Source organism: Ovis canadensis, chromosome 5, assembly GCF_042477335.2.
Source record: "Ovis canadensis isolate MfBH-ARS-UI-01 breed Bighorn chromosome 5, ARS-UI_OviCan_v2, whole genome shotgun sequence".
Classification (NCBI taxonomy): Eukaryota; Metazoa; Chordata; class Mammalia; order Artiodactyla; family Bovidae; genus Ovis; species Ovis canadensis.
Window position 1 is genome coordinate 68,749,182 of NC_091249.1, and position 576,716 is coordinate 69,325,897.

At 38.8% G+C, this 576,716-nt stretch overlaps 1 long non-coding RNA gene, 2 other non-coding genes and 1 pseudogene across 3 annotated transcripts; 2 read left to right on the plus strand and 2 right to left on the minus strand.

Moving 5' to 3' along the window:
- The first annotated feature begins 23,218 nt into the window (after positions 1-23,218).
- On the plus strand, positions 23,219-23,342 carry LOC138441911 (small nucleolar RNA SNORA31). Its single transcript, XR_011257479.1, has one exon. It is a non-coding gene; the product is annotated as a small nucleolar RNA SNORA31 (small nucleolar RNA).
- An 81,732-nt stretch (positions 23,343-105,074) lies between these two features.
- Positions 105,075-112,322, minus strand: LOC138441616 (nicotinamide phosphoribosyltransferase pseudogene; annotated as a pseudogene).
- Positions 112,323-152,840: 40,518 nt separating this feature from the next.
- On the minus strand, positions 152,841-436,160 carry LOC138441390 (uncharacterized). The gene is made up of 3 exons (XR_011257329.1): positions 436,143-436,160; positions 166,554-166,602; positions 152,841-153,024 (listed from the first exon to the last, which is right to left on the minus strand). It is a non-coding gene; the product is annotated as an uncharacterized lncRNA (long non-coding RNA).
- Positions 436,161-441,876: 5,716 nt separating this feature from the next.
- TRNAC-GCA (transfer RNA cysteine (anticodon GCA)) lies at positions 441,877-441,948 on the plus strand. Its single transcript has one exon. It is a non-coding gene; the product is annotated as a tRNA-Cys (tRNA).
- The last annotated feature ends 134,768 nt before the right edge of the window (positions 441,949-576,716 follow it).

Sequence of the window (576,716 nt, forward strand, 5' to 3'; positions counted from 1 at the left end):
TGAGCAAATGTAGTCCACCTCACTAGTAATAAATGAAATGATATTGAAATTCAATTAAATTCTATTGTACACTCAACAGATTCACAAATATGTTGATGTTTGATAATTCTATTTAGTATTTTTGAAACTCTTATACATCAGTGTACCTATTTTGGAGAATAATTTGACAATACCTAGAAAAGAAAGGTTGAAGAAGTGAAACATTTTGCAGTAAATAGACTAGTTAAAAACATACATTGACTATAAAGCAATTCAGTTCCTAGGTACAGGTCCTAGAGAAAGTCCTGCAAAGGTATACAGAGGCCCTTATGTAATATATAGAAAATATAAAGAGAAGAACTTATGAGTAGTAGTGGTGAGAAAAGTCTAAACAAGGAAAAAATAGTTAAATAAACTGTGGTGTTTTCTTAAAATTGAATAGATAAATAAAATGTGATGTTTCATTAAAACTGAGAAATGTACAGTGGTGAAATTGAAGGAATCACAGCTATGAATATCAAAATAAATAACTATTATATGTTTCAGTGAAAAAATGAACACATGAAGTATAGTGCCATGTATGAAGTGAAATACACTAAATATCGCTTTTATTATTTGGGGTAGATACAATTTAATATTAAGCATTAAATTCTGAGTGTTAATTGCTTGTGACAATGAATAGGAAAAGGACTTCATGAGAGTTTTCAGCAGATCTTAATTCTGTTATCAGTACATTTTTTCTTGAAGTAGATGGGAACTCTATCTTATCATTTAAAATAGACGTAATGATTTCTAAAGAATTTAGATAGAATTAATTGGACTGCTCAGGTAAAATTAGCACCATGTTAAACACATGGAGAATAAAGTTTCAGTTTCCTTCTCTTTCCTATTTATCTTATAAATAGAACTCATTTTTCCCTGCTATTTCTATTTAGATACGTGGGAAGCATGGGGATGAATTCATAGGCCCTAACATATAATGTTTAATGTCAGTCAAATCTGATCCTTCACCTAGATTCAATTAGTTGACCTCTCTGAGCCTTGATTTTTCTCCATCTGAACAAGGAGAAGAATTGTGTTGATACTGAAAATCCAATTTTATTTTAATTTAGTCCAGATAAAAATTTTAATATAGACTCTGGCCGCAAATAAGAATTTATTAACGTATTATTGTTATCAACCCACAGAAATCACATTGCTGGTTAGTGACATAGTTAAGTCTACTAAGAGTGTGTGTGTGCTAAGTCACTTCATTCGTGTTCAACTCTTTGCGACCCTATGGAGTGCAGCCCACCAGGCTCCTCTGTCCATGGGGAGTCTCCAGGTGAGACCACTAGAGTAGGTTGTCATGCCATCCTCCAGGGGATCTTCCCGACCCAGGGATCCAACCTGCATCTCGTGTGTCTCTTGCACTGGCAGGTAGGTTCTTTCCCAGTAGCAATGCTAAGATGAAGAGGTATCACTTTTGAGTTTTATTATGTGTTATGTACTATGTGAAATTACATTTTTAATATATTATCTCTTGTAATACTCATAATTTAGGAGTTAGATACTATCACTATCCAGTTTACAGATGCAGAAATGAAAGCCTAGGGTCTAAATGAACCCAGAGATAAAGTAGAAAAATTCAGATACTAATTTGGTTAACTTCAAAGCCCAGTATTTTAATCATTAACTCCCCTGTCTGCTACTTTTAGGCTCTTTTTTGGATGTCATCCTGCTGCCTTAAAAATATGCCTTAATGGCAGGAAATGAAATGTTGGCTCTATAAACAGACCAGTGAAGTCATTGGTTAGTGAAAGAACTGGGGACCTTTCTTTATTTTCTCCTTGTATAAACTAATGCTCATTTTGTCCCAAATTAGTACTACATGTAGAAACAATCACTAATGTAGTTTCTGTCCACTGGAGTTTGAGTCAACTGGTTAATTCCAGCAGTATTTTTACATAGTGGTCTGTTTGGAACAAAAATCTGACGGTAGTATAGGTTATTTGGACAATTAAATCTGTTGCATATGGTCTGACTGGTAATTGGTTTGGATTTAACTGATTTTTTAAAAATAAAATACTGTTTGAGATTTGTATAAATATCTCAGCAAAGGAAAAAATAAATGAAACTTGTTGTTTGACATTGTGTCAGTAAATGGCTAGCTGATTGTTTTTTTTTTTTTTTTTTTAACCAGAGACTGTTCTATATAGATAATATATTTACTTTGTGAACAGAACACCTTACACAGTTTGTAAAACAGAACATAGCTTTGCAGGAGAGAATTATATATTTGTGTGTTGAAAGGAGGGTACCTGGTGAGTGCACTCGTCTAGAATTGCTACAGTCAGCTTTTCCAAAGTCATATTTCATCAGAGTTTGTAGAGATTCTGGAAGGTACTGTCTAGAAGGTAATCAGACTATCAATCTCCCCATCATCCCAGATCACACAGATTCTATATCAGAAAAAAAACACAAAACCATTCTATAGTTGGTTGCTTAGATCTGCTTTAAAACTCTGTAGGTCAGAGTTAAATAATACCATGAATATTGATAGAAAAATACCATATATTAATATCTGCTTTTATTTTCATGATGCAAAGGACTAAGATTTAATATCCAGTAACTGTGAACTCAATGCAGGGTGACTAGTTAATGCTCAAGTTATTGCCAATCTTTAGCTATGTTTTTAGTCAGCTAGGCTTCAGCCAGACTGTTCCCTGCCTCGGGTGTTCAGAGATATGTGACAACATTTTTTTTTCCACCTTAGGCTGAAATACACCAAGTTGTTCTAGTCATCAATACCTTTTTTATAGTTGCAGTCATTTTCCAATGATGCATGCCAATGGCATGAGTGGAGTCTGCCAGCACATAAATCTCTCCCCCAGTCCTGCACCATGTGGAGAGTTAAACATGCATCTTACTTATCTCCTTCTATTTGTACTGTCACAGTCTCTGAATAATACATTTTTATTCTATCTACAGATATAAATCTTAGAGAACATGTATTTTTAATGTTCTTCTGTAGAAGCATTTTAGTTATACAAAATGGTTTCACTGAATTTATGAATTAAGAGCCCAGTAGATTGTTGGTTATGTAGAATTTATGAGTTCTTTGTTGAACTTTAATTTGAATGAAGCTGACTACTTGTCACTTTTTCAAAGTCCCATTACTGGCTTTTCTTAATGAACAAATCTTAACATGTTTGTTGTTAGTGGTTTTTTTCTGTTATGCTTTAATAATGAGAGTTTCACTTCATGGATCATTTATTTGAAAACTTGCTATGTCCCAGACTATTGGCTGAGCAACGAATACACAGTAAGAAATATGATAAAGTCCTTGCAGTTGTGAATCTTACATATTTGTAGAGAAAAAAGACATCTGACGAGTAATGACAAGTACTTTTCAAACATCAAATGTTACACTGCCTTTAATAATATGAATGTCGAAATTGCTTTCATTGTATCTAAAAAGAGAGGATAAGCCTTACATTTTCACAGCTAATTTGCAGTATGCTGAAGTCATAATTTTAAGGACTTAACTGTGTGTTGTCCATGGTCCTGAATGCATCCTATAGCTACAGAATAGATGGGGATATTGCTATTTATTTGACTGCTGGACTGAAGTTAATAAAACTAGCTTTATTAACTGGATGCCAGAAATGTAAAAATATTTATGCCAGAGTCATGACTCTCAAAAAAGCGCACAGTTTTGGTGTGAAAACTACACTACATCATTATTAATTTTCAGAGTTTTTCTTTTAGTTCTGACCTAAATATATGCTGCTTGAGAAGCTCAAGTGATAGAATAGAGATGGCTATTATTTATGGACAAGAACCAGAGTAATTGATTTTATTCATCTCGAAGTTTTGCTACTGGTACAAGTGAAAGGGATAACGTAATAGGTAAGCTTATTTTTTTGACTGTTGAGGTGCAGTGGTAGTGGATACCTAGGCTATTTCAGGACTTTATGGGAAGGTAGGCTGCAGCTTCATAGAAGGATGAATTTTGTTTACTGTCATGGAATCAAGTGTTTAAATGTGATAGGAATCTGGACACTAATATGATTTGAAAGTGACACTTTATAAATCTAAATTTAAATGACCATTTCAAGGTGGTCATTATTTTGTATATGACACATCACAGGAGTCATTAAGATAGTCAAAACTTATGTAATGAACACATTGAATGATATGACAGGTAATAATATAGAAATAACACATATGCACATCCAGGATAAAGTTTTCACATTGGAGAAGATTTTTTTCAAAAATCCCTAGGTCATAAAATCTTGAGGTGAACTTTGAAATATTAATAGAGACAACTGTAAAATTTTCTTCAGTTCAGTCGCTCAGTTGTATCTGACTCATTGCGACCCCATGAACCGCAGCGCACCAGGCCTCCCTGTCCATCACCAACTCCTGGAGTCCACTCAAACCCATGTCCATTGAGTCGATGATGCTATCTGACCATCTCATCCTCTGTTGTCCGCTTCTCCTCCTGCCCTCAATCTTTCCCAGCATCAGGGTCTTTTCCAATGAGTCAACTCTTTGCATCAGGTGGCCAAAGTATCAGAGTTTCAGCCTCAACATCAGTCCTTCCAAAGAACACCCAGGACTGATCTCCTTTAGGATGGACTGGTTGGATCTCCCTGCAGTCCAAGGGACTCTCAAGAGTCTTCTCCAACACCACGGTTCAAAAGCATCAATTCTTTGGCGCTCAGCTTTCTTTATAATCCAACTCTCACATCCATACGTTACCACTGGAAAAAAATTTTCTTAAAAGGAAGCAAATTACCTGATTGTATCGGAGCTTAATTTATTGAATACTTACAGATTTCTGATACAGGATGAATACTGATGAAAAGTAAATACAGATGAAAGGCAAAGTCACAACACGTTCCTTTTGTTAGCACCATGTGAACAATGTGTGAATGGCTGTTTAAGGGCAAATTGCAGTTCTAGTGCAGGAAATTGAAAGGAGTATCACTCCTCATTCTGTTGGTTGTGATTTTATGACAACAAAAGCATCTCAGAGAATATTAATACTCCTAAAAATATTTTTTACCTTTACATTAAAAAAATAATTATAGGATTATTGCTTTACTGTGTTGTGTTGGTTTCTGCCATACAGCAGCAGGAATCAGCTATAAGGATACATATATCCATTCCCTCTTGAACCTTCTCCCCTTGCTCTCCATCCCACCCCTCTAGGTTGTTACAGAGCACCAGCTTGAGCTCCCTGTGTTATACAGCAGCTTCCTACTAGCTATTTTACATACGGTAACATATATGTTTCACTGCTACTTTCTTCCCACACTCCCTTTCCCCTGCTCTGTCCAGAAGTCTGTTTTCTGTGTCTGCATCTCTATTCTTGCCCTGCAAATCGGTTCATCAGTACCATTTTTCTAGCTTCTGTATGTATGCATGATTATACAATATTTGTTTTTCTCTGACTTACTTCACTCTGTGTAACAGTCTCTAGGTTCATCCACCTCACTAGAACTGATTCAAGTTCATTCCTTTTTATGGCTGAATAATACTCCATTGTATATATGAACCACAACTTCTTCATCCATTCATCTGTTGATGAACATCTGTATTAATACTCTTTTTTTTTTCAACATTCTCACAGTGGAAACTTCAGGCTCACAATTGCATAAGCCCAATGATTATCATCCTCATAGTTACTTATCTAAATGAACAGAAACAAGTTTGAATATCTGTACTAGGAAAGATGTGCGTTGAGCCTTTCTGTTTCTTCAGGGGAAAGAGAAAACTGGGACAGCATATTTCTCGTCATTCCTGTCCTCTTTCCTGTTTCTCTTTCTGTTCATGCTTCAAGTATAAATACTTCCAAATCTTTAAATTGGAAGAAAAGAGAGCTTGAACTAATAGTGTTGTCTTTAAATATTTTTGTTGAGATTTTATTCCTGTTTCTTCTTCAGTGCTCCTCACAACCAAAATCACTATCATTGTGATCATAAATACTTCATTTATCAAGGATATAAGTATGTTAAAGACATGCTTGCCATGTAAACTAGAAATCATCAAAATGCTCAATGTTGATTTTCAACTGTATAGACAATTGAAACAGTTGTCTATAGACAACTGTATAGACTGTAATTTAAAGCTTATGGCATAATATATGTGAAAAGTTTCTCAATTTACTTTTCTACTTTTTATATATTGATAATTTTAAAATTTATTTAATGTCTTGAGGGCCATGTTAATGGCTGCAGGATATTCTGTTATATGTATGTAGCATAGTTTATCTGACCAATATCCTCTTCCTGGACATTTAGATATATTTTGTTACCATAAATTATCCTGCAGTGAAACAAAATACATAGAATATGTACATGTTCATTTCTTCTCTGAGTCTGTTTTGATCTCTGATATCATAGGAGTCTCATACACAACAGTATGGAAGGATAAGATGTCCAAGCCTCAGTATAATAGAAATAAAACTTAGATTTCTTTCTCATATTTATCACAGTTTAGCAGTGCTCTTCTAAGAAGAAAATTTATTCTTGCATCCATTCATGCATTCAAAAAACAATTTAGTGCTTGTGATGTATAGCCATTCTTTTAGGAACTTGGGATATATTAGTGAGGAAAAACGTTCTTCCTGTCATAGACGTGTTTCCTTATCAGAAATTCTGGCCTTATATAGTTAGCTGATTGGAAATTCTGATGTATTACTTTTAATACATAATAAAAAATTATTGTGAAAAAATTCTACACTAACATGTCTCAATGGTAAAGAATCTACCTGCCAATGTAGAAGATGTGGGTTCGATCCCTGGGTCAGGAAGATCCCTTGGAGAAGAAAATGGCAACCCACTCCAGTATTCTTGCCTGGGAAATCCCATGGACAGAGGAGCCTTGCAGGCTACCATCAAAGGGGTCTCAAAGAATTAGACAGGACTTGCAACTAAACACCACCAACAACTTCTGAATACACCCTAGGCCATATCCTGGATTTGTGTCAGGAGATGGTATAATTCTGTTGCATTATGTTGTGATAGGAAGCAGGTAGATGAGCAAATTTCTTTGGCAGGTCACCAACTACTTGGAAGGGGAGAGTAGCAATTTAAAGACTTGCATACTCCATGTTTTAAAATTACTTTATACTCAGGATTGTAACTAAAGATAGTCTGCATATTCTACATGCAGGATGCCAGTGGGAATTTGCCTTCAAATGTAAAAAATTGGGGTCTTTCCATTTTACACTGATCCCAGTACTTTGTATAAATGAATTTTGTCCCAGAATGGTGAAATAATATAGATTTCAAATCCAAAGGAAAATAATCATCTGTAAAGAAGAATCCAATTTTTTTAGTGCTAGATCCTAACTATAAAATCAGTACAGTTGCATTTTCTCTGTTAAATTTTTTTCATAATACTAAACATACAAATCCTTTCAATGACTATGTAATGCTTTGCAAATACTCTTTTTTCATTTCTTTTTAAAAAATTATTGGTGGATAGTTGATTTACAATACTGTGTTAGTTCTGCTGTACAGGGAAGGAATTAGTTATATAATCCATCTGCACTGCGGGAGACCAGGGTTTGATATCTGGGTTAGGAAGATCCCCTGGAGGAGTGCTTGGCAACCCACTCCAGTATTCTTGCCTGGGAGAGTTCCCAGAGGAGCCTGGTAGACTGCAGTCCATGGGGTCACAAAGAGTTGGACACAAGTGAGTGAGTAAGCACATGGTGTGCGTGCGCGCACACACACACACACACACACATTTATTTTTAGATTCCTTTCTCATAGATAACTGATAAGGACCTACTGTATAGTGCAAGGGACTCTACTCAATACTCTAATAACCTCTATGGGAAAAGAATCTAAAAAAATGAATATGAAGTGAAAAGTGTGAAAGTCACTCAGTTGTGTCCAACTCTTTGTGACCCCATGGACTACACAGTCTATGGAGTTCTCCAGGCCAGAATACTGGATGGGTAGCCTTTCCCTTCTCCAAAAGATCTTCCTAAGCTAGGGATCAAACCCAGGTCTCCCACATTGCAGGCAGGTTCTTTACCATCTGAGCCACAAAGGAAGCCCTTCAAAAAATTCAATAAAATGAATATATGTATAACTAATTTCTTTGCTGTATAGCAGAAACTAACACAACATTAAAAATCAACTATTCTCCAATAAAATTTTTAAAGGAAATTAAAAAAGATGGTATTTGCAAAATAGTACTGAGACACTGAAAGGATTTTGCGTGTTTAGGATTTTATGAAAAAAAAATTATATATAGTAGGGCTTCCCTGGTGGCTAAGATGGTAAAGAATCCGCCTGCAATGTAGGAGACTCGGGTTTGATCCCTGGGTTGGGAAGATCCCTTGGAGAAGGGAATGTCTACCCACTCCAGTATTCTTGCCTGGGAAATCCCATGGACAGAGGAGCCTGGCAGGCTATAGGCCATGGGCTCTAAAAGAATTGGACAACTGAGTGACTAACACGTTTACTTTATATTCTTTTTTTAGATTTGTTATATCCCATTTTAAATCCTAAGTGTCTCAGGGGCAATACAAATAGTAAATGGTTTATGCAGAATATTCAAAAACAGGTTTTCAATGACTAAGGAGATAAATCATATTCATAGTGGCTCATAAGCCTAGGATATCTGGAGCTTAACCCACCCTTAAGTATTATAAAACCACATGCTCAATATCTTAAAGAAACTGTGTCTATCCATTTTTGGTTCAGTGTTTCCCCATTTCTTAATTCAATATCAGGAAAACTCTTTCTATACAGTGTAGGTGGCTACTAGTAACTTATTGTTTATATTCTACCATGTTTATGGCGACAATTAGCAACTCAAAAAAAAGCTCCTTTTTCCCAATAGTTCCAGTGGAAGTTCTATAACTGTACTTATTGCTCCATCTTGGATGGTATATTTAACCTTGACCCACTTAATATGAATGATTTGCTTGGTTTCTAGCAAAGACCAGTTGTTATATCTAAAGAAATATTCAGTTTTATGTGAACCATGGTTGAATGCTGGGGAGGGCTGTTCACAATGGAACAGATTGCTCTTAACAGCAGGAAAGAGAATGGATATTGAGCAGGGAAATACAAAAGTCTTCTACTATATATTATCTCATTTAATCTTTCCAACTATTCTCTGAGCTAGTAATTATTTTTCTCCAATTAAAGAAAAAAATTGATGGCCCAAAGATGGTAAGTAACTTTTGCAAAGTTATAACACCAATAGGTAGTTAATCTGAGATTCAAATTCTATTCCTAGCCTATTCCTTAACTGCTATATGACACTGCTTCCATTACATTTATTTTTACTTATTTTTTTAAATGGTCTATTTTATTTTAGCACAGTACTAGGTTCATAGCAAAATTGAGCAGTGGGTACAGAGATTTAATATAGTAAAGTCAATGTTCTTTGGAAGGAATGATGCTAAAGCTGAAACTCCAGTACTTTGGCCACCTCATGTGAAGAATTGACTCATTGGAAAAGACTCTGATGCTGGGAGGGATTGGGAGCAGGAGAAGAAGGGGATGACAGAGGATGAGATGGCTGGATGGCATCACTGACTCAATGGACGTGAGTCTGAGTGAACTCCGGGAGATGGTGATGGACAGGGAGGCCTGGTGTGCTGCGATTCACGGGGTCGCAAAGAGTCGGACACGACTGAGCAACTGAACTGAAGTTCGTTAATGTAACACATGTACCACTCTATTGAAATATGTTGTCAACGAGGGAGGTTATACATATATACCCCAGCTCTCATATATGTATAGCATCCCCCATCATCAGCATATCTCAATAGAGTGGTACATGTGTTGCATCAATGAACATACATTGACACTCTGTTAATCACTGAAAGTCTATTGTTTGCATTAGGGTTAATTCCTGGTGTTGTGACTTCCATGAGTTTTAACAAATGTATAATGACTTGTATCCACCACTATAGCATCATATCAAGTAGTTTCACTGCCCTAAACATTCTATATCCTCCACATATTCATCTCTCCCTCCCTCCTAAACCTTGGCAACCACTGATCTTTTCACTGTCTCCATAATTTTATATTTTTCAGAATGTCATATTGTGGGAATTGTACAGTATGTACCTTTTCAGATTGGCTTCTTTCACCTAGTAATATGCATTGAAGTTTCCTCCAGGTCTTTTCATGTTTTAACAGCTCGTCTCTTTTTAGTACTAAAAGAAATTACTCTGGCTGGACGTATTGCAGTTTGTTTATCCATTCACCTACTGAAGGACATCTTTGTTACTCCTAATTTTTGGAAATTATTAATGAATCTGCTGTAAACATCCATGTGCGTAAGACATAAGTTTTCAGCTCCTTTGGGTAAATACTAAGAAGTATGATTAACTCTTGCCTGGAAAATCCCATGGACGGAGGAGCCTGGTGGGCTGCAGTCCATGGGGTCACAAAGAGTCAGGCAAGACTGAGCAACTTCACTTTCACTTTTCACTTTCATGCATTGGAGATGGCAATGGCAACCCACTCCAGTGTTCTTGCCTGGAGAATCCCAGGGATGGCAGAGCCTGGTGGGCTGCCGTCTGTGCGGTAGCACAGAGTTAGACACGACTGAAGCGACTTAGCAACAGCAGCAGCAGCATGACTGCTGAATCATATAGTAAAAGTATGTTTAGTTTTGTAAGAAACTATCAAAGTGTGTTACAAAGTGCCTGTACCGTTTTGCATTCTCACCAGAAATGGGATTTTCTTTTTATCAGCATTTAATGCTTTTAGTGTTTTGGATTTGATCACTCTAATAAGTGCACAGTGGTATCTTATTTTTGTCCAACTTTTTATATCAGTAACTGGTGAACAGAGGTGCAACCAAGTGTTCCAAACTACGTATTCAGGCTCAACTTTTTTAATTTTAACTTGAAGTAAAGTCATTTACATTATGGTGTTATTTTCAGTTGGACATCAAAGTGATTCAGTTATATATTTTTTCAGGTTATTTTCCATTATAAATTATTATAATATATTGAACATAGTTACCGGTTCTATACAGTAAATCCTTATAACTTATCTTTTTTTTTTTTTAACTGGAGGATAATTGCTTTGCAATGTTGTATTGGTTCTGCCTCAACTTTTCTGCAGAGATTCAGATCAGAGCATCTTTCACTTATATTCTTTCATTCTGCTCATTTTAGTCTGATTTAGGGCTTTTCAGATTCTGTTTAGAATTTTGGTGTCCTGAAATAAAATTCAAGGCAATAGCATGCCAATATCAAGCAACTTATCATCATCTTGTTTTTGTCCACAGAGTTAGCTCCTTGACTGTGGATATCCTGAGCACAAAATTTTGCTGTTTGACTCTGTATTCCTAATACCTAGAACAGTGTCTTTCATTTGGTACACATTCCTCACTATGCTTAGAAAAAATAAAATGAAAACATTTCTGATTCTATGAGAGTGAAAGTTTTAATATATTTCAAGATCACACAGATAGATCTAAGTCTCACAGCTGCCTTTTCTTTCAATATGTTCTTGGTAAAGTGGCTACAACTCTTTGGGGCTTAATTCCTTATCTATAAAAGGGCAATAGATGCTTCTATTTTTGAGGACTATTTAGAAGAAACTGAGATGATGTGTGTAGAGTCAAAGCAGGGTTTCTGGCATATAAGAAGCATGCAGTAAATGGTGACTTTCATTAGTATAAATTACTCTGTGGCTCATGGAATAAATAGTGTTAGAAAAACATTCATATGTATTTCATAAAAACTTAAATAGAATAGGCCATTTAGCACTGTAGGTACGTGTAGCATGCAACATACATCAAAGACGTACCTGTTTGTGAGTCTTAATGCTGATGTCAGACACATTTCCCCTCAGTTCAGTCAATCTGTATCCATAAGACAAACTGATTTTACAAGGGTGAAAGTGAAAATGAAAGTCACTCAGTTGTGTCTGACTGTTTGTGACCCCATAGACTATAGATTGCATGCAATTCTTCAGGCCAGAATACTGGATGGGTAGCCTTTCCCTTCTCCAGGGAATCTTCCCAATCCAGGGATCAAACCCAGGTCTCCCACATTGCAGGTGGATTCTTTACCAGATGAGCCGCAAGGGCAGCCCATAAGGGTAAAAGGCTGAATCTATTTGGCAAATAACTTCTGTCTGTCGAAAATTTACTTGACTAAAAATCTTTATATTTTGAAACCCTTTCCTTTGCATAAACCACTCAAATAATTCTGTTACATTAAGAAAACTGGAATAAACCCAACTTGATCATGGTGTATGAGCTTTTAATGTGTTGTTGGATTCTGTTTGCTAGACTTTTGTTGAGGACTTTTGCATCTGTGTTCATCAGTGATATTGGGCTGTAGTTTTCTTTTTTTGTGTTGTCTTTATCTGATTTTGGTATCAGGGTGATGGTAGCCTCATAGAATGAGCTTGGAAGTGTTCCTTCCTCTGCAATTTTTTAAAGAGTTTTAGAAGGATAGGCATTAGCTCTTTACTAAATGTTTGATAGAGTTCTCCTGTGAAGCCATCTGGTCCCAGGCTTTTTTGGGGGGGAAATTTTTGATCACAGTTTCAATTTCAGTGCTTGTCATTGGGTTGCTCATAATTTCTATTTCTTCCTGGTTCAGTGTTGGAAGATTGAACTTTTCTAAGAATCTGTCCATTTCTTTCAAGTTATCCATTTTATAGACATATAGTTGTTCATAATAGTCTCTTAGGGTTTCCCTCCAAATCCAAATGGAGGAGAAGTCTTTGAGTCTTCCTGCACTGGGCAGGAGAAGATGAGCGCACATCCTTCTCCTGTGAGACGTGAACTCATCCTCTCTTGCAAGAACTCCAAAATTGCAACTTGTTGCCTAACAACCATCAACAGAAGGATGTTGGATCCCACCAAAAAAAAAAAAAAGTTACCCACATCCAAGGGCAAAGGAGAAGCCCCAGCAAGACAGTATGAGGGGCACAATCATGTTTACAATCAAACCTCATACATTTCAGAGATACTTGGAGGGCTCAAACAAACCTTGTAAGAACCAGGGCCCAGAGATCACACAGAGACTGAGCCAGAACTGTGTTTAAGTGTCTCCTTTAGAGGTATGGGTCAGCAGTGGCCTGCTGCTGGGGTAGGGGCTCTGGGTGCAGCAGACCTGGGTATGGCATAAGCCCTCTTAGAGGAGGTGACCATTAACCCCACCATAGAGCGACCAGAACTTACACAGGACTGGGGAAACAGACTCTTGGAGGGCACAAACAGAACCTTGTGCACACCAGGACCCAAGAGGAAGGAGCAGTAACCCCACAAGAGACTGACCTAGACTTGCCAATGAGTATCCAGGAGTCTCCAGTGGAGGTGTGAGTTGACAGTGGCCTGCTGCAGGTTCCGGGGCACTGAGTGTAGCAGTGCATGCATGGGACCTTTTTGAAGGAGGTCACCATTATCTTCATTACCTCCACTATAGTTTGGCCTGAGGTCAGACAACAGGGAGGTAACACAGCCTTGCCCACCAACAGAAAATGGATTAAAAATTTACTGAGCATGGCCCCACCCATCAGAACAAGACTCAGTTTCCCCTTCAGTCAGCCTCTCCCATCAGGAAGCTTCCATAAGCTTCTTATCCTTATCCATTAGAAAAGTGAAAGTGAAAGTTAAGTACCTAGGTCACATCCAACTCTTTTCGACCCCCTGGACTCATCCGTGGGATTCTCCAGGCAAGAATACTAGAGTGGGTTGCCATTTCCCTATCCAGGGGATCTTCCCAACCCAGGGATTGAACCCAGGTCTCTGGCATTGCAGGCAGATGCTTTAACCTCTGAGCCACCAGGTAAGCCACATATCCATCACAGGGCCAACAGAATGAAAACCAAATCACAGAAAACTAATCAAACTGATCACATGGGTCACAGCCTTGTCTAACTCAATGAAACTATGAGCCATGCCATGTAGGGCCACCCAAGACAGACTGGTCATGATGGAGAGTTCTAACAAAATGTGGTCCACTGGAAAAGAGAACAGCTAACCATTTCAGTATTCTTGCCTTGAGAACCCTATGAATAGTATAAAAAGACAAAAAGATAGGACACTGAAAGATGAACTCCCCAGGTCAGTAGGTGCCCAATATGCTACTGGAGATCAATGGAGAAATAACTCCAGAAAGAATGAAGAGATGGAGCCAAAGCAAAAATAACACCCAGTTGTAGATGTGACTGGTGATGGAAGTAAGTCTGATGCTGTAAAGAGCAATATTGCATAGGAACCTGGAATGTTAGGCCCATGAATCAAGGCAAATTGGAAGTGGTCAAACAGGAGATGGCAAGAGTGAAAATTGACATTTTTGGAATTAGTGAACTAAAATGACTATAATGGGTGAATTTAACTCAGATGGCCATTAAATCTACTACTCTGGGAAAGAATCCCTTAGAAGAAATGAAGTAGCCATCATAGTCAACAAAAGAGTGTGAAATGCAATACTTGGGTGCAGTCTCAAAAACAGCAGAAAGATCTTTGTTCGTTTCCAAGGCAAACCATTCAATAGTACACTAACCCAAGTCTGTGCCCCGACCAGTAATGCTGAAGAAGCTGAAGTCAAAAGGTTCTATGAAGACCTACAAGACCTTCTATGACTAACACCCCAAAATGATATCCTTTTTATTATGGGGGACTAGAATGCAAAAGTAGGAAGTCAAGAGATACCTGGAGTAACAGGCAAATTTGGCCTTGGAGTAACAAACAAAGCAGGTCAAAGGCTAACAGAGTTTTTCCAAGTGAATGCAATGGTCATAGCAGAAATCCTTATCCAACAACACAAGAGAAGACTCTACACGTGGACATCACCAGAGGGACAGTACTGGAATCAAATTGATAATATCCTTTGCAGCTAAAGATGGAGAAGTTCTATAAAGTCAGCAAAACAAGACTGGGAGCTGACTGTGACTCAGATCATGAACCCTTTATTGCCAATTCAGACAAAAACTGAAGAAAGTAGGGAAAACCACTAGATCATTCTGGTATGACCTAAATCAAATCCCTTATGATTATACAGTGGGAGTGACGAATAGATTCAAGGGAATAGATCTGATAGACAGAGTGCCTGAAAACTATGGATGGAGGTTTGTGACATTGTACAGGAGGCAGGGATCAAGACCATCCCCAAGAAAAAGAAATGCAAAAAAGGCAAAATGGTTGTCTGAGAAGGCCTTACAAATAGCTGAGAGAAGAAGAGAAGCTAAAGGCAAAGGAGAAAAGGAAACACATATCCATTTGAATGCAGAGTTCCAAAGAATAGAAAGGAGAAATAAGAAAGCCTTCCTCAGTGATCAGTGCAAAGAAATAGAAGAAACCAATAGAATGGGAAAAACTAGTGATCTCTTCAAGAATATTAGAGATACCAAGGGAACATTTCATACAAGGAAGGACAAAACAAATAAAAAAATTAATTTTTTTTTAAAAGAAGGACAGAACAAAGGACAGAAATGGTATGGACCTAGCAGAAGCAGCAGATATTAAGAAGAGGTGTCAAGAATACACAGAACTATACAAAAAAGATCATAATGACCCAGATAATCATGATGGTGTGGTCACTAAAGCCAGACATCCTGGAATGCAAAGTCAAGTGGGCCTTAGGAAACATCACTGTGAAGAAAGCTAGTAGAGGTGATGAAATTCCAGTTGAGCTATTTTGAATCCTAAAAGATGATGATGGGAAAGTGCTACATTTAGCATACCAGCAAATTTGGAAAACTCAGCAGTGGCCACAGTACTGGAAAAGGTCAGTTTTCATTGCGATCCCAAAGAAAGGCAATGCCAAAGAATGTTCAAACTACCGCACAATTGCACTCATCTCACATGCCAGCAAATTAATGCTCAAGATTCTCCAAGCCAGACTTCAACAGTATGTGAACTGTGAACTTCCAGATGTTCAAGCTAGATTTAGAAAAGGCAGAGGAACCAGAGATCAAATTGCCAACATCCATGGGATCATCAAAGAAGCACAAGAGCTCCAGAAAATATCTGCCTCTGCTTTATTGACTATGCCAAAGCCTTTTACTGTGTGGATCACAGCAAACTATGGAAAATTCTTAGAGAGATGAGAATACAGACCACCTTACCTGCCTCCTGAGAAATCTGTATGCAGGGTCAAGAAGCAACAGTTAGAAATGGACATGGAACAACATTCTGGTTCCAAATTGGGAAAGGGGTACATCAAGGCTGTGTATTGTCACCCTTCTTATTTAACTTATATGCAGAGTACATAATGAGAAATGCTGGGCTGGATGAAGCACAAGCTGGAATCAACATTGCCAGGAGAAATATCGATAACCTCAGATATGCAGATGACACCACCCTTATGGCAGAAAATGAAGAAGAACTAAAGAGCCTCTGGATGAAGGTGAAAGAGGAGAGTGAAAAAGTTGGCTTAAAACTCAGCATTCAAAAAATGAAAATCATGGATTCTGGTCCCATCACTTCATGGCAAATAGATGGGGAAACAATGGAAATGGTGAAAGACTTTATTTTTTGTGGCTTCAAAATCACTGCAGATGGTGATTTCAACCATGAAATTAAAAGACACTTACTCCTTGGAAGAAAAGCTATGACCAACCTAGAGAGTATATTAAAAAGCAGAGACATTACTTTGTCTACAAAGGTCCATCTAGTCAAGGCTATGGTTTTTTCCAGTAGTCAAGTATGAATGTGAGAATTGGATTTTTTTTAAAATTTTACTTTATTTTACTTTACAATACTGTATTGGTTTTGCCATATATCAACATGAATCTGCCATGGGTGTACATGTGTTCCCAATCCTGAACCTCCCTCCCACCTCCCTCTCCATACCATCTCTCTGGGTCATCCCAGTGCACCAGCCCCAAGCATCCTGTATCCTGCATTGAACCTAGACTGGCGATTTGTTTCTTATATGATATTATACATGTTTCAATTCCATTCTCCCAAATCAATGCACCCTCTCCCTCTCCCACAGAGTCCAAAAGGCTGTTCTATACATCTGTGTCTCTTTTGCTGTCTTGCATACAGGGTTATCATTACCATCTTTCTAAATTCCATATATATGTGTTAGTATACTGTATTGGTGTTTTTCTTTCTGGCTTACTTCACTCTTATAAAGAAAACTGAGCACCGAAGAATTGATGCTTTTAAACTGTGGTGTTGGAGAAGACTCTTGAGAGTCCCTGGACTGCAAGGAGATCAAACCATTCAATCCTAAAGGAAATCAGCCCTGAATGTTTATTGGAAGGACTGATGCTGAAGCTGAAACTCCAATACTTCGGCCACCTGATGCGATGAACTGACTCATTGGAGAAGATCCTGATACTGGGAAAGACTGAAGGCAGGAGGAGAATTGGATGACAGAAAGTGAGATGGTTGGATGGCCAACCATCCAACTCATGGATGTCATCCAGACATCCAACTCATGTTGCAGTCCAAGGGTAGCAGAGTCAGACATAACTGAGTGATGGAACTGACTGAACTGAGGGCTTTTCTGGTGGCTCAGACAGTAAAGAATCTGCCCACAATGTGGGAAACCTGGGTTTGATCCCTGGGTTGGCATGATCCCCTGGATGAGGCCGTTGCAACCCACTCCAGTATTCTCGCCACGAGAATCCCTATGGATGAGGAGCCTGACAAGCTATAGTCCACTGAGTTGCAAAGAGTCAGACGTGACTGAGCAACTAAGCACAGTGCAGTGCAGGGATGCCTTATTTTTGACAAAGGAGGCAAGAATATACAGTCGGGCAAAGATAGCCTCTTCAATAAATGGTGCTGGGAAACTGGACAGCTACATGTAAAAGAATGAAATTAGAACACTTCTTAATACCATACACAAAGATAAACTCAAAATGGATTAAATACCTAAATGTAAGACCAGAAACTGTAAAACGCTTAAAGGAAAACATAAGCAGAACACTCAATGACATAAATCAAAGTAAGATCCTCTATGACCCACCTCCACTAATGGAAGTAAAAACAAAAATAAACAAGTGGGACCTAATTAAAATAAAAAGCTTTTGCACAGCAAAAGAATCCATGAGCAGTGTGAAAAGACAACCCTCAGAATGGGAGAAAGTAATGGCAAATAAAACAACTGACAAAGGATTAATTTCAAAATTTGCAAGCAGCTCATATAAGTCAATAACAGAAAAACAAACAACCCAATCAAAAACTGGGTAAAAGACCTTAACAGACATTTCTCCAAACAAGACATACAGGTTGCTAACAAACACATGAGAAGATGCTCAATATTGCTCATTATTAGAGAAATCTAAATGAAAACTACAATGAGATATCACCTCACACCAGTCAGAATGGCCAATATCAAAAAGATTACAAGAAATAAATGTTGGAGAGGGTGTGGAGAAATGGGAACCCTCTTGCACTGCTGGTGGAAGTATAAACTGATAAAGCCACTATGGAAGACAGTATGGAGATTCCTTAAAAACTAGGAATAAAACCACCATATGACATAGCAATCCCACTCCTAGACATGTACCCTGAGGAAAACGAAATTGAAAAAGACACGTAACCCAATGTTCATTGCAGCACTATTTACAATAGCAAGAACATGGAAGCAACCTAGATGCCATTTGACAGATGAATGGATAAAGAAACTGTGGTACATATAAAAAATGAAATATCCAGTTCAGTTCAGTTGCTTAGTCATGTCAAACTCTGTGACCCCATGGACTGCAGCATTCCAGTCTTCCCTGTCCATCACCAACTCCTGGAACTTGCTCAAACTCATATCCATCAAGTTGGTGATGCCATTCAACCATCTCATTCTCTATCATCCCCTTCTCCTGCCTTTAATCTTTGTGCTTCCAATGAATATTAAGGACTGATTTCCTTTAGGGTTGACTGGTTTGATCCCCTTGGAGTATAAGGGACTCTCAAGAGTCTTCTCCAACACCATAGTTCAAACACATCAATTCTTCAGTGCTCAATTTTCTTTATGGTCCAACTCTCACATCCATACATGACTTCTGGAAAAGCCATAGCTTTGACAAGATGGATCTTTGTTGGCAAATAATGTCTCTGCTTTTTAATATGCTGTCTTTTTCCCAAGGAGCAAGTGTCTTTTAATTTCATGGCTGCAGTCACCATCTTCAGTGATTTTGGAGCCCAAGAAAATAAAGTCTGTCATTGTTTCCCCATCTATTTTGCCATGTACTCAATAAAAAAGAACATATTTGAATCAGTTCTAATGAGGTGAATGAACCTAGAGCCTATTATACAGAATGAAGTAAGTCAGAAAGAGAAAGAGAAATATATACTAACACATATATATGGAATCTAATAGTACTAATGAATTTATTTGGAGGGCAGCAGTGGAGAAACAGAGAACAGACTTATGGACTCAAGGTTGGGGGAGGATTTGGTGAGGTGTATGGAGAGAGTTACATGGAAACTTACAATACCATATGTAAAACACATAGCGAATGGTAATTTGCTATATGACTCAGGGAACTCAAACAGGGACTCTATATCAAGCTAAAGGGATGGGAAGTGGAGGGAGATGAGAGGGAGATTCAAAAGGGAGCAAACATATGTATATCTATGACTGGTTCATGTTGATTTGATAGGAAACAACAAAATTCTGTAAAGCAATCATCCTTCAATTAAAAAAAGAGAAGCTGCTTTTGTTTCAGAAATCAGCTTTCATCTTTATTATGATTCCTTCTTAAAAATATTTCTCCATCATATATTAAAATTAGATTTTTTAAAATATTGCTGAATTACCGTGGTAAATAATTTTATCAACATTTATTCCAACTGTTACAGTAGGACATTTCAGTTGAAGGTGACAGAAACTCAGTTGAAACCAGCTTAGAGGAGAGAGAGAGAGAGTTAGTATTTTGCTTATGTAATTGAGAAGTTCAAGCTTTTAGGCAAAGCTAGATCAAGGGGTACAATCAGATCCATCTAACAGTTTTGCTTTCTTTCATATTTGCTTATTTTCAGGAAGATTTTCTCTTTGGTATGGTAAAGTAAATAGCGTCATCTCCAGATTTGTATTCTACCAGCTCAGTAATCCCAGTGGAAAGTGAGGAACTTCACTTTAAACCATAAGTCCAGGGATGGAATGCCATTGGCCTACTTTGATCACCTGCCCTGCCCAGAGATAGTCCTGGGGGTTGGGGAAGATATAGTGCCCTGATAGGCCACACCTGGATCATTTTCCTCTTCTGGGAAAGCAAGATGTAGTCAACATGAGCTGAGCCACATAGAATCAGAATAGAGGAGTGATGGACCCCAGATTTATAATGCAGGCACTGTTACTTAAGAAAACTGAATGGACGGTGGAGTAGCAAAACACACACATATATTATACACACTCAAGTTTTTTCTCTCTACTTGCATGCAAAAGAAGATTAAATAATTGTTTCAGTGTAATGGTAGCAAGTCCACTAGCACTTCCCTAGTGGCCGACGGTGAAGCGTCTGCCTGCAGTGCGGGAGACCCGGGTTCGATCCCTGGGTCAGGAAGATCCCCTGGAGAAGGCAATGGCACCCCACTCCAGTATTCTTGCCTGGAAAATCCCATGGACGGAGGAGCGTAGTAGGCTACAGTCTATGGGGTCGCAAAGAGTCGGACACAACGGAGTGACTTCACTTCACTTCACTTCAATGATAGCAAAGCGATTTAAAATAATTATAATTTCTGATATAACTCAAAACAGAATTTTGTACTTTTTTTTTTCCACCTTAGGATCTAGGAAGGAGCCTAAGGCAAGAATTTTATATTCAAATTTCAAATTCAAATACCTTGGTAAAGTAATTTGAAGGGGAAAATCAATTGAACTTTTGTGATATGTCAAATACCCTTAGAGAGTAAATACATAGCGATTTACTACAGATAATCAATCACCATTTTTGAGGCGTTTGGAAAGGAGTCAGGTTGGTGATATTCCCCACTGAGATTTATGTGACCTCTTCCTGCCATAAGACTGGCCAAACTCCCCCTACACCACCTTGTTCTTCAACAGATGGCAGGAGGTCACAAGCCAGAGACATCAAAACAGATTTATTTAAGGTGTAACATGGAAGAGGCTGGAAATGACAAAGGACAGGAAGGTTTTTCCATCCTGTTGACCTGAAAGGAATGTAGCCTGTGATAGATTTGCTTTGCTTTCACTGAGAGTAAAGAGACTTTGATGCTATTGTCAGGCCACTGACCACCCGGTGAGCTCAGCTCTGGCCCCAAACTCCACTGTGTTACTGTGCAGCACACAGGCAGTGGGGGTGACTTGAGATCACAGAACAGAGATATTAATAAACAATAAAAGATAAAGTTAGATCAAGCATGCCTCCAGAGTTGAAGTTCAACCAATCTACCCAGGGAGAGGGGGAATATATTTATAGTTTCAGAGCTAATTCATGTATTTCTCAAAACAGTTATATTGTAGAGACATGGCTGGGAATCAAAGTGGCTTCTAATACAAAGGGTAGCTTGAAAAACCCAACTGACCAGGGTTACACTGAAAAAATTAAAACGTCATAACAGAAGACACGAGAAAGAGCTGTACCAAGTTCCATGTCCTGGGAAAAAGGGAAGCTTTCTTCCTTCTCCCAACTCCCAAGAAATAATACCTAAACTTGATCTTTTCTAGGTTGAATCTCAGACAAAAAATGCATCTTTCATGATCATTAGGATATTATCATAATAATATCTCTTCAAGTTTGAAAACAATAGGAGATATAAATTATCCAGTTATTTTCATTATTTTTGATGTAATAGAAACTAGTTTTCTAAAAAAATATCATCATAACCCTTGCATATGGATCAGCTTAAAGAACAAGTGCTTAAATGAAGACAGCATGGTATTTAGAGACTCGTGATTTAGATTTGAATCTAGAATATGGCTCTTGCTAGCAGAGCAAATTAGGTTCTGGGACCCTGTATTTCTCAATATCCACTTCCTCTGTCATGGTAATCTCAGTGTGCCTAGCTATTGACAAACAGGCAGATTGAAAAACAAAGGCAATTCATTTGACAGCATAACAAAAAGAAAAAAAAAATTGCTGAAGAATCATAGGAAATTATTCTTACTGGAAATTGTCCTAATAATCTGTCTCATGTTCAGTGAATGACTTAGGCAACCTTCAGCTTAAAGACTATCTTCTTATAAGTCTTTTAATAGAGGAGAGATCCAAAATTAACTAAAATATTGGATAGCTCCACTGAATTTTTAGAAAACCTAATTTCAATTATGGAGGAAGGGTAAGTGAATGATGAAGAGGTATTGACTAGATAAGATACCGAAAGCTTTCATGATAAGAATTCAAGAGACATCAAGTTTTGTCATTGAAGAGTGTGATTATGCCATATGATAACAAATAGATATCAAGAACATACTTCAAAGTGACTGAGTTTTACCTTTCTTTTTCCAATGTGTAGGATCTTATAAAAATAAAGTGTGTGTTTGTATAGATATATGATAGATCAATTCAGTTCAGTTCAGTTGCTCACTCATGTCCGACTCTTTGTGACCCCATGAATCACAGCACGCCAGGCCTCCCTGTCCATCACCAACTCCGGGAGTTCGCTCAGACTCACGTCCATTGAGTCAGTGATGCCATCCAGCCATCTCATCCTCGGTCGTCCCCTTCTCCTCCTGCCCCCAATCCCTGCCAGCATCAGAGTCTTTTCCAATGAGTCAACTCCTCATATGAGGTGGCCAAAGTACTGGATAGATAGACATTACTAGGAAAATTGTGTTGACATTATAAGGAAAAACAAAATAATATGCTTAAAAATTCTAAATATATATTCTAGTTTATAGACATAAAAGATTAACCAGAATATTTTCATGTGACAAAGTCCACTTCAAACTTCTTTATGCACAAAGGTATAAAGTAGGGCGGTGGGGAACTAATGGTGGTAAAGGGAAATCAATGCAGTAGTCCTGGCTTTAGGTAACATAGGAGATGGAGGGTCAAGTGATGCCATTGGTCCCTGCCCTTTTCTTTATTTCCCCCTTAGGTTATTCTGGGCTTCCCTGTGGCTCAGCTGGTAAAGAATCTGCCCGCAATGTGGGAGGCCTGGGTTAGGAAGATTCCATGGAGAAGGGAACGGCTACCCACTCCAATATTCTGGCCTGGAGAGTTCCATGGACTGTATTTGCAAAGAGTTGGACACTACTGAGTGACTTTAGCTTCACTAGGTTATTCTATTCTTTAGATCTTGCCTCACCACTGTATGGACAGTATAAGCTGCTCCACATTTATACATGTCATAATTCCAAGAACCCTCTCCTTCTCTGTACCTGCATCCATTATATTAAAACAAACACTGTGTTTGCTAGGGCTTCCACTACAGATGCAAGAAAAATGTGTCCTCATGCTTTCTGTCTGATTGTGGCAGCCCAGATTGAATGGGGGAATACAAGGGAAAAAATTTGCACCTCCCAAATAACCTTGTGAGCAGTAAAAGTCTGCTTTATTCTAAAGAAGAATGTATAGGAGTTTACAAGGCTTTCCTGGTGGCTCATAATCTCCCTGCCAATATAGGAGATGTGCTTTCAGTCCCTGATCCGGGAAGGTCTCCTGGAGAAGGAAATGGAAACCCACTCCAGTGTTCTTGTCTGGAGAATTCCATGGACAAAGGAACCTGCACAGTTAATTGAGTCATAGAGTCAGACATAACTGAGCAACTATACAGCAACATTGAAAGATTATTCCCTTATAACCTTACCTTCTGATTGATTTCACTTCTAAAGACATAAGAGTTAAGTCTACTATGGCTGATGCATGTTGATACATGGCAGAAAGCAACACAATATTGTAAAGCAATTATCCTTCAATTAGAAAGAAAGAAAAAAAAAAGTTAAGTCTAAATAAAGAATAAAACCAGCACTGATTAGACCTGTTTGGAGGACCAGATCTCTTTTTTTGACTAACTGTTCTAAATTAGGTGTTCTAATTGGCCAGTCATGCAGTCTGTATTAGGTGCCTAGCTCTGTGACTAGGAATTAGGACCCTGGATTAATGGTCTTATCAATAGCCCATGAAATGGAGGAGGGTTGATTCATAAAATGAAGAGCACAAGGCCATTAAAATAATAATAATAAGAGCACTAGATGCCTACTATCAGTTCTTTAGTTTATAGCATATATGTTTTTAGAGGCATAAATGCTGAAAGAGAGAAAACAGCATCTCCTCAAATGATGGCATTGGTAAATTTGCATTCCTTACTTGGGTTGGCCACTCTTGAGCTGTGATATTCCAGTTGGGATGTCAGAGTACAGGGACAGTGGCCCCTGAGCTGATGAGAGGTGGGCTTCTGCTGGGATTGTATAACAAGGTCAAATCTGAAACAAACTCATGGTTTTGAAGTTAGGGAAATCAAACAATCCCTTTGGCTCAGAAAGGCATTCATGGAGTGAACTAAAGTATTGACTCCTTTTGCATTGTGTAGCAGGGCTTTGACCCTGCCCTGAATAGTAGGACTTCACATACCAGGAATCCACACAGGCTCACCCCATTATATACAGAGCCCATGGAAAGAGAACAATACAGCCTGAAGTACCCTTTAAAATAGATTTTACAAAACGAATGTGTTTTTTGATCTTCACAGAAATATCCTTTTGGAAGAGGTGAATTCAGATAAAAACTACAAAAAAGGCATTAAGATTTATTAATATGAAGAAACAAGAACTATGTCAGATATCTTGATAAAAAGTCAACTTCTTAGAAGCCTATGCTACAGTCACAAATGAAGAATATCTGATGATAAACCCAGGTAGCTCCAGGGGTCCTGGTAGCAGGAAAAGAATAAACTCAGGAAGCTGGGGCTGGGGCAAATAAACTAATAAGAAGCAGTATAGCCTAATGCTGAAGCATATCTGCTGTCAGTTCAGGTCTGGGTTTGAATTCAGTGTTGTCACTTAGTGACTGGCTTGTTCTTAGAATATTTGCTTCAGTTGTAAGATGGGAATAATGATAACATCTAGTTTATTGACTTGTAGAATACCTAAGGAACTTAGATTGATCCTTATATACACTCAAAATTCTTAAGTAGTAGTATTATATGTAAGATCTGAAGTCACAGAAGATAAAGTCCAAGTGCTCAAGCATTGCATCTTGAATAATGAAGCTGAAGCTGTAACTGAGCAGGGCCCTATGGGGTTTTCCTGCAACAGAACACCCTCTATTTCCTCTGCCAGACTCTTCTCTGTAGAAAAGCTTTAGCCTCCTAGGCTTTCCCAAATTCAAAAGAATACATTTAATCAGAGAAGTGAGAAAGTCCCAAAAGAAAGAAAAACAGTCAAGTGAGACAAAATAATAATAATTTAGCCACCAAACAGTCAAGGACCTTTAATTCCCCCTCAAGGGCTAGAGATAGTATTCTGTTCTTTGAGCTGTTTTGCAGATACTGAAACCCTCACTTGGTGTAAGAAGTTAACTGTGTGCTGCCCACAAGCACACAGACCCCACACTAGTTGGAACTAGAAGGGTAATGATGTTGACTCCAGTTCCCTCATCACCAACCAATGAAAAGAATGTCCACAAGCTGATCACACACCCCACAACCCCCCTCCCTCACCCAATCTTTGAAAACCTGACCCTGAAATCCTTCAGGAAGTTCAGGCCTGTTAAACACCAGCTGCCTGGACTTCTTGCTTGGTACCTTGCAGTAAATGCTGCACTTCCCTTCATCATAACCCAGGGTCAGTAGATTGGCTTGTGGGCAAGTGAATCCAAGTTTGGTTCTGTAACATAGCTATCAAGACCACACTGCAGGAGGAGGTAAATTTCCCCAAAATGTGTTACAATACACCAGCGGAAGAAGAGGTAATGCAAGCTGGGAGGCAAAGTAAAACAAAATCCAGGAGAGTTACCAACGTGGGGAATTAATAATCCATTCGATTTCCTTATGTATTTCATTGGATGTTGGTCACATAAGGACAGTAACTTTGCTTCATAAGGGAGGTACTGAGAGTTTGGTGACCTGATATTATATTGATATGAAAAGAACATCCATATATTCACAGCTACAAAAAGTACCAATTTACACATATCTGTTCTGATGCTATATATAAGAAAAGCAAATGACAGTTGTGGTGTAATGCAAGCAAACTATTGTTAATTCATTCAAACCCCATTATATATATGAATATGAGGCCTTTAAAAATAAATAAAAGATGAAGCCTTGTTCATCATTGGTCTCTAATCCCATTCAATACAGAAAAAGCCAAAAACACGCTCTGTGATACATTGCTTTTTGTGTAAACTTTTCTTGTTCATTGCTGATGTCTTGACTTTTTTGACATTTATTGAATGAAAATAATTGATTTTTCTCAGTTTATAAAACTTGGTGAATCCTTATTTAACTTCTTGGCAGTTATAAGTAATAAAGAAGCTTCCTGAAGTAAGATTTTTACAAAGTTGGCTTAGGTTTTCCTTACACAAAATCCCTGGGAAACTGGAATTGAAATAGTCACTTTTTCTTCTTTTATATGAAATTTTTTCTTCTTTTATCATTGAGCACATTCATTTACACTTTTTGTCTAGGGTTTTTCTGGACTGTTAGGTTGCTACTTTGCTTTATTTTAGCTTTCATTATATGGTGAAAGAAAAAAAAAAAGAGCCATTAAGCGCTTGGCTTTGGACAAAACATCTCCCATGGTACAATGAGTGACCTACCTTTTTAAAACAGATTTGAGAAAGAAAGTTTAGCAGTTAGGTTTCAGCTGTATTCTTTTAAGATGTTGTGAAGTCATGAGTCTTTGGAGATACGAAGTAAGGAGAAAGAGTCATTCTAATCTACCTTTCTATTCTGTATAAACTAAGAAAATGTGTGAATCAGTGTCATGTACTGCTTTCTGGGCTTGGCATGTATGATCTCATTTATCATTTACTCATTCATTTGATGAGTATTTTAACTCAGCTGCTGTTCTAGGGGCCAGGGGACACAGTTAACAACAACAGCAAAATATTCCTGCCCTATGGAGCTTATTGAAGGGCAAAGATAATAAATAAGATAAATAAGTAAAAAATACTGGTTAAATTGTGATAAAAATTGAGGAGTAAAACCAAGCAGGGGTGTGGGATATGAATTGGTGGTGGTGGGGTGGTTGGTATTTTAGAAAGATAGCTAAGTAAGTCTTCTTAGAGAAGATTCTTTTTGTTTTCTTTCTTTATTTTTTTGAGGAAAAACTTCATGAAATGAGAGGGACACTATATATACATGTGTTTGTGTGTAAATAATAGGGAACAGTTCATGGTGAAGGAAATGTCAAGTTCAGAGGCCCTGCAGTGGCTCCAGGACAAGTACATTGGAACACTTAGGGAATCAGCGTTCCTGGAATGGGTGAATGAATAGAAGAAAGAAAGGAATGAAGTCAGAGAGGTAAAATAGGGGCAGAAGAGGTAATTATGTCAGCCTTTATAGGTTCACATAATAAGCATTTAACTTTTACCATAAAAAAGATAATATTTCATTAGAGTATCTCCAAGGAAGGATTGAGATATCTGAAAAATTAATCTAAAAATCATGTTTTATCAAGATCACCCTGCTTGGAAGAGACAAGTAGGGTGCGAGAGCATAGCCAGAATAATAGCTGAAAGGATATTGCAATAATCCAGAGGAAAGATGATCATGACCTGAACCAGCATGGAGGTGATAGTGGTGGAGAAACTGTTTGAATTCTGAATATGTTTTGAAGGTAAAGCAACAAGATTTGCTGATTGAGCAAGAGATTAATTTTTTTTTAATCGGATACACCAGTATCTTCCTATCGTCTCTCTTAGAGCAGGACTTCTTGCTTAATGTTACTTGTATCTATCGATCAATTTATCATACCTCTATAACTCTTATTTATCTATAGCCATCCATCCAGCCATCCACTCATCTATAATTCTACCTATTTTCTTTCTTTGTTCCCTCTCATTCTTTCCTAACAGAGTTAGGTTGATCTTATATTTCCTCAAATATGAAGGAGTTAATTAATACATTTTTGAAAATATAAGAAGATTAACCTGACTCTGTTAGGAAAGAGAGGGAACAAAGAAAGAAAACAGCAGAACCATGGATTGGCTTGCTTTTCATACAAAAGGAGGGAGAGCCAGGCTCATCAAAATAATCTGGTAGAGTTTAAGATTTGAAAGGTCTGTCAAAACCACCTTTAGGATAATGCCCTTATAATGAGAAAAATTGATGCAAACAAAATAAATAATAATGACAGGTCCAACCATATTTGGGGTAAGGTCTAGAGAAGAGTTTGGAACTTTAGGTAATAAGTTAATTCGTAAAGATTACTCATATATAAAGTAAGTAATCTTGTATGCTCAAGAGAACCTCCAGGTTCTGCTCTATTCCGTCTCCCAATGGATAATGTCAAGTTGTCAACTCAATATAGGTAGAACATAGTGTATTTGCAAATCCATATTGTCTTTCTCACTCTAGTCCTGTCATTATTGCTAGTAAGGAAGTATGGACCAAGAAAATGAGACCTCTCATTGTCCCAACGCCTTGTGTAATTTCTGCAGAGATGTAATAACTCAGGCAGCCTAGGCGTAGATTATACTCTGAGGTTTCCACTCCCCAGGAGAGCTGGATACATCCAAAGAGTGAATTAAAACAGACAGCAATGTTAAATATTTTAAATATTTCTGTCTGAACCAGAATTACAGCATGTCATGACAGATTGAATAGGGTAATATATGAGCATTTAATCAGTAAATGAAATAATGGTAGTTAATCTCTCTTGTTATTGAAAGGCAGGTGATGCCTGTAGTGTCCCTGCTTTAATATTTATTCAGAACACATAAGGTAGAGATTGTTCTGACAGATTAAGAATATAATACATGTTGTATACCTCCCATAGCCTCAAGTGAGACGTAAAAGTTACATGACAATGGAGGCCAAGCAGATGTTGGAAAGAAGTGAAGCAATAAGGGCTGATATAAACTTGATATAAACTTGAGATGCATATCTGGTTGAAAGTCACAGTGACTATGAGTTTAGACAATTGTCTCCAAGTAGGACTTAACCTCAAAGGGCTATATGTTCTGATTTTTCTGGTTTTCAATGTGAGACTATTAAAAAAAATCCATATCAGACCAACAAAACACATCCATGAACTAGCATTTTGACACATGTCTAAATTTCCAAACTGAAAAAGATAATATTGGGTAATGAAATGATTAGGAATGCAAACTTTTAACAGAACCCAATTTAACTCTCCCCTTATCTGTTAACTCAGCTTCTTTGAAAGTTGCTAAAATTCTCTGAGCCTTGATTACCTCAACTGTAAAAAGAACATGATTCAGACTCTGCTGCTGCTGCTGCTAAGTCGTTTCAGTCGTGTCCAACTCTGTGTGAGCCCATACAAGGCAGCCCACCAGGCTCTCCCATCCCTGGGATTTTCCAGGCAAGAACACTGGAGTGGGTTGCCATTTCCTTCTCCAATGCATGAAAGTGAAAAGTGAAAATGAAGTCACTCAGTCATGTCTGACTCTTCACGACCCATGGATTGCAGCCTACCAGGCTTCTCCATCCATGGGATTTTCCAGGCAAGAGTACTGGAGTGGGGTGCCATTGCCTTCTCCGAGGTGTTGCAAAAACTGAGATAATATACATAAAGTGCTTAAATAGGTGATAGTAAAGAACTAAACAGACATTTCTCCAAAGAAGACATACAGATGGCTAACAAACACATGAAAAGATGCTCAATATCACTCATTATCAGAGAAATGCAAATCAAAAGCACAGTGAGGTACCATCTCAACCAGTTAAAATGGCTGCTATCAAAAAGTCTACAATCAATAAATGCTGGAGAGGGTGTGGAGAAAAGGGAACCCTCTTACACTGTTGGTGGGAATGCAAACTGGTACAGCCACTATGGAGAACAGTATGGAGATTGCTTAAAAAACTGCAAATAGAACTGCCATGTGACTCAGCAATCTCACTGCTGAGCATACACAAAGGAAACCAGAATTTAAAGAGACATGTGTACCCCAATGTTCATTGCAGCACTGTTTACAATAGCTAGGGCATGGAAGCAACCTAGATGTCCATCGCCAGATGAATGGATAAGAAAACTGTGGTACATATACATAATAGAATATTACTCAGCTATTAAAAAGAATGCATTTGATTCAGTTCTAATGAGGTGGATGAAACTGGAGCCTATTATATGGAGTGAAGTAAGTCAGAAAGAAAACCACCAATATAGTATACTAATGCATATATGTATAGAATTTAGAAAGATGGTAATGAAAACCCTATATGTGAGACAGCAAAAGAGACACAGATGTAAAGAACAGACTTTTGGACTCTTTGGGAGAAGGTGAGGGTAGGATGATTTGAGAGAATAGCATTGAAACATGTATATTACCATATGTGAAACAGATCACCAGTCCAGGTTTGATGCATGAGACAGGGTGCTCAGGGCTGGTGCACTGGGATAACCCTGAGGGATGGGATGAGGAGGGAGGGGGGAGGGGGTTCTGGATGGGGGACACATGTACACCCATGGCTGATTCATGTAAATGTATGGCAAAAGCCACTACAATATTATAAAGTAATTAGCCTCCAATTAAATAATGTTTTAAATGAAGATGATAATGATGATTAGCAACTAAGTATCTCTGATTTCTAGAGTCCCATCACATGTCAACCCCACTGGGCTAAGCATTTTAGTCTTTTTAAAAATTACTAGTGAAAGTGGCTCCATGAAGGGCATTGTACAGTCTTTTTATATGTATTTCATATGCATAATTTAATCCTCAGAACGTTAAAAGTAGATACTATTATTTCAGTACCATTTCACAGGTAAAGAAACTGAGTCCAGACAAAGCCATTTGCACAAGGTCACAAGGTAAATGGAGGAACTGAAATTCAAACTAGGTCTGTATGAATGTAAAATAGAACTTCTACCCATGACTTTGTCCATAAAGTCTCTACATACTTCAGTCAGTATTAATGGTGAACAAGAAGAAATGTGAGATTTGATGATTCATAAATGAGGGGAGTATAAAAAGAGAGAGTAGCAGACATGAGCTATCAGAGTTATGGAACTTTATGGAATTGCTATAAATACTCTTGATAAGCAAAGTGTCATGGAGACAATACAAGTGAGTAAGTTTTTTTTAAGGCTGTATATTGTCACCATGCTTATTTAACTTATATGCAGAGTATATCATGAGAAACGTTGGACTGGAAGAAACACAAGCTGGAATCAAGATTGCCAGGAGAAATATCAATAACCTCAGATATGCAGATGACACCACCCTTATGGCAGAAAGTGAAGAGGACCTAAAAAGCCTCTTGATGAAAGTGAAAGTGGAGAGTGAAAAAGTTGGCCTAAAGCTCAACATTCAGAAAACGAAGATCATGGCATCTGGTCCCATCAGTTCACGGGAAATAGATGGGGAAACAGTGGAAACAGTGTCAGACTTTATCTTTTGGGGCTCCAAAATCACTGCAGATGGTGATTGCAGCCATGAAATTAAAAGACACTTACTCCTTGGAAGAAAAGTTATGACCAACCTAGATAGTATATTCAAAAGCACAGACATTACTTTGCTGACTAAGGTCCGTCTAGTCAAGGCTATGGTTTTCCCTGTGGTCACGTATGGATGTGAGAGTTGGACTGTGAAGAAAGCCGAGCGCCAAAGAATTGATGCTTTTGAACTGTGGTGTTGGAGAAGACTCTTGAGAGTCCCTTGGACTGCAAGGAGATCCAACCAGTCCATTCTGAAGGAGATCAGCCCTGGGATTTCTTTGGAAGGAATGATGCTAAAGCTGAAACTCCAATACTTTGGCCACCTCATGTGAAGAGTTGACTCATTGGAAAAGACTCTGATGCTGGGAGGGATTGGGGACAGGAGGAGAAGGGGAAGACAGAGGATGAGATGGCTGGATGGCATCACTGACTCGATGGACGTGAGTCTGAGTGAACTCCGGGAGATGGTGATGGACAGGGAGGCCTGGCATGCTGCGATTCATGGTGTCACAAAGAGTCGGACACGACTGAGCGACTGAACTGAACTGAAAAGTTTTAACTTCCCTTTGCAGACATTTTTTTAAATCCCTGTGGAGGTTTATCTTTTCCTGTATCATAAAACTCTAGAAGTTTTTTTTTATAAAATGAAATTTCTGGATAGCCAGATTATCCAGCAGAAATACTTAACAAACAGGGAAATACTTACATGAACTAAAACCACAGATCAGAGCATTCTTGTGAAATTGGAGGTTAACCAAGCAACTGAAAAAGGCAATCAAATGGAATATACTGTAAAATTGGGCACATGTTTCTGGTTGCACACAGCCTTATGTTGTACAGTGATTAGAAAGCTAAACTCATGGAGCAATGAATTCCTTGAAGAACTTGGTAGGATTAGGCTCAGCGGTGGGTATAAGTTAATTCACCAAAACAGCAAACAGACCTTGGAGACAGTGACAGTCACTGAAAAGAGACTTTGATGGATGTCTCAGCTCTGGAGGTGCAGTGCTCTGCAATACCCGTGTGCCTCAGAACCAAACTAGGGCCAGAAGTGGCTGACTGTTGCAGGCACTATGTGGGCATTCCCTGAGGAGAATATTTATTAGGAGCAAAGAGAGAACACAAACTTGGAAAATCTGAAGGAAGAAGTTAAATTTTTTTTTTTTTTTTTTTGCCTATAGCTATTGGAGGAGAAGAAAAAGACAACACACTGCTGTTTCCCTGTTGTAGTGAATTCCTGTTCTGTGAGTGACTGCCACACTGAAGGCTCTTGGGCATGACCAAGAGGACTTCCTGTCTCTTCTCTCCTCCTTAAGTGTGTTAGGGTACTTAAACCTCTTCTCATTATTATCGTTATCTAATAGTTAGCAAGAGTTCTTACTGTGGCAAATGGTGTTCTAAGAATGTGATATTCTTTATTTAAAAACTTTACACAAGTCTCCTGAGGTACACATGCTGCTGCTGCTGCTGCTGCTGCTGCTGCTGCTGCTGCTGCTGCTGCTGCTGCTGCTGCTGCTGCTGCTGCTGCTGCTAAATCACTTCAGTCGTGTCCTACTCTGTGCGACCCCATAGACGGCAGCCCGCCAGGCTCTGCCGTCCCTGGCATTCTCCAGGCAAGAACACTGGAGTGGGTTGCCATTTCCTTCTCCAGTGCATGAAAGTGAAAAGCGAAAGTGAAGTCACTGAGTCGGGTCCAACTCTCAGCGACCCCGTGGACTGCAGCCCACCAGGCTTCTCCGTCCATCGGATTTTCCAGGCAAGAGTACTGGAGTGGGGTACCATTGCCTTCTCCTGAGGTACACATGATAACCCATAAATTTAGATGAGAAAACAAAGGGTCACAAAGGTTGTGGTTTGCCTAAGGCCTCCAACTAGCAAGTGGTGAATCTTAGAATCAAATGAAGAACGCCTGATTCCAAAGCTCATGTTCTTTCTTTTCCTTTATGCAATATTTAATTTTCTCAAGACAAGGGAATTATTTCTTTTGAATAAGTGACATTACCAGAGATAACAAAGGTCCATATAGTCAAAGCTGTGTTTCTCCAGTAGTTATATACAGATATGAAATTGGGACCATAAACAAGGCTGAGCACCAAAGAATTGATGTTTTCAAACTGTGGTATTGGAGAAGACTTAGGAGTCCCTTGGACTGCAAGGAGGTCAAACTAGTCAGTCCTAAGGAAAATCAATCCTGGATATTCGCTGGAAGGACTGATGCTGGTGCTGAAGCTCCATTGCTGTGGCTGTCTGATGCAAAGACCTGACTCACCAGAAAAAACAAAACAAAACAAAAAAAAACCCAATGCTGGAGAAGACTGAAGGCAAAAAGAGAAGGGAGCAGCAGAGGATGCTATGGTTAAATAGCATCACTGGCTCAATGGACATGAGTTTGAGCAAATTCCAGGAGATAGTGAAGGACAGGGAAGCCTGGCCTGCTGCAGCCCATGAGGTCACAAACAGTTGGACACAACTCAGTGACTGAACAACAACACAACCAGAGATGGCGTGCCTTGTAGAAAGAGCACTGAACTGAGAAGCAGGAGATGGAGAATGAATCCTTTCCTTTCATTTAATGCCTCCCTTATTTAGCTGTGGAAACTTGGGCTTCAGTTTTCCCCTCCATAAAGGAGAGACTTAAAGTAACATCTTAATTTATCCAGCTCTGTCTCCAATCCTGTCTGTAGTACAGCAATCTCCAATCTTTTCGGCACCAGGGACCAGTTTTGTAGAAGACAGTTTTTCCGCAGACAGCAAGGTGTGGATGGTTTTGGAATGACTGAAGCACATTACATTTATTATGCACTTTATTTCTATCATTATCACATCAGTTCCCCCTCATATCACTGGGCATTAGATCATGGAGTTTGGGGACCCCTCCATAGTGTATGAGGGTTCATAGATGCAGTTGAAATAAGGGACACATTAATAAAAGGATATTTACTCTTTTATCACTTATATTAAGGATGTTAAATATCATTTTATGCGTGATAAAATATTATTTCTTTTTAAGTACATATATTTCTTGTGCAATGAGTATTTTAGCCCATAAAGGAGCAGTCGTAGGTTAACTATCCCCAAGGCCATACTGGATAAAGATGGACCTCAAGTCTTGGTCTTTCTGATTCTAAATTCCATTACCTTCCATACCAAGTGGGGGCTGTCCGTGACTAACTTTAGGCATAAGCAGTGACAATCCTTTTAACCAGTGTTTGTACCTTGGTGAAAGTACAAAATAGGTGCTGATGCATGTCCTCAATAATGGGAAAAACACATTGTTTTCAGAACTTCATAAATCCAAACGAAGAGAAAACTCAGTGTGGAATAGTAATGCACAGCCTTTTCACCAATCACTTGTAATTATTTTGATTTTGTTGATTCTGTTGTGTGCGACCAGAGAAGCAAAATGATGGCCAATCATGGGGAAATCAATTGTTTCACAGCATGGTTTGTAAGTTACTCTAAAATTTGCTCATAATCAACCAGAACACAGTCAATTTGATTGGTAAAGCAACAGCCAGAACTTGATTATGGCCTTCTTTCTGTGGCAAAATAAATGGAGAGTTAGGCCATACATGTAGGGTTGGCAGGTTTTCCTAGCATCTGGTTGGATAGGCTGCTTATTACTAATTATCCCTAAATTATTACTCACCTTAATCTCTCTGCAATCTCAAATTGTTCTTCAGTGGTATTTAAGATATTGAGTTGCAGAGAATTTATTGTCGTGAAGCAGTGCATTCCGTTTTTGGACAGACAATTCTGATGAATGTGGAGTTTTCCTGAAGTTGAACTGAATTCTATTTTTTTTTTTTTGTATCTATCTCTCACAAGGACCATATAGTCTTGACTTCACCTTTTCTTCTTCAGAAAAAAGTTCCATTTTTCAGTGATTTTTTTAAATGAAATTGAGGATAGGCTGACTTATTTTTATATAGTAAAATTTTATATGGAGATTTCTTATATTATTACGTACTTCCGTTAGTCCTTTTATACCTAGGGCCTATACATATATAAATTAGGAAAATGATTATTTAACTTTCTCAGCTAAATGTCTATGTGTATGTTTACTTTCAGCCAGGCAATTCCAAGCACATTCCAGAAATTTTCTTGTATAATCTTCAAAACAACATTGTGGTTTATTATTATTTCCCTTCTACAGATAAATGAACTACGGAGGTGTCTCAACTAGCCCAAGTGAGACAACTAATAATTTGACATTATGGCATCCAAATTCAAGTCCGTGGAATTCCATAATGTGGGCTTTGACTGTTCTGCTTCCCTCAAGACTAAGCCTCTCAGAGGCAAGGTCTATGTTTTATTGACTATGGTATCCCAGTGGTTAATATAGCATATGTCTATATAATTACATCAGACTATAAATTTCAAAAAGTATTTGAGTCCCATTTTATATTAAAAATGCTTGTCAGTAAACTCAATTTAATCCTTCAGTAACATCAAGGTTCAGCTTATAGATCTTTCCCTTACTTCTTTAATCTTCCTCCCCTGTTTTTTATTTCCATGGAATATTTTGGAATACTTTGGAATGTTTGGAATACCTATTTCCCAAAACTGGAAATATTTGGAATACATAAGTATCTTGTCATACTTGGAATATTTTTGCAGACCTGAGATCATTCAAGCTTATAGCTTCTTCTTACGTCACCTTTAGTTATTTGTCCCTTCTTAGTCCTTTTCTAAAATTGGAATATATTGCACTTATTCACTGGAAAAGAAAATAAATTTACCCAAGAGTTTCCATAAGAGAATTTTAAGCATTGTCATTTTTCACCTGAAATCCTTGTCCTTTCATCAAAAGGTTTCGTGATATGATAAAAAAAAGTATTATCATCAAGAATAATCTATTAAAATGGGGAACAAAAGTCCATAGTACCAAGGTGGGATAAGTAGAAATGATCTGTTTTGTTCAAAAATATTTTGTGTTGTATAGGTATCTTAAGAATTCTGATAGTGTTTTCTGCATTTTTAAGTAGATTTTTTAAAACCATGTGGTTTCCCTATCCAGCATGCATGGGGTATGATGATAAGCAAGTTCATTTTACTAAACCACAATCTGATCTCTTATTGATGCTTCAAAGCCATGGACATAAATTCCTTTGTACTAATATTGATGATTCTTATTGGAAACCATTATAACATTTTTCCTGTTAATTAGGCAAGTAGTGCTCAAAAAAATGTTGTTTATATTCATTCATCAAAAATTTAATCAATACCTACACTATGTCAGGCAGTCTTATAGTCCCTAAGGACACCGGAGAGGAATCACTTTTCCCTTAAAGAGTCTAAAACTTAGTGGAAAGATAGATATGTGAAAAAACACATTAAAATATAAAATGACACTTTTTAAAATATAGCTACTTACAGGGTGACTGAAAATATAAGGAAGATGTGCCTAAGTTTGGACAAGCTAAAAGAAGCATCACAGACACGGTAACTTTTGAGTTAGCACATGAAGATTGAGAAAACGCGGCTGGTTGCTTAGAGGCATAAAGGAACCCAAAGTCTTTGAAGATCAGTAAAAGAATTTGGTTAATTTTAAAATGTAAGAAAAAGAAATGAGGTGAGAAAACAAGGCAAGGGCCAATCAAGGATGACCTAAACATCTTTCAGAGGGAAGTCTATTTATTCCAGTGAGCAGGGATGAACAGGGGCAGAATCGTGAGCAGAATGACAGAATTTTTGTGAGTGCTCCATGCTACATTTGTTTCAGAGGAGTGACAATTGTGCTGTTGACAGTAAGTCAATCCAGGCTCAACTCCACTAATTTGTATGGCTTACTGTCTGGTTTTCCTTGGATCCGTGTCTTATTTGCCGTAACCAGCGCTAGACTGATGGAGTCTTAGGTAGCGATAAGCATAACTGTCATTGTAGCTGTTACACAGTATTGTATGTACTGCTTCTTTTGACCTTCGATGGGCACATTCTGCTTATATTGTCATGCAGTATGATTCAATTAGACTTTCCCCGAGCCTCAATTCTCAGCTAATGGCCTATACGTGGAGTCACAAATGCCTACCTATCACATATTCCATAGCAGAGTGCTGACATTCATGGATACATAGAAAAGTAGACAGCTAATTCTCATCTGCTCGGAATCCTGGTTACATTTTGCTTTTAAGATGACTATCACCAGTGCCTGGGGGAGATATGTCAGATGCGAAGCACCACTAATAAATTAAGGCAATATAGCACTCCACATGCCAAAAGAACACAGTGGATAAGCTCAAGAATGCCATGACATATCTGTAGTTTTATTGATACCCATGAACTTGAAGTCCCAATTTCAAGATGACATCCAGAGGTCATTGTCCAAATGTTCTTTATAAAAATAAAATTTATTTTGAAATAATTTATAATCATAAAAAGTTGAAAAATAATATAGAAAGCTCCCACAAACCCTTCCCTGGAGTACTTTATATAGCATATTTCATAATAATAAAAAATCATAAATTATCATAATCATAAAATTATTATAGTAGTCATAATTTCTGGTTTTATGAAAATCAGAAAACTGATATTGCTATAATACTATTAAACCATACTGTAGCTCTTATTCAGGTTTCTTCAGTATTTCAATCATCAAAATTCATCCACCTTTTTTTTCACTTCTTTAACTGCTTCCTGATTCTTTCTGCTTAAAGCATGCTGGTCCATCTCCCTTAGGCACTTAACCCGGTTGCAACAACTCACCTCTCATGTGTGTTAAGTGCGTGTTCTAATTTAGCTGTCTGCCTCGTCTTTCAGTTCCAGATCCTGTATCATTTCCAAAGGGAGGTTTGTCCAGGTGCTCCCCTCAAAAGGGTGTATCTTCTTACTCAGTTCAGATCAGTTGCTCAGTTGTGTCAGACTCTTTGCGACCCCATGAATCACGCCAGGCCTCCCTGTCCATCACCAACTCCCGGAGTTCACTCAGACTCACGTCCATCGAGTCAGTGATGCCATCCAGCCATCTCATCCTGTCTTCCCCTTCTCCTCCTGCCCCCAATCCCTCCCAGCATCAGAGTCTTTTCCAATGAGTCAACTCTTCACATGAGGTGGCCAAAGTACTGGAGTTTCAGCTTTAGCATCATTCCTTCCAAAGAAATCCCAGGGCTGATCTCCTTCAGAATGGACTGGTTGGATCTCCTTGCAGTCCAAGGGACTCTCAACAGTCTTCTCCAACACACAGTTCAAAAGCATCAATTCTTTGGCGCTCAGCCTTCTTCACAGTCCAACTCTCACATCCATACATGATCACAGGAAAAACCATAGCCTTGACTAGACGGACCTTAGTCGGCAAAGTAATGTCTCTGTTTTTGAATATGCTATCTAGGTTGGTCATAACTTTTCTCCCAAGGAGTAAGTGTCTTTTAATTTCATGGCTGCAGTCACCATCTGCAGTGATTTTGGAGCCCCCCAAAATAAAGTCTGACACTGTTTCCACTGTTTCCCCATCTATTTCCCATGAAGTGATGGGACCGGATGCCATGATCTTCATTTTCTGAATGTTGAGCTTTAAGCCAACTTTTTCACTCTCCTCTTTCAGTTTCATCAAGAGGCTTTTTAATTCTCTTCACTTTCTGCCATAAGGGTGGTATCATCTGCATATCTGGGTTATTGATATTCCTCCCGGCAATCTTGATTCCAGCTTGTGTTTCTTCCAGCCCAGCATTTCTCATGATGTACACTGTATAGAAGTTAAATAAGCAGGGTGACAATATACAGCTTTGACACACTCCTTTCCCTATTTGGAACCAGTCTGTTGTTCCATGTCCAGTTCTAACTGTTGCTTCCTGACCTGCATACAGATTTCTCAAGAGGCAGGTTAGGTGGTCTGGTATTCCCATCTCTTTAAGAATTTTCCACAGTTTATTGTGATCCACACAGTAAAGGCTTTGGCCTAGTCAATAAAGCAGAAATAGATGTTTTTCTGGAACTCTCTTGCTTTTTCTATGATCCAGCAGATGTTGGCAATTTGATCTCTGGTTCCTCTGCCTTTTCTAAAACCAGCTTGAACGTCAGGAAGTTCACGTTTCTTGTATTACTGAAGCCTGGCTTGGAGAATTTTGAGCATTACTTTACTAGCATGTGAGATGAGTGCAATTGTGCAGTAGTTTGAGCATTCTTTGGCATTGCCTACTCTGTACTCTCAAAACCCTCTTTCTCCTTCTTTCCATTTATTATAATAAAATAAATAATTATCTAATTATTTTCATGGAAATATATGAGGATTGTGATGGTTAATTTTAGGTGTTAATTGATTGAGCAAAAGTATATCCAAACAGCTGGGAAAACATTATTTCTGTGTATGTCTATGAGGATGTCTCTGGAAGAGATTAGCATTTGAATCAGTAAGTGGAATTAAAAGGTCATCCTCACCAGTGTGGGTGGGCATCATCCAATCATTTGAGGGCCTAATGCAGCAAAGAGTCAGAGGACGTGGGAATTTGCTTTTTCTTCTTGAACTGAGACATTCATCTTCTCCTGCCTTTAGATACCTGTACTCCTGGTTCTCTGACCTCTGAACGTGGATCTACACCACCAGTTGCACTGGATTTTAGGATTCAGACCCAGGCTGAATTATACCCCAGGCTCACCTGGTTCCTTAGTTTGCAGACAGCAGATCATTGAACTTCTCAGTCTTCATAATCAGGTAAGCCAATCCCTATGATAAATCTCCTCTCACGTATATTTGCAAGTATTCTATTGTATCTGTTTCTCTGGACAATCCCAATACAGAGATGGCAAAATTAACTATGAATTATTTTAGGGTGTTTCACTTTATTATAAAATGATAAGATGTGATATTCCCTTTCTTTCAAAGTTAATTAGGCAGAACCTCTCAGGTACTTCCTGGTTTCAAATCAGCTCTTCCTTAAAAATTTGTAAATGGCATTGCGACACCACTGGATGAACCGTAGAGGTTGACTTGGGCTCCAAAATCACTGCAGATGGTGACTGCAGCCATGAAATTAAAAGATGCTTACTCCTTGGAAGGAAAGTTATGACCAACCTTGACAGCATATTAGAAAGAAGAGACATTACTTTGCCAAAAAAGATCCATCTAGTTAAGGCTATGGTTTTTCCAGTAGTCATGTATGGATGTGAGAGTTGGAGCATAAAGAAAGCTGCGTGCTGAAGAATTGATGCTTTTTAACTGTGGTGTTGAAGACTCTTGAGAGTCCCTTGGACTGCAAGGATATCCAACCAGTCCATTTTAAAGGAAATCAGTCCTAAATATTCGTTGGAAGGACTGATGTTGAAGCTGAAACTCCAATACTTTGGCCACCTGATGTGAAGAGCTGACTCATTGGAAAAGACCCTGATTTTGGGAAAGACTGAAGGCAGAAGGAAAAGGGGATGACAGAGAATGAGGTGGTTGGATGGCATCATCAACTCAATGGACATGAGTTTGAGTAAATTCTGGGAGTTGGTGATGGACAGGGAGGCCTGGCGTGCTGCCATCCATTGGGTCGCAAAGAGTTGGACACAACTGAGCGACTGAACTGGACTGGAGTGTTTAATATCTTTAGAAAAGAATTTTCTTTTTTTTGCTTTCTTTGACCTGGGAACCCCTTAAATAAAGAACAATTTCTCTTCATTCAATATTCAGAATTTCTGATGCAAAAAGGAGAATATGGAGTAAATGCACATGGAAGGGTATTTATTCCCATTTGTTTTTTCCTGATGAAGTAAAGAGAAGGTAAGTGAATGTAATTAGCAAGTGCCGTCATTCATTCTGCTATACACCTAGCAATCTGTATCCAACAAATTCTGGTATAGCAAAAGTTCTAGTTTAGGTCATCCTGGGAATAGCTGAGTAGAGATAAACACCTGACCTGATAGAACTTATAGCACAGAAGGAATGTGGAAAGTCATGTGGGGTGCTGAGGAAGAGGTAGGTAGAATAAACCAGTAGGAACTAAAAAGACATGTTTAAAAGTTCTCATTACAAGAAAAAATAATTTTGTAACTATGTACGATAACAGTGTTAACTAGACTTACTGTGGTGTTCATTTTGCAATATATATAAATATCTAATCATTAGTTTTACACTTGAAACTAATATATGTCAATTACAACAAAATAAAAACAAATAATCAAAGGGGCTGATGGCTACAGAGAACAGATTGGTAGTTGCCAAAGGTGGGGTGGGGGGTAGTGGTGGGTGTTGAAAAAATGAGTTAAGGATGTTAAAGAGTACGAACTACCATATATAGAACAAGTAAAGTACAACACGGCAACTAAGGTTAATAATACTGTGTTGTATAATTGAAAGTTGCTAAAAGAGTAGATTTTAAAATTTTCATCACAAGAAAAAATTGTTCACATACAGTGATGGGTGTTAACTAGATTTATTATAGTGATCGTTTTGGAGTACATACAAATGTCAAATCATTATTTTGTATATCTTAAACTAAATGTTGTATGTCAATTATATCTTTTTTTTTAAAGGAGGAAAAAAAGTACATGTTTGGGCGTCAAACACAGCATTTTACTTGTCTAGACTCTGCCTATGTAACTTTAAACCAAAGCCTCTAAGCAGCATTTTCTTCTCTGCAGAATGGATTTAATAATGTAATTAAATTGTAGGGTTGTGAGGATCTGATAAGATCATGAATATAAAGCTATTTTTATGGCACCATGCATGTAGTAAGTGCCAGTGTTACCTGTTGTTATCTGTTCTTGTTCAGTCTCTAAATCACGTCCAGCTCTTTTGCAACCCCATGGACTGTAGCCCATCATGTCCCTCTGTCCATCAAATTTCCCAGGCAAGAATACTGGAGTGGCTTGCCATTTCCTTCTCCAGGGGATCTTCCTGACTTGGGGATTGAACCTGCATCTTTGGCATTGGCAGGTAGATTCTTTACCACTGAGCTACCAGGGAAACCCTCTGTTGTTATTACTTCTGAACTGTAGTTCTATCAGACATTTTCTACAAACAGCCTTATATTACCAATTAACTACTATTTTAATTCACACTAAAATATTCTTAGTTGTTTCAACAAAAATAAAAGTTTTCATCTTATACAAATGGCAAACAGTAGCTATATTGAGGGGAGATGCTGGGCAATTATCCAGAGTATTGCACTGCCGGCGTCATTCAGTTTTTTACACCAGCTCAAAGTGACTATGATTAAATTCATACCACTATAATATGACACATTATACAAATTATGGTCTCCTCAGGGTCGCATAGGAAGATCTGAAACTGGAACTGGTAATTCATAAGGATGCCAAGGATCTGCTGGTATATAAATAGGTATCACTCTAGAAAATAAGTGATAAATGCCAGTCAAGGGGACTGGTCAGGTGCTTTAAGAAGTTACAGGGGAAAGAGTTCATTTTAAGAAGCTATTCAAGGCTGTAGCAAGACTGCCCTTCTCACAGAACACATATTTGTTTGTTGTTTGATACCCAAACTCAGTTATAAGTGGAATTGGTTTGAATCCTCAGAATTGTATGAAAAGGAACCTGGGTGTGTGAGGGGTGGTTTTCTTTTTCCAAAATGAATAGTAAATAGTCATCATGGATTGCTGGCAAAACAATAATGGTTGAAAGTCACCATGTTCTGAATACTTTTGATTACAGAGTAAGATAACCCCAGACTTTTGGATTATACAAACCAGTGCAACTGAAGATATATAAATGAATGATTCTCTCACAAAGAGCATTACCAACATTGTTAAAAATCTATCACATAAATATATCATTTTAGAGCTATAGATAGTATAATTTAATAATTATATTTATAGTATATAACATTATAATTATTATTACTGTTATTTTAAAAAAGAATATGTTGAAACCAAAACAGTCAGGAAGAACATGATCCATGTAAATAAAATTAAGTTGTTCCTATGTGTGTGCATGTGTGCATGCTACATCGCTTCAGTTGTGTCTGACTCTTTGAAACCCTATGGACTGCAGCGTGCCAGGCTCTTCTGTCCATGGGATTCTCCAAGCAACAATACTGGAGTGGGTTTTCATGCCCTCCTCCACGGGATCTTCCTGAACCAGGGATGAACCCACATCTCTTAAGTCTCCTTGCATTGCACACACTTCTTTCCCACTAGTAACACCTCGGAAGCCCCAAGGTGTTGTTTATATATCTTTTAATGCATCTCAGATGTTAGCATACGTAGTTTCAGAATATTAAGAGTGTATGCCTAGGGCAATCTGATTTGAGGTATGGGCTTAGTGTCATATGCAAAATTCATGTTGGAAACCTTCGGTCGACCCCCAGAGCAATAGGCATCCTTCCTCAAGACCAGCTGAAAGAGACTGCAAGAGACAGCCTCTTGATGGTTGACCAGGGAACACAGGCAATGCAACTTAGATTGTCACATGCCTTGTGAAAGACAGGAAACAGCATTAATTTCAAATGTGAGCCCCAGGTTGAAACCATAAGGGCAGATATTCTAAATTAAAGATTTGGATTACAATCTTGCTTCCTCTCAGGATATGTAACTAGTGTAAGCTGAGTCGTGGTGTCATTTTATTTATTTAGTGGTTTTTAATGATTTTCTTTAGCAGTGTAAGGGAGAATGGCTACTCTCAGAATAAAGGAGAGTCTTTATTAAAGATTATGAAAAATTTGGATTATAAAAATCCTGATACTTTGACTTTACATTTTTCCTTGTGTTAAGGATCCATGAAACACTACTGAGGCACTCTGCACTGGTCTTTGAAGGAAAGTAGGTAACAAATGAGGCTTTCTAAACTGCAGATGCCTATAACCCAGTCCTCACAGGGTCTGACTGAGCAGCTTTGAAAGATGTCTGTGCTTCAGGATTTTTAATATGCTCTGCTAATGAATGTATAATGCAGCCAGGGTCAATAGCTAGCAAGGCATTTTTCCATTCACTTTCACTGTTTTCCTCCAAAAACTGTTCAGGGCTCTGAGCAATATCTTATATTGGTGCACATGAATGCTTCCTTTCACAAGGAGTTTGGGTACGTAATACCAGATATCTCAGGCAGGAAGAATGTACTACAGAATAAATTCAATGAAGTCTCTTTCCTGTTTGCTTGGCTGTTAACTGAGGCAAAAGAGAGTCCCATACAGGGCAAGGAGGGATATCCTACCAACCCTGCAGCCGAAGATATTTCAGTGTTATCTAAGGAGTTAAAACATGTCCCAAACAACCAATGGTCATCCTCCCTTTGAAGTTGACAGCTGGAAAAGATTTAAAAAGCAGCCAAGGCAGAATGTTTGCAGTAATTTAAAGCTCCCCATTGGGGGGAAAAAAAAAATCTCAGTGGCAATGGTGAGAATTTGCTGAAAAAGTAACAACAACAAAAAATTAACATCTGGCCTGTTTTTCCGAAGCCATAAAATAGAAACATCATTACCGGAAAATATGATGGAGCTTGGCAGGTAAAGAGGGTGTAAAAAACACCCAAACCTGAAATGGAGAAAATAGAATAGAAAATGAATCAGGGAAATGTAAATTGGTGATAGTAGTGATAGTGGTGGTAGTAATGACATTAAGATAGCAATAAAGCCACCATTTATTGAGTTCCTACAATGTACCATGTATTCATTTTTATTTATTCAAGAAATATTTATAACTAATTTATGTGAGGCAGTGTTTCTGGATATAGGAATGTAGCAAGAAGTAAAGATAAGCAAAATACTCAACTTCATGAAGCTTATATTCCAGTGGGGGGAATTTCTAATTATATCCAATCCTCATGACAGAGCTGCAAAGCAGGAATTAGTTACCCCAAATTTACAGGAACTTAAGAATCAAGAAAGTTAATTAACAACTCTAATTCATGAATGGATCTTCCCAGATGACACTCATGGTAAAGAATCCAGCTGCCAATGCAGGAGACACAAGAAACTCAGTTTGATCCCTGGATCAGGAAGAACCACCTGGAGAAGGAAATGGCAACCTATTCTAATATTCTTGCCTGGAAAATTCCATGGGCAGAGGAGCCTAGTGGGCTACAGTCCCTGGGGCTGCAAAGAGTTGGACATGACTGAGCGACTGAGCACAATTCATGAATATCTGTCAGCTTAGTGAATCAGAACATGTCAGAGGAGTTATTATTTATAACTTTAGCCAAATATTATATTTCTTTATTGAAAATATGAAAGAGAGACAGGTTAGATGCCTCTTCATAGTTAAGAGACCATTTGTTTGGGAACCAAAAGACCTGTGTTCTCATTTTCTCTTGGCTGTTAATCCATGTTGTGAACTTGGCCGAGTCCTTTACTTCTCTGAGTTTTGGTTCTACAGCTCTAAAGTGAAGCAGTGGAACTAGATGAGTATATCTCAAAACGTGGAACTCAGACAAGCTTAGCACCACCTGGGAACTTGTTTGAAATTATCACAACATACCCCACATTACTGAATCAGAAACTCAGGTGGGGCCCAGAAATTTCTGTTTTTTTGTTTGTTTCCTTTTTTATTGGATGATAATTGCTTTACAATATTGTATTGGTCTCTGCCATAAATCATCATGAGTAATTTGTGTTTTCACAGGCCCTTTAAATGTTTCTGGTATGCACTAAAATTTGAGAACACTGGACTGAATAATCAAATGTAATAATTAAGAATTTAAGAATTGGAGACTGTCTAAGATGGTAGTGTAGGAAGACCCTGAACTAACCAACTCCAATGGACACGCCAAATCTACTGCTTCATATAGAAATTGTTACCTCTCAAAAATTACTGATAGCTAGCTGAGCAACAGTTCCACAACAGAAGATTAAATGCCCATGCCAAGGTGGGGAGGAGGGAAAGAGATGCAGTCTCATCAAAACCCCACCCCTAGCATGACAGCCCATGATGGAGATCTCACAGGTGTTCAGGTACTCACTGAGTAGTAATGGAGGTGAGCCCCACATTGTGCACCCCAAACCTTGTGACCAGCACTGGAGAGACTGGGCCCCCAAAATGCCTGGCTTTGGAAACCAATGAGGCTTATATCTAGGGGACCCAGAGAGCTTTGTGGCATCTGAGATGTTTCTTTTAAGGGGTTTATAGGTTATCTCACTCATCCTGAGATTTAGCACAAAGGCAGCAATTAGGGAAGTGCCTGGACTATACATGAAGGACATTCATTTGATAGTCTTAAAGCATTTGCCAGAGGGGCAGGGATGAGTTCTTCCAGAACTGAGGTGCTGGTGAACACCTTTCTTACATTCTCCCTTTACCTTGAAAATGCTGGTGAGTGCATGTGAACACAGCCTCACTAAAGCCTTGCTCTAAAGCCACCACTAGTGATCTCATACATCACTCAAGCCACACATGCACCCTGCCCCCGTGCTCTTAATGGCTTTCTTAAAGCCACGGGTGTGTCTGGCCCCCAGTGCTCGTCCTCCACACTAAAGTGGTGGGCATGCCTCCCCACCCCGCCACTCTTTCCCAACCTTGCTAATGCCACAGACATGTTCCACTGCCACTGTTCCCTACCTTCATTTCAGATCTATGGGCATGTGCCTTACCCTCAGCACTGTCTTGAAGCATCACTAATGCTAGCAGGTAGGTGCAGTCCACATAAGGGACAACCCTGATCACCTGGCCCTAGTCAGGAGCGTGCATTCCTAGGCCCCACAGGACTGTACAATTGGAGTGACAGTCCTGGGCCTGCTGGCACACCCAGGATACTGCACAGACAGCAGACTGAAACACACCCTGAGTCTGCCTGTAAAAAGGGCCCACTTACTTGTCCTGGAGCTTCAGCCTGAGGGACAGGCTTCAGGATTGCAGCATTTCTAGAGGTTACAGAGGCGCTCTCATGGAATACAGGTAGAGAGATGCCATCCTCACAGAATCCCTTGGCCTTCTTACGGTTCTCTGATACCTTCTACACAGGACCTTATACACTCAACTGAACAGCAGTTGAAACCTAGGGAATACTTCCAGGTCTCCTGGTCTAGTAGTCAGCAGAGTTTACAGTTGTAGTCACCAGGACCGTATGTGTCTACATCTTTTAAAAGCTGCTGCCTGAGAAGCAGGCTTCTATTCACCCTGACAATAGATGCTGACTGAGACCCCTTCCACTGTAGCATTGACAGAGCTTGGCACACCCTTAACAACAGGGACCTATGAAGGACAAATGAGGCTACTTTACAATGACAGAGGTTGGAGAGATGATGAAGAGCTAGGGCAAGGTGGAACCATAAAGTTTACCCCCTACACAAGGTTATTCCTGAAAGAGTAGGAAAGCTAGCTATCCCACCTATTGTATAAAAACAAACACAGAGAGGTGAGCAAAATGAAGAAAGAGAGGGATATGTTCCACACAAAAGAACAAGACAAGTACCTCAGGAAAAGAGCTTAAGGAAACAGATATAAGTAATATCTGTTATAATATTAAAGGTAAAGAGTTCAAAGTCATGGTATAAAAATGCTCAGTGAACTCAGGAGAAGAATGAATGAATACAGTGAGAACTTCAACAAACAGAGAAAAGAAAATATCAAATCACAACTGAAGAATATAATAATTGAACTGAAAAACACTCTAGACAGGGTTCAACAGCAGACTAGATGAAGCTGAAGAATGGATCAGCAGCATGCAGCACATGGCAGTGCACGTTCCCCAAACAGTAGCAAAGAGAAAAAGTAAATTTAAAAAGTGAAGAGAGCAAGAGAACTGATAAGCAAACTCAGCAAAGTTGCAGGATACAAAATCAATGTACAGAAATCTGTTGTGTTTCTATACACTATAATGAATTATTTAAAAAAATAAGATAACCCCATTTGCAGATTGCATTTGAAAGGAAAAAAATACCTAAGTATAAACCTAATCGATGAGGGTAAAGAACTGTATTTTGAATATGATAGGACACTGATGGATGAAACTGAAGAAGACACAGATAAATGGAAAGACATTATGCTCATCGGTTAAAAGAATTAATATTGTTAAATATACTACCCAAAGAAATCTACAGATTCAAGAAAATCCATAATTCCAGTGCCATTTTTCAGAATTAATAAAAAATAATTCTAAAACTGGTATATAACCACAAAGACTATGAGTAGCCAATATAGTCTTAAGAAAGAAGAACAAAATTAAATGTATTCCATGCCCTAATTACAAACTGTACTGCAAAGCTACAGTAATCAAAACAGTATGTTGTTGGCATAAAAATAGACAAATGAATGGAACAGAATAGAGCACGCAGAAATAAACCTGCATGTGTATAGTCAGTTAATATTCAAGAAAGGAGCCAAGAATACCTAACAGTGAAAGAAGAATATCTTCAATAAGTGGTGTTGAAAAAACCAGACAGCCACATGGAAAGAATGAAACTTGACCCTGTCTTGTGTATCACCATACACAAAAAGTAACTCAAAGTGAAAATGAATGAATGAATAAATAAATGTCAAAATGGATTAAATACTTGAACATAAGACCTGATTTCAAAGAAGTCCTAGAATAGAACATAAGCTGTAACATCTTTGACATTGGTTTTGGCTTTGAATTTGGGGATCTGACTTCAAAAGCAAAGGCAAGAAAAGCAAAATTAAATAAGTGGAACCACTTCAAACTAAAAGCTCCTCTCCAGCAAAGGGAACCTTAAAAAAAAAAAAAAGCAACCTGCTTTATATGAGAAAATATGTGCAAATCGTATATCCCATAAGCAGTTAATATTCAAAATATGTAAGGAACTCAATAGCAAAAATGCAAACAATCTAAACAAAAATGGTCAGAGAATCTGAACATTTTCCCAAAGAAGATATGGCCAACAGACATGCAAAGGTGCTCAGCATCACCAATCATCAGTGGAATGCAAATCAAACCACAATGGGTTATCACCTCACATAACTATTAGAATAGCTTTTATCAAAAGGCACAAATAAATATTGGAGAAGATGTGAAGAAAAGAGAACCATCATACCCTATTAGTGGGTTTATAAATTGATGCAGCAACTATGGAAACTGTATGGAGGTTTCTCAAAAAATTAAACATAGAACTATCATATGACCCAACTTTTCCATTTGTAAGTATATATCTGAGGGAAATGAAATTACTATCTTGACATGATACCTGCATCCCATGTTCATTACAGCATTCTTTACAATAGACAAACTATGGAAGCAACCAAAGTATCCACTGAAAGATGAATGGAAAAGAGAATATGGTACCATATATGGGCTATTGCTGCTGCTGCTGCTGCGAAGTTGCTTCAGTCATGTCCGACTCTCTGTGACCCCATAGACGGCAGCCCACCAGATTCCCCCCATCCCTGGGATTCTCCAGGCAAGAACACTGGAGTGGGTTGCCATTTCCTTCTCTGATGGATGAAAGTGAAAACAGAAAGTGAAGTCACTCAGTCGTGTCCAACTCTTAGCAACCCCATGGACTGCAGCCCACCAGGCTATTCCATCCATGGGATTCTCCAGGCAAGAGTACTGGAGTGGGGTGCCATTCCCTTCTCCTCTGCTCAGTCATAAAAGAACAAGGAAGCCTTCCATTGCAACAATGTGAATGGACTTCAAGGGTATTATACTACATGAACTAATACAGAGATAGACAACTATCGCTTGATTTCACTTATACATGGAATGCAAAACACAAAACAGATGAACAAACAAAACAAAATAAAACATTTAGATAGAGAGAACAGACTGGTGGTTACCAAGGAGAAGGGTACAAGAGGGTAGGTAAAATGAATTAAGGAGTTCAATTGTATGGCGTAGATGGTAACTAAACTCTTACCAGATGGTTACTAGACTGTATGGTGATGGATGGTAACTAGATGGTGATCACTTTCAGGTCAGTTCAGTTGCTCAGTATGTCTGACTCTGTGACTCCATGGACTGCAGCATGCCAGGCTTCCCTGTCCATCATCAGCTCCCAGAGCTTGCACAAATTCATGTCCATCGAGTCAGTGATGCCATCCAACCATCTCATCCTCTGTCATCCCCTTCTCCTCCGGCCTTCAATCTTTCCCAGCATCAAGGTCTTTTCCAGTGAGTCAGTCCATTGCATCAGGTGGCCAAAGTATTGGAGTTTCAGCTTCAGCATCAGTCCTTCCAATGAATTTCAGGATTGATCTCCTTTAGGATGGACTGGTTGGATCTCCTTGCAGTCCAAGGGACTCTCAAGAGTCTTCTCCAAGACCACAGTTCAAAGCATCAGTTCTTCTGTTCTCACCTTTCCTTTTGGTCCAGCTCTCACATCCATATGTGACTACTGGAAACACCATATCTCTAACTAAATGGACCTTTGTTGGCAGAGTAATGTCTCTGCTTTTTAACATGCTGTATAGGTTTGTCATAGCTTTTCTTCCAAGGAGCAAGCATCTTCTAATTTATGGCTGCATTCACCATCTACATTGATTCTGGTACCCAAGATAATAAAGTCTGACACTTTATTACTTCCATTTTCCCCCATCTATTTGCCATGAAGTTAATGGGACCAGATGCCATGATCTTCGTTTTTTTGAATGTTAAGTTTTAAGCCAGTTTTTTCACTCTCCTCTTTCACTTTCATCAGAGGCTCTTTAGTTCCTCTTCACTTTCTGCTATAAGGCAGATGTCTTCTCTGTATCTGAGATCATTGATATTTCTCCCAGCAATCTTGATTCTAGCTTGTGCTTCCTCCAGCCTGGCCTTTCACATGGTGTACTCTGCATAAAGTTAAATAAACAGGGTGACAATATACAACTTTGATATACTCTTTTCCCAATTTGGAACCAGTCTGTTGTTCCATGTCCAGTTCTAACTGTTGCTTCTTGACCAGCCTACTTATTTCTCAGGAGGCAGGCCAGGGAATCTAGTATTCCCATCTCTTTAAGAATTTTCCAGTTTGTTGTGATCCACAAAGTCAAAGACTTTAATATAGTCAGTGAAGCAGAAGTTGTTCTGTTTTGTTTTATTTTTTTTCCTGGTATTTTCTTGCTTTTTCTATGATTCAGTGGATGTTGGCAATTTGATCTGTGGTTCCTCTGCCTTTTCTAAACCCAGCTTGAACAGCTTGAACATCTGGAAGTTCTCAGTTCATGTACTGTTGAAGCCTAGCTTGGAGAATTCTCAGCATTACTTTGCTAGCGTGTGAGATGAGTACAATTGTGCAGTACTTTGAACATTCTTTGGCATTGCCTTTCTTTGGGATTGGAATGAAAACTCACCTTTTCCGGTCCTGTGGCCACTGCTGAGTTTTCCAAATTTGCTGGCACATCAAGTCCAGCACTTTCACAGCCTTCCTAAGGCCATTTGAAGTCACACTCCAGGATGTCTGGCCCTAGGTGAGCCATCACACCATCATGGTTATCTGAGTCATTGAGTTCTTCTGTGTTCTTGCCACTTCTTAATATCTTCTACTTCTGTTAAGTCCATACAGTTTCTTTCCTTTATTGTGCCAAACTTTGCATGAAATATTCTCTTGGTATATCTAGTTTTCTTGAGATATCTAGTCTTTTCCATTCTATTATTGTCCTCTGTTTCTTTTTTGCATTGATCACTTAGGAAGACTGTCTTATCTCTCCTTGATATTCTTTGGCACTCTGCATTCAGATGGATATATCCTTCCTTTTCTTCTTTTCTCTTAGCTTCTCTTCCTTTCTCAGCTATTTGTAAGGCCTTCTCAGACAACCATTTTGCTTTTTTGCATTTCTTTTTCTTGGGGATGATTTTGATCACAGCCTCCTGTACAGTGCCCCAAACCTCCATCCATAGTTCTTCAGGCACTCTGTCCATCAGATCTAATTCCTTGAATCTATTTGTCACTTCTACTGTATAATCATAAGGGATTTGATTTAGGTCATACCTGAATGCTCTAGTGGTTTTCCCTATTTTCTTCAATTTAAGTCTAAATTTTGCAATTTGATGTTCATGATCTGAGCCACAGTCAGCTCTCAGCCTTTTTTTTTTTTTTTTCTGTGCTGACTGTATAGAGCTTCTCCATCTTTGGCTGCAAAGAATACAATCATTCTGATTCAGTATTGACCATCTGGTGATATCCATGTGTAGAGTTGTGTCTACAAGTATCATATTATTGCATTGTGTGCATGAAACTTTTATAACATTATATATAAATGTTACCTCAATAAATAATTAAATAAAATGATGCAGGCTACTTTGGGAGAAAAAATTTTGAGTCAGACATGTATTTGATCCAAGCTCCACAACTCACTAGGTCTATGAGTACTGGAAAACCACTATATCACTCTGAGCCTCTATTCCCTGAACCACCAAATGGGAGCAGTAATAGTATCTTTCCTGTTGGTCTGTTACAAATGAGATAACATACTGAAAACACACAAATCCATGCTTGGGATTTAAGTATTTATCATCATCCTCATTTTCATAATGTAAAACATTTGAACACTCATCCTAAAGTTCTGTCATATTTGAAGATGACATTAAGAATGCTGATTAGTCCAAAACAATGCTGAGGTGATTAAAAAAGAAAAAAAAAAAAAAGAGTACCATTTTATCAACCTAAACAGATTCTACACTAGCAGAATGTAGCAGGAAATGGTATTACTGCAAGAAGTAGGAAGCATTATCACAGACAGATGTTACATTTTGTATCCAGAGGATCAGTGAACCATGTCCTTCTGTACCAAATCAGGCTGCCCTAATCATGAGATCGGCTGTCTTTCACATTTTCTGTCTAGCTGAATGGAGTTTTGATGTGAATCTAAACCTATATTGATATTAGGTTGGTGATAACAAATGAATTGAACAGAATAAGGCAGAGCATCAATCCAGTCAGCAAACAGAAGCTGAAGGGATGATGCCATCTGAAATCTGTGGTTGAGGCACCTCCTGTCCCCCCACTACCATTCTCGTGCATTCCCTTCACTCTTCAGGCAACAAGATCCAAAAGCAAACTAGGTTTCTCAGAAAACATGTTAAACCACTAGAAAACAGCAAGAAATGGATACAAATGACCTGCCAATCACAAGTAATTGAAAGGTGGGTTTAATACAGTGTAAAGGAGTAGAGTTGAACTCTAATTCCAGAAAAGTGAATTCCTCAAGGCATTTTATTTTCTGAGCAAGTCTAATTATAGTAGCTGAGTACAAACAAATATTTTAGAGATGATATACTGCAGCGGTTATAATTTCAGTCCTCAGAGTCAGGTAGCCAGGGCTTGAATCTCAACTCTGCCATTGAGAAGCCAATGTTGGACACATTTCTTAATATTTCTAAGCCACATTTTTCTATGCAAAATCAGGGTAATATAGTATCTACCATGGAAGGTGGGTCTGAGGATTAAATGGTATAGTGCTTTGCATAAGGTAGGTCTAACACAGTAAATGTTCAGGGAGTTAGAATCTTTTTTTTTTTTAATTCTGAATTGCTATAAGCATTTTGTAAGTACTAGAAAAGCATTTTTACAGCAATTTTAGGAAGTCCTCTCTTTAAAATCTGCCACCTGGTGAATTCTAACGGTCCTGTCCAAAACTTTGGATGAAAATCATCTGTGTTTCTATGAGTTGCAAGTAAAGCTGTCTCAAATCAAAAATATGAAATTTACTAGCTCACAAGGTGGAGAAGTCCTGTGGTGATTGTAGCTTCAGGCATAGCTGGCTTCAGAACTCAAAAGATATCTTCAGGATCTGAATCCTGCTGGTTTAGGTTTAAGCTCAGTTTCTAAAAAGCGACAAAATATCGGTAGTACTTTAATACTCTCACTGCAGCAGAGGACAGACCATTTTTTCTCCTTTCGTTGGTTGTCCTGTGAATTTCTCTGATTCGACCTGCTCTGAACAGCATGAACCAGTCATGGGAAACAGCAGTACTCTGGTGTGCTAATTGGTTTGTACTTAGATCACATGATCACTCTGGCGGTGGGGTTGGGAGAGTGCTGTCCAGAACCATGGACCTGGAGTGAGGGAGTCATGGACTGTCACTAGAAAAATGTGTGCTGTTGTTGTGGAGGCCAACAGTAGGTAGACCCTCCACCCCTTCCTTGCTATATACTTTTTCCTTACAGTACTTTTGTTGTGAGTGCATCTGCATGCCCTGACCTCAAGGGATTGCTGAATGTCAGATCAGATTTTCATAAAATATGTCTGAAAAGTGTTAGTTGTTCAGTCTTGTAGGATCCTTTTGACCCCATGGAATGTAGCGCACCAGGCTGCTCTGTCCATAGAACTTTCCAGGCCAGAATACTGGAGTGGGGCAGCCATTCCCTTCCGCAGGGGATCCTCCTGACCCAGGGATCCAACTCCATCTCTCCTGCATTGCAGGCACATTCTTTACCATTTGAGCCACCAGGAAAGCCTTCAAAATGTGTCCAGTGCACAACTTGTATCAGAATTTCCAGTAGTGTCTGTTAAAGTGGAATTGGATTTCTCTCCAACACAGAATACCTGAGGATTAGGCCCTGGGGTCTGTAGATTTAGCAAGTTCCTCAGGTGATTCTTAGAAATATGTACTAAAATTTGAGAACTACTGACAAAGGTAATGATTAAATAAAGGTAATTTCTCCTATAATAAACCATTGATTTGGTATAATGCATTTCACTGTCACTTGCTTATAACTATAATAAAATAAAAATAATAATATATGACCTCAGGGGAGAAGGAAATTACAACCCACTCCAGTGTTCTTGCCTGGAGAATTCCATGAACAGAGGAGCCTAGAGGGCTGCTATCTGTGGGGTTGCAGAGAGTCAGACATGACTGAAGCAACTCAGCATGCATGCATGCATATGATCTCAGCTACTTCAAAGAGCTCTCAGATGATCAGTGGTTTCATCTTAGCATTAAATCTTTCCTGGTTACTTAGGTATAATCGTAAAATAAGTAAATTTATTAATTTGGCAAGCTAATCACAAAGAAAGACAATGCGAAAGAATGCTCAAACTACCGCACAATTGCACTCATCTCACATGCTAGTAAAGTAATCCTCAAAATTCTCCAAGCCAGGCTTCAGCAATATATGAACCATGAACTTTTAGATGTTCAAGCTGGTTTCAGAAAAGGGAGAAGAACCAGAGATCAAATAGCCAACATCCACTGGATCATCCAAAAAGCAAGAGATTTCCAGAAAAACATCTATTTCTGCTTTATTGATTAGGCCAAAGCCTTTGATGGTATGGATCACAATAAACTGTGGAAAATTCTGAAAAAAATGGGAATACCAGACCACCTGACCTGCCTCTTGAGAAACCTATATGCAGGTCAGGAAGCAACAGTTAGAACTGGGCATGGAACAACAGACTGGTTCCAAATAGGAAAAGGAGTACGTCAAGGCTGTATATTGTCACCCTGCTTATTTAACTTCTATGCAGAGTACATCATGAGAAACGCTGGACTGGAAGAAGCACGAACTGGAATCAAGATTGCCGGGAGAAATCTCAATAACCTCAGATATGCAGATGACACCACCCTTATGGCAGAAAGTGAAGAGGAACTAAAAAGCCTCTTGATGAAAGTGAAAGAGGAGAGTGAAAAAGTTGGCTTAAAGCTCAACATTCAGAAAATGAAGATCATGGCATTCGGTCCCATCACTTCATGGCAAATAGATGGAGAAACAGTGGCTGACTTTATTTTGGGGGCTCCCAAATCACTGCAGATGGTGACTGCAGCCATGAAATTAAAAGCTGCTTACTCTTTGGAAGGAAAGTTATGACCAATCTGGACAGCATATTAAAAAGCAGAGACAATATTTTGTCAACAAAGGTCCATCTAGTCAAGGATATGGTTTTTCCAGTGGTCATGTATGGATGTGAGAGTTGGACTATAAAGAAAGCTGAGCACCCAAGAATTGATGCTTTTGAACTGTGGTGTTGCAGAAGACTCTTGAGAGTCCCTTGGACTGCAAGGAGATCCAACCAGTCCATCCTAAAGGAGGTCAGTCCTAGGTGTTCATTGGAAGGACTGATGTTGAAGCTGAAATTCCAATACTTTGGCCACCTGATGCGAGGAGCTGACTTATTTGAAAAAACCCTAATGCTGGGAAAGATTGAGGGAAGGAAGAGAAGGGGATGACAGAGGATAAAATAGTTGGATGGCATCACTGACTCTATGGAAATGGGTTTGGGTGGACTCCTGGAATTGGTGATGGAGAGGGAGGCCTGGCGTGCTGCAGTTGATGGGGTTGCAAAGAGTCGGACATGACCGAGCGACTGTACTGAATGGTAAGAGAATAATGGGGGAGATTTTTCATGATAATACTGATTGTGTGCTAAGTTGCTTCAGTTGCGTCCAATACTTTGAGACCCTATGGACCATAGCCCCCAGGCTTCTCTGTCCAGGGGATTCTCCAGGCAAGAATACTGGAGTGGGTTGCCATTTCCTCCTCCAGGGGATCTTCCTGACTCAGGGATTAAACCTACATCCTCTCTTTGGCAGAGCTTACTTATCTGCACAGAGGAAAGAACTTTTAGGTTCTAATGAGTATTAATTTTTATATCATCCTTAGATTTTGGCCCATAGAATTTTTCTAGTGGTAGTTACTGATAGCTACCCCTGCTAGGCACTTATATTATGTATATATGTGTGTGTGTGTATGTGTGTGTGTGTGTGTGTGTGTGTGTTGTCACTTCAGTTGTGTCTGACTCTTTGAGACCCTGTGGACGGTATCCCACCAGGCTCCTCTGTCCTTGGGGATTCTCCAGGCAAGAATACTGGAGTGGGTTGCCATACCCTCCTCTAGGAGATCTTCTCTATCCAGGGATTGAACCTGTCTCTTTTATGTCTCTTGCATTGGCAGGCATGTTCTTTACCAGTGGCAGCACCTGGGAAGCCCCATATATATACATATATATACATATATATACAGTATTTCTCACTTAATTCTTATAAGCACTAGTAGGCATTTATTATTGCATCTATTTTGCAAATCAGAAAACCATGTATCAGAAAGATTAATTTACCTGCCTAAGGCCACAGAACTAATATGATAGTTGTGTCAAAATATAACTGAAATCCGCAAGTATTCAGTGGGTACTGATAATTCATGATTTTTTCATGATTTATAGCTTTTGTAATTTAAGTAAGTGACTGGTCAGTTAATAGTGCACTCCAGTTAGAATGATGACCATAAGTGTTTATCCCATCTGAGCATGTCATGCTGTTCCTTTTTACCTACTCTCCATCCTACCAGATTAAGAAAACAGTAAGTGAAACTTCTGATTTATAATTTTGACAGGGTATAGCTAAGAATTATTTTATTAAGAATTTAGCTTTCTGAGTTAGGGAGTGAAAGTAACCTAAATTACTTCTGAGGACTAATTTACACAACAGGAGGGTTAAGCTCAATATGTTAGTTATTTTTTGCAAGGGAGTTTGTTTATTCTCAGTTTTATTTTTTGTCAAGACTTAATTTATAGACTATTTCCATTTTTCATCAGACCAAAATTGCTAGCATGGATGTATTGTAAAATCCAAGAAGTTTTAGTACTTAATAAACTTTAGGTAACATCTACTGTTTTGTGTGTGTGTGGGGGGGGGGCATGTAATTACTTTACAATGTTGTGTTCATTTTTGCTGTATAGTGAAGTGAATCAGCTATATATGTACATAAATCCCCTCCCTCTTGAAGCTCCTTCTCACCCACCATCATCCCCACTCTTCTAGGTCATCCTAGAGCACCAAGCCGAGCTCCCTGTCCTATACAGCAGGTCCTCACTAGCTGCTTTTCACATGGTAGTGTGAACATGTCAACGCTAGTATCTCAGTTCCTCCCGCTGTCTCCTTCCCTGCATCCGCCTGTGCTCACGTCCGTATGTCCATCTTTGCTGTCTGTTCTTGCCCTGCAGCATGTTCATCTGCACTATTTTTGCATTCTGCTGCACATTTTGACCTGTGTTCTAAAATATTCTTTGATTCCATCTCACTGTAAGTCCTCTCATCTCTGTCCAGGCCAGTCTCCTCACGGTCAGTCCTCTATACAAGTTCACTTCAAGGATAGACTTGCTCATTCTGCTTCTCTTCCCTGGAATGTTAGTTCTCCTCCACACACATGCTACCCCATTTCTCATGCTAAACTCAAGTCTGTCCTCCCATAGGGTACTTTATTCAACTGTTCCACCCTAAAGGGATGTCTCCTCTCTCTTAACCTCCACTTTCGATTTTATAACTTGATGGTTCTCCTGAGCAGTTCCTTGGAATTCCACTGTGAATTGGATAAACAAGCCTTTCCCTTTGCATTACATGTAAGCTAATAGCAAATTTCTGGGCTACCCAGACCAAGGGTAAAGACTTCACAGTAAACATTTTTGTCTGAGGTTCATTTATTTTTGTTGCTATATAAACTTTTCTTTTTTATTGGAGTATAGTTGATTTACCAGAGAAGGCAATGGCACCCCACTCCAATACTCTTGCCTGGCAAATCCCATGGACGGAGGAGCCTGGTGGGCTGCCGTCCATGAGGTCACAAAGAGCCGGACACGACTGAGCGACTTCACTTTCACCTTTCACTTTTATGCATTGGAGAAGGAAATGGCAACCCACTCCCGTGTTCTTGCCTGGAGAATCCCAGGGGCGGCAGAGCCTGGTGGGCTGCCGTCTATGGAGTCGCACAGAGTCGGACACGACTGAAGCGACTTAGCAGCAGTTGATTTACAGTATTGTATTAGTTTCTGAGCTTCATTTCTGTCTCCATTTTGTATTCAAAAATTTCTTTTTGTACTCATATACATCTTTTCTTTATCATACTGTTCTAATATAGCTTTCATTTTTGTATTCTGTGCATTTTAGTAGACCACGTATTAAGGAATATGCAAGTTGAAACACAAACAAATGGATACTAAATACAACTGTCAGAAATCTTCATTTTGCAAGTGACAAAATATAACTCATCTTAAACTGGCTTAACAAACAAAGAAACTATGTTGAGTTGTGTAGAGAAAAAAAGCCAGAAGTCTTGGAAGAAGCTTGATTCAGAAGTTCGAATTATACCACCCAAAGCTTGACTTCACAAGTGACTCTAGTGTTCTGCAGGCTAAGCTTTATCCTCAGACCTCACAAAAGTGGGCCCTGGACTTTCCAACCTCTTTCCTCATGATGGAGCAAGGGAACCATGCATTTAAAGCACCCATACCACTAAATTCACAGAAGGAAGATTTCTTATTCTTGTTTCTGTAAGATAGACAAGATCATTTTCTCTCCAGAAATATGTCTCTTATCTCATTTTTTCTAATAGGATCATATGTCTTTTTAAAATTTAATATATATAATTATTTATTTTTAATTTTTAACTTTTTTATTTTTTATTAAAGTATAGCTGATTAACAATGTTGTGGTAGCTTCATATTGACCACAAAGTGACTCATCATTACATACATATGTATCTGCTCTCCCCCCAATTCCCATCCCATCCAAGCTGCCACATAATATTGAGGAAAGTTCCCAGTGATATTCAGTAGCTCCTTGTTGGTTATCCATTTTTAAATATAGCAATATGTACATGTTGATCCCAAACTCCGTGTTCCCATCCCGTGATGACTATAAGTTCTTTCTCTAAGCCTGAGTCTGTTTACATTTTGTAAATGAGTTCATTTGTATCATTTCTTTTTAGATTCTGCATAGAAGGGATATCATATGGTATTTCTCTTTCTGTGTTTGACTTACTTCACTTAGTATGAAAATCTCTAGGTTCACTCGTGTTGCTGCACATGGCATGATTTCATTCTTCTTTATGGCTGTGTAAAATTCCTTTGTGTATATGCACCACACCTTCTTTCTCCAGTCCTCTGTGGATGGGCATTTACATTGCTTCCATGTCTTGGCTATCATAAATGGTGCTGCAGTGAACAATGGAGTGCATGTATACTTCCGTGCCATGTTTTTCTCTGAATATATACTCAGGAGTGAGATTACAAAGTCATATGATAGGGTCATAGGTCTTCCTTTAAAGGCAAATTATTTAGCTGCAAGAGTTTTACCATAAAATTTGGTTTAATATGGAGGATGGGTGATTTTACAAAAGAACTTTACTTAACATTTACCAAATTGGAGTTTGAAGTGTAGTGACTCAAAACTTAATCATCCCCTATTTGAGGAGTTTTGTACATAATTGCTTTAAATCATTTCTAGGTGTCAGCAATTTCCCTGCAAGGAGATGTCAGTCTCTGCCACTGAAAAAAATCAGTATTGGGCTTTCTTTGTAGGTTTTGCATTAGCCAGCTACACTAGGCTTCCTACTGGTTCCCCTCCTCCTGCCTGTAGCTGCTGTTGTAATTGATATGGTAGCTCAGGACTTTATGCTGTCCCTCATCACCATAAAAGGAGAACCAGAGAATTGCTCTCAGGGATTAATATGTGCAGTGGGAGAACAGGTTTGATAGAAGGTTGACTCCTCAAGGGACATCTGGGTACTTGCGGATGAGATCAGATAATTCGCAGCAGGAGATTGGGGCTGGAAGATAAATGGTACCTTCCTTGTACTTTGTCAAGGTTGTACTAGGAATCTTTTCTATGTCCATATATACCTGCTGCTGCTGCTGCTAAGTCGCTTCAGTCGTGTCCAACTCTGTGCGACCCCATAGACAGCAGCCCACCAGGCTCTGCTGCCCCTGGGATTCTCCAGGCAAGAACACTGGAGTAGGTTGCCATTTCCTTCTGCAATGCATGAAAGTGAAAAGTGAAAGTGAAGTTGCTCAGTCGTGTCCGACTCTTTGTGACCCCATGGACGGCAGCCCACCAGGCTCCTCTGTCCATGGGGTTTTCCAGGCAAGAGTACTGGAGTGGGGTCCCATTGCCTTCTCCGCCATATATACCTGCTGCTGCTGTTAAGTCTCTTCAGTCGTGTCTGACTCTGTGCGACTCCATAGATGGCAGCCCACCAGTCTCCCCCGTCCCTGGGATTCTCCAGGCAAGAACACTGGAGTGGGTTGCCATTTCCTTCTCCAATGCATGAAAGTGAAAAGTGAAAGGGAAGTCGCTCAGTCGTGTCCCGTTTCGCGACCCCATGGACTGCAGCCTACCAGGCTCCTCCATCCATGGGATTTTCCAGGCAGGAGTACTGGAGTGGGTTGCCATTGCCTTCTCCTAGGACCTTGAAATCAGGAATGGAATATAGAGCAACTGGGTTAAGAACTGCATTAGGGTTTCTTCATGCTGTACTAGTAGAGATAGCCTAAGTAGTGTGAGTAACAGATAATATTGCCAGATTTAGCAAATACAAATATAGCACCTTCTGTTGAATTTGAATTTCAGATGAAAAACATTTTTTATGTAAGTACGGTGTATGCAATATTTATAGTAGTGATACTGGTATTATTATAGCAAGCAGTTTAGTCAAGGCTGTCATTGAGTTTTTATAAATCTATCTTGTGCTCTGCTTAACAACTTCCATAATGTTTCCATCTTCATGGGAATCTAAGGTGAAATGGAATCTTGTTTCCATTGCTTATTAGTTATGCTGCCTTATGTAATTCCCTAAATTCATTGAGGTGTAGCTTTATTTTCTACAAAATAGAGGAAATAATAGCTCCTTCCTCACATGAGATTGTGAGAATTAAGTCCTATACAGTATATAAAGGTTTAATTTTGAGCCTGGCATACAGTACCCTCTCAATAAATAATTGGTGTAAAGTTTGAAGAAAAGTATTTGCAGCTATTCACAGAAGCCTTTTAAATTCTGTGTAATAATTCACTTCCCTTTCTCAATGCAAGGTGGGAACCAAAAAAAAAAAAAAAATCAAAATTTAATGAGGAAACCTTTAACTATTACTGAGTTATTCACTCCTGAATATTTACTTAGGTGGTGCTAGTGGTAAAGAACCCACCTGCCAGTGCAGGAGAAGTAAAAGACATTGGGTTGATCCCTGGGTCGGGAAAATCCCCTGGAGGAGGGCATGGCAACCCACTCCAATATTCTGGAGAATTCCATGGACAGAGGGGCCTGACAAGCTGCAGTCCATAGGGTCACACAGAGTTGGACCCGACTGAAGCAACTTAGCATGCATGAGCACACGCGAAGCATGATGGATGCTGATGACTGGGTTAAAAGCATGTACCCTCGCTCTGGTTCCCATGGAACACAGAACAGTGAAGGGAATCTGTGAGAAAACAGCTGGGGCCTGTGGAATTTAAAGGGTTCAGTCACAGGCTAAGTTCATTTAAACCTTCATAAACAGTCTCTCTCCAAATAAGACGAAAACTTCTCAGGGAGCATTTTAACTTTAATGCCTTTCACAATGCAAGGAATGTTTTTGTTGTTTAGTTGCTAAGTCGTGTCCAACTCTTTTGAGAGTGACGAAAGAGGTACACAACAGATGTTTGCTAAAGGAGAGGGAATATTAGATAAGATTTGTTTTCTATCCCTAATTGGAGAGAATTTTGTAGCTTCCAAAGAAGGTGGAGATCTGTAAAACTGGGATTTATCTTCTGTCAATAGGGTGACCATATTTAATATTTTTTCTGCCAACTGGAGCACTTTTAGAAGAGTGAAAAAGAGTGCTAATAGCAATCGGGCACAACGGACATAAACAGGATCTTTCACAGGCAGGCAGGGCATCTCTGTACCCTAGCTGCAGACTTCACCTGGAAACCAGGGGCTGAAAAGTATGAAGCACTCTAGGTATAAATATGTATTCTCACCTTAACCATGTATTGGGTTGGCCAAAAAGTTTGTTCTGATTTTTCTATAGCATCTCATGGGAAAAACCCTAATGAACTTTTGGGTCAAGACACATAATTAAATTTAAGCAGAGAATGAAGGATTACAGGTATAATTTTTACCATGATCTGAGCTGTGTCTACCACACCTGAAATTAGCATTTGTTTTAATTTTTCTGATAGTCATTTAATCATCCTCAGATAATACACTGGGACTGTACCATATCATCTTAGAATATCAATTCCAGAAACAGCTTAGAGGTCATATGGTCTTGTTTCTTACTTGTTCCCGATGAAGCAGTAGTCCAGAGGGAGGCAGCTGAGAAAGAGAGAAAAGAATGCTGGACTTCACCATGAGACTGCTTTCACTATTTGTCCATTACACTTCAATAAAGCTAAAAACAAACAAGAAAGACTGCATTCAAATCCTCAATCTCTAATCTGAATGTCAAACTATGGCCCAAGAGACAAACCCAGTCCAACACATGTTTCGCAACTAAAACCTCATTGGAATATGCCAATTCATTTACCTATTTTGTGTGACTGCTTTCCAGCTCCAATGGCAGAATTGAGTACTTGAGACAGAATATATATCCTGTAAGACCTAAAATACGGTCTAAACCTTTACAGTAAAAATTTATAAACCCCTGCCTTAATCTAGTTATAGAGGCCATCTGTCCCACTTCCTTTTCTTTTGATTCCACCTCCCCCTCCTAGCTACTGGTCGTTGAATACTGCACCCCAAACAGTAAGCTAAGTGCCCCATGTGCTTGGTTTTGCTAAATTATCTCAAAACCCTGAAAAGGGATAAGTAATATGTGTGGTAGTTGGAATACAGACTCTAGAAGCTGACTGTGTGTTTTATGCCCTGATTTCCTTAGCAGCCAGCTCCAAGAACCTTATCTAGTTATTTGAACTTCCACACCCATAAGAAGCAGGCCCTTTAATTAGTCCACACTTCATGCAAATTCACTTCAGTCGTATCTGACTCCTGCAACCCCACAGACTGTAGCCCACCAGGCTCCTCTGTCCATGGGATTCTCTAGGCAAGAATACTGGAGTGGATTGCCATTCCCTTCTCCAGAGGATCCTCCCAACCCAGGGACTGAACCCACATTTCTTATGCCTCTTGCATTGGCAAGTGGATTCTTTACCACTAGCACCACCTGGGAAGCTGATAAAATTGAGGTTTTCAAAGATTATATTTCGGAGTCAACATTGGAACTCAAAGGATTCTGCCTCCAGAGCATATGTTCTTAAACAGTATTATACTGTCGATATGAAGGCAAAATGATACACTAGATATTAAATGCTACCTGGAAAAAATATCAAACACACTGCCAATATGAGGAGCCCACTGTAGTCATTCCTAGGTAATTATTTTTTTCTCCTCTATCCAGTCAAGGCAATCCCACATTTTGGGATTGATTCCATACCAAATTAACTTGTAATCTTAGGTTATTGTTCACTGTTGCTCAGTATTAAGTGTTGATGACAATAATGATCACTAGAGTAACTTGCCTTCAGATTCTATTCTTGTCGCCTTAATTTGGTGATAGAATTTTCAAGTTGGTTTGCCATCTGTATCTCTTTTCCTTTGCTGTGAGCCATTTTCTTGCCTGACTTGGATTTATTTCACTGAGTATAAAAAATAATCTGATTTACATTGCTTTAAATTGCATCGTTACCCAAGCCGGCGCCCAGCATTTGGATAACACTAATTGGAATGATTATTTATAATAAGGATGAATGTGGGGAGGCCACCAAATGTGTTTACCTGTAGATAGAATAATTATGCCATTCATATTTCTTTAGACCACAGTCTGTGAATAATATGTGTCAGGGTTTTAATGATATCCTCTTTTTACTAAATAAAATCATTGTATTGGGGGCAGTGAATTGTAGTTTACACTGGTAGAACTAAATCATTTGACACTTTGATCAATCGCTTTCCCCCTGGGTGACTAAGAGTAGCTTTCTTTAATTGCAATATGCTTGCACACCTGAGGTGGAAGCCACATATTGCTTGCCTTCTGCTAGCTATCATCACTAAGATTAAAAATGGAAAGGGAGCATGCAAGGCCTAATCACTTCCTCTATCCCCTGGCTAAAACAACATGTTTCTGGAGGCCAATCTTCTGTTTCTTCCAGAACAAAGGAAACCTCCAATTCAGTGGAAAGAACAAACTTGCTGAACATAGGAAAATAGTCAATGAATTGAAATTATTTCATATTTGTCAACTCATCATTTTGGGTCAAGGAGTTATAACTCAAGGTTGAATCACCAGTATGCCAAACACGTAAATAAAGGAATGCAGAGTGTATCCATAAAATAGTTTTTCTGCTGGACTTTACACTTGCATGTCTTAGTATTCAGAGAAAGACACAGGGGTATTCATTCCTATGCAGATTTATGCAGTTCTTTCTTTGTATAGTTACCTCCTCCTCCTCGGAGCCTCAGCCTTTCTGAAATTTTACCTCTTTGTCCTTAATTTAGCAAGATGTCCCTGCTGTATCTTTGCTTAGGATTCTTCTCCCAATAAAGGTCAGAGAAGTACTTCCTAGCAGAAAACTGACTGCTCAAATGTCCCTTATGTGTTTGCCTTCTTTTGGGGAATTTCTGATACACAGTTTTTTAGAACAGTTATTTTACATATGTTGTCCAGTTTTCTAATTTACGATGGGAGGATAAAAATCTTAAGATCAATATTATTCATAAACGTAGGTGCAGAATTGCTTTAAAAATACTAGCAAGTCAAGTAAACAATACATGCAAAGGATATTACACCACAACCAAGACGCATCATGCCCCAAATGCAAGGTTGGTTTAACATACAAATATCAATCAGTGTGATTGACTATATTAGGAAAATGGAGAAAAAACTTTAAAGAAAATTTAATACCATTATATTGTTTAAAAAACTCAGATCATTAGGTATAGAAAGAACTTCAACAATTTTAAAAGCACAATGCAAAAAGACAGTCTTTAATATTATACTTAATAATGAAAACAAGCAAGGTGCCAGTAGTCATTATTTCTGTCTGTGCTTTATTGCATGCTTCACAAAACAGTAGGGCAAGGGGAAATTTTTATAAATATATATGAGAGTGAGGGAAGGAAAAAGGGAGGGAAGGGGGGAAGGAGAGAGAGAAAATAAATCTATAGTTACAGAGAGATGGTGTTGATCTTGGCTGAATGTAGAGTTAGTGATGTAGAATTGACTCAGAGGCAGTTGTTGTTGCTCAGTCATGTCTGACTCTTTGTGACCCCATGGACTGCAGCAGACAAGGCTTCCCTGTCCTTCACCATCTCCTGGACCTTGCTTAAACTCATGTCCACTGAGTCAGTGATGACATCCAACCGTCTCGTCCTCTGCGTCCCCTTCTCCTCCTGCCTTCTGTTAGTGATGTTAAAGGAGATAATGTACAGAGAAACAAATGATAACCAAGGAGAAGACTTTGAAGAATTCCTTATAGTTGCAGAATATTCCAAAATTAGAAAACTAGGAGTAATGCTTGTCTCTTCGTCTTGTTTCAGTTCTATAATTATAATAGTGATATCCTGACAATAGAAATTTAAATCTCCCTAGTTGGAATTCCCCTCTTATTTTGCCCTGAACATTGTAACCACAGCCTTCAGTATTATATCATCTCCTGGTTCATTAGGGGAATGAATCCTTATCCATTGTCTATTATCTATAATTCATCCTAAGTACTGTTTCTAAAAAGCAAATATAATCATGCTGTTCTATTTTTAAAACAGTTAATAGTTTCCACTTCCCTTTAATAGGGACCAAGCACCACACATTATCTTTAGAGCTCTTCAGGACTTGGTCTCATCCTCACAAACCTTTTGCCAGTTTTCTGTATGCCCCTCACTCTGACTTCTTAAATTCCTTGACAGTATCAGGCACTCTAAAGAATAGCCTGTAGGCTCCTCTGTCCATGGAATTCTCCAGGCAAGAATACTGGACTGGGTAGCCATTCACTTTTCCAGAGGATCTTTCCAATCCAGGCACAGAACCAGGTCTCCATCTGAGCCACCAAGGAAACCCTCTGAAGACCACTCTCCCTCAAATCCCACAGTTCAGTTTACTTCCCTAATTTATCCTTATAATTGAGCATCAGCTTAATGTCACTCCCTCTGGGACACCCTCAAGTATGGGGCAGGCTTTTCTACTGTGTCTGCTCTCATAACACTGTATACTCGTCTCTGAAGGTACTTTTCATACCACAGTTGATTGTTTCATTGCTGTTTTCTCCACTTATTTCCTGTGAGGACAGGTATTGTCCTCTTTGCTGAGCGCTATGGCACCCCACTCCAGTACTCTTGCCTGGAGAATCCCATGGACGGAGGAGCCTGGTAGGCTGCAGTCCATGGGGTTGCGAAGAGTTGGACATGACTGAGCGACTTCACTTTCACTTTTCACTTTCATGCATTGCAGAAGGCAATGGCAACCCACTCCAGTACTCTTGCCTGGAAAAATCCCACGGACAGAGGAGCCTGGTAGGCTGCAGTCCATGGGGTCATAAAGAGTCAGACACAACTGAGCGACTTCACTTTTACTTTTCACTTTCACGCATTGGAGAAGGAAATGGCAACCCACTTCAGTGTTCTTGCCTGGAGAATCCCAGGGACCGGGGAGCCTGGTGGGTTGCTGTCTATGGGGTCGCACAGAGTCGGACACGACTGAAGCGACTTAGCAGCAGCAGCAGCATGCTTGACAGAGTGAATATACTAATTATGTAAATGTTATCTATTTTATACATAGTATCAATAGTGTATATATGTCAATACTAATCTCCCAGTTCCTCCCATTGCCCCACCTTTCACCCTTGATGTCTGTGTATTTATTCTCTATACCATATATTTGTGTCTCTATTTCTGCTTTGTCAATAAGATCATCTATTTTCTAGATTTTTCCAGATTTCCACATATGTGGGTTAATATACAATTTTTTTTTCTCTTTCTGACTTTCTTCACTCTATATGGCAGTCTCTGTGCCCATCCACATGTGTACAAATGACCCAATTTCGTTCCTTTTGTGGCTAATATTTCATTGCATATGTGTACCACATTTTTTTAAACAAGTAGAGAATTTTATTTAAAAATATCTGATACAGTTAGGCATTAAATTACAGAGGAAAGTCATTTATTTATTAACTGAATACAAATGAAGGCTATGTTCAGGGAATTAAAGCTACCACAATGAACATACCAGACAAGGCCCCGTTCTCTGAATAATATGGAAATATGCATATGCCAACTATATTCTAGTCACGCTGCTGCTGCTGCTGCTGCTGCTGCTGCTGCTGCTGCTGCTGCTGCTGCTGCGTCGCTTCAGTCATGTCTGACTCTGTGCAACACCATAGACGGCAGCCCACCAGGCTCCCCTGTCCCTGGGATTCTCCAGGCAAGAACACTGGAGTGGGGTGCCATTGCCTTCTCTGGGCACTCTTCTAGGCACTAGAAATAAAACAAAGGATAAAACAAAATAACCTCTTTCTAGTCTAGTCAAGGCTATGGTTTTTCCTGTGGTCATGTATGGATGTGAGAGTTGGACTGTGAAGAAAGCTGAGTGCCAAAGAATTGATGCTTTTGAACTGTGGTGCTGGAGAAGACTCTTGAGAGTCCCTTGGACTGCAAGGAGATCCAACCAGTCCATTCTGAAAGAGTTCAGCCCTGGAAGTTCATTGGAAGGACTGTTGCTAAAGCTGAAACTCCAATACTTTGGCCACCTCATGCCAAGAGTTGACTCATTGGAAAAGATTCTGATGCTGGGGAGGGGATTGGGGGCAGGAGGAGAAGGGGACGACAGAGGATGAGATGGCTGGATGGCATCACTGACTCGATGGACATGAGTCTGAGTGAACTCCGGGAGTTGGTGATAGACAGGGAGGCCTGGGGTGCTGCGATTTCATGGGGTCGCAAAGAATTAGACACAACTGAGCGACCGAACTGAACTGAACTGAGTATACAAGAAAATTAATAATCAAGAAGATATCAAGCCCTGGTAAGCACACAGAAAAATAATAAAATGGGTGCTGTGCAAGAGAGTACCTCTAGTGGCAGTGACCACAGGAAATTTTTCTGAGAAAGGGACATGTACACTGCTGCCAAAAAGATTAGGAGAGCCCTGACCTCAGTATCTTGAATAAGTGTCTTTAAGACAAAGGCCTTATTGTGGGAACAGGCAATGGATGTTCAATGAGATGAAGGAATTGACAGTTAATAAGCAGCTATCTACCAGTCCGCATGCTAAGTTATTAACCTATGTTCTAAGTTATAGCATATTCTTCATTTGAATAGAATACCTGAATTCCCAGTAAAACTGTTAACCTGTAAGATATGGAGTAATAATTAGTCCTTATAAGGAAGAATATTTGTGTATCTAAGTATCAAATCTGCCGTGTCATGGTGATATGATAGATAGCTTAGCTCTCCTCAGCTAGACACATTAAGGCTGAATGAGGAAGCAGAAGTGAGCTCACTACATGGCTGTCTGCACATACAGTGGGTATAATTTAATAGTGATGCCTCAGTGCCTTTCAAAATGGCATCTCACTTACTCTAAAAAAATGAAATAGATAGCAAGCTGTCGTAGGCAGTACGTCAAGATACTTTATAGAGCCAAAGAAAAGCATAAAACAAAGCAAACCACTACCAAAAATTCCCTGACATATAAAAGAAATAGTCTGCTTTGAGCTGCATTTTCTCTGGTTCTCCGATTCAGTGTTCTTCTCAAATGTATGTTCTTCTTGAGATGTTAAAACCCTGTGGAGAAGTGATGGCATTTTCAGCTCTGCACCATTTATTCCAGACTTCACGATCTTTTGTTATGTCTAATTTTTACTTTATATAGATGCAGCAACTGTGAGCTTAACTTTGCAATAGTAGGTTAGAAAACTCCAGGTAGGATGAGAACTTGATTTCGAATCAATCACATTAGCTAAGTACTTGAACGTGTAGGTGACTACAGTTAAAAATACTGATCTAAACATTGCCATATGTTTCCTGCCATCCTAAATGTAATAAGATCAGAATACAAATTCTGTCTGATACACAGTGATACTTCAGAGTTGGAACCAACCTAAAAACAGAATGATCAAATAAATATGGGGTTGAATTTAAACCAAGGGATGTTTTCAAATATACAGGTGTTTGTAGGATTCAAAAATTGGCAAAAGTTGTAGATAAGGTTTATTGAAAGTGAAAGATGGGGTTTTAGACTATTGACAGGGATATAATAGCACACTTAACATGATCTCTTATAAAACATGTAGATAGATGATGTAGAAATGGATGAAAAGACCTCTGGTCTAATGAAGTAGATTGAATGGATATGGTTATGCTTGTTATTTCTCAAAAAATATCAGCGGAAAAAAATGGCAGTGAAGAAAAGAGAGATAAGTCTATAAAGAAGAATGAAAGAGGAAGACCCCAGATGAGAGACAGCATAGCAAACAAAGGAGTAAAACGGCTGGAAGAATGGTAATAGAGTAGCAAAGCAAATGAAGCTGAAATTTCTGCCTAAAGCCAATTAGCAACTAGCTAGCTGCCATCTTTGGGGTCGCGGAGTCGGACACGACTGAAGCGACTTAGCAGCAGCAGCAGCAGAGTTAGCTCTGGAACCTCAGAAACGTTCAGGATTTGGAAGTGTTGTGTAGTTCTACAGGAAACGGAGAGATGGGGGCAGGGGGGCACTCCGCAGAAAGAGAGGCAGTGGAACTTCCCTCAGCAAAGCCTAGGGGTCCCGAGGAGAGGTGAGCCTGCTGTCTGCCAACCCAGCCCCTCCGGCGAGCGAGGGACAACTACCCGTGACAGGCGTCAGTCTAAGCAGTTCTGCTTTATTGCCACAAGCTCTTGGTTTATATAGGCAAGCAAGGGGGTTTTGCGAGGGACTTTCCATAGTTGCACCAATCACGTCAAAGGTCAAATCTTAATATACCATTGTTGCACCAATCACGTTAAAGGTCAAGTCGTCTGTGCGCTTCATTGTAACAGCAGTCTATGGTGATCACGTGCCCTCCACGTGCATGGAAATCAAGAGAGCCAATCAAAAGTTTTAACAAACAACTTACACCATGCCCTCATCTCTTCCGCCAGGTGCCATCTTAGCTCTAAACCGCAAAGCTAGCCCTTCTTTTTTAAGGTTTCCCATTTAGGGCCCCACAGAGAGAAATAAGGCTGAATTGAGAGGATTATTTGGAAAACCTCTCACATGTTGTCTCACACCCTGCAACCCACGTTAGAGCTCCCCTACCACCCACCACTCCTGTCACCCCTCTCCTCTCTCCTCTCTCTACTATTTGCTCACTCTCAGATGCTAACAGTTTCACTGGATAGGGAAATTGAACTAGAGAAACTCTAGGCTTGTACCAGACTACACGATTATACCTTTCTATTACATTTAGCACTTGTACTTACTTGTTTTCATGACTTTTGATCATAATGCTAAATAGATGACCCTTACATTGTTTTTTTCATTGTATGGTTATGTAATGGACATGGGTTTGGGTGGACTCCAGGAGTTGGTGATGGACAGGGAGGCCTGGCATGTTGTGGTTCATGGGGTCACAAAGAGATGGACATGACTGAGCGACTGAACTAAGCTGAACTGATGGTTATGAATACAAATATTCTCAGGTTTGAAATATTAGCTTATACTTTAATATTAGTGGCAGATTTAGTTTTACCTAAAGTGACTATTAGAGATCTTGTCCCTTTTTTTCAGCTTTCCCCAGTGTAAGCATTTACTTCTTGAAGTTGTTAGAAGTATTAAATGAGAAAGTATGAGCAAGTTTAGGTAAAGTACACAGTAGATGCTATGTAACTACTTGTCTTCTTCTTCTTTCTTTCAAATCTTCTTCCTTTCTCATAATTAACATTTTTTATGCATTATTTATCCATTCCTTCATTTTTATTGTGTTAGAGCCTTAATTTTCCTTTGGCTAGCTCGCTCCTTAATTGCTAAGCTACCTGTGGCCAACATGAATGGGGAGCTTGCCTGAAAGTGAAGTCAACAGAAAGGACAGCAGCGCTGCAATGCAACTTGACTGAGTTGAGACTATGCCATGGGGCATCTTGACTCAGCTGTGTCTGACCTTTTCAGTTACATTAGCCAATAAATCTCCCTCATTTTCACCCCCAAGTTGTAGTGAAGTGAATTTGCTATCTCCAAACATGACTGTATGACACAATCACATTCATGTATCCATTTCATTCGTTCAGGATGTGCTTCTCTGTTAAACCTTTTTACTCTTTATTTTTTTACACATTTTTCACTATTATCCCCACTATTTTTTACTGAATTATATGTTGTATTCACAAGTTATTCATCATTAAAAATATTTCTTAGAAACACACATTGTTTAATGCAACCAATAAAGATAAGAAAAATTACTCATTCTTTGACAAATCCTAGTGTATGATTGGGGGGAAATTCATAGTCACTCTTAAATCCACTCTAATTAAATTTTTGCTTTGATCAATGTAATGAAAATTCTCTTGTCAAGGTCACTGATGTCAAGCACATTGATATATTTGATTCCCAGTCCTCATCTACTTGATTTACCTGCACGATTTGATAAATGTGATGACCTCCATCTCATTGAAAGGCTTTTTTTTTTTTTTTTTTTTTTTCATTTGACATCTAGGACTCCAGTTACCTGATTTTCTTCCTGCCTCACTGGCTGTTCCATCTCAATTTCTTTCATGGTAACTCCTCATCTTTTGGCATTTTCCTACCTTTTCTACCTTCCTTTCCTAGTTTGGTGGTCTTTGGCTGAAAGTGTCTCCATAAAAGCCTGATGACCCTCAAATTTATTTTCTTCTCTAAACTGCTGGGCTTGGTTACCTGTCTATTTGATATCTCCCCTTGAAAATCTAGCAAGTTTCTCAAACTCAGCCTATTCAAAACTGAACTGATTTGTCCTACCAAACTGTATCACTCACATCTTCCCCATGTCAGATAATAGCAGCTCTTCCGGTTAGCAGGCACAGATACTTAAGTCATCCCATACCCCATTGTCTCTCACAGAAGCACACTCTTGCCTCAGGGCCCTTGTACTTGCTGTCCTCTCTGCCTGGAATGCCATATCCTAAGATATCTGCATGCCTCACTTTTTCACGTTTAAGTTTTTGTTTAAAAACCAGCTTATCAATATGGTCTCCCCTGACCATATTTAAAATGTGTGTCTCTGATTTAAATGATGGCTCTGCCTTCCTTCGCCAACTCTCACCAATAAGTTATTCAACGTATCTTTTGTCCATTTCTTTGACATAAAGCTAGGAATTCTACTTATCTATAAAATTTATGAGTTCACATGTATATAGTGTTTGGAATGTGACCATTATTATTGTTGTTCTTGTGCACTAAAAGTTAACAGGAAAACGTAATTAGAAAAGGATGCACAGTTTCTAGCAACATACATACCACAGGGTCTAAACAGAAGGATATGTATTTTTTTTAAAGCAAAAATTCTTCACAAACCATGAGACCACCACACTAATTGTATCTGTTCACAGGTAAATTTTCGATCCATAGGGTACCTATTCTATTTTTCTAATTCAGTGAGTTAGGAGTGCTCCATTAGCAAATGGATGAAATCAAAATTGTCTTATGATGTGATATGCAACAAAAGTGACAACAGGGTCCTTTTCATCTTCCTGAAATAGATGCTGTAATTAAGAAAACTTCTGACATAAAAGTGAGCTACTCAAGAGGTTCAGGTTATTTATTTACAGTGTAATTTTCTATCTGTCCCACAAGGCAACGAACTATGTTGCTTCTCACCTACATAGAAGCTGTATTTTTAAAACTCCAAAACAAACATTGGTAAAAGGAACAAAATCACTGAATTTTATTTCAGATCCAAGCAATAGCTTAGACAGTTTCTCTTCACAAAATTGATTAAATGAACTAGGTTATATTTTCTTTTATTTTCATTTGTGATGTTATATAGACAAGAGATGAAGGAAGGAGAAAAATGTCAAAATAACTCTTAATTTCTATTTTATTCATTAAAAATAATTTAAACTGTTAATACACCTGTTTGGAAAACCATGTGAGAAGTTCATCATGGATATGTGAAAACTGTATTATGTGGTATACTGTTTTATTATTTATTGACTACATGGAAAAAAGTTAGGGGCAATATTTATGAAAAAGGGGACTTCGCACCAGAGCAGAAGCCAATACTATGATGTGAGTGTTGAACATAAGGGGAGATCAGAGCCCTGCGGCAAGAGCAGGGACTAATCCCAGTCACCATCCTAGATCATATACACTGTCCATCTATTTGACACAGTTTTATCTATTTTATATAGGGTATGCATATGGTATCATGCTGAGGAGAAATTAGTGGTTTCCCTAGGTTCTTTCTAAACCAGGAAGCCCATGTCCTGCTACTAATTGACCTGTTTACCCAGGGCCTAATCTGGGGGACAACAGAATGCTCATATACATAATGGCTTTAATTTATTATTTAAAATAGAGATGAAAAATATCCTACGTAAGAAAATAGCTCTTCCTAAAAGCTTATTTATACATGAGGCCTTATTTTAGCCTTCTTTGTCTCTTAGCATTTATTTCAATTTTGGGAACTGTGAAGGTCTTGCCATCAACATCAAGAGATGAAGCAGCAGAAGCAGAAGTGATCCAATTGCAATTTTGTCTTAAAATAAACCTATGAAGTATATACTGCTGTGTCTCAATTTTGTCCTTGTGAAGATTTTAATTTAAAAATTCTCTCTGAAAGTTTGAACTGCTTTATACAGTTCCTAAGAGAAGTCCCCTCACCTATTTGGCCTTGATTAGTGCTTTTGGATGTAATGAGTTTTGATGCCTAGCTTTCATTCCTTCAGCTGTTTGATAAATACTGTTTGAATACCAGCTTTGTGCAAGACATTGCTCAACAGAGAGAGGGAAGCTGGGACTGCATTATAAGCAATAGCATGTAAGCCCACATTAGCTATTCTGCTTTTGGTGATATTACAATGTATGCGTGTGCTCATGTGTTTGTGCATATATATGTGTTCAAATAGGAAGACCCTATTTGACTCAGGTTAGATTTAAATCCCTTATAATTGAAAGCTGTGCTCATGGTTTTTATAACCCTAGAAGGCGAGTTGCATGCCATAAATTCATTCATGTTAACACATATTTACTGAGTATATCCCATGTACCAGAATTCTAGACCCAGATTGCAGCAGTAAAGAAACAAATAAAATATCTAGGTTTTTGAATTGCACATAACAATTCACGTTAGCTTCTACTCCAAACAAATTTAACCAGTGATGTCAACTTAGAGTTTGCACATGTAAGATCCAGTGATAAACATTCACAAAGTAAGAAGCTGAAGAAAGCCCAGCCACTTATTTTTTTCCGGGTCACTCATTTGTTCCTCTATTTAATATATTATTTTAACATATTTTATGCCGGATTATTATGCTAAGAACTGAGCAAAAATTAGATGCATAAAACACAGCCCTTTCCCTTAAGATGTTTACTATAAAGTTTGGGAAATAGATGCTCAAATCAGTCCACTATATAAATAATGCAAGTTTTTTAAACATAAAAAATTTCAACTCCATATGCAATGAGGTAAAATTGAAACTTAAAATTGCAGTAAGATATCTTTTTTATTTATCATATTTTATATTTTCATTAATTTATTTATATTAATTGGTGGCAATACTTTACAATATTGTGGTAGTTTTTGCCATACATTGATGTGAATCAGCCATGGGTGTACATGTGTCCACCATCCCAAACCCCCCCCCCTCCCCTCCCCATCCCATCCCTCTGGGTTGTGCCAGTATACCGGCTTTGAGTGCCCTGTTTCATGCATCCAGTATGGACTGGTGATCTATTTCACATGGTAATATATATGTTTCAATGCTATTCTCTCAAATCGTCCCACCCTCACCTTCTCCACAGGGTCCAAAAGTCTGTTCTTTATCTCTGTGTCTCTTTTGCTGTCTCACATATAAGCTCATCGTTACCATCTTTCTAAATGCCATATATATGTGTTAATATACTGTATTGGTGTTTTTCTTTCTGACTTACTTACTCTGCATAATAGGCTCCAGTTTCTTCCACCTCATTAGAACTGACTCATATGTGTTCTTTTTAAGAGCTGAGTAATACTCCATTGTGTATATGTTCCACAGCTTTCTTATCCATTCATCTGCCCATGGATAGCTAGGTTGCTTCCATGTCCTAACTATTGTAAACAGTGCTGCAATGAACATTGGGGTACACATGTCTCTTTCAGTTCTGGTTTCCTTGGTGTGTATGCCCAACAGTGGGATTGCCAGGTAGAATGTCAGTTCTATTTCCAGTTTTTTAAGGAATCTCCACTGTTCTCCATAGTGGCTGTATTAGTTTGCATTCCCACCAACAGTGTAAGAGGGTTCCCTTTTCTCCACACCCTCTCCAGCATTTAGTGTTTGTAGACTTTTTGATAGCAGCCATCCTGACTGGCTTGAGATGGTATCTCACTGTGGTTTTGACTTGCATTTCTCTAATGATGAGTGATATTGAGCATCTTTTCATGTGTTTGTTAGCCATCTGTATGTCTTCTTTAGAGAAATGTCTGTTTAGTTCTTTGGCCCATATTTTGATTGGGTCATTTATTTTTCTGGTATTGAGCTGCATGAGCTGCCTGTATATTTTTGAGATTAATTCTTTAAAAAAATTTTTTTTGAAGCAAAATTGCTTTACAGAATTATGTTGTTTTTTCCTGTCAAACCTTAACCTGAATCAGCCACAGGTATACATATGTCCCTTCCCTTTTGAACTTCCCTCCCACATCCCTCCCCATCCCACCCTTCTAGGTTGATACAGAGCCCCTGTTTGTTTCCTGAGCCATACAGCAAATTCCCATTGGCTATCTATTTTGCATATGGTAATATAAGTTTCCATGTTTCTCCGTCCATGCATCTCACCCTCTCCTTGCCGCTCCCATGTCCACAAGTCTATTCTCTATGTCTGTTTCTCCACTGCTGCCCTGTAAGTAAATTCTTCAGGAACATTTTTCTAGATTCCGTATATATGTGTTGCTGCTGCTAAGTCGCTTCAGTCGTGTCTGTGTGACCCCATAGACGGCAGTCCACCAGGCTCCCCCATCCCTGGGATTCTCTAGGCAAGAATACTGGAGTAGGTTCCCATTTCCTTCTCCAATATATGTGTTAAAATATGGTATCTATCTTTCTCTTTCTGACTTACTTCACTCTGTATAATAGGCTCTAGGTTGATCTACCTCATTAGAACTGACTCAAAGGTATTCCTTTTTATGGCTGAGTAATATTCCTTTGTGTATATATACTACTGCTGCTGCTAAGTCATTTCAGTTGTGTCCAGCTGTGTGTGACCCAGTAGATGGCAGCCCACCAGGCTCCCCCATCCCTGGGATTCTCCAGGCAAGAACATTGGAGTGGGTTGCCATTTCCTTCTCCAATGCATGAAAGTGAAAAGTGAAAGTGAAGTCATTCAGTCATGTCTGACTCTGAGCGACCCCATGGACTGCAGGACACCAGGCTCCTCCATCCATGGGATTTTCCAGGCAAGAGTACTGGAGTGGGTTGCCATTGCCTTCTCCACTATATATACTCCAACTTCTTTATCCGTTTTTTTCTTAATGGACATCTAGGTTATTCCATATTCTAGCTATTGTAAATAGTGCTGCAATGAACAATGGGGTACATGTGTCTTTTTCAATATTGGTTTCTTCAGGGTATATATCTAGCAGTGGGATTGCTGGGTCATCAGTTCAGTTCAGTTTCTCAGTCGTGTCCAACTCTTTGCGACCCCATGAATCACAGCATGGCAGGCCTCCCTGTCCCTTACCAACTCCCGAAATTCACCCAAACTCATGTCCATTGATCAGTGATTCCATCCAGCCATCTCATCCTCTGTCGTCCCCTTCTCCTCCTGCCCCCAGTCCCTCCCAGCATAACAGTCTTTTCCAATGAGTCAACTTCGCATGAGGTGGCCAAAGTACTGGAGTTTCAGCTTTAGCATCATTACATCCAAAGAAATACCAGGTCTGATCACCTTCAGAAAGGACTGGTTGGATCTCCTTACAGTCCAAGGGACTCTCAAGAGTCTTCTCCAACACCGCAGTTCAAAAGAATCAATTCTTCGGCACTCAGCCTTCTTCACAGTCCAACTCTCACATCCATACATGACCACAGGAAAAACCATAGCCTTGACTAGAGGGACCTTAGTCGGCAAAGTAATGTCTGTACTTTTGAATATACTATCTAGGTTGGTCATAACTTTTCTCCCAAGGAGTAAGCGTCTTTTAATTTCATGGCTGCAGTCACCATCTGCAGTGATTTTGGAGCCCCCAAAAATAAAGTCTGACACTGTTTCCACTGTTTCCCCATCTATTTCCCATGAAGGGATAGGATGGGATGCCATGATCTTCGTTTTCTGAATGTTGAGCTTTAAGCCAACTTTTTCACTCTCCTCTTTCAGTTTCATCAAGAGGCTTTTTAGCTCCTCTTCACTTTCTGCCGTAAGGGTGGTGTCATCTGCATATCTGAGCTTCTTGAGATTTCTCCCGGCAGTCTTGATTCCAGCTTGTGTTTCTTCCAGTCCAGAGTTTCTCATGAAGTACTCTGCATTTAAGTTAAATAAGCAGGTGGCAATATACAGCCTTGACATACTCATTTTCCTATTTGGAACCAGTCTGTTGTTCCATGTCTAGTTCTAACTGTTGCTTCCTAACCTGCATACAGATATCTCAAGAGCAGATCAGGTGGTCTGGTATTCCCATCTCTTTCAGAATTTTCCCCAGTTTATTGTGATCCACACAGTCAAAGGCTTTGGCATAGTCAATAAAGCAGAAATAGATGTTTTTCTGAAACTCTTGCTTTTTCCATGATCCAGAGGATGTTGGCAATTTGATCTCTGGTTCCTCTGCCTTTTCTAAAACCAGCTTGAACAACAGGAAGTTCACGGTTCACATATTGCTGAAGCCTGGCTTGGAGAATTTTGAGCATTACTATACTAGCATGTGAGATGAGTGCCATTGTGCAGTAGTTTGAGCATTCTTTGGCATTGCCTTTCTTTGAAATTGGAATGATAATTGACCTTTTCCAGTCCTGTGGCCACTGCTGAGTTTTCCAAATTTGCTGGCATATTGAGTGCAGCACTTACACAGCATCATCTTTCAGGATTTGAAAGAGCTCAACTGGAATTCCATTACCTCCACTAGCTTTGTTCGTAGTGATGCTTTCTAAGGCCCACTTGACTTCACATTCCAGGATGTCTGGCTCTAGATGAGTGATCACACCATCGTGATTATCCAGGTCATGAAGATCTTTTTTGTATAGTTCTTCTGTGTATTCTTTCCACCTCTTCTTAATATCGTCTGCTTCTGTTAGGTCCATACGATTTCTGTCCTTTATCGAGCCCATCTTTGCATGAAATTTTCCCTTGATATCTCTAATTTTGTTCAAGACATCTCTAGTCTTTCCCATTCTGTTCTCTTCCTCGATTTCTTTGCATTGATCGCTGAAGAAGGCTTTCTTATCTCTTCTTGCTATTCTTTGGAACTCTGCATTCAGATGCTTATATCTTTCCTTGTCTCCTTGGCTTTTTGCTTCTCTTCTTTTCACAGCTATTTGTAAGGCCTCCCCAGACACCCATTTTGCTTTTTTGCATTTCTTTTCCATGGGGATGGTCTTGATCCCTGTCTCCTGTACAGTGTCACAAACCTCATTCCATAGATCATCAGGCACTCTATCTATCAGATCTAGGCCCTTAAATCTATTTCTCACTTCCACTGTATAATCATAAGGGATTTGATTTAGGTCATACTTGAATGGTCTAGTGGTTTTCCCTACTTTCTTCAATTTGAGTCTGAATTTAGTAATAAGGAGTTCATTATCTGAGCCACAGTCAGCTCCTGGTCTTGTGTTTGTTGATTGTATAGAGCTTCTCCATCTTTGGCTGCAAAGAATATAATCAATCTGATTTCGGTGTTGACTGTCTGGTGATGTCCATGTGTAGAGTCTTCTCTCGTGCTGTTGGAAAAGGGTGTTTGCTATGACCAGTGCATTTTCTTGGCAAAACTCTATTAGTCTTTGCCCTGCTTCATTCTGCATTCTAAGGCCAAATTTGCCTGTTACTCCAGGTGTTTCTTGGCTTTCTGCTTTTGCTTTCCAGTCCCCTATAATGAAAAGGACATCTTTTTGGGGTGTTAGTTCTAAAAGGTCTTGTAGGTCTTCATAGAACCGTTCAACTTCAGCTTCTTCAGCATTACTGGTTGGGGCATAGACTTGGATTACCGTGATAGTGAATGGTTTGCCTTGGAGACGAACAGAGATCATTCTGTCATTTTTGAGATTGCATCCAAGTACTGCATTTCGGACTCTTTTGTTGACCATGATGGCTACTCCATTTCTTCTGAGGGATTCCTGCCCACAGTAGTACATATAATGGTCATCTGAGTTAAATTCACCCTTTCCAGTCCATTTTAGTTCGCTGATTCTTAGAATGTCGATGTTCACTCTTGCCATCTCTTGTTTGACCACTTCCAATTTGCCTTGATTCACAGACCTGACATTCCAGGTTCCTATGCAATATTGCTCTTTACAGCATCAGACCTTGCTTCTATCACCAGTCACATCCACAGCTGGATATTGTTTTTGCTTTGGCTCCATCTCTTCATTCTTTCTAGAGTTATTTCTCCACTGATCTCCAGTAGCATATTGGGCACCTACTGACCTGGGGAGTTCTGCTTTCAGTATCCTATCATTTTGCCTTTTCATACTGTTCATGGGGTTCTCAAGGCAAAAATACTGAAGTGGTTTGCCATTCCCTTCTCCAGTGGAGCACATTCTGTCAGACCTCTCCACCATGACCCGCCTGTCTTGGGTGGCCCCATGGGCATGGCTTAGTTTCATTGAGTTAGACAAGGCTGTGGTCCTAGTGTGGTTAGATTGACTAGTTTTCTGTGCGTATGGTTTCAGTGTGTCTGATGGCCTCTTGCAACACCTCCCATCTTACTTGGGTTTCTCTTACCTTGGGCATCGGGTATCTCTTCATGGCTGCTCCAGCAAAGCGCAGCTGCTGCTCCTTACCTTGTATGAGGGGTATCTCCTCACTGCCGCCCTTCCTGATCTTCAACATGGGATGGCTCCTCTAGGCCGTCCTGTGCCCATGCAGCCACCGCTCCTTGGATGGGTCATATGGTGGTTTTATTCCTAGTTTTTAAAGGAATCTCCATACTGTCTTCCATTGTGGCTGCATCAATTTACATTCCCATCAACAGTGCAAGAGTGTTGCCTTTTCCTTGCTTGTGATGGGTCTGTTAAGAATTTTTATTTCTATTTCTTCCTGGTTCAGTTTTGGAAAGTTATACTTTTCTAAGAATTTGTCCATTTCTTCCAAGTTGTCCATTCCATTGTCATATAGTTGCTGATATTAGTCTCTTATGATCCTGTGTATTTCTGTGATGCCTATTGGGACTTCTCCATTTTCATTTTAAATTCTGTTGATTTGATTCTTCTCCCTTTTTTTCTTGATGAGTCTGGCTAATGGTTTGTCTGTTTCAAGTTGGTTCTTCTCAAAGAACCAACTTTTAATTTTGTTGATTTTTGCTATAATCTCTTTTATTTCTTTTCTTTTTCATTTATTTCTGCTCTCAATTTTATGATTTATTTCCTTCTACTAACCCTGGGGTTCTTCATTTCTTCTTATTCTAGTTGCTTTAGGTATAAAGTTAGGTTATTTATTTGATTTTTCTATTGTTTCTTGAGGTGAACTTGTATTGTTGAGTCTTCCCTTTAGCACTGCTTTTACTGAATCCCATAGGTTTGGGTGTTGTTGTGTTTTCATTTTCTTTTACTTCTATGTATATTTTAATTTCCTTTTTTATTTCTTCCATGATTTGTTGGTTATTCAGAAGCGTGTTGTTCAGCCTTCATATGTTTGTATTTTTAATATTTTTTTCCTGTAGTTGACATAATCATACTGCATTGTGATCAGAAAAGATGCTTGAAATTATTTCAATTATTTTGAATTTACCAAGGTTAGATTTATGGCCCAGGATGTGATCTACCCCAGAGAATTCCATGTACACTTGAGAAAAACGTGAAATTCATTGTTTTGGGGTGAAACGTCTTATAGATATCAATTAGGTCTAACAAGTCCATTGTATCATTTAACGTTTGTGTTTCCTTGCTAATTTTCTGTTTGGTTGATCTATCCATAGGTGTGAGTAGGGTATTAAAGTCTCCTACTAATATTGTGTTACTGTTAATTTCCCCTTTCATACTTGTTAGCATTTGCCTTATGTACTGAGGTGCTCCTAAGTTGGCTGCATATATATTTATAATTGTTATATCATCTTCTTGGATTGATCCTTTGATCATTATGTAGCGTCCTTCTTTGTCTCTTTTCACGGTCTTTATTTCAAAATCTATTTTATCTGATATGAGTACTGCTACTCCTAGTTTCTTTCAGTCTCCATTTGCATGAGATACCTTTTTCTAGGCCTTCACTTTCAGTCTATGTGTGCCCCCTTGGTTTGAGGTGGGTCTCTTGTAGACAGCATATATAGGGGGCTTGTTTTTGTATCCATACAGCCAGTCTTTGTCCTTTGGTTGGGACATTTGACCCATTTTACACTTAAGGTAATTATTGATAAGTATGATCCTGTTGCCATTTATGTTGTTGTTTGGGGTTCAAGTTCATAAACCTTTTCTGTGTTTCCTGTCTAGAAAATAATCCTTTCACATTTGTTGAAGAGCTGGTTTGGTGGTGCTGAATTCTCTCAGCTTTTGCTTGTCTGTAAAGCTTTTGATTTCTCCTCCATATTGGAATAAGATACTTGCTGGGTATAGTAATCTGGGTTGTAGGTTTTTCTCTTTCATGACTTTAAGTATGTCCTGCCATTCCCTTCTGATCTGAAGAGTTTCTATTGAAAGATCAGCTGTTATCCTTATGGGGATCCCCTTGTATGTTATGTGTTGTTTTTCCCTTGTTGCTTTTAATATTTGCTCTTTGTGTTTGATCTTCATTAGTTTGATTAATATGTGTCTTGGGTGGTTTTGCTTTGGGTTTATCCTGTTTGGGACTCTCTGGGTTTCTTGGAACTCTGGCTATTTCCTTCCCCATTTTAGGGAAGTTTTCAGCTATTATCTCCTCAAATATTTTCTCATGACCTTCTGTTTTGTCTTCTTCTGGGACTCCTATGATTTGAATGTTGTGCCATTTATCATTGCCCCAGAGGTCCCTGAGGTTGTCCTCATTTCTTTTAATTATTTTCTTTTTTCCTCTCTGCTTCATTTATTTCCATCACTCTATCTTCCACCTCACTTATCCAATCTTCAGCTGCACTTATTCCACTGTTGATTCCCTCCGGAGTGCTTTTGATCTCATTTATTGCATTATGTGTTATTGATTAGCTCTATTTTTTTCTAGGTCCTTGTTAAACATTTCTTGCATCTTCTCAATCCTTGTCTCTAGTCTATTTATCTGTAACTCTATTTTGTTTTCAAGATTTTGGATCATCTGTACTATCATTATTCTGAATTCTTTTTCAGGTAGACTCCCTATCTCCTCCTCTTTGGTTTGGTTTGGTGGGCACTTACCATGTTCTTTTACCTGCTGAATATTTCTCTGCCTTTTCATTTTGTTTAGATTGCTGTGTTTGGTGTGCCCTTCCTTTGAGCTGGAAGTTTGTGGTTCCTCCTTATTGTGTAGCCTGCTCCCTGTGGGTGGGCTTTGACTAATGGCTTGTCAAGCTTTCCTGGTTAGGGGAACTTGCATCTGTTTTCCGGTGGGTAGAGCTGGATCTCTTCTCTTTTGAGTGCAATGAAGTGTGCAGTAGTGAGTTTTGGGGTGTTTATGGGTTTGGCGTAGCTTTGGGCAGCCTGTCTTTTAATGCTGGAGGCTGTGTTCTTGCTTTGCTGGAGAATTAGTGTGGTATGTCTTGCTCTGGAACTTGTAGGCTCTTGCATGGAGCTTGGTTTCAGTGTAGGTATAGAGGCTTTTGGGTAAGCTCTTGTCTATTAATGTTCCCTGGAATCAGGAGTACTCTGATGTTCTCAAGTTTTGGAGTTAAGCCTCTTGCCTCTGGCTTTCAGTCTTATTCTTACAGTAGCCTCAAGACTGCTCCATCCATACAGCTCAGATGATAAAACATGTAGGTTAATGATGAAACAATTCTCCATAGCGAGGGACACTCAGAGAGGTCCACAGGGTTACATGGAGAAGAGAAGAGGGAGGAGCAAGATAGAGGTAACCAGGAAGAGAAGAGGGGGAGTCAAAAGGGGAGAGAGCAATCAAGCCAGTAATCACACCCTAAGTAAAAATGGATGAAACAACAGACTGGTTCCAAATAGGAAAAGGAGTACATCAAGGCTGTATATTGTCACCCTGCTTATTTAACTTATATGCAGAGTACATCGTGCGAAACACTGGGCTGGAAGAAGCACAAGCTGGAATCAAGATTGCCAGGAGAAACATCAATAACCTCAGATATGCAGATGACACCACCCTTATGGCAGAAAGTGAAGAGGAACTCAAAAGCCTCTTGATAAAAGTGAAAGAGGAGAGTGAAAAAGTTGGCTTAAAGCTCACCATTCAGAAAACGAAGATCATGGCATCCAGTCCCATCACTTCATGGGAATAGATGGGGAAACAGAGGAAACAATGTCAGATTTTATCTGTTTTGGCTCCCAAATCACTGCAGATGGTGACTGCAGCCATGAAATTAAAAGATGCTTACTCCTTGATAGAAAAGTTATGACCAACCTAGATTGCATATTGAAAAGCAGAGACATTACTTTGCCAATAAAGGTCCATCTAGTCAAGACTATAGTTTTTCCAGTAGTCATATATGGCTGCAAGATTTGGTCTGTGAAGAAGACTGAGTGCTGAAGAACTGATGCTTCTGAACTGTGGTGTTGGAGAAGACTCTTCCTCGGACTGCAAGGAGATCCAACCAGTCCATTCTAGAGATCAGCCCTGGGTGTGCTTTGGAAAGAATGATGCTGAAGCTGAAACTCCAGTACTTTGGCAACCTCATGCAAAGAGTTGACTCATTGGAAAAGACTCTGATGCTGGGAGGGATTGGGGCAGGAGGAGACGGGGACGACAGAGGATGAGATGGCTGGATGGCATCACCGACTCGATGGACATGAGTTTGAGTGAACTCTGGGGAGATGGTAATGGATAGGGAGGTCTGGCGTGCTGCGATTCTTGGGGTTGCAAAGTGTCGGACACGACTGAGCGACTGAACTGAACTGAAGTGAAAATGGATACTTAAGATTGGATTCTTAAAGGTAAAAATTGATAACAAATACCAAAAAAACAAAGGTTATAAATCTAGAGTAGAGGTTAGACTCTCAAAACAACAATATTAAAAATACAAAACAAGATCAACCACAAAATATAAAATATATATGTATGTGAAATTTGCTTTAAAAATAGGGTCTTTTTTGAAAGGTAATAGTAGGTTATAAAAATGAAAATTAAAGGAGTAATAAAGAACTTAATTTTTTTTTAAAAAGTGATAATAGTAAAAATATATCTAGGAATTTCTCTGTCCCTGTTGTGGGCGGTTTGGGGTAAGTTCATTTTCATAGTTCCTTGTTCCAGCTTGTACTTGTTCTCGCGATATATAGGCCCCCTCCAATGCTTAGTCAGTGTCTACTGCAGGGTTTTAATCTGTTGCACCTGTCATTTCCAGAGCAGCTCCCTCTTCTTTGTTTATTTTGGCTTCTCTGTTTGCAAGTCTCTTCAGTGTCTAATTCCCAGCCTTACACAAGGGGGCAAAGGTGATCACTTATTTAGGCTCACTTGTTCAGTTGTGTTGTGGCGAGGGAGGGACACTGCAGACAAATACTGCTGGCATGTGTAGGGAGTGCTCACAGTGTATGGAACATACTGGGTTTGCCCCAGCTCAAGGCAGCATGTGCTTCCTGGGTCTACACTGCTCAGGCTCCAAGGTGCTCTGCAGGGGCACTGTCCAAAGTGGCCCCTGTGTTTCGTGCACTTCCCAGGTCTAAGCTGCTCAGATTCTCGGGTGTTCCGCAAGGGCACAGACTTGGCTGGGCATGTGTTTTGTACCCTTCCCAGGTCCTAGCAGCTCAGGTGACCACGTGTTTGGAGAGCGCACTGTCCCAGGTGGGCAGTGCATCTTAATCACCTCCCTGGTGCCAGCCACTCACTCTCCCAGGTGCAGCACAACAGCACCGTCTCAGGTGTGATGTGTGTCTCCTCTGGGAACTGATTTCAGGCTGCGACCCTCCTGGCGGATGCCAACTCTCCAGGATCCCAGGAAGATGTGGGAGCCTGCTCACCATTTGGCGGAGGATGCTGGTCTCTGGGGCTGAGACTGGAGCAGCCCCTGACTTTTGGCTCTGGCGATCGCATGCCTGCCCCTCTGCCTCTGGCGGGGTGGGGGTAGGAGCCTGTACACAGTGGGCTAGCTCTCCTTTGGTACTCACTCAGTCCTTTGTTCTGTGAGCAGGCCAGGCTGAGTGTTAGAGTCTTTTGTGCTAAAGTTCTCCCTTTTTTTCTCTCTGGTGATTACACAGTTTGGGTTGCTATCTCATTAGCTCCCTCAGATTGTCCTCGGGGCATTCAGGCCTGGTCCTTACCCTAAGCACCAATTATGCAGCCTGTGTCTCCCTGTCCAGCCCCTGCTCACTGGTGGCAAAGGCAAGCGTCTGGGCTACTTCTCCACTGGCACTTGTGTTTAGGCACATATTCTGTGGGGGTTTTGTTTTTCTTTTTTTTCCTGGTTATGTTGCCCTCTGAAATTCCAAAACTCCCCACAGACCCACCTGTGAGAGGGTTTCCTACTGTTTGGAAACTTCTCTTTCATGACTCTCTCCCCGGAATTGGTCTCTGTCCCTAAATCTTTTGTCTCTTTTTGTCTTTTGTATTTTGTCCTACCTCCTTTTGAACAGGATGGGCCACCTTTCTGGGTGCCTGGTGTCCTCCGCCAGCATTCAGAGGTTGTTTTGTGGAAGTTGCTCAGCATTCAATGATATTTTGATGAATTTTGGGGGGAGAAAGTGGTCTCCCCAACCTATTCCTCCACCATTGTGGGACTACCCCCCAAGATATAATTTCTTAATTTTCATATTTACAAAGCTCCCAAAGTTCCAAAGCACACTCTTATAGAAGATACTGGGTGGTAATAATCCTCTCATCCATTGAAGCTCAGTCACATTTAACTCCTGTTTATGAATTCAAAATGTACCTGAAAACCAAAATCTTCAGGCTTAGTAGTTTCAAAAGTCATGGTAAAAAAGTCAAGACCTCAAGTAGACCTTAGTTAATAAATTGGTTATGTCTGAGTATTAAATTTTAAAATGCTTCCCCTTCTATCTTGTTGTTGTTATTCAGTTGCTGAATTGTTTTGACTCTTTGCAACCCCATGGACTGCAGAACACCAGGCTTCCCTGTCCTCAACTGTCTCCCAGAGTTTGCTCAAACTCATGTCCATTGAGTTGATGATTCATCATTTAATATGTTAGTGTGTTGGATTCATTTAATAATCTAGTTTTTTTGTTTTGCTTGCAGATTTCCTCCCTGTTTCATAAAAGAGATTAAAGCCACTGAATTTGTAAATGTTAATGTGGCTCTTTAATTAGAAATATAATTTGTGTAACTAAACTTACAAACTGAACTTTATTTAAAGTAAAATGTGAAAAGCCATACTCATAGATATTGAAACCTAGCCATGTTTCAGTATGATGTCATTTTATTAATCACAAAACTCTATTATATGGATTCTCTTTTCAAATTCTATTTTTAAACTAAAGAGAAAAAGAATGATTAGGTAATGTTTCCAATGTCTGGCTGCTCCTAAGTGGAAAAGCCAGCCCCAGCCTGACACCTTTCTGAAATTAATAAAGATATACATGTACTGAGTATTTACTATGTGCTCAGCACAGACGGAGAAGGCAATGGCACCCCACTCCAGTACTCTTGCCTGGAAAATCTCATGGACGGAGAAGCCTGGTAGGCTGCAGTCCATAGGGTCGCTAAGAGTCAGACACAACTGAGCAACTTCACTTTCACTTTTCACTTTCATGCATTGGAAAAGGAAATGGCAACCCACTCCAGTGTTCTTGCCTGGAGAATCCCAGGGACGGGGGAGCCTGGTGGGCTGCCGTCTATGGGGTCACACAGAGTTGGACAAGACTGAAGTGACTTAGCAGCAGCAGCAGCAGCTCAGCACAGAGGTAAGATGCTTTGTGTGAACTAACATGTAGTTATCACTAGGATAACTCAATAAAAGTGACATTATTCTCCCAGTTTTGAATTCTTACAACCCCAAACTCAGAGATTATCTAACTTGTCTAATTTTATGTGCCTGATAAGAAATAGTGGAGATTTGAAATTGGACAGTTTAGATGAAATAGTCCCTGCTTTCTTTTTTAAAAAATTTATTGAAGTATAGTTAGTTTAAAATATGTTAATTTCAACTGTATAGCAGAGTGACTCAATTATGCATATTTTTTTTCCTTTTTATTTACGTTTCCATTATGATTTGTCACAGGATACTGAATATGGTTCCCTGTGCTATACAGTAAGACCTTGTTGTTTATTTATTTATCTGTCTATATCTCTCTATATATCTATTTTTTCTGTAGAAAAAAAATTATATAAATAAGCAGCAGGTCCTATCGGATCATTCACTCAGTTGTGTCTGACTCTGCGACCCCATGAATCGCAGCACACCAGGCCTTCCTGTCCATCATCAACTCCCAGAGTTCACTCAAACTCACGTCCATCAAGTCAGTGATGCCATCCAGCCATCTCATCCTCTTTCGTCCCCTTCTCCTCCTGCCCCCAATCCCTCCCAGCATCAGAGTCTTTCCCAGTGAGTCAACTCTTCGCATGAGGTGGCCAAAGTACTGGAGTTTCAGCTTCAGCATCATTCCTTCCAAAGCACACCCAGGGCTGAACTCCTTCAGAATGGACTGGTTGGATCTCCTTGCAGTCCAAGGGATCTCAAGAGTCTTCTCCAACACCACAGTTCAAAAGCATCAGTTCTTTGGCACTCAACTTTCTTCACAGACCAATTCTCACATCCATACATAACCACTGGAAAAACCATAGCCTTGACTAGACAGACATTTGTTGGCAAAGTAATGTCTCTGTTTTTCAATATGCTATCTAGGTTTGTCATAACTTTTCTTCCAAGGTGTAAGTGTCTTTTAATTTCATGGCTGCAGTCACCATCTGAAGTGATTTTGGAGCCCCCCCAAAATAAAGTCTGATACTGTTTCCCCATCTATTTCCCATAAAGTGATGAGACCAGATGCCATAATCTTCGTTTTCTGAATATAATAGTTTATATAGTGAAGTGAAGTCGCTCAGTCGTGTCCAAATCTTTGCAACCCCATGGACAACAGGCTCCTCCATCAATGGGATTTTCTAGGCAAGAGTACTGGAGTGGGTTGCTGTTTCCTTCTCCAGGGAACTTCCCGACCCAGGGAGTGAACCCAGGTCTCCCACATTGTAGACAGATGCTTTCCATCCGAGCCACCACTTGAGCTTAGCCACTAATCCCAAACTCCCAGTGCTTGTCTCCCCCATTCTCCCTCCCCCTTAGCAACCAGAAGTCTGTTTTCTACATCTATGTGTCTGTTTCTGTTTCATATACATGTTCATTTGTTTTGTATTTTAGATGCTGCATGTAAGTGATATCATGTATTTGTCATTTTCTTTCTGACTTACTTCCCTTGGTGTGATAATCTTTAGGTACAACCATGTTGCTGCAAATGGCATTATTTCATTCTTTTTAATGGTTGAGTAGCAGTCCATTGTATAAAATACCACATCTTCTTTATCCATTTATTCGTTCATGGATATTTTGGTTAGTTCCATGTCTTGACTCTCGTAAATAGTGCTGCAGTAGACAATGGGATGAATGTGTCTTTTTGAATTATGGTTTTCTCTAGATACATGCCCAGGAGTGGGATTACTAGAGCTTGTGGTAGTTCTATTTCTAGTTTTTTAAGAAACCTCCATACTGTTTTCCATAGTGTTTGTATCAATTTACATTCCCACCAACAGTAGGAGGGTTCCCTTTTTTCCATGTCTTCTCCAGCATTTGTTATTTGTAAGACTTCTTGATGATGGCCATTCTGACAGGTGTGAAGTGATATCTTATTGCTGTTTTTGATTTGCATTTCTCTAATAATTAACCAGTGAAGTTGCTCAGTCGTGTCCGACTCTTTGCAACCCCATGGACTGTAGCCTCCCAGGCTCCTCCATCCATGGAATTTTCCAGGTGAGAGTACTGGAGTGTGTTGCCATTTCCTTCTTCAGGGGATCTTCCTGACCCAGGGATCAAACCTATGTCTCCTGCATTGTAGGTAGATGCTTTACCAGCTGAGCCACCAGGGAAGCCCCAATAATTAACAGTGCTGTGCATCTTTTCATGTACCTTTTGAGCAGATAGCTGAAAGGCAGTCCACATTTAAAGCCCTGTGAGAGAAGGCTGAATCAGCGTCATCTCTGGGCCGTCTCATGAAAATTGGTTCCCCATGTTGAATAAAACAGGAAGGAAGAATGGAGGGAAGGAGGGAGAAAATAGAGAGAGAGGGAGGAGAAGGGAAGGAAGAGTTCCCAAACCAAATGCATCCTACCTGGTTCTGACATTTATATTCTCAGTAACATTTTTGCCCTCTATTAATTTTCCACAGTAGTCATTTCAAACAAGTCATACAAAAAGTTGGATAAAGAAAACTGTCTTTTCATATGTATAGACCTGGAGACAGACTTTTCCTTTATAACCTGTGTAAATAATTTAACCTTTTCAAATCTTGACTTTTTTTCACTTTTAGAAAAAATAGACCCCCAATCAGAAGTCTTAGATAATTTACTCTGAAATCTTCTCTCAGTTCAGTTCAGTCACTCATGTCTGACTCTTTGCAACCCATGGACCGCAGCGCGCCAGGCCTTCCTGTCCATCACCAACTCCTGGAGTTTAACCAAACTCATGTCCATTGAGTTGGTGATGCCATCCAACCGTCTCATCCTCTGTCATCCTCTTCTCTTCCTGCCTTCAATCTTTCCCACATCAGGGTCTTTTCAAATGAGTCAGCTCTTTGCATCAGGTGGCCAAAATATTGGAGTTTCAGCTTCAACATCAGTCCTTCCAATGAGCACTCAGGATTGCCCTATAAATAACAAGTGTTTTAGAAATATTGAATTATAAATGAGTAATTTGCTTTTGAACTGTGGTGTTGGAGAAGACTCTTGAGAGTCCCTTGGACTGCAAGGAGATCCAACCAGTCCATTCTGAAGGAGATCAACCCTGGGATTTCTTTGAAAGGAATGATGCTAAAGCTGAAGCTCCAGTACTTTGGCCACCTCATGTGAGGGGTTGACTCACTGGGAAAGACTCTGATGCTGGGAGGGATTGGGGGCAGGAGGAGAAGGGGACAACAGAGGATGAGATGTCTGGATGGCATCACCAACTTGATGGACATGAGTCTGAGTGAACTTCGGGAGTTGGTGATGGACAGGGAGCCCTGGCGTGCTGCGATTCATGGGGTTGCAAAGAGTCGGACATGACTGAGAGAGTGAACTGAACTGAATTTAATGTTCATGATAAAATAACATTTGTTATGCTTTCCTTTGTGATGCAATGCTAATTCTTTGCAAAAGGGAAATGAATTGAAGATTTTCAGTAATTAATGAAGTGCTATTTTTCGAATAGTTTTCCTTATGTATATATTCAAGAGTAGTACAGAATGAGGAGCAGGCAAGGGGTACTAAAGAGGAATAAACAAGATTCTGAGTGTACTTTTTTTTTTTTTAACCATAATCCACTGAGATACTTCCCTCCTTGTCAACTAATAGGCTTTTGATGAGACCGTTTTAGATCCATCTAGAGATACATTATAAATTTTAATTTGCTTTATTTATTTAATGAAAGTTATTGAGACTAATCCTCATTTTCTTGCAAGTGTAAGAAAAATAATTTCCATTTAATTAAAATTAATGACCTTCATACTGACAAAGATTTTTTAGTTCAGTGAATGAGATTTAAGATGGTACAAAAGGGGAACCTGGCATAAATGAAACAAATTGGGAGACACCTTCTTGGGCATATATGATGACAATTTCCTTTGCAACATTCAATTCCCTCATTTCTAAAAACAGTGAGGAGAAACTGCAGGGTGCTTACAGAGTGTGGGACTCTTTGTAGCAAGTGACATTGCTTTGGTTTTAGTCTTATGTCTCATCTATGCCTAAATACTGTCTTTTACTTAATTTGAAATTTGTTTTCTTGATATGAATGAGTGAAAGTGGAGTGAACATGGAATTTAAATACTGTAAAAGTCACTCTTAATGTTGTATCATTTTGTGCACAGTCAAGCTTTTGATATTAATGGGAAAATTAAATTAAAGGTTTTAACATAAAATCAGATTAGGTAAGCAGCAAAATATATTTTGTTGTGCATGCCTGTTGAGGATACTCCTCATGTAAAAGCCTCCCTACCATCCATTAGGCTGCATGTGTAATTTATTAGAAAAGCAAAAGTAAAATCCCCTCCATACTAAATTATAGAAATTATGTTTTCTTAAAGTCAGTGGACATTGTAAGACTTTTTTAACAGCTGAGATTCAAGGACAAATCCATTTAAGCCTCTTTTTCAATCTAAAATCAAATTTCACCTAGCAGATATTGTGAAAATTGAAGGGTGAAACAAATGAAAGCAACCAGGGTTTCTTCCTAAAACCACAGATTGTCTAGCCTGCAGACTGTACCTCAGTCAACAGTTCTTGTTCAAGTCCAGTGTAGTAATTTTCTTTGTTCTTCCTGGAAAGAAGAGGCTGGGAGGAATATTCACAACTTACCTGGTGCACACTTAGGTGCTTTGAAAATAAGAAAAAATGTCGAGTAGTCCCTGGAATGCAGGGAGAATGGTTAGAAATGGTCTGTTGAAGAAATATTATACCCTTTAAATCATGAAATATGGCTTTAAGTGGACTGTCTGTGACAATCACCTGGGATGAGGAGATGATTTATGGCTCCAGAGGGTAGAAAGAAGAAAAGGACAGTTTCTGTTCTGACTTGTCTATCAGTAATAGTATTGAAGAGTCATTCTTTGGAACAGGCGGTGGCATTTGACCAGAACAGCGAAGGGTAGAGTAGCCAAAGACAGACTGGATTTTTTCACAATGAAAGGCAAGAAAGAATTTTGTTTAAAGTAAGTTGCTTTCAAAATGACAATCAAGAGATAATACTTCCTTAGGGGCTGTGCTGAACATAATCAAATGCTAGCCGGCATTTAGCAAGCTCTGCAATGGGGCCTGACAAGCCAGCAAGAATATCCAGTCTTGTTTGATCTTCCAGGACTCATCCGGCTTTGCAGCTGTTCTTTCTCAGAAGTGCTTAAACAGGAAGAGAATAATTCATTTACCCTGAGTGCTTAAAGTCGGGTTCAAAGAGCAACAGCAGAAAGGCCAAGGGCTGGGCCCAGGGGTTGGTAGATCGCCCCATTCTGCCCCAGCTGCCTTTTTCAGAGCTCTGCTGGCCAGGTGGCCAGAATGGAAATGAAAGAAAATAATACCACTGGGTGTGCCAAGAAGGTCCATGAAAAGAAAGTTCTAGTTCATATTCACACTGTGCCTAATCCTGCCTTTTTTCTAAAATAGATAAGAAACATATATATAATCATTTGATATACTTCAGAATATAGGAAACATGTAGTCATTTCATTAGGGGGAAAAAAAAAAAGCCCTTTACTCAATGTCTACTAAGTGCCAGACACTGTGCTAGGAATTGACATAAAAATAAACATGTTAAGTCCTCTCCCTTGATAAGCTTAGTTTAGTAAGATAGTCAAGGCATCACACAATTATATCCATGTATGTATAATAAACACAAAATATGATATTGCTTCTAAAGGGAAAGTAGAGGGTGCAATGATTGATTATAGTGGGGATACCTGAGCTAGCTGAGGGAGTGTCATTAAAAAAAAAACACAAACACTTTTTATTTCATGTTGGAGTACAACCAATTAGCAATGCTGTGATGGTTTCAGGTGTACAGCAGAACAACTGGGCCGTACATATACATGTATCCATTCTCCCCCACACTCCCTCCCATCGAGGCTGCCACATTACATTGAGCAGTGTTCCCTGTGCTATACTGTGCTATACAGGGTCTTGTTGGCTATTCATTTTAAATACAGCAATGTGTAGATGTCAATCTCAAACTCTCTCACTAACTCTTCCCCTCCTCCCCCTCAACTATGAGTCTGTGAATCTTTCTATGTTTTGTGTCATTTTTTTTTTCTATTCTGTGTATAAAGGATGTCATACAGTATTTCTCCCTTTCTGTCTTATTTCACTCAGGATGACAATCTCAAAATCCACCCATGTTGCTGCAAACGGCATTATTTCATTCTTTTTAATGGATGAATAATATGTCATTGTATATATGTACTACAGGGCTTCCCTGAAGGCTCAGTGGGTAAAGAATCTGCCTGCAATGCAGGAGACACAGGAGAGGCAGGTTCAATCCCTGGATGAGAAGGAAGTGGCAACTCATTCTGGTATTCTTGCCTGGGAAATCCTAAGGACCGAGGAGCCTGGTGGGATATAGTCTGAAGGAATGGAAAGAGTTGGACACAACTAGGCGACTAAGCAGGCACACACAACTTCTTCTTTATCCATTGCTCTGTCAATGGACATTTAAGTTGCTTCCATGTCTTGGCTATTGTAAACAGTACTGCAGTGAACATTGGAGTGCATGTATGTTTTTGAATTATGGTTTTTTCTTTGAAATATAACATTGTATAAGTTTAAGATGTACAGTGTGAGATATATATATATACACACACATATATATAGATGTATTTACCATAATAAGGTTAGTTATATCTGTAAACTCACAGTGTTACCTTGTGTGTGTTTATGTGTGTTTGTGTGTGTGTGAGTGTGTGTGTGTGTGTGTGTGTGTGTGTTGAGAACTTCTAGGATCTATTCTCCTGGAAACTTTCAAGTATTCAAGTAACTATTGTCACCATGCTGTACTGGATAAGAATTTATTCATTTTAAAACTAACATGTTTAGGCTTTGACCACATTTACCCATTTCCCAGCCTTACTTTCAATCCCTGGCAAACAATACTTTCTATGAGTTCAGTTTTGTTTTTTTTTTTAATTTGTATATTCATTTTTTTTTGTCAGTGCTGGGTCTTCACTGTTGTGTGCAGGCTTTTCCTAGTTGCAGCAAGTGGGGGCTACTCTCTAGTTGTGGTGTGCAGGCTTCTCACTGTAGAGGCTTCTCTTGTTGTGGAGCATGGGCTCTAGGGTACGCAGGCTTCAGTAGTTGTGACTCATGGGCTCCAGAGCTCAGGCTCAGTAGCTGTGGTAGTTGCGGTGCGTGGGCTTAGCTGCTCTGCAACATATGGAATCTTCCCTGATCAGAGATCAAACCCATGTCCCCTGCATTAGCAGGTGGATTCTTTACCACTGGATCACCAGGGAAGTCCCTGAATACAGTTTTTCACATATAAGTGAGATTATAATGTCCTCTGTGTTTATCTATATTGTCACAAAGAGCAGGGATTTTTTCTTTTATATGGCATAGTATTTCTGTGCACGTATGTGTGTGTATCACATATCCATTCATCTCTTGATGGACACTTAGCTTGTTTCCATATCTTGCTATTGCAAATGATGCTGCAGTGGCATGACAGTACAGGTACCTCTTTGAGATAGTGATTTCATTTCCCTGGATAGATTTTACACTCAGAACTGGAATTGTTGGTTCATACAGTAGTCCTATTTTTGATTATTTGAGGAACCTCCATTCTGTTTCTGTAAGGATTGTATCAGTTTGCACCCCTACCAACAGTGCACAAAGATATCCTTTTATCCACATCCTCACCAATGTTTATTAGCTCATAATTTTTTGTAATTATCATTCTGATAGGTCTGATGTGATATTTCACTATAGTTTAGAACTATGTTTCCCTGATGATTAGTGATATCCATCACCTTTTCATTGTCCATTGGCCAGTTGTACATATACTTTGGAAAAGTGTCTTTTCAGATTCTTGGCCCATTTTTGGCTCAGATTAGTTGATTTTTCAATGCTGAGATGTATACATTCCTTATATTAATGCCTTATTAGATCTGTAATTTTCAAATATTTTGCCTCATTCTGTAGGCTGCCTTTTCATTTTGTTGATTGTTTCTTTTCCTGTGCAGAAGCTTTATAGTTTGATACAGTGCCACTTTACTTTGGCTTTTGTTGCTTTTGCTTTTTAATGTCATATACAGAAAGTCATTGTGAAAACCAATGTCAAGAAGTTTTTTTCCTATGTTTTCTTCTAGGAATTAGTGTTTCTTTGGTAATTATGTGTGTTGCTACTGTTTCATACTCACCCATTAAACAATTTCTGTGACCAGAGGATTGCCACAGGATAATTGCCTTAAGAATGATATCAATTCCACTCAAAACCCATGCTGAGAACAGGAAAAGACTAGGCTTCTATGAAAGTGGTGCTCTTGGGGAGATAAATGTTGGCAAAGCAATCAAAAAATGTCTGTTTCACTTCTCCTCTAAGTTGCTTTTTATAGTTTGCTGAGAACAAATTTAACCCTTTTACCCGTTAAGGAGAAGATTAGATTTGGGGGGTGTGTGTGTGTATTGTGAGAACATAAAGGGCTTCCCAGGTGGCACTAGTGGTAAAGAACCTGCCTGCCAATGCAGGAGACATAAAAGAGGTGGGTTCGATCCCTAGATCCCCTGGAGAAGGGCATGGAAACCTACTCCAATATTTTTGCCGGGATAATTCCATGGACAGAGGAGTCTGGCGGACTCCAGTCCACGGGATTGCAAAGTCGGACATGACTGAAGCGACAGCATGCATGTATGAGGAGATAAAGTACAGCAGAGATGCTGTGTGGAGTAAAAGTCATTCTGTTACTTTCTAGTCTGGAATTTGAACTGCCTCAAATATTCTCTTTCTCTCTCCATGCTGAATTGTCTGTAGTATTTAGGGATATGTGACCCACATGAAGGCAGCCCAGAAAGGACATCAGAAGTTAGGATGACGTATTGGTCTACTTCCGTACCCTGGTCAAGACTCTAGAAATCCCTTTGTATCACTCAGGCTAGCTAAAGAACACCCCACTCAAAATGACCCCCAACCTTTTTAACATTAGATGGTCTGAGTAAGCAATTAAGTCAGAGATTTGGCTAGCATGATTGGAAACCTGATTTCTGGCTCTCCTGAGTGGCACCATTAGGCCTGAGAATATTTTGGGAGATTCAGGGAGGAGAGATAACCCTAAGGATCAGTAATTTCTAAGACAATAACTTTATCTTGTTTCTTGTCTCCTTTGGGACAGTTCATCACTTAGGGACATGCTTAAGGGCTATGAACCAAGACTCTCCTCTGGTTAGAAAATCCAGTAACTAAAACAAAGGGAAAGGTGAATATATTGAGCTTGAATAATTTGCCTTAATCCTATCTTCTATTAATTCCTGATACAGTATCCACTTGTGTTCCCAAAGTATGCCAATAAACAGGAGAAAAGCACACACTTTTCTACATTAGCTGTTTGGAACGGAATACAATATTCTGAATTTATGTCTTTGTACAAATATTTTCCCTCCTTAAAAATACCATTTTTAACTCTAATTCCAGCTAATCATTCAATGACAATATCAATTTCTCCTTCCTCTTGAATTCTATTAGTAATAATGAATCTCTCCTTATAGATTAAACAATAGCAGAAAACAGATTTAAAGTTCAAACTCTGCAGTTAAATTGACTATGGTTCTAATCTTTTTTAACCAGTTTACAGACTCATACCCATGGGCACATTACTTAATGTTCCTGAACTTCACCGTTTTCATCCATATGTGGAAATAATAGTAAGTTCCTCACCAAACAACCATGGTGACAGTTTAAAGAGATTTTTGCTGAGTCTGTTGCTGCTGCTAAGTCATTTCAGTTGTGTCCGACTGTGCGACCCGAGAGACGGCAGCCCACTAGGCTTCTCTGTCCCTGGGATTCTCCAGGTAAGAACACTGGAGTGGGCTGCCATTTCCTTCTCCAGTGCATGATAGTGAAAAGTGAAAGTGAAGTCGCTCAGTCATGCTGAGTCTAGTTTATAGTAAATGCTCAAAATACATTAGCTATTTTTAATAGCAAATTTTGTTTCTTCACCTTCCTCAAGGTGAAGCAAGGATAGGGCTTCCTTGGTGGCTCAGATGGTAAAGAATCTACCTGCACAGCAGGAGACCCAGGTTTGATCCCTGGGTCAGGAAGATCCCCTGGAGAAGGGAATGGCTACCCACTCCAGTATTCTTGCCTAGAGAATCCCCTGAACTGATGAGGCTGGCAGGCTACAGTTCATGGGGTCATAAAGAACTGGATATGACTGAACTATGAACACTTTCACTTTCATTTTCATTAAGAATAAGACCAGAACAATAAATGTGTGCTGGATTGTGTGGATCCAAGTAAGGGACCCTGTAGGTACACAGATATTTGAAATCGTGTGGAAGGAAAGCATCAAGATGCAACTAAGCCACTGCACTTAAACGTGTTTTATTTAAAGAATATGTGTCCCTAGGGAAGCCTCACATATTCAACTCTTCATGGTGAAGTGTCTTCACTTCTCACTGCTCCCCTGACTAGCTCCCTCTCTTCCTCTGCAGTAGTTTCCTTGAATTCTTATGAAATCTGAATGTTTGCCTTTTCTGTATACATTTGCTAACTTTTCTTTGAATACAGCGCGTTCTCTTTTCTTGTCTTCCATTCAGTTGACAAAATAATCCATAGAACTTTGTAGCTCAACTATGATATCTTTTTAATACTTTATTTTTATCATCAGTTATTAGAATAAAGAATGGTGACTGTGGATTTCACAACCTTTATTCTCTAATTTCTAGAAAGAAAGCAACCAGGAAATAATAGAAAATTTCCTTAGAATCACCCTGCTGCTCAGAATCCACACTGGCTACATGCTTTTGTGTTCCCTCTTCTTGGGGGTTGAGGAGCTTTATTAGCCATTGTCAATTGCCTTATTCTATTCAGCAGACTAGCAGCTTTATAAATTAACATGCAGAATTCTAAAGGAGAGAGGGAGAGGAAGAGAGCAAGAGAGATCCAACAAACTTCTATTTCTGCATTTTATCTACATTGGAAGCTTATTTTATTTGGATTTCAGTTGCACCAGTGTTCATTTTTAATTGCTTTGTTGAATAGAGTCCATATTTTTCCATGGTCCAGCTGATAAATCTTCACAGTATGTTAGGTTTTGCAAAGCTGTAAATGGCTAATTTATTTTACATTCATTTTTCTGCCTGGGTTGAAAGGACATATCTGAATCTTGACTTGAACTTTTAGCACCTTTTCAGCTACAGCATTTATTCTCCTCAATGATGTTGACTCCATCAGAAAGCTCATGAATCGTATAAGGTAGACAGCATTTGTTAGTTGAGTTTATCCTCCATTTAGGTAGTGCATGCAGGGGTACACCTCCCCAGCCATCTCTCAGAACAAAAGAGCTTCCCTCAGCTGCCAAGAATACTGATGACTAACAGCAAATAGCAGAACCTACCTTGATCAATATATGGTTATGAAACCTGGGCCCCTTGCCTTAAAGGGAACCACATGGAAGGGTCATCCCACTTCTTCCCATTTCTGTGGAGTTGACTCAGGCCTTTCTTGGGACTCAATCATAGGTAAATCCTCTCTCTTTTAACTTTATTTCTATCTCTTCCTCAAATGTGTTTATCTTGAGAGCATTTCTCAAAGAACTGCTGTGGGGTTTTTTGTTTGATTGTTTGGGCACACCTCGTAGCTTGTAGGATCTCAGTTCCCCAACCAGGGATTGAACCCAAGGGCACAGCAGTGAAAGCCTGGAATCCTAACCACTAGGCTACCAGGGAACTCCCAAATAACTGCTGTTGTCATAGAGATTTTATTATGATTTAGGTATGGTAGGGCCAACAGTCAGGAAATGATTGTCATTAAGAAGATAGTTACCTACAGGCTTAGTGTTGGCTGACTTGTGCAAATTTCAGTGGGTTCTGGGTCACAGAGGCTATCCTTAATTGCCTGGTATCTGACCCTGGTGGTTAGGACAAGTAGCTGGAGGTAAGGGTTCTGAATTGTTAGGTTTGCATTTTTACTGTCTTTAGAAATTGGGTAGCCCTTCCAGTATTGGCAAGGCCAGAGATATCAAAGCATTAATATACAGAAAATAAAAGATGTGGTTAATACAACATCCTATAAAAATCTTCACCTCAGGGTCTGTGTCCCCAGCGACCAGATCAAATTCTGTCTCAACATCCACAGCTCATAGTGTTTTAGACTCATGGTTCTCCAAATATTGTAGTGGTAAATCTTCAACAGCTGATTTTCCAAAGGAAAAAAAAAATCCCTGATCTATAACATTTGCCAATTTCCATGGTATATAATGGGTATGCTCCCATCGTAGCTGATTTCAAGCTGTCAATGTGATGTCACTGAAACTGAAGTTGGGAAGAATGCACACACAGTATACCACCACCTCCTGCTTAAGGAGAATAAAATCATTTTTGTAAAGTGTATTTGCCAACTAGAGTATAGCCAAATGCTACATAACTAGAATTCAATCAGTGAGCATGCCCTACTAGGCCCTTTCCAAACACATTTCCCACGTTACTGGTTTGTAATCTGATTTTCTCTGGACTTCCAGAATAGGAAATGGAATTAGACTGGCAATAATAATCTGTACTCCAATAGTCTTGTCAATACTTCTTTAGGATCCTTAGCAGAAAATTGCAGTTTCCTTAAGTGTTTTTAGAAACTCTATGTGGTGAATTAGAGCTGCTTAAGAACATCAGCTCTTAGAGGATAATGTCAGTGAGATGGGAGAATAAATGAGTCTTAGAGTTTCCTTCCACCCATAAACATGCTGATTCAACAGCGATTCAGAGAAAAATTCCCTTGGTGGGAAATCCAGAAGCTAGTTGAGAGGTTCCTACACCTTGGGAAAGTGTAAAATCAGACCCATTGAAACCAGAAGAGAAATCCAAAACACCTTCTTGCCAAATCCCTACCTCTGGTATAGTGCCAACTGATCAGAGGGAAACACTGCAGCTCCTAGCTTCTCACTGGAGAAGGAAAGAGTTGGACTATAGCCTATTGATTTAACTTTTCCAGGAGATCCTGAAGGACTAGCTTGTGTTTTGCTGGTCATGTAAACCTTAGGGGACCTGGGATGCTCTAGATGCAAGAACGGGAACACAGATGGTGATTTGGGCTAGCACTCTGCATAAACTCTCTTTCTGGCTTAGCACAGAGTAAGGGCATGCAAAACCCCAACTCACAGCTTTTCCCTGGGAAGGGAAAGAGAGTCGGACCACATGGCAAATGCACTAACTTTTAGAGGAGCTGCTCAAGGGCTGGCTTTTGTCTTGTCTGTGTCAGTGTGCCAAACATAGTCTAAAAAGAACCAAACATAGTCTAGCCACCAGAAGGTTGGTAAGAACAGAGATGGTGGTTTGATGTAGCATGTAGCTCATTACTGCAGCCCTTCTAGCACAAAACAAATAAGTGAAAGGCCTCAGTCCCTGGCTTCTCCCTGGAGAGGGAAAGAATTGGCAAGAATATCCAGTGGTCCAGCTTTCCTGGGGCCTGCCTGATCTCACTTGTTTCAGTGCACTTCCAGGATCTCACATACTCTGAGTGCCTGGAGGCTACTAAGAATGAAGAGGTGTGTGAGCAAGGCCCTTCTCCCCTGAAACATGGAGGAGAATCTCTGCTTGCTTGTCCCTACCTTCTGATGGGCTTCTGTCCATCCTTGACATCCACTGGCTTGTGGAGACCTCACCCCAGTTCTCTGTATCACATCCTCTCTGTGTGTTTCCACATTGTCTTCCCTCTGCGCCTTCCTGTCTGTGTGTCCACATTTCTACTTTTGATAAAGATACCATACGTGATTAGAGCCCACTGTAATGACCTTAGTTTAATGATTACCTCTGTAAAGACCTTATTTCCAAATAAGGTCACATTCTGAGTTACTTAGTGTTAGGACTTCAATGTGTCTATTCTTGTAGGGCAAAATTTTACTTATAGCAATGAAAATAATCACTAATTACGCAAAAGACTTGTAACAAGAAGTATGAAAGAACCTAAACCAAGGTGCATTTTCATCAGGTTGTTTGAAACGAGTGAAGAAAGACAATCTTCTGATGCAAATAGACATGTTATATCCAGAAGAACAAAAATCGTTTTTTTCATATTTCCTTTTAAATTTTTTATTTACTTATTTAGTTATAATTGGGGTATAGTTGCTTTACAGTGCTGCGCTAGTTTCTGCAGTGCAAAAATAATGAATCAGCTAGAAGTATACATATATACCTCCTAGCTGAGCTGCCTGTGCCATCCAGCAGCTTCTCACCAGCTATCTGTTTTACACATGGCAGTGCCCATACGTCACGCTTAGGTTTTGTTGAGCTTCGTGAATCTGCGGGTATACAGTTTTTTATCAACTCTGCAAGATTTTGAGCTATTTTTTTCTAATACATGTTTCTTTTTTCCTTTTTTTAGGAGACTAATTCTAAATGTTTATATACAAAGGTACATGAAGTTGTCCCATGGCTCACTGATGTTTTTTATTTTTTCCAGTACTTTTTCTCTATTTTATAAAATAATTCATATTGTTATATCTTCAAGCTTAGTAATCTTTTTTAAATATAATATCCAATTTAATTTTTAGAAACCTTAATGAAAAATATAACAGGATCAAAACATTTAAAACAAGTACACTTACTAATCATTCCAGTAATTCATTGTAGTCATGTTGACTATAGAATATTAAAAATAAATTCAGAAGTTCAATTACTTTAAAACACACTGCTTCTACTGTTGTCAAATTTTACATTTATGTACATAATCCATAGTGGAAGCAGAATTTCTCTCTAAAAAACATTATATCTTAAAACTCTTGGCATATTAGAGCCATAAGCAATTTCTGTCATATAAAATTGCATTTCAAATTTGATGTCTCAGTGGTTGGATATCACAGCCAGCATATATAATCACTATGTAGTAACTTGGCTTTCTAGTCACAGCCATTATTTTCCTTAATGTAGAAAGATTAATATGCATTCTACAAGAGGCATCGAGGTTAGTAATTCTATTGGATATGTCCTGATATAATTTTCAAACTGTATAATGACACAGTTTTGTTAAAGCCATATTTTATTTGCTGGCTAATGGCCAAAAGGCAATAATTTAGTTTCATTGTTTTCTTAAAAGTTTGTATTCCTAAAAATCATGAAAAAGTTGGAAGGATTGCTAAAACATTGAAAATTTAAATATATCTTATAAAATCTTGCTTGTACAAAAATATAAGTTAAATATAAACATGAAGCAGTTGTGATAATTTTATGCAAGTCTATTTTATAGTCTTCAGTTATATACAGAAATTTTTCAGCTCTGTTACTTGTAAAAAGATCAATACTGGATTGAATTACTATTTATTGGCAAAGGCCAAAAAGCTTACTTTAGCATTAATCTTTTACATGATTAAATGTAGAATTTCCTAATTTGAGATCACCTAAACATTGAAGGGAAAATGAAAGGGCAATATATCCATAAACTAATGAATAATTTCACTGCAATGTATCATAAAATACAAAGAAATCACACAGATCCATGCATGTGTATGTGTATCTGTATTCATGCACATATATATCCAGTCTTAAAGCCTAATTAGATGCTGTTTCTAATTCCACATTGAGCTTTGCATTTCTTCTTACTCCACCAAATGAATAGCTTTTTGTTGCCATCTCATTCTTGAAGACAATATGGAGAAAATCTTGACCTCATTCTTCAGGGTAGCCTTTACTTTTTTTTGAAATGCAACAAAATGCCCTGCTGGTGTCCTTTGCAAAGATAATTTGGGTCATTTATTGGAATCAGCAACTGGATCCTTAGAGACATTAATCCCAAGCCCAAGTAATTAAAAATGACTATCAGTTCAGTTCAGTTGCTCAGTCGTGTCTGTCTCTTTGCAACCCCATGAATCGCAGCACTCCAGGCCACCCTATCCATCACCATCTCCCGGAGTTCACTCAGATTCAAGTCCATTGAGTCCGTGATGCCATCCAGCCATCTCATCCTGGGTCATCCCCTCTCCTCCTGCCCCCAATCCCTCCCAGCATCAGAGTCTTTTCCAATGAGTCAACTCTTCGCATGAGGTGGCCAACGTACTGGAGCTTCAGCTTTAGCATCATTCCTTCCAAAGAAATCCCAGGGTTGATCTCCTTCAGAATGGACTGGTTGGATCTCCTTGCAGTCCAAGGGACTCGCAAGAGTCTTCTCCAACACCACAGTTCAAATGCATCAATTCTTCGGCACTCAGCCTTCTTCACAGTCCAACTCTCACATTCATACATGACCACAGGAAAAACCATAGCCTTGACTAGACGGACCTTAGTCGGCAAAGTAATGTCTCTGCTTTTGAATACACTATCTAGGTTGGTCATAACTTTTCTTCCAAGGAGCAAGTGTCTTTTAATTTCATGGCTGCAGTCACCATCTGCAGTGATTTTGGAGCCCCAAAAAATAAAGTCTGACACTGTTTCCACTGTTTCCCCATCTATTTCCCATGAAGTGATGGGACCGGATGCCATGATCTGCGTTTTCTGAATGTTGAGCTTTAAGCCAACTTTTCACTCTCCTCTTTCACTTTCATCAAGAGGCTTTTTAGTTCCTCTTCACTTTCTGCCATGAGGGTGGTGTCATCTGCATATCTGAGGTTATTGATATTTCTCCCGGCAAACTTGATTCCAGCTTGTGTTTCTTCCAGTCCAGTGTACTTGAAGGAAAAATTCAAGCATTTTACCTTGCTATTTTCTGTAGCAAAACTTCCACCAAAACCAAAGAAAGCATTTTCAATACTCCAATTTTTTTTTTATTTCTCCTTCCTTTATTTCACCTTCCATAGTCTCTTTTAAGCTACTATATTTGTACCATCCCATTGGCCCTGATGTGGAAAGATTGAGGGCAGGAGGAATAGGGGGCGACAGAGGATGAGATGGTTGGATGGCATCATTGACTCAATAGACATGAGTTTAAGCAAACTCTGGGAGACAATGAGGGACAGAGAAGCCTGGCATGCTGTAGCTAGTTCATGGGGTTGCAAAGAGCTGGACATGACTTAGTGACTGAACAACAACAAAACAACAGATTGACTAATTCTAAGATGAGGTTGGAAGCAACCTACAGCTCTTTGAGTTCTCAGTAGTGGAACTTCCTACCTAAAATATCCTAGTCTTTAGTACCAGGGTCAAGAAGATTTCAAGAACCGGTTATGATTGTTAGTGGTGCTGCTGCACACTTCGGTAAAATTAAATGTCTTAACTATTATTCTTAACTATTATTTTCTTTCACACATTATAAATGTTATAGCTATTGCAGACCACAGATCTAGGTGCTGATAAAAACCCTATTTCTCTATGTTCAAAAGCATCCTTTTATGATCTTCACCTCAAGCTGTTACAGTACTGTATTCTACCACTAGAACAGAATAGCCTGGAACAGAATATTTTGTTCCATAATATTTTTAATTAAAGCAATTCCTGCTACTCTGTCTATTCCTTTGACATTAACAAAGTGGGCAGAAGCTCCAGTGCTAGCAGTCCTTTAAAAAGAGACTCCTCTGTAGCCAAAGTCACATAACTTGTATACCATGCCTTCTAGATTATCAGAAGTTTACAATAAATATTTGGCCCATATTTTTTTTGCTCTCTAGTGTTTGTAGCCACTGTGATTAGATTTCAGGACTGAACAAGAATCGTTTCAGTCTAGTTCTTTAGCCAGTAACACCCTGAATCTGTGTTTCCTCCTGTGAAGAGACCTCTCCCTCTGAGAATGACAGAGTCAGCAGGAACAGTTTTTACCTCTATTGGAAGATGTCCCTTGTATTTCTCAAGAGTGTAGTTCCATCCCTTTTCATTAAAGACATAAAGTTCATCTCTTTTTACTCTGCAGTGTCTATTCTACTGTTCATCCTATCTAGTGAATTTTTTATTTAAGACCTTAATTTTCATCTTTATAAATTTGATTTATAAATCAAACTCTGAGCAACAGTGAAGGACAGGGAAGCTTGGTTTGCTACAGTCCATGGGATCGCAAAGAGTTGGACACAACTGAGTCACTGAACAACAACGAAGTTTGATTTCGGTCTCTTTTATATTTCCCTTGCTTCTACTCAGCACATGCAGTCTTTCTCCCAGTGTGCTAACTATATGGAATGTCTAGAGTGCTGATAATGTTGTGTTTATTAACTTGGGTGGGGGATAACTGATGTTTACATATTTGATAGATGTTGCATTTATGTTTTACATACATGTATATTATATTCCAAAATGAAAATGAGGTGATTCAAAAATCATGTTAGCTCTGCATGTAAATCATCCGAAATCCAGCCATTTCCCACCAGCTTCATCACTGCTACCCTAATGCATGCCTCCATCACTCATAGAGTTGTTAATAGCAACACCCATCCCACTGGACTTCCTTCTTCTGCCCTTCTCTGCGTTAGTCTACTTTCAGCTCAATGGCTAACGTCTTTCTTTTAAAATAAAAGTTCAATGATATCACCTTTTTCTCAAATTCCTGTGGCTTCCCATCTTACTCAGAGTCAAAGTCAAACACTTTTTTTTATGGTTTATAAAATCTTACATGATTGGGCATACTCTTATCTGACTCCTTTCTTAAAGTTTATTCTATTTAGCCATAGAAGCCTCCCATCTATTCTTCAAATTACTGGACACTCACCTAACACATTGCACTTAACACTTTTCCTTGCCTATAACACTGTTCCCACTGACATCCCCATGGCTCACTTTCTTATCTTTATCAAATCTACATTCTAACTTGTATCTTCCTAGTAGGACTTTCCTGATCTTAAGTCAGTCTCTTTTCTTCTTGGTCCCATCCTTCCTGCCATCCTTTCTTAGTACTCATCACAATCTATCATACTCTACATTTCATATTTATTTAATCTTTGTTTGTCTTCCTCAAACATAAAGTCTGCAAGGGAAATGATTTTTAGCACTTAAAAAAAAATGTTGCTGGAATCTTCAGTGCCTGTATCAGTATCTCACACATATGAAGTATGTACTCAATAAATATTTGTTGAATAAATATTGCTAAGCAATTGTTCTCTACTTTCAGGTATTTTTTCCTCCTTGAAATTAAAAACTGCTGTTTATTTCAGTAGCTCATACATAATGTGCAGTGATAGCTATTTGTTAAATGAATGACTCTGTGCCTCACTAGTGGCAGTGTAGTCCTGTTATCCTAATGGTTACAGATGGGACGTAGGAGTCTGCACTCTGATGGTCTATTCTTGGCTCTTTCTGTGATTGCATTCATCACACCTGAATATTCATTAGCTGTTTATTTTGGGACCTACATATCAAACACATGTTGGTATGGAAAACACTGGACAAGTCACTGCAAGTTAAAATAAAGACTGCGTTTTCTTCCAGGCCCCCAAAATAATGTCTGCAAAATGAAATGTGTCCCAGCATACTACGGTGTGTTGCTAAACGTGTATTTGCATATGCAGATGCAAGATTCTGCCAACAGATTAGCTAATTGGCAATACAAAGCAGCCACTGAGGACCTATTTACTTCTCTTATAAAGGCCAGTAGTACAGTTGTGTGAGCCACAAATGAAATGCGTGCTGTTGGATTTGCAGGAATGGTTTCTGAGATTGGAAATGATTACCTCTTAGCTGAAATAGATTAGGGAGCTGTTGCTGTCAGTTCTTAAAGTCCCTGCTTTCTCAGATAGAAAATATCACTTGTCTTCCATGAAATATGCTGCTGGTTAGAAGAATCTACCTCCGTGCTTCAACCGTGGCACATTTGGAATGGCAGCCCTCACTCACCCATCTTTAATTATGCCTAGAAGAGTACTGAAAGCCAGGGAAGGACCCAAGTGCTCTTGACTGGCTGTGGTGCTGACCAACTTTGACTCTATTCCACAAAGTGAAAGTCTCTTTGAAATACAGTAGCCAGCACTGCAAACAATTAGTCTTACTGAACTAATATTGCCTATATTGTGGGGGTCTATTTCAAGCACTTGCAAAATGTTACAATGGGCATCTGATCTAATACCGTCCCTTTACAAATGGGATTACATAGACCAAAAAGGTGAAGTAACTTGTCCATTGCAGGGTGGTATTAAAACCCAGGTCACCTGATTTATGACATCACAGTCTTTCTACTGTATTATTCTCAAAATCATGACCCTACCTGTTAGCCACACCAGTTCTCAAATAGTACCATTTTTAAAAAGTCATCTTTGGAGTAAATTAAAAATTTTGATCTTTGGGACTTGCTTTCTTGGTGGCTCAGATGGTAAAGAATCTGCCTGCAATGTAGAACTGGGTTCAATTTTGGTTTGGAAAGATCCTTTGAGGAAAGGAATGGAAACTACTCCAGTTTTCTTGCCTAGAGAATTCCATAGGCAGAGGAGCCTAGTGGCCTACAGTCCATGGGGTCACAAAGAGTTGAACATAAGTGAGCAACTAACACTTTCACTCACTTTATCTTATTTTCCCCAGAGACTCTAATTTGGAAAGTGAGTAAAAGACTGTAGAAATTGTGCTTTAGCATGTACTCCCAGGTGAGCCTGATATAGATGGCATGAGGCACAATTTGAAAAATTCTGAGATTTGTCAAGGATATGGAGAAAGTATATAGATTAGCTCATCACCATGGAGCCAAAGGATCTGTACATATAATCTCATCTTTGCTATTTACTTCAGTTCAGTTCAGTTGCTCAGTCATGTCAGACTCTTTGCGACCCCAGGAATCGCAGCATGCCAGGCCTCCCTGTCCATCACCAACTCCCAGAGTTCACTTAGATTCACGTCCATTAGTCAGTGATGCCATCCAGGCATCTCATCCTCTGTCGTCCCCTTCTCCTCCTGCCCCCAATCCCTCCCACCATCAAAGTCTTTTCCAATGGGTCAACTCTTCGCATGATGTGGCCAAAGTACTGGAGTTTCAGCTTTAGCATCAGTCCTTCCAAAGAAATCCCAGGGCTGATCTCCTTGAGAATGGACTGGTTGGATCTCCTTGCAGTCCAAGGGACTCTCAAGAGTCTTCTCCAACACCACAGTTCAAAAGCATCAATTCTAAGGCACTCAGCCTTCTTCACAGTCCAACTCTCACATCCATACATGACTACTGGAAAAACCATAGCCTTGATTAGACTGACCTTAGTTGGCAAAGTAATGTCTCTGCTTTTGAATATCCTATCAAGGTTGATCATAACTTTTCTTCCAAGGAGTAAGCGTCTTTTAATTTCATGGCTGCAGTCACCATCTGCAATGATTTTGCTGCCCCAAAAATAAAGTCTGACACTGTTTCCATTGTTTCCCCATCTATTTTCCATGAAGTGATGGGACCGGATGCCATGATCTTCGTTTTCTGAATGTTGAGCTTTAAGCCAACTTTTTCACTCTCCTCTTTCAGTTTCATCAAGAGGCTTTTTAGGTCCTCTTCACTTTCTGCCATAAGGGTGGTGTCATCTGCATATCTGAGCTTCTTGAGATTTCTCCCGGGAATCTTGATTCCAGCTTGTGTTTCTTCCAATCCAGCGTTTCTCATGATGTACTCTGCATAGAATTTTTTTTTATTTTATTTTTTTTTTAATTTTAAAATCTTTAATTCTTACATGCATTCCCAAACATGACCCCCCCTCCCACCTCCCTCCCCACAACATCTCTCTGGGTCATCCCCATGTACCAGCCCCAAGCATGCTGCACCCTACGTCAGACATGGACTGGCGATTCAATTCTTACATGATAGTATACATGTTAGAATTCCCATTCTCCCAAATCATCCCACCCTCTCCCTCTCCCTCTGAGACCAAAAGTCCGTTAATAAGCAGGGTGACAATATACAGCCTTGACGTATTCCTTTTCCTGTTTGGAACCAGTCTGTTGTTCCATGTCCAGTTCTAACTGTTGCTTCCTGACCTGCATACAGATTTCTCAAGAGGCAGGTCAGGTGGTATAGTATTCCCATCTGTTTCAAATTTTCCACAGTTTATTGTGATCCACACAGTCAAAGGCTTTGGCATAGTCAATAAAGCAGAAATAGATGTTTTTCTGGAACTCTCTTGCTTTTTCCATTATCCAGACGATGCTGGCAATTTGATCTCTGGTTCCTCTGCCTTTTCAAAAACTAGTTTGAACAACAGGAAGTTCACGGTTCACGTATTGCTGAAGCCTGGCTTGGAGAATTTTGAGCAATACTTTACTAGCATGTGAGATGAGTGCAATTGTGCAGTAGTTTGAGCATTCTTTGGCATTGCCTTTCTTTGGGATTAGAATGAAAACTGACCTTTTCTATTCCTGTGGCCACTGCTGAGTTTTCCAAATTTGCTGGCATATTGAGTGCAGCACTTTCACAGCATCATCTTTCAGGATTTGAAAGAGCTCAACTGGAAATCCATCACCTCCACTAGCTTTGTTTGTAGTGTTGCTTTCCAAGGCCCACTTGACTTCACATTCCTGGATGTCTGGCTCTAGATGAGTGATCACACCATCGAGATTATCTGGGTCATGAAGATCTTTTTTGTACAGTTTTTCTGTGTATTCTTTCCACCTCTTCTTAATATCTTCTGCTTCTGTTAGATCCGTACCATTTCTGTCCTTTATTGAGCCCATCTTTGCATGAAATGTTCCCTTCATCTCTCTAATTTTCTTGAAGAGATCTCTAGTCTTTCCCATACTGTTCTTTTCCTCTTTTTCTTTGCATTGATCACTGAAGAAGGCTTTCTTATCTCTTCTTGCTATTCTTTGGAACTCTGCATTCAGGTGCTTATATCTTTCCTTGTCTCCTTTGCTTTTCACTTCTCTTCTTTTTGCAGCTATTTGTAAGGCCTTCCAGACAGCCATTTTGGTTTTTTTGCATTTCTTTTTCATGGGGATGGTCTTGATCCCTGTCTCCTGTATAATGTACAAACCTCATTCCATAGTTCATCAGGCACTCTATCTATCAGATCTAGGCCCTTAAATCTATTTCTCACTTCCACTGTATAATCATAAGGGATTTGATTTAGGTCATACTTGAATGGTCTACTGGTTTCCCCTACTTTCTTCAATTTAAGTCTAAATTTGGTAATAAGGAGTTCATGATCTGAGCCCCAGGCAGCTCCTGGTCTTGTTTTTGCTGACTGTATAGAGCTTCTCCATCTTTGGCTGCAAAGAACATAATCAATCTGAATTGTGTTGACTATCTGGTGATGTCCATGTGTAGAGTCTTCTCTTGTGTTGTTGGAAGAGGGTGTTTGCTATGACCAGTGCATTTTCTTGGCAAAACTCTATTAGTCTTTGCCCTGCTTCATTCCGTATTCCAAGGCCAAATTTGCCTGTTACTCCGGGTGTTTCTTGACTTCCTATTTTTGCTTTCCAGTCTCCTATAATGAAAAGGACATCTTTTTTGGGTGTTAGTTCTACAAGGTCTTATAGGTCTTCATAGAACTGTTCAACTTCAGCTTCTTCAGCGTTACTGGTTGGCACATAGACTTGAGTTACCGTGATATTGAATGGTTTGCCTTGGAAATGAACAGAGATCATTCTGTCATTTTTGAGATTGCATCTAAGTACTGCATTCCGGACTCTTTTGTTGACCATGATGGCTACTCCATTTCTTCTGAGGGATTCCTGCCTGCAATGGTAGATATAATGGTCATCTGAGTTAAATTCACCCATTCTAGTCCATTTTATTTCACTGATTCCTAGAATGTCGACGTTCACTCTTGCCATCTCTTATTTGACCACTTCCAATTTGCCTTGATTCATTGACCTGACATTCCAGGTTCCTATGCAATGTTGCTCTTTACAGCATCGGACCTTGCTTCTATCACCAGTCACATCCACAGCTGGATATTGTTTTTGCTTTGGCTCTATCCCTTCATTCTTTCTAGAGTTATTTCTCAACTGATCTCCAGTAGCATTCTGGGCACCTACTGACCTGGAGAGTACCTCTTTCAGTATCCTATCATTTTGCCTTTTCATACTGTTCATGGGGTTCTCAAGGCAAGAATACTGAAGTGGTTTGCCATTCCCTTCTCCAGTGGACCACATTCTGTCAGACCTCTTCACCATGACCCGCCCATCTTGGGTTGCCCCATGGGCATGGCTTAATTTCATTGAGTTAGACATGGCTGTGGTCCTAGTGTGATTAGATTGACTAGTTTTCTGTGAGTATAGTTTCAGTGTGTCTACCCTCTGATGCCCTCTTGCGACACCTCCCATCTTACTTGGGTTTCTCTTACCTTGGGCGTGTGGTATCTCTTCACAGCTGCTCCAACAAAGTGCAGCCGTTGATCCTTACCTTGGATGAGGGGTATTTCCTTATCGCCGCCCTTGTACATTTGAATGATTTCCCTATTTAGGCTCTCTGAGTGTCAATTATCCTCCCTGGGAAATGGAAACTCACTGAGCTGAGTTCAGTTCAGTCCCTTAGTCATGTTCAACTCTTCATGACCCAATGGTCTGCAGCGTGCCAGGCTTACCTATCCATCACCAACTACCAGAGCCTGCTCAAACTCATGCCCGTCAAGTTGGTGATGCCATCCAACCATCTCATCCTCAGTCATCCCCTTCTCCTCCTGCCTTCATTCTTTCCAAGCATCAGGGTCTTTTCCAATGAGTAAGTTCTTTGCATCATGTGGCCAAAGTATTGGCCTTTCAGCTTCAGCATCAGTCCTTCCAGTGAATATTCAGGACTGATTTCCTTTAGGATGGACTGGTTGGATCTCCTTGCAGTCCAAGGGACTCTCAAGAGTCTTCTCCAACACCACAGTTCAAAAGCATCTATTCTTCAGCACTCAGCTTTCTTTATAGTCTGACTCTCACATCCATATATGACTACTGGAAAAACCACAGCTTGGTTGACAAAGGAATGTCTCTGATTTTAAATATGCTATCTAGGTTGGTCATAGCTTTTCTTCCAAGGAGCAAGTGTCTTTTAATTTCATGGCTGCAGTCACCATCTGCAGTGATTTTGAAGCCCAAGGAAGTGAAGTCTGTCACTGTTTCCATTGTTTCCCCATCTATTTGCCATGAAGTGATGTGATCAGAGGGCATGTCCTCATTTCTTGAATGCTGAGTTTTAAGCCAGTCTTTTCACTTTCCTCTTTCACCCTCATCAAGAGGCTCTTTATTTCCTCCTCACTTTCTGCCATTAAGATGGTGTCATAAGCATATATTGGAGAAGGCAATGGGAACCCACTCCAGTACTCTTACCTGGAAAATCCCATGGATGGAAGAGCTGGGTAGGTTATGAGTCAGACATGACTGAATGACTTCACTTTCACTTTTCACTTTCATGCATTGGTGAAGAATGGCAATCCATTCCAGTGTTCTTGCATGGAAAATCCCAGGAATGGGGGAGCCTGGTAGGCTGCTGTCTATGGAATTGCACAGAGTCAGACACAACTGAAGCGACTTAGCAACAGCAGCAGCATAAGCATATATGAGGTTATTAATATTTCTCCTGTCAATCTTGATTCCACTTTAGCTTCATCCAGCCTGGCATTTTTGCGTGATGTACTCTTCATATACATGAAACAAGCAGGGTGACAATATACAGCCTTGACACTCCTTTCCCAATTTTGAACCAGTACATTGTTCCATGTCCTGTTCTAACTGTTGTCTCTTGACCTGCATCCAGTTTTCTTGTAAGGTGGTGGGGGCAGGCAGGTAAGCTGGTCTGGTATTCCCTTCTCTTTGAGAATTTTCCACAGTTTCTTGTGATCCACACAGTCAAAGGCATTAGTGTAGTCCATGAAGCAAAAGTAGTTAATTTTCTGGAATTCTCTTGCTTTTTCTATGATCCAGTGGAGTTGACAGTTTGATATCTGGTTCCTCTGCCTTTTCTAAATTCAGCTTGTACATCTAGGAGTTCTCGGTTCACGTACTGTTAGATCTTAGCTTGAAGGATTTCAAGCATTACCTTGCTAGCATGTGAAATGAGGGCAATTATATGGTGTTTTAATCATTCTTCAGCATTGTCCTTTTTTGGGATTGGAATGAAAACTGACCTTTTCCAGTCCTGTGGCCACTGCTAAGTTTTCCAAAATTTTATGGCTTATTCTGTGCAGCACTTTCACAACATCTTTTAGGATTTGAAATAGCTCAACTAGAATTCCATCACCTCCAGAAGCTTTGTTTGTAGGAATGCTTCCTAAGGTCCACTTGATTTCACACTCCATGGTCTGACTCTGGTTGAGTGATCACACCATCATGGTTATCCTGATCATTAACCTGTTCTGTACAGTTCTTCTGTGTGTTCTTGTCACCTTTTCTTATCTTCTGCTTCTGTTAGGTCTACACTATTTTCTGTACTTTCTTGTGCCTATCTTTGCATGAAATATTCACTTGGTATCTCTAATCTTCTTGAAGAGATCTTTAGTCTTTCCCATTCTTTGTTTTTTTCCTCTATCTCTTTGCATTGTTCACTTCGGAAGGCTTTCATATCTCTCCTTGCTATTCTTTGGAGCTCTGCATTCAGATGGATTTATCTTTCCTTTAATATGTATATTATATAACATACTGTGTATAAAAATATAAATATATTTTTCCTTTGGCTAACCCTAGTCTCCTTTTTTTTCTCTCTCAGCTCCACCAAATTTACAACCAAAAATGCCTGTCTGAGGGTGCAGGTATGAGAGCAATAAAATTATTCATCTAGTCTTTAAAATGTATTTTCCTTTTCCTTTCAATGAGCCTTAACTAAAATGGCCAATTGCATTCAACAAGCCTAGTGAGAACTCACATTTCTGATTGAGAGAAAATATGATTAAGTAATTTAGACATTTCAGCATGCTTATTTCCACCCAGGCTCGAGGTCTTTTGGTCCAGTGAGCTTGTCAAGTGCAGTGAAAATATACTCAACCCAGGTTGTCATTTACACGTATAGTTTATAGGCTACTGAAAAAGTCTGCCAAGAGATAAATAAGTGCCTCAAATTATCCAAAATCATGACTTGAGTAGTACTTTATCATCAATTGTCTAAAATAACTTGATTGCAAAGATTCTAGGATAGACAGTGGAAATAAAATTAACTGTGAACTGACAGCTATGCCAGGAAAACCGAGAATTCCAAGTGGCTTTGGGGCTATTTGAATGCTTTAGATAACACAGATCATCCTGCATCCAGACACCCTGTGATTGACTTCAAATTTTGTCGTTAAAAAACCGTTGGGAGTGACAAACAGCTTGGCAACAGTGATGCATCTTATTGTTGAAAATGTTCCTAAACATCACATTCTAGTTGGTGGTGAGAGTGGTGGTGATTCCAGTGAAAATAGTAGTGTGGAGGGTCATTATATTTTTTTCTTCTAAAAATCTAGGTAGATGTTATAGCACACTGGATGAAAGTAGAATCTTAATGTTGAATAGACCAATGTTTGAATCCAGTTTGATACTTCATAGCTGTGTGAAGTAAGGCAAATTGCTTACAGTCTTTACATTTCAGCTTTGTCATCTGTCAAACAAGAACAAATTACGGACCTCAAATGAGTGCTTATTCAATTAAATTAATTTATATAAATATATATGAAGTACTTTATAGGTAATTTAATTATAGAAAGTACCTCAATCCTAAGAGATGGTCAGCAAATGCTTTCCACTTCACAGTAGTATCAGTAGCATTAAAAGTATTAGAAATAGGGTGTTTTTAAGTGATGTAGCCTAGTTCTACTTTAATCTGATGTCTAAACCTAATATTTATGTTGTTTGAATGCCATCCTGCTCAAAAATTAATTTTCACAATGTAAATGAATAAAGGATGAACATGTCTAAGAAGAAGGAAGAGACACACAATAATCCAGGTTATTTTAAATGTATATTGAAAACAAACAGAATTACGTGCCAGAGTCTAGGCAATATATGAATGTATCTCAGATCTGTATTTATTATTACATTTAAGATTCAGTTCGGTTCAGTTCAGTCGCTCAGTCGTGTCCGACTCTTTGCGACCCCATGAATCGCAGCACACCAGGCCTCCCTGTCCATCACCATCCCCCGGAGTTCACTCAGACTCAAGTCCATTGAGTCCGTGATGCCATCCAGCCATCTCATCCTTGGTCATCCCCTTCTCCTCCTGCCCCCAATCCCTTCCAGCATCGGAGTCTTTTCCAATGAGTCAACCTCTTGGAATGAGGTAGCCAAAGTAGTGGGAAGTAAAGTGTCCATCTGAATCTGCATAAAACTAAATAATAACTTACGAACACTTTTATCCATTGATAAAGTTGTTAAATGCCAAGACCTGGAGAAGAGTTGTTACATTACTAAATTGCTTCTCCCTAGACTGGTCAACTTCTCCCTGCTGCTGCTGCTAACTCGCTTCAGTTGTGTCCAACTCTGTGTGACCCCATAGATGGCAGCCCACCAGGCTCCCCCATCCCTGAGATTCTCCAGGCGAGAATACTGGAGTGGGCTGCCATTTCCTTCTCCAATGCATGAAAGTGAAAAGTGAAAGTGAAGGCACTCAGTCGTGTCCGACTCTTAGCAACCCCGTGGAATACAACCTACCAGGCTCCTCTGTCCATGGGATTTTCCAGGCAAGAGTACTGGAGTACTGCCAGTACTGCCTTCTCCTGCTCCTTCTCTGCAACTTCTCCCTAGATTGGTAAAATGTGAAAAGTCGCAGGTTCCCATGCACAGAGTGAGCGCTGAGTGTGCTTCACCTTCCTGATGGGGATTCTGTTGTCCTGTGAGGGAGAATCTTTTGTAGCCATAAAACTTCTGTTTCTGGAAGGAGTCAGTGAGCTTATTTAAGCTTAAATGAAAACACTCTTACTGCTTTTTAAATTCTCTTCTCTAGGAAATGCTTTTGCAGGATTGAAGATGAATAAATCTCTAGTTATAGGATGTCAAATATTAGCAAGTAGATGAGGGATAAAGGAATAGCTATCTTTTTGGATAAGGTAATCATAATTTAAGTTTTTTTCTGTATCTGGAAAAAGTCACACTCATTGAGAAACATTTGGAATATACAAAAAGCCACAGTAATGAAAATGTATCACAAGTATATTTGAAGGGTTAATAGGGTAGCAGAGATGTGCCTGCAAATGGGTCTCTCTGCTCGGGCTGAATGTCCTTGCAAACGAGGTGTTCTGCCAAAGAGTCTGGACACAGCCTTGAGTTTAACGGTCCCTTGCAAACGAGGGAGCATTCCCTTCTTGTGATAAGAATGAAAAGAGGGCTTTGGACAGACTCTGCAGTAGACAGGGATTTCACTCCCCTTGCTGTACGATAACATGTATGCACCTGCGCTATACTGAAAAGGTTTATTCATGCAGTCTGGAATTCTGCCTAGGGGGGCTTTATATTAATAAACCGCAAATTGTTTGAGCAGTTCTGTTCCTCTGGCCAGAGTGTGTATTGTCCGTCTCTTGTGTGTTTTGTGTGTTTTGTCTTTGTGTCATTTTGCTTGCAACAATATTTAACATTCAGACTTAAAAATAAAATTTTATTAAGTTTAAGAATTCAGTGTAAACTATTTCAAACTTTTTAAAATAAATAGACATTTTTCACATGCATGCACAGAAGTGATATTCCATATAATTATTTTTGCACTGTCTTTATATCTTGACCATTTCCATTTCATTATATTTCAGTATCCTAATTTTAATAGCTGTGAGTTATTTCATCGTATAGATGGACCTTATCATTTTAACTTATGTTCTCTGGTTCTAAGTTTATGCTTCTCAGAGCCAAATATAAATGAATATTCTTATAGAGTAAACCTTTCAGAGTTTCATGATGAATTTTTTTTTAGGTTCTAGCAATAAAACTATATTCCGTGGTATGCAGATTTTAATATATAATGGTATATTAATAAAGTTGCATAGAGTTAATATCAAATTTAAAAAGAATCAGCACTTTCTTCTAATCTCACTATCACTGGTATCATTATTAACAATAATGAAGTGCACATATAGATTCACAGCACACATTTCACTTGGATGTATGACAGTCTGACCCCAATGATGGAGTGGATATCACTGCTTATTCTGTTGACTCTTCCAGTCGCCTTTTTGTTTCCAGCTATGCTCATTTCATAGCTAGAGTTAGCAGCTACGAACATCTGCAAGTTTGATAAGAGAAACCTAAAAGGGTGATGGAGTAAGCATGCTCATATTTTCTGTCCATACTAACAAAGAAATAACTTAACAGTTTCTAAGGGCCAATGAAATGGCACAACCCAGTGAGTTTCTTTTAAAAGGAAACAACGCATGTGTGTATCTTTCTGCTTTAACAAAGGCAATAAACACTCACAAATAATGTTGTGATGCTGCTAGAATTTGAATGATTCAAGGATAGTGCCTGGACCAAATGTCAATAAGTACAAAAAATCCAATCATCACTATAATCAGATAAGGCCTCTTTTTCCCTATGGGCAATAGGTTGTTTTTAAAGATACCTTTTTGTTGTTGTTGTTGTTAAGCTATGAAAAGCAAAATCAATTCTTGCTTTTTTTAATCTAAAATACTTATGAAAACATTTCTCTCCTTTTGTAATTTTAAGTAGAAAAAACAAAAACAACTGCAGTTGCTTTTTTTTTTTAATGAAAGCATATATGATTAACAATTGCCCAAAGTTGTACTGTAACTTGGAGATCTGTGGTTTCAGAGGCCTCTGTTTTTTTTAAAAAAAAAGCAAATTGTCAGGAGGAATAGGATACAAACTCTTATATCATTTCATGTGAAATAATAGGAAAATTAAAAAAAAAAGAAAGACAAGTAAAAATTTTAGTTTAACTTTCCATTCTAGGCCGTGGTCTCTTCCTACTTTGTACCCTTTTTCATAACAACCCCAGTCACATGCAAAGCTCCAATCCCTATCTGTTTGCTAATGACCCTCAAATTTATATATCTAACCCAGAGTTCTCTTTTTGAGCTCCATGTGTATTCAATTGTCTTCTTGATTTCTCAACTTGCAGCTCCCCAGTGCCCATAAAACATGAGAAGTCCATAAGCATCTCCCTCAAAATGAGTCTTCTAATAGCAACTCTGAGTGATGGTACAGAGAAATAGCCACATTCATCTCTGATCCCCCCCATCAGCAAATCTTATGCTATTCTCTTCCTAAATATGTCACACAGCACAGGTAGCTTTTTCTGTCTCCCTGACCCTTGTCTGGATTCAGCTGGCTTTCTCTCCCACGTCTCTGAGCCTCCTACCTACAGGCCATTGCACTCCATCTTCGTGAATCCAGATCTTCCTTCCCTGTCCCCGGCCCAAGCACTTTCCAACATGTTCTCTCCAAAATAAGTATTTTTACAACTCAAATATGATCATACCTCCTCCAACTTATAACTCTTTGAGGCAGGGGTCCCCAGGCTCTGGGATCTAATGCCTGATGATCTAAAATGGAACTGTTGCAGCAATAACATAAATCAAGTGCACAATAAATGTAATGCACTTGAATAATCCTGACCCCAACCCTCCACCCCGTCTGTGGAAAAATTGTCTTCCGTGAAAACAGTCTCTGGTACCAAAAAGTTGGGGACCACTGCTTTAAGGGGTTCTCAGTGATCTGTAAAACTAAAAGATGTCTTTAATGAGGTCTGCAAAGGCGTGGCTATTCTTCCTAGTTTACCAGTCTTATTTTACATTATTGCCCCTCCCATTCCCTTTGTTAAAGCCATGCTTCCTTTGTGTTGGTATCTCAGTTGCATCCTCTGTCAGTTAACAAAGGCCTCCGAAGGTGCTGTTACCACATCACCAGCTCCCCCAACCTGTGACATGCTTGTCTTGCTTTTTCTCTGTTTACTCCTCATCACTCTTCATCTTCCACCTCAGCATCATTTCCTCATGAAAACTTTCTCTGATCCACCAGCCTCAGAAATATTCGTCTAGTCTCTGCTCTCATTGAATTACATTTCTTTGTTTCATATTTCTGAGTTCAATTTTGTAATTATATGCTTCTTATTTTTAATTATTTGATTAATGTCTGGCTGATAAGCTCGATGAATTAGGACTGTAGTAGTTTACTGTGCATGCTGAGTCACTTCAGTTTGTCTGACTCTTTGCGGCCCCTATGGACTGTAGCCCGCCAGACTTCTTGGTCCATGGGGTTCTCCAGGCAAGAATACTGGAGTGGGTTGCCATGCCCTCCTCCAGAAGACCTTGCCTTGATCTCGCAGGGGTCAAGCTCGTGTCTCCTGCATTGGCAGGTGTGTTCCTTACCACTAGCGCCACCTAGGAAGCCCATACTAGGGCACCATAAAAATGAATGCTGTAAACAACAGAAATGTATTGTCTCACTGATCTGGAGGCTGGAAGTCTGAGATTAAGGTGTTGGCAGGGTTGGTTCCTTTAGAGGACTGTGAGTGAAGGATCTTTTCCAGGCCTCTCTCCTTGGCTTGGAGTTGGCCATCTTCTCCATGTGTCTCTTCACATCATCTTCTTTCTGTGCATAGGTGTCTGTGTCCACATTTTCTCTTTTTATAGGGATACCTGTCATCTTGAATTAAAGCTCATCCTTATGACCTCATCTTAACTAATTATGTATACAATGACCCTAGTTTGAGATAAGTGGCCTTCTGGTGGGATGGGGATTAGGACTTCACCATATTAATTTGGGGTGGAGACAGAAATCAGCCTACAACATGGACCTGTTTTGTCCCCCTGTTGTTTCCAGTACAGGTAGTGCTAGGAGGTTTAGTTACTAAGCTGTGTCCCACTCTTGTGACCACATGGATTGTAGCCTGCCAGGCTCCTGTGTCCATGGGATTCTCCAGGCAAGAATACTGTGGTGTGTTGTTATTTCCTTCTCCAGGGGATCTTCCGACCCAGGAAATAAACCCAGGTGTCCTGCATTTCAGGCAGATTATTTACTGATGGAGCTACATAGTAGCCCTAGGTAGTATAAAAGCTGTCAATAAATAAATGGTTGCTTCTTATCATTCATTAGCCAAAATTACCAGGAGCAGGGACTAACTCCTTAACATGGCAGGGTTATTCCTGTATTATTTATTGTATTCCATATTAACCACGATTGGTTTCCTTCTTCTAAAAAAAAGAGTAACTATCTGTTAAAAGAGAACATTTTAATACAACATGGTGTTCAGTTCAGTTCAGTTCAGTCTCTCAGTCATGTCCGACTCTTTGCAACCCCATGAATCTCAGCATGCCAGGCCTCCCTGTCCATCACCATCTCCCGGAATTCACTCAAACTCAAGTCCATTGAGTCGGTGATGCCATCCAGCCATCTCATCCTTGGTCTTCCCCTTATCCTCCTGCCCCCAATCCCTCCCAGCATCAGAGTCTTTTCCAATGAGTCAACTCTTCGCATGAGGTGGCCAAAGTACTGGAGCTTCAGCTTTAGCATCATTCCCTCCAAAGAACATTCGGGGATGATCTCCTTCAGAATGGACTGGTTGGATCTCCTTATAGTCCAAGGGACTCTCAAGAGTCTTCTTCAACACCACAGTTCAAAAGCATCAGTTCTTCGGCACTCAGCTTTCTTCACAGTCCAACTCTCACATCCATACATGACCACTGGAAAAACCATACCCTTGACTAAACGGACCTTAGTCGGCAAAGTAATGTCTCTGTTTTGGAATATGCCGTCTAGGTTGGTCATACCTTTTCTACCAAGAAGTAAGCGTCTTTTAATTTCATGGCTGCAGTCACCATCTACAGTGATTTTGGAGCCAAAACAGATAAAGTCTGACACTGTTTCTACTGTTTCCCCATCTATTTCCCATGAAGTGATGGGACCAGATGCCATGATCTTCATTTTCTGAATGTTGAGCTTTAAGCCAACTTTTTCGCTCTCCTCTTTCACTTTCAAGAGGCTTTTTAGTTCCTCTTCACTTTCTGCCATAAGGGTGGTGTCATCTGCATATCTGAGGTGATTGATATTTCTCCCGGCAATCTTGATTCCAGCTTGTGCTTCTTCCAGCCCAGCGTTTCTCATGATGTACTCTGCATAGAAGTTAAATAAGCAGGGCGACAATATACAGCCTTGATGTACTTCTTTTCCTATTTGGAACCAGTCTGTTGTTCCATGTCCTGTTATAACTGTTGCTTCCTGACCTGCATATAGGTTTCTCAAAAGGCAGGTCAGATGGTCTGGTATTCCCATCTCTTTCAGAATTTTCCACAGTTTATTGTGATCCACACAGTCAAAGGCTTTGGCCTAGTCAATAAAGCATAAATAGATGTTTTTCTGGAACTCTCCTGTTTTTTTCCATGATCCAGCAGATTTTGGCAATTTGATCTCTGGTTCCTCTGCCTTTTCTAAAACCAGCTTGAACATTTGGAATTTCATGGTTCACATATTGCTGAAGCCTGGCTTGGAGAATTTTGAGCATTACTTTACTAGTGTAAAGTAGAGATGAGTGCAATTATACGGTAGTTTGAGCATTCTTTGGCATTGCCTTTATATGGGATTGGAATGAAAACTGACCTTTTCCAGTCTTGTGGCCATGCTGAGTTTTCCAAATTTGCTGGCATATTGAGTACAGCACTTTCACAACATCATCTTTCAGAATTTGAAAGAGCTCAACTGGAATTCCATCATCTTCACTAGCTTTGTTCAACTGACCTCATTATCTGAATTCAAGGATGTGATTGTTACAGAGAGGCTACCCATTTGTAGGAACTCAATCAAGTTTTATGGAAGAGAAACAGGGAGGGGGAATTACAGAAACAGAGAAGAAATACTATACCTGAAGACTTTAAGGATTTGAAAATGCAATCTGGAATGTAAATAGACAGTAGGAATGCACCCTCCATCCATGAGACACCAAATGGGACATATTGTGTTTTCTGAAGGTAGTTGTCATATTGCTTGTTCCAGCACTCTTCTGCAATGTGGTTTTGTCACTCCTCCACAAAAATAAGAGTCTCACTTTGTACCCTGAAATCTGAGCTGGCCCTGGGACTGCTTTGAATGTTACAATACAGCTGAATAGATGCTGTGCCAATTTTGAGGGGAGACTGGTCCCAGCACTTATGCTTTTGAATTCTGGTACTGGAAAAGACTCTTGAGAGTCCCTTGAACTACAAGATCAAACCAGTCAATCCTAAAGGAAATCAACCTGAATATTCATTGGAAGCACTGATATTTAAGCCAAAGCTCCAATACTTTGGCCATCTGATGTGAAGACCCAACTCATTGAAGAATACACTGATGCTGGGAAAGATTGAAGGCAAAAGGAGAAGAGGGGAGCAGAGGATGAGATGGTTAGGTAGCATCATCGACTCAAAGGACATGAATTTGAGCAAACTCTGAGAGATAGTGGAGTACAGGGAAGCCTGATGTACTGCAGTCAATGGGGTCATAGAGTCAGGCATGACTTCTTGAAGTAACAACAAATTCAGCTGGCCCAGAAGTTTCATTCTTCTCTCTTGCAAGTCAAGCACCATGGAAGAAGTGTGACTATTTGCTTTCTTAAGCCCACAATCGTGTCAGAAGACCATACGTATGGAGAGGCCCACAGAAGAGTTGACACTGTGTAGAGAGAAGGAAAGAGGAAACCCTGGGAAGCCAGATCTGTGCGGGAGGAAGCCTTCTTGGCTTTGAACCAAGATGAGCCTCAAGGTGACTCCAGTGCCCACTGCCATCTGACTGCAATGTCATGAGAGACCTTTAGTGAGAACTGTCCAAGTGAGCTTAGTCAACCCTTGGGACTGAAAGGGACAATAATGCATTATTTTTTTTCAGATATTCAGCTTGAGGGTGGTTTGGTATACAAGAGTAAGTAACTAGAACCACCCTATCAAAGTTTTTTTTTAATATAAATTTATTTAATTTGAGGTTAATTACTTTACAATAGTGTATTGGTTTTGCCATACATCAACATGAATCCGCCACAGGTATACATGTGTTCCCCATCCTGAACCCCCCTCCCTGCTCCCTCTCCATACCATCCCTCTGGGTCTTCCCAGTGCACCAGCCCCAGGTGAAGCATATAGCAGGTAAGAAATGTCTTGTTGAATGGACACATTTATCTTCCAGGTCCAACAGGAATGAACATAAAGAATTCAGAGAAATGGACCTTATGAGAAAGATATGAAAAGTCCCCTCTTACAAGTTGCTGTCAGAATACTTTTTCTGGAAAGCCTCCACTGGAAGGCTTGCAAAACACCACAAAGTTGACCATAAATGTGAGGTCAGGCAACCAGCTCAGACCTCAGGAAGTGAGGAGGTTTGAGGCAGGGAGTTCTTGATACTGAGGACTGGAGGTGTGAAATGACTCCTTGCTTGGCAGCTGGAAGCTGAGAATTTTACTCCTAGAAAGTGTTAAGATTTGAAGAGAAGACATTTAGTCACTTCTGTTCAACAGCTTGTTAAAGTGTTACCATCTTCATTTTGTCCCGCTCTCCCAAACCAAACCTCAGTCTGAATTATTTGACTAAACGCAGTGCTTTGTACAACTGATTTGAATGTGAACAGACTTTAGTTGGAAATTGACTACTGGCAAATTAGTCAACCTTTAGTTGCCTTTAGTCTCTTTAGTTTAAGAGACTAGGGTAATAAAGAGAGACAGTTATTTCTTTATTGATCAACTTTGCATAGGATTAAAGGAGCTTCATGTATCAAAATAAATTGTGGCTGTAAAAATAAGCAGATCTCAGATCTTTAAAAAATTAAACACTTCTCATACCTTAATGCCTAGTTTTCTAGGTATAAGATCCATCCTTATGTTGAAGCTCTCAGAAGTGTATTTCTGATGCTTACGTGTGTAGAGACACACATACATCTACACTTCGATTAAATACCCAGAGCCTTACTCACATACTGTTCATGTACACACAAATACATACATGCACACACATACAAAGAAGTGCACGTATACACGACTTCTCAGAGGTTAGACTTCAGATTTTCCAACAACCCTTACATTGTCCAATTTCAATCTCTTATTTCTTTAAAAAATTAAACTGATGTGCTTTCAAGAGCCATGTAAGTTACACTATTTATTTCCACTCTGGGTAGTTTTCAAACAAGTGCACCAAACTTGTATTTATAAGATTATCTCCTGAGAAGCGCTGAATAGCTTATAATTTCCACACAAGCATTTTTTTTCAAAATTGTTAGACTGAGCATAAACTACAAAACTTAAATAGCTATAATCAAAGTCTCATTGTCACCTAGACCATTTTATTATTATTGTTTGCATCTTAGAAACCATCAATGTGCAAGTGTCTAACTTAGGGAAGTATTTAGAATTGTCTCATGTTGCTTCAGTACAAACATGTAATGCTTTAATCTTTTTAGACCATTGGATCACTGAGGCCCAAGAGGAGGAATTTTGTCATACCATCCTTAAACAAACAAACAAACAAAAGAGTATTCTCTTTACTATAAACAATATATTGGTGAAAGAATGTTACTGTCAGAATGCAGTTGTCATTACAGCATATTCTTGGCAGTTTTAGACACTGCTCAAAATCAAACCTTTCTTTAGAGACTCCCAACCAGTTACAGAAAATGCACTTCTTAAGGACTTTTGTTGTTATTTAGTAGCCGAATCTTATCTGACCCTTTTGCAACCCCATGAACTGGAGTCTGCCAGGCTCCTCTGACCATGGGAATTCCCAGGCAAGAACACCAGGGTGGACTGCCATTTCCCTCTCCAGGGGATCTTCTCAGCCCAGGAGCTGAACCCAGCTCTCCTTCATTGTAGGTGATTCTTTACCAGTGAGCTTTCTTGAAAGCCCTCCTAAGGGTTTAGGTGTTCCTAAAGAGAGTAAAGCTGAAACTCCAATACTTTGGCCTCCTGATGCAAAGAACTGACTCATTTGAAAAGACCCTGATGCTGGGAAAGATTGAAGGTGGGAGGAGAAGGGGATGACAGAAGATGAGATGGTTTTATGGCATCACCGACTCAATGGACATGAGTTTGAGCAAACTCTGGGAGCTGGTGATGGACAGGGAGGCCTGGCATGCTGCAGTCCGTGGGTTCGCAAAGAGTTGACATGACTGAGCAACTGAACTGAACTGAACTGAACTGAGAGTAAAGGTCAAAGTGTGGACTGGCCTGAGAATGGGACACTGCAGTATAGCACAGCATCCCCAGGCTTCTGGGAGGAGAATGGGATGCCTTACATAGATGTTATGCTATGCAGCTTCATCATTTTCATTAAGAAAATAGATCTGACAGCTGTAGACCTGAGCAAACAAGAATCGTTATCCCTTCTCTATTAAGCACTCTTTTCATTCTTACTATTTGGTGACTCTACCAACTCTATCCAAAAGAAATTTATGGGCTTGAATTCTGGAAAATGTTTATTGGTTTTGCATTCGTTTACTTTATTTGGGACATGGTTTAATATGATAGTGAATATGAGGCCATGAGCTTTGACATCAAAGAGAGTAAGGTTTGACTCTCAGATGTGCCCTATTTGTAAAATATGGATAATAACATTTTCCCTAAAGTAACGTGCTTTGGATTGAATATGATAATAGACAGAGGGCTTAGCATATACTAAGTCAATCAAATATTACAATTGTTGATTTTCATTGCCATTACCACTGTTGTAGACTTGTAATGTTCTTCTAGTAGAAGAAAATATTTTTGTGCTGTCAAAAATACCAAATTACCTATGAAAACATAGAACAACATCAGTAGGAAGTAAGATGCTTCAAAAATAATCTAAATACAGTATTTGCCCAAAGTAGAAAAAGTCAATTAATGTTTTCTAATTATAAGGTTAATATATGCTTGTGGTAAAATATAGGAGAAAAAGTTAATATGATAGAAAGTATATCCTTCTCATAATTTTATACCTCTATGATTTGGCATTATCCTTTTAGACTTATTTAAATTTTTACCTACCTCTGTGTATATAGGTATGTAAATATGTATTTTTAATTTTATCTGATTCAGCTTAGCTCAATAATATGACCTAGAGATTTTTACATGTCATTACACAGAGAACTCATTATTCTTAAAATTCTACACAGTGTTTCATTACTTTAATAAACTATACTTTTATATATTATAATGTTGGACATTAAGATTATTTCAAATTTCCAGCAAACACAAATAAACAGATGCTACATACTAGAGAATTGTTGCCAAATTTTTTTTCTAATCTTCAGACAGAATTAATAATGGATATTTAGCTGGGTTGGTATTATAATTCTTTTTATATTAATAATGAACCATATAGCATTTTAAACTTCTTAAAGCCACTTAAATGCTAGGACATATCTTAAAGGCCAGAGTGTTCTTTGCCCACATCACAGCAAAAGCCTAAGCACATATTTGCAGTATGTATCTTGAAAAGGAGAAATGTGTAAAAATGAGATAAATGAAGATATTTCAATGACATTTATCATCAGATGAAGTAGACATTACAGTGGATGTAGGAAAATTGGAAGCACTCAAGGCGTATAATTTAGGAATTTAAGGCAAAAAAAAAAGTGACTCTAGTCAGTCTTTTGGGGTTTCCTTCTTAGCTCAGTGGGTAAAGAACCAGCCTGCAATGCAGGCACCCGGGTTCAAGTCCTGGGTCAAGAAGATCCCCTGGAGAAGGACACGGCAACCCACTCCATTCTTGCCTGGAGAATCCCATGGACAGAGGAGCTGTCAAGCTATAGTCCATAGGGTTGCAAGAGTCAGACACGAGAATAGACTAAACTACCAGTCAGTCTTCATGATACTCTTAAGAAGAATATAGTAGGAGAAGTTCTCAAAGGAAAATGAATTCTATTTTGGTAGATGGTTTTGTCTTCTTTTAATTCTTACATATAGCGAAATACAATTCAGAATGTGTGAAGAGCATTCCAAAATAGACAAGTTATCAGAACTTGAATATAGATTAATATTGTGCCAGTTTTCTTAGGAAAAAAATGTAATTTCAAAATTTAAAGACCAACAAACCTAATCTTGATCACAAAAGAAAAGTCACAAGTTGCTATTTACTGCTCGGCTTGTGAGTGTACAGGAAAGACCCCAGTACCTGCTAGATACCCATGGAGATCTACTATGAACAAATCATACTTATTAACAGTCTGATTTTCAAGTTATTTTTCCAAACTTGCAAATGATATGAATTTCATCAACATGGTTTAACAGAAAAAAAAGCAGTCAATAATTTTGACAAATTCATTCTTGCTGTGTCTGTGGGTAAGGTGATGTGTTCAGTACCAGTTTTTTTAAGTTCTTTTGAAAAATGTCTCTAGGTCATTCCTTAGTGGTTTGTGTTTATAAAGTTTTTATCAGTTACTTGGACAAAAGCTATGTTTTTCAGATGACTCAGCACTAGGGAGGACAAATGAGTATACAATCAAAGCTTTTTTGATGTGAATGTGAAACATTAATAGAAATTTAAAAATTTACAAACTTGGAATCTTACAGAAGTTCCCATGAAGACCAGCCTCACTTGGCTCCCATCATACAGTCGCATTCAATGAAAGAAACAGTTCCTTTCCAGGGAATTGTGCATAATTTGAAATAACTGGAGTTTTAAACCCATCAAAAATAAACTATTTAGGACTTCCCTGGTGGTCCAGTAGTTAAGAATTTGCCTTCCAATGCAAGAGACACTGGTTCAATCCCTGGTTGGGAAACTAAAATCCCACGTGCCACAGAGCAACTAAGCCTGTGCCACAACTAGAAAGTTGGTGCTCTGCAAGGAAAGCTCCCCCATCCTGCAACTAAAATCTGACACAGCCAAATAAATATTTTTAAAAAATATGAGTAAAGCTATTCAACCTTGGGCAAACCCAATGAATTTTTACTGATAGTGTTTGTATAAGTGTATTGTAAGATACTCTCTGTTCTTTTTCATTTTTTCTCTCCCTCATTCCTCTCATGAAGTGTTTCTGAAAAGCCAGTTAGATGCTATATAAATTTTTAGAAAATAAGTTTTAGAAGTGCCCTGCCAGGAGAAAGCTTATAATTATGTAATTGTGGTCATTTAGTATAGTGTACTGAGTAAAGACTTCAGGACAAAATGGATTCAAGGTCAAATTTCTATTTTTCAATTCCAAACGGAGACCTTTACTAAGTTAATAAAACTTTTTGACCCCCCTTTCTTTCATCTGTGAAATAGAGATAATAATGTATATTGCATAGTGTTATGTGAGAATTAAATACAATAATATATGGAATCATTAACAGGAAGTCTTTAATAAAAAGTAACTATTTACATTAGAGCTTTGGATAAAAATATTTATAAGAAAATGGAATGAACAGTGAACTCTACAAGAAAGGTGAAGTTGTATTATTGTTGATGCTAAGTGATTATTTTTAATTTATTGATCTGCTCTTATCTTTTATTTATAACTTTATATCATGGAAACTTCTGAACATATACATAAATAGACAATCAACATAACAAACCCTTATGTACTCACTTATGCCTTCAACAATTATCAATATGTTCTGCTCATAATTCTAGCTTTTCTTAGTTTGCTTATATTATCATTATTTTTTCCTCTCAGTACTATTGTGCCCTTAATTCAATCTTTAACCCTAAAACTACTTTGGAGAGACAGAATATCGAAATGGTTACACACACACACACGCACGCGCTTGCACTGTAATTAGGCTGTTTATTTTAAATCCCTCATATATAAGCTGCTAGCTGAATAACTTGGCTCATGTTACATAATCTCTCTCTTGTCATAAGCTTATTCACTTGCAAAATGATAATAATAATGGTATCTACTTAATAAAGATTTTATGTGGATTAAATGAGCTGATTAAGGCAAATCTCAGCATTCTGAAAGTATGTAGTAAACATCCAGTAAATGTGAGCTATTATTATTCTAATTTCCAAGTTATTTGAATTGATCTGTTTATGCTGATGTTATTAATTTGTAGCTTTATGACATTGATTATGGAGAATGTGGACTGTAACATTACTTGGCTCTTGATTTATTGATTAGAATTATGCTTCTGGAATAATACAAGGCAAAATTTTGCAGATATTCAGTGGTTCCTTAAAAGAAGGTTTATTCTTAGTTTGTAGCTAGAGAAATTCAATATATAACTATAAATCAACCTAATTAATTGTTTTCCCTGTTTTTAAATCATTTATGGACTACTTGATCTTTTAAAAATTGAAAGGACTTTTGAATTCTCTTCCTAATATTGTGTTTCTTATACCTCTTGACAGCTGTTTTCCTTTTTCACATAATCAACAAAACTACGTCAAAGGGGAAAACAACATTGAATTCTACTTGTATTCTCAGTTCTTGCATCCTGCCTGGAACTAGGTAAAAGTCTCAGGGATTTACCAGTGCCATCCCATGCATCTGTAGTCTGCCTTTTCACTTTCTTTCCCCTGGCTGAAAGCTATCATCCTTAAGGTCTTAAATTCCCTGACTTCCTCATAGATTAGGTCTTGTTTTTATGTGCTCATCATCGAATCCTATACTTTTGCTTCCTATGCTTTCTATCCAATTGCAATTTTATAGTTATTTGATTTCTTGTGGAAGTCTAGCTACATCCAGACTGTAAGCTCATGAATGATGGGCCCTGTCTATTTTGTTCATGCATCTATGCTAAGCACAGAATCTGGCCACAGGAGTTTAGGACCCTAGTTTCCCCACTGACTGTGAGAGTCAGAATTCCCTGGTTCAAATACTAGCTTTGCCACTTACTAGCTGTGTGACTTAGGGCAAGGCACTTAACTTCTCTGGCTTTAGTTTTCTTTTGTATAAAGACAGGATGGTTAATAGTACCTACCTTATAGGATTATTATGGAGGTTAAAAGAGATGCATTTATAAACCGGAGCACTGGCAGCTCTGTGCCATGCAGGTTTCTAAATACTGGGATAGATATGGCTATAAACAAGACAGAGATCCTTGCTCTTATAAATTTATACTCCAAGGAGAAGACGAACAAAGGGCAATGAGAGACAGATACCCAAGAGAAGTTAAGAAGTGATAAGTGAAATTGAGAGGAAAAAGAAGAGAAGGAAGAAGACGAAGAATAAGGTTAATGTGTGAAGAGCGGGTAGGTTTGGGTAGATGGGTAATGCATATTGAGTGTTCTTGGATGGCCTCTCTGTAGACCAAATACGTAAGCTGATATTTGAATGAGAAAAAGGAAGTATCCATGTGAAAAGCTGAGGATAGAATGTTCTAGTCATAGGGTTCAGGAAGTCTCTGTCATAGAAAAGAGCTTTGGTCACCAGGGGACAGCAAGAGTTTATATTATAGGCAATAAAATGGTAGACAGAGGAAGGGGTTCAAAGGTAATTAACATCCTGACTGACAGGGACTTCCCTTAAGTGGTCCAGTGGTTAAGAATCTGCCTTCCAATGCAGGGGATGCAGGATTGACCCCTGGTATGGGAATTCAGATTCCACACGCTGTGGAGCAACTAAGACCATGTGCCCAAACTAGAGAGTCTGTGTGTTGCAACTAAGACCCGATGCAGGCAAGTTAAAAAAAAAAAAAAAAAAGGAAAGAAAGAAAAAATCCTGATTGACACATAGTAACCATGTGATAAATGTTAGTTGCTGATGTTACCTTGGTTGTTGTTTTAGTTATTATAAAGAATAAATATTTTTAAATGAGTAAATCAGTGTTTGAATAGAAATGAATATGATTACTCTCAGGGAGGATGAAAAAATTGGGACATAGGAAGACAAAGAAACTTATCAAGGTCCATTTATCCTTTGCCTATGGCAGACTTGTCATAGGGGTTGGAGAGGAAAAGATAAACCTTATTTTGCTTTGAGGAAACCATGATAAATTGTAATATGAAGACAGAGACAAAACGACTTCCTTCTTTTGAAGGAAGTTCCGTTAAAATGATTGAAGGTACAGAACATTGTGTTCATCCATGGAGCTGACTGTAACCGTTTGCAGTGGAAATTTGTTGATGTAGCCTGATTAGTATAGTTCCCATTTCTTCTCTTTGGGGCAGCATACCCTGCTTTTCTTCTGAAAGAATCCTCTTCCTGGCTGTTAATGGTTGCGGCTTTAATGGGATAGGATCTGACTCAGGCCATTTCCAGCATTGGCATTCCTCATTGACAAGGTCACAGCAGATCATATGATGCAAGTTTGTTTAATTATAAGCCAATTCTAGATCTTTGGATGAAACTACATGAGAAAAGTGCTCTTACCCACTGCATAGTCTCTAATCCTAAAGTGGGCCAGTACAGGAGGAAAAGGGGACAACAGAGGATGAGATGCTGGATGGCATCACCAACTCGATGGACGTGAGTTTGTGCTGTGATTCATGGGGTCGCAAAGAGTCGGACATGACCGAGAAACTGAACTGAACTTCGTAACCTCAAAGGAAGCTCAAACTTAAAAATGAAGGCAGGGAGGAGGAAGTCAGGGCTTAAAGAGAGAGAACAACCACTGAAGATACTGTTGAGAACCTGACCTGAATACTCATAAACTTTTAAATTATTGATACAGCAAACTACTTTTATGCTTAAGCCCGTTTGAATTAGCTCCTCTGTCACTTTTAAAGAACAAATCTCGATTGAAAGAGAGACTTGGACAGTCAAACAGAGTTTGGGAAATGCAAAAGTACCTAAATAATATTAAATGCTAAATAAATATAATATGTAATTTTTATATAACCTGCCAGAATTGGCTGTAATATATGTTTCAGAAAGTTTGTTTTCTTAACATGATAGGAACGAGGGGCTGCTGCCTTCTATACATTAAACAAACTCTTCTTCCCTTTTCTCTTAACCTCTTTTCCTTGATATATCTCTGAGCTTCCCCCAATCACTTGAAAAATACAAAATAGATCATGTCAAACAAAAATTGCACCAAACTTAAACACATAAGTACAGGTTTTTTTTTTTTTTCAAGGTGATTGCCATAGGGGTGAGAGACCAGAACTGGGTCTAAAATCAACTCTACTGAAGCAATGGACTAGAGAGTTTTTAAGCGCTGGGGGAGGCAGTAGGTGAGGGAGAGATGGGAGTTAGTTACAGGCCAAGTGTGTTTGCTAACTGGTCTTACCAGAAGGAGAAGTCAACTTTCTTGTATCTTCATGACAAGAGGTAGTTTTACAACTTGGAACATTTAGGACACCAAAGTTAGGCTCCTTCCCTACCATGGAAACTAGGAGACTGGGGTGATACCTCCTTTAATGTTTACATCTCAGAGGCTCCCAAGTCCTTGAGAAAGACAGTTCCAAGGGACAGAAGGCTTTTAAAAAGATTTGTTTCTTGAAGGAGTGGGGAAATAATTTATAATTACAACTTTCTATTTAAAAATTTCCTCAAGAAAAGGAGGTTCTTGAAAAGAAAAAGCCTGTCTGAGTTTAATGGCCCTGAGGGGAGTGTTAAGTCCATCTTGGTCAACCAGTAAGAGATGCACCTAACATTTCCCCCAGGCACTGTCTTTGTGTGCACAGCAAAAACAGCCTCATAAATGGTATGATGTCTAAATTTGCTCAGTTGAAAACTGGTTAAACTGGACCCTCTTCTCTGGAAATAGAAACTCAGCCCCACTCTGGCTGAGACTATTTCAAGGTTAGACTGGTGACATAGACAGCTTGTCTTTTGTAAACAGAAATTCCCAAACCATCTCTACCTTTAACATTGAAAAAGTATAATAACTATATTGCATGCTTTCTGCCAGTATAAGAATATATATATATATATATATAAAACACTAGACACAGTAATCTATACCTAATAGATTTTCAAAAAGGTTATATTTATTGCTTAGTATTATTCACTTTAAAAAGGTACATTTTGAAGTAACATATAAGATCTGAATAATTATTGAGCAGAGGTTGTGTGTTGAGGGTCCTTGGGCTGAATTTTGTCTATAGCCACCTTTTGTTTGATCTGTACGGTAATTTGCTTATTATTTGCATGTATGTTTATTTGCTTTTAATACATTTAGTTTACAATATTATTAAGTTGGAGGATTTCATACAAATATCCAAATTGAACTATTCCCTTGTTGGTGGATATTTAATTTGCTTCCAAGTTTTTGCTAATATAAACACTGCTTGATCATGTCTTCTCTTAAGGACCAATGAGTGTCTCTAAAGTAGATACTAGGATGTGAAACTGTTAGATCATGGAAGATAGACACTTAACATTAATTCAGATGTGACAGAATTGCCTCCAAAGTGCTGAACTAATCAACAGTCTACCAGAACGTGTGGTGACAACTATTTCCTCCCAACTTCTCATATGTTTTATTGTGTTTCTTCCAATTAAATAAATTAAATTATATTTTATTTTGTACTTTATTGAAGATTTGTGAGGCGAATCTCTGCTCACAATTTTTGGTGATTTGTATCTATTTCCATGAATTCCCTGAAGTAAAACCACTGCAATATTGTAAAGTAATTAGCCCCCAATTAAAATAAATAAATTTGTATTTAAAAAAAAGAAGAAAAAAAGGAACATGAAACTTTTGAAGTATTCTTCTCCTGTTAAATATTTCTTTTTCTCCCACCTAGATTTTCCCCATTATAGTCCTCATTAATGTTTCACATCATTGTTTTAATCAGTTCCTTCTTTGAATCGACAAGGTAGAATTTGTTTAATCCTTAGCACATTTATCAGATAACTGTCATGAATGTCAGATGATTCCCTGGCAGCACAAGAATGCCAGAGGAGTTACTGCCTTTAAAGTTCTAGAAACAGAATGGGAGAGGTGGGGGCATGCAGGAAACAACCTTGGCTAGTCTTTCAGTTTTTAGGAGAACAACTCTGATGCATAGTAAATGTTTGTTTAGTGAATGAATATGGTACCGCTTTTGGATAAGGGATTATTACAAATGTAATCAGTTCACATTCCTGTATTCCTCTAATCAAATTTGCCCTTTATGACAATGAGCTAATTCCAGGGGCCTGCTTGCTCTCATTATGTTAATCCTCTAGGAGAGCATGTATTTGCTGTAGCACTTCAAAGTGTTTTTGTAAGCTTTTTCCTTGGTCACCCTTAATACCTTGGCTAATGAGATGGGACAGGGTGGTGGGGATGGGGGGCTTCCTTGCTTTAGGTTTGTTTGTTTTCCTCACTCATTCCCAAGCCAAGCCAGTTATCTTCGTTTACCCATTTTGCACTTTCCTATTCAAAGAGAAGAAAGGAAAAAATAGAATATTGAGTTGTCAGCAAACACTCTGTCTTAAATAATTGAATAACAAGCACTATTATCCCAAAATACCTCCAAAAATATGTGTAGCAGATCAGGAGGAAAACAAAAATCTCTTCCTTCTATAGGGCAAACTGAGTGACAGCCTGAAACCTTGCATTCATAACAGTGTACAAAACAGTGTGTCTGCATTCATTTTTTGTGTATGAGCATTTAACACACATTTGCTGGTGGAAAATAGATCATTGTTTTAGAGATGTCTTAACCATGTGCATTAAACTGAAAGGCCTGAGGAATGCATGTGAGTGTAACAAATATTATGTCTCCCAGCCCCATCCTAGGTTGTGATCTTTTTTCATTATTTATTTTGTTTTTTAATGTAAATTTGTTTATTTTAATTGGAGGCTAATTACTTTACAATATTGTATTGGTTTTGCTATACATTGACATGAATCCACCACAGGTGTACATGTGTTCCCCATCCTGAACACCCCTCTCACCTCCCTCTCCATCCCATCCCTCTGGGTCATCCAAGTGCACCAGCCCCAAGCACCCTTGGGTATCGTGCATTGAACCTGGACTGGTGATTCATTTTATATATGCTAATATACATGTTTCAATGCCATTTTCCCAAATCATCCCACCCTTGCCCTCTCCCACAGAATCCAAGCCTGTTCTATACACCTGTGTCTCTTTTGCTGTCTCACATACAGGGTAATCATTACCATCTTTCTAAATTCCATATATATGCGTTAGTATACTGTATTGGTGTTTTTCTTTCTGGCTTACTTCACTTTGTATAATCAGCTCCAGTTTCATCCACCTCATTACAACTTATTCAAATGTATTCTTTTTAATGGCTGAGTAATACTCCATTGTGTATATATATCACGGCTTTCTTATCCATTCATCTGCTGATGGACATCTAGGTTGCTTCCATGTCCTGGCTATTATAAATAGTGCTGCGATGAACATTGGGGTACATGTGTCTCTCTCAGTTCTGGTTTCCTCAGTGTGTATGCCCAGCAGTGGGATTGCTGGGTTGTATGGCAGTTCTATTTGCAGTTTTATAAGGAATCTCCACACTGTTCTCCATAGTGGCTGTACTAGTTTGCATTCCCACCAACAGTGTAAGAGGGTTCCCTTTTCTCCACACCCTCTCCAGCATTTATTGCTTGTGGACTTTGGATAGCAGCCATTCTGACTGGCATGAAATGGTACCTCATTGTGGTTTTGATTTACATTTCTCTGATAATAAGTGATGTTGAGCATCTTTTCATGTTAGCCATCTGTATGTCTTCTTTGGAGAAATGTCTGTTTAGTTCTTTGGCTCATTTTTTGATTGGGTCATTTATTTTTCTGGAATTGAGCTGCAGGAGTTGCTTATATATTTTTGAGATTAATTCTTTGACAGTTGCTTCGTTTGCTATTATTTTCTCCCATTCTGAAGGCTGTCTTTTTACCTTGCTTATAGTTTCCTTTGTTGTGCAGAAGCTTTTAAGTTTAATTAGGTCCCATTTGTTTATTTTTGCTTTTATTTCCAATATTCTGGGAGGTGGGTCATAGAGGATTCTGCTGTGATTTATGTCGGAGAGTGTTTTGCCTATGTTTTCCTCTAGAAGTTTTATAGTTTCTGGTCTTATGTTTAGATCTTTAATCCATTTTGAGTTTATCTATGTGTATGGTGTTAGAAAATGTTCTAGTTTCATGCTTTTACAAGTGGTTGACCAGTTTTCCCAGCACCACTTGTTAAAGAGATTGTCTTTAATCCATTGTATATTCTTGCCTCCTTTGTCAAAGATAAGGTGTCCATAGGTGTGTGGATTTATCTCTGGGCTTTCTATTTTGTTCCATTGATCTATATTTCTGACTTTGTGCCAGTACCATACTGTCTTGATAACTGTGGCTTTGTAGTAGAGCCTGAAGTTAGGCAGGTTGATTCCTCCAGTTCTATTCTTCTTTCTCAAGATTGCATTGGTTATTCGAGGTTTTTTTTATTTCTATACAAATTGTGAAATTATTTGTTCTAGCTCTGTGAAAAATACTGTTGGTAGCTTGATAGGGATTGCATTGAATCTATAGATTGCTTTGGGTAGTATACTCATTTTCACTATTTTGATTCTTCCGATCCATGAACACGATATATTTCTCCATCTATTAGTGTCGTCTTTGATTTCTTTCACCAGTGTTTTATAGTTTTCTATATATAGGTCTTTTGTGTCTTTCGGTAGAGGAGCCTGGTAGGCTACAGTCCATAGGGTCACAAAGAGTCAGACACAACTGAGTGAAAAAAAAAAAAAAAAGAAAAAAATTCCTAAGTATTTTATTCTTTTCGTTGCAATAGTGAATGGAATTGTTTCCTTAATTTCTCTTTCTGTTTTCTCATTGTTATTGTATAGGAATGCTAGGGATTTCTCTGTGTTAATTTTATATCCTGTAACTTTACTATATTCATTGATTAGCTCTAGTAATTTTCTGATGGAGTCTTTAAGGTTTTCTACGTAGAGAATCATGTCATCTGCAAACAGTGAGAGTTTTACTTCTTCTTTTCCAATCTGGATTCCTTTTATTTCTTTTTCTGCTCTGATTGCTGTGGCCAAAACTTCCAAAACTATGTTGAATAGTAGTGGTGAGAATGGGCACCTTTGTCTTGTTTCTGACTTTAGGGATGAGCATTCTTCAATATCCGCAAATCAATCAATACAATACCCAACATTAACAAATTGACAAATAAAAACCATATGATTATCTCAATAGATGCAGGGAAAGCCTTTGACAAAATTCAACATCCATTTATGATAAAAGCCCTCCAGAAAGCAGGAATAGAAGGAGCATACCTCAACATAATGAAAGCTATATATGACAAACCTACAGCAAACATTATTTATTTTAGTTGTAGCCTAAAGTCAGCTTAGAAAATGATGGGAAAGAAACATCCTATCCTTGAGTCAATAGCCCTGGTTTAAGTGAGAATTTTGTTTACAGAATTGCAACGCTTTGTTTAGCCCTATGTTAAATAACTTTCTGCCACTTCTCCTGGGAAAGCATGCCAGTTTAAAGATTTGCCTATTAGGAAAACCTTCCTGATATTCAGCCCAACTCAACAATTTATCTTTTTCTTTAATTGGTCCTTTGCTTTCGTGGGCTCCTTTGAGACCCACTGTGCAAGCACCACTCCTGATTGTTCTGTTGGCTTTCAATTTCCAGAACTTGGTCAGCATATCTTCATTTGAAAAGCCACTGGTCAGCTCTTGAAATAGATCTCTTTCCTTTCTTTGTGAGATATCTTGATGTATATCATAGTCTTTGATCTTATGTCTTTAGAATTATGGAATGGTAGAGCAGAGAATTTCCTTAAAGACTTCCAGAATTCCCCTTTTCTATTTGAAATGAGAAAAATATACCTCAGGTATGTTAAGTGACTTATTTGGAATGTGAGTAGCTGGCAATTGAAGAGTAAGAACTCAATCCTGAAATCCCAAGATAGAAATGAAAAAATGGCGACAGTTGAGGCGAATAATATAAATAAGTGAAGTGGGGTGGATGTGTGATAATAGAGGGAGTGTAGAGGACAAGTAGGGGAGAAGTGAGGATCTGCAGAGATCTGCCCTGTGTAGAGGGGGCTGCTTCTACTCAGTATCACCATGGCCAAATATTATGAGCCCACAAGAAACATCTGAATTCTGGGTTTTTGTGTGAAATATCCTGATTTTAAAAAATAATTTCAGCCAATTAAGATTATTTTAAAATTCTCAGCAGATAATCTAAACCATGTCTGAATCCAGCCTGCAGGGCAGTAGTTTATAAATAGTACTATAGAATCTCATGGAATTTCTGCTGCATTTGCAGAATTTGTTAAGAGTTGCAAGTGTCCTGATAGTAATCTACTGTTTTTGACTTATGGCTGTGGAAGCTAAATAAAAGGGAAAGAACATAATAGCTTGAGTTATTGGTCATCCACACCCATGTCATGGCCTCATAGTAATGAAGTAGAATCCCCTCCCCCTTCAACTTAAGCTTAGTTTGTGTTTTGTTTTGGCAGATAGACATGACAACAGGACACGAAATGAGCTTGCATGGTTGAATTTGCCCTTTTGCATTCTTGCCTTTAGCCATGGATAGGACGTGACTTAGGTAATCCTAGCCCAAGGAGGATGAGTGACAAGTGAAGCAGACGTGGTCTCAGATGAGAGTTTGGAGCTAAGCCCAGGTGAGGTCAGCCAAGATCAGCCAAACCCCAACCAACCTTCAGGTTCTTAAGAAATAAATCGCTTTTTTAAAAAATCCATGGAAACTGTGTGTTTTTTTATCACACAGTAATAGCTAACTAATAGAGACTTTTTCAAGATTACACAGTAAGTGTTTGGCAGAATCAGAATTTAGTTAGGGCTATAAACCCCTGGTGCAGTGTATTTTCTTTTCTATGGCGCTCTTAAATGCTGGTGATCTTCAATCTGTCACTTTCTCATTTCATTCAGCCTGCCTACTTGTCAATGTTAAGTCAGCAAAATGGACTTGATCTTTGAGTCTCCTTCACAGGATTTTTTTGCAGAGATGGTATTGGTCTCTGTGTACACCTACCACAGCTTGGAATGCAGCTTTCAGATTTCCGCAAAGACAAATGGGAATAATCTAGCTTGATTTGTTGTTAGACAATTAGGATTTGCACAACCAGAATTTGAATTTACATAAAAATTAAACCAGTCTCTATGCAAGATGAAGTAGTTTAGAATTACCACTAATTTAATTGAGGTTGCTTAAGTGGCTTATAATTGGTATGATTGTTGCCAATTGCTTGCATCTTCAGCAAGGTAATCAGTACCCACTCAGCAATTTCTACCTTCAAATCAATCAAACTGTAAAACAAATTCTCTTTCTTTTAAGCAAGTTATACGGCTTGGATTTTACTTTATTTACAATGAGGCCTTTATTGCATTCTAATCTATTTGTCAAAAAAAAAAAATTCAGACAGTTGTCTTCAACTCTTTACTTTTGTTCTCAGTAATAGATTCTATGAAAATCATACCCTCTTTCAGGCTACTGAGAACAATAATATTACTGACTTCCTAGTGATTGTGATCAGATATAAATTATTACATATATACTTTTACATATATACAACAGTGTCAGGCACATAGTAAATCTTTTTAGCAAATTTTAAAATTCTTACTGTTATTATAATCTGCTAGTAAGCTTACAACTGTTACTCTGTACGTATGTGTGTGCATATATATTAATACAGTATGCATGCGTGCATGCTAAGTCTCTTCAGTCGTGTCTGACTCTTTGCAATCCAATATTACTGTAGCCAGCCCGGCACCTCTGTTCACAGGATTCTCCAGGCAAGAATACTGAATTAGGCTGCCATTTCCTACAACAGGGGATCTTCCTAGCACAGGGACTGAGATCGCATCTCCTATGGCTTCTGCTTTGCAGGATTCTTTACTGCGGAACCACCTGGGAAACTATATATCTGTAGCTATATATCTATGTCTTAAGGTTATTCTGCTGATGTATTTGGGTACCCGGCAATAGAATAAATTCCCTACTATAAACCCTCAAAATGACACGGGGTTGAAAAGCTCTCTGGCTGTGATCCTAAGTGACATCTATGGCCCACTAGTTTAAGTGCTGTCATTTACCGACCTAGGGGAATTTGAATGCCTGAATCATGAAAATCTGAGAGTTCTCACTTGAAGAATGTGAAAGAAACATCTTCCCTTGCAAGAGCTTAATGCTTCTCAGGACAGTGCTTCTCAAACTGTAATATGTGTGCAAACTCCATAATGATGCTGTAAAAGTGTAGCTTTGGATTCCACCAGTCTGGGATGATGCTTGAGATTCTTCATTTCTAACAAGCTCCCAATGATACCAAAGTACAGATACGTTTGCATTCCTCTTGTGTAAATGTCAAGTATTAGAATGCTGGTTCATATGATAAGTCTGTATTTACTTTTGCTGAAAACTGTAGCCATATAGTTTTCAAAGCAGTGGGACCATTTTACATTTTCTACCAGCAATATATGAGAGTTCCAATTGCTCTACGTCTTTACCTTTACTCAGTATTATTGCTTCTTATTTATTATCACTGTCATTTAGCTACTCTAATGGTGTACAGTGGTAGCTCATTGAGGTTTTAATTTGCCTTCCCTTTCTTGGTGAGGATGTTGACCATCTTTACATGTGTTTAATGAGCATTTGTTTATCTTCTCCTCTGGAGCAGCAGTTCAAAGGCTTCATCTTTTTTTTTTAAATTGGGTTTTTTGTCTTATTGAATGTAAGAGCTATTTAAAATTCTGCATGCAAGCCCTCTATCAAATATATGTATTGTCAATATTTTTCTCCTAGGAAACAGAGAGGGAGAATAACCCATGCTGGGATGACTTTAAGGAAGTGTAAGCTGATTACTAGCGTGTGAGATGAGTGCAATTGTACGGTAGTTTCAGCATTCTTTGGCATTGCCTTTCTTTGGGATTGGAATGAAAACTGACCTTTTCCAGTCCTGGGGCCACTGCTGAGTTTTCCAAATTTGCTGGCATATGGAGTGCAGCACTTGCACAGCATCATCTTTCAGGATTTGAAAGAGCTCAACTGGAATTCCATCACCTCCACTAGCTTTGTTCATAGTGATGCTTTCTAAGGCCCACTTGACTTCACATTCCAGGATGTCTGGCTCTAGGTGAGTGATCACACCATTGTGATTGTCTTGGTCATGAAGATCTTTTTTGTATAGTCCTTCTGTGTATTCTTGCCACCTCTTCTTAATATCTTCTGCTTTTCTTAGGTCCATACCATTTCTGTCCTTTATTGAGCCCATCTTTGCATGAAATGTTCCCCTGGTCTCTCTAATTTTCATGAAGAGATCTCTAGTCTTTCCCATACTGTTCTTTTCCTCCATTTCTTTGCATTCATTGCTGAGGAAGGCTTTCTTATCTCTTCTTGCTATTCTTTGGAACTCTGCATTCAGATACTTGTATCTTTCCTTTTCTCCTTTGCTTTTCACTTCGCTTCTTTTCACAGCTATTTGTAAGGCCTCCTCAGACAGCCTTTTTGCTTTTTTGCATTTCTTTTCCATGGGAATGGTCTTGATCCCTGTCTCCTATACAATGTCACGAACCTCATTCCATAGTTCATCAGGCACTCTATCAGATCTAGGCCCTTAAATCTATTTCTCCCTTCCACTGTATAATCATAAGGGATTTGATTTAGGTCATACCTGAATGGTCTAGCGGTTTTCCCTACTTTCTTCAATTTAAGTCTGAATTTGGTAATAAGGAGTTCATGATCTGAGCCACAGTCAGCTCCTGGTCTTGTTTTTGTTGACTGTATAGAGCTTCTCCATCTTTGGCTGCAAAGAATATAATCAATCTGATTTTGGTGTTGACCATCTGGTGATGTCCATGTGTAGAGCCTTCTCTTGTGTTGTTGGAAGAGGGTGTTTGCTATGACCAGTGCATATTCTTGGCAGAACTCTATTAGTCTTTGCCCTGCTTCATTCCATATTCCAAGGCCAAATTTGCCTGTTACTCCAGGTGTTTCTTGACTTCCTACTTTTGCTTTACAGTCCCCTATAATGAAAAGGATATCTTTTCTGGGTGTTAGTTCTAAAAGGCCTTGTAGATCTTCATAGAACCATTCAACTTCAGCTTCTTCAGCATTACTGGTTAGGGCATAGACTTGGATTACCATGATATTGAATGATTTACCTTGGAGACAAACAGAGATCATTCTGTCATTTTTGAGATTGCATCCAACTACTGCATTTTGGACTCTTTTGTTGACCATGATGGCTACTCCATTTTGGAAATAGATTGGGAAACAGTGGAAACAGTGTCAGACTTTATTTTGGGGGGCTCCAAAATCACTGCAGATGGTGATTGCAGCCATGAAATTAAAAGACGCTTACTCCTTGGAAGAAAAGTTATGACCAACCTAGATAGCATATTCCAAAGAAGAGACATGACTTTGCCAACAAAGGTCCATCTAGTCAAGGCTATGGTTTTCCCAGTGGTTATGTATGGATGTGAGAGTTGGACTGTGAAGAAAGCTGAGCACTGAAGAATTGATGCTTTTGAACTGTGGTGTTGGAGAAGACTCTTGAGAGTCCCTTGGGGTAAGGAGATACAACCAGTCCATTCTGAAGGAGATCAGCCCTGGGGTTTCTTTGGAAGGAATGATGCTAAAGCTGAAACTCCAGTACTTTGGCCACATCGAGTTGACTCACTGGAAAAGACTCTGATGCTGGGAGGGATTGGGGGCAGGAGGAGAAGGGGACAACAGAGGATGAGATGGCTGGATGGCATCACTGACTCGATGGACATGAGTCTGAGTGAACTCTGGAAGTTGGTAATGGACAGGGAGGCCTGGTGTGCAGCGATTCATGGGGTCGCAAAGAGTCAGACAGAACTGAGTGTGAACTGAACTGAACTGAACTGAAAGCTGATTATCTTAAACTAAAGACTTATCATCTTGAAGGCCTTCCTTGAGTGTTGAGGTTTAAAATCCAGTATTTTATTTCCTTGGCAGAAAGCCTTTGTTTGTTTGCTTGTTTTTAACCACTTGATTCCTTTAGTCAGCAAAGCAATTCATCATTATCAGTGTAAACCTGCCAGTGATGGAAGAGCAGAGCAGACCTCCACCTCCTTCTATTCAGCCCACCCTAATCCCCTGCCCTTGCTAAGTCTCTTTATCTCTGAGATGAAAAAGGTGTCTCCCAAGGGACTGGAATATTGCTCTTCTTTTATGAGATTATAAAGTATGGAAGAATTCTTCAGGAAACTGAATCCATTTCATAAAAACAACTCCCATGTTATCTTTTTCGGAGACCTTGGAGATGCTGGCACTGTATGAAGGCTCCAGGTCACTGACAAGTCCCAAAGGACATGATTCTCAACCAAGTGAACATGGATATACACTGTGGCCAAACCATACTGAATCTGTTTCCATACTAGAGTAGAACAGTATTTTTGATTTATAAATTTAACATCTTGAGTTTAATTGTCAGAGTGAAAAAAGAAAGGAAAGTTACAAGTCAGAGGCTAATGACAAGATTGTACCTCCTCATAATAACAGTGATAACAATAATTAATATAAGGAAGATGCCTGCTGTGTATCACTGTATATTCAAAACTAAAGATAGTGCCAGTTATCTAGTAGATACATGTCTGACATTAGTTGAATCAGGAAACTAATTGTTCACTAGGTACCAGTCACTGTAAGAACTTAACAGATATTATCCCACTTAGTCCTTACCATCCCCCTTCCACAAAAACATCCAGTAAGTGATGTTATTTCAGTTATTTATTTCATAATAAAACTGAAGTTCAGACAGATCAGGTTATCAGCCCTAGCTCACACAGCTGTGGGGATTGAACAGAAACTCGGACTTTTTAATGCTTAACCACTATGCAAAACTACCCAAAAAGTAAAAGAGTGAAATTAAACCTCGTTTTTTCTAACTACAGTTAATAATGTAAGGATGCTGCAAACTTCATTTCACGCACACACACACACACACACACACACACACACACACACACACACACACCATCCCTTTAAGTTCTTTTCTATATAAAACCTAAACCTAAAGTGACTAAACCTAAATTAAAAAAAAAAATTAGAGTATAGTTGATTTACAATGTTGTTTCTGCTGTACAGTAAAGTGAATCAGTTATACATATAAATATATCCTCTCTTTTTTAGATTCTTTTCCCATATAGATCATTATAGAATACTGAATAGAGTTCCCTGTGCTATACAGTAGGCCTTTATTATCTATTTTATATATAATAATAGGTATAAGTGACTCTCTTTCTGAGTTTCATTATGTATAGTCCAATTGAAAAATAGTAAAAGCATATTCTGAGTCAGGAGTCAGTCAAAAATGTTTACTATGCAGCTATTTTATTATTTGCTGCTAGAATGATATATATCCCTACACAAAGATATATTAAAGTCTGTTACATAAAAAAGGATGACATTCATCTTTACATCTTTAGGGTCTGGCTTCCACTGGCACACTGTAGTGCTCAGTAATTTCTAACTGAGCTACCACAGCTATCACAATTGTATTACTTTGGTATACATTTTGTTGCAGATTATTACTGACAACACTAACTTAAATCATTAGTATGTCTGTGTGCATGAATGTGTGTGTGCATTTGTCTGTGTGCACAAAACAGTTTAAAGCTCCTTACCTCTAGAAACTTATATTTCAGGGAAGAAGACAATAAAAATAAGATATCATATAGTATGTTAGAAGGTAATAAATTATATTGTTGTTGTTCAGTCGGTCAGTCATGTCTGACTCTTTGTGACCCCATGGACTGCAGCATGCCAGGCTTCCCTGTCCTTTTCCATCTCCTGAAGCTTGCTCAAACTCATGTCCATTGAGTCAGTAATGCCATCCAACCATCTTGTCCTCTGTCGTCCCCTCCTTCTCCTGCCTTCACTCTTTCCCAGCATCAGAGTCTTTCATAACAAGTCAGCTCTTTGCATCAGGTGGTCAAAGTATTGGAGCTTCAGCTTCAGCATCAGTCATTCCAGTGAATAGTCAGGATTGATTTCCTTTAGGATTGACTGGTTTGATCTCCTTGCAATCTAAGGGATTCTGAAGAGTCTTCTCCAACACCACAGTTCAAAGAAATTTTATAGGTAAAAATAAAAGCAGCCAAAACATATAGGGAGTAATGAAGAGGAGGTTTCCATTTTAAACTGGGAAATCAGAGAAAACCTCACTAAGAAGGTGACATTTTAACAAAGATTTAAAAGAGATGAAAGAAGAAATTATATGAATTTATTGTAGGAACATTCTGGGCAGAGAACCAGTTAATGTGACATATGTCAGGCAAATCTAGAATTCAAAGAAGAGATCCCTCTGGTGATAAATATGAGGAATTGTCAGCCTATAAATGGTATTTAAAACCAAGGGATGAAATGAGATAAACTAAGTAAGAAGTGAAATGGAGAGATCAAACATCCAAGGTATGGGGCAAGAGGTAATGTTCCAATGTTAAGAGGAACACGAGGAGAAATCAGCAGGAGTTGCAACTCAGATAGGAGGAAGGTCAGTAATAATGATGACCTGAAATACAAAAAACAACATGCTTCATGGAAAAAGCAATAATGTAAAATGGTTATTCTGTCTATAATCTTCTCATACCAACCCATTTTCCATAATATACCCAGAACAGTCTTCTTAAGCAAAAGTCTGATCATATTATATTCCTCCTTAAAATATCCACAATACATATAAAATAAAATTCAGTCTTCCTAGCATGGTTTATCAGGAGTGTCAGTGCACTGAATTCCAGTCATTTCTCCAGTCTCATCTCTTAGTACACCCTTCATAGTAAATTCATTCAGAAAACTTGTTTAACACCTCTTGCATTCTAAGCACTGTCCTAGATACTGAGCAGAGGATATTGTAGAGGACATGGGAGGCCCCTGTCTTCATGGAATGTACAGTTTATTGGATTTGCAGGAAATATATGATTAGATACATAAGTAAATGAAGTGGATACTAAGCTCCATGGGAATATGATCTGTCCTCTTCTCTGCTCTATCCCCAGCAACAAGAATGAGATCTTAAACATAGGTGAGGTGGTCAGTTGATATTTGTTGAATGAATGACCGAATAAAGGAATTTCAGATGGCAATATGTAAAATAAATGATATGACATGAGAGTTCACTGGTGGTTGAGAGCTGGTTATTTGGTTAGTGTGATCATGAAAGCCCAAGACCTCCCATTCTAATTTCCAGCCATTTGGAACTTTGTGTTTGTCAAAGATAATATGTTCTGCATGGTCCCTGGTGTTTGAAATATCCTATTCTTTTTTTTCCAGGGAGTATTCTTTTTCCCTAGCTGTAACATCAATTCTTTGCCTAGCCAATTCTGACCTTACAGTTGAATATTAAGCTTAGCTTTCAACTCCTCTGAAAAGTCTTCCTGTGTCCATTCACTCCTTAAACTAAGTTAGGCGCTTTCTGTGATTAGTCTGATAGTAGCTCTTGTCTTGTATTTTCAGTGATACCCATATATAAAAGGAAATAGTAGAGAAGGAAGGAACCAGCTGTGATTAATTATGGCAAAAGTGTTTGTAGGTGATGCTCTTCCATGGCCTTTGATACCACAAAATGTAGATGTTCTATGGATGTAGATATAGGCAGTCCTATTGTTTTCACAATAGTTTGTGGATTCCAGGAATTTTTTCTCCTTAATTGTCGATCACAAGCACCTAACTTGTTTGTTTTTCTCTTTATTTATGTATTTATTTATGTGTCACCTTGTTTTACATCAAGTCTGACAGGAACAAGCACCAATATCCATCAGTAGCTGTAAAACCAGAACTGCAGCATCAGCTCATTGGAATTAATATCTCAATTTTAGAAAAAGAAAAGACTTCATCAATCCTCTTTCTTGGTTGTTTTTAAGCTACTATAGGTCACACAACATTTTTGTCTGTTTGTTTTGGCTTGGTTTTATTTTTGGCTTTTAATGTCTGATGAATTCTCCCTGATAAACGTATACTTCCCCCTTATACACCTAAAAGTTTACATACAATTTCTAGAGAACCCTGAGGCTGCTTATGGCTGAGATCCCCTGACAGATCGCAACCTTTAACTATAAAAGGCAAGGAAACTTGGTTGTGCAACTCAGGGGTCTTTAAAGGAGGAAGGAACTTTTGGAGTGAAAGGTCATGCTGTCATCCTGGTTTATGAGAGGAGAGGGACACCCAGCCCCTACCCAGATGGTAGGAACAGTGAAGGATATATGTGCAGTCTTTGCCAATCCTCACAACCTCCAGGGCTTCCCAAGTGGCTCGGTGGTAAAGAACCTGCCTGCCAATGCAGGAGACAAGTGTTCAGTCCCTGGGTTGGGAAGATTCCCTGGAGAAGGAAATCGCAATCCACTCCAGTATTCTTGCCTGGAGAACCCCATGGACAGAGGATTCTGGCAGGCTACAGTCTATGGGGTCGCCAAGAGTGGGACACGACTGACTGACTAAGCACGCATGTACAACCTCCAATAGTAAAATAACCTTTAACAGATAAAATGAGTTTTCTGTTGAGTAAGAAAAGGGGTCCCATCAGTCTAGCCACTGGGGAAACAAGTAAGGTGATGCAGCCTGAAACTGTAAGGCAAGCCTCCAAGATGCTCTTGGGAGTTCGGCCAGTCATGACAAGTTGATTTGACTACTGACGCACCTGCTATATCAAACCACCAGGATCCATTCAATCATAGTATGAAATAATAAAATGAGAATTTAAAATAGTATGAAATATATGAGAACCTGACCCTGCATTTACTAATCCAGATGGTTTATGGTGTCACATTTAGCATTGTTTTGGTCCTGACAGCACCGTTTGCATTCATCATCTTAGCATAGGAAGATCAGAGATGAGGTGTATAACCACAACCTCAAGTACTCTGAATCGCTGCATTTGACTCTGTTTGGGATTTTTAAAGCGGCTTGCCTCTGAAAAGCATGAAGAGAAATGTGCTTTTTATTAAGAATTTTTGGCAAATAATTGCATTATTGGAGCACAGTCTTTCAGAGTCAGCACTTTGTATCCAATTATCAGTGAACGTAATGGATGGTTCCTCTGGCTTGTCATTTCTGCTCTGCAGGCACTTAAGATAATCCTCTGTAACTTTTCCGATTAAAGTGAATTTATTACTGGCAAAAATATTCCTGGAATTGGATGCTCTCTTCAAATGAAGAACATGGTAAACATGCCAACTGGAAATGGGCTTTTCCCAAACTGCTTGTTCTCTCAAGCAGAAGAGGCCCTTAAAAAGAGAGAAAGTGTAATCAGCATAACCTGAATCTTTTGCCTAATTAGTGACAAATTGACTGGATTGAATTTGAGACTTGTCTTTTCCAGATATGTTTCTGCTACTGCCTTTCTGAATTTCCCATGGCAAGTCACCTAAACCTCTCAGGCTTTCTTGTTTTAGTTCAAATGTCCACTCTGTCTCTTATTATGGCATTCAAGTCACTCTAAACTTCAGTTCTATTATTTGTAAGAAGAGAATAACATCTCTCTCAAAACGCCATGCAAATTTAATGAATCATGGATTAAAACACTTAAAACTGAAGCTAGCACAGAGCAGGCACTCGGATGATTATTGTTATTCTATCTCAAATAAGTGAAAGTATGGAGAAGCAGACAGATGGATCAAACAAGTCAGTTGAAATATTACTCAGTTTTCTACATTAGCACTGGTATTGTAATATATTTCATCTCAAAATACTATTTTTCCTTTATTTGATTTTTTTTAAACAAAGATATTCCCATGAAATATGGTTTAAAGGTCAGTGTTCTTTTTATGATAAAATATTCTCCTTTGTTGTTGTTGTTTTATTTTGTAAATACATAATATCAAATGTTAGTTTTAAATCAGAGGAGTGAAGAAATAATTATAAATATTTTAGTACTGGACAAGAAAAAGCTCTGATTAGTATGATAGTCAGAAAAATATATGTCCTCATCTACAGAAATATGTTGGAGCAAGCTCCAGGAGTTGGTGATGGACAGGGAAGCCTGGCGTACTACAGTCCATGAGGTTGCAAAGAGTTGGACACGACTGAGTGACTAATACACTCATGAAATTAAGATTGTTAATCAGTTGGTAAGGTATTTTTCCTGGATCATCTACGCGAGCCCAGTGTAACTGCAAAGGTCCTAAAAAGTAGAGAAATGAAATGGAAGTGGAGGTTAGAGAGATGGGATATGTGAAAGACTAGACTCACCACTGCTGGCTTTGAAAATGGAGGAAGGAAATCACAGACCGAGGAAAATAGAATGCCTCCAGATTCTGGAAAAGAATAGGAAACAAACTCTCTCTTAGAATCTCCAGTAAGGCATGCAGCCCTGTGAACACCTTGATTTTAGTCCAGTGAAGTCTGCGTTGGTTTTCTGACCCACAGAGTTATAAGAAAGTAAATTTGTGTTGTGTAAAGCACTTGGTTTGTGGGAATTTGTTAAACCAGTTGTTGGCTGAAGTAAAATGCACAACTTGAAAGTTGCTATGTAAGTTTTATTTAGAGACCTTTCTGAGAACTATAGCCCTGGAGACAGTTTTTCAAGTGTCTCTGAGGAACTGTTGCAAAGAGGTAAGGAAGAAGCGAGGATATACAGGATTATTTTTTTTCCTGGAAAAAAATGGAGTTGAACATCAAAAGATTACTCCTGATCATGGAAACAGACTCTCAAGTTAATGCTTTTAGTGCTTTTCTATGTATGGGAAGCTATAAGAGTCTGAGTTCATTCAAATTATTCTTTAGGTATGCGTCTTAGCTAACCATAACCATAATGCTTGGAACATTTCTCTACCCTGAATTTCCTTCACGGTGTACTGTTGGGGCTGTGCATATTTGTGTGTATGGGGGGTGGGGGGCAACTGAAGTGGCTGATGGTTTGATCCTTGTTTACTGGAATGGCAGGCACACAGTAAATGGAAACTAATACAACTAGCAATAATAATTGTGTCTTATTTGTATAAAATATATTTGCATATGACTTATTTGTATAAGTTGACAAACATGTTTTCATATGTTTTTGAACACTGAGAGATACTCAGTCCTCCTGATGTGAATAGACAAGCCAGTGTTTCAAAGCAGTGAGGAGGCTATTTCAGTAAGCTTGGCTTGAACCTGGATGTTGTGAATTAAATGTTTGTGTTCCTTCCAAATCTACATTTTGAAATCCTACCTCTGAATGTGATACCATTAGAAGATGGGTCTTTTGAGTGGTGATTATATCATGAGGTAGGTCCCTCATGAATGGAATTTGTGCTTTATGAAAGAGATACCACAGAGCTCCCTAGCCCCTCTCACCATGTGAGGATATAATGAAAAGTGTGCAGCCCAGAAGAGGGATCTCACCTGACCAGACTGGCTCTCTGATCTCAGACTTCTTGCTTCTAGAACCTAGGGGAATAAATTCCTATTGCTTGTAAGCTACCCAGACTGCTTACAACTCTTCGTTGTAGCAGCTCAAATGGACTAAGACACTGGGTCAGTGGAAATAACAGGATTTGATCATATTCTAGATGTATTTTGAAGTTAAAGTCATTGATGACAGTTGGTAAGTCTGGAGTTCTAATCTGAAATGGTATGAATTTAGGAATCATTAACATATCAGTGGTGCTGAAAGTCACAAGACTGGATGAGACCAACTGGGAGAGAATATATAGAATAAAAAGATTTAGAATTGAGCTCTGAGGTATGACAACTTTGAGAGCTGGGAGGGAAAAAGAAACAGCCAAGAAGCCTCAGAAAATTTGCTGAGAGAGATAAAAGAACAAGAGGGAAGTGAAATCAAGTGAAGATACTGGCAATTCATTATTTTATGTTGCTTTTAAGTCACGTGATATGAGTAAAACTTGTAGACCTAAAGATATCATTCTTCTGTATCAGCATTTCCCAACTGAGCCACAGCCGGTAGTTTGGATCAGATAATTTTGTGTTGTGGCGCGGCGGGGCGGGAGGGGGACGGGGGGTGCGGTTATCCTGGGCATTGCAGGATGTTTAGCAACATTGCTGGTCAACATGTACTAGATGTCAGTAACATGGCCCCAATCGCGACAACCAGAAAGTCTTCAGACATTGGCAGATTTACTTTTGGAGACAGAATGATTTCCAGTTGAGAACCATTGTTCTGTTATGTTATTGTTAGTCACTCAGTTGTGTGTGACTCTTTGCAACCCCATGGACTGTAGCCTGCCAGGCTCCTCTATCCATGTAATTCTCCAGGCAAGAGAACTAGAGCAGTTAGCTATTATCCTTCTCTGGGGGATCTTCCAACCCAGGAACTGAACCTGGATCTTCTGCCTTGCAGGTGGATTCTTTACTGTTTGAGGGTAAACATGCACTACTTGTCAGGAACATGGTCCCAGTTGCAACAACCATAAAGTCTCCAGGCATTGGCAGATTTACTTTTGGAGACAGAATGATCTGAAAGTTGAGAACCACTGTTCTAAATATATTCTAATGTACCTTCTTCTTGTTTATTAGCTCCTGCTAAGATAAGAGCTTAGCAAGCTCGGAGAAGAAAATTTTTGGTGTTCATGATAATCCTCTATTATGAAGGTAGGGACTCATCAACAGAATGTCAGCAGCCTTCCCTCTAGACAGAAGGGCACACCATCCATTTCATGGCTGAATTATCTTTCAATGATAGCTTGATTAGCATAATTTTCTACCAGGGCATCTCTGATCACTTCTCACAAAAACTGGTTCTACCAACCTCTAGGGTAAAATGGAGGTCCTCTGGCTTGATTTTGTCAAGCAGTTGTCTAGACTCTGAAGTGCCTAATTAACTTTGTTTTCTTGATGTCTCTGTGCCTGGAGGACCAGAAACAGTTCCATGCCCTAGAGAAATAATTTTCTAGTGAGGTAATTAGAGGTACTGCCATCATACCATTGACCACTGGAGTTGAAAAAGTGAGGACACAGAAGCGCTTAAGGATTTTTGTCAATCTATTTATGAAAAGGATAAAATGGAAAATAAAAAGAAGCAGATATATAAATAAGGAAGAAGGCACCACACAGCTCAAACTCAACAGAAAATGCCTACATGCATGGGAGATATGGAAGATGATAATCATGACAATGATAATTATGTCTCATTCGCACAACAGCTGTTTATTTACTGTCTCCTTGAGTGGTTCTTGTTGAGTGGTTCTGTTCCTAGTGCTTGAGAATATGATAGTAACAAAACAGAAATAAATTCTGCCCTCATGATGCTTTCATTCTAGTGGGAGCTATAATAAACAAGATAAGTTATTGTCTTAGTCTGTTTCAGCTGCTGTTTAAGAATACCATAGACTGGTGGCTCATAAACAACAGAAATTTATTTCTCACCATTCTGGAGGATGGAAAGTTTCAGAAGATGCTGGTAAATTCAGTGCCTGGTGAGAGCCTGCTTCCTGGTTCACCAATGACTAACTTCTCATCTTGTCTTCACATGGCAAAAAGAGCAAGGGATCTCTCTGCGTTTTCTTTTATAAGGGCACTTATCTCATCATGAGGACTCCACCCTCATGACCTGAAAGTGAAAGTGAAGGCACTCAGTCGTGTCCAACTCTTTGTGACCCCATAGACTGTAGCCCACCAGGCTCCTCTGTCCATGGGATTTTCCAGGCAATAGTACTGGAGTGGGTTGCCATTTCCTTCTCCAGGGGATCTTCCCAACCCAATCTTCAACCCAGGGCTTGAACCTGGGTCTCCCACATTGTAGACAGATGCTTTGCCATCTAAGCCCAAAGACCCCCGCCTCCTAATGCCATTACATTGAACTTTAGGTTTCAAATTATTAATTTCAGGAGGACACAGATTTTTCGGTTTAAAGCAATTACTGAGTGATAATGCTAGAGAGCAAAAAAAAAAAAAAATTGGTTGTGGAAGGAAGATGTAAAATACTGAAGAGGTTGATATTTTAGTGAGGATTACCAATAAAGGAGTTAAGAAATAGCATTCCAGAAATAGAGAATAGCAAGTTCATAAGGAAACATGCCTGGCATGTTGAAGGAACAGCAGGAAAAGCAGTATAGCTCAGAAATTAAATGGACAAAAAGCAGTAGAATGTAATATAAGGTCAGAGAGTTAATGGGAAACCAGGTAAGATAAGATTTGTAGTTCTTGGTTTGTTGTTTTTCAGTCGCCAAGTCATACTCGACTCTTTAGAGCCCCATGGACTGCAGCACATCAGGCTCCTCTGCCTTCCACTATCTCCTGGAGTTTGCTTAGATTCATGTCGATTGAGTAAGTGATGCTATCTCATTGCACTTTACTTTCAACAACAAATACATCCACAACTGAGAGTTGTTTCTTCTTTGGCTCAGCTGCCTCATTCTTACTGGGCTCTTAGTGATTGCCCTCTGTTCTTCCCCAGTAGCATACTGGATACCTTCCAACCTCAGTTCAGTTCAGTCGCTCAGTCATGTCTGACTCTTTTCAACCCCATGGACTGAAGCATGCCAGGCTTTTTCACTCTCCTCTTTAATTTTCATCAAGAGGCTATTTAGTTCCTCTTTGCTTTCTGCCGTTAGGGTAGTACCATCTGCAAATCTGAGATTATTGATATTTCTCCCTGCAGTCTTGATTCCAGCTTGTGCTTCATCCAGTCTGGCATTTCCACTGATGTACTCTACATATCCATAACCTCATATATGCAGATGACACCACCCTTATGGCCTAAAGCAAAGAGGAACTAAAGAGCCTCTTGATGAAAATTAAAGAGGAGAGTGAAAACGTTGGCTGAAAACTCAACATTCAGAAAACTAAGATCACGGAGTCTGGTCCTGTCATTTCATGGCAAATAGATGGAGAAACAGTGCAAACAGTGAGAGACTTTATTTGCTTGGGTTCCAAAATACTGAAGATGGTGACTGCAGCCATGAAATTAAAGGACACTTGCTCCTTGGAAGAAAAGCTACGACCAACCTAGACAGCATATTAAACAGCAGAGCCGTTACTTTGCCAACAAAAGTCCATCTAGTCAAAATTATGATTTTTCCATAAGTCACGTATGGATGTAAGAGTTGGACTATAAAGAAAGCTGAGCACTGAAGAATTGATGCTTTTGAACTGTGGTGTTGGAGAAAAGTCTTGAGAGTCCCTTGGACTGCAAGGATGTCCAACCAGTCTATCCTAAAGGAAATCAGTCCTGAATATTCATTGGAAGGACTGTTGCTGAAGCTGAAGTTCCAATACTTTGGCTACCTGATGTGAAGAGCTGATTCATTTGAAAAGACCCTGATGCTGGGAAAGATTGAAGGCAGGAGGAGAAGGGGATGACTGAGGATGAGATGGTCGGATGGCATCACTGACTTGATGGACATGAGTTTGAGTAAGCTCCAGGAGTTGGTGATAGATAGGGAAGCCTGGCGTGCTGCATTTCATGAGGTTACAAAGAGTCGGCCATGATTGAGTGACTGAACTGAACTCTGCATATAATTTAAATAAGTAGGATGACAGTACACAGCTTTGAGGTAGTCCTTTTTCAATTTGGAACCAGTCTCTTGTTCCATGTCCAGTTCCAACTGTTGTTTCTTGACCTGCATACAGATTTCTCAGGAGGCAGGTAAAAAGGTCTAGTATTCCCGTCTCTTTAAGAATTTTCCACAGTTCATTGTGATCCACACAGTCGAAGAATTTGGCGTAGTCAATGAATCAGAATTAGATGTGTTTTTTTTTTCTGTTTGTTTGTTTTTTCTGAAGATCTCTTGCTCTTTCTGTGATCCAACAAATGTTGGCAGTTCGATCTCTGGTTCCTCTGCCTTTTCTAAATACAGCTTAAACATCTGGAAATTCATAGTTTATGAACTTTTGAAGCCTGGCTTGGAGAATTGGTAGCTTGAACATTATTTGACATTGTCTTTCTTTGGGATTGGAATGAAAACTGTCCTTTTTCAGTCCTATGGCCACTGCTGAGTTTTCCAAATTTGCTGGCATATTGAGTACAGCACTTTCACAGCATCATCTTTCAGGATTTGAAATAGCTCAGCTGGCATTCAGTCACCTCCACTAGCTTTGTTCATAGTGATGCTTCCTAAGGCCCACTTGACTTCCCACTCCAGGATGTCTGGCTCTAGATGAGTGATCACATCATCGTGGTTATCTGCATTGTGAAGATCTTTTTTGTACAGTTCTTCCATGTATTCTTGCTACCTCTTCTTAATATCTTCTCTTTCTGTTAGGTCCATACCGTTTCTGTCCTTTATCGTGCCCATCTTTGCATGAAATGTTCCCTTGGTATATCTAATTTTCTTGAAGATATCTCTAGTCTTTCCTATTTTATTTTTACCTCTATTTCTTTGCACTGATCACTGAAGAAGACTTTCTTATCTCTCCTTGCTATACTTTGGAACTCTGCATTTAGATGGGTATATCTTTCCTTTTCTCCTTATCTTTTGCTTGTCTCCTTTTCTCAGTATTTGTGAGGCTTCCTCAGACAATCATTTTACCTTTTTGCTTTTCTTCTTCTTAGTGATGTTTTGATCACCACTCCTATACAGTATCAGGAACCTCCATGCATAGTTCTTCAGGTGCTCTTATGTATCAGATATAATCCCTTGAATCTATTTGTTATATCCACTGTATAATCGTAAGGGATTTGATTTAGGTCATACCTGAATGGTCTAGTGGTGGCTTTTATTCTGAATAATACGGGAAGCCAGTGCAAGGTATTAAACACAATGACGTGATTATATTTTTAAAAGCTAATTCTTACTGCTGTATTGAGAATATAGACACTCGAGGGGTAAGAGCAAAAGCAAGACTAGTTGGAACTATTCCAGTAATCCAGGAGATAAAGGGTGGAGTATCAATCATACTGATGGCAGTGAGGATGGTATGAACTATACACACAGAAACACATACAAAAGGCAAATAGTATATTGGGGCAAGCAAAAAATTTACAGATGTAATGAATGATGCCTGAGATTAGTTTTTAAATATTTTAGGGAAAAAAACATGAGGGATATAAGAATGAAAATTAGCAAATATTGAAAAATATTGAGCTTGAACACTTTGTATATCAGAGATCATTATGCTTTTCCTTTTGTTCTAGTGTAATTTTTAAATTGTCACAATAAAAGAAAATCTTTGCTAGAATATAATCTCTGTGTTAACAGATATCTTAGTTGCTTTGTTCATGGAAATATACCAAGTATAATGAGCATGACATTGCATATGCTTAATAAATTTTTGTAAATGACAAAATGAATTAAGGCACTATTTAGGAGAAAAGTTTGCTGAATGCCTAGCACTTTGTATATTGGAATTAATTGGCAAAATGACCAGGAGCAGCTATTATCCAGGTGACAATTTTTATTGAAGTATGATTGATTTACGATATTGTATTATTTTCAGATGCACAGCAGAGTGATTCAAAATTTTTACTGTTTACACTCCACTAAAAGTTATTGTAAGATAATGGCTATAATTCCCTGTGCTATACAATATATCCTTGTTGCTTATTTATTTTAAACAGTAATTAGTATCACTTAATCAAATAGCCTAGTTTGCCAACCTCACTCCTCTCCCCTTTAGTAACTACTAGTTTATTTTCTATATCTGTGATTCTGGTTATGTTTTGAATATATATCCACTTGTGTCATTTTTTAGATTCCACATGCAAGTTTTAACATAAAGTATTTGTCTTTCTCTGTCTACTTATTCATTAAGCATAATATTCTCTAGGTCCATCCACAAATGCCAGAATTTCCTTCTCTTTTAGTCTGAGTAATATTCCATTGTACATGTATACAACAACATCTTTATCCACTTGTCTGTTAATGGGAATTTGGGTTGCTTCCATATCTTAGCTATTGTAAATAATTCTACTATGAACATTGGTACATGTATCTGTTCAAATCAGTGTTTTTATTTTTTCTGGATATATACCCATGGGTGGAGTTCCTGGATTATATGGTAGTTCTGTTTTTAGTTGTTTGAGGAACCTCCTGTTTTTCATAGTCACTCTACAAATTAAGATTCCTGCAAATAGCCATTCTGAAGACAGTTGTGGAGAAATATCCCATTGTTATTTTAATTTTCATTCTCTAATAATAGTGATGTTGAACATCTTTTTATGTGCTTGTTAACCATCTGCATGTCTTCTCTGGAAAAATGTCTATTTAGATCTTCTGTCCATTTTTTGTTTGGGTTTTTAAAAAAAATATTGTATGTGCTACTTATATATTTTGATATTATCCCTCTTTAGATATATCATTTGCAAATATTTTCTCCCATTTCATAAGTTGTCTTTTCATTTTATAGATGGTTTCCTTTGCTGTGTTAAAGCTTTTATGTTTAATTACGTCCAAATTGTTTATTTTTGCTTTAATTTCATTTGCCTTGAGAGAGATATCTATGAATATATCACTACAATTTTTGTGAATGTTCTGCCCTTGTTCTCTCTTAGGAGTTTTTTTAGTTTCAGGTCTTTTATAGGTATTTAAGTTACTTTAAGTTTATTTTTGAATATTGTTTGAGGAAATGTTCTAATCTCACTTTATATAAACTTGTCCAGTTTTCCCAGCACCACTTGCTGAAGAGACTATCCTTTCTCCACTGAATATTCTTGCCTCCTTTGTCATATATTAATTAACCATAGGTGTGGTTTTTGGTCTCTCTATTCTGTTTCATTGAACCAATGTCTATTTTTGCACCAGTACTATGCTAATTTATTATGGTAGCTCTGTAGCATAGTTTGAATCTGGGAGTATTCTACCTCCAGCTTTGTTCTTCTTTCTCAACATTACTTTGGAAATTCAGGAGCTTTTGTTGTTTCATGTGAATTTTAAGATTATTTTTTCTAGTTCTGTTAAAAATATAATGAGTATTTTGGTGGGGATTGCATTTAATCTGTAATTTGGGTAGTATGACCATTTTAACAATACTAATTCTGCTAATCTAAGTGCATATGGTATATTTCCCTTTTAGTGAATCATTATCGATTTCCTTCATTAGAGTCTTATAGTTTCCAGAGTATGGGTCTTTCATATCCTTGGTTAAGTTTATTTATAAGTAATTTTTATGTGATTTTAAGTGGGATTGTTTTTTAACTTCCCTTTATGTTAATTCCTTATTGGAGTATGGGAATGCAAAATTTCTGATCTTGTATCCTGCAACCTTGCTGAATTAATATATTCTAATAGTTTTTATCTGGAGACTTTAGGATATATAGAGTACTGTGTCATCTACAAGTAGTGACAGTTTTAACACTTTCCCTCCAATTAGGGATCCCCTGGTAGCTGAGCTGGTAAAGAATTCGCCTGCAATGCAGGAGACTCGGTTCAATTCCTGGGTTGGGAAGATCCCCTGGAAAAGGGGTAGGCTACCCACTCCAGTATTCTTGGGCTTCGCTGGTGGCTCAGCTGATAAAGAATCCACCTAAAATGTGGGAGACCTGAGTTCCATCCCTGGGTTAGGAAGATCCCCTGGAGAAGGGAGTGGCTACCCACACTAGTATTCTGGCCTGGAAAATTCCATGGACTGTATAGTCCCAGGGATTGCAAAGTGTCAGACACAACTGAGTGACTTTCATTTTCACTCTAATTAGGATCCATTATATTTATTTTTCTTGTTTTATTATTGTGTCTTAGACTTCCAATACTATGTTAAATAGAAGCAGCAAAAGTTGATATCCTTATTTCTGAATTTAGCAGGGAGGCTTTTGCTTTTCACCATTGAGTATTATGTTGGCTGTGGGTATGTCATAAATGGCCTTCATTGCATCGAGATATATTTGCTCTGTACCCATGGTGGTTAGAGTTATTATCATGAATGGATTTTGAATTTTGTCAAATGCTTTTCTTTCATCTATTAAAATGATCATGTGATTTTTATCTTTTTAAAAAATGTGGTGTATCACATTGATTGATTTGTGTATATTGAACAATCCTTGTGACACTGGCATAAATCAAACTTGATCATGATGTATGATCCTTTATATGTGTTGCTGGATTTGGTTTGCTTATATTTTGTTGAAGATTTTTGCATCTATACTCATCAAAGATAGTAGTCTATAATTTTCTTTTCTTGCTTTTTCTTTGTCCATTTTTGATATCAGGAAAATGGGGCTTAGTCAAATGAATGTGAGTGTGCTCCCTACTCTTCAACTTTTTGAAATACTTTAAGGAAGATTTGGAGAAGGCAATGGCAACCCACTCCAGTACTCTTGCCTGGAAAAATCCCATGGACAGAGGAGCCTGGTAGGCTACAGTCCATGGGGTCATGAAGAGTCAGACACAACTGAGCGACTTCACTTTTACTTTTCACTTTCATGCATTGGAGAAGGAAATGGCAACCCACTTCAGTGTTCTTGCCTGGAGAATCCCAGGGACAGCAGAGCCTGGTGGGCTGCTGTCTATGGGGTCGCACAGAGTCTAACACAACTGACGTGACTTAGCAGCAGCAAGGAAGATTGGTATTAATTCCTTTTATGTTTGATAGAATTACTCTGTGAAAACATCTAGTTCTGCACATGGCTTGGTGGGGGTTTTTGAGTTCCAAATTCAATTTCACTACTAGTTATCAAGTCTGTTCAGATTGTCTGTTTCTTCCTCATTCAGTTTGTAAGATTGTGTATATCTAGAAATTTGGCCATTGCTTTTAAGTTTTCTACGTTTTTTAGTATATAACTGTTCACAGGATTCTTTTATGGTCTTTTTGTATATCTGGCATTGGTTATTACTTCTGTGCTTTTATTACTTATTTTGTTTATTTGGTTCCTCTTTCTTTGCTGCTGCTGCTGCTGCTGCTAAGTCGCTTCAGTCGTATATGACTCCGTGCGACCCCATAGATGGCAGCCCACTAGGCCCTGCTGTCCCTGGAATTCTCCAGGCAAGAACACTGGAGTGGGTTGCCATTTCCTTCTCCAGTGCATGAAAGTGAAAAGTGAAAGTGAAGTCACTGAGTCGTGTCCAACTCTCAGCGACCCCATGGACTGCAGCCTACCAGGCTCCTCCGTCCACGGGATTTTCCAGGCTAGTTCAGTTCAATTCAGTCACTCAGTCATGTCTGACTCTTTGCAACTCCATGGACCGCAGCACACCAGGCCTCCCTGTCCATCACAAACTCCTAGAGTTTACTCAAACTCATGTCCATTGAGTTGATGATGCCATCCAACCATCCCATCCTCGGTTGTCCCCTTCTCCTTTTGCCTTCAATCTTTCCAGGCATCAAGGTCTTTTCAAATGAGTCAGCTCTTCCTATTAGGTGGCCAAAGTATTAGAGTTTCAGCTTCAACATCAGACCTTTCAATGAACACCCAGGACTGATTTCCTTTAGGATGGACTGTTTGGATCTCCTTGCAGTCCAAGGGACTCTCAAGAGTCTTCTCCAACACCGCAGTTCAAAACCAACAATTCTTTGGTGCTCAGCTTTCTTTATAGTCCAACTTTCACATTCATATATGACTACTAGAAAAACCATAGCCTTGACTAGATTCACCTTTGTTGGCAAAATAATGCCTATGCTTTTCAGTATGCTGTCTAGGTTGGTCATAACTTTCCTTCCAAGGAGTAAGCATCTTTTTATTTCATGGCTGCAGTCACCATCTGAAGTGATTTTGGAGACCCCCTCAAATAAAGTCTACCACTGTTTCTACTGTTTCTCCATCTATTTGCCATGAAGTGATGGGACCGGATGCCATGTTCTTTGTTTTCTGAATGTTGATCTTAAGCCAACTTTTTCACTCTCCTCTTTCACTTCCATCAAGAGCCTCTTTAGTTCTTCGCTTTCTGCCATAAGGGTTGTGTCATCGGCATATCTGAGGTTATTGATATTTCTCCTAGAAATCTTGATTCCATCTTGTGCTTCATCCAGTCCAGTGTTTCTGATGATGTACTCTGCATATAAGTTAAATAAGCATGGTGACAATATCAGCTTTGATGTACTCCTTTTCCTATTTGGAACCAGTCAGTTGTTCCATGTCCAGTTCTGTTGCTTCTTGACCTACTTACAGATTTCTCAAGAGTCAGATTAGGTGATCTGTTATTCCCATCTCTTTCAGAATTTTCCAGTTTATTGTGATGCATACACAAATTTCTTTGCTAAAAGATTATCAATTTTATTTATATTTTCAAAAACCTGACTTTTGGTTCCACAGATATTTTCTATTGTCTTTTATCTCCATTTTATTTTCTTTCTAATCTGTATTATTTCCTTTCTTCTGCTGGCATTAGGCTTTGTTTGTTCTTATTTTTTATAAGTACATTATATGGTAAGTTAAGTTGTTTATTTGAGTTTTTTTGTTGTTCCTTGCCGAATTCCTGTGTAACTATGAAATTCCCTTTAGAATTACTTTTGCTATATCCATAGATTTTGGAAAGTTGTGTTTCCATTTTTATTTATGTTGGGGTATTTTCAGATTTCTTCTTTGATTTCTTTTTGACCCTGTGTTTTAGTAGCATGTTGTTTAATTTCTACTTGGTTATGCTTTACCCAGGTTCTTTTTTTTTTTTTTTCTTTTTGCTATAAGTAATTCTAGTTTTTCAACCTTGTGGTCAGAAAGAAATGATTGATATAATTTCTATCCTCCTTTTTGTTGCTGAGGCTTGTTTTGTAACCTAGCATGTGATCTATCCTGGAGAATGTTACGTGTGCACTTCAAAAGAATATGTATTCTGCTGCTTTTGAAAGTAATGTTTTGTAACTATCAATTAAATGCAACTTGTCTATTGTGTTATTTAAGACCACTGTTGCCTTATTGATTTTCTCTCTGGATACCATATCCATTGCTATCAGTGTTGTGTTAAAGTTGCCTACTGTTATTGTGTTATTTTCAATTTCTCCCTTTATGCCTATTCATATTTGCTTTATATGTTTAGGTGATCCTGTGTTGGGTGTGTATTTGTTAATGAGCATAATATCCTCTTCTTGTATTAATTCCTTTATCATTATAAAATGCTCCTTTTTTGTCTTTTGTTCTAGCCTTTTTTTTTTTTTTAAGTCTTTTATATCTGATATAACTGTCCCCTACCTAATCTTTTCTGGTTCCATGAAATATATTTTTCATCCTCTCACTTCCAATCTTTTTGTGTCTTTAGCAATGAAGTGAGTCTATTTGAAGGGTCTTATTTGTTTGCTTGTTTTTATTCATCAGGCATCCTGTGTCTTTTAAACAGAGCACTTAATCAATTACATTTAAAATAACTATTGCTTAGTATGTACTTATTGCCATTTTATTACTTGTTTCCCGGTTATTTTTTATGTTCTCCCTCTTTTCAGTACTTCTTCCCTTTGTGTTTTGATAATTTTCTTTCTAGTATGGTTGAGTTCCTTTTGTTGTTGTTGTTGTGTCTCTATAATAGGTTTTTCATTTGTGGTTACCATGAAGTTTCACATATGTTGACCCATTATTATATCTCCATGATTTAAGCTTGTAGTCATTATAACTCATTATTGACCGGAGGATTTTGCAGAAACTAATGTCTGCAGCTGGCAATTTTTATTTTGGCTGGCCAAAAAATTACACCTACCCTTTCACTAATACTTTGTGGATTATTACCTTCAATAGTTAAACCTGACACACTTGTAAAGTTCTAATTTCATGAAATGTTGTCTTCAGTCCTCTCTTCTGTCGAAGCTAAGGTGCATTTTCCAGCACTGAGTTTCATTTTCACTTGCTATAGCAGAATCAATAACTAAGGGGTTTTTGTTGTTGTTTTTGTTTTTTCTGTCTTTTTGCTGGTCTAGTATTCACATCATCTGGATCAGAACTATATTCTGAGGGACTATCATCTACAAACTGAAAGGAGGGATTCCCACTTACCCTACCCACCTGGGGAATGTTCAAAGCTGGGATTTACTGAGCACCTACTATGCGTCAGATACAGCGTGCATGTCATTTCTATGTGAATTTTCACCTGCTCTTCACACAGCTGTTTCAAATAGGATAGTTCTTTCTTAATCTCCAAGTTGGAGTTGCCAACACTGTATGAGTTGCATTTATACTAAATATATACTATACACTTATTCTAAGATGATTGCATGTTGTTTATCTGAAATCCAAGTTTAACTGGGCATTCTGTACTCAATCTGGTAGCCTTACAGCAAGTATAGCACCCACTGCTCATCTCAGTCAACACTGAAGACATTTTTATTTCCAGTGACTCATCTTTTCCATAAGAGTTTATTGCCCATTTGTATCAAGATGTGTGGCTATGTGTGTATGTGAGTGTGCGTGTAGAGAGAACAAGAAGAATAAGGTATAATATCTTGGAATGTTTTATGTACCAGTCATGCTGCATAAGAGTATCAGAAACACTTTTCATTTCATTGAAATAACTTCATTTTTTCCAAATGATTGTGTAGTTTCTACTTCCAACATCTTTGTGTATCAAAAATATCACCAAAATTTCTAGAAAAAAGGTAACTTCCTCTATTAGTTCTGCTCACATTGTAAACTAAGGCAATGTAACCAACAGAGCAACTCAGCAACATTCAAGGCAGCTGTATTATTTGTTGCTGGAGTCACAACAGAGTAATGATTATGTGCAGAACACGAGGCAATAAATAAATGAAGCAAATTGTCCCTATCTTGGGAACGGATATTTGACCTCAAGGAGCTTACCATCTAACAAAGCTTCTCTATGAAAAGAGCTGTAGGACCCCAGACCATCTCAAAGATGGAGAGAGGCCCAGGTCACTTCACTTATTTAAGAAACTTGTTAAAAATGAAGAAATCCCATAATAGAGTTTCAAAAATTATAATGCAATTTAGTATTTACATTTAAAATTTTAATGCTGAAAATTATCACTCAGAATTGTTGTGCTGTTCTCAACTTAAAAATGTGAAATTTATTTTTAAAAGATTAATTTATATTTCATTATAGTAGCTGTGATCCTACAATGTAACAGACACTCATCTAACATAGTCTCTGAAACGTTTTCAACTTGAAGCCTGTGAACATGAGAAATATATTTCTATTCTTTCCAAGCACTTTAGTAAGTCTCATATTCCCTTGGGGTGTGAGGAGATATGATCTGGATCATCAGGGAATTAGAACAAAATGATTGGGGAGTTCAGATTGGAGGGGTATAGCTTGAAGGTAAGTTTGTTCATCCCTGCACCCCACCTTGCTAATGCTGATGGCTTCCAATTCACTATCCTGAAATATCATCCTATCAGCTTTGGTGTTAAAACAATTCCCACAATCATCCTTAAAAAATAACTGGATAATAACCATTTATTTTTATAACAATCACATATTTTTTGTGTTTGGGCAACTTGATAGATAACTATTGGTCATTCTTTTACTTTTGTTATCAAGCCACTACTATGTTCCAAGGTGCAATGGTATGCTCTTTCTTCATGGAATCCCACTCAATCTTAAAAACTCCATGAGGCTGGTTAATTAATGTATCTTATGATATCAAGAGTTACATGTTTATTCCTTGTAAAAGAGTTAGTCTTTTTGCTTTTGTATGATTAAACATATTTAGGCAAAAGATGGAAACTCTTTACTTTCATCATTGAAAGCTTGGTTGAACTAAACTGCTGATTTGTAGTCACTAGATGTGTTTTCAAGAAGGAAATTGAATTCTGGTTGTTCTTTGTTTTGTCTGATTTTTGTAAGTTTGGAGAAACCAGTTAACTCTGTACTTAGTAAGAGAGTTCACCATCAGTGATGAATCAATCCTCAGGGCCTACAAAGGTCTCATGTGTACACAGTGCTTACATAAGGCCCTGGTAGAATCTGGTGTTCTTTATTAAACAGTATAAATGCAGAGTCATATTTTAGCCATTTTAGGCTATAGTATCCTGAGTTTTATTAGAGGTATTTTAAATGGTTTCCTCAGTTTACGGGAAACAGAGATAGCAAAATCCTTTATTACTAGATGTTTAGAAATATTCCCTTGTGCCAGGAGTTACAAATTGGAGGCATACTAGCCCAGTCTCACCAATAGACATATTTTGCTGTTATTGTTTGGCATGCAGAGTGACTGTAAAAAATTACTTTGCAGGATGTAAACATCAGGAGATTTCAAACACACACACACACATATATGGGTGAAATGGATGGATGAACAGATTTGGAATTCAAGTTCTCATGATTACCTTCAGTTCAGTTCAGTTCAGTTGCTCAGTCATGTCTGACTCTTTGCAACCCCATGAATTGCAGCACATCAGGCCTTCCTGTCCATCACCAACTCCCGGAGCTCACTCAGACTCACGTCCATCGAGTCAGTGATGCCATCCAGCCATCTCATCCTCAGTCATCCCCTTCTCCTCCTCCCCTCAATCCTTCCCATAATCAGAGTCTTTTCCAATGAGTCAACTCTTCGCGTGAGGTGGCCAAAGTATTGGAGTTTCAGCTTTAGCATCAGTCCTTCCAATGAACATCCAGGACTGATCTCCTTTAGAATGGACTGGTTGGATCTCCTTGCAGTCCAAGGGACTCTCAAGAGTCTTCTCCAACACCACAGTTCAGAAGCATCACTTCTTTGGTGCTCAGCTTTCTTCACAGTCCAACTTTCACATCCATACATGACCACTGGAAAACCATAGCCTTGACTAGACGGACCTTTGTTGGCAAAGTAATGTCTCTGCTTTTCAATATGCTATCTAGGTTGGTCATAACTTTCTTTCCAAGGAGTAAGCATCTTTTAATTTAATGGCTGCAGTCACCATCTGCAGTGATTTTGGAGCCCCCCAAAATAAAGTCTGACACTGTTTCCACTGTTTCCCCATCTATTTCCCATGAAGTGATGGGACCGGATGCCATAATCTTCGTTTTCTGAATGCTGAGCTTTAAGCCAACTTTTCCACTCTTCTCTTTCACTTTCATCAAGAGGCTTTTTAGTTCTTCTTCACTTTCTGTCACTGTTTGTCAATGTGGAATATGCATTCTAACTTAGCAGCAACTGGTCAGAACTCAAGGGTGGGTTCCATTCAACTTGGGTAGATAATCTCCTTTCACTGGGGTCCTCACCTACTTCTTGTGTCTTGGCACTGAGGCCAAGTGTCAGCTACCATATATCATGCTGACAGGATGCTTTATTATTTTTTTGTCCTCCAATATACCCAGCTTCTTGCACATATAATATTTATTAAATACTTACCGCACACCAGCTATGGATGATGAGCCTTCTCTCCATGAAGTTCTCAATCCTATGGGAGAGATAAATACATAAATAATTGATTCAGTTACAGTGAAGGATATGTACTTCCATTAAAGCTTATTTAGATATTACACTTTTTCCTGGATGTTGAAGCAAAATTAGAGGTCTTCACAGAGCAGGTGATATTTAAATAAGATTTTCCAGAAGATAGCAAATTAAGAAGTGGAGATAAAACATTCTGGGTATACAAAAAATCAGAGAGACATGAAAATACATTTGAGACCTAGCAGTCTGTTGGACTTTTGTGTAAGGGGCTGAAAGGAATATTGAGCAACAAGGTAATGTGGTTAAACTTTGAATGTGGTCCTCAATGATTTTTGAATTGCTATTAGCAACTACCAGGGAAAATATTATTGTTGATAATTGAAATCCTGCATGCTTCAATATGTATGCACTTTTTTCCTTCTCTTATAGTTTCCAAGACTTTTTTTCATTAAACATCTTTTTGTACTTAAAAGCATTATTTTAGACAAAACATTTTTCTTCAAGATAAATTACACTAATTTTATTTAATATTTTCTTTTAAGACCTATTTTATATTTCTTAAATATCTTTCGTTCCTCAACTGTTCTGTATACTTGTAAGACTGATTGGTCTTATTCTATAGTATGATATTACTCAGATTATGGAGTCAATAGTCCTTAGTCCCTTTGATCTTGAACAAATTTGCCTCTCTTTCCTCGCTTTAGAATGCGCTTAATAAAATCTTCCCTACAGAATTGGAAGCATTAAATGTGATAAATGAAAATAATTTGGCACAGTGCCAAGAAAAGTGTCATTGAAAAGTAATAGTCTGATTGTTGTTATTAGTTACTGCTTGTTGTTACAGAACTTTTAGGGCAGAGATACATCAAAACTTTAGTAGTACCTGAGACCCTAAGATGACTGTAACAGCCATTTAACTTGAGAGCATTTTTCAGCTTCTAAATTGCCTAGCATTTTTAACCCCAATTACTAGCTCTTTTTTAAAATCACCTCTTAGACTTGATATTTTCTTAGTATTATCTCAAAATACCTCCATCAGATTTATTGTCCATGTATTTCCTTTTCTTTTAAAAAATATTAGGGCATTCAGGATATTTAAAGAATTTAAATCAATTAGCAAGAGAGACAATCCAATAGAAAATTGGGTAAAAAAAAAAATCTCAAACAGGTAACTCACCAAGAGTGCAATTCAAATTGTTGATGAGAATATGAAGATGTGATCAACTTTGCTAGTCATCAGAGAAGTATAAACTAAAGCAATAGTGTGATTCTTCACCATCAACACACTAAATTGAACAGACAAAAATAGCAATACAATTATAAGTATCAATGAAGACATGAAGCATCCAATTTTTATAAATTTCTGGTAGGACTGTAAATTGGTATAATAATTCTAGAAAACTATTCAGCAGTATGCATACATGCATGCTAAATTGCTTCAGTCATGTCTGACTCTTTGTGACACTATGGACTCTAGACCACCAGGCTCTTCTGCCCATTGGAATCTCCAGGCAAGAGTACTGGAGTGGATTGCCATTCCCTTCTCCACAGGATCTTCCTGACCAAGGGATCAAACCTGCATCTCTTATGTCTCTTGCATTGAGAGGTTCATTATCACTAGCACCACCTAGGAAGCCCTTTCAGCAGTATACACTAATGCTAAGTATGCACATAACATAGGACCAGCCATTCTACTTCTCTGTAAATATCCAACAGAAATGTGTCCGTGTTTTCGCCAAAAGACATAGGTACATTCTAACAGCAGTGTGTTTACAACACTGTAGACTGTACGCTTACCTGTCTATCAATGTACAATATAAATACAACAACAATGTATAAATAGATTTTGGTACAAGTACCTAGTGAAATAACAAGTTACTTCATAACACTGAGTAAACAGCATTGAATATAAGCAAGCTGTAGAGGGCATAGATAGAGCAGGACTTTCAAAATGAGGAAGGAAAAGAAGATGGATGGACCCCTTCCTAACAAAACAACAATTTTATTGATAAATTTAAAAAAATCATTTGTCAGTAAAATGCACTAAGGGAAGACAGCAAATGAAAAATAAGGCTTACACATAAAAATCTATAAAATCTCATGCCATTCTTTGGCATTTGAACCATGTCTTTATGCTCCCCAGGTAGTGTTTTGGAATTTCCACCCCCAGGTGCTCTATTCAAGTCAAGCCAAGAAGACCTGAGCTCATTCTTCTCCATGTCCCACTTTGAGGTTATATGTTCACCCTGGGAGTGGAAGGAAGACTATCACTCTTTCTGATCCCTACCCAGTGCTGTGTCACAGAAGATTTATTTCCAGAAGTCATGGCACAAGTGATCAGCTCTGCTTTTCCCAACTCAACTGTCACTTGTAAGACAGAAGCTCAATCACAGCACATCCCATCAAGAATAATGGGCTCTGATTGGCCTATGCCAGCTGAAACTCCAATACTTTGGCCACCTCATGTGAAGAGTTGACTCACTGGGAAAGACTCTGATGCTGGGAGGGATTGGGGGCAGGAGGAGAAGGGGACGAAAGAGGATGAGATGGCTGGATGGACATTAGTTTGGGTGAACTCCAGGAGTTGGTGATGGACAGGGAGGCCTGGTGTGCTGCAATTCATGGGGTTGCAAAGAGTCAGACATGACTGAGCAGCTGAACTGAACTGAACTGAAAGGCTCCATGATGTGGTCAGACACCCAGAGTCAGACATTCTGAAGGGTGAAGCCTAGGGAAGCACTGCTGTTAATAAAGCTAGTGGATGCAATGCAACTCCAGTAAAAATATTCAAAACCCTAAAGGACATTGCCACCAAAGTGTTGCATTCAATATGCCAGCAAATCTGGAAGACCCAGCAGTGGCCACAGAACTGGAAAAGGTCAATCCTCATCCCAGTTCCCAAGAAGAGGAGTACTAAAGAATATTCTAACCATTGGACAATTGCACTCATCTCCTATGCTAGTAAGGTCATGCTTAAAATCTTGCATGTGAGGCTTCAGCTTTATGAGACCAAGAACTTCCAGATGTCCACACTGAGTTTAGAAAAGGAAGAGGAACCGGATATCAAATTGCCAACATTCACTGGATTGTAGAGAAAGCAAGGGAATTCCAGAAAAACATCTACCTCTGTTTCATCAAGTACGCTAAAGCCTTTGACTGTGTGGATAGGCAGGAGAAACATCAACAACCTCAAATATATGGATGATATCAATCTAATGGCAGAAAGCAAAGGGGAACTAAAGAGCCTCTTGATAAGGGTGAATGAGGAGAGTGAAAGAGCCAGCTTAAAACTAAATATATATATAAAGCACACTAAGATCATGGCATCCAACCCCATTACTACATGGCAAATAGAAGGGGAAAAGGTGGAAGTAGTGGCAGATTTCCTCTTCTTGGACTCTAAAATAATTTCTGATGGTGACTGCAGCCAGGAAATCAGAAGACAATCACTTCTTGGCAGGAAAACTGTGACAACCTAGAGGGTGTGTTGAAAAGCAGAGACATTACTCTACCAACAAAAGTCAGTATAGTCAAGGCTATGGTCTTCCCAGTGGTCACATACGGTTGTGAGACCTGGACCATAAAGAAGGCAGAGTGCCAAAGAATTGATGCCTTCAAACTGTGGTGCTGGAGAAGACTTCTGAAAGTCCCTTGTACAGCAAGGAGATCAAACAAGTCAACCTTACGGGAAATTAACCCTGAATACTCATTGGAAGGAGTGATGCTGAAGCTGAAGCTCTAGTATTTTGGTCATCTGATGCAAACAGCCAACTTATTGGAAAAGTTCCTGATGCTGGGAAAGATTGAGGGCAGAAGAAGAGGGCATCAGAGAATAAGATGGCTGGATGGCATTACGGATGCAATGAACATAAAGCTGGGCAAACTCCAGGAGATAGTGAAGGACAGGGAGGCCTGGCATGCTGTAGTCCATGGGGTCGCAAAAAGTCAGACACAACTGGGCAACTGAACAACAGCAAAGGTTCCATGATGGGGGCTAAAGCTGAGACGTCCAGGGGCTGTCATCAGGTGGCCAAAGTCTTGGAGCTTCGGCTACAGTATTAGCTATTCCAATGAATATTCAAGGTTGATTTCCTTCAGGATTGACTGGTTTGATCTCCTTGCTGTCCAAGAGACTCTCAGTAGTCTCAATTCAAAAGTATCAATTCTTCTTTGGCACTCAGCCTTCTTTATGATCCAAATTTCACATCAGTACCTGTGTTACACCTCCAGAGAAAGTAGGTGTCATCCCTGGAAAGCATGTCCTTAGTTTCAGCTTTGATGCAGGGGTACTGGGTTTCTTCCCAGAATAAAAGTCAGGCCATGAGGAATAAGATCTCTCCATTTCTACCATAGTGGGCTGACTTTGACCTGGAGTAGAGTGTTGAGAATTCCATGACTAACGGTGGCATCAAGAAACACTGTAGTCTTGGCAGAAAGTAATTAAGAGGAGGAGGTTGGCTCTATGACACAAGCAAAGCAGCAGAGCATCCAGACGTTTAACAGACAGTAGTACTGGGGAATGTAGAGCAAAGAACTCTCATAGGATCACAGACAACTTTAGGAGTCAGGATGGCTATCTGAGCTGCACACGCAGGGGAGTGTGAAGAGCAGGAAGCAGCCAGAATTGAAAGCTACAAAGAGACTCCATCAGAAGCCTCACCTTCAGATTAAGTTTAAGTCTCTGAGCAAACACTGAACAATAAGCTGCTCAGAATCATAGTCACCTCCTAAAACTCCAGGCTTAAAAGTAAAATCACATTCACCCCTGGGGATCTAGAAGACTGTGCTCATGTCACAGGCTGTACCCTCTGAAGAGAAATCAGAGAGGGAGTCTTTAAACCACCAGTCCCCAACTGAACATGGGAGGAGAAAAAACAATGCAAACGTCACGTACTATGACAGCAGCTTCCAAATCACACAGATCTTCAGTGGTAAAGGGTGAAAATCTAACTGTTAAGGCAGCTGAGCTTGTTTGACTAGTAAGTGGTTTAAGCCAACCCAGGGGTAGCCCCTAGGTACTTAGACTAAAAGGAAGAAAGGAAAAAATAATCTGAGCGTGAGTACTGTAAAGAAAGTGAAAAGATAATCCTCAGGATTGGAGATAGTATTTTCAAATGATATATATTTCATAAGGGATTTGCATATCTTCTTACAACTCAATGATAAAAAGGCCAAAAAAAAATCCAATTCAAAAGCAGGCAGTGTATTTAGTCGACATTTCTTCAAAAAAAAAAAAAAAAAAAAGATATACAATTGGCAGAGAAGCACCTAAAAAGATGTTCAACATTATTAGTCATTAAGGAAATCCAAATCAAAACTATAATGAGATATTACTTTATATTCACTAGGATGACTATAATTTTTAAAATAAATATTTATAAAGATAAAAAAGAAATCAGAACTCTCATACTTTGCCAGTGGGTATGTAAAATGCTACAGTCACTTTGTAAAATAATCTAGCAGTCCCTCAAGATAGTAAACATAAAATTATCATATGAACTAGCAATTCTATCTCTAGTTATATACCCAAGAGAATTAGAAACTTACACCCACACAAAATCTTATATAAGAATGTACATAGTAGCATTATCCAGAACAACCAACGTGTGAAAACACCACAGATGGTCACCAAATAATAATTGGGTGAAGCATGGAATTTCCACATAGTAGAATATTTGACAATAAAACAGGATGCCAAAGTAGCCAGTTACAAAGGACCATTTATTGTTGATTCCATCTTTATGAATGTCCATGATAGGCAAATAACTTGTTTCTATAGACACATAAGGTGTATGAGTGATTGCCTAGAAGCAGAGAGTGGGTTTGGGAGTGACTGCTAACAGAGTTTCTTCTTGAAGGGACAAATATGTTCTAAAAGTGGGTTGTGGTGACAGTTACACAGTCCTGGAAACTTACTACAATCATTGAATTATATACTTTAAATCACTGAATTGTAGAGTGTGTGAATTATACCTCAGGAGAGCTTTTTAAAATGTAAAATAAACCATGATTGTGTTGCTAAATCACAAAATAATGATGCTGGGGGAAAAATCCAGTCATATTAAAGATACATACAGAGTAATTCCTTTTACAAGCAAAAAGGGAAAAGATAAAGCTAGGGTATGTTGTTAAAAGTCAGGATAGTGGTAGGCATAGGGTAGTGACAAAATGGAAGTAGGAAGGGTGATTTGGGAAGGCTAAAAATATTCTTTTTAAAAAACTCTAAATGCTGGTTACATAGGCCTACTCAATTTATGAAACTCCATCAAGAAACACATCTATGAGATACATATTTTATGCTTGTACATGGTACTTTAATAAACTTTTAAAATAAAATTATAGTAATTATAAGGGTTTCCCAGGTGGTATTAGTGCTTAAGAATGCGCCTGCCAATGCAGGAAGCATAAGAGACGTGGGTTTAATCCCCAAGTCAAGAAGATCCCTTGCAGGAGGGCATGGCAAGCCATTCCAGTATTCTTGACTGGAGAGTCCCAGGAACAGAGGAGCCTGGCTAGCCATAGTCCATGGGGTCGCAAAGATTCAGACATGACTGAAGCAACTTAGCACATACACATAGTAACCAAAATGGACAGAAGTCACCTATTACCTTGTTTGTTGTGTTTCAAAGTTCATAATTTTGACTGAAGAAATATTGGTCTGTGGCCCAAGTTGTTCCATTTCATTCAATGATATTTTAAAATTCTTACTTTGAATCATTTATTCCACAAATACTTATTAAGTGCGTATGGATTATTTAGGCCCTGGAGAAATAGCCATCAACAAGGCTTTGCTCACCTTGCCTTCATGTGAATTTCAGTCCATCAGGCTGAAAGGCAATAAAAATTAATTGCAAGTGTAATAAATATCAAATAGAAGAGGTGCCAGACATAATGTAGAGTAGATAACAGAAGTAAGTAAGTAAAGTCATTCAGTCATGTCTGACTCTGCCACCCCATTGATGGTAGCCTACCAGGCTCCTCTGTTCATGGAATTTTCCAGGCAAGAGTACTGGAATGGGTTGCCATTTCCTCCTCCAGGGGATCTTCCTGACCCAGGGATCAAACCCAGTCTCCAGCATTGCAGACAGATGCTTTACCGTCTGAGCCACCAGGAAAGACCAGAAGACCTCCCTGTATTTGGGAGTTTTTAATGGACTGATAGGAAAGAGGGAAATCCAAGGGTAAGCCTCCAGGATCAGTTAAGTCTCCCAAGTTAAGAGAGGGAGAAGAATATTGGAAGCAGAGGGAAGGACTTGCATCAAGGCCCTAAAGCAGGAAAGATGTTGGCACTGTACAAAAGGCCATATAAATGTTGAGTAGGAGAGGGGTTCCAAATAGAACTGGAGAAATAATCTAAAAAATAATTTGCAAATGTTTACAGAAAGTAATGAATTCTAGCAAGAAAGTCTCTGAAGTTTGCTTTCTGTTTTCAATCTTGTTTTATTTCTACAATATATTTTCTCATACTATAACCAGAGTATTCTTTATAGAATAAAAATCTAATGACGCAGTCTGGCACTTAAACCTCTTAATGAGTCTCCATTGCTGCCCATTGGTTAATCTGTATCCATGCCTGTTCTTACTTGCTCCTTCACTAGCTGCATTCCAGAACTAGCTGAACATCTTCCAATGTACTTTGCTCTCTCTTGCCCCTGTACCTCTGCACATGCTTTCTCTCTGCCTGGAATGCTTCCTACAATTTCCCTTTTCTACTTACCTTTCAGGTTTTAACCTTGATGGCACCTCTTCCATGCAGACTTCCCTGTTTTCTTAAGTCAGTATTAGGTACCTGTCCTTATTGATCAGAAAAGACTTAATAAACTGCTTGGGTCCTTTCCTCAAAATACCATAAACTTGAAATTGTAGTTCTGTTTGCCATAACTCTTATTTGTGACTAGATACACTTAGAACACATTCCCCCTCCCCCTACCCCAGCTTTGGGGTCATCAGAAGAGGTATTTAAAACAAGAGCTTGCATCAGATTATGTCTTTCTGAAGCAAGACATTATACAAAATAATTATCTATCATTTAATGTGCAAACTTTTGTATACTGTAATTCTTACTTCCCATAGTGTAAGTAGTTTAGGATAAATACTAAGCATCACCTAGCTAATGTGTAGATAATTGAGATCTCCACAAGTGTATCAAAGGCAGTAGATAATTGTAAGAACAGCATTGGGAGATGAGGAATTCATATTTTTCACTTTGGTTATATAAACAGTTTTAAAAGAGAAATCTGTTTTTTTTTAATATAAATTTATTTATTTTAATTGGAGATTAATCTGAACTAGATTCATTTTAGGGAAACCAAGAGGAAGATTGAAGCAAACAGGAGCATCTTCAGAATTTCTTATAAATTGTGCTTGAGGTCAATATGCTTTTCATTTGTAAGTTAATTGGATAGTTCAATGAGTTCAGCTGGCATCAGGATTACATTAATAGAAAAAAAATAGAGAAAATAAAATCAATCACTGCTAGATTTATCCAACTCACTGCATTTAAATCAGTTATTCATTTGGCAGTAACATCTGACCACTTCCAAAAAAAAGGGAAAAAATTAAAACTTGATAATTATTTCTATTTGTTTCTAATTGTCTACTATATTCCCAGCATCAGTATATAATATTTTTTCCAATCACAATTTCCTCTTTTTTTCATATTATTTTTAGAGTCAACAAGTGGCATGTCTATTTTAATAAAGTGTATCACCACTATAATTTTTTAATGGCTGATACACTTTTCTTGCCTTCAGCTATTCACTGAATGCACCATTAAATCTCATGTTAAATTTCATTATTAAAACCTTTAATAATGCATTTTGTTAAAAATAAAAATGTGTTGTACTCTGTCCAAAAGTAACCCAGCATTGTTTCCAATCACAATTTTAATTGGATTTTGGCTTTCTACTTTTTATAGTACATCATAGATTATATTGAGTTTAATTACAAATCCATATGTATTTGTTAAGAGTTGGTTTGATATTTTCCAGTGACAACTACATTTTATTTAAAGAAAAATAGAATAAAAATTGCAAGAGACTAACCCATTGTATAAGATGATTAATTGAATTCTAGATTTATATGCATTTGTGATGAATGATTTCCTATAGTAAAATGACTTGATTGTTGTATCAGGGCACCATTATTCATTTTAATAGGTTTGCACAAAGTGCATATCACCATTATTATAGATCAGCTTTGAAGATGTGGATTTCATTCCATTTTCATCCATCTTTAGGTCTGACAAAATTGGTTCTATGAACATGGAGAAAGAAAAATTATCCTTAGACTATTAAATTCTGAGATTAGGTTCACCTATTATACAGAAGAAAAAAATTTTTGCTATATAATTCTCAAAAATCTTTTGCTCTGTCAGTTTTAGATACCTATTTATTTAGTTCTAGCTAATGATGATTTTTTAAAAAATTGAAGTATAGTTGATTTACAAAATTATCTTGATTTTAGATTTATAAAATAGTGATTTTTATAGATTACACTCCATTAAAAGTTATTGCAAGATAATGACTATAATCCTGTGCAGTAGAATGTATTCTAGTTGCTTATCTTTTTTATGCACAGTAGATTATATCTCTTCATCCCATATCCCTATCTTGACCCTCTTCACCGCCCTCTCCCCTCTGAAAACCAATAGTTTGGTTTTCATATTTCTCACAGAAATAGAGATGTTCCATTATATACATTCATTTGTTTCATTTTTTAAGATTCTACATATAAGTGATATTATACAGTATTTGTCTTTCTTTGACTTATTTCACTAGGTGTAATACCTTCTAGGTCCATCTACACTGTTGCAAATGGCAGAACTTTTTTCCTGTTTTAAAGCTGAGTAACATTTCCATTGTACATATGTATCTCATACCTACTCTATCCATTCATCTGTTAATGGACAAGTAGGTCACTTCCACATTTTAGCTATTGTAAATAGTGCTATTAATATTAGAATACGTGTATCTTCAAAGCATTATTTTCCTTTTCTTCAGATATATACCCAGAAGTAGAATTGCCAGATCATATGGTAGTTCTGTTGATATTTTTAGTTTGGGAGGGAACATCCAAAGTATTTTTCATAGTGGCTCTATCAGTTTACATTCACACCAACAGTGTACATGTATTCGCTTTTACCCACATCCTTACCAACATGCCTTATACCTAAAATGTGTATATTTCCTACAGATATTTTCTGTCAGTATTAGGTAATATCTCATTGTGGTCTTGATTTGCATTTCTCTGATGATTAATGATGTTCAGTATCTTTTGATATGCCTGTTGAGAATCTGCATGTCTTGTTTGGAAAAATGCCTATTCGGGTCTTCTGCCTATTTCTAATCAAGTTTTTATTTTGTTTTTTTAATATTGAGCTGTATGTGCTGTTTATATGTTTTGAATATTAAAGACTTATCAGTAAACATTTGCAAATATTTTTCCCATTCTATAGGTTGTCTTTGTGATTTGGTGCTAAATTTCTTTTGGTATGAAAATACTTTTAAGTTTAATTAGGTTCCATTTGTATATTTTTGCTTTTGTTTTGGTTTTGCCTTCAGTTCAGTTCAGTCGCTCAGTCGTGTCCGATTCTCTGTGACCCCATGAATCACAGCACGCCAGGCCTCCCTGTCCATCACCATCTCCCGGAGTTCACTCAGATTCACTTCCATCGAGTCTGTGATGCCATCCAGCCATCTCATCCTGGGTCGTCCCCTTCTCCTCCTGCCCCCAATCCCTCCCATAATCAGAGTCTTTTCCAATGAGTCAACTCTTCACATGAGGTGTCCAAAGTACTGGAGCTTCAGCTTTAGCATCATTCCTTCCAAAGAAATCCCAGGGTTGATCTCCTTCAGAATGGACTGGTTGGATCTCCTTGCAGTCCAAGGGACTCTCAAGAGTCTTCTCCAACACCACAGTTCAAATGCATCAATTCTTCGGCACTCAGCCTTCTTCACAATCCAAGTCTCACATCCATAGATGACCACAAGAAAAACCATAGCCTTGACTAGACGGACCATAGTCAGCAAAGTAATGTCTCTGCTTTTGAATATACTGTCTAGGTTGGTCATAACTTTTCTTCCAAGGAGTAAGCATCTTTTAATTTCATGGCTGCAGTCACCATCTGCAGTGATTTTGGAGCCCCCCAAAAATAAAGTCTTGACACTGTTTCCAGTGTTTCCCCATGTATTTTCCATGAAGTGATGGGACCGGATGTCATGATCTTCATTTTCTGAATGTTGAGCTTTAAGCCAACTTTTTCGCTCTCCTCTTTCACTTTCATCAAGAGGCTTTTTAGTTCCTCTTCACTTTCTGCCATAAGGGTGGTGTCATATAATCTTGATTCCAGCTTGTGTTTCTTCCAGTCCAGCGTTTCTCATGATGTACTCTGCATAGAAGTTAAATAAGCAGGGTGACAATATACAGCCTTGATGTACTCCTTTTCCTATTTGGAACCAGTCTGTTGTTCCATGTCCACTTCTAACTGTTGCTTCCTGACCTGCATATAGGTTTCTCAAGAGGCAGATCAGGTGGTCAGGTATTCCCATCTCTTTCAGAATTTTCCACAGTGTATTGTGATCCACACAGTCAAAGGCTTTGGCATAGTCAATAAAGCAGAAATAGATGTTTTTCTGGAACTCTCTTGCTTTTTCTATGATCCAGCAGATATTGGCAATTTGATCTCTGTTCCTCTGCCTTTTCTAAAACTGGCTTGAACATCAGGGTGTTCACAGTTCACGTATTGCTGAAGTCTGGCTTGGAGAATTTTGAGCATTACTTTCCTAGCATGTGAAGTGAGTGCAATTGTGCGGTAGTTTGAGCATTCTTTGGCATTGCTTGTCTTTGGGATTGGAATGAAAACTGACCTTTTCCAGTCCTGTGGCCACTGCTGAGTTTTCCAAGTTTGCTGGCATATTGAGTGCAGCACTCTCACAGCATCATCTTTCAGGATTTGAAACAGCTCAACTGGAGTTCCATCACCTCCACTAGCTTTGTTCTTAGTGATGCTTTCTAAGGCCCACTTGACTTCACATTTCAAGATGTCTGGCTCTAGATTAGCAATATTGCATAGGAACCTGGAATGTCAGGTCCATGAATCAAGGCAAATTGGAAGTGGTTTTGCCGTAGGAGACAGATAAAAAAAAATATTGCTATGATTTATGTCTAAGTGTGTTCTCCTCTAGGAGTTTTATGGTTTCAGGTCTATGTTTAGGATTTTAATCTCTTTTGAGTTTACTGTTGTTAATGATGTGAGACAATGTTCTAGTTACACTGATTTACATGTGGCTATTTTGTTTCCCAGACACTACTTACTGAAGAGACTTTTTTCTGCATTGTATATTCTTGCCTCCTTTGTTGTACACTAATTGGCCATTAAGTATGTGAGTTTACTTCTGGGCTCTATTCTCTTCACTTATTCATGTGTCTGTTTTGTGCCAGTAACATGCTGTTTTGATTAACATAGCTTTGTAGTATAGTCTTAAATCTGGAAGAGTGATACATACAGGTTTATTTTTTTTTTTCCTCAAGATTGCTTTGGCAATTCAGGGTCTTATATAGTTCTATATATACTTTGGCTTATTTGTTTTATTTTTGTGAAAAATGCCATCAGCGCTTCTGCAGGGCTTGCATTGAATCTGTAGATTATTTGATGTGCATGCCTGTGTGCTCAGTCACTCAGGCATGTTCAGCTCTTTGCAACCCCATGGAACTCTAGTCTGCCAGGCTCCTCTGTCCCTACTGGAGTGGGTTACCATTTCCTCCTTCAGGAGATTACTTGAGATAGTGTGGTCATATTATCAATATTAATTCTTCCAGTCAGTGAACATGGAAAGAGATATATTTCCTTTTCTTTGACTGAACTTCCTGATTTGGAACCAGTCTGTTCCATGTCCATTTCTAATTGCTGCTTCTTGACCTGCATACAGATTTCTCCGGAGGCAGTTAAGGTGGTCTGCTATTCCCATATTTTTAAGAATTTTCCACAATTTGTTGTGATCCACACTGTCAAAGGCTTTGACATAGTCAATAAAGCAGAAGTAGATGTTTTTCTGGAATTCTCTTGCTTTCTCTATGATCCAGTGGATGTTGGCAATTTGATATCTAGTTCCTCTGCCTTTTCTAAAGTTTACATACTGTTGAAGCTTTGCTTGGAGAATTTTGAGCATTACTTTGCTAGAGTGTAAGATGAGTACAGTTGTGCAGTAGTTTGAACATTGTTTGCCATTGCCTTTCTTTGGGATTGAAATGAAAACTGACCTTTTCCAGTCCTGTAACCACTGCTGAGTTTGTCAAATTTGCTGGCATATTGAGTACAGCACTTTCACAGCATCATCTTTTAGGATTTGAAATAGCTCAGCTAAAATTCCATCTCCTCCACCAGCTCTGTTCATAGTGATGCTTCCTAAGGCCCACTTGACTTTACATTCCAGGATGCCCGGCTCTAAGTAAGTAATCACAGCTTCATGTTTATCTTGCTCATGAAGATCTTTTTTGTATATTTCTTCTGTGTATTCTTGCCACCTGTTCTTAAAATCTTCTGCTTCTGCTAGGTCCACACCATTTCTGTCCTTTCTTGTGTCCATCTTTGCACGAACTATTCCCTTGGTATCTCTAATTTTCTTTAAGATATCTCTAGTCTTTCCCATTCTATTGAATGGTTCCATTTAATATCTATCAGATATTCTATCAGTTCTATCAGACTGGTTCCAAACTGGGAAAGCAGTATGTCAAGGCTGTATATTGTCATCCTGCTTATTTGACTTATGTGCAGAGTACATCACTTGAAATGCTGTGATGGATGAAGCACAAGCTGGAATCAAGATTGCTGGGAGAAATATCAGGCACCACCTTTATGGCAGAAAGCAAAGAACTAAAGAGCCTCTTACTGAAAGTGAAAGAGGAGGGTGAGACAATTGACTTAAAACTCAACATTCAGAAAATGAAGATCATGGCATCTTGTCCCATTACTTCATGGCAAATAGAGGAAGAAACAATGCAAACAGAGAGAGACTTTATTTTTGGAGGGCTCCAAAATCACTGCAGATGGTGAGTGCGGTCATGACATTAAAAGCCGCTTGCTCCTTGGAATAAAAGCTATGATCAACTAGACAGCATATCAAAAAAGCAGAGACATCACTTTGCCAACAAAGGTCCATCTAGTCAAAACTAGTTTTTCCAGTAGTTATGTGTGGATGTGAGAGTTGGACTCTAAAGAAAGCTGAGCACCGAAGAATTGATGGTTTTGAACTGTGGTGTTGGAGAAGACTCTTGAGAGTCCTTTGGACTGCAAGGAGATCCAGCCAGTCACCACTAAAGGAAATCAGTCCTGAATATTCATTGGAAGGACTGATACTAAAGTTAAAACTCCAATACTTTGTTCACCTAATGCAAAGAACTGACTCCTTAGAAAAAGACCCTGATCCTGGGAAATATTGAAGGCAGAAGAAGAAGGCGATGACAGAGGATGGGATGGTTGGATGGCATCACTGACTCAAAGGACATGAGTCTGAGCAGGCTCCTCCAGTTGGTGATGGACAGGGAAGCCTGGTGTGCTGCATTTCATGGGGTTGCAAAGAGTTGGACACAACTGAGTGACTGAACTGAACTGAACTGAGTGAACTTCAGTTTCCTTCATCAGTGTTTTATAGTTGTCAGAGTATAGGTCTTCACCTCCTTGGTTAAGGTTATGAATGCAGTTTGAAAAAAAAAAGGGGGACAATCAAGTTTTTCCTGTTGTAACAACCTTGGATCTTGTGGTAGGCTATGGTGTGAAGCATGTGGAGTCAAAGTGTTTTCCTAGTTTGAGCTGGGGTGCTCAGCAAGGCAATGGTGAGAATTCAGATGTCAGAAGTCTAGGCTGCTCCTGGGGCACTGTTTGAATAACCATCAACAGTGGCTGTCACTGCCCCACCTGGTTTTCACCCTGTGTCCCTGAGTCACTTCTGCATCCCTAGATCAAGTCTTTTCCCATGTCCTAGCCAATCTAGTGCTAAGCTGTGTCATAAAATGAGCATAAGTGAGGTGTTCACTTGGTTCAGACTTGGGAGTGTGATGAGGTGGCAGCTGCATAGGCAGATCTCTGCTCAGGCAGCCTTTCTGGCATCATGCCAGTATCTATACACTCCTCATGCGTATATTCTAGGCTTCTCCAATCTTTCCTTCTAGGCAGTCAAGGATTCTTATCTCCTAGGCAGAGCACTTGGGACTGGAAAACCTACTCTATGACCACCTGCTCACTCCCCAGGACGAGTGTCCACCTTTGCAGTCTTTGTTTTCATCTTCGATTCCTCCATAAGTACAGGTCCCAACTTAATACTTTTACTGTGCTACCCAGCTATATACATCTCTATTATAACCTTGGTTATATAGCAGTCATTTCCCAGTTTCCAGTTAGTTTTCCATGAAAATTATTCCAAATCTATCTGTATTTTTCATGAGTTTATTGGGGGAGGTGAGCTTCATATTATCTTACTTCATCATCTTAATCTCCCTCCTGCTGTTTTTTTGTTTGCTTATTTCCTTTTTAATTTTTTAATTTTTATTTTTACTTTACAATACTGTATTTGTTTTGCCATACATTGACATGAATCTACCACAGGTGTACATGAGTTCCCAACCCTGAACCTCCTCCCACCACCCTCCTCATATCATCTCTCTGGGTCATCCCAGTGCACCAGCCCCAAGCATCCTGTATCCTGTATTGAATCTAGACTAGCGATTCATTTCTTACATGATAGTATACATGTTTCAGTGCCATTCTCCCAAATCATCCCACCCTCGCCCTCTCCCACAGAGTCCAAAAGACTGTTCTTTACATCTGTGTCTCTCTTGCTATCTCACATACAGGGTAATCATTACCATCTTTCTAAATTTCATATATATGTGTTAGTATACTGTATTGGTGTTTTTCTTTCTGGCTTACTTCACTCTGTATAATAGGCTCCAGCTCATTAGAACTGATTCACATGTATTATTTTTAATGGCTGGGTAATACTGCATTGTGTATATGTACCACAGCTTTCTTATCCATTCGTCTGCTGATGGACATCTAGGTTGCTTCCATGTCCTGGCTATTATAAACAGTGCTGTGATGAACATTGGGGTACACGTGTCTCTTTCAATTCTGGTTTCCTCGGTGTGTTTGCTCAGCAGTGGGATTGCTAGGTCATAAGGCATTTCTATTTGCAGTTTTTTAAGGAATCTCCACACTGTTCTCCATAGTGGCTGTACTAGTTTGCATCCCCACCAACAGTGTAGGAGGGTTCCCTTTTCTCCACACCCTCTCCAGCATTTATTGCTTGTAGACTTTTGGATCACAGCCATTCTGACTGATGTGAAATGGTACCTTATTGTGGTCTTGATTTGCATTATTCTAATAATGAGTGATGTTGAGCATCTTTTCATATGTTTGTTAGCCATCCGTATGTCTTCTTTGGAGAAATGTCTATTTAGCTCTTTGGCCCATTTTTTGATTGGTCATTTATTTTTCTGGAATTGAGCTGCATAACTTGCTTGTATATTTTTGAGATTAGTTGTTTGTCAGTTGCTTCATTTGCTATTATTTTCTCCCATTCCGAAGGCTGTCTTTTCACCTTGCTTATAGTTTCCTGTGTTGTGCAGAAGCTTTTAATTTTAATTAGATCCCATTTGTTTATTTTTGCTTTTATTTCCGGTATTCTGGGAGGTGGATCATAGAGGATCCTGCTGTGATTTATGTCGGAGAGTATTTTGCCTATGTTCTCCTCTAGGAGTTTTATAGTTTCTGGTCTTATGTTTAGATCTTTAATCCATTTTGAGTATATTTTTGTGTATGGTGTTCTAGTTTCATGCTTTTACAAGTGGTTGACCAGTTTTCCCAGCACCACTTGTTAAAGAGATTGTCTTTAATCCATTGTATATTCTTGCCTCCTTTGTCAAAGATAAGGTGTCCATAGGTGTGTGGATTTATCTCTGGGCTTTCTATTTGGTTCCACTGATCTATATTTCTGACTTTGTGCCAGTACCATACTGTCTTGATAACTGTGGCTTTGCAGTAGACCCTGAAGTCAGGCAGGTTGATTCCTTCAGTTACATTCTTCTTTCTCAAGATTGCTTTGGCTATTTGAGGTTTTTTGTATTTCCATACAAATTGTGAAATTATTTGTTCTAGCTCTTGAAAAATACCACTGGTAGCTTGATAGGGATTGCATTGAATCTGTAGATTGCTTTGAGTAGTATACTCATCTTCACTATATTGATTCTTCCAATCCATGAACATGGTATATTTCTCCATCTATTAGTGTCCTCTTTGATTTCTTTCACCAGTGTTTTATAGTTTTCTATATATAGGTCTTTTGTTTCTTTAGGTAGATATATTCCCAAGTATTTTATTCTTTTCATTGCAATGGTGAATGGAATTGTTTCCTCAATTTCTTTTTCTACTTTCTCATTATTATTGTATAGGAATGCAAGGGATTTCTGTGTGTTGATTTTATATCCTGCAACTTTACTATATTCATTGATTAGCTCTAATAATTTTCTGGTGGAGTCTTTAGGGTTTTCTATGTAGGGGATAATGTTATCTGCAAACAGTGAGAGTTTTACTTCTTCTTTTCCAATCTGGATTCCTTTTATTTCTTTTTCTGCTCTGATTGCTGTGGCCAAAACTTCCAGAACTATGTTGAACAGAAGCGGTGAAAGTGGGTATCTTGTTCCTAACTTTAGGGGAAATGCTTTCAATTTTTCACCATTGAGGATAATGTTTGCTGTGGGTTTGTCATAGATAGCTTTTATTATGTTGAGGTATGTTCCTTCTATTCCTGCTTTCTCGAGAGTTTTTATCATAAATGGATGTTGAATTTTGTCAAAGGCTTTCTCTGCATCTATTGAGATAATCATATGGCTTTTATTTTTCAATTTGTTAATGTAGTGAATTACATTGATTGATTTGCGGATATTGAAGAATCCTTGTGTCCCTGGGATAAAGCCCACTTGGTCATGGTGTATGATCTTTTTAATGTGTTGCTGGATTCTGATTGCTAAAATTTTGTTAAGGAATTTTGCATCTATGTTCATTAGTGATATCAGCCTGTAGTTTTCTTTTCTTTTGGCATCTTTGTCTGGTTTTGGTATTAGGGTGATGGTGGCCTCATAGAATGAGTTTGGAAATTTACCTTCCTCTGTAATTTTCTGGAAGAGTTTGAGTAGGATAGGTGTTAGCTCTTCTCTAAATTTTTGGTAGAATTCAGCGGTGAAGCCATCTGGACCTGGGCTTTTGTTTGCTGGAAGATTTCTGATTACAGTTTCAATTTCCGTGCTTGTGATGGGTCTGTTAAGATTTTCTATTTCTTCCTGATTCAGTTTTGGAAAGTTGTACTTTTCTAAGAATTTGTCCATTTCTTCCACATTGTCCATTTTATTGGCATATAATTGCTGATAGTAACCTCTTATGATCCTTTGTATTTCTGTGTTGTCTGTTGTGATCTCTCCATTTTCATTTCTAATTTTATTGATTTGATTTTTCTCCCTTTATTTCCTGATGAGTCTGGCTAATGGTTTGTCAATTTTATTTATCCTTTCAAAGAACCAGCTTTTGGCTTTGTTGATTTTTGCTATGGTCTCTTTTGTTCCTTTTGCATTTATTTCTGCCCTAATTTGTAAGATTTCTTTCCTTCTACTAACCCTGGGGTTCTCCATTTCTTCACCTTTTTCTCAAGTTCTCACAGAACATGATAGATCACATCCTGGGCCATAAATCTAGCCTTGATAAATTCAAAAAAATTGAAATCATTCCAAGCATCTTTTCTGACCATAATGCATTAAGATTAGATCTCAATTACAGGAGAAAAGTATTAAAAATTCCAACATATGGAGGCTGAACAACACACTTCTGAATAACCAACAAATCACAGAAGAAATCAAAAAAGAAAATATGCATAGGAATGAATGAAAATGACACAACAACCCAAAACCTGTGGGACACTATAAAAGCAATGCTAAGAGGAAAGTTCATGGCAATACAGGCATACCTCAAGAAACAAGAAAAAAGTCAAATAAATAACCTGTTTGGTTTTTTTTTTTTTTTTTTAGTTAAAAAAAGTCTATTTTACTACTAGAGAATGGTCTGTTCACATTGTCTATTTCTTCCTGATTCAGAATTGAAAAGTTGTATGTTTCTAGAAATTTATCGTATTCTTCTAGGTTGTCCAACTTGTTGGCAATAACTGTTTAGTATTTTCTTATGTATTTTTCATATCTCTGTGATATCAATTATTATTTCTCCTCTTTAATTTCTTATTTTGTCTATTTGTGTCCTCTCTTTCTCTCATTGGTGAACCTGGATAAAAGTTTATCCGTTTTGTTTATATTTTTGAAAAGCAGCTCTTGGTGTCATTGATCTTTTTTGTTGTTTTTATTTATCTTTGTTTTATTTGTTTCCTCTCTGATCTTTATCATTCCCTTCCTTTTGTTCACATTGGCTTTTGTTTGTTCTTCTTTGTCTGATTCTTTTAGGGGGTAAGCTAAGTTGTTTATTTGGATTTGTGTTGTTTGGATTAGGCCTGTATTGCCACAAACATCCCTCTTAGAACTGCCTTTGCTACAGCTCAAAGATTTTAGAGCTATGTTTCCACTTTCATGTGTTGTGGACTATTTTATGATTTCTTCTTTGATTTAATCATTGACTTAACTGATTTTTTTTGTCTAGTTTTTGTATCCTCCATATCATAGAGAAGATTCAGTGTGCACTTGAAAAGAATGTGTATAATGCTGTTTTTAGATGAAAAGTCCTGTGGATTAAAGTCTAAGTTATTAAGTCTAACTGATCTAATGTGTCATTTAAGAACACTGATGCCTTATTGATTTTCTGTCTGGATGATCTGTCCATTGATGGAAGCCCAGTGTTAGAGTCACCTCTGATTAGTATATTATTTTCAGTTTGTCACTTTATGTCTATTAATATTTGCTGCATATATTTAGGTGTTCCTGTATTAGGTGTACATATGTTCATAAATGTTATGCCCCTTCTTTTATCGATCCATTTATCATAATATAAGGTCATTTTTTGTCTTTTCTAATAGAGTTTGTTTTATAGTCTATTTTGTCTCATATGGGTATTTTTATCCCATTTTCTTGTCATTTCCATTTGCATGAAATATCTTTTTTCATCCCCTTTCAGCCTATGTGTGTCTTTAACTCTGAAGTGAATTTCTTGTAAGCAGCTTATAGACAGTCTTGCTTTTTATTTTTTTTATTTTTTTATTTTTTTAAATTTTTTAAAATTTTTTATTTTTACTTCATTTTGCTTTACAATACTGTATTGGTTTTGCCATACATTGACATGAATCCACTATGGGTGTACATGCGATCCTAAACATGAACCTCTCTCCCACCTCCCTCCCCACAAGATCCCTCTGGGTCATCCCCATGCACCAGCCCCAAGCATGCTGTATCCTGCATTGGACATAGACTGGTGATTCGATTCTTACATGATAGTATACATGTTTCAGTGCCATTCTCCCAAATCATCCCACCCTCTCCCTCTCCCTCTGAGTCCAAAAGTCCACTATACACATCTGAGTCTTTTTTGCTGTCTTGCATACAGGGTCATCATTGCCATCTTTCTAAATTCCATATATATGTGTTAGTATACTGTATTGGTGTTTTTCTTTCTGGCTTACTTCACTCTGTATAATCGGCTCCAGTTTCATCCATCTCAGTCTTGCTTTTTAAAATACAGTCAGCCACCCTATGTGTTTTGACCTTGGCACTTTGTACACTGACATTCAAACTAATTATTTAGAGGTATAAACTTATTTTGCATGTGTTCCTTGTTTTATGTTTGTTTTTACAGCATTCCTCTGTTCTTTCTTCCTCTTTAATTTCTTCCCTTGTGTTTTGATGATTTTGTATTGCTATGCTTGTATTCCTTGTTTTTTAGTTTTTTGTATATATTGCAGATTTTTGACTTGTGATTACCATGGGGTTCATATGTGTTGACCTATATCTATTAATTTTAAACAGGTAGTCCTTTGAGTTCAACATATTTTAAAAGATCTGGATTTTTTTTACCACCTCACTCTGATTGTGTTTTTATGTCACATTTTATATCTTAATATTTATTCCTTTCCTATTATTGTAGCTATACTTTATTTTGCTTTTTTGTATTTTAATCTTCATACTAGTTTGTTTTTTTTTTAAGTGATTTATCCCAACATTTACTGGTGGGATTGGGATTGGGATTATTTCTCTCATAATTTCTTATTTCTTGTTGTAGCCTTTTCTTTTTCACTTAGAGACGACTCTCTAACACTTCTTATAATGCTGGTCCAGTATTGATGAACTCTTTGAGTTTTTGCTTTTCTGAGAAGCACTTTATCTCTCTTTCAATTCTGAATGATTACATTCCTGCAGAGTATCCTAGTTTATAGGCTTTTTCCTTTCAGTACATTCAATATATGATTCCACTGTCTTCTGACCTGCAAAGTTTATGCTGAAAAATCAGCTATCATTGTGAGTGTTCCATTGTATGTAACTTTTTGGTTCTCCCTTGCTGCTTTTAAAATTCTCTATCTTTAACTTGTCATTTAAATTATGATTATGTGTTAATGTGTATCTCTTTGGGTTCAACTGGTTTAGGCCTCTCTGTGCTTCCTGTTCCTAGATATCTGTTTAGTTCTTCAGGTCTGGGAAAGTTTTCAGCCATAATTTTACTGAATGGATTTTGGATACTCTTTTCTCATTCTGGAACCCCCATAATATGAATGTTGGAACACTTGATGTTGTCCCAAAGGTCCCTTAAATCATTCACATTTTTTCAGTTTATTTTCTATTTGCTGTTCTGATTGATTTTTATTATTCTTTATTCTAGATCACTAATGTATTCTGTATCACCCTATCTGCTGTTAATACCTTCTAATATGTTTTCCATTCCATGTGTTGTATTTTTCAGTTATGATTGGCCCTTTATTTATATTTTCTAGTTCCTTGTTAAAATGTTTACTATTAATCTATTCTTTGTCCTAATTTGTTTAATATTCTTATTACTAATCCTTTGAATTCTTTATCTGTTTTATTTCTACCTCATTAGCTGTTTTTTCAGGGACTTTCTATTATACTTTCATTTGAAACAAATTCCTTGGTCTTCTCATTTTGCTTAACATTCTCTGTGTCTGTGATATTAAGTGAAATAGTTACCTATTGTGATCTAGAAAGGTATCCTTATGGTAGAGCATGCTTAGTGGTTTTAGTGGGAGAGCTGTATCTGACATGAACACAAATCACATCTTTCCTTAGGGTTTGCTGGCACCTATCATTAGTGGGAAGTGAGTTGGAGATGAGGGGCTACACCAGAGCCACTTGCGAACAACGGCTTCACCTCTGCTCAGGGGATGTCATTACTCTATGAGGGCTGAGGCAGGTTCCAAGTTACTGAACCAGAAGCCCTGAGGGCATAGTCTGAGCTGGCATCTTTCCCAATAAATATGTTCTCTCTCTGCTCCCAGCATCAGTACCCCTGCCCCAAAGGTGAACAATGCTGGGGAAATGTGGGCACTCGGCATGGTTTGGGGCACAGACTGTGGCAGTCCAGCCGGGGTCAGAGACCTGAACTGTTTCCAGTGTGCTACTTGTGTAAGAACCTGTAACAGCTGCTTCTGCCCCACTTAGGAGCTACTTCGAGGCTGGGCCACCTCTGTGTCTAACAACCAAGCTCTCTTCTTTGTCACAGTGGCTCTTGTCCCAGTGTGGAGCTGTGTCATGATGCAAGCAGGCCTAGAGCAGTCACTTGGCTCACTCAGGCTGAGACAAACACCAGGGCGGTAGGCAGAAACTGGCCAGCCATATCATCAGTCTCATCTCCCCTCTCCATTCCTTTCCAGGACCAAACAAGCATAGCTTCCCACAGCTCTGCTGTTAGTCCCACCAATCCTCCAGCCAACTAAAGGGACTTGTATTCTAGCTGTAGAACCCTAGAGTTCTGTGTCCTCCTCCTCTGCCATCTTGATTTCCTCCTCTAATGATGACTGCTGGTGGTTATTGAAAGCTACAGTGAGATGCTGCCCCTCCATCCTCTAACCTAAATTAGAAATAAAGTGACTTAAATATTACTTTATTAACTTTGTCATCCATTTGTGGGAGCAAATTAACAGGACACTTCTAATAGTTTCAATAAAATTTTGCAGTATTCAAAATTCAGGACTAGGAGGTGTTTGGTTAAAGTAAAAAAAATGAATTAAATGCATGTGTAACCTGTTTGGGAAAAAAATATGAGATCAAATAGATGACCAGCCAGAAATGAGAGAATATGAAGAAATATTTCATCAATACCCATGTAAATCCTACCTATGAAAATATTAGTCTAGGACAGGTGATTTTATACATCTGGCTTTTTTGTGAAAGTTGTTCTGATAGTGATTGTACTGAATGAGAGGGCCACTAGATGCTTCAACATTAGATGCTTTCAATATTAGGCTCTTCTCACTCCATCCTCACCAATGAATCTTTTGATCATTTGGCTTCCCATGTAACTTGACTATTGGAGAAAAGTTGAGCTCTTTAAACTAACTCAAGTATTCTGGTCCACTTATGGAAGTAGATTTTGAAAATAATATACCACATAATCCTTTACCCAATTCTCAGCCCCAAGCCAGTTCACAAACTCAGAATCCCTTGCATAAAAGTGAGTCCAAGTTTTGAACTCACTTTTCAATATACCAAATCTTTTATCCATTCTTTTCTCAGAGAGACCTGCTGCCATTTCCAAGGGAAGGGGAAACACAAACATTTAAAGGATGATTATGTATGGGCTCAGTTTCTATATTAATCCTTTAGGAATTATAACTCCACTGTAGTTCACCAGGGAGAATCCTCTGAAGTCCTTAGTTGATAACTAAGATATTTCTTAAATCCATCTCACAGCAGACCAGACGGGTTTAAGAATCTACACAGTGGTCATTTCTCAGTTTCAGAATGTATAATAAGAACAGATGTACTTATTTGTCAGATGAATCCTTACTTTCCTTCCCTGACCTGTGGAGTGAGACCTATTATGGGAGACAGGACCATTTGAAAGACTATTACTGCCCTCACCACCTCCCCAAATATGCAAACATATAGTCACAAAATAGTAAGCCCCAAATATTACTGTGCTTCTGAAGAAACTGTAGAGATTATTGGCAGCCTCAAAGCTGTGAAATATGGAGCGTGTGTGTGCTAAGTTGCTTCAGTAGTGTCCAACACTTTGAGACCCTATGGACTATAGCCCGCCTGGCTCCTCTGTCCATGGCATTCTGCAGGCAAAAACACTGGAGTGGGTTGCCATGCCCTCCTCCAATACCTATAACATAAAACTTCCTTCTTTGGACTGTGGAGAAAGTGTCTTAGATAATTAATTTGGATTTGCATGTATTTAAATCAGTCAGCAACTCCAGTTTTAGCTGCTGTTACAAGTATTGTTTTTTAAAAAGATTTATTCATTTTTATATGAATATTGATAATTACAATATTATATTGGTTTCTACCATACATCAGCATGGATCAACCATAGACATGCAGATGTCCCCTCCCTCTTGAGCCACCCTCCCACCTCCCAACCCATCCCACCCCTCTAGGTTGTCACAGAGTCCCTCTGGTTTGTAGTCCCTGAGTTATACAGCTAATTCCCACTGGCTATCTTATCAGAGCAGATCAAAAAAGCTCTAGCATCTAGTTTGCAGCTATCAATCTGGAAAATGCTTTTCTTTTTTCCCCCACTTTATACCAATTAGCAAAGTTTAGCAGATACAGTTTTCTTCTGCTTTACAGAGAAGGCAATTTAATTCACTGTCTTAACCCAGGCTTAACAATTTTCTGGCTCGCTGTCATATCTGGCATGCAGGAATCTTAATCACCTTGCCATCCCACATGGTATTATATTGATCTATAAATGGATGCTATAATGGCAATCAGATCTCTTCAAGAGATGATGTGGTAAGATACAGGTACACCTTACAGAGAGATAAAAATCTTAAAATATCCAGGGGCCTCTGATCTCACTGAGATTTTTAGGGGTCTTCCTGAATCTAGGGCATAAGTATGTATTCCCTCCTACCTGAGAGACAAGCTGCTGCACTTTATACTTCCTTTAATAGAAAAGAGTTATAATATTTGGAGGGTATCTTTAGATTCTAGCTTAACAGACATCATATTTAAAAGTGTTTCTTCAGCCCATTTACAAAATTCATCTGTATGATTGGCTGTTTTCAGTGATGTCCTAGAAGGGAAAAGGTTTGCAATTGGACCAGACTACGTTTCCAGCTGTTTCTCTTTGGACCAGTGACCTGACTAGCAATGCTCAAGTGTCTGTTCCTTATCAGGATGCCCTGCTGAGCTTCTGGCAAACCCTGATAGAAGAATTACAATACAGATACCCAGACATTGAAGGAGAACATCATAATGCTATTGTTCTCTTGAGAAATGGTTTATGTTGATCAGTGGCACTAGTAGGAACGGATCTTGGATTGTCAGCTAATGCTTGCAACCAGTGCTGCAGCCTAGTTCAATTCAGTTCAGTCGCTCAGTCGTGTCCAACTGTTTGTGACTCCATGGACCACAGCACTCCAGGACTCCCTGTCCATCACCAACTCCCAGAGCCCACCCAAACCCATGTCCATTGTGTCGGCGATGCCATCCAACAATCACATCCTCTGTCATCCCCTTCTCCTCCTGCCTTCAGTCTTTCCCAGCATCTGAGTCTTTTCTAATGAGTCAGCTCTCTGCATCAGGTGGCCAAAGTATTGGAGTTTCAGCTTCAGCATCAGTCCCTCCAGCACCCTGGACTGATCTCCTTTAGGATGGACTGGTTGGAGCTCCTTGTAGTCCAGGGGACTCTCAAGAGTCTTCTCCAACACCACAGTTCAAAAGCATCAATTCTTTGGTGCTTAGCTTTCTTTAAAGTCCAACTCTCACATCCGTACATGACCACTGGAAAAACCATAGCCTTGACTAGACAGATATGTGTTGGCAAAGTAATATCTCTGCTTTGGAATATGCTGTCCAGGTTGGTCATAACTTTCCTTCCAAAGAGTAAGTATATTTTAATTTCATGGCTGCAATCACCATCTGCAGCGATTTTGGAGCCCCCCAAAATAGTCTGACACTGTTTCCACTGTTTCCCCATCTATTTCCCATGAAGTGATGGGACCTGATGCCATGATCTTCATTTTATGAATGTTGAGCCTTAAGCCAACTTTTTCACTCTCCACTTTCACTTTCATCAAGAGGCTCTTTAGTTCTTCTTCACTTTCTGCCATAAGGGTGGTGTCATCTACATATCCGAGGTTATTGATACTTCTCCCAGCAATCTTCATTCCAGCTCGTGCTTCTTCCAGCCTAGCATTTCACATAATGTACTCTTCATATAAGTTAAATAAGCAGGGTGACAATATACAGCCTTGATGTACTCCTTTTCCTATTTGGAACCAGTCTGTTGTTCCATGTCCAGTTCTAACTGTTGCTTCCTCACCTGCATACAGGTTTCTCAAGAGGCAGATCAGGTGGTCTGGTATTCCCGTCTCTTTCAGAATTTTCCACAGTTTATTGTGATCCACACAGTCAAAGGCTTTGGCATAGTCAATCAAGCAGAAATAGATGTTTTTTTGGAACTGTCGTGCTTTTTCGATCATCCAGTGAATGTTGGCAATTTGATCTCTGATTCCTCTGCCTTTTCTAAAACCAGCTTGAATATCTGGAAGTTCATGGTTCGCATATCACTGAAGCCTGGCTTGGAGAATTTTGAGCAGTACTATACTAGCATATGAGATGAGTGCAATTGTGCGGTAGTTTGAGCATTCCTTGGCATTGCCTTACTTTGGGATTGGAATGAAAACTGACCTTTTCCAGTCCTGTGGCCACTGCTGAGTTTTCCAAATTTGCGGGCATATTGAGTACAGCACTTTCACAGCGTCATCTTTCAGGATTTGAAACAGCTCAACTGGAATTCCATCATCTCCACTAGCTTTGTTCGTAGTGATGCTTCCTAGGGCCCACCTGACTTCACATTCCAGGATGTCTGGCTCTAGGTGAGTGTGAGTGATCACACCTTCGTGATTATCTGGGTAGTGAAGATATTTTTTTTTTATTCTTCTGTGTATTCTTGCCACCTTTTCTTAATATCTTCTGCTTCTGTTAGGTCCATACCATTTCTGCCCTTTACTGAGCCCATCTTTGCATGAAATGTTCCCTTGGTATCGCAGCCTAAACTTGCATCATTAATTGGGTGTTTAGAGATCATAAACTTAGGCTTGCAAAGAAGTTCTGTTTCTAATGAAATAGAAGTAGTATGAATGAGTGGACACCCAAGTATGTCCTTAAGGAACACTTGAGTTACATGAGCTATTAACTAACTCTGACTTTCATGGCACTTACTCCTACTACACAGCTACCTCTCCATCAGTTCACATTCCTCATAGATATTTTCCTTGACTATGTTAAGTGAAAGTCTCTCGAGCATGTCCAACTCTTTGCGACTTCATGGACTGTAGCCTGCCAGGCTCCTCTGTCCATGGAATTCTCCAGGCAAGAATACTGGAGTGGATAGCCATTCCTTTCTCCAGGGGATCTTCCCAACCCAGGGATCAAACCCAGGTTTCCTGCACTGCAGGCAGATTCCTTACTGTCTGGGCCACGAGGGACTACATATATTACTGCTTCTGAAAAACTTGGAGCCTCATTGCTGATTGTTTTACATAACATACCGATATTGGCTAAGAACAGACAGCTGAAGCATTAAAACCACACACTCATGGGTGGCCCTAAATTTCAGTGTGGAAGGAAACCTCCCAGCAAGAAGAACATGGAGCAATGTGTCTTGTTGAATGCTTTTTCTGGGAAGTGAGAGGGTTAGAAATACAGTCTGTATTGATACATTGGCAATAGGTAATAGTTTGATCAGATTGCCATGAACTTATGAGAAACAAGTTTGGAGAGTAGTTTGTGGATAGATAGACGTCTTGGAAAGGGCATAAAGGATGAGAATCTCCTCAACGTCTCCCCTGATTGCTAAACACAGGCCATCCTCTTCATGAATAACCCAGTCTGTGGATGCTATAGACAGTTTTCCCAAACACTCAGTGCTTAACCAAAGGGTTTATGAATGGAGTAGCCAGGTTTTTTGTGAACAGAAACATTGCCTGAGATTTTCCCCACCAAGACTGATTAGGCTACCACAAGTGCTAAGAACTACAGACTGATACTGACATATCACCATTTATCTGATGGCAGTTTGCTCATCTAAAACCCTTACATTATGATTTGTCCCAGCTGCAAAGAAATGTGTAGGACATGAATTCCCCTTCACTGCTCTTGGTGCTTCTCCCAGCACCCTGTCTTTGGATTTATTAATGCTTTATTCACCATTATGATCTCATACAGATCATTCTTCTGACAAAGAAACTCACTTTAGAGCAAACAGAAATCAGACAGAGCTCATCACTTCGGGATGTGCTTCTCTGTGTATTCCATTGTCCAGGAGCAACAGAGCAGAGGGACACTTGGAAAGGCATGGTGCTACCTGGATGATAACACTTAGAAGGATTGGAAAGCTGGCTATTTTTCTTTCTTTTTTCTTTTTTTTTTGGCCATGCCACCCATGTGGCATGCAGGATCTTCCCCAACCAAGGGTCAAACCTGTACCCCTGAATTGGGAGCACAGAGTTTTAACCACTGGACTGCCAGGGAAGTCTGAAAGCTGATGCTTTAAATTGTGGTGGCACAGTGACTGGTATCTATTCTCTATCCCATGTAACTAGGCACGGAAATACGAGTAACTACTCTCACTGTTTTGCCTAATGGTCCATTCACAAAATTTTGTGTTTTGTTCCTGCTGGTGTCTACACCTTTGGGCTGTATAAGGTTGTGCTTCCTATGGTAAAACAAAAACAAAGAAAAAATCACAATCAAACAAAATCTCTTTTCACCAGGGAATACAAAGTGATACTAGTGAACCTAATGAATCAAGAATGCCACCTGGATATTTTGGGTTCACTATGCCATTGAATCAATAGGCAAGAAAGAGGCTGCAGTGAAGAATCCCAATTAACAAAGGAAAATGTTTTCTTGCCACACACAGAGATGTCTGTATATCCAAAATCTAAAGGATTGTCAAGGTCTGCTTCCATAGAGTGGTAAATGTTGATAGATCAACCTACTAGAGACAGGAATTCTAAGGGGTAAGACAGTTGAGGAATAAAGATTCAGATCACCCCATATAAAATAGTCAGTATCAGCTGAGGTGCTGGCTCTAGGTAAAGATAGCATGAAATAGGAAGTGAGAAAGGAAATTTTCATTTATAGTTACTTGTTTTCTTGATTAAACCCACTACTTCCATGTAAAGTGGTAAATGTTAATAGAAGATGTTTAGATTATTGTTGTTTAGTCGTTAAGCCATGTCTGACTCTTTTTGTGACCCTGTGGACTGTAGCCCACCAGTATCCTCTGTCCATAGGATTTCCCAGGCAAGGGATACTAGAGAGGGTTGCCATTTCCTTCTCCAGGGGATTTTCCCAACTGAGGGATCTAACCCACATATCCTACATTGGCAGGCAGATTCTTCACCACTGAACCACCAGGGAAGTCCATGTTTCAATTGTTTCAAATTTCTTTTCCAAACTTTAAGATTTTATAATATTTGAATAGTATAAGGACAAAATCCAGTAAGGAAAAGATGCATGCACTTACTTTTATTTCTCATTAAATCCCCTTGATGAGATTTTTTTTTTCCTTATTTCTTGGAGGAACTTTTGGCTTTTGAGTTAGAATCTTCACAGAGGTAGAATGTCAACCAACTCCCTGAAACTCTAATTGGGATAAAAATGTAGGGTTGACCTTTGAGACTAATACAAAGTGAGTGAAATTCAACACCTTTATTCTAATCCAACAACTTCACCTGACAAAGAAAGGTAAAGATTGGAACAGCCTAGTAAATGCAGTTAAAACAACTTCCTTTCATTTTTTTCAACTGTATTAACACGGAATCCTATAAGATTCATGGCTTGAAAGCTTTTGAATAGTTGTTTTATTAACCATGGGTGAGCATGTGAATAAAAGTGGAATTAGGAAGAACTGAATGAAGACAAAGTGCCAGTTCTTGAAAATTTTTACTTAAACTGGAGCTCCTTAAGTACTGGCTCATTAGTTTCTTGATCAACTTGAGATTTGGCATATCAAAGCATGGTATGAAAGGAGGAAGTGCTTTGGGAAGAAGTGCATTTGTATCCTTTCTTTGTTTCTCTTTGGTTGTATTATACTGAAAATATTGCAGCTCGCCAATGCTCAGTTTTCCTTCTTCAAGTAATTTCCACCCTAAGGTGTAAAAATTAAATAAGTATTGCCTATATATTAATTATACAGTGCCTGAGAAATAACAGAGATCAATTAATTAAAAAACAAAAACTCCCCCACAGGGATTTCAAAGCAGTCATGAAAGAGGAAATAAAGTTTGTTGAATTAGGATGAAGTCTGGCTTCAACTGAAAGGTGTAAATGTTTTTGGTGCCACTAACCAAGATGGCAGAGGTGTAGATAAGAACAATAAGGCAAGTTGAAACTTATTATCCTCCAATGGAAAAAGTCAGATTGAATAACAGCCAGAAGCTAAAAAGCCCTCAGTTATAAAGAAATAGTATATGCATCTACAATCCTTCATAGAAAATAAAGGATATTTGGGATGCAGTTTTCCAGTTTTGCTCAGATGTTTGGCATTGTGTAGAGACTAATGAAGCACACTATCACCCTATTTAGAAATGAATACATTCCTGGCTACAGCACTGAATAAATATTAGAAAGAGATGAAGTCAGTTTTTCTCCCCTTTTTCTTCCCTTGATCCAGAGGGGATGCTTGGAGATCTAAAATCCTGCCAGTTAATTGGATGTTAGGTAAGCATTGACTTTGAAAATTACAATCTTCTGCAACTACTCATGGAATTACTTTTATTCTCCAATGTCCTATGGATTCTCCCAGGAGTTAACAGAGTTCAACCAACTACCCACACCCCTTTTTATCTCCTTGCAGATTAAAAGAAAGGGGCAGTGTGCCAATGTCCAATTATTTACTTCATCCTCAATTAAATCTAATTATTGGGGTTGCACTTTTAATTCAGAGATTTTGATAATTCATATTAGCTGAAGATTGTTTTTGTCCCCTTAGTGAACACAGCAGTTTCTAAGTAATTTAATCCTCTAGAGTACAAAGGAAGAATTTAATTTAAATTTATAGTGTCCTAATTTATATTAGTAGCATCATTTTCACACCAGCAATATGAATCACCAATTACAGAGTATTCTATTCTTTTTTTCTTTACCAGTTTTAACTTTATATAATTATATGTATGTTTTCTAGGTTGGCTTTCTACATTTGTCTAGAATTTGTAAAATCTTGAATTTAAAAAAAAAAAAAGAAAACTTAAAAACTCTCTGGGTTTTACCAAGGTTATAAATGTAATATTGCATAAGAATTTCTCTATATGTATTATTTGTAGGTATATTGTATAGGTAAATAACTTTCGTACACATCTCGACGATGGTTAAACTCTTTGATTATATGCTTATATACACATGACAATCATTATTAACCACAGCCTAATTATACCATAATTACTGAATCCGAGAAACCTAATTATAGGATCAGAGAAATCAAAGAGTGAAATTAAAAAAAAAAAAAGAAAAGTCTAATTCATTATGCATCTGTACAATCCTATAAGTTGCTTCTCCTTTTTTGTGTGTTCCTGAAACACACACAGGAAGGTGGACACAGAACCAGCATTAAACTACTGAGATCTTAACCAGCAGACGTTCCACATAACTCCTTCTATTTTCCTAATAACCACTCAGCTCATATGCAATAAGTACAAAAGCATTTCCTATCTGTTGATTCTCTGGCAGCACCATGAAAACCAGACAAGATAATGGGTATCAATTCAGCAGTTTATTTTACAAGTATCTGAACAAATATTCTGGTGCTCTCATAGGCTCTCAGTTTCATCAACATAAACTCAACAATACATATTAATTATACTTCTTTTCTGGGACACTATTCTAAGTGCTAGGAAAACAGCAGTGACCAAATCATACTAAATCCCTGATTTAGTGGGACTCACATTCTGTTAATAGTCAGGTAAAGAAATCAATTAGCAAAAACATTAATTGTGTTAAATACTACTAAGAAAAATAGACTAAGGTGACAGAGAACATTGCTCAACTCGAGAAACCAGAGGGGACATTTGTGCAGAAATGCATTTATGAAGCTATAAGCCATGCAAAGATCTTGGATAGGTCTTTCCCAGTAGTGGAACAAAATGAAAATGTTCTGAAAGAAGAACTTCAATGTCTTCAAAACAGAGAGTAGGCTGGGCCCAGGTTATGCATATTAGGAGTTTAGATTTTAGTCTGAGTCTAATGGGAAGTCATTGCAGCATTTTAAATAGGAAATTGAATATGTTATCAGAGAGTCTGTCTTCTCACAGAAAGAATTCAGAGATGAGACATGGAGGTTAAAAAAAACAAAGTGAGGATTATTAAGTGATACAAAGCTCTCAAGGAGAGAGTAGGCAGACTTATTAGTGGCTGCCCTGAATTTATTAAGTTGGTTATGTGAGGCGTGAAAGTGAATGGGTGGAATATTCACTGAGGAGGGAGGGATTTTAGAGTGGTATTTTTTTATTTTTATCCATGTTCCACCTTAAATGAGGAGATGAGGGGTTTTTGTCCTTAGTTAGTCCTGATTGGAATTGTCATGGCATTGATGTGTGATGGGTAATTCTTATCTGCTAGGCTAATTTTACTGTAATGAGAGCATAATGAGCAAAAGGTTACATTCCAACTCCAGAGATTCCTGCTGCTTCACACCTTTTTTGTCTGCCTCTGGGAGCCTTATCACCCCAAAATATGTCATTACCTGTCAGTCTGAAGGTTTCTGCTTTGTCTTTGTCTACCCAAGGACCCCGGTTGTTTACAAGATGTATGTTTCCTGCCATCTGACCCACATTCTCTACTCGTATCTAGTTATGTACCTGTTCTACCAAATGTGCCAGATTATTTTCCCTATATTATCAAGTTATAATTTACATATAGTAAACATTACTTTTGTGAAAAGTACACACGTTCTACTAGTTTTGACATATACTTATAACCATGCATTTATCACCAAAATCAAGATATAACAATTCCATCACTCAAGAGAATTGCCAGTGTCCATTTTCACTAACCTCTACCCTCATTAAATCTTTTTACTATCACTATAGTTTTGCCTTTTCAGAATATCATATAAATGGTATCATATAGTAAATAGCTTTTCATTCTGGCTTCTTTCACTTGGCTTAATGCAATTGGGATTCCTCCACATTGTTAAATGTATCAGTAGTTTGCTCCTTTTTATCACTGAATAGTAGTATGCTGTTGAATAGATGTACCATAATTTACTTGTTTCCAAGTATTTCCTCTGTTTTTCTGACTTAAAAAGTAATCTGTTATAAACATCCACATACAGATTTTTGTGTGAACACATTTTCATTTTACTTGGGTAAATACCAAGAAGTAGGATTACCAGGTCATGTGATGAGTGCATGAAAATGTATAAATGTAGGAAAAACTCCTGAAGTGTTTTCCAAGTAGCTGCACATTTTGCATACTCATTACCAATAATGAGATTAGAGTTGCTTCACATCTTGACCCACCATGGTTTTGTGGTTTAGTTTTTGCCCTTCATACTTGTTTATAGCACATCACGCTGGTTGCTGAGTAGAAGTTGACCATATTAGGAAAGAATGGAAGACGAAAGTAGGAGAACTATTGCACTAGTCAAGGAGAAAGATGATAGTGGTGTAAATGAAGATGGTCATGACAGGGGTAGTAAAACATCAATCTTAGGAGATAATTTGAAGGTGAGGGTGAAACTACTTGCTGAAGAATTGGATATGATCTCTGAAGGAAGAAGAGGAATGTGGGGCAATGAAGTAAATGGGATCCATGGATGGAAGAACAGATTTTGAGATGGGAAATTGAGAGTCTCTTTTAGACATGCTTTGTTCTAGATATCTTTTAAATGTATGAAACAAAATGTCAAGTAATTAGATGGCTATACAAATTGAAGTTCAGAGAAGTGATCTGAATCAGACATGAGTCTGCTACTTAAATGGGGTGGAAGATTTATATTTGGAAATTACCAGGTCTTCATGGTGTTTGAAATCTTTGTATGAAATGAGATTCCCTAGATCATTAGTCCCCAGCCTTTTTGGACCCAGGGACCAGGTTCATGGAAGATGAATTTTCCACAGACCAAGGGTGGGGGTGCTGGCTGTCCTCCTTTGTTTTTCTTAAATACTTGGTGCATTACTTTAAGTACAAATGGAGAAATGGTTCAGTCCCAAGATGAGAGCAGACGATAAGAACACCTCCTGTGCTCAACAGCTTTTGTGGAGGACAATTAAAAGGCACACCTGAGAGAGAAGGTTGGCATTCTGAGCATCTGAATGAAGGATACATATTCATGCTCATTGTTTCTGCAGCACAGAGAGCATTGTGAAAAGAACACACGCTGTAAAAATGAAAGCACATGAAAGACCCCAGCTTTGGTGTTAGACAGATTGGATCTGAATATCATATCTGCCTCTCTAGAGTTTCAACAGAGCACCAGGGCGATGTCTTCATAACATTAGTCAGATCATGTCACAGCTTCCCTTGTGGCTCAGCTGGTTCCCCTGTGCAGAATCCTCCTTTGGCTCTCTATCTCCACAGAATAAAATGACAAGTCCTTACACAATCTGATAATACCCCACCTCATCAGTGCATTTCCATTCCCTTTCATGTCATCATTGGTATGGTTCTCATCCTCTCACTCCTTTTTGGATACCATATGTGTCCTAATGACCGAGCACCGTAGGCTCATTACCACCTCAGATCCTTGAAATGCTCTCCCTTCTTCCTGGAGCATTCTCTTCCTTGTGACTCATACCTTCTCCTCCCCTCCTTTAAATTTTGTTCAAAGTTACCTTCTCAGTGAGCATCCCTCCTCCAACCTCTGTAGAGTTACAGCATCCCTCTACTCATTGTCTCTGCTTTATTTTCTCCACAATGCTTTCCATCAATTAGTATTATACACACACACACACACACACACACACATTTAATGTCTTTTATTTCCACTGATAGCAAACACCCTCTTCCAACAACATAAGAGAAAACCCTACACATGGACATCACCAGATGGTCAACACCGAAATCAGATTGATAATAGTCTATGCAGCCAAAGATGGAGAAGCTCTATACAGTCAACAAAAACAAGACCAGGAGTTGACTGTGGCTCAGATCATGAACTCCTTATTATGAAATTCAAACTTAAATTGAAGAAAGTAGGAAAAACCACTAAACCATTCAGGTATGACCTAAATCAAATCCCTTATGATTATACAGTGGAAGTGAGAAATAGATTTAAGGGACTAGATATGATAGATAGAGTGCCTGATGAACTATGGAATGAGGTTTGTGACATTGTACAGGAGACAGGGATCAAGACCATCCCCATGGAAAAGAAATGCAAAAAAGCAAAATGGCTCTCTGGGGAGGCCTTACAAATAGCTGTGAAAAGAAGCGAAGTGAAAAGCAAAGGAGAAAAGGAAAGATATAAGCATCTGAATGCAGATTTCCAAAGAATAGCAAGAAGAGACAAGAAAGCCTTCTTCAATGATCAATGCAAAGAAATCGAGGAAAACAACAGAATGGGAAAGACTAGAGATCTCTTCAAGAAAATTAGAGATACCAAGGGAACATTTCATGCAAAGATGGGCTCGATAAAGGTCAGAAATGGTATGGACCTAACAGAAGCAGAATATATTAAGAAGAGGTGGCAAGAATACACGGAAGAACTGTACAAAAAAGATCTTCACAACCCAGATAATCATGATGATGTGATCACTAATCTAGAGCAAGATATCTTGGAAAGTGAAGTCAAGTAGGCCTTAGAAAGCATCACTACGAACAAAGCTAGTGCAGGTGATGGAATTCCAGTTGAGGTGTTTCAAATCCTGAAAGATGATGCTGTGAAAGTGCTGCACTCAATATGCCAGCAAATTGGGAAAACTCAGCAGTGGCCCCAGGACTGGAAAAGGTCAGTTTTCATTCCAATCCCAAAGAAAGGCAATGCCAAAGAATGCTCAAACTACTGCACAATTGCACTCATCTCACAGGCTAGTAAAGTAATGCTCAAAATTCTCCAAGCCAGGTTTCAGGAATACATGAACCGTGAACTCCCTGATGTTCAAGCTGGTTTTAGAAAAGGTGGAGGAACCAGAGATCAAATTGCCAATATCCGCTGGATCATGGAAAAAGCAAGAGAGTTCCAGAAAAACATCTATTTCTGCTTTATTGACTATCCCAAAGCCTTTGACTGTGTGGATCACAATAAACTGTGGAGAATTCTGAAAGAGATGGGAATACCAGACCACCTAACCTGCCTCTTGAGAAATCTGTATGCAGGTCAGGAAGCAACAGTTAGAACTGGACATGGAACAACAGACTGGTTCCAAATAGGAAAAGGAGTATGTCAAGGCTGTATATTGTCACCATGATTATTTAACTTCTATGCAGAGTACATCATGAGAAATACTGGACTGGAAGAAACACAAGCTGGAATCAAGATTGCCGGGAGAAATATCAATCACCTCAGATATGCAGATGACACCACCCTTATGGCAGAAAGTGAAGAGGAGCTAAAAAGCCTCTTGATGAAAGTGAAAGAGGAGAGTGAAAAAGTTGGCTTAAAGCTCAACATTCAGAAAATGAAGATCATGGCATCCGGTCCCATCACTTCATGGGAAATAGATGGGGAAACAGTAGAAACAGTGTCAGACTTTATTTTGGGGGGCTCTAAAATCACTTTAGATGGTGATTACAGCCATGAAATTAAAAGACATTTATTCCTTGGAAGAAAAGTTATGACCAACCTAGATATTATATTCAAAAGCAGAGACATTACTTTGCCAACTAAGGTCCATCTAGTCAAGGCTATGGTTTTTCCTGTGATCATGTATGGATGTGAGAGTTGGACCTGGAAGAAGGCTGAGTGCTGAAGAATTGATGCTTTTGAACTGTGGTGTTGGAGAAGACTCTTGAGAGTCCCTTGGACTGCAAGGAGATCCAACCAGTCCATTCTGAAGGAGATCAACCCTGGGATTTCTTTGGAAGGACTGATGCTAAAGCTGAAACTCCAGTACTTTGGCCACCTTGTGCAAAGAGTTGACTCCTTGGAAAAGACTCTGATGCTGGGAGGGATTGGGGACAGGAGGAGAAGGGGACGACAGAGGATGAGATGGCTGGATGGCATCACGGACTCAATGGACGTGAGTCTGAGTGAACTTCGGGAGATGGTGATGGACAGGGAGGCCTGGCGTGCTGTGATTCATGGGGTCACAAAGAGTCGGACACGACTGAGCTATTGAACTGAACTGAACTGATTCCCGCTTAATGTGTATACCTCCTGATGGAAAAAATTTTGTATGTCTTATTTACTGCAGTATCTCTAGAAACCAGAAAAGAGTCTGGCACAAAGGAACAAGTATGTATTGGATAGGCAAACAAAATAACGTGCCTAAATTGCTACAAGCAATGTCTAGATATTGTAAGACTATGGCAAATGATTATGTGATATTATTACTAGTATCATCCTTCACACTTTTGAAAAATAAATCCCTTAAATATTAACTGAATCAAATCCCAAGACATCAGTGTATATATCTGGTATCAGTCTTTATCAAAAGCTGAGTGGGTCGGCTTTTAGCTTGACTACCTTGAATTCTAGGAGGTTTGTGAGGCCTGGGAGAGAATTATGAAGCTGGGAGCTGCACCTTCAATGCAGCCTGAGCTATATTTAACTGCACCTGCTTCTGTAGGACATTTCTCTCTGTGCACTAAATGAGTTGGGCTTGCAGAACATATATGTGTTTTGTATAAGCCAGATACGAAACTGGCTGTGTTTTCAGAGAGGGAAATTGGATAGCAGAACCAGGTATGTTATGTTCCAGCCCACTGACCTCCAACCTCGATCCCTTCTGATCTTCTCCAGCTCTCCACTACCCAGAGCTTCAATCCCAGCTTTCATATGTGACTTTTCCCTTTCTGAGATTTTAGCAGCTGTGTTCATTAATAAAATATCACGGTCTTATCAGAAAGAAATCATGACAACACTTATTTAGGTGAGTCAGGCACTCTGCTAAAGGGCTTCTGATTGGTCATATTTTCTCACTCTCAAAACCCCTCTGTAATGAGCTGCATGTGCCCCCTCCCACTTCCTACAAAACTTGCATGTTGTTGTTTTCACACCCCCACCCCCATACTTCAGAATGTGACTTTATTTGGAGGGATCTCTAAAGAGGTGATTCCTTTAAATTGAGGTCTCTAGAATAGGCCCTAACCCAATATGACTGGTGTCCTTATAGGAAGAAAACTTGGGACACACAGAGAAACACCAGGGATACATACTCACAGAGGAATGGCCATCAGAGGACAGGGAGAAGGTGGCCATCCTGCATGCCAAAGAGGAAGGTCTCAAAGGAAACCAAACTGGATGACATCTAGATATGCTTTCAGAACTATGACAGAGTCAGTTTCTGTTGTTTAAACCATGCAGTCTATGGAAGGTAGTCAGTTTGGGCTGCTATGGTAAACTGACACACCTTCCATGAGGTAAGCAACATCATTAGTCACCTTTTCGAGATGAAGAAACTGAGGCTAGAAAGGTGAAGGACACTCAGCTCATGAGAGGCCTTGATCTGGAACCAAAGTGTCTGACAGAGCTCATACAGGGCAGGGGATGCCCATTGCTCACAGCAAGTGCAGCCTAGAAGCAGGAGGAAGAAGCAGAAGAATGGGTTCAAACCCGTTTCTGACTGGCTGAGATGATAATGTGCTGGCAAGTTCTGGGGACAGGGTCAGTAGCAAAGTCCAGTGCTGAATCTTCATTATAGATGGTTTCCTTCTGTTTTCAGTTGTAGTCCTCTTCCTTTTAGGAAGGACATTTTCTTAGAAGGACAAAGGTAAAAAATGCATTAAAGTATATTTATTTCTGTATTAGTTTCCTATTGCTTCTGTAACGAACTTCCACAATGTTAGAGGCTTAAGACAACAGAAATGTATTATTTTATAATTCCAAAGGGGTCTCAATGAACCAAAATCAGTGTCAGAGGACTTTGGATCCTCTTGGAGGCTCTTGGGGAGGTTCCACTTCCTTGCTGACCCAATTTTTGACCTCCAAAACTAGCAGTATAGCATCTTCACATCTCTTTCGAATTCTTCTGTCTCACTCTTCTACGTATATAGACTCATGACTACCTTTGGCCCACTTAAATACTCTCAGGGTAATCTCCCCATCTCAGGGTCAATTGACTAGCAGGACTGATTCCGTCTGCAGTCTTGATTCACTTTTTTAACTCTATTTAACAGCTCACAGGTCCCGCGGACTAGGACATGAACTTTGTTGTTTTTGTTTACTCGCTCAGTCGTGTCCAACTCTTCACAACCCCATGGACTGCAGCATGCCAGGCTTTTCAGTCCTCCATCATCTCCCAGAGCTTGCTCACACTTATGTCCATTGAGTTGGTGTTGCCATCCAACCATCTCATCCTCTGTCATCCCCTTCTCCTGCTTTCAATCTTTCCAGCATCACGGTCTTTTCCAGTGAGTCGGCTCTTCGTTATCTGGTGGCCTAAGTATTCCACTTCAGCTTCAGCATCAGTCATTCCAATGAATATTCAGGACTTATTTCCTTTAGGATTGACTGGTGTGATCTCCTTGCTCTCCAGGGGACTCTCAAGAGTCTGTTCCAGCACACCGTTTGGAGAAATCAGTTGTTTGGTGCTCAACCTTTTTTATCGTCCAGCTCTCACATCTATACATGACGACTGGAAAAACCGTGGCTTTGACTACATAGACGTTTGTCAGCAAGTAATGTCTCTGCTTTTTAACGCTCTGTTTAGGTTTGTCATAGTTTTTCTTCTAAGGAGCAAACATCTTTTAATTTCATGGCTGCAGGTCCCACCCACAGTGATTTTGGAGCCCAAGAAAATAAAGTCTGTCACTGTTTCCATGGTTTCCCTATCTATTTGCCATGAAGTGATGAGATCGGATGCCATGATCTTAGTTTTCTGAATGTTGAGTTTTAAGCCAACTTTTTCACTCTCCTCTTTCACTTTCATCAAGAGGCACTTTAGTTCTTCACTTTCTGCCATAAGGGTGGTGTCATCTGCATATCTGAGGTTATTGATATTTCTCCTGGCAATCTTGATTCCAGCTTGTGTTTCTTCCAGTCCAGCATTTCTCATGATGTACTCTGCATAGAAGTTAAATAAGCAGGGTGACAGTATACAGCCTTGACATACTCCTTTCCCAATTTGGTACCAGGCCATTGTTCCTTGTCTGATCTAACTGTTGTTTCTTGACCTACATACAGGTTTTACAGGAGGTAGATAAGGTGAACTGGTATTTCCATCTCTTGAAGATTTTCCCAGTTTGTTGTGATCCACACAGTCAAAGGCTTTAGTGTAGTCAATGAAGCAGAAGTAGATGCTTTTCTGGAATTTTCTTGCTTTTTCTATAATCCAACTGATATTGGCTCTGGTCCCTCTGCCTTTTCTCTTTCCAGCTTATACATTTGGAAGTTCTCAGGTCAAATACTGTTGAAACCTAGCCTGAAGAATTTTGAGCATGATGTTACTAGGATGTATAATATGTTCAATTGTGTGATAGTTTGAACATTCTTTGGCATTGCCCTTCTTTGGGATTGGAATGAACTTCTTTGGGAAGGCCATATTCTGCTTACTATAGCTTCTGTCTAAAGGAAAAAGGTAGCTCAGATATCAAAGTCATATAAACATATAAGTAATAAGTAGATAGGGTACTTTCTGGAGCTGGTAGGAAGGGAGATGCGGTTGGCTAAGTAGAGTTCCAGATAGAGTCAAACCACAGGTAATGTTTCTAGAAAAAGAGATGCCAAGAGACAGAAGAGAGCACTGTGGGAGCTCCCTGTAGCTCTGTCCTCCCACCGCACATACTTCCTAAAGCCTATATGTTTGAATGAGATTAATTTATTCCTCTGTCTCCATGAATGATGCCACCACCAAAAATAAGCCAGTTAGAGCATGACATTCCCTTTGCCATGATGACTTGTTTGGGAGTGAGGAGTCACATATTAAGATACTAAGTCAAAGTAGAAGCCAGGACTTATGTTCAAAGATTGGAGAAAAAGGAAAAATTTGACATGGACCAAGAAGCATGAGTCACATAGCCTGGGAGCTCTAGGCAATTACCTGGTGACAAGGGAGGAAGTCAGCCTTAGGATGACCCTGACTACAAAAAGAGTCTGGGGGGGGGGGGGGGGCGGGGAGCGGCGGCGGAAACCAGACCCTCAATGTTATTCCTGAATTGCAAAAGCCTACTCTTCTGAATATTTACTCTTCTTTTATATGTTTTTAAAATGAGAACAATTCCATTTTCTGTTGTTTAGACCAGTTTGTGTTGGAGACTGATGTATGTTCTTACACAAAACACTCAGTAAATACATCGCTTAAGAGGTGCGGTGACACTGGGAGCACTTAGATTAAGAGAATTGTTCCTTGAAAGTTCAGTTCTGTTCAAGGTTAGCTTTGAGGTTTTATCACAAAATATCATGTTACAAACACTTGAAAATCAGCTCCACATTCTACCAGTTTTGTACCCTTTGCCTCTGCGTGACCTCATATCTTTGATATCCTAAGCCTAACTGCTAATAGAAAAATTGGGATCAATAGATTTTAACCTTTCCTCAGAGTTTTATTTTCCAATGTTTCTATTTACATGGTTATGTGAATTTTTTTCCAGTTTTCCCTCAATTCTACATTGCTAATTAGGCCCTTTGGTAAAACTGCTTCAACAATTCATTGTTTCTTTCAGCAAAGATTTATTGAATATGTAGTATGTGATTGGTGTGCCAATCAGTATTTACTTATTATAGGTTCAGGGAAAACAAGACAGGTAAGATTCCTGTCCCTATTAAACTTACAGTCTAGTAATGGTAAAGACACATAAATAAGTAAAAAAATAAGTTAAAATACCTTTCTGGTAAGTGCTCTAAAAACACAGCATTTTAGTAACCTATAGCAAAAATAAAGATGTGTACCAAATCAACCCAAAGCTTAGTAGCTTGCAAAGAAATTACTTTCATCAGAGGGTATTTGAGGTTTAGCTGATTCAGACTTGGCTCAGATAGGTGTCTTGGCTTCAGCTCGTAGGGACTGACATAGCCCTACCTGTCTCTGGGGCAGCTGGGTGGATGTGTTCCATAGATTTCTCATTTTCTTTAAAGCAGAGGGCTATCTAGAACATGTTCCATGCAGTGCAATGCTAAATGAGTAAGGAAGCAAATCACAAGGGAGATCTTCTAAGGTGATGGGTTTGAAACTGGCAAGCTGTCACTTATACTCATATACTACTAGTGAGAGGAAATTATATGGACAAACCAAAAGTTAAGGAGCAAAGATACATACTTTGCCCCAAAATGAAGCTATAGAAAGAAAAAAATGCAGGGAAGATGAATCACTGGGACCAATGATGCAGTTTATCACACAGACTTGAATGATTGAAGTAAACAGTGCTGTTTTTGAAATTTCTTTAAAAGTAATATTGTTTTCATTAATTTATTTATCTATTTGGCTGTATTTGATGACATGGGGCTCTCTAGTTGTTTAGTTGACCTAGGGTATGTGGGATCCTAGTTCCTGACCAGGGATCGAACCTGGGTCCCTTACATTGCAAGGAAAATTCTTAACCACTGAACCACCAGGGAAATGACAACAGTGCTACTTTAGGTGATTACTTAGGCTTGAGGTAACTAATCAAGTATGTAATACAAATGAAAAAATGACCATGTAAAGAGATAACTGGTGAACATTTTCAGTATAAGACTATGAAGTGAGAATAATTGTAGAGTTGTCAAATGATAAGAAGGTCAGAGTGGTTGAAGCAAAATGAGCAAGAGAAAGAGTGTTATAGAAGGCATTAAAGGCAGAGGCCAAATCACTGAGAATCATGTAGGCTACATAATATTGAACTTTAGTCAAATTACAATGGTGCACCACTGGGGTATTATAAGCAGTGGTAAATGCTGACATAAGTTATATTTTTTTGGGTATTACACAGGCTGCTCTATGGAAAACTTGATAGGGGCAAGAAAGGAAGCAGGGAGAAATGGTAGAGGTTACTTTAATGTTCTAGGTAAGGAACAATGATAGTTTTTACTACAATGGTAGCAGTGAATATGAAGATAAGTATATTGATAATGCAATATATTTTAGAGCCAGACTCAATCATGTTAGGAGTGAAATTGGAGCTATCTGTAGGATTCATGAGAAATAAAGGTAAAAAATAACAGTTGGAAATTGGTTGTTTTGTACATATGAAACATTATAGTTCTAAAGAGGTAATATTAATATATACTATTGTGTTTTGTAATTTGCAGTAGATTAAAATATTAGTCTCAGGTTGGGTTAAATTTTGGTTAAATAGAAGAAATTCCAATAGCTTTTAGGCATTATTTTTTAAAGTTTGATGGTCAGGGTCTCCCTTTAGAAACACTACCTCAGTCTCTAGGTGACAGGTAGATAAAGTAGGCAAATTAAATGAATTAGTATCAGGTCAGCCTTACATGTGGATCTGGGTCTCTTCTCCCTGTTTCATTCCAATTGTCCAAGAAGATGCCTTGATCAGCTTATCATGATACAGGTTCAGAAGATCAAGAGAGGCAGAATTGACATATTTCTGACAGGCTATACATAAGGGCTGCAAAGGCAAACAAGCCATTTTGTAGGGGGTATTTTGGGCAAAAGAATCAACAAAAAGATCAATTCTGATAAATGAAATCTATCAGAATTCTGTCAGGGAGCAGCTACACCAGAATAATACCTGTTGGTTATATAATAGTATTAAAGTCATACTATTCTCAGATAAGAGCCCAAAGGAACCCCAAGCAGCAATGAGAAATTAACCATGAAAAGATGGGACAAGATGTATAATAGGTAACATTTAAGATTCACCCTCTGGCCCAGGGGTTTAATAAAATAAAAATTAAACACAAGGATATGGGTAGAAAAATACACTTAGAAAATTCTTAAATGGTAGATAAGAAGCACAGATATTTTGCATTGGTCAGCAGGAAGTTACTAAACTCCCACTGGCTGCTGGTAACCTGTCTGATGCCCATGGCTCTTCCTTGCCTAAAATAGTATCTTTAAACAACAAATACTAAATAGATCTTTCCATCAAAATTTATCAGAGCACTCATCCCATGGAAGGTACATTTATATAGTTGTGAAAGTTTGGCATTCTGCAATTTTATATTATTCTTTATGTAACAGTTATGCTTATACCTAAATGGCACCAAAATACTAACATATTTAAGAGAAACATCTTAAGAACGAAATGTGTTTAGTTTTCACAAGCTCACTGCTCATGACATTCTAGACTATTTTGGGGCTAGTCATCTCGGGTCTTCATATGGATGCTGACTTTGTTTGTTAGATATTGTGTTACTGAAATCTTTTGGCAGTCTAAGAATTTGAGAAAAGTAAAGATAATAATGACCAGCTTTTATGTGCCTACTTGAGTTCAGTCTTTCTTAGATCAGTTCAGTTCAGTCGCTCAGTCGTGTCCAACTCTTTGCCACCCCATGAATCGCAGCATGCCAGGCCTCCCTGTCCATCACCAACTCCCGGAGTTCACTCGGACTCGCGTCCATCGAGTCCGTGATGCCATCTAGCCATCTCAATTTCTGTCTCCTTCTCCTCCTGCCCCCAATCCCTCCCAGCATCAGAGTCTTTTCCAATGAGTCAAGTCTTCACATGAGGTGGCCAAATTACTGGAGTTTCAGCTTCAGCATCATTCCTTTCAAGGAAATCCCAGGGTTGATCTCCTTCAGAATGGACTGGTTGGATCTCCTTACAGTCCAAGGGACTCTCAAGAGTCTTCTCCAACACCACAGTTCAAAACATCAATTCTTCGGAGCTCAGCTTTCTTCACAGTCCAACTCTCACAACCATACATGACCACTGGAAAAACCATAGCCTGGTTTAGACGGACCTTTGTTGGCAAAGTAGTCTCTGCTCTTCAACATGCTAACTTGGTTGGTCATAACTTTTCTTCCAAGGAGTCAGCGTCTTTTAATTTCATGGCTGCAGTCACCATCTGCAGTGATTTTGGAGTCCCAAAAAATAAAGGCTGACACTCTTTCCACTGTTTCCCCATCTATTTCCCATGAAGTGATGAGACCAGATGCCATGATCTTCATTTTCTGAATGTTGAGCTTTAAGCCAACTTTTTCACTCTCCACTTTCACTTTCATCAAGAGCTTTTAGTTCCTTTTCACTTTCTGCCATAAGGGTGGTGTCATCTGCATATCTGAGGTTATTGATATTTTTCCCCGCAATCTTGATTCCAGCTTGTACTTCTTCCAGCCTAGCATTTCACATAATGTACTCTGCATATAAGTTAAATAAGCAGGGTGACAATATACAGCCTTGACGTACTCCTTTTCCTATTTGGAAGCAGTCTGTTGTTCCATGTCCAGTTCTAACTGTTGCTTCCTGACCTGCATATAGGTTTCTCAAGAGGCAGGTCAGGTGGTCTGGTATTCCCATCTCTTTCAGAATTTTCCACATTTTATTGTGATCCATATAGTCAAAGGCTTTGGCATAGTCAATAAAGCAGAAATAGATGTTTTTCTGGAACTCTCTTGCTTTTTCGATGATCCAGCAGATGTTGGCAATTTGATTTCTGGTTCCTCTGCCTTTTCTAAAACCAGCTTGAACATCAGGGAGTTCACAGTTCATGTATTGCTGAAGACTGGCTTGGGGAGTTTTAAGCAGCACTTTACTAGCGTGTGAGATGAGTGCAATTGTGCAGTAGTTTGAGCATTCTTTGGCATTGCCTTTCTTTGAAATTGGAATGAAAACTGACCTTTTCCAGTCCTGTGGCCACTGCTGAGTTTTCCAAATTTGCTGGCATATTGAGTGCAGCACTTTCACAGCATCTTCCTTCAGGATTTGAAATAGCTCAACTGGAATTCCATCACCTCCACTAGCTTTGTTCGTAGTGATGCTTTCTAAGGCCCACTTGACTTCACATTCCAGGATGTCTGGCTCTAGGTGAGTGATCACACCATCGTGATTATCTGGGTCATGCAGATCTTTTTTGTACAGTTCTTTGTGTATTCTTTCCATCTCTTCTTAATATCTTCTGCTTCTGTTAGGTCCATACCATTTCTGTCCTTTATCGAGCCCATCTTTGCATGAAATGTTCCCTTGGTATCTCTAATTTTCTTGAAGAGATCTCTAGTCTTTCCCATTCTGTTGTTTTCCTCTATTTCTTTGCATTGATCACTGAGGAAGTCTTTCTTATCTCTTCTTGCTATTCTTTGGAACTCTGCATTCAGATGCTTGTATCTTTCCTTTCCTCCTTTGCTTTTCACTTCTCTTCTTTTCACAGCTATTTATATGGCCTTCCCAGACAGCTATTTTGGTTTTTTGCATTTCTTTTCCATGGGGATGGTCTTGATCCCTGTCTCCTGTACAATGTCACGAACCTCATTCCATAGTTCATCAGGCACTCTATCTATCATATCTAGTCCCTTAAATCTATTTCTCACTTCCACTGTATAATCATAAGGGATTTGATTTAGGTCATACCCAAACGGTCTAGCAGTTTTCCCTACTTTCTTCAATTTAAGTCTGAATTTGGCAATAAAGAGATCGTGATCTGAGCCACAGTCAGCTCCTGGCCTTGTTTTGTTGACTGTATAGAGCTTCTCAATCTTTGGCTGCAAAGAATATAATCAATCTGATTTCAGTGTTGACCATCTGGTGATGTCCATGTGTAGAGTCTTCTCTTGTGTTGTTGGAAGAGGGTGTTTGCTATGACCAGTGCATTTTCTTGGCAAAACTCTATTAGTCTTTGCCCTGCTTCATTCCGCATTCCAAGGCCAAATTTGCCTGTTACTCCAGGTGTTTCTTGACTTCCTACTTTTGCATTCCCGTCCCCTATAATGAAAAGGACATCTTTTTGGGGTGTTAGTTCTAAAAGGTTTTGGAGGTCTTCATAGAACCGTTCAACTTCAGCTTCTTCAGCATTACTGGTTGGGGCATAGACTTGGATAACTGTGATATTGAATAGTTTGCCTTGGAGATGAATAGAGATCATTCTGTCATTTTTGAGATTGCATCCAAGTACTGCATTTCAGACTCTTTTGTTGACCATGATGGCTACTCCATTTCTTCTGAGGGATTCCTGCCTGCAGTAGTAGATATAATGGTCATCTGAGTTAAGTTCACCCATTCCAGTCCATTTTAGTTCGCTGATTCCTAGAATGTTGACGTTCACTCTTTCCATCTCTTGTTTGACCAGTTCCAATTTGCCTTGATTCATTGACCTGACATTCCAGGTTCCTATGCAATATTGCTCTTTACAGCATTGGACCTTGCTTCTATCACCAGTCACATCCACAGCTGGGTATTGTTTTGCTTTGGCTCCATCCCTTCATTCTTTCTGGAGTTATTTCTCCACTGATCTCCAGTAGCATATTGGGCACCTACTGACCTGTAGAGTTCCTCTTTCAGTATCTTATCATTTTGCCTTTTCATACCGTTCATGGGGTTCTCAAGGCAAGAATACTGAAGTGGTTTGCCATTCCCTTCTCCAGTGGACCACATTCTGTCAGTCTTTGTTAAGTACTTTACATAAATGGTCTTATACTGTCTTCATAAAATTCCATTTGAAGGGTTAAAAAAGGAGTCATGGTAGAGGAACAGTCCCAACATCCTGCTCCCCACTGACTGTGCAGCAGAATGTTAATAACCCAGAATATTCAGGAAAGTCATGGAATTCTAGTTATCTCAGGCTCAAGATGAAAGCATCTTAAATTCCACTCTCACCATTGATAATTCATATGAGCACTCACCCTTTCTCCTCTACTTAGGCTTCTAATGAGCATGTTAAATACTTCTGAAGTATTTAAATATGTTGTAGTAAATTGGGGTCTGCTATGCTAAGTCACTTCAGTCATGTGACCTCATGGACTGTAGCCTGCCAGGCTCCTCTGTCCATGGGATTCTCGAGGCAAGTTAACTGAAGTGGGTTGCCACACCCTCTTCCAGGGGATCTTCCTGACCCAGGGATTGAACCTGCATCTTTTATGTATCCTGCATTGGCAGGTGGATTCTTTACCACTAGCGCCACCTGGGGAGCCCAAAATGTAGTATAAAAGCAAATAGATTGACTTGGGATTGATCTGCCTGTTCTCCAAAGGTGCATTCTTCATGGACTCAGTCCCTGCTCCTGGGCTTCCTGCCCCTGACCTTCTGTTTTCTTCCCTGTCCCCTAAGAATGGGGCAGGTGATAAGGGAAGTCACACTGGTTTCTTCAGTCACATGGATCCTTTGTTATTCTTCTGGGTGCTATGACGAATGGTGCCATAATTGTTGGTAGAGAAGAGTTTCTTTAGTTAATGGTGCTGGCTCATTTACCACCACTCGAAGCAGTGTAGGAGACTTCCCTGAGTACAGACTCTACCATCCCTCTTCCAGGTAGTATAATTTTTGCTGAACTGGAATATCCCTGAGTCAAAGACCTAAAGTTTCAGTTGATCCTAATTTCCTCTTTTCTCTTGCCTGCCACAAACCCTTTTAGGCTTTTAGGAGTCAGTTATACTCCTGTCCCTCTTGTTTATATTTCCATTGTGTTAGCATAGTATAACAAGCAGACTTCATTCTCCTAGTATCAAGACAGATGTTCAAGTTCAACCAAGACTGATCAGTCCTTTGTATCCTTCAGATTTGTCAGGCACATATTTAAAGTTAAAGTGGAGAAACTATCAGTAAAGGAAAAAATGAGGCCCATAGAATTACTCAACAAGCAAACCTCTGCAAAGACAACAGAGGCTCTCATGGATGAATGTTTCTGTTATTATGTTAATATTGGGTTATTCATACTTCTCCCGGGGTCTTGGAGGTCCTAATGCCTTCCTCTGGGGATCTTTCATAAATACACTGCTGGGGAGGCGAGAGAAGAATGAAAGTGCAGAGCTTTGTGTCCCTACCCCTCCAACAAGCAGCAGACAACTGCAAGTGATTCTGTTATGGGATACGGATCTGTGGGAGTTGAGGGACATTATGTGCTGATGTTGAGGCTTTGTGGGATTTCCGAGCCTTTTGCCTCATCTCTTGTGTCTCTAGCTTTGACTACATTTGTAAAATGCATGTGCTGTAGTGATGAATTGTGGCAGGTGACTTTTTTGGACCCCATAGAGGTCCTACCAAAGGGTTACAGAAGTATCCACTACATGCCAACCCCTCAAATGAGCCTTTTAATGTGAATTGACTTGCTTAATTCTCATGTCGAAGCTGGGAGGGAAGAGTAACAATCCCCAAAAGGAGATGAGGAAACTGAGAGTGGAGGAAAGGCAATGAATTGCTGTGGTTGCTAAAGGGACATGATCTGACTGACTGAGAAGCCAGGTGAGCCTGATTTCAGGGCCTAAAGTTGCCCTATTTTGCTTTTTTTCTTATCAAGTCTACTTCAGGGAATTTCTCTTGTCTCATATTTTTGAGTCAAGAAGCATTCTTTTTTAAAACACCCTTATTAGTTGAAGTCATAGTTGCCTTATACTAGTACATTAGTTTCAGGTGTACAACATAGTTTTTCTGTCTCTTTGTTTGGCTGGTTTATACCCTTTATGGTCCCTTATAATAAACTTGTAATCAGAAATATAAAAAACAAACAAACAAACAAACATTGTATGGATTATACTCCATGTAAAGTAATTATAAAATGTAGGCTATATTTCTTGTGTCTTTGTGTCTTACTTATTTTATGCCTAGTAGTTTGTACCTCTTAATCTCTTTCTCCTATCTCACCCCTACCCCTATCCCAGTAGTGGGCCCTACTGGTAACCACTAGGTTCTTCTCTGTATCTGTGAATCTGTTTTTGCTTTGTCGTTTAATCACTAAGTCATGTCCAACTCTTCAGGACTCCATGGATTGCAACATGCTGGGCTTCCCTGTCCTTCACTATCTCCCAAAGTTTGCTCAAACTCATGTCCATTGAATCAGTGATGCTGTCTTCCTCTATCACCCCCTCTCCTCGTGCCCTCAATCTTTCTCAGCATCAGGTTCTTTTCCAGTGAGTCAACTCTTCACATCAAGAGGCCAAAGTATTGGTGTTTCAGCATCAATCCACCCAGTGAATATTCAGGGTTGATTTTCTTTAGGATTGACTAATTTGATCTCCTTGCAGTCCAAGGGATTCTCAAGAATCTTCTCCAGCACCACAGTTTGAAAGCATCAATTATTTGGCACTCTGCCTTCTTTATTTTCCAGCTATTTATTTGCTTCCACATATAGGTGAAAAAATACAGTATTCTTTTTGATTCAAAAGAAACTTCATGGAAGGAAAGAAGGGAGGATGAAGAGAGAGAAGGAGGAAGGGAAGGAGGGAGGAAGGAAGGAGAAAAGAAAGAACAGAAGGGAGGGAGGGAAGGAGAAAGGGAAAAGGAAGGAAAATAAATTCTGTGGAAAGGAAAACCACTCTAGGGAATGTGTAGCACAGCTTTTCGTATTGATGTGGGCTAGGGGAGTGGTTTGGTTCTCACCTGATTCTTCCCTGATGAACCATTAAGGCATTCCTGGAAAATTCCAAAGCAGCTAGTCTGGAAACCAGTAAGATGCAGTCATCTTGGGAATAAGAACCACATACCACAGAGACCTGTCAGCTCAGGGTATAGAGCAGGTGGGGTCATGAGTTTGCATTAAATGTGTAGAGGACAGGATGCTCATTCATTGTTATTCACCCAGAGTATTTTACAGCCACCATAAACAGTCATCTGCATTGAGGATAGCCAGTTAGGGTCTGCATCTGTTTTCTCATGGCCCTCAAGTTTCAGAATGGATTTTATATATTAACGGGTTATAAAGATTAACAAAGAATATGGAACAGACACCGTGGCCCTTTTCAGAAAGGGCTGCTGACCCCGCCCGAAAGCTGTGGCTCTGACTTCTGTCACCACCCACCTCAGCAGGAACTAACTTGCGGTGATTCTTCCAGCAGTACCTCTGTCGCTGAATTTGTTCTCTGAAGGAAAGGACTCAACACCATGATTAGTGGGTTCAACCTGTTGTCAAACCAGACTGTGTCTCTGGGGGTGCTAGGCTGGGTCTCCTCCAGGAGGAAGTATAAGTGCATATGGAAATGTCCTCTTCCCTAAGGGTCTGGGGTTTTCAGGATGATGTGTAGAAGGTCTCCTTCCACCTCCTTATAGGGTGAGACAAAACAATCTGGGAGGAGAATAGTACCAGTCTGATAACACAAAATCCCCTTCATGGATCACAGCCTTGTTGTGGCTAAGGGCCTTGTATAACTTAATGAAGCTATGAACCATACTGAGCAGGGCTACCCAAGATGGACTGGTCATAGTGAAGAGATCTGACAAAACGTGGTCCTCTGGAGGAGGAAATGGCAAACCACTCTAGTATTCTTGTTGTGAGAACCACATGAACAGTATGAAAAGATGAAAATATGACACTGGAACATAAGCCCTGCAGCTCAGAAGGTGTCCAGAATGCTACTGGGAAAAGCAGAGGACAGTTACTAATAGTGCCAGAAAGTACGAATCAGAAAAGACCAATTGGAAAAGACCCCGATGATGGGAAAGATTGAAGGCAAAAGGAGAAGGGGGTGGCTGAGGATGAGATGGTTAGATAGCATCCCCACTCGATGGACATGAGTTTGAACAAATTCCGGGAGATAGCGAGGATAGGAAAGCCCAGTGTGCTGCAGTCCATGGGGTCGCAAAGAGTTGGACACTACTGAATGAAAGAACAACAAAAAATACCTGCGCAAAGGCTGAAATAGGACCCAAATTCCCTGGATTCTATTAAACAAACAGTTACTGAGTTTCTGTATGTGTCAGAAGTTGTATGCAATTCTGATTATGAAATAATGAAAGAGACTGATGAGGCAGATAGAAGACAGGACTGATTTTATAGGTAAGACCAATATTTTTGACAGATCTTCTAGGAAGAAGGCACTGAAACAGGCCTGAATGATGAAACGGGAGTTTTAAATGTTAGCTTGCAGACTGTGTGATATTTAGGAAATAGAAGAGAAATAAGATTGAGCCAGAATTGTCAGACCATGAGCAGATCTGACTACATCTCAGCCAACCCAAAGGAGAGCTATCTGGTAAATATGACCCTAAAGAGGAGTTCCACTTTGAGCAGAAGTTGCCCGGCCCTGGTAGCCCACTATACTAATACTTGCTAAGGCTGTCTGAGAATAGCAAGTCTTTCTCTCTGCAGCTATGGTGGATCTTTAGGGCATTAAAGAATTTTAAAATGAGTAGCCTATTGGTGTACTCCATGGGTGTACATTGACTAGACCTATGGAGATCCTGTGGAATGGGGGAAAGGGAAAGGTGCTGTGAAAGATTCACACCCGTGTCTTTCTCACTCTGAACTGTCAGTACAAATTAGTTATCCATTCCTTTGAATATGTATGAATACATGGTTCCATTTTCCTGGTGGCCTTCTAAACATCTCCTAGGAAGGGAGACTTATCAAGGTCTTACTGGCTTAAAGTGAATGAATCTATCATATTAACACATTACTGATTGTAAATATATAAATACATTTTTAAAGAGTGATACTGTTAACATCACTGTGTGGAATTGTTAGGGCTTAAAATTGATCAAGGGTTCATTACGCAACATATGATTGTTGTTATCCTTCACATTTGGCTCCCTTAGGTTTTTGTTCCAACCTTGTATATATTATAAATGCAAGTTTATTATCATGTTGTTGTTGTTTAGTTGCTAAGTAGTGTCCAACTCTTTGTGACCCCATGGCCTATAGCACACCAGGCTTCCCTGTCCTTCACTGTCTCCTGGAGTTTGTTCATACTTATGTCCATTGTGTTGATGGTGCCATCTAGTTATCTCATGCTCTGTCACCCCCTTCTCTTCCCGCCCTTAACCTTTCCCAGCATCAGGGTCTTTTCCAATAAGTCAGCTCATCACATTAGGTAACCAAATTATTGGAGCTTCAGCTTCAGCATCTGTCCTTCCAATGAATATTCAGGGTTGATTTCCTTTAGGATTGACTGGTTTGTTCTCCTTGCTGTTCAAGGGACTCTCAAGAGTCTTTTCCACCACCACAGTTTGAAAGCATCAATTTTTCAGCACTCAGCTTTCTTTATGGTCCAAATCTCACATCTGTACATCACTACTGGAAAAATCATAGCTTTAATTTATTGTATAGACCTTTGTTGGCAAAGTGATGTCTCTACTTTTCAATTTGCTGTCTAGGTTTATCAAAGCTTTCCTTTGATGGAGCAAGCATCTTTTAATTTCATGGTTGTAGTTATATTCAGGGATTTTGGAGGAAAGAAAATAAAATCTGTGACTGTTTCCACTTTTTCCCTATCTACTTGCCGTGAAGTGATGGGACAAGATGCCATGATCTTAGTTTTTTGAATGTTGAACTTATGTCAACTTTGCACTCTTGTCTTTCACCCTCATCAAGAGGCTCTTTAGTTCCTCTTCACTTTCTGCCATTATGGTGGTTTCATCTTCATCTCTGAGGTTGTTGATATTTCTTCTGGCAGTCTTGATTCCAGCTTGTGATTTATCCAGCCCAGCACTTCACATGATATACTTTGCATGGTTGACAATGCAGCCTTGTCTTACTCCTTTTCCAATTTCAAACCAGTCATTTGTTCTATGTCTAGTTCTGACCTGCATACAGGTTTCCCAGGATACTGGTAATGTGGTCTAGTGTTATCTTTAAGAATTTTCCATAGTTTGTTATGACCCACTATGCTAAAGGCTTTATTGCAGTCAGTGAAGCAGAAGTAGATGTTTTTATGGAATTTATTATCACAAAAGTTTCAAAAAATGATAGATGCATTGTGAAATTTTGAGTGAATAAAGAATTTTTCAGTGAATTTTATGCAGAGGCTTTCTTTGATTGTCCAGACAGACATGATATCTTCTGAGACAAGGTGCTAGAGAAGACTTCATAGGTATGTCAGGTATAACTATTGTATATAATAACCTGCAAAGTATTAGTGAAATAACAGAATTAAATTTGGGCTGGCCAAAATAAAAATCATTAGTCATATGCATTAGTTTCTGCAAAATTCCCCAGTCAATAATGAGGTAATTTTCTCCATTGTATAAGAAAAGGGAGATGATGAGTACTGAAGCACTACTTCCTTGGAACTAGCATAAATCAAGAAGGTGGCCATCTGAACCAACTACCTTCTCCATTTTATAGAGGGAGAAATCGAAAATGAATCCTACATGGCTAAGATGGAAGAACACAGAAGTGGGAAGCCAGAGAGAAAGAAAAACTCACACCTTTTATGCTTTACTGAGAACTGTTTACTCTACTTTCGAGCGTAATAGGAAGAATTGATAGTCTATCAGTTCACTAACTCACCTCCACTGCTACACCCTGGTCCAAGCCACCATCACTTCTCCCCTGACTTGCTTCATTAGCCCATCCACACAGAAGCCTCAATGATGCTCTTAAAATCACAGTCAGATCATGATGTTTCTTTGCTTAAGTTCTGATAGCTTCTATGTAACTCAAAGTTACAAAGTGAAAGCCCAGATAACGTCGTGAAGAGCCCTGCACACTCCTGCTTGTGTTACACGTTCTGTTTTTCTCCTCCACTGCTCACTCAGCTCAGCCACCCTGTGTCTTTGATCCTTTTCTAATAGGCTAGAAACCTTTGCACTAAGCTCTTCCCTCTCCTCAGAAGACTCTTTCCGTAGTACGTCTACTTAGTTTTACTTCTTCTGGTGAGATAATTAAAGACTTGGAGAAGAGTTGCAGAAGTAGTACTGAGTTTCCACATACCCTTCATCCACCTTCCTTTAATGTTAATATCTTACATAACCATGGCACAATTATCAAAACTAATAAATTAATATGGCTATAATACTGTCACTGAACTGCAGACTTTATTTGAATTTCACTAGCCTGTTCACTAAGTCCTTGTTTTCTATTCCAGGATTCAATCCAGGTTACCAGATAGCATTAGTTGACATGTCTCCTTGGTCTTCTCCAATATGTGATAATCCCTTAGTATTCCCAAGTTTTTTAAGATCTTAAGATTCTGAAAGGACTGCCCAGTTCTTTTGTGAAGTGTCTTCCAGTTTGCACACTAGATATGAAATATCTTGTATGTATTTCTACTATGCAAGTTCATATTTCATATCTTATACACTAGTTCACTTCCTTCAGATCTCAGCCCAAATAATAATAGCTCAGTGAAAACTTTTCTAATCATTTTATTTCAAAATGTAACTCAGTTTCCTCTCTGTCTACCATAATTCCCTGTTTTACTTTATTCATAACAATTGGATATTCTTTATTTCTTAATTCCTAATTTATTTATCATCAGTCTTTCTCTACCAGAAAGTTGACTACATGAAGATAAAGACTTTTGTATGATTCATTTATTGGTATTTATATAATTTCTAGAAAATTCCTTAACACATAAAAGATAAAATCTTTATATTATTAATGAATCTTTATTTCTTGAATGAATTAAATGAGTGAGCTGGATCTTTTGCCATTCTCAGAAATTCTGAAAGCAAAAGGAAATTACTGAAAAGTTAGAGATGCTACACAACATGATATAATTCCAAAGGTATTGAAATTGTCCAGCTGAGAGGCGAGGCAAAACTTGGTGAGAAGCCTCACACAAAGTTGCCAATTTTTTTTGTCAAGGCAGTCAGAGCTATTATTTAAAATATATTTCTTGCTGAGTTATGAAGGTCTAAATTTATAAGCTGGGATTTTTTCTTCTTCTGAAAACAACTTGATAAAATTATGGAAATGAAAACCTCTTAGGCTTTATGACTAGTGTAGTTTGCTCAGTAAAATGGATTTTAGACCCAGAAACATTTCACTCTCAAAAGAGGCCTTTCAGAATCATTCTCTGACATTTTTAGTCATGCAAGTGCAAATGCCTCCTGATTCATGGAGATTTGAAACATGTTAAAACCCAGGCTGTTCTCAATTATGCAGGGCTTGTTTATTCCATCAGCAAATTATGCAAGACTATTTTTTTACTCTTCTCCTTTTTCATCCCACTTTTAGTTCTAAAAATAGTGTTACAATTTCTTTCCAAGGGAGAAAAGATAGATGAAAGTAGGCAAAAGTTGAATCTGATCATTTTATTGCCTGTGACCATCTGTTGAACAGAGGAGGGTCCTTGAGCAGGAACCTTGGAATTACATGGAATTTCACTGTTTAGGGCCAAGAAGAAGAATGAGTTATAGGAACAAGTGAAAAGATGTTGGATTCTAACATCAGATATTCTAAAAAACCATCTAACTTCTTAAATCTTGATTTCTTTACCTACAAAATGAAGGATCATACCAAATTACTAACTCATTGGTTCATTTAATAAATATTTATTGATTCAGTTCAGTTCAGTTCAGTTCAGTTCAGTCGTGTCCGACTCTTTGCGACCCCATGAACTGCAGCATGCCAGGCCTCCCTGTCCATCACCAACTCCTGGAGTTCTATGGCCAATACTTGTGTATATGTACATGAAGCACAGAATTCCTCTCCTCAGAAATTAGACAGGTAATAAATATAGGTACTCAGAAAAAATAAAATTATATGATATATATAAAATAGGAATATGCAGGGAACCATAGGAGCACAGAGATGAGATGTCCAGAGACAACAGGGATGGCTTTCTGAATGAGTGATGTCTGAGAGAAGAGTTAAAAGGCTATAGAAGGCCAGAATATTGGCTCAATGAAGGTCATCAGGGCAGAGGACAGAGAGGATGCTAACTGGAGAGAACAACAAAGTAGTTTAATAACATTTACTGGTACATGCCATGTGCCAAGTATTGGTCTAAGAACTATGAATATAACAAACAGGTAAATAGACATGCTTATTCTCTTCATTAAACTGGCATTCTAGTTGGAGAGAGGTGCATGAAATAAATAACTTCAAAATTAATTATTCCACAGTAATTGTGATAAGAGGCTGAAAAGGGGTAGTATTCTAAATGTGATTACAAGGAGAAGAGCCAGGCTGAGTGATCATAAAAGGGATTTTTAGCATTTTATTTAAGTTTTGAAGTCTTGTAAAGTACACACTAATAATCAATTAACTTGAATATGGGGCTTCCTTGGTGACTCAAACAGTAAAGAATCTGCCTGCAATGCAGGAGACCTAGGTTCAATCCCAGGGTCAAGAAGATACCCTAGAGAAAGGAATGGCAACCCATTCCAATATTTTTGCCTGGGAAATCCCAAGGACAGAGGAGCCCACTGGGCTGCTATCCATGGGGTCACAAAGAGTTGGACACAGCTGAGTGACTAACACTTTCACAACTTGAATATAGGATTAGGAGAGAAAAGAAGGGGCTATTTCCAGCGTGAGTGACAAGATCAGATTTGCTTTGAAAGATCACTCTTGTTGCTCTGGTGAGCAGTTATAGTTATCATCTGCGCTCTGGGAAGAGGTGATATTACCTTGAACCACATGATACCAGAGGGATTTATGAGGCATACGGACAGAGAGTAGAGGTTTGGATATCTTAGGTAGATATGACATTGAGATCAGGAGAAGTTGAGGTATTGCCAGCACAAAGATCATGAATTTAGTTGTTAATATATTGAGAAGGAGGCATCTGTCACTTCAGTCACTCAGTTGTGTCCAACTATTTGAGACTCCATGGACTGCAGCACGCCAGGCTTCCCTGTCCATTACCAACTCCCAGAGATTGCTCAAACTCACGCCTATCGAGTTGGTGATGCCATCCAACCATCTGTAAAGTCTGATGCTGTAGAGAGCAATATTGCCTAGGAGTCTGGAATGGTAGGTCCATGAATCAAGGTAAATTAGAAGTGGTCAAACAGGAAATGGCAAGAGCGAACATCAACATTTTAGGAATCAGCAAACTAAAATGGACTGGAGTGGGCAAATTTAATTCAGATGACCATTATGTCTATTACTATGGGAAAGAATCTGTTAGAAGAAATGGAGTAGCCATCACAGTCAACAAAAGAGTCTGAAATGCAGTACTTGGTGCAATCTCAAAAATGACAGAATGATCTCTGTTTCCAAGGCAAACCATTCAATACCACAGTAATCCAAATCTATGCCCCAGCCAGTAATGCTGGAGAAGCTGAAATTGAACAGTTCTATGAAGACCTACAAGACCTTCTAGAACTAACACCCAAAAGAGATGGCGTTTTCATCATAGGGGACTGGAATGCAAAAGTGGGAAGTCAAGAGATACCTGGAGTAACAGGCAAATTTGGCCTTGGAGTACAAAATGAAGCAGGGCAAAGGCTAACAGAGTTTTGCCAAGAGAACACCCTGGTAATAGCAAACACCCTCTTCAAATAACACAAGAGAAAACTCTACATATGGACATCACCAGGTGGTCAATACTGAAATCAGATTGATTATATTCTTTGCAGTAGAAGAAGGAGAAGCTCTATACAGTCAGCAAAAACAAGACTGGGGGCTAACTGTGGCTCAGATCATGAACTTATTGCAAAATTCAGACTTAAGTTGAGGCATCTGCGAATCATCCAAATTGAAATTTCCCTAAAGAGCTAGATATACAGGTGTGACCTTCAAGGAAAAAAAAGTTTCAGAAGGGAATATGAACTTGAGAGACATAAAGGTATAGATGATCGACATTTCTCATAAAGAGATTATAGGGTGAAAAAAACAGAATATAGGACCTAGACTTGAACTATGCCGAGTTTTAATGGTTTGATAGAGGCATATGAGACCTAAAAGGATTTACAAAAAGCATCCTGAAATGGAGAGGGAAACTATGAAACAGCAAGGTACATTGAGAAAGAGACTGTCATCACTAGAGACTGAAAAGTATCCACTGGATATAGCCAAGTAAATATGAATGGTGACCTTTATGAGAGCCACTCTCATGGTGTCGTGGGCAGATTGAACATAATATAGTGAACATAATATAGTGTGTTGAAACTGACTAGGAAAAAGGACATGGGAAGAAAATAGAAGGCTATTAATTGAGATAATGTGATAATAGCCTATCTATATGTTGCTGTTATAATGTTAGCCCACTGCCTCCCTTAGTCTCTGAACATGTAAGACTGTAATAAATGTTTTGTGTATGTATTGTAAGTAGATACATATTAGTCAGCCACGTTGGGCCCTGAATCACAAGAAATGGATATATTTCTTCTATATCTATACGCTGTGCTTATTGAGCAACATTTTGAAGGATTTTCTCAGGGGAAAGCAGCCTGGTGAAAAACAATTTTCTCCTACATAGCCTCTATTTTTTTCTATACTTGCAAATCCAAAACTAAAAGCTGTCTTCCAGAAGATATTGTGGTGCTTTTGCAGCAGAATGATGACTGCTTGGGTTAGTTTGTCAAGGGAGTATTGACATACCAGGACTCTAGGAACCAAGCTTGTTATGTCTTATTTGGATTGATTGCATCAGATGGATATTCTGGATTTTCAAATGCGAGGTGTATGTTCAGAATGTCTTCTTTCAAATTAACCTCAGATATTGTTGAATTACTTTTTATTAACTTTTAGAACTTTTTTTTTTGGTATAGTCTTGTTCACTTTTGTTCTTTCTTAAAAATTGAGGTATAATTTAAATAAAGTAACATGTACACGTCTAAAGTAAACAATTAATTTTACAAATACAGACAACTGTGGAACCCACACAAATATCTAAGTTTCTTGCCTTTCCTCATCTCGCCTCAGAGACAACAGAGCTTCTAACATCTATCACCATATGGCTAACACCATATTTTAGCCTGATCTAGAATTTAATTTTCTACAGTATATGCTCTTCTGTGTGAGCTGCAGAATAATCAGGAGCATATATTTGAGAATATTGTTATTGTGTGTATTAGCAGCTGAGTGGCTCTTCATTTTACTAATACACCGTGATTTGTCTAATCATTTTCTTGCTGATGAACATTTGGGTGTTTTCCATCTTGTGGCTTTTATCAAGAAAACCACTATGAACACTGTTATCCTGGTCTATATGTGGGCATATGTTTTTATTTTTCTCAGGTAAATGCCTTATCAGTGAAGCAGAAGAATCATTGGGCAGATTTATGTTTAACTTTGAAAGAAGCTAACAGTTTTCACAGTAGATTACCACTTTATACTTCATCAGCAAAGTATAAGTCTTCTCATGTTCCACACCAATATTTTGTCAATATTTTGTTTTGCCAGTCTTAGCAATTCTTCTGCGTGTGAAGTGGAATCTCATAGTGATTTTAATTTGTATTTTGTTGCTGACTAATGCTGTTGAACATTTTTCACATGCTTACTGGCAACTTGTAATATTCCTTTGTAAGGAGTGCATTCAAGACTTTTTCCAAATTTTATTGAGTTATTTGTATTTATATTGTTGAATTAAAGTTCTTCATATAACCAGGATACAAGTCCATTTTCAGAAATAAGTATTATGAATCTTTCCTCTCAGTATGTAACCTGCCTATCTATTTATTTTCATAAGTCTTTGAACAGAAGTTACAGAGAACAGAAGACAGTGAAAAATATCTCTGAGTAATTGAGTAAAAGAATTATTAATACAGAATTCTATTTTCAACAAACACATTCTCCAGAAATGAAGGCAAAAGAAAGATATTCTCAGATAATGAAAAATTAACAGAAGCATTGTCAATCCTCTACAAGAAATGATGAATTAAGTTCTTCATACTAAAGGGAAGACTTGGAGTTTTACAAATATAGAAACAACAGACAGGGTAAATAGCTGAGAAATGAGCAAATATAAAAAATATATTTTACTCTTAAAAATTTAATATTGTCTTCTGGAATTCAACATATGTCAGTGTTTATATATACATTGCATAAATATTTATCTGATATATGTACATCTCACACAAAACATTGATGAAAAATATTAAAGACCTAAAGAAATACAAATTTCATGTTCATAAGTAGGAAGAGTTAATATTTTTAAGTTACCAATACTGCCTAAAATGATCTACAAATTAATGCAAACTCTACCAAAATCCATTATTAATTTTTTTTTTAATTTGACATTTATTCACTGCTATATTTATTTGTTTATTTTTGGCTACACTGAGTCTTTGTTGCTACACATGGGCTCTTTCTAGTTGTGGAGAGCAAGAGCTACTCTCTAGTTGTGGTCATGGGCTTCTCATAGCAGTGGCTTCCTTTGTGGGGGTCATAGACTTCAGGTGCACAGGTTTCCGCAGTTGCAGCACGTGGGCTCAGTAGTTGCACCTTGCTAGCTCTAGCATACATGGCCTTCCGCAGCTGCAGCACAGGTGCTCACAGGCACTGGAGTGTGCAGGCTACAGTAATTGTGGCACATGGTCTTTGTTGCTCCACAGCATATGGAATCTTTCTGGACCATGGATCAAACCTGTGTGTGTTCTCTTCATTGGCAGGCAGATTCTTATCCACTGTGCCACCAGAAAAGTCCAGGCCATTTTTATATAAATGTAAAAACTGATTCTAAAATTCAACTGAAACTGCAAAGGGCTTCAGATAGCCAAAGCAATTTGAAAAAGAAAAACCAAGTAGGAAGATTGACACTTTTGAATATCAAAACTTACTATACCTTTTTGGGAGAGACTATCATTCTATGCTTTTGGAACTAGCATTGTATTTGGGATTCCAAATACAAATTTATTTAGGAGATCAAGCCCTGAGCCTTTGGAAGGGGAGCACTGACTCCAAGACACTGACCTACCAGAGAACAAACCGTAGTGGGTATCAAATAGTGAGAACTCACACAAAGGAAACCACTGGAATACAAGACCAGGCATCGCCCAACCACAAATAGCACCCTGGGCAGGACACCTCACCTAAACAACAAACAATACAACAATACAAACCCAATCATCAGCAGACAGGATTACCACCTCACTCAGCCTTGCCTATCAGGGGAAAAGCAAACAAACAAAAAATCAGCACAAGTCTCACCCTATATGAAACTTACACAAACCACAGGATCAACCTTAGGAGTGCAGAAAGCAAAAGGAAGAAAAAATTCAGCCTTGAAGCCTGAGAAAAGGAGACCTCAAACACAGTAAGTTTAAAAAACCATTTGTGAAAAGGCAGAGAAATGCTGCACAAATGAAGGAATAAACTAGAAACACAGAAGTCCAAATAAATGAAAAGGAAATAGGCAAACTACTTGAAAAGAATTCAGAATAATGATAGTAGAGATGATTAAGAACCTTGACAACAAAATGGAGAAAATGCAGGAATCAATTAACAATCCCCAGAAGAATTAAGGAATAAACATGCAAAGACAAATAATACAATAATTGAAATTAAAAATACTCTACAGGAATCAATAGCAGAATATCTGAAGCAGAAGAACGAATCAGTGAGCTGTAAGATAAAATGGTGGAAATAACTTCTGAAGAGCAGAATAAAATAAAAATTGTGAAAAGAACTGAGCATAGTCTCAGGGACCTCTGGGATGATATCAAACACACCAATGTTCTAATTAAAGAGGTCCCAGAAGAAGAAGAGAAAAAGAAATGGTATGAGAAATTTTTTGAAGAGCTTATAGTCGAAAATTTCCCCAACATGGAAAGGAAATAGTCAATCAAGTCCAAGAGGCACAATGAGTCCCATACAGGATAAACCCAAGGAGAAACACACCAAGACACACACTAATCAAACTAAAAAAGACTAAACACAAAGAAAGAAGATTAAAAGCAGCAAGGGATAAGCAACACGTAGCATACGAGGGAAACCCCATTCACTTAATAGCTGATCTTTCAGCAGAAACTCTGCAGGCCAGAAGGGAACGGCAGGATATATTTAAAGTACTGAAAGGGAAAAATCTACAACCAAGATTACCATACTCAACAAGGATCTCATGCAAAATTGATGGAGAAATCAAAAGCTTTTCAGATAAACAGAAGTTATGAGAATTCAGTACCACCAAACCAGGTTTAGAACAAACATTAAAGGGACTTACAGAGTCAAGAAATACAAGAGAAGAAAAAAAGATCTGCAAAATTAACCCCAAACAATTAGGAAGATGGCAATAGGAAGATAAGTATATATATTTATATATGTATATGTATATATACACATGTACATATATATATATATATAATTACTTTGAATGTAAATGGATTAAATGCTCCAACCAAAAGACACAGACTGGCTGAATGGATTCAAAAACAAGACCCATATATATGCTGTCTACAGGAAAGCCCCTTCAGACCTCAAGACGCATATAGACTGAAAGTGAGAGGATGGAAAAATATATTCCATGCAAATGGGAAGCAAAAGAAATCTGGAGTAGCAATCTTCATATCAGACAAAATAGACCTTAAAATAAAAAAGATTGCAAGAGATGAGGAAGGCTACTACATAACAATCCAGGGATTAATCCAAGAGGAAGGCATAACAATTGTAAATATCTCTTCACCTAACATAGGAGCACCTGCATACATAAGACCAATACTAACAGACATAATAGGAGAAATTGACAATAACACAATAATGTAGGAGAATTTAACACCTCCCTCACACCAATAGACAGATCATCAAAACAGAAATTTAGTAAGGAAACACAAGTCTTAAATGATACATTAGATGAGATGGGATCTCATTGATATCTTCAGGACATTCCGTCTAAATGCAGAAGAATACACCTTCTCAACTGCACATGGAATGTTCTCCACAAGAGACCACATCTTGGGTCACAAATCAAACCTCAGTCAATTTAAGAAAACTGAAATCATATTAAGCATCTTCTTCAACCATAACACTATGAGAGTAGATATTAATTACAAGAAAAAAACTGTAAGAAACACAAACACATGGAAATTAAACAACACATTTCTAAATAACCAACAGGTTACTGAAGAAATCAAAAGGGAAATAAAAAAATTTCTAGAAACGGATGACAATGAAAGCACTACAACCCAAAACCTATGGGATGCAGCAAAAGCAGTCCTAAGAGGGAGGTTTACAGCAATGCAATCCTAACTCAAGAAACAAGAAAAACATTGAATAGACAACCTAACTTTACACCTAAAGCAAATGGAAAAAGAAGAACAAAAAAGCCCCAAAATTAGTAGAAGGAAAGAAATCATATAGATCCAAGCAGAAATGAAAAGAAATGAAAGAAACAACAGTGAAGATTAATGAAACGAAAAGATTCTTTGAAAAGATAAACATAATTGACAAACCTTTCTCCAGACTCATCAAGAAAAAAGAGGGAAGAATCAAATCAACTAAATTAGAAATGAAAACGGAGAGGTTACAACAGACAATGAAGAAATACAAAGGATTATAATAGACTATTATAAACAACTACATGGCAATAAAATAGATAACCTGGAAGAAATTAACAGATTCTTAGGAAAGTTCAATCTTCCAAGACTGAACCAGGAAGAAATAGAAATTATGAACAACCCAATTGCAAGCACTGAAATTGAAGCTGTGATCAAAATCTCCTAAAGAACAAAAGTCCAGGACCAGATGGCTTCTCAGGAGAATTCTATCAAACATTCTGAGAATAGCTAATGACTATTCTTCTAAAGCTGAAACTCCAGTACTTTGGCCACTTCATGTGAAGAGTTGACTCACTGGAAAAGACTCTGATGTTGGGCGGGATTGAGGGCAGGAGGAGAAGGGGACGACAGAGGATGAGATGGCTGGATGGCGTCACTGACTTGATGGACATAAGTCTGAGTGAACCCCGGGAGTTGGTGATGGACAGGGAGGCCTGGCATGCTGCGATTCATGGGGTCGCAAAGAGTCGGACACAACTGAGTGACTGAACTGAACTGATCCTTCTAAAACTCTTTCCAATAATTGCAGAAGGAGGAACACTTCCAAACTCATTCTATGAGACCACCCTGATACCAACCTGACAAAGACAACACAAAAAAAGAAAACTATAGGTCAATATCACTGATGAACATAGATGCAAAAATTCTCAACAAAATTTTAGCAAACAGAACTCAACAACACATCAAAAAGCTCATACACCATAATCAAGTTGGATTTATTCCAGGAATTCAAGGATTCTTCAATATATGCAAATTGATCAATGTGATACACCATATTAACAAATTGAAAGACAAAAAAATATATGGTAATCTCAAAGATGCAGAAAAAGCCTTTGACAAAATTCAGCACCCATTATGATTAACACCTTTGAAAAAATGGGACCCTACCTCAACATAGTAAAGGCCATATATGATAAGCCTATAGCAAACATTATTCTCAGTGGTGAAAAACTGAAAGCATTCCCCCTAAAATCAAGACAAGGGTGTCCATTTTCACCACTATTATTCAACATAGTTCTGGAAGTCCTAGCTATAGCAATCAGAAAAGAAAAATAAATAAAAGGAACTCAGATTGGAAAAGAAGAAGTAAAGCTCTCACTGTTTTCAGATGACATGATACTGTACATAGAAAACTCTAAAGATAATATCAGAAAATTACTAGAGCTAATCAGTGAATTTAGCAAGGTTGCAGGATACAAAATCAATACATAGAAATCACTTGTATTACTATATACTAACAATGAAAAATCAGAAAGAGAAGTTAAGGAATCAATCACATTCACCATTGCAACAAGAAGAATTAAAGATCTAGGAATAAACTTACCTAAGGAGACAAAAGAACTGTATATAGAAATTTATGACACTAATGAAAAAAATCAAAGATGACATAAACTCATGGAGAGATATTCCATGTTCCTGGGTAGGAAGAATCAATATTGTGAAAATGACTATAGCACCAAAGGCAATCTACAGATTCAATGCAATCCCTATAAAATTACCAATGAAGTTTTTCACAGAACTAGAACAAAAATTTTCACAATTCATATTGAAACACAAAAGACTCCCAATAGCCAAAGCAGTCTTGAGAAAGAAGAATGGAGCTGTAGGAATCAACCTTCCTAACTTCACATTATATTACAAAGCTACAGTCATCAAGACAGTATGGTACTGGCACAAAAACAGAAATATAGACCAATGGAACAGGATAGAAAGCCCAGAAATAAACCCATGCACCTGTGGGTACCTCATTTTTGACAAAGGAGGCAAGAATATACAATGCTGTAAAGATAGCCTCTTCAGTAAACGGTGCTTGGAAAACTGGACAGCTACATGTAAAAGAATGAAATTAGAACACTTCCTAACACCGTACACAAAGATAAACTCAAAATGGATTAAAGACCTAAATGTAAAACCAGAAATGATAAAACTCTTATAGGAAAATATAGGCAGAACACTCGATGACATAAAGTAAGGTCCTCCATGACCCACCTCCCAGAGTAACAGAAATAAAAACAAAAGTAAACAAGTGGGACCTGATTAAACCTAAAAGCTTTTGCACAGCAAAGGAAACTATTAGCACAGTGAAAAGACAACCCTCAGAATGGGAGTAATAACAGCAAATGAAACAACTGACAAAGGATTAATTTCCAAAATATACAAGCATCTCAACCAAGTCAATACCAAAAAAACAAACATCCCAATCAAAAAGTGGGGAAAAGACCTAAACAGACATTTCTCCAAAGAAGACATACAGATGGCTAACAAACACGTGGAAAGATGCTCAAGATCACTTATTATTAGAGAAATTGAAATCAAAACCACAATGAGATATCACCTCATACCAGGAAGAATGGCCATCATCAGAAAATCAACAAACAATAAATGCTGGAGAGGGTGTGGAGAAAAGGGAATGCTCTTGTATTGTTGGTGGGAATAGCATATAAATTGATATAGCCACTATGGAAGATGGTATGGAGATTCTTTAAAAAAAAAAACAAAAAACTAGGAATAAAACCACCATATGACCCAGCAATCCCACTCCTAGGCGTGTACCCTGAGGAATCCAAAATTGAAAAAGACACATGTATCCCATTGTTAATTGCAGCACTATTTACTATAGCTAGAATATGGAAGCAACCTAGATGCCCATTGACAGATGAATGGATAAAGAAGTTGTGGTACATATACACAATGGAATATTACTCACCCATAAATAGGAACACATCTGAGTGAGTTCTAATGATGTGGATGAACCTAGAACCTATTATACAGAGTGAAGTGAGTCAGAGAGAGAAAGATAAATATTGTATTCTAACACTCATATACAGAATCTAGAAAAATGGTACTGAAGAATTTATTTACAGGGCAGCAATGGAGAAACAGACATAGAGAACAGACATAGAGAACAGACTTTTGAACATGGGGAGAGGGGAAGAGAGGGTGTGGTATATGGAGAGAGTAACATGGAACCTTTCATTACTATATGTAGAATAGATAGCCACTGGGAATTTGCTGTATGGCTCAGGAAACTCAAACAGAGGCTCTATATCAAACTAAAGGGGTGGGATGGGGAAGGAGATGAGAGGGAGGTTCAAAATGGAGGAGATATACATATACATATGGCTGATTCATGTTGAGGTTTGACAGAAAACTCCCAAATTCTGTAAAGTAATTACCATTGCATTAAAAAAAAAACAACTTAACTATAAAGTAACAGTGACAGGCACAGTACTGGCATAAAAATTGAGATATAGATTAATGGAATATAATTGAAAATACAGAAACAAATCAGTGCAATTATGGTCAGTGTTTAACAAACATGCCAAGATAATTCAATAGTAAGCATTTTTGTTATAACTGAAGCGCTTTAAAAAACATTTTTAGGACTATCCATGTTTTCTAATTCCCTTATGTCAATATTACCACTTTGTGAGTTATGTGGTTTGTGTTTTTCTGTATGAGAATCTTACTGTCATAAATTTATATTTTATATTGTCTTGTTAACTTTTTAATGACTAGGGTATCTAGATCATGACCCACTTATTCATTACTCATATGGCTAACTCATGTGTGTTTTTCCTTTTGCTTGATCAGTCTAGTTAAAGGTTTATTAATGTTATTAATCTTTTAAAAGAATCAACTTTAGGTTCTCTTAATCTATTTTATCAGTTTTCTATTTCACTGATTTTGCTCTGATTTTTCTTTTTCCCTTTCTTCTATTGCTTTGTGTTTAGTTTTCCCATCTTTTACTATATTTTTAAGATCTTTAATCACTAATCTTATATCTTTAATTTTTCTAATAATTCCTGATCCACTCCACAAAATTTGTGGATTTTTTATTTTCTTTGCTTTTATTTCCATCCATTATTTCATCTTATTGTTATATCCACATTATGACAGTTAAAGGACTAGCCTAAAATCCCTTGAATAGGGATTTACAGACCCAAAATTTGAATCTAGGCCTTTGGATATCAAACATCCTTCCACTGTATCAAAGCTGCCTCTCCACCGTGCAGAACCATTTTGAAACTCTGTCTGAGTCTTCCATTTAGACATTTCCTTACATCTACTTGCGGTCATGGTGAAAAGAAAGTCCATAGCCAGAGCTGCCAAGCTACCTGTATTATCTCTTCTGTTTGAGTATAAAACTACAGGTGTCTCTTTAGAGAGAAATCAGAGAGAGTGCTATGGCATTTCTTGAATTGTTCTCATTTACGTGGAGAACTGTTTCACAAAATTCAAAATGTAAGAATATGTAGACAACACAATCGCAAACATTGTAATTAACATCCTGAATCAGAAGCAGAAAAAAGCGAAGAAGCTTTTGATCATACAACATACTCATGGATTTAAAAAACAATAAAATCTAGTCAAAATTTTGGTTTTGTATGTTAATACCTTTTCAAAAAATCAAAGTTATTAATATCTTCCCAGTTTTGTGAGAATTGATTTAGCCATTTATTTTGAGTTTGAAATACTACTTTAGTGGGTTTTCCAAGAAATTTTTTAAGAAATATGTATTGGAATTTTAAGAGACCTTAAAATCTTTTTTTTAATAGAACTTCAGCCTTAGAGTTAGAAGAGTCTAGATAGTGCTTGTCTTATTTTACAAATGAGGAAAAATTTTCCCATTAAAGGAGAAATATATCCAAACCAGTGATCTAAGTGAGGCTCCAGATCCCAAATAGTGTTTGTGTGTGTTTGAATGTGTGTTTTATTATTTTAAAATTTTAGATACATAGACACTGAACAATTTAAGTCTTTCCAAATAAGGTTTTAATAAATTGAGAATATCCTTGTGGAATGTTCTTGAATCTTTAGTTAAAAGTAATTAATTATTTAGAAATAAAACAGTACTGTCTTGAAAACAACTGATGCTTCCAAGAATGAATGAGATTTCAGGACTTTTAGGTAATACCTTCCCTTGAGACCTCAAGTATCTATCTGGCTACTTCCATATTACTTCAACTGAGATTCTTCCCTATCACTTTTTAGTCATCAACTCCCAGATTAAATTGAAAGCAAACCAAGTATCAACAAAAACAAAAGAAATGGGTCAAATCAGTTATAATACATTATTCCCAGATACTAAGATGTTATTGAAGATGCATATATGTGTTTATATATGTTATAGGTTTGTGTATATTAATCACGTGTATGTGCTAAGTCACTTCAGTTGTGTCTGATTCTTTGCAACCCCATGGATTGTAGCCTGCCAGGCTCCTCTCTCCATGGGATTCTCCAGGCAAGATTACTGGAGTGGGTTGCCATGCCCTCCTCCAGGGGGTCTTCACAATCCAGGGATTAAGCCAGAGTCTCGCCTGTCTCCTGTATCAGCAGGCAGGTTCTTTACCACTAGCACTACCTGGAAAGCCCTATATTAATCATATTGTAATACATAAAATTCTACCCCAAATCATGTACTCAAATATATGCATGTATGTGTGTGTGTATAAGGGATGGTATATTCAGTGAGTTGTAGGTACTCTTTACTTTTGTTCTTTTTAACTATAAAATTTCCTAATTTTTGGCAATGAAAATATACCTTTGTTTTAGGAAGTAAAGCTTTCTTTTAATCTTTAAATAAGCATACTTAAACCAGTAGGGGACTTAAGTCAGCAGCAGCTCACAGCCAGGGATGGTTGGAGGGAAAACTGTCACAGCCCACATTGAGCTGGATTGAAACTTCATAAAATATGAGGGGGCTCTGAACATCAGCTCCGTCCAACTAAGCCAGGACTTGAGAAAGGCTGAGGATCCCCTAAACTTTCAGTTAGAAACCAAATTTCCCAGGGATCTTCCCTCATGTTCAACCCAGAGAAGTTTGAAATCTGAGTCTTGCATCAGCCACACTGCTTCTGGCAGGGTTTGATAACAAATTATGTGCTCTGAAGGCACCGCTCCCATGTGGGAAAGGTTGTCAAGTAGAATCTATTTACAGTCACCTGAACATCTTTCCATCTCACTGGAGCCTTCCCCCCACAAGCAGGCTCTTTCTTTTACAGCTCACAGTGGACCACTTGCTAAGAAAGAGCTTACATTTTTTTTTTTCTTTTTAAAGTAAAACCAACTGGAAACCTTTCCATTTACATTCTCAATTTACATTAAACAGAATCAAATATGCTCAGAAATGGCCTGAATTTTCTTTGTTTATTTTGAAACTTTATGTTGGAAGAGAAAACAATGAGATACTGCAAGCCCTGAAAGAAGCAGATTAATTTATAATTAATAAATTCAGGTCAATTCAGTTTGATGGATACTCATGACTACTATATGCAAACACTGCCAAGTTTAGTGGAAAACAGTGAAACAATAATATACCCTTGTCCCCAAGAGTTTCTAACCCAAACCTTATCTGAATTCCATTTTTCTGGGGCTGTCTGCTTACAGGCACACCATCTGCAGGTTTCCAAATATCTGTACAATCAGCATGCTGTTTGTGGCACCCTTAGCGAGTGACATCACTTCCACAAGCATAATGTAATGTCACCACAACTGATTACTAACAGTCCTCTTGAAAGGATGGAGGGAGAGGACTGGAATGAAGGTACTTGAACAAAGACATGCCTGTTACTCAGAAAGAGAAGGAGCCATATAATTAAAATTCCTTAGAGAATAAAGTAGCTTCATTTCATCCACATCCTTTCAGATCCTCAATTTGCTTCAATTTTAAGTTCTAACATGTGTACTATCATGTAAGAATTGAATCGCCAGTCTATGTCTGACGCAGGATGCAGCATGCTTGGGGCTGGTGTATGGGGATGACCCAGAGAGATGTTATGCGGAGGGAGGTGGGAGGGGGGTTCATGTTTGGGAACGCATGTAAGAATTAAAGATTTTAAAATTTAAAAAATAAAAAACTAAATAAAAAAAAATAAGTGCTAACATACCACTCTTACTAATTTGTGTCCTAAGACTCTTTACCTGAGATACTTAATTTAACATAGATTTACTCAGATATGAACCCATACACGTTCAATTACCCCCACACACAATATAAATGAAGACAAAATATAGCATGTAAAAATGTAAGCAAGAGGGAGTTTTACATAAAAAATATGTAAAATAAACACAATTTTATTTATAAATACGTAAGTAAAAATAAGCAAAAACCAACATCACTATTGCAGACAACAGCTGGTATAATTTTGGGAATATCCTTCCTAACATCAGGTTGGTTCAGTTCAGTCACTCAGTCATGTCTGACTCTTTGCGACCCCATGGACTGCAGCATGTGAGGCTTCCCTGTCCATCACTAGCTCACAGAGCTTGCTGAAACTCATGTCCATCAAGTCGGTGATGCCATCCAACCATCTCATCCTCTCTTGTCCCCTTCTCCTCCTGCCTTCAGTTTTTCCCAGCATCAGGGTCTTTTCCAAGGAGTCAGTTCTTCACATCAGGTGGCTAAAGTATTGTAGTTTCAGCTTCAGCATCAGTCCTTCCAATGAATATTCAGAACTGATTTCCTTTAGGATGAACTGGTTTGAGCTGCTTGCAGCCCAGGGGACTCTGAAGAGTCTTCTCCAACACCACAGTTCAAAAGCATCCATTCTTTAGCACACAGGTCAAAAGCATCAATTCTTCTCTTGTAAAAGTGGGATAATACCTTAGTTTTTTGGGAGGATTGAATAGATCATGTAAAAATGATTAACTAATGGGTATGTAGGTGCTCAATAAAAATTAGACTTTCTTTAGTGCATGTAACCAGCTCCAGGTATGGAAGAATTTAAAATGGGCTTCAGAGTTTATATATTTTTGGTAGTTAATTATAGGTTTCATTTCCATACATAACTTCTCTTTAGTCAAATGTAAGTGTGTAAAAATTTTGTTGCTGTTGTACTTAAATGTAATGTATATTTTTGTAGTGTATTATTATGATTTCCTTAAAATTCCTCAGTAGGTATATCTGAGATGGAGAAAAGAGTTCGTTTCTTTAGAAAGGATAAGGATTTTTGAAAATAGAAAGGATTTCAATACATTCTTAAATAAAAAAAATATTTGAGTTACTTGTAGAATATTTGAGAATTATACAATAACATAAACTGAAAAATGAAAATCTTCTTCCTTTCCATATTCCAAAGACATTTTAGGATGTTGTCAGTTTATTTCTGTACATATCCATATTTTGTTTACAAAGATGAGATCGTATTATATTTGCTAAGATTTGGTAACATTTTATTTAATAACACATTAGTCCTTTCTCATGATAAATATTTCTATAAACATAATTTTTAATGACTGAAAAATATGATAGTCGCTCAGACGTGTCAGACTCTTCACGACCCTATGGACTGTAGCCCACCAGGCTCCTCTGTCTGTGGGATTCTCCAGGCAAGAATACTGGAGTGGGTTGCCATGCCCTTCTCTAGGGGATCTTCCTGACCCAGGGATCCAACCTTGGTCTCCTGCATTGCAGGCGGATACTTTACCATCTGAGCCATCTGGGAAGACTGCAAAATAGTCAATTCAATAATCATATAATTTACCAAACCATTTACTAGCTTTGGATGCTTGGATTGTTTCTAATTTAGGGCTATTACATACATTTATTTAACAAATTTTTGTCTGCATTTTTTTTTTTTTTTTGCTGTCTTCTTTGGTAACAATCAGTTCAGTTCAGCCACTCAGTGGTGTCTGACTCTTTGCGACCCCATGGACTGCAGCACTCCAGGCCTCCCTGTCCATCACCAACTCCCAGAGTCTACTCAAACTCATGTCCATTGAGTCGGTGATGCCATCCAGCCATCTCATCCTCTGTCGTCCCCTTCTCCTCCTGCTTTCAATCTTTCCCAGCATCAGGGTCTTTTCAAATGAATCAGTTCTTCACATCACGTGGCCAAAGTATCGGAGTTTTAGCTTCAGCATCAGTCCTTCCAATGAATATTCAGGATTGATTTCCTTTAGGATAGACTAGTTGGATGTCCTTGCAATCCAAGAGACTCTCAAGAGTCTTCTCCAACACCACAGTTCAAACCCAACAATTCTTCAGCGCTCAGCTTTCTTTACAGTCCAACTCTCACATCCATACATGACTACTGGAAAAACATAGCCTTGACTAGACAGACATTTGCTGGTAAGGAATGTCTCTGCTTTTTAATATGCTGTCTAGGTTGGTCATAACTGTTCTTCCAAGGACCAAGCATCTTTTAATTTCATGGCTACAGTCACCATCTGCAGTGATTTTGGAGCCCCAAAAATAAAGTCTGCTGCTGTTTCTACTGTTTCCTCATCTATTTGCCATGAAGTTAAGGAACCAGAAGGCATGATCTCATTTTTCTGAATGTTGAGCTTTAATCCACCTTTTTCACTCTCCTCTTTCACTTTCATCAAGAGGTTCTTTAGACATATCGCTCTTCATATATATCGTATATACATTTTATAGATTACATGTGGATCAGATATAAAAATATCTGTGCACAATACATATATATGATCTATGAAGAGAAAGAAGGACTTTATAGAAGTGCATATAAATATGTATTACCTTTGTAAGATTTTTGCGCATTCGTTTTCTAATGTGAGTGATGCCAGAATCACTGATCATTAATGGAATTTCCCCCTTCCCCCTCCTCTAGGAAGAGCTCACCTGGGCACAATCTGAAATCCCTTAGAGAAGCTTTCTTAGAAGGACAAAATAATGGGAAATCATTGAGGAAACCCTCCCTCAGAAGAACTGGTGAGTGATGTCTCTGATAAGGGGCAGTTCATGCAATTGAACAAATTCTGTTTGGGGAATTTAGAGAAAAGCTGTCCCATCACCTAAAAGATGGGGTGGGTTGGGGCAGATGCCAAATTTGAGAAGACTGACATTGTGTCTCAGACCATGTGCAGCTTTTGTCAGTAACTCCTTGGGGAGGCAGTGTATGCTAAGTACACTGAAGTGTACTTCCCATAGGCAGCGGAAGTCAAATAGACTACCCCTTTTCCACACATCCCCATGTCCTGGCCATTCATGCTCCCAGCTTCCTTGGATTATCCAAAGGGATGGAAGGGCCTTTGAAGGAGATTCTGAATTTTCTACAATTATGGTAGGTGGAAACTCCAGCAATTAATTGAATAAAATAAAAGAGATGGAATCACATTTGCTCTCCAGGTTTGTAAAGCCCTATCCATTGAACAGAACTGAGAGGAGTTACATAGAGATGTAAACACATACATTGCTTTATGTATTGCCAGGGCTGCAGTGTTATTCAGCTCCACTGTACAGCCTTCACGTAATGCTTGTGGCTCAGGGTAGCGCTAAAAACAGAAATTATATTTGTTATTTTTCTACTTGTTATTATAGAAATGTTACTGTATGTGAAAGTACTTTATTGTATTTAAAGCCTCAGAGTACTACATTGTCTAAAGTCACCATAATTTGTCTAATCAATCTTCTATTGATGTGCGTTTTAATCTACTATTTTCCGAGTCTAATAATGCTGTAATGAGCATCTTTTTACATATATTCTTGTGCATTTTCTACTTGTTTAATTTCAGGTCAGTACCTAGAATCAGAATTAATTGATAAAAAAACATTCCTATTTAAAATTGATACATTTTTATCCTCTGCGGCTTCAAATGTTTATCAGCTCATGCACAGATGAAAAATAGCTTGATTTCATAGTTTGTTTTCTTTGTTAATGTATGGCCAGGGTTTGAATGTCCCCTTACTCAAGCCAGTTCTGTAGGCATGTGTGTCTATGTGCATTTGAATTGTGATGGGGAGGGAATTTAGTGGCTTTGCAGACATACTAGCAAGCTGTGCACCAACACTTTTGCCTCCCGGGCACCTGGCTAGATATCACATTACCCATCTTTCCTTATGGTTAATTGTGATCATGGGACTGGGACCTGGACAATGAAAATAGGAAGAAATTGGTATCGCTTTGAGTCCTTGCCCTTAAAAATGCTCCCACAGAAATCTCAAATATCTTTTGCTTTGCCCATCTACCTGATGAGTGCAGAGTTACAGGAGACCCTGAATTATTGTGTGAAATGTGGCCACCCTGCACCATCAATCCTTTCCTTGCCATCTATGTACCTCAGGCGGTGAAAAACTGACTTTTATTGCTAATACAATAATAGCCCCTGGCTCAGGAATTGTTCTTTTTATAGCAGTTACCCTACTGTGACTACCACAGATGCTGTTTCAGATGTGGATACCTTCTGAGATGTTGCCAGTAACAGCCAATCTAACTTACGTTCCTTTTAACAAGAAATTTATGACTAGGACAGATCAAACCATGTGAATTAGCCAGGGGATTGTATCCGAAACTGGGTTAAGTGAGCCATATTTAGGCAGGAGGCTAAAAGAAAGCTTAGAACCACACAGAAATATTAATTGAAAAGTGGTGTATGTCCTCTCCATGACAAGAGTTGGAAGTTTGTTCACAAATACCCAGGTAGTGTGTGTGCTGCTAGTAGCTTCTCATTTGTGATTTCCAGAGACTGCCCAATCACAAGCAGGGTCCCCATAGAACAAAATAAATCAGGATAAATGTTGAGGATTTGTGGAAAGAGCATGTGTCAGAAGTCTGGGACCCAGTTTCCAGGCTGTGTCTGCCATTGAAATGCTGTGATCTTGGAAAAACACCTTTCCTTCTCAATTTATGCCTGTGTGTTTACGTGTTTTAGTCGTTCAGCCATGTCTGACTCTGTGTGTCCCTATGGACAGTCAGGCTCCTCTCTCTATGGGATTTCCTCCTGTAAACAAAATCATTGTGACAAATTAGATGTGAGATTTCAAACAATATACATCTTGTTTATGAACTCTGATTGATCATGGGTCTTTGTGGAAAACAATTCTGATACAACATTAAGACTTAAAAAAAAGTGTCATGTTTTCAGTGCCAAGCAAGGTCTTGGAGTGGCATATGAATCATGTTTTGTCAGGTCTGTATTTAGTGAGTATTTGGATCCTAAAAAGGGTATTCATTGCTTATTCTTATATTTAAATTTTATTTCAATGTCTCCGATCCAATAATACCAGAAGGCTACAGGTTAATATGGGGAGTGATATATTATGAGTATGAGCTTTAAAGTTAATAAACCAAGTTCAAATCCTTGTTCTTCTACTATCTTGTTTGTGACATTTGGGGCAAATAATTTATTCTTTCTATGCATCACATACATCATCTTCAAATGCCAGAAACGTTATCTATCCCATAGGTTCTTATTGCAATAAAATGAAAATAATGTCTATAGAAAGTTCAGTGCCAAACTTGCTACCTGCTGAATATTGCACATGTGGCAGTCAGTCTTGTAGTCAGTGTCAGGAAGGAGAATGAGCGGATGGGTGAGGTAGCTCTTGGAAAAATTCTCGTAAACATGGCTGTGGACTGAGAATTGAGAAACCAGGCAGTGCCCAGATACATATGGATTTCATAACATCTTGCCGAATTCTCTGTGAATTAAGACCCCTAGTCTTAGCCCTTTTTGTCCTCTCCTAAGTCATAATTTTCTTTTCTGTAAAATGAGGATAACAAGTTCCTTTTATTGACCGATTACTATCTGGCAGGTATGGTGCTAGGATCTTTATATTCATTGTGCTATACAATCCTGAGATGAGCCCAGGAAGGCAGATTTATTAGCCCTGTGATAAAATGGAGGCTTACAGTGCTGTGGTTCAGTCAGGTAGAATGTGGAAGAGCTGAGATTAAAAATCCAGCCTACCTGAATCCAAGGGTGGTCATAAATACCCACCATGTTACCTATCTCAGAGCATTGTGATAGGGTTAAATGGGGAAAAATGCTCAATATCATGCCTGATACATATGTGCTTAAAGAGAATAGTTATTGTTCTTCCCTCTGATTCTTAGCATAGCTTTCAAGCCATCTTAAAGGGTGTCCATAAGGAATAACCTTCTAGCCTTAACGGTGGAACCTCAGCTATCAGACTGTGATGCTTAGCTAGAGTTTCATATTGAATTGACATTTTTAAATCCAACCAAAACCTGATTTTTGTGAAACATTTTAGTCATCAATCACCTCCATGTTCTCCTCTTAAACATTTTTTTCAAAATTGTATATGCTTCCAACTACCACACTAGCACATGGCTACATCCATTGAGCTGCTTCTAAAGGTGAAAGACAATACCCCAAAAGTCCACAGAGGAGGTGTGTGCAACCTCAGTATTTGTTCCGTCCCCAAATAAAGTCTGAGAAAGGAACACCTACCATCACACTGGTACCTATAGGGAAAACACACACACACACACACACACAATGCCTCGTGTCCTCAGTTGCTCAGCTGTGTCCAACTCTTTGTGACCCCATGGACTGTACCCACCAGGGTCCTCTGTCCCTGGGATTCTCCAGTCAAGAATACTGGAGTGGGTTGCCATGCCCTCCTCCAGGGCATCTTCCCTATCCAGGAATCAAACCTGCATCTCTTGCATCTCCTTGCATTGGCAAGTGGATTTTTTTTTTTTTTTTTTTTTTTTACGACTAAGCTACCTGGGAAGATTGAAATATGCCTTATCCTACAGTTAAAAATTCAATATCTTCTTTCATCTTTTTTCAGCATAATTATTTTCTTTGTTGGTTTGTTTTCTTTAAAAGGCTGAACTAATGGGCTTTTCCTCTGTGGCTCATGAAATGAAACCTTTACGGCTTTACATATTGTATTTTGTGAAAGCAATCAGTTCTCACAGCCAATTCATAAGAATTCTAAGTCTGTAATAGAAAGAGCTGCTATTTGTAGACCTTGTATAATACTGTGCACCACATAATCAAGTCAGTGTTTTATGTAACACAACAACCTTGTGAAAAGGTACTATCATTGTCTTGTGTTACCAAAGAAGGCAATGAGACTTAGAGAAATTCAATCACCCCCTTATAGCACATAACCAAAAAGGAACAGGGGCTTCCAGTTCCTATATTCTGAGCATTTGACTACTGTACCTAGTTCTTTTTTACCATTCTATTTTTATTGCTGAATCCATATAAGAATAACATTAAAAATAAGAGCTTATATTTACTGAGTGTTTACTGTGTGTTGTATACTATTTTATATTATTTATATCATAATTCCTTTTTCTCTTATCACAACCTATGAGTTATATATATTATTTGTTCCCAAATTATAGATTGCTACTGAAACATGAAGAACTGAGTTTACTTGTCCAAGGTTATACAGATGAGTTAGTAATAGATCTTAGATTTGTACCAGGTCAGTGTAACTGCAAAGTCAATGCATTTAACCACACAGGGTTTAGCGCCTGAGGTAAAAATGTAGAGACTTCTTTATTCCTCTGTTTGAACCTACTTAACATAAACACTGTCTTGTATTTTTCCATTCCCAAAGAGTATATACTGTTTCAACACATTTTCTTTTTCAGTCTTACTAAGAAGAAAAGTTTCATCTTCTCTTAGCAGACGCTATGGAGATATACACATATTTCTGTGAGCTTATTCCACACACACAAAAACAGCAGACATCGTTTATTTATCTCAGGAGAAATCTGGAAATCCCAGGACTCCAAATACTCCTCAAGTGGAAATTTTGAAAGAAAAAATATGTTGCTATTTTTGCCTGCCCCTCCATTCCCAGAGTTTTTTGCTTTTTCACTCAACTGCATGGCCAACTCCATGGCTTTTGGAGAAGACTGACTCATTGTAATGTGCAATTGCATTTCCTCTTGCTTTATTCAGAATAAGTATGCACTCTCTAGTTCTTCTTTTACTTCTGTGTGTGTTTTTTTTTTCATTTAGTTTTCACATCACCTACTGGTTTGCGGGCTCCATAATATGTTTTTGATGAGGTAGGATGCATTTGGAAATGACCAAGAAAACTAATAATAGCTCATGACAACCACAGCTATCTGCCATCACTTGAGATTCCCCTAGAATATGTGCCCTTAGAATCCCACTGCCCCACACTCCTTGTCATCTTGCCTAAACCCTCTCAACAGTTTTTCCTTTATCTATCACCAGGATCACTAAGAGTATTTTGTTTAAACGGATAATTGAAAGATCGGAATGTTTTTGTCCCAGTGTTAATAGGGTCATAGGATTCAGTGGCAGGAATGATTAATATGGAATCAGAACTTCTCTGTTCTAATGTGACTGTCTAGTTATAAGATCTGGCTATTTTCCCTAAAATTGGATATAGAATGGTTGTTACACATGATTTAAAGGGCTTTTGGACATTCACCTTCAGTAAAGCTCTCCTCTCTTTAGTGAGGCTGAGGATGGGTGAGAAAGTGAAAGTGTTAGAAGCTCAGTTGTGTCTGATTCTTTGCAACCCCATGGACTGTAGCCCACCAGGCTCCGCTGTCCCTGGGATTTCTGAGGCAAGAATACTCGAGTGGGTTGCCATGCCGTCCTCCAGGGGCTCTTCCCCACCCAGGAATCATACCCAGGTCTCCTGTATTGCAGGGAGGTTCTTTACCATCTTGAGCCACCTGAGAAGCCCTAGGATAGGTGAGAGCCAATAGCCTGTGCCACTACTAGAAGCATAAGCCAATTGACAGACTCCATCACTAATTAAACAACATTTAAAGACCACTTTCTATGTATCAGTCACTTTCAGTTCAGTTCAGTTCAGTCGCTCAGTCATGTCCGACTCTTTGCAACCCCATGAATCGCAGCACGCCAGGCCTCCCTGTCCATCACCACCTCCCAGAGTTCACCCAAACTCATGTGCGTCGAGTCAGTGATGCCATCCAGCCATCTCATCCTCTGTCATCCCCTTCTCCTCCTGCCCCCAATCCCTCCCAGCATCAGGGTCTTTTCCAATGAGTCAACTCTTCGCATGAGGTGGCCAAAGTATTGGAGTTTCAGCCTCAGCATCAGTCCTTCCAATGAACACCCAGGACTGGTCTCCTTTAGTATGGACTGCTTGGATCTCCTTGTAGTCCCAGGGACTCGCAAGAGTCTTCTCCAACACCACAGTTCAAAACCATCAATTATTCGGTGCTCAGCTTTCTTCATAGTCCAACTCTCACATCCACACATGACCACTGGAAAAACCATAGCCTTGACTAGACGGACATTTGTTGGCAAAGTAATGTCTCTGCTTTTGAATATGCTATCTAGGTTGGTCATAACTTTCCTTCCAAGGAGTAAGCATCTTTTAATTTCATGGCTGCAATCACCTTCTGCAGGGATTTTGGAGCCTAAAAAAATAAAGTCTGACACTGTTTCCACTGTTTTCCCATCTATTTTCCATGAAGTGATGGGACTGGATGCCATGATCTTTGTTTTCTGAATGTTGAGCTTTAAGCCAACTTTTTCACTCTCCTCTTTTACTTTCATCAAGAGGCTTTTTAGTTCCTCTTCACTTTCTGCCATAAGGGTGGTGTCATCTGCATATCTGAGGTTATCGATATTCCTCCCGGCAATCTTGATTCCAGCTTGTGCTTCTTCCAGCCCAGTGTTTCTCATGATGTACTCTGGTGCCAAAAAGAGGGAAAGGAATAAGGCACAATGAATCAGTCAAAGCTTACTTGTGGACACCTGTTACGCACTGGCCATTGTGATAGGTCCTAAGCACACATCTGTGGAAGCCTGTGTAGTATAGCCTCCTAGAAGCCAAGCAAACAGGAAATTTAAACATAACGAAAGAGAGAAAGCATCCTAGGGATCCTATATTTTTTCAAAATATCAAAGGAATATTTGATTCAGATTAGTGGTATAAGGAAATGCTTTGCAAAGGAGGTGCCATGTAGAGTGATATCCAAAGAAAGGTATGTTCATTTTCTAGGGTGGCTGTAACAGTCCTACAAACGAATTAACTTCAAACAACAGACATGTAATCTCACAGGTCAGGAGGCTGGAAATCCAAAATGAGTGTCCACATAGGTTCCTTCCAGAGCTTCTGAGACAGAGTCTGTTCTGTGCCTCTCTCCTAGCTTCAGGTGGTCACAGGAAATCACTGGCATTCCCTGGCTTAGAAATGCATCACTCAAACCTCTGATTCCACCTTCACATTGCCTTCTTCTCTATGTGTCCTTTTCTCTTTCTCACAGGAACATCCTTGTTGGACTTAGGACCCATCTTGATCTAATATAATCTCATCTCAATAATTGTCTTAATTGCTTCTGCAAGACCCTATATACAAATAAGGTTTTATTCTGTGACTCCAGATAGACATGAATGGCTGGTGGGCATTATTCAGTGCAAAGGAGTAGAAACTATTTCAGAGCACACTGGTGAAAGGGCATTCTAGGCAAAGAGAATGTAATACAAAAGGCCTAGAAAGAAGAAAGAGCATGGCACCCTCAGGAAATGTTTTAAAAATATCAAATTTGCTGAAAAAAGTCAGGCTAGGGAGAGTTGAAAGAGATAAAAGGTGACCAGAAAGTAATGTTTGTAAATTACACCGAAAGATTTGGGCTTTTTCTCTGAGAGTAATGAGGGACAATGATGTTTGAGATAAAAAGTTAATATGATACATACTGTGCTTCAGAGAGACCATCCTGGCCTTGGGTAGAGAATTTATCATGAAAACAGTTGAGGATAAGACTCTAGTTGGAAGACTGCCTCTGGAGTGGAGGTGAGAGAGGATGGGGATGTCAGTTATAGGAATGGCCTTGGAGAAGGAGGCAAGTTAGGTATTTGGGAAAATAAACAAGATATTTAGTTTAAAGGGACTTAGGGGACTTTGCACTTTAAAAAAATGCAACTGCGTGAGGTGATAGACGTTAAAACTTCTTTGGTAGTCATTTATCAATACATGCTGCTGCTGCTGCTTAGTTGGTTCAAGCATGTCCCACTCTGTGTGATCCTATGGACTGCAGCCTGCCACGCTTCTCTGTCCATGGGATTCTCCAAGCAAGAATACTGGAATGGATTGTGGTGCCCTCCTCCAGGGGATCTTCCTGAGCCAGGGATCGAACCCGGGTCCCCTGAATTATAGGCAGATTCTTTACCGCTGAGCCACCAGGGAAGCCCTGGGTAATACATACATCTATCAAATTGTTGCAGTATAAATCTTAAACTAATACAAATTTGTGTGTCAAGTACATCTCAATAAAACTGGTGGGGAAAGCAAGAAAAAAGGGAGTGAAGGACTTGCATGGGTTAAGTTTCAAGGGAAGGCAGAGATGTACAGATTTCTATATCCCTTAATTTCTGAGGGATTTTGTCTCCTAGTACCTGACTTAATTTCCAACTGATTACAGTGATTTTCCTTGGAGATAAAAGTGTTTAATATAAAGAGTGACTATACTGGGACAATTTCTTTAGATCCCCCTGTGTCAGAATTCTTTTGTTTTACAATAACAGTAATTGAATATAACTAATGTAAAACATAAGAGGATTTATTTACTCACATCCTGAAAAGTAGGCTACAGGCGTGGCTATATCTCATGATTCAAATAAAATAGTCACTTTTTTTTTTTCCTTTTCCTGTCCCTCAGTCCCACTTTTTTCCCAGGATGGCTTTATTGTTAAATAAACTCTTTCTCTGATGGTGGAAACAAAGTCTTCTGTAGCTCCAGCTCATATCAACTTTCTACTTACTGTCCTTTAGGACAAAAAGAGAGTCTCCCCTACTAACTGTCAATTTCTTGGGAAGAGACTAATTGGCCCAGATTAGATTTTATTTCCATCCCTGATCAATCTTCTTCTCTGAGTAAACAGAATACTCTATTAGGCCAGGGTTGTGTGACAAAATTTGGGAATTAGTGAACTCATCTGAGCCTCATGGACCAAACAGATTACTTGGAATGAGTAAGACAGGGTTCCCCAAGTGAAGGGCCATGAAGTACACAAAAAGAGTAACCCAAAGTAACAGATATTCAACAAACATACTGCAGTGGTTCAAAGCAAAAGCCACTGTCTTAAGGCAAGGTAAGGATAAGCTCTTAATTCATAATTTATTCCATTAGGTTTTGCTATTTGCCTATCTCATTCATCTGTCCATTCACCCATCCATCCGTCTGTCCATTCACTACATGTTTGTGAAGCACCCGCCACTTAAAAGTAGCTAAGGAATTCAGTGCTTAATAACATGTGATTTTTTTTTTGTCCTCTAGTTTCCTGTGATCAAAAGGGAAAGACAGGTATTGCAAATACATATTTGGATAAGAATAAGGCAAGATACAGAGATACTGGTTTGTTAATATGGATGAATTCATTTTTGTTCAATGGATGAATGAGTGAATGAATGAGCCCAACTTGCTTTATTAAAATGTTTACTTTCAGAGAAAGGGAGCAAGAGATGATTCATAACTTCTAAACAGGTCAAAATGAAATATTTAGTAGCACTATAAATAATGAACTGCTAAATATTAAATATGGGATGAATATTCCATTTGGGAATTCAAGAGCAATGTTGTGAGGAAAGTGGCATTTCAGTGGGGACTTAAAGAATGAAAAAAGAGTTCCATACCTGGAAGAGTTTTCCAAGCTGGAGAAACACTAGGTATAAAAGGCAAGGAAGTGTGAGATGCTTTGAATAGTTGAGAAAAAAAAAGATTGGTGACTTGTACACCCAAAATGCAGGATACCTGGAAGGTTAAAGAAAGAGATCTGACCAGAAGGATGATATAGAGATAAATGACAGAGGATTTTGGACTTCAGACAAAGACATGTCAAGTATTTTCCATAGTTATTTTGAAGGCACTGCCATTGGGGTCAAGAAATTGAATCGTTTGTGAAATCATCTCTGTTTCAAAGATAATTTGGAGAATAACTGGTATTCATAAGGGCTGTCATCCCTAAAGTCAGTCCAGCTCTTTCAACCTCTCCATTTAGCTTCTCCATTTCTGGGAATTTGTGGAGAAATTAGACATTTTAAAATATTTAAGAACCATTTTCTCTGAAGAAAATAGACTTCCACTAGCAGAGCACTTGAGTAGTGAAAATTATTTATTTTAGAACTGTCATCATTCCTAGAGAAGAAACCAAAGTCTGTGATTACATGGCCTATTTTGCTTCAATTTATTCAAGACTAAGTTGCAGCAAGGTCAAGGAACACAGAGTTCTAACTACCTTCATGTTCATACCTAATGCCACGGGGGAGAGCTCCAGAACCTTTTAGCACTCTCAGAGCTTCTGTTAAATGTTAAGTAAACCTGAATTTTAGCAGGCCGACCGTGAATAGGTTTGTTCCATTTCAACCTCTGTTAACACGCCCTCGTTCGCACTTTCTTTGTCAAGAGAAGAGAGACATACCAAGGAATTTGTGTTTGGGGATACAGGGAAGGTATTTTGGAAAATAACTCCTTTCTGAAAGAAAGGAAACTGAGAAAATATTCATCTTCAGGTTTTCTTTTTTCATCTTTGGGACCAGAGTTGGAAGGCATCACATGCAGTTGTGGATTGACGTACGCAGTATGGGAAAGAGTCGTTAGGGCCATAAACTCAGGGAGAGTGGCATTTCTCCATCTGTACTGGCGACAACACGATTCATATAACCACACCACCTCTTCCTTGAAGACAGACAGCCCCCATGTGAGATATGATCCTGTTGCTGGCAAGTGGGATGTGAGTGATAAGCCCTTTGAATGCAAGGCATCAGTTCTCACTTTGGAAGGTCTGGCCCACACAGCCACCCTGGCCCATCCCACACACCCTCACCCTCCCCAGAAGGAGGAATTCGGAAGTGTTAAAACAAGAAGAAAGTTTGTAGACCACCACATTCTTTTTTTCATGGAGAAAGTAAGACTGAGAGATGCTGTTCATTGTTGCTCAATATTGATAGTATAGCTATTAATGCTGAAAAAGTATCTCTTCTGTGTGAATAGTGCTTTCCAGTTTATGAAGCATCTTCAGACCTAGTCCCACCTCCAGTTCTCACAGTACCTCACTGAGGGGTATTTATTATCTCTATTTTATAGATGAGGAAACTAAACTCAGAGAAGTTATAGAAGCTCATCTAGATCCAAAGAGCTAGCATGAATTAAAAGGTGATTCTGAAACTGTGATATTCTGAGTATAGGCCACCACTGTTGCTCCTGCAACACTGTTGCTGTTGTTTAGTCACTAAGTCATGTCCAGCTTTTTTGCGACCCTGTGGACTGTAGCCCACAGGGACTGTCTGTAGGCTGTTTGTGTGATCTCCCAGGCATGAATACTGGAGTGGATTGCTATGCTCTCCTCCAGGGTATCTTCCCACCAAGGGATCAAACCCAGGTCTCCTGCACTGGTAAGTGGGTGCTTTACCACTGAGCCACCAGGGAAGCTCTCAAATAATGTCCTTCAAATGATCCTTTGTTTGCTGTCATTATGAGAGATTCCAAAGGAAAATTAAAAAAGATTTCCCTGTGCTCCTAGGGAGTCACAAGCATGGAGGTTCCACTGAACGCAAGACTAGGGAGTGAACATGGTGTGCGTGCTGTGCTTAGTTGCCTCAATTGTGTCCCTCTCTTTGTCTTTTCATGGACTGTAGTCCACCAGGTTCCTCAGTCCATGAGATTCTCTAGGCAAGAATACTGGAGTGGATAGCCATGCCTTCCAGGGATCTTCCCGAGCCAGGGATCAAACCCACATCTCCTGCATCTCCTGCATTGCAGGCAGATTCTTTACTGCTGAACCACGCCCTGAATGTGGTGCTACTGCTGCTGCTAAGTTGCTTCAGTCATGTCCGACTCTGTGCAACCCTATAGACCACAGCCCATCAGGCTTCTCCGTCCCTGAGATTCTCCAGGCAAGAACACTGGAGTGGGTTGCCATTTCCTTCTCCAATGCATGAAAGTGAAAAGTGAAAGTGAAGTCGCTCAGTCGTGTCTGACTCTTAGCGACCCCATGGACTGCAGCCCACCAGGCTCCTCTGTCCATGCGATTTTCCAGGCGAGAGTACTGGAGTGGGGTGCCATTGCCTTCTCCAGAACATATGTATACATATAGCTGATTAACATTGTTTTACAGCAGCAGTCAACACAACATGCAAAGCAACTATACTCCAGTAAAAACCAAAAAACAAGGTGAGCCGCAATAAGTGGCCAGTGGCTCTAGCAACATTTGATGCAGGAGTTGAGAGAAGTGAGGGATGAGTGAAGGCTGAAGAAACTCAGAAAGTCTGACAATCAAGCCTCACAGAGAGAGAAAGGCTAGAACTTTCATGGCACATTAACCTGAATCTGTGAACCTAGCGTCACCTTATATTGCCTGCAATTTTGCACAAGTCACGGAAGTCCTCCACACCTTTATTTCCTCATCTATAAAGTGGGGTAACTCATATATCTTGGGGTTCTGATGAAGACCAAGTGGGATAAAATATCTCAAGTACTTTGGATAGACTTGGCCCAGAAATATTTTTTAAGGTTTTTATAAATACGTGGAATATAGACTGGCCCAGCTGAGTGGGTGAGATGTTAGGGGCTGATCCACTCGCTGCATGTTATAGTTAAGCAAAGAATGCAGCCACACCTCTGTGTATCTGGTTTGGCTACAGGTTTGCTTGGGCTGACTTTGGTGGGTACTGGCAGAGGGGTGTGAAATGCCCTGGGTTAATTGTTACACCAAAAACATCAGTATTTGTAAATGGGTGCTTTTAGAGCTCAATAAGAGCCTTAACTCAAGCTTGGGTTTGTAAAGGAAACCAGTGGAGTACTGTAAAGTCACCCAGAAGTACCTCTGAGGCAGTGATGGCTAGAAACAGGAGAAGATCTGACTGCCCTAAAAATGCCCAAAATGTCTCAGAGAGGTGAACATGTCTCTAGGGCAGATCCTTCCTTTTCTTAAAAGGGATCACTTACAGAGTACTCTTGATCATTCTATTGACATTCAAATATGTATTTGATATTAGTTAACGTGGCCATGCCAAAGGTTCATCTAGTCAAGGCTATGGTTTTTCCAGTGGTCATGTACGGATGTAAGAGTTGGACTATAAAGAAAACTGAGCACAGAAGAATGATGCTTTTGAACTGTGGTGTTGGAGAAGACTCTTGAGAGTCCCTTGGACTGCAAGGAGATCCAACCAGTCCATCGTAAGGGAGATCAGTCCTGGGTGTTCATCAGTAGGACTGATGTTGAAGCTGAAACTCGAGTACTTTGATCACCTGCTGTGAAGAGCTGACTCATTTGAAAAGACCCTTATGCTGGGAAAGATCAAGGGCAGGAGGAGAAGGGGACGACAGAGGATGAGATGGTTGGATGGCATCACCGACTCGATGGATGTGAATTTGAGTGAACTCCAGGAGTTGGTGATGGACAAGGAGGCCTGGAGTGCTGCAGTTTACGGGGTCACAAAGAATCAGACACTACTGAGCTACTGAACTGTACTGAACTGAATACTAACACAGCAAGCTTGGTTTATAATTGTTTGGTCTAATGACCTGAGTGGAGAAGGCAATGGCACCCCACTCCAGTACTCTTGCCTGGAAAATCCCATGGACAGAGGAGCCTGGTAGGCTGCAGTCCATAGGGTTGCCAAGAGTTGGATATGACTGAGCGACTTCAGTTTCACTTTTCACTTTCATGCATTGGAGGAAATGGCAACCCACTCCAGTGTTCTTGCCTGGAGAATCCCAGGGATGGGGGAGCCTGGTGGGCTGCCGTCTATGGGGTCGCACAGAGTCGGACATGACTGAAGTGACTTAGCAGCAGCAGCAGAAGACCTTGATGAGAAACAGTGCATCTCTGAAAAAACTGGCCGAGAAGGAGGCTGGAAGGCTGCATTAGTTTCCTAGGGCTGTTATAACAAAGTACCACAGGTTGGGTGGCTTAAAACCAGAAATTTATTTTCACACATTTCTGGAGGCTAGAAGTCCAAGATCTAAGTGATACCTTTCTCCATGGCTTGTCGATGGCTGTCTTTTTGTTCACGTGGCATTCTGCTTCTGTGTGAGTCTCTGTCCAAATTTCATCTTCTTATAAGGACACCTCTCACACTGGACTGGAGTCCACCCTAATGGCCTCATTTTAACTCCCTCTTGCTGTATATTTAAATATAGTCATGTTCTGAGGTCCTGAGGGTTAGGAATTCAACACAGGAATTTGGGAAGAACATAATATGGCCTGTAACAAAGATGCCAGAAGATATTGCAGGTTCCCTTGACAGGCCATGAAACAAAAATTTGGTGGAAGATATAAAATGAGAGAAATAGAGGCAATATCAATGTGGCAAAAATCTAGGCCACAGTGAGCAACAGTCCAGCAATGGTCACAGCCTACTGTGACAGAGGAGAGATGATTAACTTGCAGGGACCAGGCAGTGATAATCTAGTTTTAAGTCAAATTCTCCTCATCTCAGTTGACATGACTCTGTATATCTTTAAGTTTTAAGGAAAGAAAGTTTATTATCCACTACAACTCGCTTTTAGTCTCTTGTTAGCATTGTCTTGGGAATGAAGTGGTGGTGGGGGACTACAGTGGTCAAAGTTTTAAAGCAGAACCAAGGGGAAAGAATTACATGACAAGGAGAGGTGGTGACAAAACGTCCTTCTGAATGAAACATTCCTCCCCTTAGAGGAGGAGCTAGAAGCAATGGGGCAGAGCAAGAAAGGAGAAAAACATCCAAGACATATCATCTCTCCCTGGGATTATTCAGAAGTATTGGGAGGGATTGGATTTTTGTTGTTGTTGTTGTATTCAGGAAGGATCTGGTTAACTTCTTTGCGACTCTGTGGACTGCAACCCATCAGGCTCCTCTGTTCATAAGATTTCCCAGGCAAGAATACTGAAGTGAAGTTGCCATTTCCTACTCCAGGGGGGGTCTTCCTGACCCAGGGATTGAACCCACAGCTCCTGCACTGCGGGTAGATTCTTTACTGCCAAGCCATCAGGGAAGCTGAGGTTCTGGGGTAAACAGATTTAAAAGCTTTTATAATAAAGATAAGAGGGCAAAACTGAAGTCTGAGGGGTAACCTCTCTACTCAGGACCTCCATGACTGCTTATTTCATTAGGATGAAATTCAGTCTTCTCACTGCAGCAACAACTCCAGCTTCATCTAGTCTGGTCCATTCGGACCACTTTGCCAAGTACCACTCTCTTCATTCTCAACCATCTATGCTGGCATTCATTTTCCGCATCCAATGTTCCATTCTCCTTTCTGCCTTAGTCAGTCAGTCAGTTCAGTTGCTCAGTCATGTCAATCTTTGTGACCCTATGGACTGCAGCACACCAGACCTCCCTGTCCATAAACAACTCCTGGATCTTGCTCAAATGCATGTCCGTTGAGCTGGTGATGCCATCCAACCGTCTCATCCTCTGTTGTCCCCTTCTCCTGCCTTCAATCTTTCCCAGCATCAGGGTCTTTTCTAATAAGTCAGTTCTTAACACCAGGTGGCCAAGTATTAGAGCTTCAGCATCAGTCCTTCCAAGGAATATTCAGGACTGATTTCTTTTAGGATTGACTGGTTTGATCTCCTTGCAGTCCACGGGACTCTCAAGAGTCTTCTCCAACACCACAGTTCGAAAACATTGATTCTTCAGTGCTCAGAATTCTTTATGGCCCAACTCTCACATCCATATGTGACTACTGTATGTAAGGGTCCATTCATCCCTTCATCTTCTTACTTCAGAACTTCTCATAGGTTTTCCTTCTTTGTCATTCAGATTTCATTATTTTTTTTTTTAATTGGAGTATAGTTGTGTTAGTTTCTAGTGTATATACTGGACAATATCGTGTTGGTTTATCCTGTACAGCAAAGTAAATCAGCTGTATGTATGTATGTGTGTATATATATATATATATATATATATATCCCCTCTTTTTTGTTTTTCTTTCCCATTTAGGTCACCACAAAGTACTGAGTAGTGTTCATTGAGCTATACAATTTCATCTTAAAGTCCACATTCTTCAGTAAGCTTCTCTGACTACTCTAAGGAAGCCACCCTCCCCATCATCATTATTAGCTATTACTTATTAGGTTTTTATGTATTTATTTTTTCATGTATTTTGCATTTATGTCCACTAGGATATAAGCATCTTGAACGGAGTGAGCTTATTTCTTGTCCTCTGCCATGCCCCCAGCAGAGGAATCATTTGTTGAATGAATGAGTGAATGAATGAATATCACCCTCATCGGCATAGCCTCTACAGGGCACAAACCTTTCTACATAAATTAGAAAGCCAGATGTTCAAAACATTTATTTTTGGGCAAATATTAATCTCTTCCTTACTAAACTTTTTAATCAAAACTACTTTTCCTCTCACCTACTAAAAGCTTTAAAATAATTTACAAACCTTATAATTACTTGCTTTGAAAGAACATCTAAGGAGTCCAGTTATCCCACTTAGTGCTTCATATGCCACTGCATTACTCATCCTAAGAGGTTTTCTCATGTTCACATGAATACTTACAGTAAGTGAGGACTGCTGCCTGCCCGCCCCCCGCCCCCAACCTGGAAACACACACACACAGAGTAGTCCAATTTATCTTCTGACAACCTCCAATGTTAGAATTCTTGCATATAGGGAGAAGTTAGCTTCCTTTTATTCTCTCCTTTATTCCATCACTGACTCACACTGATGAAGAAAGCATCTTGTCATGTGTTAACCACTGTACTAGCTCTATAAATAAATATGAAGGGCTGCAGTACAGTAGTGTGCAATCGAGGCAGTCTTTTCCCCCATGGAATGTTCGAGGAAGCTGTAATAACAGATTTCCTGTACATGATTACAAGGAAGGCACTATAAAAGAGGTAGATGGCACCATTAGAGCCCATAACTGAAGGATATAGCCTGGACGTGAAGAAAGGAGTGTGTGTGTGTGAAGTCTAGATGAATAGATGGGTAGATAGAACATTGAGGAGACTCAGTGGAGTTCTTAAAGAAGGAAGGGTGGTTGCAAGCAAAGGGAGAAATGTATCTGAGGATTCTAAAACACTAAACACGCTGCAGAGACTTCAACATGAAATAACATGGACACTTGAATATCATCTTTCTCAAAGAATCCCACTGTGGCTGAAGCAGAGACCATGGGCAAGGAGATGTGCCAGATGGGAGATGAACAACAAGATAATTCAGGATATTAGACTGTCTAAAATTCAACTGTATCCAAAGTGATGTAATATTATCAACAGGTTGAAAACAAAGACATGATTTAGTGAGGAGCAGAAGTGAAATAGGGAGATGAGTTATGAGACTGTGTTTGTATTCCCCGCAAGAGGTGAAAATGACTTTGGACCAGAGTGGTGGAGAGTTGACATGGAGAGAAAGTGAAAGATAAGAGAGATACTTAGGAGTCTGAACCTGCATGTTGATGCTAGTTCCCTTTGCCCAATTATGCAACATAAGTAGTTTCATATTTCAGTTGACCACACTTCAACTCTTTGAAAGTAAACCTTGCCCCTGCTATCCTGTACCCCAGATTGTTCTTGTCTAAGTATCACAGCCATCATCCTTCCAACTGTCATTCAGACCCCATCATCTGACACCCTCTCTCATTCTCATTATTCTAGTCCAGGTACACACCCATTCAGTGTCTGTTGATGATGTGTCTCATGGTACCTCCAAATATACATCTTAACCTTCAAGTTGTAGAAAGAGACAAAGAATATTTGCTTGGAGAGGTGGATCAAGAAGGCAGAAAAATAGAAGAAATAATCATCTGGCTCTGAAAGCATTATGAACCAATCATATTCCATTAGACCTCAGGGCCTGTTTTGATAACCAGCATCCTTTAAACTTTTCTGCATAATAATGTGTGACACAAAGATTAACCAATACATTTAAAATCTGCAAACAAATTTAAGAAATAGTGCTTAATGAAGCAAAAATTATCCCTGTCTTAAAAGATGGGCCTGCTTTTTCTTATGATCACAGAAGGGGGTGATTTCTGAGAGCAGAAGCACAGCCAGGTTCATCAAAAATACCAGTCACAGAGACACATTTATTTAGAACCAGCATATTCTGTTGACATCTCTTTAGGAGAAGGAACCAGAAACTGACATTAGCTTTAGATCTGAGCTGAGGCTGCAGCATGAAATCATATGGACACCTGAGTGTTATCTTCCCCAAAGAGTTTCATTTTATATAAATTGTAGGAAACCTGACACACATATTGAAATTTACTGTGGTTGAATGAGAGTCACGGGGGAAGAAAAGAGACAAATGTTGCTTCCAGTAATAACATCCATTATCACCTGATACATGTTTTGTTCTCTTGGGGGCATTTCCTGACACAGATTTTCACACCAACCAAAATGTTGTGTTTTCAATGGAAATACAGCAGATGTATTCAACCACGAAGAAGATCTGGCTAAAATAAAAGAAAAAACCTGCTCTGTGTGTTTTGTTTTTTTTTTTTTTTTTAATTTTGGACTCAACTTTGTCACCATCAGCTCTGTGGAGTCAGGCACCCATCAGTAACATTGACAGAGCATCAGCTTTGAGCAAGAGCCTTGAAACTGGATGTCTGTTAAGGCAGAGCATCTTAGGACACCAGAGGAAGCCCTTGGCATGCCACAAGTTCAGGTGTCTGAGTTAGCTCACGGGGTGCCCAAATGTACTCCAGAAGTGAAAATCCTGGAACCTTCCAGTTTCCTCTGCATTCTCCTTTCGACCAAGTTCCATGCAGATAAAAATCCTAGAGAATCTCATCTCAGCTGTTACGACCAAGGTCTTAGTCCTAGACACAAATACAAATATCAAATTGTGTCCCTTTGGTTTCCTGCCACTGAGAACTCTGAGCAGAAATATGTCACTGAAAGAGGAAAGGCAGGCTTTGTGAAGAACAGTTTCCAGTGGAAGCATTCCCTGCAATATAGCTGGCCTGTCACTTGAAGTGTTCTATTTTCAGTTCAGTTCAGTCATTCAGTCGTATCCAACTCTTTGTGACACCATTGATGGCAGCACACCAGACTTCCCTGTCCACCAACTCCTGGAGCCTGCTCAAAATCATGTCCATCATATCAGTGATGCCTCCAACCATCTCATCTTCTGTTGTCCCCTTCTGCTTTCAACCTTACCCAGCATAAGGGTCTTTTCCAATTAGTCAGTTCTTCACTTCAAGTGGTCAAAGTATTGGAGTTTCAGCTTCAGCATAAGTCCTTCCAATCAATATTCAGGGCTGATCTCCTTCAGAATGGACTGGTTGGATCTCCTTGCAGTCCAAGGGACTCTCAAGAGTCTTCTCCAACACCATAGTTCAAAAGCATCAATTCTTCAGCACTCAGCTTTCTTTATGGTCCAACTCTCACATCCATACCTGACTACTGGAAAAAACATAGCTTTGAGCAGACAGACCTTTGTTGGCAAAGTAATGTCTTGCTTTTAAATATGCTGTCTAGGTTGGTCATAGCCTTTCTTCCAAAGAGCTAGCATCTTTTAATATCTGTCAAAATCATTTGACCTGAAGCTTGGTTTCAGTGAACAACTAGCAGTATAATTAATTAATGATAATGATGATTATATCAATTTCAAGACCATTGTCTACCAGACACAAAGTTTAGTGCCTCATGTGATTAATGTCATAGAATCCTAACAAAAACTTCCTGAGATAAGTGTTATCATTATCCTCATTTTGCTCAAAGAACATATAGCTAGTGAAAAGTGAAGATTCAAATATGATCTGTATGACTTATGGACACTTGATTCTTTCTGTTTGTATTTTAATTAAGACTTTTTAGAGCACTTTAGGGTTCACAGCAACATTTAGGGGAAGGGACAAAGATTTCTCCTATACCCTTTGCCTCCCCACATGCATAGCTTCCCTAATCTTCAACATCCCCCACCAGAGGGGTACATTTTTTACAATGATAAACCCATATCCCATAATCACCCCAAATCCATGGTTTGCATTAGGATTCACTGTTGGTGTTGTATGCTCTATGGGATGGGACAAGTATATAATAACATGTATCTATAATTTTAGTATCATAAAGAGTGTTTTCACATATGAAAAACATATGAAGAAAATTATAAGAAAGTTAGAATAAACTTTAGAGGGGAAATTATAGCATGAAGGCATGATTTAGAGAGAATAGAGAGAAATTTTCTCAGAAGAAGTGACATTGGAAAGGATTCTGAAAGGTGCTTTCATATCTCTCTCTATTAAAGGGACTTATTTAACTAGACCCCTTTCATGTTTTTTTAAATTTATTTATTTTTAATTGAAGGATAACTGCTTTACAATACGGTGTCATACGCATACGTCTCCTTCCTCTTAACTCTCCCTCCCACCCCTCTACATTGTCACAGAGACCGGGTTTGAGTTCCTTGAGTCATACAGCGACTTCCCTCTGGCTCTCTATTTCACATGTGGTGTGTGTAAGTTCCCATGCTGCTCTCTCCGTTTGTCCCGCCCTCTCCTTCCCCAACTGTGTCTGCAAGTCCATTCTCTACATCTGTGTCTCCACTGCTGCCCTGCACATATGTTCATCAGTACCAGCTTTCTAGATTCCATATATATGCATTAATACACAATATTTGTTTTTCTCTTTCTGACTCTCTCCACTCTGTATAATAGGCTCTAGGTTCATCTCCCTCAAATATGACTCAAACCTACCTAAGTTTACTAGTCAGTTTATTAGAACTGATGCAAATATGTTCCTTTTTATGGCTGAGGGATATTCCTTTGTATATATGTACCACAGCTTCTGTATCCATTCTTTTGTCGATGGACATCTGGGTTGTTTCCATGCCCTATTGTAAATCGTGCTGCAGTGAACTTTGGGGTACATGAGTCTTTTTCAACTATGGTTTTCTCATGGTATATGCCCTGTAGTAGAATTGTTGGGTTGTATGTTTAACTAGACCCTTTCATGTTTTAAGTCTCAGTTTAAATTGTATTGCTATAGCTGAGAATCCAGTATCTGTGCAGTTAAAAAAAAAAATGTTTAATGTTGCCATGTGACTATAAAGCTCCCTATAAATAGTGAAAGTTTCAGACTTTTGTGCCAAATGTAGGCTTTTACACATAGTAGGTGATGAATAATGATAATAACCGCAACACTGGAAATACCTACATTTAGAAAAAGTATACTGGGTTTAAGATTCATGTCAATGTATTCTTCAAAGCTTAGAGGTGTTTTGTTTTTCTTTTAAAGAAAATAAAAAGCCAACCTTGGAAATTTAGAAAAGCACATCCAGAAAATACTGATTAAGATTTTTTTAAAAAAGTCCCCATAGCAAATAAGGCTTTTCTCCATAAATTGCCAATTATGATTCTTCAGCCCCTAGTTATATAATCCTGACTAGAATTACTTTTGCTTTTGAAGCCAAATCCCTAGAGTCTTATGTTCTTGGCTGGTGCAGAGTAAAGTTATTGCAGGCTAACCTCCTAAATTCTGAATATAGTATTTTCCCACTTAGTGCCCTCAAAGGTTTGTAAGGTAATGGGGAAGAAAGAAAAAGGAGGCAGTTCAAATACTGGGTTCATTCAAAAGAGAAAGATAAAAGGCATTTAGCATCTTGAACTTAATCAGAGATAATGATGTTTTCCTTGAGCTTTAGAGAGGAAATTTGTCTAGATTTAGGTAATAGCATAAGCAGACAGGGAAAAAACAATTTGACCACCTCACCACAATAACTAACCACAATGATAAGAAACCTAAAGCAAAGAGAAGTGTTCTAAATTCTACCTAATACAACTGCATACTTGGAACATCGAATTGCACATCAAAAGCCCAAGACCGTGATTGTTGCTTCCCAAGAGACCTGTACTGTCCTGGGAATGTAGCTTCACGGCTGCAGCTCCTTTTCCCGATGCTAACAGTGCAGTGCTTCCTTATGGAATTGGTGGGCAGAAGCAACAGAAAATGTGACCTTAGTAACGGATAAAAATTTTTAATTAGATAAAATACAGTAATATTTTGGCCTTTAAGTTGCCTTCTGTCCCCTCTCCCCAACAAACCGAAAAAGCAAACAAAGCACTTTCAGGTGATTAAAAATGGCATGCACATGAACTCATTGCTTACATGCATAGAGGCTTTGGATATTAATTCAGAGGTACTCTGACAGTTTATAGTACTGAGTTACATCACTTCTGTCTTTTTGCAAGGCACTGACATTCGCAGTCAGTTCTCTATCTACCTGTGTTTATGCTGAGGCTGAAATACAAACTAGGAGAGCATTCTGTGTAAATTGCAGATTCTAGAGCTCCTCAGATTGTACCATTTCCTCTGATTTTCCCAATTAGCATTATTGGCCCCTTCAGAAGCACAATTCACAATTTATTGGCTTTAAGGAAAGAGATGTATATTGCTACTGTGATCACTCTGTAGTCTTTAGGATCTCATTAGAGGAGGAGTAAAGGTGTAAGAGCTGGCTGGTGGCTCAGCTGGTTAAGAATCTGCCTGCAATGCAAGAGACCTGGGTTGGATCCCTGGATTGGGAAGATCCCCTGGAGAAGGGAACGGCTACCCACTCTAATATTCCTGCCTGGAGAATTCTATGGATTGTGTAGTCTATGGCTTCGCAAAGAGTCTGACACGACTTGAGCAACTTTCACTTTCATTAAAGGTGTAAGTGTGTGTGTGTGTGTGTGTGTGTGTACCCATACATCTAGTTAACTTCAGTTTAGAAAGCTTCTAAATTGCCATAAACAAATAAACAAGTTTTATATATGCACACAGACACAAATTCAACTTTGAACATTGTCATTTAGGATAAAGAAAAAAAGACTTGAGAGCTAATAGTGATGATGATTACCAACCACCGCATCATCAACCTATTACCCAAAACATCATCATCTTTCATAAAGAAGAAATTAATTGGTATATCTTGAATCTCATTCTGCAAAATCCAAGGTGTTTTACTTGGGAACTTGTCATTGACATCTGTGAAATAATGTTCAATGGAATCATGCTACAGCAAGGAATTAGCAAGATTTAATCAGTGTTTTCACGTATAGCTGAAGCCTGGCTTGGGAATCTTGAGCATTACTTTACTAGCATGTGAGATGAGTGCAATTCAGCAATACGTGAACCGTGAACTTCCTGATGTTCAAGCTGGTTTTAGAAAAGGCAGAGGAACCAGAGATCAAGTTGCCAACATCCGCTGGATCATGGAAAAAGCAAGAGAGTTCCAGAAAAACATCTATTTCTGCTTTATTGACTATGCCAAAGCCTTTGACTGTGTGGATCACAATAAACTGGAAAATTCTGAAAGAGATGGGAATAACAGACCACCTGACCTGCCTGTTGAGAAATCTGTATGCCGGTCAGGAAGCAACAGTTAGAACTGGACATGGAACAACAGACTGGTTCCAAATAGGAAAAGGAGTATGTCAAGGCTGTATGTTGTCACCCTGCTCATTTAACTTACATGCAGAATACATCATGAGAAACGTTGGACTGGAAGAAACACAAGTTTGAATCAAGATGGCCGGGAGAAATATCAATAACCTCAGTTATGCAGATGACACCACCGTTATGGCAGAAAGTGAAGAGGAACTAAAAAGCCTCTTGATGATAGTGAAAGAGGAGAGTGAAAAAGTTGGCTTAAAGCTCAACATTCAGAAAATGAAGATCATGGCATCCGATCCCCTCACTTCATGGGAAATAGATGGGGAAACAGTGGAAACAGTGTCAGACTTTATTTTGGGGGGCTCTAAAATCACTGCAGATGGTGATTGCGGCCATGAAATTAAAAGACACTTACTCCTTGGAAGGAAAGTTATGACCAACCTAGATAGCATATTCAAAAGGAGAGACATTACTTTGCCGACTAAGGTCCGTCTAGTCAAGGCTATGGTTTTTCCTGTGGTCATGTATGGATATGAGAGTTGGACTGTGAAGAAGGCTGAGCTCCGAAAATTGATGCTTTTGAACTGTGGTATTGGAGAAGACTCTTGAGAGTCCCTTGGACTGCAAAGAGATCCAACCAGTCCATTATGAAGGAGATCAGCCCTGGAATTTCTTTGGAAGAAATGATGCTAAAGCTGAAACTCCAGTACTTTGGCCACCTCATGTGAAGAGTTGACTCACTGGAAAAGACTCTGATGCTGCGAGGGATTGAGGGCAGGAGGAGAAGGGGACAACAGAAGATGAGATGGCTGGATGGCATCATGGACTCGATGGACGTGAGTCTGAGTGAACTCCGGGAGCTGGTGATGGACAGGGAGGCCTGGCGTGCTGCGATTCATGGGGTCGCAAAGAGTTGGACACGACTGAGTGACTGAACTGAACTGGACTGAATCAGTTTTTTAATGAGGATTGCCAATCACAAAGGACATATGTTGTCCAGTAATACATGCAGTTTCTTGTGTTCTGGCATGATTAATGCCTTTCAGTTGACTTTCTCTCTACTTGCCTGTCACAGGTGTCTTTTCCCCAAAACCTTAAGCCAGCCTGGATCTGGCAGGTTCCTCTGTGTTGATATCTCACGTCCCATCTGCAGCTGTAAGAGCACAAAGGCCCAGTCCCTCAATGACAGTGAATCTCAGAAATCAATACTTTCCTGACTGCTCACAGTTACCAGTTAGATAATTGTGGAAATAAACATTTAAAAGGTTAGATTCTTAATCTGTATATCTTTTAAAGCTACAAATAGAAAAAGGCCTAGGATTTTATTTATTCATTTATTTAACAAATGTTTATTATACACTTTCTTGTACTGACTAGGTCCTGGAGACTTTAATCTCCATTCACTATTTTTCATAAGCCTTTACCTACAGTCAACTGGGCTTCCCTGGTGTCTCAGCAGTAAATAACCCACCTGCAATGCAGGAGATGTGAGAGACTTGGGTTTGATCCCTGGGTCAGGAAGATCCCCTGGAGGTGGGCATGACAACCCACTCCAGTATTCTTGCCTGGAGAATCCCATGGACAGAGGATCCTGGTGAGCTACAGTCTTACAGACCATAGCTTGCAGAGTTGGACATGACTGAAGCAACTTAGCAGCAGCAGCAGCCGAGTCAATCTGGCATTAAAGTCAGGCCATTCAAGCACTACCAGTATGATTTCTCTCTCTTTCTTTTTTTCTCATTCCATATTTTATGAGTCTTCTGCATGGGTGTCCTCCTTCTCTTTCTTTAACAAAGTGCAAACCATACTTAAAATCTCAAACCCAATCCCAAGTCCATGAAGTCTTTTCAGATCAATGATAAATGATCTTCCTTGACCACTTATAGACTTTATTATTCATGCCACTCAGAATGGACACTGTACAATCCCTTCTCTTGATTGTAGGCTGGACCTGGTGACTAAGGTTATGGTGAATGTGATGAGATGTCACTACCAAGAGGAAATTATAAAAAGCTATGACTTTCTTCATGCTCACTCTCTCTTCGCTGCTGTCACTTACTGTGATGGAAGACGGTACCATATTGTGAGCTGTCGCATAGAGATGTCCATGTAGTTAGAGACTGAAGGCAGCCTCAGGCCATAACCAGAGAGAAGCTGAATCCTGTCAACAGTCTCGAGTCAGTTTGCAAGTGGGTAAACCTCATTTGAATGTTGAATATCCATAGCCCTGACTATCATCGCAATTGTAGTCATACAGGGAGCCAGACTTACCCTGAATTTTTGACCCACAGAAGTTGTGAGATACATGTTTTACCAACCTACTATATTTTGAAACTCTGTTACACAGCAAAGATACCTAATGTAATCCTGAAATTGTAGCTCTGATCATACAGTCTTTCATTCATCAAGTATTTGGTGGGTGTCTGCTCTGCTTTCTACAAGGTGTTGTGTTAGGCAAGATGAATCAGAGAGGAAAGAGGAAGGAGAGTAAGAAAAATGTTACTAAGAGTCAAGATCTACATAAAAGTATAAAATAGTATAGGATATAGTTTTTTCCAATATTATATATTTAATGTTGGTTTTGAAATCCATCCATGTTATAGCTTATAGCTATAGTGTTTTCCATTTAAGGCACAACATAGTTAGGAGTTTATTAAATAAATACACCACAATTATTATATCCTATTTCTGATATACACTTTATCTGATTCTGTACTTTTTTTATTGTGTATTTGGTTGTCTAACAGTTTGTTTAAGATGTTTATACATTCCTGAGGGAAAATAAAAGTATAGATTTTATTTCTTATACTATCCTTATCTCATTATTCTCAGTTCCAGTCAACACTTTACAACTAATTTGAAATACTCAAGAAGCATTTCTTTTTATTCTGTTATCTCAAAGAAACTGTTTGGAATTTGAATTGTTTGTTCATTAAATGTTAGTTGCGCTCATTTAGTTTGATATTTTCTTGGAGGAAATTTTTCTTTTTTTTTAGGAAATTTTTCAATTGCTAATTAGGATTCTTAAATGATTATAGGATATTTTACATTCACCGTTTTTTCTTATAGCAGTTTCGGTAATTTGTATCTTTTAGAATTAAGTCCATTTCATCTAAGTTTTCAAATTTATTAACATGAAATTATTCAATATACATCCATATTTTAATTTTTGTCAGATCTGTAGTTATATCATAATTTAATATTTGTTTTATTAATCTATCCAGAGATTTATTATTTTTATTAGTTTTGAGAACATAAAAATTATTTCATCTATTGGTCCTTTTTATTTTATATTTTCATTATTTTTCTGTCTCTAATATTTCCTTTCTCTTAGCTGCTTTATGCTTTTTGTGAAGTTATGTTGAATCCTCAGAATGTCTAACATTAATTTATCTGCTCTCAGTTATAAATTGCCCTTCTTTTGCCCTATTTTTGATCCTGGAGTTGGATTCTGCAAATCAAAATTTTCCTCTTCCAGCTGCCTCTGTGTTCAGTTCAGTTCAGTCACTCAATCGTGTCTGACTCTTTGCAATCCCATGGACTGCAGCACACCAGGCTTACCTGTCAATCACCAACTCCCAGAGCTTGATCAAACTCATGTCCATCGAGTTGGTGATGCCATCCAACCAACTCACCCTCTGTCACCCCCTTCTCCTCCTGCTTTCAATCTTTCCCATCATCAGGGTCTTTTCCAATGAGTTAGCACTTCACATCAGGTGGCCAAAGTATTGGAGTTTCAGCTTCAGCATCAGGCCTTTCAGTGAATATTCAGGACTGATTTCCTTTAGGATTGACTGGTTGGATCTCCTTGCAGTCCAAGGGACTCTCAGAGTCTTCTCCAACACCACAGTTCAAAAGCATCAATTCTTCAGCACTCAGCTTTCTTTATAGTCCAACTCTCACATCTATACATGAAGACTGGAAAAATCATAGCTTTGACTAGATGGACATTTGTTGGCCAATTAGTGTCTCTGCTTTTTAATATGCTATCTAGATTGGTCATAGCTTTGCTTTCAAGGAGTAAGCGTCTTTTAATTTCATGGCTGCAGTCACCATCTGCAGTGATTTTGTAGCCCCAAAAAATAACTGTTTTTGTTTGTTTGTTTGTTTCTCTTGCTGTTTCCATTGTTTCCCCACCTATTTGCCATGAAGTGATGGGACTAGATGCCATGATCTTAGTTTTTGAATGTTGAGTTTTAAGCCAACTTTTTCACTCTCTTCTTTCACTTTCACCAAAAGGCTCTTTAGTTCTTTGCTTTCTGCCATAAGGATGGTATCATCTGCGTATCTGAGGTTATTGATATTTCTCTATATTAGACTCTGACAATAAGAGGCACTGTAAGGAGACTGCGAGAATGGAGGAAAAAGTGGGTTCTTCCTGTTTTTCTTCTGTAGCAGGTGGACTGGTCCACAGCTGGTCCCTGCAGCCTTCCTAGCAAGGACAGTCAATGCCACACACAGCTGTCTATTCAGAAGTGTTCTTTACCAGGAGGGCATGCTGCTCTCCTGGTCCTGGTGAGTGACCTTCTGCAACTGCCATAGTGGTTTGTATGTTTTCGGAAAAACTGCACCATTTCTCAGAGGTCTAAATTTTATTATTACTGAGCCTCCCATCTGTGAATCTTACTTGCTTTTTATTCTGCCAGCACTAAGGGTGTTAGCTGTTTTCTGCAGTCACTCTCTCTGTTGTATTTTTTTAAATTTAATTTCATATAGAAGTATGGTTGATTAACAATGTTGTGTTAGTTTCACAGGTACAACAAAGTGATTCAGCTGTAGATATGCATGTATCTATTTCTTCAAATTGTTCTTCTGCCCTTCCAATAGAAGTTTACCATTTTTTTCTCAACTAACAGTTCTTTAAATGTTCCCTCCTGAAATTTCTGGTATGGTTTCTACCTCCTAACTGAACCCTGATTAATTTAATTCATTAATTATCACCCTTTAATCTTCATTAAAAATGTGAAAATTTAAGGCAATAAAATTGCCCCATCTGTATATCTATTACCCACAAGCTGTACCACATAAGTCTCTATTTTATCTATGACTAACTAATAAATATTTTTAAGTTTCCACCCTAACTTCCTCTTTGTTCCAGACATGGAACTATGCTTCAAACCCCTTTTTTTCATAAATGTATCATTTATTGTTATTTTTTTCCTATCTAATTCTGCTGATATTCACAAAACATAATCTGAATGATACTAGTCCTATAAAGTGTTTTAGGTCTGTTTATAAAGGCTATTTCATCTCTAATTTTATGGTTATTTCAATTATCTCCTGCAGAATACTAAACTGTCCCCAAATTTGGTTGCTGAAATAATAATTTATTTTTCTCTCTCATGATTTTACAACTTAGAGATTGGAGTCTCATGTGGAATTTCAGTTAGATGGAGACTGATACTGGAGCTATCTTCAGGCTCAAGAGAGCCAGAAATTTAAGAAATCTTCAACGGTATTTCTGGCATCTTATTTGGAAGAACTAAAATATCTGGGGACTAGTTGGGCATCTCTTTCCTTGTGTTCACTCCATTTGACTAGCTTAGGTCTCTACTCTGTGGTGATTCCAGCTAATTACACTTCTTATATGGGGGCTGCTGGTCTACCCAAGAACATACATTTCTGTTGACTAAGGTGATATTTTCAAGTCTTCTTGTATTCTAACCTTGGAAGTTGCTTAGCATAACACCTTGTTGGTTACACAGGGTATTCCCATATTCAGTTGTAAGTAGGCACACATGATATGAGTACCCAGAGGTGTGGTTCATTTCACAGTCATCTTTGTAGACTACAAGGATGTTCTTGCATGGCCTTTTGAAGGTTAAGTGTGCTGTTCTAATCTTCTCTACCTTTGCGTTTCATATTTGTCCATTTTGATTTCTTCTTTGTGCTAGATACTGTTTTGAATTCTTTTTACTTATGCATTATTTATGCATTGTTTTTATTACTGTTTTCTTTCTAATTATTAGTCTATGTTCATAATAGCTGAATGATGTCAGTTTTTCTAAAGTATGGTGTGACCCTGTTGGATTTCCTAATATCTTAGAGAGTTGCTTTAAAGCATCCTGCTATGAGATTTGGTTTTAATTCTACTTAAAGTTATGTCAATAGTGGCTTTCTAGTTTTTGGACATATATTACACATAACATATTTAGAATTTTTTATTTCTCTAGTATTTTGTATATTTTCTCATTTTGTTTATGTCTCTTTATATTATTTATTTTTGATTATATTTTGGTCTCAAAGCTATTTGTCTGAAATTTACATAAATATGCTAGTCTAATTTTAGTTAGTATTGACTTGTTATATTTTTCCATACTTTTCTGTATCCCTCCGTGTTAGATCTGTCTCCAGTATAGATCACATACTTCTTGTTTTTAATTTAATATATTCCAACAAGTTTTATATTTTAACTGGATAGTTTAAACAATTTACATTAATTGTGTTACACTACTATTTGGATTTTTCACAGTCTTGTTTTTATACCTGCAATTTGACATTTATTTTCAGGATTTTTTTTTTTTACATTTTTTCACTTCTTTCTTGATTTCTGTTACACTAATGAAGCAGTAATTCGGATTTTTACAGCAACTTTATTGAGATGTACTTGATATACAAAGAATGGTACATATTTAATGCACACAGTTTGAGGCTGGGCATATGCAAACACCTGTGCTAACATCACCACCATCAAGGTAACAGACGTGTCTAGCACTTCCCAGAGGTTCCCTGCGTCCTTTTGGTTCTTCTGTTTGGTTTTATTTGTGGTAAGAACACTTCACATGAGATCTACCTCCTAACAAAATTTCCAGTGCATATTACCATATTGTAAACTACAGGTACGATGTTAAAGAGCAGACCTCTAGAAGTTCTTCATTTAGCATAACTGTGGAATACGAATTTTAATGTTATTCTTTCTAAGATAATATCAATGTGCTCCTTTAATTAATGAAGTAGAAAATGAACCAGTGTCTTTGCTGTCACTGTAAACATTATAAAAGCTTTAACATCTTTTAATTCTGACTATCCTTACCCGCAATGTGCATGTTTCTCCGCAACTGAAGTTTAATCTTGTTTTATTTATAACCTTTAAACATTATATAATAACTGTTTAAAATTTTTACATGACAATAATATAGCTCCCTTTCTTTCTTCTGTTTCAGACTTTTTATCTGAGGTTAAATTTCCTTCCACTCAAAATTCATCCGTTAGCTTTTTTTTTTTTTTAGTGAAGTAAACTCTGTAATGATTTTAAAATTCTGAATGCCTTTCTTTTGTCCTTGTCCTTGAAAATTATTTTTGTCTTAGCACATTGTAGATAATATTCCCTTGTCTTCTGGCTTCCAATGCATGCTGTTGATAATTCAGCTGCCAGATTAATTACCGTTCTTTTGTCAGTGATCTCTTTTTCTTCTCTGGCTTCTTTCAAAATTTTTTCTTTGCCCATGTGTTCTACAGGGCAATCTGTGCCCATCAATCTACATAGATTGATGATTGATTGATTAATTGATTGACAAAGACAGTGATATATACACATGTGTATAAATATATGTATATTTCATATACATATGAATTTTAAAATTTATTTTGTGTGGGTTTTTCATGTGTTTTGTAGACTTACAGTTTGATAACTTTCAACAATTCTGAACACTTCTGACAATATCACTTATAATATTAACCTTTCCCAGTTTTCCCTATTCTTATTTTTCAAACTTCTTACACTGTTCTCCATGCCCCAATTGCCTCCTTTAAAAAAAGTATATTTTAAAAAAATATATATTTTTCATCTGTCTTTCTGAAATATATTCAGCATTGTTTTAGATCTTTTCTCCAGAAACTACTTATTTTCAGCAGAATCTAATCTGCTCTTTTCACCTTTTAGTTCCTTTTTTACTTTATTTATCACATTTTTCATATCTGAAACTCAATTTGCTTCTTTTCCACACGTGTGTGGTTGCTTTATAATCTATTTTTCCTTACTTATGATGTCAGTCTTTTCTGTTTTGTCTTGAAACACGTTAAGTACACTTGCTTTTTATTCTGTATTTGATCATTTTCCTTATGATAGGATTCTACTCTCTGCTGTTTCTTTGGCTCTAACTCACGGTGCCTTGTTTGCTTATATGATATATGATCTTTCACTCTGAGGTCACATTCCTTGGGAAATCCTTTGCAGTAATTCTTTGAAAGTTAGGCTGAAGTTGGATTTTTGCAGAGAGTATTACGTTTGATTCCCCAGTTATTACCTACTTGAAATTATTTGCTTAAGATGATTTTAGTTATACATGGTAACAGGAATTAGAGCTCAAAATCTAAGTGAGGCCAGTTAGTTGTTTATTAATTCTCAAAGGCAACTTTTTCCTCTTCAACCATTGCCAAGGTCAGAGGAGACAGGGTTTGGTTCCATATTGTCTTCTTCTAGGTAGTATGTTTACTTATCACAAAACCTTACTTTGAAAGAGTAGCCCTTTGGATATGCAGACTGATACTGGGTTTCCTATTACATTTTCACTTTATGAGGCCTTAGCCTTTATTTCTATTCTCTTATATCCTGCACAACTTTTAAAACAGAATCCTTGAGTTAGTGAGGCTCATCTCAAGGTGAAATTCACTTCAAGTGCTAGCCTACCTCTCAGGATGCTCTTCTCTCTTTCCTTCCTTCCTTCTTTAACTCTTTATTTTTTCTTTCCCATTCCCTTTTTCTTTCTTTATTCTTTCCTTCTTGTGTGTGTATGTGTGTCTGTAGATTACAGATACTTTACATGTTTGCCATGTCAATGGTAGATATTTAAAAAATGGATTTTAAAATATTTTTTTCCAGAATAATTAGTTCTTTTCCATTGTAAAGTGATTTAGAATAACCAACCCAGAAACTAAAGTCCTCTAGCAGTTTCTCATGAATCTTTAGCACTTACTAATGATGTGTCCTTCAGAATTCTTATATGCTATAAATCTGTGGGGAGAAAGTGGTGACTGAGTATGTGAGGTGGGGAGTGGGAAGAAGGGTCCTAGGTCTTTCCATTTATATTACTGAGTAGACGTAACTTGGGGAAAGATGTTTTGCTGGGGGGAAAGAATTTAAACAGAAAAAGAATTTTTTTAAACTGTCCCACCTATTTGGAGGCACCTACTGGCTTACCTTACTGGACTAGATAGAGATGAGTAATTTCTTTTCTAATGTGTATTGTGTGAGGTTCCTAGAACATACAATTCATGAAAATGACCCTCAGGCCTGCTTTGATAATCAGTCTTACAGCCCTCTTCTGAATCAGTTTGTTGAAATGCCCAATTTACTAGTTTTTCCTAAACCAATAACCTGGAGTGTTAAATTGCATGAAATACATCAATGGAACACATCAACATGTTCAGTTTCCCCATCTTTGAAATGATACAAAAGCAGTTTCATGTCGTAGGTGAAAGCAGGTTCAGTTTGTACTTGAGGCAACTATAAGAAAGGTGTACTTTAAACACCCAAAATGGAAATAGTCAGTATAACATTGAAATTCTTAAAAATCTTGAGGCTGATTTCACATTTCATAAAGAATAGAATTCTTTGAGAGGACAAGGCTAAAGAAAGGAGAAAGGAGAAATATACCCAGTACTTGCTGCCTGTCTCCCTAGCTAGGATCCAACATTGCTTTTAAATTTATGAGATCAGAACATCAAAAGATAGTAGCTAAATATATTCAGATAGAGTGGAAATTTTGACATAAACTTACTGACTTATTTTTCCCCTCAAGAAATGAGTGCATGTGTCTTACAAGCTATTTCTTAGGACTTAATTTACATAGAGACTCATTTACTTAGGAAAGAATTAAGAAACACGATTCCAGAAAAGAGCAGCTCAATCAGATGCTCTGAGACTGCAGGGCCACTGCTGATTGACCCCATTGTGGTCCTATCAGAGAATAAGCACGTGACCACTCAGAGCATCCCCACCAAAGCAAGGCCACGGTGGGGGATCCAGCAGTACCATGGAGGGACCCTGCCCTTCTGTGCACTTTCATGAAAGGGTTAGAATCTGTGGGCTGCTGAACTCATATTAAGCCTGGCACAGAGGTTGGGTTATCCAGCAGAGTGTGTAAAATGTTTACAGCATTATGACTTTAGTTGGAAAGCTCCTGAGGGTAAATAAATGCACAATGGGGTTTTTTTATACACACATACACAAATATTACAGAGCAGAAAAAATTAGTGTATAGAATGATATACATCACTGGTTAAATATCATAAGAAAATGTTAAATGGAAACAACAAACAAGAAAAGCATGTTGCAAAGAGCTGACGCTTATGTAAAAAATTGTGAAGCATAAAATAAGAGTTTGTATTGTATATCAATGTATTCCCATGCAGTAAAAGTTCAAAAACATGCTTATGAGTGATTCACATCATCTTGAGGATAATAGTTATCTTTAGGAGGAGAGGGAGAGGAAAGGGGAAGGACCATGGATTTTTCATAATATTTTATATTTTATTTTTTAAAAAAGAATCAGTTGAGACAAATGTGGCAACTAACAAAATATGCTTTATTCTGGTAGAGATTACATAAATGCCTAGAATATTATTTATCTTTGCTTTTCATTTTATATGACTTATTATTAAGCTTTAAAAAATAAAAAACACTATCTGAATGACTATCCCTTCTACTTTAGTGTTCTGTGATCTTAAAATGTGTTAAATCCATCCTGTCCGATATGATAGCCACTAGACACATGTGGTTACTGAGCATTTAAAGTGTGGCTAATGCAACTGAGGAACTCAGTTTTTAATTTTTTAATTTTAATATCTATGTCTGAGTAGTGGCTATTTTATTAGACAGCATGAATCTAGAATATAAACTCTGTAAATTAAGGCAGAACTGGTAAGTCCTCATTAACTATTCTACCTCTTAGAGGCAGACTCAGTCCTGGGAGGTACTCCATACATAGTCTCTGAAAAAAATGTAATTGGGAATCCCAGTGCATATTTTCCACTTTCCTCCTGTGAGTTGACTGACAAACATATAGTATCACACATTCAGCACTCAGTCATGTCCAGCTCTTTGCGACCCCATGACTACAGCACGTCAGGCTTCCGTGTCCTTCATTATCTCCCAGAGCTTGCTCAAATTCTTGTCCACTGAGTTGGTGATGCCATCCAACCATCTCATTCTCTATCACTCCCCTCTTCTAGTGCTCTCAATCTTCCCCAGCATCAGGATCTTTTCCAATGAGTCGGCTCTTCACATCAGTGGCCAAAGTAGTGGAGCTTCAGCTTCAGCATCAGTCCTTCCAATGAATATTCAGGATTGATTTCCTTTAGGACTGACTGGTTTGATCACCTTGTTGTCTAGGGGATTCTAAGAGTCTTCTCTAGCACCACAGTTTGAAAGTATCTATTCTCCTGCATTCAGTCTTCTTTAGGGTCCAATGCTCACATATGTACCTGACTACTGGAAAAAACCATAGCTTTGACTATATGGCCCTTTGTCAGCAAAATTATGTTTCTGCTTTCTAATATGCTGGCTAGGTTTGTCATAGCTTTTTTCCAAGGAGCAAGTGTCTTTTAATTTCTTGACTGCAGTCACCATTCACAGTGATTTTGGAGCCCAAGAAAATAAAGTGTGTCACTATCTCTATTTTTTTTCCATCTAATTGCCATGAAGTGATGGGACTAGATGCCCTGATCTTAGCTTTTGACTGTTGAGTTTTAAGCCAGCTTTTTCACTCTCCTCTTTCATCTTCATCAAGACACTCTTTAGTTCCTCTCTGTTTTCTGCCATAAAGGTGGTGTCATATGCATATCTGAGGTTATTGATATTTCTCCCAGAAATCTTGACTCCAGCTTGTAATTCATTCATACCATCATTTCACATGATATACTCTGCATATAAGTTAAATAAGCTGGGTGACAAGGCACAGCCTTGATGTACTCCTTTCCCAATTTGGAACTAGTTTGTTGTTCCATGGCTGGTTCTAACTGTTGCTTTTTGACCTGCATACAGATATCTCTGGAGGCAAGTAAGGTGGTCTGATATTCCTATCACTTTAAGAATTTTCCACAGTTTGTTGTGATCCACACAAAGGCTTTAGTGTAGTCAGTGAAGCAGAAGTAGATATTTTTGTAGAATTCTCTTGCTTTTTCTATGATCCAATGGATGTTGGCAATTTGATCTCTGGTTCCTCTGCCTTTTCTAAATCCAATTTGTACATCTGGAAGTTCTCAGTTCCCATACTCTTGAAGCCTTGTAGGATTTTGAGGATTACCTTGCTAGCATGTGAAATGAATACAATTATACAGTAGTTTGAACATTCTTTGGCATTGGCCTTCTTTGGGATTGGAATGAAAAATGCTTTTATTTTTTAGTCTTTTTATTTATTTATTTGGAGACTAATTACTTTACAATATTTTATTGGTTTTGCCATACATTGACATGAATCTGTCACGGGTGTACATGTGTTCCCCATCCTGAAGCCCCCTTCCACCTCCCTCCCCATCCCATCCCTCTGGGTCATCCCAGTGTACCAGCCCTGAGCACCCTGTATCATGCAAAATTGACTTTTTATAGCCCTGTTTCTGCTTTTGAGTTTTCCCAATTTGTTGCATATTGAGTGCAGCACTTTAACAGCATTATCTTTCAGGATTTGAAACAGCTCAGTTGGAATTCCATCACCTCCACCAGCTTCATTCATAACAATGCTTGCTAAGGCCCACTTGACTTCGCACTCCAGGATGTCTGGCTCTAGGTTTCTAACAACACAATTGTGGCTAAATTTGGGTCATTAAGACCTTTTTTGTACAGTTCTTGTGTCATTTTTGCCACTTCTTAATATCTTCTGTCTTTGTTAGGTCCATACTATTTCTCTCCTTTATTGTGCCCATCTTTGCATGAAGTGTTCCCTTGGTATCTCTAATTTTCCTGAAGAGATCTCTAAACCTTCCCATTCTGTTGTTTTCCTCTATTTCTCTGCATTGTTCACTTAAGGTTTTCATATCTCTCCTTGTTCTTCTTTGGGACTCTGCATTCAGATGTGTATATCTTTCCTTTTCTCCTTTGCCTTTTCTCAGCTATTTGAAGGCCTCCTTGGACAACCATTTTGCCTTTGCATTTCTTTTTCTTGGGGATGGTTTTGGTCATCGCCTCCTATACAATGTTATGAACCTCCATCCACAGTTCTTCAGGCACTCTTGTCTATCAGGTCTAGGCTCTTGAATCTGTTTGTCACTTCCACTGTATAATCATAAGGGATTTGATTTAGGTCATACCAGAATGACCTAGTGATTTATCCTACTTTCTTCAATGTAAGTCTGAATTTTGTGGTAAGGAGTTCATGATCTGAGCCACTGTCAGCTCCTGGTCTTGCTTTTGCTGACTTTATAGAGATTTTCCATCTTTGGCTGCAAAGAATATAATCAATCTGATTTTGGTATTGACCATCAGGTGATACCCATGTATAGACTCATCTCTTGCGTTGTTGGAACAGGGTGTTTGCTATGACCAGCGCATTCTCTTGGCAAAACTCTATTAGCCTTTGCCCTCTTCTTGCTGTACTCCAAGGCCAAACTTGCCTATTTCTCCAGGTATTTCTTGACTTCCTATGTTTGCATTCCAGTCCCCTATGATGAAAAGGACATCTTTTTTGGGTGTTAGTTCTAGAAGGTCTTGTAGGTCTTCATAGAACCATTGAACTTCAGCTTCTTTGGCATTAGTGGTTGGAGCATAGACTTGGATTACTGTGATACTGAATGGTTTGCCTTGGAAATGAACTGAGACCATTCTGTCATTTTCAAAATTGCATGCAAGTTCTGCATCTTGGACTCTGTTGACTATGAGTGAATGAAGTAAGTGAAAGTCACTCAGTTGTTTCCATTTCTTTGCGACCCCATGGACTATACAGTCCATGGAATTCTCCAGGCCAGGATACTGGAGTGGGTAGCCTTTCCTTTTTTTATGGGATCTTCCCAACCCAGGGATCGAACCCAGGTTTCCTACATTGCAGGAGGCTTCTTAACCAGCTGAGCCACAAGGGAAGCCCAAGAATACTGGAGTGGATTGCCTATCCTTTCTCCAGCAGATCTTTCTGACCCAGGAATTGGACCAGGGTCTCCTTTACTGCAGGTGGATTCTTTACCAGCTCAGCTACCAGGGAAGCCCATGGGCTAGTCCATTTCTTTAAAGGGATTCTTGCCCACAGCAGTAGATATAATGGTCATCTGAACTAAAGTTCACTGACTTCATTTCAGGAGAAATTTTGGTATTCACTCTTGCCATCTCCTGCTTGACCACTTCCAATTTACCTTGATTCATGGACCTAACATTCCAGGTTCCTATGCAATATTGTTCTTTACAGTACTGGACTTTAGTTTTACCACCAGACACATCCAAAGTGACATCATTTCTGTCTTGGCTCAATGGACCTATTTGTCATTATCCTATAAAATAAGTATTTTCCAGTAGCCATCCTTTTTATACCTGTACTAACAATTTTAGTACCTATTTTAATTAGTACGTATTTATTGTGCATTGATATAACCTTGTTCTGGCCTTCTGTTGTATTATGCTCTATATTTTAGACATTCTGTCAGTATATAAGGCAGGAGAAGAGCATACCAAATATCTCAAAGAAGAATTTTTAGAAGTTTATACAGATTATGAGTACTTTAAAATTCTACACTCCTGAGGTTTAGATAGACAATAAAAAACAGACAAAGAAATGTTTACCAGAAAGACAAACCAAGGACCAGAGAAATTATCAATCTAATGTGAAAGAAAACAAAAGTTGACAAGAAATAATGTAAAAATCATTATTAAAAGACATGTAGATATAAATATAGGTTTAATTTTTGACTAAGGAGCAAATAAAAGATGGGAATAAAAGTTATGTGACCAAAAAGATATTTTGCTTTCATTCCTACTTCCTCTCAAAAATACTAAGAAAGAAACACTTTTGGTGGTATGTAAATTATATATCGATATAACTGATATAAAATTACAAGGGGAGAAAGGCATGTGAAAAGACTGACTAAAGTCTGAAAAAGCTAACACAAATAAAATATAGATGAAAAGAAAGGAAAGGAAATGGACAGCAATATCTCAGATGACAGAATGTCTTTTCAATTCCCTACCCAAGAAAGAAAAATGTTAAAGAAAATAGAAAGCTGTCTGTCTCAAGAAAGTAGTCAGAAAATTGAAGGGACAGAAATAGTTCAGCAAGAGTAATTTACTTTCCATTTTATCTTGGCACATGAAGGAAGTGGGTAGAAGATAAAGAGGGAGATCCCTATTGATGGGGAAATGATCTGGGGACTAGTGGACATGCAGTCAAACTTCAGCTATATCTAGATCAATAAGGATGTATTAAAGTGACATTATCTATGGATTCACAGTAGCCGCTGGCCAGAAGAGGTGGAACTGACCTAGCAGGCAGAAAAATTAAGAGGAAGAATATCAGCTGAATGGGAGTGATTCCTGCTAATGCAGAGAGGAATTGGGAAACGATTCAAGACCGATTTCATAAGATCTTCTGGTTGTTTGTGGCCAGTAAAATAAATAAGGGCATAAATGAAAGCGAAATGCTTGATTTCATGGCCCTCCAAAACCATGATGAATCAAAGCAGAAAACTTTCCTTGCAACTGTAAGAAATCGTTTAGTTTTCCCTGAAACTGTTCTTCAGAGGTCTCTATATCTTTAGTGCTACAAAACAAAAGATAGAGTTGGTGGAAAGAGAGCCAACTACAGTAATTCTAAGCACTACTATTTGGTAAATGTCAAAGTTTAATGGCATATCTCATCAGAGAGCAGTACCACAAACATTTCTGACTACCTCAATCCTTGAAGCAGAATTCCAAACTGAATTGCTTGGACCAGGTCACTCTACAACCCTATTTTGGAAAAGCTCTTCAAGAATCTACTGATGAAGATATTATTAACTTCATGTGAGAAAGGTCCCACATGTGAAAAAGAAGTTTCTTCTAGATATTTAGATCATTAAAACAGAAAATGTTAATTGTAATATGCCTAATTACAGCCTAAACATGACAATTCAGAATTAATTGTACTTGCTGTTGTTGTTCAGTCGCTCGGTGTTGTCTGACTTTTTGCAACCCCATGGACTGCAGCACACCAGGCCTCCCTGGCCCTCACCATCTCCTGGAGTTTGCCCAAGTTCATGTTCATTGCATTGGTGATGTTGTCCAGCCACCTTGTCCTCTGGCACCCTCTTCTTCTTCTACCCTTGAGCTTTCCCAGCATCAGGGACTTTTCCAATGAGTCATCTGTTTGCATCAGATGACCGAAATACTGGAGCTTCAGCTTCAGCATGAGTCCTTCCAGTGAATATTCAGGGTTGATATCCCTTAAGATTGACTGGTTTGATCTCCTTGCTAGCCAAGGGACTTTCTCAGGAGTCTTCTCTAGCACCACTTCTTTATATGCACCACCACAATTTATAGCACCACCTTATTTATGACTTTCTACCACCTGCCAGCCACTGTTAGGGCTTTACATAAGTCATCTAATTGTCACTACACTCTGAAGAAGAGATTGAAGTGAAGGGAAGTTGCTCAGTCGTGTCCGACTCTTTGCGACCCCATGGACTGTAGACTACCAGGCTTCTCTGTCCATGGAATTTTCCAGGCAAGAATACTGGAGTGGGTTGCCATTTCCTTCTCCAAGAGATCTTCCCCACCCAGGGATTGAACCCGGGTCTCCCGCATTGTAGGCAGACGCTTTACCATCTGAGCCACCAGGGAGGTCGAGATTATTTGTCCCTTATTGCCCTAGAGTAGGAAATGGCTAAGCACTCCAGTATTCTTGCCTGGAAAATTCTACGGACAGAGGAGCCTGGTGGATTACAGTCCATCAAGTCACAAAGATTCAGAAATGACTGAGCAACTGAGCGTTAACCTTTTTTTTTTTTTTTTAAGAAGAAAGAAACTAAGGTTTAAGGAGATTGAAGCATGTGCCCCAGTGAAAAGCTGTTATTTAATCTTAGCTCTAGTGGATTCCACAGGCATGTCCTTGTCATTTATCTACACTGCTCTTCAAAGAACGAGATTTCAGTAAGGACAGGACTTCTTTGCCCAAAACTCTATAAGCAAGCTGGTGTGTGTATGAGTATATACGTATACATAGATATGTCCCACATAATGTGAGGAAAGGACAAGTGCTATAGAAAATCAGAGAATTCTTAAAAACTAGTGGCTTTTTTAAAAAAAAAGATTAATGTCTGAGTTGGAAAATAAATATAGGGCATGTATAGCCATTTGAAAAAAGAAAAAAATGGAAAATAATATACAATAATGTTGAAGCCACCTCTTGAAAAATAAAACCAAATTCACTCAGTACCAATGTCATTTTCTTTGCTCTCAAATTACTAAGCTCTAAAACATATTAAGAATAAGATTGAGAAGTATGTAAAGGTAAGCCATTTATACTCTCCTGGGGAGAGTATAAATTACAATAACCTCCTGGGATAGAAATTGGGACAATTTGCCATTTTTCATATTCAGCAATGCTATTTAAAATGCTTATACTCCTTTTCCAAGTAGTTTCTCTTCTCTTTCTTTATGTACAAGGAAATTGTAAGTACAAATATAAAGCTTTGACTAGAAAAATATCACAAAGTTGATTGAGAAGTAAAAAATTGGAAATAACACAGTGTCCAATAAAGCATATGAAAAACTTAAATATGTGCTAAAATGTAATAGAATAATGGGATACTCTATAAATAGAGTGAGATTTTTGAAAAATAACTAAGATAATGAGGAAAAATTCACATTTAATTAAGTGAAAAGTGATGTATAAAATGTTACACATCTCCAATCTCAACTTGTATTCACATATATGCATATATTATTAATTCATTAATGTAGATATATTAAAATATTAGTAACTATAAGGAACAAAATGTTAACAAACTTTTCTCTCATACTAAGATTATAGAAATTGCTCATTTTGGATACTTTCTTCATTTCTCAAATATTCTGAAGTTTAAAATATATGTGTGTATCAAAACATTAATTATTAAATTATTTTAATCTAATAATTAAATGAGAATAGAATCAAGGGCACTGAGAGATCAAATATTCCAAGCAAAGTTTCATAGATAAGATTTCATTGGGAGAACCAGATTGCTGGCTAAAACACATAAAAGATAGTGTATCAAAGAGAGATTCTAAATAGAGAACAGGTTCAACAAATAATAAGCTATTATAAAGGATGCCTATGGAACTTAGAATAGATCAGCCAGGAAGAGGATGGAAAGAGAGCACTGAATTTAGAATGTTATTAGAGTTAGAATAATGCAAACTCTATATTAGAGGACAAGGAACCTTGGACAAATAGCATTCAGGTGATTATCACCAATCAAGGAAAACTGTCCACTCCCTTATTCATTCACTCAGTGATTTACTCATTTAGAAAGTATCCTGATTAGTTACCATGCTCCAGGTCCTGTTTAATTTATTTACTCATTTTATTGAAGTAGAGTTGATTTACGATATTGTGTTGGTTTCAAGTGTACAGCAATGTGATTCGATTATACATGCACACATTTTCTTTCAGGATATTTTCCCTTATAGTTTATTGTAAAATGTTGAGTATAGTTCCCTGTGCTCCACAGTAAATCCTTGTTGGTTATCTATTTTATATACAGTAGTGTATATATGTTAATCCCAATGTTCTAACTTATCCCTCCTCCATGACCTTTGGTAATCATGGGTTTGTTTTCTGTCTGTGGGTCTATTTCTGTTTTGTATACAATTTATTTTGTTTCTTTGTATCATTTTTTTTAGATTCTGCATATAAATGGTATAATGTGATTTTTGTCTTTGTCTGACTTACTTCATTTAGTATGATAATCTCTAGGTCCATCCATGTTGCTGCAAATGGCATCATTTTATTCTTTTTTATGACTTTATTCTTTTTGTGATTTTTTAATGTGCCATTATATAAATACACCACAACTTTATCTATTCGTTTGTCAATGGACACTTAGGTTGCCTCTATGCCTTTTCTATTGTAAATAGTGCTCCAATGGAATGCACGTATCTTTTTGAATTATGGTTTTCTCTGTATGTATGTCCAGAAGTGGGATTGGTGAATCATATGGTAGCTCTATTTTTAGTTTTTTAAAGGAAGCTCCATACTTTCTCCATTTTCTCCAGCACCAATTTACATTCCCACCAACAGTGTAGGAGGGTTCCTTTTTCTCTATACTCACTCCAACATTTGTAGATTTTTTGATGATGGCCATTCTGACCAATGTGAGGTGATGCTTCATTGTAGTTTTGTTTTGCATTTCTCTAATAATTAGCTATGTTGAGCATCTTTTCACATGCCCTTTGACCATCTGTGTGTCTTTTTTGGAAAAATATCTATTTTGTTGCTAGAAAACATCAATGAATCAGACCAAGGTCTCTACTTGCTTAAGGAGTTTGCAGTATAAAACATAAATAATCTTATAAATTTTATTCTTTTTCTCTTCCTGAATTCCACCCTAAATCTTAAAGAAACTCCAGGATCCTGTTGTGTCCAGTTGTAACAATGTAATCCATGTCTATGAAAGTTGTTCACTGTTCAGTGACAGGGAACTTCAAACTTCCATCATGTAAATGAAGAAACTAGGCCCTGATCTTGCTGCTTGATGCATTTCAATCTCACGTATTGAGTCCTCACTATATCTTCTTGCCTACCTCTTAGATACAATCAACTTCTCACTCGTCTCCCAAATAGATCACGCCCTTCTAACCTGAACTGTCTTTTCCCAGTCTCTACCTGACAAACTACTCATCTTTTACAGTCATATCATATGTTACTTTCTTAGAGCAGCTGCTCAACCATAATCCTTCCCTTATTCATACTCTTCAACCACTTTGTTTATTGAACTTACTGGGCTTCCTGGTGGTTCAGACAGTAAAAAAATCCACCTGCAATGCAGGAGACCTGGGTTTGATTCCTGGGTTGGGAAGATCCTCTGGAGGAAGGCATGGCAACCCACTCCAGTACTCTTGCCTGGAGAATCCTCATGGACAGAGGAGCCTGGTGGGCTATAGTTTATGGTATCACAGAGAGTCAGACACAACTGAGCAACTAAGTGCACCACATATTTGACTGGCTCTGAAACCCCCTATATTCATGGTATTACTCTATTATATGGCTTCCCAGGTGGCACTAGCAGTAAAGAATCCACCTGCCAATGCAGGAGATGCAATAGATGCAGGTTCAATCCCTGGGTTGGGAAGATCCCCTGGAGTAGGAAATGGCACCCCACTCCAATATTCTTGCCTGGAGAATTGCATGAGCAGAGGAGCCTGGAGGGCTACAGGCCATGGGGTTGCAAAGCTTTGGACACAACTGAGCATGCACGCACACGCACACACACACCTACTCTATTATATAATTCCTTCCATAAAGTGCAATGAAGAATAAATGAAAAATTAAAGTGACCCCATAAGACCCTTAATGAATCTATAAACACAGGATTAAAGTAATTTATGATACTATTAAAATAAATTCTGGCTAGATAACCAATGGAAAGAACTTCATCAACTGACTGACTTACTCTTTATTCATTTATATTGTTAATAGGAGTGATTTTCAGACTGGATCACAAACCATTAGTGGTTCATAAAGTCAATTTAGTGGGTCACAATCAGCCTTTTTAAAAAAGAAATAGAAAAAGAGAAAAGATTAGGAAAACATAAGAATATATGACCTACAGTAAAAGAAAGTATTGTGTTATTGAAATTCTGGTTCGTTGTGTGTGTTTATTTATATTGTGAAGAAAAGTTATTTTTATCATAGGTCATGGATAAAAAAATTAAAAAGCACTTATATAAAATTTGTGTCACTTTCCTGTCATACATTCACACCCATATGACATGTTACTTCTTAAATTATCCAGTATTCTTACACTCCGTAAAGACCAGCATTTTCTTAGACTGCTTACTTTCTCCTCTCATGGTTACAAACACTACAGTTGAATTTCTTTTCAGATGTAAAATTTTTACTACTTAATGTGAGTTGTGCATATTAAGGGCATGCATGATAAGATGCATTATAGATACTGAGATGTCAGCATTGCTCACCCACTAAATCAGTGATCTTACCCTCTTTTTAGCCGAAACCCAAAGGCTGAGCAGTTCAATCTATGCTTAAGCAAAGTCACAAATTAATCCTGGTTTGTGGATCTCCAGTGCTTGAGAAAATTGAATTTTCCAAGATTTCCCATGGAATATGCCAAATTATAGTACATCTCCATAGGCTGGCAATTGAACCCATTTAGGGTAAGGAATGATGTCCTTTTTAATAGTTATATTCCTCATCATGTCCAGCATTGACTCCAAATAAATGCTTAGTATTTATTGACTAAAGTTTGCTTGAGGGGGACACTAATTGAAAAACAGAGGTAAGAAATACCTTTGTTGTACATTTGCAGCTAGAGAATCTAGACACCCTGCATGTTTGAAGCATTTTTAAAATTACCATTAGCAATTTTTGATGGACAATGTCTAAAAATATATGAAACTGATGTGGAAAAGCTAAAATTAGAAGAGGAATTAGTATAGTTTCCAAGTATTAAAGCAAGCAAACATTTTTCTCATTACAAAAATAGCAGAATCAGAAAATGGAAACAGTTCACTGGTTAGCTTCACTCACCTAAAACAAGGTAAAATGTATAAGCAGCAAATTCAGTTCAGCTCAGTTTAGTCACTCAGTCCTGTCCAACTCTTTGCGACCCCATGGACTGCAGCACACCAGGCTTCCCTGTCGTTCACCAACTCCTGAGCCTGTTCAAACTCATGTCCCTTTAGTTGGTGATGTCATCCAACCATCTCATCCTCTGTCATCCCCTTCTCCTCTTGCTTTCAATCTTTCCCAGCATCAGGGTCTTTTCCAATGTTAGTTCTTCATATCAGGTGGCCAAAGTATTGGAGCTTCAGCATCAGTCCTTCCAATGAACATTCAGGACTGATTTCCTTTAGTACTGACTAGTTTGATCTCCTTGCAGTCCAAGTGACTCTCAAGAGTCTTCTCCAGCACCATAGTTCAAAAGCATCAGTTCTTCAGCGCTCAGCTTTCTTTATAGTCCAACTCTCACATCCACGTGACTGCTGGAAAAACCGTAGCTTTGACTCTATGGACCTCTGTCAGCAAAGTAATTCTGCTTCTTCTGGGTCAGTTTTCCAAAGGCCCATTCACTACAGTTAAAGGTCTCCCCTCTGCCCCCACCCTGCTCTGTTTTAATGAGTTGAAATCTTGTCACTAACCCAGGAAAAAAAATTTAAAGGAGTGTATTTTAATGTATAGAGTCTGCTCCTAAAGAGCGAGTGAGCTTAGAAACAGTGTGCCGTGCTCAGTTGCGTCTGCCTCTTTTGCAACCCTATGGATTGTAGCCCACCAGGCTCCATTGTCAATAGGATTCTCCAGGCAAGAATACTGGAATGGTTTGCCATTTCCTTCTCCAGGGGATATTCCTGACCCAGGGATCTAATCCCAGTCTCCTGCATTGACAGGCAGATTCTTTACCATTGAACCACCTGGGAAGTCCAGAATCAGCCTCTAGTTGTCTAATTGCCTAGGACTTAGAATAAGTTTCTGAGAAAGGAGGCTGGCAGAGGATAGTTGCATCATGTTTGCCAGGCACCAAGGGCAGGGCTTCTTTGAATAACCAACTCACCTACAGCACAAGCTTCCTAAAGGGAAATTCAACCTGTTTCAAGCACTTTTGTAAATGCCTCACCTGAATCTTTCCTGAAACTTTTCAAAGCCAGAGAAGCAAAGTAGTAGGTTAGAAAACTCAAATATTTAAAGAGTTTAGGTAGATAGAGGGTTGAGTGTAAGTGGAATCATTTGTGATTATTCACCTCATGACTATTATATAATTTATGTGTGCTTTTATTTGCTCAAAATATACTTAAGCTACCATTAGCAAAAAAGCATTTTTAGCTTTCTAAGTAATCATGCCAAGATAAGAACCAACTTGTCGAGAAAGAGAAAGTTTTTCTCAAGAAAACTCAAGCTGAATCATTTCAGGAAATAGATGCAAAAAGTTTTAATTAAAAATAATTTCATGATTGGAGAACTATGCAAGTATAGACAGGACTGAAGTAAGTAGTTAGAGATATAAGACAGCCAGAGAATGCCAATAGTGGGAATCCATTATCACCCCTAGGTTTAATGGAGAAGTAGAGGAGAAGGTGTTACTAGACCCAGAAGAGTTGATGCCATGGAGAAGTGGCTGGCTAGTAGATGCAAGCCTGCAGGGAAGCATAGTCACTGCCAACATTGCAACAAAGCAGAAGGCAGACAAGGAAGGAATAAATGCTCCACCCTCTCTCTCCTCTGACTCTCCAATCTCCTATTAGTTTCTCCTATCGGTCCAAATAAACCAGAACTCAGAGGGCAAGAGCCTGGGTCATATAATGCAAATAAACCAGCCTTCCTGGGACAAACAGCAGAGAAAAGAAGGGCAAGATATAGCTGGTAGAGACAATCTGAGAATGACCACTAAACTCATCAGTATTCTTTTTGTCTATAAGTTCTGCAAGAAGTAGGTTGACCCAAATGACCTCTGTTCCCTCAATAAGGGAACAATGTATTTTGTCAAGTAAAGATAAACCTGTTAAATCTTCTATTCTAATGAGCTTGAGAATTTATTTCAAAGAGTTTACTGGTGGTTTGCTAGTTACTTTTTGGTGTTCCCATAGATACTGCCACCCCCTTACATTTTTAAAGATACTATAAGGTTTAAAGTTCAGTCTTCCAGAGATCTATCTAGGTTCCAGGGTATTTCTCCTGAAGATGCATATTACTCTGGTAATGGAATCCAGGAGATAAAGTCCCCTAGACGACTGCAGCACATTTTATCAGTAGGGTAAATGGCTCTCCCATTTCCTATTGCTTGAATGAGCAGTCAGATTCATGAGAGCACATTATGCCCTTCCCCGTGGCACAGGTATGCTTCTAAAAAAAGGAAAGAAAGACTGACATGAAAAATGCAAGGTACTTAAGCAAGCAGGACCACTATTGCTCTCTGAAAGATAGATGATTGCAGTGAACATGATGTCTAGAACTGTAGTTTGCCCAAATTAAAGTGTAACATAAAAAATAGGGAAAGAATCTAATTTCCATTTAAAGTTGATATCAGCAGTAGTTATACAATATTATTTGTCAAACCTTGAGGTGATAGACCTGCAGTGCTATGGAACTGTGGTAATTCAAAGGTAGCCAGGGGCAAGAGAAATATAGAACTCACATCTGCCAAAATAGATCTGAATGTAGAGTTGGCTGAAGAAATGTGGCAGGAGAAATGGCAGGATGCAGTTATGAAGGAGTTACCGATTTCTGCTAATAACGTCTGCCTACCTAATAGGAAATGAGGAGGGAAGGGGGATTTGCTTGAGTTTTCTTCCAAGAAGAGTTGTGGGAGGATCAAAGCTGGGCAATGATTCTTCAATCCTTTTTGACTCTTGTGAAGTCAGGAAACTACTTTGCCATTTATATTTCAAAAGAAAAATTGTGTCCTAGTTGTATTCTCTCTAAGATGAAAAATTTAACTCGGTCTTACTAACTAAGCTAATCCTAGATTTTTCTGTGAAGTCATGATAATGACTGAAATGGGAATTTTGTTCCCAGAGATGTGGACAGAGCACTGGACTAGTAGTAAGGAGACCCATTGCTTATTTTGGTCTTTGTGATTATAAGCTGGGCATCAGGCATCAGACACAACAAGAGGATCCTTCAGCCTGGAAAGATCTCAGTCAAGAAGAGGAGATGAATGGATCCTCATATCAAACTCCTCTTGGGAAATGAATCATCATCCATGTGACAGAATTCAAAATGTTGCCCTTGTTTCTGACCATCACATTTGCCTACATAGACATTTCTGAATCTCCATTTCATTCACCTACTGACAAACCCCTGACTACATTCCTCTGACTTCACATCCATTTAGTGGTTTGAATTTAGCATTCTTATAGATGTGTTATTTGGGCAACTCATATTATCTCTGGGAGTTATAATGATGACAATTATATGGGAAGTTGTACAATAAATATCAGACTTTTTAGTTGCATTATTATGTCCTTACTCATCTGGGGCTCCTTCAGAAAGCTTGTAGTGTCCCCAGTGAAGGGCATATACTTGGACCAAAACACCATGAAACATATTATCTGCTCTTCTTATGGTTGCATCTACCAATAGCATCTTACAGTTCACAGATCTAATAGATAAGAACAGGGTTAGACATAAAGTAGATATGGATTCAAACTTCTAGTCTGCCATTTACCAGCTGTGTGAACTTCATTAAGTTGCTTAATGTCTATTGGACTCAGATTGTCATATATGAAATAGAGGCAGTGGCAATCCCTGATACAGTTGTTGAGAGATTAAAGAGCAAATTGATGCTATACATTATGCAAGCCCTCCGATCTAGTGAACTCAGAGCAGATGGTAGCTATTCCTATTCTCTGCCTGATGGTCAGGTGTGATGTATCTGTTGGGCCACTGAGGAACCACCCTGGGAGCTAGGGATCCTTTAACACCCTGTGGCATGTTACTGAGGTCTTCTCTGTGCGTCCAGCTTTCCTCACTCTCTGCTTGAGAAGTTGTGTTCTAAAGGTCAGGGTGGAAAACATTCTCGCCGTGCACTCTCTCCTCTTGCTGCAGGTAATTTCCTCTGTCCGTGTCTCATTAATGATGTAATTATCAGTGCTGGTGGCCAAATCAGCCACGGGATCAGTCATGGGACCTAATCATAGCACCGAATCACCTTCATCTCTCTCGCAACAGTCCAGATGGCATCTGAACACTCATTGGTAATAAATAAGGAGAGATTTTTTGAATGTTTAAGTCTTCTCTAATCAACTTGGATAATTACCTAAATAATAATAATAATTCTGAATCCTCTCTATGACCTGTGTGGAAAACCCTAAGATCCTGAAGAAGAGAGCTGCTAATTAGCTATTTTCATTTTAACCTAAAAAGAACAGGATCAAAGGCATTCAGTCAGGAAACTCAAATCACATCTTCAAAAGCAAGTTGGATGAAGAAGTAAGGCCAGTGTTCAACGGCTCCTGCAAAGAAGCAGGGACTGAGGGAAGTGTTAATGTGTGCAACGGGCCAGTGCAAGGGATTCAAAGTCATCCTAAATTTGGGGGAAAAAAGAGGGGAAGATATTTGCTTCCTGTAAGTGAAGATTTCAACTTATCGATCATGTTGATCTATACAATACAGATAGGAATCCAACAAAGTCAAAGAATATAATGAGGATGTTATATTGTTTTTGATAAAAGGAATCTGACTTTCCCTTCATACTATGTAATCTGCAGAAATGTTAACATTTTATTAGATGCGTTCAGTCTCTTTCAGTTAGGGAGGGTGGCAAAAAATCTTCATGTTGCTCCATGAGAGGCTAAAGGAACTGTTACAGATCCCTCTGTAAGCAGAGCCCTAGGTCTTGATAGACGTCTTACAGAGTTCTAGATGCATTTACTGGAAAACGCTCTTGAACTAAATGTGGACGTTAAAGCAAAGGATAACAGATTCCTTTTAGGTACAGAAAAAGGGTACAGAAAAAGCTGCTAAGAAAATGAGATTAGGGCTGAAAAGTTAAGGGTTTATTAGATTTTGTCTTCCTCAAGTCAGAACTGTATCATCCTTATGAAAATGTTAGCAATGTGTCTGAAGAAAAGGAAACAAAGGGATTTTTTTTAATTTAATAACCTTGCTGTATAGAGAAAATTTCCTTGTGAAAACTGTCAAATTCCTCACATGAGTTTCAAAGTTTATATATCACAGAATTTGAAATTCTGGGATCTCAAAAATAAAAATTACTAAGTTATGAGGCCTTACCATGTCTGTAAAATAAGATGAGGATTTTTACTGTATTTTAGATTTCATAAATCTTAAAACTACTAATTAAAGTAATTGTATAGGGAAATCTATCATTTTTTGGCCTCTGTATCATCCATCCCTATTTATTTCAGTAACAAAACTTTAGTTTTTCATGAAACCACTACTATCTACTTATTTCCAGTTCCTAACTGGTAGGAATATTGCCTCCAGGCCCAAATAGTCACCACATGGTTAAGAACTTGCTAAAATTGAAGAAAATGCAGAGCAGTTTGGTAGATAATGTCTCTCTGGGGAGGGAGATGGGAGGGGTTGTTCAGGATGGGGAACACGTGTACACCCACGGTGGATTCATGTTGATGTATGGCAAAACCAATACAATACTGTAAAGTAAAAAATAATAATAATAAATAAATGATAAATGGTTTAAAAAAAATGCAGAGCAATGCAAACCAAAGAGATGGGGAGAGAAGCTGTGAAGTAACTTGAGTCCTTGAACCCAACCAGGTCTGAAGTGGGATACTCTGGACTCTTCCATTGCAGGGGCACAATAAATGTTCTTTATTTATTTATTCATTTTTGCTCAAACCAGACTGAGTTGAGGTCTGTCACTTGAAACTAGAAAGAGTCCTGGCTAATACAGGAATGCAATTTTCATACTTTTAAGTTGGATATGACATCTAGTAAAGATTGTTTGGTTATGTGGAAATGAATCCTGATTTTTAGATCAGTATCGTTTTTCTTCAGAGGTAGAGGAAAAAGGAAGTGGGGAGAGAAATGTTGCTAATGAGCTAGTGATGATTAAGAAGAAGACATTTGGAAGAACCCAGTCCTTTTACAGCATGAGAAGGGCTCTAGGAATTACATTAGACCCAGAATAAAGATAATTTTGAAAAATTTGATTGCTAATAAAATACTGCTTAATTTCCATAGGCAAAACTGAAAGAAAAAAAAACTTTGCTGGCAGGAATAAAATCTGCATGAAGAAAAAAAATTAAAAGATGGTATTTATGCATTTCTTAATGGTACCATTAAGTCTCCTAGTACTTACAGGAAGGCAGTAATTTACTGGGATCTTAAAAAAGGTGCAGTATATCTGATTAAAGGTCATGCAAACACTAAAATGTTTCTCCCAAAATCTGTCTTAGACAGAAAAATAAGGATGACCAGCTCTTCTCAGAATCTTTCAAGTATACTTACAATATAAGCTTATTAATGACTTTGGTGGTTCGAGTTTTCTCTTAAGCGCATGTGGGAAGTATATAGCAAGGTGGCAAAAGCTGAGCAATGTTATTTTTTACATCCATCATTGCTTTATGGGCTGTCAAAAAGAATTCTTCCAGCAGAAGCACAAATAACAGCACACTTCCCACTTTTTGCATTAGGTAGTATGGAAAACAGTGATGGTTCTGGAGCCTGTCACGAGCTGACCCTGTCTAACCCTCCATTGGCTACTATACCACTGGATGAGGCTCTCTCACTCTAAACCCCGGCTGTTATTGAATTGCATGCAGTTTCTCAAAGGTACCTTGCTGGCTCTTACTTCCGATTTCCCTTTCTTTTCAGAGAAAATGCTTCCTACTATACCTGCTCCCCTATACCAAACACACTGTTTCTTCACCTGGATAGCCTCTGTATTTCTTTCTTCTGGGAAGCCTTTCTTGGCTCTTCTGAATTAGATTAAGGGTCCTCACTAGCTTCAAAGGAATTCTGCATTCTTATTCCACTTGTCTCTGACTTCACATGTTGGATGGACATGAGCTTGGACTAATTGTATCATAATCATGGATGTCAGTTGTGTTCCACTAGAACACGGGCTCTCTGATAAACAAAAGCCCTGATTTGTAGTGCTTGCTGATTTCCCTGATGTAACTAGTCCCAGTAATTTAAAGCTATAAAGGACTTAAGGATCAGGGAAGAAATTCCTGACATTCTGAATACTGCTCCTGTGGGCTGGAACGTGAGAGCTCTGGCATACCACTGACCTGAATTCAGTGTCAAACAATCCAACTTTCAGTTCACTTAAATTTTTTTCTTTTTATCCTTCCTTCTTTGAGCCTATTGACTATTTGTACTTTGCCATCTCCTATAAAAATAAATACAAGCCATTCATAGGATTTTATGGATGTAGAGAAGACAGACACAGAAACACTGGACCTACACTGGATTGTATACTAGATGTAAACTATGCTGGACTGTTCACTGGATGTATACTGGAATGTATACTGGACCATACATTGAACTGTAAATGGGATTGTACATGGAATGTACACTGGACAGTACCCTGGACTGTACATGAGATGAACACTGGACTGCACATGGGATGAACACTGAACTGTACACAGGATATACATTGGACAGTACCCTGGGCTGTACATGGGATGAACACTGGACTTCACATGGGATGAATACTGAACTGTATGCAGGATATACACCGGAGAGGACCCTGGACTGTACATGGGATGTACATTGGATGGTACCCTGGACTGCACATGGCTGTGTACAGTATGTACACTGGATGGTACCCTGGACTGTATACTGCACTGTACACTGGGATGTGCCCTTGGTCTGCACATCAGATGTGTCCTGCTGTACCCAGATTTGCCCCAAATGTGTCTAGATGTGCACTTGGACTGTATGCCAGATGTGTTCCAGATGTTCTGGCTGTGCTCCAGCTGTGCACTTGGACTGCACACCAAATGTGCTCCAGCTGTGTTCCAGCTGTGCTCCAGGGCCACATACCAAATGTACTCCAGCTGTGTTCCAGCTGTGTTCCAGATGTATCCAGCTATGCTCTACATGTGTCCAGCTGTGTGCAGAAGTGTCCAGATGTGCCCGGGTGTGCACTGAACTGTATACTGTGCACTGGACTGTACACTATACTATGCACTGGACTGAAGACTGGACTGAACACTATATAGTGCACTGGACTGTAAAAAACTGAAGCACCAGCATGTTTTCTGGTGCATCATGGACACATGCTTTGAACATACATATGCAAAATACCAAGCTCTAATGATTTCAGAATTTAGTTTATGATTTTTCCTTGAGGTCCATATAGACACAGTCCATTTTCAATTTCAAGATGCCAAAAAAGTTTAAAGGTCACCTTGTTTACATTTTATTACAACCAAAGAGTGATTGATTCTAAATTGTATAATGTAATAGCCCCCAAACAAAAAACAAAAACCCTACAACTAATGTTTTCCTATGAGAAAGTTTGGGAATAAATACTTGTAAAGAAACAATAGAGTTCAGGGAACGTTAAAAAAAGAAATAAATTGACAATTTTGAGGTGTATAGCATAATTGTTTGATTTACCTATATTGTAAAATGATTACCATAATAGATTCAGCTAACATCCATATTTTTATAGAGATATAATAGAAAGGAAAAAAGTCTCCTTGTGATGAGAAATAATAAGATTTACTCCATTAAAATATTCCTCTATATTATATATCAATGTTAACTATAGTGATCATGTTGTACATCACATCCCTAGTACTTATTTAACTTGTAAATAGAAGTTTGTACGTTTTGACCATCTCTATCTGGGGTCCACTTTCACCACCATCCACCTCTCGTAACCACAAGTCTGATTTCTTTTTCTGTGAGTATGGATTGGTCTTTTATTCTTAGATTGTGCATATAGGTTAGATGATACATTATTTGCCTTTTTCCATCTGACTTATTTCACTTAATGTGGTGGCTTTAAGTTTCATCCATCATTTTTAGAGTTGAATAATAATCCATTGTGTGTGTAAACACACACATACACATAAATAAACACATACACATATATACATCCATCACCATTTCTTCAACCATTTTTGCCAGTGGAGACAGGTTGTTTCCACGTCTTTACTATAGTAAGTAATGCTGCTATGAACATGAATAGGTAGATATATTTTAAAGTTAGCACTTTTGTTTCCTGTGGTTATAATCCAAGTGTAGAACCGCTGGATTATACAACAGTTCTATTGTTAATTTTTTGTGGAAACTTCATACTATTTTCCATGGTGTCTGTACCAATTTACAATCCCCCTAACAGTGCAAAAAGTTTCCCATTGCTTCACACCCAAGCCAGAATTCATCTTTTATCTTTTTGATGATGCCTATTCTAACAGGTATGAGGTGATATTTCATTGTGATTTTAATTTGCATTTCCTAATAACTGGTGATGTTGAACATCTTTTCATATATCTGTTGGCTTTTCATACATCTTCTTTGGAGAAATGTCTATTCAGGTCCTTTGCCCATTTTTTAATTGCATTTTTTGTTTTTTTGCTATGAATTATATGAATTTTTTAATATATTTTAGATATTAATCCCTTATAAGATATATAGTTTGTAAATATTGTTTCACATTCCATATGTTGTCATTTTAAATTTATTGATGGTTTCCTTTGCCTCAAAGAAGATTTCAGTTTCATATAGTGCCACATATTTGTTACTATTTTTTACTTGTGCTTTTAGGTGTCATATTGAAAAAAATCATTCAGGTCAGTTCAGTTGCTCAGTCGTGTCTGACTCTTTGTGACCCCATGAATCACAGCATGCCAGGCCTCCCTGTCCATCGCCAACTCCCGGAGTTTACTCAATCTCACATCCATCAAGTCGGTGATGCCATCCAGCCATCTCATCCTCTGTCATCCCCTTCTCCTCCTGCCCCCAGTCCCTCCCAGAATCAGAGTCTTTTCCAATGAGTCAACTCTTCACATGAGGTGACCAAAGTACTGGAGTTTCAGCTTTAGCATCATTCCTTCCAAAGAACACCCAGGGCTGATCTTCTTTAGAATGGACTGGTTGGATTTCCTTGCAGTTCAAGGGACTCTCAAGAGTCTTCTCCAACACCACAGTTCAGAAGCATCAATTCTTCGGTGCTCAGCTTTCTTCACAGTCCAACTTTCACATCCATACATGACCACTGAAAAAACCATAGCCTTGACTAGATGGACCTTGGTTGACAAAGTAATGTCTCTGCTTTTGAATATGCTATCTATGTTCATCATAACTTTCCTTCCAAGAAGTAAGCGTTTTTTAATTTCATGGCTGCAGTCACCATCTGCAGTGATTTTGGAGCCCCCCAAAATAAAGTCTGACACTGTTTCCACTGTTTCCCCTGTTTCCCCATCCATTTCCCATGAAGTGATGGGACCGGATGCCATGATCTTCGTTTTCTGAATGTTGAGCTTTAAGCCAACTTTTTCACTCTTCTCTTTCACTTTCATCAAGAGGCTTTTTAGCTCCTCTTCACTTTCTGCCATAAGGGTGGTGTCATCTGCATATCTGAGGTTATTGATATTTCTCCCAGAAAGTTCATTGTTAGTGTATAGAAAGGCGACTGATTTTTGTGTTAGCCTTGTATCATGCAGTTTTACTGAATTCATTGATTAGATCTGTTCATTTTTTTGTTGAGTTGTTAGGATTTTCTATATATAAAATCATGTAATCTGTAATTAGAGACAATTTTAATTCATCTTTTCCAGTTATGATATCTTTTACTTCTTTTTGTTGCCTGATTGCTCTAGTTAGGACTAGCTAGGGCAATAATAGTACTATGTTACATGGGAATTCCAGCTCAACTATTTCAAAACCTAAAATATGATGCTGTTAAAGTGCTGCACTCAATATGACAGCAAATATGGAAAGTTCAGCCATGGCCAGTGGTCTGGAAGAGATCAGTTTTCATTCCAATTCCAAAGAAGAGCAATGGCAAAGAATGTTCAAACTACAGCACAATTTCACTCATTTCACATGCTAGGAAAGTATACTCAAAATTCTCCAAGCAAGGCTTCAATAGTACATGAACTGAGAACTTCCAGATGTTCAAGTTGGTTTTAGAAAAAGCAGAGGAAATAGATATCAAATTGCCAACATTTGTTGGATTGTAGAAAAATCAAGAGAGTTCCAGAAAAACATCTACTTCTGCTTCATTAACTATGCAAAAGCCTTTGATGGTGTGAAGAAGTGAAGTGAAAGTCACTTGGTCATGTCCAACTCTTTACAACCACATGGACTAATAAGTCATGGAATTCTCCAGGCCAGGTTACTGGAGTGGGTAGCCTTTCCCTTCTCCAGGGCATCTTCCAAACCCAGGTCTCCCGCATTGCAGTTTGTCTGTGTGAATCACAACAAGCTGTGGAAAATTCTTAAAGAGATGGGTATACCAGATCAACTTACCTGCCTCCTGAGAAACCTGTATGCAGGTCAATAAGCAAATTATAACCAGACATGGAACAACAGACTGGTTCCAAATTGGGAAAGGAGTACATGAAGGCTGTATATTGTCACCCTGCTTATTTAACTTATATGCAGAGTACATCATGTGAAATGCTGGGCTGGATGAACTACAATAGGAATAAAAATTGCTGGGAGAAATTTCAATAACCTCAGGTAGGCAAATGACACCACCCTTATGGCAGAAAGTGAAGAGGAACTAAAGAGCCTCTTGAGGAAAATGAAAGAGGAGAGTGAAAAAACTGGTTTAAACCTCAACATTGGAAAAAAAAAAAAAAGAAAGAAAATCATGGTATCCAGTCTCATCCTGTCATGGCAAATAGATGGGGAAACAAGGGAAACAGTGACAGACTTTATTTTCATGGACTCCAAAATCACTGCAGATGGTGACTGCAGCCACAAAATTAAAAGACTCTTACTCCTTGGAAGAAAACCTAGACAGTGTATTAAAAAGCAGAGACATTACTGTGCTGACAAAAGTCCATATAGTCAAAGCTATGGTTTTTCCAGTAGTCATGTATGGATGTGAGAGTTGGACTATAAAGAAAGCTGAGCACTGAAGAACTGATGCTTTTGAACTGTGGTGTTGGAGAAGACTCTTGAGAGTCGCTTAGACTGCAAGGAGATCCAACCAGTCCTGAATATTCATTAGAAGGACTGATGCTGAAACTGAAGCTCCAATACTTTGGCCACCTGATGCGAAGAGCTGACTCATTGGAAAAGACCCTGATGCTGGGAAATATTGAAGGCAGGAAGAGAAGGGGATGACAAGGGCATGATAGTTGGATGGTATTGACTCCATGGACATGAGTTTGAGAAAGCTCTAGGAGTTGGTGAAGGACAGGGAAGTCTGGCGTGCTGCAATCTATCAGGTTGCAAAGAACTGCACATGACTGAGTGACTGAACAGCAACAACAACAAATGTTGCATGTGAATAGTACCATGATGAGAGTGGGAAACCCTGACTTGTTCCTATCCTAGCAAAAAAGGTTTTGTCACCATTGAGCATATCATGGTAGTTGTGGGCTTTCATGTATGGCTTTTAGTATGTTCTCTAATGTGGTCTTTCTATATTTAATTTTTTAAATTAAATTATTTATTTTAACTGGAGGCTAATTACTTTACAATATTGTATTGGTTTTGCCATACATCAACATAAGAGTTTTTATCATGATTGAATGTTGAATTTTGTCAAGTGCTTTTTTTCTACATCAGTTGAAGTGATTCTTTCATTCAATTAATGTGCTGTGTCACACTGACTGAGTTGTGTGTGTTGTATCTTTGAAACCCAGATATATATCCCATTTGAACATGGTGTATGATTCTTCCCATGTGCTTCTAAACTCAAATTGCTAGTACTTTTTTGAGCATTTTGGGTTTCCCTGGTGCCTCTGATGGTAAAGAATCTGCCTGCAATGCAGGAGACCTGGGTTCAATCCCTGGGTTGAGAAGATCACCTGGAGAAGGGCATGGCAACCCATTCTGTATTCTTGCCTGGAGAATCCCCATGGACAGAGGATCCTTGTGGGCTATATGGTCCGTGGGTTGCAAAGAGTCAGACATGACAGAGCGACTAAGCGTAGCATAGTACGTATTGAACATAAGGAATATTAACTCTGGTAGTTTTCTATTCATATTTTTCTGGTTTTGGTGTCAGGATAATGCTGGCCTCATGAAATGGGTTTGGGATTGTCTCCCCTTTGTGATATTTTGAAATAAATTGAGAATGATTGGTATTAATTATTTTTTAAATATTTGGTAAAGTTCATCAATGAAGACCTGTAGTCCTGGGATATTTGTGATTTCTGATTCATTTTCCTTACTAGTAATTTGTTTTCTCAGATTTTCTATTTTTTCCTGATTTAGTCTTAGTAAATTGTGTGTTTCGAGAATTTCAAAAATTTCTTCCGGGTTGTCCGGGCACCCCTGGTGGCCCAGACTGTAAAGAATCTGACTGAAATGCAAGAGACCCAGGTTTGATCCCTGGGTCAGTATTCTTGCCTGGAGAATTCCATGAACAGAGGAGTCTGGTGGACTACAGTCCATGGGGTCAAGAAGAGTCGGACATGACTAGTGACTAACCAAGCAAAATGTTGTCTGATTTCTTGACATATAGTTGTTCACATTAGCCTCTTGTGAGCCTTTGAATTTCTGAGGTATCAACTGTAATGTCTCAATTTTTAATTTATTTATAATTTTGTTGACTTGGGTCCCCTTTCTTTTTGTTAGTCTGCATAAAAGTTTGTCAGTTTTGTTTACCTTTACAAAGAACCAATTATTTGGTTAATCTTTTCTATTGTTTTTCTCTTCTCAATTTCATTTGTTTCTGCTCTTTATAATAATAATGGTCTTCATTATTTCATTCCTCCTGCTGACTTTCGGATTTGTTCTTCTTTTGCTACTTCATTAAGGCATAGTTTATTTATTTGGAATCCTTGTTTCTTAACATAGGCTTTTATTGCTCTGAACTTGCCTCTTAGAACTGGTTCTGCTTCATCCTATCAGTTCTGGTGTATAGAATTTCCATGTTTGTGTCTCAGGAAACTTTTATTAAGTCCTTTTAAAATTTCTTCTTTTGTTGTTCAAGAAAGTGTTGATTAATTTCCCTATGTCTGTGAATTTTCAGTTTTCTTTTTGTATTGATTTCTGGTTTCATCTCATTGTGGGCAAAGATTGTGGTATGATTTTAGTCTTCTTGAATTTGGTAACTTGTTTTGTGGGCTATATATGATCAATTCTAGTATATGTTCCATGTTTATTTGAAAAAAATCTATATTCCAATGTTGTTGAATAGAATGTCCTATATATGTCTGTTAGGTCTAGTTGGTTTATTGTTGTTCAGTTGCTAAGTCATGTCCAACTCTTTGCAATCCCCTGGATTGAAGCATGCCAGGCTTCCCTGTCCTTCACTATCTCCCTGAGTTTGCTCAGACTCATGTTCATTGAATCAGTGATGCCATCCACCTGTCTCATTGTCTGTTACCCCCTTCTCCTCCTGCCCTCAAATTTTCCCAGCATCAGGATCCTTTCCAATGAGTTCACTCTTTGCATCAGGTGGTCAAAGTATCAGAGCTTTAGCTTCAGCAATAGTCCTTCCAAAGAATATTCAGGGTTGATTTTCTTTAGGATTGACTGGTTTAGGATTAACTGGTTCAAGAGACTCTCAAGAATCTTTTCCAGCACAGTTTGAAAGTATTAATTCTTTGGCATTCAGACTTCTTTATGGTTCAACTCTCACATCCGTACACGACTACTGGAAAAACCATAGCTTTGACTATACTGACCTTTGTTGGCAAAGTGATGTCTCTGCTTTTTAAATACACTGTCTAGACTTGTCATAGCTTTACTTCCAAGGAAAAATTTGGTCTATGTTGCTTTTCAAATCTGCTCTCACCTATTGATTCTCAGTCTGGATGATCTATCCATTGTTGAGAATGGGGTAGTTAAGTCCTCAAACCTGATTGTACAATATTCGTTTCTCTTTTTAGCTCTGTTAATTTCTGCTTTATATATGTAAGTGTTCCAATATCAGGCACATAAATATTTATGATAATATTATGGTAATATGGTAATATTTTTGGTTACCATTTGCTTGAAATTTCTTTTTCCATACCTTCAACCTCAGTCTATGTATATCTTAAAGGCTAAGGTGTGTCTCTTACAGGAAGCATGTTATTGGGTATGACTTTTAAACCATTCAACCATTCTATATTCCATACATTTATTTAAGTTATTTCAATCTGTTTACACTTAAAGTAATTGTCCATAGGTAGGAGACAACTACTGTCATTTTGTTAACAGTTTCGTGGCTGTTTTGTTGATCTATTTGTTTTTTAACTTCTTAACCTGCTGCCTCTTTTTCTGTGTGTTTTGACACTTTCTGGTATCAGCGTGCTTTGACTTCTTCACCGTGTTCTCTTGTGTAATTAATAGAGGATTTTCCTTGTGGTTACTATGAAGCTTACATAAAACATCTTAAACTTATAATACCCTATTTTAAACTGATAACTTCAGTAGAATTCATAAATTTTACAGTTTTACTTCTCCTTTTCCCCACATTTTAGGTTATTTTTGTTATATGTTTATATTACATTGTGTTACTGATAATAGATCATTGTAGTTATGGTTATTTTTATTACTATTTTTTAATGTTCAAACTAAAGATGTGTGCAAATTATACACTGCTATTACCATAATTTATAATCTAACTATGACTATTTATTTACCACTACCAGTGAGATTTGTTCTACCTTTTTATGTTTTTATGATGTTAATTAACATTCTTTTACTTCTCCTCCAAGAACTTCTGTTTATATTTCTTTTAAGCTAAGTCTACTGTATTGCTCTCCCTCAGCTTTGGTTGGTTCAGGAAAGTCTTTATCCCTTCTTTGTTTCAGAAGGACAGCTTTACCAGATATAGAATTCTTGGGTGAGATTTACCTTCTTACAATTTTTTTGAGTATGTTATCTCTTTATCTTTTGCCATAAGAAGTTGTTGTTGAGAAATTCACTGATTGTCTTATGGAAGTTTCTTGTATGTGATTTCTCTTTTCTGTTGCTGCTCTTAAGCCTCTTCCTTTGTCTTTGACATTTGACAATTATAATGTGTTTTAAGGTAGCCCTATTCAGGTTCAATCTATTTGGGGTCCTATTGACCTTATAGATCTGGATGTCCATTTCTCTCTCCAGTTTCAGTAAGTTTTCAGCCTTTCTGTCCATTTCTTTTTCTCTTATCTTTCTGGAATTTTCATAATGCAAATATTGTTTCTAGTCATTGTGTCCCATAATTTCCTTAAGCTATCTCTATTTTCTTTTATTTTTATTTATTTTTATTTTTACTTTATTTTACTTTACAATACTGTATTGGTTTTGCCATACATTGACATGAATCCACCACGGGTGTACATGTGATCCCAAACATGAACCCCTCTCCTACCTCCCTCCCCACAACATCCCTCTGGGTCATCCCCGTGCACCAGCCCCAAGCATGCTGTATCCTGCATCGGACATAGACTGGTGATTCAATTCTTACATGATAGTATACATGTTTTAATGCCATTCTCCCAAATCATCCCACCCTCTCCCTCTCCCTCTGAGTCCAAAAGTCCGTTATACACATCTGTGTCTTTTTTGCTGTCTTGCATACAGGGTCATCATTGTCATCTTTCCAAATTCCATATATATGTGTTAGTATACTGTATTGGTGTTTTTCTTTCTGGCTTACTTCACTCTGTATAATCGGCTCCAGTTTCATCCATCTCATCAGAACTGATTCAAATGTATTCTTTTTAATGGCTGAGTAATACTCCATTGTGTATATGTACCACAGCTTTCTTATCCATTCATCTGCTGATGGACATCTAGGTTGTTTCCATGTCCTGGCTATTATAAACAGTGCTGCGATGAACATTGGGGTACACGTGTCTCTTTCAGTTCTGGTTTCCTCAGTGTGTATGACCAGCAGTGGGATTGCTGGGTCATATGGCAGTTCTATTTGCAATTTTTTAAGGAATATCCACACCGTTTTCCATAGTGGTTGTACTAGTTTGCATTCCCACCAACAGTGTAGGAGGGTTCCCTTTTCTCCACACCCTCTCCAGCATTTATTGCTTGCAGATTTTTGGATCGCAGACATTGTGAAGTGGTACCTCATTGTGGTTTTGATTTACATTTCTCTAATAATGAGTGATGTTGAGCATCTTTTCATGTGTTTGTTAGCCATCCATATGTCTTCTTTGGAGAAATGTCTATTTAGTTCTTTGGCCCATTTTTTGATTGGATCGTTTATTTTTCTGGAATTGAGTTGCATAAGTTGCTTGTATATTTTTGAGATTATTTGTTTGTCAGTTGCTTCATTTGCTATTATTTTCTCCCATTCAGAAGGCTGTCTTTTCACCTTGCTTATATTTTCCTTTGTTGTGCAGAAGCTTTTAATTTTAATTAGATCCCATTTGCTTATTTTTGCCTTTATTTCCAGAATTCTGGGAGGTGGATCATAGAGGATCCTGCTGTGATTTATGTCAGAGAGTGTTTTGCCTATGTTCTCCTCTAGGAGTTTTATAGTTTCTGGTCTTATATTTAGATCTTTAATCCATTTTGAGGCCACCATCACTCTAATACCAAAACCTGACAAAGATACTACAAAAAAAGAAAACTACAGGCCAATATCACTGATGAACATAGATGCAAAAATCCTCAATAAAATTCTAGCAATCAGAATCCAACAACACATTAAAAAGATCATACACCATGACCAAGTGGGCTTTATCCCAGGGATGCAAGGATTCTTCAATATCCACAAATCAATCAATGTAATTCACCACATTAACAAATTGAAAAATAAAAGCCATATGATTATCTTAATAGATGCAGAGAAGGCCTTTGACAAAATTCAACATCCATTTATGATAAAAACTCTCCAGAAAGCAGGAATAGAAGGAACATACCTCAACATAATAAAAGCTATATATGACAAACCCACAGCAAACATTATCCTCAACGGTGAAAAATTGAAAGCATTTCCCTTAAAGTCAAGAACAAGACAAGGGTGCCCACTTTCACTGCTACTCTTCAACATAGTTCTGGAAGTTTTGGCCACAGAAATCAGAGCAGAAAAAGAAATAAAAGGAATCCAAATTGGAAAAGAAGAAGTAAAACTTACACTGTTTGCAGATGACATGATCCTCTACATAGAAAACCCTAAAGACTCCACCAGAAAATTACTAGAGCTAATCAATGAATATTGTAAAGTTGCAGGATATAAAATCAACACACAGAAATCCCTTGCATTCCTATACACTAATAATGAGAAAGTAGAAGAAGAAATTAAGGAAACAATTCCATTCACCATTGCAACGAAAAGAATAAAATACTTGGGAATATATCTACCTAAAGAAACTAAAGACCTATATATAGAAAACTATAAAACACTGGTGAAAGAAATCAAAGAGGACACTGATAGATGGAGAAATATACCATGTTCATGGATTGGAAGAATCAATATAGTGAAAATGAGTATACTACCCAAAGCAATCTACAGATTCAGTGCAATCCCTATCAAGCTACCAGCGGTATTTTTCACAGAGCTAGAACAAATAATTTCAAGATTTGTATGGAAATACAAAAAACCTCAAATAGCCAAAGCAATCTTAAGAAAGAAGAATGGAACTGAAGGAATCAACCTGCCTGACTTCAGGCTCTTCTACAAAGCCACAGTCATCAAGACAGTATGGTACTGGCACAAAGTCAGAAATATAGATCAGTGGAACAAAATAGAAAGCCCAGAGATAAATCCACACACCTATGGACACCTTATCTTTGACAAAGGAAGCAAGAATATACAATGGAGTAAAGACAATCTCTTTAACAAGTGGTGCTGGGAAAACTGCTCAACCACTTGTAAAAAAATGAAACTAGATCACTTTCTAACACCGCATACGAAAATATCTCTATTTTCTTTTATTTTCTTTTTTCTCCTTTAAATTTTTAATTTCCAATGTCTAATCATCCAGGTCACTGATTCTTTCTTCTGCATTGTCTAATCTACTTTTTAAATTCTTGTTTGAATTTTTCAGCTCAATTATTGTAATTTCAACTCTAGGAGTTCTGATTGTTTTATCTTGTTTTGATGGTTGCTATTTCTTTATTGAACTTCTTTACTGAATTCCTTATTGAATTTTACCCATGTATTATTTTTGCAATTTGGTTTAGTTATCTGTGTTTTCTTATAGTTATAGTTCCCTTGACTTCCTTAAGAGGATTATTCTGAATTCTTTGTCTGACAGTTCATAAATCTCCAGTTCTTTATTTTGAAGCTTTATTAGTTTCCTTTGGTGGCATCATATTTACCTGATTTTTTCTGATATTTGCATCTTTATACTGGAATCTATATACATAACTAATGGAGTTCCTCTCCCAGACTATAGGTTTGCTTTGGCAAAGGCAGTTCTTCACCAATTAGCTCAGTTTGGGTTTTGGATATGTTTGCTGGCAATGTCCTTGGGCATCTGGGCTCTGCTTTTATGGTCTATTTTTGGGTGAGGCAACTATTCAAATGATGAGCATGGATGCAGGGAGCAGTCACTGACTGGCAACAGTTATCTGTGTTTTCTTATAGTTCACTAGACTTCCTTAAGAGAATTATTCTGAATTCTTTGTCTGACAGTTCATAAGTCTCCATTTGGATAGGACTGCTGGTTGGTTCCCTACCTGAGTGGAGCTGTAGGATGGGGTCCACAATTGCCTGGATTCGCTAGTTAGGCTTACTAGATGGTCAGGACTGTGTACTCTATTCAGTAGTAAATGGGCCTATGAATTACCTTTCGTGCTCTGGAAGGATGGAAGAACAGGATCCAGGGCCCATACACCTCATTGTTTGGGAACCTGAATGGGGCCAGAATGTTCACTTAACTCCCTGGTCAGGTGAGACCACCACTTTTGCTCCAAAGATGGAAGCAGCCATTGACTGATAAAATGCCACTGTACATAGGGCTGTTGAATGGGCTATGCAGCTTCCCATGTGTTACATATTGGTTAAGTTCCGTGTTTGAACAGGCTAAAGGCTATATTCAGCAGTCGGTGGAACTATAAATTACATTCCTTGCCTGGATACAGTGGGAAAACAGCTCTAAACCTGGTAAAGCTCTTTTTTTCTTATCTCAAGGTGACCCACATCCCAAGTTCCTGATCAAACAGTGCTACTGGCTTTGTCCTGCAAACCCATAGCTCTGCCTGCCTATCTCTAGGCTCAAGTGCTGCTGAGACACACGAGTTGTCACCACTCTTCTGGTCAGATGGGGCCCCTCCAGAGTGAGTGGTGTCATGTCTCAACTCCCTACTTGGGTGAAGCAGGAAAGGCCACTTCAGGCTACTCTCAGTTTCTCAAATAAGCTCTCTGGTTGGGAGGGTCTGGGAGCTACCCTCTGCCTTAGCTATGAATTAATCCCCCTGCCTGTTTGTAATACCAGAACACTCCATACCCAGTACTGGCTTTGCTCTGGGGATAATCAACTCTGCCCACTCACCTTTCAGCTCTAGTGCCTCTGGGCCACACTGCTTCCAGGAGTTCTCACCAGCCCAGTAATCTGGGGCCAGAAGACACACAGTGAATGGGGCTATGATTGAACTCCTTTCTTGGATGTGGAGAAACTGAGCTCTAGGTCTGGCAAAACTTGTTTGAGGATCTAAATAAGGCAGATCTGCTCCCAACTCATTCACTGGTCAGAGGTTGCTTGACTTGGGTCTGCTGATAAGCAAAGCCACTGGTTGGGATTATTACCCAGACTCTACAGGAATGAACTTGGTCTGCCAAGGCCCATGTGCTGGCTGTTCAAGCTTCTCCCCCTTTCTCCTTCACAGTCATATTGCATCTTCCTCTCCAGTACTCATTGCGCAAGACCAGAAAAGGGGGTTTCACAAAGCAACCCACAATGCTGGACTTTAGGGATGCTGGTGGTTCCCCTAGGTTATCTTATTCCACCAGAGGCTCAGGGATAATGCATCCTGTCTTGTTCTCTGTTGTGTAAGAGATCTTTGTTGTGGTGTCTACTAATTCTTCAGTTTCTCCAAGACCCATGTCTTGAAACCCTTGGCTTTCGATTGAAATTCATTTCCAACTTTTTTTGTCATATCCACAGTCTTTCATGATTTCCTTAATTAGCCCTATTGTAAATTCTGTAAAGTCATTTATAACATCTGGACAGTTTTCTCTAGCAGGAATTTATTGTTTCTAGATGGCCTTCACAGACTTTTCAGTAAACAATGGCATCTCCACTGGTAGAGACTTCTAGACTTTCATGATGTTTTCTTTATCAGGGTTGTCTTCCATGTTGTTGAAAATCCTCTTAGAACACACAGAGTAATATGTGTTCAGTTCAGTAGCTCTGTCATGTCAACTTTTTGCAACCCCATGGACTGCAGCACAACAGGCTTCCCTGTCCATCAGCAGCTCCAGGATCTTGCTCAAACTCAGGCCCATTGAGTTGGTGATGCCATCCAACAATTTCATTCTCTGTTTTCCCCTTCTCCTGCCACCTTCAATCTTTCCCAGAATCAGAGTCTTTTCCAATGAGTCAGTACTTCACATCAGGTGGCCAAAGTATTGGAGCTTCAGCTTCAGCATCAGTCCTTCCAATGAATATTCAGGACTGACTTCCTTTAGGATGGACTGGTTAGATCTTGCAGTCCAAGGGACTCTCAAGAGTCTTCTCCAACACCACAGTTCAAAAGCATCAGTTCTTTGGTGCTCAGTTTTCTTTATAGTCCAATTCTCACATCCATATAGGACTACTAGAAAAATCATAGCTTTGACTAGATGGACCTTTGTTGGCAAAGTAATGTCTCTGCTTTTTAATATGCTGTCTAGGTTGGTCATAACTTTCCTTCCACGGAATAAGTGTCTTAATTTCATGGCTGCAGTCACCATGTGCAGTGATTTTGGAGCTCCCCAAAATAAAGTCTGTCAGTGTTTCCATTGTTTCCCCATCTATTTGCCAAGAAATGATGGGACCAGATGCCATGATCTTTTTTGAAGTTGAGTTTTAAGCCAACTTTCTCACTCTCTTCTTTCACTTTCATCAAGAGGCTCTTTAGTTCTTTGCTTTCTGCTGTAAGGGTGGTGTCATCTGCATATCTGAGGTTATTGATATTTCTCCCAGCTATCTTGATTTCAGCTTGTGCTTCATCCAGTCCAGCATTTTGCATGATGTACCCTGCATATAAGTTAAATAAGCAGGGTGACAATATACAGCCTTGACATCCTCCTTTTCTTACTTGGAACCAATCTTTTTTTCCATGTCCAATTCAAACTGTTGCTTCTTGACCTGCATACAGATTTCTCAAGAGGCAGGTAAGGTGGTCTGGTATTCCCATCTCCTTCAGAATTTTCCACAGTTTATTGTGATCCACACAGTCAAAGGATTTGGTGTAATCAATAAAACAGAAGTAGATGTTTTTCTGGAACCCTCTTGCTTTTTCAATGATCCAACAGATGTTGGCAATTTGATCTCTGGTTCCTCTGCCTTCTCTAAAACCAGCTTGAACATGTGGAAGTTCACAGTTCATATACTGTTGAAGCCTGGCTTCGAGAATTTTGAGCACTACTTTACTAGCATGTGAGATGAGTGCAATTATGCAGTAGTTTGAACATTCTTTGGCATTGCCTTTCTTTGGGATGGAATGAAAACTGACCTTTTCCATTCCTGTGACCACTGCTGATTTTCCCAAATTTCCTGACACTTTGAATGCAGCATTTTCACAGTATCATCATTTAGGATTTGAAATAGCTCAACTGGAATTCCATCACCTCCACTAGCTTTGTTCAGTGATGCTTTCTAAGGCCCATTTGACTTCACATTCCAGGATGTCTGGCTCTAGGTGGGTGATTACACCATAGTGGTTATCTATGTCATGATATCTTTGTAGTTTGTGTAAAGAGTCTTAAAGGTCCTTATGAGCCCCTGATCTAGAAGCTGAATTAGAGACTTTATATTTAAGGGCAAGTAGACTACTTCAATGCCCCAAGTATTGAACTTATAGGGTTCTGGGTAGCTAGGAGCGTGGTCTAATATAAAAATCAAAAGAACTTTAAAATGCTGCCCCTTACTGTTACTTCTGACTTCAGGGACAAAGTATCATTGGTACTAATCCAGGAAAAGGATTATCACTGTCCAGGCCTTTGTACTGTACAACCAAAAGACTGGCACCTCGTGTTTATCTTTTTTCTTCAAGGCTCATTGGTTAATAGTTTTATAGGTATGGGCAGTCATGATCAAAAATCAGCTTGCATTTATACGAAACAGTAGAGTTACCCTATCCCTTCCTGTCTTAAACCCTGGTGCTTTCTTCTCTTCCTTACTAATAAATGTCTTTTGTGGCATTTTTATTCAAAAATAGGTTACTTTTGTTTGCATTAAAATCCTATTCAGGCAGGCAGATATCCTTTCCCTTACATGATTTTCTTAATGGCCACTGCTGCTGCTGCTAATTCCGACTCTGTGCGACCCCATAGATGGCAGTCCACCAGGCTCCCCCATCCCTGGGATTCTCCAGGCAAGAACACCGGAGTGGGTTGCCATTTCCTCCTTGGATGCATGAAAGTGAAAAGTGAAAGTGAGGTCGGTCAGTCATGTCCAACTCCTAGCGACCCCATGGAATACAGCCTGCCAGGCTCCTACGTCCATGGGATTTTCTAGGCAAGAGTACTGGATTGGGGTGCCATTGCCTTCTCATTCTTAATGGCATTGTGAACTTATTTGCTGTTTCTTGGCCAGCAGAAGCTCCTTCTCCACTACCCTGACATTTTTAAAGCTAAAACTCTTTCTAAAATGATCAAATCATCCTTCACTAGAATTCAGTTCTCCGGCTTTAGATCCTTCATTCTCTTTTTTCTTTAAGTCATCATGGAAAGACTTTACTTTTCCTCAGATTTTATTAGAATCTATAGGCATGCATTTCTTACAGCAATCTTGTACCCACATTTTTGATACAAGATATAAAAGGTCTTTCACAAAATGCGTGGGGTTTGTACCTATGGCCATAGCTTCAGCGACATTTTCACGAATTTCCTTTCACCTTTTTACTTAGCTGGGTTCATTTATCTTGAGATGATGGACAACTGAAGCTGCAGACCTCAATTTACAGTGCATATCTGACAATTCAACTTTTGTTTGTAGTGTCATGACTTTTCTCTGCTTCTTGGGAGCATTTCTAACATCATTAATGGCATTTCATATGGGTCTCATGGTGTTACTCAAGGTTTATGGTATAGCACTAAATATAATGAAAAACTATGAGTGAATAATGAGAGATCAGTTTTTACCATAATACACAATTACTGGAGAGATGAACTGCTTACCTGGAGATGCCTAGCATCACTTGGGGTTTTAAGCAGATACATCACTTAAGTTTGCCACAACAGCAGTAGGAGGTAGCTACGGAACTCTTACAGGAGGACAATAGCTACTGGATTGATGTCCCAGTCATGCTGGAGCAGAAACTAGCCATTTACTCTGTGCCAAGCCCTAATTGCTAACTTGTGCTTAGTCAGTCAATCATGTCTGACTCTGTGATCCCATATACTGCATCCCACCAGGCTCCTCTGTCCATGGAATTTTCCAGGCAAGCATACTGGAGCAAGTTGCCATTTCCTACTCCAGCGGATCTTCCTGACCCAGGGATCAAACTCACATCTCTTTCATCTCTTGCATTGGCAGACGGACTTTTTACCACTGATCCATCTTGGAATCTCAGTTGCTGCTAACTTCAAGAACCACAAAATTTTTTAAAAAATCATTTTATGTCACTATATTCTGGAGAGGTTTGCTGGGTGTCAGTAGATAATAAGAACAAATTTAATAACATGAAATAGCTTACAATGAAAATAAAAGCTTAAGAAACAGGTCTCTGAAAACACAAGGAGCCAAGAGTTCTGGAAACTTTAGAAACAGAAACCACTGAAACTCTTCTGGACAACCATCACATACTACCATTTTCAATAACTGAGTTACTCTACTCAAGATTAAAATTCCAGGGAGAAACAATCTGATTGGAACAGTTTATTTTCTGTTTTCATTCTTATATCCAGGGTGGATCTATCACAGCTAAATTATTGGACTAAGCATTAGGAGAGGATTCTTTGATAAAGCAAAATCAAGATTTCCTACCAGACAAAGGAAAAATGCATTGGGGCCAAGAAAACAACCACCCCAAAATAACTGCCACCATAAAAAGATTCTTAGGTATTACTTTTTTCCTTGACCTGTTTGGTGTAGAGTTAGAGCATGCTAGAGTCTTTTGCACTGCAAAGTGTCAGCTTTCAAAGGGATTTATATTTTAGCTGATTCTTAAATGTGAGGTCTTAAGGGAAAAAAAAGTAACACTCTATTGTTTGAAAGAATTTGAACTTTGTCTATAACATTTAAGCAGAGAGAATTACCCCCGTGCAGCCTTTGGAGGAATCCATCCATGTTTCATTCATCTGATCATTGGAAGTACAATCACATTTCCACAACAGGATGCTCTGTGAGCTAATAACAGATGAGGAGTTTCACACCAGAGGAGAGCACAAAACGGTTCATCATCATTTGTTTTTGCTTAGGGCCAAGAACCTTTCATTATGTTCAGTGAACCCTCTGTATCCATGCTGAGGAGGCCACCATGAGCACAGTGGGCTGGGTTATGAATCAGGTCAGTTGCCTTCTGCCTTGAGAAAACAGAGCCAGAAGTTAAGAAATGAGTGTGGATTAGACATAATCAGCATGGATGGGACTAATGTGGATCGATTATCCTAGTTTAAAAGATTCTATTGTGTGGGATTTTAAGGGACAAAGGAGATATACTTCACAAAACCTACTCTTTTGTTTTTCTAGAATTTTACCTTCTACATTAATTATACCTTTCACCACATAATCTCAGTTTTACATATTTTTTAAAGAAGGAAATATCCAAACAACTTGTTAACTCTGGATTTAAATGCAACAAATATTTATCAGGTCTTTGCTAAGTGCCAGGTAGGGTGCTAGGCACTGAGGAACAAAAGAAGGCAAGACATGTGAGGTTTCTGACTCCATGGAGGTTACATTCTATCAGCAATAAACAAATAACTTCAGATAGTGATAAATGATATGAGGGAAATACAGTAGCTTGTGGAAGAGATCACAAGGTTGAAAGGGTCTATAGAAGTCAGGGACCACCTGTCTGAGTTGACAATTCAACTGAGATCTAAAGGATCAGAAGGACTGATTTAGAGGGAAAACCTTGCAGATGGCATCATGAGCAGACCAACCTAGGCAGAGGGAATAGCAAAGCCTGCCTGCTGTTGGAAAGCTGGTATGTCTGGAGCTGGGTGGGGACTAACCCTTCATGGCTTGGCAGGCCATACTAAGGAGTATGAATTCTATTTGCAATGAGAGACCATTAGAGTGATTCAAGTGGAACACTTGTGTGAACACTTGAGTGATTCAAGTGTTGTGGTCTGATTAACATTTGAAAAATCACTAGCTGCTATGTAGAAGGCCAATTGGAGGGGATAGATTGGAATCAGGAAGACCAGTGAGAACCCTACTTCAGAAGTCCAGGTGACATATAGAGTGACTTAGACTAAGATGATGATATTGGCAATAGAGAAAAGTAAACAAATGAAAGATCTATTTTGGAAGTAGATTAGGAGTTGGAGGAAGAGATGGAGGGTAGGAAGGTCAAAATATGGGTAGGACAGGAAGAGTTACTGATTTTTATTTTAATCACCACATTGTTAGTAGTTATATTTATTGGGTTGAGGAAGATGTGGAGAACAATATTCAGGGGAGAATAAAATCAAGAATTTTGTGATGCTAAATATGAGATGACTTAAGAGATAGCCAGGTAGAGATGTCAAAAAAGAAGATGAATATATCAACCTTGAAGTTTGATTTAAGAATGTAAACATCTATGGAAAGACCTCAAATACAGCATGGAACTATTTTAAGAACAATTGGCTACACTGCCTGCTATGATCTCAATGTTTATGGCACCACAAAATGCAAATGTTGAAATCTCAACACCCCAATGGTGATTGTATTAGGAATTAGAGTCTTTGGGAGGAGCTTAAGCTATGAGACTGGATACTGGATCCTTATGAGTGGGATTAGTGTCTTATAAAAGAGAACCTAGAGAGTAGCATTAGTAATAAAGAATCTGCCTACCAGTGCAGGAGACACAAGAGATGCGTGTTCGATCCCTGGGTTGGGAAGATCCCCTGGACTAGGAAATGGCAACCTGCTCCAGTATTCTTGCCTGGAAAATTCCATGAACAGAGGAGTTTTGTGGGCTATAGTCCATGGAGTTGCAAAGAATTGGATGCGATTGAGCACACACACAAGAGAGATTCTTAGCCTTTTTGGTTCTGTGAGGATACAAAGGGAAAGTGTGAAAACAGATGAGAGCCTTCACCCAACCACACTGGCATCCTGATCTACAGACTCCCAGCATCCAGGACTGTGGTGAATAAATTTCTGTTGCTTATCAGTTAACGGGTCTATGGTATTTTGTCATAGCAGCTCAAATGGACTCCAGGGAGTCTCTAGGACAGTTCCTTTTTAACATTAATTACATCAGATCTAGAGAACTTGATAAAAATTCAGACACAGTAGCCCCATATATTGGATCAGAATCTCTATAGTGGTGCCCATCAATATGCATTTCTAGTAACTCCACAGGTAATTCTAATTCCTTTTCAAAATTCAAAAACCTCTATTCTGAGGTATCTTTTTCAGGAAATTTCACTTATTGACTCATGTTTCCTTCAAGTTAGAGATACTTCCTTGAAACTGTTTTTAAATAATAGAGCAATTATCCCACTTTCTGGTTCAGTCCTCTGCTCTTCTGAGACTTGAGGAGTAACCAAGTGGACACTGGGAGTTCACTGGGTCCTCTAGCTTTGTTCCATGGTCATGTTCTTTTGTGAATAGAAGTGGTTGGAGGAGATTGAGAAATAAGTTGTGAGTGTTATATTTTATTAAGCCCCCCACCAGGCTAGCCAGTGGTTAAAGTAAATTAAAGAAAAATTGCAATTCATAGAGCTTTGAATCATAGACTGTTAGAGCTAGAAAAGACTTTAGGAACAGTCTTCTGGTTAAGCCAACAGAATCTGTTCATAGCTTGCCTTCTGCATTTATTAAATGGGCACCTTTAGGAGAGTTACTTCACATTTCTGTGTCTCAGTTTACTCCTCTATAAATGAGGAAAATCATAACCTAGTTCATGGGTTTGTAAAATAATGTAATGAAGATTAATATAAAACTATACATAACCAGAAAGCTACATGGTTTTCTAGCCAGACTATAAATGCCATGCAGTATAGTCACACTGTAGGTAAGGAAAATAATACAGTTGGTTTGATGGCAAATGAGGACTAGAGGTCAGGTTTTAGAGGATACCATCTCTATAGAAATAAAAAATGGATACTGATTTCATTCAATATCCATTTCTCTGGGTAAACTATAGATCAGTTTGGAGAAGGACCCTTTTCTGATATTTTTTTAAAAGAATAAAATGCTCACGACACTGCTAAAGAGCATAAATGCTTTCAGAGGATTGCCTGGTTCACTGCACAGAGCTCTTGCATGTGAAACATGAGGCCAAGTCCTCATTCAAGTTTGTTGTCTGGAAGCATTTTAGGATTAATAGGGAAAATAGATTCACTATATGAATATAGTGGTCAATTCAGAAAACCAGTGTCAGTTTCCACTGTTTGGGGACATCAACCAAACAGCTCTGATGCCCACTGACTTTGTGAAGTCACAGGAAAACCACAAAACAGCAACACTACTGAAGCTGTGTAAATAATACCCAGGTATAAAGGGAAGCAGTTAAAAGTTTTGCTGCTTTATCTCTGCCATGAGTCTTTGGGGCTGGTTTTGTGCTTTAGTTATCTAAGACCTTTTATCTGTTCTTTCTCACTTTACATTTTGATCAGGCTTGCTTACGAATCCTAGAGAAGTCCCATTGTGGGGACAGGAGCTGTAAGAATGAAAATTGGTTTCTAAGGAGCCTCTGAACACTAGCCATGTAATAAATGTCACTGGTGTTGCTGTTCTCTATGGATGGACTGTCTGTGCTTTATCTGACAGTTAATGAGCTTCTCTAATGAAACTAAGGAACAAATGCTATTTCCCACCCTCCTCGCCTACCTGACAAGGTGAGGAGTTTTAGCCCTCACCCTGGGAAACTGACAGCACTGAAAAGGAGTGGAATAACAAGGAAACCTAGAAGGTTAATTAAGGTAGTACCCAAAAGTTGTTTTAAAATGAATTTAATTAACCTGTGATCTCTTAAAATTAGAATATGTTACAATGAGAATGAAAGCAAATTTTATTCTTTTATTTTTTAAAAACTTCATCTTAGAAATCAGACATTAAGCAAATTTCTGGGTGAGAAGTAGTAAGGAGGGTGTTCACTACCACCTGCAGGCTCACGCATTGTCAGTTGCTTCAGCTGTGTCCAGATCTTTGCAACCCCATGGACTGTAGCCCACCAGGCTCCTCTGTCTATGGGATTTTCCAGGTAAGAAATTTTACCAAGTGGGCTTTTTCAAATCTATCTTTATTCTCTGTGTATTTCAGAATGGATAGTTTCCATTACTGAAGGAAGAATTTGTAACATTAATATCTGGTGCTCTTGTCAATCACCCAGGTTTCTGGTAGCATATTCCCTCACGAAGTGAATGTGCTAGTCACCTCTCATCATGACTAGGGGAAAGTAACACAGTGAAGAAAGGCAATGAGAGTATGGCTAAGGGAGGGATTCAGACTGCCTGAGTACAAAATCAGCCTCTGTAACTTCCCAGCAGTTGGCCTTCAGCAAAATTACTGAACTTCCTCTCTGTATCTTGCTTTCTCCTCTCTATAAAATAGAGATAATCAATAGAATGCACCATAGGGGATTGTGAGAAAACTTAAAAGTACAAAGCGATAATGCATGTGAATTATTGCGTACCAGGTCTAGAACACAGTAAGCTCTTAATGAATGCTAGTTATTTGTCAGGGTTGGGTATTTTTGTTGTTGCTTTTAACATGGGGTCACTAACACCTGGAAATAGACTTCAACTGATGGGTTTCTTGGGATCTTTTAAACAACCTTAAACTATGTACCTACTTTTATGCTACATGTGTTTTCTTTCTGGAGGAGAAAATTCAGTCATCAAGAACTTCTGAAGAAGTCTACAACCCCAATATGACAAGAGTCACTCTCAGAAGACATCAGTTTCAAAGACCTCATTGAAGGTGTTTGAGTGCTGAAGCCAATATAATGCAATGAAGTCAATACAATGCAATGAAGCCACAGTCTGTCAACCTATTACTGGTTCTTGAACAGTAAAGGCTCGTGCAGGCCGCTCTGTCTGATCCCTTTGCATTCTTCTCCCGGGCCCAGCCTGACACAAATGAAAAGAATACAAAAACAGTACTCTGAAAGTCATCATTCCACTAGTAGCTGGAGTGCTGAAGAAAGGCTTCCCGTACAAGGTGGGGCTTGAGTTGGGAATTGAATAAAAGCCTAAAGTTAATGTGAATTGGAATATGATATGCTGCATGGCACAGATAATCTTTGGTAGTAGAGAATATAGTTTTAAGGTAAAAGAGACACCCCTTATAAAAAGTTTACACACACACATACACACACACACTTACTTTAATATGGGCTTCCCTGGGGCTCAGATGATAAAGAATCTGCCATCAAAGCAGGAGATCTGGGTTCAATCCCTGGATTGGGAAGATCCCCCAGAGAAGGGAAAGGCTACCCACTCCAGTATTCTTGCCTAGAGAATCCCACTGATAGAGGAGCCTAATGGGCTGTGGTCAACGGGGTTGCAAAGAGACACAACTGAGTAACTAACACTTTCACTTCACTTTCATACTTTAATATATACATACCTATTTAAAATATAGGAATGATATTGAATATAATACGGTCATTTTCATACTAAGTTTTCAATGCTTAGTAAGTATTTATGCTTTTTAAGGTGAGTCAAATACTCATATACACAAATACACATATATATAATGAGAACACAGCTGCAATTCAGATACAGCAAAATTAAAAGCATTGAACATGCATAGCTGAAATTTTAGAAACAGAAGCATATGTGTTTCAGCATTCCTAGAAGGGGAGCTTTGTCACCAAGTCATAGAGGCAAGAGCACTTTAGGAATGTTCTCAAGAAAATGGATGAATGGGCATTCAATGCGACCCAGTGAAGTCCTTTGGAGACATTAGTGCTGAGAGGAAGGTAGTGAATCAATGTTTGTTAGCAATATTACCATGCATATAAATTTACATAAAAGACTCGTAATAGCCGTTCCTTCAATACTTCAACTACTCAACAAAAATAATAGAGGCCTGCCTATTTACCAAGATTTGCTGTAGCTGCTAAAGGAAAGACAGAGTACGCAAAGTGCAAGTCTTGCACTCAGGGTCCCCACCAGATTTTGGCAAAGAGATTGATGGACCAGCCTGCCTCCTTTTGGTTCTGTAAACACAGCAACTGCTTTTTCAGGTTAAGGTCTTCCACTTGGCTTGATCTTAGCCTAGGGTACTTTTTCTCCCATATTTCACATGTGTAGCTAGCTCCTTTCATGCCTTAGATTTCAGACAATATTTCAGTTCTTCAAAGAAGCCTTTCTGGTCACCACACTGAAGTTGGAATACTCCTTACTTAGGAATTAACTGTAGTAATAATCCTCTTGGAGAGAATGCCTTTTACACATACAAGCATTATGGATAGGTTGAGTAAAAGTAGTATGATCTTAGTTTAATATACACTCAAATATTCAATTCATTTACTCAGCTGTGAAGTACCATTTGAGACTACTTTAATAAAACCACAGTACAATCCTACAACTTTATTCATTTACTAGTTCTAACAGGTTGTTTTTTTTTTTTTTGGAGACATTAGAGTTTTCTATGTATAGTATCACATCATTTGAAAATAGTTACATTTTTACTTCTCTTTCTATTTGGAAGTTTGTTGTTTTTTGTTTTTTTTTTTTTAAATTTCTTTTTGTTGACTGATTACTGTGACTAGGACTTCCAATACTATGTTAGAAAGAAGTCACCAGAGTAGGCATCCTTGTCTTCTTCCGAAATTTAGCAGGAAGGCTTTCAGCTTTTATGTTGACTATGGGCTTGTCATAAATGCCCTTTACTATGTTGAGATATATTCACTCTCTATCCACATTAATGGGAGTTCTTATCATGAATGGATGTTATGTTTTTCAAATGTTTTTTGGTGTCTACTAAGACAATTATGTGACTTTAATCCCTCCATTTGTTAATGTGGTTTATCACATTGACTGATTTGAGAATATTGAACCATCCCTGCATCCCTGAAACAAATATCAGTTGATCATGGTATATGGTCCTTTTCATATATTGGATTATGTTTGCTAACATTTCATTGAGGGATTTGTTTTTTGTACCTATATTCATCAGAGATATTGGCTTTCAATTTCTTATAGTGTCTTTTCCTGGTTTTGGTATAGGGGTAATGGTAGCCTCATAGAATGAATTTGGAAGATTCATATACAAAAATAAAATAAAATAACAGGCAAGAAAACTTGCTGGGAAAACTGGGCAACAATTTGTAAAACAATAAAATTAGAACATTTCCTTACACCATACACAAAATAAACTCAAAATGGAGTAAACACCCAAATGGGAGACCTGAAACCATAAAAGTCCTAGAAGAGAACAAAGGCAGAAGACTCTTTAACATAATCATAAGCAACTGGGAATGGGTGGGGATGGGAGGGCATCAGTCTCCTTAAGGCAAAAGAAATAACAGCAACAACAAACAAATGGGACCTAATTAAACTTAAATCTTTTATATAGCAAAGGAAACAATGATTAAAACAAAAAGACAAGTTGCTGAATGGAAGAAAATATTTGCAAATAATATGACCAACAAGGATTAATACACAAAATATATAAATAGCTTATACCACTCAATATCAAAAAAACTAACAACCCAATTTAAAAACTGAAAAGCCTGAGAAGATTTTCTCCCAAAGATATACAGATGGCCTACACATGAAAAGATGCTCTGCATTGCTAATATGAGAGAAATGCAAATCAAAACCACAATAATATATCACCTCATACCTGTCAGATGGCTCTTATCAAAAAGTCTATGAATAACAAATGTTGGTGAGGGTGTGGAGAAAAGGGAATCATGGTGTACTATTGGTTGAAATGTAAAGTGGTGTAGTCACTGTTGAGAATAGTTTTTCTTAAAAAAAAAACTCTAAAACTAGAACTACCACAATGATAAGCATTTTCACTTCTGGATATATTTCAAAAAAAAACAAAAACATTAACTCAAAAAGATACATTCACTTCAGTATTTATAATAGCACAATTATAATAGCTAAGACCTGAAAGCAACCTAATCCATCAATAGATGAATGGATAAAGAAGCTATGGTACATATATACTATGGGATACTACTCAGCCATAAAAAAGAATGAAAATTTGCTACGAGCAACAACATGGGTGGACTGGAAGGTATTATGCTTAGTGAAATAAGTCAGAGAAAGACAAATGCTGTTATCATTTATATGTGAAATCTATAAGAAAGTAAATGCAAGTGGCAAAACAGAAACAGACTCACAGATACAGAGAACAAAGTGTCGATTACCAGCGCGGAGTGGAAAGCAGGGAGAGGCCGAAAATGGGTAGCAGATTAAGAGGCACATACTACTAAGTATAAAACAGATAAGCAGTAAAAATATATAGTACAGCACAAGGAAATATAGTCATTATTTTGTAACTACAAATGGAGTACTATCTATAGGAATATTGAATCACTATATTGTATATGTGAAACTAGCATAATAGTATAAAGCAGCTATGTTTCAACTGAAAAAAAAAAGTGTTCATAAAAAAGTTTTTCTTGAATTCCAGATGGCAATACAGCATGGCTGGTTGCCCACCATATCAAGTATCCGCCTATCCCAACTAGTGTTTTGATCATGTTGCTGCTGTCCTTGAGTGTTTAAACTGAAGCCTCTTACCTTGAAGGCAAGATCACATGCAGTATAAATGAGGTTTCAGTGGAAGCTGTGAATCTGAGTAAAATGACATCAGAATTACCCTCTCCAAAGTTACACATACACAGTTATTTTTGGAGTTTTTATTTTAGTTTAATTGTGGCATCAAAGACCCTTTCAAATGTCAGAATTAATTAGTTCCTTGTTCATTATATGAATGAGGCAGAAAAATAGCTGAATGCTACTCTGATTCTGCAACCTTTCCAATTGACTGTACAGGCAGAGAGATGGTTTCACTAATAAACAACAATGTCCTAAGAAAAACTAAGAACTCTCTTACCTATTAGCCTTGGAAATTATAGAGATATCTGCCTTTCCCTTCCTCCTTCAAAACACAGACAGATGGAGGTCTGAATTACAGCATCCTGAGAATATATGTTCTGAATTCTCCTGTCCCAAGTATGTTGTAAGTTGGAACAAAGGACCTTTAGAAAGTTTAGCCCAGTAATCCTGTTCTAGAAATCTGTCCTAAAGAAATCAGAGTTGTTATGAACTTTCTTTACCAGGATAAACCTTTTACTGCTACATAAAAATCAAAACTTAGGAGCAAAACAGTCTCTTAAGTAGGGAAGTGGATACATACAATGTGGTATTCATAGAATGGCATGTATAGTATTTAGTTATTAACAGACATGGATTCAAGTATTTTATTCTGTTGGACATCACCAGATGGCCAACACCAAAATCAGACTGATTATGTTCTTTGCAGTCAAAGATGGAAAAGCTCTATAAGTCAGTAAAAACAAGACCGGGAAAAGACTGGCTCAGATCATGAACTCCTTATTGCCAAATTCAGACTTAAATTGAAGAAAGAAGGGAAGACCACTAGACCATTCAGGTATGACCTAAATCAAATCCTTTACAATTATACGATGGAAGTGAGAGATAGATTTATGGGGTTAGATCTGATAGATAGAGTGCCTGAAGAACTATGGACAGAGGCTTGTGACATTGTACAGGAGACAGGGATCAAGACCACCCCCCAGAAAATAAATTCAATTAATCAAAAGGGCTGTCTGAGAAGGTCATAAAAATAGCTGTGAAAAGAAGAGAAGTGAAAAGCAAAGGAGAAAAGGAAAGATACATGCGTTTGAAAGCAGAGTTCCAAAGAATAGCATGGAGAGATAAAGCATGAGAGATAAGAAAGGCTTCCTCAGTCATCACTGTAAGGAAAGAGAGGAAAACAATAGAATGGGAAAGACTAGAGATCTCTACAAGAAACTTAAGAGATACCAAGGGAACATTTCATGCAAAGATAGGCTCAATAGAGGGCAGAAATGATATGGACCTAACAGAAGCAGAAAATATTAAGAAGAGGTGGCAAGAATACACAGAAGAAATGTACAAAAAAGTCTTCATGACCCAGATAATCATGATGGTTGATCACTTAACTAGAGCCAGACATCCTGGAATGTGAAGTTAAGTGGGCCTTAGGAAGGATCACTACGAACAAAGCTAGTGGAGGTGATGGAATTCCAGTTGAGCTATTTCAAATCCTAAAAGATGATGCTATGAAAGTGCTGCACTCATTATGCCAGCAAATTGGGAAAACTCAGCAGTGGCCACAGCACTGGAAAAGGTCAGTTTTCATTCGAATATTAAAGAAAAGCAATGCCAAAGAATGCGCAAACTACCACACAATTGCACTCATCTCACATGCTAGTATAGTACTGCTCAAAATTCTCCAAGCCAGGCTTTAGCAATACATGAGCTGTGAACTTCCAATGTTCAAGCCGGTTTTAGAAAAGGCAGAGGAACCAGAGATCAAATTGCCAACATCTGTTGGATCATCGAAAAAGCAAGAGAGTTCCAGAAAAATATCTAATTCTGCTTTATTGATTATGCCAAAGCCTTTGACTGTGTGGATCACAATAAACTGTGGAAAATTCTGAAAGAGATGGGATTACCAGACCATCTGACCTGCCTCTTGAGAAATCTGTATGCAGGTCAGGAAGCAACAATTAGAACTGGACATGGAACAACAGACTGGTTCCAAATAGGAAAAGGATTACATCAAGGCTGTATATTGTCACCCTGCTTATTTAACTTCTATGCAGAGTACATCATTAGAAACACTGGGTTGGATGAAGCACAAGCTGGAATCAAGATGGCCAGGAGAAATATCAATAACCTCAGATATGCAGATGATACCACCCTTATGGCAGAAAGTGAAGAACTAAAGAGCCTCTTGATGATAGTGAAAGAGAAGAGTGAAAAAGTTGGCTTAAAGTGCAACATTCAGGAAACAAAGATCATGGCATCTGGTCCCATCACTTCATGGCAATTAGATGGGGAAACAGTGGAAACAGTGGCTGACTTTTTTTTTTTTTTTTTGGCTCCAGAATCACTGCAGATGGTGACTGCAGCCATGAAATTAAAAGATGCTTACTCCTTGGAAGAAAAGTTATGACCAACCTAGACAGCATATTAAAAAGTAGAAATATTACTTTGCCAACAAAGGTCTGTCTCGTCAAGGCTATTTTTTTCCAGTAGTCATGTATGGATATGAAAGTTGGACTATAAAGAAAACTGAGCACCAAAGAATTGATGCTTTTGAACTGTGACGTTGGAGATGACTCTTGAGAGTCCCTTGGACTGCAAGGAGTCCATCCTAGAGGAGATCAGTCCCAAGTGTTCATTGGAATGACTGATATTGAAGCTGAAACTCCAATATTTTGGCTACCTGATGCAAAGAGCTGACTCATTTGAAAAGACCCTGATGCTGGGAAAGATTGAAGGTGGGAGGAGAAGGGGACAACAGAGGATGAGATGGTTGGATGGCATCACCAACTGAATGGAGATGAATTTGAGTAAACTCTGGGAGTTGATGATGGACAGGGAGGCCTGGTGTGCTGTGGTCCATGGGGTCACGAAGAGTTGGACATGACTGAGCGACTGCACTGAACTGATTCTGTTAAAAAAAAGCAGTGATCAAAACTAGACATTTTATAATAGTACGGAGAAGGCAATAGCACCCCACTCCAGTACTCTTGCCCAGAAAATCCAATGGATGGAGGAGCCTGGTAGGCTGCAATCCATGGGGTCATGAAGAGTCGGATGCAACTGAGCGACTTCACTTTCACTTTTCACTTTCATGCATTGGAAAAGGAAATGGCAACCCATTCCAGTGTTCTTGCCTGGAGAATCCCAGGGACAGCAGAGCCTGGTGTGCTGCAGTCTATGGGGTTGTACAGAGTCAGACATGACTGAAGCAACTTAGCAGCATGGACTCAGTTCAGTTCAGTTCATCACTCAGTCATGTTTGACTCTTTGCGACCCCATGAATCACAGCATGCCAGGCCTCCCTGTCCATCACCAACTCCCAGAGTTCACTCAAACACACATCCATCGAGTCAGTGATGGCATCTAGCCATCTCATCCTCTGTTATCCCCTTCTCCTGCCCCCAATCCCTCCCAGCATCAGAGTCTTTTTCAATGAGTCAACTCTTTGCATGAGGTGGCCAAAGTACTGGAGTTTCAGCTTTAGCATCATTCCTTCCAAAGAACACCCAAGGCTGATCTCCTTTAGAATGGACTGGTTGGATCTCCTTGCAGTCCAAGGGACTCTCAAGAGTCTTCTCCAACACCACAGTTCAAAAGCATCAATTCTTTGGCACTCAGCTTTCTTCACAGCCCAACTCTCACATCCATACGTGACCACTGGAAAAACCATAGCCTTGACTAGAGGAAGAAGCAAGGTCCGATGCTGTAAAGAGCAATATTGCATAGGAACCTGGAATGTCAGGTCCGTGAATCAAAGCAAATTGGAAGTGGTCAAACAGGAGATGGCAAGAGTGAATGTCAACATTCTAGGAATCAGCGAACTAAAATGGACTGGAATGGGTGCGTTTAACTCAGAAGACCATTATATCTACTACTGCGGGCAGGAACCCCTCAGAAGAAATGGAGTAGCCATCATGGTCAACAAAAGAGTCCGAAATGCAGTACTTGGATGCAGTCTCAAAAATGACAGAATGATCTCTGTTCCTTTCCAAGGCAAACCATTCAATATCACAGTAATCCAAGTCTATGCCCCAACCAGTAACACTGAAGAAGCTAAAGTTGAACGATTCTATAAAGACCTACAAGACCTTTTAGACTAACACCCAAAAAAGATGTCCTTTTCGTTACAGGGGATTGGAATGCAAAAGTGGGAAGTCAAGAAACACCTGGAGTAACAGGCAAATTTGGCCTTGGAATACGGAATGAAGGAGGGCAAAGACTAATAGAGTTGCCAAGAGAACACACTGGTCATAGCAAACACCCTCTTCCAACAACACATGAGAAGACTTTACACATGGACATCACCAGATGGTCAACACCAAAACAGTATGGACTAGGTCTGATCTATTTATCACCCAATTGATAGTATTTCAAAAAACACTTGAAACAAAGCATATTCTTCCTTCTTGCCTGCCTGCCTTACTTTCTTCCTTCTTTCCCTTCAGTCAGCCTTCTTTCTTTCCTTTGTTCCTACCTTTCTTCCATAATAATTATATACTAGCAAATAATGAATGCATGGGTATTATGTATGCATTTATTGATAATGAAACAAACGACTGAAATACTCTCTAGGAAAGTATTAATAATAAAGTATATAATCTCAAGTGATTTTATATATTCATTTTAAGTTATCTCTGCATTTTCTCTATTCTCAGTGACTATTCTAAACCTCCATTCAAAACAACTTTTGAAATATTAAAGAAAATTTAAGTTATACTTTAATCGTTCTGTGGAGTTTGGAAAATTGCTACTATCTTGAATTTTGTTCATAAAAAGGTTAGTATGGACAAGGAGGTATTTTAGAAATGCTTTTTGACCTTTGGAGGTAATGGCAAACAAAGACAGAATGCCTCCAGCCTCACTCTAATGCTGTTCTCAAGGAGGTCACATACTCATGGTCAATTTAAAAGGAGTCCCTCTAGGACTTGCAGAACTCATCTTGAAGAAATTGTCAGCTCCACGGAATAGTAAAGGGTTAGAGTTTTCTTTTTTTTAATGTAAATTGTTGCTATTGTTCAGTGGCTAAGTCATGTCTTACTCTTTGTGACCCCATGGACTGTAGCGTGCCAGGCTTCCCAGTCCATCACCATCTCCTGGAGCTTGCCCAAATTCATGTCCATTGAGTCGACAATGCCATCCAACCATCTCATCCCGTGCCATGGTCTTCTCCTGCCCTCAATCTTTCCTAGTATCATGGTCTTTTCCAATGAGTTGGCTCTTCACATCAGGTAGCTAAAGTATTGGAGCTTCAGCTTTAGCATCAGTCCTTCCAATGAATATTAAGGACTGATTTCCTTTAGGACTGACTGGTTTGATCTTCTTGCTGCCCAAGAAACTCTCAAGAGTCTTCTCCAATACCACAGTTTGAAAGCCTCAGTTCTTCAGCACTCAGCCTGTTTTATGGTCCAACTCTCAAATTTGTACATGACTACTGGAAAAACCATAGCTTTGACTAGATAGATCTTCATTGGCAAAGTGATGTCTCTGCTTTTTAATACATCATCTAGGTTTGTCATAGCTAAGTAATTATCCAATTTTTCTACTCTCTCCATCCTTGCCTTTGTGTTTTAAGCGTCTTCAAAACTGAGTAAACAGCCATAAAAAGGAATGCAGTTAACTCAGTTCTAATGAACTGGATGAACCTTGAGACTATTATACAGAGTGAAGTAAGTCAGAAAGAGAAAAAGAAACATCATATATTAACGCATATATATGGAATTTAGGAAGATGGGACTGATGAACCTATTTGCAGGGCAGCAATGGAGGTGCAGACATAGAGAACAGACTTACGGACAAGGGCAGGGGAGAGGAAGGAGAGGGCGAGATGAATGGGGAGAGTAGCATGGAAGCATATACACTCCTGTATGTAAAATAGATAGCCAATGAAAATTTGCTGTATGACTCAGGGAACTCAAACGGGGCTTGTGACAACCTAGAGGCGTGGAATGAGGAGGGAGGTGAAAGGGAGGTTCAAAAGGGAGGGGACATACGTACACCTATGGCTAATTCATGTTCATGTATGGAGAAATCAATATTGTAAAGCAATCAATCAATTAAAAATAAATATAATTTTAAAACCTGACTAAGGTTTTAGATTAGATATTTTAATTAATAGCTCAGGTGTTGAACAAAATGCTAATTTACATTTAGACACAACCAGTTTCAAAATATCAGCACCATTTCATTAATGTCATTTCTATTTTCGTGACTATTACTCATACTTACTTGTTTTTCCCCCAGAAATGAAGGCTTTGTTTTGTCTTGCTTCTGTTAATCTCCATGATAATCGCCATGATAAGATAGCATAAAACAGGAGTTGAATCTTTCTCAGTTACAGCCCTTTATCAAACACCAACTGTGCACAGCAAATTAGATGTGCTGTGACTCTATCTTCATTTGTATTTTCCATAGAAACTGTCTATCTAAATGCATTCCTGGTTTAAATTCTACAGTAACAGCGTGGCAACATGAAAAAGAGTAGAGTAGCAAGGAAAAATAATAATAAGTCCTAATCTGCAGCAAAAATTCATGGTAGCTACCAGCTAAGAAAAATGCTGTACCTGAAGCCCAGAAATACTAGCAGAAAAATTTCAAATTATCTGTGTGACTAGGAAAAAAAAAAAAAATCTTAACCAAGAACAGAATAGGAGCTGTAACCTGGGGAAGAGTGTGTGTGTGTTTGTGTGGTTGGGGGTGGGGTAGGGAGAATGATGCTTTGAAGTCCTTGGAAATACGCCAAGTGGACATGAGTTCCTATACTTCTGACCTCCAGGAACTAAGAGAATTTCTGGTGAGCACTGGGCAGTGAGTCTAGCAAGGGATTGGTGCAGCTCAGTCTTGTCAAAGGCATATTGCAAGCTGGCCTCTAACCATTTTTTCCCCACTATTTTTAGACTTGAACACACTTCTGAAATAAACCTCATCCATCTTACCACAAATTCACTAACACTTAACCCACTTATTGCCTGCCTGGGGATTGCTCCTTCATGAATTTCTCACACAAAATCATATCTCCTCTAGAACACCTTTTTGAGAGCTTCAGTCTTCTGATTTTCTCTAACATTTTTAACAACACCCCATATTTGACATTTACCTACATTCAGTTGCTAGTGACTTTTGTTTGGTCAAGTATATCCCTCTTCCTTACTTTTTTTGGCACCAGGGACAAGTTTCACAGAAGACAGTTTCTTCACAGACCAGAGTTGGGGGGATGGTCTGGGGATGATTCAAGATTACATTTATTACATGTTTCATTTCTATTAATGTTACATCAGCTCCACCTAAAATCATCAGGCATTAGGTCCCAGAGACTGGGGACCCCTGCATTGGGTTTGGAATTTATGTAAATGCTTATTATTAAATAAAGTCCAATGTATTTTATTATTTTTTGTATATATAATCCCTTGCTATGCTTAATTTGTTAAAGAGGAATGATACATTCCCCTACATCCACCATTTGCTAAAGGGCTTTGCCCAGTAGTTATAGAACTTGGCCACCCACTCCACTACTCTTGCATGGAAAATCCCATGGGTGGAGTAGTCTGGTAGGCTACAGTACATGGGGTTGCAAAGAGTCACACATGACTGAGCGACTTCACTTCTTCCTTTCTCTAGTATGAGTATTCCTTTCCATCTTACGATAGGCATATCTATCTGTAGATACGTATATGGTATAAATGTTCTACTCTGTAGGTTTGTTACTAACTCTAGAACCACCATCTCCATATCCATGCCACATAAACGTATAAGTTATTTAAGATCCTAAGAAAAGAGAAAAAAGAATATACATGACCACAAAAATTTTAGGAACATTGTTGACATCATGGTGGCATTCAATGGCATGGTGAAAGCTAACAATTGAATATTTTAAGACCAGCTTTAGGGGTTAATTATTACTAAATCTTACAGACTCCAATTGTAATATTTTCACAATTCCTTCTCAGTCCAGCCATTTCCTATTATAACCATCAACATCTATATTAAATAGTGAAAAGATATTATTAGGAGAAGCAAAGTGAGCAAGCCTCCCAAGAAAGGATTTTCTTCCAATTTGGAAATTTTTCTCTTTGAATTTTTATTCACGAATCTTCTATTCTTCTGAGACTACTGGCAAACTGTCACACAGAACCCTGCCCTTGAACACTGGAAAGTTTCTAGATGGTCTCTAGCTCTCCTGGCATATTGGCATTTAGGCTTTCTCCTATATTGATGTCTTGGGAGAACACAAACATTACAACTACCAATCACAATAGTAGAAAGGTGGCAGCAAGTTTCTAAGGCAAATATAGAAAGTGGACTCTCTGTCTGTGACCCTTTAACTGAGAGGCTATTTGAAAACAAAGATGCCAACCAAGGCAGGTGTGATTTCAGACTCTTCCTTATATCCCTAGGTAACATTGTGTACTGTTACTTGCTACCATTTTGGAATAATAGGATAGCAAAAGTTTTAAAATTCAATACTACAAGTCTCTTTGGGCAACATGATAGCAAATGTGTATTTTGACTGAATCATTCAACTTTTGAACTAGTTATTGTAACAAAATGAACAAGTGTCTAGAAAGTGTTGAACCTGAAGTTAAAGAATAAACATGAGCTCAAGGTAACTTAGCCACACTGATTTCAGTGTCCTCATCCATCAAATGGAAATGATCCTACTTATACCTCTTTACTCAAGAGTTCTTCTGGAAATCAAGTGAGGGCATGGATATGAGAGTGCTTTTTACGCACTATCCCCATAGAAGTCAACACTGCTACATTGAAACAAATAGTGGACCCACCAGCCTCTGTTTCATCCATCCCTCACCATGGAATAGCCATGGAATAGCCATGGAATAGCCATGCACTGTGGAGATTTATCCATCTCCATCAGAGGCACACTCTAATTGGAACAAGTCAATTTATGCTTGACATTTCTATGGTCACATGGATTGATTCAAGGGTTAGCATGTAATATCAATCGGCCCTGTTAGACTAAATGAAATCCTTTTGTTACATGGTTAGAAGAACAGCACTGGCTTGATCCCTGTCTTTCTACCTCCCCTTCCTTCCTGCTTTCCCTTTTTCCATCTCTCCTTATTCTCGGAGCACTGTCTGCTACCATTTTGCTAAAGGGGAACAGTCTTAGGATGAAACTAACACCAGAGAGACAGAAAGATAAAATGAATGGAAATTGAGCTGACCCCCTTGACTCAGTTTTCAAAAGCTTTATAAAACCTCTATCTTTGAATACCATGGTTATCAAATATGATTAAGTATAAGGCAATAACATTTTTAGTCCATCACTCCAAAAAAGAAATCTATCTCAATAAATAAAATGATGGTTGTTATTAGAACACTAACAAGTCTTTCATATTACAGAATAGTTTCTTAAATATTTAATCTTGAAGACAAATTAGTACTATTTGAGTAAGTCATTTTAGCCTACAACTCTATCAATACTATCTTAGTGTTCATAAAGTTTACTTGATAGAAATCTGTTAAAAAATTAGCATGAATTCAATAATTACTCTTTGGTGGTAAAATTTTATACCTGAAAGTGTGAAATTAAATTTTAAGAAAGACTTTTACATCATATTTTGAGAATCTATACAAAAGTTACATTAGTATAATGTATAAATAGTTATATATATACACACATTAGGCTTCCCCAGTGGCTCAGCAGTAGAGTCGGCCTGCAATGTAGGAGAAGCAGTTCAAGCCCTGGGTCAGAAGGTCTCCTGGAGGAGGGCCTGGCCACCCACTCCAGTATTCTTGCCTGGAGTACCCCATGGACAGAGGGGCCTGGAGGGCTACAGTCCCTAGGGTTGTAAAGAGTTGGACACGACTGAAGTGACTGAGCACACAGCCCCATATATACACATACTGTCCCTGTCGTGTCGCTAACTCACGTCTGATTCTTTTTGTGACCGCATGGACTGTAGCCCCCCAGGCTTCTTTGTCCATGGGATTTCCCAGGCAGGAATGCTGGAGTGGGCTGCTGTCTCCTTCTCCAAGGGATCTTCCTGAATCAGTGACTGAACCTGTGTCTCCTGCATCAGCACGTGGATTCTTTACCACTGCATCACCTGAGAAGCATATACATATAGTACATTACAACTACATATAATTACTATAATATATGTATGCACGAATAAGTGAAACAGCCAGCAAAGCCATATAATATGGATGGTTTAGAATAACATTTCCATGATAACAGCAGACACAAATACCAAAAATGCTATGTCATAAACATTAAACAGTCTAAACAAAAGTGAAAATCATTTTCTTTAGAAAACTCAAATTTGGTTTTAATGAAGGCAAGGAAATGCATGTCCAGTATTTCAATCAGATACTCCCATGAAAAATGAGTTTGGGGAAAAGCTATATTCCAAGTTAACACATCACTTTCAGAATACACTATTTAAAGTACACAAGTAATTGCTTAATAAATTAAATATCAGAGGTAAGCTTTTATAACTTGCACATAGGATAGTGAAAGGTTGTTCCTGAGCCATGAAAGACACCAGGAATCTTGGCCTCCAGAGGAGAATAATTCAATCCAGGGCCAGTGACAAGGCTTGATTGCTCAGAGCATTTGTGTAATAAAGTTTTATTAAAATATAAAAGAGATAGAGAAAGCTTCTGACATAGACGTCAGAAGGGGGCAGAAAGAGTGCCCCCCCCCGTCAGTTCAGTCGATCAGTCATGTCCAACTCTTTGTGACCCCATGAACCGCAGCACGCCAGGCCTCCCTGTCCATCACCAACTCCCAGAGTTTACACAAACTCATGTCCATCAAGTTGGTGATGCCATCCAGCCATCTCAGCCTCTGTCGTCCCCTTCTCCTCCTGCCCCCAAACCCTCCCAGCATCAGAGTCTTTTCCAATGAGTCAACTCTTCGCATGAGGTGGCTGGTGTATTGGAGTTTCAGCTTTAGCATCAGTCCTTCCAGAGAATACCCAGGACTGATCTCCTTTAGGATGGACTGGTTGGATCTCCTTGCAATTCAAGGGACTTTCAAGAGTCTTCTCCAACACTACAGTTCAAAGGCATCAATTCTTTGGTGCTCAGCTTTCTTCACAGTCCGACTCTTGCATCCATACATGCTGCTGCTGCTGCTGCTAAGTCGCTTCAGTCGTGTCCGACTCTGTGCAGCGCCACAGACAGCAGCCCACCAGGCTCTGCCATCCCTGGGATTCTTCAGGCAAGAACGCTGGAGTGGGTTGCCATTTCCTTCTCCAATGCATGAAAGTGAAAAGTGAAAGTGAAGTCGCTCAGTCGTGTCTGACTATTAGTGACCCCATGGACTGCAGCCTGACCACTGGAAAAACCATAGCCTTGACTTGACGGACCTTTGTTCACAAAGTAATGTCTCTGTTTTTAAATATGCTATATAGGTTGGTCATAACTTTCCTTCCAAGGAGTAAGTGTCTTTTAATTTCATGGCTGCAGTCACCATCTGCAGTATTTTGGAGCCTAAAAAAATAAAGTCTGATACTGTTTCCCCATCTATTTCCCATGAAGTGATGGGACCAGATGCCATGATCTTAGTTTTCTGAATGTTGAGTTTTAAGCCAACTTTTTCACTCTCCTCTTTCACTTTCATCAAGAGGCTCTTTAGTTCCTCTTCACTTTCTGCCCAGAGAAGGCGATGGCACCCCACTCCAGAACTCTTGCCTGGAAAATCCCATGGACGGAGGAACCTGGTAGGCTACAGTCCATGGGGTCGCGAAGAGTCAGACACGACTGAGCAACTTCACTTTCACTTTCACTTTCTGCCATAAGGGTGGTGTCATCTGCATATGTGAAGTTATTGATATTTCTCCCGGCAATCTTCATTCCAGCTTGTGCTTCTTCCAGCTCAGCATTTCTCATGATGTACTCTGCATATAGGTTAAATAAAAAGGGTGACAATATACAGCCTGGATGTACTCTTTTTCCTATTTGGAACCAGTCTGTTGTTCCATGTCCAGTTCTATCTGTTGCTCCCTGACTTGCGTATAGGTTTCTCAAGAGCAGGTCAGGTGGTCTGGTATTCCCATCTCTCTCAGAATTTTCCACAGTTTATTGTGATCCACAGAGTCAAAGGCTTTGGCATAGTCAATCAAGCAGAAACAGATGTGTTGTTTGGAACTCTCTTGCTTTTTCGATGATCCAACAGATGTTGGCTATTTGATCTCTGGTTTCTCTGCCTTTTCTAAAACCAGCTTGAACATCAGGGATTTCACAGTTCACGTATTGCTGAAGCCTGGCTTGGAGAATTTTGAGCATTACTTTACTAGCATGTGAGATGAGTACAATTGTGTGGTAGTTTGAACATTCTTTGGCATTGCCTTTCTTTGGGATTGGAATGAAAACTGACCTTTTCCAGTCCTGGGGCCACTGCTGAGTTTTCCAAATTTGCTGGCATATTGAGTGCAGCACTTTGACAGCATCATCTTTCAGGATTTGAAATAGCTCAACTGGAATTCCATCACTTCCACTAGCTTTGTTTGCAGTGATGCTTCCTAAGGCACACTTGACTTCACATTCCAGGATGTGTGGCTCTAGGAGAATGATCACACCATCACAATTATCTGGGTTATGAAGCTCTTTTTTGTACAGTTCTTCTGTGTATTCTTGCCACCTCTTCTTAATATCTTCTTCTTCTGTTAGGTCCATACCATTTCTGTCCTTTATTGAGCCCATATTTGCATGAAATGTTCCCTTCGTATCTCTAATTTTCTTGAAGAAATCTCTAGTCTCCCCCATTCTGTTGTTTTCCTCTATTTCTTTGCATTGATCACTGAGGAAGGCTTTCTTATCTCTTCTTGCTATTCTTTGGAACTCTGCATTCAAATGGGAATATCTTTCCCTTTCTCCTTTTCTTTTTACTTCTCTTCTTTTCACAGCTATTTGCAAGGCCTCCTCAGACAGCCATTTTGCTTTTTTGCCTTTCTTTTCCATGGGGATGGTCTTGATCCCTGTACAATGTCATGAATTTCCATCCATAGTTCATCAGGCACTCTGTCTATCAGATCTAGTCCCTTTAATCTATTTCGCACTTCCACTGTATAATCATAAGGGATTTGATTTATGTCATACCTGAATAGTATACCTACTGCTGCTGCTGCTGCTAAGTCGCTTCAGTCGTGTCCAACTCTGTGTGACCCCATAGATGGCAGCCCACCAGGCTCCCCCATCCCTGGGATTCTCCAGGCAAGAACACTGGAGTGGGTTGCCGTTCCCTTCTTGAATGCATGAAAGTGAAAAGTGAAAGTGAAGTCGCTCAGTCGAAGTCGCCCAGTCGTGTCAGACCCTCAGCGACCCTATGGACTGCAGCCTTCCAGGCTCCTCCACCCATGGGATTTTCCAGGCAAGAGTACTGTAGTGGGGTGCCATTGCCTTCTCCAGTAAGCAGGCTGCTAATTAGAGAAAGAAAATGTCTCAAAACTCAGAGATTGGCACCAGGCCCCTCACCCACCACATGCATTTTGAGATAACATTGGCACAAGGTGAGTCATCCAGGGCCATAAAACAATTGACATGAATCTTGAAGAATTCAAGGCAGGTTTCTAAGCAAATATATAGTCTCATTAACATAGCTTAAGAGGACATTTGCATGAGTAAAACATACTGGTTTGTCAAGTCAGTTCTGAGTCTTAGGCTGAACCTACTTTAAGAAAGATGGAATCTAAAGTAAATACATAGTTCATTAACATAGCTTAAGAAAAACTTTTCCATAAGAAAAATGCATTAGTTAGCTCAAAGTTTGAGAAAAGTTAAGTTTAGGTGGAACCAGGTGTCGTCATGGCAACACAGAATTTTAAAATAAACCTTCTTTTAATTTTGTATAAAGAAGGGAAAACGAATCTGACACTTATAGTTTGTTTCCTTCTGCCACTTAAAAGAGAGATGAAAAACGTCTGAAACTTGCAGCCTATTTCCTCCGTTTGGGGACACCTAGGCTTCCTGCCCATCATCCCCTCAATAGTTTATATAGTCACATTCAGACAGTCATTTTCAAAGCCCTTTTTGGCTTCCATGCATCCCCAGTTCTGTGAACACCCTGTAGTAGAACACCACGGAGTAGCATGGTGATTAGAACCCAGCATCTGGAGTTAGAAACACTCAGTTCTCCAGATACGCTGTGACTCAGGTATATTTCTTTTTTGTAATTTTTATTGGAATAGAGTTGTCTTACAATGTTATATTAGTTTTCACTGTACAGCAAACTGAATCAACTATATATATATATATATATATATATATATATACACACACACACACATGTATCCCCTCCTTTTTTTATTTTTTCACATTTAAGTCATCACAGAGCATTGAGTAGATAACAATGCTATACAGTAGTGTTAGGTAGTTAGAATAGGAAAAAGGAGTCCAAAATAACGGTGGCTAAAAGACAAAGAAAGGAAAAAGCCCATGAAGATAGAACAAAGCAAGGTCCGAGGACCAGAGTTAGAACCTCAGGTGAAGCAAACAGCCCTCCTGGCTAGCCCAATTTACACAGGGCAGGCTCAGGAGGAGGAAAAAAACATAAAAAGGGGAGCCAAAATTGAGCTGATCAGCTCTTCTCTAGGCCTCTTTTGGGTCGGCCCACTCTCATGCCTTGAGGATTTATTTTCCTTTGCTTACCAAATAAAACTGAACTGTAACTGAGCTATAACACTGGTTCATCTGTCGCTTCAAAATTTGCTGTGGTGAGACAGAACTAAGGAAATTACAAACTCCCCTGATACTTCATGCTCTTCTCCATAGTGGCTGTATCCATGTACATTCCCACCAACAGTGCAAGAGGGTTCTCTTTTCTCCACACCCTCTCCAGCATTTATTGTTTGGATAATAGATTTTGTGATGATAGCCCTTCTCACAGATGTGAGGTGATATCTCATTGTAGTTTTGATTTGCATTTCTCTAATAATTAGTGACGTTCAGCATCTTTTTCATCTGTTTGTCGGTCATCTATATATCTTCTCTGGAAAAATATCGATTCAGTTCTTCCACCAATTTTTTGATTGGGTTGTTTTTTGATATTGAGCTACATGAGCTGTTTTTATATTTTGGAGATTAATCCTTTTTCAGTTGCTTCATTTGAAAATATTTTCTCCCATTCTAAGGGTTGACTTTTCATCTTGTCTGTGGTTTCCTTTGCTGTGCAAAACCTTTAAAGCTTAATCAGGTCCCATTTGTTTATTTTTATTTTCATTACTGTAGGAAATGGGTCAAAAGGATTTTGCTGTGATTTATGTCAGAGTGTCCTGCCTATGTCTTCCTCTAAGAGTTTTATTATGTCTAGCCTTACATTTAGGTCTTTAATTCATTTTTAGCTTATTTTTCTGTATGATATTAGGGAGTGTTCTGATTTCATTCTTTACATGTAGCTATCCAGTTTACCCAGCACCACTTATTGAAGAAGCTGCCGTTGCTTCATTGTATATCCTGGCCTCTTTTGTCATAGATTAGGAAACCATAGGTATGTGGGTTTATCTCTGAGCTTTCCTATTCCATGGATCTATATTTCTATTTTTGTGCCACTACCATACTCTCTTGATTACTGTAGCCCTGTAGTAAAACAGAGCTGGAGGAGTCAGGTACATTTCTTCATCCCTATAAGCTTCTATTCTGTAAGTAGAGTTAATCACAATATCTTCTTTGTAACTATGTATATAAATCAAATGATGTAGTACAAAATAAATGCTTAGCATAGCCTGGTACACCTTAGATTCTGTTTGTTGAACAACTGAATGAGTGAACAGAAAGAGGAGGAGGAACACTATTCAAGTGATTATAAATTATTTCCCTTCTACTTGTAGCCTTTGAGAGAAAGATCATCTTTGTGTAAGGTCTAGAGGCTCCTCCTCAATACAGTTGTCTAAAATTCTTTCCTGTCAGTTTCATCTTTTTATTGTAATGTTTTACCTTCTGGCTTAGATTACTGATCTAAGCACTAGAATTCTGCTTCTGAACATTTTCACTTGACAGGCATTTTCTCCCTTGAAAATTGGCATAGCATATGTTAATGATATTTCGGAGGGATATTTAGATAATGACTGTAAAGCCTCTTGAGATATTTGGATAAAACTGTCTTTTTAACCATAAGTTATTTTAATGGAAATATTCTTTTAGCAGATGTATCCTTTTGAAGACGTTTTCCCCTTTACAATATGAATATTAAAAAAAATAAATTTCAAGTAGCAAGTGTACAACTTACTTTATAAAACTGAAGTCGGTTTCTTCCTGAGTCCATTGTTAAACACCTTGATAACAATCATCTGAATTTAAAAATATATGTGGAATCTTAAATAAACCCAATGCTTCAACACACAAAAATTCCTAAGAAATAAGCAACCTAGCTTATATTTGGTTGTTGATGCTCATGTCTCTTCAATCACTAAAATCACATCATTTTGTAACTAAGCTATTTAAAGGAACAGATAATAAAATGGTAGTTAATATTTATTGGGTGCTTATGATATGCCAAGAGCTATTAAAAACCACTGAGTATTGCCTCAGATAAATATTAAAACAATCCCAATAGGTAGAATTCTTATTATTCCCATTTTATGAGTGTAAAAACTAAATTTTAAAGAGGGACTAAGTGACAGGTCTAACATCACATGGTGAAACTAGGAGTTAATATTAGGCTGATGATATCAGAGCCCATACTTGTAGCCACTACACTGCACTGGTTCTACTATGTTTAGTAGAATATACAATCTTTGTAGTATAATAGTATTCTGTGCCAAAAATAAAAGTATTGATCTGGGGACATGCTCTAAAGACCTTTGTATCTAATTCTGTCTTCCAGTCTTTCTTCAAAGTGTCTCCCTTCCTTTTCCCCCCTTTTCCTTCTGTTAACACAGCATCTATGTGCCAGGCTCAGTACCAAGTGCTGGGTTATAGAGATTGATAACACCTTGCCTCTTCCCTCTGATGAACACATGCTGACTGGGGAAAAAAACCAGTAAACAAAACTACTATATAAGCTGGGTAAAATCTTATGTAAAGGAAAAGTACAGGTGTTTCCCCAGAGCTGTATTTCTCAAAGTGTGGTCCTGAACTAGCAACAACAGCATCATCTGGGAGCATGTTAAAACTGCACATTCTAAAGCCCCACCCCAGACCTACTATTGAATCAGAAGCTCTGGGGAGTGGAACCCAACCGTCTCTGTTTCTATAAGCCCTCCAGGTGATTCTGATGCACTACTATTTGAGAATCATTGGTCTAGAGGAAAGGAATCAGGGTAGGGTTTCTAGAGGGTCTCATGCCTGAGCTGAGTTTTGAAGGATAGAAAGAAACTCGCTGGAGAAAGACCAGCATTCCAAAGAAAGGAAGCAACATTTCCAGCTCCAGAGATGTGAGGGAGCATAACCACACAGGGGATTTCAAGCCATTCTGTATGACCAAAGTTTAGAAGTTCTGATGTGCAGGGGGAGGGATATGGCATCAGATGCAGCTGGTTAAATACAATGAATCAAATCATGAAAATTCTTATAAGTCATGTTGGTGAGATTCAGTTTTTTCCTGACAAAGATGGAGCATCATTGAAGGATCAGGATCAGAACAATGTTCAGAGCAGGCAAGACTGGATACAGGAAGGTCAAGTAAGAGATGATGGCATAAACATAAGTGAGGAACAGAGAGATTCTAAAATAGAAAAGAAAAACTGCAGTGGAGGAAAAGATATTAATAACAGGGTATATTTTAGAGGTATTTTGGTAAAGTTTTGTTAGCTCATTGGAAGTGGGAGTTACCCAAAAGAGATGGAGGAAACCTGGGTCCTAATTTGGCCATCAATTCATATATGATTCTTGCACACCTCCTGCATTGTCTCCCAGGATTTTGTTGTTGACTCTGAGGTGTAAGATGCCATGGAACCACTTGATATCTACCCATGCTTATTATAGAAGTAAAGAGGTGTTAGTGCTCCAAGGGGGAAGAAAGTCAGTGGATAAAGCATTCCCACTTTCTTTCTGAGAGTAGCTTAAAAAACTTCTGGGTGACCAGCTTGATAACATATCTTGATAACAGCTTGATAACACATCTTTGTTCTGCTTCTTTCTCATTCTCTGCTTCATTACTGAACCTTATTCCTGTACCATGGCCTGCACTCCCAACAAAAGAAGTAGCAATAATTCGTTGCCTCAGTCTTTGCCTCCTGGGAACCCTGGGTAAATTGCCATTGTTATACTGAGCACTTTGTGATCATTCTACTATATGCAAAGTATTGTGCTAGATGCAAGGGATCAAGCAATGAATCAAACATAGCCACTGCTGTCACAGGCTGAGAGTCTATGTCATACAGAGACAAGCAAATTGACAATTAAATACAGTATTATAAGCACTCTGATGGGGATATGTGGTCCTATGGAAGCACAAGAGGAGCTGTCTTAAGAAAAAAACTGAAAAGACAAGATGAGTTGGAGGCATCAGAGAAGCATTCAAGTCAGGACATCTAATAGGCTAATAAGATTTGGGCTAGAAAATTGATTTGGGATTAAGTAGTTTATAGTCAGTCTTTGAAGTTGTCGAATGGATGAGGGGGGAAGAAATTATATGAGACAGTCCTGTTTGGGGAAGAGAAACACAAGGATTTTGTATCCTTGAACATCAAGAATACAAAATCAATACACAGAAATCACTTGCATTTCTATATACTAACAATGAAAAATCAGAGGAATTAAAAGATCAATCTCATTCATCATTGCAACAAAAAGAATTAAAGATCTAGGAATAAACTTACATAAGGAGACAAAAATTTACACAGAAAATTATAAGACACTACACTAATGAAAGAAATCATTAAAAGCGGAGACATTGCTTTGCCAACCAAGGTCTGTCTAGTCAAGGCTATGGATTTTCCAGTAGTCATGTATGGATGTGAGAGTTGGACTGTGAAGAAAGCTGAGCGCCAAAGAATTGATGCCTTTGAACTGTAGTGTTGGAGAAGACTCTTGAGAATCCCTTGAACTGCAAGGAGATCCAACCAGTCCATCCTAAAGGAGATCAGTCCTGGGTGTTCACTGGAAGGACTGATGTTGAAGCTGAAACTCCAGTACTTTGGCAACCTCATGCGAAGAGTTGACTCATTTGAAAAGACCCTGATGCTGGGAAGGATTGGGGGCAGGAGAAAAAGGAGACAACAGAGAATGAAATGGCTGGATGGCATCACCAACTCGATGAACATGAGTTTTGGTAAGCTCCAGGAGTTGGTGATGGACAGGGAGTCCTGGCGTGCTGCTGTTCATGGGGTTGCAAAGAGTCAGACACGACTGAGTGACTGAACTGAACTGAACTGAATGAAATAAATCAAAGATGATATAAATAGATGGAGAGATATTCCATGATCCTGGGTAGGAAGAATCAATATTGTGAAAATGACTATATTACCAAATGCAATCTACAGATTCAATGTCATCCATATCAAAGTACCAATGACATTTTTCACAGAATTAAAACAAAAAATTTCACAATTCATATGGAAACACAAAAGACCCCAAATAGCCAAAGCAGTCTTGAGAAAGAAGAATGGAGCTAGAGGAATCAACCTTCCTGACTTCAGATTATACTACAAAGCTACAGCCATCAAGACAGTATGGTACTGCCACAAAAACAGAAATATAGATCAATGAAACAAGATAGCGGAGAAGAACTAAAGAGCCTCTTGATGAAAGTGAAAGAAGGGAGTGAAAAAGTTGGCTGAAAGCTCAACATTCAGAAAACTAAGATCATAGCATCCAGTCCCATCACTTCATGGCAAATAGATGGGGAAACAGTGGCTGACTATTTTTCTGGGCTCCAAAATCACTGCAGATGGTGATTGCAGTCATGACATTAAAAGACCCTTACTCCTTGGAAGGAAAGTTATGACCAACCTAGACAGCATATTGAAAAGCAGAGACATTACTTTGTCAACAAAGGTCCATCTAGTCAAGGCTATGGTTTTTCCTGTGGTCATGTATGGATGTGAGAGTTGGACTGTGAAGAGCTGTGTGCCAAAGAATTGATGCTTTTGAAGTGTGGTGTTGGAGAAGACTTGAGAGTCCCTTGGACTGCAAGGAGATCCAACCAGCCCATCCTAAAGGAGGTCAGTCCTGGGTGTTCATTGGAAGGACTAATGTTGAGGCTGAAACTCCAATACTTGGCCACCTGATATGAAGAGCTAACTCATTGGAAAAGACCCTGATGCTGGGAAAGATTGAGGGCAGGAGGAGAAGGGGACGACAGAGGATGAGATGGTTGTATGGCATCACCAACTCAATTGACATGGGTTTGGGTGGACTCTGGGAGTTGTTGATGGACAGAGAGGCCTGGTGTGCTGCGTTTCATGGGATCGCAAAGAGTTGGACACGACTGAGTGACTGAACTGGACTGAACTGAAACAAGACCGAAAGCCAAGAAATAAACTTCCTGTTACACTAGGAGGTGGACCACAGAGGATCTTGCTTTGGTTTATGTCATTGAGTGTAAATAAACCCATGCACTTATGGGTACCTCATTTTTGACAAAGGAGGCAGGAATATACAATGGGACACAGACAGCCTCTTCAATAAATGGTGCTGGGAAAACTGGACAGCTACATGTAAAAGAATGAAACTAGAACACTCCCTAACACCATGCTGCTGTTAAGTTGCTTCAGTCGTGTCCGACTCTGTGTGACCCTATGGACAGCAGCCCGCCAGGCTCCTCCGTCCCTGGGACTCTCCAGGCAAGAATACTGGAGTGTGTTGTCATTTCCTTCTCCAATGCATGTATGCATCCTAAGTCGCTTCAGTCATGTCCGACTCTGTGCAACCCTATGGACAGCAGCCCACCAGGCTCCTCTGTCCATAGGAATCTCTAGGCAAGAATACTGGAGTGGGTTGCCATTTCTTTCTCCTCCAAACACCATACACAAGATAAACTCAAAATGGATTAAAGACCTAAATGTAAGAACAGAAACTATAAAATTCTTAGAGGAAAACTGGCAGAACACTCAATGACATAAACCAAAGCAAGATCCTCTGTGGTCCACCTCCTAGTGTAACAGAAATAAAAACAAAAGTAAACAAGTGGGACCTGATTAAACATAAAAGCTTTTGCACAGCAAAGGAAACTATAAGCAAGGTGGAAAGACAACCCTCAGAATGGGAGAAAATAATAGGAAATGAAACAACTGACAAAGGATTAATTTCCAAACTGTACAACCACCTCATAGAACTCAATGCCAGAAAAACAACAAGCCAATCAAAAACTGGGAAAAAGACCTAAACAGATATTTCTCCAAAAAAAAAAAATACAGATGGCTAACAAACACATGAAAAGATCCTCAACATCCCTCATTATTAGAGAAATGCAAATCAAAAATACAATTACATACCACCTCACACCAGTCAGAATGTCCATCATCAAAAAGTCAGCAAACAATAAATGCCAGAAAGGGTGTGGAAAAAAGGGAATGCTCTTGTACTGTTGGTGGGAATGTAAATTGATACAGCCACTATGGAAGACAGTATGGAGATTCCTTAAAAACTAGGAATAAAACCACCATATGACCCAGCAATCCCACTCCTAGACATACACCCTGAGGAAACCAAAATTGAAAAAGACACATGTATTCCATTGTACATAGCAGCACTATTTACAATAGCTAGAACATGGAAGCAACCTAGATGCCCATCAACAGATGAATGGATAAAGAAGTTGTGGTACATATACACAATGGAATATTACTCAGCTATAAAAACGAGTGCATTTGAGTCACTTCTAATAACATGGATAAATCCTAGAACCTATTATACAGAGTGAAATAAGTTGGAAAGAGAAAGATAAATATCGTATTCTAATGCATATATATGGAATATAGAAAAATGGTCCTGAAGAATTTACTTACAGGGCAGCAGTGGAGAAATAGACCTAGAGAATAGACTTGTGGACATGGGGAGAGGGGGGAAGAGGGTGAGATGTATGGAAGGAGTAACATGGACACTTATATTACCATATGCAAAATAGATAGCCAATGGGAATTTGCTGTATGGCTCAGGAAACAAACAGGGGTTCTGTAGCAAAGTAGAGAGGTGGGATGGGGAAGGAGATGGGAGGGAGTTTCAAAAGGGAGGGAATATATGTATACCTATGGCTGATTCATGTTGAGGTTTGACAGAAAACAAAAAAATTCTGTACAACAATTTTCCATCAATGGAAATAAATAAAAATAAAAGTTCAGTAAGGCACCATGGAGCCTAAGAAGTAGCAGCTAAAGTAGTTATGGGCTCCATCACTAAACAGCTCCAGGGCAGTGTGACAGATACCTCATTTCTCTAACCCACCAGGCCTTAGCTTCCCCATTTCTCATAAAAGAGTTTTTATTTAGGTAATTTTCAAATTCCCTCTCCTCCAATGGTATTTTCTTCATCCATTAGCTTTTTTTTTTAATTTTGCCATTTATTTTATTTATTTGTTTATTCATTTTTACTTTATCTTACTTTACAATACTGTGTTGGTTTTGCCATACATCAACATGAATCCGCCACAGGTGCACATGAGTTCCCAACCCTGAAACCCCCTCCCACCTCCCTCCCCATACCATCTCTCTGGGTCATCCCAGTGCACCAGCCCCAAGCATCCTGTATCCTGCATCGAACCTAGACTGGAGACTTATTTCTTACATGATAGTATACATGTTTCAATGCCATTCTCCCAAATCATCCCACCCTTGCCCTCTCACAGAGTCCAAAAGACTGTTCTTTACATCTGTGTCTCTTTTGCTGTCTCATATACAGGGTAATCATTACCATCTTTCTAAATTCCATATATATGTGTTAGCATACTGTATTGGTGTATTTCTTTCTGGCTTACTTCATTCTGTATAATCGGCTCCAGTTTCATCCACCTCATTAGAACTGATTCAAATGTATTCTTTTTAATGGCTGAGTAATACTGCATTGTGTATATGTACCACAGCTTTCTTATCCATTCATCTGCTGATGGACATCTAGGTTGCTTCCATGTCCTGGTTGTTATATACAGTGCTGCAATGAACATTGGGGTACACGTGTCTCTTTCAATTCTGGTTTCCTCAGTGTGTATGCCCAGTAGTGGGATTGCTGGGTCATAAGGCAGTAAACTCCTAGAGGAGAACATAGGCAAAACAGTCTCTGACATAAATCACAGCAGGATCCTCTATGACCCACCTCCCAGAATATTGGAAATAAAAGCAAAAATAAACAAATGGGATCAAATTAAAATTAAAAGCTTTTGCACAACAAAGGAAACTATAAGCAAGGTGAAAAGACAGCCTTCTGAATGGGAGAAAATAATAGCAAATGAAGCAACTGACAAACAACTAATCTCAAAAATATACAAGCAACTCCTGCAGCTCAATTCCAGAAAAATAAATGACCCAATCAAAAAATGGGCCAAAGAACTAAATAGACATTTCTCCAAAGGAGACATACAGATGACTAACAAACACATGAAAAGATGCTCAACATCACTCATTATCAGAGAAATGCAAATCAAGACCACAATGAGGTACCATTACACACCGGTCAGAATGACTGCGATCCAAAAACCTACAAGCAATAAATGCTGGAGAGGGTGTGGAGAAAAGGGAACTCTCTTACACTGTTGGTGGGAATGCAAACTAGTACAGCCACTATGGAGAATAGTGTGGAGATTCCTTAAAAAACTGGAAATAGAACTGCCTTATGATCCATTAGCTATTATACTGAGTCCGCAGGTAGATGGGAAGTAAGAGATTAGACAAAAATAATATTTTTAATTCGCATCCTTTGAAATACTTCCTTAAGTATATCTGTTTTCTTCATGCAAAACAAGAAAAACTGTACTTGCTTTCAGTTTGAGTTCCAGATAAAAGGCATAATAATTCTACAGACTATAAGCCTATTACAATATTTTCTATCCATTGTATATATGAGATAGATGCACTCAGGCTTGACCAAATGGCTTATGCAATAGTAGAGGAAAGCAAAAGTCCCTAACTTTATGATTCCCAGATATTTGGCAGTACACATGCTCTTCTTGGTCAGGAAAAATCTTGCATAATGGTGCTGGTTTTTCAGCTGTCCTGAGCCTCCCTCAGAGTACCTGGCCAAGTATCTACTGATTCACAACAGACCATTTCCCTGAACTCTACTTTCTCTACACTGAGCCCCAGTCAGGAGTGCCTGAGATCAGAAGGCAGACTCCATCTGTGCTCCATCCCAACGAAGCCAACCAGTGTCCTATCCTGGAAATTTCAGCATGGTGGGAGGTAAAGGAACAGCAGAACACCAGACTAGGGCCAAGCACCTCACTGGAATGCACAAAACAAGGCAATACAAAGCCTTGGACCAGGGCTTCCCAAACATATAGACTGCAGCTTGTGGATGTGAAGACTCTAATTCAGTAGCTATGAGGTGAGTGGTATGGGGAGCTGGCTCCAACCTCCTTGCAAGAGCCAACCATTCACCTCTCTTCCTGACCCTGTAGTCAAGTGACTTCACATAGGGAGTTTGTAATATGCCATGGCAGGATTACTTATACTGTGTTATTGTTCAGCCACTAAGCCCTGTCTGATTCTTTGTAACCCAATGAACTGCAGCATGCCAGGCTTCCCTGTCCTTCACTATTTCCCAGAGTTTGCTCAAACTCATGTCCATTGAGTCAGTGGTGCCATCCAACTGTTTTATCCTCTATAGATCCCTTCTCTTCCTGCCCTTAATCTTTCCCAGCATCAAGGTCTTTCCCAATGCGTTGGCTCTTCACATCAGGTGGCCAAAGTACTGGAGCTTCAGTTTCAGCATCTATCCTTCCAATGAATATTCAGGGTTGAATACCTTTAGGATTGACTGATTTGATCTCCTTGGAGTCCAAGGGATTCTCAAGAGTCTTCTCCAGCACCATGTTTCAAAAGCATCAGTTCTTCGGGACTTAGCCAAAGAACCCCTCCACACAAACTCTCCCAAAAAGCTGATTGTAAAACATTTATCAGTGCACCACAAGGGACGAAGTCTGAGAACATGCATTTCTAACAAGTTCCCTGGTGGTGTGAATGCTGCTGGTTCCTAAGCCACGTTTGAGTGGGAAGTATTTATAGCACAGGCTCTGGAGTCGCCAGGTCTAAGAATAAATTCTAATTCTATCTGTTAAATAAGTTTAACTGTAAGCTATCTTAAGGCATTATATCTTGCTATATCTTGGTTGCCTAAATTGGAGTTTCTTCATCTGTAAAATGGACAATGGGGATAATTCCTACTTTTTAGTATTGTAATTTTTATAGAAGTAGCTCTTATTTACAGTGTTACATTAGTTTAACATATACAACAGTGTGATTCAAAATTTTTATAGATGTGGAGTTTTCCCTTTCAACACTTTAAATATATCATGCCATTCTCTTCTATAGAATTTCTACTGTAAAATCAGCTGATAACCTTATAGAGTTCCCTTGTATATATAAGTTATTACCTTTCACTTGCTGTTTTTAAATATTCTTCCTTTAATTTTTTCCATTTTAATTATAATGTGTCTTGGTGTGATCCTTTTTGGGTTGATCCTATTTAGGACTCTGTGCTATCTGGATTTAGATGTCTATTTCCTTTCCCAGGTTGGGAAAGTTTTCAGCTATCATGTCTTTGAAAAGGTTCTCTGCCTCTTTCTCTATCCCTTCTCCTTCTGGGACCTCTTTAATGAAAATGTTGATGTACTTGATGTTGTCCCAGAAATCTCTTAAACCATATGCATTGCTTTTTATTCCTTTTGCTCTTTATTGTTCAGCTTCAGTGATGTCCACCATTCTGTCTTCCACCTTATTGATCAATTCCTCTGTATCATTTAATCTACAGTCTATTCCTTCTAGTGTGTTTTTCATTTCAGTTATTGTATCCTCCCTGTCAGTTTGGTGGTTCTTTATATTTTCTAATTCTTTTTCAAAAGCTTCTAACTTTTCATTCTGCCCATCCATTCTTCTCCCAAGTTCTTTGATCATCTTATGATCATCATCTTGAATTCTTTCTCAGGTAGATTGCCTATCTCCCCTTCACTTAGTTCTTCTTCTGGGGTTATATCTTGTTGGGGTTATATCTTGTTATATCTATGTTTGGAACATGTTCCTCCATCATCACATGTTGCCTAACTTGCTGTATTTATTTCTGTGTATCTGGTAGGTTAGTTATGTTCCCCAATATTGGAAAAGTGGCCTTTTATAGGAGATGTCCTGTGTTTCCAAGCACCAAACACCCCTTTGGTTGCCAGAGCTGTATGATATAGTGGCACCTGTAGTATGGGCTGCGTAGGACCTGCTGTTGACAGGGATGAGCTATGAGGCAGCTGGTTGTGGCACCCAGGGATCCCCAGGGCTTGTGCTGGCTCACTAGTGGGGGGGAGTTGAGAACCAGGATTTCTCAGTGCTGATGCCTGCCTACTGGCTGTCAGGTCCTGGGGTCTAGCTACAGGGCTCAGGGATACCAGAGCTTGTGTCAGACCACCAGTAGAAGCTGTGATTTGAAAGGAGCATAGGGAAGACCTACCTGATGATCTTGAGTTTCTGGGAAAGGCATGAGGAACCTGCAGCTCATCAGTGGGACATAGAAACTGCCATTTTCAGGAGCTTGTTCTACTATGTGGCCACTGCGGCTGGCAAGTACAATTTTTGAATCCTCCCTCTAGTTTATTAGTCTCAGGACCCAGCCTGAGACACCACTGTGGGACCAGGGATTAATCCTGGTCCCATGCTAGACCAGGGTCCAGTCCATCCCAGAGCTGGTACTGGCCTGCTGATGGGTGGACAGGACCTATAGTATCCTACAGACAGTAGGGCTGTGGTTACCCTGCAGCTGAGATTCACCCAGTGGTGGATACAGCTAGTCTCAAGGCTACAGCAGGCTTGTATTGGGTGAGCCTAGGGATCCCAGGGTTGGTGCCTGCCCCCTGTGGGTGGATCATGGCCCCAGGGTTTCTGGCTGCAAGGTCTCAGATCTAGTGTCTGTGCACCGGTGTATATGGGCTGCTCCTGGGGCCTCTGGAGGACAAGGCCATGTCCAGGGGTGGCTGTGGGCTCAGGGTTTCTTGGGACAGCCTCTGCTAATCAGTGGGATTGTGTCCCACCCAGTTAGTTACTTGGCTTGAGTCATCCCAGTACTAGTATCTATCAGCTGTTGGGTATGGGTACGGCTGGGTCCTGAGCCTAATAAACTAGAGAGAGGATTTCAGATTGCACTTGCCAACACAGATGACCACATGGTAGAACAAGCTTCCTAGAGTGGTTGCTGCCAGTGTCTGTGTCCCGCTGGTAAGCTCCATTTGCCTCCTGCCTTTCCCAGAAACTCTTCAAGACCAGCAGATAGGTCTTCCCTAGACTCCTTTCAAATTACTGCTTCTTCCCTGTGTCATGGAGCATGTGGGGTTTTGTTCCTTTTAAGACTAGAGTCTCTGTTTCCCACCCACTGGCTTTCAAAGTCAGACTTTCTAGGGGTTTTGTCTTTCCAGTGCAGAACCTCTAGGCTGGGCAGCCTGATGTATGGCTTAGACCTCATGCTCCTTGGGAACCTCTGCATTTATACCAGCCTCCTGTTTGTGGATCACTCAGGCCAGGGTTATGGGTCTCAACTATTTCACAACTCTATCCCTCCTACCTGTCTCACTATGGTTCCTTCATTATAGCTTTAGTTGTAGAAGATATTTTCTGGCAGCTTCCATCATTTTCATTGGAAAGAGAGTTCTATAAATAGTCATAATAATGATGTGCCTGTGAGAGGAGGTATGCTCTGGGTCCTTCTATTCCAACATCTTGGCTAATCTTTGCAAGCAGTAAATTAAATAATGTGCTTTAAGCACAGTGCCTGACATAGATGAAGCATTAATAAACATCAGTGTTTATTATATTTACTTGCTAAGATATAATAAAATTATGATGCCAGTGACAGAGAAAACCAAATAATACGATAAGCAAACACTTTGTTAGAATATTGCACATTTAGTTGTCTAGATGAGGGTACACTACCATAATACTTTGGTCTTGTAAGTGAAATTTTTGAGCTTCTTCTCTTTGTTATTTACTCATTCACTTTGTTAGAATGAGTAAATAAACATATATATACATTTTAAATATCTTTGTTTCTCATTTAATTCTTTTTTTTTAATTTAACTCTATAATAGAAGAGTCTAAGATATTTGGGAGTGAGGCTGGGGGAGGAAAATTGAAGAAAACTCATTTTGTACCATGTGTATCATGGAAAATACAAAAGTTTTGGGGTTTTTTTGTGTTTTTTTTTGAAAAAAGAATTTTCTTTCTGTCTGTTTTTCATGAAGATAAAAGTGTTTCCTTGACGTGGAGAAAACATTAGGCATTTTATATTTCTGAAGTACATCACATGCCTTTCATCCCCAAGTTCATGAATAATTTACCTTCAGAGTGGGGAAAGTTTTTCTTAACTTCCTATGAAGTAAAGTCTATACTTACACAACCACCTTTCCCAGAAATAACCTGTGTCTCTCCTGTTCATCTGGGTGATAAATACCTGCTTCAGAAGATACTGAGTGTTTGTATTACCTGCTTATTCTCAGTTACTGTAACAAGTCCTCCCCCCAAAGACTCCATGACGACTGAGCTAGAACACGAATCATGACCTATGGCAAAGGAAACTCCTTTTCATCTTTCTCACAAAATGTGACAACAAATAAATTTCATGATATTTTAAGTAAAAAAGATCAAAGATGATAGATGTAGACATTTCAAGAATAAAGACTATTGTATAAAGTCTATTTTCACCTAACTCTATTGAAGTAGGTGATCACCAAAAAATTGCATTCATATGTGATGTTCAAGTAAATTATGCTAACAGATGATTTTGAATTCAGCTCAGTTCAGTTCAGTTGCTCAGTCATATCCGACTCTTTGCGACCCCATGAGTCGCAGCACACCAGGCCTCCCTGTCCATCACCAACTCCCAGAGTTCACTCACTCATGTCCATCGAGTCAGTGATGCCATCCAGCCATCTCATCCTCGGTCATCCCCTTCTCCTCCTGCCCCCAATCCCTCCCAGCATCAGAGTCTTTTCCAATGAGTCAACTCTTCACATGAGGTGGCCAAAGTACTGGAGTTTCAGCTTCAGCATCATTCCTTCCAAAGAAATCCCAGGGCTGATCTCCTTCAGAATGGACTGGTTGGATCTCCCTGCAGTCCAAGGGACTCTCAAGAGTCTTCTCCTACACCACAGTTCAAAAGCATTAATTCTTCGGAGCTCAGCCTTCTTCACAGTCCAACTCTCACATCCATACATGACCACAGGAAAAACCATACTATACTTACACAACCACGTTTCCCAGAAATAACCTGTGTTCTCTCCTGTTCATCTGGGTGATAAATACCTGCTTCAGAAGATACTGAGAGTTTGTATTACCTGCTTATTTTCAGTTACTGTCGGCAAAGTAATGTCTCTGCTTTTGAATATGCTGTCTAGGTTGGTCATAACTTTTCTTCCAGGGAGTAAGCATCTTTTAATTTCATGGCTGCAATCACCATCTGCAGTGATTTTGGAGCCCAAAAAAATAAAGTCTGCAACTGTTTCCACGGTTTCCCCATCTATTTCCCATGAAGTCATGGGATCGGATGCCATGATCTTCGTTTTCTGAATGTTGAGCTTTAAGCCAACTTTTTCACTTTCCGCTTTGACTTTCTTCAAGAGGCTTTTTAGTTCCTCTTCACTTTCTGCCATAAGGGTGGTGTCATCTGCATATCTGAGGTTATTGATATTTCTCCTGGCAATCTTGATTCCAGCTTGTGTTTCTTCCAGTCCAGCATTTCCCATGAGGTACTCTGCATATAAGTTAATTAAGCAGGGTGACAATATACAGCCTTGACGTACTCCTTTACCTATTTGGAACCAGTCTGTTGTTCCATGTCCAGTTCTAACTGTTGCTTCCTGACCCACATACAGATTTCTCAAGAGGCAGGTCAGGTGGTCTGGTATTCCCATCTCTTTCAGAATTTTCCAGTTTATTGTGATCCACACAGTCAAAGGCTTTGGCATAGTCAGTAAAGCAGAAATAGATATATTTCTGGAACTCTCTTGCTTTTTCCATGATCCAGCAGATGTTGGCAATTTGATCTCTGGTTCCTCTGTCTTTTCTAAAACCAGCTTGAACATCAGGAAGTTTATGGTTCACGTATTGCTGAAGCCTATCTTGGAGAATTTTAAGCATTACTTTACTAGCATGTGAGATGAGTGCAATTGTGTGGTAGTTTGAGCATTCTTTGACATTTCCTTTCTTTGGGATTGGAATGAGGACTGACCTTTTCCAGTCCTGTGGCCACTGCTGAGTTTTCCAAATTTGCTGGCAAATTGAGTGCAGCACTTTGACAGCATCATCACTCAGGATTTGAAATAGCTCAACTGGAATTACATCTGCTCCACTAGCTTTGTTCATAGTTATGCTTTCTAAGGCCCACTTGACTTCACATTCCAGGATGTCTGGCTCTAGGTGAATGATCACACCATCGAGATTATCTGGGTCATGAAGATCTTTTTTGTACAGTTCTTCTGTGTATTCTTGCCACATTTTCTTAATATCTTCTTCTTCTGTTAGGTCCATACTATTTCTGTCCTTTATTGAGCCCATCTTTGTATGAAAATTTCCCCTGGTAATCTAATTTTCTTGAAGAGATCTCTAGTCTTTCCCATTCTGTTGTTTTCCTCTATTTCTTTGCATTGATCACTGAAGAAAGCTTTCTTATCTCTTCTTGCTATTCTTTGGAACTCTGCATTCAGATGCTTGTATCTTTCATTTTCTCCTTTGCTTTTCACTTCTCTTCTTTTCACAGCTATTTGTAAGGCCTCCCCAGACAGCCATTTTGCTTTTTTGCATTTCTTTTCCATGGGGATGGTCTTGATCCCTGTCTCCTGTACAGTGTCATGAACCTCATTCCATAGTTCATCAGGCACTCTATCTATCAGATCTAGGCCCTTAAATCTATTTCTCACTTCCACTGTATAATCATAAGGGATTTGATTTAGGTCATACCTGAATGGTCTTCAATTTAAGTCTGAATTTGGTAATAAGGAGTTAATGATCTGAGCCACAGTCAGCTCCTGGTCTTGTTTTTGTTGACTGTATAGAGCTTCTCCATCTTTGGCTGCAAAGAATACAATCAATCTGATTTCGGTGTTGACCATCTGGTGATGTCCATGTGTAGAGTCTTCTCTTGTGTTGTTTGAAGAGGGTGTTTGCTATGACCAGTGCATTTTCTTGGCAAAACTCTATTAGTCTTTGCCCTGCTTCATTCCGCATTCCAAGGCCAAATTTGCCTATTACTCCAGGTGTTTCTTGACTTCCTACTTCTGCATTCCAGTCCCCTATAATGAGAAGGACATCTTTTTGGGGGTGTTAGTTCTAAAAGGTCTTGTAGGTCTTCATAGAACTGTCAACTTCAGCTTCTTCAGCATTACTGGTTGGGGCATAGACTTGGATTACTGTGATATTGAATGGTTTACCTTGGAAATGAACAGAGATCATTCTGTTGTTTTTGAGATTGCATCCAAGTACTGCATTTCAGACTTTTGTTGACCATGATGGCTACTCCATTTCTTCTGAGGGATTCCTGCCCACAGTAGTAGATATAATGGTCACCTGAGTTAAACTCACCCATTCTAGTCCATTTTAGTTCACTGATTCCTTGAATATCGACGTTCACTCTTGCCATCTCTTGTTTGACCACTTCCAATTTGCCTTGATTCATGGACCTGACATTCCAGGTTCCTGTGTACTATTGCTCTTTACAGCATCAGACCTTGCTTCTTTCACCAGTCAAATCCACAGTTGGGTATTGTTTTTGCTTTGGCTCCATCCCTTCATTCTTTCTGGAGTTATTTCTCCACTGATTTCCAGTAGCGTGTTGGGCACCTACTGACCTGAGGAGCTCCTCTTTCAGTATCCTATCATTTCACCTTTTCATACTGTTCATGGGGTCTCAAGGCAAGAATACTGAAGTGGTTTTCCATTCCCTTCTCCAGTGGACTACCTTCTGTCAGACCTCTCCACCATGACCAGCCCATCTTGGGTTGCCCCACGGGCATGGCTTAGTTTCATTGAGTTAGATAAGGCTGTGGTCCTAGTGTGATTAGATTGACTAGTTTTCTGTGAGTATGGTTTCAGTGTGTCTGCCCTCTGATGCCCTCTTGCTACACCTACTATCTTACTTGATTTTGAATTAACCAGATATTTTAGTGTCATTTTAATGACTAATTTTCAATGCTTTTTTTTTCATCACTAACGTACTAAAAAAATAAGTCATACTGTCATCAGTAACAAAGGCTCTCACAACATTAATTCCCAAAGATATTTGGGGTGCATACATCAGAGGTGCAACAGGGAGGCTGGTCACAGCTTCTGTCATTTCCTCTCCATTCTGGTTCTGATCTGAGGATTAATTTTGTTAGAAAAGAAGCACAAATATTCTAAAATATCAAAGTATATATTCTTCTATACTCTAAGTTCTACTATTTTTAGTAAGAAAAATAGATGCAAAATCAAGGGCTTCCTAACCATGGAGGCCATAATACACAAACAAAGATGTTGGGCCATATGCATTTTTCTGTGCTCAAGGTTCAAAACTTTCATAATGTTCTCACAAAGTCTGTCTACCAAGAAAACTGTTTTAGTGGTAAGAACATGGAGTTCAGAGACATAAGGACTCTATCCAAATTCAGGTCTGCAAGTTACCACAGCAGCAAACTTTCATCTATTAATTATTCTCTCTGAGATTCTCTTTTTTCATCACTGAAATTGGAATAATATCAAACTTGCAAAATTATTGTAAAAGTGGAAAAACCCTGTATAAAATGTCTAGCGCAGTTCCTAGATTTATAAGATTTGGGCAGTATGTGAGCTCCCTGAGAGAAGAAGCTCAAATATTTCACTTAAAAGATAGAAGTAGTATGGTAGTGTACCCTCATCAAGACAACTAAATGTGCAATATTCGAAAATTGTTTTCTTATTGCTGGTCTCCATAGGTTTCCCAGTCTCCACCATGGTTCTCTCATTTTGATTACCTCAGAAATCCTGTCATTATCTATCTGCCTTCTCATTTGACATGTTCTCTGTGTAACACTCTTATGGTCCCCAAATTCAAAATCCAGATGAAAATGGCCTGAATGCTTAGTCATTAGAATCATTCTGGTGAGTTGAAGTCCCTCTGGCTTCATTTCTTTTGGAGCAGTACTTTTTCCAAACCGTTACACACAAACATTCTACTCCCCATGGAACAACAAAGGGATTTGTGTCAAACTCAGTTAATTTTGGATTTGTTTACACAAACCGGAAATTGGGAAATTGAGGAGGACATTGGGAAGTGCAGGGACTTAGGAGAGGCATCAAGCCAGAAAGCTGAGGGTTGAAGTTGCCTTAAACCACAGTTAGCCAGTGGCCCTGTAAATTATGCCTGCCAACCCACTGAGCAAATTGAAAATCTCAAACAGATCAAGGAGGAATGTGAAATGTGGCCAGAGAGACCTACAACCACAGTACAAACAGGAGTGCTGCTCAAGAATTGTTCTTAGTACAGTGATGCTAATTTCAGAAAAGCATTACAATTAAGTTGGCAGGCTAAATGATAGCCACATTCAGATGAGGATAGCTACCAGACCTAGGAGAGAAAAACAACATCCAAAGAGACTGGCTGCTAAATAGAGTATTTCTGAACCATGCAGACAGGGAAACGATCTAAGATTTTAGAGTCTAGTTGTCCAGGTATAGCTTCTTAGATCTACCTTCCCCTTAGGGATTTTATTCACTGTCAGGAATCTCTTAACTAGAAGACATTTCTGGGTCCCTCTCTAGACAGAAACATAAGGTGCTTATGATTTTCACCATGTTTTACCCACTAGTTAGTTCTCTTTAGTATATATTAAGGCAGCTTATGGTGTGATTTTGCCCTTGTCCCTTGTTATATTTTATTTAGAATAAATATTTTAAAAACTATATCAATATACTCACTTTGGCAAGAGTTTTTATGATGAATGGATGTTGAATTTTATCATATGGTTTTTCTGTACCTATTGAGATGATCATATGGATTTTGCCTTTTGTTGATGTGGTGTAGCTCATTGGTTGATTTTAATATAGTGAACCATACTTGTAAACTTTGGATGAATCCAGCTTGGTCATATTATATGTTTTTTTTTTTATGTATTGTTGAGAATTTATGCATCTATGTTCTTGAAAGATATTGGCCTATAAGTTTCTTTTATGGTAATATTTTCATCTAGTTTTGGTATCAGGTTGTTGGTGGCTTCACAGAATGTCTTACAGAGTGTTTCCTCTTCTTTAGTCTTTTGTAAGATTGTGAAAAGGATAAGTATAAATTCTTCTTTGTATGCTTTGAAGAATTCATATGTGACGCCATCTGGTCTTGAAATTTTTGTAGGAAGTTTTTTTATTCTTTGTTACAGATTCTAGTTCACTTCTAGTGATAGGTCTATTTAAATTATCTATTTCTTCTTTATTCACAAAAACTCTTACCTAAGTAGATATAGAGGGAACATACATCAATGTAATAAAAGCTAGTTATGACAAGCCCACAGCCTATATAATACTCAACAGTGAAAAACTTAAAGGCCTCCTGCTAAAATCTGGAACAAGACAAGGATGCCCACTCTCACCCCTTCTATTCAACATAGTATTGGAAGTGCTAGCCACAGCAGTCACACAAGAAGAAACAAAATTTATCCAAATTGGAAGAGAAGAGGTAAAATTATCATTATATGCAGATGACATGATACTGTATATAGAAAACCCCAAAGACTAAAACTACTAGAACTAATAAATTCAGCAAGGTATCAGGATACAAGATTAACACACAGTAATCATTTTCATTTCTTTATGCTAACAATGAAATATCAGGAATGGAAACCAAAAAAAAAAAAACAAAAAAAACAATACCTTTTAAAATCACACACAAAAAAATACTTAGGAATAAACCCAACAAAAGAGGTGAAGGATTATATGCTGAGAACTATAAAATATTAATAAAGGAAGCTGAAAATGATTCAAAGAAATGGAAAGATATCCAATGCTCTTGGATTGGCAGAATTAATATTGTTAAAATGGCCATACTACCCAAACCAGTCTATGGATTTAATGTAATCTCTATCAAATTACCCAGGAAGCTTTAATGGAACTAGAACAAATAATCCTAAATTTATATGAAACCATAAAAGACCCAGAACTGCCAAAGCAATCCTGAGGAAAAAGAACAAAGCAGAAGGCATAACCCTCCTAGACTACAGACAATACAATAAGTCCACTACATACAAACTTTCAAGTTGTGAACTTTCAAAGATTTGAACTTGCATTCACATGCCCAATCCCATAAGGCATGAATGAAATTGCAGCTTGCCCTCTGTCTCCTATTGCTGACAGTCCTTCAGCTGTACCAGCTCCTACCCCCTCTCCTTCCAGTCAGTAACTCTTCTTGCTGTTCCTTTAATGTCAACCCTTATATGCCAGCTGTTGTACTATACCATGATACTTTTTAAGGTACTGTACTGTAAGATTAAATAACGATAGATTTATTTTTTGTTTTTTTATGTATTATTTGTGCGAAAAGTTTTGTAAACATATTAAGCACAGTACTATATAGTTGATTGTGTTAGTTGGGTATCTAGGCTAACTTTGTTGGACTTATGAACAAATTGGACTTAAGAACATGCTCTTGGAATGGAACTCATTCATATGTAGGGGACTTACTGTACTACAAAGTTACAGTAATCAAAATGGCATGGTATTAGCACAAAAAACAGACATATGGATCAATGAAATGTAACAGAGCACCCAGAAATAAGTCCACACACTTACTGTCAACTCACCTTTGGCAAAGGAGGCAAGGATGTACAATGGGAAACCTTGTGGTTGTGGCTAGGACTTCCAATACTCTGTTGAATATAAGTGGTAAAGAAGATCCTTCAGCAAGTGATGTTGGGAAAGCTGGACAGCCTCATGTAAATCAATGAAGTTAGAATACATCCTCTCACCAAACACAAAAATTAACTCAAAATCTCTTAGACTTAAACACAAGACATGACACCATAAAACTTATCAAAGAGATCATAGGCAAAGCATTCTCTGACATAAATCATACCAATGTTTTCTTAGATCAGTCTCCCAAGGCAAAAGAAATAATAACAAAAATAAACAAATGGGACCTAATCAAACTTACAAACTTCTGCATAGCAAAGGAAACTAGAAACAAAATGAAAAGACAACCTATGGAACAGGAGAAAATATTTGCAGGATTTTAATTTCCATACACAAAAAACTTATATACCTCAACAACAAAAATGCAAACAACTCAATCAAAAATTGGACAGAAGACCTAGGCATTTTTCCAAAGAACAAATGCAGATGACCAACAGGCATGTGAAAAGATGCTCAACATCACCAATTATTAGAGAAATGCAAATCAAAACTGCAGTGATGCACTGCATCTCACATAGATCAGAATGGCCACCATTAAAAAGTCTACAAATAAATTCTGGAGAAGGTTTGGAGAATGGGAACCCTCCTACACTGTTGGTGGGAATGTAAGTTGGTGTAGCCAATATGGAAAACAGTATGGAGGTTCCTCAAAAAACTAAGGATAGCTGACATATGATCCATTAACCCCACTCCTGGACATATATAGGTACAAAATTATAATTCAAAAAGATACGTGCACCCCTGTGTTCATAGTGGCACTATTCCCAATTAGCCAGGACATGGAAACCTACTAAATGTTCAACAGATAAATGCGTAGAGAAGATGCGGTACACATATACATTGGACGACTCAGCCATATGAAAGAATGAAATAATGCCATTTTCAGCCACATGGATGGACATAGAGATTACAATACTAAGTGAAGTCAGAAAGAGAAAAATAAATACCATATGACTTCCCTGGTGGCTCAGGCGGTAAAGTGTCTGCCTACAATGCGAGAGACCAGGGTTCATCCCTGGGTTGGGACGATCCCCTGGAGAAGGAAATGGCAACCCACTCCAGTATTCTTGCCTAGAAAATCCCATGGATAGAGGAGCCTGGTGGGCTACAAGTCCAAGGATCGCAAAGAGTTGGACACAACTGAGCAACTTCACATTCACTTTCTTTCTTTCATCACTTATATGTGTAATCTAAAATATTACACAAATGAACTAATCTACAATCCAGAAACAGACTCACGGACATGGAGGACAGACTTGTAGTTGACAAGGTCGGGGAGAGGGGTGATAGGGGAGGGATGCAGTAGGAGTTTAGGGTTAGCAGGTGCAAAGTTTATATATGGATTTTTTATAGATGAATGGATAAACAAAAAGGTCCTGTGTATAGTACAGGGAATAATCATAATGGAAAATAATACAAAAAAGTAAATATCTATATCAGTCACTTCAGTCACTCAGTCATGTCCGACTTTTTGAGACCCCATGGACTGCAGCACGCCAGGCCTCCCTGTCCATCACCAACTCCCGGGGTTTATTCAAACTCATGTCCATTGAGTCGGTGATGCCATCCAACCATCTCATCCTCTGTCATCCCCTTCTCCTCCTGCCTTCAATCTTTCCCAGCATTAGGGTCTTTTCAACTGAGTCAGCTCTTTACATCAGGTGGCCAAAGTACTGGAGTTTCACCTTCAACAGAAGTCCTTCCAATGAATATTCAGGACTGATTTCCTTTAGAATTCACTGATTTGATCTCCTCACAGTCCAAGAGACTCTCAAGAGTCTTCTCCAACATGACAGTTCAAAAACATCAATTCTTCAGTGTTCAGCCTTCTTTCAGTTCAGTTCAGTTCAGTCGCTCAGTCATATCCGACTCTTTGCAACCCCATGAATCTCAGCACGCCAGGCCTCCCTGTCCATCACCAACTACCGGAGTTCACTCAAACTCACGTCCATCGAGTCGGTGATGCCATCCAGCCATCTCATCCTCGGTCATCCCCTTCTCCTCCTGCCCCCAATCCCTCCCAGCATCACAGTCTTTTCCAGTGAGTCAACTCTTCGCATGAGGTGGCCAAAGTACTGGAGTTTCAGCTTTAGCATCACTCCTTCCAAAGAACACCAGGACTGATCTCCTTTAGGATGGACTGATTGGATCTCCTTGCAGTCCAAGGGACTCTCAAGAGTCTTCTCCAACACCACAGTTCAAAAGCATCAATTCTTCAGCACTCAGCCTTCTTCACAGTCCAACTCTCACATCCATACATGACCAGTGGAAAAACAATAGCCTTGACTAGACGGACCTTTGTTGGCAAAGTAATGTCTCTGCTTTTGAATATGCTATCTAGCTTGGTCATAACTTTTCTTCCAAAGAGTGTCTTTTAATTTCATGGCTGCAATCACCATCTGCAGTGATTTTTGAGCCCCCCAAAATAAAGTCTGATACTGTTTCCACTGTTTCTCCATCTATTTCCCATGGAGTGATGGGACCAGATGCCATGATCTTCGTTTTCTGAATGTTGAGCTTTTAGCCAACTTTTTCACTGTCCACTTTTACATTCATCAAGAGGCTTTTTAGTTCCTCTTCACTTTCTGCCATAAGGGTGGTGTCATCTGCATATCTCAGGTTATCGATATTTCTCCCAGCAATTTTGATTCCAGCTTGTGTTTCTTCCAGTCCAGCATTTCTCATGATGTACTCTGCATAGAAGTTAAATAAGCAGGGTGACAATATACAGCCTTGACATACTCCTTTTCCTATTTGAAACCAGTCTGTTGTTCCATGTCCAGTTCTAACTATTGCTTCCTGACCTGCATACAGATTTCTCAAGGGGAAAAATCATAGCTTTGACTAGACGGACCTTTATTGGCAAAGTAATGTCTGCTTTTTCATATGCTCTCTGTGTGTGCTTAGTCACTCAGTCATGTCCGACTCTTTGAGACCCCAAGGACTGTAGCCCACCAGGTTCCTCTGTCCGTGGGGATTCTCTAGGTAAGAATATGCTGTCCAGGTTGGTCATAGCTTTTCTTTCAAGGAGCAAGCAACTTTTAATTTCATGACTGCAGTCACCATCTGCAGTGATTTTGGAGCCCAAGAAAACAAAGTCTGTCACTGTTTCCCTTGTTTCTCCATCTATTTGCCATGGAGTGATGGTACCAGATGCCACGATATTAGTTTTTTAAATGTTGAGTTGCTTTTTCACTCTCCTTTTTCACTTTCATCAAGAGGTTCTTTTAGTTCCTCTTCACTTTCTGTCATAAGGGTGGTATCATCTGCATATCTGAGGTTATTGATATTTCTCCCAGCAATCTTGATTCCAGCTTGTGCTTCATCCAGCCTGGGATTTCACATGATGTACTCTGCATAGAAGTTAAATAAGCAGGGTGACAATATATAGCCTTGACGTACACCTTTCCCAATTTAGAAATAGTCTGTTGTTCCATGTCCGTTTCTAACTGTTGCTTCTTGACCTGTATACAGATTTCTCAGGAGGTAGGTAAGCGAAAGTCACTCAGTCGTGTCCAACTCTTTGTGACCCCATGGACTGTATAGTCCATGGAATTCTCTAGGCCAGAATACTGGACTGGGTAGCCTTTTCCTTCTCCAGAGGATCTTCCAACCCAGGGATCAAACCCAGGTCTCCCGCATTGCAGGCAGACTCTTTACCAGCTGAGCCACAAGGTGGTCTGGTATTCCCATCTCTTTAAGAATTTTCCTCAATTGGTTGTGAACTACACAGTCAAAGGCTTTGGCCTAATCAATAAAGCAAAGTAGATGTTTTTCTATATTTATGTAGACAAGTAAAACTGAACCACTTTGCTATATGGTAGAAATTAATATAACATTGGAAGTCAATTACACTTTAATAAAAATCACGTCTATATATGTATATAATCACAAAAGTAAAAAAGATGTATTTGTATAACTTAAACATGCTTTTATTTTCTAAATTTTACTGTCTCTACAATGAACATGGGTTAATTTCATAGACTGCAAAATAGATATCAGTACATACAAATTGATGTACATTTTTATTATATCTAGGTTTCAAAATGTAAACAGGGAAACGACTGAAAAGACAAATACAAAATGTTAATACTGGCTATATTTCAGGGTAGTAAGATATCGGTGATTATTTTTCCCTTTTTTGTTTTCACAAATTTGTTCTTTTATTAATAATTTTAAAAAGTAAATTTTATGGTGTTAGTTAATACTGCATGATGCCTTCTTAAGGCATTTCAGCTCACTGTGTTTGATTACCTGGACTGGTCTGACATTTTCCACTGACTTTACGTTAAGTAGTTATGTAAAAGAACATCTCTCAGAGTGTATTCCTTAGAACACTAAGTTCTTGGGATGTTAATAGTTGTTTATAAAATAAAAAATATCATGGATAGGTAAATTAGAGAAAGCTGGGTTACCAAGTTAAACACATTAAAGTTAAACACATTAAAACTTTAAAAAAAAAATGAAAAATAGCTTTAATGTACTAGAGGGCCCTTTGCATTCACATGCCAACCTCAGAGTAAGCTTTACTTTTGAAACTGGATTATGAAACTCTTTTCTTTGAATAACAGGTGGGATTATTCTTAAAAGGAATGCAATTTGGAGAAGATTGATATCCCAGCTTAAGCAAATCTAGATATCAAAATATGAGCATTTTATATCTTTATATATTACAGATATATTTATACGTAATTTTAAAATTGATTCAGTTCAGTTCAGTCAGTCACTCAGTCATGTCCAACTCTTTGCGACCCCATGAATCTCAGCACGCCAGGCCTCCCTGTCCATCACCAACTCCCAGAGTTCACTCAGACTCACGTCCATCGAGTCAGTGATGCCATCCAGCCATCTCATCCTCGGTCGTCCCCTTCTCCTCCTGCCCCCAATCCCTCCCAGCATCACAGTCTTTTCCAATGAGTCAACTCTTCGCATGAGGTGGCCAAAGTACTGGAGTTTCAGCTTTAGCATCATTCCTTCCAAAGAAATCCCAGGGCTGATCTCCTTCAGAATGGACTGGTTGGATCTCCTTGCAGTCCAAGGGACTCTCAAGAGTCTTCTCCAACACCACAGTTCAAAAGCATCAATTCTTTGGCGCTCAGCCTTCTTCACAGTCCAACTCTCACATCCATGCATGACTACTTATTTCTTGTATTAAAAACATTCATTATAGATATCCTTTTAAATGTCCCTTTTGCAGGCAGGGTGGCTCAGATGCAAGACTCTGCCTGCAATGCAGGAGACCCAGGTTTGATCCCTGGGAAGATCTCCTGGAGAAGGAAATGGCAACCCACTCCAGTATTTTTGCCTGGAAAGTTCCATGAACAGAGGAGCTTGGTGGGCTACAGTCCATGGGGTTACAAAGAGTCAGACATGACTGAGCAACAGTTTTCCTTAATGTAGTATAAAAGCGTCCAGTTTATAAAATGTTTGATTTCATGTCTGATTTCTTTTTCCATGATGTTGCTTCCAGAGCACTGTGAACATAGCTCCATTATAGCATTTGTATCAATACATTGTATTTATTTCTTTTCATAGAATTATTTACCATGATGATTTTCTTGAGGTCAGGGATGTTCTCTTAGTATTGTTGACATATTACAGGTGTGCAATAAATATTTACTGAATAGATTGATGGTGGTTTAGTCCCTAAGTCATATCCAACCCCTATGACTCCATAGACTGTAGCCTTCCAGGCTCCTTTGACCATGGGAATCTCCAGGCAAGAGTACTGGAGTGGGTTGTCATTTCCTTCTCCAGGGAATCTTCCCAATCTAGGAATCAAACCCAGGTCTCCTGCACTGCAGGCAGATTCCTTACCAACTGAGCTCTAAGGGAAGCCCATTGAATAGATTAATTAGATATTAACTCAAGGTATATAAGATTCTTCAGGAATAAGAGAGGGAAGGCTAGCAGAGAGTCTGCAAATTTAATACTTTATTTTTTAAGTAAGAAGAATAAAAGAGTGCTTTGGTTATACAAAAAAAGAACTCATAGTTGAATCAAATTAGCTTGATAAAAGTCCTGGAGGAAAATGAAACTGACAGGGCAGGTTCTCCAAATTAAGTGTAAAACTTCTCTTGAACCAAGCTTGTAATAAAATGTAATGAAAATACTTGAAGCAGAGCAGACAGTAGTATCTTCAAGAGATGTGTATTTTAAGCTGTGGTGAAATAGTCCATTAAAATGAGAAGAGCTGAAGGCATAGGAGAAAAAGGGACTTACATTTAAGACTGAAAAGGAAAATGTGGCCCTTGGCAACCTAGATGCTATTGAGGTCAGCTTGTGGACTTTTTCTGAATCCCTATTGCTCTTTTTCTTGCGTATGCTTTGCAAATTCTCCTTGGCGGGTGGGGGGAGGGGGCAGGAATCCACTGAAACTTGTTGTGATGTAACTGGGAGACATTATTTCAAATGGATGTACTGCTATGATTGATTTCAATGATTCTGTTTTGGATGTCAAGACAATATAGCTAACAGTTGGGAGGGAAGAATAAATGAGCCACCTCTTCACCTTTAAATCATCTCACTTTTGTCATCTTGATGGGCTTTACATTTTAGTATATCAGTGTATCTGTCCAGCTCTCATTGTGTCATAGAGACAGACTTCTGCCTGTGGTATAGCTGAGGTAAACCTTAAAGTGACTCAGATAAAGAAAAGACATCACCCCAAATGAGTAAACACTTTCTCTGCACCTCTTTTCCTCACTTTGCCTTGTAATTTTGAATGTTTGAGTATCCAAAATATCACAGGATGGGAATATAAGCAGTGCTCTCTCTGGCAAGAATGATACTCCAGAGCTTATACAGCTGGTTGAAGATTAAAATTCTCAGTCAGTCTTTTCCCTCTTTTGGCCAAATAGTCATGTGATATAAAAATTACAAGGCTATTTTTATTATTAAATACTATATTTGCATAATTTCTAAATCCTCAAACCACCTCTACAATTATCTATAAAATATCGCATTTGGTTTATAGATGAGAAAACAAAATCCATGAGAAAAGAGTCTAGATTGGCCAACTGACAGAAGTCAGGCTTTTTCTGCCACCTTAATCTCTGTGACTTAAACTTATTGGTGTTTCATTTGTAAAAAAAAAAAAAAAAAAAAAAATCCAATTGGGCAAAACAGTCTTACAACTCCCCTTGGCTTCACTAAACTTTAGAGATACAGAGGGAACATATCTCAATTTAACAAAGGCCATTTATGACAAACCCACAGCTAACGTCATAATGGTAAAAAGCTGAAAGTCTTTCCCATAGATAAATTCAAGAATAAGACAGGGTTGCCCAGTATCACCAGTTCTATTTAACAGAGTATTGAAAGTTTTAGCCACAGCAATTAGCAAGAAATAAATAAATTAAAGTTATCCAAATTGAAAGGGAAGAAGTAAAACTGTCATGGTTTGCAGAAGACAGGATATGTTATATAGCAAACCTTTAAGTCTCAACCTAAAACTTTTAGAACTAATTAATGAATTCAGCAAACTTGCAGGGTGCAAGACTAACATACAGAACTCTACTCCTATTCTATATACTAATAATGAACTATCAGAAAGAGCAAGAAAACAATTCTGTTTTTGTTTAAAATTACACCAAAGGTCTGTCTATTCAAAGCTATGGTTTTTCCAGTAGTCAAGTATGCATGTGAGAGTTGGACTATAAAGAAAGCTGAGTGCTGAAGAATTGATGCTTTTGAACTGTGGTGTTGCAGAAAACTCTTGAGAGTCTCTTGGACTGCAAGGAGATCCAACCAGTCCATCCTAAAGGAAATCATTCCTGAATATTTGCTGGAAGGACTGATGCTAAGGCTGAAACTCCAATATTTTGGCCACCTGATATGAAGAACTGACTCATTTGAAAAGACCCTGATACTAGGAAAGATTGAGGGCAGGAGGAGAAGGGGACAACAGAGGATGAGATGGTTGGATGGCATCACCAACTCAATGGACATGAGTCTGAGAAAACTCCAGGAGTTGGCGATAGACAGAGAGGCCTGGCGTGCTGCAGTCCATAAGGTCAGAGAGTTGGACACGACTGAGCGACTGAACTGAACTGAAAGATTGTTTCCTACATCTATAACTCTATTTCTGTTTTGTAAACAAGTTCATTGGTACCATTTGTTTCAGATTCCACATATAAGCAATATCATATGATAATCCTATCATTACCAGGGGAGGAAGAGGGGAAGGGATCAATTTGCTGATTCTGATTGATATACACAGACTGCTGCTGCTGCTGCTGCTGCTACTGTTGCTGCTGCTGCTAAGTCGCTTCAGTCGTGTCTGACTCTGTGCGACCCCAGAAACAGCAGCCCACCAGGTTCCTCCGTCTCTGGGATTCTCCAGGCAAGAACACTGGAGTGGGTTGCCATGTCCTTCTCCAATGCATGAAAGTGAAGAGTGAAAGTGAAGTCGCTCAGTCATGTCCAACTCTTAGCGACCCCATGGACTGCAGCCTACCAGGCTCCTCCACTCATGGGATTTTCCAGGCAAGAGATATATACGCTACTATATATAAAATAGGTAATTAATAAGGGCCTACTGTATAGCACAAGAAACTCTACGAAATACTCTGTAGTGCCCTATATGGGAAAAACATCTAAAAAAGAATGAGTATATGGACAACTGATTCACTTTGCTTTCAACATAAACTAACATAACACTGTAAATCAACTATACTTCAATAAAAATTTTAAAATCACACCAGAAAAAATAAAATACCTAGGAATAAACTCAATAAAGGAGATGAGAGTCCTATACTCTGAAAACTGAAAAACAGTATTGAGTGAAATTTAAGATGATACAAAGAAATAGAAAGGACCCTGTACTCTTGGATTAGAAAGAATTAATACTGTTAAAATGACCATATTACCCAAAGCAATAAGCAGATTGAGTGAAATCCCTATCAATATACCCCATGACTTTTTTCTCCAAACTGGAACAAATAATTCTAAAATTCATTGGAACCACTAAATACCTTGAATTGCCAAAGCAATACTAAGTAAAAAGAACAAAACTGGACGTATTACTGTCCCAGATTTTAGACTGTACTACAAAGCTACAGAAATCAAAATATGGTACTGGCATAAAAACAGACATATAGAATAGCAAAATAGAATAGAAAGTCCAGAAATAAACCCTTGCACCTATGGTCAGTTAACATTTGACAAAGGAGGCAAGAATATACAATGGAGAAAAGACAATCTCTTAAATAAGTGGTACTGAAGAAATGACCAGCTACATGTAAAATAATGAAATTGAATATTTCTTCACGTCATATACAAATAACTCAATATGGATTAAATACATAAATGTAGTACATGAAACCATAAAACTCCTAGAAGAAAACTTAGAACATTCTTTCAGGTAAATTATAGCAATAGTTTTCTAGATCTGTTTCCCAAGGCAAAAGAAATAAAAACAAATAGAAACAAATGGAATCTAATTAAACTTAAAACCTTTTGAACAGCAAAGGAAACCATTGACAAAATGACAAGGCAACCTACTCTATGGGAGAAAATGTTTGCAAATGATATGATAAGGGGCTAAATATCTAAATATAAAAACAGAACCTACAACTCAATATAGAACAATTCATTCAAAAATGGGCAGAACACCCGAACACACATTTTCCAAAGACATACAGATTGCTAACAAGCACAAGGAAAGATGCTCAGCATTGCTAATTATCACAGAAATGAAAGTCAAACTCACAATGAGATATTACCTCACACTTGCCAGAATGAGTATCATCAAAAATCTAGAAATAACAAATGTTGGCAAGGATGTGGAGAAAAAGGAACCATTGTACACTGTTTCTTGGAATGTAGATTTGTATAGCTTTTACAAAGAACAGTATGGAGGTTCTTCAAAAGAAAAAAATAAACAAAACAGAAATAGAAGTGCCATCAGTTCAGTTCAGTTCAGTCGCTAAGTCGTGTCCAACTCTTTGTGACCCCATGAATTGCAGCACGCCAGGCCTCCCTGTCCATCACCAACTCCTGGAATTCACCCAAACTCATGTCCATTGAGTTGGTGATGCCATCCAGCCATCTCAGCCTCTGTCATCCCCTTCTCCTCCTGCCCCCAATCCCTCCCAGCATCAGGGTCTTTTCAAATGAGTCAACTCTTTGCATGAGGTGGCCAAAGTATTGGAGTTTCAGCTTCAGCATCAGTCCTTCCAATGAACACCCAGGGCTGATCTCCTTTAGAATGAACTGGTTGGATCTCTCATATAACCCAGCAATTCTAATCCTATGCATATATATCCATAAAAAATAAAAGCCCTAATTCAAAAATATATATGTACCCCAGGGTTCATAGCAGCAGTGTTACAATTGCAAAGATATGAAGGCAATCTGTACTCAACAAAAGAGGAATGGATCCATCAATAGAGAAAATCCAAAAAAGAGCATATGTATAAGTATAGCTGAGTCACTTTCCTGTACAACTGAAACTAAAACAACACTGTAAAGCAAATATACTCCAATGAAAAAAATTTTCAAAAAACAGATGAATGGATAAAGAAGATGTGGTGAATATATATACATATGTATATATACATGTGTGTGTATATATGTGTGTGTGTGTGTGTGTGTGTGTGTGTATGCAATGGAATACCACTGAGCCTTAAAAAAGAATGATATTCTACCATTTTTGGTAAAGTGGGTGGATCTAGAGAATACTATGATTAGTGAAATAACTCATACAGAGACAAATACTCTATAGTATAATTTCCATATGGAATCTAAAAATATAATGCAAACAAATGTATAAAGCAAAACATAAATAGACTCATAGATGGAGAAAACAGACCATCTAATCTGGTATCTAATCTATAAAAATACCTGAGTCACTATGCTGTATATATATGAAACATGTAATATTGTAAATCAACATTTTTCAATAATTTGATAAAGGTGGCAGTTATATTTGGTTGTTTTCTCTTCTGTTATATGTGTCTCAATAAAAAAAAAAAGGACTGCTTTATTTCTTTTTAGTGACTCTTCTGAATAAAGAATTATTCCCTAGCTTGTACTAGGAACTGTTTTTATGAAAGAGTTAAATGTATAGGCTTCATAACAGAGAAGAGCTAAGCTTTAACTCTGAGTTTGAATTCCAGATGTACACTTGAAATTTGTCTGGTGCTGACAAGCTATTTGACTTGCCCTTGAGTGTCCAGGAGTTTCCAGCAGAGGCATGGGTCAACACTGGCCTCCTACAGGGTTGGGGGCACTGAATGCAGCAGTGCCTGCACTGGACCTTCTGAAGGAGGTCGCCATTATCTTCATTACCTCCACCATAGTTTGGTCATAGGTCAGACAACAGGGAGGAAACACAGTTCTGCCCATCAACAGAAAATTGGATTAAAGATTTACTGAGCATATCCCCACCCATCAGAACAGTTTCCCTCTCAGTCAGTCTCTCCTATCAGGAAGTTCCCATAAACTTCTTATTCTTCATCAGAGAGCAGACAGAATGAAAACCACAATCACAGAAAACTAACCAGTCTAGTCACGTGGACCACAGCCTTATCTAACTCAGTGAAACTATGAGCCATGCTGTTTAGGGCCACCTAAGACAGATGGGGCTTGGTGGAGATTTTTACAAAATGTGGCACACTGGAGAAGGGAATGGAAAATCACTTCAGTATTCTTACCCTGAGAACCCCATGAACAGTATGAAAAGGCAAAAAGATAGGACACTGAAAGATGAACTCCCCAGGCTGGTAGGTACCCAATATGCTACTGGAGATCAGTGGAGAAATAACTCCAGAAGAATGAAGAGATGGAGCCAAAGCAAAAACAGTACCCAGTTCTGGATGTGACTGATGATGGAAGTAAAGTCCGATGCTATAAAGAACAATATTGCATAGAAATGTGGAATGTTAGGTCCATGAATCAAGGCAAATTGGAAGTGGTCAAACAGGAGATGTCAAGAGGGAATATCAACATTTTAGGGATCAGCAAACTAAAATGAAATTGAATTGGAGAATTGAACTCAGATGACCATTACATCTACTACTGTGGGCAAGAATCGCTTAGAAGAAATAGAGTAGCCATCACAGTCAACAAAAGAATGTGAAATGCAGTACTTGGATGCAATCTCAAAAATGGGAGAATGATCTCTCTTTGTTTCCAAGGCAAACCATTCAATATCACAGCAACCCAAGTTTGTGCCCTGACCAGTAATGCTGCAGAAGCTGAAGTTGAATGATTCTATGAAGACCTACAAGACCCTCTAGAACTAACACCAAAAAGAGATATCCTTTTCATTATAGGGTACAGGAATGCAAAAGTAGGAAGTCAAGAAATATCTGGAGTAGCAGGGAAACTTGGCCTTGGAGTACAGAATGAAGTGGGGCAAAAGCTAATAGAGTTTTGCCAAGAGAACACACTGGTAATAGCAAACACCCTCTTCCAGCAACACAAGAGAAGACTATACACATGGACATCACCAGATGGTCAATACCAAAATTAGATTGATTATATTCTTTGGAGCCAAAGACGGAGAAGCTCTATACAGTCAGCAAAAACAAGACCGAGAGTGGACTGTGCTTCAAATCATGAGCTCCTTATTCCCAAACTCAGACTTAAATTTTAAAAAGTAGGAAAAACCACTAGACCATTCAGGTATGACATAAATCAAATCCTATATGATTATATGGTAGAAATGATAAATAGCTTCAAGGGATTAGATCTGATAGACAGAGTGGCTGAAGAACAATGGACAGAGGTTCATGACATTGTACAGGAGGCAGGGATCAAGACCATCCCCAGAAAAAGAAAAGCAAAAAGGCAAAATGGTCATCTGAGGAGGCCTTACAAATAGCTGTGAAAAGAAGAGAAGTGAAAGGCAAATGAGGAAAGGAAAGATGTACCCATTCGAATGCAGTGTTCCAAAGAATAGCAAGGAGAGATAAGAAGCCTTCCTCAATGATCAGTGCAAAGAAATAGAGGAAAACAATAGAATGGGAAAGACTAGAGATCTCTTCAAGAAAATTAGAGATACCAAGGGAACATTTCATTCAAAATGGGCTCAATAAAGGACAGAAATGGTATGGACCTAACAGAAGAAGAAGATATTAAGAAGAGGTGGCAAGAATACACAGAAGAACTATACAAAATTATCTTTATGACCCATATTATCACGATAGTGTGATCACTCATCTAGAGCCAGACATCCTGGAATGTGAAGTCAAGTGTGCCTTAGGAAGCATCACTACGAACAAAGGCAGTGGAGGTGATGGAATTCCAGTTGAGCTATTTCAAATCCTAAAAGATGATGCTGTGAAAGTGCTGCACAATATGCCAGAAAACTTGGAAACCTCAGCAGTGGCCACAGGACTGGAAAAGGTCAGTTTTCATTCCAGTCCCAAAGAAAGAGAAGGCTCAAACTACTGCACAATTGTACTCATCTCACTCATGAGCAAAGTGATGCTCAAAATTCTCCAAGCCAGGCTTCAACAGTAGGTGAACTGTGAAATTCCAGATGATCAGACTGGTTTAGAAAAGGCAGAGGAACCAGAGATCAAATTGCCAAAATCTATTGAATCATTGTAAAAGCAAGAGAGTTCCAGAAAAATATCTATTTTGTTTTATTGACTATGTGAAAGCCTTTGACTGTGTGGATCACAACAAACTGTGGAAAATTCTGAGAGATGGGACTATCAGACCACCTGACCTGCTTCCTTGTAAATCTCTATGCAGGCCAGGAAGCAACAGTTGGAACTGGACATGGAACAGCAGACTGATTCCAAATTAGGAAAGGAGTATGTCAAGGCTATATTTTGTCACCCTGCTTATTTAACTTATATGCAGAGTACATCATGTGAAATGCTGGGCTGGAAGAAGCACAAGCTGGAATCAAGATTGCCAGGAAAAATATCAATAACCTCAGAAATGCAGGTGACACCACCCTTATGGCAGAAAGTGAAGAAGAACTAAAGAGCCTCTTGATGAAAGTAAAAGAGGAGAGTGAAAAATTTGGCTTAAAACTCAACATCCAGAAAAGACCATGGCTTCCAGTCCCATCACTTCATGGCAAACAGATGGGGAAACAATGCAAACAGTGAGACACTTTATTTTGGGGGGCTCTAAAATCACTGCAGGCAGTGACTACAGCCATGAAATTAAAAGACGCTTGGTCCTTGGGAGAAAAGTTATGACCAACCTAGACAGCGTATTAAAGAGCAGAAACATTACTTTGCCAACAAAGGTCCATCTAGTCAAAACTTTGGTTTTCCAGTAGTCATGTACAGATGTGACATTTGGAATATAAAGAAAGCTCAGCACTGAAGAACTGATGCTTTTGAAGTGTGGTGTTTGTAGAAGACTGTTGAGAGTCCCTTGGACTGCAAGGGGATCCAACTAGTCCACCCTAAAGGAAATCAATCCTGCATATTCATTGGAAGGACTGATGCTGAAGCTGAAACTCCAATAGTTCGACCACCTGATACGAAGAACTGACTCATTGGAAAAGACCCTGATGCTGGGAAAGATTGAAGTCGGGAGGAGAAGGGGAAAACAGAGGATGAGATGGTTGGATGGTATCACTGGCTCAATGGGCATGAGTTTAAGTTGGTTCCGGGAGTTAGTGATGGACCGGGACGCCTGGTGTGCTGCAGTCCATGGGGTCGCAAAGAGTCAGACAGGACTAATGACTGACTGACTGAACTGATCTGAACTGAACTGACAAGTTACTTAACCACTGTTCTCTTTAATCTTCTTTTCAGTAAAATGGGGATAATATTACTTATCACAAGGTTATTGACAGATTAAATGTTTTTTATTAGTGTCCTGGGCTGCTGTAACAAATTAGCACAAATATGTTGGCTATAACAACAGATATGTACTCTCTCACAGTTCTAGAAGCCAGAAACCCTTAATCAACGCCTTGACAAGATTGGTTCCTTCCATAGGCTCTGAGGAAAAATCCATTTCCTGCCTCTCTCCCTTTTGGCGACTGTCTGCCAATTCAGTGTTCTTTGATTTGTAGACACGTCAATCTAATCTCTATCTTCATTTGTCTCTCTCCTCTAGGTTTTTGTATCTTCAATCTCTAAGCTCTAGGCACAAAGGCTGCCATAGAGTAAGCACCGGATTAGCAGAAGCTATTTTTATTATCAATGGATGTGAATTTGAGCAAACTCCAGGAGATGGTTAAGGACAGGGAAGCCTGGCACGCTGTGGTCCATGGAGTTGCAAAGAGTGGGACACAACTTAGTGACTGAACAACAACAACATTCTTCTTATCAAATGTCCACTTTGGTGGACACTGGTGGGTGAGCGGAAGAGCTAGAGGGATGGAACACAGACTTCTAGCTAGAAAGTAGGCAAACCTACAATGAATATAATTTTTTTATAGGCACCATAACTGGCCCCTTCTTTGTGGGTCCCCAAACTGTCACACATCTTTTCCCAATTTTTGCTTTATGCAGCTGCCAAAAAAATAACACACAAGTCCTGCCAAGAAAATAATGAAACATTCCAGACTGTTAGGCCTTAGCAAATTTTAATCAAAGACTCAGTGATCTATACTGATACTGGAGGCCTCTTCAAAGCTGAAATCCACCATGAAATGACCATGGCATGAACCGCAGCCGGGAAAGTGTAGCATCTGTGAACGGGTGAGTGGCAGAAGATGTGCCTCTTCTATGGTTGGTTACCTGCTGCTTTGCAAAGGTGCCTGTGGTTCAGGGGTACATTCTAACCACGTTTTCAAATGCATATATCAGAGTTTATGTGTTTTAAATGACCTTTGACAGGACAATTTATCTATATATGAATTTTTATTAGTTCCCCCTGTTTTCCCCTTCTTCATCTTGTGAACACATTGCTAGGCCCTATGTATTTTCTGATTCCCTCACCTCAAGGCAGTTGTTCAGAAAGCAAATGAAAAGCTGCTTGAGGTCAGTAGCTTTTCCTATTTGGGGTCAAAGTCCTCAGAATATTAAAAAAAATGATGTTGGATATTCTAGGGAGTTCAGTTCAGTTCAGTCGCTCAGTCATGTCCGACTCTTTGCGACCCCATGAATTGCAGCACACCAGGCCTCCCTGTCCATCACCAACCCTCAGAGTTCACTAAGGCGGGAAGAAAAGAGTGTATCATCTTCACTGAACAGTGGCAGGTGTTTGTGTATGGGTGGGATGGTCAGTATAGGCACCAAGGGAGGCTAGTGCCTGGCAGAGGAACCCAGACCTTAACAAGCATCCCCATGTCCCTCGTCAGGCATGGGAACAAGGAGCACGTGAGGAAAGAGAATGGGTACATTTCAGTATTGATGAGAGTTAATGGGTCAATGGCCCAAGGGGTCTTCTGATGGTCTGGTGATGCCAAAATACCTTGGTACCATGATAGGGAGGAGGAAAACTCAAAATGACTGAAACTGAATTTTCTACCAGCCCACTGGAATGAGGGTACAGAGTCAAATTTAAATAAGTGCCATTGGAATTTTTTTGCACATCTGATTTTATGAACAAAGATTCATTACATTTTGCACACTTGCTTGTTTTTTACACCAGTCTTTAGAAGTCTGCCATTAAGTATCTTCGGTTCCCTCACACAATGTAAAAATAGAAGCTCACAGCTGATTCAATTAAGTTCACACAGCTAGTATGTGGCAAAACAGAGCCTAAGAGTTCTGACTCCTAGTTTAATATTCTTCTCACTACACCTAAGTATGATGCATACCAATAGAAAAAAGAAATCTTATAGTTGCTGGTCAAGACTATGAGAATTGGTGGGTATGTGCCAGCTATTATTCTAAATGCCACACCTACTGAGATCTATTAGATAGCTTGAAATAACAGTATTATTTTTAAAATATTAGGATACCTTACTATTGTTAAAGAATTCTCACCAAGCACCATCACTCTGTGTGTGAGGAAGGGAAGGCACCCAGGGTATAGTTGCTGCCATGGGTGCAGTATCATCCTGTATATCCAGCTCACCTCCAAGACAAGCAAGGTGTCGGTCAAATTCACTTCTCTATCCCCAGTGTCTAGTACTGTGTCTGGCCCATGAAGTTCTTAGAAAGCATGGAGATTATAAGAAGGAAAAGATGAGCACATGATTAGAACAACTGAGAGTTAGATGCCTAAGAGAAGGCTAGAAACAAGTTTAGAAACATATGTAAAAGCAATATAACTTCACCTGAGAGTAGGAGGATTCTTCTAAAATAGCCAGTAAATCTGTTTCAAGGAAAGAGCAACAGTAATAGTGAGGGAATTTAGGACAAGCCTGGGTCTCAGGTACGCTTGGTAAGTCAAATCATTCTAAGGCAAGACTTCAGGGGGGAGTGAATGGGACAGAGTTGAAAGCCATGAAAACTTAAAAGAGTAACGTTAGATGAACTGGAAGGGGATATCTGAGAAATATTAGAAACATTCCTACCTCACCAGCTCTGCTGGAGTTTCTATTGCTTATCTGGATTTTGCGTCTATAAGCTTTCCTTTCACTTGACTATAATCCTTGCAACCCTACACATTATTGGGTGAATGGCTGGATTTTGTTAGATGTGGGACATAGTGGAAGGTGCTATATCATAGCACATAAAAATAAATTTTAAAAGAACATTAGACATCCTACAAGCCTATCTTTCCAATATTAAAAATATTGTCAATATTGAACAGTTTACCTATTTTCTCAAATACAGTTTAGGTTCTGGCTATATCAGCCTTCCATAAATATCTCAGCCAATCCATCCAGTTCTGAGAGCCTTGATACATCATTTCACTTTCTTTCCACCCACAGTATCCTTTGCTTACCTTCAGCAGGCTTTCATGGCTTTCCCGTGAGTTCATGACATCAGACCCTTTAAATTTTGCTATCAATTCTACTGCCACCTCAGATAATAGTAATAAAAACAGTAGCAATACTGATCATAGCTATGAACTATAGAGTATTAATAGACCAAGACTTTTCATGAACAATGTCACTGACTTCTCACAGCAACCCTAATCATATTGGTGCCATCTTACCGATGATGACAAATATTGAATCTCAGATGGAGAGTGACACTGGTAGAATTGGAACTCAGCACTGGCACAATCTCAGATCCATCCAAACAGTATGTCTAGCTGGTAGCCTTATGTTCATTGAAGAGTTCTGTCGAATAAAGAAAGAAATTGCCCTAAGAAGAGACTAGATAGCAGCCCTCAGATGAAGTTATAGGTGATGCCATCCCTGCCTGGCAGCCTGCAAAGTGCCATGCTCAAGTGAACAGCTGCATCTTCAAAACAGTACTGCTCCAACACTTCATTGTTAGGGGCAAGTTAGTATTATGTTTGCCTGTGTTACTTTAATCTCTGCTCTAGGCTTATGAACTCTTTATTTGGGCTTATGGTCTTATTTGGTTAGTTTTTTCATTTTGTGTAGTAAATTTTGTTCAGTCGCCCAGAGGCCCTGAAACACACGGTGCCAAAAAATAAACATTATTAAAATGATAGCTATTAATATAAACATTGCCAAGAGATAATTTGTAAGGGTGGGAGAAAAGCAAAATATTGAAAGTATGGTTGCCAAAGCAAAGCATCACCACTACTTACTCTTTCTTTTAAGCGCTGCCTCTCTGTTGCTCAGGAGAAGAAATAAGAAAAGCCTTGTAAGGTGGTTCTGGGAAAGGAGATTCCCCATCAAGTGCTCACAAATGGCCAGAGACACAAATACAAATACATAACCCAGTGCAACTGAGAAGCCTGTGTACAAACTTAGCTGTGGATTTATGAATTAATATATTAAAATTCCATAGTTATTTCAACAAAGACATTTTAACTCTACTGCCTTGAGGAAAATAGAAGAGTTTAACTGCTGAAAAACACACTTGTGAAATGTTCACTTTCCCAAAATATGTTGTGAGTCAAAGACATTATCAATAATGATAGTAAGATGAAAGGGCACATAAAAGACACAAGGTTGAGACATTTGTTGGTTACTGAGAAAAGAAAATGAAGCAGTCTTAAACAGTATAAAGGAAGATAGGGGAGAATGTTTTCCCAGTCTTTATTGGCTCCATTCCTTCTCCCAAAGCAGAATTGAGAACAGAAAAGAAAGAGAATCCCTCATTCTTACCTACACTCTTTGTTGCTTATGCTTCTCATGGTGAATGGAGGGTGATCACATACAGTTTAGAAAAAGAGGGAGAATATAATAAAGGAAGCAATGGTTTTGGAAAGGTTTAGGCATCTTTAGAATTCAGAGGGGAGATTAAAGGCCTGGGAGAGGACACAGGACTTTCTGCTGTTGCCATTTTAAGTGCTATTCAGCTATATTCCCAGCCTTTGAGAGATGTTTCACCATGCTTGGCCAGATCTCTGTTACCTACCTAGAAAATCACAAAGGCTGAGGTCAAAACTAACTGGCTAAATATTAAAATCCCTAGTGAAGTGTGACAAACCTATGTATTTCTAATCTCACCCCAGAGATATGCAGTAAGGTTGGCATGACTGTAGGTGTACAAAACTCCAAAAGAATTTTGACACTCAGCCAAGATTGAAAGCCAATGAAACTATGGCATAAAGCAAATCCACTGAAGTCTTCTGTGCATACAAATTATGTGGGTATCTTGTTAAAATGCAGATTGTGATGCAGCAGGCCTAAAGCAGGGTTTGAAATTCTTCATTTCTAACAGATTCCAGGGTGATGACAATGCTGCTAATCCTAGGTCCCAATTTCATGGCAAGGGTTTAAAGAATCCATTTTAGACTCAGACTATTTGAAGGTCAAAGTTGTATTAAAAAATAGTATACTGTTTCCTGATGCTGGGAAAGACTGAAGGCTGAAGGAGAAGAGGGCTTCAGAGGATGAGATGGCTGAATGGCATTACCAATGAAATGGACATGAACCTGGGCAAACTCCTGGAGATGGGAGGGACCCTACTGGGCAATTGAACAACAATAACATTTGAAGGTAAAAGTTGTATGAAAAACAGTATGCTTCTTTTTTTTTTTAAATTGGGGTATAGTTGCTTTACAATGGTATATTAATTTCTGCTATACAGTGAAGTGAATCAGCTCTATGTATACCACCTCTGTTTTAGATTTCCTTCCCATTTAGGTAATTACACAGAGCATGTAGTAAAATTCCCTGAACTACACTGTAGGTTCTTATCAATTATCTATTTTATACATAATAGTGTGTAGACAAATACTGTTTAACTCCATATAGTCAAATTCATAGAGTCAGAAAGTATATTGGTAGATGCCAGGGGCCAGGGAGTAGGGGGTAAGGGGAATGGGGATTTAATGTTTAATAGGGGACAGAGTTTCAGTTTCAGTTCAGTTCAGTCGCTCAGTTGTGTCTGACTCTTTGCGACCCCATGAATCGCAGCACGCCAGGCCTCCCTGTCCATCACCAACTCCCAGAGTTCACTCAGACTCACGTCCATCGAGTCAGTGATGCCATCCAGCCATCTCATCCTCTGTTGTCCCCTTCTCTTCCTGCCCCCAATCCCTCCCAGCATCAGAGTCTTTTCCAATGAGTCAACTCTTCGCATGAGGTGGCCAAAGTACTGGAGTTTCAGTTTCAGCATCATTCCTTCCAAAGAAATCCCAGGGCTGATCTCCTTCAGAATGGACTGGTTGGATCTCCTTGCAGTCCAAGGGACTCTCAAGAGTCTTCTCCAACACCACAGTTCAAAAGCATCAATTCTTTGGCGCTCAGCTTTCTTCACAGTCCAACTCTCATATCCATACATGACCACAGGAAAAACCATAGCCTTGACTAGATGGAACTTTGTTGGCAAAGTAATGTCTCTGCTTTTCAATATGCTGTCTAGTTTCAGTTTAGTAAAATGAAAACTTTGGAAGATGGATGGTGAGAGTTGCACAATGATGTGCATGTACCTAGTCCCACTAAACTGTACAGTTAAATATAGTTAAAAGAGTCTGTTTTATATTATGTGACTTTTGTGTGTGCATGCTCAGTCATGCCTGACTCTTTGTGACCCCACTGACTGTAACCCATCAGGCTCCTCTGTCCATGGGGTTCTTCAGTGAGGAATACTGGAGTGGGTTGCCCTTTTCTACTCCAGGGGATCTTCCCAATCCAGGGATTGAAACTGAGTCTCTTGCCTCTCCTGCATCACAGGTGGATTCTTTACCACTGTACCACCTGGGAAACTACATGAGACTTCTACCACAATTAAAAAAAGAAAACAGTATACTTCTCCCCCTGTAATATTGGCCCCTTGGTCCTAACTAACAACAATTAAAAAGAATCATCTGACTAGCAAAAACATAGAAGAATTTGTTGGATGCCTAGTAATGCCCAGATATGTTATATCTTATATCTGTGTTATGAGAGATGTGACTGACTTTATGAAGACTTTGTTTGTTCCAGAATCATAATCCTACAATCCTTCTGCCCAATTACATCCATCTCCCAGAACAATGCCATAACTACCCAGATTCATTTTCCCCAGTGTAGGTTCAGGAAGCTAAGAGAGCTTTATTTGGAGAGATGTCTTGCAAGTGGCATCTTTATGGTCTGTCCCAAAAGGATTTACCTCTATAAGAGAAATCACATTTTACTTCAACCCAGGATTTCTGCACAAGGATTGACTCTCCTTATCTGTAAAATAAAAATATATTGATGCTATTTGAAGGCTATACTAAATCATTAATGTAAAGCCCCTCACTTCAGTGTCTAGCAAACAGCAAGAACTCAACAAATGGCTTAAGATAGCAGCATTCTTTCTACTTAACACTCCTTGCTAATTTAGGTGGAAGATGGCTGGTGAGTTGTGCAAAAGGAACAGGGTCAAGTTTATAGGAAAATCCAGTTCCTTTCTCTGGTTTGGGTGGATAAATTAAATCCACTAAACCCTATCTTTCTTCCAGGTTCTCAGGAAGCTGCCTCCATGGTACCAACTTGGGAGAGTTCTCTGGACTTCTCTGATAGAACTGAGAGGAGGAGTACAGAACTTTTGTCCAGTGAGCATGGATAATTGCAGAAAGTTTACTTCCTGTGCTTGAGAGATATTTCTAGAAATGACTCAGAAAACTTCTTTGTGGGGGCTGGATGCTGAATTTATAATACAACCTGAAGGTGCAGGGCTTTTATTTGCCAATTTAGGCTTGAGCTAGGAATCACACAATCTATAAAGCACTCAGTTCTTCATGAGTTCAATTAAGGCCAGAGATGTCCAAATGCACAGACTACTCTGCTTTGTGCAGTGGTTAAAATGCTCTTGTTCAAATGGAATCTGATTTTACTACTTTTTTCAACATTCATCCAAACTTTTTACCTGTGTTCAAAAAGCCAGGATTAATTTGATCTCCATGCTGTCCATATTTCCTCTTAGTTTTTCCAGCTAAGCACTCTAATCTTTGCAGAAGGGGAGATTAATGTAAAAGGAATAATGAAACATTTGACTGATATTAGGTGCTTGTCATTCTTCATTAGGTGCCCCTGCAAACCTTAAACCCTGCAAACAGAATAAAATGGGATCTGCTGATAGTCCATGCAGCATACTAATAAGAAGAAATGTAAATGGGAGAAGGCTTTCATTTTGCTAGAACAAACAGAGAAATATGCACCTCTCCATCTCTTAGCTTTCTGCACTTTCTCCAGGGGCTCAGTCTAATTAGCTATTTCATATTAATCACTGTTTGTGCAGTAGATTCTTCCTGTGGCAGCTTTCCATTTTCAGTTGCCTGAAAGACCAAAAGACTTTTATATTTCCTTGGATGTGCTACAGGATCCGAAACCACAAAATAACAATATTATATGTATTACAATTTATTCTTTTCAAATTCACTCTATCTTTCAGTTCCTTTGACCCTCAAAAAAACCCTTGAAAAATGTTCAAGCCAGGCACACTCCTCAGTAATTAGTGCCATATTTTGCACCCAGTAGGTATTCAGAATAAGTTTTTCTTTCAGATGGTTGGGTCTCCATTTCAGAGATGAAGGAAATGAAGAACAGAGATGCTTAGAGATAACAGAAGACAGAACTATTTGATGACACCATTTAGATGAGCTCTCATTTCTCTTGATGACAGGTTTGGATGATAACAGATAAGCAGACTTCAGTAGTTTATTAAAGGTTTAACTGAACTATTCTGATCAATTGAACTATAAGTAAGGATACGTTATAAAAGTCCACATCAATTATAAATTTTAAATATTTATAGTGCTTGAATTTTCAGACAGTATTTCTTGCCAATATTTTTATAAAGCAATCAAATAACCCAGGTTAATTTAGTAACTAATATTCTCATTATTCAGAGAATTGCTTTGGGATAATGTACTTTTAGCCTAGATAGCATATTGAAAAGCAGAGACATTACTTTGCCAACAAAGGTCTGTCTAATCAAGGCTAGGGTTTTTCCAGTCGTCACGTATGGATGTGAGAGTTGGACTGTGAAGAAAGCTGAGCGCCGAAGAAATGATGCTTTTGAACTGTGGTGTTGGAGAAGACTCTTGAGAGTCCCTTGGACTGCAAGGAGATCCAACCAGTCCATTCTAAAGGAGATCAGCCTTGGGTGTTCTTTGGAAGGAATGATACTGAAGGTGAAACTCTAGTACTTTGGCCACCTCATGCGAAGAGTTGACTCATTGGAAAAGACTCTGATGCTGGGAGGGATTGGGGGCAGGAGGAGAAGGGGACAACAGAGGATGAGATGGCTGGTTGGCATCACCGACTTGATGGACGTGAGTTTGAGTGAACTCTGGGAGTTGGTGATGGACAGGGAGGCCTGGCGTGCTGCGATTCATGGGGTCGCAAAGAGTCGGACACGACTGAGTGACTGAACTGAACTGACTGAAAAACAAATGTATTGAAAGGATAATGCGGATTGGTTCTTCATAAAAACTTAAATGTGAACTTAATATTTTGGACAAATTAACTTTGATTTTGAAGTTGAAAATTTATATTCCACCTCCTGTGATGCACATATGGACATGTTAATCACATGTTCCTTTCATAGAGCTGCTAATCATTCTCTGAACAGTGTTCCCGTTATTGTTGTATTTCCAGATCAGCCATCCTCTTATATTAAAGTCACCAGTTATTTTCTCTTGGCCTATGCCCTTTGATAGAAAGCCTGTATATGCCGGTGAATATCACATGCAATATGGCAACCCAACCACAGGGACCACGGGTGACTGGAACAGAGGAGGTCCTGGACTGGATTGTCTTTCCCATGGTTTCAAAATAATACACCCAATACTGAGTAAGTTGGGTTCAGAGAGACAAGTACAAGAACTGAGGCTCCCCTGAAACATAGCTGACTGTGAGTAAAGTGATGAGAGAGAAGGTTTCAAAAGAGGACGGGATGGAGGAAAAGAGACAGTGGTGAACCAGGCAGTAATTCAGGCAAAAGGTGCCCTTGAATTTCTCCCGTTTACTTACAATGAGTGTCCCTTCTGCTTGACTTCAACTCTTTCACATTTCTTTTCACTTTTATATGAGAACACTTTACTTAGACCTTTAGGCAGTTTATTTTACATTTTTTTCTCCTCTGGATAATGCCTCATACTTCTAAAAACATCAAAAATGTATTAAATAATTGCACAAATAGCAAACTATCATCTTCTAGAGAAGGACACTGTTTGAGGAGAATCTTATGCTTTACAAATGAAACGTAATAAGATAAGAAGTGACATTGCACACACACACACGCATGATTGAAACCCAAGTCTGTGAATGAAGAACCCAACATTTCCTCTCATATTGATTTTATGGAGATAAATCCAAATAAATTGTGTCCTTAGGGGGGGAAAAACAGTATTAATAGAATTATAGTGTTTGGTGGTTGAAAAGACACCTATTGAATTAAAATATGATGCCCTACTGAATTCAGTAATTTAATTTTCACTCACTAGACTCATTCAGTAGGACCTGACAGCTTAGTGTTTGATTTTCTTTTTAATTACAAGACATTTTAGAATAAAAAGAAAGTCTAAGGTTTTCATTTGAGGAGTAGAATGGATCATGGACCTTGCAGACAGACCTGAGACTGGCTTTTAATGCCACCTCTCATTACAGTGTTATCTTGGGTGTGGGAATTTATTTAGCTTATTCAGGCTGGATTTCATTTATAAATTGGGCTAATGATTGTTCTCACTTCTTAGAATTGCTATAAGGAAAGATAGGAAAAATTTCACACTGTGGTCTAACAAATAACAAGCAACAATTAGTTTAGCTCTTTCTTTTTGGTGTCAGGGGAAAAATGATGGTAGATCTTTTATATAGGATGTGAACCTGAGTGGGTTTTTTAAAGAACTTAGAATGTGAAGCACTGTAATAGAACCATATATATGGCATTCTTTGGCTTACAAAGCCTTTTCATGATGTGCTTACAGCGTTTAGTCTTCTCTCTCACTCATTCATAACTTCTACAAACATCCGTTAGATGCCTGCCATGTGCCAGATTCTGTGCTATTTCATAGGGACTTGGCTGTGTAAGTGGTAGGCCTGGGCACTCCTGGAGTTTACAAGCCCTCTGAGGAAGATTTGGACAGTCTTACTTGTAATTTTCTTACGATGTAAAAACGGGGATGAGAGCATTTACATGACTTGTCTAATATTTACACAGTCGGAAAGAGTCAGGCCAACACATTGAACTTGGGATTCTAACTCCAGGAGTAGAGAAAAAAGTGTTCCTTTTTAATTCTGTGGAGGGCGCTCTGCTTCTAGAACTTAGTTGCCTTAGACAGAATTAGAACAAGTCATGTTTCTACTGAATATATTTTTACTGATTTAGTTTCATTCGCCTGAGGGTTGAAGCCAAGCTGGTGCTATGATTCATAAGCCTCATTTTCCATATGTTTGACTTAGGATTTTCTCTTGACAACAGTTGATTAGCCACTCTTGTGATTTTTGTTCACTGATGATAACTTGACCTGATTTCAGCTGATTTCTATTGGCTCTAGGCTCCCTGGAAAATGAACAGAACTCCACTGGGAGAGCCCAACGCAGCCAAGCATTCTTAGCTTCAACCAAATCTGCCATCTCCATGTGCCAAGCCTGGTATCAATGCTTTAGAGGTGAGAGTCCCCTAGTCCTTTAGTTAAATAACACATGGGACCAGAATGGAGTTAAGAGTTTCTAAATCCCATGCTGCTCTAGTACTGATGATAACAAAGCTCTGGCTTACAGTTTTATCATGCAAGTACAAGTGAGCTTGCCAGTGTTTATATAATTTCTCTATGTAATGCCTTCAGCGGTTCCCCACTGCAGGTGGATAAAATCCAACTTCTTTTAGAGTGTATCCAGACCTGTCATGATCTAGCCTTCACATCCTTTTAAAGCCTCGTCTTTCACTAATATTCCCCACATATCCTATCCTTCGGCACAACCAAAAATTCTCATGGTCCTGGATTCCTAAACATATCATAGTGTTCCACATTTCTGCACCTTAAGAAGTCTTATCTGTAAATATTAACTTACTATTGTTATTATTCTAAAAACTAGTGTGTGCTATGGTTTCTTTTGATGCTGTCCTCCCCTAAAGAATGAGATCCAAAGCAATCAACTCGGAAGAATGTCAAAAGATACCAAAAGTCATAAGCTCTTCTCCCTCACTCCATCTCATCCAGTTGTCGTATAACTGCTTTTTAAATGAAAACTAATATAATTCTATTTATAAGAAAGACAGGTTGTTGTGAGAGGATATCAATATGAGGTTAGATTCAGTGGGAAGTTTACCAGGTTGAACTGATGGCATTCTCTATTTCAGTGAATGTTGTCTCATATGATGACAGGATTCTGCGAGACTGATTGGCCGCCAGAGTACATAAGTGAATGTGGTCAAGATGCAAGTTAGATATCTGAGCTGCGTTTTGAGGACACCCAGACAGCCCTCAACACGAGCAAGGCTCCCCGCCCCGCCCCCTTTCTCAGGGCTCCGAAAGGGCACTGCTCAGCCGGGGACGCCACGGGCCCACCCACGTGAGTCGAGGCCGGCTTGGTCCCAGACAGGGGAAGGGAACGCGGGTGGTCGCCCGCGAGGGATGAGGAGGAGAGGCCGGCAGCGGCGGGGAGGGGCCGGCAAGCACGCATGGTGGGGCCGCGGGACAGGGGCGCCAGAAAAACACCGGGAACACAAAATTATATTATTTTTACAACATATTTGAAGCGAGAAGAGATTTAGATCCTATACTAAGTATTCTTGGTAATTTTTCTGATAACAATAAATTACTTTCTAGAACTCTGGTCAAGGACGTCACTCAGTTCAATTTGCTGGAATATAGCTTTGAATAGGAGAAATCCTTGGCCGGGGCGGGGTGGGGTGGGGTGGGGGGAACAGTTGAGAGTGATGAGACTACATTGAAATGGGTGATCTTTCTCATCGGAAAAGACTGATGCTGGGAGGGATTGGGGGCAGGAGAAGAAAGGGACCACAGAGGATGAGATGGCTGTATGGCATCACTGACTCGATGGACATGAATCTGAGTGAACTCTGGGAGTTGGTGATGGAACAGGGAGGCCTGGCCAGCTGCGATTCATGGGGTCGCAAAGAGTCGGACACGACTGAGCGACTGGACTGAACTGAACTGAAGGTTAGTCTTATAAACACAGATCCCAATAGCTACAAATCTCCATCAAGCCTCTAGTAACATATATTTCAGTATTCATTAGCAATAATCTTGTCTATAAAAAGATATTTTCTAAATCTGTCAACCATGTCCACTTAAAATCTCTTTAAAATAATATTAACATTTAATATTATTCACTTTGAAATATGTAAAATGAAAAGCATTTTGATCATTAAGAATATTAGGGAAAAAATCATAGTATAGCAAATTAGGTAATCTCTTTGGAAGGCTTAAGAGCACATGATCTTGGCTGTACTGGCACTTATGTGTTTCCATCATAAAATGAGTGTCCTTTTCTGTTCAAAGGCTGTAAGGCAGACATACATTTTTTGAAATGTATTCTATATTAGATGATCTTATATTCAGGTTAACTTAGTATTTAAGATAAAGGAACAACCAACTTCACCAACAAATGGTGGCCAAGTATCAGCACAGAGTAAGTTTTAGCATGTTTATAGAAGACAGAATTTAATGAGTCTGTTCTAGAAGCAGATAGCCAAAATTTAAATCCTGCTTTGTGTATTACTAAGAGCGACCTGAAGAACATGATTTAACTGAACCTCCATTTGTCCGTTTGTAAAATAAGAGAATCATAATATTAACAGTACCTGCCTAATAGGGTTGTTTTGAGGATTACATGAAATTAATATACAGCATGCAAAGACGTGGAAGAGTGGTACATAAGAATTACTTGTTAACTAACAGCTACTATTTTTATGACCCAGAATAAAACCAGAGTTGTTTTATTTTTCAGAGAAACATAAATAAGTTTGGGAAGTGTGAAAGATCACAAATGAGATAAATTATTGCTCAGAATCTGTATTCAAACACACATTACCCGTTTTCAATCACCAGTACATTTTCCCTGCATTGTTAATACAGTCTTTAACTGGCATTCCAGTCTTTATCTCTCTCCAAACCATTCTATACAGATATCCATCTGAAATGATTGTTTTATACCTTAGAGCTGGTTAGATCTGATCCTTTAGACCATACCAACTTTGTCTCAGTCCTGCCATTACTTCACATTCAAGGTTTTCTGACAGGAACACATTCTGCTGCACTCCCGTCACTCCTTCCCTCCCACATAGAACTCACACAGGTACACAGGTTCACCTAGAAAACTTGTCCCTTCTTCGTTGTTGTTGTGGTTTAGTCACTAAGTGGTGTCTGACTCTCTTGTGGCTTCATGGACTGAAGCCCACCAGGCTCTTCTCTCCAGGGGATTTCTCAGGCAAGAATACTGGAGTGGGTTACCATTTCCTTCTCCAGGGGATCCTCCCGATCCAGGGGTTGAATCCACATCTCCTGCACTGGCAGGTGGATTCTTTACCACTGAGCCACTGGGGAAGCCTACCCCTTCTTTAGGCCAAGCATTGACATCACAATGTATATCTCCTGGAATTCTTCTCTAATTCTCTCAAGTCTTGTCTATATGTGTACCCCACCTATCCTCCCTGGCACCCCACATGTCCCCGGATCAAGCTAGATCACTAATGTATTATAAGTCCAAAGAATAGACAGCAACAAAACTGAGTATACAGTAAATAATTACTGAAATATTTCTTGAAATTGAAAGCTCAATGGAGTATTTTTAAAGGAATATGTATATTTATTACTATCATGCTAAATACCCATTTTTTAAAACAACCCACCTGGTTCTGTTATTATGGAGTAAAAAAAAGATAAGCAAAACATGGACATGAAATAAGACTCCTCACCATGCGGCTCCAACCCATGTTCCCAGCTTCTTTTCCAACACATTCCTCTTAATCTTCATCATCTAACCACTATGAATACTGTGTGGTATTCTGTGTTTACCTTCCATATGCCAGAGCCTCTCAGCATTTACATAAGACCTTCTTTTTGCCCAGAATGCACTCTACATTTATCTGCCTGGTAAAGACCCACTCATCTACAGAACAGCTCAAATGTCACCTTCCCAGTCATATCTTGAAACAAATTCTTTTTCCAACTCGGCATCCAACCAGAAGAAATAGTTATTCAGGCTCCTGTTCAAATGAATCCATACTGGTGCTGTCTAATACTGTATGTAGCCACTGACCAACAGCTGCATGTGACTATATAAATTTAAATTATTAACAATAAATTCAATGACTCAATCACATTTGCTGTATTTCAAGTGTTCAGTAATCACATGTGCCTAGTGGCTAGCATACTGGGCAGTGCAGAAAATTTCCATCAAGGTCTATTAGAAAGTACTGAAGTATACCTTGTAACTAATTCAGTGTCACCTATAGGCCCTCAAAAAACAGTCTATGATTGAATGAATGTTGAATAAACTAGTACTTCTATTAATACCTCTATTATAGTCTTTATAGCTGTCAGAGTTCTGGTAAGAAACAGACTCAGTTGTTTTAAGTGAAGAGTGTTGAAATAAAGGTCCACCTCTGAGGGATGCACAGTAAAGGGAACACACAAGAAATATTGAGGCACCCAGAAAATAGCAACAATGGAAGTTGCTACCGCCAAGAGAGCTGAAGTGGGAAGGAAGGAGTATGTCCAGTTTGTCAAATAAATCCAGGTTCGAAGGCTTCCTCACTTTAAGGAAGGAGGAGGCAGGGTTACCCAGAATCCAGTGAGAGCTGGAGTTGTGGAGAAGCAGAGGATGGAGGCAGTAACACCCACGGAAGCCCACAACCACTATTAGAAGCTGGGTGTGCAAGCAGGAGGAAGTGAAGGAGAATACCATCAAGGCTCTGACACTCCTGCCCTTGACACCTTTGACTAAACTCAACTCAAGGCAGCTGGTAAGGGAGGAGGAAGTTGGGGCCCGCCTCCCAGGGCACAGCCAGAAAGGGAAAGACAGAGAGAATCAGGAGAAAGAAATAAAGACTGCCCTACCCACTAGCCAATGGGGTAGGGAAGTAAAGGATAACCATATTTTTCTTTATATAGCTTTTTTACATAATTTTTCATTATGTAGCTTAATTTAGCTTTTAAGATGTTTTTCTCATCCTCAAGGCTGGAATCACATTAACTTATGAACTGTGTCTGACTCACCTCCAGTGCATAGCACAAGGCATGACACAAAGGAGATCCAATGGTGTTTATTCACTAAATGAAGCAATCTTTATCTTTCCTATGTTAGGTAGATGTTTTCAGAAGGTAGTATTACTATCTGTGAAGATTGCTTCTCTTCATATGATGATATATACACAGGCTTCAAACCTGGATTTACTCGAGAAAATGAAAGTTCCTTTCATATGTTTTAACGATTGAAGCCATACTTTCAGGTTTTGATGCAATTGTCAATATATCTTCTGACAGGCCTAGCAAATATGCTGTTTTCATTTGCCTTGGCATATTATCTTGCCATGATGGCACAAGTCGCTGACAAGCCGGTCCCTGACAGAAAAGTGTGATCAAACACTCAGCAAAAGTACTACTTTCCTGAACAATAAGGCACCATCTGCTCTCAGATCTCCTGGCAGAATTTTTTTGAGGAAAATGGATTGAAGAAAGAAGAAGGAGCACCACATCACAAAATGGCTTAAAAACAACGTAACAGAGAGCCTGAGTAACAAGAGAGGAAGGGAAGGGGTAATGCTTCATGTCGACAGAAATGTGTTCCATTTCAACGTTGTTTTCTGTTTGCCAGGGTGTCACACTTGAAGTGAAACACCATATAATTACATTCTGTCATTATATTTGTTTCTATATAATTTTAAAGGACTCAAGTTCTACCTCCTATTGATTTTGGTGTATGTGATATCCAAGCATAATTTCCTATTACTAATGTTCTGAAGACTGATATTTGGGGTAGGATTTCCAATCTTTTGCCATATTATCAGTTCAGTTCAGTCGCTCAGTCGTGTCCGACTCTTTGCGGCTCCATGAATCGCAGCATGCCAGGCCTCCCTGTCTATCAGCAACTCCCAGAGTTCACTCAGACTCACGTCCATCAAGTCAGTGATGCCATTCAGCCGTCTCATGCTCTGTTGTCCCCTTCTCCTCCTGCCCCCAATCAGAGTCTTTTCCAATGAGTCAACTCTTCTCATGAGGTGGCCAAAGTACTGGAGTTTCAACTTTAGCATCATTCCTTCCAAAGAACACCCAGGGCTGATCTTTAAAATGGACTGGTTGGATCTCCTTGCAGTCCAAGGCACTCTCAAGAGTCTTCTCCAACACCACAGTTCAAAAGCATCAATTCTTCGGTGCTCAGCTTTCTTCACACTCCAACTCTCGCATCCATACATGACCACTGGAAGAACCATAGCCTTGATTAGATGGACCTTTGTTGGCAAAGTAATGTGTCTTCTTTTCAATATGCTATCTAGGTTGGTCATAACTTTTCTCCCAAGGCGTAAGCGTCTTCTAATTTCATGGCTGCAATCACCATCTGCAGTGATTTTGGAGCCCAAAAAAATGAAATCTGACGCTGTTTCCACTGTTTCCCCATCTCTTTCCCATGAGGTGATGGGACCAGATGCCATGATCTTCGTTTTCTGAATGTTGAGCTTTAAGCCAACTTTTTCACTCCCCTCTTTCACTTTCATCAAGAGGCTTTTTAGTTCCTCTTCACTTTCTGCCATAAGGGTGGTGTCATCTGCATATCTAAGGTTATGGAAATTCCAGCTTGTGCTTCTTCCAGTCCAGCATTTCTCATGATGTACTCTGCATAGAAGTTAAATAAGCAGGGTGACAATATACAGCCTTGATGTACTCCTCTTCCTATTTGGAACCAGTCTGTTTTTTCCATGTCCAGTTCTAACTGTTGCTTCCTGACCTGCATATAGGTTTCTCAAGAGGCAGGTGAGGTGGTCTGGTATTCCCATCTCTTTCAGAATTTTCCACAGTTTATTGTGATCCACACAGTCAAAGGCTTTGGCGTAGTCAATAAAGCAGAAATAGATGTTTCTCTGGAACTCTCTTGCTTTTTTGATGATCCAGTGGGTGCTGGCAATTTGCTATCTCCTTTAATAAAAGTAACTGTAATAATCAGTAGCATTTATCAAGTGTTTTCTGTGTACTAAGTTGGTAAATGTGGTCAAAGCTTTAACTGCATTAACTCATTATAGAAAAGACGAAACTGAGGCTCTGAGGTGTTAAGAAGCTTGCTCAAGGAGTCAGAGTTTGTTAGTTGGCTAAAGTCTTTAACCATTTTACAGTCATGTTTTGACCTCTTCTGTATGCTAACTTTAATTGAAATTCTTAAAGTAGTTGCAAGAAATATCTTCCATATTTCTAAAATGTATACTTGTGATATAATCTGTTCTCTAACCTGAAATTTTGTAGAATTATAGGAACTAAATTAATTATAGAACTAAAATATTCCAGAAGAGCATTTTCTTCATAAAAATTAAAAACCATATCATCATATATTTATATATGTAGAAAAATTATACTTGTATGCTTCAATAAAGTTTATGACCAGAAGCTTTTATGGAGAATATTGAAAACCAGTGGTCAATATGTCCATACTTTTAAAACTAATTGGTCCTAGAAACTAGAATTCCTTTTCACATAGATTACTTGGCTCTTTGGTCGAAGGAATATAGCATTTATAGAATATATCCAGTACCATCTGTTGAGTCTAGATGACCTTGAACAAAAGGAAACTGTTTTTTACAGTAATTCAACATGGCTTGATGAGACAGGTATGCAATACTTGAGAACATGTGAGTATATGGTCAGAGTACAATAAACGGCCCAGCAATCAGGAGAAAACAGAGATCCTTTAACATGAAAAAGTAGCTGAGTGAGATTTGATAGAAGAGAATCATCTTCTACAGAGAGCAGCAGGTCATCCTTGGACACATTATTTAAACTCTCTGAGCCTCAGTTTCCTCAACTACATATGGGAATTATAATGACCTACATCATGAAGCTGTTATGCATTTAGATGTGACAACCTAAGTTATCACTTAGCAAAGTCCCTCACATGCAGTAGATGATCGATAGATGTTGAATTTGAGCTGTGTCTTAAAGAAACAAAAAACTCCAAACTCTAGGTTGACCTCAACTTACTCATTCAATTATAATCTTCGAGATTCTGGATGACAGAATTTTTTCCCACAACTCTTCTTTCCTGTCTTTGGAACTCTTCATCAAATTTCATTTAGACCTTCTCAAGTGAAAGTGAAAGTCACTCAGTCATGTCCAACTCCTTGTGACCCCATGAATTATATAGCCCATGGAATTCTCCAGGCCAGAATACTGGAGTGGGTAACCTTTCCCTTCTCCAGGGGAATCTTCCCAACCCAGGGATCAAAACCCAGGTTTCCCACATTGCAGGCAGATTCTTTACCAACTGAGCCACCAGGGAAGCCCACAAATCTGGGAATAGGTAGCCTATCTCTTCTTCAGGGGATCTTTCCAACCCAGGAATCAAACCAGGGTCTCCTGCATTGTACGCAGATTCTTTACCAGCTGAGCTAAACCTTCTCAACCTGTAAGGAAAATCTGGATGCCTATTAAATAATACTTTGCTATGTCTATGGAATACACCTATTTGGGGAGTGTATATACTTTTTTACATATTATTTTTTATACATGGGCTTTAATTTTATCATGTTTCCTGGCCTCTAAATGGACACCCCCTGAATGTGGTCCCACCACATTGCTCCATGCCACTCATTTAGTCATTCGTCAAACACTAAGCAATAAACAAAATAAATCAAGTCCAAACTCTCATGGAACTTGCATTCTACTTGAAAACAGACAATAAATAAACACATTAAATATAGGATATATTATGTGAGAAGTGTTAAGGATAAATATAAATAATGGTAAGAGTGTACAGCGTAGTCAAAAGCATTGACATGAGAAGGAGGAAATTGTTTCTTTGAACATTTACAAATCTAAACAAAATGAGCAGAGATTTTGAGAGAATATAGGAGGAGAGGATTTCTTATAGGGAGGTGGGTCCCGTGAAATGGCTCCATACCAGAAGTATCCTAAGAGGCATCTAGTATGGCTGGGGCAGGGCGAGAGATGGAAGTATGGCAGGAAATGAGATCCCGAAAGGGCATGGATTAAGATGGGAAGCCTCTAAGTGGGTTTGGGTGGAAGAGTTAGGGGGGTATGACTTGTGCTTTAAAAGAGCCACTCTAGCCTCTGTGAGGATAAGCTACGGTGGTATCATGGTATCAGGTGGAAGCAAGGAGACCAGTGAAGGCCAGTGAAGCACTACCAGTGGGTGAGAGTAGCAGTAGTCCAGGTGAGATGTGCCATGAGATCAGCCCAGAATGCAGCAGTAATGGCTTCTGGCCAAATTCAAAAGATCTCATAAGATGCTGATGTATCAGTTAGCATGAAAAGGAGGAGTCAGGGGAGATTGCAGCATCTTTGGCCTGGCCAAACCTTACTCAGGAAGGAGGATTTCTCTAAGATTATAAGCCCTTAAATTGCAGTAAGATCCCAAGTCCCATTCATCCATTTCTAACATCTTTCTAGCACAACACCTTAACTTTCCAAATTTGAACCATGAGAATGGGGGAAACAAAAGTGAAAGGAGGGCCAATCAAATAAACTATAAACAGACCCCTTACTGCAATCTATATCAAGCCTACATAATACTAATAGTTGAATTGCATATATTAGATAGGAAAGGATAGGAATTCTCTACCTTTCTCACTAATAATATTATGCAGGGGTGGGGTGCTTATTAGATCGTCAAAATCTAAACACCTATTGGTTTAATAGGGTATTCTATTTAGTTTCCTGGAAATGTATGGAGCTGCCCTACCTCATAAAGAATGTGCTGCAGAGTTTAGGGTAAGAGTTACAAATTTCAAGTTGTTTTTTTTTTTTAATATGAGTTTCTATTATTCTTTTTATCAGGCAAGTTCATATGAGTATTAAATAATAACTCAGTCCCTTAGAGTTACTCTGTATTATCTAAGAAGGTTCATATAGTACAGTGTAAGAGAGCCTGGATTTTGAAAAAAGAGTGCCATCTGCCACTCACTGTTGTGGAGCACTGGCTTGACTGGATGCACCTAAGCCTCATTTTCCTCATCAGTAAAATGAGGATAATAATATTAATAGTACCTCTAGTAATTTCAAAGCACTTAACCTAGGTCCTATATTAATAACAGTTCAGCATATATGTTAGATTTCAATTTTCTAATTTAATTTCTAAGTACTAAGAAGAAGCAAACACACCAGAGAGGCAGTCATATTAACTAAAGTGTCTCTTTCTTCTTTCGTACTTTCAGCCCACGTGAGCCTGCAGATGTGCCTGGGGAAGCATTTCATGAACAAATAATTTGCATAAAATCATCTGTGCCTCTTCAAACTTGTGCAAATATTCAGTTTGGACCCCATTCAAATTTCAAGCTCAAGTTCCTGCCAATTTTATGTTAGCAAAACAGGCTTGTTCATCCTAGTTAGAAACCTCATAAAATGATCCATCACTTAAGAGATTACTCACACTCACAGGGAGATACTGAAGCATCATCCCAAATCAAAGATATACAAATTGGGTGCATTTTGCATTTGGAAACCTGAGTAAGCAAGGCAATTTTACTTTTGTCCTATGTCAGTGGTTGGCGGTAGAAGGAGCCACAACACTTACCAGTCCCTGACCTGGCTCCTCAACCTGACAGACATTATAGCAGAATAAGAAACCCTCCCTGTAACTCAAGCTTCCTGGGAGCCAGGCAACAACAGATGCTTTGCATTTGAGCTACTCCTGCATGCCGCCTCCTGAATTTATCATCTCTATTCATTTTCTGCCACACATTGAAATTCTGACTTGCACTGAAAGCCATCCTGATCAGCACAAGATTGCCTATTTTGTTGCCATTCACTGAAGTGATAATGATTCAATGTACCTAACTGACAAAAGCTCTCTCAGAGCATCTCACTGCTCAGCACTGTTGCCGCAGTCAGTTCCACTCTTCCCATTTCCAAAAGGAGAGGACTAGGGTTGTTAGTTCAGTGTTCCACTGGTACCTGAAAAATTCTTCATCATCATCATCAAGATGAATGGGAATCTGGTTTTACAATCACATTTTTTAATTTCATGTGTTAACCAAGAACATATGGCATCCCTGGTGAAATTTGCTTTGAAGAATTATTTTAGACTTTGATATTTCCTATACCTTTTGAAGGCTTTTGGAATTTCCTTGGCCTTTGTTATTAAAAGCATACAATTTTAAAAGACCCTGTGCTTAAGTTTGCAATGAAAAGAGCCATGAAAGAGAAATAAAGGAAGAAAGACTTTTAAAAGCAAAAGTGAAAAATCACAGCAGGTTAAAAATAATGAAATGTGTTTTCATCTATGGGATTTTAATCAATGTATTTTTTTGTTTGTATTCTTGGCTGTAAACGTATTCTAAACTGGGTTATTGCATACAGATTGAGGCCAATAAATATTAACTAGTATAGTAAAGTTAGGGTAGTTCCTATTGGCAAGTAGCAACTTAAGTGAGACCATGTCAGGAAAGTCTATGGATTTTTAATTGCATTGTGTAGTGAAAAGTGAAATTCAGTGACATGGATCCAAATCCCACAGGTTCTACAACCTTGGGAAAATCTCTTGGTGCACAGTCAGTCAGACAAAAGGCAGTAAGCACCTACTTCATACTAAACACTGGCTTGAACAGTTGAATGGAAGGATGACTAGGACATAAAAACTATAGGCACAATTCACTGAAGAAAACTGATATGCACAATAATGTGAGAGTTAAAAAAAAAAAAAAAACCCTGTGACTAGAGATCTTTGCTGTTTCAATCTCCTTCCAAGAAGACTGTACTTCCTATGAAATTAGGCATGCTGATATGACTTCTTTAACCAAGAGAAAATAAACAGAAGTGACTTAAGCCATTTTTGATGAGGAGCTTGAAGAGTCAGTTCCTGATTTTCCATGTTCCTTTCCCTCTGATGTGCAATCATGGAAGCACACGTCAAGGTCAATTTTCCATCAGCCTTAGACCCTGAGTGACCACCCTGAGGAAAGCCCTACCTGCTGATCCTCAAGACAGTTTTGAGGAGAAAGAAACCTCAGTTGTTTCAACCCTCTGAGATTTTGTCCACAGCACAACCTAGCCTACTGATTTGGATGCTGTATTAGCAACATGGATCAGATACTGGGAAACTGTAAAGAAGGGTCAGTTAAAGAAGAGTAAGGCTAGAAGTCCTGCTGTAATAATCCTAAAGGCCCTCCAGAAGTAATGAGCTTTGGCCTAGTTGTTAAAGAATATGTGGCTTTAGATAGTCAGAGAAGGAATATGGAACTTGAGGTAGACAAAATAGTGGGCTGAAAGTATACAGCCGGGAAATCACGTGTCTTTCTTGCTGCCTATGTGATGGGGCTGGAGCTCAGTGCTGGCACTGTCTGGTGATGAGACAAGGAAGGGTAAGTTGTAACTAGAATATTTTTGGAATTTTAATTTTGATATGATTTTATTTTTTAAAGAATATTACCAAATGTTTTAACAAATGTATTTATTACCTAATACACATAAGACTAAAGATATTTTGATCTGGGCAACTGAAATATTCATTTTAAAAGAGGGTATTTGTACAAAATGGTGTTACTTGGAAGAGGAAAATAGACCTTTTTCTCTCAGCATCATAAACTTATGCCTTCCAAGACACATTCTGAATTAGGCAGTAGTTTCTAAAGATCAGGGAAGGTTTAGCTTATATACATAAATTTGCAAGAAGAGGTGCTTCAGCTATTGAAAAGTCTTGTCTTAAAGTCTCTGCCCAACTTTCTAAGCCTAGGCAATTAGAAATTCACATCAAAGAATAAAGAAACATTGGGTGTTTGTTAGGCTAAGTTGATAAACAATATCTGTACTCTAAATGTGAGATGTAGATATTTTGCTTTGCTTCTTCCTTTTGCAAATTGGGGGTTCAAATAGAAGAAAGAAAATTGCTAGGAGGAGATTTAAAAGAGGACCAGTTTTCATTAGCTATTTTAACTAATTTTCCTAACCATTATTTTCTCTCCTGTGCTTGCAGCTAATTTACCTTTCAGTATTGTTTGGTCTTTTAAAAACTGGTTAGAATCCCCAAGGAGAGAGGGGTCTGGAATTCTCAAGGAGGAATAAAGGACAAACTTTTTTTTTCCTTCTCTACATTCCTTAGGGTTATATAACAGTGTATTCTGCCTGAGAACAGTCTCTGGATTAAACCTTCTGGCTAATTCTGTTATCTTAAAATGTAAATTATGGGCGTAGGTCTGGTGAGGTCTTTACAACCTCCAGACATTCTAGTATATTCAAAAGCAGAGACATTACTTTGTCGACTAAGGTCCATCTAGTCAAGGCTATGGTTTTTCCTGTGGTCATGTATGGATGTGAGAGTTGGACTGTGAAGAAGGCTGAACGCCGAAGAATTGATGCTTTTGAACTGTGGTGTTGGAGAAGACTCTTGAGAGTCCCTTGGACTGCAAGGAGATCCAACCGGTCCATTCTGAAGGAGATCAACCCTGGGATTTCTTTGGAAGGAATGATGCTAAAGCTGAAGCTCCAGTACTTTGGCCACCTCATGCGAAGAGTTGACTCATTGAAAAAGACTGATGCTGGGAGGGATTGGGGGCAGGAGGAGAAGGGGACGACCGAGGATGAGATGGCTGGATGGCATCGTGGACTCGATGGACGTGAGTCTGAGTGAACTCTAGGAGTTGGTGATGGACAGGGAGGCTTGGCGTGCTGCAACTCATGGAGTCGCAAAGAGTCGGACACGACTGAGCGACTGAACTGAACTGACATTCTTTGGATTCATTGGTGAGTGTATAACTTCATTGCTAATACTAACAAGCAGGAACTCTTTCTGCCCCCTTCTGATGCCTATGTCAGAAGCTTTCCCTATTTCCTTTATACTTTTATTTAATAAAACTTTATTACACACACACACAAAATAAAAAATAAAAACTGGTTAGAAAGCAATTTTAATTAATTTTCATTGCAGTATAGTTGCTTGATAATGTTGTGTTAGTTTCTGCTGTACAGCAAAGTGAATCAACCATACATGTACATATATCTACTCTGTTTTAGATTCCTTCCCATTTAGGCCACCACTGATCACTGAGTAGGATTCCCTGTGCTAAACAGTAGGTTCTCATTAGTTGTCTATTTTATACATAATATTGTATATATGTCAATCCTGATCTCCTAGTTTGCCCCATTCCCCACTTCCACCCTTGGTAACCATAAGTTTGTTCTTCATTTTGGTATAATTTGCAAGAACAGTATAAACTACCTTCATATATACTTTATCAAATTCATTAACTATTCATATTTTTCTCTATTTTGTCTCTTTTTCATTAGATAGAGATGTGAATCAAGAGATGTATATACTTCTATTTATATGCAAATTATTTATTCTGAACCTATTAAGAGTAGAGAGAAGGCAATATATTCCCTTACTAATATGTTTCACAGTATGTTTATAAAGAATAAGAACATTCTCTTCCATAACCACAATGCAATTATAAAAATCAGGAAATTTTATATTGATATAATATCATTATCTAGCTCATCGTCCATATCCCAAGTCTTATAAATTGTTCCAACAATGACCTTTGTAAGTATTTTTCTGATGATCCAAGATCAAAATTAGTATCACATATTGCATTTATTTATAATGTATTTTTGATCTAGAAGAGTTTCTTGACCTTCTCTATGTTCCTTGGCATTGGCATTTTGGAATATACATATGTATGTGTATGTTTATATAGATATTATTAATAATACAGAATAATATTCAAATATAAAAAATAAGAAAATTCTGCTACTTACAACATAAATGGACTTTGAAGGCATTATGCTAAATGAGATAAACCAGATAGAAAAACACTGTATAATTTCATATACATGTGGAATATGAAAAAAAAGAAAATGCTCCTAGAAACAGAGCAGATTGGTGGTTGACAAAGGCAGTGGGGGGTTGGGGGGCCGGTGAATGAAGATGGTCAATAGGTGCAAACTTCCAGTTATAATATAAGTAAGTCCTGGGGGTGTAATGTACATCAGGGCTACTATGTTTAATCACACTGTTATTTGAGAGCTGCTAATCGAGTAGGCCTTAAAAGTTCTCATCACAAGAGAAAAAAAAAATCATGTAACTATAAGTAGTGATGGATATTAACTGAACTTACTGTAGTAATCATTTTGCCGTATATACATGAGCCAAATCACTATGTATACCTTCTGTACTCCTTACATTAATACAATGCTGCATCTCAATTATATCTCAATAAAGCTTGGAAGGGACAAATAATATGTCACCAATTCAAGGATATTGCATATTCCTTTCAGTGCAGTTACTTATATAATTCATGAGTATTTTAATAAAAATTTAACAAATCTTTCATACAATCAAAGATGTGAATGATAATTTCATTCCTTTGCCTCTTATTATCTGAAATATATATTACTTGAACAGTGAAAAAAATGGTTTTGTTAAAGGTGAGACTATTATTCATTTAGAACTGAGGTGGAGTTATAACACTTTGCAAGAGGATAAAAAAGCAATTTAGTGAGATTGCTCCATCTCATTTAGATTTCAATAATGTGTTTTTATTAAATGATGGGGAAAAAAACTCAATAAAAAAAGCATCAATAGCTTGGTCCACTATTTTGTTTTAGGGAATTAGGGATGTAATTTTCCTTAAGATTAATGTTAATGTCTGCCATTTACAGTTGTTTAGCATGGAACTCTATGGTGTTTAACGATCTACATTTTATTATTTTTTTCTTTTTAATATATTTTTTTGTTGAGGGATAATTGCTTTACAGAATTTTGTTGTTATCTCAAACTTCAACATGAATCAGCCATACATATATCCCTGCCCTTTTGAACCTCCCTCACATCTCCCTCCCATCCCAGCCCTTTAGATTGATACAGAGCCCTGGTTTGAGTTTCCTGAGCCATACAGCAAATTTATTTGACTATCTATTTTACATATGGTAATGTAAGTTTCCATGTTACTCTTTCCATATATCTCACCCTCTCCTCCCCTCTCCCCATGTCCGTAAGTCTATTCCCTATGTCGGTTTCTCCATTGCTGCCCTGTAAATAACTTCTTCAGTACCATTTTTCTAGATTCTGCGTATATGCATTAGAATATGATACTTATCTTTCTCTTTCTGACTCACTTCACTCTGTATAATAGGTTCTGATCCACCCCATCAGAACTGACTCAAAAGTGTTCCTTTTTATGGCTGAGTAATATTCCATTGTATATATGCACCACAATTCTTTATCCACTCAACTGTCGATGGACATCTAGGTTGCTTCAATGTTCTAGCTATTGTAAATAGTGCTGCAGTGAACAATGGGATACATGTATCTTTTTCAATTTTTATTTCCTCGGGGTATATGCCTCAGAGTGGGATTCCTGAGTCATGTGGTGGTTTTATTCCTAATAGTCTAGGGAATCTCCATACCAACTTCTATAGTGTCTGTATCAATTTACATTCCCATCAACAGTGCAAGAGTGTGGCCTTTTCTCCACACCCTCTCCAGCATTTATTGTTTGTAGACTTTTTGACGATGGTCATTCTGACCAGTGTGAGGTGATATCTCATTGTGGTGTTGATTTGCATTTCTCTAATAATGAGTGATGTTGAGCATCTTTTCATGTGTTTGTTAGCCATCTGTATGTCTTCTTTGAAGAAGTGTCTGTTTTGATCTTTTTCCCACTTTTTGATTGGGTTGTTTGTTTTCCTGATATTGAGTTGTATGAACTGCTTGTATATTTTGGAAATTAATCCTTTGTCAGTTTCATTTGCTCTTATTTTCTCTAATTTAGAGGGTTCTCTTTTCACATTGCTTATAGTTTCTCTTGCTGTGAAAAAGCCTTTAAGTTTAATTAGATCCCACTGTACATTAGGAGGTGGGTCATAGAGGATGTTGCTTTGATTTATGTCATCAAGTGTTCTGCCTATGTTTTCCTCCAAGAGGTTTATAGATTCTAGTTTTATATTTAGGTCTTTAGTCCATTTTGAGTTTATCTTTGTGTGTGGTGTTAGGAAGTGCTGTCATTTCATTCTTTCACATGTAGCTGTCCAGTTTTCCCAGCACCATTTATTGAAGAGGCTTTCTTTGCCCCATTGTACAGACTTGTCTCCTTTATCAAAAATAAGGTACCCATAGGTGCATGGGTTTATTTCTGGGCTTTCTATCTTGTTCCATTGGTCTATATTTCTGTTTTTGTGTCAGTGCCATACTGTCTGGATGACTGTAGCTTTGTAGTATAATCTGAAGTCAGGAAGGTTGATTCCTCTAGTTCCATTCTTTTTGCCCAAGACTGCTTTGGCTATTCAGGGTCTTTTGTGTTTCCATAAGAATTGTGAAATTTTTTTCTAGTTCTGTGAAAAATGCTGAGGAATTACACTGAATCTGTAGATTGCATTTGGTAGTATAGTCATTTTCACAATATTGATTCTTCCTACCCAGGAACATGGAATATCTCTCCATCTGTTTGTCATCTTTGATTTCTTTCATCAGTGTCTTATAATTTTCTATGTACAATTATTTCATCTCCTTAGATATGTTTATTACTATATATTTAATTCCTTTTGTTGCAATGGTGAATGGGATTGATTCCTTAATTTCTCTTTCTGATTTTTCATTTTTATTATATAGAAATGCAAGTGATTTCTGTATATTGATTTTTCATCCTGCAACTTTGCTAAATTCACTGATTAACTCTAGTAATTTTCTGATACTATATTTAGGGTTTTCTACGTAGAGTATCATGTCATCTGCAAACAGAGCTTTACATCTTCTTTTCTAACCTGGATTCATTTTATTTCTTTTTCTTCTCTGATTGCTGTAGCTAGGACTTCTAGAACTATGTTGAACAATGGTGGCAAAAGTGGACACCCTTGTCTTGTTTCTGATCTTAGAGGGAATAATCTTTGCCCTAGCTTTATCTTATATGGCCTTTACTATGTTGAGGTAGGTTCCTTCTATGCCTATTTTTTGAATAGTTTTAATCCTAATGGGTGTGAATTTTTTCAAAGGCTTTTTCTGCATCTATTGAGATGATCATATGGTTTTTATCTTTCAGTTTGTTAATATGGTGTATGTATCACATTGATTGATTTGCATATATTGAAGAATCCTTGAATTCCTGGAATAAACCCAACTTGATCATGATGTATGAGCTTTTTGATGTGTTGCTGAATTCTGTTTGCTAAAATTTTGTTGAGGATTTTTGTTATCTATGTTCATCAGTGATATTGGCCTGTACTTTTCTGTTTTGTGTGTTGTCTTTGTCAGGTTTTGGTTTCAGGGTGATGGTGATCTCATAGAATGAGTTTGGAAGTGTTCCTTCCTCTGAAATTTTTTTAAAGAGTTTTGGAAGGATAAGCATTAGCTCTTCTCAGAATGTTTGACAGAATTCTCCTGTGAAGCCATCTAGTCCTGAGCTTTTGTTTTTTGGGAGAATTTTGATCACAGCTTCAATTTCAATGCTTGTAATTAGGTTGGTCATAATTTCTATTTCTTCCTGGTTCAGTCTTGGAAGATTGAACTTTTCTAAGAATCTATCCATTTCTTCCAGGTTATCTGTTTTATTGCCATATAGTTGTTCATAATAGTCTCTTATAATCCTTTGTATTTCTTCATTGTCTGTTGTAACCTCTCCATTTTCATTTCTAATTTTGTTGATTTGATTCTTCTTTTTCTCTTGATGAGTCTGGATAAAGGTTTGTTAATTTTGTTTAACTCCTCAAAGAACCAGTTTTAGTTTTATTGATCTTTACTATTGTTTCTTTCAATTCTTTTTCATTTATTTCTGCTCAGATCTTTATGATTTCTTTCCTCCTACTAATTTTGGGTTTTTCTCTGTTCTTCTTTTTCCAGTGGTTTTAGGTGTAAAGTTAGGTTGTCTATTCCATGTTTTTCTTATTTCTTGAGGTAGGATTGTATTGCTATAAATTTCCCTCTTAGAACTGCTTTTGCTGCATCCCGTAGGTTTTGAGTTGTCACATATTCATTGTCATCTGTTTTGAGAAATTTTTTTATTTCCCTTTTGATTTCTTCAGTAACCTGTTGGCTATTTAGAAATGTGTTATTTAATTTCCATGTGTTTGTGTTTTTTACAGTTTTTTTCTGTAATTGATATCTAGCCTCATAATGTTGTGGTCAGAGAAAATGCTTGATATGATTTCAATTTTCTTAAGTTGACCTAGGTTTGATTTGTGAACCAAGATGTGGTCTGTCCTGGAGAATGTCCCATGTGCACTTGAGAAGAAGATGTATTCCTCTGCATTTAAATGGAATGTCCTGAAGATATCAATGAGATCCATCTTATCCAATGTATCATTTCAGACTTGGGCTTCCTTAATTTTCTGTTTCGATGATCTATTCATTGGTGTGAGTCGGGTGTTAAAGTCTCCTATTATTGTGTTACTGTCAATTTCTCCTTTTATGTCTGTTAATGTTTATCTTATGTATTGAGGTGCTCCTTTGTTGGGTGCATAAATATTTACAATTGTTATGTCTTCCTCTTGGATTGATCCCTGATCATTATGTAGTGTCCTTCCGTATCTCTTGTAATCTTCTTTTTTTTTAAGGTCTATCTTGTCTGATATGAGGATTGCTACTCCAGATTTCTTTTGCTTCCCATTTGCATGGAATATATTTTTCCATCCTCTCACTTTCAGTCTATATGTATCTTGAGGTCTGAACTGGGTTTCTTGTAGACAGCATATATTGGGTCATTTTTTTTTTTAATCCATTCAGCCAGTCTATGTCTTTTAGTTGAAGTATTTAATCCATTTACATTTAAAGTAATTATTGATATATGTATTCCTATTGCCATTTTCTTAATTGTTTGGGGTTGATTTTGTAGATCTTTTTCCTTCTCTTGTATTTCTTGACTATGTAAGTCACTTTAACATTTGTTGTAAAGCTGGTTTGGTGGTACTGAATTCTCTTAACTTTTGCTTGTCTGAAAAGCTTTTGATTTCTCCATCAATTTTGAATGAGATCCTTGTTTGGTACAGTAATCTTGGTTGTAGATTTTTTCCTTCCAGTACTTTAAATATGCCCTGCCATTCCCTTCTGGCCTGCAGAGTTTCTGCTAAAAGATCAACTGTTAAGCATATGGGGTTTCCCTTGTATGTTACTTGTTGCTTCTCTCTTGCTGCTTTTAATTTTCTTTCTTCGTGTTTTGTCTTTGTTAATTTGGTTAGTATGTGTTTTGGTGTGTTTCTCCTTGGGTTTCTCCTGTATGGGACTCTTTGTGCCTCTTGGACTTGATTGACTATTTCCTTTTCCATGTTGGGGAAATTTTCAACTATAATCTCTTCAAAAAATTTCTCACACCCTTTCTTTTTCTCTTCTTCTTCTGGGACCCCTTTAATTAGAACATTGGTGTGTTTGATATCATCCCAGAGGTCCCTGAGATTATGCTCAGTTCTTTTCACAATTTTTATTTTATTCTGCTCTTCAGAAGTTATTTCCACCATTTTATCTTACAGCTCACTGATTCATTCTTCCACTTCAGATATTCTGCTATTGATTCCTTTCAGAGTATTTTTAATTTCAGTAATTGTGTTGTTCATCTCTGTATGTTTATTCTTTAATTAGTCTAGGTCTTTGTTAATTGATGCTTACATTTTCTCTGTTTTGTTTTCAAGGTTTTTGATCATCTTTACTATCATTATTCTGAATTCTTTTTCAGGTAGTTTGCCTATTTCTTCTTCATTTATTTGGACTTCTGTGTTTCTAGTTTGTTCCTTCATTAGTATAGTATTTCTCTGCCTTTTCATTATTTTTTTTAACTTATTGTGTCTGAGGTCTCCTTTTCCCAGGCTTCAAAGCTGAATTCTTTCTTCCTTTTGGTTTCTGCCCTCCTAAGGTTAGTCCTGGAGAAGGCAATGGCAACCCACTCCAGTACTCTTGCCTGGAGAATCCCATGGATGGAGGAGCCTGGTAGGCTGTGGTGCATGGGGTCGAAAAGAGTCTGACATGACTGAGTGACTTTGCTTTCACTTTTCACTTTCATGCATTGGAGAAGGAAATGGCAACCCACTCCAGTGTTCTTGCTTGGAGAATCCCAGGGACAGGGGAGCCTGGTGGGCTGCCATCTATGGGGTCACACAGAGTCGGACACGACTGAAGTGACTTGACAGCAGCAGCAGCAGCAGCAGCAGCAGCAGCAGCAGCAGCAAGGTTGGTCCTGTGGTTTGTGGAAGTTCATATAGGATGAGATTTGTGCTGAGTTTTTGTTTGTTTTTCCTCTGATGGACAAGGCTGAGTGATGTCATAATCCTGTCTACTGATGATTGGGCTTGTATTTTTATTTAGTTTGTTGCTTAGATGAGGTGTCCTGCTCAGTGTGCTATTGGTGGTTGGGTGATGCTGGTCTTGTATTCAAGTGGGTTCCTTTGTGAGTTCTCACTGTTTGATATTCCCTAGCATTTGTCTTGTGGTACTCTAGGGTCTTGGAGTCAGTGCTCCTACTCCAAAGGCTCAGGGGTTGATCTTTGTAACCACCATGCTGGTCATGTTAGAATCTGGACTACCAAGAACACTGCCTGAGACTATTTTGTCTGATCCTCTTTATGCCAACTGCAACCTCAGTGACAATCCCATCCATTGCCAAATGTGACAAAGCTTTGCTCACAAGAACTGAGCCAGGCAGTTGGCAAGACACCCACACACATTTGGGTGACTAGAGCCCAACAGAAATTGCCAAAGGTACCGGAGTGCATGGGGCAGCATGAAGCAGCAGCAGCATCAGAAAGACTGAGCACACTAGGGTGTGGGGATGAAGGGGAGTGGACTCCACCGCATACCTGGGGAACCTCCACCCTCTGCATTCTGGGATCTGGCCTGCTACTGACCACGTGGCTTGCTCAGTTTCTATTGTAGATTCCTTTCCAAAGTCCCTGTTGCCCTCTTATGGTGGTGTAGGTAGGCTAGGATGATTTACAATTCTAAAATAATTTACTTGGCTGGGGAGCTCAAGTTGGTGGAGAAAGAGGATATGGAGCTCACGTCTTCCCATGAACACATCAAAAATACATCCACATGTACTGGGAGAAAAACTCCTGGGCAGCCAATTCTGTAAGAAAGATCCAGAAGTAATTGGGTAGGGAGGGAAGAAAAGTACTCATGTCAGTACCTGTGCCCCTGGGAAGAGACTCAGAGCAAAAAGGAAATTACACACAGCCAGTCTGAGGAGTGAGTGGATGGAGGCATGTATTGGGTGCCCCAGTTTTGGGGTCTTATATGGAAGAGACAAAGCTCCTTGGCTGGTGAGAGTATAGCTGGGACAAATAGGCTGGGGAAGCCTGGACTCCACATACAAGGAACACAACACATGTGGGAAACCTTTAAGGCACAGTGGAGAGAGGTCTGATCCAACACCTGCTGGGTTTCCTGCATTGACCTTGCTGCACCACAGCCCAAGCAAAGCAAACAGTCTGGCCTAGCACACCCACACAACAGTATGGCTCTGAATCTGGGGCAGCCACTGCAGGGGAATAGACTGCCCCAGGCCAGTGGTGACCTGATCCATAGGCAGATCCTGTGTGGGGCAGCAGTGGCAGTGTTGGTGTTTACTCAAGCAGTGCCCCCAGAAGCTTCCCAAATTTCTGACAGCAGCCATTCAACCACATCTCACCCCCGGATAGACATAGACCACAAGGACCCGACCTACCCTGTGGAGTGATTCTACAGCAAGACTGAAGCAGCAGAGGCTAGGGAGAGTGATCAACTGTGAAAGATAAAGATTTTTTGCCCCTGAGGCAGGGTGGAGAGATGCCTGCTGCTAAGTTTCCCAAAAATGTCTTGCCACAAACTCACCCCAAGCTAAGCGATTGCTTCAGCCACACGCAGTCCACACCATAGTGCAGCAATGGATCTGGGGCACTCATGACTGGGGAAGACACTTGACCGTGGGACACAAAGGTGACCAATCCCAGGGCAGAGCCATAGGTTGAGTGGTGGTGGTCATTGCCAGCCTTTATTCAAATGGCACCTCAGAGGCAGCCCAATCTCTAATAGAGGGGTTGACAGTTCCACCACAGCTAACCTCCTAAATGCCTACTGAGAGTCCATAGGAGAGCTACCAGCCTTGCGGAGTAGTTACACAATGGAGCAGGGGCAGCAGAATCCAGAGGGCAATAACTGCCACAAGCAGACAGGAAGTTCCCACTCACATCTAGCACTGGCTCTAGCCTCTCCATCTCCAATTCAGCTTAACCCCTACCAAGGTGATAGCTGCCAACCCACTCCAAGGAAAGAGAGGAATGGCATCCACATCAAATGCAACTCTCCCATAGAAGTCATTGGTCACACACAGTCTGTACAGTGGGTTCATGCCAATGTATGGCAAAACCAATACAGTATTGTAAAGTAAAAAAAAAAAAAATTTTAATTTTAAAAATAAATACATAAATGAAATCTTAAAGAGAAAAAAAAGAAGTCATTGGTCACACACAGGCTGTACAGGGACACTCTCACACAAGAACATCCCCTTAAGACCACAGTAGGTAACCGTTTGACCTAAATCCACAGATGCAGACAACATTTTAAAAAATGAAAAGGTGGAATAACTACTCTCAATTGAATGAGCAGGAGAAAACCCCTGAAAAAATAATGAGACAAATAATTTACCAGATAAAGGATTAAAAACATTGGTAATAATGTTAACTGAATTAAGGAAAAGAACTAATTTAAACAGTGAGCATTTTTACTAAGAAACTAAAAGCTATTTTAAATACCCAATCAAAAATGGATAATTCAATAGCTAAGTTTTTAAAACAGACTAAAAGGGATTACCAGCATACTAAGTGATACACAAGGCTTCCCTGCTGGCTCAGATGGTAAAGAATCTGCCTACAATGCAGGAGACCTGGGTTCAGTTCCTCAGTAGGTAAGATCCCCTGGAGAGGGGAATGGCAACCCATTTCAGTATTCTTGCCTGGAGAATTCCATGGACAGAGGAGCCTGGCGGGCTATAGTCCATGGGGTCACAAAGAGTCAAAAACAACTGACTGACTAACACAGCTTAAATAGACCCACACCAAGACATACCATACTTAAAGTGGCAAAGGGCAAAGATAGAATCCAATTAGAGTGATATACAAGCAAATCCCCATAAGGCTATTAGCTGATTTCTCTACGGAAACTTTGCAGGCCAGAAGAGCTATGATATATTCAAAGTAGTGAAAGCAAAAAAATTTCAATGTAAGATACTCCACCCAGCAAGTTATAATTGAGAACAAGAGAGAACATTAACTTCTCAGACAGGAAAAACTAAAAGAATTCAGCAATACTAAACCTACCTTAAAATAAATGTTAATAGGTCTTCTATAAATAAAAAAGTAAGAATCTATATGAGAGGGAAAATCCCACAAGGAATTGTAAATATATAGTAAGGACTAAGGATTAACCACTAAACAAGCCAGTATATAGATTAAAAGAAAAGCTATAAAAGCAACTATAACTATATTAAGCATGAAGATGTAAAATCAAAACACAAAACATCAAAACACAAAATGTGAGGGAGGGGAATAAAAAATGTATATCTTTTAGATTACATTTGAACTTAACTACTGGTTTAAACAAGTTGGTATAAGTCAAATATATAAACTGCATGGTAACCACAAATCAAAAACCTAAAGCAAATACACAAAAATTGAAAAGGAAGGAATACAAGCATACTATTAAAGTTATCCAAAAGATTTCTTCAAACACTAAAGAAGAAATAAACAGCAAAAATGTATAAAAACAACCAAAAATATAATGAAATGACAGTAAGTGCATACTTATCAATGATTATTTTAAATATCAGTATACTAAATGTTCCAATCAAAAGACATACTGTGGCTTACTGCATAAAAAGACAAAACCCTTCATTATGCAACCTGTAAGACACACAACTCAGGGCTAAAGACAAATAGAGACTGAAAGAGAGGAGATTAAAAGTTATTTAATGAAAATGGAATGACAAGAAAGTGGAGGTAGTAATACTCATATCAGACAAAATAAACTTTAAGACTAAAAGTACAAGAAAAGACAAAGAAAGGCATTATATAACAATAATAAAAGTATCAACACAAAAAGAGGATAATATATTTGTTAATATATATGCACCTAGTAGAGGAACATCTAAATATATAAAGCAAATTCTGATATAAAGAGAAAAATCGACATGAATACAATGATAGTAGTAGACTTTAACACTTCACTGACATCATTGGAAATTTCATCCAGACAGAAAATCAATAAGGCAACAGCAATCTTAAATGACACAATAGATCAATTGGACTTATAGATACCTATAGGACATTCTGTCTAAAAACAGCAGAATGTATATTCTTTTCAAGTGCATGTGGTATGTTCTCTAGGATTGATCTCAGACCAAGCCACAAAACCAATCTTAGCAAATACGAGGGCAGAAATTATATTAAGCATTTTTTTCTGACCACAACAATATAAAACTGGAAATCAGTTACAAAGGGGAAAATGGTAAAGAACAAGTATGTGGAACTAAAAATTATGTTATTGAAAGGCCACTGTGTCAATGAAGAAATAAAAGAAGAAACCAGAAAATACCTTGAGACACATCAAAATGGAAACACCACATGCCAAAATCTATGAGGTGCAGCAAAAACAGTTCTAAAAGGGGAATTCATAGCAATACAAGTCTTCCTAAATAAATGAGAAAAATGTCAAATAAATAACCTAGCCTCCTCCTAAAGGAATTAGAAAAATAAAAGCCCAAAGTCAACAGGGAAAAAAAAAGAAAAAGATCATGGAGGAAATAAATAAAATAGAAATTTTACAAACAGAAAAGATCAGAGAATCTAAGAACTAGATTTTGAAATAATAAATTGATAAACCATTAGCCAGATTAAGAAAAAAAAAAGAGGCACCAAATAAACAGAATGAGAAATGAAAGAGAAGAAGTAACAACTGATAACATGGAGATACAAAAACTCCAAAGAGAATACTATGAACCGTTCTATGCCAAAAAAATTAGACAACCTAGAAGAAATGGACAAATTTTTAGAAACGTATAACTTGCTATGACTTAGGAAGAAACATATAATGTAACAACATTAATCACTTATAGCAAAATTGAATGTAGAACTAAAACAAATTTCCCAGCAAACAAAAACCCACTACTGGACAGCTTCATACATAAATCTTATTAAACATATAAAAAAAAAAACCCAACAAATAACTATCCTTCTCAAAACATTCCCCAAAATGGAAGATGACAAAACACTCCTAAATTTATTCTGCAAGGCTACCATTACTGTGATATCAAAACTAGATAGACTCTACAGAGAAATAAAACTGCAAACCAGTAACTTTGGTAAATATAGATGCAAAAATCCTCAAAAAACTATTAACAAATAGAACTAACAGTGGATGTAATCCAGGAATACAAGGATGGTTCAACACTGATAAATCATCAACATGATACACCATATTAACAAACAGTGGGACAAAAATTGCATGATTTCAATCAATGCCATAAAGTGTATGACAAAATTTAATATCATTCATGATTTAAAAAATCTCTCTTCATAGTAAGCACAAAGGAAACAAATCTCAACATCATAAAGGGCATTTACGACAAATCCCAAGCGAACATCATACCCAGTGGTGAAAATGAAAAGCCTCTCTTCTAAGTTCAAGAATAACATAAGGATGTCCATTCTCACTATGTCTATTTAACACAGTATTGAAAGTCTTCACCAAAGAAATCAAATAAGAAAAAAGAAACATTCAAATTGGATAGGAAGATGTAAAGGCATCACTATTTTCAGATGACATACTTTATATATAAAATCCTAAAAGCTCCACCTAAAAACGAACAAATAAATTCAGCAAAGTTGAGAGAGATAAGATTAATATATAGAAATCAGTTACTTTTATATACTCTAATAGTGAACTGCCACAAAAAGAAAGCAAGAAAAAATATTCTTTAAAATTGAATTAAAATAAAATTCAAATAACCTAGGAATAAACTTATCCAAGAAGGTAAAAGTCCTATACTCTAAAAACTAAAAAACAATGATGCAAAAAAAAAAAAAGATGCAGGAATGTGCAGATGATACAAAAAAAAAAAAAAAGAGAAAAGATACTCCATACTCTTGGATTGGAAGAGTTAATACTGTTAAAATGGCCATACTACCCAAAGCAATCTATAGATTTAATGCAATAAAATATCAAAATATCCATGATATTTTCATAGAACTAAAACATATAATCCTAAAACTCATGTTTAACAACAAAAGATCCCCAAATGCCAAACCAACCTCTAGGAAAACTAGAGCTAGAGGAAGCACAGTCTCAGACTTCACACACTATAGCTAAGTATTAATAATTTTAAAAGCATAGTGGCTGTTTAGTTGCTAAGTTGTTTCCGATGCTGCGACCCTGTGGACTGTGGCTTGGCAGGCTCCTAGTCCCTGGGATTTTCCCAACAAGAATACTGGAGTGGGTTGCCATTTCCTTCTCAAGGGATCTTTCTACCCCAGGGACTGAATCTGCATCCCCTGCACTGGCAGACAGATCCTTTACTACTGAACCACCAGGGTACTTGTACAAAAATAGACATAAACTGGGGAGTGGAATAGACAGCCTTGAAGTAAACCCATACACTTATGGTCAATTAAACTCTGGCAAAGGAGGTAAGAACATGCAATGAAGAAAATATACTCTTTAGGAAGTGATGCTGGGAAAACTGGACAGCTACATGCAAAAAAAATTTAGAACATTTCCTCACACCTGGCATAAAAAGAAATTCAAAATGGAAGACCTAAATATAAGACCTGAACCCATAAAACTCCTTGAAGAAAACATAGAACATGATTTGACATAAAGTATTGCAGTATTTTTCTAAATCTGTCTCAAAGCTAAAGAGATAAAGACAAAAATAAGCAAATGGGGCTTAATGAAATTTAAAAGCTTTTATAAAGCAAAAAAAATATCAATACAATGAAAAGACAATCAATGGAAGGGAGAAAATATTTGCAAATGATATAAGCAATAAAGGCGTACTATCCAAAATATAAAAACAGCTTATACAACTCAATATAAAAAACGACAACAACCCAAATGAAAAAGGGACAGAAGATATATACATTTTTTCTAAAGAAGGCATACAAATGGCTAAGAGGCAAATGAAAGAATGCTCAACAACATCTCCTAACATCAGATAACATAAGGCTAATCAAAAACACCAAACATTAGCAAGGATGTGGAGAAAAGGAACCCTCGTATACTGTTGATGGGAATGTAAACTGGTGCAACAACTATAGAAAACAGAATGGAGGCTTCTAAGAAACTAAAAATATAACTACCATCAGAGAGTGAAAGTGAAGTCGCTCAGTCGTGTCTGACTCTTTGGGACCCCATGAACTGTAGCCTACCATGCCCCTCCATCCATGGGATTTTCCAGGCATAAGTACTGGAGTGGGTTGCCATTTCCTTCTCCAGAGGATCTCCCTGACCCAGGGATCGAACCTGGATCTCCCTCACTGTAAGCAGATGCTTTACCATCAGAGCCATCAGGAAAGTCTGTTCAGTTCAGTTCAGTTGCTCAGTCGTGTCCGACTCTTTGCGACCCCATGAATTGCAGCACGCCAGGCCTCCCTGTCCATTACCAACTCCCGGAGTTCACTCAGACTCACATCCATCGAGTCAGTCATGCCATCCAGCCATCTCATCCCCTCTCGTCCCTTCTCCTCCTGCCCCCAGTCCCTCCCAGCATCAGAGTCTTTTCCAATGAGTCAACTCTTCTCATGAGGTGGCCAAAGTACTGGAGTTTCAGCTTTAGCATCATTCCTTAAAAGAAATCTCAGGGCTGATCTTCAGAATGGACTGGTTGGATCTCCTTGCAGTCCAAGGGACACTCAAGAGTCTTCTCCAATACCACAGTTCAAAAGCATCAGTTCTTCAGCGCTCAGCCTTCTTCACAGTCCAACTCTCACACCTATACATGACCACAGGAAAAACCATAGGCTTGACTAGACAGACCTTAGTCAGCAACGTAATATCTCTGCTTTTGAATATGCTGTCTAGGTTGGTCATAACTTTTCTTTCAAGGAGTAAGCATCTTTTAATTTCATGGCTGCAGTCACCATCTGCAGTGATTTTGGAGCCCAAAAAAATAAAGTCTGACACTGTTTCCACAGTTTCCTCATCTATTTCCCATGAAGTGATGGGACCAGATGCCGTGATCTTTCTTTTCTGAATGTTGAGCTTTAGGCCAATTTTTTCACTCCACTTTCACTTTCATCAAGAGGCTTTTGAGTTCCTCTTCACTTTCTGGCATTAGGATGGTGTCATCTGCATATCTGAGGTTATTGAGATTTCTCCTGGCAATCTTGATTCCAGCTTGTGTTTCTTCCAGTCCAGCGTTTCTCATGATGTACTCTGCATAGAAGTTAAATAAGCAGGGTGACAATATACAGCCTTGATGTACTCCTTTTCCTATTTGGAAGCAGTCTGTTGTTCCATGTCCACTTCTAACTGTTGCTTCCTGACCTGCATACAGGTTTCTCAAGAGGCAGGTCAGGTGACCTGGTATTCCCATCTCTCAGAATTTTCCACAGTTTATTGTGATCCACACAGTCAAAGCCTTTGGCATAATCAATAAAGCAGAAATTGATGTTTTTCTGGAACTCTCTTGCTTTTTCCATGATCCAGCAGATGTTGGCAATTCGATCTCTGGTTCCTCTGCTTTTTCTAAAACCATCTTGAACATCAGGAAGTTCATGGTTCACATATTGCTGAAGCCTGGCTTGGAGAATTTTGAGCATTACTTTACTAGCATGTGAGATGAGTGCAATTGTGCGGTAGTTTGAGCATTCTTTGGCATTGCCTTTCTTTGGAATTGGAATGAAAACTGACCTTTTCCAGTCCTGGGGCCACTGCTGAGTTTTCCAAATTTGCTGGCATATTGAGTGCAGCACTTTCACAGCATCATCTTTCAGGATTTGAAACAGCTCAACTGGAATTCCAGGAAAGTCTGTAAGACCCAGCAATTCCATCCCTGGGTATAAAACCAAAGAAAAAATACATACACTACTTCAAAAAGATACACACACCCCAGTGTTCATAGCCAAGACATCTAAGCCACTTAAGTGTCCATCAACAAACTAATTGATAAAGAATTGGTACATACATATATACAATGTAATATTGCTCAGCCATAAAAAATCATGAAATGTCGCCATTTGCAGCAACATGTATGAACCTAGAGAATATTATGCCTAGTGAAATAAGTCAGACAAGAGAAAGACAAACACTATATGCTATCATTTATGTGTGGAATCTAAAAAACAATGCAAATTAATATATATGCAAAATAGAAATGGACTCACAGATACAGAAACCAAACAAGTGGTTATCAAAGGTGAGAAGAAAGGGTAGATGGGCAAATTACACTTGTGGGATCCAGAGATATAAACTACTATATATAAAACAGATAAGCAATAAGCATGGGGCTTCCCTAGTATCTCAGTGGTAAAGAATCTGCCTGCCAATGCAGGAGACACAGGTTCAATCCCTGGGTCTGGAAGATTCCCTGGAGAAGGAAATGGCAACCCACTCCAGTATTCTTTCCTGGGAAATCACGTGGACAGAGATATCTGGCAGGCTATGGCCCATGGGATCACTAAAGAGTCAGATAAGACTTAGCAACTAAAAAACAACAACATACACTGCATAACACAGGGAATTACAGCCATTATCTTGCAATAACTTTTAATGGGAGTATAATCTTTAAAAATACTGAATCACAACGTGATACATCTGAAACTAATATTCTCAGTTGACTACACTTGAATTTTTTTAAATGGAAATAAAAAAGTTATTGTTTTCTAACCAGAAAAACAATACAGCTTTTCCTTAAACAACCTGGAAGATATAAACACAAGAAAGAAGAAAATGGAACTCACCTATTATCCTACCGCCCTGAGAGAAGTTTTGGAAACATTTCATGTAAAAGAGCCTCTTGATGAAGGTGAAATTGGAGAGTGGAAAAAACCGGCTTAAAACTCAACATTCAAAAAACTAAGAACATGGCATCTGGTCCCATCACTTCATGGCAAATAGATGGGAAACTATGGAAATAGTGATAGACTTTATTTTGGGGGGCTCCGAAATCACTGCAGATGGTGACTGCAGCCATGAAATTAAAAGATGGTTGCTCCATGAAAGAAAAGCTATGACCAACCTATACAGCATATTAAAAAGCAGAGACATCACTTTGTCAACCAAGGTCTGTGTAGTCAAAGCTATGGTCTTCCCAGTGGTCATGTATGGATGTGAGAGTTGGACCATAAAGAAGACTGAGCACCAAAGAATTGATGTTTTTGAACTGTGGTGTTGGAGAAGACTCTTGAGAATCCCTTGGACTGCAAGGAGATCAAACAGGTCAATCCTAAAGGAGATCAGTCCTGAATATTCATTAGAAGGACTGATGCTGGCACTGCAGCTCCAATACTTTGGCCTCCTGGTGCGAAGAGCTGACTCACTGGAAAAGACCCTGGTGCTGGGAAAGATTGTGGGCAAAGGGAACAGCAGTGTGACAGAGGATGAGATGGCTGGATGGCATCATTCTCTCAATGGACATGAGTCTGAGCAAATTCCAAGAGATAGTGAAGAACAGGGAAGCCTGGCATGCTGCAGTCCATGGGGTCACAAAAATCAGACACTACTGAGTGACTGAACAACAGCAAGAAATCGTGCTCTACAGAAGCTAAGAGCTCACAAGCCAGTAAGGCAATAGGTGAGAGGCAATGATCAGGTGTGCTGGGGGTTGTAACCAACCAGAAAGCACAGGCCAGGTCTCAGGACTGAGCCTCGTCATCAGGACACTGATGCTTCCAGGTGAGTGTGACCTGAATGTTGCCAAATCCCCAGGATTTTAGGGGAGACCTGAAAATAAGTTTCATTTAAAGAGGTATATCCTGGTTTTTAAATACTGAAACTGGTTTAAAAGTTTTTCACCATACAAGCCAAACTAAACAAATCTACAGGCTAGATTCCACCAGGGATTTTATACCTCTTCTATTTACTCTTAATTTCCTACTTTTTTCACTTTACCAGCTGAACATTTCCCCTACATCCTTAAATGTCTAAGTATAAACTTTCATTTTAATGACAATTCAGAATCAAATCATAGGCATATGTCATTATTTATTCTGCTGTATCCCTAATATTTAGACAACATATTGTGTCCTTGTTATTCTTACTAATGCTTTGATGAGTGTTCTTGTAATAAACTTTTATGCTCAACTCTATCTGTATTTATTAACTCCTAGAAGCATTATTACACTCTTCTAACACAGTGACAATTTAAAGGTATATATAGCTAAATTGCTTTCAAAATCATTACACCAATTTTCCCTCCCACTAGCAATATTTGAGAATACCATCTCTATACAGACTTACCATTATTTTGTATTGCTTTCTGGTTTTTAATTTTTGAAATTTAACAGGTGAAACAATGTTATAATAGCATTTTTACTTAAGAGCTTGGGATTAGACTTTAAACTGGGAACATTTTCCTACTTCCTGGAATCAATATATTTTATAATCCAATAATAATTCATAAGGAAAATAATTATCTAGACAAAACATTGGTTCACTAATAATTGCATTGCCAAGAATAGAGTAAAAGTCACCTTGCTAGAATGCTCATATACATTCCATTCTTTTCATTTATTCAGCTTTGGGGACTGATTAAGCCAAGAAACAGCTAAGGAAAACTACTGTGTTTTTGAAGCGTAAATGACAATGCATATTTCAAAGTGTAAATGTCTCTTGCTTTGCAGGGCCAATACATTTCAGCAAAATTGGCTATAAAGTGAATCGTGTTTCCCTACAGACTTTTGATATAAAATCAGCAATATGTTGTTTTAGCAAGAAAAAAATGGCTAACTTGAGTAATAAAAATAGCTTAAGTATAAATAAAGATTACCAGGTTGTGAGATGTTGCATGGATTCATTTGTTCATCTGACAGATATTTGAGAGCATCTAAGATGCCAGCATCATGCCAGGGACTGAAGATGCAACAGATAGATACTAAAACAAAATGTCGTATCTTATAGCACTTTCCAAGCTTTGAGATCATGTCTCCCTGGAGGGACTTACAACCTATGGTAAGGGCCAAATGCGGCAGCACTTTATCCCTAGTTCCCAGGACGAGTTGCCTTCCTCCTGTGCTATAATTGTTTATGAGATATAATACAATCAAAATGCAAAGTTGGAGTTTGCAGGCTGATATCACCATGTAGTGTGGGTCACATATTCCTTTCTTAGATGGAGATGCTGATTTCATAATGTACTTTATTAATTTTGTAAATTTTAGTTTTGCTTAAATGAATTTTCTTCAAATGAAGAACACCATATCTTAGAAGTTATCCCTAATATGAGTCCACATAAATACTTATCCAAGAATTGTTAATGCAAGACATATAGATACTGGGATCTTGACTGTGCTGGTCAAATATGTATAGGCACTGTCTTTATGAAATTTGTATTTTGTTAGGGGATTCAAGCCAAAAAAATGAATAAATAAATAAATTATATATTTTCCTATTAAGCACTATAAAAGAGTGAATGTACTTTATGTAGGATGATTGAGGAAAGCATAGCTGAGACTATTAATTTTTTATCTAAGAGTCTCACATGTGAAGATTGGGGATAATCGTGTTCCAAGCAAAGGCAAGAGTAAGTGCAAAGGCCCTCAGGTACATCTATTTGAAAAATGAAAGAAGACCAGTGTGGCTAGAGTTCAGTAGGAAAGGAGGAGGAAATGCACAGGAAATGTATCAGGAAAAGTACATAGGGCCAGGTCTTTAGGGCCATGTATATCATAGTAGGGGATTTAGATTTATTCCAATTAAAAAACGAACAACCAGAGTAAGAGAAACAACAACCAAATGTCTACACAACAGTCAGATTGTGTTTTGTGTGGGCAGTGTTGGTTTTCCAAGATCAAAATTTCTAACATAGATATATGACAACTAAGTTTCACTACTTGTATCAGAATGAGTATTTTAAAGATAAAAAGACTAACTGTACTCAAGATTCAAAGACAATAGATGCAATGACTATACAAAAGAACCCAAAGGATATGTGAATAAGAAGCATGTGACCACATGAGAAAGACTTCCATCTCTAAGTTTTCTGGAGACAAAGAAGTTCACCCTGCAGGCATGGCTGGGAACCCAGAACATGGGTATTAGAATAGTAAGAGTCTCCATTGCAGGCCATACTTCTAAAGGATATTCTGCTGTAAGCATGGAATTAAAAAGCACCCAACCAGAAGAGGGTGGAATACCAGTGCAACCTTAGAAAAAATACATTTTGATGTGAGATCAGGTGTGGGGACTATTTTCATAATATTCATTCAAGCCCCATGAAGGGTAAGCTTTATTCGATTTGCAGTTTCTGGCATAAATATTTTGAAACAATCTATACAATTCTTCTAATCACAAACTGTATATGGTTTTCTCAAACAATTCATGCATCAGATTTTTTTCCCCTATTGCTACTAAGTCACTTCAGTCGTGTCTGACTCTGTGTGACCCCATAGATGGCAGCCCACCAGGCTCCCCCGTCCCTGGGATTCTCGAAGGAAGAACACTGGAGTGGGTTGCCATTTCCTTCTCCAATGCATGAAAGTGAAAAGTGAAAGTGAAGTTGCTCAGTCATGTCCGACTTAGTGACCCCATGGACTGCAGCCTACCAGGCTCCTCCGTCCATGGGATTTTCCAGGCAAGAGTACTGGAGTGGGGTGCCATTATTAAAAACTAACAAAAAATAATTCTTAAGTTAATCATTAATTTTGTTTGGTCTTTTATTTCTTTTCATCTCTAATGTATCTCTAAGGTTGTTGGTATTTGTTTTTATAAATTAATAAGTGCTTGTTTTTTGTTTTAAATCCACTGCTACTCCTTCTTCCAGGTAACAGATTTAATGCTACATTTTATGACAAAAGATGTTACACTTCATCTCAAATGGTGATTGATAAGGTGCATTAGTGGAAAGCTACTGTCCAATCAAATAATAAACTCAGTTAATGTTGGGGCCAGTGAAAAGAAAATGAGCTGTCCCAGAAAATGCAAGGGCTTATATTTACATCCAAAATTGAAGATATCTTCTCATTAAATATTCCTCATCCTAAATCTACATTCTCTTTGTGCTTAGTCGCTCAGCTGTATCCAACTCTTTGCAACCCTGTAGACTGTAGCCCACCAGGCTTCTCTGTCCATGAGATTCTCCAGGCAAGAATACCAGAGTGAGTTGCCATTTCTTCCTCCTGGGGATCTTCCCAACCCAGAGATCGAACCCAAGTCTACAGTTTCTCCTGTATTTCAGGGAGATTCTTTACTCACTGAGCCATTAGGGAAGCTAACATTCTCTGTAGAACCAAGGGCTTTATTATGTAGAGGAAGTAATAGAAAAGCTTAGGACAAAACCTTTTTTAACATCCCCAAGGATAACAACCATACTCCCTCAAAGAAACAAAGACATGAGTCCCAGCCTGGAGGGAAACTGCTCAATTTAATTTCCTGTGGCACTTCCCATGATGTTATGTTTGCTTACACCAAATGGATATGGCCATTTTTAGCTCAGATTTTCAATGGTTTATTTTTTCGTCTCATCTGTGCTCAGATGCACAATTTCATCTGTTCACACCTGCGTAAAAAAACATGTTGGCTGTGTAGAAAACTGTTATTTCTCCTACCACACGGGACTGGAGTACTAAATGCCTAACAGTCCAGTTGCTTCCAAAGAAAGCAAAAGATCCATTAGAATTTAGATTTCCTTTCTGATTGCCTAGTACAAATGAAAACCCCTTTGTTCTGTTTGTGCTAACATTTTTTCTCTGATCCTCTCACCAGAACTTTCATCTCTTATTAAATGAATGACTTCATTGGTCACTTCTCCTAGGACAGATAAAATTCTGCTTCATGATTTAGCTAAATAATTTCTCAAGAGTGGTTTACAGGGAAAAAATATCCAAAATTAAGGAAAAGCTTTCCTGGGTCTTGATGAGAGATGTACAATATTAATAAAATCCATATTCAGCTCCAAAGTGAAGTTCACTTTAGAAAGTTAGCCTTTGATTTTTATCCACAACTATGAAGACAAAAACAACAGCTTCTTTGGCTTCAGTTACACAGATGCCCACAAGAAGACCCTATATCTGCCCTGGTGAATTTAACACCTTAAACAATCACAGTGAAGAAATTTGAGTGAAGTGAGTTTCTAAGCTGGAAAAGCATCCCTTCTATCACAAGTACCAGATAATGTACACATACATGTATTCATTCATAAAAACAAATATCTGTCAGGTTCACTGGACAATGGTGAATTTAACAAGACTTGGTCCCTTCTTCTACACATCCACCTTACAGTGAGAAAGTTTGACAATTAGATAATCATACAAATAAATATAAAATAGTGATTGTGATAAGCAACTCATAGGTAAGTTACAGGGTAAACTGAGAATATATAGCAGTGAGATCTAAACTAGACTGCTGTTGGTAGGTGACTTCCAAGTGTAAGTGACATCTGAGCTGAGTAGTGAAAATATTTAAGAGGTAATAGAAAAGATAGGGACTGTTGGAGAATATCAGGGAACATGTGTTTCCTGTGGCAAGGGGCATGATTCTCTGAGAGAAAGCAAAAAGACCGGAATAGAAGGAATAAAGAGAAGGTGGGAAATCAGCAAGAGATAAGGTTTGAAGGGCAGACAGACCCTTTATTTTTCAGGTACTTCATGCTCTTTTAAGAAGATTATATATATATATATATATATATATATATATATATATATAATGTATACACACACACACACACACACACGTATTCAGTGCATATCCATGGGTTCCACATTAGCAATTCAACTGATCATGGATTGAAAACATTTGGGAAAAAATTCCAAAGAGTTCCAACATTCAAAACTTGGAAAAAAAAAAAAATGTGGCATCAGTCAAATGTTCCATCAGTCAAATATCTGATGGAAGTCTACAGCTGGCTAACACACACACACACACACACACACACACAGTATGTGCCTCACTATTACACGTTGGCCATGCCAAGAATCTCCATAGTTTTGTCAAAGTGTAATCAGCCCAAAGCACACCATCTAGACCATGACAGGAATTGAGCATGTGTCAGCATAAGCAGTGAAACAATATACAATCACAACTCAGAAAATGAGTATTCATGCTATTGAATGCTGCAAATGCATGGGCCTCAGATTTCTTTCTTTATTCATGAAAAACCCTACACAAGTATGCATGTTCAAGTAATAGCAATTGAAAGATGTTTAAGTTCCCATTATTTAAATAATTATCCCTAAGGAAAATGGGCCCTTGAACTGAGAACTTCTGCTTACATTTGCTCAAGTAGTAACACACTTCTGAATGCCTACATTCCTTTGAGAAGAAATATGAGTAACGACTGACCTTCATCTATGGCAAGCCAATAGGGTGCGTCTTCTCCACACCTACTTTATTACCAGCCCCCATAAACCCAAAAAGAACAGTTGACAAAGCAGATGAAAATAGGGGTATGTATTTCAGGGTTTTTGTGAATATCAGCATCACCATAGAAAATCCAAGTTCTATGAACTTTGATTACTGTAATCAGTTTAGGAGAGTGGGCTGAAGTTTTTCTCTTTAGCCTAAAGACTTTATTCAAGAATTCAGCTTCTGAGGCCAAAACTTATCCCCAAGACCTCTTCACAGTTTGTAATCCCTTGCCATGATAGTCATTCATGAACCAAGAGAATAGAAGGGAGAGATACTTGATTTGCAGTTAACAGAACTTTTAGTTTATTAGAACTAACTTTGCAGAGATTTTTAAAGAATTCTTGTTGGGTTTTTGTTATTTTTTTCCATGTAAGGTGATTGAGCCAAACATGGAGGATCAGAGAAATAATCTGTTTAAACAGACCTCTGGAGCCTTGACATAATCTGAACACAGGTGCAAGGTTGATCATGGAGGAGGGTGAGTACAACTGGCAATTTCTAGATGTCCACCCTTTCATTATTCATCTGACTCTGATGGGATGCTGATAGGATGTTAATATATAAGTCTGTCTAGCTCTAGTGGACCCCAGACTCAAAGTCACTCACATGAATTCCTATCTAAGGAGCAGAATGAGGCATTGAAATCTAGAATTCTGCCCTCAGCCATGACTGAAAGATAAGCTAGTCCAAAGAGCAGGTCAGGTTTCTGGACATCCAAGAGTAAGTCTTGAAACTTTTTTTTAAACTCCCATCTTAGTCAATGATTCTTTCTCAGAAACCATGGGCATTCCAGGCATGGCCACGTGGTATTAGAAACAAAATGTTCCATCTTATCGCAGCATGGATGACCAAACCTAGTTTGTCCCCAGAGTGACATGCCCAGTACAGTAACTTCAAAGCTTATCATCTGGCTGGCAGAGCTATAAGCTACTTAAGTCACATGGTATAATGAAACCTCAAGACACATAGATAATGCTGAAATTGAACCAACTCTGTCCAGTGTCTAGCACAAAATGAAGGCTCAATAAAATTTATATAATGAATAAACTTCCAAGTTTTAATGGGAAGTCAATCCAAAATCATATTTCCTACACCATCAAATATCAGCTTTAACTTCCTTGGCCTAATCATAAAATACGCCATCATTTCAGAACAGATTTGTTGCCAGCTTTGCAGAAGAAGTAGCTTTAGAGCTTTTGTCTCAGGATAGACAAAAGACTAAGCTGTGCCAAGGGATACACAGGATACTTATGATGTTATTTTGTACTGGGCTGGCCTAGTTCCTCACCCTCTTCTAAGCCAGCCAGTATAACTTCTTGGGTTGACACCCACATGCCACTCCACAGAGCAACAAAGAATACTCCTTGAACCCATGAGTACTTGCCTGTCAACAACTCATGACTCTCAAAGCTGGATGAGATCCACTCTATATCTCGTAGCCCTCCATTAGAACTCTACCATAGTCATTCAGCTTCTTACTAGAAGCCCTTCATTGGAGAACCTCCTCCTCTTCTGAGCCAAATTGTCTGCCCTTTGTGGATACCTGGAATGAGTTTAAACCCTCATTTGCATGACAACCTCTCAAATGCTTGAAGACAGTTATGTTCCCTCTGAACCCTTTCTTCTCTAGGATAAATCCTGTTATTAGTTTGTTGAAATCAAGGGCAGAACAGACTTAGTTTACAGATCAGAACAGAAGTATATAGCTTTAAATCTGTGTTCCCACGACAGCAAAGAAAACAGAGGATAAGAAAATCAGAATAGAAAATACTTGTTTTAAATGTCTGTGTTGATCTTCACACACAGTCTGTAGAGATCCATAGATGTTCCAGTTGCTGGTTCATATCTCAGGATACCATCTGACCAGACCCAGCTGACCAGAACCCAGAAGATGAACTTAGAAGAAGACATCTACCAAGGTGGGACAATCCCTGGGTCAGGAGGCATCAAGAGAGTCCAATACAGAGTGGCTGGACAAGTGGGTGTATGGAACAATATGTCAGAGCAGGACTATGGAGTAAAGCATGGCAGGCTGCTTGGGGAAATCTAATAGCTTGTGATTCGGCATCTAGACCAAAGTTTTGAAGGAAGACATATTATTGGGAGGAGACTAGAAGGAAACTAAATCAGAAGTCCACCCTAGAGGGACTAAGACTTAAGGAAGAATCCAAAGATCAAGTAACATAAAGCAAAATGCAGGATTGGAATCCAGGGTGTAAGCTGGATGCCTATTGATCAGCAGGGTTAGCCTCAAAGGTGATTTGAATCTCCATCCCAGAAGACAGGAATAGGAATGGTAAACATCTCCTTCCTTGGGCCAGAAATAGGAGAAAGATGGCTTGAAGGTGATAGATATCTTTGGCAATAAGCAGAGAAGATGTCAAGCCTGTGACCAGATCCTGATAAAAGGGGAACAAAAAAGAAAATGATGTGTCTTATGTTTTCCCGCTTGTGATTTTTAAAGGAAATATGGTATTTTTCTGTCTAGGAACAGACTTACAGAGGATTGACCTAATTTAGCATACACACAAAGCAGTCTATGAGCTTTCCTGGTGGCTCAGTGGTAAAGAACCCCCCTGCCTACGTAGGAAATGCAGGTTCAATCCCTGGGTTGGGAAGATCCCCTGGAAAAGGAAATGGCAACCTCCTCTAATATTCTTGCCTGGAGAATCCCATGGAGAAAGGAGCCTGGCAGGCTACAGTCCATGGGGGTCTCAAAGAGTTGGACATGACTGAGCACCTAAACAACCGCAGAAGCAGCAAAGCAGGCAATGCATCACATCACCAAGGGAGTTTTTAAATATAAAGGTGTGCAGGAAACAAATCAGATCTACAACTCAAAGTCCTAAGGGTCCCAGGAATCTATATTTGTAATGAGATCTCTTGGTGATCTTACACATAACTAGCATTGGGAGCTATTCTCTGACATACCAGGAAAAGTCACATAAAACTTGTAAGGAATAGAAATTTTCCAAAAATTGGAAACATCACCCTCACATAATCTATACGTTGGCCATACCGTGGGGCCTGAAATGGTTAAAATCTTATTCTACCCAACTCTGTCTCTGTCGCACATACTTCTCCTTTAAAGTAAATTTTTCACTTAACCTTCTGCACTGATTTGTTAGATATTTGGACTCAATTGTTAAATGATTATTTTGAAATTTGCATCTGGTATTTAAGATTCCCCCAACTGAATAAATACCATGCTGTTAATCAAATAAATTCATTGTGAAAAGGTAAAAACGTGTTTCGTATTAATTTCAGTAACTACTCCAGGCACTCACCAAATAAATACCCAGTATAAGCTAATCACCTACTACAAAGTCCCTAAAAGTTCACAATCAAATAAATCGAAACTCCAGCAATGATAGATTCTTGTAATTATCTTTATCAAGTTAACGTCTGTATATAATTATCCACAATATAAGATTATGTGAAAACAGTGAGCTCTGGGACTGAGTCCCAAAACAAGTGCTTCATCTTGCAAATTAATAACAACAATTTGCACTTTACAGACTTTTGCATCCATTGGTCTCATTGCAAAGATGAATTAATTTAATCATAACATAACTTCCTGGAACAAAAGCATCATCCTCGAGATCAAAAAGACGCACTTATTGTCACAAGGAAAATCCATCTTATACAGTTTCCTTGAAAATGTGTCTTTCAGTTATAACACTGGTTCTCCATTACATTAGAGAAGTGGAGGAAAAAAGTCTTTGGAAGAAAATTTAGTTTATAATTTTCAATTGATATCTGTGTGGAAGCAGAACTATGACAAAAGCCTCAAGCTTCACTTCAAGGCCAAGGTTCTGTCCGCAACATCACGCAGCTGGTGAGAAGGATGTAAAGAGATATTTCAGAGACCAAAGAAGCCACATCAGCTGCATGTAGCTCAGAACTGATTATCTCTACTCACCTAGTCCCTACTCACGGGGCCACATCAGAGGCCCAGAGGGAGGTCACTACTCAAAAACAGCCTCTTCTCGTAACTTTGTTGACTGCTAAGGACTAGTTTTCAAGGACTCTCTCAGGACTATTCGATCCCTTCCTTTCTCTTAAGACCATGAAGTTTGATTACAATAATAATATTATATATCAAACACATATGCACAAAAAGATACATGTTGTTTAACTTAAATAATCCTTGTTACAGCAAGAATACCAAGCTTGTCCACTAAAGATAAGGAAGGCCTGACCTGTTGTTCAACAAGACCAGCTGCATCCAGTATGTCAGAGCTGGCATCATCTGAAAGCTTAAATAGAGCCAGTGGCTCCGCTTCTAAGATGGTACACTCACATAGCTGCTGATTGAAGGCCTCCATTCCTTGCTGCATGGACCTCTCCCCAGATCGGCTGAACGTCTTTGTGATATGGTGACTGTCTTCCCCCAGAGAGAAAGCAAGGAGGAAGTCACAATACCATGTCAAACCTGAAGTCAAACATCACACACCTTACTTCCTCCACATTCTGTTAGAAGCACGTCACTAAATACAAACTACACTTTAGATGAGGGGAACTACTATCTGTCTTTTAAAGGGAAGAGTACAAATTTGACCATAAATCTACCACAGGCTTCTTTCTGGGACTTTGCCATATGCAATGCCTGCAAATCATGATCCATTTTTTAAAGAGAGTAAGTGCTAATCCCAAGCCTGCCATTACCAAAGGTCTACACTGAGAGAGACAGTCTGATAACAAGGGGCAATGCAAGACATTATAGTTAAAACATTTGAAATTGGCACTGGCAATATCGGGATAGTTTGTGAAAATAAATAAATGGCTCAAACAGTTCTATCTCTCATGGACAGTTTGGCCACCCGCTAGACCTCCATCTGAAGTGTTTAAAAGGAGACAATCACATTTGGACTGTCATTCTAATCCTCCATACTTTATTTGAGCATGTTCAATTTTACAGCTTTCTCTTCACTGCTAAGCTGAAATCAATGTTATTGACATTTTGGTGGGAGAAGTAGAACAAGACACAGCTAAACTGTTCCCTAGATGGAAAACTAGAGAGAAGTGACTTCTTGTTTCCATGGGTTAGGACAGTTGAGGTCAAATTCTGCTAAAAAGTTCTCTCTGTGGGGTGATGCAGGAGACACACAGACCCCTACATGAATATTCCTGTCTGCCCTCTGTCTTTGTTACTTGCTCTGCTTGGACCATCCAGGATGCTAAGTACACTGAATAATACAGAGCTCTCTCTGTATTTAACAAACACACGCACAGATGCATGCACACACATACATATATACAATCGCCATCCTAACTAATAGATTGGCCTTTTTAGAACCTGCATTGGAAATTTTAGAACACGAGAGTCCTGCTTAGAAGTGTAAGGGATCCAGTGACATTCTCAGTTACATGGAAACTCACCCTTGTGAAATGCCAGCATCCTCAGGATAGTGAAAGTAGTTTTTCCTCTACCAGTTTTCAATACTAATAATAAAGTAAAGAATCTGCCTGCAATGTGGAAGATCTAGATTCAGTCCCTGGGTTGGGAAGATTCCTTTGGAGAAGGAAATGGCAACCCACTCCAGTATTCTAGCCTGGAGAATACCATGGACAAAGGAGCCTGGTGGGCTACAGTCCATGGAGTCACAAAGAGTCAGACACGACTGAGTGACACTTTCTTTTACACGTCACTTCTCAGGGACTTAGTATCTTACAAGCACTTTAGAAAGATGACTTAAAGGTATTACTAATTTTAATAATAAAGCTCAGAGAGGTCAACTTAATTAATCCTTGATCACACAGCCAAAATGGATAAATGCTAAAGGAGAAATCTGAGTCGGTGTGATTTCAAAGTCAATGGCATTTCCCCTGAAATGAAGGACAGACTCTGAGCCAGATTCCCACTCCTCTGCCTCTCCCAAGACGTGAAGAATTACTGATAGAAGTGCTTCCTGTTAGACTGCTATGCCCTGTTCCAGGGGATCTTTCTGACTCAGGGACTGAACTCGTGTCTCTTGCACCTCCTGCGTATGGCAGGTGGGTTCTTTCCCACTAGCGCAACCTGGGAAGTCCCTCAGTCCAAACAGCAAGCCCCTATTAACTATATTGCAACACAGCATTTCTTTCAAAGGAGAAACTTCACCTTTTTAGTGAGGCTACAATATTACCACTCCAACCATGAGGAAGAAGACAGATTTGCAAAAGGCACTAGCTACAATCCTATTGGGCATTAGAATTCCTTGTTGATGCGGAATCAAACCTAGAAAACAGCCATCTATTCCTGTTGACCTCCAGCTCACAAGACAGAACTGGTCTTACTTGCTGAAAAAGAAACCACTGGTCCAGTATATCTTAGCACACACTAGTCCATTCATGGAAAGGAAGGAATCCATTCAGACCCGGGTTACCTTACCTGTTTTTCTGGTATGGAGGATATTTATCCAGCATTCCCTGTGTACTCAGCATCTCTGTTGTAGCAAAGGGCAGCTAATACCACCACTACTGCGTAATCACTAAGAAAACACATTTTATTAATAAAAGCCAAAATGCCAGTTTCTTACAAGCTAGCCTAAGCATTATGTATAATCAACTTCTCCTGCCTTTATAAAATCAGATTAATGAAATGAGTGTTTTTAAAATATAATCAGTCTTGGGATTTGAGTGGGTGTGCAGGGTAACATTTACAAACCATGTTGCTTTTAGGGTCTTTGCATTTATGCTTATGCTACTCTCCTGCAAAGTGAGTTGTGAATAGCCCATCCTATTTGAGTAGTGACTATATTTATATTGATTATATTTAATGCATTGATGGGAGTGGGAGGCTATGCAAAGAAAATGAGTGATCAACAATCTTTAATCATATATAGCCTTTTAAAATTTGCTCATCAATACTGATTATTACTCTGCTTATTCTGTCTCTTCTTATTCTCATAATTCAGTCAGAAAAATTGCCAATTAATGACAATATTGATTGTAACAGCTAACAATTACTGAGTGTTTACTAAAGGTTAAACACTCAAAATTCTACTTCTCATATCAACTGTATGAGGAAGGTATTATTGTTTCCCCCATTCTACAGTTGAGAAAACTGAGATCTACAGCTTTTAAGCCAATTTGCCCAACAACTTTTTACTGTGAATCAAAGGTGGAGCAAGGAATCAGCATCAGGTATTTATGCCATTAGCCTCTGGTCTGTATCGTATAGACCACCATACTATACAGCCTCCTGACAAAGGAAGGACAAGCCAAGACTGGTGAAAATGTTGCATCCTGACATATGACTACTTTGATTACAGTACCTCCCAACAAAGTGCTCCAACTCTCATTACCATTTTCTTCATTGTCTAGTCCAGGTTAAGACCTTTCTTTGTCCTCTACTAAACAATTCATTCATTCTACTCATTCCATAAGTACTCGTTGAGAACCCAGTCTTCACCCAAACACATGTCAAGTGCTCAAGATGTTAGCTCAACATATCTGAAATACCTACCATGGTTAATGATAATCCCTTAAAATTACTAAAATGCAGTAAGATTGTCAAAATATTGTTATGCATGTTTAAAGTAAGAAATAGATACCTGAATTGTACACTCTAATTTTGTGTATGTTTGAAATTTTTCATTAAAACATTTTTCAAAAAGTGAAAAAAGGAATTTAGAATTTACATGTTTCAGTGCATAAGATACACATAGAAGCACATGAACGGGCACTCACTCAGAATGGCCCAAGGGAAGCATCATCAGAGCTGAGACCTGAGGCTAAAGAGAATCTTTCCAGGCAAAGTGTATTTGTGTGAGCTGTGGTCTCAGTAACTGTCCTGTTTCCTCCCTTCCAGAAAATTGGGATTGTCCCTCTTTATGCATTTACCAAAATCAAAAGCAATGATCCCAACGGTCAGTCAGTTCAATAAGAAGAAATAAACTGAATGAAAAGAAAACCTAACAAGACAAGAATGTTATGATGCAGGAGGTAAAGATACAGCCATAGCTTCCAGTGACCTTGCATGCACGTGTACTAAGTCGCTTCAGTCGTCTCTGACTCGGCGCAACCCTGTGGACTATAGTCCACCAGGTTCCTCTGTCCGTTGGATTCTCCAGGCAAGAATACTGGAGTGGATGACTATGCCCTCCTCCAGGGGCTCTTCTAGACCAAGGGATCAAACCTGCGTCTCTTACATCTACCTACACTGGCAGTTCTTTACCACTAGCACCACCTGGGAAGCCTTCCAGGGAACTTGACAGAGTGTTATTAACAGCATCTCAACAAGCAGCCCCCTTTCTTGTCATTGCTGCATGTAAAGGTATACAAATACAAATGTAACTGCCAGCTCTCTTGACCTTTTTACCCCTGCCATAGAAGGCTTGTCCCAAGCCAGGTCTCTTCCTTTAGCCTGGTTTGTGCAATGGAGAATTGAAGAAATGTGGAACAAGGCCACAGCAGCTGACTTACAGTTACCAACATGTAATGTAAGTGAGAAATAAATCATACAGCACTAAGATAATGGGGCTGCTCATTGTTGCAGCAAATCTGAGTAATATATCTTCTAAGAGAGCTCTTTGGATTTTATTGCTAGCCATACAGGAAACAAACAAATAATAATAATAATAATCAAACAACAAGGCAAAACAAAAGAAACAAACACCTTTGAATGGGGTACCTGTATCTGCCTGGGGCTGAGTTTCATCCCACCAGTCATCTCCTATGATTTTGTATGGCTGCCTGGAGGGCTGCAAGAACATTTCTGGAGTTATCTCCAACTTCAACAGGGAAAATCGTTATAATCGATTAGTAATGTCTTCCAGGAGCATGCAAAATGATATGTTTGCTCATCGAGAGCTCCAACTTCTCCCACTCTTTCTGCCCTTCAAAGAAAGAAATATTGTGTTTTCTTCATTGTCCATTGTCTTCCTCTGCATCCTTTTAAATATCCATTCCCGCTCACTGGAGTCTCTCAACTCTGTTACAGTACCTGAGAGAATGGTGGTAAGGGAAGCTGGCTTTTTTCCAGAGTAAAGAGTCAGTGTAAATACACATCTTTTTTCCTTGGATGAGCTGTGTGTTCTGCTCTGATCACTCCTCACTATACTTCTGAAAGAAGTGGTTAGTTTTACTGACCCTGTACTGGTACACAGAATACATGTAACTCTTCCCAGAGCTAAATGGGGTACCTTCACAAAACCCCATTTCTACCAATATTGCTAGTTCACTCAGGGTTAGGCTAGCACATAAAACTGTGAACCAGGGCCATATTTCATGGAGTAGTCAGGCATTAACACCAAGCGTAATCCACATTCCTCCTCACAGAGCCACCCTCCAACAAACCACTCTTACATTGTTAGAGCGCCATCTAGAGGCCATCCTATCAAAGGCCGTTTCCCAGGCCACTCAATGAGCCTGCTATGAAGGGAGCAACAATACAAATTAAATAAAGAGGAAAGAGGAGGAGAGTAGTTTTTACCATGCATCTCTATGTGACAGGCGTAGAAGGCAATGGCAACCCACCCCAGTACTCTTGCCTGGAAAATCCCATGGACGGAGGAGCCTGGTAGGCTGCAGTCCATGGGGTCGCTAAGAATCGGACACGACTGAGCGACTTCACTTTCACTTTTCACTTTCATGCACTGGGGAAGGAAATGGCAACCCACTGCAGTGTTCTTGCCTGGAGAATCCCAGGGACGAAGGAGCCGGGTAGGCTGCCATCTATGGAGTCGCACAGAGTCGGACACCACTGAAGAAACTTAGCAGAAGCAGCAGCAGCTATGTGACAGGATAGGAGACTGAATGCTTTATCTCACTCAATCACATAAAGTAATTACTATTATCCCCCCTTTACAGATGAGAAAAATAGGTCAAAAAGTATGGTCTTTGTTCAACCAAGAAGCAGAGCCAGGATTCAAAACCCTGACTTGCTCATATCAATGTGGATGCTTCTCCTACTATTCAGCACTTCCAACTATTGATGTGGCTCAGGACTCTTAGATTTCAAAATGTTTCGTTTATCCCCAAAAGAGTATGTCAACTTCAGTACTGAAAATGTGCCTGTGCAGAACCAAATACATTTATTTACTTCTCCTGCCTTGACTATTCCATGTCGTTTTCCTCTAAGACAGATATGCACTAAATAAATATTTGTTCAATGAATAAATGACTAAATAAATATTTTTCCTCGCCTCCTTTCAAACCCTTTTTAAAGGGTTTTCTGTGTTCCCTGCATTCTGTATTTCTGTATGGCTGCACCCACATCTGACCACATTGTATATTCTCATCATACGAAAGGCCTTCCTTCCCACCCACTTCTGCTCACCAACTAAATGCCAGGCTTCACAAGCCATGCATCCCTAAAGATAAAGTGATTGAGAGTTAAAATCAATCAGGGTACTCCTAGTAAAAGGAAACCCTATGCCAAACCATCTTTCTACAATAAAGAGTGATTGAATCATCTGAATAATTACTCTGTTATTCATCTGCTTTGTTGAGCTTGCTTTCCACATGCTGGTTTATATCAACTAAGGTATATCCAAACGTTAATGTTTATTTTTCAGTGACACCCAGCTAAGCCTTCCAAGTATTTCCCTGCCCCGCCCCCGCCCCCTCGGCCCCTAGGACTCTATGCATTGTTTCAGGAAGAGTGTGAGCTCAACCAGGGCAAGTACTGATTTTAAAAATAATTTGTAACCCTCTAATTCCCACTGCAGGTTTTTTCATCTGTATTATTAAATGTTTATGACTGACCAAGGATTTATCTCCCTCTCTAGCTAGTCCTTTGAAATAAATACTAATGAGCAATTAAATGTTAAAAAGGAGCAAAAGAACGAGGAATAGATTTTCCCAAAAGGTAATTATTGAGTGCCTACCAAATTCTAGGAACCACACTGGGTGATGTGGGCACAAAGGCTCTGGCCTCAAGGCTATACACAGTCTCATGGGATAAACAGACAATTACGGTGCAGTGCTCTGGATCGGCAGAGGCCGGGGGATATCCCACACTTTGAAAGAAGGCAACAATGACTGACTGCTGAAGTCTCTAATTACTGAGATTTCTCCTGAAGTGATGGTAAATGCTGTAATGCAATTATAATAAATATTATAATGCAATTACAATACATGTATGTTGAGTTAAATCAAATTGCTGTCTTGCTTTCCAGAAGCTCAAATACGAAATATAAGCCATGAAATTTACAGATGCGTTTTTAAACTCAGAGCTTGCTAGTATGTTACCCCCTGGAGATATTTCAGAAGATTTTAACCCATAAGAGTCCTCAAGAAATTTTATAAGATTCTGTCCTACCTAATGACTCTTTGATGTGCTGAACAGGTTCTTCTAAAAGTTTCTTTAGAATTTTCTCAGGCACATGAGGTAAAGGAATTCAAGTAACTGGCAAACCTAGAATCTAATTTTTCTGACACTGGATAATTTCAAGTTGATAATGACAACTGAATGCGACTGAAAATATCCACAATTTGAACAAAATTATGTTACATAAAACCATAGCCTCCAGCACCTATAAATGTTAATTCTCTCAGAACTAGGGTCATCTTAAACCTCTTTCCTACTATGCTCAACAAGCTTTTTGAGAGCATAGCTTGTGTCTTTCCTACTATCATACACTGGATCCTGCCAAAATTGGAAGGTCCTGCGAAAACTGGAGGACACAAAATAAGCATCTTGCATGTAATGGGAATGAATGAAAATATTATAACGGAATGCATGTAAACAAACATAATTGACTATCCCTTGGAATAACCAGAAGTTTTTGTGGAATTTATAAATGTACATCTATATCATTCTCCAAGTTAAGCAAACATATCTCCTTTTCAATGTAAACCTTCTGCTTTATTGCTTTCTCTGTTTCATTGTACAGGTAAAACATCTTTTTTAGAAGTATTAGAAAATGAAAATAACATTTTAAAAATGAGAAAATTCTACCACCTAAAGCATCACTATGAACAAAGCTAGTGGGGGTGATGGAATTCCAGTGGAGCTCTTTCAAATCCTGAAAGATGATGCTGTGAAAGTGCTGCACTCAATATGCCAGCAAATTTGGAAAACTCAGCAGTGGCCACAGGACTGGAAAAGGTCAGTTTTCATTCCAGTTCCAAAGTAAGGCAATGCCAAAGAATGCTCAAACTACCGCACAATTGCACTCATCTCACACGCTAGTAAAGCAATGCTCAAAATTCTCCAAGCCAGGTTTCAGCAATACGTGAACCATGAACTTTCTAATGTTCAAGCTGGTTTTAGAAAAGGCAGAGGAACCAGAGATCAAATTGCCAACATCTGCTGGATCATGGAAAAAGCAAGAGAGTTCCAGAAAAACATCAATTTCCACTTTATTGACTATGCCAAAGGCTTTGACTGTGTGGATCACAATAAACTGTGGAAAATTCTGAGAGAGATGGGAATACCAGACCACCTCACCTGCCTCTTGAGAAATCTGTATGCAGGTCAGGAAGCAACAGTTAGAAGTGGACATGGAACAACAGACTGCTTCCAAATAGGAAAAGGAGTACATCAAGACTGTATATTGTCACCCTGCTTATTTAACTTCTATGCAGAGTACATCATGAGAAACACTGGACTGGAAAAAACACAAGCTGGAATCAAGATTGCTGGGAGAAATATCAATAACCTCAGATATGCAGATGACACCACCCTTATGGCAGAAAGTGAAGAGGAACTAAAAAGCCTCTTGATGAAAGTGAAAGAGGAGAGTGAAAAAGTTGGCTTAAAGCTCAACATTCAGAAAACGAAGATCATGGCATCTGGTCCCATCATTTCATGGGAAAGAGATGGGGAAACAGTGGAAACAGTGTCAGACTTTATTTTTGGGGGCTCCAAAATCACTGCAGATGGTGACTGCAGCCATGAAATTAAAAGACGCTCACTCCTTGGAAGAAAAGTTATGAGCAACCGAGATAGCATATTCAAAAGCAGAAACATTACTTTGCCAACTAAGGTCAGTCCAGTCAAGGGTATGGGTTTTCCTGTGGTCATGTATGGATGTGAGAGTTGGACTGTGAAGAAGGCTGAGCGCCGAAGAATTGATGCTTTTCAACTATGGTGTTGGAGAAGACTCTTGAGAGTCCCTTGGACTGCAAGGAGATCCAACCAGTCCATTCTGAAGGAGATCAACCCAAGGATTTCTTTGGGGGGAATGATGCTAAAGCTGAAACTCCAGTACTTTGGCCATCTCATGTGAATAGTTGACTCATTGGAGAAGACTTTGATGCTGGGAGGGATTGGGGGCAGGAGGAGAAGGGGACGACATAGGATGAGATGGCTGGATGGCATCACTGACTCGTTGGACGCAACTCTGAGTGAACTCCGGGAGTTGGTGATGGACAGGGAGGCCTGGCGTGCTGCGATTCATGGGGTCGCAAATAGTTGGACACGACTGAGTGACTGAACTGAACTGAACTGAAAGCTAATCAGTATTAACATTTTGTTTCATTTCTTTTTGCATTTCTTTGTTTTCTATGCAAATATCAGTTCATTTCAGTTCAGTTTAGTTGCTTAGTCCATGACTTCCCTGTCCATCATCAACTCCTGGAGCTTACTCAAACTCATGTCCATCGAGTCAGTGATGCCATCCAACCATCTCATCTTCTATCGTCCCCTTCTCTTCTTGCCTTCAATGTTTCCCAGCATCAGGTCTTCTCCAATGAGTCAGGTCTCTGTATCAGGTGGCCAATGTTTTGGAGTTTCAGCTTCAGCATCAGTCCTTCCAATGTATACACTTTCAAAAATAAAGACATTTTCCTAATGCATGAATTATTTTGTAACTTGTATATATATATAATAATAAGTAGGCTGTCTCGCATACAGGGGTATTGTTACCATGTTTCTAAATTCCATACATATGCATTAGTATACTGTATTGGTGTTTTCCTTTCTGGCTTACTTCACTCTGTATAGTAGGCTCCATTTCATCCACCTCATTAGAACTGATTCAAATGTATTCTTTTTAATGGCTGAGTAATACTCCATTGTGTATATGTACCACAGCTTTCTTATCCATTCATCTGCTGATGGACCTCTAGGTTGCTTCCATGTCCTGGCTAGATGACCCAGAGGGATGGTACAGGGAGGGAGGTGGGAGAGGGGGTTTAGGATGGGGAACATGTGTATACCTGTGGCGGATTCATGATGATGTATGGAAAAACCAATACAATATTGTAAAATAAAGAATAAATAAATAAATAAAACCTCATCAGCTGTAAAAAAAAAAGTAAAAAATAATAATAAAATAAAATAATAAGCATATTTCATATCATAAATTTGTATGTATATTCTCATCTTTAATGGTTGCAGAGTGAAGCATCACCTATATCTCAAAATGTATTTAATCTATACTTGATATCAGACAGCTAGGTTGTATCTAAAGTTTTGTTATTTAAACAACATTGTGACAAAAGTCTTTATATTTAAACTTCTTGCATTCATTTGAGAGTTTCCTTTAAAAACTAATAGAATTGCTGGACTAAAGGGAAAGATCATTTTAAAGCCTCCTGATACTTTGACCTAAATTTTCTCTGGACCACCCCCCCCTGACCCCCACTGCTTATACAGACCTTGTACCAAGTATAGATAGCATCACTGTTCAAGTCCATATGAAAAAGAAAATTTTTAAATATTCACTTATTGTCTATAATACATTTAGTGAATAGGAACATGATTATGCACACCCTGTATATAAATATACCAGAATGTATACTAGGTAAGAAGTGTACTCAAGCCAGGTTACTTGATTTCACGTCCTGATTCACCCATCTACAAGTTCTGTGACTCATTTTCCTCATCTGGTAAATGGTTAAAATCTCTTTCAGGTTATTCTGAGGATTAAATGAATTGATCCATAAAATGGATTCAGAACAGTGCCTGACACTTGTAAATATTTAATAAATGCTATACACATTCTTCTTTTTCCTGGGAAAACTACTAAATTAAATTTTCAGCCTCCTTTGCAGTTACATATGTCTTTGAGACTAGAATATAAGTTGAATAGATGTGAGTCATTTACTGGCCTGACTCATTAATATCTTCAAGACATGCTCTTCATCCATTCCCCTGTCACCCAGCTAAACACCTAGAGTCGGTCGACTCACAGGATGGAACCACTGGATCTATGAATAAGTGGAACAAGAGCCCCACCCCCACCAACCACACTGAACTATCACTGCATCAGTGAGAAATAAATGCGCACTGTGTTACATATGAAACGCCTTGTTGCTTCTGTTATAGCGGTTAGCCTTTCTGCACTAGTAAAGTAGCCTATGATTATTTCTTATAATATACTATCTGTTTTAAAGAACACAAATTTTGATCTCAAAATATGAACCATAGATAAATGAAAGGAGTTCAGAACCGAAAATTTGCTGCAGATAATCCACAACTTGATAATATAGGAATCCAAGAGTCATTTATCAAGTTGAATTATTTTTAACCTCATCTCTTTCTTATAGTTCCCATTTTGGCTCCAGGCTAAAGAGTATAATTTCAATACAGCTAAATGGGTTTATTCAACTTAAAACACAGATTCCTCATGTCCCCTCTTAGCTTTACCAGTGAACATTGTTATACATTGACTGAAACATTTAGACTATAAATATCAAAAGTGCTAGCTGAGAAAATCCAGGAGGAAACATTCATCAGGAAAAAGAGAAATATTCAAAGGAAGGGCTTTGAATTAAAAAAAAAATTTAACAGTGACAAGAAATTTCCTATAATGGTTATGAAATGTCTACAGTAAAGTCCCCCAAAACAAGAATATATTTCCCAAGTTTTCCTCTTGAGGACCATAGACATGAAAGAAATATACTCAATTTAGGGTACTATTCATTTTGCAAAAAATGGAAAAAAAGAAAAGGAAAGGAAAAGTGATACCAAGAATGACATAGAATGAATTTGTATATATATATATATATATATATATATATATATATATATATGCCATTTTACAAGCATTCAGACAAAAATTTATTCAATATTAGCCATATAATTTGTCTTCTAAGGGTAGAGCTTCCAGCTGAGACTAACTGAGGTATTTTCCAGAGTGTTTTGCTACTCAAGGAACCATAAGATATTAGATAACATTATCAAATATATCTTTCTAAATATAGAACTAAATGACTATCCCCTTATTTGCATCATTCTCTGTAATGTGTTTTGTATAAAGGAAGGTATTATCAACCCCATCCTCCACCCCCCTCCCCCCAAAGGACACTGAAATTCAGAAAAGTCAAGGGGTTTGTCCAAGGTTATCTGCAATATTGCAAGGCAACACAAATAATCATCCACTGAGTGATGTGCAAACTTCAATTTTCACATATGAATTTTCTGGACATGGTTAAAGTGACAGCCATGTTCAAGTTACTCAGTATAACAGTTATAGATGTGCCTATGAGATGAAAATGTGAGCAACTAGATGCATTTGAATTAGCCCAGCTTAAATCATAGAAAAGAACAACTGAAGCATTTAATAATCAACAGGTTAAACCTAATTCTAATAATTCCAGTGAAAATACCTGAAGTACAAAAAGTTTACCAAGCACCACGTCAATAGCATTCTGGTTTCAGGAAAGAGTTAAATAAAACAAAATTTTAGGCTAATAAAGTGATCCCACAAGTGCTCTGGATCTCTTTGCCACGTAATTTAACCTCTACATAGTTCCCGAGAAACAGCTTTATAACAGACATTTCCTCTTTGTTTTCATTATTCCACCTGAGACATAATTCTTTAGAAAAAGAAGAGCAGCTAGAGAACTTTTTATAAAAATCACAAAAATATAACAAAGTTGTAAATAATCATGCATTTAAAAGAAAGTTATACTTTCTTGAAAATGTAATAGGAATACTCCAAACAAAACATGAAGCAGGAATTCAGAGTAAAAACTGAAAGGCATTTCAACCTGCTTCGTTGTTGTTATAGTAAAATGTTCATGCTAAATTGAACAAATACAACAAAACAACAAAAAATAGAACTGCCTTCTCAGTTCTAAATCAGTTTGGCAAATATGCATGAATACTTCTTTATTAGTAAGCACACAAGCAGAAAACGGAATTCATCCCAGATGACTCAAATAAAGAGACTTTAATACAATGACTACTTATGGAGGTATGAGCAAGGTTAAGAAGATGAAAACAGGAATGGGGTTACATAAATCTTTCTTTCCCAAATAAAAAAAAAAACAAACAAAAAAAAAGATGAGCATAAGTACCCAAATAGTAAAGTCCATTATAGTTGCTTAGATTTGACAGTGAAATTTGGCTTTGATGTTTTGGCAGCTGAGTTTATAACAACCATGGGAACCAAAGCAGTGATAGATGGCTAGAAAGGGGGGGAAGGAAAGATGGGACCAAGAAACTCAGTGGAAGTAGGATCCATTGGGTGAAAGATTGCAGCTGTAGGATTGTAAGAGAGAGAACAAGGAGGCAAAGGTGCTTATGAGGTTCTAATTCCACCTGCCCGGGAATAATGAATCCATTAACAGCTACGCGGAGACAGTAAGGCTGAGTACAGAGAGTGAAGAGACAGTTTCTGGTCTTACCTGAACAGGCACTGGGACTTGGATTCAAAGTGTTTCTGGTCTTACCTGAACAGGAACTTAAACGTGGATTCAAGTCCTAATTCAGCCCCTCACTGTTTGTGGAAAAGCAGACAAGTCTCTGGGTCTTTGTTTCTTCACCTGAAAAAAACAGGCTAATTTTAGTGGATTCTTCATAGAGATTTTTGGTTATTTTGTTTTAATCAAAATCCTTTTTATTTTCATTAGTTTTAGGTTGACAAAAATAACTGACCAGAAAGTATTGTTCAGTACACCACCTCACTCCCCAACAATTTCCCTTATTAACATCTTGCATTCCTGTGATGGGTTTCCACAATGGCTCAGCAGTAAAGAATCCACCTGCAATGTAGGAGATGAGGGTTCAGACCTTGGGTTAGGAAGATCCCCTGGAGGAGGAAATGGCAACCCATTCCAGCATTCTTGCCTGGGAAATCCCATGGACAAAGGATCCGGTGGGGTGGGGGGTGGGTATAGTCCAAAGGGTGGCAAAGAGTCAGACACCACTGAACGACCGAACACACGCACATACACTTTTGTGGTACATTTGCCATACAGATGAGTCAGTGGTGATACAGTATTGCTATTTGAAGTCCATATTTTAAGTTAGGCTTCATTGTTTACCTATTCTACGAACGTGGACACATGAATGACATGTCTTCATCATGGACAGCATCATTCAGAATAGTTTCACACCCTAAAAATCTGTGCTACATCTATTCATTTCCCACCCCCAAACCCTGGCAAACACTCATCTTTCTACTGTCACCATAGTTCTGCCTTTTCAGACTTTTCAGATATTTGGAATCATACAGTATGTGGCATTTTTAGATTGTTTTCTTTCACGTAGCAGTATGCATTTAAGGTTTATAGGGTCAATTTGAAGACTTGAAGATACTAAAATTGGTTTAGTGAAGAATACTAAACAAATGGTAATGGTTTTTACTTCTATCATTAGTACTGTTGTTGTTGCATACAGGCTTCATTTTCCTAGAGTTTTGAAAAGGAGATCATGAATTTCCCTTGAGCAATGTAGGTCCTGTTTTATCTAATTTCTTTTACTCCCAACTTTTTGGTAATATTTATTTCACCTCTAGTTTGCTTACTTGCTCTTCTCCCCTATAAACTGACAATTTTGTGAGAACAGGGACCATTCCTGCCTTGTCCACTACTCTATTCCCAGCCTTTAGCACTGAACTTGGCAGGTGGAAGGTCCTCCTTAAACATTTGCCAAGTGAGCGAAAGGTTGGCATGGTGACCTGAGTGGAAGAGACAAGGAGCTGCAGTAACACAGTTCTGGGCAATGAACTGGAGGAAAGGCTATGATGAAACCACATTCTCCAGGACTATAAAACTTTGTGTATTTTGGAAATTGATCCTTCATGAGTTGTTTCATTTCCTATTATTTTCTCCCATTCTGAGGACTGTCCTTTCACCTTGTTTATTGTTCCCTTTGCTGTGCAAAAGTTTTTAAGCTTAATTAGGTCCCATTTGTTTATTTTTGTTTTTATTTCCATTACTCTGGGAGGTGGGTCATAGAGGATCTTGCTGTGATTTATATCAAGGAGTGTTCTGCCTATGTTTTCCTCTAAGAGTTTTATAGTTTCTGACCTTACATTTAGGTCCCTAATCCATTTTATCTTTGTGTATGGTGTTAGGAAATATTCTAATTTCATTCTTCTACACATAGCTGTCCAGCTTTCCCAACATCACTTATTGAAGAGACTGCCTTTTCTCCATTGTTTATTCTTGCCTGTATATCTATGGTTAATTTATGTTGATATAAGATAGAAACCAACACAGTAGTTAAAGAAATTATCCTCCAATTAAATATAAATAATTTTTTAAAAAAAGAAAAACAGTGGAGGACTTTATCCAGCTATACAACTCACACACACAAGGACTTGCGTACCTGACAAAGGGAGTGTTCACGTCAGTGCTTCCTTCATCTCAACTTGTAGTATTTTAAGTTTCTATATAGCAAGAGATGTGCCAAATGTCTTTAGATAATATACTGAATGCTATTCAAATACATAGAAGGAAATGGCAATCCACTCCAGCACTCTTGCCTGGAAAATCCCATGGACGGAGGAGACTGATAGGCTACAGTCCATGGGGTTGCAAAAAGTCGGACACAACTGAGCGACTTCACTTTCACTAATATCTACTTATAACTTTTTGAGATGGCTGTTACTTACTGAAATTCAGCTGAAATCAGAGTTAGTGTGTAGTGTTAGTTGTTCAGGCATGTCCAGCTCTGCAACCCCATGGACAAGAGCCCACCAAGCTTCTCTGTCCATGGAATTCTCCAGACAAGAATACTGGAGTGGGTTGCCATTTCCTTCTTCAGGGGATCTTCCTGACCCAGGGATTGAATCCCAGTCTTCTACATTGCAGGTGGATTCTCTACCATCTGAACCATCAGATTTACCCTAATTTTTCTTTGGATGCAATACAGATTCACCTACCCACAGTGCTACCTAAGATGAAGTCAACATTAGTTTATCAGTCTTCCTTGGGATTTACTCCAGATATGTGAAAAAAGAATTGTTTAAAAAAGCAATTGACACCTCTCCTCTGGCTCATCTCCAAAATATTCAAAGCATGTCTCTTCATCTCTGGATGTTTTTCTTTCTGTCCCATTTTTAAACTAATGATAATGATACGTCATTGATGTCACTCTGGCAGAAAGTTTAAGCAGAAAGTTTCCTCTAAACCAAAATGTTCCTTAACCCACTGGGGAATTCTTAAAGCTAGATACTAATATGCACTGTAATTAAGAAATAATGAACTTCTCACCATGATTTATTTCCACAGATTTAGATTCAGTGCTGAAAAGCTACAGTTTAAATTGTTGCTGTGCCCAGTAGCAAAAACTCCTTTAAATTCTCTGAGGTCAATATTAAATAAACTTGCATTTCAGCAAAAAGAAAGTTAAGTGAAAGTATGGTTCTGATTTTTCACCCTCGCTCCCACCCAAAGTGAAGGAAACACACAGGCAGGCAGATGGGGAGAGAGAGAGTTTGGGGAAGAGAGAGGAAAAAGAGAGAGAGATGAGACTGGAAAAAAAAAATTAATATGAAAAAGCATTACCCTGGGCTTGCTGTGAGGTCCTGGAAGGAGTTTCTCTGCCAGTCCTCCTCCTGTGAAGTCTGAAGCCGTTCCATTCCCATTCCTTAGGGTGCCTGCAGTTAACTGAACACTAAGAAAAAGAATGAATGACAAGGTCAGAGGCCTTGATTAAGATACTTCTCAGCTGCCCTGAAGGATTAACGGTGATGGCACAGGGCCAGAAAAACCCCACTGTTCACTCAGAAGAAACTGAAATTTAGCAGATTGAAGCAGCTCTTAAATGTAACAGTTAACAGCAAAGGCTATGGAAGGAGACCACTTATTAGCAGTGTGAACTCGGGCGGTTCACTTAATCTCTCTGAGCCTCATTCTCTTCAACTGTCAAACATGGATGATGATTCCTCCTTTCGTGGGACTATGTATATCATTGTAAAAAGCACAGTGGTGCTCAGTACATTTCCACTGTTTTAAAATTATGCTGGCTTCAACTCATCTTCAAAGAGGCCTCTGGCAAGAGTTACAAGGGAAGTCAGAGAGCCAACTCTTGGCTTAATTTGGGGCACAGGGAAGATCATCTGCAGTTATGGAAACCTTGAACCTGGGATGAAGTATTTTACTTGAAATGCATCAAATTGGGGAGAAGAAATCAGGTTAGAAATTGTAAATCTGCTGAGAGGATAAATAAAATTCTGTTTTATTCCAATTAATGTCAAATATATTTTTCAATCACCTCATAATGAGAAAAATCAGAGAATACTGGGAAAAAAAAAAAACCTAGATCTTTCTCACTAAACCCCACCTCCAACAAATGTCAGATAGAGTTATGCGGCTTTTGATCACCCACAGAAGTTTGGGGTTTAGAGAAAAGTTTTAACATTGTATTCATACAACACTTTTTATTGAGTTCTGGGGAGATAATAATGAATAAAAAAAATGACCTTTGCTTTTAAATGGGAGAGAGAATTGTGCATACATAGTCACATTTTTAAAAATATTGTAATGACTCCAGGGAAAAATCTTAAAGGGTATGCAGATTTAGATTGAGAAGGCACTCCTTTAGCACAGGCTTCTCCAGAGTCCACTCTACAAGAGAAGCTGGCACATGAGTAGTTCATTCAAGGAACAGGCATGAGGGATAGGGACCAAGAGAGCCAGCACAAGCCTATGTGATGTGATCAGCCTCTACTCTGGGAGACAACTGACATCTTGATCCCATCAAACAGCTGAGAAAGCTTATCCCATGCCTATCTCCACCCTCTGCCTGAGAGAAGAAAATAAAAAGCATTTGTCGGTGGGCTTCTGTCCCCCATCAGTCAAAGGCTGCTTCATGGGGTGATTTGGACATCCCCAAGTTCTGGGTTGCACTTGTATGAGTGCCTAATTTTGAAGTCTGCCAGTATCTGTAGCTAAACAACCCGTGGGCCATGCAAGAATTATAGAGCATGTGTGCCTCACCTTCCAGGGACAAGTCCCTCCCCCATATCTTCCACTGTAGCTCCTCTGACGTGCCTACATAACAGTAGCTGATGCACATTTCCCAAGTTGTTTACAGATGCTAAAACTCCCACCAAATGCAAGAAATTAACTATTTGATGATCATGAGGCCCCAGACCTATTGGCACCTAAGGAATGATCATGTTAACCACCCTGTTATCTCACCAAGAACCAATCAGAGAATTGGGCTTGAGCTGATCCCCACAGCGGGGCAATTGTCAAGTCAGAGGAGAAACGTTTAAGGCTGAGTGTGAAACAGTTGATCTGTGGCAGCCTAAATGGAATGAAAATCAGACTGTACTTGCCACAGCCATACATATGCTGGGCAGGAACCAGGTCTCCTGGAAAGGGCAGTGGCTGGGAGCTGGAGTTTAGGGATCGTGGAGCAATCCCCAGTGCGATGGCTGCTGTTGACTGCAGAGAGACAGAACGAGAGGAGGTGAGGGAGGAGATCATGGTAGGAAATTGCCTGTGGAGGAAAGCCAGGCAGCCATGGAAGCAAGGTGATACTGCTGAGTCACATGTAAGGGGTGGAGCCATCACCATAGCCTCTCTCTCCACATGCCAGCATAGGCAGCTGAACAATAGAGAGGCTGGCCCATCAAGCGCCTAAGGCACTGAACTACAGAGTAGGACTCCACCCAGGGTGCGCCTTTCCGTGACTGATGCTCCAGACTACAGAGTAGGACCCAACCCAGGGAGCCACTTTAAGTGCCTGATGCACCGATCTACAGAGCAGGACCCCAGTCGGGGGGCCCCTCTACCTGCCTGACGCAGGGAACACCAGAGAAGGCAGGGAAGGGCCCCCAGGCAAGGGAGCCCTCTAAGTGCCTGAGCAGGCAGAGCTACGGGAAGACTCGACAAAGAGGCCTTCTGATCGCCAGCTACAAGAGGCTTGAGAAAAGATTCTGATATCCTGCCACAGAAGCAGTCTGTGACCCTGAACACTTGGCACCACCTGGGTCCCTGCAAGCCAAGCAGCTGCACCACCTTCACACTCAACTCTCACTAGGGCAGAGCTGCCACAGGCAAAAAACGGTCTTGTATTTGTGTGCACAGAATCGCTTCAGTCCTGTCCGACTCTTTGCGACCCTGTAGGTTGTGGCCTGCTAGGCTTGTCTGTCAGAGAAGGGGATTTCCAGGCCAGAATACTGGAGTGTATTGGCTAACACTGGTTGTCATACCCTTCTAGAGCACTTCCCTGGTGGCTCAGATGGTAAAGCATCTGCCTGCAATGCAGGAGACCCAGGTTCGATCCCTGGGTTGGGAAGATCCTCTGGAGAAGGAAATGGCAACCCACTCCAGTACTCTTGCCTGGAAAATCCCATGGACAGAGGAGCCTGGTAGGCTACAGTACATGGGGTCACAAAGAGTCAGACACGACTGAGTGACCTCACTTACTTACATCTCTAGAGCACTATATTTCCTGCTGCCCTAGCTGCTAAACCCCTGAGTACCTGGTGCTGCCAGAAGCCCTGTGAACCAAGCAGTGCACCATTTACACACCTGGCCCTCACAGGGGCAAACTCAAGCCCTCCAGCACAGCCTCAGGAGCTAAACCCCAGTGGACGACCCACATGTAGAGGTGGAAATAAAACCACAGTTGAAACCCAGGGGCAGTGTGGCTAAGGAAGAAGATTCAAAACCTTCCCAGAAGCTGTAGAAGCTGCAGATTAAATCCACATGATCACCTAAGAAGACTCTGTGTCTATGGAATACATAAAAGGAACTGAGAGCTCCCACATAAGAAAACGCACTAGCTCTGATAGCTGTGGACATTGGAGGCAAGAACACACAGGAGTAGGACCAGATTAGAATCTGAGGAGCCCCCAGAGCATGTCCAGAAACCAGCACAGTGTTGGAGGGCATCATGGGGAGGTAAGGGGGACTGTGATTTCCAGCGTGGGAAAGGACTCTGACAGCAGTGACTCAAGAAAACATTTATTATTCTTATTTTTTTGGCTTGTTCTGTAGATTATTTTGGATTTTTTTTTCCTTCTCCCCCTCCCCCATTGCAGCTGTCAATTTTATTAGCACTAAGAAATCCAATTAAGTTTTTGAGCATTTTTTTTCTTTTTCCTCGGTCACATTTTTTATTGTTGTCATAAACCTCTGCCTCTACACTGGGCTTTTGCAGTTCTGTGGAGTTTCCTCTTTTTTTTCTTTTCTCTTTTTTAATTTAATTTTTAATTTTTTTAAACCTATTACTATTTTTGCTACATTTATTCCTTTGTTTGCTTTTCCTGTTCTTTTCCCCTTGCAGTTAATCTTTAACATATATAAATCTTAATCTACCTCTATTTAACTTTGCATATATATATTCTTTCTTTCTTTTCTTTATCTCCTTTCCTCTCAACATATTTGTTCGTTTTATTTTCATTGCTTTATTCTGCAATGGGCACCTTGCTTTAGTTTTGTTTTCCAGTTTGTGCTTTAATTAGTTTTGTTCTTGAAGAAAGCTGGAGTAGCAATCCTCATATCAGACAAAATAGACCTTAACATAAGGATTATAAGATATAAGGAATGACACCACATAATGATCAAGGGATCAATCCAAGAGGAAGACATAAGTTATAAATATTTATGTGCCCAACAAAGGAGCACCTCAATAAATAAGACAAACACTAAGAGACATAAAAGGAGAAATTGACAGTAACACAATAATAGTGGGAGAATTTAACACCCCACTCACACCAATGGACAGACCATCAAAGCAGAAAATTAATAAGAAAGCACAAGTCTTAAATGATACATTAGATGAGATGCTGATCTTATTGATATCTTCAGGGTATTCCATCCAAATGCAGAAGAATACACCTTATTCTCACATGCACCATGTAACATTCTCCAGGATATACCATATCTTGGTTCACAAATCAAACTTCAGTCAATTTAAGAAAATTGAAATTTTATCAAGCACTTCTCTGAACACAACGCTATAAGACTAGATATTAATTACAAGAAAAGAAAAAAAACTGTAAGAAACGCAAACACATGGAAATTAAACAACACATTTCTAAATAACCAACAGGTTACTGAAGAAATCAAAAGGGAAACAAAAAATTTCTAGAAACAAATGACAATGAAAACATGATAACTCAAAACTTATGGGACACAACAAAAAGAGTTCTAAGAGGGGAATTTCTAGCAATACAATCCTACCTCAAGAAACAAGAAAAACATTGAATAGACAACTTAGATCAGTTCAGTTCAGTCACTCAGTCATGTCTGACTCTTTGCAACACCAGGAACCACAGCACATCAGGCCTCCCTGTCCATCACCAATTCCCGGAGTTTACTCAAACTCATGTTCATTGAGTCAGTGATGGCATCCTACCATCTCATCCTCTGTCATCCCCTTCTCCTCCTGCCCTCTATCTTTCCCAGCATCAGGTTCTTTTCAAATGAGTCAGCTCTTCGCATCAGGTAGCCAAAGTATTGGAGTTTCAGCTTCAACATCAGTCCTATCAATGAACACCCAGGACTGATCTCCTTTAGGATGGACTGGTTGAGTCTCCTTGCAGTCCAAGGGACTCTCAAGAGTCTTCTCCAACACCACAGTTCAAAAGCATCAATTCTTCTGCCCTCAGCTTTCTTTATAGTCCAACTCTCACATCCATACATGACTACTGGAAAAACTGTAGCCTTGACTAGATGGACCTTTGTTGACAAAGTAATGTCTCTGCTTTTTAATATGCTGTCTAGGCGAGTCATAACTTTCCTTCCAAGGAGTAAGCGTCTTTTAATTCCATGGCTGCAGTCACCATCTACAGTGATTTTGGAGCCCCCCCCCACCAAATAAAGTCAGCCACTGTTTCCACTGTTTCCCCATCTATTTGCCATGAAGTGATGGGACCCTAAATAGTATCAGAAAATTACTAGATCTAATCAGTGAATTAGCAAAGTTGCAGGATACAAAATCAATATACACAAATCACTTGCATTTCTATATAAGAATGAAAAATCAGAAAGAGCAATTAAGGAATCAATCCCATTCACCATTGCAACAAAAATGATTAAATACCTAGGAATAAATGTACCTAAGGAGATGAAAGAACTTTATACAGAAAATTATAAGACACTAATGTAAGAAATCAAAGATGACATGAACTCATGGAGAGATATTCCATGTTCCTGGGTAGGATGAATCAATACTATGAAAATAATTATACAACCAAATGCAATCTACAGATTTAATGCAATCCTTATCAAATTACCAATGGAATTTTTCACAGAACTAGAATAAAAAATTTCAAAATTCATATGGAACATGAAAGACCCTGAATAGCCAAAGCAGTATTGAGAAAGAAGAATGGAACTGGAGGAATCAACCTTCCTGACTTCAGATTATACCACATAGCTACAGTCATCCAGACAGTATGGTACTGGCACAAAAACAGAAATATAGACCAATGGAACAAGATAGAAAGCCCAGAAATAAACCCATGCACCTATGGGTACCTTCTTTTTGACAAAGGAGGCAAGACTATACAATGGGGCAAAGATCAGCCTCTTTAATAAATGGTGCTGGGAAAACTGGACAGCTACATGTGAAAGAATGAAATGAGAACACTTACTAACACCATATACAAACATAAACTCAAAATGGATTAAAGACCTAAATGTAAAATCAGAATCTATAAAATTCTTAATGGAAAACATAGATAGAACACTCGACATAAATCAAAGAAAGATTCTCTATGACCCACCTCCTAGTGTAACAGAAATAAAAACAAAAGTAAACAAGTGGGATCTAATTAAACTTAAAAGCTTTTACTCAGCATAGGAAACTATAAGCAAGGTGAAAAGAGAACCCTCTGAATTAGAGAAAATAGTAGCAAATGAAACAACTGACAAAGAATTAACTTCCAAAATATACAAGTAGCTCATAAAACTCAATACCAGAAAAACAAAAAACCCAATCAAAAAGTGTGAAAAAGACCTAAACAGATATTTCTCCAAAGAAGACATACAGATGGCTAACAAACACATGAAAAGATCCTCAACATCACTCATTATTAGAGAAATGCAAATCAAAACTACAATGAGATATCACCTCACACCTTTCACAATTGCACTCATCAAAAAGTCTACAAACCGTAAATGCTGGAGAGAGTGTGGAGAAAAGGGAACCTTCTTGCACTGTTGGTGGAAATGCAAATTGATACAGCCACTATGGAAGATGCTATGGAGATTCCTTAAAAAACTAGGAATAAGACCACCATATGAACCAGAATTCCCACTCTTAGGCATATACCCTGAGGAAGCCAAAATTGAAAGATACACATGTATCCCATTGCTCATTGCAGCACTATTTACAATAGCTAGAACATGGAAGAAACCTAGATGTCCATCGAAGGATGAATGGATAAAGAAGTATATACACAAAGGAATATTACTCAGCCATAAAAAGGAATGCATTTGCGTCAGTTCTAATGAAGTGAATGAACCTAGAACCTATTGCACAGAGTGAAGTGAGTCAGAAAGAGAAAGACAAATACCATATTCTAACACATATATATACATGGAATCTAGAAAAATGGTACTGAAGAATTTATTTACAGGGCAGCAGTGGAGAAACAGTCATAGAGAATAAACTTTTGGATATGGAGAGAGGGGAGGAGAGGGTGATTTATAAAAAGAGTAAAATGGAAACTTATACTACCATATGTAAAATAGACAGCCAATGTTAATTTGCTATATGGCTCAGGAAACTCAAACAGGGGTTCTATGTCAATATGAAGCCATTGGCTGATTCAAGTTGAGGTTTGACAGAAAACAGCAAATTTCTAAAGCAATTATCCTTCAATAAAAATTGAATAAATTAAAAAAAACACAGATGAATGGATAAAGAAGAAGTGGTACATATACACAATGGAATATTACTCAGTCATAAAAAGGAATGTAAAGTAATTCTAGTAAAGTAACGCTCAAAATTCACCAAGCCAGGCTTCAACAGTACATAAACTGTGAACTTCCTGATGTTCAAGCTGGTTTTAGAAAAGGCAGAGGAACCAGAGATCAAATTGCCAACATCCTATGGATCATGGAAAAAGCAAGAGAGTTCCAGAAAAATATCTACTTCTGCTTTATTGACTATGCCAAAGCCTTTGACTGTGTGGATCACAATAAACTGTGGGAAATTCTGAAAGAGATGGGAATACCAGACCACCTGACCTGACTCTTGAGAAACCTATATGCAGGTCAGGAAGCAACAGTCAGAACTGGACATGGAACAACAGACTGGTTCCAAATAGGAAAAGGAGTATGTCAAGGCTGTATATTGTCACCCTGCTTATTTAACTTCTATGCAGAGTACATCATGAGAAACGCTGGACTGGAAGAAACACAAGCTGGAATCAAGATTGCCGGGAGAAATAGCAATCACCTCAGATATGCAGATGACACCACCCTTATGGCAGAAAGTAGAGAGGAGCTAAAAAGCCTCCTGATGAAAGTGAAAGAGGAGAGTGAAAAAGTTGGCTTAAAGCTCAACATTCAGAAAACGAAGATCATGGCATCTGGTCCCATCACTTCATGGGAAAGAGATGGGGAAACACTGGAAACAGTGTCAGACTTTATTTTTTGGGCTCCAAAATCACTGCAGATGGTGACTGCAGCCATGAAATTAAAAGATGCTTACTCCTTGGAAGAAAAGTTATGACCAACCTAGATAGTATATTCAAAACAGAGACATTACTTTGCCGACTAAGGTCCATCTAGTCAAGGCTATGGTTTTTCCTGTGGTCATGTATGGATGTGAAAGTTGGCTGTGAAAAAGGCTGAGCGCTGAAGAATTGATGCTTTTGAACTGTGGTGTTGGAGAAGACTCTTGAGAGTCCCTTGGACTGCAAGGAGATCCAACCAGTCCATTCTGAAGGAGATCAACCTTGGGATTTCTTTGGAAGGAATGATGCTAAAGCTGAAACTCCAGTACTTTGGCCACCTCATGCGAAGAGTTAACTCATTGGAAAAGACTCTGACACTGAGAAGGATTGGGGGCAGGAGGAGAAGGGGACGACAGAGGATGAGATGGCTGGATGGCATCACGGACTCGATGGACGTGAGTCTGAGTGAACTCCGGGAGTTGGTGATGGACGGGGAGGCCTGATGTGCTGTGACTCATGGGGTCGCACATAGTCGGACACGACTGAGTGACTGAACTGAACTGAAAAAGGAATGTGTTTGTGTCAGTTCTGATGAGGTGGATGAACCTAGAACCTATTAAACAAAATGAAGTGGGTCAAAAAGAGAAAGATAAATGTCTTATTCTAATGCACATATACAGAATATAGGAAAAGGGTACTGAAGAATCTATTTACAGGGCAGCAATGGAGAAACAGACATTGAGAACAGACTTATAGAAGTGGGCAAAGGGAAGGAGATGGTGATATGTATGGAAAGAGTAACATGGAAACTTTCATTACCATAGATAAAATAGATAGCCAATGGGAATTTGCTGTATGGCTCAGGAATCTCAAACAGGGGCTCTGTAAACCTAGAGGGGTGGAATGGGGAGGGAGATTGGAGGGAGGTTCAAAAGGGCGGGGATATATGTATACCTAGGGCTTATTCATGTTGAGGTTTGATTGAAAACAAGCAAACTGTAAAGCATTTATCCTTTTACTTAAGAAATAAATTTTAAAAAAGAAGATATGGAATACTACCCAGTTGTAAAAAGGAACAAAATTTGGTAGAGACATGAGTGGAGCTATAGTCAGTCATACAGAGTGAAGTAAGTCAGAAAGAGAAAAACAAAGATCATATTTTTGTGCATATATGTAAAATCTAGAAAAATTGTATCAGTGAACCTATTTGCAAGGCTGGAATAGAGACACCAGACATACAGAATGGACATGTAAACACAGAGGGTTGGGGGAATGAAGGAATGAGTTAGGAGATTAGATTTGACATATGTATATACTGCCACATGTAAAATAGATGACTAGTGGAAAGCTGCTCAGGCATGCAGCTGAGTGCTCTGTGATTACCTAGATGGGTGGGGTAGGGGAGGGAATGCAGGGAAGTTCAAGAAGGATGGGATATATGTATACTTATAGCTGATTCATGATGTTGTACAGCAGAGCCTAACAGCATTATAAAGCAATTATACCCCAAATGAAAAAAAATACACAAATGAAATGAGAAGCCAGCTCTCTCTTAACAGGGGAGAACTCAGGAGTCAGGAATATCACTGCTCTAAGTGAAAGCGGAGAGTGAAAAAGTTGGCTTAAAGCTCAACATTCAGAAAACGAAGATCATGGCATCTGGTCCCGTCACTTCATGGGAAATAGATGGGGAAACAGTGGAAACAGTGTCAGACTTTATTTTGGGGGGCTCCAAAATCACTGCAGATAGTGACTGCAGCCATGAAATTAAAAGACGCTTACTCCTTGGAAGAAAAGTTATGACCAACCTAGATAGTATATTTAAAAGCAGTGACATTACTTTGCCAACAAAAGTCCGTCTAATCAAGGCTATGGTTTTTCCAGTAGTCATGTATGGATGTGAGAGTTGAACTGTGAAGAAAGCTGAGTGTCAAAGAATTGATGCTTTTGAAGTGTGGTGTTGGAGAAGACTCTTGAGAGTCCCTTGGACTGCAAGGAGATCCAACCAGTCCATCCTAAAGGAAATCAGTCCTGAATATTTGTTGGAAGGACTGATGCTGAAGCTGTAACTCCAGTACTTTGGCACCTCATGCGAAGAGTTGACTCATTGGAAAAGACTCTGATGCTGGGAGGGACTGGGAGCAGGAGAAGGGAACGACAGAATGAGATGGCTGGATGGCATCACAGACTCGATGGACGTGAGTTTGAGTGAACTCCGGGAGTTGGTGGTGAACAGGGAAGCCTGGAGTGCTGTAATTCATGGGGTCGCAAAGAGACAGACATGACTGAGCGACTGAAGTGAACTGAAGTTTATATTTAGCTGGTGTGTGTGTGTGTGTGCGTGTGTGTGTGCGTGTGTATGTAATCCAAGAAGTTGACCAGCTCTTTGGCATTCTCTCCTCATCTAAAACCCGAGGGAGCCGAAACCACTGGAGCAATAAACAAATGCCAACAACTGAATTTAAGAAGAAAAAGTCTCGGAGACCACAGAGCAAACATTCAGTGCCAGCTGATCGTTTTAGGTCTTCACATGTTTCAATTCTAGAAACACAGTAAACATTATGCTGACGTTTGTCCAAATTCAGGAGAATTTTACCCCTATTACTATCAGCATATTTCCTACATATTAATAAGCACTCCCACATTTCTTATAAAATAGAATCTGAGCCTCACTTTTAAACAAATAACAAAGCCACATATTAGAGATTTGCTGGAGAAGAGAAAAATTTGAAATTCTGTTTTGGGTTTTGCACCAACCCTAAAAGAGATGAAGCTGATTAAAATTAATAGCCCCACCCTTCCCAACTCTCAAGTTCCTGTTAGTCAATACGTACTTTTCTCTCATCTCTCTCACACGTCATTAAATTCTAAACCTATCCATCCATCCATTACTATTAGTTGATAAAATTATTTTAATTCAGTAACATTTGGACTGAGAAGTTTAAATATTGTGAATATATAAATATTCTGCTTTAACTACCTTCCAAAATACTCAAGAGGACTGGAATGTTAATTTCCTAAAGTCTATTTTCCTCTTTTAATGGTGAAGATCAAAATCCTCAGTTTTTTTCTTTTCTTTCTAGAGTTTTGTCCATTTCAGATAGAGGAATTATATTTTTCTTCTATACATAAATCTAGGGACATTCCAACTGTTGCCAAGAGAAATAAATTACAGTGTTAAGCTGCAAATCTGCAGGTTTAAAAGTTCACCTTCCTTCAACATTATTTTAAAGGAAAAATACTGTATTTCAGCCAGAAGAGAAGGCAGGTTCTTGGGTTTACTTTCTACTATTAAGCTCAGTTCACTGTTTTGGAATGCCTAATGGAATCTTTTAATTCTTTCCAGAAAGAAAATATAATTTAAAATCCTTGGGCATGGCCTCAGTGAACAGTGAGGTGATTAGAGCTGGGAGTGCCTTTCTTTCTCAATAGCATCTCCATGTGTTTCTCTACTGTTCTTTCTCTCTTCAATGGTTGGCCAATTACAATATGCATACAGTCAAGCTATAAAATATTCAGTGGAAAATCTGGAACCTGTATTTTCTTTATAGATTTAGAATTTTTCTAATGTGCTGCCTCTATACAATGCATTTTGGAAAGGAAATATTATATCCTATTTTGTGTTTTTTTCATAGAAACTATTACACTTTTGGATTACAATAGTCAAAGTGGAAATGTCCAGATCTTCCTCGACTTACAATGGGGTTATTTACCAATATACCCTTGGTAAGTTGAAAACAACTACAAGCTGAAAATGAATTTAATACACTTAATCGACCAAGCATCATGGCTTAGCCTGGCCTACCTTAAATTTATAAGACTGGTATTGCTAATTGTGAACAAGCAATCACAAATTTCATGCACTATTGGTAGGAGTTGGTAAAATGATATGACCTCTAAAAATTCTTCAGCAGTCCCTTTAAAAAGTAAACATATATCTATGTTGTGCATAACAACTGAATTCCTAAGCATTTATTCAAGAGGACTAACAACATGAGCCCCTACAAATATTTTACAAGAATAGCATCTTTAAACCTATTTACAGGGCAGGAATAGAGACTCAGACATAGTGAACAGACATATGGACACAGTGGGTCAGGAGAGGCTGGGACAAGTTGAGAGAGCAGCACCTAGGCATATATATTACCATATGTAAATGAGATGGCTAAGGGGAAGTTGCTGCATAACATAGGGAGCTCAGCCTGGTGCTCTGTGATGACCTAGATGGGTAGGATGGGGTGGGAGATGGTAGGGATGTTCAAGAGAGGGAACATATGTATACCTAAGGCTGATTCATACTGAAGCATGGGAGAAACTAACACAACGTTGTAAAGTTATTATCTTCCAATTAAAAATAGATTTTTTAAAGTAAATAAGCAACACAGAATCAGAAAAGCAGCTTTAGGGGAATTCCCTGGCAATCCAGTGGTTAGGACTCACTATTTCCTCTCTAAGGCCTGTAAGCCATGGGACATGGCCCCAAAAAAGGAGCAGATTTAATTATAATTGTTAAAACTGGAAACAATTGAATGTCCATCAATAAGAAAATAAGTAAATTGTACCAAATTCATACAATGGAATAATACTAAGGAATCGAAAAGAACACACTTGCAACCACATTTTTTATATGCACAACAATATGGATAAATCTCAAAAGCATGAGTTAAAGAAATCAATCATAAAAGAGTGCCTACCATAGAACCTGATTTATGTGAAGTTCTAGAATAAGCAAAACAAACACTTGGTGCCTGACATTGGACTAGGAGTTTTTAGCAACTGCGATTATAGCAGATACAAAAACTTTTCTTAAAAAGTGTTTTTCAGAGGCAGGTGTCGTTAAAGAAGGGATACTCCATCAATACCTTCTTTTATTATTTTTACTTTTATTTGTAAGACTTTATTTTTTCCTCTTCTTCTTGGATAGTTTTAGCTGTTTCCTTAGTGATTATCCATTAGCATCTTAAATTCATAACAATCTAATGTGAATGGCTGTGTTCTAATTGTACCTAATTATGCATTTATACTTTCTTATTTACATATATTTACAGTTATTACTATATACATTTGCCTTTTCAATATTGTAAGAAATAAATGAGTAAAGAACTCAAAGATCACACGATTGTAGCTTTGTATATGACCATGTAATGTTTACCTGCTGCTAAGCTGCTGTTAAGTCGCTTCAGTCGTGTCTGACTCTGAGCAACCCCATAGACTGCAGCCCACCAGGCTCCCCCATCCCTGGGATTCTCCAGGCAAGAACATTGGAATGGGTTACATTTCCTTCTCCAATTTAATGTTTACCTACATATTTAATTTAACCAGTCCTCTTTATTCTAGACATTAATTTATACTTTTGAGAGAGTCAATTACTAGGCAGGTTGATAAGAAGTCCAGAGCCCCTGAGGAGGAGAGAGGGGTCTGGGGCTCTCAAAGAGGAGATAAGGGTCTGGAATTCTCAAGGACGAGGAAAGGACAAATGTCTTTTTTTCCCTCTACATTCCTTAGTCTTCAGTTCAGTTCAGTTGCTCAGTTGTGTCCGACTCTTTGCGACCCCATGAATCGCAGCACGCCAGGCCTCTCTGTCCATCACCAACACCCAGAGTTCACTCAGACTCGAGTCCATCAAGTCACTGATGCCATCCAGCCATCTCATCCTCTGTCGTCCCCTTCTCCTCCTGCCCCCAATCCCTCCCATCATCAAAGTGTTTTCCAATGAGTCAACTCTTCGCATGAGGTGGCCAAAGTACTGGAGTTTCAGCTTTAGCATCATTCCTTCCCAGGGTTGATCTCCTTCAGAATGGACTGGTTGGATCTCCTTGCAGTCCAAGAGACTCTCAAGAGTCTTCTCCAACACCACAGTTCAAAAGCATCAATTCTTCAGTGCTCAGCCTTCTTCACAGCCAACTCTCACATCCATACACGACTACTGGAAAAACCATACCCTTGACTAGACGGACCTTAGTTAGCAAAGTAATGTCTCTGCTTTTGAATATGCTATCTAGGTTGGTCATAGCTTTCCTTCCAAGGAGTAAGTGTCTTTTAATTTCATGGCTGCAGTCAGCATCTGCAGTGATTTTGGAGCCCCCAAAAATAAAGTCTGACACTGTTGCCACTGTTTCCCCATCTATTTCCCATGAAGTGATGGGACCGGATGCCATGATCTTCGTTTTCTGAATGTTGAGCTTTAGGCCAACTTTTTCACTCTCCTCTTTCACTTTCATCAAGAGGCTTTTTAGTTCCTCTTCACTTTCTGCCATAAGGGTGGTGTCATCTGCATATCTAAGGTGATTGCTATTTCTCCCAGCAATCTTGATTCCAACTTGTGTTTCTTCCAGTACAGCATTTCTCATGATGTACTCTGCATAGAAGTTAAATAAGCAGGGTGACAATATACAGCCTTGATGTACTCCTTTTCCTATTTGGAACCAGTCTGTTGTTCCATGTCCAGTTCTCACTATTGCTTCCTGACCTGCATACAGATTTCTCAAGAGGCAGGTCAGGTGGTCTAGTATTCCCATCTCTCTCAGAATTTTCCACAGTTTATTGTGATCCACACAGTCAAAGGCTTTGGCATAGTCAATAGAGCAGAAATAGATGTTTTTCTGGAACTCTCTTGCTTTTTCTATGATCCAGCAGATGTTGGCAATTTGATCTCTGGTTCCTCTGCCTTTTCTAAAACCAGCTTAAACAGCAGGAAGTTCATGGTTTACGTGTTGCTAAAGCCTGGCTTGGAGAATTTTGAGCATTACTTTACTAGTGTGTGAGATGAGTGCAATTGTGCTGTAGTTTGAGCATTCTTTGGCCTTTGGTAGTTTGCCTTTCTTTGGGATTGGTATGAAAACTGACCTTTTCCAATCCTGTGGCCACTGCTGTGTTTTCCAAATTTGCTGACATATTGAGTGCAGCACTTTGACAGCATCATCTTTCAGGATTTGAAATAGCTCAACTGGAATTCCACCACCTCCACTAGCTTTGTTCGTAGTGATGCTTTCTAAGGCCCACTTGACTTCACATTCCAGGATGTCTGGCTCTAGATGAGTGATCACACCATTGTGATTATTGGGGTCATGAAGATCTTTTTTGTACAGTTCTTCTGTGTATTCTTGCCTTAGTCCTAGTCACATAAAACATTTTTTTCTTTAAACCCAGAACAGATGGTTACACAACAAACAAGTCAGTTTAAACTCTGTACTAAGGATTATATGACAACAATGTATCCTGCTTGAGGACAGTTTATCCTTCTTGAAAACCTTCTGACTAATCCTGTTATCTTAAAATGTAAATTGTGGGAGTGGGTCTAGTAAGATCTTTACAACCTTGAGACATTCTTTTGATTTATTGTAATAACCAATTTAAAAAGTATATAACTCCCTTGCTTAGCCTAGTGAATGGGGCACTCTCCATCCCCCTTCTGATGTCTATGTCAGAAGCTTTCTTTGCCCCTTTTCTTACTTTAATAAAACTGCTACACAAAATCTCTTGAGTGATCAAGTCTGGTCCCTGGTCCCAAAGATAAATCTTTTTCAGAGATCACAAATCCAGCATTGTTCATCATAAGCTATCAGTTTCTAATGTCCCTCACTTCAGCCAGAAGAAGGGCAGATCTACTAAAAATAAACTTGTCCTGTTTTGCTTATCTGAAATGTCACAATTATTAATTTCTGATGGACAATTTTGTATCCAACCAAATAAAATTATTAAAAAATAGGGATATAAAGAAATTTCTGAGATGATAGTAATGTTCTATTTCTTGATAGGCATGTATATTACACAGAGCTATATAACAAATATCCTTGCATGTCACTGTATGTAAAGTGTATCTAAAATCTTGATTGTTTTCAATGTTCATAGCAGCAGTATTCACAATAACCAAGATATAGAAACAACCCAAATGTCCATCAACAAGTAAATAGATAAAAAAAGATGTGTTACATATATACAAGAGAATATTACTTAGCCATAAAACAGAATGAAATCATGTCATTTGCAGCAACATGGGTAGACCTAGAGATTATCATACTAAGTGAAGTAAGTCAAGAAGAGAATGACAAATTTTATATATCACTTATATGTGAAATCTAAAAGAATTATACAAATCAACTTACTTATAAAACATAAACAGACTCACAGACATAGAAAAGAAACTTTGATTACCAAAGGGAGAGGGATATATTAGGAGTATGGGATTAACAGATACACAGCCCTATATATAAATAGAAAAACAAGGATTTACTGCTTGGCACATGGAACTATATTCAATATCTTGTAATAATCTATAATGGAAAAGAGTCTGAAACTAATACAACTTTGTAAATCAACTATTGTTAAATAAAAATAAAAAGTAAGTATGATCCTGGCTATTAGTCCAGTTTAATAATTGTATCTAAGGCCAAATCTACATCTACCCTTGGTTAAAACTTGGTTATCAAAGCCGACCCCGTTCTATTTTATGTTTAAATTAGCTCCAGTGGATTTCTGTAATTCTGAGATGAAATTCTCATTCACTCAGTCATGTCTGACTCTTTGTGACCCCCCTGCAGTGTAGCCCACCAGACTCCTCTGTCTATGGCATGATCCAGGCCAGAACATTGGATTGGGTTGCCATTTCCTGCTTCATCTCAAATGAAGAGAGGCATATGAAAAGCAAGAGAACCATTCCATTTTTTTGCACTTTTTTGGCTCCCTCCTGGTTTAGGGAAAGAGCATGATTTGCTCTTTCTCTGGTATGTTCTTTCTTGATTATTGGCATCTCTGTCCAACCAGCCAAAGTCAGAAATCTGGCCATTTCTCTCATTCACCAACATCTATTCTAGCCCCAAGACTTAGGGGCAGTAATTCTTAAATAACTCACTAAATTTAATATCATCAAATTTCACCGTTTTGAGAATATCTGAATGCATCTTATTAATTAATGTGAAAGACTCTTGATGTACAAGCAATAGGGTCAACTGCATATCCAATAAACTTCCTGTGAATTACTTCCCTGATCACATTCAGTTTCTCTGGTGGCTCTTTTCCCTGTGGATTCCCCACCCATTTGGTGTGGAGGTCCTGGAATATGGAATGATAAGATGGGGGCATTTTCTCTTTCTAGAACCATCAAATGACCTACCTTGTAATTGTACTATGTTCATTTATTACTTTGACTTATTGAAAACACACAAGTTTCACCTCTGGGCACAGAAAAACAACTGCAATAATTAAACTTGATTATATTGAGAAGATTAACATTTCAATCTGTAGCTGGAAGATAAGACAAAAGTCAGGGGACTTGATCAGGCAAGAAAGCCACCCTCTAAGAGTTGCACAGACTACACCACAGGTAAGTTCAGCAAATATCTCTCTCTGGTAAGGACGGTGCCAATGCTACAAAAATTTAAGCAGAAATTGTCTTTGGTCTTGAGGTCATTTAAGGAACACAATCAAACAAATAATAAATTACTGTAAAGTGGTATGATGCATGTGTGAATAGTTAATAGTTGTTTATACAACATAAAGCACTGCACTGATAAATTGGGTGGTGGTAAGTAGCGTGGGTCTGAAAATAGATCTCTTCAGTTTAAATTCCCATTTTGCCCCTGTGAAGAGGTGGAAATTTGGATATGTTACTCAAGTTTGGGGGCCTTAGTTTCCCATCTGTCAAAACAGTTGTTAAGAGGATTAAAATTATTTATAACATGTTTGAACTAGTAGTTAAGAAATTGTAACTACTCTAGAATTTTTCAGATAGGTATGGAGGGAGGCATGCATTTTTTAAGAAAATGTTAAATTTTTATAATATATGTATGTGTGTGTGTATATATATATATATTTAATTTTCTATACATTTTTCTTACTTTTGGGGGGGTGGTCATGCCTTGCTGAACAGGGGATCTTAGTTCCCCAAATACCTTAGTTCCCAAGGTATTGAACCCATGTCTCCTGGATTGGAAGCTAGGAGTCTTAACCACTGGACCACCAGGAAAGTCCAAATCTTTCTTACTCTTTATGAGATAAGGATCTGTGACGACCTCAAAGAGGAAAAATGTCTAAATAGGGTTCTGAAATATGAAGGAGAGTTAGCCAGATAGAGAGGAGAAAAGACAGAAAAGGGCTTAGGTTGGGGGTGAAAATCTTCTGGAAAGTCCTGAGAATGCCAATGTTGCATGGGCACAAAGTGCATTAGCAAAAAGAGAGTGACAGTAGGTGATGCCAGAGAGATGGACTGAAGCTACATCCCAGAGGAGCTTGTTTCTTCCAGGCTGACATGTGTGGACATAACTCTACATTATGTTCAAGGAGAGCCACTGAAGTGTTTTCAAGTTTGGGCCCATAACTGTATTTTAGAAAATGATTCTGGTGGAGAGAGGACTGAAGGAACATTAGCAATGTCACTCGCATTGTTTATTACAGAGTTACACTATACCTGGTGGCCCACATGGTAAAGAATCTGCCTGCAATGCAGGAGACCCAGCTTCAATCCCTGGGTGAGGAAGATTCCCCAGAGAAGAGACTGGTTACCCGCTCCAGTGTTCTTGTATGGAGAATCCCATGGATAGAAGAGCCTGGCAAGCTACAGTCCATGGGGTTGCCAAGAGTCAGACACTGTTGAGCCATCTTGGCTAATACTCTAAGAATTGGCAACATGACTAAGAAAGAGATTCGTTTGTTTTTCAGACTTGCTTTTTAATGTTTCTTCCAGACTGGGCTGGAAGCAAACTCTATTCTGTGTCCCTCTTCTAGTCTGAAACCCTCCCAATCCTCTGGTCCTCCTTGCTCTACCACCTACTCCAAATTCTGAAGAAAGTCTGATGCAACCAAATGACCAGCAGTCTGAACCAAAAGTTGAGAGCAAAGAAAGAGACCCTGTGGATAGTCGTGTTGGGAATGTGGTGTCAAGGTACTCCAGGAAACAAAGAAAGAGTAAAGGTCCTAGACAGGAGGCCTCAATAAACCTTAAAGCCATTCTAGATACATGTGTGTGATTGATAATCGGAAAGAAATAGCCTATGTTTTGCCCTTCCAAATATTCAGTTCAGTTCAGTCGCTCAGTTATGTCCAACTCTTTGCAATCCCATAGACTGCAGCATGCTAGGCTTCCTTGTCCATCATCAACTCCTGGAGCTTACTCAAACTCATGTCCATTGAGTTAGTGATACCATCCAACCGTCTCATCCTCTGTCGTCCCCTGCTCCTCCCACCTTCAATCTTTCCCATCATCAGGGTCTTTTCTAATAAGTCAGTTCTTCACATCAGATGGTCAAAGTATTGGAATTTCAGCATCAGCATCAGTCCAAATATTAGGGAAGGAGCTAATGAATTGTTGGTTATAAGGATTAGTGGTTAATGTCATCATGAGTAGTATGCTGAAGAAAAGTACTGGGCATATGTCGGGAAATATCATGGAACCCATTGTGTCCTGGAGAATTCAGGGAGGGCTTCCTGAAAAAGGTGGCAGTCAAACAAGCCCTAAAAGCTAAGATAGTTAGGATATGAACATGAAAAAGCTGTCACTGGTGGAAATGATAGCATATACAAAGGCACTGAGGTTGAAAGGACTAGAAGACTAGAGCAATAGGGCATGGTAAGTGAGGTGGTGGCACACGATGAGGCTGCAAGGAGGTGGCACCTGGAGCCTTTTGGCAAATGCATAACACTTGAAATAGACCAAAGGACACAGCATATAACTATTTTATAAGATCAGCAAAGTCAAATGAATCACTTCCTATTTTTGACCACCCTTCAGGAAAAATCTTCCTTAGCACATCAGAAAAAGTGAGATTATTGTTTGCTTCTGTGAATATCAAAGACTATAGATATAACAGTATTAGAATGAGGTAAGATCACATTCTTCTCCACAACTCTGTTCCTAAACTGAAATGTTATTTGCATTGCTAAATACTCTCTCTTTATACTAGGTAGAGAGATTAACAAGCAGTGCTGTAGAAATATGAGAGTCATTACTGCTGATTAAATGATAATTTTCTAGAGTGACATTATGCATCAGAAAAGAAAATAATGAGCTCACTTGAATTTATAGACCCCATGACAGCTGGGAGAAGTTCTCTCATTTGCTCATCAACAGCTTTCACACCAAGTACTGGAAGGAGATAGACATAGACTTAGAGGTGAAAAAGTGGGCACCTTGGCACGAAGCTTACATCATTTTAATCAGGCTGCTCAAAGTAATAAATAACATAGTAAAGACAATGAAGAGCATTTGCATATATATTCTGGTCTATCAATTACTTTGAGTCAAGAAGAGAGGAAAAGATGACAGAGTATGGTACACAGAATGCAGTAAAGAGAAAGCCTTAGCTTGACACATGGAAAGCAGAGGAAATCAGAGTTGAAGAAGGTCAGCCTGACACGGAGAATGTCAGTCAGTTACCCAATGTATTAGTTGCTGGGGTTGCCATAACAAAATACCATGGACTGGTTAACTTAAACAAAAGAAATGTATTTTCCCATAGTTCTGTAGGCTAGAAGTCTGAGATCAAAAGGTCAACAGATTTGGTTTTTCAGAGGCCTCTCTCCTTACTTTTGAGATGACTGCCTTCTAGCTGTATGCTCAATTAGTTGCCCATCCATCTGTGTTTGTGTGTGTGTCTTAACCTTGTCTCACAAGGACATCAATCCTATAGGATCACATCCATATGACCTCACTGTCCTTAATACCTGTTTAAAGGCCCTATTTCCAAATAGAGTTATTTTGAGGTGCTGGGATATAGAATTTTAACACATGAATTCACACTATTTAGGGGGAACTTTTTAGGCAATAAGCCACAAAATACTAATCAATCTCTTACTCTGTGGAGGATGCTATTCAAGTCAATAGGATACAGGAAGATGGCCCTGTCCTGACAGATGTTGGGGGCTAGTAGAGAAGATAGGTATGTAATATGGGATTGAAGGTGAAGGTGAAGGTGAAGTCACTCAGTTGTGTCCGACTCTTTGCAACCCCATGGACTGTAGCCTACCAGGCTTCTCCATCCATGGGATTCTCCAGGCAAGAATACTGGAGTGGGTTACCATTTCCTTCTCCAGGGGATCTTCCCGACCCAGGGATCAAACCCAGGTCTCTCACATTGGAGGAAGACTCTTTAACCTCTGAGCCACCGATTATAGGTAAGTAAATAATTTAGTTATTAATCATGCCTGTGCCACACGATGCAAACAAAGAGGATGTGGGCATGAGCCAGACAAAGAAGGGGGGTACGACTGATCTGAGAATGAGGAAACAATGTGTTTCCTGAGGGCAGGTTGAAGAAATTGCCATGTGATAAAGGGGCTGAGTGAAGTCAGCAGGATTAAGACAGGAAAACAGAGAGGAGTGTTCAATGAGTCTGGAGCTGAAAGCGGGCAAGAGACCATTGGGGAAAATGAAAGTGTGATCGTATGGTGATGTGAAAGGGGTGCAGAGTGGCATATGTTATACTAGTGTGCTAAGAGGGCAGTGAGGAGACACTGTCTCACAATTTTGAGAGGCTATGTAGTGCAGGGTTGAAGAACTAGAGCCCTGAGGGTTTCCCTGAGGGTCCAGTGGTTAAGAATCTGCTTGTCAATGTAGGGGGTTTTGCTCAGTCACTAAGTTGCATCTAACTCTTAGAAAACCCCATGAACCGGCGCACGCCAGGCTTCCTGTCCTTCATTGTCTCCCAGAGTTTGCTCAAACTCATGTCCGTTGAGTCAGAGATGTCATCCAAACCAGGGACATGGGTTCAGTCCCTGGTTCTGGAAGATCCCATATGCGGTGGGACAACAAAAGCCCGTGCAACTAGATCCTATGCTCCGCAGCCACTGCAATGAGAAACCCACACCACAGCTAGAGTAGCCGTGCTTGCTCCAGCTAGAGAAAGCCCACCTGCAGCAATGAAGACTCAGTGCAGCCAAAAATAAACTGACTGAATAATTTTAAGAAAAGAGAACTATAGCTCTGGGCCAGAATACTAGGTAGGTTAAATCTTGGCCCCACCAAGTCCCAACATTGTGACTTTCAGTGAATTAAACTCTCTGTCCAAGGTTCCTCAACTACACATTTTGACTAATCATAATACACACCTCACAGGTCAATTTAAATGAATAAATACACATAAAGTACTTCTAGCAGTTCCTGGCACATAGCAATTATTCAGCCAACTTCTGTCATTAGGAAGAACAACAGAATATAAAAATCTACTGAGCACAAAGATGCCACTTGAAGGTAGGATAAAGGTAAAAAGCAGAACTGTTTCTTAATGATCAATTCAGCAAGCATTTATTGATTCATTTCTCTTTTACTTTTCAGCAACATATTTGATCATGATACAATTTGCTTTTCAACAAACTAAAGAAACCAATGGATGCACACTGATGACAAATGTACTTTGATTAAAAGTACTGCTGTGGTCTTGGAGATTAAGTACCTTTCACGCATATCAGTCCGTTAGAATATTTCACCTATGTTGCCTCTCTCTCTTCTTAGCAGTTTAAAATTTCTTTTCCAGCCATTTTTGGGGTCTTTGTAGATATTCCACATGGTCAGAGTGTTCATATTTTTAAATTTAAATATATTTGATTTATAATATTATGTTAATTTCAGGTATACAGCAAAATGTTTCATATATATATATATATATTTGGATTATTTTCCCTTATAGGGTATTATAAGATATTGAATATAGTTCCCTGTGTTATACAGTAAATCTTCATTGTTTATCTATTATATGTATAATAGTTTATATCTATTAATCCCATACTCCTAATTTATCTCTCCCTTCTTTCCTTTCCCCTCTGGTAACTGAACCCTTCTATACTGTTGGGGGGAATGTAAATAGGTACAGTCACATACCATATGATCCAACAATCCCACTCCTGACATATAACCAGAAAAGATGAAAACTGTAATTCAAACAGATACAGGCACCCCAATGTTCATAGCAGCACTATTTACAATAGCCAAGACATGGAAGCAACCTAAATGTCCACTGCCAGAGGAATGGATAACCAAGATATGCTGCATATATACAATGGAATATTACTCCACCATTAAAAATTAAATATTGCCATTCGCAGCAACCTGGATGGACATAGAGATTATCATACTAAAGGAAGTAAGTCAGACAGACACAGACAAATATTATATGATAACACTCACACATGGAATCTAAAAAATATGCAAATGAATCTATATTCAAAATAGAAACAGACTCACAGACATAGAAAAGCGTTCATCTTTGCTTTGAGAAAACCTGTGATGGACAGCAAGTGTCTCTGAATGATAGAAGGGGTTCAGGGGAGAATCATTCAAATATTGCTACTCCAAAAGCATAAGATCCAACAAGATTTATTGTGTAAAATGCTATCCCTCATGTTAATTTTCCTGCCCTTTCTGTAAGATAATGGCAAGTAACCAAATTCCTAACTCCTAAAAAATGTCAGCTCAATTTCTTACTTTCACTTGTTTACAAAGAATTATTGATTCATTTAATTGTTTAATGACTGTGACATGATCATGAAATTCTTTCTGCAATAGTAAATGTTTATATTTGGCAGTATGGTATATTTCATGTTTTGAAGATACAATAAAACTTTCATGGGAAAGATAATGCAAGGTTGGCATGCTGTGGGTATTTAATAAACATTTCTCGAATTAATGAATCAGAAACAGTCCTTAAAGCAACTCTGCAGGATAATGGCTCTTTCTCCATTTTACAGTGCAGGAATTGAGGTTAATAGAGGTTAGATAATTCACTTGAGTCTACACAATGGTAAAATGTGTAGTGAAAAATGAAGTTCAGGTCCTCCTGACTTAGAAGCCACACCTTGCCTGGTTGATTCATCTGCATGGATGGTGAGCAGAGTAGGATGAGTCCCTGAATGACTCTGGACTGAGGGCACCTTCTCTGTGCTGCCCCAACCCTGGTACTTGCCATAGGGCACAATGTTACCTCTTTCCTGAATGTGACTCTCACCAGCCTGTAGGGTCACTCTTGTGTCCCAGCAGCAGCCTAGTGTCTGGCACTTACCAAGGGTTCAGTTCAGTTCAGTTGTTCAGTCATGTCCAACTCTGCGACCCCATGAATCGCAGCACGCCAGGCCTCCCTGTCCATCACCAACTCCCGGAGTTCACTCAGACTCACGTCCATCAAGTCAGTGATGCCATCCAGCCATCTCATCCTCTGTCGTCCCCTTCTCCTCCTGCCCCCAGTCCCTCCCAGCATCACAGTCTTTTCCAATGAGTCAACTCTTCGCATGAGGTGGCCAAAGTACTAGAGTTTCAGCTTTAGCATCATTCCTTCCAAAGAAATCCCAAGGTTGATCTCCTTCAGAATGGACTGTTTGGATCTCCTTGCAGTCCAAGGGACTCTCAAGAGTCTTCTCCAACACCACAGTTCAAAAGCATCAATTCTTCAGCACTCAGCCTTCTTCACAGTCCAACTCTCACATCCATACATGACCACAGGAAAAACCATAGCCTTGACTAGATGGATCTTAGTCGGCAAAGTAATGTCTCTGCTTTTCAATATGCTATCTAGGTGGGTCATAACTTTTCTTCCAAGGAGTAAGGGTCTTTTAATTTCACGGCTGCAGTCACCATCTGTAGTGATTTAGGTATACTTTATTCAGTGGTGAGAAACAGTAAAGATTTCACTGTCATTTTAAAAAATTAGATTATATATTATATATGTATATATATAATCAGCAACACATTATATACCTACAACATTACATGTCATGTGTGATATATATATATATATATATATTATATAATTTTATTGCTTAGTCACTAAGTCATGTCTGACTCTTTTGAGACCCCATGGACTATAGCCCACCTGGTTCCTCTGTCCATGGCATTTCCCAGGCAAGAATACTGAAGTGGGTTTCCATTTCCTACTCCAGGGGATCTTTCCAACCCAGAGATCGAACAAGGGTCTCTTGCACTGGTGTGTGGATTCTTCACCACTGAGTCACCAAGGAAGCCATCTAGGAAGTTATATAATATATATAAGGCTTCCCAGGTGGTGCTAGTGGTAAAGAACCTTCCTGCCAATGTAGGAGATGTAAAGAGATGAGGTTTCAATCCCTTGGTTGGGGAGATCCCCCGGAAGAGGGCATGGCAACCTACTCTAGTATTCTTGCCTAGAGAATCTCTTGGACAGAGGAGCCTTGTGGTCTATAGTCCACAGGGTCACAAAGAGTTGGACATGACTGAAACAACTTAGCACTGAGCCAAAAAAGAAAGCCATATATATATATATATATATATATATATATATATGAATAACAATCTGGAAACAAAGAGAATAACCTTGTCTTTTAGAATCTGCTGTATCAGATCTAATATAAATACGTTTTGTGAACAGATGACACACACCTTGTACTTGATGCCTTGTCATTCAATCTCCCAAACCTTGGAATAGCATACACCTTGCACAAAACTCAAACACCATTCATTTAACTAGTCAACAGCATCTTCCCATTCTTCTTTTCTGGCTCTCCTTGGGGTTTGCCAAGTTTTCATCCTTGTGCTTGTCCCTTTTCACCTCCCAGTCTTCCAACTTCCTGAGGATACTCACAGCCATCCCATCCCCAACTCACAATCCAGTGGACATTGCCATGGTTGTCTAGATTCCCTGAACTACTGAATGGTTTATTCCTCCAGCTGCCAGGAGTGCTGCCAGCTCTCAGCCCTCTCCAGGAATATCCTTCAGCTGAAGAGTGCTACTTCACTTAAGGTTGCGCCTTCTCAGTGTCTACACCCAACAGCCAGCAATGGAGGGAGGTAAAGGCCTGCCTTCCTCACTGGGCCACTGCTCACCATGGGGTCAGCAGACACCTACACTGAGTGTGCATCACACACATGCTCCCCTCCTTTCACATTGGGGCTGATGTCAGAACACTCCTAATAAAGTTCTTGTACGTGAATTTCCCTCTGAGAATCTAACCTGTAAGAACTAACGACTCCTTTTTCATTAAAGTCTTCATAGAAGTCTCTATTTCCATTTGAGTCTTCTCTGATAAGCCTCAGAACCATATATCTATCTATTAATCACATGAATGTCCTTAGTCACATCAAACTCTGCATTTCCAAACTAGTCTTATTTTCCGCATCCTTAGTCTCTGACCCACCTTGGATTTTCCTTCTCAGGGGATCTCACCAGCATCATCTAAGCCTCTCAAGCCAAAGATGTGATGTATTAATTACCTACTGCAGCATTACTACCAATTAGCAGCTTATAACAATGCTCATTTATTGTCTTATAGTTTCTGGGGTTCAAGAGACCAAGCAGAACTGGGCCCTCTGTAAAGCTGCAGTCAAGGTGTTGGTCCAGGGTGGAATCCCACTGATGTGCAAGGATCTATGTCTGAGTCTATTTATTCATTGGAAAAATTCCTTTCTCTGCAGGCTGTGGGGATGAGGGCCTCCATGCCCTGCTGGTTGCTGACCAGAGGCCACATTCAGGCCATCCTCAGCCCGTGGTCCTCTCCACCAGCCACTCACAACAGGGTAGTTAGCTTCTTAACAGCCAGAGGGGCAAGCAAGTGCTCGCAGACAAGCATTATGGTCCAATGTAACATAATCACAGAAATTGTATCCTATCATCCTTGCCATATTTGGTTGACCAGAAACAAGTTATAAGTACCACCCTCACTCATGGGAAGGTGGGACACAAAGGTGGGACCACTAGGACGTGGAGTCATGAGGGCAACCTTGGATTCAGTCCACTACCTTTGGACTATATTCTGCTTATTTTAGTCATACCTAGAGTAGCACTGTCTTATTCATCAATAGGAGGGGAAAATATGTCTTCTGTGATGCTTTAGGCTCTTTCTGTTCTGAGATATTTGGCCTAGAGTGGGAGGGAAAATAAGAGATCTAGAAATCTCCTACAGTGTAGGAAATTCATCCAAAAGTAATTTTTCTCAACCATGAGGGAAAATGGAAGCAGAAATGGCCCTGTTCCCATCTTTTCCAGAATAAAAACTCTGCGGCAGTGTGACAGAGTAAGAAGTACATGCTATTCAAATTAACCACGATAGTTACCAGGCAACAGTTTGTTTTTTTTTTTTTAAACCAATAATGTGAAAAAGGTTTCCCAGTTTCTGTAGCCCTTTCTATCAGTCTATGCACTGTCAGATCTGAAAACTTTCCAGAACAGGAGATTTATCAGTATACTCCTCTATCCTCATTTTGATACCTACTCACTCTCTTTATCAGGCTTTTCTTGCTAAGCTGGCCCCAAAAGATGTGAACATCATTATCCTTGATCTAGTACGTTCACATTCTAAATGACAGATATGCTGAAGTTCTGAAGAAGAAGGTCACAAAGTTCACTTTATGGCTGTGCTTTGTGATGTTACACAAGCTCCTTATGCCCCATAGGCTTCAGTTTCCCTATCTATAACATGGAGATAATAATAGCATCTCTGTAGTAGTGTTGAGGTGAGAACTAAATATACAAACCATGAAGCACAGTGCTCAGCATTTGATAGCATTTCATAAATGCTAGTGCTTAACATTATCATTAATGCCAAGAACAGTACTTGGTTGACAAACCAATACAAATTCAAGAATCATGGGAATGCCAATTTTTAATTTTTCCAATTTTTTTTTCAAAACTCTGATTTAATACCACTACTATTTTATCCAAGAAAAATATTTCAAACCAAAGTATTGGAAGAACATAATCTTGAATTAAAGAATGTCCCTTTTAAATGGAAAATATTTACCTTAAAAAAAACAACTCACTATCCAGTATTGTTTTCTATTTTGTCACAGCATGGCAAAAACTTCATTGTGGATTTCCACGTATCCATAGACCATGGTTTGGTAACTGCTGGATTAAAGTCCCAAGGTTCCTTCAGACCAAAGAAACAAATCTCATGTTACTGCCCTCTTGTATCTCAATCACAAGACTGATTGGCTCATCCTACACCAACACACAATTTTTATCAAGATAACTTTTTAAATCAAACTGGATGTCAAACATTCAAGCTATTTTGATTGAGTCACTGTGAACTGAACCAATGAAACTTTTACCAACTGGTCATCTTATTTTTGTGGTATATAGGTTTCAGTGAGTCTTCATATCTGGATGAGCTTGTTTGAACCATGCCTATCCCACCCCTGATTCATGAGGTTGCAAAGAGTCGGACACAACTGAGCAACTGAACTGAACTGAACTGAACTGATCCCATCCCTACCCAATAGGGAAATTTGGGATGGGAGAATGTTACAAAAACATTTTTAGGAAGGATGGGAGGGTATTATGAAAACCTCACATATTTTAAATATAGAAACATTATGCAGTCTTTCTGGTAAATTACACTTGATTGGAATGGAAGATAAATGTCACAATTGAGAGCAATTTATAAAAATGCAACTGGAAATAATTTCTTTTCTCATGTCGTTAAAAAGAAATACACTCCTGATGGTAGATTTAAATACAGTGATGATGTATGGCTTGAATTAACTGAACCATCACGAAGCTCTGTATGATGGTTTATTTACACATACATGCATGTGCGTATATGTGTACTTTGTATTTCAATCCACTATTTCTGTCTGGATGGGAAAAGGAAAAAGAGAGATGTGTTTTTCTAGATGCTAACTGGCTTGCAGGTCCTCTTAATAATGAGGTGCAACTTGATTCATTAAAAAAAAAGTAGATTGGAACATTTTCACACACACATATGCACACACACACACACATACATACATACATATATATATATATATATATATATATATATATATATATATATCTTATTACTCCTGGATTACACAGGATAATTCACTTGCAAAGATGTCAACCCAACTAAAACTGGCTTTCTGGGAAGGGGACAAAAATGTATTAGCTCACACAATGGAAAAACCCATGGGGTATTCACCCTTAGGAACAGTGGGACACATATGTTCAAAAAAAAAGAAATCAGAATTCTCACTGTATCTCTCTATTCTGTGTTCCTCTTTGTTGGCTCAGATCTCAAGTTCTCTCCAAGAAATGGCAGATGTTGCAACTGGCAAATCAGGATTACATCCCAGTAGCCCAAAAGCTTTATCTAGAAAAGCATGCCTTTTTCTCAGTAATTTAATGATTGGTAGGCTCCAACTATGTCCAAATATTCAACCCAGAATGAATCCTAGTCACAGAATTGTGATGGTCATATTCACTAGAACCAAATAAATGGTTTACCTTCTGGACCTAGAAATTAAGTCAGTCTCCATTACCAGAATGCATGCAGTCTTTATCTCTTAGAGTAAGAGACAGGTTTTTTAAGTTACAGTGTGCAATCAGAAATAGATGTCTCCTAGCCTTCCTTGATTATTCTGTTTATTTCTGTCCAAAGTTAATTGAAACTCTAGTCATCTATAGTACATACTAGAACTTCTATCCTTTTGATAACTGATCCTGTAACACTAACATAAGGCATGTTACCTGCCTGGGTCAATCCTAGTAGCTTATCTTGCTGTTTCTACCAAGAAATAAGATAGCATGACAATACTTTCAAAGGAAACAATGTGGGGTCCCATGAAATGTTCCACAGTGTTCTCATATAAAAAGAGCAGAGACCACATGCTTGAACTAATGATTAAAAAGTCTTATGTGTTCCTTCAGTGACAACCACTAACCTCATAATTATAGCTTGTTAACTCCAAGGAGAAAAGGCAGCATCAACAGCATGGAATAAGATTCCAACTTGGGACTATATGGTCTTTGATTAGAACTTTATTTCATATCCTCAATAAATAATAGCTATTCTTTTTTAAGTAATTGGTTGTGTCATCTTAGACAAGTTGTCTAATTTCTCTAAACCTAAGTTTTCTCATCTCTAAAATAGGGATAATGATATTTACCTTGCAGATTTGTAAGGAGGATCAGACATAGCAGAAATTAAGTATAAGAGTCATATAGGCATGAAATAATATCTGGTATCCTCAATAAAAGGAATAGCCTTTTAACAGTAATACTAACATACATTAGTATATTAGTATACTAATAAACTATTGGTATATTCCCTAATACACCATTAGTATATTCCCGAATATACTATTAGGGAGTTGAAACACATACGCAAAAAAGATTCACAGCAAATGTAGCACAACATTTAGTTTTTAGAAAAGACACATATAATGAAGAAAGACACATATGCACAAAAAATTTTTCAAAAGTACTGGGATGCATTTTACTATTATAAAAGAAAAGTAACATCCCATAACTTTGGGCATAATTATAGGGATAGTAAAGATGGAGTATAAGGGATGAAACATACATTTTCAGGGTTCTTTACAGTTCAGAGTTCATATGGACAGAAGTCAGGCAGCTAAAGATAGTTGCATTGCTCTCCAACCTTCAGTCTCCTGCAGCATGTCATTTTTATGGTGGTCGTTCACTAATTCCATGCCTGATCCATTAGACACCCTGGATAACAAACTGTAGAAACCTGTGTTTGATTCCCAGTCCTGCCATTTAGCAGCTGTAGGATTTTGATAAAAAGATTACCTCTGTAGGCCTGCTGACTTATCTGCCAACAGTAAGAGCACAGGAGAGAGTATAGAGTAGTACTCAAAAGCATAAACTTTGGGGTTTTAGACCACCTGAATTAGGATCTTAGCTGGCCTTGAGATTTGAGTAAATCACTCCACCTTTTAGTTCTCTCATCTGTAAACTGGGGTTAATTACAGTACCTACTTGTGAAGATCAAGTGAAACAACCATGGAATGTGTTTAATATATTGCCTTGTATGTGGTAAATAGTTCATAACTTTAGTTGTCACTGCTAATAATACTCATTTTTATTGTCATCATAAAGTTGACATGGTTAAATCTACTCTTATTATCTTAGCACCCTACCAGTATATAGTAAATGCTCAATAAATGGCTCTAGATTTTGCTTATTTTAATTATCATTATTGTATCTGATCTTTTGAAAAGTAGAACTGTAACTGAGCAGGATCCTATGAGGCCTTCCCAGAATAGATTCCCATTCATGTCCTCCACCTGCATTTTGTCTGTAGAAAAACTTTAGTCAAAAAATAAATTTAATCAGAGAAGTGAGAAAATGCAGAAAGAAAGAAAAACAGTCAAGAAAGACAAATGATACTACTTTAGCCATTAAACAGTCAAGGACATTTAGTTCTTTCTCAGGGACTATAGGTAATATTCTGAGCAGTGACCTTTGAGCTGTTTGACAGATACTGAAACCCCCATCAGGTGGAAGAAGTTAACTGTATGCAGCCCACAAGTAGATAGACCCCAGACCACTTGGAAGAAGAAGGTTGATGATACTGACTCGCACTGACCTCACCACCAGCCAGTTAGAAGAATGTCAATGAGTTGACCATGTCTGCTCTTTGAACACAAGACTCTCCACCACTGCTCCAGTTTTGAGGGTATTAGCCTGCTATGGCCCCCTTTGCCTGACAAAGCAATAAAACTATTCTTTTCTACTGCATCCACAACTCTGTCTCCTTGGCTCAACTCAGCACCAGTAAACAGAGGCTGAGTTTCAGCAACAGAATGAATATGTAGCTACTACATGAAGAGTTTTTCCACAAGACAAATATGCCCTTAACTGTGTGTCTCCTATGCTTATTACCAGGCATGAAATACAACCATCATTTAGAAAACTGAATAGAATCTTTCCTTTCAGTGTGACTATTTAATCAAAGGCACCAAAACCAAGTTCTATTGCGATTAATTAGCTCTTGAGAGGGTTTTTCTTAATTTGCCTATGCAAAGTCTGTATATTGAATATTTTCTCTCTGACATCTTGCTTTATATTTCTTCACATTCCCTAGTTCTACATTAGTAAAGCTTCATCACTTGTGGGTGAAGTGGTTAAGAATGGGTTTTCAAATATCTGGATTATTTACCAAACCACAGATGAAAGAAAGCCTTGGTTTTCATTTCCCCTGTATTCACATATAGCCACAGTCATCCGTTCTGTTTATTACCAGTTCATTGCTGCCATCAGAGAAGTGGACCTAAGGGGCTGTTAAACTTTAATTAAAATGAGGAAGTCAAGACCCTCTCCAGTTTCTTAAAGAACAAAGCAATGCACCTTAGTGGGTTTCTTCTCCAAACTCATGCCACTGTATTGAGTCTCATTCCAGAGCATAAATGTCTTGGAACAGTTCTCCAGAAACACAAGCACTTTGAGTGACAAACGCAAAAATTACACAATTGGGAGAAAAGATTGTCAAGCCAAAACATAGAAAGTAATGACTCATTTTATAAAACAAAATGCTCAAAGAAACATTAGGGAACTTGTTTTCGGCTGCAGTTAGCTTAATGAAACGGTTCTCTAAGTGGATGTTTATTGGAAATCTGTGTTTAGAAGGCTGGAAATAAATTCCATTTTTAAGATGCTTTCCCCCCCCACTCTCCTTCTGCATTTTCTGGCCTGTTTTATTCAAAGCTGAACATGAGATATAAATAAGAATTCTTGAACTGCTTTTAAAGTGCTGGCATCTGTTAGATTAGGAGGAAGTCTGATTTAGCAAAACTTAGAACAGTACAGAACAATTGCCAAAACAAGAGAATCTTTTATTTATGTTGTACAACAATGTTATGTAACGAAGCAAGTTGTTCATCTTCATTCTTTATGATGAGTATATGGGGCAATATATCTCTTAATGTTTGGCCAGCTGAGAGCCCATTAGCTGGTGCTGCATTATTTAGACGTTAAATTGATTTGAGAGGAAATTAATTATGTATGATCAGCTAAAAAAGATCACTGTATTCAGTAGGCTCTTAATATAAAAGATCTCCTTTTGGTTTTAATTTGTTTTTCTTATATCTTCAGGGGAAAGGTAGTATGTTTTTTTTTCTGTTATTTCTAATTTCCCGAGGCTCCAGAAACCAAGCAGTTAAAACAAGAGTGCCACAGTCAAAGGCATGGTGATTTAAAATATAGCTTGCCACCTTTTGAAGTGTTTGAATCTGGAAAGTTATTAATCTCTCTAAGCACATTGTTCATCTATAAAACGAGGATAATAATGGTATCTTCCTCACATGTTCATTCTGAGGATTAATGCAGGAAAGACGCTTAGCACACCGTCTAATACATAACATGTACTCAATCGATGTTAACATTAAAAATGTTACTACCACATACTCATGGATACAAAGTTAAGTTCAGCAACATTATTTTGTTGGCTTTAACAATCTATCTAGGTACTGTAATGAATGGTAGCTAAATGATTTCAGATATTTAAGGAAATGAACTATAAGGTAAGAAATAACATGCTAATAAAAAAACAGGAAGTTGAGAAGGAATGTTTGCATAACTGTTCTGCATGTTTAAATGCATCAATCATGACTGGACAACAAACACTGAATAACATGGATAAGGAGACAAGAGATAATGGTCAATTCAATAAAGTGTTTCATTTGTTTCTTATTATTTTATTTAAAGAAGAGGTCTCTATTTGGTGAAGTCTAATGAAACAAGGATGCAACAGTTAGAACTGGATGTGGAACAACAGAATGGTTCCAAATAGGAAAAGGAATATGTCAAGGCTGTATATTGTCACCCTGTTTACTTAACTTATATGCAGAGTACACCATGGGAAACTCTCGGCTAGAAGAAGCACAAGCTGGAATCAAGATTGCTGGGAGAAATATCAACAATCTCAGATGTCCAGATGACACCACCCTTATGGCAGAAAGTGAAGAAGAGCTAAGGAGCCTCTTGATGAAAGTTGAAGAGGAGAGTGAAAAAGTTGGCTTAAACCTCAACATTCAGAAAACTAAGATCACGGCATCTGGTCCCATCACTTTATGGGAAATAGATGGGTGAACAGTGGAAACAGTGGCTGACTTTATTTCGGGGGGCTCCAAAATCACTGCAGATGGTGACTGCAGCCATGAAATTAAAAGACGCTTACTCCTTGGAAGAAAAGTTATGACCAATCTAGATAGCATATTCAAAGCAGAGACATTTACTTTGTCAACAAAGATCTGTCTAGTCAAGACTACAGTTTTTCCAGTAGTCATGTATGGATGTGAGAGTTGGACTATAAAGAAAGCTAAGCACCAAAGAATTGATGCTTTTGAACTGTGGTGTTGGAGAAGACTCTTGAGAGTCCCTTGGACTGCAAGGAGATCCAACTAGTCTATCCTAAAGGAAATCAGTCCTGGGTGTTCATTGGAAGGACTGATGTTGAAGCTGAAACTCCAATATTTTGGCCACCTGATGTGAAGGGCTGACTCATTGGAAAAGACCCTGATGTTGTGAAAGCTTGAAGGCAGGAGGAGAAGGGGACGACAGAGGATGAGATGCTTAGATGGCATCACTGACTCAATGGACATGAATTTGGGTAAAATCCAGGAGTTGGTGATGGACAGGGAGGCCTGTTATGCTGCGGAGGCCTGGTGTGCTGTGATTCATGGGGTCACAAAGAGTCGGACATGACTGAGTGACTGAACTGAACTGAATGAAACCCTGGGGGTGAGAGGAGGAACCCCATCTTACCAGTTTAGGAAACAAATCCAAACTTGCCCCAAATAATGCGATGAAGCAATGATAGAACTTATCCTGAAGCTCAGCTCTTTTTTTTAGCTTTTTGCTGTTTTTTCTACTCCCAACCCTGATCCAGGACCCCACCAACTATTTATGAAAATAGTTGATTTAGGTTCTGTTGTTTTCATTAATATTTTCTACATCAGGGAGTTTTCTGCACTAAGAATAGGAACTGGTAATTTAAAATTTTCAGAATCTTAAAAGTGTTTTGTAAATCAATCCTTGGAAGAATTTATTTCAAAATTTTAAAGAATTAATTTACTGGGTCTGTTATTAATAAACTAATTTTTATCCAAGATTAATAAAGAAAACTAATTTTGATCAAAGCCTGCTGTGTACCTGTGAAATACTTCACTTCTATTATCCAGTTTCATCCTCACAACGACAACTCCTCCGTTGAGTAAATATTAAGAAAACTGGAGTTTAGAATGCTTTCCATGGGTCATGCAGTTGATGAAGATGAGAAACAACACTAACATTTGGGTATGTATAATCAAAACTTGTGACCTTACTAACAGTGCTTATCTGGGTACACTTCTGACATTCTTCCCTGTCTCAATGTCATCTCAAGAGGACCGAAGAGAGACAGAATTTCCCATCTTTCTCACTGTAGGTGTGTGCTGAATTAGAAGATGCCATAACCATGGAAACTGACTACAGTGGACCAATCGTTAAGAGATCTATTGCCTCATATACTCACTGTAGTGGCTTCCCTGGTGGCTCAGTGGTAAATGATCCAGTCAGTGCAAGAGACGCAGGAGAGGTGGGTTCAGTCCCTGGATCAGGAAGATCCCCTGGAGGAGGGCATGGCAACCCACGCCAGGCCTCTTTCCTGGAGAATCCAATGGACAGAGGAACCTAGCATGTTGCAGTCCATAGGATCACAAAGAGTCAGTCATGACTGGAGGGACTGAGCATGCATGCATACTCATTATAGAGAATGAAAATGAACAACTTGCCTGGTTATATAACATTGTTGTATAACATACATAAAAAATCCTCTCATAGTGGCAATTGTTCTGTATGGTTCTAAGTCGAAATAAGCTATAGTTTGGGAGTTGGGAGTTCCAGGATGGGGCTGGGGTAAATATTCACTGATTCAGGCACTATAAAGGTAGCACCAACAACGGAACCACTCCCCTGTAGAGTTCTCCATCACAGTTTACCCTGAATCTCCCCAAACAGCAGAAACAACATTGACTTGGGCATTGGGTCAAAACTGGGCGAGTGATAAATTCTAGAAATTTTACATAAAATGGATTACTCTGATCCAGCAAACATTTTTAAAAATCACCTTTTCTAAGTGAAGTGTTTTCAAACACAATCTAATTATTTAGTAAAACAGAGACATTTTATCATTTTAAATGACAAGAGTATGTATCTAGAGTCCCAGGACCAAAAAAAAAAAAAAAAGCCCAGCACTTATTCCTCCCTGGATGCTTGAGTTGCAGGAGTCAGAGATCACCTCCAGCACCCAGGTTTCTCCTCTGACCTGAAGATATTGTCAGGTTCAAGGTTACAGTCAACAAGGAAGTAGTACCATAATATCCTTCAAATGATAGTAACCTTAGTAATCTTAATCTCAACCTCTGGCAAGAGGGTCTAAAAAGATAATTTATGACAATGTTAAGTCTATGCCAGGAAATATATGAAAATGGATCCAAGAATCACAGTTCAAGAGCATAAGGACCTCATCTTTTTCATTGATTGAGGTTGTCTCAAGCTCTGAGGACACAAATTTTAAAATGTATTTTATGTAACTTCTCAACCCTGCAAAGTCAATTAGTCCTTTAACTTGAGGTCCTTTGACAGAGGTATCCATGAACAGTCATAATTAATACATTAATTAATAACTATGCCTGACACTTTTCTAAGTGATTTATATTTGCCAACTCATTCCCACCACAACCCAGTGAGGAAGGTACTGTTATCAACACTATCTTAAGGTGGGAAACTAAAGCACAGAAAGATTAGAAACGTGCCCAAGGATCATGATGTTAGGAAAGGGTGGAACTGGGGTCCAAAGCCAGAGTATCTGTAGGACAAGTGCTCTTTATATAATGCCTTCTGCCATATCAATAGCAGTCACCATTTGTTCTGGATTTACTATGTGCCAATATGCAGCGTGCTTAGCATTTTATAGATACACCTAATTTTACTGTGCTTTGCTTTATCGTGCTTCACAGATACAGCATTTTTTTGGTTTTTGGTTTTTGGTTTATACAAATTGAAGGTTTATGGCGACCCTGCATCAAGAAAGTTTTTCAGCACCATTTTCCCAATAACAGTTTGCTCGTTTCCTGTCTGTGTATCATATTTTGGTAATTTTTGAAATATTTCAAATTTTTCACTAGTAAAAAGATGATGACTGAAAGCTCAGTTGATGTTTAGGATTTTTAGCAATAAAGTATTTTTAAATTAAGGCAGGTACAGTTTTTTTTAGACATAATGCTATTGCATGCTACTATTGTTTTTAAGACATAATGCTATTTCATGCTTAATAGACTATAGTAGAGTGTCAACACTACTTTTATGTGTACCAGGAAACCAAAAATATGTGACTGGCTTTATTATGAGATATACTTGATTGTGATGTCCTAGAACTGAACCCATAGTACCTCTGAGGTATGCCTATACATACGTTATTTCATTACATCAATATGACAATTCAATGAGATATATGTAATTATTGGTGACATTTTACAGGTAAGAATACTAAGGTTCAGAGATGACATGCAATTTTCCAAGTCATGTTTAATTAGAATAAAACTCAAACTCAGGTCATTTCATTCAGCTGACCTGCCTAACCCTCTCTCATCTGGCCTCTCAATTAGGGCTTTTTCTTCCATCAGTAAACCTTTACGTTCTCTTAACCACTGAGCAATGATTTCTAACTGAAAATAAACAAGAAAAGTGGAATTTGATTTCTAACAGAGATTCCCATTTCTACACACCTAAACTTGACTCTCCCCTAAGTATATTTGGGCTACATATTTTGAAAACTCTTAAACATATTTTTAAGTTTTCTTTAAAAAACTTTTGATGCAGTGTGAAAGGTATCATTTCATTTTCAAAGAAAAAAATATATATATACACATATGCTCAGAAGAAATGAAAATGACTAAAACATAAACAGTGTTGACAGCTAAGTAGCAGGAAAATACCTGATGAGGAAGGCAATCTGTTATTTTCCACATTTTCTATAATGTACATTCATCATGGTAGTAATAAGAAAAAAAGTTACTGTTTTTAAAAAGAAGAAATCATATTATTTAAGATAGGAAGTCTTTGTCCTTAGAACTTGACATAAAATTATCACTATAGTTGAGGGATTTTACATTCAGCTCTGGGCTTCCTGACTGTCAAGGCACAAAGAGAAACAAAGAATTACAAAGGTCTTCACTGTTTAATATATCATTTCTTCCCGGGAGATAAACTACCATCTTGCCACTATATTCTAAGAAAAATATATGATGTACAATTTTCAGTAACACTAACGTCTACCCTGTAGTGCAAGACAGTCGGAGATTACTCACAGTCCTCATCTTTGTTCTCACCAGTCTTTGCCTGGTTCTGGTATCAGGGTGATGGTGGCCTCGTAGAATGAGCTTGGGAGTGTTTCTCTCTCTGCAAGGTTTTGGAAGAGTTTGAGAAGGAGAGGTGTTAGCTCTTCTTTAAATATTTGATGGAATTTGCCTGTGAAGCTATCTGGTCCCAGACTTTTATTTGTTGAACGTTTTTTAATCACAGTTTCAATTTCATTATGACTGTTATAGTTGCTTAAGAATTATGAATCCAGGGCCCTCCCTGGTGGCTCAGTGGTAAAGAATCCACCTGCCAATGCAGGAGACACGGGTTTGATCCCTGATCTGAGAGATCCCACATGCCACGGGACAATTAAGCCTGTGTGCCACAACTACTGAGTCTCTGCTTTAGAGCCTGGGAGCCACAATTATTGAGCCGACATGTCACAACTACTGAAGGCCATGCACCCGAAAACCTGTACTCCACAGCGAGGGAAAACGCTGCAATGAGAAGCCCTCACACTGCAACTGAAGAGTAGCTCCTTCCCCACCCCGCACAGCTCCCCGCTCGATGCAACTAGAGAAAGTCCACATAGCAACAGAATCTAAGCACAGCTGAAAGTAAATAAATAAATAAAATTATTTTTAAAATGACTATGATTCCATACCATCCTAAGGGACAAATACCACATACACCGTGCCCATCATATTTTAGAATAGATTTAGAATTACATAAAATTGCAAAGACAGCTCCCACATACTCTGCACCCATTTGTCCCTATTATTAACATCTTATATTAGTATGGTACTTTTGTTAAAATTTAAGAGTCTTCCCAGGTGGTACTAGTGGTAAAGAAGCCACCTGCCAATGCAGGAGATAAGAGAGACACAGGTTTGATTCCTGGGTTGCAAAGACCCCCTGGAGTAGGAAATGGCAACCCACTCTAGTATTCTTGCCTAGAAAGTTCTATGGACTGAGGAGCCGGGTGGTCGACAGTCCATGGGGTCACAGAGTCAGACATGACTGAGCGCACACACACACACGCGCGCGCACACACACACACACACACACACACGATGAATCTATACTGTTAACTGAAACCCAGATTTCCTTGGGTTTTACTTAATGTCTTTTGTGTGTTCCAAAATCCCATCCAGGATAGCATATTACATTTAGTCATTATATTTCATTAGGTTCCTCTTGCCTGTAACAATTTTTCAAACTTCCCTTTTGATCATCCTCTTTTTGATTATTTTGACAATTGTGAGGGGTAATTAGTCAGGGATTCTGGAGAAGGTCCTTCAACGGGGATTTGTTTGGGTTTATAGGAAGGCTTGGGTTATAGGTTTTAAAAGGAAGACCACAGAGATATAGTACCATTCTCATCACATCGTATCAAAAGTATATGCTATTAACATAATTTATACCTGCTCATGTTAACTGTGGCTGAGGCAGTATTAGATTTCTCCACTGTAAAGCTACATTCCCCCTCTTTTATACTGTGGTCTTTGGAAGAAAGTTACTAAAAGCAGCATATACGTTAAGGAGTGAGGAATTAGGCATGCAAAGTCTGTTTAGTCACCTCAATTATTACTCAATTATTTATTTATATCAATATAGATTCAAAGAGATTTATTTACTATCCTTGATTATAACCAAGCACTCCTTTATTTTGTGGCTAAAATTGTTCAAGCTCTGACAGTGGGAAGCTCTTCCATGTGGCTCATTGTCCTTTTGACACACACCCACCACTGTGTTTTGTTTTGTTTTTGAGTAATTCATTAAATTCTGGCACTATGAAATGTTCCAGGCTCATCTTATATACTTCTTGCCAGAACCCTAGATGCGACTATTTCTCCCAAGTTTTTAAAGTGAAGTGTGGTATTATAAACTAATGTCTGAGTGTCACTGCTTCTAACCTTTCTCAGCTGACAAAGCAAGGACATGCATGTGTGTTAACTTGTAAGTGTGTGTGTACTGTACTCTTAATATGACTGTATCTTTAAAAAGAGAGCACAATTTGAACACACACGCAATGAAGAAGACCTTGATATGATGGAGGCAGAGATCAGAGTAAATAAACTTCAAGCTAAGACCCCAACGGGTGCCAGTAGGTACCAGAAGCTAGGACTGAGGAAACAATGCCTCCCTTCAGGAGCATGCCTGAGCCAACACCTTAGTTTTGGACTTCTAACATCCAGTGAGAAAATAAACTGCTGTCACTTTAAGAATCTTGGTTTGTGGTACTTTGTTGCTGTGGCCCTGTATACTAATATAGTCCAATTCTTATTATTATTACTGCATGTGTGCTCAGCCATGTCCAACTTTTTGCAAGTCCATGGATTGTAGCCCACTAGGCTCCTCTGTCCATGGAATGCTCCAGGCAAGAATACTGAAGTGGGTAGCTGTTCCCTTTTCCAGGGGATCTTCTCCACCCAGGGAATGAACTTGAGTTTCCTGCACTGGCAGGCAGATTCTTTACCACTGAGCTATTTGGCAGTTATTGTTATCTTATTATTATCATGATAGCCGTGTATTAGTTTGTACTAATATAGTCCAACTTTTCAGTTTTGTTTCCTTCAAGGATCATGCTTTTGGTGTTGGACCTAAGAACTCGTCACCAAACCCAATGTAACCTAGATTTTCTATGTATTTTTCTGGAAGTTTTACATTTATATACATGATCTATTTTGAGTTAATTTTTACAAAAGATGCAAGGCATGTGTCTAGGTTCAATATTTTGCATGTGGACATCCAATTTTCCCTCTAACACTATCTGTTGAAACAACTCTTTTTTCTCAATTGATTTGCTTTCTCTTCTTTGTCAAAAACCTCTTAACTTTATTCGTGTGGGTGTAAACTACATTTTTTAATATTTGGTTATTTTCCATATATGATATAATCCATTAAATTCTTTCATAATTTTCATGTTTGCAATAGCAGATTTTATTGCTCTTCCTTTCCTCTGGATCATTCATCAAAAAAGAAAAAAAATATTCAATTTCTCTAGGCACTACACAAAAAAATGGTAATATAAATTTCTTACATCAACTAAAAATGATTCATAATCATTTTCTTATTTGTACCTTCAGGCACTGAAGAAGATAAACTCTCCTTTGGAGTCACAGATTTTAAAAAACACATACTATGAAATTTTAAATGTTGGGATAGGTGCTTTCTATATCAGCTGTGGAGGAATTTTGCATTAGGGAGAAATGAGAAAATAGAAGAATTTACTATGAAATATGAGGTCCTGCTCTACAGATGACTCATTTTATGACTTCATGAAAATGCAGTAGTAATAGAACAGTGAGTGCTTTTGCCACTTCTTCCACTGACACACAGCCACTATGAGATGCAGAAATGCTATAAAGCAAGGTTCAAAAGGATAAGGACTTCATCTTTTTTTGATAACTTTTGTATCCCCTACTCTAAGCACAGTCTCACACACAGCAAATATTTGTTGAATGAAAGATGAAGTCATTAGCTTATATGAGCTGTCATAAAAAGGGTAACATATTGATGGACCAAGGGCTGAATCTGGGTCACAGGAGTGTTTTAAGTGTCTCACACTTAAAGAGTTTAAAAAATAGTATTTAAATAAAATAGAATGAGTTTCCAACATTTTAAACTGTAAACAATTCTTATAAAAATCCAGATTTCAATGTTAGCTTGACAAAATTAAAGATTCAGCAATATTGAGCCTTTATTCCCATTCCCATTGAAATTGTACTGAATAGTTATCCTCTGTTTGGAGAAGGCAGTATGGTTTGCCACAAGTCCCACCTCTCCTTCTCATCAAACACATGGCCATCTTTAATCATTTACCTTATCTACCTGATTTTCATAAACACATCTGAGTTTTTAGCTCTTGTTATATAGAATTGAGTGTCTCACTATTTACAGAGATTTCTAGAGGATTTGGAGAACAAACAAATTATCTCATAATAGGTTTCATAGTAAGAAAATGCCATTTGTTGAAAATTAGAGTTATGCCAGGCCATGCTACATACTCTATGCTAACTACTTGGCATGAAATATATCAATATGTTTTATTCTTGACAAAATCCCTAGAGAGTAGCTACGGTTGTTGTTCCTTTTTATAGCTGAGAGGTAACCATCCTGCTCAAAGGCATACCAAGTATAATGCAGAAGAGGGAAAGAAGCTCAAATCTGAATTCATCAACGTCTCATGATGATTTGAACTACCTGTCAGCCCCTTTGTGAGCAGAGCAAATTCATTCCTGGTGACTTGTGGTCATTCACATTCATTCTTGGCGTTCCAGGGTGAGTATAATGGAAAAACTAGACAGATTCAAAAATTACTTTACTGCTTACTAGATGTGACCTTGGCATGTTCTTTAACCCCTTGTTTACTTACGTGTGCAACTTTGAGAGTAAACAGTAACTTCATTGCTTGGTGTGAAGATTCAAGAAAATGTAGATAAAGCTTGCACACATTTCTTACTATAATCTATGGTCAGTGTTCATATATATATATATGTCAGAGAGAGGTATGTTTTAGAGTTAGAGAAAGAAAAGAACAGGGTCCAGATGTCTGAGACTGAGGCATAAGAATGGGCAAATTTCCCAGATGAAATGGGTGGTAGAGGAGGAGAACTGGGATCACGGAAAGCAAGGAAACACCTGGTGTTACAATCCATTTCTGGATTGAATCCAAACTCTAAATTACTAGACTCAGGACTGACCACAAGAGGCCAATAACAATAGAGCAATACCAAGAAACCCAAAGGCTTGTAACCTCATACTTCTTTATTTTCCAAAACATGCAAGTCTTTTTCTGCAGTATATCCTGCCGTGCGTCACATAAGAGGCAGATAGCTTCCACTTATATAACTTTATATATCAAAGAGTTACTAAACATATACCATATGCCAGGAACTGTGCTAGCTGCTGCATATTTTGTAATGAATAAGATATAATTCTGGCCCTCTCTCCAACTGCTCATTGTGAGAGTTTGGGTAATTGGAGTGAATCAAATTAACAGTAAATAATGATAGCTTAAAGAAAAGTTATCCAGGCGAAAAACAGGAACAAGGCTTATACAATTGAAGAGCCCTTTTTGGACAAAATGAAATTTAAGAAGGGGAAAAGGGCCACGGAAAGTGAACCAATGCCAAGCTTTGTTGACTAATATGAGTAAGTCAAGACCAATGGCTAAGAGAAATGCTCCAGTGAGAGAAAACAGCACGTGTGAGGATTTAGAAGTGAGTGAGCTCATGATTTGCTTGTGGAGTTTTGAGCAATTCATAAAGTCCCGAATTTAGGAGTGAAATCATGAGGAAAAATGAAAGCATCAAAAGAATTAAGGAAGATATAGCCCAAGAAAGACATTGTGAATGGTATTCATGTGTTCAGAATTTATTCTCAAGGCTATGGGGAATCAATGAAGTTTTCAAGAAATGTACATCTGAAGAGAAATGTTCCAGCTTCCCTGTGGCAAAGGAATTGGAAGATGGTGGGGAGAAAATATCAAAGGCAAGAGATCAACTGGGAGTGTCCTGTAGTAACCCTGTTGATTCAACCTCATCAGTCTCCTTCATGGTTTCATAGCAGTCACTGTGATGTGCTTCCCAGATCCCTCATTCATGAAGGATTTTTTTATTCCAGCTGCTAGAAGTGCTGCCAGCCCCATCATTGATGATCTCAGCTGCATAAAGCTGCCTGGCCCAATGTCACACCTGCCTGACTATGCAAAGGCCCACATCCAGTGACAGCTTGATACATCAATCCAAAGGCTGGAACATCTGTACCCAGCTCATGACAATGCTGGAGTACCTCTGTAGGTCCAGAACTCTAGGCTGGATTAGCTGAGGAAATCTTTGAGTCAGCATCAAGTTGACTCATCTCCCTGTTCAATGATGCATGTTCTCCTCTTCTGTAGTTTTGATCCTAAGGATGCACTTAGTCAATCAGTCATGTCTGAAACTTTGCAACCTCTTGGATTGTAGCCCATCAGACTCCTCTGTCCATGGGATGTCCCAGGCAAGTATACTGAAGTGGGATGCCATTTCAGTGCTTTTTAAGAGTGCTGCATGCTAGACTGCAAATCTGAATATGTTTTCTGTGGAACTCAATCTGTGACAGTTTCCTGCCACGTAAGAACACCATCATGCAGGACACATGAGACAAGGTGGCTCCATAAACACCTTTTAAAATTATTTACATCAATAATAACTAACAATGATTGAACATGAGAAGTTCTAAGATCCAAATGAATTTTTTTTCTGGAAAGTTGCCAAATATACTCATTTAAATGATGTAGACCACTGAGTCAGTACACATCACCCCAGAGTTACATCACTGACCAATGAGTTACAACGTCGAATGAGTGTGAGGGATAAGACCATATGACTCGGAGTTCTTCAGTGTTTCAAGACCAGAAATTATGTATCCACACTGTACACAGCTATATAAACAGTTCTACAATTTCACTGATAACTCTGTATGGGCAATATTATATCACTTTCATAAAGTCACATTAAAGCCTTTGTTTTTCCATGTCAAGATTATTAACTTTTACTGGGTAGTTTCTAGTGCTTGTCATTGTATACGAACACCACAGGGTATATTGAAGTCGTATATTTATACCTCATGTAACTTGTTTACTTGGAATAAACTTATCCTGATTCATGTAGTTTAAATGATAGAGCTATGAATCTCTATAGTAATATTCTGGTTCCACATTTAACGCTATATTTCCCTGAAGCTCTGGTAACTTATGAGTGAAATTTCTGCTTGGGGATACCATTCAACTATACTGGCCTAAACTATGCGAGTTTCTGGGTGGATGAACTTTCTTTTGACAGATGTATGGAAAAGTCTGCTGTCCAAACAGAAACATGGTTTTCATTCCATGAGGGCAGAAAATATTTCAGGGCTTACACACACACACATATATTGCTGTGTATGAGTTACTGGGAAGCCTAGATATTGGTTTCCTCAACTTCTGGGCTGGTTGCCTATCCTACGTTGGTTGCTTTTGGCTGTGAGCAGCCTCATTCATTTTTCCCAATGTGCCACATAGAAGTGAAAAATCTGTAGTACACAGGAATACAAGGTAGCAAACTTAGTACAAAAGAAAAAGAGAATATTTAGTTGAAATCTCACCTATTTTGATTTCTAAATTCCCTTGATGACAAACTTATTTTTTGAATATTTACTACGAAAACTCAATGCTAAAACAGTAATTAGGTTTTCTTTAAAAAGGAAGCATGCTAATCTAATTTTCTCTCTCTAATTAGGTGAGGAGTTACAAGTCAATACTTCTCACTTTGCAATGTTTCTTAAACATGTTTGAAGGCGGAACCCTTTTTCAGTGAGCCAGTGCAAACTGGTGATTGAAGTTTAGCCTGTTTTGCTGCAAATAAAAGTGAACTAAGAGAAGTCAACTATTGATTACTTGATGGTCCAAGTGTTGACAGAGTACAGAACAGAAGTACCCCCAGGATGTGAATAAAAGTAATGCATGCCAGATAGAAACAAATGATTGAATTATTGTGCTATAGAATTGTAAAACTGGAAGAATTCTCCAGAGATTACAAGACCCAAGCACTTCATTTTTCACATGTAAAAACTAAGATTCAGTATGAAAGTAAAGACTTGTCTCTGTTCACATAGCAAATTTATGAAAACCAACCACATCTGTTTGTTAAACGAATGAACTAATAAGAGAGCATGCAAATAGTGCAGTTTAAAAACTATAATTTGGGGTCTCCCTGGTGGCCCATTAGTAAAGAATCTGCTTTGTAATGCAGGGGTCACTAATTTGATCCCTGGTCCAGGAAAATCACACCTGCCTGCCATGCGCCACAAGTACTGAGCCCATGCTCTGGAGCCCACAGCCACAACTACTGAGGGCCGTGCACCCAGAGCCTGTGCTCCGCAAGGAGAGAAGCCCCACTGTGATGAAAAGCCAGAGCAGCACAAGGAAGCGTAGCCCCCGCTCAGCACAACTAGAGACAGCCTGTGCGCAACAACAAAGACCCACCACAGCCAAAACACAGAATGAACACGTCTTTAAAAAAACACAGATTGTTAAGAAAAGGGGAGTCAGAGAAATTACTTATGAGAATTTGAGAAAAATTAATTAGGTATTAGTAGTTGCTTATACTAGGGAAGACATCAAATAAGAAAAAGTTTTAGTATAAAGCTGCTAAGGAGATTTCCAGAAATAGAGAACATACAGAGAATTGAGACTGATGGATAAATTCCATGAAGCCAGCATCTCAGTGACAGCAGAAAGGATCTTTCTATTTAAACACATCTATAATATAGCATATATTTTAATATTATATATTTTACTATTTATATATTTAGTATATTATATTGTTTTCATATAATTACATTGTAATATATGATATCATATTTAAAATATTTTATTTAGAAATATTTTAAGTTTAAAAACTGTTATGTAAAAAGTTCATGTGCCCTAAGTAAGTCTTGTATTTTGCCATACTTGCAGTAACCCTTTAATTATTGTTGAGCCAGGCACACATAATGTAATTATTTTCTGCCAGGCTGAGCTTACGTGTTAATTTTCTTAGTGAGGTCTTTTGAAGAAATGAAATTTTAAATTTTGATTAAAAATATCACTCTTTCTTTTATGGTTCATGCTTTGAGGTCTCTCTTTGTTGACTCCAAGATCATGAAGTTCTCTCCTATGCTTCATTATAGAAGCTTCATAGTTTTAGCTGTTATGTTTACATGTATGACCCATCTCAAGTTAATTTTGCATACAGTGTGAAGTAGAAGTCAAGATTGTTCAATTACCATTTCTAGAAAAGATTTTTCTTTTTCCCCACTAAATTCTCACTGATATCACTGTCAAAATTTTAGGAGCTCTCTTTAGACTCTCTGTTCTTGTCTATTAATATGTATATCCCTATATCAAAAACCAGACTGTGTTGGTTACTGTATCTTTGTAAAATGTCTTGAAAGAGATAAATAGCTCAATTTTGTTCTTTTCTGAGGGGGACTATTTTTTTTTTAAGCTAGTCCAGGTTATTTGCATTTTCAAATAGTTTTAGAATTAGTTTGTTAATTCCTGCCAAAAGAGACACAGAGATTTTCATTGAGATTACATTGATTCAATAGGTCAACTTGAGGAAAGTTTGGATCTTAAAAGCTTTGGATTTTCCAGTCTTTAAATATAGTACATTTCTTTATTCATGCAAATCTTTTAATAATTTTAATTTAACTTTCATCTTTCTAGATACCAATACTTTGACCCTTGCTTTTCTTTAACTTGAATTTGTCAGCTATATAGTTTCATATCCTTTTATTTTTATTTTTCTGAATCTCTTCAAGTGTCTTGAATTATACAGATAGGACTGGAGTTTGTACTGTTAACCAATATGACTTTTTAAAATAGATGAGTTATGCTGACTTACATTTAATAATATATTAAATGTTTAGTTTCAACTCTGTCTTCTTAATGTATTATATCAACACATACAGTCAATAGAATTAGCTTTTGAAAATATGTCCCATTTCACTTGATATAGGTTTCTCTCCTAGTTCAGTCAGTAAAGAATCTGCCTGCAATGCAGGAGACACAAGTTCAAATCCTGTGTCAGGAAGATCCCCTGGAGAAAGAAATGGCGACCCTCTCCAGTATTCTTGCATGGAGAATCCCATGGACAGAGGAGCCTGGCAGACTATAGTCCATGGGGTCACAAGAGTTGGACATGACTTAGCAACTATCATCACTTGATGTATTTCAATCTTTTAAGACATGATATGTTCATGTAGTATCCTTTACACTGATACTTTTATATAAACCCATTACTGCCTTTTTATGGTCAAGGAATGAGCACTTCATATCTACTGTTCTCAACTATGACTAAGAGAATTCCCAGGTGGTTCAGAGGGTAAACTGTCTGCCTGCAATGCAGGAGATGCAGGTCGATCCCTGGGTCAGGAAGATTCCCCTGGAGAAGGAAAGAGCAATCCACTTCAGTACTCTTGCCTGGAAAATCCCATGGACAGAGAAGCCTGGTAGGCTACAGCCCATGCGGTCACAAAGAATTGAACATGAATGAGCAACTTCACTTTCACTATGACTAATATTGAAATTGCATGAGTGAGTGCTCCGTTGCTTCAGTCATGTCCAACTCGTTGTGACCCCATGGACCATAACCCATCAGGTTCCTCTGTCCATGGGATTTTCCCAGCAAGAATACTGGAGTAGGTTATCATGCCCTCCTCCAGGGGATATTCCTGACCCAGGGATCAAACATGCATCTCTTGCATTTCAGGCAGATTCTTTACTGCTGAGCCCCCGGGGATGTCCAGTATTGAAATTAGTTAACCCCGATATCTCCAATAGGATATGATTTAAATAGATATTAACTTAAAAATTAGTTAAGAACTACAAAGCTATCACAGTTATCAGCCTTTCATATTTTTTTCTATTCCCCTCCAGTATTTGACAATTAAATTCCATTTAAATTGTCAGAACATACAACCATTTCATCACTGAGGTTTAGCTCTAGAGATAAAAATACATTTAATGCTCAGCACCAGACTGTAAAGAGTTATTAATGACTAACAATTAGTAGTGCACTATAACCTGACTGTTTTGCTTTATACTCAAAATTGTATCACAGTTATTTTTCCTACTTATCTGTCATTCCAAGATACCATTTTTATGATGGAATTGTATTGGATCATTAGCATTTTCCATTGTTTATTTTGTAATCCTATGTTATTGATTGTTTGGATTTGAGGTCACATTATATATATTCATATCCCTGGTATGTAGTAAACAGTACGGAAATGGCACAGTACCAACTCTAAATCATGACCCTGCCTCTTATGGTTAGATATGACTGTGAGCAAATTAACTCAGTTGCATGAGCCTTAGTTTCTTCATCTGTAATGGGGATTAGTAATATACACCTTATAAAACTGTTGCAAAGGCTATCGGTCATATCATTAAATATACAATATCATAAAGGGACTTCCCTGGTGGTCTAGTGGCTAATACTCTATGCTCCCAATGCAGAATGCCCAGGTTCGATCCCTGGTCAGGGAACTAGATCACACACACTGCAACTAAGAGTTTGCATGCCACAACTAAAGATCCCACATGCTGCAACTAAGACCCAGTGCAGCCAAATAAACAAATAAATGTATCATAGGACATATCCAAATCATGTAGCATGTATTCTTTTGAGTGAATAAAACATATTGAAAGAGAGCTAAACACAACTGAGCTAGGCTCAAGTTTCAATTACTAAGAATCTATAAAGTGCAAAGCATTTTCCTGAATATATATATAAATATTTGACTATATAAATAACTCTGTTCTTTCTGAACCTCTCCTTTCATAGTAGAGGTCCCAAAGGCTTAGATGTTCCTTAGGTCAGCTAATCAATTATTTAGCTCTTCAAACTGATCTTTGGCTTGTTATTTGTTCCCACCCATAAAGTCATTGATGGAACTTGGGCTTTGACACTATTAGCACCATGACATTTTTTTTCCTGCAGTACAAATCCCCCACTCCATCTATCTGATATTGTAAGCCCTATGACCATGAGGAATAGCTCAGACTTGGAGTCAAGCAGTTACAGATTTTAGCTTTAGCTCTGTCACTAACTAGTTTTGTGACCTAATGGAGTTATTTTACTTCTCTGAGCTTCTGAACATCACAATAATATGATATATTATATTCAGTTCAGTTGAGTTCAGTTGCTCAGTCATGTCCGACTCTTTGCGACCACATGAATCACAGCACACCAGGCCTCCCTGTCCATCACCAACTCCCGGAGTTCACTCAGACTCACGTCTATCTAGTCGGTGATGCCATCCAGCCATCTCATCCTCTGTCGTCCCCTTCTCCTCCTGCCCCCAGTCCCTCCCAGTATCACAGTCTTTTCCAATGAGTCAACTCTTCGCATGAGGTGGCCAAAGTACTGGAGCTTTAGCTTTAGCATCATTCCTTCCAAAGAAATCCCAGGGTTGATCTTCAGAATGGACTGGTTGGATCTCCTTGCAGTCCAAGGGACTCTCAAGAGTCTTCTCCAACACCACAGTTCAAAAGCATTAGTTCTTCGGCTCTCAGCTTTCTTCACAGTCCAACTCTCACATCCATACATGACCACAGGAAAAACCATAGCCTTGACTAGACAGACCTTAGTCGGCAAAGTAATGCTTTTGAATATACTATCTAGGTTGGTCATAACTTTTCTTCCAAGGAGTAAGCGTCTTTTAATTTCATGGCTGCAATCACCATCTGCAGTGATTTTGGAGCCCCCAAAAATAAAGTCTGACACTGTTTCCAGTGTTCCCCCATCTATTTCCCATGAAGTGATGGGACCAGATGCCATGATCTTCATTTTCTGAATGTTGAGCTTTAAGCCAACTTTTTCACTCTCCTCTTTCACTTTCATCAAGAGGCTCTTTAGTTCCTCTTCACTTTCTGCCATAAGGGTGGTGTCATCTGCATATCTGAGGTGATTGCTATTTCTCCCGGCAATCTTGATTCCAGCTTGTGTTTCTTCCAGTCCAGCGTTTCTCATGATGTACTCTGCATAGAAGTTAAATAAGCAGGGTGACAATATACAGCCTTGACGTACTCCTTTTCCTATTTGGAACCAGTCTGTTGTTCCATGTCCAGTTCTAACTGTTGCTTCCTGACCTGCATACAGGTTTCTCAAGAGGCAGGTCATGTTGTCTGGTATTCCCATCTCTTTCAGAATTTTCCACAGTGTATTGTGATCCACACAGTCAAAGGCTTTGGCATAATCAATAAAGCAGAAATAGATGTTTTTCTGGAACTCTCTTCCTTTTTCCATGATCCAGCGGATGTTGGCAATTTGATCTCTGGTTCCTCTGCCTTTTCTAAAACCAGATATATATATATTATATATAATTATAATAATATAATTTTTTATGTTATCAGAATTGAATAATATTTGTAAAGAATAACAAAGTATAGGAGAAAAATACAATATAAGCTACAACTTGCTACAGAGGGAATGCTTATGGGTTTCTTCTGATGCTTACCTAGTGGAAATTATGATGTCAAAACCATTGTCTTAAGTTAACCATGTAACCCTGATATGATCACAAGCATACAAGAACAGTGGACACTAAAACTGTGTGGCAGTGCTTTATCATTCAGAATATTCAGAGTCTCATATTACTTCTATGTTTTCATCCAATAGAAACCAAGCTTGTTTAAGGGCACTAGTGGTAAAGAATCTGCCTGACAATGCAGGAGACATACAGATGGAGGTTCGATCCCTGGGTTGGAAAGATCCCTTGGAGGAAGGCACGGCAACCCACCCCAGTATTCTTGTCTGGGAAATTCCATGGACAGAGAAACTTGGTGGGCTCCAGTCCATAGGGTTGCAATGAGTCAGACACGACCGAAGTGACTTACCACGCAAGCTTGTCTAAAGTCTAATAATGATTTAACAATCTCCTAAGATCACATCTCTATTTCCTGGGCTGAGAATCATCATTTACTGTATCTTTCTCTCTCTCCATGCAGCATGGGAAATGTGACAGCTACAACTGGGCAGCTATCTGCGACTTGATGGAAAGCACTGTGTGGTCTGCTACGTCTTTATGCAAAAACATTAATTAATAGAATTCACTCTGGGTTGAGCAATGTTTAATTAACTGAATTAATTGAATTTCCACTGATTACAAAAAGTATAACAGCACCAACTGAAAGGAACTACTTTATTGTTGTAACTAAAAAAATTTCATTTCATGATGTTGGTTGTCCTGTGAAACTCCAAAGATGTATTCAGGATCAAGTGAGTTGACTGGAAATGATCAGCAGGGCTGCGTGCCTCTGTATTCATTCTCTGGCACTCATGATACCTCTGTTGAGGCTGTGTAATTATATGGGTAATTATCCATCACACCAGAGTGTGCTGAACTGAAACAACTGATAACACTGCTTTTTTTTTTTACCTTCCTAATTTGGCTTTCATTTGGAAATATGGAGGTAAAAGGACATTTTCTTCTAAAAACAGCGAAGTTGATTTTTTTTGATTAAGAAAAGAAAGTAGGCTGCTTACAGAAAATTGGCAAAAGAGAGTAAAAGAAATAAAAATAACACATGATGGTAAATATTGTGCCAGGTGGTGTCCTAATGCTTTATTTTTTAAATTTTATTAATCAAATTCTCATAACAGTCCTCTGAAAGCATTATTATTATTTCACTTTACATAGTAAAGGAAATTAAGGCTTTGAGAGGCCAAGTAACTTATCGAAAGTCACACAAAGATGTACCCATAACTCCAACTTTCAGAGATAATCACTCAATATTTTAATAGTTCCCCCCATACACATATCCTGTTTATATCATGACTGTGCTAGGTAAGTGAAATATTTTATTTCTGTCCATTTTTATAGCAAACATTTAGAATGAAGTCAATCACTCATGTTATGGAGATGACAAAACTAAGATGCAGTTTGTTTAATCTGTTCAGGGTCATACAAGTATTGGGTTGGCCAGAAAGTTTGTTTGGATTTTTCCACGGTACAGAAAAATCTGTATCAACTTTTGGTCAACTCAATAGTTTGTGTCAGGGCCCAGATTTTAACCCATGTACCTCTGATTCCAAAGCAGGTAGCTTTTTCAATATATATCACTGCCCCATTTTCTCAATATTAAAATTATCAGTGCTGAAATTTAAGCTTTCAACCTCCAGACAACAAAACTATGCTCACTGGGTCACCTTTCCACTTAAAGATTCACATTCTGTGGAGTCAAGTGAGGTCTGCCTTCATGGGACACATTTCTTTCATACAATATAGAAAAGACATGAAACATAGGAGGGTGCTCCTTTAATCTCACAATTTCATTATTGGGATGTAACTCTGGAATTTTCTTAATAATTAGTTTATTCAGCATAATTTATTTCATTTGCCTTGGAAGAAATTACCTTTGATACTTACTCATCCTTTCATGGGAAAAGGCAATGGCAACCCACTCCAGTACTCTTTTGCCTGGAAAATCCCATGGATGGAGGAGTCTGGTGGGCTGCAGTCCATGGGGTCGCTAAGAGTCGGATAGGACTGAGAGACTTTACTTTCACTTTTCACTTTCATGCATTGGAGAAGGAAATGGCAACCCACTCCAATGTTCTTGCCTGGAGAATCCCAGGGAAGGGGGAGCCTGGTGGGCTGCCGTCTATGGGGTCACACAGAGTCGGACCCAACTGAAGTGACTTAGCAGCAGCATCCTTTCTATTCTAAGGAAAGAGTCAGTTCTCTGGAAGGAAAACATAGAGTCTTTAGAGTAGGGGTATCCAGCACAACCGGGGGTAATATACCTCTAGTCTCTTCCAGGCAAATCATGTGTAATCGCTAATCATTACAGTAGTCCACTAGTGGGAGGAAGGGAAGTGGGCTCCACTCTCTTCTCCTGTCAGTCACTCATCAAGCCAATAGACACCCCTGCCCTAGTCTTGTTTTATTAAAGACCCTGCCAAGTATAAGAGCTTCCCTGAAAGCTAAGTTGGTAAAAAATCCACCTGCAATGCAGGAGACCCTGATTCGATTCCTGGGTCAGGAAGATCCACTGGAGAAGGGATAGGTTATCCACTCTAGTATTCTTGGGCTTCCCTGGTGGCTCAGCTGGTAAAGAATCCACCTGCAATGTGGGAGACCTGGGTTGGATCCCTGGGTAGAGAAGAGCCTCTGGAGAGGGGAAAGACTACCCATTCTAGTATTCTGGCCTGGAGAAATCCATGGACTGTATAGTCCATGAGGTCTCAAAGAGTCAGACACGACTGAGCAACTTTCACTTTCAGGCACAACTGTCACTCAGCCGTGGCACAGAGCAATTCTTAACCCTAAACAGCTGCTCTGACAGCTAATACCACACAGGCCCAGGGAAAATACTTTCTGCATCTCTTATCCTGTGAATCATCTTTATTCAGAAGCCTGTGGTAGGCCACTGCTGATGCATAGGTGAACACAGTGCAGAGCATAAAACAATTCTGCAGTATTTACAACGGTGATTTATCAGGGTTGAAAGACATTATGTGATAGTAAGCAATGAATATTCCTCTTAAATTTACAGACATTACTTGTAGATCTGAATATAACATCTGTGAAATGTTACTGATTGTTTATGTTCACAATTAGATGAAGCTTGAACTCTTCTATTGAGAATACCTTTGACTAAAATATTTAATCCCTTAACAAAATTTTTTAAAAGAAAAAATATTTTAAGGTTTAACTAAGTAGTAGTTTTTTGCCATTTATCACTGTTTTTTTTTTAAATAATTAGAGGATAATAGCTTTACAATGTTATGTTGGTTTCTGTCATACAACGTGAATCAATCATAAATATATCTCATCTGAAATGGACTTTTTTTTAGATTCCACATGCAATTGAGATCATACAGCATTAATCTTTCTCTGACTTATTCTACTTAGCATAATGCCCTCAGAGTTAATCCATGAGTCACAAAGAGCAGGATTTGTTCATTTTTTCATGGCCTAGTAATAATCCATTGACTGTAAATACCACATCTTCTTTGTCCATTCATCCATCAATGAACACCAGTGGTTTTTATGTCTTGGCTATCATAAATAACGCTGCTGTGAATATGGGGGTATAGATATATTTTAGAGTTAGTGTTTTGCTTTCTTTGGAGTATATTTCTAGAAGTAAGATTGTTGATCATATGTAGTTCTATTCTTAATTTTTTGAGGATTTATCATACTGTTTTCCACATGGCTGTATCAGTTTATAAGCCCCCAACAGTGTACAATAGTCTTCTTCACATCCTTGCAAGCAGTTCTTGTCTACTGTCTTTTTGACAATGTGGTCATTCTAATAGGCATGAGGCAATACCTCATTGTGATTTTGCTTTGCATTTCCCTGATGACTAAAGATGTTGAGCATCTTTTCGTATACCTGTTGGTCACTTTGTGTCTTTATTTTTTTTTTTTCAAAATGTAGGCCTTTGCCTATTCTTAACTGGATTTTTTTTTTCTTTAGGGGCAGGTTATTTATTTATTTATTTATGCTATTGAGTTCTATGAGTTCTTTATATATTTTCGATACTAAACCCTTTCCAGGTATATGGTTTGCAAATATTTTTTCCCATTCCATAGGTTGTCTTTTCACTCTGTTGACTTCTTTTGATCTGAAGAAGTTTTTTACTTTGATGTAGCCCCACTTGTTTAGTTTTGATATTGCTCCTTATGCCTTGCTAAGTCACTTCAGTCGTCCAACTCTGTGCGACCCCATAGACAGCAGCCCACCAGGCTTCTCCGTCCCTGGGATTCTCCAGTCAAGAACACTGGAGTGGGTTGCCATTTCCTTCTCCAATGCGTGAAAGTGAAGTCACTCAGTCATGTCTAACTCTTAGCGACCCCATGGACTGCAGCCTACAAGGCTCCTCCATCCATGGGATTTTCCAGGCAAGAGTATTGGAGTGGGATGCCATTGCCTTCTCCGCCTATGCCTTAGATTCTATTAAAAAGAAAAAAAAAAAAACAAAATCTATCAAAAAATCATTGTGAAGACCCTTGTCAAGAAACTTTACCCTATGTTTTCTTATAGGAGTTTCATGGTTTTGTCTGACATTTAAGTCTTTTTGAGTTAATTTTTTGAGTGGAGTAAGCTGGGGTTGTATAACTTATTTTTTTAATTTATTTATTTTAGGCTGTGCTGGGTCTTCATTGCTATGGGCCTTCTCTAGTTGCAATGAGCAGGGGCTACTCTTTGTTGCAATGCATGGGCTTCTCATTGTGGTGACTTCTCTTGTTGCAGAACACAGGCTCTGGGCATGTGGGCTTTTAGCAGCTGTGGGCACAAGGGCTCAATAGTTGTAGTGCACAGCTCAGTTGATTTGTGGCATGTAGAATCTTCTGGGGCCAGGGATGGAACCTGTGTTCCCTGCATTGGCAGGCAGATTCTTATCTACTGTACCACTAGGGAAGTCTTATATAGCTTATGTTTAATTTTATAATTGATTAATTTGGTCCATAACTTTTATATATTTGCATATGGTCTTAGTAGTATTAGCAGGCTCTGCAATTGTTAACAGCTGATCCAGTTAGAAATTGCCACACATAGCATTAATTTTCCTTCATCTCTGTTATTTTTATCTGTTGTTTAGTCCTTCCAGGTAGCTATAGAGGAAGCCAGATCCCACAGCCTCAGCCATGGTGCTTCATGTCTGGTTGGAGCAGAGTGAAGAGCCACCATTTCCTGGGTCTGGTTGGGACAGTCCTGGGTACAGGAAGCACCTGACCTCCCTCTGTGGCAGGTACAATGGAGACCAACTCAGAGCCCAGTCCTTACTGAAGGGAGCTCAGAGAGCTGGTGGCCTGTCTCTCCACAGCACAAGCAGCTAAGTTCTATGGGTTGATTTGGTGAAGCAAATCTAGGAAAACACTTAAACTGAATCTGATATACCTGCTAAAGATGCTCTTTAACTCTACTAAAAGGAGAATACATCTCACTCCCAACATATCAAACCTGATCCACTCCACACAATCTGGAATCTCCCAGTCCTCTGTGTGTGACATACCTACTCAACAGATTTCACCTAAACCCACCAAAACTGTTCTTAAATATCCATCCACGGAGCAATGGATAAAGAAGTTGTGGTACATTATACAATGGAATACTACTCAGCCATTAAAAAGAATGAAGTACTGCCATCTGCAGCAACATGGATGGACCTAGAGACTGTCATACTGCACGAAGTAAGTCAGACAGAGAAAGATAAGTATCATACGATAACGCTTATATGTGGAATCTAAAGAGAAATGATACAAATGAACTTATTTACAAAACAGAAACAGACTCACAGACTTGGAGAACTTGTGATTACCAGGGAGGAAGGATGGGAGGAAGGGATGGTTAGAGAGTTTGAGATGGACATGTAAACACTGCTGTATTTAAAATGGAAAACCAGCAGGGACCTATTGTATAGCACAGGGAATTCTGTTCAGGCTTATGTGGCAGTGTTATGTGTTATGTCTCCTCAGTTTGGAGGAGAATGGATACTAATATATATATCAGTTCAGTTCAGTTCAGTTCAGTCGTTCAGTTGTGTCCGACTCTTTGCGACCCCATGAATCGCAGCACACCAGGCCTCCCTGTCCATCACCAACTCCCGGAGTTCACTCAGATTCACGTTCATCGAGTCAGTGATGCCATCCAGCCATCTCATCCTCTGTCATCCCCTTCTCCTCCTGCCCCCAATCCCTCCCAGCATCAGAGTCTTTTCCAATCAGTCAAGTCTTCACATGAGGTGACAAAGTACTGGAGTTTCAACTTTAGCATCATTCCTTCCAAAGAAATCCCAGGGCTTATCTCCTTCAGAATGGACTGGTTGGAGCTCCTTGCAGTCCAAGGGACTCGCAAGAATCTTCTCCAACACCACAGTTCAAAAGCATCAATTCTTCGGTGCTCAGCCTACTTCACAGTCCAACTCTCACATCCATACATGACTACTGGAAAAACCATAGCCTTGACTAGACAGATCTTAGTCAGCAAAGTAATGCCTCTGCTTTTGAATATGCTGTCTAGGTTGGTCATAACTTTTCTTCCAAGGAGTAAGCATCTTTTAATTTCATGGCTGCAATCACCATCTGCAGTGATTTTGAAGCCCCAAAAAATAAAGTCTGACACTGTTTCCCCATCTATTTCCCATGAAGTGATGGGACCGGATGCCATGATCTTCGTTTTCTGAATGTTGAGCTTTAAGCCAACTTTTCACTCTCCACTTTCACTTTTATCAAGAGGTTTTTTAGTTCCTCCTCATATATATAAAATTCTACTATCCACCTGACACTATCACAACATTATTAAACAGCTGTTTGTTGTGGTTGATTAGTCACTAAGTCGTGTCTGACTCTTGCAACCCATGGATTGTAGCCTGCCAGGCTCCTCTGTCCATGGGATTTTCCAGGAAAAAAAAAATACTGGAGACAGTTGCCATTTCTTCCTCCAGGGGATCTTCCCCACCCAGCAAGTGATCTCACGTCTCCTGCAATGGCAAGTGGATTCTTTACCACTGAGCCACCAAGGAAGCCTATTGAACAGCTATACTCCAATATGAAAAGTTTAGAAAGTAGTGTTCATTAGCTCCGTTTGGAGTGTAGCCATCTGAGATTGAGTCCACCAACGGAGATCATTTCAGTTCGGTGTGGAGCTCTGATTTGGAACAGAGAGATGATCTGACAACTGCACCCAACTGCAGCCCATGTACCTTCAGCAGAGAATGAGTCGTAGGAACTGAGCCATCAGAACCAGCAGCTCCATCAGGACAGGGAAAAGGGGATTATATTGACTTAGGTCCCATTTGTTTTAGGTGCTTTTCCCAAAACTCTGACAAAGAGCCTAAACCTGAGCATTTATATGTGATCATTTACCAGGCCTCCTGGGCTTCCTTGGTGGTTCCACCTGCAGTGCAGGAGACACAGGAAACCTGGGTTCGATCCCTGGATTGCGAAGATCCCCTGGAGAAGGAAATGGCTACCCACTCCAGTAGTCTTGCCTGGAAAATCTCATGGATAGAGGAACCTGGTGGGCTATACAGTTCATGGGTTGCAAAGATTCAGATATGACTGAAGCAATGGAACACAGCACAGGCTTCCTGGCAGAGGTGGTCTGAGCCCCACGTTTTGGGGCCTGTCTAACACATCAGTTCCCCTAAGTATTCCTTGCTCCAGCGCTCTGTGTGTTCTGTTAAAATGGGAAGTGCGGCACAGTGAAAGAGAGGTCTTTTGAAGGGAGGAGGCAGCTATAAACTCTTATGAACACCACCACTAACTGTGCAACCCAACAGGCACGAGCCATTATCAGACTGAGAGAGGGTGCCAGATGCCTGAAGATGACTAATGACCGCTACCTATTCTAGCCATTATTCTTAGAGGCAAGTTTAGAACCTGAATGGCCTGCAGTTCTAGGATATGTACATATATATCCTGTCTGTATGGATGGGTCTGTGATTTAGTGCTAACAAACATATCTCTAGGAGGAAAATAGATGTGCTAATCGACAAAGATTTAAGCTGCAGAAAGAATCATCAATCTCCTCTGCTATAATGGTCATTTTGGCTTCCTTTCTTGTAACGGGATATTTAAAAAAAAAAAAAACATTTTTTTATTGCCTATGCTTACTTTTCAGTTTTCACACATTATAATTCCAAGTTTTGAATTTCTTCTAACTATATGATAGGATACTGTAGACACACTGATTCAAGAGTGTTTTCACAAATTAATGCTGATTATTCTGAGTGCTGAAGAATTGATGCTTTTGAACTGTGGTGTTGGAGAATACTCCTGAGAGTCCCTTGGACTGCAAGGAGATCCAAACAGTCCATCTATAGGAGATCAGTCCTTGGGTGTTCATTGGAAGGACTGAGGCTGACGCTGAAACTCTAATACTTTGGCCACCTGATGTGAAGAGCTGGCTCATTTGAAAAGACCCTGATGCTGGGAAAGACTGAGGGCAGGAGGAGAAGGGGAGGACAGAGGATGAGATGGTTGGATGGCATCACTGACTCAATGGACTTGGATTTGGGTAGACTCCAGGAATGGACAAGGTGATGGACAGAGAGGCCTGGCATGCTGCAGTGGGACACAACTGAGTGACTGAACTGAACTGATTCTGTCATTGACTAAACTTACATATCTACATCTCTATCTAGGTAACTGGACACTTAATGGATGGATGGATAGGTAGGTAGGTAAATAGATATGTAGAAATATATTTTTAGTTAAGGAGTTGGAAAATATTTTTTTGTCTAAGACAATGTACCAGAGAAGGCAATGGTACCCCACTCCAGTACTCTTGCGTGGAAAATCCCATGGACAGAGGAGCCTGCAGTCCATGGGGTCATTAAGAGTCGGACACGACTGAGAGACTTCACTTTCACTTTCATGCATTGGAGAAGGAAATGGCAACCCACTCCAGTGTTCTTGCCTGAGAATCCCAGGGACGGGGGAGCCTGGTGGGCTGCCGTCTATGGGGTCGCAGAGTCGGACATGACTGAAGTGACTTAGCAACAGCAGCAAAACAATGTACTCTTATTTCAACAAATGTTTACTGAGCAGTTAGTTTCAGCACTTATACTGAGCCTTAACACCAGTGGACACTGAAATATAGCTTCCAGAAAGAACTAAAAAATGGGTGGCAACGAAGCATTCAAATAGTACGTGACCACTTTCTGAAAGGCACTGTCATTTTTCCAAAGTTATTTTCACAAAGTCATGTTGATCACAGGGACATTTTGATGTAATTCTTTTTTTTTTCCTTGATCTAAATTAGGGGGCAGAACAGACATTCGCTCACCCTCATTCCATCCCTGACTCCACTCAGGGGATGGAATAGGGCTCAAGGATGTCTTAGGCAGAAGGGATGAAATAAAGGTCTGAGATCTCTTCAGTATCTAAAATTGGATCATTAGAAATGGTTCTTACATTCTGACACATCAAAATGCCTCTACCTCAAAGTGGACATGGCAAATAATAGAGTTTAATCAGTTGCATTAAAATGTAGTATTTGATGCCTGGGGCTTTTTCTTTCCTATGCATTTGTAAGCAAAAGAAGAGAACTGTAAGAATTAATCAACACAAGGAATATTAACAGAGAGGGATGTTCTTGAAGCTCAGAAGAGAGGGCATCACTGCGGAATAAGGTGTTTTGAGCAGAGTTCATGTGGAGGTGAGATCCAAGCGAGATCTGAAGGATAAAAGGAAAAGTGACATGAGCAAAGGCACAGGGGCTTCTTTGAGGGACTGGATTGAAGTGTTCATGTTGCAGAAGAGCAAAAACTAAGGACAGGAAAAAAAGATTGGTGCAGAACTTCAGAAAGATTTAACAGCTAAGCTAAAGAGTTCGAACTTTTGCCCTGCTGACAAAAACAAGCCTCCGTAACTTAGGAAACCAGTTGCATTGAGTATTTAAAGACACCTTGCTGACAAAGGTATGAGATGTGCCTAGTAAAATAATCAATAATTACTTTTGATCTGGTTCCACACTCACAAGTAACAGTAGCTAATGTTGACTGAGTTCTTACTATGTCAAATACTGGGCTCAGTCTTCCTGTCTCACTTAATCTTTGCAACTATCCTACGAGCTCCGTATATTATTGCTCAGGGAACAAACAGTAAGTTTAGCAATTTGCCTAACTTATATGCGATCAAGAGGGTGGAGCAAAGATATGACCCCAAGAGGTGTGACTTCAGCACCCATACTATTAACCATGAAGCTGTCCCACCTCTCCAAGCAGCCTTGTAAGAGAATGACTTCCCTGTAACCTGCTGAAGGGAATGGCTGCTCAAGTCAACAGCAGTCATGTCTTTTTACTACTGATATGACACCAGAGGGGCTCCCTGGTGGCTCAGATGGTAAAGAATCTGTCCACAATGCAGGAGACCCAGGTTCGATCTCTGGGTTGGTAAGATTCCCCTGGGGAAGGGGATAGCTACCTACTCCAGTATTCTTGCCTGGAGAATTCCATGGACAGAGGAGCCTACCAGGATATAGGGTTGCAAAGAGTCGGACACAACTGAATGATTAACACTTTCACATACCAGAGGCCTTCTCTTGACACCCAAACCACACCATGGACTAGCAACTCAAACCATAGCTTAACCACTTACTATATCTCTCTTTGCCTCAGCTCACTCATCTGGAAAACATGGAGATTATAATAGCATCTCATTTCTAGGCTTGTTGTGAGAATTAAAGGAATACATGTAAACTATTTAGAGAAGTACCTGGCACCAAGTAAGCATTTAGTAAGTGTTTGTAATTATCACTGTGTATTTGGGGGAAATTTAATCAGTTAGCAACCCAGTTTTCAGTTGGTTTCCTCTGTCATTTGGGTAGAAGAGAATGTGAAGACTCTAGCTTCATCTGCTCAACATTTGTATTTCTCCTTACAATCTCAGCTTCAAAGATTGCAGGATACTGATCATTATCTACACTGTGGTAATTTTACCAAAGAAAATGCCACTTTGAAAAGCCTTTCTGAATATCCAGAGATCCTTATCCAAGTGACAATCACCATGTGTAAGTCTGTGGACCTGTTTGAAACTGTCATAATGGTCAGGATTTATATCAATGAAACAATCAATTCTTAACTACAGAGAAGAAAGACATTTGATAAAGTCTAACTCAAACTACCTGCTCAGGCTCACAATGCTGGATCGTACCTTCTTTCTGTCCTCTCTAGCTCCATCTATTGCATCTCTTGACCCTACCTGAAAGTTATCCCATCTTGATCTTTTCTGACACACACTTATCCATCTGATACACGCTGTTATTCATTCCCTACTGGTTGTCCATCTGTAGCTATTTCAAAATGCATCTGTATAAATTCTGACTCTCACTCTCCAAGATTACCAGGTAACTTTTTTTTCCCATAGCAACTAAGAAAAGAGGAAGGCATCAGATGAAGGCTCACTTCTTCCCCCTTCTCTTCCTCAGATTCTCTCTAAATAAATATTCCAATCCTCCCTTGAATACCGTTCTATTATTACTAGTCTGGGTATTTCCAGTTCTGTTTACCTTGTAAGCCTTCCTATCTTAACCCCACCAGTCTCAAAGTTTTAACCTCTTCCTCCCAATTTCACTCATCTGTGATGGGCAACAACCCAGATGTATCAGTCAAAATGAGCTGGTCTTGTTTTGTTTTTGTTGTTTTCTTTGATTACTTTTTTATGAAGCCGTTACATTACTGAGGCAGTTACAAACTAACTCTGAAATCTTGGTGATGTGCAGAAGCAAAGGTTTATTTCTCATTCACTGCATGTACAAAAAGTGCTGGCAGAGGCTCTGCACCCCACAGTCACTCAGGGACATGGGCTCACAGAAAGTCTAACACCTTGCTCTTGTTGTTTAGTTTCTAAGTTGTTTGGGACTCTTTTGCAACCCCACGGACTGTAGCCCACCAGGCTCCTCTATCAATTTCCCAGGAAAGCATACTGGAGTGAGTTGCCATTTCCTTCTCCAGGGAATTTTCCCGACTTAGGGATTGAACCTGCGTCTCTTGCATTGCAGTCAGATTCTTTACTGCTGAGCCAACAAGGAAGCTGCCTCTAATATCTTACAATGTCACCATCTCACACAGAATTTCAGGAGTGTCTGAAATTTTCTGAAGTTTTCTGGCAGAGCCAGAGAAGAGTGAGAGGGGCTCATGGCATACATTCTGTACGTAGCACACCCCCTGCCCGCCCAAGTATTCCCTACTTAGAAGGGCCTATATTTGGTTCAATTCTCAGCTGTACCCATCTTGAAATTTTAATTTTTGAGTAAAAGTCCTCATGTTTTAACTTTTCACTGGGACTCACAGATTGTATAGTCAATCAGAGGGTTCCATAGGAATTCTTAATGGCCATGTTTTCCACCTATCCCTCTCTGGCCAGTACTCAGGACAGGGCCTTGATTTTTGTAAGGGTAGCGGGAACTGTAGCTTTTAATACTTTATGTATTGGTGAACACAAAGTATTTTCCTTGTCTCATGAACTTTCCTATGCAACAGCACAAATTCCACTATGGTTAGAGTTCAGTTCAGTTCAGTTCAGTCGCTCAGTCGTGTCCGACTCTTTGCGACCCCATGAATCGCAGCACGCCAGGCCTCCCTGTCCATCACTGGTTAGAGTTAAATGGACAAATAAAGAAACACTGCTGCCCAGAATGTTGATTGCTTCCCATAAACCCTGGTGAATGATTACATGGAAGGACACAGAAAATTCTGCCTGCTCTTCAGAAGCTTATATTCTAAAATAGTGTTTTTCACACTTTAATGTGCATGCAAATCTCCTGAGTAAAATGGAGATTCAGAATTGATAGCTCGGAAAAGGAACAGCTATTCTGCATTTTTAACAAATTCTCAAGCAATCCTGGTGCTACTAGCCTATAGAACCCTACCTTAGGTAGCAAGGTTCTAGGTAATGCTATGAAACAAAAATATGTAAAGTAGCAAGTTAACACAATATATATTTAAAGTCATTTATGCTAAATACTCATCTGGTGTAAAAAAAAAAAGGTTAAAAGTTTTTGTAATTATAAATAAAATTCAATAAAATTAAGTTGTTGTGTTTTTTGTTTTTGTTTTTTTTTTTTCCTACTGGACATCTATGTTCCAGTAAGTTTCTTTGCTATTGCATTACCAGTATGCTTACATTCTTCATGTTGCTTTTGTTCAGTTGTTGTGTGTAACTCTTTGCTACCCCATGGACTGCAGCACACCAGGCTTCCCTGTCCTTCAGTATGTCCTGGAGTTTGCTCAAACTCATGTCCATTGAGTCGGTGACACCATCAAATCATCTCATCTTCTGTCGTCCCCTTCTCTTCCTGCCCTCAATCTTAATGTGAGAGAGGAGGAAAGAAAGCTCTTCTCATTTGCAGGTTTATTCTTGGTCTGCTTCCATAATAGATATTGCCAGAGAATAGTGATTAATGCTTTATTTGAGAAAACCTGCTCACCTGAGAATGCACAATTTAGCAAAATCTTCTGCTGCATCTGTTCTCAGACAATAGCCCCTTTGTTCTGCTCAGCCAAACTACAATGGCTACTGTGGGTTCTCATGAGGCAGCACTGGCAGGAAAGAGGTTGGAAGGTGGGCTCATTTGGAATGGCAACAGAGAGGATGGATTTTCACTTCCATGGTATATGGTATCACTTGACTCTATAGGTAAGCAACAGCCTGGGTATGCAGGGAATATTCATTTTGTTTCTCTCCCACTTTTCACTTCCCCAAAATTCACAGCATAATATTAATTCACACGTTTCAAGGTTTAAAAACTGAGAAAGGTCACAAGGTTTGTTGAAGGATTAGGTTAGAGTTTAATGGGATAAAGAAACAGAGTCAAATACATTCTCTGAAAAAAATCAGTGAAAAGGCTGGTTTAAAACTCAATGTTAAAAAAACAAAGATGTCTGACAGCTTATCCCATCACTTCATAGCAAGTTCAGTTCAGTCTCTCAGTCATGTCCAACTCTTTGTGATCCCATGGACTACAGTGCTCCAGGCTTCCCTGTCCATTGCCAATTCTTGGAGTTTACTCAGATTCATGTCCATCGAGTTCATCCAACCATCTCATCCTCTGTCTTTCCCTTCTCCTCCTGCCTTCAGTCTTTCCCAGAATCGGGGCCTTTTCACATAAGTCTGTTCTTAGCATCAGGTGGCCAAAGTATTGAAGTTTCAGTGTCAGCATCAGTCCTTCCAATGAATATTCAGGACTGATTTCCTTTAGGATAGACTAGTTTGATATCCTTGCAGTCCAAGGGACTCTCAAGTGTCTTCTCCAAAACCACAGTTCAAAAGCATCAATTCTTTGGTGCTCAGTTTTCTTTATAGTCCAACTCTCACATCCATACATGACAACTGGAAAAATTGTAGCTTTGACTAGATGGACCTTTGTTGGCAAAGTAACATCTCTGCTTTTTAATATGTTATCTAGGTTGGCCATAACTTTTCTTCCAAGGAGCAAGCGATGGGAAAAATTGGAAATAGTGACAGATTTTATTTTCTTTGGCTCCAAAATCACTGCAAATGGTGACTGCAGCCATGAAATTAAAAGATGCTTGCTTGCTCCTTGGAAGGAAAGCTATGAAAAACCTAGTCACCATATTAAAAAGCAGAGACATCACTTTGCAAACAAAAGTCTGTATAGTCAAAGCTATAGTTTTTTCTGATAGTCATGTACAGATGCAAGAGTTGGACCCTAAAGAAAGCTGAGAGCCAAAGAACTGATGCTTTTGAATTATGGTGCTGGAGAAGACTCTTGAGAGTCCCTTGGACAGCAAGGATATCAAAACCAGTCAATCCTACAGAAAATCAACCCTGAATATTCACTGGAAGGACTGTTGATGAAGCTGAAGCTCCAATACTTTGGCCACCTGATGCGAGGAGCTGACTCATTGGAAAAGACCCTGATTCTGGGAAAGACTGAGGGCAAGAGGAGAAGGGAGAAACAGAGGATGAGATGGTTAGATGGCATCAAGGATTCAATGGACATGAATTGGAGCAAACTCTGGGAGATAGTGAAGGACAGGGAAGCCTGGCATGCTACAGTCCCATGGGTTTACAAAGAGCCAGACACAACTTAACAACTGAACAGCAACAACAAATTATCTGAACTAGCCCCCATTTTTTAGTTGGTAGGGGAATCAGTGACCATCAAGGGCCCATAGTACCCTAGACTCTTTTCCTAATGCCCATTTCAAAGTGTCTATTTTCCAATTGCAGCTTGAATATCCTGGCCATAAGTGATTAGAGTACACAGGGTAGCTCTGCAACAGTTGCTCAAAGCATTTTCAATTATATCATTTTATATTTAGGGGATATTTGAAAGAGGCAGGGACCATGAGAACTTTGTTATGGGAGCAAAAAGAGATGCCAGAATAGTGACTCAGCTGAGAACACAGCTCTACTCAGCAACAGAGTTGGGACTGATTCCCTTTGTCTTTTATAAAATTGAAGAACACGTCCCTGTCTGCCTAGCCTTGCATTCTAGGAGCCTCACTCCATCTTTCACTTTTTGTATTTCATGTAAGTAACACTGTAAAATTTGTTTGGTTTAGTTTGCTAAACCTAAAGGAGCCAATGTTTTTCTTTTTTTCCAGTTTTATTTATTTATTTATTTTACTTTACAATATTCTTTGGTTTTGCCATACATTGACATGAATCCGCCATGGGTGTACGTGTGTTCCCCATCCTGAACCCCCCTCCCACCTCCCTCCCCATCCCATCCCTCAGGGTCATCCCAGTGCACCAGCCCCGAGCACCCTGTATCATGCATCGAACCTGGACTGGTGACTCGTTTCACATGTGATAATTTACATGTTTCAATGCCATTCTCCCAAATCATCCCACCCTTGCCCTCTCCCACAGAGTCCAAAAGACTGTTCTATACATCTGTGTCTCTTCTGCTGTCTCGCATACAGGGTTATTGTTGCCATCTTTCTAAATTCCATATATATGTATTAGTATACTGTATTGGCGCAGAAGGCAATGACATCCCACTCTAGTACTCTTGCCTGGAAAATTCCATGGATGGAGGAGCCTGGTAGGCTGAAGTCTATGGGGTTGCTAAGAGTCGGACATGACGGAGCGACTTCACTTTCACTTTTCACTTTCATGTATTAGAGAAGGAAATGGCAACCCGCTCCAGTGTTCTTGCCTGGAGAGTCCCAGGGACAGGGGAGCCTGGTAGGCAGCCGCCTATGGGGTCTCACAGAGTTGGACACGACTGAAGTGACTTAGCGGCAGCAGCATACTGTATTGGATTTTTCTTTCTGGCTTACTTCACTCTGTATAATAGGCTCCAGTTTCATCCACCTCATTAGAACGAATTCAAATGTATTCTTTTTAATGGCTGAGTATACTGATAATACTCCATTGTGTATACGTACCACAGCTTTCTCATCCATTCATCTGCCGATGGACATTCAGGTTGCTTCCATGTCCTGGCTATTATAAACAGTGCTGTGATGAACATTGGGGTACACGTGTCTCTTTCAATTCTGGTTTCCTCGGTGTATGGCAGTGGGATTGCTAGGTCATAAGGCAGTTCTATTTCCAGTTTTTTAAGGAATCTCCACACTGTTCTCCATAGTGGCTGTACTAGTTTGCATTCCCACCAACAGTGTAAGAGGGTTCGCTTTTCTCCGCACCTTCTCCAGCATTTTTTGCTTGTAGACTTTTGGATAGCAGCCATTCTGACTGGTGTGAAATGGTACCTCACTGTGGTTTTGATTTGCATTTCTCTGATAATGAGTGATATTGAACATCTTTTCATATGTTTGTCAGCCATCTGTATGTCTTCTTTGGAGAAATGTCTGTTTAGTTCTTTGGCCCACTTTTTGATTGGGTCGTTTGTTTTTCTGGAATTGAGCTGCTTGTATATTTTTGAGATCATTTATTTGTCCAATGCTTCATTTCCTATTATTTTCTCCCATTCTGAAGGCTGTCTTTTCACCTTGCTTATAGTTTCCTTTGTTGTGAAGAAGCTTTTAAGTTTAATTAGGCCCCTGTTTATTTTTACTTTTATTTCCAATATTCTGGGAGGTGGGTCATAGAGGATCCTGCTGTGGTTTATGTTAGAGAGTGTTTTGCCTATGTTTTCCTCTAGGAGTTTTATACTACAAAGCCACAGTCATCAAGACAGTATGGTACTGGCACAAAGACAGAAATATAGATCAATGGAACAAAATAGAAAGCCCAGAGATAACTCCACACACCTATGGACACCTTATCTTTGACAAAGGAGGCAAGAATATACAATGGAGAAAAGACAATCTCTTTAACAAGTGGTGCTGGGAAAACTGGTCAACCACTTGTAAAAGAATGAAACTAGAACACTTTCTAACACCATACACAAAAATAAACTCAAAATGGATTAAAGATCTAAATGTAAGACCAGAAACTATAAGCCAATGTTTTTTAAAAAGCTTTATTGAAATAAAATTTCACTAAATTCACCCTAAAATTCACCCATTTTAAAGTGTACAATTCAATGTTTTTTAGTACATTTGCAGCTGTACAACCATCATCACGATTGAATTTAGAACATTTCAGCACTCCAGAAAGGAATCTCCGCTACCCATTAGCATCCATTCCCCATTCCTGTCTAAACCACTTTCCTACACACCCTCACCTCTAGGACACAAACCATGCATCCTCTTTTCATTGCTAATGGATTTACCTATTCTCCACTAATAGCTTTTATTTTTCTAATTTGCAAGAAGAAAATATGTTCTTCATCTACTAAAGATAACTTAGAATTATGTATTAGCTTTTGGAATACAGTGTTATAAATTACAAAATTAGTAAGTGTGGAAATTTTTGAAGATAGTAACTGAAAGAGTTAAAGGAGTTTTGAAGGGACATTTTAAAATATTTCTAACTTATTATTAAAATCTTCAAAAATACAGAAGAGTATTAAAAAATAATACATTATACTTTCATTTACCACATAAGAGTCAACAGTGATTAAGCTTTTGCCATATAGCTTTTTCTTCTGTATCATTTCAAAGTAAATTGCCTATCATTCTTGTCACTCAAAATTCAGGACAAGTTTCCTACGTAATATTATTATAGCACCTAAAAAATTAACATTGTGAATTTGTTCTTTATTTGTATTGAGAGTCTAACATTTAACAAGGGAAATTTATGTAATTTATGCATATTGCTGTTTTTAATCACATTTTACTATGTGTATATTGTTTGGCTTTGAATTTTGTACTTTGCTATTGTTTTTATTGTAATTTTTATTTTATGGCTTGTAATTTGTTTTCTCTGATCTCAAAAGATAAATTTAGAAAGTTATAACTAGGCTCTAAATCTTCCCATCTGTTAATAAACTCTACAATCATTCTTAAATCTCTTTATGCACAGGCATGTTTCTAATAAGAAAGAATACCTCCAACTCTTATTTATATAAAGTGAAAAACTATGAATATTTTAATTTCATTTTCTTCAACTTTTTTCTCTCCATGACTAATTCACCTGAAAGTCCTGAAATTTGTTTACTCTTTTTTTTTTCTTTTTCTGCAGCTATAGTACCAATTAGACTTTCTTTCTGGAAATGGCACATACTCACATATGTATCAAGTGGCAGTTTCAAATATAGTTGACAAGATGCAAGTTCTGGAAATAACCTACAAATCCATGAACAATGTTAAATAGAAGATGGTACATTTGATATAGACTGCTAGGCTGAATCTACACGAGGCATGGAGGACACTGAAAATGGTAATGATGGGTATGTTCATTAGCTTGACTGTGGTGATCATTTAACAATGTAACATATACCAAAACATCAAGTTGTAAATCTTATATATATACAACTTTTAAATGTCAATTATACATTAATAAAACTGTTAAAACATAGTACTCAAAACTCATAATTTCCTAATTTTATCACACAATAGTAATAGCAGTAATATTGTCTGTGCTCTTGAGATTACTTACCTCTCCTCTTTATATATGGTAGAACAACTATGTATTGGTGTGCTACTGGTTTTCTCTTCCCAACTCCACTTTTGTTGTTTGAAATTAGCTGTGGTAAAAGTATTCGCACCACAGGAACCAGCAAACATCTGCAAATCTGGGCCTGGATACTGTTTTTTGTTTTGTTTTTCACTATATAGACTAACCAAGGGGAGAAAATGTCAGTAATGTAAATTAAAGTTTTTTTCTATAAATATGACATTATGAATAACACAAAAAGAAAATTTCCTTCCAGTATCCAAAATTATTATATGAACCCAAAGAAATTCCTCATTCTGTTAACAAACTAGTGATATTCTGACACATGTCTTTCTTGTTTTCTTTGCTCTTACTCAATAACATAAAGAAAAATATCATCTGACATGCATGTAGGAACTACACTTGAAGACCCAATTGTTAAACATTTACCAGCACACCACTGTATTAATTTCCCGAACATACATCATGTCACTAAAATTCCTACCTCTTCCCTTCACTTTCAATGTGCAAGACATAGAATCCTGATGCAGAACTAATTTTAAATGTTTATTAGACAGGCTAGAAGTAAGGGTGTAGATAAAAATACACAAACAAATCCTACAACCGTGTCACTGCCTGCAGTTTTCACAGTGCATTCTGTATTTACTAGTGCTTCATTAGATCTAGATCTGAGAATTAGGCTTACTCATGGAGCAACGTGCATTTCTACCAGGGAAACAGCTTTTAAAAAAAATTCACATTTCCCAGCTTGTTTGGAGGAACCCCACTTATGTCAGTTCCTAAAGCCATTTCATGTAAAAGGAAAGCTTCCATCAAAATCACCAGCAAAGTTTGCTCCCTCACTGAAAATGTATATGCATGGAAATGATATCTCATTTCATCCTTTCCCTCTCATTTACTACAATGCCATTTAACTTTGAAGAATATAGTCTTGCTCTCACTAATCATCACATTTTCAAAAGATCATTTTATCTAAGAAGAAATCACATTCCATCAGGCTGTTTCTTGCCCTTTTGGAATCCGCTCTACAGCTGAGAGCGGTAGAAGGAAATGGTTTCTGTTTGGAAAACCAGTGGTTTAAAAGTAAAATTCATTAGTAAATAACTGGGGAGCCAGTGTGGACTCAGGGCAATTCCTTGCATTTGTCCAGTTTAAAACATGCCCTCATATACATCTCTGATGGCTTGACTGGTAAAGAACCTGCTCTTGCCAGTGCAGGAGACACAAGAGATGCAGGTTCAGTCCTGGGTCAGGAAGATCCCCTGAAGAAGGAAATGGCAACCCACCCAGTATTCTTGTCTGGAAAATCCCACAGACAGAGGTCACAAAGAGGCAAACACAACCGAGTGCACATGTGCACACACACTCATACATCATCCCACCGGGTCCTGACTTTTGTGTGTGAAGGCATCAGTACATTTTAACTTTTTTTTTTCCGGAGCACACTGAGCATTAAAGTTAGATAAGACACTACTGCAATGCAGAGTGGTGGGTTTTTAAATGGTCCTATGATGGGCTTCCCTGGCGGCTCAGCGGTAAAGAATCCGTCTGCAATACGGGAGACATAGGTTTGATCCCTGGGTTGGGAAGATCCCTCGGACAAGGAGTCGGCAATCCACTCCAGTGTTCTTGCCTGGGAAATCCTATGGACAGACGAGCCTGGTGGGCTACAGTCCATGGGGTCTCAGACTCGGACCCAACTGAGCGACTGAACAGCAGCAGCAGGAGCCTGATGGGAAAACAGTAGGAGCTAGGAAGATGGACAGCCTGTGACACCCGCAAACAAACCTCACCTTCTAACTCATCTGGTGCTTTGTCCAGGCCTGTTTGTGCTTATATCCTTTTCCTACCCTTAGCCTGCTCCTCTCTGTAATGGAAAGCAAGGTACAGTTGAGCCCCGAAAGGATTGTTTACCAGGCTACCAAGGTATCTGACTTCTAATTGGATTTGAACAACAGAAGGGCTAGTGAGAGACTAGAGGGTGGAGACAAGATAAAAGCCAGGGTATTCTCTCTTCTATGATTGTTGAATATCCTCCCTAGCAGGCTAAATCTCTTCTGTTATATCAGGTCACTCCAGTGAAACCTTCAGAGGTTCACTTCTATCCGATGACCTGGTCCCTGGGCTCCAGTAATGCCATCTCCTCCCTGTGTCCCACCAGCCTAGGAACGGTGCTAATTTCCCTCTGGTGCTCACACCTCACTGTGACAGGTTTGATCCTCAGTAAACACTTCACCTGGGTATCCAATGCCTATTGTAAATTTCATCTCTTATGAACACTAGAAGTAATTTTTGTGTTCCTATTTATATGCTGACTGACACACAGATTATCAAAACTCTAGATCATACATCTCATTGTAATAATCATAATAGCAACTAATATTTGCCAAAAACCTATTAGATGTCAAATAGGCTGTTCGAAAAAATCGGGGGCTCTCAACAACTCTTTTATTTATTTATTTGTTTTTTGGCTGTACTCGGTCTTCATTCCTGCATGGCCTTTTCTAATTACAGGAAATGAGGCTACTCTCTAGCTGCTGTGCGGCGGTTTCTTATTGTGGTGGCTTCTCTTGTTGCAGAGCATGAGCTCTAGGGTGCACAGGCTCAGCAGTTGTGGAGCACAGACTTAGCTGTTCCAAGGTATATGGGATCTTCATGGATCAGGGATCAAAATCCTGTCTTCCGTACTGGCGGATGGATTCTTCCCCACTGAGTTGCTGGAAGCCCTCAGCAACTCTTTCAGGTAGGGGTTTTTGTTATTCCATCTTTCAGGTGAAGAAACAAAGGCCTGTGTATTCATATAATCCCCAAAGTTTTACTAAATATTATTTAGAATTACAGTCAAGTCTTAACTGGGCTACTAGGAAGAAATGGAAGAATGACTTTTTAAAATTTAAGCTGAAGTATCATAGGAGTATCCACCTTTCCAAAAGGTCAGCATAGTGCTGCCACCCATATTAAGGAAGATACACCAAAGGTATGCAAATTTCAGGGACCAAACCACAGCTGTCCATACCAGCTACCACCTGTCACACACAAAATTGCTGTTCTTTGCTAAAATTTTCAGGGTCTGTTTTATTTTTCTAGGAAGGCAGCAATCCCATGCAATCTGTTATATCTAAATCAAATGGGATATATAAAGAACAATACGATAATTGCCGATCTAGTCTTACAGCAAATTCTTGAAAAAGGAGGGTTTCTGAGAATAAGGTTAATGACACACTTTCATATACCACAAATTCCATTGCAGTGCCCAAGGATTCCTTGGTGTGGGACTAAAGGATTAGAATTTCCCTAATAATATCAACTGAAGCAAGTGGTATCCACCCATGCTCTTTCTGAATCTTTTCTCGAGTATTGCAGAATTGTCTCACTTGGGAAACCAGCTCCATTAATGATTAAAGGTGTTTGTTCATGAAATTACTTTGGCTTCTCAAAGCTGAGCTCCACTCTGGATGATACGCATGCCACCAGAGTCCAGGTGTCAGAATTTAAAGCATCTCAACTTTCACCAGAGCGGCACTTTATGTTCATTATCCTGAAAATGTGTGTGAAATATATACCACTGCCTTTTTGTCAATACAGTTTTTATCACCGCCAAAAACCAATTTAATAAGCTCAGTTCATCAGCCCTATCCCTTTGACTGCTTCTTTTCCCAAAGGGAAATATAATCCATTTTTAACCATTCGGATATTTAAAGGATTCTTTTATGTGCAGTCTCAGTTCATTATGAATAAAATACATTTTATTCTTCTGTTCCATTTACTCTGGTTACATGCTGGATTGGATTTAAGATGCAATGTCTCATCGGATTTTGAGTCAGGAAATAGTTTTCCTGAGGGCTCCCTAAGCTACCTGTACTTGGCATTTCCTGCCTGCACTTGCCACCTGTCAAAACCCATCAAGTCACAACTGCTTCGTCTACACACAAGAGTGAAGCCAAGTGCTGAACAGTGAGTGACCTAGGAGATAGGTTAGCCTAAAGAAGATAATCCACACTTAGATAATTCATACAAGAGATACACCTCTCCAATGCTTGTCACAATATTCCTTCACTTGATTTTGCCTGTTTTGCTAGTGAGTGCTGCTGAAAGAGCAATGCTAGGAGAAATTAGCCTTGCTTTTTAAAATTACTAAATAGACAACAAAAAGATTTTATAGTTTAGAATAACTGTACCATAGTCTGCAAAGACAGAAAAATGAGAAGAGCAAATGTGCTGACTTCTTTGTTTCCCATTATTTCCTCTCTAGTTTTGAGGGTAGACATATGCTATAATCCAATCACGCATTTGACTTGGCTCAGAAGGTTAACTCAGGTAAAATGGCCAGTGTCATGGTTACTGACCTTAACTGCCATCTGTTGAGCACCACCTTCATGCCCTGTACTGTGCTAAACACTTTGACACATTATCTCAATTAATTCTCATGTTACTCCCCAAAGTCACTATTATTAGTCCAAATTTTAGAGATGAAATCTGAGGTTCAGAGAGGTTAGATCAAGGTCTCACCACTGTTTAGTTTAAGAATTGAAACTAAAAGCAGATGCTCCTGGTTTCCAACCCAAGTTTCCACACTATTATTACCTCTTTTTAATGAGTCAATATAGCAGAGCAGCTATGTTAGTATTTGCCACTGAGTGGGAAGAGACCTTTCAGTGATCAGAACATATAATAAAACTATTCAATCTCTCTTATTTATAAAGACTTTCTTTTTAAAGTTGCTAATGGGAAAGAGAAAAAAGTGAAGTTACTCAGTCGTGTCCAACTCTTTGCGACCCCATGGATGGTAGCCTACCAGGCTCCACAGTCCATGGGATTTTCCAGGCAAGAATACTGGAGTGGGCTGCCATTTCCTTCTCCAGGGGATCTTCCCAAACCAGGGATCAAACCCAGGTCTCCTGTATTGCAGACACACGCTTTACCGTCTAAGCCACCAGGGAAGCCCAATGGGAAAGAGAAGTCACCTATTAATGAGAATTCAGAGTTTGGCAACATGAACTCCATTGAGAGAGATGCTAATTTAGATAGCATTAATACTCTGAAATTTCTTCCTGGGTAGCTGATTGTGGCTACAGAAGCCACTCAAAACTGCCCATTCCACCTTCTGAAACTATACTATTCATTACAATGCCCAGGTAATTTTTATTATCCAACATCAATACCAGTTTATGATCAAAAAGACATTTGCTTCTCTACTGACAGATGTCTTTTAAAATGCTTTACTTCTTCATTTACCCCAAGAACCCTATTTTGTTGTATTGAACATGAGAGGGAAAGGAGAACACTGAGGTTCAGATCTTGATTTAAACTTGTCGAGTCACAGCAATTGTCCCCTCTGTAAGACTAAGTTTTTGAAGCTTTAATTTGCCAAGATTTTTGTCTTACAGAATACAAAATTATATCTGTGCTTAGAAGACCTCTCCACAGTGTGAGATGATTTGTACTGCCCTCCCTTCCACATAGAGATAAATTAAGGCACTGAAATGTAATCTAGAAGGCACTGTCCTGTGTAAGGAGAAGGCAATGGCACCCCACTCCAGTACTCTTGCCTGGAAAATCCCATGGATGGAGGAGCCTGGTAGGCTGTAGGCTATGGGGTCGCTAAGAGTTGGACACGGCTGGGCGACTTCACTTTCACTTTTCACTTTTATGCACTGGAGAAGGAAATGGCAACCCACTCCAGTGTTCTTGCCTGGAGAATCCCAGGGACTGGGGAGCCTGGTGGGCTGCCGTCTCTAGGGTTGCACAGAGTCGGACACGACTGAAGTGACTTAGCAGCAGCAGCAGTCCTGTGTAATAAAGACCTCATGTGCAGGCAGGCTAATTGTGGCTTTGACTTCATCATCCCCAATAGGATACATATGTACATTGAATTCGAGATTTATTTTGGGTTGATTTCTGTTTGTGTGCAAAACATGTTACAGGTCGAGGTCTACTGAAAAGAAATATTTATTTGCATATGTATGTATATTATGAATAAACATTAATAATTCCTAGCCTTTCTTTGTGAATTGCTGACATCGTTTGAAAACAGCCAAAAATATCTATAAGATCAAAAACAATATATCTGGAAATAATGTTAATCATAGGAAGTTTCCATACCCTTCTGCAGCCCATTGGAAAGTACTAAGCACAAGGATTACATTTCATTATCCCCAAATATCTTGTGTGTAACTGGATACCAGGCTGTCTCTTTCATGAGGACCTCTTCAGGGCTTGAGGTAATAAGGATTCAGCTCTCCTCATGGAAACCTGGTTAACCTGGCTCTTTATAATTTCCTTTTGATCTAATGCATTGCCTTCCTCTCAGACATAATTCCCTCATGGCTCTGCCAAAATAACAAGTCTACTCAACACAATGAATCTGAAGACCTGAACATACACTCAGCACCAACACGCTTTATATTAGCATATGTCACTTCCAAACCCTCCCTCCCTGCCTGGTGAGATAAGAAAAAGGATGCAAATTAGATCTGAAATTTTCAATTAATACATAATTGTTTCAGTAACTATTTACTAGGAACCACCATTATGGGTTGACACTGGAAATATAATATTCATAGAGACAAACACCAACCTTATCAAACTTCTGCAGTTTTACAGCTTTACAAATGTATATATTTATATATCATTGGGAATATGTTTAGTCCAATACCTCATAAGACTTATATGTTGCTATCAAAAAAAAGAAGCTCATTAATAAGTGCATAATTAATGAATATTGGTAAGTTGCTAAGAAAGGTATAAACAGGGTACTGTGGTGTCAATTAAAGAAGAGCTTCTCCTTCAGAGTGGCTCTCAGGGAGGAACCAAAAGAAGAAAGAGCAAGCATCTGAAAACCAGGAGATAAGAGAGGATCAGCAAAGGAAAAAAATGTGTGCTTAGCCTTCAAAGCTGGAAAGGGCTTGCTTGAGGACCTGTAAGAAACTTAGGAGCAACTAGAACACAGAGAATCAGAGAGATAATGGCTTCAAGGTCAACTAGAAGTTCAGCAAGGGCTAAAGCACAAGCGTCTGGGAAGCCATAGTGATGTGGGTTTGACTCTAAGTCCAATGGGAAGCCATTGAAGAGTTTTAAGTAGAGAAGATGCATGATCAAACTTGCATTTTCAGAAGAGTTCTCTGGCTGCTACGTGGAAAACAGATTTTTAAAAGAGTCAAGAGCAGAAGTTTGCATGAAAGTCAGAGTGATGGTTAAATACACATTGTTGAGATAATGACATTAAGTTCCTTCTCCTTAGGTTGATGTGAATCCCGATTCTCTCCTTAGGAGCAAAGAGTGTAGACATGCACAAAACACTGAAGGACTATGGTTTTCAACAAAGAATGGGGCTGACTACTATCTTCTAATTGGTTTTTCTCTTTTAACCACTTATTCAAATGGCCAGCCAACATAAAGGGACACAGGAGAAGACTGAAATGTAAAACCAGGAGTTAGTTTAAAGCTATCTTAGCATTTACTAATTGCCTACTAAGTGCCTGGAACTGTGCTAGGTGCTAAGGGCTCAGATGACTCTTTCTACAAAGAATCCAAGCTAAAGGGAAGCTAGACTTAGTAATACAAAAAATTAGTAATGCAAAAAGGGAAATATCTCTTATTGGAGGTGCTTATAAGGTGCCAGGAGATCTCTGTGGATACTGTGGATGGCACTGTGAGAGGAAAGCATCCTACTCTCTCCTTTCACAAACTCCCATCCAAGGCCATGATGAAACAGACAGTTCCAGAAATCCACAGGTGTTCTCAACTTCCACCTATGAAGCAGTCAGATTGACTATAACCAAAGGAGGGACTTTGAGCTCTAAGATCTAGGTTTCAAGTCATAAGTCATATAAGCTTAGCTATTTCCCCCAAAACCCCAATCTTTTCAAGTTTGTTGATGGTGAGTTGCAGACGTTCCTTGGTTATGGAATATAACTGACTTGAAAATGTCAATATTCCTGCCCAATTAATTCAGATCCTCAAAAACTAGACTAGTTCCTGCCAATAAATTTAGTACCATAATAAGTTTTGTAATCAAGCTTACTAAAAGTATAGCACAAGAACAAGGGAACATTTTAAATACAATGTTTATTGAATCTTTGTGTGCTTACCACACACAAAGCACTATTCTAAGTGCTTTATATTATTAAGTCACTCAATCCTATGTCAGCTCTGTGTTAGAATTCATATTAACCCATTACATAGATGAGAAAAACTGAGGCCTAGAGAGACTGAATAACTTCCTGAGGTCACATAGCTAACAAGAGGAGGAGCTAGTACCAGAAAGAAAGAAGTCTGGCTTCCAAACTTTAGACTAGTCAGAACTAATCAAGAAAAGCTGAGTATCTTTTCTTGTGTCTGTAGGTTTTGTTTTCTATGATATACTAAGAGAAAGCTGGCGCTGTATCTCATGCATGAGCATTTCTGAAGTCGTGGGGCTCAGGTCTCTAAGAGATGAGAAGATATCAAAGCCAGAACAATTTCTGCCAGTGGTGGATTCAGTCATGACACTTTCCTATAAACCATAATCTTTTAAAAGTTACATTTTAAACTTTGTTAAAATATGCAAACATATTTTTGTATAAGGAAATCTTATAAAATGAAAAGCACCATTTTCCTCTCAAAGTGAAAGTAAACAGGTTTTCTTGCTGTTGCTGTCTTGATTGACTGAAAGCCCAAAATGTATTACTTCCCAGCATAATCCCATAGAGAAGAGGAACATTTCCCACAGGTACATGCTTTGGAGAGAGTTTCTTTCCAGCTGAGTGCTCAGAGGCCTCCCTCTGCCTGCAAACTACAAAATAACAGAAAAGAGGAAGCAGAAAAGAATCCTGAGACAAATAGCCAAGTAATTGGAGAAGGGGGAAGGCAAACTAGAGTGGTCTGACAGGACAGGACTTCATTTTACTGAAGAATAATAAAAGTAATTCTTAGCTGTGTTTGGTGCCTTAAAGTTTAGAGAGTGTTTTCATATTCATGCAGTACATTATTTTACCAGAGACTTAAAATACCCCTGTGGAAAAAGCAGGGTAGCATTAGACCTGTTTTTCTAACAAGAAACCTAAAGGAATTAAGTAGCTTGCTGAAGACCATACCAGTGGAGATGAAGCCAGTATTCAAACTTTGGCCAAAAATTTTCTTTCTCATTTATCTTGCTTGCCTCTGTACTGATGGATTCTGGCTAACTAAGATGATTAGGTTTTTCGAGTTTGTTTGTTTGTTTGTTTCCCCTACTCCCTTATATCAAAGGAAAGGGAGGAAAAAGTATCAAAACTAAAACTGGGGTGCATATATTTTTTTATAATTAGAGTTTTTGTCTTTTCTGGATATATGCCCAGGGGTGAGATTGCTGGATCATATGCTAACTCTAGCTTTAGTTTTCTCCAGAGTGGCTGTACCAATTCACATTAAAAGAGAAATAGACTCACAGACATAGGAAACAAAGTTATGGCTACCAAACCGGAAAGGGGAAGGGGGGAATAAATTAGGAACTGGGGATTAATATACACACACTACTGTATATGGGCTTCCCTGGTGGTGCAGAGGTTAAAGCATCTGCCTGCAATGTGGGAGACCTGGGCTCAATCCCTGGGTCGGGAAGACCCCCTGGAGAAGAAAATGGCAACCCACTCCAATATTCTTGTCTGGAGAAACCCATGGACGGAGGAGCTTGGTGGGCTACAGTCCATGGGTCGCAAAGAGTTGGACACGACTGAGTGACTTCACTTTCACTTTCACTACTGTATATGAAATAAACAACAAAGATCTACTGTATAGCACTGGTTACTATGTTCGCTATCTTGTAGAATAATAACCTATAATGGAAAAGAATCTGAAAAAGAATAAATACATATAAAGAATGTAAGTATCTGTAAGTGAATCTCTTTGCTGTACTCTTGAAACTACAACAATATTGTAAACCAACTAGACTTCATTTAAAAAAAAAAAACATACTTGGAAAGCTTTGTTTGCAGTTAGAGAAAAGTCACTAGCAATGGCCTACTGGGAATTCTATATACAATTAGAATTGTTAGCATTCCCCTTCAGATATGGTGGAATGACTGGTCCCACACTAGCCCTCTCAAAATAATGTGAAGTAAGTCTTTACAAACACTGAAAAACAGGCAGTACATGATCCAAAACTCTATATTATTAAGATGTCAATTCTCCCCCAAATTGATGAACACAATACCAATCAAAGTCCCAGCATTCTTCTTGGTATAAACAGACAAGGTGATTCCAAAATTCATATGAAAATGCAAAGAACCTAGAATATACACTGTAACCTTGGGGAAAAGCAGAAAAAAGATGGAGGATGATACTATCTTTACTCACTTTAAAGCTATAGTAATAAAACCATGTGGTATTAGAATAAAGATAGACATAAAGATCAATGAACTAGAAGTCCAGAAAAAGAACCATACACATAAAGTTAACTGAGTCCTGATAATCGGATAAAGATAAATTAAGGGAAAAAGGATTATCTTTTTAACAGGCAGTAATAGCACAACTGTATATCTACAGGAAAAATAGTAACCTCAACCCCCTTCCACACACTACAGAGGAAAAAATAACAGAAATCAATCACAGAACTAATCATAAAAACTATGATATATAACTTTCAACAGAGGTACCAACATTGTGGCAAGGATTTTTACAGACAGAAGACAAAAAAAAAAAAAAACTCGCTAACTTAAAAAAAATAGAACTTTGGTGTTTATCAAAAATAAAACAGCTGTTTTTCAAAAGCCATAAGTAAGCAAATGAAAATGTAAGCCAAGAACTGGGAGAACGTGTTTGCAATACATATACTGACAAAGAATTTGCATTCACAATATATGAAGCACTCATAGAATGCTACAATAAGATAATAAACTGTCCAATACAAATGGTCAAAGAATTGAACACATACTTTTCCCAAAAAATAAATATACATATGGCCAAAGGCAGTTGAAAATATTCTCTGAATCTTTATTCCTCAGGGAAGGGCAATGAAAAAATCAATATACATATAGTAAAACAACTAAAATCAAAAGAACTGATGGCAGATATTAGTGAGAATGTGGAGCAAAAAGACCTCTTACACATTGCCTGTACAAATGGAAAAAGGTTTGGCTGCTTTGGAAAGCACTTTAACAGTATATTTTAAAGTGAAACATACATTTACCATTTGACCCAGCAACATACTCCTAAGTATTTATCCAAGATACGTGAAAACATATCAACTTTTACATAAATTTTCATAGCAATTTTATTTATAGTAGTCAAAAACAGGAAACATCCCATGTGTCAATTAACAGAAGAAAGGAAAAACAGATCTAATAAACTCTTAAAATGGAATAATAATCAGCAATAAAAAGGAAAGTGAAAGTGTTAGTCACTCAGTCACATCTGGCTCTTTGCGACCCTATGGACTGTAGCCCATCAGGTTCCTCTGTCCATGGGATTCTCCAGGCAGGGATACTGGAGGGGGTTGCCTTTCCCTTCTCCTGAATAAAAATGAATGAACTATTAAATAGCAAATGAGTTAGTTCAGATTCCCTAAGAAGCAAATAATAAGATGAAATTAAACATGATGGGAGGGTTTCCCTGGCAATCCAGTGGTTAAGAATCTGCCTTGCAATGCAAGGGATACCAGTTCAATCCCTGGTCTGGGAAGATTTCACATGCTGTGGGACAACGGAGCCTGGGCACCGCAATTACTTAAACCCATGTAATTAGAGCCCGTGTTCCACAAAGAGAGAAGTCACCTCAATGAGAATCCCTCGCACAACAACTAGAGAGTAGGCCCCAATGGCCGCAACTGAAGGAAGCCCTGGCACAGCAAGAAAGACCCAGCGCAGCCAAAATAAATAAATATTTAAAAATAAATAAATAAACAACAATGGAAGACTTCTTGGTGAAAACACCTTCAGAGAAAAATGGGAGGATTAGAGGAGGAAGCCAGTGTCAGGAGACGGCTTTTGTGAAGGGGAGAAGAAAAGAATGAAGATTGTATAAGAAGCATCTTAGACAATGGAAGAGCTCCAAGAAGATTTTGGCCAGGCTAATAGGGTGTCCTTGAGCCAAAGCTGCTGGTCAGAAAGTCCTGCTTCTCACAGGATAGGGCCACCTTAAAATCTCTGCACAGAAGACCTCAGCTGGGAGCAGCCTGAAGTACATAGGACCTCAGCCATGACCACCGTGGTGAACTAGGGCACAGCAGCCTGGCCCTTGATCAGTTATGTTCCCTTCAGCTTGAGTTCTGAGGAGCACTTCTTTATGGCCGCCATAATGCAAACAATGTGGCTGAAACTCAAAGGTATGTACTTAGTGAAAAAAAGCCAGACACAGAGAGTGCGTAATGTGGGATTCCATTTCTGTGATGTTCCATGCCAGGCAAAAGTAATATTCACTCACATTTAGTATGATTCACTAATAACAATCAACTAATGTTTCAGTGGTAGAGATCAGATCAGTGATTGCCTGGGGCAGCCAGTGAGGAGAACTGACTGCAAAGCAGCCTGGGTAAAATTTGGGGGGAGGGGATCTCCTCCATCTTCATCAGGCCGGTGGTGACATTTGTCAAATTCACCAAAATGCCATGCTCAAAATGTGTATATTTTAACAGATGAAGTTTATTTAAAATGTAATTTATAATTTATTTAAACAAAGGTTTGTGAAAAATAATCTACAATAAAAACATAAATATAATAGGATTCCTTATATTCAAAATTTTATGCATCAGTCTCAAGCAATAAACTAAATCATGTTCACAAAACCTTTTTTAAATGTTGCTTTCACTCTGTTTTCTGTCCCTGTTGTCACTGTTGCCTTTTTTCATGTTAGTTTGACCTAATAAGTACCACTCTTGGGGAGGAATTTTGCTATTCTAAGTTTAGACCCAGATGCATTCTTGTTTGCTTCTTGAAGTTGATGTATTTGTCTCTGATGGGTAGTCTCTGTTGCTGGACCACCTGCTACACATTTCCTTCTAACAAATCATAAGGCTATGCTGTTTTAACAACCTTGTGAAGTGAAACTGCAATCTTTCTTAGAACACACACACACAGTTATATTACACATCAGTTTTATATCCCCTAGATCAGGCAGACTTTTTTTTTTTTTCAACTAACATACTGGCTTTCTCACTAGCATAATATTTGACATGGCCTTGAAACAAATTTGCCTAAGAAAAATTTATGTTTAATAGCTAATCACCTTTCACAGCAGAAATTAGTTTTTCCTGACCTAAGCCTGTATACGTCAAATAAAAAACATTAGCTACCACTTTTTAAGCACTTTACTATGTGCCAGCCACGATACCCAGAACAGTCTGTTTTTCAAGCATGCTGAGCATTAGTCTTAAAACAGTGATCACACTTGCTCAGCATTACATAGCTATTGATTCGTGGTCATGAGATTTGAACCCACATTTGTCTGGCTCATCACTCATCCTAAGTATGGATAGGAGAAATGAGTCATTTTATAAACAAATTACCCAGAGAGGAAAAAACTGTTTTTAAAAATACACGAAGGTTATTTGCAAACAACGGCAGTGTGCTCAGTTATTGTTGAATTTTGAAATATCAATTCAAGGTGGTCATTTTTGAAAGAGTTACCCCCCTTTACTCTTCTAAAGCAAACAAGTTCTCAGGGGGACATCTGGGTCCAGTCATTCTAGTTAAACATTCAACAAAGAGCATTTAGCAGAAAAAGTAAAGAAGTGATGGTTTTTTCCAAGAAAAACTTTAACCTTACAATTGGCATCACATGCATTTAAGAGTTATTTCTTCTCCTCCATGAGCTTCTGTAAAACCACAGTTGACCTGAGACTCCTTGGAATAATTCCCTTTTTCTCTAGCCAGAATACAGGAGAAATGAGTGTTTTTAAAACATATTCCTTGAAATCCCTCCTTAGGATTCTAATATAATGAAGACCCCTTTATCCCCTTCCATCTAAACAACAATATATTCACTTATTTTGTGGATTCATTATCCTCAAAAACTCTCAGTAGAAATAAGGGCTGTGTGGTTTAAATCCATTTACAAATCACTGACCTGAAAACTCTTCTTCGTGGGGCTGGTAGTCAGTAGATGGAATAAAACCACACGAATCTTGCATCCTATATTAATGGAGGACAGCAACAGATGGAATGTTAAGCATGGTACCTAATATGCTTAAGTTCAGTTCAGTCACTCAGTCGTGTCCGACTCTTTGTGACCCCATGGGCTACAACATGCCAGGCTTCCCTGTCTATCACCAACTCCTGGAGCTTATTCAAAGTCATGTCCTTTGAGTCAGTGATTCCATCCAACCATCTCATCCTCTGTCGTCCCCTTCTCCTCCCACCTTCAATCTTTCCCAGCGTCAGGGTCTGTTCAAATGAGTCAGCTCTTCACACCAGGTGGCCAAAGTATTGGAGCTTCAGCATCAGCATCAGTCCTTCCAATAAATACTCTGGACTGATTTCCTTTAGGATGGACTGGTTTGATCTCCTTGCAGTCCAAGGGACTCTCAAGAGTCTTCTCCAACACCATAGTTCAAAAGCATCAGTTCTTCAGTGCTCAGGTTTCTTTATAGTCCAACTCTCATATCCATTTATGACTACTGGAAAAACCATAGCTTTGACTAGACAGACCTTTGTTGGCAAAGTAATGCCTTGCTTTTCAATATGCCGTCTAGGTTGGTCATGCTTAGAAGTCACCATGACAAACATGGACCTGGCCGTCACGCAATGAAAAAGCCCTGGATGGAAGTTAGAAGACTTGGTTTGAGGCTGGCTCAGCCATTAATTACATAACTCAATGCAAATAAATGTCTTTCTCTTCATGACCCAAACTGTCTTCACCTACTAACGGACAGATTTCCAATTCTATCTGTTGCTATCCTGCTATCTGATCTCAGCCCTGACTGTTTCTACACACACAGGACATTCCCAAGTGCCAGGACCTGCCTCTCTTCGCCTGGAAGTAAAGAAGTCCAGAAATTCTGAAAATGTATACACCCCGGGAACAGCTCTCAGCCAGTGACTGAAAGGAGGTGGTGGATACATATCTTAGCTGCCTTTCCTCTTAGGCAATAGACTTCTGTAGCGCATGTTCCTCACAGTTCCCTTGAGTTTCTTAGCAAACTTAAGCTCTACTTACAATAGTATTTCCTTCCCAAGAGAAAATATACTAGCTTTCCTTTCCTCCCTCTCTCATTTCCCCACTGTCTTACTAATGTTTCCCAAAGCAAAAACTTGCACTTGATCCTTGACACAGTCAGTGTCTGGGGAACCCAAACTGAAGCTTGCTACAGTCCAAGTCTGAAAATAATTCCATAAGAGACACAATGCAGTTTTAATAATATCCGTGAACGAATTTTGTGGTTTTCTCCTGTTTCTTAAACCCTTATTACTCCTTCATTTAGAACGTATTATACATATTCAGTCTAGAAAAAGTTTGAGTGTATACATAAATAATTTCTGTCTTTTATAATTAAAGAACCAATTGTCATTCCACTATCCAGAGACAGCTGTCTTCAGTATATATGTGTATTTGAAGTATTAACCTTTGTGACTTTTTCAATTCATATGTCATCATACAAATCTATTGGAAATGTTCTTTTCATGGGGTAATAGATCATAAACACATTTGTATAACAATAATTACACTTTTGTATTATCACTATTATTAGTGGCATAAGATCCCATTATATCATTTTAATATATCACAGTTAGAAGATTCTAATATGTTCTTATATATCATAATTTCTAAACAAATAGCCTGGTTGGGGACATTTAGGAGGTTTCTAATTTATTAATGTTATAAATTATGCTTTACTACGTATTCTTACACATGTATCTTGTACACTCCTCCAAATATTTATTTAAAGTGTAACTGCTGGATCAAAAGGCAAACATGACTTCAAGGTACTGAGAATATGAGGCACAATAGTTTACCGATGCACACCTCTACCTGTATGTAATACAGGAGAGCAACACCCAGTCAATGCTAGGCGTTATGATGTTCTCAAAACCTATGTTCAGTTCATAGCTGCAGATACTACCTCCTTGTTCTGAGACATACAACTTTGTTTACTAATAACATTTAATATGTTTTCATGTTTATTGAACCCTTACATTTCTTCTATAGCGAAGTGCCTATTCGCATCTTTCTCCATTTTTTTCCAACTGAGATAGTCATCATTTTCTAGTGATATTTATACATAATCAGTATTAACCTATACTGTGCAAGTTCCAAATCTCATTCCCAGTTCACAAATTCCTTTTAAATTTTGTGTTGTTTTCTTCCATATGAGAACTGATTACCTGATCAAAACTATTAAGCTTCCTCAGTAATTTCTGCCTATGTTATTACTTCAAAATCATACAAATCTTCACCTATATTTTCTTCTAGAATTTTTGTTTTGTTTTTAGAGCTCAATCTTTAATTATCCGACTGGGATAATTGTACTGTAAGTAAAGATGTGCCACGCTTTGTATTTCATTAATTATTATTATATTCTTGTGAGGCCTAAGGATACAAGATGAATAAGACACAGCTTCTCTTCTCAAGCTCACGATGCTGAGGGAAGGCATATTCTTGACTGTCTGTTTCCAAGTCAAGTGACTCTTATAACCACAGACTCATTTTTGAGGCACCTGGGCCCTTGGAATAAAAGAGTCCAGACTAACACGTAAGTGGTACAAAACCCTTGAAACTCAGAAACTTGTCACTTTTCCCTCTGCAGGAATATTGAAGGAAGACTGGAAGAGCTGAGAATAAAGTCAGGACAGCTCCCACGCCAAGCCTTTCTTAGCATCTTAGCTTATGATATCCAAGTAAAGGCAAATTCTTTATCTGGCATTGCCTACTTCCAAACTAATAATAGCCTTCTCATTTCAGCATCCCATGTAAACAGATTGCAATCTCTACAAGTGAAGTGCTTTGAGAAAAAAACACATTAATGTAATCTGAAAACAATTGCTGAATGCTGGGCTATTAGAGCTTTTGTCTTGTGAAATATGAATGGTTGGAGATTGATGAAGCTGCAAAATTATCACCACCTATATACACACGTACACGTGTATACACACTTAGCCATTTCACATATTTCTCACACATATCATAGGCAAACTATGAGGGCAAGCATTTTTATTGCAAATCTCAGATGTATAAACTGAGGCTCAGCTACCAAGGAGAAAATGGCAAACTGCATCGACACTGGAAGTTAGCTGGTGCCTAGGCTTGTGCAGACAGTGACACGATAAACATAAAGACCATTTCTCCAGGAATCTAAGCACATTCTAGTCCTTTCTGCCTCTTACCAGCTCTGCGACCTAAGGTAAACTTCCCAACCTCTGTGAACTCCTGTTTACTTATCTGTGAAACAAAGGGATATTAAAAGCCCTTCCGCACTAACACCTTATGAGTTAATTTCCCAGTGCTGACATTCATAATTCCTCCAGAGCTAAAAGGTAAAAACTCAGAACTCTCTGAGATTCAAAGGAAGGTAAGCTTACATTTGAATTGCAAACACAGCGAGAACTTGCTGATCTTAATCTCACATTTATTTGGTTGCTCAGATGTGTAAGACTGACAGCGTTTACAGCTTCTTCTCAAGAGAGAGTTTGAGGAGAGCAACCATTAACACTGCCTGTTACATTAGTAACATCATTTAAGGAAAATGCTACCCCTCCCCTTTCCCTATTCTTGGGCTGAGATAATGCACTAAATTGTTTCAGAATGGGAAGGAAATTATTGGCTAAAGATAGTCTAACAGACCTGTTCCATTGTAGGGGCTTTAGAACTAATAGCCGCTAAAAATAAGATTTAGAGGGGCTATAATAGCAAAATGAGCATCAGAACTCTGGATCTCTTTTCCTAGAGCCCAGCTATTTCTACACTGTCAGAGTAAATTATTGACAAAAACTTCTGGCCCTTTGCAAGAGAACACTCTACTTGCTGGTTCTGAGCAGGCGATATGTTTTAGTCTGTCAATGGGAAAGAGAAGCCAGTTTTGGTCTCAAGGCATTGATAATTTCTCTAGACTTGCAATTCCTAAGTGTGAACTATTCTTATCTCTCAACACCAGAAGGGAAGGACATTGGTTTTAGGGCTGAGAGAGATGAAATTAAAAGCCAGTAAATGGATGGGGTGCATATCTAGACCATAGGTCCTCAATGCTGCTTGACTTGAGTATAGAAATGTATCCACATTATCCAGAGGGGGTCGTCATTCTGTCCCACCCTCCATTTGTTTTTTACAGCATTAAAGCTTCTATGTATGTGGAGGGGGTGCGGGTGTGGGAGCATGCTTGGTCTTATAGGGGAAAGGGAAGCTTTATCCTTCTTTTCCTTCCAGGGTAGCAGATCTTCCTGAATAGATACAGGGTCAGAGCATTAAGTACTACATCTCAGGAAACTTCTGCTCAGTGGTTAGCACTTATTTATTTCTGCTCAGCTAGCATTGCTCAGTAGTGACAAGGCTGGATCTGGCTCCATGGCCCAGCCTGGACTCTGGGCTGCCACTCCGGTTTAGGAAGGTGAGTTGGAGAAAATAAAATGGGATCGTCATGTGGTCTTTTCAGTCCTCTTTGAAAGCTTTGTGATGAGAAAATGAGACGCCAGGGCACAACCTTGTCCGCTTGTCCCGTACTTTACCTATGTAACAGTCATCACGAGTGCAGCATTTATATGGCCTTTCAGAGCCCTTTCCTGAAAACAGCTGTTTGCACAAAAATAAGGCAGATGTTATCAACTTGGATTTCCTCCTTGAACCAAATTTCATCGGAGCTCAAGGGTATTCTGGGCTTGTGATAGTGGTTTATGGTGGCTATTTCATTATTTATGGAGTTTCCTTTTTCTATTTTTAGTTGATTGTGCTCATTTTTGGAGCTTCAGAGTAGGGAGTTACACAAGTGTGCATTTATTCCTGCCTCTTACTAGGAGTTTCCACTTTCTTTTGAGAAGACAAAAGCACTCTGTTTGGTAAGATTTTTAGGGCTATGAAATTGTTCTATATGACACTGGATGTGTAACACAGTGCTTTTGTCAAAATGTATAGACACTTCTGTGTCTTCCCTGGTGGTTCAGCAGTAAAGAATCCTCTTGCAATTCAGGACATGTGGGCTCAATCTTTGGGTTGGGAAGATCCTCTGGAGAAGAAAATGGCAACCCACTCCAGTATTATTTCCTGGGAAATGCCATGAACAGAGGATCCTGGCGGGCTACAGTCCATGGGGTTCGCAAAAGAGTCAGACACGACTTAGCCACTGAACAACAAACAGACACTTATAGCACAAAGAGTAAACCTTCATGTACGCAAATTAGAAAAAAGATCTTTGGGGAGGTCATGAACCCAGGAAGGAATGAAGACTATAACAAGAGTATCTAACTGTGCTACAAATGAATGAAATAATTTATTTGAAGTGGGTGGGGGAAAAGGTGCTGAAATAAGGAACTTTGATAACGGGTAGAGTTTATAAGGAAAAGGCGAAAGAAGCTGCACATAAGCATCATATTCTAGTTGGCAAAGTTTCTGCCCATGGGTGCGTGGGTAACAATTCTGATCTGCTATGCATGCATACTGGATTGAACTATTAAATAAGTGAATGGCAGATTGTGGGAGCAAGGTTTCTCACTGTTGGAGTGGGGATTCAAAATAAGCAAAAGGAGAAGCTAGAGTGATCTATGTCATAATGGATCAGAGTTAGTGACGTCAGTAAGAAGTCTAACTTCTTAATATCAGTCAGTTCAGTTCAGTCACTCAGTCATGTCCGACTCTTTGCGACCCCATGAATCGCAGCACGCCAGGCCTCCCTGTTCATCACCAACTCCCAGAGTTCACTCAGACTCACGTCCATTGAGTCAGTGATGCTATCCAGCCATCTCATCCTCTGTCATTCCCTTCTCCTCCTGCCCCCAATCCGTCCCAACATCAGAGTCTTTTCCAATGAAGACTCTTCGCATCAGGTGGCCAAAGTACTGGAGTTTCAGCTTTAGCATCATTCCTTCCAAAGAACACCCAAGACTAATCTCCTTTAGAATGGACTGGTTGGATCTCCTTGCAGTCCAAGGGACTCTCAAGAGTCTTCTCCAACACCACAGTTCAAAAGCATCAATTCTTCAGCACTCAGCTTTCTTCACAGTCCAACTCTCTCATCCATACATAGATATAGATAATTACTTAAAGAAATGTAAATATTGATAGATAGATGCAGTAGTGCAGTAGATTAGTACATACTAGGAGATCAGTCCTGGGTGTTCATTGGAAGGACTGATGTTGAAGCTGAAACTCCAATACTTTGGTCACCTAATGTGAAGAGCTGACTCATTGGAAAAAAAACCCTGATGCTGGGAAAGATTGAGGGCAGGAGAAGGGGACAACAGAGGATAAGATGGTTGGATGGCATCACTGACTCAATGGACATGAGTCTGGGTGGACTCCAGGAGCTGGTGATGGACAGGGAGGCCTTGCATGCTGCGGTTCACGGGGTCTCAAAGAGTCAGACACGACTGAGGGACTGAACTGAACTGAGCTGATATACTTTGCTCTGTCAGTTGAGCAAGCCTAAAAGAAATAACACACAATAGCAATGAGTATGCCTAGCATCCAGATCTAAATTTCTAATACTATTCTCCAATAAAATGAGTGAGAGTTGCTTGGAAAATAGCTGATTCTAGGACTGGGTCAAGATATACACAAGATGGATCCAGAGTACCTTGTACTGCCAAAAATTAAGATAGAGGAAAAAACACCCATGGTGTTGGAGGTATGTCAAAGGAACACAGGAGCCAACCTAAAGAGCACCCAATAGCCAGAACTGGAACAGTTTAAGCAACAGAATAAATAAAATAGTACTGAATTGCAACCTGAAGTTAAAAATAAAATTTTTAGAGTCCAAGGGTATAAGTGATTGATTGAATAACTAAATAAGAAGAGAAATTTCCTATGCTGAAGAATTCCAAATAATTCTCCGCTCCTTGAGTGGGCTGTGCATACTGACTTCCTTCCAAAGAATACAGTATGGGAAGGCGTCAGGACCTTGCAGTAACTTCACAATAAAGAAACTTTACAAACACTGTCTCTGCTAGGTATTCAGAGTTAACATCAACAGTGGTGAGTCATATGATACTCCGTACATCTTGATTCAATATCATGAGAATAACATTTACCTATGCTCTTCCTCCCCAAATCCACAATCCCAGTCTAACGATGTGAAAAACATTAAGTTTCAGTATAGGGGCATCCTATAATATACCTGATCAGTTCTACCTGAAACTGTAAGGTTATCAAAAACAAGGAAAGCTAAGAAAGTGTCACCGCCAAGAACAGCCCAAGAAGACAACGAAGTATACTGTGATAACTTGAATAGAATCCTGAAAAAAGAAAAAGGACATTAGGTAGAAATCAAGGAAGTATGAATACAGTACTCAGTAAATATTTATTAAATAAATAAATGCAGCACAGGGACTTTTTCAAGGAGTCACATTAGGTAAACATTTTAAAAGAATTTAACCAACAGGTTTTACATACTAGTGATGATCTCAAGATGTATCTTCCTCAAGAAATGAAGAAAAACTTTGTCCATATATTTTCTCTCTCAATCTTATTCATGACCTACTTGATTGGCTTCCAGGGAAGGGTCACAAGTAAGACATAGCTAATACTGCTCTATTATCTCAATATTGGGGCAAGGTAGAACCAAAATGCTCTTTTCTGAGAATAAGAATGGGCAGTTCACTTGCCCTCTAACTCTTCAGTACTTCCTTGAATCCTCCTGGGGCTTCTCCACCAATTCTAGACATTGACTTCTGGGGTGAAAGTTACGGGAAATCTCACTAATTATGGCTTTACACAAATGAATCTTCTGTCCTCACATAAGAAGAAGCCTAGGCAGACAGTTCCTGACCTTAGTTGTTCAACTATGCCATCAAGGACACAGACTCAGTCTCTTTGCTCTGGTGTCCTTAACATAGTCACTTCTCTCCATGCTTAGCAGCTCAAAGTTAAAGAAACTGCCACATCTGTGAGCATCATTTACAAACCCCAGGCAGAAATAAGGATAAAAAGAAATAGCAGCAGCTGCCTATGTACCTTTAAATCAGGGAAGTAAATGTTTTCCAAGAAGCCACCAGCAAATTCACTTAGTCATGTCTGACTCTTTGTGACCCCATGAACATACTCCTCTGTCCACGGCATTCTCCAGGCAAAAATACTGGAGTGGTTGCCATGTCCTCCTCCAGCAGATCTTCCCAAACCAGGGATCAAACCCAGGTCTCCTGCATTGCAGGCAAATTCCTTACCATCTGAGCCACCAGGGAAGCCCCTCTCTTATTTCACTGGGCATAATTTGGAAACTTAGACACTCAGTGATATAAACAAAGCAGGAAGAGTGGTTCTGTATGACTGGGCAGGTTAGGGAAAAGGAAGCTGAGAAAAACCTCTGGTTAGGCAATCTGGGGTATTTACCATATTTCCATGTTTTTTTCTTTTACAAAGTGATTAATAAGGAGGAGATAAAATAACATGGTTAGACTTTAAGAGGGAAAAGCTTCAAATGTTGGCTTAGAGCAGTCTAATCTAAACAATTTGACTATTTCTTTTTAACCTGATTTGACTATTATGAAAGATTAATTTTAAATATAACCTTCTTACACATGCACCCCAGTGTTCAAAGCAGCATTGTTTACAATAGCCAAGACATGGAAACAACCTAAATGTCCATCAAGAGAGAAGTTGATGAAGATGTGGTACAAATATATATATGCAGTGAAATACTGCTGTTGTTTTTAGTTGCTCAGTTGTGTCTGACTTTTTACAGCCTGTGGACTGCAGCCCACAGGCTTCTCTGTCCATAGGACTTTCCCATGGAGTAGGTTGCGATTTCCTTCTCCAACGCAGGAATTCTTTCCAACGCAGGAATCAAACCTGTGTGTCCTGCATTGGACTTTACCACTGAGCCACCAGGGAAGCCCTACAGTGGATATTACTAGTCATAAAACGAATGCAATAACACCATTTGCAGCAACATAGATAGACCCAGAGATTATCATACTAAGTGAAGTAAGTCAGAAGGAGAAAGACAAATATCGTATGATACCATTCATATGTGGAATCTAAGAAATGATACAAGTGAATTTACAAAACAGATACAGGCTGACAGAGAGGGAAAACAAATTTATGGTTACCAAAGGGGAAACAGTTTGGGGAGGGATAAATTAGGAGTTTGGGATTAGCCGTGACAAACTACTGTATATAAAATAGATAAACAAGGCTGTACTGCGTAGCACTGGAAAACTATATTCAATATCCTGTAGTAAATCACAATGCAAAAGAATGTGAAAAAATATGTATAACTTAATCACTTTGCTGCCCACAAGAGACTAACACACTGCAAATCAACTATACTTCAATAAAAAATGCCTTGAACTAAAAAGTAAAAGATAAATATAACCTTCTAAGAAATATAAAGACACTCCCATATTTAATCTAAACTTACACTTCCTCTCCTGATAATGTAAATGCCTGTCCCTTTTCTCAGTGTAATTCCTTCAAAGAAATTATCTGATAACATCAGATATGCCTTTGGATCCATGTGTTCTGAAATTCAGAACTGAGAAAGTATATTCCTTTAACACAAAGTATATGACCTATGCTAAATCAATTAAATCCAATGAGTATTTTTTATTTGTTGTTGTTTAGTCGCTAACTTGTGTCTGACTCTTTGAAACCCCATGGACTGTAGCCTTCCAGGCTCCTCTGTCCGTGGGATTTCCCAGGCAAGAATACTGCAGTGGATTGCCATTTCCTCCTCCAGGGGAGCTTCCCACCTCAGGGATCAAACCTGCGTCTCAGGCATCTCCTATATTGGCAGGTGGAGTTTTTACTACCAAGCCACCAGGGAAGTCCCTATTTTTTATTAAGATATAGTCAGTTTATAGTATTATATAAGCTTCAGGTAGATCTGATAAACATTAATTGAATATCCCCATGATACTCTCCTAGATACCTGAGTTCATGATCAGATATCTGAACCAAGTTCCAAAGTCCAAATTTAAGAATCAAATTCTAAACATACCTCTCAGCCTAGGAACTAAGAGGAAGGAGCCACTCACAATTGTGTTATTTAATTTGATTTTTTTCTCTTAAATTCTGTGCCTAGAAAGACAGTTACTTCTCGAGACTAATGAGAGACACTCAAAAACCAAATCCCCCCCCTCCTCACACATATCTTTAATGAGAGAAAATTTTTAAAAATCTCTGAAGCAGACATTATGCATTATAAAATAGCATGCATTAGAGACTAAAATCCATTGATTGATTGATTGTGAAGTCACTCAGTCGTGTCTGACTCTTTGTGACCCCATGGACTGTAGCCTACCAAGCTCCTCCATCCATGGGATTTTCCAGGCAATAGTACTGGAGTGGGTTGCCATTTCCTCCTCCAGGGGATCTTCCCGACCCAGGGATTGAACCCAGGTCTCCTGCATTGCAGACAGACGCTTTACCCTCTGAGCCATCAGGGAAGTCTCCTAAAATCCAAATCCATAGTACTTCTAACTATTTCTGAGATATGTTCTTTATGATAAGAAAAATGCACAAAAAAATATTAATCCAAACTGTGAAATTATAGTGCCAATCATGTACTTCAATAATGAAAAACATGGTATGTCAAGTCATATAAATGTAAATACTACTGCTTAACAGGGTCAAACCAGTCAATCCTAAAGGAAATCAACCCTGAATACTCCTTGCAAGGACAGATGCTGAAGCTGAAGCTCCAATACTTTGGTCATTTGATGTGAAAAGCTGACTCACTGGAAAAGACCCTGATACAGGGAAAGACTGAAGACAAAGGGGAGGAGAGGGCAGCAGAGGATGAGATGGTTAGACACCTTCACCAACTCAATGGACATGAATTTGAGCAAACTCCAGGAGACAGCGAAAGATAGGGAAGCCTGGCATGCTGCACTCAGTCCATGGGGTTGTAGAGTCAGACACACCTGAGTGGCTGAACAACAATAAGTGCTTAACAATCACTCAATAAATACTTACTATGAATACATGTCAAAAATTATTCAGGAAACAACTATTAAGCTCCTACTACATGCCAAGGAGAGATCTGAATAAGGCAATGAGACAACCTCAGCCTAGTAGAGGAGATATTATGCCATAAAATAAATAGAACCCTAGTGGATAAGAGCACAAGCTTTAGACACATATTGAACTCTGATTACTATACTCGTGACCTTGGACAAAAATGTACTTAACTTTTCTGAGCCTTACTCCAAGTCCCTGGGAAATCAGCCAAGGAATCTGCCATCAACATCATAACCCCCCTCATTTAAGTGGCACTCTGTGATTTTTGAGTGCCTTCCAAATGCTCTCGCTTGATCTTCCCCACAGGTCTATGAGGATGGACTTGGCATCTCACCCATAGACACAAGGAAACAGGTTCTGTGATGTTCAGTGATTCTCCTTGAGACAGCACAACCAGGAGACTGCAGAGCTGCTGAATCTGCATTCACGCCCCCAGTCCTCTGTGTTTTCCACACTTTGAGACATAGTTTGGAGAGGTTGCCACATCCTATGTTGTATTTGACTTTGATGGCATCCAAATTTTCTCTATCCTTCATTCTTGATAGAGTGGCTGTCAAGCGACAATACTCAGGACTCATGAATTGTGGGAAAAGAAAAGTCCTGGTTGAAAACATTCTCCCAAACTTCATAGTTTTGTGTTTTCTCTAATTTACTTCTCATTATTGAAACTTTGTACTGCCTATCTGTATAACTGATGATGGCAGATAAGCACTGCAAGTTTACCACCTCAAGAGTAATACCCATTTACTTTCTGTTTCAACTTCTGTGCAGAATTACTTCAATAAGGCTCTTAAAACAACCACCTGGACTTTCCTAGAGATCTAGTGTTTGAGACATCACCTTCTAATGCAGGGGGCGCAGGTTCAGTCCCTTGTCTGAGAACTAAGATCCAACATGCCGCTCAGTGTGATCAAAAATAAATAAACTAATTAAAAAACAACAACCACCACTACCGCAACAAACCCCTTCCATATGTGGGCTAGTGTGACAATAATGGTAGATTTCCTAAGTAACCTTAATCCACAGGATGACAGAGAGAGGGATGAATGGCTGTATCTATAGAATCCCTAATGAAATAATGGATCATCCTTATACTTTTTCTTTGCGTCACTTTAGGGAAAAGGAGGAGATTACAGAGAATTGCTCAACTAGGCGAATTAAATTATCACACAATGTCTACACTGTTCATTTGAGGGGCTCAAATAATTGAATAAGCTCTCCTTTTATTTGGTGCTCACAATGAAGGGAATCTCAACTGGTGCTTTAAAGATCAAACAAAATTGATGATGGAATGAAAATTGGTTCAATGGCTAGAACCACTATCTAGTAGTAATGAGCCTTTTAATTAAAGATACTGTTTAATATTCATGATTTATAATAATCAGTGATTTATTTTAAGATGGGCTCCTTTGAAGCTTTGGGATATATGGTATGGCAATGAAATCTAAAGACATTTTCTCTTAAAGAGAAGAATCTCTAACTTTTTTTAATTCCTGAATAATCAAGAAGAACTTTTTTAATGATGTAGGGAAAAAGTTATCATGGGATTAATCACAACATTGATAGGATGGATGTTGAGACAACTTTCTGACATATTGCAGTAAGCACACATGTAATTAGGCTAATAAAAATATTAAAGGTTAAAAAAGCATTCATAAGTATTTTGACAATTTTTTGTCTCCATATTGTGTGTACATGTGTGTAGAAATCAAGGGAAAGATCTATACTGTATTTCCTGTCATCATAAGGGGATTATGCTGATGACAGTTCCTTGCTAACTAAAGTTTTTAACATGTCAGACGAAATTAGAACATAAAAGAACCTCGGGCATTTATACAATTTACCAGGGGAAGTCAGAGGCAGCAGGCCTTGTCTTGAAGGATACCCATCCTTGAAGGATATACCAGTAAGATGGTTGTCAAGATACTCAGAAAAGGGCCAGCAGAAAGAATGCTGTCTTTGGAGTCTGGGGTCATTGATTTAAATCCAAGTTCTGCCATTTACTAATGATGTTAGAGAAAATGAATAATCTAACCTCTTAGAGCATAATCTCTGAAATCTGGATAGTGATATCCGTCTTACAGAATTGTTCTGAAAGTTACATGAAGTGATACATGTGTTGTCTGGGGCAATGCTACACAGTGGGCATATAAATGTAGCAATTATTATTAGTACTATAAATACTGCTGATAACACTGAAAATACATCATGTATATGCTCTATGCCAGATACCCTAATTGAACCTTCAATTATGAACAGCAACATTTTTTGTGTGTGCAGAAATAACTTATGTCTCCACAACATATCAGCTTTAATATGAGGAGGTAATTTTTCCTAACTTGGCTGTGAGTGAAGAAAGCAATTACAGTTTGACTGTATAGGTGCCCCAATGTACACCCATAACTTCTTTATAGATCTGACATACATTTAGTCATTGAAACACTTTAAGATACCAGGTACAGTGCATATTTTGCTGCCTTTTCTCACCATGCAGTGTAACTTGGCATTAATTCAGGATGCATATTCCATGAGTTTAGGAACTTTGTCTTCCTTTGTCACCACTGTAACATCTGCATTTAGCACAATGCTTGGCACATATAAGAAATATCCAACAATTACTAGAAGAAAGAATACATGATTAAATGGCCTTTCCAAATGATATGGCTCCTATCAGCCAATAAATAATAACATTCTTGAAGACATGGATTTCTGATGTTCCATACAACCTTATAATGAACCATAAACTGTCTGGGGATTTAAGAATGGAACAATCTCCTTTGGCCTTAAGAACTACATCTTTTGCAGAGACCTTATTTCAAGGAGGAGAGTGATTTTATATTAAGTGTGAAAAGTAATAATCCCTCAGAATCACAAAGCCAAGGAAATATAATGAAGTGGGGATTAAGAAATCAGAGAACATTTGGCAGGTTTTTAGAATGTAGCCAATATTCATAATGAAGCCTTCTGTTTCTGTGAGATTCCAGAGTGTTAGGGTTATAAAGATTGATAATTAGGACACAGAATGGAAGATGTCCATAAAGGGGAATGTATGCACAGAGACAAGGCCAAGCAAACTAGAACTTGACCATGAGCTTGGGTTTTGGCCCCTCGCCCTTGTACGCTATACTAGATTCTGTGAAGGTAGGAGGACAGCTTGAGACATCCAAGATTTCCTTTTTCCTGAGGCTCACTGTGCTCATGAAATCAAAAGAGGCTTGCTCCTTGGAAGAAAAGTTATGACAAACCTAGACAGTGTATTTAAAAGCAGAGACATTATTCTGCCTACAAAGGTCCATCTAGTCAAAGCTATGGCTTTTCCAGTAGTCATGTATGGATGTGAGAGTTGAACCGTAAAGAAGGCTGAGCACTAAAGAATGGATGTTTTCAAACTATGGTGCTGGAGAAGACTTTTGAGAGTCCCTTGGACTACAAGGAGATCAAACCAGTCAATCGTAAAGGAAATCAGTCCTGAATAGTCACTGGAAGGACTGATGCTGAAGCTGAAGCTCCGATACTTTGCCCACCTGATGCAAAGAGCCAACTCACTGCAAAAGACACTGATGCTGTGAAAGATTGAGGGCAGGAGAAGAAGGGGGTGACAGAGGATGAGATGGTTGGATGGCATCACCTACTCAATGGACGTGAGTTTGAGAAAGCTCCAGGAGATAGTAAGGGGCAGAGAAGCCTGGCATGCTGTGGTCCATAGGGTCACAGAGTCAGACAACTTAGCGAATAAACAACAACTGTGCTCCTGCTGGCCCTTCTGCAAAAGTGGGACTAGGCAGAAAGGTACTACCTGCAGAGATAGCAAAGCTCAACTGTCTTATCTCTCATTCATTGTGTGTGTGTGTAGGGGGGGGGGGGCAAGGGCGGGGGAAGGAGGGCGGTGGGAAGCATGATCAAGAGAGCCAGAGAAAGACAGGACAGAGTCTTTCCAGGTGGAAGCGACTGCTAGTCCACTTTAATCCTAGCCCCATGGATAAGAATATGACCCAAAAAAGAGAAGATGAGAGCCAAAGAAGCAAGATGTCACCTCGTTAATGCAGTGGAACTAAAACACAGATGGTGCCGAAAAGACGGAATCCCATGAGAGGGAAAAGAGTCTTTTCAGTGCTTTTTGACATTGATCCTTGGGTAGAGAAGCAGTAGAGAGAGGTCTTGATTTTGCTTCTCAAATATCCTTCCAAAATGTCTGCAAAATTGTGACTGACAAAACCAAGTTTCTTAAAATTAAGTTTAAAGTGTCCCTCTGCTTCCTCTCGGTAAGTTTTTAAATTACCTTTTGAATAGATTTCCCCCAAGAGAAGATTAAGGGATGATAGTATGGAGCCTTGCCAAAAGGTCATTCACTCAATCCAGACATAATTCATAATGAGGACTGTGGACACCTGCCTATCAAGAAGGGAACTAACCTAGCAGCAACTCCCCTAATTCCCTGCACAGCTGTCAGCTTCCCTTCCAGATGGTGATGACGGATGCACGAACTGAGCTGAGCCAATCTTCAACTGGCATTCCAAATCCTGTTCTTTTACTGAGGACTCATTAATGCCAATTATAATCTTTGATTAAGCCTGTGCTTGACAAATGGGCCTTATTGCAAGTCTTCACTCCAGACATGAATTTACAACTAGAGGTTAGCGTAATCAATACTCTGGACAGTGTATTGTCAGAAACAGGATTTGCCAGAAAACCTAGTGCAGTGCAGCCAGTGGCACTCAATCCATCACAGCTGCCCACTAAGAGCGAACAGCGGCCATCCTCCATTAATCTCCCCCTGTCCTCAGATGTTCCACATTCAATCAGGAGCAAGGCTGCAGAAAATGAGACCACCATTAAGAAAGACACCATTTAGAATTTCTCAACAAAATGACCACAATGAATTTTAACAAGGAAACAAAAAGGTTTTTTTTTTTGCTCTTCCAAGGTTATTTTTTTGCTTTTCCACGGTTAGCACAACATCAATTACAAGCAGGTAGTAGAAAGAAGATGCAGGATCGATCTTTCCAATCTCATAAAAGTAAGCATGGTTTCAAACTATCCACTTATTCTTCTATTAAAAAGTCATCCCTTGGATCATGTTAAAAAGCTATAAAGCCATGTAACTTGTACCACATTAGCCTCATAGAACACTCCTCACTGAATTGCTCTTTAAAGACTTATCAAAGGTTGCTACAATAGAATATTTGAAATCCACTTCTGCTTCATTATGCAGGGATATCCTAGCTTGGGTGGAACTGAGGTTCAGGTATGCAGGTATGTAGAATTATGTAACACCTGTTAGCAAGTCACATCCCTTGCTTCTCTTTATCCAAAAGCACCTCATGAGAATAAACTTTATCATGTAGAGGTTTCTCAGATGGACATATTAGATACACTGAGGCAGAGCTAGAAAATAAAAAGAACTACTGTGGGAATGGCTGTAAGTGAGAAAGTCAGATGTGTTAAGGTAGATGAAACTTGGAGCTTCTGGAGGTGCTGGAAGGACCAGTAACGCTGAAAGAACTGTATCACTAGAGGCCCATCCACACTCCAGTGGGATGCCCTCTCTCTTAAAAGCAAGCCACACAACAGGGAAGTACAGACTAAGCTAAAAATAAAGATAACATGACACAAACAGGGAAAAGAGCCCCCTGAAGATGGCTTCAATTTCAAGAGCATGTCAGCCCTGTCATATGGGCAGCCTGCAAACCTGGCAGGAGGAGGCCAGTCCCGGCACCTCTAAGGGAGTGACCAGAGTGAGAGCACACACCAGAGCAGGAGAAAAGACAAGGATCAGAACGCCAGACTGAAGAGCAGGGAGGAAGGAACGTGGCCGGCACAGAGCATCAGATGAGGTCTCTCACAGGGATGTAAAGAGGATGGACTAAGTCTCCAGCCAATGGCCTAGGAACAAATCCTTAAAGTGTCCTCAGCTGGAATCCAGAATGGAGAACCTAATATCCAATTACATGGATGTGTTAAATAACAGCTACTGAGGCAACAGCACATTTCATATCATTCAGTCTACATTCTATAAAACGATGCGTGAGAGGCCTTTCCAAATCTAAATGCCAAGGAAACAAAAAATCTTGCTACCCCTTAACAACATCTATTCCTCCTGACTCTAAGACTAACAGATCCATCACCTTTCCCTTTGTGACTTGGCTTCCAGGCAGCCAGTAATACTATTTTATACTTCATCATCATAATAAGGAGCTTCCTAGGTGCACTAGTGGTAAAGAACCTGCCTGCCAGTGCAGGAGACCTAAAACACATGGGTTTGATCCTTGGGTCAGAAGATTCCTTGGAGGAGGGCACGGCAACCCACTCCAGTATTTTTTCCTGGAGAATCCCATGGGTAGGGGATTCTTGCGGGCTATGGTCCATAGGGTTTCAAAGAGTCAAACACAACAAAAGCAACTTAGCATGCATGCACTCAAGCACATCATAATAAACCTAATCCTAGTTCTCTGAATTAGCTCATCTCCACATCTCTTTCTAGCTTATGATTTCTCTTTATGATGCTATTATACTAGTTTTGTTCCGTGTGTCTTTTTGTTGTAAGATCTGGCATATAAGTGAATCAATATGATATCCTTAATGACCAATCCAGATAGCATATTGAAAAGCAGAGACATTGCTTTGCCAACAAAGGTCCGTCAAGTCAAGGCTATGGCTTTTCCTGTGGTCATGTATGGATGTGAGAGCTGGACTGTGAAGAAAGCTGAGCGCTGAAGAATTGATGCTTTTAAACTGTGGTGTTGGAGAAGACTCTTGAGAGTCCCTTGGACTGCAAGGAGATCCAACCAGTCCATCCTAAAGGAGATCAGACCTGGGTGTTCATTGGAAGGACTGAGGCTGAAGCTGAAACTCCAATACTTGGGCCACCTGATGCAAAGAGTTGACTAATTGGAAAAGACCCTGATGCTGGGAAAGATTAGGGGCAGGAGGATAAGGGGATGACAGAGGATAAGATGGCTGGATGGCATAATCGACTTGATGGACATGAGTTTGGATGAACTCCGGGAGTTGGTGATGGACAGGGAGACCTGGCGTACTGCAATACATGGGGTCGCAAAGAGTCGGACACGACTGAGTGACTGAACTGAACTGACTGAACTGAATGCATAATACTCACGGTAGTCTAAATTCCATCAAGATATGATAGTATCTATATCTTATTGTTAGGTCTTGTGGATGGAATCAAGTAGATATTTTTACTTCAGTCCTCTCATTTACATACCTATAAGGTTGCTAAAAGGATTAAATACTAAGATAAAAATACTTTGTAAAAGTTAAAATACTACCCAAATGTTCCATGGTGCTCTTACATGAAGGACATTGGAAACATTTCTTTTTTTTTTTTTAGTTTTTTTTTTAAATATAAATTTATTTATTTTAATTGGAGGTTACCTCCCTTATGGTCATGCCACAGTATTTGGTATTACCATAGTACTCAAAGTTCTGTTAAAACTCTAAAAGCTCATTTAAAAAAATGTAAATGTTTTCTTGAGAAGGTGGCATTATAAATTATAATCAGGTCTTGACACCTTCATGCAAAGCAATATATTGTTTAACCTTCCTGCAACGTAGAGACTGAGAGATGAGACCCACGACAAGGAAGTTTGGGGAGAAGAAGGAAGGTAGCAGCCCATGAAACCTGGGGCTGAGGATCTTTCCAGAACCCACAGTAGGCAGCTTATAAGGAGGGGAAAAAAATGGAAGTAAGGAGGAAGGCACAGAAAGGGCTCATGAGTTCACCAGATTTTATGATTCTGTCCAAGGTCAGCCCCTCCTATTTTTGTTGGATTCATCAGAGGAGGTGGAAACTGGAATCAAGAATACCAATTAGCTTGGTCCAGTAATCAAGTTTGGAGAAGGAAATGGCAACCTACTCCAGTATTCTTGCCTGGAGAATCCCTTGGGCAGAGGAGCCTGGTGGGGGTGGGGGGAGGGCGTGGGGCAGGGGGGTAGTGGCTACAGTTCGAGGGGTCGCAGAGAGTTGGACATGACCGAAGCAACTTAGCAGTAGCAGTAATCAACTTGTAACAAATAGTTTGTTTAAGTAAAGCTTTTGCCCATAATTAAAGCTGAGTGATAAATGTGCATCCTTAAATATACCTTAGCTAAAGTTTAAAGAAGCATATGGCAATAAAAGCAGCCCAGAGTGAGAGCTGCACTCAACAGTTTAGTTCAGTCACTCAGTTGTGTCTGACTCTCTGTGACCCCAAGGACTGCAGCACGCCAGACCTCCCTGTCCACCACCAACTCCTAGAGTTTATTCAAACTCATGTCCATTGAGTTAGTGATGCCATCCAACCATCTCATCCTCTGTTGTTCCCTTCTCCCTCTGCCTTCAATCTTTCCCAACATCAGGGTCTTTTCCAATGAGTCATTTCTTTGCATCAGGTGGCCAAAGTATTGGAGATTCAGCTTCAGCATCAGTCCTTCCAGTGAATATTCAGAACTGATTTCCTTTAGGATGGACTGGTTGGATCTCCCTGCAGTCCAACAGACTCTCAAGAGTCTTCTCCAACACCACAATTCAAAAGCATCAATTCTTCAACACTGTACAGAGAAGCAACCTAGCTCAGTTACCTAGTATCCAATTATGCATCCACTGTCCAGAGAATGTCCTTAATGTTGGAGGCTGGCTGTGCAGTGGAGAGAACATATTAGCAATTGCCAAACCCACTCTGGTGTTCTTGCCTGAAGAATCCCAGGGACGGCGGAGCCTGGTGAGCTCCCATCTATGGAGTCGCACAGAGTTGGACACGACTGAAGTGACTTAGCAGCAGCAGCAGAAGGAAAAACAGGAACATCAAGGTATATTGGTTTACTCTTGTTATAAAAGCAATTCTAAGGGCTTTCCAAACAAAAGCAGATAATGGCAAGACTGGAGCATGAGTGGCAGTCTAAACCAGTGAGCAAGTAATATCATTTCCATGATGATTCCTGGAGATGCCTATCCCAATGGGTGTCTTCTGCTGACTGCTGAGTCCCTTAGCATAGTTGACAAGAGCCTGGGACACAGCACAGGTCCCTATTCAGACTTTATCTATTTAATCTTCTATTTAGGATGCCTCAAGAACACATACTGGTATGTAAAAGGTGCCAGAGGGATTTTCCTTTGATCGAATCACACAACAGCCAGAGGGCTATTTTCTAAAATGCAGTTTGGAGATCTTATCATGGGTTCCCTATGCTTCCTCCAACCCTTAAAGGCTTTGGCTTCTTTATTCCTGCACCTTTAAGGTGACCCACAAGGCTCCTCATGATCTAACACTGCTATGGGTCCTACTGGAACCACATCTCACCTTCTCTGAGCTCTGGATTACACTGACTAGCCTTCATTCTGTTTCTAGAAACATTATTCAAGCTGCCCTTCTGCCAGGAAAGCAATCTCCTCACTCACTGTCCTCCCCTCATTTTTCATCTAGAAAATTCCAAACTGTGCTTGAGATTTCAGTTGAAAGTTTAGCTGCTTGGGGAACTTATGGGACCCCAGATTCTGCCAGGTCCCCTGTTATATGGACCAGAGCACCTTATAACTCTCATGCATAGAGCTCAACACAGTCATCATGAAATAGCTACTATAGTTACAATGGTCAGCGTCCTCACTGGAATATAGCTTCCACAACTGTGGCCAGTGTCCATCTCAGGCATTACTGTTCCCAGTGCCCCAGTAGGGTGCTATGCATACCTTCAGTTCAGTTCAGTTCACTCAGTCGTGTCCAACTCTTTGTGACCCCATAAAATGCAGCACGCTAGGCCTCCCTGTCCATCACCAACACCTGGAGCCTACACAAACTCATGTCCATTGAGTCGGTGATGCCATCCAACCATCTCATCCTCTATCAGCCCCTTCTCCTCCTGCCCTCAATCTTTCCCAGCATCAGGGTCTTTTCCAATGAGTCAGCTTTTCGCATCAGGTGCCCAAAGCATTGGAGTTTCAGCTTCACCATCAGTCCTTCTAATGAACACCCAAGACTGATCTCCTTTAGGATGGACTGGTTGGATCTTCTTCCAGTCCAAGGGACTCTCAAGAGGCTTCTCCAACACCACAGTTCAAAAGCATCAGTTCTTTGGCACTCAGCTTTCTTTATCGTCCAACTCTCACATCCATACATGACTACAGGAAAAACCGTATCCTTGACTGGACGGACCTTTGTTGGCAAAGTAATGTCTCTGCTTTTTAATATGCTGTCTAAGTTGGTCATAACTTTCCATACCTTAGGTGACTAATAAATATATGTTTAGTGGATGAAATAAGGAAAAGCAAGGTGAGAATGTTTAACATCTGTTAAAACATTGTACATAAGGCATGGCCAAAATCATCTCAAAGAAAAAGAAATGCAAGGAGGCAAAGTGGTTGTCTGAAGTGGCTTAATAAATATCTGAGGAGAGAAGAGAAGCAAAAGGAAAGGAAAAGATATACCCTACTTAATGCAGAGTTCTAGAGAATAGTATGGAGAGATAAGAAGGCCTTCTTAAATGAACAATGCAAAGGAATAGAGGGAAAAAATGAATGGCAAAGACTAGAGATCTTTTCAAGGAAATTGAAGATATTAAGGAACATTTCATGAAAGTATGGGCATGATAAAGGACAGAAACAGGACCTAACAGAAGCAGAAGAGACTAAGAAGAGGTGGCAAGAATACACAGAAGAATTATACAAGAAATGTCTTAATGATCCAGATTATCATAATACTGTGGTCACTCATCTAGAGACACACATCCTAGAGTTTGAAGTCAAGTGGACCTTAGGAAGCATTACTACAAAGCTCGTGGAAATGACTGAATTGCAGCTGAGATATTTAAAATTCTAAAAGACACTGTTAAAGTGCTATATTCAATATGGTCAGCAAATTTGGAAAGCTCAGCAGTGGCTATAGGACTGGAAAAGGTCAGTTTTCATTTCAATCTCAAAGAAAGGCAATGCTAAAGAGTGTTCAAACTACCACACAGTTGCTCTCATTTCACATACTAGCAAGGTAATGCTCAAAATCCTTCAAGCTAGTTTTTAACAGTATGTGAACCAAGAACTGGATTTAGAAAAGGCAGAAGAATCGAGATCAAGTGGCCAATATCCATTGGATCATAGAAAAAACAAGGGGATTCCAGAAAAACCTCTGTTTCACTGACTACGTTAAAGCATTTGACTATGTGGATCACAACAGACTGTAGAAAATTCTTAAAAAGATGGGAAAACCAGACCACCTTACCTGTCTCCTGATATATATGCAGGTCAAGAAGCAACAGTTAGAACTGGACATGGAACAATGGACTGGTTCAAAATTGGGAAAGGAGTACATCAAGGCTGTATATTGTCACCCTGCTTATTTAACCTACATGCAGAGTGCATCATGTAAAATGCTGGGCTGGATGAACCACAAGCTGGAATCAAGATTGCCTGGAAAAATATCAACCATCTCAGATATGCAGATGATATCACTCTAATGACAGAAAGTGAAGAGGAACTAAAGAGCCTCCTGATGAGGGTGAAAGAGGCAGGGAAACAGCTGGCTTGAAACTCAGCATTCAAAAACTAAGATCATGGCATCAGGTCCCATGCCTTCATGGCAAGCAGATGGGGGAAAAGTGGAAGCATTGGACAGATTTAATTTTCTTGGTTTCCACAATCACTATAGACAGTGACTTCAGCCACACAATTAAAAGATGCTTGCTCTTTGGAAGAAGAGCTATAACAAAGTCAGACATTGTATTAAAAAGCAGAGACATCATTCTGCCAACAGAGATTCATATAGTCAAAACTGTGTTTTTTCTAGTAATCATGGATGGATGTGGGTTGGACCATAGAGAAGGACCATAGAGAAGGCTGAGCACTGAGGAAGTGATGCTTTTGAATTGTGGTGCTGGAGAAGACTCTTGAGAGTCCCTTGGACTGCAAGAACAAACCAGTCAGTCCTAAAGGAAATCAACCCTGAATATACATCGGAAGAACTGATGCTGAAGGTGAAGCTCCAATACTTTGGCCACCTGATATGAAGAGCCAACCCATTGGAAAAAACCCCGATGCTGGGAAAGATTGAAGGCAAAAGGAGAAGAGGGTGGCGGAGGATGAGGTGGTTAGAGAGAATTACTGACTTAGCCATGAATTTGAGCAAACTCCAGGAGATTAGTGGAGGACAGAGGAGCCTTGTATGCTACAGTTCATGGGGTCACAGAGTTGGACATGACCTAGCGACTGAACAACAACAGGTAGTATAAAAGCTTATGGCCTCATAAATCATTTTACAATTTCTCTTAAACTGTTAATGTTTATTACAACCTTTTTGAAAAATACTGCTGAAGTAGAGTGAAAAGTCTTCATAATTATTGTAAGAGAAGGTACCTTTATCTTTATATGTATATTTGCCATATTAGTTACCTAGTGCACAGTATTCTAATCACAATCTGAACCATATTTTTTCATTTAATCAGTATTGTCTTTCAAACAATATCCTTGAGTAGGACATTTGAATGTGTTGGTATGCTGAAGGGAGGCTGTATGTTTACAGGGTTCTGTTTCCCAAATAATATTTCACTATCAGAGAACATTTTGAGTAGCTGTACATACCTATTCAAATTCTAATGAAACACAGACTAGAAACATTTAAACTTTCAGTAGAATATTATTTGGAGGAAAAACTCGATTTATTTGGCTGACTGTATGCTACTGCTACATTTGCAAATAAATTATTCTTGGCTGCATAAAGCTTTATACAACAAATTCTGCTTGGAAGATTAAATGACTTTGAAACAGATACTCAATAATGGAAAAGTCACTGTTACTTCATAAGAGCTACTTTTAAGTTAATGGGTTATCAGAAGAAAATAAGAGCTTGATACAAATACCAAATGTAAACAAAACTGGAGGAAAACTATTTGCCTTGGAATAAATGCAGGGAGAAGTCTTCTGTCAATATCCAAATTGACAAATTTCTCTTCCCTCATTCCCTTAAGTTTCTGGATTCTGGTGATGATGTGATTAGACTTTTGGCATCCGGGAGATGCGTAACAGCTATTGGATTCTAATTTCTAGCAAGTGGGTAATTTGCCATGCTCTAAACAACTCCTCCATGCCAGGATATGCTCTGAAAGAAGTTCTGTACTTGTTCAATTATTTTGGCCTTTAAATCATTTATCCTATTATCTTGCTTTACTTTTCTGCTCCCCCATTAGAATGTAAGCTCCCTCCCTGAGAAGCAGGAATTTGTTTTATCTACCTTTGGGTCCATGGCTTATAAAACACTAACATATATACGGCAATACTCAGTAAATATCTGTTGAATACTATATGCATGAAAATCAAATAACTGAACAGTGGATCAGATAACCAGGCTACTGCAACAGAAAGACAGAAAGGAGAGGAACAGTTCCTAGGGAGCAAGTTTAAGTCTTTTATTTGTCCAAAGTTGAAATATTATGGTATTTGCAGACAGCCCTGAACATTCATTGGAGGACTAATGCTGAAGCTGAAGCCTCAATACTTTGGCCACCTGATGCAAAGAGCTGACTCATTGAAAAACACCCTGATGCTGGGAAAGACTGAAGGCAGGAGGAGAAGGGGATGACAGAGGATGAAATGGTTGGATGGCATCAGCGACTCAATGGACATGAACTTGGGCAAACTCCAGGAGACAATGAGGGAGAGAGAGGCTGGCATGCTGCAGTCCATGGGGTCACAAAGAGTCAGAGGCAACTTAGTGAATGAACAACAACAAATGTGGACAACACTTAGATTTTGCCTGGTTGTACAATTTCTTACATATGTCAATCCCTATTGTGGTAAAATTCCAGAGAAAATATTATTAATCTAGGACCTATATGTGATAAATAGGCATACAAATTGAAATATAAAATTGTTGGACTATGCAAAGTAGTTTGAAAGGATTGCTATTGATGGACTCTTGCTAGAGAAAACTAAGCTGAGATGTTTATGCATAATGGTGACTTACACATAGAGTCAACTGTCCACAGACTCATGTGTGGGTATTTAAAGAGAAAGATCTGGAGAGGGAGTTTAAGCCAATGTGGCCAAAGCACCTGTCACAAAGAGTGCCCCTTGCACCCAGACATGGTGTGTAGTCACAAAATATCTGAATAGCCAAACAAAACTGGAAATGACATTCAGATGAGCTATTCTTTTCTAGGTTAGATGACAAAGCATTGGGCTAGAAATACTCAGCCTCCCTCTGCCAATAGCTGACAGAATGTGTGTGTTTGTGTGTGTGTGTGTGTGTGTGTGTGTGTGTTAGTCACTCAGTCATGTCCAAGTCTTTGCAATTCCATGGACTCTGCCAGACTTCTCTGTTCAAGAAATTTTCCAGGCAAGAATACTGGAGTGAGTTGCCATTTCCTTCTCCAGGGGATCTTCCTGATCCAGGGATCGAACTCAGGTCTCCTGCACTGCAGGCAGATTCTTTACCATCTGAGCTCCTAGGGAAGCCCAGCTGACAGAATAGCCTTAATCAATTGTTTCAGCATTTTAGCCTAAAAAAAGACTGTGGAACATGATGATCTTTTAGAATCTTCTCAGGGCTTATTTGCTGGGATCCATGAAAACCTATGGGACCTAGGTGATTTGACTAGATGTCTCAAGTCTGCAAAATACTTACAGCAAAAAATAATATATATCCCAATAAAGTAGAAAATAAGTAGGTAGTTCTCTGATGAATATAAGTGTTTTTTTTTTTTTTTACTTTATTTTACTTTACAATACTGTATTGGTTTTGCCATACTTTGACATGAATCCACCACGGGTGTATACAAGCTCCCAATCCTGAATCCCCCTCCCAGCTCCCACCCTATATCATCTCTCTGGATCATCAAATTAAAGACTCTCTAGACATCCAGGCCAAGATGGGTGCTTTTTTTAAATAGCAATTTTCTATTTCTAAAATATCTGTGTATCTATCTCACCTCTCTACTTCAGTGTACCTAGACAGACTTTACCTAAATTAACCTAAGTGGATACATTGAGGACAAGTTAGGGAAAAAAGGATTTTTATGAAAATTGTAGGAGGACATATGTTTCACAATTATTAGACTAGGTTTTTGTTATGTCCTCATCCACAAAATTCTGCCGAGTTTATTCTCGTTTCCAAGGAGTAACTGGGGCATAAATAACCTGAACAGGTCCTGTTAGACACTAATAGCTCTACATTCGCGCCTGCAGCTCTGATTTGCATGCACATTTATGCTTTCCAAATAGGTCCCATCATTTTCCACAGAAAATTCTGACACTGGGAAAACTATGAGTGGAGGGAGAAAACAGCATGAATTTGGTGTATTGTTTAGTTGGCAAACATGTGATTTGTCAAATCCCCCACACCCAGCCCCAAATTAACTAAATGACAATCTGGAAGGAAACCAGGAACTTCAACTGTCACTAAGCACTGTTGAGAGGATGTGACAGCTCCTGTCAGGAGGATTCCTTCTTTTAATCACACTGAGTAACATAACAGGACAAAAAAATATTCCTTTATAACATATTTTATTATCTCTTAGTCTACACCATGCTTAGACACTGACCCACTTTGACTATTTCAGTGGAAATTATTCACGATCATACAAACCATAGCCTATCTCTGTGCCCTATAAAACAGCATACCAGGCTTAAACTTTTCAATCTTGTCTCTTCTTTCCTCAAACAAATGAGGACATGTGGATGATTCATAATTTAAAAAAATATCCACAGATGCTTTATTTTATGGATTTTATTACAGTCTCAAGGAAATGCTCAAAAAGTTATATTCCTGACACTCCTTACTTCATTTAAATACTTTCCTGATTTAGCAGGTTAGCCTGTGTACAAGGTGTCAAAAGGCTTATAAAACCCATCATCTGGAAAGCTGGTCTGATTAGGACATTTTATGCGGACATCAGTACATCAGCAGGTCCCTAGCATTCTTCCTCTCAGTGATCAAAATCCAGCCACACAAGAAAATATTAGTTCCTTCCTACCTCAGGATCTTTCTCTAGATGTTTCCTTTCTCCAGAAATGTCCTGTTCAGAATTCTTCAGATGACTCCTCTCATCATTTAGGTTGCAGACAAAATGTCAGAAAAGCTTATTTGACCACTATGTACAAAGCTGCACATCTTTCCAACCGAATATACCATCACCTTAGTTTAACTTTTCTCAGAGTACTATCTGAAATTTTATTATTCAGTCATTTATTTATATAGTTTTTGCCTGTTTCACCCAGACAAGGGGTTCCTTGTCTGTCTTGTCTGAAATCATATCCTCAACAATTTATATGATGCCTAGAATATACATAGTGCTCAATAAATACTAACTGATCGAATTTGTTAGATGGAAGTGTCATCAGAGAAAATTTCAGGGTTCTAAGGATACCAGCTTGCTGGTTGGTCGAAGAATAGGCAGGAAGAATGGCTGAAGTACCCACTTATGGCCACAGCACCATACATCCTATTTGCTAGTTAAATATGGTCAACTGGTGTCTTCCAGGCACCTCAAATTCACCATGTTCAAACCAGTACCTTTAACCCTTTCATTAACCAGGTCCTCCTTCTGCAGTCTATATCACTGTGTGTGTGTTAGTCACTCAGTCTGTCTGACTCTTTGTGACCTGATAGACTGTAGCCCATAGGAGCTCCTCTGTCCCTGGAATTCTCCAGGCAAGAATACTGGAGTGGGTTGCCACGTCCTTCTCCAGAGGATCTTCCCAGCCCAGGGATCGAACTTGGGTCTCCTGCACTGCAAGCAGATTCTTTACCATCTGAGCCACCAGGGAAGCTCCATATCACCATAAATATCTCATACCTTGGAACTCCAAACCTCTAATACCATCCTTGACTTTTCCTTCTCCTTCATATAGTCTTAACATTAAATCCATCACTATGAACTGTTCATTTTACTTCACAAATATTTCTCAAAGTTCATTTACTCTCTGATCCCTCAGAGCCTTTGTTTATACTGTTCCCTCTGACATAAATGTTTTCCTTTTTGCCCCTCTCTTTGCCTAATTAACTTATAGTCTCAGCTCAGATATCTTTTCTCAACAGTTTTTTGTAGTCTTCACTTTAAATCTATACTTTCAATCCTCGGCATGCATAGAAAGTGACTTTTCCTACATTTAACAGAATTTTAATTTCTGTAATCATATAGTTATTTAAGTAATTTTGGCTTCACTATTTACTCTTCACCCAGTTTTTTGAACAAAATCTTTTAATATTATTCTCACTATCACTGGCATAAATAATTATTCGATGAGTAACTGAATGACTATAAGATCTTTGAAGGCTGAGAGTAAGTTTTACCTTTATTTTTGCCTCCATGAATGCCTAAAACATTGCCAACTACAGTATCAGGGCTTAACAAATATTACTGAATGGAATAAGTAATTCATATCTATAGGACACACTGAATTTTTATACATGGTCTAGAGAAGTAAAAATGATGTAACCTGGAATACTAATTTCATGAAACATGACAGGACAATTGTAACTTCTTAAAAAAAAAACAAAGAAAGTGAAGTTGCTCAGTTCTGTCCCACTCTTTGTGACCTCACGGACTCTAGCCTGCCAGACTCCTCTATCCATGGGATTTTCCAGGTAAGAATGCTGGAGTGGGTTGCCATTTCCTTCTCCAGGGGATCTTCCAGACCCAGGGCATTTCAGGCAGACTACTGTCTGAGCCACCAGGGAGCCCAAGCCACTAGTAATTCTGATTCTGCAATAGCAGTGTATTTTTCAAAGGACTGACCCTTTTTAGTTAAAAGTCACAAACTCTAAACAAATTAGCTTATAAAAACATCAACAATAACTTAAAGGTGCTGGAGAAGGATCAAAAGTAGGGGGAAAAAAACTGAAATGGATTTGATCATGGAAAGACTAGAACCAAAAGGATCAGATTCATGTTTATACATCTATTCTGTGGAGGCCACTCTCTATCAAGATATCTAAACCTCAAGCAGGAAAAGGCAGTCTTTCTGAATTAAAATGTTATGGAAAAAAAGTTCAGGGCTGTCAAAGAGGTTGGAAAATGAGGAGGGAGACCTGAGAAAATAGAAATGCCAGAGTGAGGAGCCATAAAATTGGCATATAAACTGTTTTCAGGCCCTGGCTGATGGCTGGACTGTATATGTACAGAAAACAGTATGAAAAGTTCAGTGGGAAGCAACAGCTAGAAACCTGAAAAGATTTACGGGATATTTTAGTCTCCACATACCATAGGGTAAACAGAGTTGGATCCCAGCTACATAGAAACACTTGTAATTTGAACCATCAGAGCTTTTCCACTGAAACACTGGAAGGGCCAAGACCTAGGATTAAATACTATGGTCCAGAACTAAGAGAATTTCCTGATAACAAAATGCAATAAATACCCCATAAAAGAATCAAGTTGAGGCACCCTGAGTTCAAGATGATCAGCCTACTAAGACAAAAATCAACATTTGATAGAACAACAAAATAGAATACAGGGTCTCTCTATGTTAGCATAAACAGTATCCATTAAAATAACTACACATGTGAGAAGTAGAAAACCTGGATGTCAAGAGAAAAATCCATAAAAATAGACACATAGTCACTGAGATTACACAATTGATGGATTTAGCATAAATTATTTTAAATATATTGAATAACTTTAAAGGTATGGGCAGGGGGTGAGGTGACATAATGAAACTCAAGGAATGAATAGGAAATTATAGATGAGAAATGCAAACCCTAAAGAAAGAACTAAATAGAGATCCTAAAACTTAATATTACAGTATTAGCAATGAAATAGTGACTAGATGCATTATCAGCAAATCAGAGATAGCAGAAGACAGGATTAGTTAACTTGAACACAGATACATTAAAAACTATTTAAGCTGAAGTGACTAAAGGACCAAAGAAAGCTATATATCCATGGCCTATATGAACAATGTCAAACAATCTATATATGTATATATGCATATATACATTTAATATATATAATTAAAGTCCTAGAACAAGATAAAAGTATAAGACTGCATTAATGTTAATTAATGGCCAAAAGGCTCCCAGGTTTGGTGGAAAATACCAATTTAGAGATTCAAAAAGCTCAGCAAAGTATATTTACAGTCAAATTTCTAAAACAAACAAAAAAAAGAATACCTCAAAACAATCCAGAAAAAAGTGAAACCTTATGCTCAGGAGAACAATAAAAATGACAGTTTAATTTGCATCAGAAATGAAGGAGGCCAGAAAACAATGAGATGATCTCTTAAGTGTGAATATTAAACAAATCTCAACTTATACTTCTAGTTCTAGAAAAATACATTTCAAAAGCAAATATAACACAAAAAACACTTTCAAATATACAAAAACTGAGAAAATGTAATACTAGCAGAACTGAGTTATAAAGGTGCTATATGAAGCTCTTTTCATTGTTGTAGTTCAGGAGCTAAGTCATGTCTGATTCTTTGTGACCCCATGGACTGCAGCACACCAGTCTTCCCTCTCCTTCACTGTCTCCTGGAGTTTGCTCAAACTCATGTACATTGATTCAGTGATGCTATCCAACCATCTCATCATCTGTCAACCTCTTTTCCTCCTGCCCTCAATCTTTCTCAGCATCACGGTCATTTATAATGAGTCAGCTTTTTGGATCAAGTGACCAAAGTATTGGAGCTTCAGTTTCAGCATCAGTCCTTCCAATGAATATTCAGAGTTGGCTTCCTTTAGGATTGACTGGTTTGATCTCCCGGCTGTCCAAGGAAACTCTCAAGAGTCTTCGCCAGCACCACAGTTCAAAAGCATCAATTCTTTGGCACTCAGATTTCTTTATGGTCCAACTCTCACATCCATACATGACTACTGGGAAATTAATAGCTTTGACTATATGGACCTTTGTTGGTAAAGTGATGTCTCTGCTTTTTAATACACTGTCTAGGTTTGTAATAGCTTTTCTTCCAAGGAGCAAGAGTCTTTTATTTTGTGGCTGCAGTCACTGTCCACAGTGATTTTGGAGCTCAAGAAAAGAAAATCTGTGACTGTTTCCACTTTTTCTGCATCTATTCAGCACATGTGATGGGACTGGATGCCATGATCTTCATTTCTTAAGTGTTGAGTTGTTAGCCAGTTTTTTCACCCTTCTCTTTCACCATCATCGATGCTCTTTAGTTCCTCTTCACTTTCTGCCATAGGGTGGTGTCATCTGCATATCTGAGGTTATTGATATTTCTCCTGGCAATCTTGATTCCAGCTTGTGCTTCATCCAACCTGGCATTTCTCATGATGTACTCTGCATTTAAGTTAAAGAAGCAGGATGGTGATATGCAGCCTTACAAAAGGTGGGGGACTAAAGAGCCTTTTGATGAAGGTGAAAGATGAGAGTGAAAACGCTGGCTTCAAATTCAACATTCAAAAAACAAAGATCATGGTATCAGGTCCCACCATTTCATGGCAAATAGATGGGGAAACAATGGAAACTGTAACAGACTTTATTTTCTTGGGCTCCAAAATCACTGCAGATGGTGGCTGCAACCACAAAATTAAAAGATGCTTGCTTCTTGGAAGAAAAGCTATGACAGACCTAGCCAGTGTATTAAAAAGCAGAGACATCACTTTACCAACAAATGTCCACTTAATCAAAGCTATGGTTTTTACAGTAGTCATGTATAGATGTGAGAGCTGGATCATAAAAAAGATTGAGCACCAAAGAATTGATGCTTTTGAACTGTGGTCTTGGAGCAGACTCTTGAGAGTCCCTTGGACAGCAAGACGATCAAGCCAGTCAATTCTAAAGGAAATCAACCCTGAATATCCATTGCAAGGACTGATGCTGAAGCTCCAATACTTTGCCCACCTGATGCAAAGAGCAGACTCATTGGAAAATAACCTGATGCTAGGAAAGACAGAGGATGAGATGGTTCGATGACATCACTGACTCAATGGACATGAGTTTGAGCAAGCCCTGGGAGATGGTGAAGGACAGGGAAGGTTGCCGTGCTGCAGTCCATGGGGTCACAAAGAATCAGACATGACTGAGCAACTGGACAACAACAACAAAAAGGTGGGGGAGGAATAAATTAAGAGTTTGGAAGTAACTATCCACACAATATATAAAAAATAGCTAGCTAATAAGGATCTACTGTATATCACAGGAAACTATACTCAATATCTTATAATAACCTATAATAGAAAAGAATGTTAAAAAATATATAAATATATATATAACTTGTCTTTATATGTATAACTGAATCATTTTTGCTGTATACCTGAAACTAACATAACATTGTAAATCAACTGTATTTTGATAAAATTTTAATTAAAAAAGATATTAATGAAATAGTTGCATGCTGATAAATGTGACAAACTCCTTGAAATGGAAAAATTTCTCTAAAACAAAAGCTGTCAAAGTGAATCAGGAAGAAAGATAAGAGACAAATAAACTATTTAGTAGTAAATTGAATATATTACCACAAAACAAACCTTCTCATGATGAATTAAATTATCCTGCCCCCAAAAACCTTCCACAAAAATTATTCCAAGACCCTATGGTTTTACTGTTGAATTCTAACATTTAAGGGAAGTATAGTTTATTTCACTCACTAGGACAATAAACTGAAGAGACTGACAATATCAAATGTGGGTGATATGTGAAACACCTTTCATACGTTGCTAGAGTTAATGTGAAGTTTTGCATGCACCTACCAAGTTCTTTTGTAGACATTTATCTAACATAAACAAACATAGAAGTCCACAAAAGTCCCACAATAATATTCAAAGATACCTTATTCATAATCTCTAAACCTGAAGACAAATAAATTGTTCAATAGAAGAATGAATGTAGTACATCCATAGAGTGGAATACTTCCCTAGCAATAAAAATAAATGATCTATAGATACAACATCGTGAGTAAATGTCTAAAACACAAGCTGTCTTATATGTTGAGAAAAATGAGACAGAAACAAAAGATTTCCTATGGTATGATTCCACATAAATAAAATGTAAGAACAGGCAAAACAATCTGTAATGACAAAAATCAGAAGAGTAGTTTTCAATGGAGATAAGTATTGACTTAAACAGGGTAAGAGAGAACTTGGGGAGATGAAAGGAACATTCTGCATCATGGTTTGGGTGATGATTACACAAATGTATTTATTAAAATTGATTAAATTATATACTTTTGGTTTGTGGATCACACTGCATGTAAATTTTGCCTCAACAGAAGCATTTTAAAATTTGTCTTTTAATAAAATTGGGTTGGAGAACACCAAACTGACCAAAATGAAACAGGTTTCCTTCTTGAGAGAAGAAAGGCTTCTCTCTGAGAGACTTTGCAGAGACTCTAAGACAAATATGCATTGTAAGTGTCGATTACAGAACACAGTCTTTATTATTGTCCTGAGTTATTTGTCTATGGAATTGCTTTTTTCCTTCCAGAGCATCTTGAAGCTCGTGTTCTGCAGAAAATCCTTTTGGAAGTGCTGCCCTAATGGCATCTTCCATCAGAGGAGATAGTTGCCTGGGCAACACTGCAGGGAGGGAAAATGCAAAGTGACCACCCTGTCTGATAGGATCCAGGTTGGAAACCAATTCACTTCAGCGATGAGAAATCTTAGCCATCAAATTTTTGCAACTCATACATTTTTTATTCCTGTAACACATGGCTGTAAATAATGTAGGACTGCTTCCTCTTTTACCAAGAACTCTTGGCTTATATGTACAGATAGTACCAGAGAACTATTGCATTTTACATTTCCATTCATGGAAATCCATCCAACTGAACTGTCCTCAAAGTGGAATTATTTATATTTAGACCATAAGTGATGTTGTACCCTTCAAGGCCCAGCTCAAATGCCACCTTCATGAATCCTTCATAAAGAATTTTCAGATTCTCTACAAACTGGAGCCATCTTTTTTTTTTTCTCTAAGCATCTCTTTTTTTCTCAGTTTTTAGTATTTTTCTCTCTTTTATTGGCATGATTTGAATGGTTTACATATTCCTCTAGAGACATAGAAGCTGTATTTCTCTAGTAGACAACTAACACATAGAGTACATTCTTAATTCTTATTAAAACAGTGAATGAGCACTTGATGTGATTATTTTAACAGAGGAGTTTCAGTCTCTGGAATCAGAACTGCTTATTCTCTGGAATCCGGGAACTGCTTTTTCTGTGCTCACTTTGGCAGCACATATACTAAAACAGGAAACTTTTTTCTATGTTACTTTCTAGCACCACAGAGTGGCCCAGATAAAATTAAATACCTGGTTTGTTTCTCTCATGTAACTCAGCTAGCTGCTTCATCTTGAGGGATAAGCTACCTGCTATTTCTAAAGATCAGGGACATGGCTTGATAATTCATTGTTGTCGTTCAGTTGCTAAGTTGTGTCTAACTCTTTGCAACCCCATGGACTGCAGCATGCCAGGCTCCTCTGTCCTCCACTATCTCCTGGAGTTTGCTCAAACTCATGTCCATTGTGTCAGTGATGGTATCTAACCATGAGCACCAAAAAATTGATGCTTTTATTTTTTTTTTAATTTTAAAATCTTTAATTCTTACATGCGTTCCCAAACATGAACCCCCCTCCCACCTCCCTCCCCATAACATCTCTCTGGGTCATCCCCATGCACCAGCCCCAAGCATGCTGTATCCTGCGTCAGACATAGACTGGCGATTCAATTCTTACATGATAGTATACATGTTAGAATGCCATTCTCCCAAATCTGGTACTGGACAAGATTCTTAAGAGTCCCTTGGACTGCAAAGATATCAAACCAGTCAATCCTAAAGAAAATCAATCCTGAATATTCATTGAAAGCACTGCTGCTGAAGCTCCAATACTTTGTCCACTTGATGCCAAGACCTGACTCATTGGAAAAGACCTTGATACTGAGAAAGACTGAAGGCAAAGGGAGAAGGGGCAGCAAGGGGTAATAATTCATGGTCTCACACAATTACTTTATATGAATTAGCAACCATAGTCAGAAAGTTGATAGATATTTACATAACATCTACTTTGTAAATGACATAAGATGAGGTAATGTGAATGACCAAATATACTATGAAATGAGTCTATTTATCATATCATCAAACTTGAGCAAATATAATATAAATGCTGCTCTTAGATATGTCAAAAAATGTACCTGTGAACTCTTATTTAAACCTTTCATTTTCCCAGTGGGAATATAACTGCATGGCTATGCTGAGTTAGTGAAATTCCATAGGTAAGCATGTGGAGTAAAACTTCGGTCTTCAGCTAAAATTAGAGAATTATTAAAAAGGGAAGAGACCACCTCTTCCACTTAATAGATGTGAAAATGAGACCAGAAGTTAGGTGATATATGTAATGTCATGACATTATTTAAGCAGAGAGACATATCCAGAATTCAAATTATTGGATGCCTAACTCAGGGATTCTTTTTTCAACTCATTTATACTGTTTCTTTTAAAAAATAATTTATCCATATCTGCAATTAACCTGTGAATTCTATGCACTTGAAAAATTGAAGATGTTCAGTTACCATTGTACTATTTTGCCCTAGTCCTCCTAAGACTGTTTTAAGGAAAGTAAGCTACTATTACAAATTTAAGAGTAGCAAAACATCCTTTAGAAATAAAAGCTATTGAGGAAGCTTACCACTAACACACAGGCAAAACAGAATCCTAAGCATTTAATAAAAATCAAAAGAGAAGGCTTAAGAAATAAACAATGAGGATGGGAGAGATATTGCAAGAACACACAGCTGGGCACTAATTACCCCCCAGTGGGGAGTTGGGGTGCCTGTGGGGTGGGTCAAAAAGAACACATCTCACTGTGTTTGCTTAAATTCTGTGTCCTAGCATTAGTTCAGTTCAGTTCAGTTTAGTAGCTCAGTCATGTCTGACTCTTTGCATTACTTATTCAAAATATAAAACAAAAAGGCATTGGCATTTTTAATCATTAAAAAAGTAACAAGTATATAACCCATCTCTATAAAGCTACAATAATAGTGCATCTCAGTCTCACAAGCAGTAAGTAATAATACAGAAACAACATAGAGAAGCAGACCTAACATTTCTCTGTGCTGTTGATAACAACATCCCCCTGGCCATTAGTGCTTTTCTTTCTCTCTCTCTCCCATTAATTGGACCCATTTTACAAATAGTAAAAATTGATCTTTACTATTCCCTCTGTCAGGAATCTGTTCCTCTAAACCTCCACATGGCTGACTCTTTCTAGTAACTCAGGCGAAAGCTCAAATGACAACCCAGTATAAAGCAACACATTTCGAAAGTGTTTCTCCCATTTTCTACCACACTACACCTATCCATATTTATCATATCATCCTGTTTTATTTTCCTTCTACTACCACTGAACTCTGATATAATCTTTAACCAAAGTTTGTTTTTTTAAATTATTTTTTATTGAAGAATAACTGCTTTACAGAATTTTGCTGTTTTCTGTCAAACCTCAACATGAATCAGTTATAGGTATACATATATCCCCTCCCTCCCTTCTCCCTCTCCATCCCACCCCTTTAGGTTGCTACAAAGCCCCTGTTTGAATTTCTTGAGCCATACAGCAAATTCCCATTGGCTATCTATTTTACATATGGTAATGTGAGTTTCCATGTTACTCTTTCCGTACATCTCACCATCTCCTTCCCTTTCCCCATGTCCATAAGTCTATTCTCTCTCTTTCTCCACTGTTGCCCTGTAAACAAATTCCTCAGTACCATTTTTCTAGATTCCATATATATATGTTAAAATATGGTCTTTATCTTTCCCTTTCTGACTCACTTCACTCTGTTTAATAGGCTCTAGGTTCATCCACCTCATTAGAACTGACTCCAATGTGTTCCTTCTTATGGCTGAGTCATATTCCACTGTGTATGTGTACCACACCTTCTTTATCCATTCATCTGTCCATGGGCATCTAGGTTGCTTCCATGTCTAGCTATTGTAAATAGTGCTGCAATGAACAATGGGATACATGTGTCTCTTTCAATTTTGGTTTCCTCAAGGTATATGCCATATACCATGTCATACGGTGGTTTTATTACTACTCTTTTAAGGAATCTCCATACCATTTTCCATAGTGGCTGTATCAATTTACATTCCCACCAAAAATGCAAAAATGTTCCCTTTTCTTCACACCCTTTCTAGCACTTATTGTTTGTAGACTCTTTGATGAGGGCCATTCTGAAAGGTGTGAGGTGATATCTCATTGTAGTGTTGATTTGCATTTCTCTAATAATGAGGGATGTTGAGCATCTTTTCATGTGTTAGCCATCCATATGTCTTCTTCGGAGAAATATCTGTTTAGGTCTTTTTTCCCACTTTTTGATTGGGTTGTTTTTCTGGTATTGAGTTGTATGAGCTGCATGTATATTTTGGGAATTAATCCTTTGGCAGTGGTTTCATTTGCTATTATTTTCTCTCATTTTGAGGGTTGTCTTTTCACCTTGCTTATAGTTTCCTTTGTGTGAAAAAGGTTTAAAGTTTCATCAGGTCCCACTTGTTTATTTTGTTTTTATTTCCATTACTCTAGGAGGTGGGTCATAGAGGATCTTGCTTAGATTTATGTCATCGAGTATTCTGCCTATGTTTTCCTCTAACAGTTTGATTGTTTCTGGTCTTACATTTAGGTCTTTAATCCATTTTGAGTTTATCTTTGCGTATGGTGTCAGGAGGAGAAGGCAATAGCAGCCCACTCCAGTACTCTTGCCTGGAGAATCCCATGGATGGAGGAGCCTGGTAGGCTGTGGTCCATGGGGTCGCAAACAGTCTGACATGACTGAGCGACTTCACTTCCACTTTTCACTTTCATGCATTGGAGAAGAAAATGGCAACCCACTCCAGTGTTCTTGCCTGGAGAATCCCAGGGACGGGGGAACCTGGTGGGCTGCCGTCTATGGGGTCGCACAGAGTCACACATGACTGAAGTGGCTTAGCAGCAGCAGCAGCATGGTATTAGGAAGTGTTCTCATTTCATTCTTTTACAGGTAGCTGTCCGTTTTTCCCCAGCACCATTATTTAAGAGGCTGTCTTTGCCTTATTGTATATTCTTGCCTCCTTTGTCAAAAATAAGGTACCCATGGGTGCATGGGTTAAATTCTGGCCTTTCTATCATGTTTCATCGGCTTATATTTCTGTTTTTGTGCCAGTACCATACTGTCTTGATAACTGTACCTTCGTAGTATAACATGAAGCCAGGAAGCTTGATTCCTCCAGCTCCATTCTTCATTCTCAAGACCATTTTGGCTATTTGGGTTCTTTTTTGTTTCCATATGAATAGTCAAATTTTTTGTTCTAGTTCTGTGAAAGATGCCATTGGTAATTTGATAGGGATTGCATTAAATTGGTAGATTGCACTTGGTAGTATTGTCATTTTCACAATACTGATCTTCCTACCCAGGAATATGGAATATCTCTCCATCTGTTTATGTCATTTTTTATTTCTTTAATTAGTGTCTTATAATTTTCTGTGTACAGTACTTTTGTCTCCTTAGGTACATTTATTCCTAGATATTTAATTGTTTTTGTTGTAGTGGTAAATGGGATTGAGTCCTTAATTTCTCTTTCTGATTTTTCATAGTTAGTATATAGAAATGCAAGTGATTTCTGTGTATTGATGTATTCTGCAAGTTTATTAAATTCACTGATTAGCTCTAGTAATTTTCTGATACTATCTTTAGGGTGTTCTGTGTACAGTGTCATGTCATCTGCAAACAGTGAGAGATTTACTTCTTCTTTTCCAGTCTGGATTCCATTTAATTCCTTTTTTTCTCTGATTGCTATAGCTAGGGTTTTCAGAACTATGTCAAATTATAGTGGAAAAAGTGGACACCCTTGTCTTGTTCCTGATCTTAGTGGGAATGTTTTTAGTCTTTCACCATTGAGAATAATGTTTGCGGTATGCTCATCATAACGGCCTTTATTATGTTGAGGTAGCTTCCTTCTATGCCCATTTTTTGAATAGTTTGAATCGTAAATAGCTGCTGAATTTTGTCAAAGGCTTTTTCTGCATTTATTGAGATTATCATACGGTTTTTATCTTTCAATTTGTTTATATGGTGTATCACATTGATTGATTTGTGTATATCGAAGTATCCTTGCATCCCTGAAATAAACCCAACTTGATCATGGTGTGTGAACTTTTTGATGTGCTGCTGAATTCTGTTTGCTAAAATTTCATTGAGGATTTTTGCATCTATGTTCATCAGTGATATTGGTCTGTACTTTTCTTTTTTTGTGTTGGGCTTTGTCAGGTTTTGGTGTCAGGGTTATGGTGGCTTCGTAGAATGAGTTTGGAAGTGTTCCTTCCTCTGCAACGTTTTGAAAGAATTTTAGAAGGATAGGCAGTAGCTCTTCTCTCAATTTTTGACAGAATTTTCCTGTGAAGCCATCTGGTCCTGGGCTTTTGTTTTGGGGAGATTTTTGATCACAGCTTCAATTTCAGTGCTTGTAATTGGGTTGTTCATAATTTCTATTTCTTTCTGGTTCAGTCTTGGAAGATTGAACTTTTCTAAGAATCTGTCCATTTCTTCCAGGTTATCTATTTAATTGCCATATAGCTGTTCAGAATAGTCTCTTATACTCCTTTGTATTTCTGCATTGTCTGGTGTAACCTCTCTTTTTTCATTTCTAATTTTGTTGATTCTTTTCTTCTTGATGAGGCTGGCTAAGGGTTTGTCAATTTTGTTTATCTTCTCAAAGAACCAGCTTTTAGTTTTATTAATCTTTACTATTATTTCTTTCATTTCTTTTTCATTTATTTTTGCTCAGATCTTTATAATTTATTTCCTTCTACTAATTTTTTTTCTTATTTTCCCAGTTGCTTTAGCTATAAAGTTAGGTTGTCTATTTGATATGTTTCTTTTTTTTCTTCCTCTTCTTTATTTTTTCCTTTTTTTGAACTTTACAATATCATATTGGTTTTGCCGTACATTGACATGAATTCACCACAGGTGTACATGTGTTTCTTGTTTCTTGAGGTAGGATTGTATTGCTATAAACTTCCCTCTTATAACTGCTTTGCTGCATCCCTTAGGTTTTGAGTTGCTGTGTTTTCATTGTCATTTGTTTCTAGAATTTTTTCGATTTTTCTTTTGATTTCTTCAGTAACCTTTTGGTTATTTAGAAATGCGTTGTTTAATCTCCATGTGTTTGTATTTCTTACAGTTTTTTTTTTCTTTTAATTGATATCTAGTCCCATAGCATTGTTGTCAGAGAAGATGCTTGATACAATTTCAATTTCCTTAAATTTACTGAAGTTTGATTTGTACCCAAGATGTGGTCTATCCTGGAGAATGTTTCATGCGCACATGAGAATAAGGTGTATTCTTCTGCATTTGGATGGAATACCCTGAAAGTATCAATGAGATCCATCTCATCTAATGTGCCATTTCAGACTTGTGCTTCCTTATTAATTTTCTGTTTTGATGATCTGTCCATTGGTGTGAGTGGGGTGTTAAAGTCTCCTACTATTATTGTGTTACTGTCAGTTTCTCCTTTTATGTCTGTTAGTGTTTGTCTTATGTACTGAGGTACTCCTATATTGGGTGCATAGGTATTTACAATTGTTATGTCTTCCTCTTGGATTGATCCATTGATCATTATGTAGTGTCCTTCCTTATCTCTTGTAATCTTCTTTATTTTAAGGTCTATTTTTTCTGATAAGGGAATTGCTATTCCAGCTTTCCCCCCCCCCCCATTTGCATGGAATATATTTTTCCATCCTCTCACTTTCAGTCTATACATGTCTTGAGGTCCAGAGTGGGTTTCTTGTAGACAGAATAATATATATGGATCTTGTTTTTGTATCCATTCAGCCAGTCTGTGTCTTTTGGTTGGAGCATTTAATCCATTTACATTTAAAGTAATTATTTATATATATATAAACACTTGTATATATAAACATATATAATATATATATGTTCCTATTGCCATTTTCTAATTGTTTAGGGTTGATTTTGTAGATCTCTTCTCTTCTGTTGTATTTCTTGACTATATAAGTCCATTTAACATTTGTTGTAAAACTGGTTTGGTGGTACTGAATTCTTTTAACTTTTGCTTGTCTGAAAAGCTCTTTATTTCTCCATCAGTTTTGAATGAGATCCTTGTTGGGTACAGTAATCTTAGTTGTAGATTTTTCCCTTTCAGTACTTTAAATATGCCCTGCCATTCCCTTCTGGCCTTCAGAGTTTCTGCAGAAAGATCAGCTGTTAAGCATATAGGGTTTCCCTTGTATGTGACTTGTTGCTTCTCCCTTGCTGCTTTTAATCTTCTTTCTTTTTGTTTAGCCTTTATTCATTTGATTAGTAAGTGTCTTGGCCTGTTTCTCCTTGTGTTTATCTTGTATGGGACTCTTTGTGCCTCTTGGACTTGATTGACTATTTCCTTTTCCAAGTTGGGGAAATTTTCAACTATAATCTTTTCAAAACTTTTCTCATACCCTTTCTTTTTCTAACTTCTTCTTCTGGGAACCCTATAATTCAAATGTTGGTGTGTTTGATATGGTCCCAGAGGTCTCTGAGACTGTCCTTAGCTCTTTTCATTCTTTTTACTTTAGTCTGCTATTCAGAAGTTATTTCCACCATTTTATCTTCCAGCTCACTGATTCGTTCTTTTGCTTCAGATATTCTGCTATTGTTTCATTCTAGAGTATTTTTAACTTCAGTAATTGTGTTGTTTCTTTCTGTATGCTTATTCTTTAACTCATCTAGGTCTTTGTTAATTGATTCTTTCATTTTCTCCATTTTGTTTTCAAGGTTTTTGGTCATCTTTGCTATCTTTATTCTGAATCCTTTTTCAGGTAATTTTCCTATTTCCTCTTCATTTATTTGGACTTCTGTGTTTCTAGCTTGCTCCTTCATTTATGCAGTATTTCTTTGCCTTTTCATTTTTTTTTAAGTAACTGTGTTTGAGGTCTTCTTTTCTCAGGTTTCAAGTAAAGTTGAATTCTTTCTTCCTTTTGGTTTCTACACTTCTAAGTTTAGCCCAGTGGTTTGGTGAGCTTTATATAAGGTGAGATTTGCGCTAAGTTTTTGTATGTTTGTTTCTCCTCTGATGGGCAAGGCTGAGTGAGGTGGCACTCTTGTCTTCTGATAATTGGCTTTGTATTTTTGTTTTGTTTGTTGTTTAGATGAGGCATCCTCCACTGGGTGCTACTGGTGGTTGGGTGATGCTGGGTCTTATATTGAAGTGGTTTCCTTTCTGTGAGTTCTCACTATTTGATACTCCCTACCTGCCTCTTGAGAAACCTATATGCAGGTCAGGAAGCAACAGTCAGAACTGGATATGGAACAATAGACTGCTTCCAAATAGGAAAAGGAGTACATCAAGGCTGCATACTGTCACCCTGCTTATTTAACTTCTATGCAGAGTACATCATGAGAAATGCTGGGCTGGAGGAAGAACAAGCTGGAATCAAGATTGCCAGGAGAAATATCAATAACCTCAGATATGCAGATGACACCACCCTTATGGCAGAAAGTGAAGAGGAACTAAAAAGTCTCTTGATGAAAGTGAAAGAGGACAGTGGAAAAGTTGGCTTAAAGCTCAACATTCAGAAAATGAAGATCATGGCATCTGGTCCCATCACTTCATGGAGAAACACTGGAAACAGAGTCAGACTTTATTTTGGGGGGCTCCAAAATCACTGCAGATGATGATTGCAGCCATAAAATTAAAAGACATTTACTCCTTGGAAGAAAAGTTATGACCAACCTAGATAGCATATTGAAAATCAGAGACATTACTTTGCCAACAAAAGTCCGTCTAGTCAAGGCTATGGTTTTTCCTGTGGTCATGTATGGATGTGAGAGTTGGACCGTGAAGAAGGATGAGCACTGAAGAATTGATGCTTTTGAACTGTGGTGTTGGAGAAGACTCTTGAGAGTCCCTTGCACGGCAAGGAGATCCAACCAGTCCATTCTGAAGGAGATCAGCCCTGGGATTTCTTTGGAAGGAATGATGCTAAAGCTGAAACTTCAATACTTTGGCCACCTCATGTGAAGAATTGACTCACTGGAAGACTCTGATGCTGGGAGGGATTGGGGGCAGGAGGAGAAGGGGATAACAGAGGATGAGATGGCTGGATGGCATCACTGACTCAATGGACGTGAGTCTGGGTGAACTCTGGGAGTTGGTGATGGATAGGGAGGCCTGGCATGCTGTGATTCATGGGGTCACAAAGAGTCGGACATGACTGAGCAACTGAACTGAACTGAACTGAACTGAGGGTTAATTCTCTGGTAGTTTAGGTTCTTGGAGTCAGTGCTCCCACTCCAAAGGTTCAGGGTTTGAAATCTGGTCAGAATGAAGATTCCACATGTGGTTTGTTGTGGCCTTGTGTCCCTCTGATTCTTCTTCAGTGAATCAATCATGCTGTCACCAGATACTCACAGCCTTCCCCATTCCAGTTCCTCAGCACCTTAAATATACCATCTTCAGCTAAAGACAAGTGAGGATTTGGGGGTTGGGGGTGGGTGGATCCAAAAGTTGGCTTTTTAATTTCTGGTTTTCTCTACTATAAAGTACAGCACTATTTACAATAGCAAGGACGTGGAAGCAACCTAAATGTCCATCAACAGAGGAATGAATAAAGAAGACAAGGTGTATGTATGCAATGGAATACTACTCAGCCATAAAAAGAAACAAAATGGGATCATTTGTAGAGATGTGGATGGACTAGACTCTGTCATACAGAGTGAAATCAGCAGTCATAAAAAGAAAAGCAAATATTGTATATTAATGCATATATGTAGAATCTAGAAAAATGGTACAGATCAACCTATTTGCAGGGCAGAAATAGAGACTGAGATGTCAGGAACAGACATGCAGACACAGGGAGGGAAGGAAAGTATGGGGCAAATTAGGAGAGTAGCATTGACATACATACATTACCATGTGTAAAATAGACAGCTAGTGGGAACCTGCTGTGTAGCATAGGGAGCTTAGCTCGGTGCTCCGTGATGATCTTGAGGGTGGTATGGGAAGGAGAGGGAGGCAGGTTCAAGAGGGAGGTGGTATATATATATATACTTAGAACTGATTCATTTTTTTGTACAGCAGAAATCAACATATTGTAAAGCAATACTCCAGTAAATATATAAACGCATATATTCCAATTAATACACAGTCCATAGGGTTGCACAAAGCTAGACATGACTGAAGCAACTTAGCATGCATGTGTACATATAGTGAGAGATTTTTATTATTTACTACTTTAGGTCTAGTTCCTTGTACACTGCCTGGCACATAATAGATGTTTGGTAAGTATTTGCCAAAGGAATATCCTGTTTAACATTCTGCCCTGTATTACTTGCTAATCATTTCATTCTTTACCTTCTCAACTAAATTTCAATTTCCTTATGGCTAAGAACCATGATTCATATTTCATCTTATAGCAAATTTGGTCATCTATAAAGTATTGATTGATCAGAGGTTGGGACTATTAAGCAAGATGGCAGATAACAGGGAAATACAAACAGGTGGAATCTTAGATGGGTTTGGGGAACAACATAATTTAACTGCCTCCACATGTCCAGAACAGGTAACGAGTTGTCTCATCACTTAACACAGAGGCAATATACACCCCTGCTCTGCAGTTTCCACGAAAGTCCAAAAGTCAATACTAGTCAATGTCTGAGGTTCCCTGCTCCCCAAAGAGTTCTTACTAAGGGAATAAAATAATTCATTAAAATGTAAATTCTTCTATTCTGCCTGCTTTGCATCTAGGTAAGTCTTCCTTCAAAAGAGCTCAAATAAGTGGTAACAGCTCTGTTTAACATAGAGTATAGTATACATCTCACACAGGCCAAATGAAATGAAATGAAAACTCGTAGGAGTTGTTCTAAAAATCTCTCTTGGCAGCATGGCATACAAACTTAAAAAAAATTGCAGATAGAGTTAGTGGAAATGAAAGGTGGGTTGCTCATTTAGTCTCTATAATTTAAATTCTTGGTAGTTCAGGGAAGAGGCTGAGATAGCATAAGAGAGGTGCCTGCCTTGCCATCTCAGAGATCTACAGTCACTGTGAATGGAGAAAGCCAGACAATCATGTCAGTCCTCCCTGAAAGGTCTCTAGTAAGCAATACTAGTGGTTGTATATAAGAAGTACTTGTATGATTTCTTCAAATAATAAACAAATATTTATTCAGTACCCACTAGGTAAATGCCAGGCTAATACCATGGAAACCAAAGACTAATGCCTACCTTCCCAGATTGCTTAGGGAGATAGGAGGGTAAAGTAATATCATCAAAACAGTGTAATGGAGCTCTGGTGGGTTTAAGATCTGTGAAAACACAAAAGAAAGATACCTAACCTTATTTTGGAAGATCAAAGCATGTTTGTCAAGGACATGATATTCTCCTGGAGATGTTCTTTGGGTGCCCAGGTGGCTCGGTGGTAAAGAATCCACATGCCAATGCAGGAGACATGGGTTCAGTCCCCGGGTCAGAAAGATCCCATGGAGAAGGGGCATGGCAACCCACTCCAGCATTTTTGCCTGGAAAAACTATGGACAGAGGAGCCTGCTGGGCTACAGTCCATAGGGTTGCAAACAGTCGGACACGACAATAGCTAGGAGAAGTAGTCCAGACTCATAGAACAAAATGTACCAAAGCCTGAATTCAGAGAAAGTATGGAGTGTGATAGACATTTAAACAAATAAGACATGTGAATTATAGAGAATACAAGACCCTGAAAACAGAGCCATGATCCGTTGTTTATTTGCTAAATCAGGTCCAACCTTTCTGTGGTCCAACCTTTCTTTCCCATGGACTGTAGCCTGCCAGGCTCTTCTGTCCATAGGATTTCTCAGGCAAGAGTACTGGAGTGGGTTACCATTTCCTTCTCCAGGGGGCCTCCCCAACCCAGGGATCCAACCCAGATCTCCTGCACTGGCAGGCTGGTTCTTTACCACAGAGCCACCAGGGAAACCTGATCTGTTCTGTAACTTTTTTTTTTTAATTAGGAAAAAAGCAGTCTATCACTTTGGGTTTTTAGAAGTCTTTATTGGTCTATGGCCAAGAAACAGCTTAGATCCTGAAAGAAAAGTACGAGGGTGTTCTCTAAGCATGCCATTCGTATATTCTCCTAACACCCTTCCACCACGTCTCCCATTGTGACACAGCTGATAGCACAGACCCAAGTTGTCTAGTGGCATCATCCCACTACATTCATCTCCAAATTCTTTGCCTCTTTGTCAAATCTTATTTGCTTAGCTGAGGGCTTTAATCTCCTACTCCCTCCTCTCTCTCTCCATTGCACCTGGTACACTGAAGAAGCACCAACTTCTCACCAAGAGTAGCTTCAGTTATTTGATTTCCGCTAATATGCAGGATTAACATGTAAAGTGCTGTGAATCTGGTATAATCCATCACACCATCAGACGCTGCCCTGGCTTTAATGCAAGCATTATGAAGAGTGACATTATTAATTAAGCCACAATTCAGGAGCACCACCACATCAAGGAGAAAAGGCCAATGCTATGACTCACCATCTGTGGATTTATTTCAGAACCACAGCCTGGCTGTCAACCTTCTCAGGGAACATTCAGCTTGGCAGGGTCCACTCTTCCAGAACAAGTATCAGGGAAGCTTTTCTCCATGTGGGGGAAAAGCAGGCTGACTTTGGGGTCAAGCCTGCTGTGGGGAGACTGCAGCATTGCATTTGTTGGGAAACCAGACAAGGCATCGGGAGAAGGCAATGGCAACCCACTCCAGTACTCTTGCCTGGAAAATCCCATGGATGGGGGAGCCTTGGAGGCTGCAGTCCATGGGGTCGCGAAGAGTCGGACACAACTGAGTGACTTCCCTTTCACTTTTCCTTTCATGAATTGGAGAAGGAAATGGCAACCCACTCCAGTGTTCTTGCCTGGAGAATCCCAGGGACAGGGGAGCCTGGTGGGCTGCCGTCTATGGGGTCGCACAGAGTCAGACACGACTGAAGCGACTTAGCAGCAGCATTAGCAGCAGACAAGGCATTTGTACTCAAGCAGTGAACATCCACTCAGCAGAGTAAGAGAGCCTACACTATTTAAGGTCACCAGGGAGGCAACAAAGTGAGGTGCAAAGAATTCAGGGATGGACGTTTTGGAGCCTGGACTTCAGTTCCAGCTCAGCCATTTCCTTACTCTAAAACTTGGTCTCCACTTTCTCTACCCAGATGGTCACTCAGCTACCTCTCAGTGCTGACATTCTCTGACAGGCTCATCATCTTGGTCACAGCTCTACAATATGAAGAGCCTCGATGACCACCTCCTCTGCTGCTAAAGACCTCCCTTTCCCACTTGTCTTCATAGTTTTGGTTTCCTAGGGCCCGGGTGGGGCTTCCCTGGTAGCTCAACTGTTAAAGAATTCACCTGCAATGCAGGAGACCGTGGTTCAATTCCTGGGTTGGGAAGATCCCCTGGAGAAGGGATAAGCTACCCACTCCAGTATTCTTGGGCTTCCCTGGTGGGTCAGAATCCACCTGCAAGGCAAAAGACCTGGGTTTGATCCCTGGGTTGGGAAGATCCCCTGGAGGAGGGCATGGCAACCCACTCCAATATTCTCTGGAGAATTTCCATGGACAGAGGAGCATGGCAGCCTACAGTCCATGGGGTCACAAAGAGTCAGACATGACTGAGTGACTAAGCACAGCACAGCACAGGGCCAGAGTAAGAAAGCAAAAGCAGAAACCATTCCAGAACACAGGAAACTGGGGTAGATATACTGACCACGTGATGTTCATTAATCTCATAGGTAGATGTTATATGACCTCTTAAAAGCAGTTCAAAACAGCAATCTTTTACAAAGGTTACATAAGATAATTTCCCAATTTCCTTTCAAACATCATGAAACAACCAATGTCCTAGCTACCAGGACTTATCAGATAATTGGGTCTGAAAATGATATCTCATTGTTCAGCAGAAATATTTGTCCTTCACAGTATCACAGGAGCCTTGGGAAATTTTGATGCTTTATTATTGACAATTCTAGTAACCAGAGTCTCAGGAGTCAGTAAACTCTAGCCTGTAGACCAAATGAGTACCACAGCCTATAAGACTTTAAAGAAACAAAAAATGACACACACTACTGCATCTACAAAGCTTAAAATATTTACTCTCTGGCCCTTTACAGTAAACGTCTACTAACCATTGAACTAGAAGAAATTTGAGACTTTCATTATTTAAAACTTACATTGAGGCTATAAAGCTAGAGCCTTCTTTCATTCTTGACTCATTTCTAAGCAGATGGCTAAGATACTTGCTCAAAGAAAAGCACCCTAAACCTCCTTCTTGAAACAAAAAAAGAAAGTTAGAAGCAAGGTACAAAAGGAAAGTCATATCAGAGAATCAATAACATCAGTTGGGAGATGGGGATGAATTATCCAGGTGAAGAGAAGAAAATGTTCAGAAGTACAAAGGAACATAGGGAATTTGAGAAAATCCAAGTGGTCCAGCTAAGGTCAGAGTACAAGGGGAATATGAATGTGACTTAAGGCTAAGCAAGTAAAGAAAAGTTAAAAATGAAAGAAAGAATTTATACACAGAAAAGCATCTGGACCTTATCCTGAGGACACTAGGGAGCAGCTGGTACAAGAGTCCAGTGCTATCCTTAATATTTATCTCTAAGCCCAAAGCATCTGCAGACTAACGAGTCAGACCCCATCCTGAATGTGAAGTTGTAATGGTGGTTTTTGAGTGGGAAACAGGAGATGTTATTGGATCTCAGCTCCAATTGCCCCTCAGAGACCTTCCAAGATCCATAAAGCATCCATTTTCCCTCTTACACGGTCCTAAGGCCCTCAGGCGAGTTCAGACACTTCAGATAGAATTAGGGTTATCAGCAAAAATACCCTCAAAATAAAAATCTGAGACTCAGGAGAATCTCCTAGGGAAACATATTTCGACAAAACACACACCAAAAGAAATAGCACATTGCTTGCTGTCAAGAAATGGTTATCGCATTGACCACTGAGGGACTGGAAGGAAGAGGTTATTTCATTTATCATGTATCTAGGTGGGGGTGGGGGCGGAGGTGGGAAGAAAAAAGACTTTACTCAATAAACTGCAGTGTCAAAATATATGGATTTTGCCTCCTCACAATTTGCCTTCAGACTGTTGAACCCACACCTGTTTTGACAAGACTTCAGCAAGCTCCTCTGCACTGCTCTGCACCATTTTCTGCTAAATAACTAGCCACCCACAAAACTCAGCAGAGACCCCAGGAAAAAAGATAGGAAAAGAGAGAAAAAACAAGACACACACCTGCACTCTTTTTGTAAGGGCCTTTAGAAAGTCACAAGCCTGCATTCCTGGGTCTCTCACAGTTCATTTCAGTTGCTCAGTCGTGTCCAACTCTTTGTGACCCCGTGGACTGCAGCACACAAGGACTCCCTGTCCATCATGAACTCCTGGAGCTTACAAAAACTCATTTCCATTGAGTCGGTGATGCCCTTCAACCATCTCATCCTCTGTTGTCCCCTTCTCCTCCCGCCTTCAATCTTTCCCAGCACCAGGGTCTCTTCCAAGGAGTCAGTTCTTCAATCAGGTGGCCAAAGTATTGGAGCTTCAGCATCAGTTCTTCCAATGAATACTCAGGACTGATTTCCTTTAGGATGAACTGATTGGATCTCCTTGCAGTCCAAGAGACTCTCAAGAGTCTTCTCCAACACCACAGTTCAAAAGCATTAATTCTTTGGAGCTCAGCTTTCTTTATAGTCCAACTCTCACATCCATATATGACTACTGGAAAAAACCATAGCTTTGACTAGATGGACCTTTGTTGGCAAAGTAATGTCTCTTTTTAATATGCTGTCTAGGTTGGTCATAACTTTTCTTCCAAGGAGTAAGTGTCTTTTAATTTCATGGCTGCAGTCACCATCTGCAGTGATTTTGGAGACCAAAAAAACAAAGTCTGTCACTGTTTCCATTGTTTTCCCATCTATTTGCCATGAAATGATGGGGCCAGATGCCATGATATTAGTTTTCTGAATGCTGAGTTTTAAGCCAACTTTTTCACTCTCCTCTTTCACTTTCATCAAGAGGCTCTTTAGTTCTTCTTCACTTTCTGCTGTAAGGGTGGTGTCATCTGCATATCTGGAAAAGAAAATGGTGAGCCACTCCAGTATTCTTGCCTGGAGAATCCCAAGGATGGAAAAGCCTGCTAGGCTATAGGTCATGGGGTCACTAAGAGTAAGATACAACTGAGCAAATTCACTTTCATTTTTCACTTTCATGCACTGGAGAAGGAAATGGAAACCTGCTCCTGTATTCTTGTCTGGAGAATCCCAGGGACAGAGAAGCCTGGTGGGCTGCTGTCTATTTGGTCGCACAGAGTCAGACACTACTGAAGAGACTTAGCAACAGCAACAGCAGCATCTGCATATCTGAGGTTATTGATATTTCTCCTGGCAATCTTGATTCCAGCTTACGCTTCATCCAGTCCAGCATTTCTCACAGTGTACTCTGCATATAAGTTAAATAAACAAGGTGATAATATACAGCCTTGATGTACTCCTTTCCTGATTTGGAACCAGTCTGTTGTTCCATGTCCAATTCAAATTGTTGCCTCTTGACCTGAATACAGATTTCTCAGGAGGCAGCTCAGGTGGTCTGGTATCCCCATCTCTTTCAGACTTTTCCACAATTTGCAGTGATCCACACAGCCAAAGGCTCTGACATAGTCAATAAAGCAGATGTTTTTCTGAAACTCTCCAGTTTTTTCGATGACCTGGTCTTTCCCATTCTATTGTTTTTGTCTATTTCTTTGTGTTGATCACTGAGGAAGACTTTCTTATCTCTCCTTGCTATTCTTTGGAACTCTGCATTCAAACGGGTATATCTTTCCTTTTCTTCTTTGCCTTTCACTTCTCTTCTATTCACAGCTATTTGTAAGGCCTGCTCAGACAAGGATTTTGCCTTTTTCATAGGGATGGTCTTGATCACTGCTTCCTGTACAATGTCACAAACCTCCATCCTTAGTTTTTCAGGCACTCTATCAGATCTAATCCCTTGAATCCCAATGACCTCACCACCAACCAATCAGAAGAATTTCTATGATCTGATCACACCCTCCTCTTTAAACCATTACTATAAAACTCATCACTACCCCCTCCAAGTTAGTTTTTAGGGCGTTACCCCACTGAGATCCCCTTTGCCTGGCAAAGCAATGAAGCTATTCTTTGCTTCTTCCCCCAAAAATCTGTCTCTGAGATTTAATTTGGTGTCAGGGTCCAGAGGCCAGATTCAGCTTGAGAGAATAGGGAACTGCATTTTCACATCCTGAGAGAGCCAAAGCAGAGAGACTAGCTCAGAATCACCAAATGGAGGTGTGGTGGGGAATGTGAGTATTAGGAAATTAACCTTGAAAGATACATCATGCCCAATCCATTGGCTGAATAAGATAAAACTGTGAGGTGATGATTGGTGAAATAAGGAACTGAATGAACCATTTACTTCTTAAATGGGCTAGAATTTGAAATGATCTGTAGTCATCTGCTATGTAGTAATTAAAGCCTCTTGGGACCACTTTTTTTTTTTTTCCAGCCATGATTGCATTGACCATTTCTACGCAGGCTTCAACTAGCTTCAGATGGTGTTATCTGACAGTTCTTCATGTCAGTCAGTACTTCCTGCCCTGGGCATCCCTCAGGGAACCAGTGGGCACTCATTTATGTAGCACACAAGAGTGTAAAAGAGTTAAAGCCCATGGGATACCCCTTGACCACAGAATGGGTCATGGTGGCTAATATATCATTCTTCTTCTTTCTTTTTTTAGATGAACAATTTTGAGGCCTGTTTCATCAAGCTCCTCAGAAGCTCTCAGAATCAACTGATTGGTAACAGTACCTAAATCAATAAGGAAACATTTTAATGGCCTTCCCACCTTTCCTTTCTTCATTTCCCTAACTCTCATGCCTTTTCCCTAGAATCACATTCCTAAATAAACTAGCTGCACACTGGTCTCTTCTCCCAGGAGAAGCCAGGTTAAGATAAGCGCCATTTACAGCAAGGACTCTGGTTCCTTCAGCCTCAAAGTTTCTCCAAGGCTGTGGCTGTGAAGAAGAGTGAGACCTGTGATGGGAAGCTGGTGTCTGAGTCATCTGACATCCTGTTCAAGTGAAAGGTTCCTATGGTCTCTCCCAGCTTCCTACTTGCCCGATCCTGCAGAAGAAGCTGGGCAGGGGAGCCTTAGAATGGGAGACTTGAGGTTCAGCCCTGGTCCTCAGCCCACCCTGGGGGGAGTCAACTCTCTGGGGTTCCCATTCTTGCCCATGCCCTCAATTTAAAAAGGGTATTTCAAGTGTCTTTTTCAGAATAAAGCCTCAGTTAGCTCTGCCACCCTTCCACTCTCCACCACCGAAAAATAAATAAATAAAGTAAAATACAGGTGCCATTTGGTGCCGTCTTCAGTGTTTGCTTTTAAGTTGTGACCCACAAGACTCTGGGTTTATTCACTAATACAACATATACTGACCCTGTTCCCATTGAGAACCTGGCACTTTTCTGAGTTTTGAGGATATGCTATAAACAATGTTCCTATTCACACAGAGTTTGCATGCACATGGGAAAAACATGTAATACTCAAGTAAACAGATAAATAAGATTATGTCAGAGAGTGATGAAGAAAATAGACAAGATGAACGTGGCAGTGATAGAGGGGACTGTGGCTGTTTGCTGCTGCTGCTGCTAAGTTGCTTCAGTCGTGTCCGACTCTGTGCGACCCCATAGACTGCAGCCCATCAGGCTCCGCTGTCCCTGGGATTCTCCAGGCAAGAACACTGGAGTGGGTTGCCATTGCCTTCTCCAGACAGCTGTTTGGGTAGTGTAATAAAAGAAAACCATTTTCGGGAGGTGACATCTGAGCTCAGGTCTGAATCTCAGGAAGGAAGTAGTCCTGAGAAGATTTTACAGAAAGATGTTTTATGAAAAAAGCAGCAGTGAGTACAAAGGCCATAAATTCCGACAGCAATGCCTTGGGTCCACACAGCAACTGGGAGACTGTCCTGTCCTAAAGAACAGTTGGAGAAAGGGAGGGTTAATCCAAGCGGCCAACACCAGAGTGTACTCAGACTTACTCCTCCTCTCAAATCACCAAAAAACCCTTACTGGGTAGAGTTCAACAATTTTGTCCTCTTCCCCGAGGGGCCTTTTCCCTCTTAGTCATTATACAGGAAGCAGTGATCAAAACCATCCTCAAGAAAAAGGAATGCAAAAAGGCAAAGTGGTTATCTGAGGAGGCCTTACAAATAGCTGAGAAAAGAAGAGAAGTGAAAGGCAAAGGAGAAAAGAAAAGATATACACATCTGAATGCAGAGTCACAAAGAACAGCAAGGAGAGATAAGAAAAGCTTCATAAGTGAACAAGGCAAAGAAATAGAGGAAAATAATAGAATGGAAAGGAGGAGAAATCGCTTTGAGAAAATTAGAGATACCAAGGGAATATTTCATGCAAACATGGGCACAATAAAGGACAGAAATGGTATGGACCTAACAGAAGCAG